This window comes from Mauremys mutica, chromosome 2, assembly GCF_020497125.1.
Source record: "Mauremys mutica isolate MM-2020 ecotype Southern chromosome 2, ASM2049712v1, whole genome shotgun sequence".
Lineage (NCBI taxonomy): Eukaryota > Metazoa > Chordata > Testudines > Geoemydidae > Mauremys > Mauremys mutica.
Window position 1 is genome coordinate 180,383,237 of NC_059073.1, and position 576,716 is coordinate 180,959,952.

The following is a 576,716-nucleotide window of genomic DNA, read 5'->3' on the forward strand; positions in this document are numbered from 1 at the left end:
AGCCCCTGGAGCTGCCCCCACCAGGCCTGAGTGGGAGATGAGGGTTAAGAGCCCCTGCAGCTGCAGCCTGCAGGAGGGGCAGAGGTAAAGCCAAAGGGGCAGAACTGATGAGGAGCTGGGGAGGCTGGGCAGAAGTGGGAAGAATTCATGACGTTCAACTACCATTTCTATGCTGGCGACTCACAGATCTACTTCTTTGCTCCAGACCTGTCTCCTTTCTCGATCACCGTGAGCACCACCACTTCCTGCCCATCATTCAGACCTGGAACCCAGGTGTCATCTTTGACTCTGACCTCTCTCTAGGTCCTCTCATCCAGGCTATGTCTAAATCTTGCAGATGCTTTCTTCATCACATCTCTAAGATATGGCGTTTCCTACCATCCGCACAGCTAAACTCTGCTCCAGGCTCTCATCATCTCACATCTCAGCTACTGCCACATCCTCTCTCCCCTTAACGAATGCAGTCCTACCTTTCTCAGATCCTTTCAGAATGCTGCTGCAAAGATCATTTTCTAGCCCATCACTTGGACCACTCTTGGAATCCATCCACTGTCTCCCTCACATCAAACATTAGCTGCTTGTCTTCGCTTCATGACCTAGCCTCGCCCTACTTATCTCTTATCACTATCAAAAGGTCGACTCTCACCTCTGATGGGCCCATCATGTCTGCCTCTGTCACTCTCTTCTTACATTTTCAAGTGAACACCTTTGCGCTTTCTCCCTTGCTGCACCTTATGCTTGGGAGCAGCTCCCTGTAAACATCCCCAAAGCTTCCCCATCCATCTTCTAATCTTCCTCAAGCTCTCCTTTGCCACAGTGCCTACAAAAACACTTGACAATGGTTAGGCTGCTGGTGCTGAGACCACTGCCTGTCATGCTGACCAACACTGTCTTGTCATTTCCCTGTACTGCCCCATCCGTCTGTCTGTATCCATGTGTTGTCTCTTGTCTTATACTTTGTAAGTTCGTTGAGGCAGGAACTGTCTTTTTGATCGGTGCAGGTACAGTGCCTGGCACAATGGCATGCTTGTCTGATGTTCAGTTCAGATCAGTGAGAGGTTGTGTCACCGCTTGTCCTGTAACTCAAGTGCCTCAAAATGCTTTGCTGTTTTAGCTCTGTCTGGATGCTCCTATTGAGCCTACAGGCAGACACTGAGTATCTGTGTGTTGAGCAGCCCTGTTTCAGCAGCCTGCTTGTTACGGAACAGTCACACTCTAGTTTCCACCAGCCTTGGTTGTTACAAGTCTGAATTTCCCCCAAACCATCTGCCCTGAAATGTCCTGCCCTCCCGTGGAACAGCGAGGAGTAATAAGGTCCATTGTTCTTTTAAGGAGACAAAAGCACAGCAGTGTGTTGCTTTAACTGGCGTTCACAATCACTTCAGGTCAAACACCGCATTGGACGGATTTAGAATAAAAGTAAAACAAGTTTATTTTATCAAAGAGAGATTTACAGTGAATTCAAATATAAGGAATAAAGACACATATTATAAGCAAATACAAGTAAAATATGCTTTCCAGTGGCTAAGACTTAACACAACAAGCCAAAGCCTTGTGTAGCACTCCCATTCACCTGGTTACGTCCTTTAGCACCAATCTGCTTACGGGTTTTGAGGGACAGACCTGGGTTCTTCTGGATCCTGCCACCCACTCAGCAGGATGTAACTTTTTCTTCCTATATGAATTTATTTGCTGGTGCCTCCACCCCCATTGCTCCATCCTGACAGGGTCACCAGGGAAGCTTGGGAGGAAAATTCTAATCACAGGGTAACCCCCCTTATTTGCCAAATAGTTGGAGACTGCCAAGAGATTTTTACAACAGTGTCTTGGGTGTAATGAGGTATGTCAGGCCTTACAAAAGCTGCTGAGAGAGTAATGAACTACCATTGGGCCTCTGAATCACACCTGGTCCATGATTAGGACTCATAAGCACAACAATCCTCTTCACCTGGAACCTCACAGCCCGTCAGTGCAGATCCTGGAACCCTGATTGAACATGTTTGCAGTTTCATAAACCACTTCAGTTTCAGGATAATGTTAAGGTGTAGCCCCAAGTGCAGTGCGGTATCTAATTTTGAGATGACAAAGGAACTCATAACAGTCACAGGGTCCACTTTCAAAAGGAGGCAATCTCCTGGCCATTCATAAATGATAAAAAGCTGACCTGGCCATCGAATCCTGTGGCACCTTATAGACTAACAGATGTTTAGCAGCATGAGCTTTCGTGGGTGAATACCCACTTCTTCGGATGCAAGTAGTGGAAATTTCCAGGGGCAGGTTTATATATGCAAGCAAGAAGCAAGCTAGAGATAACGAGGTTTCTTGCATCCGAAGAAGTGGGTATTCACCCACGAAAGCTCATGCTGCTAAACGTCTGTTAGTCTATAAGGTGCCACAGGATTCTTATGCTGCTTCTACAGAACCAGACTAACACGGCTACCCCTCTGATACTTGACCTGGCCATGTGACCATTCCTGTTTTCCTTAGTAATCAGACTTTCTCAGGTCCAGTGTTTGCTTGTTTAACAAGATCAGTGATTACATTTAGTTGTTTGGATAACATCTGGATGGCTAGCTTAAAAGTTTGAAATAATAAATATTAAGCTGAACAGTTCTAGCTTCTTTTTCCAGCTCCTGTGCTGTATTTGTTCCTGATGTCATTCTTCATTGCATCAGTTTCCAGCTTTAGCTGAGCAATGGTAGCTCTGTGCCTCTTTTTCCTAGGACAAATTCATGGTCTGATGGATTGCATGTGAAAAGGAGAGCTATGTGCATCCTCCAATTTTAGAGGCAAAATAACATCTTTTGATAGACCTTAAAGGAACTCATAGTATGTGGCTAGTGATATTCTGGGGGAAACTTTAAGCAAATAGGTTTTTTTAGGGCTGTCAATTAATCACAGTTAACTCACGCGATTAACTGAAAAAAATTAATCACAGTTTTAATCACACTGTTAAACAATAGAATAGCAACTGACATTTATTAAATATTTTGGATGTTTTTCTACATTTTCACATATATTGTATTGTGTTGTAATTGAAATCAAATTGTATATTATTTTTATTACAAATATTTGCACTGTAAAAATGATAAACAAAAGAAATAGTATTTTTCAGTTCACCTCAGACAAGTACTGTAGTGCAATCTCTTTGTTGTGAAAGTGCAATTTACAAATGTAGATATTTTTTTTACATAACTGCACTCAAAAACAAAACAATGTAAAACTTCAGAGCTTACAAGTCCACTCAATCTTACTTCTTGTTCAGCCAATCGCGAAGACAAACAAGTTTGTTTGCATTTACAGGAGATAATGCTGCCCTCTTCTTCTTTACACTGTCACCTGAAAGTGAGAGCAGGCATTTGCATGGCACTTTTGTAGCTGGCAACGCAAGGTATTTACGTGCCAGATATGCTAAACATTTGTATGCTCCTTCATGCTTCGGCCACCATTCCAGAGGACATGTTTCCATGCTGATGATGCTTGTTAAAAAAAATGTGTTAATTAAATATGTGACTGAACTCCTTGGGGGAGAACTGTATGTCCCCTGCTCTGTTTTACCTGCTTTCTGCTGTATATTTCATATTATAGCAGTCTCAGATGATGACCCAGCACGTGTTGTTCATTTTAAGGACACTTTCACTGCAGACTTCACAAAACGCGAAGAAGATACCAATGTGAGATTTCTAAAGATAGCTACAGCACTTGACCCAAGGTTTAAGAATCTGAAGTGCCTTCCAAAATCTGAGAGGGACGAGGTGTGGAGCATGCTTTCAGAAGTCTTAAGAGAGCAACACTCCAATGTGGAAACTACAGAACCCGAACCACCAGAAAAGAAAATCAACCTTCTGCTGGTGGCATCTGACTTAGATAATGAAAGTGAGCATGTGTCGGTCCGCACTGCTTTGGATGGTTGTTGAGCAGAACCTGCCATGAGCATGGACATATGTCCACTGGCATGGTGGTTGAAGCATGAAGAGACATATGAATCTTTAGCGCATCTGGCACCTAAATATCTTGCGAAGTCTGTTCTCACTTTCAGGTGACATTGTAAACAAGAGGCGGGCATCATTTATCTCCTGCAAATGTAAACAAACTTGTTTGTCTGAGCAATTGGCTGAACAAAAAGTAGGACTGAGTGGACTTGCAGGCTCTAAAATTTTACATTGTTTTGTTTTATTTTTTGATTCAAGTTTTTTTTGTACATAATTCTACATTTGTAAGTTCAACTCTCATGATAAATAGATTGCATTACAGTATTTGTATTAGGTGAATTGAAAAATACTATTTCTTTTTTTTTTACTGTGCTAATAGTTGTAATCAAATATAAATATAAAGTGAGTACTGTACATTTTGTATTATGTGTTGTAACTGAAATCAATATATTTGAAAATGTAGAAAACATTCAAAAATATTTAAATAAACGGTATTCTATTATTGTTTAACAGTGCGATTAATCACATTAAATTTTTTTAACAGCGCGATTAATCACCATTAATTTTTTAATCACTTGACAGCCCTGGTTTTTTTGCACAATTATTTGATCAAGTGGAGAAAAATGGTTCATATTTGTAAAATATGTGTCAGAGATGCTTCATTCATCATTCAGTTTCCTGCCACTCATTGTCTCCTACCAAGTTGTCCAGCTTACTCCCTGTTCTATCTTTGTGAGCTTAAGTGATAGCAGCAGTAGCACATCTTTCACAAACCTTAGACTCAGTTTATATGCCTATTAAATTCAAAGCCAACTTATCTGGCTCTTGTTACAGAAACCAAGCCAGTGTTCATTGGAACAAAGGCATTGCCATACTGGGTCAGACAGTGGTCTACGCAGTCTGGTATCCCATCGCTGACAGCGCGGCCAGTGAAAAATGGAGCAGAGCAAAGTGTAAAACTTTTATAATGGACAATTATGAAATAAGCAGCTGCTTGAGGAAGTGTCTTCCTAATCTCCGTCCATTGGTGCTTGGTTTTTGACCTGAAGCATGAGGGTTTATACCTTTGACACTGTGAGTATTCTAATTACCCAAGCAAATGTCTAAGAGCCTGATGAAACTCTTGGACTGAATGGGTATTTCTGGCAGTGGGTTCCTATGATTAGGCAATATGTGGGTAGGGCATTTCCTTTCGAATTTAAACATGTTGCTTTTCAATTTCACTGGCTGTCCCCTTGTTCTCTTGAAATGAGAGATGGTAAACAGGAGTCCATCATTAACTTTCTGTATGCCATTCATTATTTAGTGCACTGGTTCGCAACTGGGGGTCCACAGGTTTCAGGGGATCTGCCAAGGACTGGGCAGCAGGGTTCAGGGAGGGAGCACCACCTCCACCCCCTGACTCACCTCAGCAGGCCACCCAACCTGTCTGGGTTGGTGGGGGTGGGGGTGGCGCAACCAAAATTTGCAGCGTCACTGCAGAAGAGAGATCTCTCCCTGCCATCCAAGGTGTTGCCCTACAGCCACTGACTCCACAAGCAGGCAGCAGTTAGCCAAGGAGAGACACCACTGCTCTGCCCTGCTACATCAGCACTTCAGGGAGCAGGGCCAAATGGAAGGCAGAAATCGGGGGGGGGGGGGGGATGTGACCCTCTGTGATTCCATTTGTTTTGTTGTCCAGCTCAGATTCCATACTATTTCTGCGATATGTTTGAGGCAGGGTGATCAGAACTGTCCCCACTGTTCCATGCAAAGGCTCACCAATGAGATCTATAATGCAGTTATAAATGTTTCCATTATTTCTTACTGCCTCAGTCTGTCTACATCATAACACCATTTTGCTTTTTGACTACTATTGAGCAGGCATATTCATTGGAATGGTGCCCAGGTGTGTTTGTCTCTTTCCAGTCCTGCTGCAATTAATTCAGAACCCAGCAATATGGATGGGTAGTTCAAATTATTTCTTCCAGAGCAGTATTTGCATTTGTCAACAGTTAACGCTATCTGATGTCTTGCTACCTGATCATCTAGCTTTGTAGCCCTCTGGACATACAGACTCACACAATCCTGGCAGACTGCAGTGGTATGCTTTCCCTTTTTGAAGCTGTGCTGGTTCCCCTATATCATATATATTGGGTGACATCCTGGTCCCATTGAAGCCAGTGGCAAACCTCTCTTTAAGTTCAATGAGACCAGGATTTCACTGATAGTCATCTATGTGTGAGTATAGCAGGGGGGACCCCTGCTCCTTCCCTGAAGGGGTTAAAAACAGCCCTGGGAAGGGGCTGTGGCTGGAGAAAGCAGCCGTTAGGCTGGGCTGATTGGGGAAGTGGCTGCAGCTGGGGCCATGCCCCAACCTGAGCCACAGGGCCTTATAAGAAGGCCAGGGAAGCCAGAAGCAAGACAGTCTCTCTCTGCATTCAGAGGGAGATGGGCCTGGCTGCAGGGAGCTAGACCGGGTATCTGAGTGGAGCAGGGCTGGGGAGCTCCAGCCTGGAAAGCCCCAGGCTGCCGCCTAGCAGAGGGCCAACAGGTACTGGGGGTTGCAGAGGGCAGCCCAGGGGTAGGCCAAAGCAGCAGGTCCAAACCCTCCTTGCTAGTGATGAATAGGCTGATACTGCAGTCTGTCCCAGGATGTGGGGCTAGACAATGACTGGCAGTAGCCATACACTGAGGCAAGGTGGGGATAGAGGGTGGGGGTTCCCTGGGGAGGGGAGACCCTGAGAGAAAGGGGTTACTGCCAGGGGGCAGCACCCCATGTGAAAGGGCACCGGGGTCCAGGGAGGGACTCGGGGCCAGGGAACAGGCGGATCACTGGCCTGCAGAAGGCGCTCGGTGCTGGAAACCGAGCTAATTCCCTGGGATCACCAGCAGGAGGCGCTGCAGGGGTGAGTCCGACCCGTTACAGTGAGTTATAATTATCTTGAATTATTTTGTTCAACAATCCACCTGGTACCGAAATGAGACGCTTGCTGGCTTGTAATTCCCAGGACTACTCTAGAGCCTCTTGTAAAGACATGCACATCATTTGCTGCCATCCTGTCCTCTGGCATGGTAGCTGATTTTAAGGGGAGAGTGCTGAATTTTTAGTAGCTCTGGCCATTTCATTCTTAACTGCCTTCAGAACTCTTAAATGTATACAATATCTGGTCCTGATGACTGGTTGCTCTTTATCAGTTTGTTCCTGCATGATCTCTGATAGTGCTGCTTCTTACCTGGAAAGAGTAGGGGATATCATCTCTTCAACATCTTATGAGGTTCAGAAAGATACACAGAAAATATTTAGCTTTGCTGCAGGGTGTTTATTGCCAACCCTGTTCTTTGGTATTCCAGCAGACCTACTGATTCATTCAGCACTGGGGCAGCAGGAGAGTGTAGTAGTCAGAGACCACCTTATAAAAGACCACTTGGAGCAAGATTAAAAGTAGGCTTGGGTCTCTGAGTCAGAGATCTGGCCATAGATGTGTCAGTCAGTAGTGAATCTCATAGGGTATGTCTACACTACCCACTGGATCGGCGGGCAGCGAGCGATCCAGCGGGGGCAATTTATCGCATCTAGTCTAGACGCAATAAATCGACCCCCGAGTAGTCTCCCGTCGACTCCTGTACTCCAGCTCGGCGAGAGGCGCAGGCAGAGTTGATGGGGGAGTGGCAGCAGTCGACCTACCGCAGTGAAGACTCCGTGGTAAGTAGAGCAAGTATGTCAACTTCAGCTATGTTATTCATGTAGCTGAAGTTGCATAACTACGATCGATTTTTTCCCCCCCCCCCGCCCCAGTGTAGACCAGGCCATAGAATGCTTACTCCCTGGCAATTGTAGTGCACTGTGTCAACTGTCCTCACACCAAGATTTTCTCTGTCATTTCTTTCCCAGCTTAATGTGATTCTACCAACAATGGATCCTAATACACAAATACATAAGGGGATGAAATTTCCATACTTATCAGGCTGAAAATAAATCTTGTGGGTTTATTTTACTCTTGCTTTTAATTTTGGAATTCTTGGGTTTGAAAATCCCACCATTTCCCAACCCTGGAGAGTCATTTCAGCCACTCGTTTGGCTACTCAGCCTCTGATGGGCCCAATCTTGTCAGTAGGCTGACAGTCATATAACATTTGTTGACTGATGCATCCAGACTATTTTGCTCTGAGTATCCACTTGGTTAGTGGTGTCTAATTACCATCCTATTGACCTCACAAGAACTTTATACATGTATGGAAATAAACTGAGCCCTAAAACTATATGAATGAATGAAACACCATTGTAAGACAACAGAGCCAGGGTTTCTTTCTGACTCCTTTAAACCCTGCTTAAGAAGGCATGAGATCCTCAATTTTTTTTTAAATTTACATCTGTCATAACAGGGGCTTTGAAGCTCCCACAGTGATGCAAGCACATGAGTACCCACCCCAGGGCAGACTCTTTAGAAACCAGGACACAAATCCCAAACTGGCTGTGAATTCTAAACTTAGATTTCACCATCCGACTGCACCCAGTGAAAACTCCTCAGGCATTTTAACAACCTTAACACACAGTCACAGACAGGCCCTTGGATACTCAGGCATCTGTCTTGCCAGCTAGGTAAGCATATCTCTACAGATGGCCCTTTGCACCCAGAATCACAGCAGTATTCAGGTTACTCCAGATCCCAATGAACCACTTAGTCCAGCTAACCTGTGCTTTAGGTCTCACACTAAAGAAAACACTTGCAGCCAATCCTATAATAAACTATATGAAGATTCCTTAAATAGGAAAAGGAACTAGAGTGCTTGCTTTAACCTTGTAAATAAAATACAGATATGTGAATGAGTTCATCTTTAATTTCAAAAGGTCATATGGGCTTCTATAATCAGCAAACTCTATTTGCCTTTTAGGGCTAAACCAACCAGGCTAAAGCAGCTGGGGATATCTTACTTATTGCCTAAGAACCCCTTACTCCCTCCTGCCCCGAGTCCAAGCAGCATAGAGATAACTAGGTCCTTTTGTCTGTGAGTTTTATTCCCCTCCTGCCACCTGCTCTGAGCTGCAAACTCAGCTGATGAATGGGAATCCACTTGCATGATTTACCTTCCCTGGGAGGATAGCAGAACAACGAGGGGTTTAGTCCTTTTTTTGAGGGTTTCTCAGTCCGGATGTAGGGAGTTTTCAGTTGTAAGAGCCACCCATTGCCTCTGGTATTGATGCTCTTTTGGGAGGGGTATAACAATTTCTGTAGAAGAGCAGCCCATGACGCTTTGTCCCTCTCTCCTGTATGGTGATTCAGACAATCACAGAGACTCACAATATGCCCACTCAAATATTATATTAAAATGTGTGATGGGGTCCCTGGGTGCAACCTGGACTTTGGGACGGCTGAGCCATCTGTTCCACCAACCTGGGGTATCCCCCTCACATTGTGATGCTGTTGTCAAGTTACAATCCTCTGATAGGCACTGCACTTACACAGACATCCACAGGCACAACTGAATTACATGAATGATCTCCTACCCACTCATGAACCATTGATGGGGAGGCTCCAGCCAGTTCCCCTTAACTCCGCAGCCTTGAACTCCAGTACTGTCCTGTATTGCACTGGTCAGAAGTCTGTCCAGTGTAAGTTCATTACCCAGTCCGCCCCTCCCTTGATGTGGAATGGACACCCACTAGCCTTTGTAATCTGAGCTGAGATTTCCCAAGCACTTCAACCAAAACACACTATTTTAGGGAAAATATAAAACAGATTTATTAACTACAGAAAGATAGATTTTAAGTGATTATAAGTAGTAAGCGTAGAGATCAAAATCGGTAACCTAAGAAATATAAATAAATGCTCAGTCTGAGTTCTACAAACTAAAAAGGATTTGAATCAGTGTCACCCTCTCAGATTGTACAAACAAGTCACAGATCCTCAATACACTGGCAGGAATGGCCTTCCAGCATGGGACCCCTCTCCCCCATTCAAAGTCTCTGTCCTCCAGATGTGTTTCCACGTGTTGAGTTGTGGGGGAAGTGAGGCCAAGCGATGACTCATAGGCAGCAGGTGGACTCCCCTTTCAGGGCTACTAGAGAGGCCCAGCACAAGGATTAGGGATCCCTTGAGGGAGGAATTTGAGGCTGAAAGCCAACAGTAATGTTTGCTGCCTTGCACGGGAGTGAAGTGCAGTGGTTACAATGTTAGTAGGATTCTGTTTTCCCTAAAATGATAGTGCCTGTTTCTTTACTGGGCTAAGGTATCTTTGACTTTCTGCAATAATAAAGACTGTTTTCAAAGCCAAGAATTCTTTTATTGAAAAGAAAATAACTTCCTTGAGAGAGAGACAATATTTTGGGAACCTAAAAGGGCAGGGTGGTGGGTTGGTGAACTGTACAGTCACAGGTTTGAATATGTCCTGTCTGGAGTGCTGTGCAATGACTGCTGCACTTCAGGGTGCATATACTGCATGGTGATGGGGGTTGAGTGCAGAGGGTAAGGGTCGTAGTTCTCAGGGCTGGTTGGTGAACGTACAGGTGTTGGAGGCAGCTGGTGGTGGTAAGAACCTGGATGCTGGGGAAGGGGGTTTGGAGCTGACATTGGAGCAGAAGAGAATAAAATTTGGGACGGGGGGGCTGTGGGGCAGCACGGGACTGCTCTGCCTGCATGGCTACGAGTGCCTGGAGAGAGTCCGCTTGGCGCGCCAGGATGCCTAGCAGCTGGTTTGTGCTTTTCCTCTTTGCCACAGCGTTTCTCCGCCAATGTCTCTGGCGGATCCTGCTTTCTCTTTCTCTCCACTCCTGCAGGTGTTTACTCTCTCTAGCAGAGTGATCAATAACTGTTTTCAGCATGTCTTCCTTGGTTTTTCGCGGCTTTTTCCTCAGATTCTGTAGTCTCTGTGCTGTGGTGGAGCTTGGCAGTCCAGCAGTCAAGGTCACTTTTGGAAGGCAAAAATGGCAACAGTTAACAGGGGTAGCATTGTTCATTATCTCATCCAAACAGTAATTCCCACACACTGAAGGAGTTTACAGTCTTCACTTTAGCATACTTTTCCCATACCAAATCAGAGCACACATAACAATACAGGAGCCACGAAATGGTGAGTAAGGGGGACTGATTGCTTCAGGGCTGTGCAGGGGTTTCTGTGCGTTGGGAACAGCAAACATCTGCAGGGGGGATCTGCACTAAACAGTCTCCCAACATTTTCCACAGGAGTTACTCCTGGAAGATATCTCGCTGCTGCGGGTCACCAGGGAAGAGCGGAAAGGTCTTCTACAGCAATGCGGATTCCGCCCTGGCCCCCATGCAGCTTGCCTGTGTGCAGCAATGGTCCCCCCACCCCTCGCGGCACAGTGGCGCGGACGCGTTAGCCTGACTGGGACAAGGACCACAGTGGCTCTCCCTATAAACCTGCGCAGGCACATTGCCCACACTCTGGCTGAAACTTTTGAGGAGATTACTGCAGCCGATTACCGCGCCGTGATAGACCACATCAATGGGCTATTCCACATCTAGGCATGCATGCATGCAGCCCTAACCCCCCCTCCTCTCCCGAAACATTTCCACCCTGAAAATAAAAGCCGCTTACTGGTAACCCGCTCCTCTGCTTGTCCTTCAGCAACTGCTGGCTGCTGCGATTGGCTACCTTCCTCCTGGCTTGAGAAGAGCTCCTGGCTGCATGCCTCCTGGGACTCTGGGGTGTCTTCCCCCATCCCAGTAGCTTCACTCGCAGTTTCCTCCCCCGCCGCCGCCGCCTCCTCCTCCTCCTCCTGTCCCCCACCCTGCTCAGAAGTGTCCATCATGGTCCTCGGCTTGGCAGTGGAGTCACCCCCAAGTATCGCGTCCATCTCCCTGTAAAAACGGCAGGTCGTGGGGGCAGCGCCAGAGCGGCGGTTTCCCTCGCGGGCTTTGTAAGAGGCACTCCGCAGCTCCTTTACTTTAACCCTGCATTGCAGCGCGTCCCGATCATGGCCCCTATCCAGCATGGACCTTGATACCTGCTCAAAAATATCATAATTCCTACGGCTGGAGCGCAGCTGGGACTGCACAGCTTCCTCCCCCCAAACACTAATGAGGTCCAGCAACTCGCCATTGCTCCATGCTGGGGCTCGTTTGGCACGTGGAGACATGGTCACCTGTAAAGATTAACTGATTGCACTCCACACTTGGCTGCAGCAAACAGGAAGGGGATTTTTAAAATTCCCGGGGCATTTAAAGGGCGGGGTCACCTGAGGCCAGAGCAGTAGAGTGCAAACTGATGAGCAGAGTGGCTGAACAGGAATTCTGGGATATCTCCTTATTCCCTGGAGGCCAATTAAAGCGCTGGTGTGTGTCCACACCTCATGAGCAGCGCTGGATCACCAGCGCTGCATTCCTTATACCCCAACCCGACCAGGTGCACAGCCAGCGCTGCAGCCAGGGAGTTGCAGCGCTGGATGTGCCTTGCAAGTGTGGACGGAGAATAATTGCAGCGCTGGAAAGCTTCCACCAGCGCTGCAACTTGCAAGTGTAGCCAAGCCCCAGTGATGAGCTGCCAAAATATTAACAAGTGGTTCCCTCCTCCCCCCCGGGGGGGGGTCGTGCCCCATCCAACCCCTCATGTTCCTTGACACACACCCCCCAGGACCCCTGACCCATCCCCCCCTTCCCTGTCCCCTGACTGCCCCTTGCCGCCCCACCCAACCCCTCCTCTCATTCTCGATGGCCCCCCAGGACCCCTACCCCATCCAGGCTCTATCCAAGATGCCCTCCCTGCTCCCCTTACCTTGCTGCCTGGAGATGGGGGCCCAGCTGGGCTGGGGCTGGGGCCCGGATGCCGGGGCAGGAGCCGAGCCCCCGCTGCGCCCGGCCCAGACCCCGGACCGGCAGGAGCCCCCGCTGCGCCCGGCCCGGACCCCGGACCAGCAGGAGCCCCCGCCGCGCCCCGCCGCGCCACCCGGACTGGCAGGAGCCCCCGCTGCGCACTGCCCGGACACTGGACGGGCAGGAGGCCCCGCCATGCCGCCCGGACCCCGGACTGGCGGCAGGAGGCCCCGCCGCGCCGCCCGGACCCCATGGCGGCAGGAGGCCCCGTCGCGCCGCGCCGCCCGGACCCCATGGCGGCAGGAGGCCCCGCCGCGCCACGCCGCCCGGACCCCGCGGCGGCAGGAGGCCCCGCCGCGTCGCCCGGACCCCGGACCCCGCGGCGGCAGGAGGCCCCGCTGCGCCGCCCGGACCCCGGGGTGGCAGGAGGCCCCGCCGCGTCGCCCGGACCCTGGACCCCAGACCCCGCGGCGGCAGGAGGCCCCGCCGCGCCCCCCGGACCCCGTGGCGGCAGGAGGCCCCGCCGCGCCGCGCTGCCCGGACCCCGGACCCCGCGGCGGTAGTAGGTCCTGCTGCGCCGCCCGGACCCCGGACCCCAGGGCAGCAGGAGGCCCCGCCGCGCCGCCCGGACCCTGGACCCCGCGGCGGCAGGAGGCCCCGCTGCGCCGCCCGGACCCCGGACCCCAGGGCAGCAGGAGGCCCTGCCGCGCCGCCTGGACCCCGGACCGACAGGAGCCCCCCGCCGCGCCATGCCGCCCGGACCCCGGGGCGGCAGGAGCCAAGCCAGGCCGCGCCGCGGAGCCGCACTTCCCCTCCCCAGCTTACCTGCCTGCCTGCTGCTTGTTCAGGCTTCCCGCGAACATCTGATTCGCGGGAAGCAGGGCAGGGGGAGGAGAAAGGGGGCGGAGCAGGAGAGCTTGGGCCGGAGCTTTTGTTAAATTTAGCAGCCCTTATAGAACTGGTTGTCCTGGAACAACCGGTTCTAAAATGGCTGCTAAATTTAACAACCGGATCGCGCGAACCGGCTCGAACTGGCTCAATCTCACCACTGCCAAGCCCTTAGAGGGGAAGGAGAGCTAATAACTGATGACATCAAAAAGGCTGAGACGTATAATGCCTATTTTGCTTCAGTCTTCACTAAAAAGGTTAATGGTGATCAGGTACTCAACACTATTATTATTATTAACAAAAAGGGGGAAGAAATGCAAGCCAAATAGGGAAAGAACAAGTTAAAGAATATTTAGATGTTAGATGTATTCAAGTTGACAGGGCCAGCTGAAATGCATCTTAGGGTACTTGAGGAACTAGCTGAAGCAATCTCGGAACCATTAGCAATTATCTTTGAGAACTCATGGTGGATGGGTGAGGTCCCAGAGGACTGGAGAAGGGCAAACATAGTACCTATCTTTGAAAAGGGGAACAAGGAGGGGCATTATAGACCAGTCATCATAACTTCGATACCTGGAAAGATACTGGAACAAGTTATTAAACAATAAGTTTAAGCACCTAGTGGATAACCAGATTGTCAAGCACAAATCATGCCAAACCAAACCTAATTTCCCTGTTTGACAGGATTACTGGCCTAGTGGATAGAGGGGAAGCTGTAGCCATGGTGTATCTTGATTTTGTAAGGCTTTTGACACAGTTCCACATGACATTCTCATAAGCAAATGAGGGCACTCAGGGGGGAGGGATAGCTCAGTGGTTTGAGCATTGGCCTGCTAAATCCAGAGTTGTGAGTTCAATCCTGGAGGGGGCCATTTAGGGAACCAGGGTAACAATCTGACTGGGGATTGGTCCTGCTTTGAGTAAGGGGTTGGACTAGATGACCTTCTGAGCTCCCTTCCAACCCTGATATTGTATGACTCTATGGTCTAGATGAAATTACCCTAAGATGGAAGCACAACTGATTGAAAGACCATACTTAAAGAGAATTGGTTGTCAAACTGGGAGGGCATATTTAGTGGAGTCCCACAGGGGTCAGTCCTGGGGTCTGGTACAATTTAATATTTTCATTAATAACTTGGATAATGGAGTGGAGAGTAGGCTTATAAAACTTGCAGATGACACTAAGATGGCAGGGGTGGCAAGCACTTTGGTGGACAGGATTAGAATTCAAAACAACCTTGACAAATGGGAGTGTTGGTCTGAAATCAACAAGATGAAATTCAATAAAGAGAAGTACAAAGTACTTCATTTAGGAAGGAAAAATCAAATGTGCGACTTGAAAATGGGCAATAACTGGTTGGTGGTCGTACTGCTCAAAAGTATCTGGGGTTACAGTGGATCATAAATTGAATGTGAATCAACAATGTGATGCAGTTGTGAAAAAAGCTAATATCATTCTGAGGGGTATTAATCGGAGTGTAGTATGTAAGCCATAGGAGGTAATTGTCCCACTCTACTCTATATCAGCGAGGCTCCAACTGGAGTACTGTGTCCAATTCTGGGCACCACACTTTAGGAAAGATGTGGACAAACTGGAGAGAGTCCAGAGGAGAGCAACAACAATGATGAAAGGTTTAGGAAAGATTAAACCTATAAGAAAAGGTTAAAAAACTGAGCATGTTTAGTCTTGAGAAAAAAAGGCTGAGAGGGACTTGATAGCAGTTTTCCAATAGGTTAAGAGCTGTTATGAAGAGGACGGTGATCAGTTGTTCTCCATCTCCATTGAAGACAGGACCAGAAGTAATGGGTTTAAGCTGCAGCAAGGGAGATTTAAGTTAGATATTAGGAAAATCTTTCTAGCTATAAGGGTAGCTAGAACAGGCTTCTAAGGCAGGTTGTAGAATCCCCATTTTTGACACCTGTCAGGATTGGTCTAAGTTTACTTCGTCTTGCCTCAGCACAGGGGGCTGGACTTGATGACTTCTCAAGGTCCCTTCCAGCCCTACATTTCTATGCTCCTATATGTGCTTAGCAGCATCTAAACTCTTGTGGTCAGTAGAGCAGCTCCTCTTCAAACCTCTGGGGCACCTCTCTTCAGGCCCAGACTCCGGTAGCTCCAGCTTCCTAATGCTCCGTTAGGGTTCTACAATGGTTAGCGTAAGTGACTGTTTGCAGCTGGCTAATCTTCACAGACTTGACTTGCGTGAAGAGAGTTATGGAGGGACTGGAGCCTTTTGCCCTGCCATTGTGTAATGCCAAAACTCACTAGGCGAGGGCTCCATCCTGCTTCACTGTTCCTCACCAGTGTCTCTCCAACAACAAACCCAATGCCTATGACCAAGCCAACCTGGTAGCAGGCTTCATCTATTGGGTAGATGGCAGGCTTGCTCTTAATTTCCCACACCCTGGTATGTAAGAGATCAAGACTGAAATTTGCAAAACAATCTAGAAGATTTGGACACCTCCACAATTAATTTTATTGGAAAATGTCTAAATCCCTTAGATTGCTTGAACATCTCAACCGTAATGTTCTAACGAAGAGAGAGAGTGGGGGAAGTGCAGTTCTGGGGGGAGGGGTGAAGGGAGAAGTGATTGGTTTTGGAGTGAATGGAATTAATTGGTGGGGGTGGATGACAGAAGGATGGTTGTTAGATATATACACACAAAGCAGGCCAGGCAATCCCCACTGATCAAGACTAATAGGGCAGGGGGTTAAATAAGAGCAAAATTTAACCTGGTTTCTTTCAGATGTCTTCTTATGGCAGAATTGTGAGGTCTGCATAGACGATATCATGCAGACTGCCTGGGACTGTCAATCCGGTCCTGTTCACTGGAATTGCTGCTGAGTTTATAGCATAGCAATGGATTCTGTTGTCCTGAAATGTCACTTGCACATCTTCCGTCTCTGTTCAATGTTGATTGCGAATCTGTGTCCATATATCAATTCATTTACTATTTTAAAATACAGAGAGGCTACCTCCTTTAGGATGGCATGCCAGTACATTTGCAAAGGGAGTTTAACTCAGGCTAGTTTAGAGAAGATGGGAGGGATGTAAAAACACAAACTGACATGCAAAATTAAATACTCAGGAAGTCATTAAGCACTGTAGCCCCAGGAGATATGTGCTTGCAGCTTTCTTTCAGTGCTATGTACTGTACATACTGAAAAGATTAATAAATACTGGAGCCTTAGATGCTTCTCAATTCTCTGTAACCTCACTCTTGTCTAAATTCCAGTGTGATTATCAAAGATGATGAAATATTCCTTTTCCTAATTTTCCCCTCTCTCCCTTCCCTCCACTCCCCAACAACTCCCCATGCAGGACATTTCTAGTATGCAATTACAATGTCAACACTTTTGATGATCATTTTCCAAGCTTATGGTTCTTGAATAAGGTGGTAGCACTCTCAGGAGTCTTCTGGTGCCATCCTAAACAATACACATTAGGAGTCAGTGTTTTAATGTGATCAGTAGCCTGCTGTAGTATTAAGGGCATGTGATTTTTTTTTAATGACTAATGAACACAATACAATTTATGTTTATTTGGCATCCTCTCTGCACAGCATAGCTCAAAGCAGCTGAGGAAAGAAATATTGATAGTTTTTGTTGGCCTTTTGTATTGATGTTTATAAAGTATTATGCAGAGCATTATAGAAAGCCAAAGTATGGTCGTGTTATTTGAGATAGCACCCTTCAGCCAAAAGGTTTTACAAAGGTGGATAAATATCATCCCTGTTCTACGGATGTGGAGACTGAGGCACAGAATTTTAAAGGCCTGATCTTGCAAGGATCAGCTATCGTTGGCTTTTGGGGGAGTTGCTGGCTTCCACTGTGGTCTATTCATTGTATTCTTGCTGTTTATTCTAAGTACATGTTTATCCCATAAACCAACTTCCTAATAAAATTAGAGGAGTTAGAGGCCTGTATTTTCACTTAGTTAAGACACAGCCACAAGTTTCTCATGCTTAATACACTAAAGAACTTTTTTTTCCTGATAATATTGAAAAAAGCATGTTTTTAAAAATTCTTCTTTCCTTCTTTGAAAAACCAAAGAATTTGTCTCTGTACACGTGTCATGGTCTAGTAAATTTATTCCACCTTTTTGATGGAGAGACATATTTTGATATTTTTTGGCATTTTTCCTAATAGCTATAAAGATGTTTGTGTGTGTGTGTGCACACTATTAAATTTGATCTCAACAGAGAGGAATATCTTACAATCATATGCGGGGGGATGAGGGAAAGGCACACAGACTGAGAATGAATGTATTCTGAAGATCACCAACTCATCTGACAGACCTGGCAATTACTAAGATACTATGTGCTTTGCTGCCAGTAGCTATTCCTAAATGAAATTTAATAGAATTAAAATTTTAGTCCAGATGTAGTCTGTCCAGATTCTTAGACATGCGTCTCTAACTACCTTACACCTCCTCGTTATTTTTTTCTCAAAAATGGCTCTAAACTAATCATTTGAAAGCGGCACTGATTCAGAAATCCTCCAGTGGTCTTGGAAATCATTTATTAAATTGGAAATCATTTATTATACTTACACATCTATAATTTTGTATGACAGTTTACTAAATGCCTGAACAGGATTATAGAAAATAACTAGATCCAACTTAACTTTAGTTTAAAAAAATCCAGTTGTAATTAAATCTAACTCCTCTGATTAAAGATGTCCATAATGCTGCTGCTGTGGAAAACTGGATTAGTGTAGTAGAAAACTGGATTGTTTTATCAGGGACTGCAATTGCTAATGAGGAGAAATAGATTGACAGCATTAAGACTTGTATTGTGTGCTGGGCCTTAATGCTGGGAGATTAGTGTGCACTGCAACAAAGCAACCCACTGCACCGTGGACCGTTTAAAACAATGTAATGATGGACATCCAAAAGAAGACAGGGTGGGGAGGAGATTGAGAGAGAATAATAATTTTCAGATCTTACTTCAAGCAACTGAATTGCTTGGGAACAAAGATTTTCAGCCTACTTTGCCACACTATAAATTCAGACCTAACTAATCTAATTTTGTTAGGTAGAAAAAATTTCCATCTCCTCAGGCCACAATGGAAAATGAGCCCCTCCCCCTGTTGACTGTATACAGTAATGGTTAACTGGGGAGCTAGGAAAGGGCCTACAAACATCTCAAAAATAAAAACAGTCATAAAATCCACCAGGGACATAGTACAGTCACACAGTTCTAATGGGTCTGCACTGTTCAGAAGCCAATCAGTTTGCCAACTGGGATTTAGGGCCCGAATCTATGCATGCTCTGGATAGAGGAGGCAAATTCTACACCAGTGACATATCAATATGGGTAAAATACTGTAAGGAGAATCTCTTGAGATTTCCTTCACCTAGATTTCCAGCCTGTGATGATTACACCCCATGGGTTCAGTAGTAGCTTCACCATTCCTCTTCCTATTAACCAGTGCGACTGCTAGCAGCAAATATACCTAAGGGGCAGTGATGGGACACTAGATGGGAAGGGCTCTGAGTTACTACAAAGAATTCTTTCCCAGCTGGCTAGAAGGTCTTGCCCCATGCTCAGGGTCTAACTGATAGCCATAGTTGGGGGTCGGGAAGGAATTTACCCCGGGTCAGATTGGCAGAGACCCTGGGGGGGTTTTGCCCTTCCTCTGCAACATGGGTCACTTGCAGGTTTAAACTAGTGTAAATGGTGAATTCTCTGTAACTTGAAATCTTTAAACCATGACTTGAGGATGTCAGTAACTGACCCAGAGGTTAGGGGTCTATTACAGGAGTGGGTCAGGTTTTGTGGCTTCCAATGTGCAGGAGGTCAGACTAGATGATCATGATGATCTATGAGTCTATGAGTGCAGGCTGAGCATGCTGGTTATACATGACCGGGGAAATCTGGTTCCTCCAACCACTTGATTCACAGTGTTATTAATATGCCAGTGTGCTAAAGACTATGATGCCAGCCACATGCAAGTGCTCCAGTAGCAGTTAGTACTAATAAAGTAGGTGGCTTGAATTAGAGCAAAATGACTTTGGAGTTCAGAAATTTTTTTAGGAGTCATCTGCCTCCCTTGTTACATACTTACCATTCAAGCTTTAGGGACTGTAATCAGAGTTTGTATTGCTATATTGGTTTAGAAATCAATACAAAGTGGTACAGTCCTCCTAACTTGGACACAGTTGTACATGCATAAAGGTGCTTATATTGGTATAGCGTATTCCCGTTCTGGAATATGGACTATATAAGCACCTTTAAACTTGTATAGCTGCGTCCACTCTAGAGGTTTGAACCCCTTTAGCTATACTGGCTTCAGACTGACATAATAGATCAGCCGTTAGGTGGTATGGCTCAGTTTGGCAGAGAAGGGGGAAAAGCACCATGTCTCATCGCTGAGTGGTGAACTTAATAACCATGGGAACTTCACCCAGTTTTCAAAAACTTTGAGTCCATTTATGTCACTACACACACCTAGTTTTCTGTTGTATATAGGCCATTTCAGGTTCTCATGCACTAGCACAATGCTGTCATATTTGAGTTGCAAATACAGAAGTACAGTGGTTTTTGGTTTGTTTTTTTAAATGTTTCCAGTGGAGTTAAATCCATTCTGTTAGTTGTAGCCTATGTAAAATGTTGTTGTTTATCAAGTGTATTTGGCACCAAATTTCACCTGACTGTTCTGTTAAAAAAATGGTGATTACTCACATGGTTTTGCATTTTTCACCTTTGTGTCCTATGACAATGGAACTTTTAGGCCCAAAGGGAGAGAAAAAAAAGTGGCACTCAGCCCTAATATGCAGAAGCCTGGGGCGATGCGCCTGATTCCACACTTCTGATTCAGGCAAAACTCCCATTGATGGCAGTGGGCTTTTTATCTGAAAAAGGAGCACAGAATTGGGTTCAAAACCATGATTTGGAACTGTGTTCTAGTTCTGCCATCTCTAGCACCTATCTAGGTTTTTAAAACTTTCTCTCATCCTATTAGTCAGTTATACAGAGCAGAATTGTTTTGATCTCAAATGTTGTTTATTAGTAACTATTTCTCCCCCATCTGGTGCCATGTTATGAAATATTAGAGCCTGATCCTAGAGTCCTTCAGCAAAATGTCACATATCACCCCATGCATCTGGCTTTCCATGCTTTAAATTCTGCTCCTGTCAAGTGTGCTAATTGGAAAAGTTTAACATGCAGGAACCTGGAGCAACCTATGAGTAGAAGGTTTGTTTTGCTACTTGTGACACCAAGTACTGTACCAACATTTCCCAGACGGTGCAGTTTAATCCTCCACCTTTCTTTTTTATCTCTTGTTATGTTTGCCTGCCATACGTGAACTTTTGGGAGTGTTCCATGGCTGGCTTTGCCAGGTAATGTTTTGTTAACTTTCCATTCTTTCTCCTTTGTTTGTGCAAGTGAGGTGAAGCAGAAAAGATCAGAGGAGGTACCTCTCTCCTGCTTTCCAGTCCATTACAAATATGCAGGTGGCTTATGTGTAAAGTTTGCTTGGTTGCAGACTCCCGTGTAAAGTAATTTTTCTGTGTACAACATGATTGTGTTGTATAGAGAAAAAATTCACATCATTTTGTCTTCCAGAGTTTGGTGTCTTACATGTATATGGATAGTTTAATTCTATACATTTGTTTTTTATAGCCATTAGTGTATCTATTTTATAGCAGTTTATCTAATCTACCTTTCTCACCACAGAGACTGGGATATACAACAGGTTGTTCAGAGGAAGGAAGGCCTGTGGGTAGGACTTGGGGACTTTCAGCCAGGAGACTTGGGTTTTATTTCCAACTCTGCTAATGAGTCACTGTATGACCTTCAGCAATTCATGTAATTCTCTGCATCTAAGTTGTTGTAGGCAGCGCAGGGAGTTGCACCTACAGTTAAGATGGCCTCATACTTCCTACTTAAGACACTCTATTCAATTGCTTATAAAACTTTGCTAAACTTAAATTATTTGGACGGACATTTTCCATTCCAGGTGTCTGCCTCGGGCTGAATTCTTTGGAAAAATTTCAGCCAAAACAGGTCAGCTTTTTCTGAGATTGAGATTACGAAAAAACAATTTCCCAGTCAGGAAAAAAAAAATTCTCACAGCTTTTCTTTGAGAAGCTCTAGCACCTCCATGCGTTGAAGAAGAGACTTGAAATTTGGCAGGGTATGTGCGTGTCAGCCTGGTGTCAGGATTGTGTCTTTTGCTGTTCCTTTGAAAAAAAAATTCTCATATTTGGCCAAAAGTCTCAGTTCACATATGCTCAGTAAAGACTTGTTAGAGTTCAGAAGCTAAATTCTCCAAAGATTATGTCTGCACTGGGCATGCTCCATTTTAGTGTTGCAGGATGTGAGCAGGACTTTTCTTGCAATTGCTCCTCCCAGCCGCTGGGGGGTCCATGATAGTGGATAAGTTCCTAAATAATTCTTAGGGGTTTTCTAATCAGAGCTTTTTATTTTACCCTTATACATGATACCAGTGCCCACGTATATTTGTTCACTGAGAAATATTTATGCATTATCTGATATGTAGAAACTAGCCTAGGCTGCCTCTGACTGTACTCAATTTGAAATGGTTAATTACCACTGAGGTTAGAAATTTGTCCCTTATTTCTAATTTTAATTTGTCTGGTTTCAGTTTCCAGCCAGTGGTTCTTATGCTTTTCTGCATTATGTTAAAGAGCCTTTTTATATCTGGTATTTTCACTCCTGAAGGTACTTATAATCAAATCACCTCTCAATTTTCTTTTTGATGAGCTACCCACATTGAGCTCCTTACGTCTCTCACTGTAAGGCATTTTTTTCCAGCCCTCAAATAATTTTTGTGGCTCTCTTTTGCACTCTTTTCAATTGTTCAACATCTTTTAAAAAATGTAGACACTAGACCTGGACACAGCATTCCAATATCGGTCTCACCACTGCTATACACAGAGATAAAATCACCTCCCTATTCCTCACTTTATACATCCAAGGATTGCATTAGTGCTTTGTCAGACTGGGAAATCATGATCAGTTGCTTGTCCACTATGACCCCTAAATCCTTTTCAGAGTTAATGCATTCCAGGAGTCAGTCCTCATTCTATATGTATAGCCTAAATATGTGCCCCAGGGATTTATTCCAAAACTTCCAAGTCCCCTAGCAACCTCAGTCACTCCAGTTCTCCAGTAACTCTACAGACTCCCAGTTTATTTCAGGATCCATTTAAAAATTGCTATCCTTGTTTTTCAATCCCTTACTTGCTCCAGTTGATTTCCTAGATCTAACATATCTTCCCTTATTATTGTCTGTATTACCCCAGTTGGGATAGGGGTCCAATTGTGGCTAGGTGCAGTACAAACACGGAATAAAACACAGTCCTTGCACTGCAGATGTTATAAGCTAGAGTTGAGACAAACTGCTACAAGTAGGTTTGACAAGCAATAGGCGGGAAATGCTGGGGAAAGGATGAGAGTAACACTGCTAAGATTATGCTTTTACAGAGGGTAGCTGCATAGTCAGCATGTGAGGGAGGCCAAACTTCGTGCCACCGGGGAAAGGGAAGAAGGGGAAGTGGCAGATTTGGGGCCCCTGGAAAAATCAGAGGGGGAAGAGGCAGAGTGGGGGCAGGACAGGGCGGGGCTTCAGGGAAAGAGGTGGAACAGGCTCTGGGCTCCAGCCAGGGGCGGCTCTAGCTTTTTTGCCGGCAGCAGTCAGGCAGCCTTTGGTGGCTTGCCTGCGGGAGGTCTGCCAGTCCCACGGCTTCGGCATACCTGCCGCCAAATTGCTGCTGAATCTGCAGGACCGGGGACCTCCCGCAGGCAAGCCACCAAAGGCTGCCTGACTGCTGCCCTCGCAGGGACCGACAGGCCGCCCCAGGCACGCATTTGAAGCACTGGTGCCTGGAGCTGCCACTGGCTCCAGCCAGGGCCAAGAGAGCTCCAGTGTGCTCAGGATGAGCTCTCAGTCCCCTCCCTCCCTGGGCCATGTGAGGCTGAGAGCAGAGAGCGGGGATGGGGCCTTGGCCAGAATCATAGCTGTAATCATAGAATATCAGGGTTGGAAGGGACCTCAAGAGCTCTTCTAGTCCAAACCCCTGCTCAAAGCAGGAGCAATCCCCAGACAGATTTTTGCCCCAGATCCCTAAATGGCCCCCTCAAGGATTGAACTCACAACCCTGGGTGAAGAGGCAGGGCAGAGGGCTATCCTCCCCAAGAGGAAGCGTCACCCATGATATTCTTTATTTTATTTTATAAAGACCTCCCTGCCTCTGATTATTTCTCAAGTTTTTCACATACATATTCTAAAATTTCTGTTATGGACTAATTTTGTGAATGAAAGCAGACAAAAGGGAGCACCATTGCCACTGTGTGTCCTTGGGTTTTCTAGTACTGATTTCTTTTGGATCCCTTCATGGACTCTTGACATTGTACATTTGCATGGATGACTGAGGAGAAGTGAAGAGAGGAAAGTAACGAGAAGTAGTCGCGTGACTTGGATGACATTCTCGGCTTGCTTTTGAAAAGCTGAAAACTCTGCTGATGGAAGTGCCTATACTGGCCTACTCTGACCACAGTTTGCCCTTCAGAGTCTACATAGATGCTAGCAATAAAGGAGGGGGACTCTATTAGCCCTAGAGCAAGACAGGATAGAGAGGTGACGGTGTATGCTAGCAGAGGTTTACGTGGGTCAGAACAGAATGATGAGAGATAAAGCTCTTTCAAGTTGGAGTTCTTGGTACTAGTCTGGACTGTCACTGAAAAGTTTAAGAATTATCTGACGGCAACCACCTTTGAAGTACATACTGACAACCACCCATTAGCACATTTAATACAGCAAACCTACAGGCGGTGGAACAAAGATGGGCCTCCAGATTAGCCAACTTCAATTTTGTTGTGAAATATCTCCCTAGGAAAAATAATGCCAATGCTGATTATCCAGACTGCCTCCCATGCCAGAAACAGAACCTTATGATGAGGTGCAGGGGGATTGGGAAGTGACACTTTTCCTTAATGCACCTTTAAGAGGTTGTACTAGCTTGCTGTCAGCATTGTGTTGTTACAAACCACGAGATGAGAGAAGAGGCAACTGAAATTGAAGGGTCTCAAGATGTATGGGCATGACTACAATCTGAAAGTCCTGTGTTACAAGAGGTTAAAAGGATGCTGATTGAAGGGTGCAGGGTTACCCATGAATACAGACAACAGGCATCTGATGTGATATTAAAGCTGTTGAAACAGAGAGTGTATCTCTGGGAAGAACCGGGAAGAATGGACAGGAAAACTTGAGATCATAAGGCTAATGAGGTGCCTAGGGTAGCCAGCACTGAAAATGTCAAGGACAGGGCAGGCTGCAAAAAGGAGAGCAGATTCTCCCCAAACTAATGGTTAATACTGTAGTTAGAGTAACCAACCAGTCACAAACTGTGCTCCTGATCTCCCACACTGGTTATCAAGAAGCTGAAAAAAGAAATCACACAGCCCCCTTTATTGCATTCCAGTTCTCTGGCTCCCAATCAGCAAATAGGTCCAGTAAGTTGAGGAGTTATGTTCTTCTGATCCCCAAAGGGCCAGCCACATTACCAGATCAATACTAGTTTGGATCGTACCTAAAATACATGTGCCAGCCAATCCTTTAGTATCTAAAACTAAAGCTTTTATTATAAAAGAAAAGAAAGAGAAGAGAGTTGTTAAATGGTCACAGGAATCAGATTCATACATATTACTTCAGAGTCCATATATCAGGGTCTTAGCAGCATTGGTGAGTTTGCTGGCTTGTAAAATCTCTCTGGAACACAACCACAGCTTGGATGGGTCTATCAGTCCTTTTATTCAGAGTTTCAGTTTGTAGAGAAGTTACTCCAGAGGTAAGAAACACGATTGAAGACAAAATGGAGAAGATGCAGCTGCCTTTTTATATCCTTGCCATGTGGCTTGTACATTCTTTGTCCCAAACTCAAGCTCACAGAATATGGGCATGGAAAAGCACTTGGAATCCCCTATCCACCAGCATATCCCTACATGTCCTGCTGACTCATAGGTGTAGCCCCTGGCTTCTTTTAATGGGTTAATTGTCAGCTGATTACCCTTGATGGGCCATCCAACAGGCTAGATAATGCTGATGCCAATCTGTCTGAGGTATCACCCAGAAACACAGCACAAGTTTGAGATATAAATATACTATACATATTCATAACTTACAATACAAATATGATACATATAAAAAGATTATCATGCTTAGCAAATCATAGCTTTTCCACTGATATCTTACATAGCATATCTTGTAAGATTCATTGCAATGTTGTAATATTGGTATCAATAATATTATAAATGGTCACCCAAAGTCCATACAGCATCACAAGCAAATTCAAAAATGGTATTGGAAGCATACCATAATTCTTCTGGGCATTTTGGATGCTGAAAAACTGAGCTGAACATTAGGAGTAGGGGTGAAAAATAACATTGTTCAGTGGTGTGAAAACTATCAAATCTGCAGTGTGAAGGACAGCAGTGCAGCCAATGCACTATTAACCTCTCTGGAAAGTAATGCACCATTAGAACTGGTAGCGCTGGATCACTTGGAATTGGAACCCAAGAGAAGTGGACCATTCTATGTATTAGTGATGATAGATTACGACATCAAGTTTGCAGTAGCTGATCCGGTAAGGGGACATGACCACCAAAACCACGCCAAAAGTCTTCTGGAGACATTTTGTGCAGCTCAATAGGTATCCAGTGCAGGTGTAGACTGATCAAGGACCTGCTTTTGAGTCACAGTTGTTTCATGAATTGTGCAGAATGTATGGGAGTCACAAGCTCAGAACCAATGCATATCATCCCCAAACTAATGGCCTGTGTGAACACGTGAACCAACCTATCATCCATATGATCATAAGTCTACAGGAGGACCATAACATGGACTGGCCTGAATTGCTCCCTGAGCTGATTTATGTGTACAACAATACAAAACAGGTTCCACCCAGTATACTCCATATTATCTCATGTTTGGCAGACACGGCAGGTTGCCTTGGGACATGCTATTTGTAGTGACAAATGAGCCTCAATATAAAGAAAGGAGAGAGGTAGCCAAATGGGCTGAAGAACATCATAAGAGGATGAAGGAATTTGGAACAAAAGTAGCTCAATACCTAAAGAAAGCAAAACAACAACAAAAGGAACAATGATTAAAAAAATTGATGGTTGGAGAGTGGGTGTTGCTGAGATGACGGAGGTGCAATAAGATAGACAGCAGATGGAACTCTGTAGTTCCCTATCCTGAGTTACCAGTCTACAGATGGAGTCTGATATGGCTGTGACCAAAGTGTACATTGCAACCTGCTGAAGCTCTGCTGCTTTGATGTGGATCCTGGTGCAAATGGAGCCAATGCTTACCATGGAGCTATAAAGGAGAGACACAGGCAATCGGGAGGAGAAGCAGTAATGCTAGGCTTCCCAATTGTGCAATGGGACATTATGTCAGGTTTCTTTCAGCTCCCAAGGAACCTATAAGTCTAACAACTAACACAGATGAGGTACCTAGATGCTCTGAATGCACTACAAAAGGGGTACCTCCAAAAAGGTTGCTACAGGAGGCAAGAAATGCACAGTAACCAAAAGAATGGGAGTGGTGGAACTCCATCAACCTTATGAGTGTACGGTACCAATGGGGAAAGTGAACAAGGAATAGAATGGTTCTGAGAATTAATATAAATGCTGATAGGAGCAGAAGTTAGTTTAATGGAGTGCCACCTAGGTATACATGGGAACATGTATGTTAAGGGGGGTGGTGAGTGTAGTAACTCACATCCTGGCACTAGCACCTGCTGCAATTGTGATGCGGCAGCACAGAATGCTGTCCTGGGGAGAGAGACGTCCAAGGAGAGCACAGCTCGAGCTGGGGAGAGCGCTGGAATCCACCCAAAGGGGCAGTGTGAAAAAGCTGTTAGAAAAGGCTGGAGATGCTGGGCTAGCGGATGAACCACAGCTGGGGTAGTAAGTGAGGAGATAAAATAAAAGAACAGGAGAATAAAAGCAGGGGACTTGGAAGCGAGAAGAAGGAAAGAATACAGTTCAAAGGTGCCTAATGAGCAAGTGAGTGCCACTAAAGAAGCCCCATTTGTGGACAAACTCAGTGAAAAGAGGAACAGCCACAGGAACACTAAATCTAAGGAGCACTTAAAGTGGAAGAGAAGCTAAGAACAGGACAGCAAGTCTTTGACTACATTGTCAATTGAATGACAAATCTTTTGTCGTTTTACAGGTGCTTAAACCCCCGCCCCCTCCTCGAAAGACGAAAGTTTTTGCCGCAGCAAGTGGCAGTGTAAACAGCTCGTTGTTTGCAGGAGCGCTCACCTGTCAATAATGCAAACCCCGCTCGTAGGGGGTGGAAGTACTTTGTCGGCACAACAGTGTTTACACTGCTCAACTTTTAGCGACACAGACGGCTGTGTAGTGTAGACAAAGCCCAAGAGTGGAGTTGGACTTCCAGCCAAGGAGAAGAAAAGTTTATTCTTCTCTGAAGTGACACAGTATGTTGTAGAGTAGAGTAATTTCTTTTGTTTATGTTAATAACAATGCACATGGTACTAACTGCACAGCACAGAATCATAGAAAGTTAGGACTAGAAGGAACCTTGAAAGGCCATCAAGTCCAGCCCTCTGTGTTGAGGCAGGACCCATTAAACCTAGACCATAATTTATTATTAAAAGTCAGCCAGTCTTTGGTAATATTCTATATTATTTATGCTTCTGGTACACGTTTGGGGTTTTCTCTTACAAAAGTTGTAAAAATGTAAAATGATTGCTCTTGCCTTGGTTTGCCTCTGCCACTCCTCATAGCTAGCATAGCCTAACGTAGCCTAGTCAGGTCACCGCACAGCATCCCTGAAAATCTGGCCATTTTTTAGGAGCCTAAATCTAGGATTGTGAGGCCAGAAATTTAGAGGTATTTAGGCACCTAAAGAGGCAGATAAGTGCTTAGTTGGATACCTTTTGAAAATCCGACTTCAAAAATCAACATTTGAACATTTAGCCTAAATCAAATCATGCTGTAATGTATTAGAACATGTGGATAAATGTTATTGTGTACAGCTTTCTGATTCTTATTATATGGAACCATTGCCTCTCTGAGACGGATACTTTGTGGTAAAAGATGAAATCAGTTTTTAATACTTTGGATTTCTTCTGGCTTACATTTAATAGCAACATACACCACTGAAATAAAATGTCACTGTAGTAAATGAATCTAGCCCATATAGGTTTGTAATGTCATTAACCTACTTACACTCCATAAAGTTACAAATGCTAAAACATGGTAAAGCCTTCCACAAATGTGGAGGTAAGGGGTGGCTATATATCAAGGATGAAATCCTGGCTTCACTGAAGTCAATGGCACTACTCCCACAGACTTCAATGGGGCTCAGATTTCACCTCCTGTGTATCTAGTTTCATCTACAATAAGCCCACTTGCTGTATCAGTGTACATTCATGCTGAAGGGATGAGACCTAACAAAGCTCTATTTGTTTTACCTCAAAAATAACATTGAAAAGTAGCCAAAGGTACAGAAAAGCTTAGCTAAGAGTTCTGGAGGTGGTTGTGGGATATCTTAAAAAGGAAAAAAGTAAGATGTGACAAGATAGCCGCTCACAAAACAATGAATGATTTAGTTTAAAAGTACTCCATAAAAGTACTTCCATCCACTTCATCCCATCTTATGAGAACAAGGAGCACTTAATAACAATTGTCTGCTACCAAATGTAATATTGAAAGGATACTAATTTACACAGCATATAGGAACATCTGTGGAATCCAGTGCCAAGGAAAATCAGTGAGATTTGAGACAAAGAAATTAGTGGGATTGGAAAGAACACTTTTTTGTATGTATCATAAAAACAGATTATTGTAGGCTAAGATGTTGAATAAAAAGGCAGTAATCACAGTGACCCACTCTTCTCATGCTTCAGGGTATAGTAGCTAAATGCTCACAGTGGGCCAGAAAGACACTTTTTTCCTCTATGAGAAATCCTGGTATATTTAGGAAAGTGCAATTATTTTCTTTTTTCCACCAATTATTTTCTTTTTTCCTTTGAAGCATCACATATAGGTCACTGCTGGAGCAAGGTTACTGAATGAATCTCTCCACTATGGCAACTGCTGTGGGAAGCTTGGTGTGCTCATTTGCATATGAATGCCCCACATATTTGTCCAGGTTCTGTCTATTGTCCTAACACAGCTGATGCCTAAGTTCTGGCCAGGGGGACTTACACTAATGTTCACTCTCCCCTTGCAGTTCTCTATTGGCATGGCAAATTCGAGGGCTGCTATTTCTCTTTCCAGGAATAGGACTGCAGAGGAAAAGACACTTATGGCTTGCTTCTCTCTAGCTGATGGTAGTTTGATACCTGCAAAACATAAACTCAGAGTAAACTAAAAGGTGAGGGTATACTTATGAGTGTGTGTAATGAATCAGATCCAATTCACTACCAAAAAGCTGCATGAAAAGATCCTTGAGGTTGCAAAGTGAAGCACTCAGAAATCAGAAAATTACAAAGTTAAAGTAGCTGGTGCAAACTTAACTATTAACCTTTGTGAAATATGATACAGGGTCTGATTTTCAAAATGCCCAAGTGACTTGTACAAATCCCATGGAAAGACATGTGCTCCTAATTCAGTAGGTGCTTTTGAAATTCCACCTACAATGTTTAATTACATAACCATGTTATTTTTTTCCCCAAAGGATACCTGCCATATTCAGAGCACAAGATGAACAATGCTCAGTGAATGAGGCAGCTGTTCAATATTTATTTTTATTCTCATTATTCAGTGGCTGGTCTTGTACTCTGCACAACGTTCTCCTCTGAATGAGAAATTTTTCTCTATAGGGTTTTCTGTAGTATCCATCAAGGTAGTATCTGAGTGCCTCACCAACATTAATGAATATATCCTCACCCAACCAGACCAGTGGGAGATAAGGGAGGATTATCATCCTCATATTACAGATGCAAAACTGAGGCATAGAAAGATTTAGGTCCAGATCCACAAAAGTACTTTTTCTATACCATATAGAAAAAGGCAGGACTTCTTCACAGCTCTATCTCCCCCATATGCACCTTAATTATTATTAAAGTAATGACTTATTTGTATGGCAGTACTACTGAGGCTCCAGTTATGAGCAGGGCCTCCTTGTGCTAGCTGCTGTACAAAGACAATGGAAGTTCCAGTCCCAATATGAAGTACTTTTGATACTCCAAATCCCCCTGCTTACGAAAACTGCAATTCGATTCCATTTTGTTACGCATGGACATCTACTGGAATCCTCAGATACTATTCAATAGGAATTCCCATTCAGTTTACGTGTCTATGCCGGTGTATTGCAAACTGTTAGCTTTACCATTTAACATAGTCCAGAGTTCATGTTTAAAAACCCTTACAACTTGGCCACAACATATCCAATTTTCACCAGATCAGTGAAAAATGCATGAACCCAGGGGACTGTTTCTGATAATTTCCAAGTTTATATCACCATTGCAAGAGGTGCTAGAAGTTTTCAGAAACTGATTGCAATACATTTTCTTAGCAGAACAACTACATATTTGTTTTTCACTTCCTCTGTGATTTAAACTGTCTCAACCATTTTGATGGAACTTGCACAAAAACATTTGCTCCCTGACTCATGCATCACAAATTTTAGCTGTAAAGGTAAAACTTGGAGAAAGTTATAAGCAGCGGAAAAATTCCCTTTGGAATAGAAATACTTAAGCGATCTTCACTATAAATTTCCCTACCCATGCCATTTATATTTCCAAAGATTATTTAGAAGAGGAAAATAGATTTTAAAATACTAGGTCAGACCAATGAACCATCACATTCAGGTATCTTGATTTGTGCGAGGGCCAATGAATGATGCATCAGAGAAAACATTCATCCTCCAGCTACATCTGTGGCCTACAAACTCAGCTGTGCTCCTCTGGGAAAATGCATTTTACAAAGCCCAGGCTGAAGCTGGTGAGAGATGGAGATAAAGATTTTTGGTCATGGAATTTTGGTTATGGAATAAACTTCTAGAGGGGATCAGAGTAATCCAGAGTCTGACCACTTTCAGGGCTTGCTGTAAGATCCCCCTCTTTGACAATACATTTCCACCAGAACTAGCATGAAACTAACTAAATACATTCTTCCCTGAATAGGGAAGAGTTCTTCCTACCTTATGCAGGGAGGGGAGAACAGAAAACTCACTGACATTTTAGGGACATTACCATGTAGATTTAATTTAGCTGGAACATATTTGGATGCTAACTTTATGGGTGCTGCAGGAAACCATAATAACGATACGTGAATTTGCTGCTGGATTTCTCTTTATGCTTTGATTTGAGGTTTTTAAGAAATATCAAAGGCACATAAAGCCTAGGATAGCAGCCTTCTTATATTCTAAACCTAAAGGACTAAATAATAAATGTAACTGCTTCCTTTGACAGTTCTAGATTTAGAAAGATAGTCTAATCTTCTGGCTTCAAGGATGGGAGGATTTAATCTGTTTAGTATGGAAATAATGCCATGATTACATCACTTATTGCAGCAAACTTTGAGATATCTCTTGAAATGGATTTTCTGGAATTTTCTGTGTTTTTTTGGAGGGGGCAGAAGATCAGTGTCCAGATTAGCAAATTTGGGTTAAAGAAGGAGAATAGAGCCTTAACCCTCTCCTATCTATTTCATTATTAATATTATTGTAAGGTTTCTGTCCCTTGAGGGTTAGCTATCTGGCTACATGGCTGAGAGAGGAGTGGGGGCTAGCTAGGATTAGACTGGCAGAACATGTTTGCCTTGAGGTACCCTTGATCACACTCCTATTGATGACTCACCTATCTTCCTCAGTTAAAAACTGGCCGGTGGCACACCCTTCAATAGCACATAATCTTAAGATTTGCTTTGTGAAAGAAGGGAGGTTACCTTGCATGGCAACTCCTAGGATCCTTCATATTTGTGGGTGGAAGTTTTCAAAGTATGGTCAAAAAGTAAGCTTATTTTTGTTTTAAAAGGATTCAAGGACAAGGAACTACTCAACTGTGATAAGATGAAATAAAGTGGATTCTTAATGTGGGTTCAAGTATATAGGCTGGATCAAATTCATACCTAGCATTAATTTATGCCAGGGCTTCATCTGTCCCAAGCACTACACGTATATGGTTGATCCTAGAAGCTGAGGCCATGGATCTCTGCATGCTGTGGAAAGTCCTATTCGAGAAATATAATTTACCAGAACACCAGACTGGGAATAGGGATAGGATCAACCCCAAAGTCAATCCAGTAACAAAACTGAAAGGAGGGAGACTGGCTTGAAGCTAATAGGGTCTTGATCTGGCACAGATCTAGAGACTTACTGGCTTGACTGCTATAGCATTACTTTCCCTTCCTGTAACCTTTCTGAAAGCAGGTTCTCAGCATTACTAAGAATCATGACCTCCCTTTTATTAGACCTGAGGTTCCACTTTCAGTCTTCTAAAAAGTGGAGGAAAACTTTTTAGAGCAGAATGAGGATTTACTGGCTCATTTTATGTCCCAGTTCTAGCAATCTACACTGAGTGGTTAAAGCAGATTGAAACAGGAGGGGGAGCTCTCACAGTACTAGCTGAGGGGGAGCTGGAGCTGTGAGGCAGCACTGCTTACCCACACCAGATTTTGGTGGAGAAGAGAGAGCTGTTCTAACCCTCCCCCGCCCCCTTACTTCAACTCCTGCCTGTCCAAGAGTCTGGTCACCTGTCTATCAAAGGAACTACCATGCACTCTTGGAGAAATTATCAGCCACCCTGCCTGGTAGGGAAGAAAACTTTGATCAGCAGTGCACAGTCTTCTGGGGTTTCATTAAGCATTAAGAGAACACCTCCTTCAAGTGGTGATTTCTAGGATGCTATATGTAGCCCATATCACATCTCTCTGCTATTCAATGGCATTTCTATAGAGACCATATGGCTGAGTATCCTTATGTAGACTTGCTCTATACTTGCCCCTTTTCTTGCCTTTGCATTTAAGGGCTCCAGCTCCAGGATGCTCCTCCATGAGTAACTTTGTTGTTTAACCACACCTCTGATATGACCTCTCCTTACCCCTGGCTAGTGCCTCTGAGACTAGGTTCCCTGCGCCCATAATGTGAGGAAGAGAGGTAGAGGCTAGATCTACCTGGATCCTGCCAAATTTTGGACCAAAGTCCTTAAACTGTACCATCAAAAAGAAAAAAAACAAGTGAAGTCACCCCCTGCTGCGTCCTAGTACAGCAGTATCACCGTCCACAAAATCCAGGATGTGGCACCTGGATCCTGCCAATTTTTGGCCCTAGTCTCATAACTTCCATTGCTTAAATGTGTTTAGCTGCTTCTGCTGCATCTTAAAAATCGTGACCCCACGGCACAAACTCCAGATTAGCCCTTTCCCCACCTTCCAGGTACCAAAATGTGCTCTGTGTGTGTGTGTGTGTGTCGGGTGATTTTCAGAGGAAATAGTAGAAGCAACGCTTGTTCTCGATATTGACGGTACCATTTCTGCATTTGTGGCCAAACACGGCCAGGTCCCGGTTTTTGTGGTGCTGGGGTTCTGGGAGCGTCCAGGGTCAGATTTCCAAGGCGCTGGGAGCAGCAGCCGCTAACCAGGGTCCAGTGAGGCCGTGGAATTTGGGAGACGTGGCCCCCCCTGCACGGACAGAGGGGGCGGGGGGTTGCAGGAGCAGCTAGGCTTGTTCCCAGGGGGCGCCCATGCAACGAGGGCTGGGACGCAAAGCGCAGCCGGGCTCCGAGCTCCAGCCTTCCCGCAGTAGCGCCGCCGCCCCTCGGCGCTGTGATTGGCCCCCTTGCTCGCTGCCGGCCCCCTACCTGCCCGGGCACCTGCCGCCGGGCCCCGGGCGCCGCAGCAGCGCCGGGGAGGCGCGCGAGGGTATAAATACCAGGCGCGGCGGCCGGGCACTCCGGCCTGCAACCAGCCATGTAAGGCAGCGGCTCCGGGGGCGCTAATTCATTACCTCACACCCGACGGGAGCCAGGGCGGGGCGCAGCCCGCGGGGGCGGGCGGGCGCCGGGCCGCTCACCAATGCCAGCCCGGCGGGGGCGGAGCGGCGGCGGCGGCGCCCGGCTCGCGGCGGCTGGGTTTCCCTGCGCGCGTCGGCTCCCGGGTGGCTGCCAGGCTGGGCTGGGGGGACCCGCGCCCGCTCAGAGCCGAGGGGTAAGTGGGCGCCTGGGCACGGGGGCGAGGGCAGCGTAAGGCATCCCGGCGGGCAGGCGGGAGCGCAGGGCGCTGCCTGGGGCTGGCCCAGGGGCAGCCAGCTGGTGCCACTGAGGCGCAGCGCAGCGCAGGGCAGGGGGTGCCCACGGGGCTGCGCAGCGCAGGCTGCAGCCCCTTGCGGCGCCGCCGCTCGGCTCCGGGACCGGCTGGCTGCGCTTCTCTCGTGGCGTGAGAAGAGCGGCCCGGGGTGGCACCGCGCTGGAGAGCGGTGTTTGTGGTGGACTTTGCGCCAGAGGCAGCTGCAGCCTTTGCTCCGGCTACCCAGTAGGATGCGATCGCTGCGCGCAACCTGCCCGAGGCGCCTGTGCCAGAGCAACTAGGTGCGCTTGTTGCACGTTCCCGGCCTTATATAACCCTCTCCCCCCGGGGAGCTAGAGAAACGGGCAGGGACCTCGTCTTTAGCAACCTCCCGGCCTGGCCTTTTGCCCTCCTTTTTTTGGGCGACGTTTCCTCTTCCACCGGGGTAGTAGGAGAGAGGTGCAGTGTAAAGCTGTTTCCCTTCACTGGATCGGCCATCAGACCAGTGCCAGGCAGCTGGGATCTTGCTCCAGCTGCATCTTGTCTAATACTGCAGGATGGAGCCCGTGAGCGTTGGCAGCTGCATCCTTGAGTAGGACTCCTCCTCCTCCCGCTCCCCTGCTTGGAGGACATGCAACAGCACCTGCCCTGGAGAGAGCTGGATTCTTGCATGGTTGATGTTAGTAGCACTCCACGGGTGACTGTTTAGCCTGAGTCGAGCAATGCTCCCTGCATTCCACGCAGAAGAGAGTGCTGCCTTCATCGGACTTGTTCACCCAAACGTTTCAGATGATATCTGGCTTTGCATTAATTGTATAAATGTTTTAATTTTATTCCACATTATTAACGTAAAACTACCTATTCCTGTTTACCCAGCGCTTCTTAAGCCTCTCATTATGAAACCCTGTGTGTTTTGATACAGAACAGGCAGTCACTTTATAAAGCATTTGGTGGGTAGAAAGGATCCAATTATTAAAAACATTCCAGTATTAGTTAGAGCTTTGTCACATAAAGCTACATAGAACAGATCTAAACAGCCCTCCAAAAATCTCAGCTTCTGTCATACAAGAATGCTCACAGACAACAGACTGACAGCAGGTAGAAAAGCAAAATACAGTATGTAAGAAGGAAAAAAAAGTGAGAAAACACACATTTTAATTGGCCAATTACCTTTTTCAGAGCTAGTTAATTATAAAAGTAAGTAGTACTGCTTCAAACTCTGGTAAAATGCGTGGTTTGTGAATGGCTGCAGCTCTACTTTGGGCAAGTAGGATTTTTTTTCTCCCATTAGTATTGCAGAATATTAGTGTTTGAATATTCAGGTATGAAAATAGATTTTTTTTAAGTTCAGAAATTTGCTACAGTGCATAATTTTGTAATTGTTCCCTGGGAACCACAGCTTTTTCACCATGAACGCTTCAAAATGTCACTGTAGCAGTTTGTGCAAAGGCTTGCCTTTCATTTAGACATAAACCAGGATGTGATTACAAAAAATGATTTTATTTTCACTGATCTTGCTGCCAGAGGAGAATCTTTTCACACAGCTCTGTTTATGTCTTCAGATAACTTGTCCTTTATAGCATTTGCACATCTTAGTGGGATTTAAAGATTTTTTTTTCTGTTTAAAAATGAAAAATTGAGAACAAATGGGGAAGTGGAAAGAATTTTCATTGTAGGCTGTGTCCTCAGGCTTAAACGATGATTGTTAACAAGAGCACAGATAAGAAAAGATTCAGTTTTGGTTCTTAAAATTTCAGCAATCGTTGTTTCTCCTTGCCAGTAGCTACATGCCTTTCAAAATTAGTTACAGCTTTTTTTTCTCTAATGGTTGTACTGAGTTCTTTTGTGTCTGTTTGTGGACCACAGCCATATGACTGCAACCAGTGTATCACTTGTGATGGCCTAAGTGCAATGTCCACTGTTAAGTATTAAAATAGCATTAGGTTTTATGGAGCCATGCATAGAACAATTCACAGATAATGTAGATCCTCCCTCCCACACCGCTATTATTATATTTATGATTATTGTAACTGAAAAAGGTCTGTATACATAGAAGTTTATGTATGGCAGTTATTTATCATTATATCTTTAATAAGGATTGACTGTGTTGAAAACTGCTTTTCTTATTTATGACATTCTAGCTACACTACATATAGCCAAATGCAGTGTGGCTTTTCCTAAACATTGTTTTGTTAGAGCCCTCAACTTTGTACTAAAACAACAAAGACAAACTAGTGCTGTTAAGCCTATCTGATTGTTATGTGTATCATCTGTTCACAGACTAACAGACTTAATTGTATGTCTAGGTATAGACTGACTAAAGGATATTCAATCTAATGTTTCAATTTGGCTAACTAGCTGGACTGAAATGTGGGCTTTGAGAGGAAAAGCTAAGTGCAATTACCTGGTAAAATAGCAATGCGCCATAGAAATTCAAGCATTCTCTTGCATTACCCTGTTCACTTGTCATACAAGTCTGATTTTTTTACAGTATAAGGATGTGCCAATATTTGCAAACCAATTCTGATTTTTGTTGCGATGGTTCCCATAACAAAAAACATCACTTTCTTCAGCATAATGATTGGCTGACTGACTTCATCTTATTCGTGCATGCGTACCTGCTGACCCTATTTAAGGAAGACAGACAATAGTGTTTAGCAAAATATCTTTAATTTTTCCTTTCTCTCTCTGAAAAGACCTCATGCAGTGGATTTCAATGAAATTAAACAAGTGTTTCTCTTTTTTTTTTTTTTCATTTGAAATACTTCTCTTTGTAAGTCTCATAAATTATGGCATGTGTGTCATATTTTGGCAGGTCAGAGAAACAATATTTTGTTATGAATAGACAGTTCTCTCACACTTGTGTTTTAAATGCTTGCTTTAAAAGCCTTCAAAGTGGAGAAAAGTTTAATATTAGTTGAGCTGAAGATCTACTATAGTTAAGTGTCTATTACTATTGTTTCTTTTAGAAATCTCATGCGCTCAGACATCTTCTCTACAATGAAAGTTATCTTTGGTCTCAAATGGGCACAAGGCTGGAGTAGATTGAGTTCAGTGGGTTGAGGAGGAACTTTATCAGATTCAGAATGGAGATCATTGTTGTACATATAGGCAGGAGAGGTTCTTATATGCTTCTACTAGCCAGTTAAAATGCTTGAGTTTAACAGTTTTCATGATGGGGATGTGAACGTGCGAGAATCCAAATGACTCTGCTCTCTTGTATGCTATTTCTGTTCTGTGTTTGGGGTTTTTTGTTTTTTTTTGCCTTTGGATTGTCAGCTGCTTTGTCCCTGGAAATGAGATCTGCTGATTTTCTGGGTTGGGGGTGTGGCTGAATATCGGAATGGACAGGTACTAGCAAGTCTTGTCAGGCTGCAAGGGCCTTTTTCTGCCCAAGGGGATTTATCTACAGTACTAGTGATACAGTGTCTCTCAGGCTGATTTTGTGCTGGCCTGGTTTCCTTGACATGCAGTAATTCAGGATATGTCTACTCTCCAGGGACTATACCCTAGGGGTATGCTGGCCTAACCCTATAGGGTAGACACAGCATACAGCGATGGACAGGTTTTGTGTCAGTGTAGGAACACCACTTTTCTGAGCAACAGTAGCTAGGTTGATGGAAGCATTCTTCTATTGTCCTTGTTTTGTCTACACTGGGGATTAGGCCAGCAGACCTATGTCACTCAGGGGTGTGGATTTTTCACACACCATCATCAATGTAGCTATGTTCACCTAAATGTAAAATGTAGAGCAGACCTAAGTTTGAGTTCATCTGAACAAGTGGAAAATCATCCTCTTTGTGCTTGTGGTACATGTGCATGAGACAGAGAGAGGAGGGTGGGGCAGTTAAATCTGCTTTTACCAAGAAGAGGAACTGTTTCAGGACTTTAGACCTGGCAGCAGGTATACAATTGGATTTTTAAAAGATAAATAAATAAATAAGGGGGAGCCTAAACTGTGCCGCTCTTCTAGGTTTCTTTGCTGTTCCTTCTTTTTCTGCTGTTCTTCTTGCACGTATGTGCATGTGTGTGCATGCACATGTCATTTGTGTGGTCTGGGAGCATTTAAACATGGACTTTATCTGGTGCTGCTGGAATAATGCCAACGAGCAAGAGTGACAGGCCAGACTTCTTCAAGGCCCATGTAGTTAATGCAGTTGCTGAAGCTTTCCCTGCATCTACAGTGCTACTGTCCTCCCCAGTGGTTCTCAGTCGGAGTCCGGGGCCCCATGGGGGGCTGTGAGCTGGTTTCAGGGGGTCCTCCAAGCATGACTGGTGGTAGACTCACTAGGACAGAAAGCCAAAGCCCCACCATGCAGGGCTGCAGCCCGGGGCCCTGAGCCACATCACCTGGGGTTGAAGCCAAAGCCTGAGCAACATAGCTTTGCTAGGCCACCTGTGGTGTAGGGCCCTGGGCAATTGCCCTGCTTGCTACCCCCTAATGCCTGCCCTGGCTTTTAAATGCAGAAAAACAGTAGTTGTGGCACATCTGGGCCTTGGAGTTTTTATAGCATGGGGGGGCTCGGAAAGAAAAACCTTGAGAACCTTGCTCTAATACAGCTCTCCCATAACGAATTGCTGGCAAATATGACTTGTGTCGGTGTACTTCTGTGTGTCAAAGTTTCAATATAGGGGATATCAAACAAAACAAACACATTAGATAGCTGTTTGGAGAAAACTGACCATATAGTGAAGCCCCTGAAGGTAACAGCCTGTTTCACTGGGGGAAGCACATACAAGCAGCATGCCTATTCCTGATAAGATATTGAAGGCAAATTTAAAGTACAGCATTGAATGGAGTATTTAGCCCAATTAGTTCTTTGAAAGTGCAGGTCCTAACAAACTCTGCTGACAAAGGAATCTCTGTATTGGAAGGACCTGAGAGCTTTTGGTTTCCAAGTTAAATGTTAAGGACTCTTTTCAGAGTAGCAGCCGTGTTAGTCTGTATCCGCAAAAAAAACAGGAGTACTTGTGGCACCTTAAAGACTAACAAATTTATTTTAGCATGAGCTTTCGTGAGCTGCAGCTCACTTCTTCGGACTCTGTTTATCTTGATCCTGGTAGTGAAGGCAGGGGGCTGGACTTGATGAGCTTTCAAGGTCCCTTCCAGCTCTATGAGATAGGTATATCTCAAATTATTATTAAAATTATCTTGAAAGGCCTTAAAGGAGCACCTACTAGAGACAATGTCTGCAACAGGTAGCTGTCTGACTTCCCTCTCAAAAGAAAATGACTGGAACAGAATCCCTCAGGCAGCCCGTGTTAGCGTCTGTCTATACAGGTAACCCAGGTAGGCATAACCATGCTAGCTTTAATTTAGCTAGCACAGGTAAGGATAGCAGCATACACGCAGTGGCATGGGCTAGCAACCAGAGTACATACCCATGGTTGCTGGAGGGCTGTACTTGCATTTCTAGCCTGTATTGAAACCTGTGCTGACACATCTGAACGCTGTTGTCATCCACGCTAGCCTGACTAAAACTAACACAGGCTATACTTAACCCTGCTATGATCATGCCTTCACTTGCAGTGCAGATGTACCCCCCTACTCTCTCAAGTTAAGCAATGTTGGGGTGCACCAGTACTTGAATGGCTGACCTTAAACAAAATCACAGGTGGTTTCAGAAAGCACTACTGATGATTCAGTGATTTTTTTTTTCTTTTCATCTTATTTGGTACTGAACCATTGCCTGCACAGTATGCTGCTAGATGTACTTGCTCTTATGGATTAGAGGTAAAACTGATGAGGCCATTCATTCATAGAGTTTAAATCCAGACGGGACCATTAGATTATATAGTCTGACTTCCTGTATATCACAGGCCAATACATTTCACCCAGTTTTGAGCCCAATAACTTGTGTTTGACTGATGTACAAAGGCATCCAGTCTTGCTCTGAAGAATCCACTGCTTCCCTTAGTAGTTTGTTCCAATGATGAATCACCCTCACTATTAAAAATGTGTGCCTGATTTCTAATTTGAATTTGTCTGGCTCCAGCTTCCAGCCATTGGTTCTTGTTATGCCTTTCTCAACTAGATTAAAGAGCCTTTTATACTCAGTAACTTCTTCCCTTGAAGGTACTTATACACTGTGATTGTCAGTCACCTCTTGATCTTCTTTTTGATAAACTATACAGATTGAGCTCTTAGTCTCTCACTGTAAGACATTTTCTTTAGCCCTCAAATCATTTTTGTGTCTCTTTTCTGCATCCTGACCAATTTTTCAACAGGTCAATTCTGTGGCCATTAAAAAATCCCACAGTGCTTATTGTAATAATAGGGCTGTTAACTCCATTTTCCTGACCAAATTCCATTTCTGTTAATTACATTCTGACTGATTTCCTGCTAGATTTTTAGTTGTTCACAGTGCTCCATGTGCTAAATAGTTGTATAGAATTGCTGTACACTTTTGAACAGCTGCTGTGCTTCTCCCCGTTTTAGTGGTGGGTGAAATGATCTCTTATCTACCTCCCTGGAGAGCTGAGTCCTCATTAGGCAATGTTTTGGAAAAGTGCTTTAAGATCCATGGATGAAAAGGTGCTATAGAAATTCAAAATAGTAGTATACTACAGAAAAGAGGTCATAACACGAGTGGTTTAGGCTGATATGGAAGCTCTCCCAAGGTTAGTGGCTTGACTTAATTTGGTTCAGGATCTTATCTGGAAGTAAAGGAACTCTGGAGCTGTTTGTTTAATGAAATACAGGAGACTGCTGAGAAGAGCGACTAGGTTAAAATAGAAAAGAAATACTTGAAATTATCATGTATGACTATTTTGTCCAGCCGCTTCCTCACAGCATAGCAAGGAAATGACTGGGCTGAACAGTTGTGGCTCCTTTCATACTGTATTTTACTCAAGTGAATTTGGACCCAGTCTTTTCATTGCAAAAAGTGGAATATTGTTCATATGTTTCTGTGAAACCTGTGGTGGACCTGTTGGCTTGCTCCTTCCTATGCTTGGACAATTGCAGAATATTGTGGGCTTGATTCTTTGTTCCACTATAATCCTTTGGAGCTACTCTGCCAGCGAATGGCAACCCAGCAGATCTGGGAATTGACTCCAATGTAGGAGGAATCCTCAGGTGATGCAGAGCTAGTATGGTGAAGAATAACTCATCATACAATTCACCTGCATACTGACATGTTGATGTTGCCAGGTTGGAGTAAAAATTTCTGTTAGTGTGTTTGTGAGGATTGTTTTGTGTGTATTACTGTACATGCCAGAGGTATATGTGGCTTATTTACAGTGGGGTAGAGTTTAGTAGTGAATGTGTATGTGTGTTGTGTTAAGGTATGTTAAAGAAGGATATCTTAACTTGATATATTGTTGCTTTTAAGGGTTTATGTAGGGGTGTGTTCCCCTTTAAGCACCCTGAGAAGGTTTCTGTTTTCTTTGTGGAAATATAATGAAAATTGAACTTACTTTATGTACATCAGCAATCTTGCAACATTTATAAATTATAAAGGTAGATAGCTTTGGTTTTTGTAATAAAACAATAATAACCATTTGGTTCTCAGATCAGAATCAAGTCTCCTTTTTTTTGTTTTTTATCTAAAGCAGTTCTCTTGAATGGCATGTGTAACTTCATAAGAGTCTGAAATACTGTTTTGCAAACTAAAAGAAGCATTAGTAAAGGTGTGTAATCAGTTTTATTATTATTATTACAGTGTATGTGAATTTGTGGCAATGAGCATTTTAACAGTGGTCTTTATGCAGTTCTGTATAGTCTACCCTGCCTTGCCCTGTCCATAGTGCTAGGCACAATTACATTTTTAGCCACACAGTTCCTCATAAAGCCAATGAAATGAATGAATGTTGCATGACTAAATCCTTTACAACACTTTGAAAAATTGTGGAAAAGATCTTTAGGCTTCGCTCTGCAGTGAACAGTACATGGCCCACATCTCATAGCAATCATGCCACTTGCTGACCAACTTGAGTGCTCGGCATCCTGCAGATTTGGGCCCAAATTGAAGAAATTCAGTCCAAAGCACAGCTCAAAAGGACTGAATTAACTCTGATTCTTATTGATAGCTTTAGAGGCATTGCAAGGGAAGCTTGCACTGAATTGCCGCAAGCAATTACATGTGAATAAGGAGAAGATTTCATTTCTCCAGCAGCTAATCCCTTTACTCGGTATAAATGTTGACCCAAAAATGAGGAAAAAATTCCCTGTTAAATTTTGTCCCTGTTGCTTTAATGTGACATAAGTAATTACAGACAGAAAATAGAATTTCCTATAAATGCGCTTATGGAATATTTTTAAAATAGCAAGATCAAATTTTGTCTATTTAAGCAAAATAGAGAGAGAGAGATGCAATTAAGAAAAAATAAAAGGGTTTTAGTGCTGTATGCTAATATTGGGGGTTAGAGAGGATGACCCCTTTAAAACCTCATCCTTAGGGAGAGGAAGTGCTGGTTGTTCTGAGGGGAGGAGAGTGAGGGCCTACAGTGAACAGGCCTTCATGTAGTGAAGCACCCGAGAACTGGTCTGAAGCCCAGGAGGGACAGAGTGGCCGACTGGGGACACCCCAGGACAGGAGCCGTGAGGAGCACCATATCAGGGAGGAATCCCCTGAGAAGCACAAACCAGAGCCAGACCCAGTATTACTGTCACCCAGAGCTATCTGGGGCCGTGGGCTTGTGACTTTACATTGGAAATAAGGAGGGAGGCTGTAGCTAGCTAAGTTTGGGAGGTTGTCGCTCTGCGTTTGCGGAGTGCAGCAGAAGGGGCACTGGAAGGGTGTGTTGGGGAAAGTTTACTGGCATTGAAGACAACCAGGAACACCCAAGACTCATTGCCTGACTGGAACTCTGCCCAGGATCCCTGAATTCTGAGTCTAGATGAAGGACTTGGCCCCTGTGGGTCCTCATGTTGGATGTTACTCTGTTCTTCCTCTCTCTCTATCTTCTACCCCTCTAGTTCTCCCCCATTCATCACTCTGTAAATAAATATTTTCCTTCTGTGTGTGTGTGTGTGTGTGTGTGTGTGTGTGTGTGTGTGTGTGTGTTTTGCAGGGGGTTTGGAGCAGATGGGGTGGAAGGGAGTTTTGCTGCATTCCAGGGTATGCCTTTTCTTGCTCAGAGCTGCCCACAGAACAGACTCCATCTTGGCCACGAGGGCCCTATTGTTACACCTGGTGGCCCGTATGGGGACTTCACCTGGAAAGTCTCTGGAGCTCAGGATGTGCTTCCCTACCCTTGGTGTAGCACTCTGTCCCCCATTAGTGGCGGCTAGGCCTGCTAGAGCTGAATGAGCCTGCTACAGACTTGGCTAATAGAGGAATGTCTTTTAGCTCACGCATTAAGATCAGGAGGTCCTAGGTTTGACCCCAGCTGCTGATGACCCTTTATGGGTATGAGCAGTACACACATGCACGCAGGGACATTGTGCACCCTGAGCACTACTTTGCGGAGCAAAGAGACACCTGAGTGATTTCTCTTAGTCAGAAAAGCAAACAGAGGTGATTAGTTGATCCCTGTGGCAAAGGATGCGAATATCAGAAACCAAAGAGGTGCTGTTGGTGGGGTTTCTGGAAGAGATGGAAACCAGTGAAATTGAAGAGAGCCTAGATGCAGTGGGAATACTGGAGAGAGTGAAGATCCACAGCTGTATTTACATCTATGTAGTGAAGGGCCTGGTATCTCTATATACTCACTCCAAGGAAGTATCTGGACAAGGCTCCCAAAGAGGTGTAAGTGGGAGTTACCTCTAGAAAATCCTGGGACCAGAACTGCCCTTTCACTTGAGGTAGATTCATTACAGAGAAATTAATCTCAGCATTGGGAGGTGCTCTGGCCCTTGCAGCACCCAGAGTGTGAGTGGGCTAACGAGCTGGGGAATGCCCTCAAAGATGCATTGAAGCCAGCGTATGAAAATGCACCATACAAGCGGTTACGTTCTTTCTCAGGGGTGTCACCCACACCTTTGGGGAAGGATGATTATAAGATCTGGAGGGATTTTGCGGTATCCCTTGTCCAAGAGTGGGAATGCTTGGATGCCCAGAAGCAGAAATGGGTGCTCAAGAGTTTGCATGGACCTACCATCCGAATCGTCCAAACCCAGAAAGACTCCCAACTGGCTGCAATGGTGCAAGACTATTTAGCCACCCTTGAGAGCATCTACAGCAGTGTTTCTCAAATTGGGGTCGCCGCTTGTGTAGGGAAAGCCCCTGGCAGGCCAGGCCGGTTTGTTTACCTGCCCCATCCGCAGGTCCGGCCGATTGTGGCTCCCACTGGCTGCAGTTCGCCGCTGTAGGCCAATAGGGGCTGCTGGAAGCAGCGGCCAGTAAGTCCCTCGGACTGCGCCGCTTCCAGCAGCTCCTATGTGCCTGGAGCAGCGAACTGCAGCCAGTGGGAGCCACAATTGGCTGGACCTGTGGACGGGGCAGGTAAGCAAACCGGCCCGGACCGCCAGGGGCTTTCCCTACACAAGCAGCGACCCCAGTTTGAGAAGCACATTGGCAGCGGTGAAGATCTGTATTATCATTTCCACCACACCTATCAGGAGCCCTGTGAATGTCTGTCAGGTTTCATGAAAAGACTAGAGGACTTGCTGCAGCAGGTAGTGATTCCACTGGGTTGGACCAGTTCTTTCTGGGCACCCAAGATGGGATGATGATGTGGTAATTGTGGCTGTTGAAGCAGGCCCCAAACCCTCCCCTGTTCCATGATCTCATTTGAGAAGACCTGAAGAGGAGGAGTGATCATTGTGGGTGGACCCAGTGGTGCAGCTGAAGAAGGCAAGGACTTACACTGCTGTAGAGCTTGAAGAAAGGGAAGAGGCCCCATCAGTGTTGGTGGCTCTGAGAGAATTGACCTGAGAAGTGGCCATGGTGAAGACTCAGGGACATACCCTGCCACCTGCAAGAGGGGAAAGTAGCAGTAGGGGGCTGCAAAGGGAGGACCATCGAAGCAGTGATAGTCCACAAGACAATTTCCGTTACATCTGAGAGAGAGTTGGGCACTATGCCTCGCACTACCAGAATGAGACAGACCATGCAGCTGTATCCCAACAACTGTAGTGAACTGTTGAGGAGCTTCAGGGAAATCCTGAAAGTCCAAAACTCCCTAGGAAAAACCACAGACAGGGGGTACATGAAGGGGCTGATAGGACTCCAGGCTGTAGTGTTCATCCATATAGAAGGATGATTGTGTGAGGCATTTTTGGACAGCGGATGGCAGATCACCATACTTTATGAATCTTGCTACCGAGAATACCTGCGGTATTTATTGTTGCACTTCCTGTCTAGCCCAACAGTCTGGGAAATGGTTGTGACTTCTGTCCTTATCAGGGATATATCCTTTTGAAGGTCCAATTTCTGAAGGGCAACCCAGAAAATAGAAATGTTGGTGCTGGTCTGCTCAGATCCGGAATGAAGAGTGTGTGCACCCTGAATCCTAAGGACAAATATAAACCTGTTCCAGAGATTGGTGTGAAAGTTCCATGAGATGGTGGGAAACAACTACCTGTAGGAGCTGCCAATGCATACTTTATGAAAAGCTGCATATTGGAGCGTGAGGGGGCCCCCATCCCAAGAGGAGACAGGCTAAACCCTGGGGAGGGATAGTTTCCAGTGGGATTCCTCTCTTCCTGCTGAGTGGAAGGACTGCCTGTGTGAGAAGTTACTGTAAAGAAAGGCTGTTTTCGCTGTGCACGAGTGGAATGCAAGTTATGCTCAAGAAGAGGAGCACCGTGTCTAAATGTAGGACAACTGGCCTTTACAAGAGGGGTCGAGATGATTATCCCCCGCTGCCATCGAAGATGTGAGGTGGCACCTGCAGATTGCTGTAGTGCAAAAGAGAAGTGGCAAGGTGTGCATATGCATTGATTATCGCACTCTGAACTGGTGGACACTCCGCAACCAGTACATAATACCTGGATCAGTGATACCTGGATAGCCTGAAAGGCAGTTGCTTGTTCTCTATCCTTGATCTCTGCAGTGAATACTATCAAGTATCCATGGCACAGAAGGACCGGGAGAAGATAGCTTTCATCTGCTCCTTGGGATTTTACCAATTTTATCACGTGCCTTGGGGGGTGTCCACGGCTCCGGCCTCATTTTAACAGTTCATGGTGTGGGTGGTAGGGGACATGCACCTGTTAGAGTGTCTGGTGTACCTGGATGACATCGTGGTATTTAGGCACACTTTAGGAGAACATGAGGCTTGGACATGCAAAGTCCTGGAGCTTTTGGAAGAGACTGGCATCAACTTATCCCTGGACAAGTGCATCATCTGCCAGATGTTTGTAAGACATGTGGGACACACAGCATCTACAGATGATATGGTCACGGACCTGGAGAAGGTGAAGGCGTTAACCACCTGGCCAAAGCCCATGACCTTCAAGGAATTAGTCATTTCTGGGGTTCTGTGGCAATTACCGCAGGTTGATAAAGAATTTTCCCCACATCGTGCATGCGATCACAGAGCTCACCAAGGGATATTACCACAAATAAGAAGGGGAACCCACACCAGGATCAATACTTTAATGTGAGTGCACCTTTCAGAAAGTGGTGGACTGCTGAGTGCAAAGAAGTTTTCTGGAAAATCCATTTGACAACTCACTCAAGCCCCTGTCTTGGTGTACACTGATCCCAACCAGCCACATGAGTTTCATATTGATGCATGCTACACTGGGTTAGAAGCTGTCCTTTATCAAAAACACGAGGGCAAATCTCAGCCAGTAGCTGTTGTAAGTCGAGGCCTCACAGCCCTTGAGAGGAATGACACTGCTCATCAAGTGGAGTTCTTGGCATTAAAGTGGACTGTGAGAGAGGTTCCATGACTACCTCTGTGGGGCTGAGTTTATTCTAAAGACTTATGATAACCCTTTGATGTATGTCAAGAGAACAGCAAAATTATCTGTAGCAGGGCGCTGGTGGTTAGTAGTGCACTCTGCCTATGATTTCACCATGCATTATTGGTCCAGGCAACAAACATGGATGCAGATGCCTTGTCTCATCGGCCTTAAACTGAGGACTTATTACTTGATGCTTCAATGGATGTGGGGATTCCTGATTTGAGAGCATTATGCCAGTGGGTATCTAATGTGGAGGATAAATCCACAGCTAATGGAAAACGAGCGATTGAGTGTCTGTGGTACCACCGGAAGCCACACCAACAGTCTACACAAGTTTTACTAGACTACAGGACCCTCTGCTGCCCAGACTGAGGGATGAACAGATGAAGCGTGCCCAGTGAGCCGATTTACAGATGAAGGATCCTCTTTGTGTTGGAAAGGACCTCAAAGCTAAGTGGGTAAGTCACCCAAAGGGAGGTCTTTTTGCTAAAGGGATGGATCCACCTATTGGTTTGGGGCAGGAGACTTTTTAATGAGGGCAGAAGCATACCCAGCGACATCACCCAAACCAGTTGGTGCTATCACAGAAGTACTGGTGAGAGGTGTTGGAGCCCTGCCACAGTCGAATAGGGTACCTGGGAGTAGAGGCTTTGAAGGCCCTGGTTAAGGTGAGATTCTGTTGGCTTGGGATGGGGGCATGACATTGCCCATCATGTTCACACCTGCACCAGTTGTATCTGACAAGACTGCCTAAGCAGGCAGCTCCTCTTGTCAACATCACAAGTTTGGCACCCAAGAAGCTTGTCATTATGGATTTTCTGTCTAGTGCCTGACCCCTGGGGTACTGCTAATACCTTTTGATGGTGACTGACCATTAAATTTGTTACGCCCAGGCTTACCTCACCAAAGTTCAGAAAGCTTCCATGGTTTCCAAGGAGAAACCTTGTGTGAGAAGGTCTTCATTCACTTTGGGCTGCATGCGAGACTAGACTCAGGCCAGGGACAGGATTTTGCGAGCTGGTTAATAAAAGAACCATGCAAGATCATGGGGATCAAAAAGTAGCGTGCCATCCCTTACCATCTGCAAGAGGATCTGCTGCCAGAACGAGTGAACTGCGCATTGTTCAACATGCTGGAAACCCTGGAGCCTCAGCAGAAGAAATACTGGCGCTGGCATATGGAGCACTTAGTACATGCCTATAACTGCACTTGGCATGATGCAACTGGGTACGTACCATACGTGCTGATGTTTGGTTGAGAAGCCCGATTGCCAGTTGATCTCTGAGTGTCTTCACATGGGGCGCTAATGGAAGCATATTTGGGGTATGAGACTTGCCTGAGTGATCAACTGGAGGAGGCATATCAGATGGCAACACAAGCCTCAGGTCATCAAAATCAACAGAACAAAGCCCATTAGGACTGGTGAGTGAGGTAATAGGTATAGGTGCCAACTTCTCCTGGCGCCGGTGGGTGCTCGACACCCCCCCATCTACTTCCGACTCCACCACTGCCCTGCCCTCATTCCAACCCCTTCCCCAAAGCCCTACCTCAGCCCTGCTTCTTCCCCGCTACCTCCCCTGAGTATGCCATGTTCCTGCTCCTCCCCCATCCCTCCCAGAGCTTGTTTTGCGGTGGCAAGCCCTCGGAGGAGAAGCAGGGACGCGGCGTGCTCAGGGAGGAGGTGGAGGTGAGGTTGGGGGGGGAGGGGAGCTTGGCTGCTGGTGGGTGCAGAGCACCCACCAATTTTTCCCTGTGGGTGCTCCAGCCCCGGAATGCCCATGGAATCGGTGCCTATGGTAACAGGAGCTCCAGATTGGTGATGGAGGTTTGGCCTGGAATCAGGGAAAACATAAAATTGCTGGCTGAAGGGAGTCACACTCATGTTATAGAGGAGAAACTTGGAGACCTACCAATATATTATATACGCTCAGAGGGCACTCACAGCCCCGCCAGATCTCTCTGCTGGAATCATCTGTTACTTGTGGGACAAGTACTATTCCCTAATGAGGATGTTTCCATGGATTCTGAGCCTGCCAGCCTCATGAGTTGGACGTGCTCCTGATGATGATCTGCCTGGACGCCCAGCTTGTGGGGGAATGAGGATGAAGCGAGGTATGGCAGACATCCTATTTGGGAGGCTCCCACAGTATCGGTCCCCTTGTCATTGCACAAAGGGATGGTGAAGGTGGAGAACCCAGGCTAACTGTCCCAGAGGCTCCACTGCCAAAGCTGTGGGGGGAGGCCCAGAGGGCCCAATGAGGAAGGGACAATATGGGAAGAGAACGCTGTACTTCGAATGCCCACTCTAAACCTGCATGCCCTTGATTTCATGCCTTGGGGACCTGTCATTTTGCCTCCATGGTGAGTAGTATCACCTCAGCTGATGCCTGACAGCCAGCCTAGCTGTTCCTCCAAGGAAGGGCATCCCAGGCAGGTGCTGATGTGTGATCATTTATACTGCAGGGGGAGAGAAGGAGCAAGTTGCCTTGTGATAACCTATTCCACTTCTAGGGGCCGGTGGGTGTAAGGACCCAGGGACTAGAACCCAGGTCTGCAGAGCCTGGGGTGGCTGGTATTACCACACTGCCACCAGGAGGCCAGGCAGAGCTGCAGCCAGGAAGCACTGTGGAGAGTAGGCACCGCAGGAAGTATCACCCAAGAGATGTGGAGTAACAGTACCCTGTGGCCTGCTGATTGGCCAAGTGCCCCTACTTAACCCCAGGAAGTTGTCTGGGCCACCACACAGACTTCAGTCTGCTGCAATGCCAGAATTGCGTTGTCTCCTGATCTCTGGTCTCTCATTCCAGTCTGGTTTCAACCCCTATTCCTGCCTCTTTATTCTAATCTGGTCCTGCCTCTGATCTCCAGTCTTTGACTCTGGTCTGACACTGACCCAGATTCTTGCTTATGGGACCTGGCCTTGCCATTCTTCCAACTCCTGCTTGGCGACTCCCATCCCTGGTGGTCAGACCTCATCCCAGCTGAGACTTCTACACCAGACCACTTACGCCTGGGTCCTTTACAGTGGGTTGGATGCTGGGGATGCTCCTGACCAGTAGGGGACCTGGGTCTGCTGCTGGGGATATGCTGCCTAGAGTTACCCACCTTGCTGGGTACAACAAGGATTATTTTTGTTGGGGGAGAGCATGACACCCCCCCCCCTTGGCGTTTAGAGAGCATGGCCACTTTAAAACCTGGTCCTGAGGGAGAGGAAGGGCTTTTTATTCCAGGGGGAGGAGAGAGAAGGACCCACAGGGGCATGTGTGTGCCAGTAGCTTCAGACAAGAGGGCCTATAGTGAGCAGACCCTCATTTAGCAAAGCAGCCGAGCATGGGCAACGGGTATTGTAGGCCAGGGGAGGCTTAGCACTATCCACGCTCCACCCTGAGGCCCTGCCCTCATTTCCCCCCCCAGAGGGGCTCGGGCAGGCCGGCCAGGGTTCCTCTGGCTGCAGGGGGAGGTGCGGCTCAGGGCTCCTCTGGCCATGCGAGGAGGCCTCAGGCAGAAGGGATGTGGCTGGAGGCTAGGCTCACTGAGGGAGTGGTTCACTCGCTGCCCATGCAGCCAAGAACTGGTTCAAAGCACAGGAGGGACAGAGCGGCTGACCACGGATGCCCCAGGATGGGAGCCAAATGAGCCCTGTGCCAGGGAGGAATCATCTGAGAAGGACACACTGGAGCCGGACCCAGTATCGCTGTCGTGCACAGCCATATGGGGCTGTGAGAACGGGGGGTTTTGACTTCGCATTGGGCAGATACAATGCGTAACTATTGATATTGGGAAGGCACAATTTCATTGATCTGCATAAAGACTGTTCCCATTTATCCTATTTAGCAGGCAGGAAAATGGGGAAGAGCAGCCAATCAGATGGGATTTCCCCATAGACTAGTGTTTTTCCTCTCCATAAACTCATAGCAGGGTCTGAAAACTGAGAGGGTTGGCATATATGCCTGGCAATTTTGTCTTCAGTGGAAGTAAGAGAAGGCTTACAGTTGTTTGAGAGGCATACACTTTTGACTGGAGGTGAAGTTGATAGTAGGAACCTATTGCTAGAAAAAAAATTATTACCCCAGGATATAATGCTTGAAGGACTTGTTGCAATCTGGAGATGAAGTTTACCACCTGTAGGACAATCAATATTCTTATAAATGTAATCTTTTCACTGTGGGCTCAACTAGGGTGACCAGACAGCAAATGTGAAAAATTGCGACAGGGAGTGGGGGGTAATAGGAGCCTTTATAAGAAAAAGACCCTAAAATCGGGACATCCGGTCACCCTAGGTTCAACTCTTCCTGTCCCACTCTGCAGGCATGGAAGTCTCTAAATATAGCAGAATTGCCATAGTTCTCTCCTTTGGGGGAGAAGCAGGCTATGTAGAGGCTAGTGAAGGGAAGCTGCATTCTTTGGTATCCCATGGAGCAGTGATTCACAGTGGTTCCCATGGAGCAGTGGTTCACATCTGTGTCATTGCAATTTAGGGTTTGGAGTAAGCAGGGGCTGGAGGTGGGGTGGATAAGGTCATGGTAAATCCTTTGCAAGGGAGACTGTATCTGGTAAAACTGCTGATTCTTTTCTCCCAGTGTCAGTGGAGAGTCCAACCAGGATTTGTCCCTGTATGCCTATCTTTAAAAATGTCTTCTGTTCCTGTAAATAATGTGGACTGAAAGCTTTACTTATTTAGTTCACAAGACTTTTGACCTTGTTGCAGCCAGCTGGTGAATAGTTTTAAAGAAAAAAAAAATTACTGATCAGCGAGGAGAGTAATAATTCAAAACGACGCTCTCTCTCAGCTAGCTGGATTGTGTCTAAGAAACTGAGGCTGTAAATAATTATACACTGCATAGTTAGTAGAATAAACTGGTTGGATTGCTCTCATCCCTTGACTCCTCTGCCCTAGAAAGTACACTTCAATTGATACAAAAGCTAGTGTCTCTCCATAGTTAATGTTGAAACAAGGCTTCCATTATAAACCTGTGGTGACACCCACTACACCTATCTGAACGCAAGCTACTTGAAATCTTAGGTGTGATCCTGTGCCAGCCCAGAATATTTCTGGAAAGCTGGAGACAAATTGGACAAGGCATTTGGGAAAGGAAATAGGGAGGTTAAAAAATGTAGGCACTCTCACTCTAGAGATTTTTCTAATGCTGTTTTATAGTGTTGTAACTCAAAAATGGTTTGGTGTAGATATCTTACATTTGAGTTAATAGGCTGCCCTTAGTGAGGAATGATACCTCTGTCTAGTTCTGTGTGGGGTGGGAGAAAGAACAGTACTTACACTAGGAACATCAATGTTTCAAACGCTTCATGCTGGCTCATGCCTGCTTTACACAAAATATGCTGACTTGCTCTGCTGCTTCCTCCACAATACATCAGGGCCTTAGTGCAGCAGGTCACAAAGGGCTGGGTTGGACACAGTCTGCAGTAAATGCTTTAAAACATGCAAGGACCCACAGATGTTTCTGCAGGGTTTGTAAGCTACTGAAATTATAAACCCCACAGGACATTTAAAGCCAGTGAAGCCCACAGGTATTCCATATTTGAGGATTGGTAAATATAAAAGACAATCTCTGTTTTCATTTAAAAAATCCCAAGGCTGTAGCAGTCAGTGTACAGCCCTCTATCTTGCAAAATAAACAGATGTAAATCATTGTAAACTGACAAACTTTCAGCTCTAGTGATCGATGTCCTAATGATCACAGGGTATTCGTGCATCCTCTATGGCTACCCAGCACTGGCAGTTGGGATGCATGGAAATGTTAGGTGTAGGTTCCTGCATTTTTGTGAGGTTTCCAGATCATCATGTGGCTTCCATTGATGGTATTAGGACAACTTTACTCTGGGCTGGTTGCCTGCAGCTGAGTTGGCACCTTTGGGCCTAGTGTGACAAATCTGGGCAATCTGTGACCACAAGGAAAGGGAGTTCAGTAACATGGGAGGGAACATGATCTAGTGGACTAGGCATGGAACTGTAAATAAAGGACTTCCACGTTATAATCCCAGTTCTAACATGAACCTTTTTGTGGCCTTGTTCAAATCATTTAACTTTTCCAGCTTAATTTTTCCATCTCCATAATGGGCAATAATGTTTACCTACCTCAAACTGGAAGGGGGAACAACAGTTTGTAGTTTGAGAATGAAATAGTATTTATAAAGTACAATATATGTACTGGTGTCAGAAGGGTAGCTGTGTTAGTCTGGATCTGTAAAAAGCGACAGAGTCCTGTGGCACCTTATAGACTAACAGACATATTGGCGCATAAGCTTTCGTGGGTGAATACTCACTTCATCAGATGCATGTAGTTCATGGTATAAATATGCAGGCAAGAATCAGTCTAGAAATAATGAGGTTAGTTCAATCAGGGAGGATGAGGCCCTCTTCTAGCAGCTGAGGTGTGAACACCAAGGGAGGAGAAACTGCTTTTGTAGTTGGCTAGCCATTCCCAGTTTTTGTTTAATCGTGAGCTGATGGTGTCAAATTTGCAAATGAACTGAAGCTCAGCAGTTTCTCTTTGAAGTCTGGTCCTGAAGGTTTTTTGCTGCAGGATGGCTACCTTTAAATCTGCCATTGTGTGTCCAGGGAGATTGAAGTGTTCTCCTACAGGTTTTTGTATATTGCCATTCCTAATATCTGACTTGTGTCCATTTATCCTTTTACATAGGGACTGTCTAGTCTGGCCGATGTACATAGCAGAGGGGCATTGCTGGCACATGATGGCATATATTACATTGGTGGACGTGCAGGTGAATGAACTGATGATGTTGTGGCTGATCTGGTTAGGTCCTGTGATGGTGTCGCTGCTGTAGATATGTGGGCAGAGTTGACATCGCGGTTTGTTGCATGGATTGGTTTCTGAGTTAGAGTTACTATGGTGCGGTGTGTGGCTGCCGGTGAGAATATGTTTAAGGTTGGCGGGTTGTCTGTGGGCGAGGACTGGCCTGCCTCCCAAGGCCTGTGAAAGCGAGGGATCGTTGTCCAGGATGGGTTGTAGATCACTGATGATGCGTTGGAGAGGTTTTAGCTGAGGACTGTAGGTGACGGCCAGTGGAGTTCTGTTGGTTTCTTTCTTGGGCTTGTCTTGCAGCAAGAGGCTTCTGGGTACACTTCTGGCTCTGTTGATTTGTTTCCTTATTTCCTTGTGTGGGTATTATAGTTTTGAGACTGCTTGGTGAAGATCTTGTAGGTGTTGGTCTCTGTCTGAGGGGTTGGAGCAAATGCGGCTGTACCTCAGCGCTTGGCTGTAGACGATAGATTGTGTATATGTACTGTTCACTGGGCTGCACACACAATCCTCCAGTTGTATGGGCCAAGGGCTTCCTGAAACCCCAGTTCATTTGAACAGTTGTCCCTTTACAAAGCTTTTTTAAAATGTTGGCAGCTACGCAAAGGCCTCAGCACAGAGATGGGATCCAGCAATGGGAGGCTTAAAGGAGCAGAGACCTAAATGCACATAATGTTTTTTTTAACATGAGTCTGTTACATCTGGGGCACATTCCAAAAACTAACCTTGTTCCCTCTCTTCCCTGTCCTCTTCCCCCCCCCACCCCCAAACAAACAAACAAAAACTCAAGAAGGGACAAAAATATCCTAAGGCCATCTTTGTGGCATAGTAGTGTGAACATGGTGGACTGATGTTTGGGTGGGTTGAGGGGAAGAAAGTGGTGGCAAAACATTGATTCTCAGGCCTGCTAAAAAGTGCTCGGGCTGTCTGTGTGGAGGTCATAAGTTTTAGATAACACACTCTCTCTCTCTCCCTCAATTCAGTGGGCTATTTGAATGGTGTTGAGGGAAGAAAAAAAATTATAGTTTGGGTAACCTTAATTGTATATTTTCTGTGTGTGTGTGTGTGTGTGTGTGTGTGTGTACTTCTTCCCTTAACATTGCACAGAAGTTGGTGTTTTTGTTTTCATTTTCCATTGCTTAGAATGTAAAGGAGAATCAAAATCCTTTTTAGTTATCCTAAATTCATAACCATGCTTGACTTTTTGAAAATACACAACTGGTCCATATTCACTTAGGAATATAAATCTCCTTCCCATGATTGTGCTGGGTTACATAGTTTTTGATAAGTTAAATTGAAATTCTGTTTTTGATTAATGGAAAATAATTAATGGAGCTGGTTTCTTAGCTTTCATGTTTTGTTGTGCTATTCAGTGCCTGATTAAATTTCTTAATTTTTGTTTTTAAGGGGTTTGTGAATATTTGTCCTTGAAAGCTTACATAAGTATTTTATTTGTATTGCCTGGAAGGATGTAGCTTCAGTTGATGATGAATCCTAAACAAGATACAAGGTAGCCTTTTTGCTAAGCTTCCTAGTGTAACCAAGGATTTGTACAGATAAATTATAGATAGGGCTCTCAAGCGATTAAAAAAATTAATTGTGATTAATTGCACTGTTAAACAATAATAGAACACCATTTATTTAAATATTTTGGATGTTTCCCACATTTTCAAATATATGACTTAAATTACAACACAGAATACAAAGTGTACAGTGCTCACTTTAGATTTGTTTTTGATTACAAATATTTGCTCTGTAAAAAAGAAACAAAAGATACAGTATTTCAATTCACCTCATACAAGTACTGTAGTGCAATCTCTTTATCATGAAAGTTGAACTTACAAATGTAGAATTAGGTACAAAAAATAACTGCACTCAAAAACAAAACAATGTAAAACTTCAGAGCCTAGAAAGTCCACTCAGTCTAACTTCTTGTTCAGCCAATTGCTAAGACAAACAAGTTTGCTTACATTTACGGGAGATAATGACACTTGTTTAAAAAAACGGGCTAATTAAATTTGTGACTGAACTCATTGGGGGAGAACTGTATGTCCCCTGCTCTGTTTTTTAACCGCAGTCTGCCATATATTTGATGACCCAGCATGTTGTTCATTTTAAGAATACTTTCCCTGCAGGTTTGACAAAACACAAAGAAGGTACCAGTGTTGGGTCAACTGCTGTAGCTATCTTTAGAAATCTAAGGTTTAAGAATCTGAAATGCCTTCCAAAATCTGAGAGGGACCAGGTGTGGAACATGCTTTCAGAAGTCTTAAAAGAGTAACATTACGATGCGGAAACTACAGAACCTGAACCCCCAAAAAAAGAAAATTAACCTTCTGCTGGTGGCATCTGACTCAGATGATGATAATGAACGTGCATCAGACTGCACTGCTTTGGATCGTTATCAAGCAGGATACATCGTCAGCATGGACGCATGTTCTCTGGAATGGTGGTTGAAGCATGAGGGACATATGAATGTTTAGCATATTTGACATGTAAATACCTTGCAATGCTGGCTACAAAAGTACAATGTGAATGCCTGTTCTCATTTTCAGGTGACATTGTAAATAAGAAGCAGACAGCATTATCTCCTGTAAATGTAAATAAATGTGTTTGTCCTAGTAATTGGCTGAACAAGAACTAGGACTGAGTGGACTTGTAGGATCTAAAGTTTTACATTGTTTTTGAGTGCAGTTATGTAACAAAAATATCTACTTTAAGTTGTACTCTCATGATAGAGATTGCACTATAGTACTTGTATGAGGTGAATTGAAAAATACTATTTTTTATCATTTTATAGTGCAAATATTTATAATAAAAATAATATAAAGTGCACTTTGTATTCTGCATTGTAATTGAAATCAATATATTTGAAAATGTAGACAAACATCCAAAAAAATACATTTCAATTGGTATTCCATTATTGTCTAACAGTGCGAGTAAAGCTGTGATTAATTTTTTTAATCACAATTACTTTTGAGTTAATCATGTTAGTTAACTGTGATTAATTGACAGCCCTAATTATAGATATATGGTGGTCTAAGCAAAAGGACTTTTCCAGGGAAATCTGTGCCAGCCATCAGAAAAGGCACAGCCCTAATTATAAGATCTTGGATCTTGTGTTTTAGATAGATAGAGAAGTTCTTTGAAGTTAACTTGCTTTTCATCTGAAATTTGACTTTTAGAGAGTATGGCTTCTAGATTGGATTGCTGCCATGTACTCTACATGGGATGACCATTGAAAAATTCCTGGAAGAATGAGCTGGTGCAACATGGGGCTGCTGAATGATGTCAGCTGCTGGTGTCCTACCACAGCAGGTCTTTGACAACTTCACTCCTCTTGTTTGCTGTGTACAATTCAAGATGTTAATACTGACCTACGAAATCCAGTTGGTGTAGTGCTGGCTATCAGAGACCCTTCTTTTCTCTAGGAAACCTTTGTGACAGTTAAGGTCAGCTGGGGCACCTGAGTTAATAGCTCCTAGATTCAAAAACTTCTGTGGACATGGAGCAGGGCATTCTCACTGAAGGGTCTTCCACTCCAGAATTCACTTTTCCCACTGGATTGACAGAGCTGAAGTTTGTAAATCTTTGTGGCATGGCTTTAGTGCCTCTTTTCTTAGGCTGCACCAGCATTGGGGGTTTTCTTAAAATCTGTCACGCTTGTTCTAACATCAGCGGCCAAAAAAGTATTGGAGAACAGCTAGCCAAAGACTCAAAAGTAATAGCAAAAAATGTTTTAAGTACATCAGAAGCAGGAAGCCTGCTAAACAACCAGTGAGGCCACTGGATAATTGAGATTCTAAAGAAGCACTCAAGGACAATAAGGCCATTGTGGAGAAACTAAATGAATTCTTTGCATTGGTCTTCATGGCTGAGGATGTGAGGGAGATTCCCAAACCTGAGCCATTCTTTTTAGGTGACAAATCTGAGGAACTGTCCCAGATTGAGGTGTCATTAAAGGAGGTTTTGGAACAAATCGATAAATTAAATAGTAACAAGTCACCAGGGCCAGATGGTATTCACCCAAGAATTCTGAAGGAACTCTTATGTGAAATTACTAACTGTAGTCTGTAACTTATTTAAATCAGCTTCTGTACCAAATGGCTGGAGGATAGCTAATGTAATGCCAATTTTTAAAAAGGGCTTCGGAGGCAACACTGGCAATTACAGGCCAGTAAGCTTGACTTCAGTACCGGGCAAACTGGTTGAAGCTATAGTAAAGGACAAAATTGTCAGACACGTAGATGAACATAATTTGTTGGGGAAGAGTCCACATGGTTTTTGTAAAGGGAAATCATGCCTCTCCAATCTACTAGAATTCTTTGAGGGGGTCAACAAACATGTGGACAAGGGGGATCCAGTGGATATAGTGTACTTAGATTTTCAGAAAGTCTTTGACAAGGTCCCTCTCACCAAAGGCTGTTAAGCAAAGTAAGCTGTCATGGGATAAAAGGGAAGATCCTTTCATGGATTGCTAACTGGTTAAAAGATAGGAAACAAAGCATAGGAATAAATGGTCAGTTTTCAGAATGGAGAGAGGTAAATAGTGGTGTACCCAAGGGGTCTGTACTGGGCCCAGTCCTAGTCAACATATTCATAAATGGTCTGAAAAAAGGGGTAAACAGTGAGGTGGCAAAATTTGCAAGTGATACAAAACTACTCAAGATAGTGAAGTCCCAGGCCGACTGCAAAGAGCTACAAAAGGATCTCTCAAAACTGGGTGATTGGGCAACAAAATGACAGATAGAAATTCAGTGTTGATAAATGAAAAGTAATGCACATTGGAAAACATAATCCCAACTATACATATAAAATGATGGGGTCTAAATTACCTGTTACCACTCAAGAAAGAGATCTTGGAGTCATTGTGGATAGTTGTCTGAAAACATCCATTCAATGTGCAGCGGCAGTCAAAAAAGCAAACAGAATGTTGGGCATCATTAAGAAAGGTGTAGATAATATCATATTGCCTCTATATAAATTCATGGTACGCCCTCTTCTTGAATGCAGATGTGGGCGCCCATCTCAAAAAAGATGTATTGGAATTGGAAAAGGTTCAGAAAACGATTAGGGGTATGGAATAGCTGCCATATGAGGAGAGATTAATAAAACTAGGAGTTTTCAGCTTGGAAAAGAGATGACTACTGGGGGATATGATAGAGGTTTATAAAATCATGACTGGTGTGAGAAAGTAAATAAGAAGTGTTATTTAATCTTTCTTATAACACAAGAACTGGGGGTCACCAAATAAAATTAATAGGCAGCAGATTTAAAACAAAAAAAAGGAAGTATTTTTTACCACACAACACACACTCAATATGTGAAACTCTTTGCCAGAGGATGTTGTGAAGGCCAAGAGTGTAACAGGTTTCGAAAAAGCACTAGATAAGTTCATGGAGGATAGGTCCAGTGGTGAGCTGCAGCCTGTTTGCACCGGTTCATGCGAACCGGTTGTTAAATTTAGAAGCCCTTTTAGAACCGTTTTTTCCCCAGCTCACCTCAGCTCTGCCTCCACCTCCTGCTCCTCCTTGCTTCTCCTTCCCCCGTGCTTCCCGCGAATCAGCTGTTCACGCGGGAAGCCTGGGAGAGCTGAGAAGCAAGCAGGCTTCCCCGGCCCAGGAAGACGACGCTGAGGTAGGAAACTAGGGGGGGCGTGTGCCCCGGCCGGTCTCCAGCCGCTGCCCATCCCCGGCCGCCTGTCCCCGCCTTCCCGGCTGCAACCCTCCCCAGCTCCGCGTCCCCGGCTGCCCGGCCCCGACCCTCCCCGGCCACCCAGTCCCGGCCCCTCCCCCCGACCCTCCCCGGCCCCGGCCCCTCCCCCCGACCCTCCCTGGCCACCCGGCCCGGCCGCGGCACCCCCCCCCCCCGGCCCCACGTCCCTGGCCGCGACCCTGCCCGGCCACCCGGCCCCGGCTCCGCGTCCCCGCCTGTCCCCGACCACCCAGGCCGCGGCCCCCCCTGGCCCTGACCACCCCGGCCCCGGGTCCCCGCCCGGCCCCGACCCTCCCCGGCCCCGCGTCCCTGACCCTCCCCGGCCACCGGCCCTGGCCGCAGCACGCCCCCCCCCCGGCCCTGCGTCCTGCCCGGCCCCGCGTTCCCGGCCGCGACCCTGCTTGGCCCCGCGTCCCCGACCCTCCCCGGCCACCCGGCCGTGCCCCCCCCCCTGGGTCCCCGCCCGTCCCCGCCCCTCCCCGTCCCCGCGTCCCTGACCCTCCCCGGCCACCCGTCCCCGGCCGCATCCCCCCCCCCCCTGGTCCCGCCGTGCCCCCACCTACCCGGATGCATGGCTCTTGACACGGCCCCCCAGCTCCGGCCCAGCCTGGCCCCGTGGCTCCAGCCGCCCCTGCTGTTTTGCCACGGGGCCGGTCTCCGGCAGCGCGGGTTTGGGCGTGGCGGCGGCCCCGGCTGCCCGGCTCCAGCTCTGGCCGCGGCCCTCCTTGGCTCCACCCGGCCAGCCGCCTGGCTCCGGCCGCCGGGCTCCCGCCACATTCTCCGGCCGTGCGACTCCTGTCCCGGCCCCGCATCCCCGGGCTCCCGGTTCCAGCAGCGGCCGGACTGTAGCGCCGCCAGCCACGTCCAGGCAGCGCAGTAAGGGGGCAGGGAGGGGGTGTTGGAGAGAGGGCAGGGGAGTTCGGGGGTTGGGGGGTCAGAGGGCAGGGAACAGAGGGATTGAATAGGGGCAAGGGTCCTGGTGGGGCAGTTAGAAAGGATCAGGGGTTGGATGGGGCAGTGGGAGGCAGTCAGGGTCAAGGGTTCCAGGGGCAGTCAGGGGACAGAGAGAAGGGGTGATTGGATGGGGCAGGAGTCCTGGGGGGCCATCAGGAATGAGAGGAGGGGTTGGATGGGGCGGCGGAGGGTACTCAGGGTACAGGGAAGGGGGGTGGATGGGGCAGGGGTCCCTGGGGTGGGGGGGCATCAAGGAACACGGGGGGTTGGTTGGGGCAGGAGTCTGGGTGGGGGCATGATCCCTCCTGGGGTGAGGAGGGAACTGGTTGTTATGATTTTGGCAGCTTATCACTGGATAGGTCCGTCAATGGCTATTAGCCAGGATGGACAGGGATTGTGTCCCTAGCCTCTGTTTGCCAGAAGCTGGGACGACGGGATGGATCACTTAATTGCCTCTTCTGTTCATTCCCTCTGGGGCACCTGGCATTGGCCACTGTCGGAAGCCGGAATACCGGGCTAGATGGACCTTTTGTCTGACTCATTGTGGCCACTCTTATGTTCTTATTAGTATGAAGACCTCTCCTTTTTTAATGTAATTTATTTGGAAATCTGGGTCTTTATTTAAACCTTTAAAAAATATACAGTGCTGCTTCACAGTCTGAGCTACATCACTTACGGACACATTACGTGGTGCAAGTTTATCATGAAATACCAGTACAAAGCTCCCTTTGTTGTAGTAGTCTTTGTTACAAGATTGCCTATAGTGTAGGGCTACAGAATTTCTAGCTTCAAGAAGTTCATTCTAGCCGCCTACTTCACAATTGAGTGCTCTCTCTCAGCTCTCAACAGAGACTCCTACAGAGAAGATGCGCTCTGGTGAAAGTAGGTAAAGATGTATGCAATAGTTGTATATGGTTTTAACAGAATCAAAGTGATGTCTGGGAAAACCTGTGAGGGTCTTGAGAGTTGTGTAGAACTTACCTAGATACTTTATTAACAGTATGAATTCTGAAAATGCTGGTAAATGTGAAATAATATAGTGATTTCTTAAATATTTTTGTCTGGGAAGTAAATTTAAGAATGAGTTAAGGTAGAAAATTCAAATGACAATTACATTATTATAGTTTAAACAAATCTGAAATACTAGAAAAAAGGAAAGTTACTGTTCCAATACTAAACTTTGTCCTTCTGTTTTCTTCCCCCTCCTGCCTAAGGGTGGGAGATGGTAATCATTGGCCACATGAAATTTGTTGAGAGTGTGAATTCTAGTGGTATGGTCTTTAGTTGCATGTTGTTACAACCAGTATCCACACGTCAAGATTGAATACAGCCTGGTGTCTGCTATGTATCTGGTGGGTATTGGGGCAGGTTAAGGGCATGTCCTTGGGACCCAGGCTCTATCCTGGAACAGGCCCCAAATAGATCAGCAGGTGTTGCACAACAAATAGCTGATGGTCAGCTGCTGTTGCAGAGTGCGGGATTCAGGCTAAGTAGGAAAACGAGAAATGTGGGTGTGTCTGAGTCCTCTGAGGTTACATCAGATAATTTGGTGACTGGCCTGAGGGGAGGCAGAAGCTGAGCCGAAATCTAATCTAGGCATTATATACTATTCATTGCTGTCATATGTGAGCACTAGTGTGACCAGATGTCCTGATTTTATAGGGACAGTCCTGATATTTGGGGCTTTTTTTATATGGACTCCTATTACCCCCCACCCCGTCCCGATTTTTCACACTTTCACCCTAGTGAGCACTGGGATCAAACAAGAAGGACTTTGCATGTAATTCAGGAGTAAAACCCACACTTGGTCACATGTGGTATTCTCTACACAAACTAACTAAACTATGTTAAAAGGTTGTGGTCTCTTACCCATTTCAGAAGCAAACACAGAGTAAGTACACAGAGTTTTCCAGCCCATATTCAGAGAGGGTTGAACTGGATTGGAGTTGTGTATTTTCCTCTTACCACTGATGAGTGCTATGGATAAATCAGTGTTGGAGGATTCTAAATGTAAGAAATTGTACTGCTCTTTTGTATTGTTGCTGCTTCTTGATGCTGCCTGCAAACAGGTGTTATGCTAACTAGCAGCTTGCTCAAGTTTCTCCAGAAGGGCATATCAGACATAGGTGCTGGAACTAGGGGTACTGTGGGTGCTGTCGCACCCCCTGGCTTGAAGTAGCAATAACAGCCCAGATACATGGTTTCCACCTTCAGCGCCCCCGCTATAAACATTGTTCTAGCACCCCTGATATCAGACTGCGAGTGAAAGAAAGTAAAGCAGAGGGACCAGATGAAATCAAATCTGAATGGCGTCATCTGGAATAGGAACATGTTTTCCTAGTGCTGCTACTTCCTGCAGGTGTCGAATCCAACGTACTGTAGCAGGTCAGTTCTCAGATCTTTTACCTCGTAGTTAGTTTTGTTAACAGAAGGGCACTGTCCAAGAATTTAACAAGCATCCCTGGCTGTGTGGACTTGCTTCCAGGCACTAAAAGTTCCATAGTGTGTTTTAAGGTACTGCTGTTTCAAACATTTAGTGTGCAGTAGCAGGGTCCATGCTGCCATTTTGTGTTCAGCTAGCATGCTGTAGATTTGCACCCTGGATTGCCACACACTAGCTGTCCATGTACATAAACCCTACTAGAAAGTATCAAGTTACTACTAAGTGTGTAAGGTAAGCTCCCTTCACAGATTGTAACATGGACTGTAGCATGTGAAAAGTCTAGTTCTCAAGGGACAAACTAATAAAGAGGGTAAACTATGCAAATTAATCTGCAGGGAATGCATTGATCTTTTTTTCCCCCTCTTTGCAGCATGATGTCTGACAATAAAACAAAGTCCACTAAGCCTGCAAACAAGACTCCTCCAAAGTCTCCTGCAGATCCGGCAAAAGAGAGAGCAGCCAAAAGGCTATCTTATGAGTCAAACAGTTCCCACGAAGGGGCCATGGCTGCAGAACTTACTGCTCTAGAAGAGGCTTTTAAAAAGTTTGCCATCCACGGAGATACCAGAGCCACAGGAAAAGAAATGCATGGGAAAAACTGGTCAAAATTATGTAAGGACTGTCATGTGATAGATGGGAAGAATGTGACAATCACGGATGTTGACATCGTCTTCAGTAAAATCAAGTAAGTTCCTTCCCTTTTCTTGCTCCCTTGTCTTGTTATACTTTGCACCCCCTCCCAGGTATATATTTTTATTTCCCTCCCCAAAGCTGGTGTGACTCGTAGAATTAACATTTTATGAGCAACAGCAGGTACAGCACACATGTACCTCTGCCACAATTACACCCTTTCATATTTGCTTTATGACACTTTGTTTGAAAATGTCCTTTAAACTTCTGAGCAGCTGTCCTTAGCGGAGTTGAGTGTTTCATGACTTAAGCTACAGTATGTTCAGGAAAGATCCATGTTTATCACCACAAGTTGCTAACACTTCCCCAGCACTTTTTAAAATTAAAGTTATGTACCTGTACTAACGGAGCTCTGGCTCAAGTCAGGCTACAATGTTGGTCAGTGAGGGGTCACCCATGCATAGTTTTACAATTTTTAAACACACTTGTAAGCCAGAGGGCAGATTCACCAGCTGGGGAAGTCCAAAGAGCAGCCACAGACACTCACTAGTTTTTTTTCCCCTTAGAGGCTAAGAGTCCAGTTTGACTGAGGTAATAAATAAGATTTTCTTGATGGTCCCAATCTTGTGTGGCATGGGCACGCAACTGCATCACAAATAGGCCATCCAGTTTTTGGTGGCTGAAGCCTTCTACTTATCAGCCACCAAAAACTGGATGGTGTACTGGTAATGAAGACGCATACGCATGCTGCCCAGAGATTGGCACTGCCAAGCATAGATGCCAGCTTTCTCCAGGCGCTGGTGAGTACCCGCACCGCCCACCCCTGGCCCCGCTCCAACTCCACCCCATCCCTGCCCCTGGCCCCACCCCCATTCCAACCCCATCCCCAAAGTCCCCGCCCTAACTCCACCCCCTCCCTGCCCATCCTGGATCCCTTCCCCACATCCCTGCCCCGGCCCTGCCTCTTCCCCCAGCGTGCCGCATTTCCCCTCCTCCCCCCTCCCTGTCCCATGAATCAGCTGTTTCATGGCGCAAGTGCTGTGAGGGAGAGGGGAGAAGCAGGACGCAGCAGCGCGCTCGCGGAGGAGGTGGAGGCGAGCTGGAGCAGGGGGGTGGGGCAGGGCCATGGGGAGCTGCTGGTGGGTGCTGAGCTCATTAGTCCCTCTGTCGTTCATTACCTTAGAAGTTGTTTAAGTTGCACAACACTTAGTTTTATTTAAGGACAAATTTTCAGCCAGATTCCTTAATTGTGCTAATAGTTTGCAGGAGGATATGTTTGCACATGCCCAAACCCACAGTTTCATGTGTAAATGCTGGTTTGAGGCCATGCAAATTGCGGCAGCTGCAGGTTCAATTAGGGAGACTTGCTGAAAAATTGACCCTTAGAGCCCACCAAAGATAAGAAAAACAGAGAAGAAAGGGCTCTTTACTCTTCATGGGTTGTCCACTGTGATGTATGCGAGTCATAGGATATCATGTCATTAATTCTTGAATGAATCCATTGTTTATGCTTCAACAACCTCATCCACTGGCTTTTTCTGAGTGGGGGGGAAAAATGCTGTTTGTGGTGAGTGTGTTTCCTCTCACAGCTGTTTTGGCGTAGGCACTCTAACCCTTTTGTTCTTGGGTTAGCCTCTCGCCATATCTGCTCCTGTGACAGTATTTTTCTGGAGATTCTGTTGCCATAACCAGTCTCTGTATTTCAAGTGGAATCTTATCAGTGAATTAGCCCATTGTAGTAGATGGCTAAGCTTGGAGGTGGTTGGGCTTTCAGTTTCGTGTTTTAATGAATTTTGATGGATGATGTCAATGTTTATTTTCAAGTATTCTTTGGTTTTGATAGGCTAGCAACAAATAAATATTTAAGTTTAACAGGAAATGACAAATCCTAGGGCTACTTTCGCAGGCCAGTTTCCATGCAGTAAATGATGTGATAGGTGTGACGAGGTGGGACTGTTCTTAATGTTTCCCCTGAATACTGGGTGGATGCCTCAGTTTCTGGTTGACACTCTGTCTCCTGGCAACTAATGGCCCGGGCCCTTCCCCCCTGCAAGGGGATGCTAAAGGTGTGGGAGAACAAAGAGGTCAGGTGACCTCCTGGCCCGGGAAAGAGACAAAGACCAGACAGGAGGGGCTGGAGGAGTTTTCAGTTTGGAGCTGGCTGGGGATGGGAAGTGAGGGCAGATGGGGTTGTCTGGCTCTCTGGGCCCCAGAATGGACCTGGCTGAGGGGTCCCCTTCTCTGTACCTACAAGCTCTGTTTTAGACCGTGTTCCTGTCATCTAATAAACCTCTGTTTTACTGACTGGCTAAGAGTCACGTCTGACTGTGAAGTGGGAGTGTGTGCAGGACCCTCTGGCTTCCCCAGGACCCCGCCTGGGCGGACTCGCTGTGGGAAGCGCACGGAGGGGCATATGCTGAATGCTCCAAGGTCAGACCCAGGAAGGTGAAACGTTGTGAGCTTCTTGCCCTGAAGACAGTCTGCTCCAAGGGAGAGGAGGTTCCCCAGAGTCCTGACTGGCTTTGTGGGGAGCAGTTCCAGAGCATCGCCTGGGGACTCCGTGACAATAGGCCCTTAGTATTGCAGAAACTGGTGTGCACTAGATTGATGGATCCTGAGAACTCAGACCTGATGCCTACTGGGTTGAGTGGATTCACTTATGCTCTGTGGGAGTGAGGTGTGGATCCAGTGGTGCAAGTAGGGCAGTATGGTACGCCATACCAGTAAGCTATTTATATCTGGTACGACGTACCGGAAAGACACAGGAGGAGCAGAATGTGTGGCCACCGGGTGGCCCCAGGCTGGCAACTCCTCCAGTGTGGCTGTACTGCCGCCAGCTCTTCCACACAGCTGCATGTGTACGTCTCCTGTCCGGGGTCTGTACAGCAGCCCTGCCGGAGGACAGGGCTGGGGGCGGGGCTGCTGCGACGGAGGAGCTGCCAGTGTGGGGCCGCCTAGCGCCCACTGTCTGCTCCTTTCGCCGCTGCAGTTTCCAGGAGAGCCCTGTGGTTCAGGGCTCTCCTGGGAACCGCGGCATGAAAGGAGCAGAACCCCACACTGGCAGCTCCTTCAGCATGGGAGTACTGCCCCCTGCCTTGTCCACCCAGGGCTATTCTCCGGCAGAGCCGCTGTACAGACCCCGGGCAGGACTCGGCAGCTGCAGCTGCGTGGAAGGGCTGGGGGAGGGGCTGGGGGCAGTACAGCCACGCTGGAGGAGCTGCTAGCGCGGGGCTCGGTTTGTCACTAGCGCGGGGCTCGGTTTGTCAGTATGTCTGAAAAAAATATTTTCTGCTGTCAGAAGGAGCTGGTTTGAAGCTCTTCTGCTGGCAATTCCCAAAGCAGGTGTGACTGTGAAGTGGTTATTGTTCCAGAGAGCAAGCCCTCCTCTTCTCTTATTAGCCCACGCAGGAGCTGTGCTGTGTCCACCCATGGGAGCGCTCCCCTCCCCAGGTAACGTGGGATGGATCATGGGGAGGGGGAGAGTGCGGGGCCCCGGGCTGGGGCAGGGTGGGGTCACACGGGGAGGTCACGTGCCTCTCTTCCCCCCCCCCCCACCTTAGCTGGTGCTGCATACCGGTAAGAAATGAATTCTGTTTGCACCACTGTGTGGAGCATTAGGGACATGGGGCTAGAGGAAGACCACACTGATATAAACACAGGCCACTTCCACTCCCCAGTGCTCCCTGCTCCCAAGGAGGTAACCAATACATGTTTTGTTGTATAAAAATTGCCCAGGAATTCCTGATGTCTCAACCTTTGCTGGAATGACAGAGCTGCAGTAACTCCCATGCAGCTATTACAGGGTTAATTGCTTCCTTCTTTAGGAATGGGGATCACTGGGTTCTTATTCTCATGACTGCTCTGGGGTGCTGGCTCTTCTGCCTGAGAGAGCCCGGTCTTCTGTCTTTTCTCCTGGCTGGCTGCTTCCTTCTGGAGTTATGCAGTGTAGTTGTAGCCGTGCCGGTCCCAGATCTATTCAGCGTGGGTGAAACCAAACAATCACTGTGCTCATGAATGAACTCACACAGAAAAATGATAAAAGACAAAACCACCCTCCCACCTGTGGGTGAACACATTTCAGCAATCACTTTGTATCTGACCTCTAAGTTCTCATCCACAACACGTTCCAAAGACAAGCCTGGGAGCTTAAACTCATAACTCTGCTAGACACTAAAAATCATGGATTGAACAGAGATGCTGGATTTATGGTTTATTACAACAACCTATAATCCACTAATTGCCTTGTTTTGTCCTATGACTGCAGAGGTGTCAGTGAGCCACTTTACCTTGAATGGTCCCTTAGCATATTTGCTAGCTACTTATGCTAAACAATCTGTTCCACCTTGCATTTAGCTGTCACACTCTTGAGTACCTTGCCCAGCCCTGAAGGAGAGCTCTGTGTGGTTCGAAAGCTTGTCTCTCTCACCAACAGAATTTGGCTCAATAAAAGATATTACCTCACTCACCTTGTTTCCTTTTGGAGCTGTCAGCCAAGGACAGTGCTGGAAGAAGGGAACTTGGTCTCTTACCCCCCTGTAAATCAACTGGAGAAACCAGTCTTCCACTATCTTGGAAGACTGTATGCATGCTCATTGCCTCTTTAATGTCATTCCTCAGTGCCCAGGCGGGGTGGAGTCATGAGTAGGATGTAAGTGTTGAGCAGCCACTGCTGGTTGGGTGGCTTTCAGAGGCTTCTACGCAAAGGTGCCAGAACCCAGGATTAGCTTTCGGGTACTGTTGTCTATTGATACCTGAAGTCACTGCATTTTTAATCATTGGAAGATAAAGTAATTTATTTTAGAATATTAATTCCTTATTAACTAATTGCCCACCCATTGTCGGCAAGTGCAGCATAAGTTTTGAACGTTCCCTCTGTGTAAATTATTATTTTTAGCTATGACATTTCTTTTTGTATTTTATCAGTGGGGGGAGAAATAGGCAATAACTGTCATTTAACTGTGAAAATTTCAGTATTTCAAGCCTTCCTTAAAAGATTCTACCAGATCATTTCTGTATACCCTTTTTCAGTAGTCATTTTTCCAACTTGTTTTTGTGATTTGTATTTTATTGTTTTGGTTCATTGTAACGGAAGCTTTAATTTTCACTAGAGATCACATATATATTTCAAGTAGCGTTTTAATTGACAGTTGTGTTAACAGGATCAGTGAAATCCCCTGAAGTGCTGAACAGTGCACACATTTAAAAGGTTAAATAAAAACTAGAATGAAATCTTATATGTGTAGAAGGCTAACAGGCTCAACTGCTGGAACACTGGCAATGTAGTCACTTTCTGGACACCTGGGAGACATGAGTAAGCTTGGTGTATACTGGTTGTGCTCAAACAAATGCAACGTCTCCTTTCCTTCTCCTCCCCTCCATACCTGACCAAAAAAATCAATGGGCAGATTCTGTGACCCTTACTCACAGATTGAGTAGAGCCTACTTTGTTGGGAGTAGTCCCATTTTCCCCCAGTGGGATTATTTCTAGAGAAAGGTAATAATCAGTGTAAGGTATGTGGGTTTTAGGCAGAGTTTTGTTGAAAAAGAGTTTGGATTAAAAAAATTCAACCAAAAGTTCAACATCAAACACCTGAAAATGGAAAAATATTGATAGGAGAATACCACTGTGGTGCCTCATGGGAGTTGTAGCTCCCATTCTCCTCTCTGGGTTGGGTTCCCCAGCTGGACTACATCTCCCATGATACACCATGGCCAAGGACTCCAAGGGTGCATTATGATGGCTCAGCAATAGGGGAAGCCATGATGCACTATGGGAGATGTAGTCTAGTCAGGGAGCCAGGCCCATAGAGAACAATGGAGGCATGAGGCACCATGGAGGCATTTCCAGATTGGATTTTCAGCTGGAATTTTCAGTGGGGACAATTTTCTGATCAGCCATACTCATAGGGTATAACTGGAAAACTTTGTGGAATCTGGAGACAATTTAAGCTTAGTGAAATCAGTCTTCAGTCAGAATCACTATATCTACATATGTATGGCTGCTAGTCTGGGATGAAGGATAGCTTCTGAAAATCAGGAATATGTGATCACTGCTGACTCCTTTGCTCAAAGTCATCTGAGTGATGGAGTTTGTTCAGTTGTTACCTTTTTCTGCTACAGGAAAGCATTCTCCCCCCTGCAGAGTGCTGGTACTGATAGAACACATTGGAACTTTCCCTGGGAGGTGCTGAACACCTTATAGGATCTGGTAATCTTTTCTCAACATGAACAGCATTTATTGGACTAAGCAAACTTAATCTATGAAAGTTATAGTGAATCTACACTGTTTGAAAGGCTGGAAATGTCTGTCTTTCTTTCCTTATAGCTTTTAAAGGAAGCTCAGCTAAGGTTCATTATATTACTTAGCATTGATGATGAAGCCATGTGGTAGCTTGATTACACTATTTCAATTAAAATGAAAAATTTGGAGTCACTGCCAGTCTCTAGATGGGGACATAAATTCAGATTGGATTGTAGTTATGCTGGTGGCCTTGGGTGAGAGGATGATATACAGGGTTGAAGATAAATTGAACAGATCTGGGAGTGAATGGCTTCTGAATGTACATTAAGGTAAGAGGAAGGGGAAGCGTCGGTATGAAGAACATAAAAAGGTCGAGATGATTGGAAAAATACAACAATGTGTGTGGTGTTACAAGAATATGTGAGTTGAGTTCATTGTTATTTATGGGAATGTATTTTTTTGTTTGATAATCATCTGGATATTTACAGACACTTAAGAAAACACTCATAAATCCCAGATGTTTGATGGATTTTAGCACAAATTTCTATCATCTAAAATTTCATTCCAGAAATGTATTATTTGTAAGGCCCTACTTAATTTGTAAAATTGCAGATTCCTCAATATTAGGCTTCCAGTGCAATTTTGATTTTTATTAGCTTGGTGTGCAGGCCACAATTTTGCAGACATTTTCAGGTTTGCAACACATGCTTTTTTTCCCTGTTAGTGTAATAGATCCCCATTTATCCAAACTGATAAAGCCTGGGGCTCGGACTGTCAGCCCCGTGCATTAATGACTGAATATAGTTGCAGCAAAATGTCTGGTTATCACACAAAAATTAGGCATAACTTAATACTTGAGTGTTTGTATTATTCCAGCAATTTTTTCTTAAACAAATAGATCTTCTCTGGCTTTTCCACATTACCACAGTTAATAAAGGTCCATTATTACTTTTCTGTGATTTTTTTTCCATGTCTTGTCTGCAACTCAGCCACAATTATTTAACAATCATCCAGTGATTCAAGTAGGACCTTAATTATTTGCTATTTGATCACCATTCATTACTCTCCAATTTAAAAACTTTGTCACCCAGTCAGAGAATGTAAGCGGAGGTGACTAGTTACAGACTGTAAATAGCTGAAGTGAACAGCTTGAGAACAACTCAAAGGCTGTTCACACAGATGAATATTTATGTATAAAGCATTCATTGGTAGAAACTGGGATTCCGAACAGGAAAAAGAACTAAATTAACAACAAATAATCAAACCAGCTCGATTCAGAAGGGTTTAATTAACCAGTCTGAGAGACCGAATAGGGAAACAGATTTCTGATTTACGTGTTTTACATGCACCAAAAAGTTCAGACACATTTCTCAATATCAATAACATCATATGGATATCGAACAGTGCTATTTCACTTTTTCTTGCCTTGTAAAGGCAAGTGGAATTATTCTAAATGAATGATAAAGTTTTACAGTGCATTGTGGGATAAAATAATGTATTAAATCCAGTAAACCTAGACTGTGAAAGCATTCCTTGCCACATACACTTTCAGAGAGAGAACTGTTAGGTGGAAATGCTCATTGCCTCCCTGAAACTACCAGCAAAACTATGTAAATGATTATTTATCAGATGAACAAGTTCAGCTTGTCATGGGAGACAGTAGACTCAGAATGTTATCACAGCCTATAGAGTCTTTTTTTTCCCCACATACCCCCAGGGTTTTATGCTATGGTATGTTGCCCGTGCTCTTATTTATATTGAAGGAGAATCCTGGTTTTAAAGATAGCTTTGTATTTCAATTTCCTCATGTGTGATTTTTATTATAATTGTTTTACTGTCGTGTATGAAACCAGCAAAAACAAACATACATACCACTGATAAGCAAAGAAGCCAAGGTTTACTTTGTGGAAAGTGTAATTTTTCAAAAGGTCCTCAATCACGCTTTGCGTATTTAATGCTGTAATTCAAAGCCAGGCACAGCCACAATAGTGTCCCGCCAGAAGGGAGATACTTTTTCAAGATATTGGATAGTGAATTTTCATAGCAGAACCTCAAAAAGTCATTTATTTAGCATGGATGTTTCTGTAACTGTGATAACCATACTTCTGCCTGTATGCTTGGCTAATGTTAAAATACTCTGCTTTAATAGAAAATATTTAATAATATTAGCTCACTCGATCACTGCTATTTTTTCTTGCACCTTCTGTGCTTTATTTAGGAGGTATGTTTCTTTTATGATTAGCATACTAAAAAGAGTGGTAATGCAGGCTGGACAGTACTGTAAAGTTGTTAGAGAAACACATCAAGCAAACACTAGGTAAAGTTTGGAATGGAGGGTTCTTTAGGCATTTTTCAACACTGGGAGCAGCTGCCTTCCTTTTTAGAAGGTTTCTTCTTCTTTGAGTGCTTGCACGTGTCCATCCATTGTAGGTGTTCGCACACCCCGAGCACAGTTGCTGGAATGTTTTCCCTTAGTGGTATCCATTGGGTCAACTCTAGCATCCCTGGCATTGTGCAGTCATAGCGTTTGTATAAAGGGCTCTGACGACCTTGATCCCCTTCAGTTTCTTCTTACTGCCCGTGACAGTTGCTGGAACCCTCATTGCCTAGGCAATCCTTCTCTTAGTGGATTTTCTCTCATTTTTAGTGTACATAGTTAGTGTAGTTTTAGTAGTTTCTAGATAGTTTGGTCTCCACCGCTCTGAGACAGCGGAGCTGTCCACCATCCCGGTGCTAGTCAGGCCTCAGTCACCGGGGTTCAAGCCTTGCACTTCGTGCAGTAAGTCTATGCCTATGAGCGAGCTGCACTCAAGCTGCCTCAAGTGCTTAGGGGAAGCTTGTAGAAAAGACCACTTGCCAAATTTGCAAGAAGTTTAAGCCTGGATTCAGAAGGACCAAGCTGCTCAATTGAAGGTCTTCCTCATGGAGGCGGCCCTAAGACTGGCCTTGGCGCTGTGCGTGGACATGGCCTGAAGCAACTCGGCCTCGATGCCGATTGCTCTTCCATCAACACAGGTCTCTGGGCACCGATCATCTTCCCCAGTGCCCAGGAAGAAACACCGTAAGCACCAAGAGAAGAGCAGATCTCCAGTGCCAAAGTACAAGGGAGATAGATAGCAAGACCCATGCTGAGCCGCTCTTTGTCCCCGGTACCTCACCATCAGGTGCCCGCACCCATGGCACTGCAGCACCCTATGACGCCTCCTCAGGGTCAACGCACTAGCCAGTTTGCAGTGCCGTTGACTCCTGAAGCCTTCTCTGTGGGGTCTGCTAATCCTGCTGGTACTGGGCTCACTGGAGAGTCAGGATCTGGCACCTCTGGTGTCCCCAAGTGGAAGGGAATCTCCACCAGCTCCTTGCCCAATGCTGCAATAGCTGTGCAAGGGAAAACTGTCACTGACAGTTGCAAGATCTCCTTGGTGACCCTCTCAGGCACCGAGTGGCATGGCATGGCCCTGGTCTCCACAGCATAGCTCATCATCATTGGACTCGGAAGTGGAATTGTATTTTCCCCCATCAACGCAGCTGACCTTGCTGCTCCCCAAGCCATTCTTACCCCACCTTGGCACCGAGTTCTTCACCAGTAGCCTGGCCATCATCTCCGTGGGGTCCGCCTACAAGGCGGTGGCCCTTCTGGAACCTGTGGGAATTAGCCCGAGGTGGGGAAATCTCCTGAGATGCTCTTACTCAGTTGTTTCGGAAGCCAGGGTGCCCCCAGTACCACACAGAAATAGATACCTCAGAAATCGACTGCGGTACCGGACACAGCACTGAGCCCCAGGAGGAAGCCCTGTAGGCTCCTGTGGATGCTGTAGAACCAGCTGAGGTGCCTGGTCCAACATTAGCCTCCTCTTCCTCCTCCCCAGATGAGGCCGTGGTGTCACCAGGGCTTTCCTACCTCCGGACGACCATAAGGCTTACCAGAGCCTATTGAAACAGGTAGCCTCAAGCCTAGTGGTCCAAGTGGAGGTGGTCAAGGAGGTGACCCATGGCCTCCTGGACATTGTTTCGCCAGTGGGCCTGTCTAGAGCGGCTCTACCACTGCATGATGCCATCATGGAACCGATTAAGGCCCTGTGGCAAACCCTAGCCTCCCTCCCACCAATGGCAAAGTGCATGGAGCGTAAATACCTTGTTCCTGCCAAGGGGTACAAATTTCTTTTTTTGCACTCTTCCCCCCCCCCACCCCACCCCACCCCCCGCCCCGGAAGGGAGTCGGTGGTTGTGAGCAAGATCACCATGAACAGCCGGGTTCTGCGCCCAAAGCAAAGGATACTAAGAAGTTGGACCTCTTTGGGCAGAAGACATACCCTGCTGGGCGCTATGACTTTAATATGTGGGAGTTGCTGACAGAATTTAGGGAGCTACTTCCCCAGGCTGGAGTTTTCTTCTCTAATTGGGTAAGGCAAGACCATGGCTTGAGCATCCCTGCAGGCAGTTACAGGGCTTCCCCAGGAAGTGCAACAGACCTTCCAGGGCCTCCAGTTCGAGGGTTCCGTGGTTTTCTCGGAGAAGACGGAGGATAGACCGCACGGCCTTAAGGACTCCAAGGCAACTTTGAAATCCCTGGGACTTTATGTACTGGCAGGTTCAAGGAAGCAGTATAGGCCACGGCAGATGAGCCGTTAGATCGTGCAGACTGCCAGGCAGGACCAACAGAGGAGGAGGAATGGGGATTTAGGTGCAGGGCCCCTCCACAGGCCCCACGCAGTTGGCTCCCAGACACACTTGGTCGTCCAAACACTCGTTTTGACAAGACGCTCAGGGTCGATATTGCAATCCCATATGTATTGGATCCAGCTAGCCCCCATTCTCCAAACACCTTTCCTACTTCCTGGATGCCTGGACCCATATCACCTCAGATCACTAGGTTCTTAGCACGATAGAACTGGGTTTACAACATCCAATTCCTTTCTACCCCACCTTTTCCTCTCCCCCTCTTCCCCCGGTCCCTCTACAGGGACCCTTCTCACTAGCCCTTATTGGAGCAATAAATCCAGCCCCTCCTTTGGGTGGGAGCTGTGGAGGAGTTCCCATTCACTTGAGAGGAAAGGGGTTCTATTCCTGCTCTTTCCTAATTCCAAAAGCTAAAGGTGGTCTCTGACCCATTCTAGACCTGCAACATCTTAACCAATATCTCAAGAAACTGAAATTCTGCATAGTTTCCTTGGCTTCCATCATTCCCTCGCTGGATCCTGGGGATTGGTATGCTGCCCTCGATCTGTGACCAGGAAAACCTGAAATACAGAAATAGACATTTCCTACAGTTCGTAATGAACCGAAACCACTACCAGTTTGCGGTGCTCTCGTTTGGCCTGTTGGCCGCCTTGCGGGTTTTCTCAAAGTGCCTGGTGGGAGTAGCGGCCTTGCTCAGAAAGAAGGATAGTCCACGTGTTCCCATACCTCAATGACTGGCTGGTCTAGAGCTCAAGTGGAGGCTCATCCAATCAACATTCAAAGCATTGGGCCTTCTGTTAAATGTCCAGAAGTCCACCTTGATCCTGGTCCAGAAGATAGAGTTCATCGGAGCACTACTCGACTTGGTGCAAACATGGGCTTTATGTCCGGACGACTGGTTACTCTCGATTGTGTTCCTGATAAGTTGGGCCCTACCAAATTCACGGTCTATTTTGGTCAATTTCAGTCATAGGATTTAAAAAATCTGAAATGTCATGATTTCAGAAATTTAAATCTGAAATGTCACGGTGTTGTAATTGTAGGGATCCTGACCCAAAAAGGAGTTGTTGAGGGGTCATAAGTTATTGTAGGGAGGGTTGCAGCACTGCTGCCCTTACTTCTGCCCTGTTGCTGGTGGAGGCTCTGCCTGCACAGCTGGGTGGCCGAAGAGTGGCGGCTTCTGGCTGGGAGTCCAGCTCTGAAGGCAGAGCCGCCACCAGCAGCAGGGCAGAAGTAAGGATGGCATGGTATGGTATTGCCACCCTTACTTCTGTGCTGCTGCCTTCAGAGCTGGGCCCTCGGTCAGCAGCTGCCACTCTTTGGCTGCCCATCTCTGAAGGCAGCAGCACAGAAGTAAAGGTGGCATGGTATGATATTGCCACGCTTACTTCTGTGCAGCTGCTGGCAGGGCATTGCATTCAGAGCTGGGTGCCTGGCGGAGAGTGGTGGCTGTTGGCCATCCGCCAAGCTCTGAAGGCAGCACAGAAGTAAAGTTGTCAATACTGTGACCCCCACCCACCTCCTACAATAACCTTCAGCCCCCCCTGCAAATCCCTTTTGGGTCAGGACCCCAATTTTGAGAAACGCTGGTTGCCCCCGGGAAATCTGTATAGTATAAGGTAAAAGCACACACAAGACCAGATTTCATGGTCCGTGATGTTTTTTTCATAGCCATGAATTAGGTAGGGCCCTACTGATAAAATCTCTTCAAGATTGTCGGAACAAGACTATGCGAAAGTGCCTGAGCCTCCTGAGTCACGTGGCATCATGCATACATGTAGTGCAACATGCGAGACTAAGACTCAGACCTCTACAAGCCTGGCTAGCCATGGTCTGCTCCCCCTCTTGCAATCACCTGGACTCAGTGCTCACGGTTCTGGTACAGGTCCTCAACTCGCTGACATGGCAGCTGGACAGCCAGACAGTATATGTGGAGGTACCCTTCTCAAATCCACAGTCATCCTTGTCTCTGATATGCACTGCATTGGCCCTTGGCTGGGGAGCCACTTGGGGTCCCTCAGAACTCAAGGTCTTTGGACCCAAGAAGAGCTCTCCCTGCACATCAGTGTCAGGGAACTCAGGGCAATATGTCTAGCCTGCCAGGCATTTCTGGCCCCACTTGGTGGGCAAGTGCATTTTGATCCTCACAAACAATATGACTGTGTTCTACATAAACAGGCAGGGCGGGGCACATTCTTCCCCCCTATGCCAGGAAGCAATCTGCCTGTGGGAGCTCTGTATCAATTACTCCATCAGCCTAGAGGTATCTTATCTTCCTGGGACCCAGAACCAGCTGGCAGATCGCCTCAGCTGATCTTTCTCCTCTCACCATGAGTGGTCTCTCCGTCCAGACATCATGAAGGACATCTTCCAACAGTGGGGGACTCCCGTTAGAGATCTGTTTGCCACCCAAACCAACAGGAAATGCTACCAGTTCTGCTGCCTGAGAGGTCACAGCTCAGGGTCTCTTGCAGATGTGTTCCAGTTACAGTGGACAAGGTGCCTATATTATGCATTTTCTCTTATCCCGCTGATTCACAAGGTTTTGATGAAGATCAAGCGGGACCGAGCACAGGTCATCCTCATAGCCCTGGCGTGCTGCAGGCAACATTGGTTCTCCATCCTCCTAGGCATGTCCATGGAGACACCAGGGCAGCTTCCGCTGCACCCAGACTGGATATCCAGGAATTGCAGCTGGCTGCGGCACCCTAACCTCACATCCTTTCATCTGATGGTCTGGAAGCTCCCTGGCTGAATCCGGAGGAAGTAGTTTGCTCGGAGCAAGTCCATGAAGTCCTAATGGGCAGTAGAAAGCAATCCACCAGAGCTACCTACCCAGCAAAATGAAATCAATTCTCCATCTGGTGTTCCCAACGTCAAGTCCTGTCCTTGCAGTCATCTCTGGAACTTGTTATAGATTATCTGCTTCTGCTCAGACAACAAGGTCTAGTCCTTTGCTCAGTCAAGGTCCATTTAGTGGCTATCTCAGCCTTCTATCTCAAGATTGATAGCAATTCTGTCTCTTCACACAACATGGTCATCTGGTTTCTCAAGTGTCTGGAGAGGGTATACTCGCTCCCACGTGGGACCTAAATCTTGTCCTGTCAAAGTGCATGACCCATTGAAACCGCTGGCAATATGTTCGCCATTGCAATCAAGCAGTTTTTCTGCCAGTGTTGTACCCTAAGCCACATGCCAATAGAGAGGAACAGCGCCTCCATTTGTTGGACATTCAGCGTGCCCTGCCTTTTTATATACAAACAATCAAACTGTTCTGTGGATCCACTCACCTCTTCATAGCGATAGGAGAAAGAAAGAATGAAAGGTCTCTCCACTTCTGCACAGAGAATCTCATTGTGGGTTACTTTGTGTATCAGAGCATGTTAGGAGCTCATGGATATTCTGCCCCCAGCTAATATTTTGCTTTCCATAGCTTGAAAAAACAACAATACTCCCAGATCTGATGTCACAGCCTCAATGTTTTGGTGGACTAATTGGGTCAAATTGGGTCAATGATATGATATTCTTAACCTCTTTCAGAGGGTATGGCTGGAGAGTCTTGCCCGCATGCTCGGGGTTCAGCTGACCGCCATATTTGGGGTCGGGAAGGAATTTTCCTCCAGGGCAGATTGGCAGTGTCCCTGGAGGTTTTTCGCCTTCCTCCGAAGCATGGGGCAGGGGTCGCTTGCTAAAAGAGTGGGTAGATCGGCTAATGTGGCCTGCATCTTGCAGGAGGTCAGACTAGATGATCATAATGGTCCCTTCTGATCTTGAATTCTATGATTCTATGATTCTATAATCTAACGGTCCATTCTACAAGGTCTCAAGCCTCCTTCATTGCCTTTTTGGCATAAGTTCCAATTCATGACATCTGCAGGGTGGCAACTTGGTTGTCGGTTCACACGTTCATGACACGTTACACCATTACACAACTGGCCAGAGACAATGCCGACTTCAGCTAGGCTGTGCTACGGTCAGCCTGTCCCTAATCTCCGAACGTACCTCCAGTACAACTGCTCGTGTGTCACTTACATTGGAATGGACATGTGCAAGCACGCAAAGAAGAAAAATGGTCACTAATCTTTCTGTAATGGTTATTCTTCAAGATGTGTTGCACATCTCTATTCCAAACCCACCCTCTGTCCCCTCTCTTGGAGGCAGTCGGCAAGAAGAAACTGAAGGGGAGCAGGGTTGGCAGGGCCCTTTTATATCAATGATATGAGTATGCGACACCCAGGGGCAGGAGAGCTGACCCAACAGATACCAGTAAGGGGGAAAAAATTGGCATCTGTGCTCAGAGCGTGCACACACCTACATTGGAATGGACACGTTGCAACGCATCTCAAAGAGCAACATTGGAGAAAGGTTAGTAACAATTTTGTCATTGGTTTCCCCCCCCCCCCAGTCTTATGTCACATTTTCCTCAGGGCTGACAGCTGATTTGTAAAATCTGTTCATCTGCATTTCTTGTAATGGCTAAGCCATGTACCTGCAGGGACAGTGTGATGAGTTTGGTGAGTCTTGTGGCCCTAGAGACAGTTGGCTCATTGATGACTAGCTAGAAGTGGAAAAATATAAAACGTGTCTGGATTTTCATGTTAGTCCACCAAAACATTGAGGCTGTGACATCAGATCTGGGAGTATTGTTGTTTTTTCAAGCTATGGAAAGCAAAATATCTAAGAAGAACAGATATGATTGCCCTCTGACCAGCATTCCGACGTGTTGCTTTGGGAACATAAATTTCTTTGTTTATTGGGGTCAGCAACTGCTCAGGGGAATTTGATACACTAGATATGCCATACACATGCTCCACTTGTTGGATGCAGTTAATGTGGTGGTGGTAATAATAGCCCTGATATAAATATCATTGCCCTTATTTTAGAAGTGCAAGCACTTAACACTGTAAGAAAATGGTTTATGCACTGCCATAAAATTGCTAATTCTGTGACATTACTTTATAGAAAAATCAAAATATTTCTGTTTATACTGGCATGTTACTATGGATGCAGGCAGGCCTGGGTGACGTCATGCCTTGGCTCTCCTGTGAGCATTTATTTAGGTAGTTGTCTCCATGGAAACATTTGTTTGTTTTGATGTTACTATGTGTTAAATTTTAAACAATTTTTTTTTGTGGTTCAATACCAGTTTGTTACTGAAGACTCCTGTTTAAATTAGAGAAATCCTGTAAATATACTTTACCTCTCCTACCCTCCAAAAATATTGTGCAGCAAAAAAATCAATCAAAAGCATAATTGTACCCTTAAATTCCAGTAATAGCTTCTGACATTGCTTTGACATGTTTCATTGTTGCTGGGAAAGCTATGTATTCTAAAGACCAGAAAACTCTCCTCCATGTTTTTGAGAGAGGAATGTTTTTGTTCCCATGGAGAACCCTCACAATATACTGTGCTATGTCCTGATCTGAACAGATCTACCCATGTTCTTACATACTGGCAAGTCAGCTGTTTAGCCTGGTTCCCACAGTCCGGGTCAACTAAGTCTCACAAGTAATGCTTCTACCTGAGGCCAACTGGGTTTTAATTCAACAGTAGCTAACTGCTGTGGTAAAATCATGGAAGGATTAAACCAGATGTGATCAGCCTACACAGCTACTTAGTTCAAACTCCTGGCAAGGATGAGAATATGCTTTTCCCACTTGACAGTCAAAATACAACCACAGCTGTCGTTTATTTGCATTGAAAAATATTACTTCAAACACTTGTAAAAGAGCAGCACTTTGAAACCTGTGCTTATTCAAAAGTCCTCCCAAGAAGTTGGACTGAAGTACGTCCTGTTTAATAAACGCTTTGATGCCTCTTGTGGCTTTTTATAAATATATTGTGCAATGCAGTGAGACTTCCAAATCAACTCTCCTAGGTAAATGAAGCATATTTATAGTAATACACAGTTGAAAATTGTCATCTTTCCTATTGGAATTATTCTCAAAGTGGCATTAGTATTTTGATTTTAGAATCCCACCTGATAACTGTTCTACCTGTTTTATGTGATTTTTGCACACTGTATCTGATTATATGGGGAAATGAGTACTAATTGGATTTGGAATGATACCTAGGGAATTATCTGTGTTTAATCAATCTCTGACTTTCAGGCTGACTGAGAGAGGGCACAACTGAAAGCTGAAAAAGCAGGTAAATTACAGCAGAAAGTGATTTAAAATAGTTATTTCTTCCTTCAGCACACCTCAGATATGTTAATTGAAACTACAATTCAGATGGGGCTGCCTAATCCACTGTAGTATCCAAGAAGCCAAAGACCTAAATTAAGGTTGCTATTATGTATGTATATCAACAAACGTTAGTGGTGGTGATGATGGTTATTGTTTAAAATAAAAAACCAAACAACCTAAGTATTTACAAGCATAGAAGTGGGCAGTCCTGGGAAAGTGTATGTGAATATTTATCTACCATCTAATTTGTGCAAATGTAAAATGTATAGGTCAGTAATGTATGATAGTTATGATTTTAAAAATAGTATTTTGTGTGAACATATTTCACATGAATACTTATCTCTGGCAGTATTTGTGTTTTCTTGGAACTTCCCAGCTCCTTTGTGTGCTTACACGACATCACATATAGTATGTATTGTCCAACAGCTTTGCTGTCCAGTACAGTTTGCATGAAGCAGTTCTTGATTTATGAGGGCTTTTTTTTTTTGGTTTTGAATAAGAATAGGGCTCTGATATCAGACAGTCTCTCATATAGCTCTCATCACTTCAAGTAGAACTGCATTTTCATATTACTCCAGTTAGACTGTAATGTTTTTCTTACCTATTTAATTAACCAAATCAAATGTGTTTTTAACTATACAAGCTAAAAGCTGGAACCCCGTTTACTGATAACAAATAAGTAGTTTCTAGATCAATAACAAGGTTAGTGTCCCTCCCCTTCTCCATGGAAACAAAACCAAAACAAAATAAGGTATTAGCCAATCTATAAGGAACCTAGCAGGATTAGTCTACCTGTAAGGAATTTAGCAAAACAAACTCTGCCTGGATAGCCTGCCTCTATCATTTTGCTCCTTCCTTAAGCACCCTATTCACAAAAATGTTGGTTGTTTTATGGATAAATGTAGGTAGAATTCGTATACCTAGAAAAGGAAGAATCCTTAAAACTCACATTGCTCCTGAATTCTGATGGGAGTCTTAAAATGTTCACTCTAAAATCCCCTCAGATGACTTGCTGAGATCCTCATAAGGTATGACTGTAGGAGGTGGGATTTATTATTAGCCAGATTAATGTCTTGCGTTTATACCTAAATCTAGTAACCCAGAACTGCTTCATACAACAAACTATACTAGATATGAAACAAAGTTACTGGACAGTATGTATTGCATGTGCAGCCAAAGCTGCAAATATTCCTGATTATGTGCTTCACGCTATTCCTGAAGGTTTGTAAAAAAGGTTAAGTACTGTCTTGAAGTTATAGGAGCTAAATACATGTTATTTTTAGAGGAAAAACGTTAGTGGACGAAAGATATATCTAATTTCTATGCATCATAAAGTAACTAGATCAACTAGGAAAGGTTACTATAACCACCTGAAATAGATATTTTAACATACCATTAGAGCAGTAACCTGGAATTTATTTAATCTGCCTTTGGCCAGATAACCGCTAAAAGAAATAAAAGATATGGTCCCTCTCTGGGGAAAAAGTATGTTACTGTACTAAAGGAAAAATGCATGTGCTAACCTGAGTCAGTGGCACAGCTGTTGTGCTGTTCCTGTTATCCAGAGCTGCTTAGGGTGTTTGTAATAGAACCAGAACAATCTGCATGGCCATGCTTAGTGAGGGAGGCTGTGTTGTACCTCTATTTTCAAATGTATTTCTGAACCCATCTTTAGATATTGATGGCACTAGTAAACTGAGGAAGGATTAGCCAAAAACCCAGCTTGAGTGATTGCTGAAGCTTCTGTGTTACATGGTCTCCCACTTCCGTTTGTATCATGAATTACTGTGAGGCTCTCTTGCGGAAATAGGTTGGCAGAAAAACATTTTCAGCTGTACATAAGCTGACATTAATCATGCTATTGGAACCCTTGGTTTGTAACTGGTTGGGATCTTGGGATACTTGAGAGCAGGAATCTGGAGCTAGTGTTACAGAGGAGGAATGGAAAAGTTCATTTTGCAAATGCTAACTGTGCAGCACATGATCCGGCCTGTAGAGTTGTACACGACATGATCTTACATCAGCAGTGTTGGATGTAAGCCAAACGAGTACAGTGTAATTTTCTTTATTTCAGCGTGTCACTGGAAGTGATGCCGTCCAGAAGACACCTTCTTCGTTCCATAATTTGGTCATGTGCTAGCTTGGCTACTTTTTGGTGAGAAGTTTTGGAGGCTGTATATAGAATTACTTGCTGTGCTGACACTGAAGTTACTGTTACTTGAAACCATTCCTCTGCGGATGCTTGCACTGACTTTAGGAAAGTAGATAATTCTTACCCTTTTCAAGTAATTGTCAAGACTTAAACCTTATGCAGCTGTGGTTTATTTTTAAAAAAAGCATGTACATCTTGTGTGGGGCCCTGATAGAGCTGTTCAAAAAATGGAAAACTTCAAAAATATTCCATGGGGACAAAACTTTCCCAATTTTGGATCGACTCTAGGCCCTGGTTATTCACTAGGGTTCCTAGCTGCTATTGTAATATAAATAATTTAGTAATAATAATGAGGCTATTGCTCACTCTTATTTAGTGGTGGTAATCCCGATAGGTCCCAGAATACTTACAATATGTATATGAGTCTCTGTGGCAACCCCCTCTAGGGTAAAATACAACAGCTGTGTTACCACTGCTAAACAATAGGTTAGGGCAGCAAATGGAGGAAGCTATTGAATTTAAACCTAATGAGGAATTTAGGTAGATTGAACATAATTACTAGAGTTGGGATGTAGCCAGGACACCTGGGTTAGCATCCCCCCTCTCACGGGGAAAAAATGCTCTGGGCTTTTTAATGACCAAGCTATCCAAAATCGGCATTTTCAACAACACACTCCCAACAAGCACCATGCTTGATACAGCACTGCTCCTGGGTTAAGAGTTGTTATTTTGGGTATGTCTACACAGCCCCTGGCAATGAGCCTCCCAGCCTGGCTTGACGGACTTGGATTTGCAGGGCTTGGATAATCATGGTGTAAATGGCTGTGTAGATAGAGCTTTGAAGTTGCAGCTCCAAGCTCACCCCTTTTTTTTAGGCTTCTGAGCCCGAGGTCCAGCCCAATCTGAAACATCTACACCAGAGGTAGGCAACCTATGGCACATGTGCCGATGGCGGCACGCGAGCTGATTTTCAGTAGTACTCACGCTGTCCAGCTCCTGGCACAGATCCGGGGGGCTCTGCGTTTTAATTTAATTTTAAATGAAGTTTCTTAAACATTTTAAAAACCTTATTTACTTTACATACAACAATAGGTTAGTTATATATTATAGACTTATAGAAAGAGACCTTCTAAAAACGTTAAAATGTATTACTGGCACGCGAAACCTTAAATTAGAGTGACTAAATGAAGACTCGGAACCCCACTTCTGAAAGGTTGCTGACCCCTGATCTACACAGTTATTTTTAGTGCAGTAGTGTGAGCCCCACCACGAACATGAGTCTGTCGACCTGGGCTGGGAGGCTCACTACCACGGGCTGGAATTTTATTCCTACCCTCCGAGGAATAAAACCACCTATTGAGTAACAAGTACTGCTTCCTGTAGCTCTCCCATCCAAATTCTAATTTAGCCAACAATTTTTATGCTGTGAATTTTTTAAAAATTTTGTTTTATTTTTTTGTTATCTCCCACAAGCTAAAGTTTAAAAAGTGGTGTATGTATGCAGGCCACTACTTCGGTCTGACTGTAATTCTTGCCTCCACCAGGGCAGCCCAGAGGATTCAGGGGGCCTGGGGCAAAGCAATTTCGGGGGCCCCTTCCATAAAGAAAAAGTTGCAATATTATAGAATACTATATTCTCGTGCGGGGCCGCTGCGGGGCCCGGGGCCTGGGGCAAATTGCCCCACTTGCCCCCCCATCTGGGTGGCTCTGGCCTCCACTACTTCATTGTTAGTCTCCTTCTTTGAGATTGAAATGACATTCATAGATTTTTTTTTTTTTTTTTTTAAGAAAAAATGTAAAGCCAGAAGGAACCATGATGATATAATCTGACGTCCTGTTTAATTTAGGCCAAAGAACTTCTCCCAGTAATCTCTGCATCAAGCCCATAGCTTCTGTTTGAGCTTTGGATAGCTCTGAAAAAGAGTTTTCAGTCTTGACTTAGATTGCAAGTGATGGGGAATGTACCACATCCCTATGGAAGTTGTTTTAATGGTTAAATACTCTCACTGTTTAACAAATATGCCCTATTTCTAGCATTCATGTGTAATATTGTAGTCCAACACCTTCCAACTCTAGACTTCTGAATTAGTTACACCAGCACTAACTTCTAATATAGACAGGTACAATTTACTTTGGGAAATTACCAGATTAAGCTGTACTGAAATCAGAACATGTTTTCCTCACAGCTTCCCCCACCCCACCCTACCCACTTTCTTTTTACTTTTAGTACCTTTGCAGTAAACCTTTGAGTACATTTCTCAAGGCTGATGAAAATTGAATCTGTCTCACCCTGCTCTTCCTTTCTGGCCTGCTCCTTCTCTGTTTGTTTATATCTTGTCTAGAGGTGGAGAGGATAATAAGGAATGATTCTTGAAGCTAAATCTCATATATAGGAAAAGGAGAGTGGGGGGAATGCTTGTGACACAGTTGTAAATGTATTTGGTTAAAAACTACTTTTCTACTTGTCCCTGTCATCCACGTCCAGCTTCTGGCAAACACCATCCTTTTAGTTTAGAGGAGTTGTTAGTGTGTGTTAGTTAAGGTGAGAGGACTGTTTTCCTTCTCTTTTTCCCCCAGGAGACTTGTCCTTTCCTGGCAGGATATGCCTAGTTTGCTGGGCTTCAAATGCTGCCTATCAGCTATACCAGTGAACGATGGACAGTACAAGTGTGTCTGTTGCCTGGGGGACTTCCACATCACCCAGAAGTGCTCCTTTTGTATAGCCCTGAAGTCCAGAGCTAGGAAGAACAGGGAGATCAAGCTCAGGATGTTGACGATGGAACATTCCCTGGCCTCTGAGCCAGGTCAGGAGAACCCCATCTGCCCTCTGCCCCATACATCTGTCCCTGAACAGATCCAGTGGCCAGTCAGCCTCGAGGAATGCTTCTCCTAAGAAAGGGAAGCCTTTGGAATACCCTACCAAGACTCACAAAAAAAGGAGCATGGACTCTGTATCTGAGGAGTCAGCCCCAAAAAAGACAAGGTCCCTAGTCTTCAAGGGTACTGTTGAGACCAAGGACACTTTTTTTCTCTGGTACCTGTGGGCCCGCAAAGCCCTAGAGATCCAAATAGAGGAAGCATGACTCTAATAAGGTGCCGGTACACTCCACTAGTAAGGAGAGTAAGCAAAGGGTATCGTCAAGCTCGGCCCTGTCATCAGTACTGAAGCATCCCGCATTGGTTCTGTTGTGTGCTTTAACCCAGCCATTAATGCCAATGCAAGTAGCTCAGCTGGGGATGCCTATACAAGCAGTACCCTCAGTACCTAGTAAGTGTCTGACAAAGCTCATGGTTCCTTTATTGTTACTGCTACTGTCAGCTCCTGCCATGGCAACCTCAGCTATGGTGTTGGTACCCCAGGGTTTTCTCTGGTAATGCAGGAGTTCTAATACTCCAGGGAACTCTTTGTCAGATGAACCAGAGTCCCCGTTGTTGTCATGGTACCAAGACCTTGGTCTCTGTGTTGGTACTCTGTAGCACAGGACTCTGTTCTCATTGGCTGCGCTACAATGTGAGGACGTGGAGGAAGAAGAGGACTCCCAGTCGGCCTCCTTGATTTCTGTTAGCGGTTCTCCTACATATCCCTTTGGGAATGCCCCCTTCCACAGGATGGTGGAGCCAACTTTCTATGCTATCTCTGCAATGGCCATATTGTGATCTGTGAGTTGCCTATAGTCAACAATTCATTAGAACACCAGTACCATCCCTGCGGGGGACCAGGGTTTCACATCCTCCCTCTATCCTTTCACAGCAGAAGGAGATGTTTGAGGAATTAGAGGCTAGTGTAGATGAGGAAATCATCCCAGAAACTCCCACAGACTGCTTGATATTTTGGAGTCACCAACACCCTCCAGAATTGCACTACCTATTAATGAGGCTCACCTGCATCCAGCTAAGACTCCATGACAGATGCTGGCCACTATTCAACTAACATGCAAAAGAGCTTCCCTGAACAAGAGTGTAGGAAGACCCCTTGGAGGACACAGATTCATAACTGAGTGAGAGAAAAATTAATCCTCCATAGTCACTTATTTCTTTGTCCTTGCTGAGCCTGCCAACAAGATGACAGTTAGTGCCATTTGTGATGGTTAGCAAATTGGGATAGATAGGCATCAGTGTCTGATGGGTGCAAGGGCATGCATCTCAGTAGAGCTATTCACTGCACCATCCAATGTTCTAACAAAACCTCTTTGTTCTCATGCCCTCCATCTGCAAATATTGTAGTTCAAAATAATGTAGACTAATAAGAGAAGTAGTTGTGGAGTCAGTGGATGTATTTTTCTTAGGCTCTATGGATCCTATCATCAATAAAGATGGTAAATGCTAACATCATCAGCAAAGTGTGCCACAGAATAATGGTTTCTTGCAGCAAGCAAAAGCAATGAATCCATGGAATGGTACCATAATGTGACAGCTGCTCATTGTGTCATTATTGAACATCTGAGTTCTGATTGGTTTAGAAAACAGACTGGCTGTGTGCTTAATAATCAGAAGCAGATTATGTATACAAGTACAATGTCTTTAGATATATTTACCATTAAAGCACAACAGGCCACAGGGTAATGCCAGTTAATCCACAGTTTGGCTGCCTGCTGTGCATCAGAGGAGTTGATTATATGGCATTACCCCACACTATCCATTCAACCCTTTACCCTTGTTAACTGCACTTTTCACTAATAACTGAGCATGAAATTATGACTTTGAGACCCAGAGTGATGTGCAGTGTGAGGCGTCCTAGCATGTGAGCAGTAGTGGCCAGAGGCATTTGGCCTGCAGAGGACAGAGATGGGCAGATGGCTCCAGGAGTGCTGGGGACAGCCATAGGATTGTGTCCAATATGTACTAAACCTTTAAAAAAGGGCTGAGTATGTTCACCTCCCCCAGTGCAGCCTCTTAGCTTTTGGCTCAGGACAGACAGTGCCTGAACTTGTCATCAGCCTGCCTGATCACTGTCTAAAAGAGTGCTGAGTGTTGCCTTGCCATATATTCTCCAAGCATGAGGAGCAAGTATCAGCCCCATTCTGGCTCTTTCCCATGTGGGTGCCCTGGGAAAGAGGCCCTTGTGCTCTTATCGCCTCATATACCCAATTGTGACAGCGAACACGTAGCCGTTCTTCCAGCTGTGCATTCTCAAGTTCGCTATAATTTCAAATTGGATGGTGCCTGAGGCACATGGCAGCTAGGAGGGAAGTGGTGTGGGTAGGTAAGTGGGACAGGCATGCAGGATATCGGGTTGGGATACGGTTGAGGGAAGGCTTGGCAGCTGGGAGGATGTGATATATTGATTCATGTTGATTACTCTGAGGAGTGTCTATTTAGAAACGATTACTGTTTTCACCAATCATGAATCAAGATTTTTAGATCCATTTAAAGTATACCTCTTTGAAGAGGCTATTTCCTTAAATTTTATCAAGTAAATAATCTTGGACCAGTTAGGGATTTAATTGAAGACACTGATTTCACTTAGTATAATCATAAATTCACCCTTTGAATTACAAACCACCTTTATCCATTACGGCTGGTAATGCCTGTGTAGTGGCTGCTCTTAAGCTTTTCCCCATGACACTCTGTGTGGAATCAGAGAGGAAGTATGAGTTGTCTTTTTCCAGCTCTGGAGCCACAAGGGATGTTTTTAATATCTATCTTAGGTACTTGATATATCAACCCTGTTTTACAACTGGGTAACTGAGGCACAGAGAGAATGAGTGACTTGCCCATGATCACACAGGAAACCTGTGACAGAACAGGGAATTGAACCCAGGTTTCCCAAATCCTAGGTAGTTCTCCAACCACTGGACCATCCAGTTACTATCCACTTTTGCCTGTGATAGCACCAGAATATACCATGCATGCTGCCATTCCGGCAGAGCTCTCTAGTGTAGCCACTCTAAGCTGACAGGAGAGAGCTCTCCTGTTGATTTATTTAATCCACCCCTAATGAGCAGCAGTAGCTATGTTGGTAGGGAAAGCTCTCCCGTTGACATAATGCTATCCACACCGGCGCTTAGGTTGGTGTGACTTATGTCGCTCAGAGGGGTAGCTTATTCATGAGTGGTAGTATAGACATAGCCTTAGTGTTCCATAGCAGCAGTTACCTAACAAACAATGCCGCTAGAGAAAGGAGGCACCGAAACATTGAATCCATAGACATTTGTTAGTTACTAGAGCTGTGCACATTCCTGCTGACATCCCCAGCAATGCCACAGTGCTAGTGTCTGGATATGCTTGTGTCTGCAATAGTAATAAAATAAACTCCCCAAACCATCTTTGTCTAATCTTCCATTGCCAAAAAGAAAAACAATGGAAACATTATTAAATTGTGTGAGTCTTCAAAGAGGATTTTACCATAAGAGTTTGTCCTGTGATTTCAAAAAAATCATAGTTTTAAAGAAAATGTTAAGTGTAGTTGATGATCATTTTAAGTGAAGATGGGAGATTCTGATCTAACTTTAAACAAGGATCCATTATGAAAAGAATACTGCTGCCACAATCCAGCAATGATTTTTAGCAATACTGCCAAGATTTTCTAAAATAAGTCTACAATTTTAGGTTCCTAAGTTCATATTTAGAGACTCAGATACGTAGCCTGTTTTTAAAAGTGCTGAGCATCTAGCAGTGCGCCCAAGGTCAGTGGGAATAACAGCTCAAAGCTTCCACCACTCTGGGCCAAATTCTGATAGGTGCTGAGCATCTGCAACTTCCATGTCCTCACTGGGAAATCTCAGGTGCTCAGCACCTTTCAGAATTTTGTACTGTATTTACAGTTTTAATATGGGCATCTCCTTGAAAAATACTTTCTCTTACAGCAGTGTTTCCCAAACTTGGGACACCGCTTGTGTAGGGAAAGCCCCTTGTGGGCTGGGCGGTTTGTTTACCTGCCGTGTCTGCAGGTCCGACCGATCGCTGCTCCCACTCAGGGGCGGCTCTAGGAATTTTGCTGCCCCAAGCACGGCAGGCAGGCTGCTTGGCGTGCTGGGGCCTGGAGCCGCCCCTGCTCCCACTGGCTGCAGTTCGCTGCTCCAGGCCAATGGGGGCTGAGGGAAGCGGCAGCCACTACGTCCCTCGGCCTGCGCCACTTCCAGCAGCTCCCATTGGCCTGGAGCAGCGAACCACGGCCGCTGGGAGCCGCGATCGGCTGAACCCATGGACGCGGCAGGTAAACAAACCGCCCAGCCCGCCAGGGGCTTTCCCGCACAAGTGGCATCCCAAGTTTGGGAAACACTGCCTTACAGAAATGTGCTGGCATTCCTTAACAGGGGAAATTAAGACACAAATAAAGGAGTTCAGAAGGCAGTGCAGAGATCATTTGTATTTCCATATGACATGAAAAAGAAAAATAGATGCCCTGTACATGTAAATCACATTTGGATGATATTCTTGTGTATCCAAGCCCATAATTAATTTTTTGTAAAACTTTTCCATCTAGTTAGTAAATGGTACCCGGTAAAGGTAAGCAGAAACTAGGAGGATGCAAGGTTTGATATTGCACCAGTGTTGATTAAAAGGTGGTATTGATTATAATAAAGCAGACTGGGAAGGGAAATGGATCAGTTCAGCAGAAAAAGGATTTTCTGGGGCTTGCTGTTGGGAATCTAATGCCAGTGAACCGAGATCTTTGAGCTCATAATTTTCTAGTTTGTAGGATGGTATGGTTTTTTTGTGCATTTGAAATCTGAATCTAATGGGTAACGTAGAAAAGAATACATTTTAGGGAACAAAATCTGTTCTGCTTGGGGAGATTTACTATATCAGTCCAGCAGATATGGTAGCTTTGAGGAACTAGGAATGTTAAAGAACCAAGCGGAGGTTCACTGTTGTCTGGGGTTAAGGATGGAGGTCTGCGTGTGGGATTTTGGTTGTACCCTATGCACCTGATTCTCCATTTCTTTGCACTTCGAAGTGATTTACTCTTATGTAAAATGGATGCAAAATGCTGCTGCAGAAGGTTACAGAATGAGATTTCGCTTCAAGCTAATAAAATTATTTTTAAAAGTGAAAAGTAGAGCTAATAAAATTTCCCATAAATTAACATTAAAAAATTAACTTTTTTCATTTTTTGCCAAAAAAAATTCAAAATGAATTTTTTAGAAATAAGAAACTTCATTTCAAGTTTTAATTCCCTTTCTTACTTTTTATTAGTTTCAAAAGTTGTGGGAAAATTCACACTTTTAAAGATTATTTTTATTCATCCTCTCTCTTTTTTTTTTTTTTTTTTTAGTGGAAAAGTGTGTGTAAGTGTATGTGCATGTGTGAAGTCTCTCAAAATACGAAGGACAAGAGAAAGTAATGCTCTTATCTCCCTTCCCCCTTCCCATTTGGAAATTAATTAAAAAAAATAGTGTGGGAAATTTTGCAGTTTTAAAAAATTTTCATCGCAACATTTTATATGAAACTATACATTAGTAAAATCACTTCTTTTCTTTTTCCTGAGGTGGAGGAAAATCTTTTTCAACAGAAGTGTTTGATGAGCCCTAGTACAGAGAAACACATTGATTCAGTGAGTTGGAGGAGCCTGGAAAGCTCTTGCTGAAATATTTCCAGGAGGAGTGTTAGCGAAAAGCAAATTAGTTTATAAATTTGCAACATGAAATAGCACTTAAAAAAGAAAGTTAATTAAGGATTGCATACAAAGCTTTCCCTTCTGGTTTGGTGAGAATCTCTTATCTATTAGCACTCCAACATTAGAAAGAAAGTGTCAAATTAGAAGTTCTTTAGATAAGAACAACAAAAATTATTAATGAATTGAGAGGGATTGAGTTATGAGGAAAGAAGAAAAAGCGGAGCTGTGTCTATTTAGCTCAAGAGATTACTGAAGAGGGGATGATTAGACATTTCAGGACATGTTATTTTATCAAGGATGGTATGTAAATTGGCGACACTGCCCAGACCTCCAAAGAAAAAACCTGCTGTGAATTTCATCAGATTTGAAAGTTGGATTGGGATGAATGGGTACTATAAAACGGATCAGATGGAGGGAAATAAATACTTCATTGTTGATAACCATGTTGGATGATATTCCTGAATGTATCCAATGGTGAACAGGTAACTTTTTCAGGCACTGTGATGAACATCCCCCTTTTTTTAATTGGGATTATGTGAAGTTAGGTGGTGGTTTGTCTAAGGTTGGATTTGTGGCTTTTTGTCCCATTAGTTAAAGGTGTTAAGGACCTTGATAAACACATGTGCAAGTCTGAGCGGGATTCCTATTAAGTGATTAAGAAGATGGCAATCTGCTTGTTGCTCACGTTAGGAAATGGAAGCGCTAGTACTAGTTGAGAATGCATTGTGGTGTGTGTTCAGTTTGATAACTGATGGGATTTTGACAAAAACAACCAAAGCATTCTGTTCCAGTAGGTCAGTTTTTACTAGTATGACCATAAATGGCTTGGGTCTATAAGATGTCAGTTGCATTTTAGTGAGTAATTTTATCGTAAAGATAAACAGAATTGTTGATGATACAAATTTACATAAGCAGACGAGGGGGAAGTGTCAGATCTTCTTCCAAACTCGCATCTCCCTTTCATCAGATCTTAAAACAATTCTTAGTAATCAACAAAAGAAATCATCTAGTCATATTTACAAGACGTGATTGCCAGTTTTGGAGATAAACTGCATTTTCATAGTAATTGCTACTGCAGATACCTGCATACTAATCCACCCATCTCCACAGAAGAATGACATGGGAGAAATGTAATTTGTTAGGAGAATTACACTTCATATCATGATGAGTCTGATGAAGGAATTGGTGGTTATTAAAGCAAAATGCACACAATGCAAAATTAGCTTAGTCCCAGTTTCTGCCAAAACAACTGTCTCTGTCTTATTGGCTGTCCTCCAGCCCAGTCAAGAAGGTCTGTAGAAAGGCCCCAGAGCAGCCAATTAAAGAAGTTAATTTGCTCTCACCCTGTCACACTACTTACAAGAAGTCAGTGCTCCGTGCTTTGATTTCCAAGTCTGTTTTTAGAGTTTGACCTCCTAACCCCTTTGGCTCCATCCCCAAATCACAACTTGATCACTTTAAACAAAGCCATTTTGCCTGGGTTAAATCATTCTGCTTAGAATTCGATACTTTATTCTAAAGCCAACGGCACAGCTGTCCAGCCACAACACACAGGTCAGTCATTGGTTGGCTTTTGTCTAGTTCTAGGGATAATAAATATTAACATTGAAAGGTGTGGTGAAGGAGGACCATCTGGAGTGAGAGGGCAATCTGAATTTCTTCTGTTTTGGGGTTGCTTTGTGTTTCTGCTTGGGGAGGGGGGGAGTAAGTTCACAGCTTCAACAACTGCTCAGGGTATGAGGATTGCCTGTGAAGAATGGGGTTTCTTTAGAGGCGAGGAGTTCAACAGCAGTGAAGCAGCTATAAACTTAGAAGTGGAATGATGATTTTATTTTAAAAACATGTCTGAGCCGTCTTATGTACAAGGCACTTTTCATTTTATCAGTTTCATTTTGTGCTTTGTATATGTCATGGCATTTGTTTTTTAAAAGTGTTTTCATCTGCATTTGTCAGTGCTGAGGTAATAAGATGATGGTTTGAAGTGTTAGGATACATTTACCCAAATGCTTTCTTGTGTAATAATATCAAAGATTGTGTCATTTCCTGCATACAGTTGCTGCAGAACTGCTTTTAATCCTAGAAAAACATGGTCACATTTACTGAAGAGCACAGCTTCCCCAGGACAGCACAGGAAATTCAAATTGACATTTTTGGTGGCTAACTATCCCTTTGACAACTTGGTGGTGTTGGGTTTCTCTTTATAACTTAAATTAAAAATTTACTTTCTTCATTTCCTTTAAATTATAATGTGTGCTTGATTTGTCTTTCCAAAAAAATAACTTTGAAAAAAAAATTCTGGCTCTAATTCTGTTCAGCTTCCACATGTTGGTCCCTTTGGAAATCAGTGGGGCTACTTGGGTGAATAAAAGTATCAGGACTTGACTTGAATAGTATTATTGTATATGTGCCTTCCCTCCTGGGATGTTATGTAAATGATTTACTTCTCCCAATGCTTCAGATGGTTTGGCTTCACTGCAAAGTGAAGGTGTGATTGTAGCATGGGCAGCCTCACCCATGCTAGCTTAAATGTAGCTAGCACAGGTAACAGCTGTAGTGAAGAAGGGGCTTCATGGACTTCAATGTGGGCTAGCAACCAAAGTATGTATCCGGAATCCCTGACTGGCTTGTGTTTGGGTGGTTAGCCTTAGTACAAGCCCATAGGACCATATGTTCGCTACTGTTGCTACCCGTTCTAGCTACATGAAAGCTAACATTGGTGTGTCTCCCTGTGCTACACACATTGCCGTGTAGACATACCCTCAGAGGGTAGGTCATTTGCCCACTTTACAAGTAGGTAAAGAGGCACAGAGTTTTAGTGATCTAGCCAGGGTCACAGGGAGTGAAATTCATCTGTGGTACAGAAAGCCAGAATGAGGTCCTCTGCAACACTTCATGCCTGCACTGGGGCCGTGTGATGGCGATACCACTGCAGCAGCCAGACAAGAGCACCTGTCTACCTCCTCCACCCCCTGTGGAAGGGGTTTCTGTACTAGCCCTGCACAGCCTGATATAGATTCAGTTTATGCAGACCCACTGAACCCAACATCCTGCATGATTGGGAAGGTCTGTGGTTGCCACTTTGGTCCTCTAGGTTGGATTAGTACCTGCAGGGGAAGCTTCCTGGAAATCTATATGGTCTGGTCCTGGTGTTGCAGGTGGGGGGATTTAACTTGCGTGGGCTGCCTGTGTTCCATGTAGGGTTGTTAATAGCGTAAAAAACCTAACTGTGTAACCGATTAAAATTATCTCGGTTAAACGTTTTTAACCAGGGAACTTGGGTGTGTGTGTGTGTGGAGGGGTGCTGCAGCATTCCCACATTTTACATGGGGCCCTGCCACCGGCTCCGCACTTGGGGATCCCCACCGCCGGCCCCACGCCTTGGGCTCTGCTGCCACCCAGCATCCCGGCGTGGGCTATAACCGCTGTGCTTTCAGATAGCTCTGTAACAAAACCATCTGATGCCCATATGCTTCAGCTGCAAGATAAGCAATGACAATTGAGAGGATATCTTACCACTACTTTCCATTTTAAAATGTGCTACAACTGCCATGTCTGCTGAACAGTCAGTGTCAATTTCAAATATTTATCCCATTTGCAACCGTCTTCTCTAAACTCCCCTCAGAAGCGAAGCTCCTGTCGAAAATGGAAAAGTCGCTGATTCCAAGGCTGCTGTTCGTCACTCTCTGGAGCATTGCATGAAACCCAACGATCCTGCCATAACTGCTAAACCTGTACTTATTGCCTCCTTGTTAGATCTATGCCATAAACATGTGGTTTCTTTCACCTGTTGTCCAGATCGCTGCTAAATCAAAGCTTCTGCAACTTGCATTGATGTTAGAAATAGAAGAACCTCTGCATGCCAGGGCTGAACTGAGAAGTGCTGAACCAGATGAGCCAATAAAGCCAGGGCCGAAAAAAATGTGTGAAACTTAGAGGAGTGCTATAGTGATGCTTTTAGGTGAAGATTACACCAAAAGGAGAATGAGAAGAATACAGTAGAAAACAAACTGGAAAATTACTTCAGGGTGCCCTGTCTTACATTGGAATGCAGTCCATTGGAGTGGTGGAAGGTCAATGCACAGTGTTTTCCAAGGCTTGGAAAACTGGCAAAGAGTTACCCGTGCATTCCAGGATCGTCTGTGCCTGCAGAATGTGTGCTTTCCAACGCTGGCCTTACTGTTAATGGGCTGCGCACAAGACTGACACCAGAACATGTAAACATGTTAATTTTTCTTAAAAAAAAAATCAGTAGAGTTGAAATTCTAATCAGACTTTTTGTGTTTTTAGATAGCTCAAGGATATTTATGTAAAAAGTTAAACAAAAAAGTGGGTTTTAGTTTTACACAAGACGGTTTGTTTTTGTTGTTCATAAAGGCACTTGACAAAGATAATATGTGCGGTAGATTCAGTGTGAACCAGTGGCGCTGGAACATTTTTAGTAGTGGGGTTGCTGAAAGCCAGCCCCTACTATTGTCCTTCCCACCCAGGTGGTGCTCGGAGCAGAGTCAAGTCTCCAGAAGGGAGGACGTGGACGGGGGTAAGGGAGTGGAGCCTGGGTTCAAAGCTAGGGGCGGGCAGGGGCCGGGAGCACAGGGTTAGATGTTTTATTGCAGTGATTTTTACTCACATCCATAGCATTAACTGCTTGCTGTATTTGGGGCGGTAAAAGAAGGATATATTGGTAAGACCATTTTCACCTTCCAAAAGAAGATTAACCAGAGATCACAAGATCAATTTCCTGCCATTACAAGATGAAGACTCTGGTCACATGTGCTTTTTAGTTTCTTTAAAAACCCTGCAAGATAAGATCCCATACACTTCACCAGTAAGTAATATATCTGAATTGACAATATAGATATTATAACATATAAAGAATCCAGTAGGGCAGGCAGCAGAGCCCTGGGGCCAGCAGCCAGGATACTGGGTGACAGCAGAGTCCCAGGCATGGTGGCAACAAAGTCCTGGGCACTGGGCAGCAGCCGGGATCCCGGGTGCCTGGAGCCAGCAGCGGAACTGAAACCGATAAGCATCAAGCTTATCAGTTAACAGGTTAAACTTTTACATCCCTAGTTCCACCCACGGGTAGCCAAGTTACTCAGGCTGTTCTGGAGTTGATTTCACTCTGGTGACTATAGCAGAGTTGGGATACTAGATCAGATTTGCAACCTTTTAAAATGAAGTGCTACTAAATTGAGTGATGACCACCCCAGATCAAGATTTAGACTTCAGAAGGAAACAATCGGGAGATTCTACATTCAGATAATTTAAATGAATCAGACATGTAAATGTGTAAGCATAAAGAATAATGGGCCATATTCTGCTGTCAAGTACACTGGGAATAAATATAGAACAACTCCATTGATAACAGAGGAGTCACTTCAGATTTACTCCAGTGTAATTGACAGTTTGACCCAATGTATCCAGTCATTCCACTGGCTCCTATTTTATATCTGACATTCACGTACATAGAGTGAGAATGAGCCAACTGGAAAGTGTTCAGCTCTGAATAGACATATATTATAATGACTGGAAGTAAGAGTCCGAGTGGGAAACTACTGACCCACTGCCTGAAGTGAACAAGAGGACTATGGAGCCATTACCTTGGTAACACAGGTGCAGTGTTTGTAGTCTAAAATGAAGTTGGGTGGGTTTGGAGTCTTGTTTTGTTTTATTGTAGCGAAAGAAAGTGTGTAGGCTTTGTTTTGTACTAAATCCAGCTCCCATAATTCCCTGCAGGAGTCACTTTTCAGTCTTGTTGCACAGTATGTACCAGTGCTCATAAACCTTTACCTAGTGTCATGTCTGAAAGAACACACAGATTCACGACTGACATTACCATTTCCAGTATGAACTGAGTGCAACCGTATGTTTTTATTTTAGAATTTTATTTCGTTTTAATCGCAAAACACGATTATGGTTGATGATGATCTCATTCTAAAATTCAGTGGAACATAAAACAGCTGCAGCATTTATGGCCTGGATAAATTGGCCAGATTTGCGAAACTAGAAACTTCTTTTCAACCTAGGATTCTGAATTACAGTTAATTTGCATAAAAAAGACATGCATGCATGCATGGAGTTAGAGGATGAAAGGAAAAGATAACCTTTCTCTTTGGTCAAGAATCCCTCTTATGAAATACAGGCTAGGCAAGTAGGAGGCAAATTTTGCACTTGTATGCCTGCTCACAAGTTTCCATGAGCTCAGTGGCAGTTACATATGTGCATACACACAATTGAGGGCAAAAGTTGGCATCTTAGATTGTAGGAAACCAGCCTTTCCACAACATACGTTAAAGTGAAAAGTATACTGTGAAAAGTATAATGTACCATAAAAATCCTTCCTTCTTTCTAACAGAAAAAGACTCGCATTCTATTAGTAGGTGATTAGTGAATGTAAGTGTTTGAAGCACACTTACATATGCACCAGTCTACTAATGCAGTCCATCATGACTTGTTGCTATTACAGTATTTAATTGATTTTTACATTTTGTTTTTTAAATAAACCACCATTTTAGTGGGCTTTATGCAATATATGCTTCCAGTCTGAAAAGTTATTTCCTTGCCAAATAGGAGGGAACAGGCTATGAACGCCACTTATTTACTGTTTTGAACATATTCATCAGTTTTTTCTAACTCTTTCATTTTGATGTTCTATGGACTATTTGGATCTCTCTCCCTGCCCTTATTCCCAGATGTCCAGCTGGCATTTAAGCAGCAGTTTATCTTCCAGCAGTCAATTTTAACTCAGACTTTTATAAAATTTAACTTCTGAATATTGAACATCTCCTGGGTTAGCTTTTTCACTAGAAAATTAGTTAAAAGCAGCTGAAAGGGAAACATACTTGAGGTAAGCGCTTTGTGGGAAGGGGCAATGTCAAATGGTAACCTCCTTCACCCCCCTCACCATAAGCTGCCACAATGCTTGCAAATTACAAATCACAGTTTGCAGAAACAATATTTCACTAGTGCCATCCATGCCCCAAAGCTTCTTCCTGCAGTTGATTTGTGGGAAATCATCTATCTTTGCATATGATGTTGAAAATTTTGTAAAGCTTTTCTTTCTGATTTTGCATGGTGAGGAAGCAACTAAGAGCTGTTGAATATTGCTTACAGCTCCATGGCAACCAAACAGGAAGTGCCCCTTGTGAAAGCCACAAGTGAAGAGGGCACTCTCATATCCTGTCAGTTTGGACTAAAAAAATGTTCTCTTGTGGGGGTGGAAACCTGAAGGGCAGTTTGTGCTCCTCCTCCATTTCTGTTCTTTTGAGGAGGGTAATTCCTGGTTAGCCGCCAGGGAATTCTGTGCTGTAAGGTCCTAAGGATACTTAATGGCAATGACAATGCAACAAAATGTCTGTGGGGAGAAGTGCTCAATTTGACTCTTGAAGAATCAGGCTCTGCCTCAACCCTACCCTCTGTCTTCCAATAGATTTGACAGCAGATGTAACAAGGAGGCTAAACTTGCCAGAAATTTCCCATAATAGTTCAGTAATCCTAGCTGCTTCCTCGGTGCAGTCACTGACGTCATGTCAGACACTTCCAAAATTGCTGGAATCTTTTCTGGCATTGACTTGATACCTTCCTTCGATTGCTGGTGCCCTAAATAAGTCACAGAATCCCACAAGAATGTGCACTTGTTCTTCTGCAGTCTCACCCCTACTTTCAGAATGCATTCCGGCATCTTGGAGGCTTCCAGGTGTTCCTTGTCATTTTAGCTCATGGTGATGATGTCATCAAAGTAGATGGCTGTATGGATTAACCTTTGTTAGCCTTTCAAATGCATTTATGTGATTCCGAGAGGCTGTCTGGAATAAATAGGCCTTTATGTCTCTGCTTAATTGTCATAAATTTGCACAATTCTTTGTCCAACTTGACTTACAAATGTTCATAGTTCAGCTCCAGCTGGAATCGTAAACAAGCGCTTAATCCAGGGGAAGGGATATTGTGCTAATTTAGAAATGGGACTAGACCAGAGTGCGTTAATGAACTATTAATGCACATCAGCAAGGTCCACACAGTTATTAGCCGGTAAACTAGTGTGGGTTGGTTCTCACCCCAGCTTGCCACAAACTAAATGTTCGTGTGGACACACCCATAATGAAACTTGTTCACTGCCTGTTTGTAGTCCTCACAAAGTGTCACAGCCATCACCTGCAAATTCTCTTTATACAAGGATGTTTTCCATTACCAATCTGTGAATTTCGGTTTCCCTCTTTGTCCACAAAGAAGACAGGACCAACCTCTCCTTAAAAAAAAAAATCCAAGGACTGCACCAGAATCCAGATGACTTTTGAAAAGGCTTTGGACTTTGAATGGTCTAAAACTTGTTCTTAAAACAGGCTCTAGGACTGACTTTGCTGTAGTTTGCTTGGTCTAAGTTTATCCGATAAAGAAACTCTTTCACATTGTCTCACCAGTTTCTAACCATTCCCAGCACAACACAGTTTGCTCCTAATGAGTAAAAGGGACTTGGGAAGAGTCTTTGAAAGCAGCATTACCCAGGTAATGGTGCCGGTGTGCCAGGGACGGGGTGGGGGTGGGGGGGTGTTTCAGGAAACAATCTGTTTTGTCTCCATTGAATAATGTCAGTCTCCTAGATTAAGGACCTATTCTTGAAGCTTGTAGGCTAGTTTATGCACTGTAAAGAAATGCATCCTTATTATAATAGGATGTCTTTATTTCAATTGAAATGTTCCTTGTCAGCTTATCATTACATTATTTGGGGATGAGAAGTCCATATAAATAAGCAATTGACTGCTGAAATAAATGTAGTAACTAAGTGGGCAACTTTGTTAAAAGAAATTAGCTCAGTGTTTCAGAAGAAGTGGGTGTCTTCAGGAGAAATTTAAATGAGGAGCGACACTTATGGCTTTGTGGAGTAGCTCAGGAGAGGGTCATCTGTTCGTGGTGGGAGGATGGATGAAGGTATGCAGACAGTAGTGGGAGAAGTGGGCAAATGGGAAAACAAGGCCAGCATCATTAGCAGAACAGAAGGCCTGATGTAGTAAGAGATAAGGACAGATGAGTTTGGTAATTTCTGTAACATACATGATTCAGAGAGAAATGGAAATGCCTCAGTATGTAATGCTAGCAAGGGCTTGTTGCTACATTTGAGGACTCAATCTTCCACATCCAAAACCACATACCTTCCAACTATCCTGAGGTCACACTCACATGGTTATTTTACTACAGCCCCTGCAGACAAAGGATGTTTTTTCAAAAACGCTCAGCACTGGCCTAATTCTGCTCTCTTTGACGTTGATGATAGAACTCGCATTGATTTCTGTAGGAGCAATTAGGCCAATGCTGAATGCATTGGAAAAGCCCACACTAAATGTGTGTACAGATATTTTGTAATATGGTTCAGTTAAGGTTTTCCAAGGAGTACAGCACATGCCTGACCTCAAAACAAACAAAGCCAAACTTGCTTCTCTGATCCAAAAAAGAACAGCTAAATACCACTGCTGTTTAATGTCTAAATAAGTCTTCATTTGACATCAAGATCTTTTTTTACATTATCATTTGATTTGAATGGAAGCAGCTTTGCAGTTTTTTGTAGACTACTTCCAACTGTTGTGTAGACTTATCTTTTGACAGTATCTTTCATAGAGATGTGATTTAACTATTTTTGATTGTCCTTTGGTGCATAAGAAGAATTTAGCATGGCTGTTCTGAAGACATACTTGCTCATCGGTATTGGTACCAATGCAGTATTCACTGAGGTTAGGACTTTTCAGAGCTCTGATTAAAATATCAGAAAATAAGCAAACTGTACATACTTTGATATTTAAAATGTTTTCTGGAATAATTTTTTTTAAAGTAAACTCCCAGGGAGCAGTTTTCAAAATGACCTGTCCATTTGGATCACAGTATTACTTACACAGGTTTTTGGAGTGTTCAGTGAGTAATTGCAAAGCTTCAGTTGTTCCAAAATCTGGATTTATATGCATAGTCTGGTAGCTAGATGTTTTAATGCTAAAATCTGAACTTGCAAAAAAGTCTGTGGCCAAAAATTGCACAACTAAAGCAGCAGGAGCAAACTTTGCAGCACATGAAAACTTTGCATGGGAAGCCCCGGACTTTCCTGGGTTTGGAGGAGTGTAGTCTGCCTATAAATGTGTTAAGAGGGATTCTGATTATGGTGGGAGGGTTGGCGCGCTCCGAAGGGGTTGGTATGCCTGCAGATCTCTTCTGACCATGCATTTTCCCTCCCTTCCATGGTCTCCACTGATATTGGAGTGTTCCAAAGTGAAGCTCAAATAATTTTTTTTTCTTGTTTTAGGTTATGCACTTTGGTTTTGGTTCTGTGCACTGGATCTCAGTATGAGGATACCAGTGATATAAGTTTCATGTGTCTCCTTTGTGTTCGTTCTCTAGGTGTGGACTAAAAAGCAAACAATCTTCTAATGCTTCTTTGCAAGCCATTCAGTTTTTTTAGAGTGTTGTCTTGAAAAACCCCATGTTCAAATGATTTTAGACTTTGTCCATGGACTGTGGTCCTTGACTTGACCTACCAATTTTCAGGTTAATCTGACTTTTGTTCTGATTGGCTTTAAGGAGCATGCAAAATTCAGGTACAAACAAAGAGTCAGCTGCCTCCTTAACTGTGAAATATTTCAATTTTATATGGAAACAGCAACATTTACAAGTTAATAGAAAAGTCTGAAATCCAGTTGAGGGCTTCAGAAGATGCAGAGTGCACCTTTGCTATACCTCCTGGAAAAGAAAAGAAGGGGCACTTGTTCACAGTGGTTTGGTTTTGAGGTCTCCACATTTGTATTCTGGTGAATCCTTGATTATACCTTTGTGTATCAGGTATACACATCTTCTGTGTAACATCCTAATACCATGGATGGTTGTCCACTGTTTTCGGTGGAGCAAGGACAAGGTGGTCATGGAGCAGGAGCTTTTGGTTAATGAAAGGCTTCTTGTACTCTCACAACGTAGCCATCTCTCGCAAGATGGTTGGAGAAAGGATGTTTGTGCGAACTGGACTTCAGGGCACCGGTTACAAGTCTCATTGCCACATTTAACTGGATATCGAAGCGGTCCATATGCGAGCTCTTTTCCCAAACAAGTGTGCAGTACTCGGCTGTGGAATAAACTAAAGCCAGCATTGCCATTTGTAGCATTTGAGCGTCACAACCCCAGCGTAGAACCTGCTAGCTTTTGGATGATATTGATACAACTCTTCGTTACAGGGCTCACCTGCTTCAGATGTTGTTGATAGGTAAGGCTGTGATCGAAAGTGACTCCTTGATAGCAGTGGTTAGAATCATGGGTGATAGCCTTGCTGCAAACGTTTACGTTAACCATCCTCTTTGCTTCAGAATTGCTGAAATGGAAAGCCAATGACATGGTCTTTGATGGATTGGGTTTGAGCTGCCAGTTTTCTGTCCTCTTCAAACATTAAGGATGTCTTCAGCTACTTTGAGTGTTGCAGTCTACATCATTAGCGCCAGGCTGTCAGCATAAATGAATTTGCAGCGTGTTGTTTATGGGAACATCATCTATAAAGGGATGGTGCTAGTGGTGATCCCTATGGGAGGCCATTGTGCAGACTTGGCTTTTTGTGTCTAAGATGGACACAAAACGTTTTGTCCAAAAGCATTGACCTGTGAATCAAAATGTCTGGTTGCACTGAAGTAGGGTGGATAGCTTCAGCAGTACGCCCTTGTGGCAGACAGTGTCATAAGCTGATGACAAGTCAATGGAAGCTGTGGTCGTTTTAAACTTCTGCTGGAAACTAGCTTCAGAATGTGTAGTCAGTGCAAGCACTTGGTCCCAACAGCTTAACCCTGCCCTGAAACCTGCCTGTTCTGGGGGGTTTGCAGTCTCCAGAATGGAGGTAAGCCTTGCCAGGATCATCTACTCCAATAATTTGCATGTTGTACAGAGGAGATATATAGTGTGGTAGCTTTTGGGGTCATCAGGCAGCTTTCCAGCTTTTAAAATGGTCATTACCTTTGATTCCAAGTTGTTGGGAGTTTGCTGGTGGTGATGACTTCTGTGATGAGTGCTGCCATCCGTTCGTTTCCTCTCAGCCCGAGATATTTAAGGAAGTCCAGAAGGATGCCACCACTGCCAGCTGCTTCTCCTGTTTGGTAGCAAAGAGGGCAGCATTGATCTCTGGTCTTGTGAAGGATTGACGGAGACGATGAAGAGAAACCTTTTTGGGCAGGATTCCTTAAGAGCTGTTTTCACCTCTTACAGTCATCTTTGAATTTCTTAGCCAGAGGCTGGTGATGCTGTCAGCAGTGACTTGTGGTGCTTTTGCATGTGATGGCGCTGCTCCACCTAGGTGCCACAGAAGGGACCATGCACTGTGGCTTTAAGTCTGAAGTCTATGGCCTCCACCATTTTCATCCATCATTGTTGTCTTGTAGAGTGCAGTGACTGAAGGAGAGCAATGGCTAAATCTATGTCACCAGTAACTTCATGCTTCCTAAGGACTGTTTTGCTCTTTGGCCTCCAGTGGGGAATAAAGAAGCTCCCGTAACCATGGAGGAGCTTAGGGAGTGATGGTGGCAACCTTCACGTGGTCCTCCCTGTTAACCACTTTAACCTATGTATCCGATGTAATGCCATGCCTTTGGAGATAGAAGATCATTCCTGGTCAAAATAGCAACTATTCCAAGAAAGGCTTTTTTCAGAGCCACACTGATCAACTAATAGGCCTGTCGATTTGTCTGTGCCAACAATGTAGGGAGCCTGTCTTGTTCAAAGGCTGATGTCATTGCGAGGCTGCTGATGGACAATAACATCAACGTCATAGCACTGCAAGAAACACACATTGTGGAAGAAGACTCAGCATACTTCAAGGTACCAGGAGGCATCCTTCCCTCCAAACAAAACTATCCAAAATGTCATGGCCACCTAAAAGACATAACCAAAGCACTGCCAGTAACAGACAACGGTTTCACGATTGGTATCCCAACCGGTGAGCTGACAATATATAACATGTATAAGTTGTCCATCTGGCAGTGGGTCCTTACCAGACCTAAAAAAATCACAACATCCATATGTGTACCTTGGTGATTTCAACAGTCACCATACAACATGGGGCTAGTCAATGAATGATGTTTCACATGAACAGTTTGCTGAGTGGGCATTGGCACAGGATCAGTACCTGCTGTTTGATGCAAAGCAAAAAGGTACCTTCCTCTCAGCCTGATGGAAGAACGAATACACACACAACCTATATTTTGTGTCCACAGACTCCAGTGGATCACCATTCATTGCATCTTGAACTGTCCTGGACCCCTTCCCACACAGGTCAGTGGTGGTACGCATAAGTTGCAAACTCCCTGTCATTACTAGCATTATCAGTTCCACACTGGAACCTGAGATGGTCTCTCCACCACTGTCAAAACTCCCCCTCCATCAATAGAATGCCACCAAAACCCGAAAACGTTGACTGCTTCATGAGGCTTATTATTAAAGCTGCAAAGAAGACCTATGGAATGATAAAAGTAATTTCATAATAAACCAAACAGCAAAACAGACTTGGTCAGGATACCCATCTGGACTGATGGACAGCTGTGTTCCCTCAATTCCCCAACCTGGGGTACTTTTTATGTTGCTTTGCTCTGAGAACAACCACTCCTGATCTGCTCAGACACAGCCTCCAGCATGTAAATCACTCCCAGCTACACTGTATGAGTGCTATAGCCAGCCATACCATGAATTACACTGCAGAGCAACACCAGCAAACTCTTGAGTCCCAGACTTTCCATCAGAAATGTATCTCTTGTACTGCCCAGCGCCCGCCTGGACAATACAAGCTCAGACTCTGTCATTTGTTAATAGAAAATGATCTGCCCAAATGTTGTTAGCCCAGAACACTTCAATCCAAACACACTGGTTTAGATAAAACAACAAAGTAAATTTATAGATTTGCAGAAAGATAGATTTTAAGTGACTAAGTATTGAGGCATATAGGTCAGAATTGGTTACAAGAAAATAAAAGGTAAAACTAGGGCTGTCAATTAATTGCAGTTTACTCTCACGATTAAAAAAAACTAACCACAATTAATTGCAGTTTTAATTGCACTGTTAATAAATTTCAATTGGTATTCTATTGTTTAATATTTTTGGATATTTTTCTACATTTTCAAATATATAGATTTCAATTACAACACAGAATACAAAGAGTACAGTGCTCACTTTATATTTTTTATTACAAATATTTGCACTGTAAAAATGATAAAGAAAAGAAATAGTATTTTTCAATTCACCTCATAAAAGTACTGTAGTGCAATCTTTGTCGTGAAAGTGCAACTTAGAAATGTAGAATTTTTTTTGTAACATAACTTCACTCAAAACCAAAACAATGTAAAACTTTAGCGCCTACAAGTCCACTTAGTCCTACTTCTTGTTCAGCCAATCACTAAGAGAAACAAGTTTGTTTACATTTATGGGAGATAATGCTGCCCGCTTCTTATTTACAGTGTCACCTGAAAGTGAGTACAGGTGTTGGCATGGCACTTTTGTAGCTGGCATTGCAAGGTATTTACATGCCAGATGCGCTAAACCAGGGGTCTCAAACATGTGGCCCGCGAAGTTATTTCCTGTGGCCCACCATAGCCCCTCATACCCTCCACCTCCTTGAGCACGCCGTGTCCTCACTCCTCTGCCTATCTCCCAGCACTTCCTGCTGCCAAACAGCTGTTTGGCGGCGCTTAGCACTTTCCAGGAGGGAAGGGGGAGGAGCAGGGATGCAGCATGCTCAGAGGAGGAGGCGGAGAAGAGGCAGGGCTGGGGCGGGGATTTGGGGAAGGGGTTGGAATAGGGGCAGGGAGGGGGCGGAGTTGGGGCGGGGACTTTGGGGCAGGGAAGGTGTGGGAAGAGGTGGGGCCAGGGGCGGGGCCTTATGAAAGGGGTGGAGTGGGAGTGGGGTCAGGGGCAGAGGCTTTTGTATCTTTGTATGAAAAGGTGTCAGTGATGCAGCCCTTGGGCCAATGTACTAGTCCTCATGTGGCCCTCGTGATGGTTTGAGTTTGAGATCCTTATGCTAAACATTCATATGCCACTTCATGCTTTGGTCACCATTCCAGAGGACATGCTTCCATGCTGATGACACTCATCAAAAAAATAACATGTTAATTAAATTTGTGACTGAACTCCTTGGGAGAGAATTGTATGTCTCCTGCTCTGTTTTATCCACATTCTGGTATATATTTCATGTTATAGCTGTCTCGGATGACGACCCACCACATGTTGTTCGTTTTAAGAATGCTTTCAGTGCAGATTTGACAAAATGCAAAGAAGGTACCAATGGGAGATTTCTAAAGATAGCTACAGCACTCGACCCAAGGTTTAAGAATCTGAAGTGCCTTCTAAAATATGAGTGGGATGAGGTGTGGAACATGCTTTCAAAAGCCTTAAAAGGGCAACACACTGATGTGGAAACTACAAAACCCAAACCAGCAAAAAAGAAAATCAACCTTCTGCTGGTGGCACTTGACTCAGATGATGAAAATGAACATGCGTCGGTCTGCACTGCTTTGGATCGTCATTGAGCAGAACCTGTCATCAGCATGGACACGTCCTTTGGACTGATCAATAATAGTTTTGGCATTTTCAAAATTTTGTCATGAAAAATCTCTGCCATATTCCAACCAGGTGTAATAGTTGGCCTGCCATGTATATGTGAAGTCTTTATGGACTAGAGTATATGAAATGGGTCACTTTCATATTAGTACCTACATGAGTTTATATAATCCTGTAGGTACAAATGTTCTGCTTACAGCATTTGTATATAAAATACATATATTTTTGTTCCACACAAGCAATTTAGACAGAGTGAAATTAACAGCATTTCTACTGTAATTTTGTTTGCCATCTGTGCTGTACCTGGCTCGTCCCAACAGAGCTCACTTGCTGGCAGTGCGCCAACCATGACTTTTAATTTCTCTTTCAGTTTTGTTGGTACTTTCAGAACTACCTATTGTAAGGACTCTGGAGGTTGTTTGCAGGGTAATTAATCTGTTAAAAGAGCTTAACTTTAAGAGTTGGAGGACTGTAGGTCAAATGCACCTCTGGTTTGGATTCTATTCTTATATAATCATAGCTCTATTTTTCAATGCGATCACATTGTTGACTGAGGAGAACTAAAAAAAAAAATCAGTAAAAAATGACTAATAATAAGCCTGAGACAAACTGTTCCTCTTATGCCTAAGGGTATGTCTTCACTACGAGATTACTTCGATTTTACAGAATTCGATTTTTGGCAACAGATTGTATAAAGTCGAGTGCATGCGGCCACACTAAGCACATTAATTCGGTGGTGTGCGTCCATAGGACCGAGGCCAGCATTGACTTCCGGAGTGTTGCACTGTGGGTAGCTATCCCATAGTTCCCGCAGTCTCCCCCGCCCATTGGAATTCTGGGTTGAGATCCCAATGCCTGATGGGGCAAAAAACATCGTTGCGGGTGGTTCTGGGTACATGTCGTCAGGCCCCCCTCTCCCTCCCTCCCTTCGTGAAAGCAACGGCAGACATCCATTTCGTGCCTTTTTTTCCTGGGTCACTTGTGCAGATGCCATACCACGGCAAGCATGGAGCCCACACAGCTGACCATCACCGTAAGTCTCCTGGGTGCTGGCAGACATGGGACTGCATTGCTGCACAGCAGCAGCTCATTGTGTTTTGGCAGCAGATGGTGCATTAGGACTGAAAGCCATCGTCATCATACAGAGATGGGAGTGATTCAGCCATGTCATTTCCTACCTTCTGCCAAGCACCCAGGAGATGCTAGCAGTCATAATGCAGCATCTTCTGGCGAGCAGCCAGGAGATGACGATGGCTAGCAGCCATACTGCACCGTCTGCTGATAGATGGAGTAAATCAAAACAAGAAATAGACCAGATTTGTTTTGTATTCATTTGCTCCCCCCTCTCTCTGTGAAATCAACAGCCTGCTAAACCCAGGCTTTTGAGTTCAGTCCTTGAAGGGGCCATTCTGTGTGACAGTTGTTTGTGTTTGTCCTTGATGCAAAGCCTCCGCCTTTGTGGATTTTAATTCTCTGTAAGCCATGTCGTCAGTCACCTCTCCCTCCATCAGAGCAACGGCAGACAGTAGTTTCGCGCCTTTTTTCAGGGCAGACGCCATACCACAGCAAGCATGGAGCCCGCTCAGCTCAACGCAGCAGTCATGAACAGTGTAAACACCTCACACATTATTGTGCAGTTTATGCTGAACCAGAACCTGGAAAACCAGGCAAGGAGGAGGTGACAGTAGCATGGCGATGAGTGATGAGGACATGGACACAGAATTCTCTCAAACCGCGGGCCCTGGCGCTTTGGAGATCTTGGTGTTAATGGGGCAGGTTCATGCCGTGGAACGCCGATTCTGGGCTCGGGAAACAAGCACAGACTGGTGGGACCGCATAGTGTTGCAGGTGTGGGACAATTCCCGGTGGCTGCGAAACTTTCGCATGCGTAAGGGCACTTTCATGGAACTTTGTGACTTTCTTTCCCCTGCCCTGAAGCGCCAAAATACCAAGATGAGAGCAGCCCTCACAGCTTACAAGCGAGTGGTGATAGCCCTGTGGAAGCTTGCAATGCCAGACAGCTACCGGTCAGTCAGGAATCAATTTGGAGTGGGCAAATCTGCTGTGGGGGCTGCTGTGATGCAAGTAGCCAAAGCAATCACTGAGCTGCTACTACCAAAGGTAGTAACTCTGGGACATGTGCAGGTCATAGTAGATGGCTTTGCTGCAATGGGATTCCCTAACTGTGGTGGAGCGATAGATGGCACTGATATCCTTATCTTGGCACCGGAGCACCAGGGCAGTGAGTACATAAACTGCAAGGGGTACTTTTCAATGGTGCTGCAAGCACTGGTGGATCACAAGGAACGTTTCACCAGCTCAATGTGGGATGGCCGGGAAGGGTTCATGACGCTCGCGTCTTCAGGAACACTAGTCTGTTTAAACAGCTGCAGCAAGGGATTTACTTCCCAGACCAGAAAATAACCATTGGGGATGTTGACATGCCTATAGTTATCCTTGGGGACCCAGCCTACCCCTTAATGCCATGGATCATGAAGCCATGCACAGGCAGCCTGGACAGTAGTCAGGAACTGTTCAACTATAGGCCGAGCAAGTGCAGAATGGTGGTAGCGTGTGCCTTTGGATGTTTAAAGGGTCGCTGGTGCACTTTACTGACTTGGTTAGATATCAGCGAAACCAATATTCCCATTGTTATGGCTGCTTGCTGTGTGCTCCACAATATCTGTGAGAGCAAGGGGGAGATGTTTATGACAGGGTGGGAGGTTGAGGCAAATTGTCTGGCTGCTGATTATGTGCAGCCAGACAGCAGGGTGATTAGAAGAGCACACCAGGAAACGCTGTGCATCAGAGAAGCTTTGAAAACCAGTTTCATGACTGGCCAGGCTACAGTGTGAAAGTTCTGTTTCTCCTTGATGAAAACCTGCCCCCTTGATTGACTCATTCCCTGTAAGCCACCCATCCTCCCCCCTTTGATCACAGCTTGCTTGCAAAGGAAATAGTCACTATCATTTAAAAACCATGTATTCTTTATTAATTGATTATAAAATTAGGGAGAGAACTGACAAGGTAGCCCGGGTGGGGTGTGGGAGGAGGGAAGGAAAAGGCCACTTCAAAACTTGTTGAATGACAGCCTTCTGTTGCTTGGGCTGTCCACCAGGGTGGAGTGGCAGGGTGCACGGAGCCTCTCCCCTCCCCCCCCTCGTATTCTTGGGCATCTGGGTGAGCAGGCTGTGGAACTTGGGGAGTGGAGAGGGCGGATAAATAGGGGCTGCAGTGGCACTCTGTGATCCTGCTGCCATTCCTGAAGCTCCACCAGACGCCGGAGCATGTCAGTTTGATCCCACAGCAGCCCTAGCTATTGTGGCCTCTCTCCATCATGCCCTTTGAGATTTTTTCCAAATATTTTGGCATTTCATCTTTTGGAACGTAGTTCTGCTAGCACGGAATCATCTCCCCATACAGCGATCAGATCCAGTACCTCCCGTACGGTCCATGCTGGAGCTTTTTCGATTCTCAGACTGCATGATTACCTGTGCTGATCAGCTCTCCACGCTGGGCAAACAGGAAATTAAATTCAAAAGTTCGCTGGGCTTTTCCTGTCTACCTGGCCAGTGCATCTGAGTTCAGATTGCTGTCCAGAGCGGTCACAATGGTGCACTGTAGGATAGCGCCCGGAGGCCAATACCATCGAATTGCGTCCACATTAACCCTAATTCGAACCAGCAATGTCGATTTCAGCACTAATCCCCTCACTGGGGAGGAGTAGAGAAATCAATTTTAAGAGCCCTTTATGTCGAAGTAAAAGGCTTCCTTGTGTGGACGGGTGCAGGGTTAATTCGATTTAACGCAGCTAAATTCGACTTAAACTCGTAGTGTAGACCAGGCCTAAGCTTCACCTTTGCAATCCAAAGTGAAGAGGGCCTTCAGAATTTTTGCATTACACTTTGCTGTGCCTGTTTGCAGTGCACTGGGCATGTCGGCGAGGTGGCCTTCCACTTTAGGGGCCAGCTAGGGTGACCAGATGTCCTGATTTTATAGGTAGAGTCCCTATTTTGGAGTCTTTTTCTTGTACAGGCTCCTATTTCCCCCCCCCCATCCTGATTTTTAATATTTGCTGTCTGGTTACCCTAGGGCCAGCCAGCCCTGTTCTGATCTGACCCTGCTGGGAAGAGGTCAGGTGATCCCTATAGAGGGCTGAGGGGGCTCCAGTGTAGGAGAGCTTCGGGAGAGAGGTTGGCTCCTGTGACTGGCCCTGGAGTAGAGAGAAGGGGATAGTGTGAAAGGCCTCTGGGCCCCTGCAGTCTCTGTTAGTTGGGGATGGCTTTTTTTGTTTGATTTAATAAATTGTGCCGAGGGAAAGGCCTACAGTTGTCCACCCTCCAGGATTGTCTTGGAGTCTCCAGGAATTAAAGATTAATCTTTAATTAAAGATAATTATCATGTGATGAAGCCTCCAGGAATTAATCCAACCAAAGTTGGCAACCCTAGAAGGGCCTGATAGAGAGCTGAGCATGGTATTAGTCCTTCCTGGGCTGGGGGAGGCTGGCCAGCAGCCCGACATCACTGTTTGTAAAGTTGCTTAGCTGTATCATGGTCTTTGGCTCTTTAAGAGTACCTATGGATCTTGCCTGAGGAGCCATCTGGGAAGTAAATCACTGATGAATCCACCTGGCAGCAGCTGTGCTTGTGAGCTCTCTTTTGACCATGCGCCCATCCTGATGCTCCAAGTACAACTCTTTATAGGAAGCTCTCGAAATGTCTCCAGAGCGAGAGGGCCTCTGGGGATGGACCAGGACCAAGGTTAACCTCCTTCCCTCAGCGTGTACAGCAAGCATAATTTCACAGCCCTCTTTCCTTATCCTACGTGAAGGATACTCTTGGCTTTAACATTCTGACCCCTTCATTCTTTGCCATCAGCTACCCACAAGGCCGCCCGTGGGGGGGGCAAGTGGGGCAATTTGCCTTGGGCCCCGCAGGGGCCCCCACGAGAGTTTTTCGGGGGCCCTGGAGCGGGGTCCTTCACTCATTCCGGGGGCCTTGGAAAACTCTCGCGGGGCCCCGGGCCCCCGGAGCTTCTTCCGCTCCGAGTCTTCGGCGGCAATTTGGCGGGGGGGGGTCCTTCCGCTCCGGGACCCGCCACCGAAGTGCCCCGAAGACCCGCGGCAGGGGGTCCTTCCACCCTGGGACCTGCTGCCGAAGTGCTGGGTCTTCGGTGGCAATTTGGCGGTGGAGGCCCCCTGCCACCAAAGACCCCAAGCCCCCTGAATCCTCTGGGCGGCCCTGGCTACCCATGCTATCTCCTCTTTACCCCGTCATCCTGTCTGCTTTCCCCTCCTGTATCACAAACAGAATGTGCTTATGCTCATACTTATAAAACTTTCCTTTGCTGTCTCTTTTCCCAAACCACACACAAATAAAAATAATCAAAGATGGCCATAATCCCACTTAATATTTTGGGAGCATTTTGTTCAAAAGTTTGTTTTCATGCTTGCATGTGATTTTATATGAAAAATATTCATCCCTCTGACATCCTGTGAAATGTTGTGGGTGTAAAATCAGCTGGAACAGAGACACTTATATAAAACTTGAAAAAAATCCATAGTTTTGTACCACTAAAGGTATTTAATTCAGGATACAGGTCACTAAATTTTAAAAGGAAATTCAGTATTGGATTAGACCAAGGCACTGTAGTTTTGGCTTAAAGATTTGTTATAAGCAATGAACTCCCAAAAAGCACAGACTGTGGGTGTCAATCCATGCTAATTCATTTCTGCATAAAGTTTTCAAATGATAATATTCTATGGAGTATTTTGGGGAAGGGTGGCAGTTATTTTACACGTAACGTTAATCATTGTCCCTATACTTATGCTCTCAAACAAAACATGGAAAATTAAAAGGAAATAAAATTTACAAATTAAAATGCTCATTAAGGGGCAAAAAAATAGATCTGGGTCAGTGGTTTGAGCATTGGCCTGCTAAACCCAGGGTTGTGAGTTCTATCTTGAGGGGGCCACTTAGGGGTCTGGGGCAAAATCAGTACTTGGTCCTGCTAGTGAAGGCAGGGGGCTAGACTCAATGACCTTTCGGGGTCCCTTCGAGTTCTATGAGATAGGTATGTATAGGTATGGAACCAAGGGTTCCAGACATTTTCCCCCATGAGAACAAACTTTGCTTTGTTACTCTGTGTTGATCTTGACCAATAAAATATTCAAATTGACCTTGCACTTGTATTTGTCATAATTAGCTTAAATTAAAAATAAATCCCAGCCTTGTTTTTTTTCATATCACTCATGTGGAATGGGTTAACACAGTTACAGGCATAATTACCAGCGTGGCAGATTCTAAGGGCTAGTCTACACTAGATGGGCTGCAGCAGTGCAGCTGCACCGGTGTGGCGTGTATGGTGAAGATGATCTAAGCTGATGGGAGAGAGCTCTCCTGTCAACTTAATTACTCCAGCTCCACGAGTGGTGGTAGCTCTGTCAGCGGGAGAAGCTCTCCCACCAACACAGTGCTATCTACACCCGTGGTTCGGTAGGTGCAACTTGCATTGCTCAGGGGTGTGGATTATTCATACCCCTGAGTGATGTAAATTATACCGAAGTGGTAGTGTAGACAAGCCCTAAGATCTTTCATAGGGATGTAGGCTCTTCTGTTGAGTATCCTGATGTTAGATGCTTGAATCTTGTATGGTGATCAGTGTCTCGGCAAAAATAGCCCCAGAAGTTAGATCAAATCTACCCAATGAGCTCCAAGCAAGGAGTTGTATATAGAAACACTGGGAATGTCTTTCTCAGGCAGAAGGAGCTATGGATAGAGATGTGTTCTTTGCGGAAAATGCTAGGAAGATCCAGATTTGGGGCAAAAGCATAGGGTGAAGTCTGAGGGGGAAGGGAGAAATGTTGTCTTTGCTTATATTACCATGAAGCTAAACTACACGAAGGTGGTAAATGTGTGATATATACAGTGTGTATATAATCTGTGTGAAGCAGGATAGGAATCCCACCTGTTCATAGTGCAAAGCAGAATTTCATTACAGTTCTCTTGAATGGAGGGGGGGAGGGCGGTTAAAGACTTATGGACATTACACCAACAGTCTTGTGAGTCCAGAGTAGGTTGACTAGCTAGTGTCTGTTGTTTCCCATTCATTTGTGCGTGCTCTAACCCAGTGCTTTTTTCCAACCATTTGAAAGCTTGAGGCACTCTTTGGGAAAATGAAGCTCTTCCTTCCCATTACTTCATCGAGCTGTATACCTCTTCAGCGGGCTCCAGCGAGTCCTGGGATGAATGCATCCTGCCCTTTGAGAAACACTGCTAGAACCCCAGGATTGTAGCAGTCGAAGCCATAGGTGCTGGCTTCCTTATTTCCCCTGGGGTGCTTGATCCCCAAGCCCCACACCCACTCCACGCCTTCCCCAAGGCCCCACCCCACTTCTTCCTGCCCCCTCTCCACTCCTGCCCTACCTCTTCCAGCCCTGTTCGGCCCCACCCTTGCTCCGGCCCTTCCCCCCAGCACCTTCTGCATGCCGCTGAACCGCTGATCTTGGTGGGTGCCAGGCTACAGTGTGAAAGTTCTGTTTCTCCTTGATGAAAACCTGCCTCCTTGATTGACTCATTCCCTGTAAGCCACCCATCCTCCCCCCTTTGATCACAGCTTGCTTGCAAAGGAAATAGTCACTATCATTTAAAAACCATGTATTCTTTATTAATTGATTATAAAATTAGGGAGAGAACTGACAAGGTAGCCCGGGTGGGGTGTGGGAGGAGGGAAGGAAAAGGCCACTTCAAAACTTGTTGAATGACAGCCTTCTGTTGCTTGGGCTGTCCACCAGGGTGGAGTGGCAGGGTGCACGGAGCCTCTCCCCTCCCCCCCCCTCGTATTCTTGGGCATCTGGGTGAGCAGGCTGTGGAACTTGGGGAGTGGAGAGGGCGGATAAATAGGGGCTGCAGTGGCACTCTGTGATCCTGCTGCCATTCCTGAAGCTCCACCAGACGCCGGAGCATGTCAGTTTGATCCCACAGCAGCCCTAGCTATTGTGGCCTCTCTCCATCATGCCCTTTGAGATTTTTTCCAAATATTTTGGCATTTCATCTTTTGGAACGTAGTTCTGCTAGCACGGAATCATCTCCCCATACAGCGATCAGATCCAGTACCTCCCGTACGGTCCATGCTGGAGCTTTTTCGATTCTCAGACTGCATGGTTACCTGTGCTGATCAGCTCTCCACGCTGGGCAAACAGGAAATTAAATTCAAAAGTTCGCTGGGCTTTTCCTGTCTACCTGGCCAGTGCATCTGAGTTCAGATTGCTGTCCAGAGCGGTCACAATGGTGCACTGTGGGATAGCGCCCGGAGGCCAATACCATTGAATTGCGTCCACATTAACCCTAATTCGAACCGGTAATGTCGATTTCAGCACTAATCCCCTCACTGGGGAGGAGTAGAGAAATCGATTTTAAGAGCCCTTTATGTCGAAGTAAAAGGCTTCCTTGTGTGGACGGGTGCAGGGTTCGGCCCCACCCTTGCTCCGGCCCTTCCCCCCCAGCACCTTCTGCATGCCGCTGAACCGCTGATCTTGGTGGGTGGGAGGCGCTGTGGGTGAGAGAGAGGAACTGATCCGCAGGGCTGCCAGTGGGTGCTGAGCACCCACTATTTTTTTCCCATCGGTGCTCCAGCCCTGGAGCTGAAACCTTGCTGAAGCTGGTGGTTGTAATAGCTGTCCTTCATTGAGCATAAATGTAAAAAGTTGTTAACCGTGTTTATGGTAGATATCTGAGACAATAGGAGCCGCCACACAATAGAAGCCATGAAAGGCCAATTAAGAATCTGAGCTATATGGAGGGAGGGGTTTCACTAGGGAACACTGAATGCAGACACAGAGGGCTGGATATTGTTTGAGGGAACTGTGTGTGAATGAGAGAGAAAAAAGGTAGAAATACCACTGAAGCACACACAGAAGGTAACATGCAAGCCAGCCCTAGAAACAGACAGACAGCGCTTGTAGCATGAGTCTGAGAAAAAGCTGAGCGAGAGCGCCTTTGGGTAGTGTGCTGGCTAGAAAGAGGTTTTGAACTGTGAGCAAAGGCATCTCCTGTTTGTTTTCTGCTGTGTTGAGAAAAACAAGACTTATGTACGTTCTTTTAAATAAACAGGATTGAATCAAAGAAATTCCTGACTCCATTTCTCCTCCAATGCAAACAACGCACAAGACCCCAAATATTAGGTAAACAGGGTAAAACAAGCATCACTTATTGGGACATGGGCAGTTGTAGCATGTAGGTGCCCAGCGCAGAAGTGCTGCATTAAGGTAAGCAATGGTACTGATCATTAAAAGCCTGAAGTGCCAACACTGATATTAGTGATTGGGGACAACTGAGCTAGGTCTTTTCCATCTCTAATTTCCATGTATCCATAAAATATAGAGGTTGATAAAAAACAGAAGTTATGAAAAACAGCTGATGATCAGACTTTTTTGTTCAGAAAATTTTATTTCCCATTTTGTTTACTTTTAAGCTGTTTTCTGTAGTCTGTTTATTTGATAGTTGACTGTTGCTTGGGGCAAAATGCATTCCTTGTTACTGTAGCGCTCGGTTTGGTTATTCAAAGTTATCCTTACTCAACCTGTGATGGTATTCCAGCTTCCTTTCAGCAGTGTTTGTGTTGAGCATATTTTCACTAGTATGTCGACTGGGCTCCTTTTTAAACAAATATTTTCACACTGTTGTGGAGAGTGAATCAAAATGCACTTATTAACCTGTCTTTATTTTTCCATCATAGGGCCATGATTTATCCACTCCCATTGAACTGCTCATTAATGCTAGAAGGATTCCTTATTTGTGGCTGCCTACCTTCTTTCTCTACGCATTCAGTGTTGGAATGCATGTACTATTTGATTGGCAGACAAAGTACAGATGTTGGGTCTTTAGTCTGTCATCTGCCCTGGGATTTCAGCTATTCTATTAGGATTAATGTCTTTTGCCATGATCTGCTTTGTAGCTTTCCAATCGCAGAAAGAGCAGTCCAAGCACATGGTAATTGTATTGATCTCATAACTAGTTAGCACGACACTTTGAAATGTAAAGTGCTGTATGTCAGAGTTTCAGGGTAGCTGCACCTCTGGTTCCCCTCCATAGTCCCTCAAGGGCACACACTTAAGATGTCCGGTTTCTAACCATCATTTCTCTTGGGTAGACACCTACATCTCTCTCTCTTCTGATGGGGTTTAAGGCTGCACAGCTCCCTGCCTTATATTGTGATATCCCCAGCAAGCCAGTCTGTCTAAAGGCCAGTGCCTGTGCTTTGCTTTCTCTCTCCAAGGGCTATGAACAGTGTACTGCCAGCAGTTATGAGTTATCATACAGATCTTACTAAGCAAGCACATTTATTCTTAAGGTAAAAACATTACAGACAAAAAATCACAAAAAATACAGATTTAAACCAACACTATCCATACCCAGAACCACCCATTAGTCTTTTGGGCCCTAGTAGCCCCAAATCTTTCCAACCCTTTCCCTCTGGGTGGGGCCTCCCTTGGACAGAAGATCCTGTCCATTTGCTGGTTCAGAAAGAAGACCCTCTGTGAGCTCAAGCTAATCATTTTATACCAAAAGCCCTTTCTGTGTGTCCTAGTCTCTGGAAAACCTAGTATGAATCTCTCCAGGGGCTGGTACCCTTCTAGAGTTGTTTAGTCTCAGTGACTTGCCTTAATCACACCCCTGTGTTCTTAGTTCCTGGAGGAGCTGTGACAACCCTCTCCCCATGGAACAGAGCACAATCAGACATAAACAATTCATACATTTAATACATTGGCTCCCAAAGATGCCAAGGCTGCAATATCTGTCATACTGTATAAGTGCTAAGTAGTAGTATTACAAGAGAAGAGTTTCTTATCACTAATGCAAGTAGGAACTAGTCAGAACTTGGCCATTGTGAGGCACACTGAATAGAAAAATGATTAGCTGTTGAAAGCAGTCTCCACCACTGTCTTTATCTGCATGGGGCACTATGACTTCACCCTTTTGGATTTTCATATTTTTGGTGTGTTTAAAGATGTCTCTGGCAGCTGTCACCATGGTAGGTTGTTGGGTCTCTGCAGTTTACGAACACTGCCCTCTTTTCATGCAGTCGACATGTGTGCTCCAGACATGGTGGAGGCCAATAAGAGTGCAGTTCTTTTTGTTTCTTGCTAATAATGGAGGATGGCTGTGCTCGTCTCTGCAGTGGGACACAACAAATGCCTGATTTCCCACCGCCCTTCTCAAACCCTGAAGCACCCAGTTTCCTACTTAAGAATCCACCTAGTAGCTCCCATCTCATGGCAAGGTCCTGCTTCCAATCCTCTCTCACTTATCTGTCTCTCACAGAGTCTCCCTGACAAGTGAGACTACTCTACCAAACTCTCTTGTGACTATCAGACCCCTGGCACGCACATTGGTCTGAGTACCTGCCCTCCCAGTTGCACCAGCCAGCGATGCCAGCCCGCCTTGCTTCCACCTTCCAAATTTCCCCCTCCTGATGTGCCCAAAAGAACATGCCATTTCCAGGACTCAGGCACCAGACACAAGGCAGCATTTTGAGGATTAAAGTGACGTACCCTGGACAGTGTTTGTAATGTTTAGTCTTACAACTTCCTTATTGTATGTGTCCCTCTTGTTATTCATAAGTGTTTGTTTTCTTTGTTCAGGTCTTGCATGCCTCTCACTTTGGTGGAAATTTAGGAGAGAGAGGCCAGAGTGGTGGCAGCCAAAATATCTCCTCTTCACTTTTCTGAAGATTGGTGCCACATTTTGTTTTTTCTCCCCCTACCTCCCTCCCCAGCCTTTTGGTACTTCCCCAGGTCAACATCTCTCTCCAAATATACGTTAGGGTCAAGTACAACACTGGTGCAGTAGGTTAATTAGCAAATCCCTTTAGCAGCAGAGCTGCATATATATTCCCTAGTCTGCCTTATGTTTAGATATTCGAGTTTTCCAAATATTCCTTTTCCTGCTCTTTATCAATAGCTATTATTACATGGGCCCTGCTTCTTAACTTCCTAGGTTTCTTTTCTTTAAAAAAATTAATTGTTTCAGCCCGTTTGGAGTCATTGATTTCATTTCGCAACCCCTACCCCAATCATTTATTAACTGACCTATGTTCTGCCTAGGTTTCCTTTTCACCCGATAAGCCCTCCTGATTCCCATTAATCCTTTTCACTGAATTCAGTCTGCATTTTGCACTCCCTTTGTTTTTCCCTGCATGCCTTCACATGCTGTTGTTTAGTTGCCTTCTTCCCTCTCACCAATCTCTGGCGAACATGTATTTTTAGCCTTTCGTTTTAATGAAAATGAGCATTTAATGTGAACAAAGCACAGGAGAAGGAAACACCAGAAAAGTGAAGCAGAGACGGGGCTATAGGAAAATCCTCCAAAGAAACATCTGCTTTCTGTTTTCCTAGGTAGCATGAGAAGAGCATAAAGATCCCTACTGCTATTGGTGGGTCCCCAAAATCCATTTGGGTGACCTGCTTCAAATTTTTCCACGCTCTTTCACGTCTGCTCTGAGCCTGCACGTGACAATTCACAAGCCAAAAGAAGTTTTTAACACTACTAAAAGAGGTTAAAACATATGGATTGGATTGGAATGGATCTTTCAGCCTTACCATTAGAATGACTCCATTGTGGGAAACTTAACATGTCAGAGGGTGCAATACTTTTCCTGGCTTCAGATGGCAGGGACGGAACAATGCCATGATGTTTGGTGCTTTGCTATATGGCATATATTCTCCTGCCTGTACTGCTCAGTCACTGACCCCAAAGGGATTTCTGCATCGCTGATTCTATCATTGTGATGTCCCTAAAGAGCCCTTTGCGTCTAGGTCAGGAATTCAGTAGGTAAAGGAGAAGCTCCTTATTGTATGTGCCAACATCCTTGTTAAAAATACAAATGAGGCTCTCCAAGCCCTCTGTTATAATTCTACAGTTCATCCTGATGCACCTCTTCTCTAGTGCAGTGAGAAAACTGGTGGAACTGCACAGTGATAAGGAATGCAGCCTTTTTCTTTCCCTTCCAGGTCACCGCACCTTATCTCTGTCTTGGCAGAGATGCTGGAGCCAGAGAGATCACGTGTATAAAGAAGCAATAACGGCTTTCTGTACTTTAGGCCAGTTCTTCTGTTTGGCTGCTGTAGGGCAGGCAGTTGCCTGTGAAGAGCTGTACGCTCGAGGCTGCTTGTTCATCTTGAGTGACTCATTTTAGCAGAAAATTACTGGTTCTGGCTTTATGAACCCAAGTCTGCTCCTGGAATCAGTTCCTGCAGGTGCCTTCAGGATGACACCCATTTGTCGTCCCCCCTCCACCCCAGTACTGACTACTGACACATCCAGACTCCATAAGCCCTAGTGTCCAGGTGCCCAGCTTCAGAAATCCAAGTCTCCACCATGGATAGACTGTGGGCAGAGGCTTTTGGTTGGGGGCGAGCCTTTGGTTTTTGTTATCCTTTTTATTTACTTTATATTGCCTTCATTGACTTGTTCCTGCCTGCTGCTCTATCTGACAGCCTAGTCCGATCTTCCGAGGTGCAATAAAGGGTATTGCCTAATAAGGTCTGAAATGGTTATATCACTGGAATAGTTTCTTCTTCACTTCTGTCTGTTTTGTTTGTAAGTTCTTGCTTAGGGTGGGTTCTGCTCTGATAGGTTTGAACACAGGAAGTGTACAATGTTAACCTCATCTCATTTGGAAATGTTCATCTTTTATGACTGTGGCCTTTGTACTTTTTTGTGATTTACTTTTTGGTGGAAATACAAAATGCAGCTTCACGGAATATGTAAATACAGCCAGTCAAGAGAAACTGCATTGGCAGAGTACCATTAACTTATCTACACCAAGGATTTAACTAGCTCTCAGGAAGAGTATCATTGATTGTATCAGTCATAGTTGTTGAGTCCACAGGCTATAAAAGTACTGAGCTACTAACCTCAAAAGAGCTGAAAGTGGAATGTGTAAGCCGCACAATGAAAAGAGAAACAAACGAAGGCAGGTAGATGTATAATCTACTTCCTTCTACACAGACAAATTAGCCTTGGACTCCATGCCAGTGCCACTAAAACAAATACCCCTGACAAAAAGAATAAACTTGCCAAACAAATGCTTGCATTATCCACAGATCTATACAACTCTTTTCTTTCAAATCCCATTTTATTGCCAGTCAGTCCAGAGCACCTGCCACAAAGTACTGGTGCTAATGTATTTTGTGTTTATAGATGACATCAAAGAGACTCACTGCTCTTGGCAGTAGCAGGCTAGAAAATACCTGAAAGAGGTACGATACTGATGAATGAACAGAAGTTAGTGCCTTTAGCGCACTCTGAAATACTACCAGAGGGGATTGGTAGTGCTGCTGCAGATAGGGTTGAAAAAAGTTGCACTTTTAACTCCTGGATTTCATACAGGGATAAAAAAGTCAAACTCAGGCTGACAAATGTTTGAGCCCTGCTCAGAAATGAAAAATTTCTGGAAAGTTTGAGCAAAATCCCTTCAACTCTTCAGTTTGTTGAGGATGGGAAAGGAAAGTTACTATTCACTTTAAAAATCAAACAAACCCCCAACCCCCCCAAATTCAAAGCCCACATACGTATCCTCGCCACATTTTGTAGACAAGGCTAAAGCAACGAGAGCTGAAGTTTGGGATCAAGCTTGAATACTGTCCTCACTGAGGACTTGTGCCTGTGTTAGTTGTAGGAGAAAAAAACCAACAGATATTATTGCCTACAAATTACATCTTGAGCGCACACACTGAAAAACAAATACATAAAATTTCTTATGTCCAGAATTTCATCAGTTGCTGTTAAACTTGCCAGATGCCTTGAATAACTAAATAAAATTACTTCAGTATTTGTTACATTCCTTGGGCTCTCATTACAGTAAATCTAGGGAATACTCCAAATACTGATGTACCTAGGGGTGTGCACAAGGGGGGGGGGGGAGGAGGAAGAAGGGGCACAGGTGTTTTTCCTCCCCTTCCCCCAAATAATCAGCAGGGGCACAGAACTTCTCCAGGCCCAGGGCCACAGGAGGGTCACAGAGCTCCTCGGGACCAGAGAAGCTCTCTCTCCCCCCGCCACAGCCCCAGGGTCAGAGGAGTTCTGTGCCCACACCACAACCCTGGCACTGGAGGAGCTGTCCATCTCCTCTTTTTTGCTACAATGAACCCCTGGCTATAATGGCCAATTCCCCAGGGGTTCGTTATAGCGAGGGTGTACTGGATTTCCACGTAACATCGTGTGTTTAAATGCCCCTCCAAAAGCGGTCAAATTTAAATTCCTGCAGCTGCCCACTGAATGTACCTGTATTTATTTATTTATTCAAGGCAACACTGACCAGTTTTAACAGTGACTGCAGAACAGACTTGCACACAGAACCACAGTGGTGGATTAAATAGGCCTGCATCCAATCCAAACAAAACTCCCTTCCCACTTGCAAAAGTGTTTATGGCCTCCCAGCTCTACTCATGCTATCTCCTGGTCCCCAATCCCCATATCAGACTTTCGTGGTGCTTCCCTCAGAACCATGCTTTGTGGGTTGATGAGCCCCTTCACATAAGGGCCAGATTCATCATGGATCCTGCCTTTGCATGTACAGTGGATCTCTGTTTAAGGGTGCACTCAGGCCACAAAATGTACAAGCTTTGCTGGTTTTGAGAGAGGAACTTGTGAACGGTGCAATGTAGAAACCTACAGGGTAATGGGAAGTTTCTCTGATTGCTCCCAGGTTTTCTTTTCCCTCTTAAAACTAGGAAATTAAATGCAAAACCTACCATTTATGAAACATTAAATGTGCTAGATGAGGCACTAAAAGTCAGGAAACTTTAAAGCTAAGGTTGCACCGGAAAATGTTCATGCCAAGGTGAAATTATGCAGATTTCTCTCATCTATTAAGTTGAACCCTTAAACAGCTGAAATTAGATTCTTTATTACAGGAATTGAGCAAAGAGTGGAAATAGTATGTGAATATTTACAAAAGTTTGTGTGTAAATTTCAACATAGTTCACATTCTGTGATGTGAGACTGCTCAGGCATTACACTAGTGCAGATTCTTTCAAAAATTGAAAGTTAAGCTTGAATAATCACTGAAATAAAATTTGCAATTGCAATCTGCCCTCTGCCAGTTCTCGATCTTTTTATATTTGAGTATGGTCAGAGACACTGCACTGATGTCAGGGATCTGAATTAAGATTTTCACTGGTATAAATTTAGATCCTAGAAAACCAGGTGAAGGATCAAGGCCTAAATTCAGAATCTGTCCTCCTGAGCATGCTATGTAGTTCACCCATTAGAGGAAGAAAAAATTAATAAATAATTATGAATAACAAATTTTAAGAATGTATAATCTGTTCACAAATGGGGATAAAACCCATATTTATCAAATGTATTGTGAATTATGTGCTCAGCTATACTTACTGTGCACCAGGGTCATATATTTGAGTGATTCAGCTTGTATAAGAAGTCGAGCTTAAAATAGAATGGTATGTAAGAATGTATCCTTCCTAAAGATAAAGGTTTCCTCATGTCACAAACAGAGCGGTTTTTAAGTTGATGATATTCATGTTCCCTTTCATGACTCTCATTTTCTTAATTGAACACACCACCTCTACTGTTTCAATATTTTCATAAAAGCCTTGGTGTTTTTGCACACCCCATTGGAAAGATTTTCCTGTTGGTTTCATTTTCTAGTCAATTAGTTTTAATTTGCATTTCCTCTATCTGATTTTGTCATTGTATGTATATTGTAATGGGTTGTTTAGACTTTCCTTCCAGTGCATTCCAGTTTATCCTTTCTTTTCAGTGAGTATTTTATCTTCTTCCCCAGACTTCCATTAACCCTTTGAAGTAAAAAACCAAAGGGAAGAGACTGAATAGTTCAGATCTCTTCTTTGGGATACTTAATTGGAGTCAGCCCATTTGGAGTGGGAAGAGGTAGTCCTATGAACTTTTAACACATAGAAGTTAATACATTTGTTTTGTTATTCCCATAGAAACAAGATAGTTATTTTGTAGTGAGCTCCTAAAAACAAGTTACAAACATACACAGTGAGTCTGATTCTTTATAACAATTGCTTAATGGAAACTTTCTATTTTTGTACATGAACTGCTTGGCCCTTGTGCACTGTATGGATGGAAATGGTTTCAACTGTACTGTGTGAATGGGGCCTTTGAAAAAGCAGGAACCACCCAGAGGCCCTGATTGTCTTGTATATTGTGCAGTACTTACAGCCTCAGAAAACAAACCTTGAAACTTCAGAGCTAAGTCTCAGTAGAAAGACAGCTGGTTCTGCTGGGTCGTCCTCTGAAATGTAAATAGAGAGAATCTGCAGGATTGGGGTGACTCACCAGTGATATGCATCAAGTCGTATCCAAGGTTGTTGGGAGATCTGTTGATCACTTGAGTCTGACTGGTTCTGCTTGATTGGTTCACTTTGTATTTCACTGTGTGGAGGAGTGTGTGTTTGGGGGGGTTGGATCAGGCAAACCTGGGCTCCTACAATTTCATTTGATTGGGACTTCTATCTGTAAGGTTCAGAATCAAGTGTGCAACTTTTTTCTGCTCCCATCTTTCACAAACTAGTATGCCATGGCAGCTGGAAGAGGCTTAATTCCATCGGATGCACCAATAGTTTGTTGCGTGTTGTGGGTGGGAGTGAGAGGAACAGTAGATGGAAGTTTCCTATTAAATAGGTGGTGGGGAGAGGACACTTGGGATGTGTCCAGCCGAAGTTAAGATAAAGGAAGTGATATTCTGATTCCCCAAGGAGCTCAAGTTATTGGGCCACATTCATCCCTGGTATAGTCCCATTTACTATAATGATGTTACACCTAGGTTGAATTTAGATTTATGCCATCAGAGACCTCACAATAAACATGAAGTGGCTTGTGCTTAACACCTCCAGCACTGGTCCATGAGCAGTAAACCTAGCACGGACATTTAATCTTGCCCATAGGGTGGAGCCCCTAACCCATAATCCAGGAGTTGTCCTTGCAGCTGCGGAGGTGGCTGCATTACTTGATGCTTCTGGATGATAAACAATGCTGCAGTTTAAGGGCTCAGACACAACTCCTACTGAAGTCAATGGGGGTAGAATTAAGCCCTAAATCAGTAAAGAAAATAACATGTTAAATTTGTTCTTAATCTTATATTTTCTGAGCTAAAAATGAGTGAATTTCATTGTAGATCCCATGTGTATTTTACTTACAGGCATTGCACAAAACACCTAAGATTACTACACTTGAAAAAATGAGAGAAAATATTTGGCTTCTTTGGAGTCTTTTTTCCCCCCTGCTTTGTGCATTTGACAACAACCTGTATTGTCTTATACTGTCTTAGATTGTTGCTCTTTGGGGCAGGGACTGTCCTTTTGTTCTGTATCTGTACAGCACCTAGCACAGGGAGGTCCTGGTCTATGACTGGGGCTCTTAGGTGCTACCACCTTGCAAATAGTAATAATAGTGAGCTTCACTCTTTCCTCTGCATAGTCACTTGGTCAAATTCACAGAAGCTCAGATTTTCATAGTCTAAGGTGCCCAAATCTCACTGGACATCTAATTCCATTATTTCCCTTTGAACATACCATCCAGAGTTTTTTGTGCTAGTAAAGCTATTAGATATAACTGAATAATATTGGGAGTGGTTGTGGCGTGGTGAAGGGTTTCACGCTAGCCAGGTGTTGGCAACCTTTCAGAAGTGGTGTGCCGAGTCTTCATTTAGTCACTCTAATTTAAGGTTTCGTGTGCCAGTCATACATTTTAACCTTTTTAGAAGGTCTCTTTCTATAAGTCTATAATATATAACTAAACTATTGTTGTCTGTAAAGTAACTAAGGTTTTAAAAATGTTTAAGAAGCTTCACTTAAAATTAAATTAAAATGCAGAGCCCCCCGGACAGGTGGCCAGGACCCGGGCAGTGTGAGTGCCACTGAAAATCAGCACGCGTGCCATAGGTTGCCTACCCCTGCGCTAGATGCTACAGCTGAATAGACAGCTACAACACTATATACCATATAGCATAGCTCATATTGCCAACCATGCGTTAATTTAGTCACTGTTTATATGGAATAGCTCTCTAAATTTAAACTGTTTCATTTTTTCAGGCACCTGTTTGTGGTGGCTCCAGCATGCACCTTTGTGGTGGGGAATTAGAATATATGTTGTGGTTATGTCTTAGATGTTTCTTGTCTTATAATGTGAGAGTGAACACTGCAGACTATTTGAGATAGGGTTGTCCATTTCGTTGATTGGAAGGAGTCAGATCTGCCTCTCTTTCCCACTATTCCCCATTTAACCAAACAACAAAGGTAAATCAGTGTCACTCTCTTATCAACTAAGTGCAGCTGTGAAAAAAACTGCAATTGATAAAAGTTCTTTTCATGCCAGAATAAAATTTGTTTGGCAGAGAGTCAACATTATTAATTTCCATGGATTATACTGACTATATGCAGTCATTTAAACTGGGACTGTGATTCTGTCAGACCTCATGAGCTAAGTAGTATTGGATGGGAGACCTACAGGTATAACTCACATCTAAAAAGTAGTGTTGGAAATTCTCTCAGCAGCCCCTTTTGCTGTGAGTCAGTGCTGAACCATTGCCTTGGTATGACATTTTGATGGGCCACTGCATTGCTGTAGGTGCTGCATTTTTGGATGAGAACAAGACAAGGTGCTGACCTATTGTGCTCATTAAAGATCCCTTGGCATTTCTGATAAGAATAGGGCTGTTAATCCCATTAACGAGCTTCCTGGCCAAATTCCAGGTGGATAATTACAGTACGTTCTGCCTGCCTTATTCCCCTGCAGTCTTATTTAGAGATCATATTCTTCTTCACTTCCTGTCTTTTAAAAAAAACATGCTATGTAGTGTTATTGTGTTCTGTTCGCATGTGAGTGGTCACAAACAGCTACTGTGTTCTGGCGCGAAGATGGAGGCATTTCAGTACTGGCTGAAGTCATTCTGTGTGTGCGTGTGCGCGCGTGCGTACGTACAGCAGAACTTGGCCGATATTAAGTGCTTTGGGGTTCTCTTGAGATGAAAAGCTCCCTATATAAAGCATATGTAAAATATTATTGCATTAACATATTCACTTTTTGTGAACAATTTATTCCTCTTTGCTGTAAAAACCCTAAGAGTTTTATATGTAGTCACTAGATAACACCATCTTTACAGTATTTATTCTCTCGGCCTCTCTTTGCTCTTTTCTCTTCTTTCCCTCCCCACCTCCGTTTTGGAACCACAAGCACAAATCCTGTCATAGATGCTCATCTTCAATGACTACCAGAGGAAGTGACCCTTGACTATGACAGGATAAGTGAATCATGCTTGACAGGTTCTTACATGCGTCTGCCAACTACCAACCCCTGTTCCTTCAAACGCAAAAACATGTTAATGAGCATACAGACATGTCAAGTGAAAAGCCAACTGTGTGTGCAGAGAGGGTCTGGCCCAGGTCCACAGAAGGGCATTAGGTGCCGAAGTCCAACATTTAGGTGCCATCAAGATCAATCCCCTGCTCAGCTGCCGCTTTACCATGGAGGCGCCTAAAATCCATCAGTGCCTAAATACTATTAAAGTCCCCCAAGGCACCTAAGTTTCTGCGTGTCGGCATGTGCATAACACGAAGTCTAGGTGGCTGGACACCTATCTCATGCCTCAGTTCCAGCATGATCCTCATGCCACGTTAACATAGGCATTGCCCCAATTTTTCCACCTCTCAGATGCTGCCCCAACCACTGGACTATAGAGTCATTCTCTCTCTTTGTCTGGCCCGGTGACTAATTATATATGCACAGATGAACAGCTTCAACAGCAGCACTTGAGGGAGCCCACATGGGAACATTCCCTAGCATGGTGGGTAAGTCACTCATCTGAGAGGTGGCCATTCCCTGTTCATATCCCCTCTCATCAGGCGGGGGGAAATTGGATCATATCCCAGGTGAGTTCCCTAATCACTGGGCTAAAGGTTATAACGGGGAAGTCATTGTCCTCCCTCGGCTGATCTGTGTAGATTTATGTGTCATCTGCTGCCTTCTTACAAGAAACTGCTTTGTACCTGACCCCAGGAGAGGGATCCCAGCTGTGGATTGTGAGTGCATATAGGTGCCTAACTACTGGGGTGTGTGGTGGGTGAGGGGGCTTAGAACACCTCCACTCCTCGGCATCTGCTATTGGCTAGCTCAGGTGCCTCCCCACCTAGTGTGCTGGCTTTTATGGATCTCATTCTTCTTCTCCCCATGCACAGCATAGGGAGCCTGGGAGCCTAACCTGCGGCTTGTGAATTCCACTAGCTGGCTATGCACCTAAAAGTTTGGTGATGTAAACTTTGTGGGCTTTGGGCCTCAGTTCATAGAAAGCTTTTCTTCATGCCTGATGATTTCAGATTTATTTTGTATCAAATAGTACTAGAGTGCACAAAAGTGAAATGAGAATTGTTGGACTTTGCTGTTTTAGGTCACTTCCAGTGCTCTGAATCTTAGATTCTCACCATTTGTTTTGTTCCAGGGTAGGGGTGGGGTGGGGGGGAAATACATTAACAAACTGCCTTCCTTAATTCAGACCAAAAGCTAGCTTCAATTTCTTTATCATCCCTACTGATGAGAGACAATTGGAGTGCATGTTTACAAATCTGCTTAAGAATTGTCCTCATTCTACTCTGCCTGCTTGTGTCTGGCATGTTCTGTAACAGGAGAGTTGCACAGAAAATGACATTAGCAGTTGAATCTGATATGTTTGCCAACATCTTTTTGAGGTCCTGCAAGGACCTAACATTATTGTTTATGGTGATAATGACATCTAGTCATTAAAGTCAAATTAGATTTCTGAGTGCAGTTTGTCTAGCCTGATTTTTCTGTTGCCAGCACACACTTTCCCTGTCCTCACCATCCATCACCTACACCTGTATAAACAGTTGGCATCACTGAAAGGACTTGTCTGGTTTTTTGCTAATTTTGTCAAGACACTTCTTTAAATTGGCACAAAAAGAAACACTTGGGCTGCAAACTGGACTGATGTTGCCCAGCAACACAGATCTCTGCATTAAACAGTTTTTGACTTTGAGAGTTCCTAACTTTGTAAGTACTGGCATGGATCCCTCTATTAGAGATGCTGCTTTTTGGGATTGCATTAACAATACTATCAGCTTTTCTGGAAAGGTTTTATACTTAGGCCTGGTATACATCTAAACTTAGATCAACTTAGCTGCATTGCTCAGGGCTATAAAAAAATTTTTGCACCCTGAGCTCTGTTGTTAGGTCAACCTGATCCTCCGTGTAGATGTGGTTAAATTGATGGAAGAGTTCTTTTGACGACTTAGTTACTGCCTCTTGGAGAGGTGGATTACCTACATCGACGGAACAACCTCTTCTTTGAATGATTGCTCATGTCTATTCCACAATAGGTGTGCATGCTCGCCTCATGCACTGGTGTCGGAAGTTCTTCCCCTAGCAGTACCTGTAGGGGGGAGTGCCCCCCACGACCCCTGGCATGGTATAAGGGGAGCTGCGCACTCTCCCCACCCTCAGTTCCTTCTTGCCGCCAGTGTAGGTGCATCGGAATTGCTCTGCTCCAGTTTTGCTGTCGCTTGTCTCCAAAACTGTTCGTTTGTTCAGCATTAGTACCTGTAGTTAGTTAGCAGTTTAGTTAGTCAGCGAGCCTGGGCCGGGGCATGTCCCACGGCCTGGGGTTTAAGTTTTGGGACTCTTGCAGGCATTCTATGCCAAGGAGCGACCCACACACAGACTGTTTGCTGCTTGGGAGAAACCCATATCAGTGAAAGGTGCAAGATTTGCAAGTCGTTTAAGCCTCGGACCAAAAGAGAAAGGGACATTAGGCTCCGGGCCATCCTGATGGAGTCGGTGCTGACCTCGACCCCAGCACGCCGCTCCAAACCGGTACCTGGCACTGCGGTGTCGGTGCGCGGCGACCCTCCGGTGCCATCAACCAGCTGGCACCGCTCCCCATCCACGGGGCATGCCAAGAGGGCCAGGAAGACTCCCTCTTTGCAGCGGCACTGAGGGAAGTCTGGGACAGAGGCTTGGCCCATGTCGGGCAGTCCTTGATCCCCACCAGGCCCTAGGCCTCTGACTCAAGCTGAGCGGAGTAGCCCACTCCAGAGGCAAGCCGCTGCTGGGATCCCCGCAGCTGCCTCTGGCCCGGTACCGGTCTCGGTCGAGGGAACGTTCCCGATGCCGATCACTGCCCAGCGACCACTCGGGGCAGGGTCGAGGTGGATCGCCCTTGACGCCGACCAGACTGTCTGGCTGGGTTCTGTCCATCTGGGACTTGCGGCACCTCTCATCCTCAAGGAGTGAACATCGACAGGACTGTGGCGGGCATTGTCGTTGGTCATAGTCTCGGAGAGCACCGCTGCAAAGAGGGTACCGCAGTCAGTCACAACATGATCATTGACTCAGTTCCTGCTCGGCCTCCTGCTCCAAGTCTCCATCAACACATCGCAGCCCTGGGCGTCAATCGCTGGCGTCTCGCCGTTGCTGGTCCGCCCGTCAAAGCCATTCGCAGAGCAGCTATTACCGTCGGTACTAGTCCTCCAGGTCAAGATCACGGTCCCGTGGCAGTCATAGATCCTGGCACCGCTGCTCCTCCCGGTCCAGGGGCAGGAGCAGATCTTACGCCAGCCTGGTCTCTATCTGTAGCCATCCCTCGATGGGCCAGGCTGGCCAACTCAGACATTCGCTCCCACTGGTGCCACAGCAGGTGCAGTGGTACCGAGCGTCATGGCTGGCCGAATGGGGCTCCAGTGGAGGCTCACTCAGTGGCCGGAGCTTTGGAAGCACCATCAGCCCCCCTCTCCAGACCCCCAAGGAAGGAGTCGGTGCGACATACGTCCTCGGCTCTGTGCCCGGAGTCCAACCAGGTAGTGGACCCTCCGGTGCCGTCTGACACCCAGAGCACTGTACCAGCCTCTTTGCCCTGCCCGGAGGAGGCAATTGCAGCCCCGCCCTCCTCCATCCCGCAGGAGGACTCTAGGGCCCACCAAGAACTCTTTAAGAGGGTGGCAGCGAGCCTACACCTCCAGGCAGAGGAGATTGAGGAGCCCTCGGGCTCCCTGTTTAACGTGTTGTCCCCATCGGCACCGGGTAGGGTGGCCTTGCCTCTCCATGAAGGGATGGCTAAGATTTCAAATATCCTGTGGCAAACATCGGCCTCGTTGGCCCCCATCTCTAAAAAGGCAGAACGCTAGTACTTTGTACCCACTAAAGGGCATGAGTACTTGTATACCCACCCGGCGCCCAACTCCCTGGTGTTTGAGTTGGTCAACCATAGGGAATGGCAGGATCAGCCAGCCCCGACCCCAAAAAACAAAGACTCTTGGAGACTGGACTCTTTTGGAAAGAAAATTTGTTCATCTTCGAGCTTCCAGTTACGAGTGGTGAACCATCAGGCTCTCTTGGGCCGACACAAATTCAATCTGCGGGGCTCCCTGCCTAAGTTTGAGGACTCCCTCCAGGAGCGCAATAGGAAGGAGTTTAAGGTGCTAGTGGAGGAAGGGACAGCAGCTGCTAGGGCGTCCCTGCAGGCAACTTCAGATGCTGCAGACACGACCGCACAATCAATGGCCACGGCGGTGTCCATGAAACGGGCGTCGTGGCTCCTACTCTCTGGGCTCTCCAGTGAGGCGCAGTCTTCCATGCAGGATTTCCCATTTGATGGGAAAGCTCTGTTTGCAGAGGAAACAGGTACAAGGCTGCATGGCATGAAAGACTCCTGCACGACCCTCCAGACTCTGGGCCTCTATGTCCCGGCTCCAGCAAAAGCTAAATTCAAGCCGTGGCAGACTCCCGCCCAGGCTGCTCTCCCGAAGTACGAGGCTGCCCATAAGAAGCAGTGGGACTGTAAGAGATGCCCTCAGAGGCAGTCTCAGCCTGCCCCCGACCCGTAGTCCTCCAAGGGGAAGCAGGCAGGGAAAAGGCGTTTTTGATGGGACACTCGGGGCCACCTTGCCAGTCCTCATCAGGGATCCACCCGCAATAAAGCTTCCCTTCTCCAACTGGTTGTGTGCTTTCCTCCTGAGTGCTTGTGGCTGACCTTCGACCGATGTTGTCCTCAACACCATCTCCCGGGGTTACATCCTCCAGTTTACTTCCTGTCTGCCCAACCATCCCCCACCCCCATTCTTCTTGGGGGACCCCTCACATGAAGCTCTGCTTGAGCAGGAGGTGGGGCGGCTCCTAGAACTAGGAGAAATAAAGGTGGTGCCTGATGAGTTTATGGGCAAGGGGTACTACTCCCATTACTTCCTTACCCCGAAGGCCAAAGGAGGGCTCAGGCCCATCTTGGACCTCCGAGGTCTGAACCAGCATGTGGTGAAGCTCAAGTTCCGCTTGGTCTCCCTGGCCTCCGTCATCCTCTCCCTGGATCCCGGAGACTGGTACACTGCCCTCGACGCGTACTTCCACACCCACATATTTGAGGAGCACAGATGCTTCCTCCATTTCATGGTGGGACAGAATCATTACCAATTCACGGTCCTCCCATTTGGTCTGTCAGCTGCCCCCAGGGTGTTTACAAAATGCATGTCAGTGGTAGCAGCCTACCTTAGACGGTGGGGGGTCTAGATATTCCCCTATCTGGATGATTGGCTTGTCAAGGGCACCTCCCGGTCACGGATGAGGGATCACATGGCACTCCTTCTGTCCACGTGCACGTTGGGCCTGTTGGTAAACAACACTAAGTCCATGTTAGTCCCGGTCCAATGCATAGAGTTTATTGGGGTGCTCCTGGATGCAGAATTGGCCAGGGCCTCTCTCCCGCCAAACAGGTTCGAGACCCTAAAAGGTCTCAGACTCAGTCACAAGGTTCCTGGTGACAACAGTCAGGATTTGCCTGCAACTCTTGGGTCACATGTCAGCGTGCCCCTACGTGGTCCATCATGCCAGACTCAGGATGAGGCCCCTCCAGCTCTGGTTGGCCTTGAAGTTCTCCCAGGCCACGGACAGGATGGACAAGGTCCTCACTATACCAGACTCTGTGATCGCCTCCCTATGGTGTTGGTCCGCCCCAAACAACATGCTCCAAGGGGTCCCATTCAGGGACAGGGTCCCGTCATTGGAGCTGGTGTCCGATGCATTGGACCTGGGTTGGGGGGCCCACGTGGGGAGCTTTCAGACCCAAGGCTCAAGACCTAGCCCTACATATAAACTCAAGGAGCTCAGGGTAGTGCGGCTGGTGTGTATGGCCTTCCGCTTGCACCTAGAGGGCAAGGTAGTCAAGGTCCTCACGGATAACACTGCCTCGATGTTCTATATCAACAGGCAAGGCGGGGCCCGATCCTCTGCCGTTAAGCCCTCAGGCTGTGGGACTTCTGTATAGCCCATAACATCCATCTGAAGGCCTTCCACCTACTGGGTGCCCAGAACGAGAGGGCGGATCGCTTGAGCGGGGACTTTTCCTCACAACACGAGTGGTCCCTCCAGCAGGAAGTGGCCCACCGGCTCTTCTGAAGGTGGGGAACTCCCCAGGTGGACCTATTTGCGACTCGGCAGAACCGGTGATCTCCGCCCCCCCCCCCGGGTTCTGCTCTGGCGGGGCCCAGGGAGAGGCGCTGTCTCCGATGCCTTTCTCCTGTCCTGGTCATGACGACTTCTCTACACCTTTCCCCTGTTCCACCTAATCAGCAGGGTCCTGGAGAAGATAGTCGGACAAGGCCCAGGTCCTCCTCAATTGTCCCGGCGTGGTCCAGGCAGCATTGGTATGGGACCCTCATGGGCCTGGTGGTAGCTCCACCGTGGCCATTGCTGCTCCTCCCAGACCTGCCCTCTCAGGACCAGGGCTGCCTCCTCTACCCCAACCTAGCGGCTCTTCACCTCACGGCGTGGCTGCTCAGTGGTTAGGTGGAGAGGAACAGACGTGCTTGGACCAGGTTCAGTGCGTCCTTCTTGAAAGTAGACGGCCCTCCACTCAACGTGCTTATTTGGCGAAGTGGTTTCGATTTTTCTAGGTGGGCGGCGGACCAGGGTGTCTCCTTAATCCAGCTTATCCTTGATTACCCCCTCCACCTGAGGACCCAGGGTCTGGCACCCTCATCAGTCAGGGTGCACCTGGCAGCCATATCTGCCTTCCAACCACCGGTGCAAGGACAGACGGTATTTTCCTATGCTATGACTGGCCGGTTCCTTAAGGGTTTGGACCATCTTTTTCCATACTCTAGACTCCCAGTCCCACAGTGGGACCTAAACCTGGTGTTGGCTTGTCTCACGGGGCCCCCGTTTGAACCACTGGCCACGTGCTCCTGGTCTCACCTCTCATGGAAGGTGGCCTTCCGGGTTGCAATCACATTGCAGGGCCCTGACCTCCAAGCCGCTGTACATGGTCTTTCATAAGGACAAGGTCCAGCTCCGCCCACACCCTGTGTTCCTCCTGAAGGTGGTCTCTGCCTACCACATGGGTCAGGACATTTTTCTACCAGTCCTCTCCCCAAGCCTCACGCGTCCAGTGAGGAGCGCCGTCTCCATATACTCAATGTGTAGTGGGCTCTGGCTTTCTACCTTGAGCAGACTAAGCCGTTTAGAAATTCCTCGCAACTGTTTGTCGCCTCGGCTGAGTGCGCGAGGGGCCAGCCAGTTTCCACTCAGAGGCTGTCCAATTGGATCACTTCATGCATCTGTTCCAGTTATGATCTTCCGGGTGCTCCCCTGCCACCCATCATGAGGGCACATTCGACTCTGGTGCAGGCCTCGTCGGCTGCCTTTGTGGCCCACGTCCCCATCCAGGACATTTGTAGGGCCTTCCCATGGGACCCCCCGCCCCCCAAGGGAGGGAGTCCTTGGGCCTGTGACAGCCACATGGTCTTTGGTTCATACATTCACCTCACAGTATGCGATCGTCCCCCAGATCAGGGATGATGCCGGGTTTGGCAGGGCTGTCCTCTATCCTGGGAACTTGTGAACTCCTACCCACCTCCAAGAGATGCAGCTTGGAGTCACCTATTATGGAATACACATGAGCAATCACTCGAAGAAGAAAAGACAATTATCTCTAAGAACGCCAGTTACGGAAAGGTGTGTTGCTCATGTCTATTCCACATCCCACCTCCTTCCCCTCTGTCGGAGTTGTCTGGCAAGAAGGAACTGAGGGTGGGGGGAGCGCGCAGCTCCCCTTGTACCGCACCGAGCAGGCGCCACTCCAGGGGTCGTGGGGGCGCTACCCCCTATGGGTACTGCTAGGGGAAAAACTTCCAGCACCGGTGCACGTGGCGAGCACGCACACCTACTGTGGAATGGACATGAGCAACACATCTCGAAGAACACCAGTTATGGAAAAGGTAACTGTTTTTTCTCTTGAAGTAGGAAAGATCTGTACTACAGTGCTACTGCAGCACAGAAGCAGTGCTGTAGCTGGGCTGCTGTAGTGTAGACATACCCTTAATATGTTATATTTTAGCCTGGGATATGTCTATATGGCTAAATCTCAAAGGCAAGAAGTGTAAATATTGGTCTAAATATTTGGGGATATTAAATTAGGCAAGTGGAAAGATATATATTTATATCCACTTTAAGAGGTGTAGTTTTTGTTATTAGCAAAATTCAAAACAACCTACATACAAATTAAGCTATGGCAAGTAATTTCCTCTTGCTATGGTCTATTAATTTCATTTTAAAATTAAATTAGTCTGATTTAAAAATCAGAACGTGCCTTGCTATTAGAAAGTGATCTGTGAACTGAAGTTATGCTGTCTGCCTGAAATGCACTTTTATTTAAACTGCCAAAAGGCAGATTTACCTAAATGTCCTTTTGACTAAACACATCTTCACAGTGATTATTCAGACATTCTTCTTAGGAGCTTTCAGAGCTCTTCTAAATGAGTCACTATGGTCTGTCAAGTGTATAATGTATGAAAGTGTCTAAATATATACTGACTTCTTCTTAAAAAGATATTTTCAGAAGCAATAATTTATCAAAGTCTACCCATAGGCACCTCAATAGCACACTTTTCCACTCTAGCAAATAAAAACAACCAAGCAAGTCAGCAGCCTGGAAATGTGGTGCACCTTTCATTTTCACTTTTAATCATTTATCAAGACAACACAAAGAATTAATGATAGTTTCAGCTTCAGCTATGAATTTCTGCGCTTTTCATGAATATCAAGCCCTCAAATAACCTTTTCCATAAGTTCTTATTTGTGAATGTTGTTTCATAAATGGGAGAGCCACAGAGAGAAGTGAAGTCCTATTTTAAAATAAGTGTATTATTTAACTTGTTTAATAGGATATGATATCAGACATGCAATGCTAATGGGGTGTATGCTTCTTTTTGAGGAGGAGGAGTTTAAAGTGACATGTTTTTCTTATGATTTGTTTAAGCTTGATTTGCACAATGCTCATATCACAAAATAAATGTTGTGTGATAGGGTAGGTCATCGTCATCATTTCAAAGAGGAGACCTATGCAATATCAGCTAAAGTCACCTTTTGCGTTCAACACTAAGGCTATGTCTATATTCAAACCACTGCAGCTGCACTGGTGTAGCACTTGAGTGGACACACTCACTACAACAGGGGTAGGCAACCTATGGCACGTGTGCCGAAGGCGGCATGCGAGCTGGTTTTCAGTGGCACTCACACTGCCGGGGTCCTGGCCACCAGTCCAGGGGACTCTGCATTTTAATGTAATTTTAAATGAAGCTTCTTAAACATTTTAAAAACCTTGTTTACTTTACATACAACAATAGTTTAGTTATATGTTATAGACTTCTAGAAAGAGACCTTCTAAAAACATTAAAATGTATTACTGGCACGCAAAACCTTCAATTAGAGTGAATAAATGAAGACTCGGCACACCACTCGACCCCTGTACTACAATGATGGGAGGGGTTGTCTCATCACGGTATTTAATCTACCTCCCTGAGAGGCAGTAGCTAGGTTGATGAAAGAATTCTCTGTTGACCTAGAGCTGTCTACAGCAGGGGTTAGGTCCGCTTAACTACATTGCTCAGGGGCGTGGATTTTTTGCACTCCTGAGTGATGTAGCTTGGGTCCACCTAACTTTTTAGTGTAGACCTGGCCTAAACTGCTGTCACTCATTTCATTTATGCAAACCGAGTTCACAAATAATTACCCAAATTAGATTACATCTTCAGCTACATCTACACTACAACCAGTACCACAGTACAGGAATGGAAGTGGTTTTTCTTACTGTAATAAATCCACCCCTTGAGAGGCAATAGCTAGGCTGACAGAAGAATTCTTCCGTCAACCTAGGGTTGTCTATACCCAGTCTTAGGTCAGCTTAAATATGTCTCTCAGGGGTATGTGATATTTTTTTCACAACCCCTGAGAAACAGTTAGCTCAACCTAAGTTTGAGGTGTAGTTTTAGGCCTTGTTTTAGACTGGTCCAAGCATTCTGAGAGAAGTATGAGCAGTAGTCCAATTCCTTTAGTTTCTCTTTAATTCTGAAGCCTAGCCAAGCGAGGTTCATTAATGTTACAGTGACATTCAAGAAAGCAAGATGAAGCTGTCCTGGGGAGGCGCTGCACTGAAAGTCATAATGGGATGAAGGGCAATTCCTTTTATGTAGTATTTGTATGTTGGCTGCTCTTCACTATTGCAGACTGCATCTGTTATCCTTCTCTTGGAGTACTGTGTATCCTTTTTGTAATTTCTTCTGATTTTTGTGTGTTATTTTGCCAGGGGGAAATCTTCTAGGACGATTACTTTTGATCAATTTAAAGAAGCTCTTCAAGAACTCTCCAAGAAACGATTTAAAGACAAGAGCAATGAGGAAGCAGTTCAAGAAATACATAAACTAATCGAAGGAAAAGCCCCGATCATATCTGGAGTAACGGTACAGTAGTACTTGAGTAGTGACATACAATAAATCTCACTCTCCTTTCCAAAGCTGTTTCCTTTTAGGAGCCTAAACGCTGATTCAGAGACTTTATTTAAGGTAAAAAAGGACCATCGTGATCATCTATCCCAGTGGTGGGCAACCTGCGGCCTGCCGGCCACATGCGGCCCGTCAGGGTAATCCACTGGTGGTCTGCCAGATAGTTTGTTTACATTTGCATGGCCGCCTGCAGCTCCAGTGGCTGCAGTTCGCCATTCCTGGCCAATGGGAGCTGCGGGCGGCCGTTCAAATGTAAACAAACTATCTAGTGGCCTGCCAGCAGATTATCTGCCCACTACTGATCTAGCCTGACCTCCTGCATATTGCAGGCCACAGAATCTTACCCCCCCATTTTTCAAATAGACCCCCAACCTCTGGCTGATTTACCAGAGTCCTCAAATCATAGTTTAAAGACTTCAAGTTACAGAGAATCCATCATTTACTTTAGTTTAAACCAACAAGTGACCCATGCCCCATGCTGCAGATGAAGGTGAAAAAAACCTTCTGGCACTCTGACCTGGGGGAAATTCCTTCCTGACCCCAAATATGGGAATCAGTTAGATTCTGAGCATGTGGGCAAGACCCACCAGCGAGACACCTGGGAAAGAATTCTCTGAAGTAACTCAGAGCCCTCCTCATCTAGTCTCCCATCACTGGTCATTGCAGATATTTGCTGCTGAGGTGAACTGGGCACTGGCAATGAGCCTGCTTGAAATGTTTGTGCTGAAATAAATGGCAACAAAGCTCATGAAATATCTCAGTATCACATTATTACAAAGGGTACTACATAGTCCTGCTATGCTGCTCAGTACCACCCAATAAGAAAAGAAAGTCACAATAGTCAAGAGAGCTCTAGCATGTGATCTGAGCAGAGTAATACTCATAAATTGTGCTGCAAGAAAAACGGGAGTTAAAGACAAGACTTGTTTAATAACTTTAAAAGGTTTTGATTAAATTCACAAAACCAAAAGAAAGCAAGGACTTAAGTCTTAAAATAAACCTAGCGCACGATATGGGACATGGGAATGTTAACGGCAGAATTCTCAGTTTTTTTATGGTCTGTTCTTAAATCTGTTTTCTCCTCCTTAAGACTGAGAGACCCATAATGTTGTTCGGTGTTTTTAATATTAGTAGAGATACAGTTAGCTAGCTTAGTCCCAATAGATAGGTTTTGTGTAACAAAACCAAGTTTTAAAAAGCCTAGTGTTGATAGATTTGTTCATTTTTAATGTCAAGTTTCGTTGCTTTCCTCCTCTCCACCCCATTTCCCTACTGTTGTCACCCAAACAATGTAACATCTGGCCCAGTTACATGGGCTCATTTATTTTCACTATCAAAACTGAGTGAAATGCAAAATGAAATAGCATACATGATAAAAAGTAACATAGGACCAGTTTCTGGAACAGTTTTAAAAACATGCCTAAATTTAAGTATCTGAGTACGCCCGCTGAAGTTAAGTCAATGGGACAATTTACTTGCTTAAAGTTAGGCATGTGTTCAACTATCTTACTGAAACTGAGCCTAGGTCTTTTAATTAAAACTTTAATTTTAAACAGTCTTTCCAAGGAGAGGTTCTGGGACAAATGCCAATACACAGTGAGAGTTTCTGGAGAAGAGAGACAGATTCAGAGAGAGCAATCGTCATCATCCTTGTAGTACTTACCAGGTTTTTACAGGATCTTTGAAATCTGTGATAACTATAATGATGCTGCAGTTCTAAGGTTCAATTAATTAAGGGCCAAATCTTGTTTCTGTTTGAAATCAGTAGTAACTTTGCAATTGACTTACATGGGATAAGTGTTTCGCCCTTTATCGTATTTGACATCTGCCAAAATTATGTTACATTTCAGCCTCGCTGGAGTGCTTAACCTTGTGAACTATATTAACTAACTCACTACTTACTTTGATCTGTGCACATTCTATAAAGGTTACTCCAGGCCCCTTCTACTCTTTGGTGTGATCAGTAATTAGGTACTTAAATGAGCAATGGCTAACAATGCACACAGACCTGCTTCCTGCATGTGTCGAGGGGCAGTGAGTGGTTTGCAGATGCACAATGTAGCACTACGTAAGTGCTTAGTATTCTCACTGAGATATGCCAGCATAGTACTGGGTTTGTTTGTTTTTAAACCATTTTATTTATTTTTCACTCTAAACCAATGAAGCTTCAAGAAACCAAGCTGTTCGGATGAGATGAACAGATGCTACCACTGTTTTTTCTGACATCTCTTTGATTTTTTTCTGTGGTAGGCAGGCAGAATGATTCTCCCCTGCACCTCTCCCTCTTGTACTGGCAAGCTATAGCATAGATAACATAAGCGGGGGGAGAGAATGGAATTTGGGGAGTGAGGTGGAAGAAAATCAAACCTGGGGAAATGAGGGTGGATTTGAATTAGCTTTTACTACTTATGCAGGACTTCTAAATTGATACATTTAACAGCTATGATCTCATAAGTGAAACTCAGATGGGATCCTGTGGTTCTTAAAATATGCTGTGAGGAGCTCTCCATCATTGCTTTGGGGAGGGTTCTGACTGAGGTGGAACAGTGTTATTCTGTTCCCCTGAATGTTGAAGGAGGGGTTATAGCATGCCTGTTGTTCTTGGTGACCATGAGGCGTTAAAAGATGCAACAACCTATAATATCATGTAAACCTGAGTTGGAAGCTTTCCACAGTAGTCTGTCTACGAATCTAGTAACTCCAGATACTTTCCTCAACCATCAGGTTTCTAGAATAAAAGCTTATTCTGAGAGTTAGTAGCCAGAATGACATTTAATTGAGATACAAAGTTGTTTGCAATGGCACCCTGAAAGGATTTGATCCCACCATCCCTTCATCCCAGTCTAGTTTAATTTTGAGATTTACCACCGTGCAGAGAGGAGCAATACGTTTTAAGACGTTAGTGGAGAGGCCAGTGAAATGTTTTCCAAGGGTTACTCTTTTGTTTTAGTTTCCTGATGCTTTTCACTGTTCATGTTTTAACTGATTTTGTGTGTGCATAGCAGGGCTGTGCATTCAGTTCTGCTGAAGACAGAATTAATCAGTATTTCTTGGTATGTGTATTTGATGGTCTTTTTAGGCTTCAGGGGGCCATTTTTGGGGCCCAAGTAATATTTTAGGCATATCCCACTATTTCAATTGCTGGATGATGTAAATAATATGAAGTGGGACTCTCATGTTGGTAGACTTCAGTGGAAGATCAAGGGCTTTTGATGGCTTACCTTGAGTTGAGTTTTGGCTGAGATTTTTTTTTATGGTGGGGCACATCTATTTTTAAAGGACTGCCCATTCTTGCTTAGGGAGATCTCTGCTTCAGCAGTGAGATCTACTAGTCCTTACTTTCGAGATTGGAAGGTGCTGGGCACAGGAACTCTTGCTATAAGGGATTCATATTTTTTTTTCTTCAGAATGTTTTTAGAAGGACAAAATTATTTGTTGGTTGATATGACTGGAAAGGCAACAGTTGGCAGCCAGATACTAAGATGAGTGGAAATGTTGATCTGTATTCTGGAATGTGAGCTGCAAAACATTATCAAATGGTTATGCATTGCAAACAGATGTGTTGGAATATTGATTTTTTTTGTACAGGGGTTTTCCCCTCATGTTGGCAGAAGCGTGGAAACCTAAATTGCAACTGATGGCTCAGATGTTTGGGAGAGTGAAGATAACTGAGTGAAGGGAAGAGAGGTAATTTTTGGGAGTCCAGAGAATCCCATAAATCAATTCCATTCCAATTTTGGTGGTGACAAGAGGTAAGAGGTATTTTGGGAAAGTGCCTGTGACAAATCAAGATGACTTTGTCATTGGTCTTTTGTGTCTCTCAGCACTTTATCTACCCATTCTACACCAAGCAGCTTCTAATAGTTCAGAAAATGCCATGGGCAGCTTAATTTAGCAATCCAGAATGGATTCTTTGCAGAAGGGCTAGAAGTTTAACTCGGTTCTGCTGGTAAATGCTGGATTCAATAACTTAATTAACCTTTTTTTTAAAAAGTGGAGCTCTGTTCAGCTTTGTGCCATTCCAAGTTGGGGTAATTACATGTGCAAATGGGTATTTACCAGATATAGCCTGGAAACATAGGTACATGCATGCACACGCTTTTTTTGTGATTGAAAATATTCATTAGGGGGTGGATCATAAAATGGTGTCTTGACAACAAAAGGTCAGATGTATGTGAACTATTGTCTTGAGAATAATTTAGTTAGAGGCGCCGTATAAATAAAAAAATGAAGTGTGGCTAATTATCACACAATTCAAGCAGATGGAAGGGTTGCTAAATTAAAGAGCAGAACTGTTTGCCTGCTCTTCAGCTAAAACCTATCATTATGAAGGAGAAGATAGGTGGCTGGCTAAGTGAGTTAAGTAGCACTGTATTTAAAGAACCACAGAGTTAATTTAAATATAGTGCTACATTTTTGTTTTTTTAGGCACAGGCGGGGACAAGCAGATAACTTCCTCCCTCTCTTCAAATGTTATAAGATGTTATTTACATCAGAAACAAACACTGGCCCAGAGGCCATAAAGCAAGAAGTAAAACTCCTTTAACTTAGCGGGATGGGGAGATCATTTGGGTGCTCCAGTTAAATAGCAATCCCTGAAGCTTTGAAGGAAAAGGGAAACTTAGATGCTTTGGTCTAAGGGTTGGCTTCTTTTCCAAGTTCTGTCACTGCTGTGACACCCAAGTATCATCCTTTCCCGGCTGCTGGACAACTTAACCCTTTTTCAGAAGAGGAGTTTCCTGTCCACTTCTAGGAGGGGGGGCCATTTAGGGATCTGGGGCAAAAATCTGTCAGGGACAGTACTTGGTCCTGCTGTGAAAGCAGGGGACTGGACTCAATGGCCTTTCCCTTCCAGTTCTATGAGATAGGTATATCTCCATATAATGATGAATGTATTGGGAAGGTGTGATCTACAGACCTGTAATCCCCTCACCAGTAATTGTAAAGCACTGTCTAAAATTCAAGTTGTCAGGCTGAAGTCCTGTTTGCACTCATACCCCTGGCCCATGTGGGATATAAAACCAGTTTACTCCAGACAAAGAGATACATGGTTCAGATTACATAGTAATATTTTAGACTATAAGATATTTCCTAGATTGTAAACTCTTTGGGCCAGAGCAAATAAAGGAGTAGAGTTGATAAAGTTATAGCCCACATGGCAAAACAAAATCAGAAATAAATAAATTGGCCATCATCTCAAACATGCAGGCCATTTACTAATGTGAATTTAAAAGAACTCGTACAGAAGAGTCCATGCAGGGGCAGCTGTTTCTTTGCTCCATATTGTATAGTGCAGATGTGCTACTGAGAAGAGTTAACTTGCCCCCACCTATAGTTTATCCGTGGACCAATTGCCAGTCCAGCCCCCATACTTAGTTTTGTCCATGGCTGAAGAGACATTTTGACAGAGCAAGTTGCATACACAACAGCACATACAGGGAGTTCTGCTGAAATTTGGAACGTCTCATAAGCCATCTGAAAAACCTGCATAAATATCCTACAGGTTTACTTATAACAAACTAGTGTCCATTGGCTCCCTTTCAGCTGAAGGCAAGAGTTCTTCTTTTCCTTGCTTGCATCAGAATAGCAGGGATGAAGAAGCAATATGGGAACTCAGTTTGGTTTTCTGGAGGCTAAAATAAGTCTGTGTAAACAACCACATGCTGCTTTGAAAAAAATCTTCTCGTTCAGGCCCCCGGCCTTACAGGTACTTTGGATATTTTTTTTTAGTCCAGGCTTAATATAAGAGTAGTTAAGTCAGAAGTCTAAAGTTATTGAAGACGTGTATTTCTATTGGCCTGCTTAACTCTTTTAAATACCTGGATATAAAGAACAGTTGACCTTAACCAAATCATGCTCTGTGGTATCTCCACTGACCTCTGACAGAAGAGACCTGGAAAGATGAAAGTCCTTGTCTTTGTAGGAAAACAGACCTGCTTGAAAATGTACATCTTACCATGATAGTTTTGTCCACGTCTTCCCAATCCCACATTCCACTGCCATTTGTTTCATGGATGTAGAAAAATATTTTATTCTTATATTAACCAAGAATTCATTAGAAGTAAGTGAGTTTGGCCAAAGGAGCATCTTGCATTTCCTAATTCTGTATAGCAGTGAGTCTGAAATTCTCTGGATTGATCTTTTGATAAGAATGAGAAATTCATTCATTAATCACTACAGAGTGAGAGCAAATTAGATTGTGGAACTAAATCTGCCTATGCTATCTGCCTATGTTTTCAAAGACATGGTCTACACTCAACTTTTCACTATTTCTTTAGTGTTCTGTTAACGTAAACAAAGCATTTAGAAAACTAGTAAGTGTAGTAGAAGTAGTATCTTCTGAGTATTCGTCTATCTGAGCATGTACAAATTTCACAATCTGTGAATATACCTGGACCAAGAAAACCTGGAAGACAAAGAAATGGAAACTGATGCTATTGTATTATTATCTCTAATGTCTTTTGAACAAATCCAAAAGAAATATGAAATTGCCAAGGTAAAATTCTCTGTCTGTTGGATGTTCACACTTCTGGAAGCATGGTGGACAATCAGTTTGTCTCTTGTGATAACAGAAAGTCAGACAGGCTTGTCATCATCTGCTTGTAATACAAACAAGGGTGGGATTCTTCTCAATACCTTCAGATACAATTGGAGAAAAGACCTACACATTACTCAGTTAATTTGGAGAGAGAGACTGTCAGTCTCCATGGATGCTACTTTTATGTTTCTTTCTTCTTGATTCCCCTGGTGCTGGAACTGTTCTCAATAGATGGCTCTAGCTTGTGATGGAAATGCACATAATGGGTGGGATCACTATTTTCTTTGTTCTAAGATTGTGAAATTGACACTGTTTTGAAGGCTTGTGGCCTGATTTTTCAGAGGTAATGAGCATCCTCATTTTCCAGTGGCTTCATTGGGAATTGTGGTTGCTTGGTGACTTTGCAACAGGAGAGTTTAAAATCATTAGCAAGTTGATGTGAAGGCCTGTAGCAAAGTCCACAGACCTGAATTTATTGGAAAACTAGATCAGTGGTTTTCTAACTTTTTTCTGGGCACCCAGTTGAAGAAAATTGTTGATGCCCACGACCCAACAGAGCTGGGGATGAGGAGTTTGGGGTGTGGGAGGGGCTCAGGGCTGGGGCAGAAGGTTGGGGTGTGGGGCTGGGAATGAGGGGTTCATGGTATGGGAGGGGGTTCTGGGCTGGGGCAGCGGATTGGGGTGTGGGAGGGGATCAGGGCTTTGGCCTGGGGGTGCAGGCTCTGGGGTGGGGCTTGGGGCTCAGGGGTCCAGGGGTTCCAGGTTTCAGGGGGTTTCAGGGCTGGGGCAGGGGATTGGGGCATAGGGTTGGGGTGCTGACTTACCTCTGGCGGCTCCCAGTCAGCGGTGCAGCTAGTGGGCAGAGGCAGGCTTCCCGGCTGGCCTGGGACCGTGCTGCGCCCTGGAAGCAGCCAGCAGCAGGTCCAGCTCCTAGGCAGAGGTGTGCGACTCTCACTCGCAGGCACTGCAATTCCCCATCCCCTGGTTCCCAGCCAGTGGAAGTGTGGAGCCAGTGCTCAGGACAGGCGCAGCGTGTGGAGCCCCGTGGCCCCCCTGCCTACAAGCCAGACCCTCTGCTGGCTGCTTCCGGGGCGCAGTGCGGTGTCGGAACAGGTAGGCACTCTAGCCTGCCTTAGCTAGGCAGCACCACTGAGGGGACTCTTAACATCCCAGTCGGTGGTGCTGACCAGAGCAACCCAGTGCCTGACATAACGCAATTCAGTACTGGGTCATGACCCGAACTTTGAAAAATGCTGAATTAGACGATTAGAGAAATGAGGAAGAGTTGCTAAATTGTAGGATGTAGCTGTTTTATTACATCTATTGCTATCTACCACACTTTAGAGAGAGTATTGCTCTGGCACTGAAAACGGGTTTGATCCTTACCGATGAAGTATGGACCTTTTTGTTGAGTTGCATTAGACCTAGCACTGGGGTTCTATGAGGTAACAATAGAAAAATGTGTAGATACCTGGGGAAATAAGTCACAAAATGGAGAAAGTTCCCAGATAAATGACTGGCAACTTCTGAAAACAAATGTAGCCCTGTTGTTTGTGCATTGTAACATTGACATTGGAGACATCCTGCACTGATGTACACCTTCTGCAGTCCCAGTGAAACCAATGGGGTTAAATTAATTGTACATCTGCTCAGAAATTGTGCGTGTGTGTGTGTTCCATCCTAACTTCAGCAATCCCAGGGCTTGAATTGGATTATATGGACAAGTCTATTAAACCTTTACTTGTCACTGCTGTTCATGTGGGGGGAGGAAGTTGGAGCATGTCATTTTTTATCCAACTCTTTGAGATGTGCCCTTACAAACCATCAGAACTGAATTCTGTCTTGAAGACTAATCTGCTGAAGTTTAAGGAAGTCACCTAAAATGTAGAGGGCGTCCCGTGACGTGAGAATGTGTAACGTGTAAAACCGAAGTTCAGCAAAGTAAGCAGAGATGATGAGGAGGCCAATGCTACACAATGTGTGTGTTTTAAAATAGGGACGGTGGTCTTAACTTCACACTGAAAAGATTGTCTCTTGCATGTGGATTATTTCTGTTTACAAAACAAACAGCCTTAATTGTTGGTAGCATCCTGTGGTGTGTGGGTAAAGAACTATTTTAGCAACAATGTTCTATAAACACATATGGGAAAAACCTAAGTTTACCCCTTTGACTACTTACTAATAAGCTTTGCTTTTTGCAAGTTTCCAGCCCCTACAGCTGCTTCCAGTGTCTGGGGAGATTGAAGGATACTTCAGCAAGCATCACAGCTTGATTAACTTTTTTTCTGCTTACTTGGGGGTCATTCGCTCATCCCACAGACCATACAATCTGCTCTGGCTTCTTTATTTTTTTAATGAGCTTGGGTCAGCACTGTCCAAATAGGGGAGATGCTTGTAGCAGGAAGCTCCCAGTTCTCACTTACAGAGAGGGAATTAGGCACCTATAAATAAACCTAACCAATAAATGCCCCAAATGCATTTTGTCTTACAACCTGCCCTTTGCTGATATGCTGCTGCAACTGTTGTTCTGAGCAGCCAAGGGGCTGAGATGAGGGATTCTCCCCTCCACTTCCAGCCTGTATAACCGATGGGGACACATGCTGTTGCTCACCAATTGCCTAATTTAGCTGTTCCTTATACTGAAAATCATGTGTCTGTGGGTGGTGGAGGATGGAGAGGAAAGGGCCATGTGTTTTGCACAAAGCCCTGACTAACCCTTTGCTCACACCTGTTGCAGACTCCATGCTCTGTGTAATTACATTGGTATTTTAAATTATTTTTTGGCAATTATCAATGTTTTTTGGCCCACTGAAATCTTCACAGCAAGTGATGCGGGGGCTGGAGGGGAGACTTGACTATACACAGGAGCCTGGTACTCCACAGTAAACTGGTCCTGAATTCTGCAGCAAGAACCCCTGGCTTCCTGCTGCTGCATTTGCAGTAGTTGGTAATGTATTGTGGATGTGCTGAAACGGCTCTACAAATAGGACACATGTATGGAAGCATTCTACATGCAGTGCAAGGTGGATATGGACGCCAGCCCACACAACAATCTTGTTCTTACAATCCCATTTCAAAAACACTATGGGTGTTCTGCCTGGAAGAAAGCAGAACTGGGTTATTCGCTACAAGGAAATTAACAAGCTAACTCTGTGGCTGAGGTCTAGCATGTCTCCCATACCAGTCAGCTGTGAATTAGGACAGCTGCCGCAATGGACAGTTGTGGTCAGCATTAATACAAGTAGCTGTGGAGTATCTAAGCTGCCCACACTCTAGCATGTGACTGTCTATATACAGAGTGCATGTCAGATACACTAATGCTTTGGGTATATATTAACAACAGTAAGATCCTTGTTGGGCATCAGGCCAAGAGTCCAACTCTGCTGCCCTGTTGTCTGAGCTTATTCATTTTATTACAGTTTGGTTTTTGTCTAGTTGTGCAGCTAAGGTGAGTGCTGATGGGGGTGTATTTCCTACTATCGCTGTGACTGCAGTGTACTGGTGATCAGTGATAAATCAGGACAAACAAAATAAAGCCCCATATAAAGTACTGCCATGCCAAAACAAACCAATAAAATATACATATTTGCAAGAGTGGCACTTCTTCCCAGCCATCATTTTCATTTCTGTATGAATCCAAGGGTAAAGTGGCGCTTTACCCCTGGATTCATATGGGTTAAAGCTCCAAAAAGGGCCCAAATATCTTTCAACAACATTATTTGAGAAATAAATACTCCAGAAGCCTCATTCTTGCAGCTCTTACCAATGTTTTCTGTAATGTTGGCCTATTTCCACATGACCTAACCCTTCCACCCCAAAACCAAGCCCCAAAGTTGCACTGTAGAACATCTTATTCTGTGTACTGGCGGCTGAAAGCCTGTCCTGTCTCCCCAGTATAATTAGTAAAGTCATAAGTATAAAAAAAGCTGCAAACATGAATGATGTTTGCCACAACCAGCACACACAATAATCCCATTGTGTGGGTGGGTGTGTTAATTTGTGTGGGAGTTGTATTGTTTTGGGAGAATTGTGTTGATTTGTGCGGATGGCAGTTGGACCAAGTAAACCACCATCTGTGCAGTCTTCCTCATACAATCAATGAAATTGTTCCATGCAAACTAAGTGTAGAGTAAGGGTGGTGATTGGTTGAGCTACCTCTGATCTCACAATGGTCTGACTCTTGGCATGGCATAGCTCCATGCCTTACTGTAGCTGTACACTGCACAGGTATAATTCATAAAGTCAAAATGGCTGAAAACTTAAAAAGTGGACAATAGCAGACAAGGGATCCCAGTGATGATTGAACCTGGTGGTATTCTGAACAGAGAGCTCTGAACCACACTTGCTGCGGTATCCATCATTTCAAAGTGGCTCAACAGACATTTCAGGTGTGTTGGGTTTGTTTGCAGGGAGGGGAGGGGAGAAGTATATAAATTGGTTTATTCAATATCTAACAAAAAGTTTACATATTTTTTAAGGCCACCTCCACTATGTTGTTGTTATGTTGCATGTCCCCATCAAATGTCATTAGTGTAAAGCAAAATATAATTTGGAAACATTCAGCTTCGTTATTTAACTGGTGATTGGGGCAGGTTGCTCTCAGTGGTGGACGGTCCTTGACATTGGAGTCCATATCTGCCTTTGGTGTTGTCAGGGTTCCTTCCCCACTCTGAACTCTGGGGTACAGATGTGGGGACCTGCATGAAAGACCCCTAAGCTTATTTTTACCAGCTTAGGTTAAAAACTTCCCAAGGCACAAATTCCTTTCTAAGCTTAGTATCGCTGCCACCACTAAGTGATTTAAACAAACATTTAGGGAGGGCCACTTGGAGCCCTACCTTCCCCAAATATCCCCCCAAGCCCCTACACCCCCTATCCTGGGGAGGCTTGAGAATATATCCTCACCAATTGGTACAGGTGAACACAGACCCAAACCCTTGGATCTTAAGAACAATGAAAAATCAATCAGGTTCTTAAAAGAATTTTAATTAAAGAAAAGGTAAAAGAATCACCTCTGTAAAATCAGGATGGTAGGTACTTTACAGAATAACAAAAGACTCAAGAATGCAGAGGATTTCCCCTCTAGACAAAACCTTAAAGTTACAAAAACGGGGATAAACCTTCCTCTTAGCACAGGGAAAATTCACAAGCTAAAACAAAAGGTAATCTAACGCATTTCTTTTCTGCTGTTACTATTTCAGCAAGACTAGATGCTTAGTTCAGATATACTTAAGAAGATGTAATATCCCCACCTGGTTTCTTGGCTGGCTCTGAGAGAGACAGACCAAAACCTTCCCCCAAAGATTTGAAAGTATCTTCTCCCCTTATTGGTCCTTTTGGTCACGTGTCACCCAGGTTATCTGAGCTTCTTAACCTTTTACAGGTAAAAAAGGAATTAACCCTTTATAGGTTAAAGAGGGATTTTATGCTACCCGTAGCTGTATGTTTATGACAGGTGTACTAAAACCTGAGAGTGTTGACCTTTAGGACAAAGTGAAAGTAGTGCTTTTCTTCTCTCAGCTGTCTTGACAAAGGGGGTACGTATTTGAGTTGTGTTGTATTTAATGGAAGTTGCTTGTCTGTTTTCACAATGTGATGTTATAAAAACCTGCTAATGTGACAAGGTAGACTGGTCAAATTTTTTCTAACAAAACTATTTTGTGGATAAATCATCTTTTTTCTTTATTAAACAAACAAAAAAAATCAAAATTTTTTTAAAAAATGGAAAACTTTGGGGGTATTTTGGGGTCGTGGTGGAGGGAGGGGGTTGTGATTTTTTTTCTGTTCTGTGTAGGTTTTTATACTGCACTTATTGCTGTAGTATCAGAGTGCCTTCCACTAGTGCATTAATCAGTGTGATTACATATCTGTTGTGTTGTTTGTTCTCTCATCTGCTCCCCAGAGGGAGAAGCGTGTGTGATGGAGTGTCTTGTTTTGGTGTGGTGGTGGTGGTGTTAAATGTACCTGTTGTTGTGTGTTTATATTAGAGAAGGTGAGTGCTGAGGTTGTGATGATACTTAGTTCCTGGGAGAGTTCATCCCATGATCTGAGATCACCCCTAGAGAAGGTTCTGTTTCCTGCACAGAAAAGCTTTACTCTTGTTGTGAGTTTCATTGTACCAGAGGAGAGTAATTGTCAGTTACGGCCGGCAGCCTTTTAGATATCCCGAGCCCATACCAGGGCACTTTGAAGATAAGGACTGAGACTTTGAACTTGATCAGAAATTCTCTGGGAAGCCAGTGTAGAGAGCAGAGGACAGGTCTGGTGTGCTCTCGGTCACCTGTGTAACTGAGGACGTGCACTGCAGCGTTTTGTGCTAGTTGAAGTTTCCTAAGGGCTGAGGATGTATTGCACTGCTGAAGTCTAGACAAGAGGTGGGGTTTTTTTGATGATTTTTTTATCAGTTTTATTCCCAGTGTTATCAAAATTATTATCAACATTGGTTTGCTGAAAACTGGGTTTAGATTAAAAAAAATTGTTTTTAAGTCCTTTCAAAAACTGCAAACAGAAACAACTTTGAAATTATGAAATCTTTCATGAATTATTTTTTTATACTTTTTTTTACCAGAATGTGTTTCATGTCAAGAATCCTTTGTACTGTGAGTATTTTGTAAATCAAGAAAGAAATATAAAAGACAGCAAACAATTGCATGTTAACTATTATCTTTTGTCCTGAAGGTTGCTTTATCTCAAAGAAAGTACTTTCTTTCCCCTAACATGCACTGGGCCACACAAAAATAGTATTGGCTCTTTGTCTTTAAAATACAGTATAAACAATTACTAATACTGCAGCACCCACGAGATAGATTAGCAAGCATTATTGGACATTGATCATCTTAGTGCCAGGGGCATCAACTGACAGCACTGAAGATGTCACACCTTCTCTGTCTTCTGTCACAATGCAAAAAACACAGAGGTGTAAACTGCGTGTTTGTATTTTTTCCTCTTTTCCTCTGACTTAACTATAAATCTACAAAACTAAATTGTCAAAGATGGCCACTATCTCACCTCTGCTTCTGGTCAAAAATGAAGTTCTCATGATCCCATATGGCTTTGTGAAATACCTTTTTCTCTCCTTTCATCCCAGCTGTTGAGTAAAAGCCAGGTCACCTATTTCTTGCCAAAAAATGTGGTTTTAGTGGTACTCCCGCCCCCTTTTGCCCAGTAGCCAGAGCACTCACCTAGGATGTGGGAGACTGAGGTTCTCCCAGTCTCATATGGAGCAGGGATTTGAACCCAGGTCACCTATCTCCCAGGAAACTACCCTAACCATTGGGCTATGGGATATTTTGGGCAGGGCTCTCTCAATCTGTTCTGCTGAAGCTTTTCTACTTTTTAAAAAATAATTATGTATTAGGCCAGAAAGTGTGTGACTCCATAGCCTGATGGTTAGGGCACTTACCTGGATATTCACTGGAGTAGGGACATGAATTCAGATGTTTCACCCTCCCCACCCGAAATCTGGAGCCACTTTTGAAAATGTTGGCCTTCATGCCCAAAGCCATTCTGTACTCCAATTTGTAACTAATGAAGTCATTACATCCAGTGCCACAAAACTAACATTTTCTCATTTATTTTCGGTCTCTTAAAATGCATCACTACTCTGCAATTACGATATCAACAGTAGTTAATGATTTATAATGTTAAAAGTAGTTTTCTTTTCAATGAAAAGTGTTTTCTTGTCGTCTTTCTCCCAATAGAAAACCATTTCATCTCCAACTGTATCACGACTTACAGACACGTCAAAATTCACTGGTTCCCACAAAGAGAGGTTTGATCCAAGTGGGAAAGGAAGAGGCAAAGCAGGACGAGAAGACCTGGTTGATGCGTCGGGCTATGTGCCTGGGTACAAGCACGCAGGCACATATGATCATAAAGTACAAGGAAGCAAGTAAGCCTGGGGAGTTTAAAAAGAGAGAGAGAGAATATACCTGTAAGAATGATGTAGATGAATCCCACATGTTTCAGTTATCGTGAATGCGAAGACTATGTTGGCGAGAAGTGTTTTCAGGAACTGGAACTGATTTCAACATCTGCTGAGATACTTGCAGCACAGCAACACTTCATTACATTCCTCATGCTTACATTGGCAACAAATATAAAATACAAAGTTGTTGAGCTTTAGACAAGAAACCAAATGCAAGGGCTGTTCTACCACACTTTGTCAATACTGGTAAAAGATCTCAAACATTCCTAAACATCCAGTTCTTTCTTGAGTATAGAAGAAAAACGCTCTCCAGATAGTTGAAAAGAGGGTCATTGTAAATCTTCCTGTGATAGCAGCCTTTCCGAAGAGCACCCCAATATTTATGTAGTGTGATTTGAATACTTATTTATTTGAAAGATGTCTTAAAGAGGATCCAGCTCTGCCCTCAAAGACAAAAATTCAGTATTGTACTAGTGGGAAGTAAATGGCTGTAATATAACAGGTTGCTATCCTGAAAAGAAACAGATTTTCCTACACCATTTGTGAACTTATTCCTCCTTGCTGAGCCTATTTAGGTTCCAATTTATTTGTCAGCAGAAAGATGTGGAAGACACTAGCCCTCGTTTCCTTACCTCCCAAAGCCCAAGACTTCTCAAAACCAATACTGTACTTCCTGCAAGTTACTGCGTGTATTGGTAGCATGATTCTAACTGAAACTACAGGACATAAAAGGCGCTAATGTACTAACATGATATATAGAGGAACTAGATATATTGCTAAGGAAGTCTTGATGGAAAGATCAATCTTGGTTGCAATCTGGTTTTTGGTTTGCACAGTGCAAGTGAAGGGGGCATTAAGATGATGGATTATACTTTTTAAACTTTAAGTGTGAACTAAACACCACTGATCAGATTTTCATCGAGCTAGGCACATATTCTCATGCACATGTACATACATACACAGGCACCTGCTCCTTTTAAGTTCTGACTGAGTTAAGGAAGGTCTGTGACAACTCTGAAATACATAAGTTCATGTAAGGACAACTAAATTATCACCACAAAATAGTAATTTGTTAGTCCTTTATTCACAACTAGGTGCTTCTCACGCCCTCTAAAGATACATTACTAAAGTTAGCTAAACTGATTTGGTAAGTGTTCTATGTTTGAAGCTAGGGGCTCTATTCTCCTCTTATTTGGACTGTCCAGTGAAAGTCAGGAATAATTCTTTGAAGGCAATAAATTTCCACAGGTTTAGAGATGCTGTAAGAGGAGAATCAGGACCAGTCTTAATGGTTTAACAAACTGGCCACTAAGTATCCCATATGGCCCACATAACAAGTGGTATTAATTGATAAATCATTGAAAAACCTCACTCATTTGATATTGCTTAAAAAGTAAGGAGAAATATCCATACAGAGAAAGTGCAGGGGCTCATTCGCTGATCTCTATATTCTACATGTGGTTATTGATATTCCACAAAGCAGAATAAGCACCACAATGTATAATATAAGACGATAAAGGAGGACTTTTAGTTGGGTATTTGATAACCGTTTAAAATTCTGCTTTGCTTTCTATAAAATAGAGTTCAAGCATTAACTTTATAACTCCAGATAGTACAGGTTAATCACCTCTGTTGCCTCTCTGCCACCATCTGTGTCAGGGTTCTAATGTATACAGAACAGCTGGCTTTAGTGAGCTACTTACATACAGTAAGCAGTAACATATGCTAGTTTTTCATGCAGGCCAACACCCTGTATTTGGCACATGTCCAGACACTGAACACAGGTTCTCAGCCTTTGAACAGATTGTCTTTTGTTTTCTGCTGACTTTCTATAGAAGCCTTTTCTGTAACTTTGCCACCACTGACCTTTCAAACCAAAACATGAACGTGAAACCAAAATAACAATAATAAACAAAAGGAAGAACTCCTTCATGGGCTTGGAAATTTTTTTGTTTGTTTTGATTTTTGGTTTTCAGGAGAGAGGGAAGTCTGCCCAACCCAGTGCATGCTTTTAAAAGGTCTTGTTTGTGTTTTCCCCCCTTTAAGCCCTCCTTGGTGGCTCTGGTTACCTGACACAATTTTAGAGATACACCAGGACTGTCAGAGTGTGGCAGTATTTGTTTGTGAAGCCTTTCCAAGTGTTTCAAAGTTATCCACTTTTCCTGAACACTCCAGTTCCTGGAAAAGGAAAGGTTAGTTATCCATTTACACATCATACTGGCTACCTGCCTTCCCCTTCAAGGAGAGGTAACAGCACAAACCCACTTTCAGATATTTGTTATGGCCACATTATTCCAGAAAAGCAGCGGAACACAGAGTAACTGGTAAAGTGCAGAAATGTATTATTCCTTCCTGAAATGTCCCATAAAGCTACAAATCTGGATAGTGCTCAAGGACAGTCATTTTACTACAACAAACAGATGTGTAACAAACCTTGAATTATTTGTAAAACACTATCAAAGCTGAATATTGCAAAGTTCACATTAGGGCTGTCGATTAATTGCAGTTAACTCGAATGATTAACTCAAAAAAATTCATTGTGATTAATCACACTGTTTAATAAATTTCAGATGGTATTCTATCCGTTAATATTTTTGGATGTTTTTCTACATTTTCAAATACATTCATTTCTATTACAACACAGAATACGAAGTGTACACTGCTCACTTTATATTTTTTATTACAAATATTTGCACTGTAAAAATGATAAAAAATAGTATTTTTAATTCACTTCATACAAGCACTGTAGTGCAATCTCTTTAATTGTGAAAGTGTAACTTATAAATGTATATTTTTGTTTTCTTTTGTTACATAACTGCACTCAAAACCAAAACAATGTAAAACTTTAGAGCCTACAAGTCCACTCAGTCCTACTTCTTGTCCAGCCAATCGCTAAGACAAACAAGTTTGTTTACATTTACGGAACATAATGCTGCCCTCTTCTTATTTACACTGTCACCTGAAAGTAAGAGCAGGCATTTGCATGGCACTTTTGTAGCTGGCATTGCAAGGTATTTACGTGCCAGATATGCTAAACATCCAGATGCCCCTTCATGCTTTGGCCACCATTTCAGAGGATATGTTTCCATGCTGATGATGGTGGTTTAATGCTTTTTTTTTTTTTTTTAAATTAAATTTGTGACTGAACTCGTTGGGGGAGAATTGTATGCTTCCTGTTTTGTTTTACCCGCATTCTGCCATATATTTCATGTTATAGTTGTCTTGGGCGATGACCCAGCACATGTTCATTTTAAGAACACTTTCACAGCAGATTTGACAAAATTCAAAGAAGGTACTAATGTGAGATGTCTAAAAATAGCTACAGCACTAGACTCAAGGTTTAAGAATCTGAAATGCCTTCCAAAATCTGAGAGGGATGAGGTGTGGAGCATGCTTTTAGAAGTCTTAAAAGAGCAACACTCAGATGCGGAAACTACAGAACCTGAACCACCAAAAAAGAAAATCAACCTTCTGCTGATGGCATCTGACTCAGATGATGAAAATGAACATGCGTCGGTCCGCTCTGGTCTGGATTATTATCGAGCAGAACCCATCATCGGCATCGATGCATGTCCTCTGGAATGGTGGTTGAAGAATGAAGGGACATATGAATCTTTAGTGCATCTGGCATATAAATATCTTGTGAGGCCGGGTACAACAGTGCCATGCAAACGCCTGTTCTCATTTTCAGGCGACACTGAAAACAAGAAGAGGACAGCATTATCCTCCAGCAAATGTAAACAAATTTGTTTGTCTGAGCAATTGGCTGAAGTAGAACTGAGTGGATGTGTAGGATCTAAAGTTTTACATTGTTTTATTTTTGAATGCAGTTATTTTTTGTACATAATTCTACATCTGTACAGTGCAAATATTTATAATATAATGTGAGCACTGTACACTTTGTATTGTGTACAGGAGTTCCATGTTTGGAGTGTGTGCAGGTCCGGACCCTAAGGCTAGTGGGTGCAGGTCGTAGTTACCTGCTGACAAGGAACAGAAATATTGAATTACTCTTTGTTGCATCGACAAGCTTGATAGCACCAACAACACTATTACTATAGTTACTGCACACTACTTCCGGTGTAGAAATAGGCTTGGCAGAATTTGATTTTTATTTTTTTTTCTAATTTTATCAGATATCAGTATTTATTTTAAAGCATTTTTTTCCCCAATTTTTATTGATTTTTAAATTTTCCCATTTGGGGGTGGTCAGACAATTATTTAATGGCAGTTGATGTTGCAAGTAAAAAAAGGTAGCTTTGCAACCGTTAAAACACAAATTGTAAACATTGTATGTTGTAATACGATGTTGTAATACACAAAGTAAATATCCTTATATCAAATTCTAGTAAGTTCTCAAGCAGCATTTTTCTTACGCTGCCTATTAAATTTTGATGATTATCTATGGAAATATTTTCTGTTGGTCCGTGTGTGCGATGACATGGATGTTTACCAACATATAAAGATAAAAATTGAATCCTTCCAAGCCCACCAAAGTTCCTACCAAAAGAAACATGCTCTGTAAGGGCCTTATCCAAAGACCATTGAAGTCAATGGAAAGTCTCCTATTGACTTCAATGGGCTTTGGATCGGGCCTTAAGAAAATAACACTGACAGCACCATTATAGGTTGACAGAAGCATTTATATATTTCCTTTTAAAATGTTAAATGCATATTTACTTTAATATTTTTTCAATTGTCAATTTTTAAAAGCCAAATAGAACAGGTGAAGAAGTTACTTTAAAATGAGGGTGAAGAGGGGAGATAGTAGGAAAGAAAATCTTTTGTGATGGGTCTTTTCTCTGCTGCTAACTGGAGGTGAGAACACAAAACAGTGACACTTACTTTCTGAGATTCAGTGTCTGCCTAGCCCTTACAAAGGTGCTCAGTGTGGGAAGGATGCAAAGAGCCTGCCCCTTGTGTAGCCTGCACGAGGGCCAGGCACAGTTGCAGCCCCTGCACTTGGAGAGCAGGGTGTGTGGAGGATAACAGTAATATGTGTAGGAGGCAGCAGGCTGCACCCCATTAAGCAGTGTAGTCGTAGGTGTGCTTCTATTGTACATCGTTACTCTAGGCTGGGTAAATGGCATGGTCCCTAGTCAGGATTTGTGTACATTGCAGGTTTTCTGCTTGTGATCTTTTTCCATGCATCTAAGTCCGTTCCATCTCACTGGGCATTCATGTCAGTCTGATTTGAAGCACCCAGTGCTTCTCAATTCACACACACACAAAAGTCACTGTACGAATCTTGTAGTCCTCATCTTTTTTTGTTTTCATTTGTAATTTGATTTTTGCATCCTTTGAAGCTCATAGTATTGAAACATGACAAGATACTTCAAATGTGATATGGCAAAGATCAAAATCTATATTTTAAACAAATCAAACACAATTAATTTAAAAATCAATTGCAGTCATGGGCATAGTTCGAGGGGACCAAGGGGCATTCTCTCCCCCCCCCCTCACCCCCTGTGCAAACTGCAAGCCTGGGGCAGGCACTGTGGGCCTGACTGGAGCTGCCCTCTTCCCCCCAAAATACAGAAGTCATAACTATGCCTAGGATTCCATTAACACTAAGGCAGGGCCCAGTCCTGCAAAGCCTTACATGTGCTTAACTTTCCACCCTGTGTGCAAAGTTAAGCACGTGCATTATTAGTCTTTGCAGGATCAAGACCCAAGAAATTAAAGTGCTGACTGGGGGAAACAAATGGACTTTTTAAAAGTGAAGTTACACAAAAATCAGATTTGATTCTTGCTATAGTGCTAGTTTAATAAATGATTTTGAGTACATGATGTGCTTTAATATTTAGTCAGTGTAGTTCTCCTACGCTTTAGGATTTCTTCCCTATAATCACATTTATATAAAGCAGTCAGTAATTAAGTTTTTGTCCTTTTATTTATGGCTATGGAAGCTGTAACAGTCTTACGATATCACATGCATTTAAAAGGGCAATTTTGCTTTAACAACTCTTCTGCATGAGCAATTACATGATGAATTGTAATCAAATATTTTTATGAGTCCAGATTAAGTAAATATTTTACACAGGGGAGACTGTCCAGGATAAAGCCACCAGATTTATATTTGCAGTTCACCAAAATTTCCTAGTAACTGTGTGGTTTCAGTAAGAGATTTATTGTTGGTTTTCTGTTTGGTATCTTTAAACTCAAAAGTCTCTTCAAAGTTCATAGTTTTCAGCAGTTTAGGGATTCCCATCAGAAGATATTTTTGGCTAAAGCATGGCACCAGTGCATTTCATTGACTCTATGTGGACAAGAAAACATGCTGGGGTTATAGAAGGCCTGAGTCCTGAATAAATATTTTGAACAATGCTTGGGTTTTTTTTCCTCCAGTAGCTCTATTAATTTTTTGTAATTTACAGCATCTGACACTTCATTTCATGCTTCAGATCTAGAAGTAATTTTCACTGACTTGGTTTGCAGTGCTGGTTGTACCTCCATATGTTTTTTCTAGAGACGCATTATCCTTCCCAAAACATCTTAAAACTAATCTGAAAATCAATTTTTATTTCTTTTAGGCTATTAACTGTTACAAAATAAAGTTTGATTCTTTGTGCCTCGGTGTGCAATGCCGTATTGCTAGCATAACCCTGCCTTATGGTGATGTATGTATGTACTTTCTGGGGGCATCTATCTGTGTCCTATTTGTAATCCTGAATAAGTGTTCTCTGCCCTCCATTGGCCAAGAACCATTTTGACCTCATAATAAGGAGAAAATGTAACATGTTGCATGCATTAGCACATGCCCGCCAAGCTATTAGTCTTCAGTGTGTGCCAAAGTAACCGCATCTTTTTGTACATTCTATTTGTAGTGCAAGCTATAAGGACTTTACTTACCATGCCAATTGCTCAGTAGTGAGTAATACTATACACAAGATTTGTACGTGTTTTGTAAGCAGGTGTGTATGTGTGTGTGTGTACCTACACTGTACATGTAACTAGTATTTGTGCCATACGGGTGCTGATCCAAAACGTAAAGCTCTTGGGGCCAAATCCTGGCCCTCCCACCAAACCGGCCCAGAGCTATGTGGCTTGGCCTGGTTCTGACACTGCAAAACCCTCTCCATACAACGGAGGACAGAAATCCCTGTCAGGGCAGCTCTATAGCTCCTCCACAGATGTCTGGCCTTGAGCTGTTGGCCCATAATTATTATTACACAAGCCCAAAAAGGAATATTCCAAATATGAGACATCAGTGCAGAGAGATCAAACTCACACTAAACTCATAATAAATGCTACAAGCCACATAATCAAACTGGTGCCTCAGCTGGACACCTAAATAAATCCCACATTGGCACTTGGCGCCCACATCCCATTGGAGCACCCAAATGTGTGAAAACAGTGCCTAGACTGTTTTCATATATTTATCCATAAAGCCAGCAAGAGACACTCTACTACCATCACAATCCCCACAGTCTACCACTTGCTAGATCCCCAAAGCAATGGCAATCTAAGAAAGAAGCTCTTGAGACTTTGACTTTCAAACTAGTGACGGGGCAGCGTCCGAAGGTTTGGATGTGCTGCAGACAGAACCTCCATTGCCCAAGAACTGATCATGACATCAGGAGCTGTAGGAATACTGCCAGGACAGCTATTTTTCATAGTTTTCCAGTATTTCCTCATCTATATTGATCTCTGAAGCCAGAGAGGTGGATTTCAAAACAAGGTAAAAAGTCTAATTTTAGTTGTTGTTAACCTTGGAAAAAAGGATTGGAATTAGTTTGGGTTTTGGATTAGCTCTTATTTCATTCAAATGACCTTCCTCTTTCCTGCTTATGTGGGTACGTGGATTTTTGCTATAACACAAAGCAATTTGATTAAAAATAAGGAAAATAGCCCTGAGTACATTTGCTGGATATTGACACGTATGGTATTACTGAAGTGTTCTAATGCCATTCTGAAATGGCTGTTATACTCTACCGTCTTTTCTCATGTACACAGATCTATTTGGGCAAGTGTAAACAGTATATAAACAAATGCCAAGATTATCCAAAGTTGGTGTCTAAAGTTAAGCTCCTAAATTCCTATTTAAGTATCCAAATAACTGGCCTGATCTTGAAAAGTGCTGATCATCCAGCACTCTCCACTGAAGTCGGTCACTCATCGGGTGATGAGTTAATTTTTGAAATATATGTATAAGCATCTGTTAACTTCCTGAATAACTGAAAAGTACATGGCACTTGATAGAAGCTGTTTCCATTGTACTGTTAATTTTTTCTAAATTATATGTTTTAAAGAGACCTGTCACTTAGTGGTTATTTCAGCCAGTGTGCTTAATAATGCATGCTCAAGATTCAATTACTTTTGATTTTTAGTGCCACGTGAATAAAGTTATGCTCAATTTAACTAAAAATACAGCCTTGAAAAAATATACTCACGTGCCTCACATAACTCTCCATTTTAATCAGGAGTTATTCTATTGATGGTTTAAAAAAATGAAAGGTGATCTACTTCCAGATGATGGTGCATTATTTCAGGTTCCAGTTTACAGTAGATGAATGTGTGTTGGTACTTACTCAAGTGCTATTTTAAACAAAGTAATTTTAAAAATGTGGAATAGTTCTGCATGGGCTCTGTTAAAGACAGTTGGTGTTAATGGAGCCATCAAATATAGCTTTTTATTTTTCTGTGGTAAATTATTCTTACTAACTATATACACACATTTTATAAAGGCCTTGTGTAAAAGCCTGGACACACACACAAGAACCTAAACCTGTTGACAAAGTACATTCACTAAGCAATGAATTACATGAAGTCACAATGTCAAAGACAACAACAAATTATAGCGTGTAACATGAGTGTTTTTTCTCTGTGCTGGATTCAGAATATATTAGCCTCAGCAGACAACTCCACTGGGAGGTTTTCCCCCATAATGCCAATAGTATAAGATGGTTTGTTTGTCTCGAAATGCTGCAGATTAAAGAAATGGCCAATAATGGGTATATAGGTTGAGATTTATCCTTACCAAGATTGAATCATGTCATAAATTTAAACAGCACCGGAAAAATATATATTTATACAGAAGAGTATTTTTTGAATTCAGTTTCTGGGTGTTTTTTATAATTCATTTTCAGCCATGGCCATTTATTTATGCATATTATCCTTTGCTCTTTAATTACATCTTTTATCTGTCTCATCCTGTTCCAATATATACAGCTGATTTGGCTTATATTGTCTTGGATCTACATATGTCTGGATGTGCTTACTGTCAGGACCTACCCACTGGTGTGGAAGGAGAATTGCTTTGGCTAGAGTAGTAGCCACAATCTGTGTCAGATAGTTGTTTGTTTGCAACATGGAGATGGGTCTTGTTCTTGTTTTCCTTGGAGCCGTGTACAGCCTGATAAATAGCTAAAACTAATCTGATCATTTCTTGTTCCTGTTTTGTTATGCCTTTCATCTTGGCCCAGAAAACCAGGAAGCTGCTGTGTACTTATGATTACCTTATACTCAATGTTTAGTATTGCAAACATTAACATTCATCTGTACTAGCATACTGTGGCCACTGTGAAATTTTCAACACTGTAAAAACCTAAGATCATTTAACCTTTTTTCTGACTAATTTATCACTGATTTTTTTTCCATGATTGCAAATGAACAATTTGAGTGTAGCATTTCTTAATTTTTTTCTGTAGTGGATAAACATACATTTAACCTCTTGGTGAAGGGAGCCAGGCATTTTTCATTGCAGAACACACCGGGTGGAATGCTGGCCCCATTGAAGTCCATGGCAAAAGTCCCATTGACTTCAATGGGGACAGGATTTCATCCACTGGCTTTAATAGCAGGAAAGATGGACCCACCAGTGTGCCAAGGGGTTAACAGTTATGACAGAGGTTATGGGGGAGCACATCAGTGATTCTCTGTTCCCATATCTTAGTTTCATTTCAACTACTATTCAATCTAACAAAAAAAAAAAAAGAAAGAAAGAAACTTGAAAGGGAGTCATATACTACTAGTCTGTACTAGGGTTTTTTTCAGGAAAAAGGAAACAAATATATATATATATATGCAATATATTTTTACACTGTTTAATAATGCTATAAAGTATTAAATATATCACTTTATCAGTGTGAATGTTAGTCATGACAATGTTATGGATGTTTAAACCTTTTAAAGTTGTCTTGTTGATTTCTAAAACCACATTAACCATGGACAAGCTACTTTGTCAAATAAACAACATTATTCCCGATGATTAGAGGAAAAGTTTGAGTATGGCAGTAGTCTGTTTAGCACTGTAAAAGCTTGGTTTGAAAACTTTTAGTAAAATTCATATTGTATACGCCATTGTTTCTTAGGAGTATAGCTTTTCATAATGTATGTTACTGCTACTGATTGTATAAAATTGTATCTTAAGTCGGTAAAGTGATCAATAAATCTGTTAATACATGTTAGCCTCTTGTTTTCATAAAGTAAATGATACTAACTATTAAACTGTCTGTTACAAGTCATTTTGTAATTTAGCTGTTAAGGTAATTGGCAATAAATGTATAAACTCCCGTTAAAAACACTTCACTGACTGACACCCCTCACTTCTAGCTTTGAAGGACACATTTCTGTCAAAATGGGGATCATTATTCTTATCTATTTAGCTTACTCGGGGCGATGTGAGGATTAGTGAATGATTGCAAAGTGCTGTGAAGATGAAAAGCGATGCTTAGCGTAACAGCTAAGCAATATTATGACACTAGGACTATATGATGAGAGTTCTAGAGTTCTGAAAATATAAAAATGAATACAAGTTCACTTTGAATAAAAGTTTGGATATTCACAGTACTTAAACTGGTCTCTGATCTCAAGCTCCTAGGCTGCTACTCTATTGTTGACAGGAAGTGTTGTGACAATAAATGCTTTACTCTAGGAAGAGCCGTCAATAAATATAATCCCTGCTCAAAAAGCAAACGCATTCTTTTCTTGAGGGAACACATGGACTTTGGAGAGAGGAACTGTCCTGCCTGTTGGATGATTGGGCAGATGTAACTATCAATGGTGCATTTGCTCGCCCTCGATGACCTTTTAACATAGTAAAACTAAATAATGTTGCAATCTTAAACAAAAAAAGTAGTCTGTGCTCAATAAGGTTTTTAACTTAATCACAGACCCTTTATCCATAAATATTCCTCAATGCCTAAAATAGTATTAATAATTAGCGGATATCACAATAATGTTGTAGAAGTGCTATGTTGGAAGCTGTACATGGTACTTTCCTACTAATTTCAATCTATGATTGAACATGTTCTAGTGCAACATACCACTGAATTGTCCCATACATACTAATGGAATGAATGTTATTTTTGCAATCACTTACTCACTAAACACATCTATGGAAATGTCTTTGGCTAAAACCTGGTAAGTAGAACTGAAAACCTCCGATGACCACCTTTTTCCGTAGAGGCCTCAGGCTGTACCCAACATGACTGCCTCAAAGAACTCTCTCATTTGTGAAGTTGTGATCCCTAAGCATGTATGGTAGGTCACCTGAACAGCAGAAATCAAATAAAACGTGACTTTTTGGAGGGTTTTTTTTGGGGGGGGGGGGAGTGAAAAGGTCAGATTTTTAACTAAAAATCTGCTAAAGAAAGGGTGTTTTACAGTCCACTATTCTAGTTTAGTGGGAACCTAGAAATTAAGGCTAGGGTTTTCAAAGGAGCCCAATTGAGCTGAGTGCCCAAATCCCACAATTTCAAGAGGATGGCTTGCACCTATTTCCTTTGGGCTCCTTTGACTGACACAATGAGCCTGGGATTTTCAGTGGCCCATTTCAAGAGGCTGTGTTTATGTATTTGTGTAATTCCATGTATGTATATAGGTGTATACTGTTAATTAAAATATGTAAAATTATCTAGGCCAGATTCTCTGTGCTCTAGCAGCTGTGGGCCGCGTCAGAGAGCTGGTTATGGCTCCATGGTTATCCTTCTGACTCCAGCCACATGTACATCCTGGAGCAAACCACACCTGCTAGCTCCAGTGCTCTAGGGGCCATATGCCAAAATCAGAGTCCCTCCCCTGCCCTCACCCTTGGTGTACCACTGCCAAGAGATTTGCATTGGAGTAGGATTGAGACTCTGACTCCTTAATTAGCCTGATACTGCAAAATCAACACAAGTTCATTATGGCAGCGGTTCTCAAACTTTATTGCACCATAACCCCCTTCTGACAACAAAAATTACTACCCGACTTCAAGATGGGGTGACCAAAGCCCGAGCCCTGCCGCCCTGGGGTGGGGGTGGGGGTGGGACCAAAGCTGAAGCCCAAGGACTTCTGCCCTGGCAGGGGGGTATGTAACCTTAGCTCTGGCTGGTGGGGCTCAGGCTTTGGCTTCAGCCCCAGGCAGCTGGGCTTGGGCCCTGGCCCTCAGCAAGTCTAACACCAGCCTTGGCAATGGGATCACAACCACTTTGGGGTCCTGACCCGCAGTTTGAGACCCCTCCGTTATGGCTTACCCAGCTGGCTGAGGTACAGAGTGAGATGTGTTCATGAGAATATAAGTCTCCGAGACGGAAGGCTCTAAAACTAGACAAACATCTTTTAAGTGGTTATGATAGTAACCACAGCCCCAATTCACATGTGTGCTTAACTTAGAGCATGTTCTTAAATCCATCCCTATTCAGCAAAGCGCTTAAGCATGTGCTTAAAGGCAACTGACCAGCAGGTTCCAGCTCTCAGGAGGGAGTGCTAGACAGAGGCTCTGTGCTTTGGGATCTGAGACACTGACGGGCCTCTAGGCGTTTAAAATACCTGGGACTCCAGAGGGTGGGTTCCTTCACAGCACATTGGGGGTTAGCCAGCAAAGGAAGCCTGCTTGGGCCTATGGCAAAAGCATTAAGCCAGCTGCTGCTCTCTTGTACAGCTTTACAAACACTATGACTTCAGTGGGATCGCACAGGCGGAACTGCGAATTTGGCCAGCACAGACTATTTCCCTCACAACATAAATATTTGTTTGACTCTGCTAATTAAATACTGATAAGGCAAAAGTGGTGTGTACTGTTTATGTATCCAAGGCAATGTGGTACTAGAGGATCACTTTTAGAAAAATGAGAATGTTTCAATGCTAAATGACCTTCATAAGTGGGGCATTTTTATATAGCACAAAGCAAATAAGCCCAAATGAAGTCCATGCTACCATTCCTGGTCGAAGGGCATTTGGGGCCAAAAATGCGCTTGTCCTATAATAAGCCATTGCTGTGTGTTATCTGAAAGCTGATTTAGCAAACTAGCTCCTTTGCTAGAGCCCACTCATCTTCTGCGCTCATCTGCTGGTTTATTTATAGTCAGCTTAGACTGCCTAGAACATGTGAGGTTGACACTGTTGGAGGAGTTGTATAGAGTCATTTAAACATTGGCTGGTGCTTAGAACACCTGCCTCTGTTGCCAGACAATGTTGCCCATTCAGTGAAAGCGTATGCTATAAATGTGCTTTGCGCTTCTGAGTTTCTGCATCCAAGAAAACATTAGGCATATAGCACATTTTTGGCTGTTTTTTCCACAATGTTTTCTAATTGCAAATACAAAAGTCATTCAACATCAAAGGATGCTGCAAGCACAAACAGAAGGTAAAGGTTTGTTACTGTAGCTGGAACACTTTGGGCAAATGTACCTTGCTCACCAGCTCTGCTGCAGCTTCTCGTTTGTCCATTTGCATAGCCCTGGTCTAGTTCCCCAACTCAGTCCATGGATTTAAGGAAGTACATAGATGAGATGGACAGGACCAATTCCCTTTCCTAAGCCATGAGATGATGGCAGAAAATAGTGCTTGGACTGGCTTAGATGCCGATTCTTATTTTTCTATTTGTTTTCATACCATTAAAACGTCTTTACTACATAGGTACCCTAAGTGATCGGCCCGTGGGTCTGAGGCCCTGAGTTCATGTAGCCCAGGTGTGAGCAGCCACAATGCAAAGCCATGCCCCAGTTACTCTGTCATCATCTGAAGAAGTGGGTATTCACCCACGAAAGCTCATGCTGCAAAACGTCTGTTAGTCTATAAGGTGCCACAGGATTCTTTGCTGGTTTTACAGATCCAGATTAACACGGCTACCCCTCTGATACTCTGTCATCAATGGTGCTGCACTTCTCCATTTGTCACTATAGCTTCTAGGGGCATAGTTCACAGTTCTTTGTGCTGCTGTAAGTTCTATGAGTCTTTCCTAGTGAATTATGGGTGAACTTGTTTGTCCTTCTGGGCAGATGGCAGGGAATTGTGGGAAGGAGGTGGAGGACTATCAGCGCTGAAGTGAGTCAGTTTGCATGCTCACAGCAAAGGTGGCTGGTTACCACCCAGAATGAAAGCAGCTGGGCCTGAATGCAAGCACCACTAAACTCGGGGGGGTTGGGGGGGGGGAGAGTGAGCTACAGGGGCAACATTTGACTAAAAACCTGAGTTACCTGTACTGGGAGGACATACCCTCAGCCGACAGGGGGAATTTCTAGGCATTGAGACTTCTTTTCTTCCCTAGTTTCTCTTTTGCTCCTCTTCACTTTGTTTTTGTGCTTTTCCTTTCCTCCCCACCCCCTTACTTATGGTAATTGAAATGACTTCTGTTTACCTCAATTTCTTATAGTCACCATCTTTTCCACCCCGCTAGAAACCCAAGTCCCTTTTCCCTTCTAACAGCAACAATCACTGGGAGCTTAGAAATAGGGTTTTTGGCTAATTTCTTGCAAATGTGTTTCCATCACTCTTACTGAGCTCTGTCCATTGTAAAAGTGTGCTCCTTGGCCTTACCGCCGACATTTAAGATGTAAATACTATGCTAATATTAAGGTGGAAATTTGCACCAGGAAAAAGTCATCTGCTGGTTTTACACTATGTGCACAATCTCTTAGTATTTACAATGTATTTCTACAGCACTATGCATTGTGGAGTATCACTAAAGACTATCATTTATATTTATGCTGTGCTGGTGTAGCTATGTCGCTCCCAGTATATTAGAGAGACAAGGTGAGTGAAGCACTATCTTTTATTGGTCTAACTTCTGTTGGTGAGAGAGACAAATCATTTACAGGAGTCACTCTTCAGCCACCACTGAAATGGATCTATGGGGGTGAAAGACAGCACGAAGCAACCCTACACATTAATTTAAAACAGGAAGTGAAGAATGCTGTAACCAATGATGATGCAGGGGAAATTGTCCTGCTAGACAGAATGGACAATGATTCAAATTGAGATTTAGCTAGGATGCTGGGGCTAACATTTCAACCCTTGCATACAGGCCCATGGTATCTATAGGAGAGTAAGCTGGCAGGATATTGGAAAGAAAGCTTCATTCACATTCGAGGCGCTCTTAATGCTATGCTAACACAGAGGTTCAGTACTAGCCAGGGGGAAAGAGCAACTTTCTGACTGACCAATAGCCTTTCTTGAAGCATGGGCATGTAGGTGACTTTTTTTTTTTTTTTAATTTTTTAAATTGAGGGGTAGGCGAGAACCTAGATTTAAAAAAGACAAACCAAAAACAGCAGTTTAATATCACTAATGAATAGGGTTGTACTAAGTTTGTCCAATTTTAATAAAATGAGATAAATGAGCTTCTGTTCAAAGCTCAGCATCTCATTCCTTTATTAACCCAATCCCACATTGTCTACAACCAGGCAGCATCATGGGAATTTGTTCTACAGCTTCTATCTAAAAAGGAACCAGACCCAATCCTGCTTATCACATTCAGACTAGCCAGGATTCCTGCCAGTCATGACCCAAGGACAGTCCACATGATGAGTATGATTAATGAGGGCTTAAGTTACCATGAACATGTAGGCGACTGCTAGGAGTACATGAGTATGATATTTTTGAGGTTTGTTTATGTATTAAGTTCATTGGAAAGATTCCAAAAAGGAAAAGCACATAGTGCTTCAAATGTTAAATATTAATAAAAAAGTACTGGGCCTGCTTATTACATAAGCATTATGTAAGAGATTGTAAATTATGGGAAGCCTCAAGTATAAGAGAATCCTTTTGACTAGTCCAACTACAAAAAAACCTTCGTTTTTTTAAGTTACTTATACACTTTTCCTATTGCTTAATTCAGGAACAGCTGTTAGTAAAAGTGACTTGTATTTACTGTATATCAGAACTGAGTAATTAGTATGAGATCAAATAATCTGAATTTCTTTTTATTAGAAAAAGATAGAGAAAAATATTCAAGAAAGTTATGAATCAGACTATATAGTAAAAATAGATTATACCTGATCCTGATTCTCTTCTGATTATATTGCAGAAGAGAGTAAGCTGCATCAGATATTAACTGCTAATTATTTTTTTAAAATCAGACAAGATTATTCATAGAATCATAGGGTTGGAAGAGCCCTCAGGAGGTCATCTAGTCCAACCCCCTGCTCAAAGCAGGACCAATCCCCAACTAAATCATCCCAGTCAGGGCTTTGTCAAGCCTGACCTTAAAAACCTCTAAGGAAGGAGATTCCACCACCTCCCTAGGTAATCCATTCCGGTGCTTCACCACCCTCCTAGCGAAATAGTGTTTCCTAATATCCAACCTAGACCTCCTGCACTCCAACTTGAGACCATTGCTCCTTGTTCTGTCATCTGCCACCACTGAGAACAGCCGAACTCCATCCTCTTTGGATTCCCCCCATCCCCAATCAGGTAGTTGAAGGCTGCTATCAAATCCCCCCTTACTCTTCTCTTTTGCAGACTAAACCCAGTTCTCTCAGCCTCTCTTCATAAGTCATGTGCTCCAGCCCCCTAATCATTTTCATTACCCTCCACTGGACTCACTCCAATTTGCCCACATCCTTCTTGTAGTGTAGGGCCCAAAACTGGACACAGTACTCCAGATGTGGCCTCACCAGTGCTGAATAGAGGGGAATAATCACTTCTCTCGATCTGCTGGCAATGCTCCTACTAATACAGCCCAATATGCCGTTGGCCTTCTTGGCAACAAGGGCACACTGCTGACTCATATCCAGCTTCTCATCCACTGTAATCCCCAGGTCCTTTTCTGCAGAATTCAATGCACATTTGACAGGGGAATTTTCTGCTGGCTAGAATCCACCCTCTTTGTGCTGCCTGAAAGACCAAAGAGGGCAGATCTCAGTAGAGAATGTGACTGGTAGGTGAAAGAGTACCAGAGTACAGCTCACACTCAGTAATGTTATGGTGAGTAAAATAAAAGCCTTAGACAATGATGGCTGTGTAGGGAAGATGTTTGATAGGAACTTTAGTTATTCCATTACAAATAACACTATCAATCACACACAGGCCAAAGGACTATCACAGATACATTCTCCATAAAGTTTCACCTCTTGTTACAGGGTCTCACACACAGTGGAATTGAAAGAGCAAGCAGTGAATATTTTCTATTTCCCTAAAAAGTTTCCCTTCTCAACCATGTTTAATGTTACATTTGATAATATGGACAGCAGTACCCAGTGCATAAGTACAGATCAGTGCTATAATTCAACTTACGTTATACTACATTTATATATAAAAATATGAGCTATGTCCTTGTGAACTAACTCGGCCATTGGCACTTATGGTCCTGATTTCAAAATAATAGTTCTAATTTGAACTCACATTTAGCTTTAGGTAGCCCTGAGTTCTGGACTGAAAGCGCTCAACCATATTATCAAATTTCTGAGTGGGTTTAAATTGCCATCATGCACATCCATGTTTCTGTAAAAAAGAAAGAAGATTTGTTCTGGAGAAGTCTCTGCTGAACAATTTATATGCACAAAGACAGAAAAAACAATTTTGAATAAATAAAAGGTATCAAAGACATCAACTCATGGTGCAGTTGTAAATCTTTGCTCACACAGTCAGATAAACTCAAGGGTGTCCCCTCTTATAAATCATTTACAACAAACTTCCTTGGATTGTCACTAACACCTGCTGTTGTCCATGTTGCTAGGAGGATGTTTATCCATTGTTTTTTTTAACTGATTGTAACTCCAGTGTAGCTGCTCAACTTCAGTCCTGTGCCGTGTACGTGTCTCTGCTAATTCTTGCAGGAGATGCTCATTGGTAGAAACCAAAGTTCTGCAATAAACAATCCAAACATCTAACTGTGCTTATTATTTCAACCATTTTCTAAAGTCTTTTTACTTCCTTTCACATTTCTATTGGGTACTACTATTTCTTTGTAATTCTACTATGGAATAAACTATTGTGAGCTATTTTTTTCACTTTGAATGTATAAAAGGAGAGAGAGATTTTTAGGAATAATTTATGACCAAGTAAACATTCCTTAGTGGAAATATTTGTATCAATAATACATTTCAAATAGAAGTGCTCTCCATATGAACAAATTTGCCTTCATTGGACCAAATCCTCAGCTGACGTAAAATAGTATTTTACATTACTGAAATAATTACTGAAATAATTCAGGATTACTGAAGTTCTGGCCAACTATTTTTTAGCCACTGAAACAACTATAAAATAAGCTGTTGTGTTAATTTTGAAATCCTCATAACTGCCAAGATATAAACATAAATGTACTACGTTACCTTATTATGGTAACCTTCCCCACTCAGAGGACAGCCCAGACTCTCTCCCCATATGTTTATGACACAGATGGGCAAGACCAAGGATGCTTTTGTTTTTCCAAATCCAAAATTAGGATTTATCAGATCCACATTCCATTTTATCTGAAGCTGAAGATTTCCCCCCTAGTTTTGTCCCATCTCCAGATCATGTTGAAAGAACATTATACAAAGCAATCTTTCAGATATATAATGACATTGACTCTAAGAACAAGTGTCAAAAATTCTAAGTCATACGAAAACAAAGTTTATAAGGGGAACTTTTTCTAGCATATATGCCCCATGGCCATCTCAAAATAAGGCCCAAATCTCATCTCCCCAGAACAGAGAGAGCGCAACTTACTAAAGCACAAAAACACAACAAAAAGGGGCTGGGGTCATGCCCCTTCTATCCTCTCACCAGATGAGTCATTCTATAACTAGCCAGAAACATTAATTTCTTATTAGTAGATCACATCTCATGTATTACAAGTTTATAATATAAAACTGTTTACTACATTACAGATCCTAAAAAGGTGACCATTTGGCGGCCAAGAGAACTTGTTTCAGGTGTTTTATACTGGGGACAAAGATCAGTCCCAGAAAATGCCAGAATCGGCTCCTAGCCAGAGTTTCACCATCAGCCCCTGGAATCCATAGCCCATCCTCCACAAACAGAGTGGATAGGTATATTTTCTTTAGTACTGACTTGACTTAATCACAATTCTGGGAGCGGATGTTTTTTAGCCTAGCGCACCAGGACATTCTGACTCCAGCAAGTTGTCATTAACAGGGAGGCTCTATGGGCTGCTGAAGAAGATTCAAATCCTTTGTGAGGGATGCTACAGCTGCATCAACCTCGTAGAGAGAATCTGTAGCTTCTGTAGAATAGCAGGGCCTGCTTAAAATGAATTGTTTCTATGAGACCCTGTGGGATTTTTGCCACAGTATCTGCCACTGGTTTAAATCAGCCCACATTGATCAATGGCTGAAAGTGATTACCATTGGACAGAAGGCCTTCATTACACCGAAATAAATTGGTTGTTTCAAGTTCATCTCCTCAAATAGCATGTAACTACATCACAAAAAAACACATAGTACTCAACCCCTCCTTGATGACTGTCTTGGCAGAGAGGGCAATGTTTAAATGGGCCTGGAGACTAAGAGATTTTCTGCTCCTAAGAGATGATCCCACCAGAATATGGCTGAAACTTATTTATTCAATTCATAAAATCAGCCATCTAATCCCCAGGGCACTGTACTAACATAAAACATTAGTAGGCCAGTGTGTGTGGCACTCGGCACTGCCACTACCTCTGCTGCTATCTCTTCTGGGGATAAACAGCGTCCTTCAGATTCTAGTTCTCCCAATTTGACAGAGCACCACTAGTCACTTAATTAAAATAAAATAATTCATTACACTTTACAGTCCTTCCATTCAAACACTAATAAAATAGACAGCAATATTTATATCCTCATAAAACATGTCTACAGTCTCCCGTGTACACAACCTCTCCAGTGAGTCAGCCCAAGTCAGGGGTCTCCTTTCAGCAGTGAAACTGGAGGCTGCTCAAGCTGTTGCTTAGCAACCCATCTGCTCTGACCTGTCTTCCTCTGGCTGCCCAGCTATTTTCCTCCAGTGGGAGGGCCAGCCTCAGTTTCTCCCTCTCAGCTAGTGTCTTTAAACAAAAATGTAGGATTTTCCCCGAGAGGTATGTATGCAGAGCACTAACATTCCATCTCAATTTATACAGAACCTAGAAGGAAATCCATCACCCTTTTTTTTTCCTTCTGCGCAAAATGTATGAGATCTCACACATTCACACCTCACTGGCAAAATGGATGTAGTGCTACGTCAGAGAGGGACACAAGGCCTCCAACCAACTAATCCCAGGGGGTATCACAGCACACCGTACCAGTTTCAATATCACCAGATGGCTAAAGGAACAAGTAGAGAATGCACTTGCATTCCCAGAAGAAATCTGAAAAGCAGCAATGTAGTCATCCCTGTGTACTTTTATAAAACATTACAAGATAGACTTCAATCCCCTCCCAGAGAGCCCTCCTCTGGTAGAAGCATACTTCAGGCAGTGGTCCTTATATAGGCCCAGGTCCCGCTTTCCATAGGGGGTAGGAATTCTACATTTTTGGGGCTAACTTCATTAACTGACTTTCTCCAGTTTTATACTAGTGTAACAGTGTTAATTCAGACCCCCTCTCCCCCCACACCCATCTCAATTTGTTGCTGCTTGTTACTTCTCAAAATTATGCACTAATGGAGATGTCATGAAGCGGAATGGAAAATTTGTATCTGATCGTTTTCCTTCTGTAATTAACATTTTAATTCATCCAACCCACCCTCCTCCAGGATATTCAAATTTCAACCGAGTATAAATCTACACAGTTTAAAATCTGAAAAAACAAATGAAATACTTAGAATGTTACTGTTGATTTAGTTTTATAGTTTGTCAATTTAAGAGGTAGCGAGCTGGCTGAGCAGACTAGTTGCTAAGCAGCATCTTCTGCTGCCTCCACAGAACCTAGAAACAACTCAGTACTCTGGACTAAAAAATGTACTATGGAGCAGGAAGGAAATCATCAAGTAAATTTTCCATTGTTGTTCATTAAATACTGAGACAAAAAGGCCTAGTATGTTTACATTTTAAATGAATTGAGCATCTTCCATTCATAGTAAACATTTAACTGAGAAGCTCTGGTACTTTGAAATTTTAAATTCATTCTGTCTTAAAGTATTCAATATACCAAGGGTTTCTTATTTAGTTTCTTTTATTTCTGACCAGGATCTTCAATATACCTGTGACTTTCCTGCAACATCTCTGTGAGCTCCTGAATCTGATCATAGTGCTGAAGACGCTGTTTCAAGTTGATGTTTTCACTTCTTAACTGTTGATTCTCGTTTTGCAGATCTAAAATTCAAAAGGGACAAAAATATCTTAAGGAGGTTATATCTCTTGCTGAAAATTCAACCTAACCTCAGAGGGGTAAATATTGTACAGTAGCATAAAATAAGACTGAATATACATCCCTTGGATGAGACCTACAGTTAAGAGCCTGACCTTTTGTGCCAGCTAAAGATCCCAAAATATTCTTCATGAGCCTGAAGTGAAGTCAATGACAGGCTTTCCATCAATTTCAGTGCACTTGGGTTGATCTCCAAAATTAAGGGCATTAAATCCAGTGCCCTGGCTAAATTTCAACGTACATTTTAACTATAAACCTCCCCTTGCAGTTTCCATCTGGCTGGCCCCTGTGAATGAAGCAGGTCCAGCTCCCTTGTGCCAGAGCAAGTGTTCCAATTTTGCCAGTTAGGAGGGTGAGACAGCACCTGTGGGCTATAAAGGATCAGAGAGAGAGAGCGCGCGCTGGTGAATCAGAACCTGTCAAGATGAGGGCGGGTGAGGGTTGTCTGGCAGTGAAGAAGGCAGGTAAGCTGCTGCAGACTATACATTTGGGGGTGGAAGAAGGCTGAAGGCCAGAACAGTGAGAGGGATTTGCTGGGTCGTGGATGGGGGGATGAGGAGAAGGAGAAGAATAAGCAGAAGCAACCTGCTGGCTCCAAGCCAGAGAGCTGGAGCCAAGGGCTAGAGAAGGTTGAAGGCAGGGAAGCAGATTACCTGCTGACATCTCCAGACTTGCAGAGCTGGACCCAGAGGAAAATGAGTAACTCAACCAGAGGTTAGGGGTCTATTACAGGAGTGGGTGGGTGAGGTTCTGTGGCCTGCAATGTATAGACGGTAAGACTAGATCATTGGGATTGTGTGAGGGATGCTCCCTGGCAAGGAAGCTCCCAGCAGAGAGGCTGTGGGCATTCCCCCAGCTCTCCCTAGCAGGCACTCCAGTTGAAAGAGTTGGGGAACTGTCCTGGTGTAAGGTCAGGAGAGGATGGCACTGGAGAGCTGGGACATAGTGAGGGATGCTGGACCGGTATGTTTCATGTACTGTTCTGACTATGGTGGGGAAATACGGACTTTGGCTGTGGGACATTTGTTATAATTCGTGTTTGTGGGACTTTGGGAATAAGTGACCCCACAAGGGCTAATTATTACACTTGGGATGATGCACTGAACTATTTCTGGGGAGTCTGAAGAAAGGAAACTTAGGCAGTTGCACCTGTCATGCTGTGTCCTGCAGCAGGACAGCTCTCAGGTGGGACTGCCCTATGACACCATTGTAAGTTGTATTTTCACCTGCTGTTTTAAACTGTTTATAGTAGTTTGTTAAGTTTGTAAAGTGCTTTGGGATCTTCCAGGCTGAAAGGTGCTATATGAATATAAAAGAGTATTCTGAACTTCAGACACATTTTTATTTCCCTAAGCCTAAAGTAATGCCTTCTGGTTAGCACCCCAAAATCTTCAGCCTCCAAAATGCCAATACAATGCATTATATTGGTGGGAGGACGGAAAGAGAATTGGGAAACCTTATTTTTATAGTTTTAGAGCTAGCAATGATGAGCCTAATTTACTACAGATCCCCCTTCTTTACAGATAAGGTGAATGCTGGCAGTGGCCACTCCATAGTTAGCTTGGAAGCTAGCCTAACTCACTCCTGCCTCCCAAAATAAACTAATCTTTCTGTGATTCTGAAGAGTTATACGGCACAGGGGAACCGTTTGGATCTCCCAAATGTTGACTTTCAGACTTCTGTGGATGTGTGTGTGAGTGAAAGTACAATTTTTCTAAAGAAGGTGTAATTTTGGTGAGTGCTTTTTAGCTGGACTCCACTGTTTAGCTCTCAAGGTCCCTTCCAGCCCTACACATCTATGATTCTCTGACATTTGCTTTCAGATTTCATTTTTTTCCCCCCAAACTGAGTGGGGCTCTGTTTTTTGGAGGTGGGTGTTCAAATAAATTATGTTTCCTACTCTTCGGTACTGAAGTAATTAACAAGTAAAAGTATCTAGATGAAAAAAGCGTGAGAAATGTATTGAAGACTACGAAGGCTCAATAAGGCACCAAATCATTTTAAAAAGGGACTCTGTCAATCCTTTTTAGACCCAAAATGCAGATACCATAAAAATTTAAAGGGACAATTTAAAACGTTTGTTATTTAATAAATTACCATTGGTGTGTGCAATACAATCACCTGTAATAAATGCCCTCAGTATTAAACCGAGCAAAGGAAAATTTCCTAACAGTGAGTTCTAAATGGTGGAAATTGCATCATGTACAAAGTACGGTGAAAAACACTGGTGAATGTTACTGTAGTGAACAATGCTGCATTGACCAGGAAGGATGGACTGGATGATCTAACAGGCCTTTTTCACCAGTTATTTCTCTGAGTTTATATATGCCTCTTCCTGATGGTATGCAGCTATCGTTGTCCTATATATGAGAATGTTTGTTTGCCTGAAGAGATGCTGATATTTGCTAATTGGCTGGTTCCTGAAAAAGTAAACGAGAGTATTCATTCAAATAAAAACAGTAAGCTTACTTACCTGGCATCTGCAATCCTCTTCCATCATTTTTTATGAACATTTGTCCAAAGAAATTATGATTTTAATGTTCACAGAAAGGAAAAAGGTCATTCTTCTGCAAATGTGAATTTGCGCTGAAAGCGCAAGAAGGAAGTGTGAAATTGAGTGACAGGTATTATACTGGCTTTAGTGCTTTCAAGAAGGACAGAATTCATCAATTATCAGAGGGGTAGCCGTGTTAGTCTGGATCTGTAAAAGCAGCAAAGAATCCTGTGGCACCTTATAGACTAACTAGCTGTTTTCTTGCATCCGACAAAGTGGGTATTCACCCACGAAAGCTCATGCTTCAAAACGTCTGTTAGTCTATAAGGTGCCACAGGATTCTTTGCTGCTTTTACAGAATTCATCAATGTGACAGTGGAGCAGACTCAGGCCAGGTCTACGCAATAAACTTACATTGGTATAACAGTTGCTCAGAAGCGTGAAAAATCCATGCCCCTGAGTGACGCAGTTATAGAATCATAGAATATCAGGGTTGGAAGGGACCTCAGGAGGTCATCTAGTCCAACTCCCTGCTCAAAGCAGGACCAATTCCCAACTAAATCATCCCAGCCAAGGCTTTGTCAAGCCTGACCTTAAAAACCTCTAAGGAAGGAGATTCCACCACCTGCCTAGGTAATCCATTCCGGTGCTTCACCACCCTCCTAGTGAAAAAGTGTTTCCTAATATCCAACCTAGACCTTCCCCACTGCAACTTGAGACCATTACTCCTTGTTCTGTCATCTGGTATAACTGAGAACAGCCTAGATCCATCCTCTTTGGAACCCCCTTTCAGGTAGTTGAAAACAGCTATCAAATCCCCCCTCATTCTTCTCTTCTGCAGACTAAATAATCCCAGTTCCCTCAGCCTCTCCTCATAAATCACGCGCTCCAGCCCCCTAATCATTTTTGTTGCCCTCCGCTGGACTCTTTCTAAATTTTTCCACATACTTCTTGTAGTGTGGGGCCCAAAACTGGACACAGTACTCCAGATAAGGCCTCACCAATATCGAATAGGGGGGAATGATCATGTCCCTCGATCTGCTGGCAACACTTATACAGCTCGAAATGCCGTTAGCCTTCTTGGCAACAAGGGCACACTGTTGACTTGCATCCAGATTATCGTCCACTATAACCCCTAGGTCCTTTTCTGCAGAACTGCTGCCTAGCCACTCGGTCCCTAGTCTGTAGCAGTGCATGGGATTCTTCCATCCTCAGTGCAGGATTCTGCACTTGTCCTTGTTGAATCTCATCAGATTTCTTTTGGCCCAATCCTCTAATTTGTCTAGGTCCCTCTGTATCCTATCCATACCCTCCAGCATATCTACCACTCCTCCCAGTTTAGTGTCATCTGCAAACTTGCTGAGGGTGCAGTCCATGCCATCCTCCAGATCATTAACCTCTGACCTAACACGAGTGTAGATAGAGTGTTGATGGGAGGGCCTCTCCCATGGACATAGCTACCACCTCTTGTGGAGGTGGATTAATCCCACCAAATAGGAAAAGCGCCCCCATCGGCATATTAGCATCTTCACTGAAGGACTGCTGCAGCATTTTAAGTGTAGACCTCCAGTTATTAGTGCGTTCATACCTGATTGGATGGGTTCCTTGGCTTCCCAGGGACCAGTGGGGAGAAATGGTCATAGAAAGCATAAATAGTAATCCCTGTATAACTGGTGATCTTTATCCCTTATCCCAGATTCTGGGCACTTTAATGTGTTGACACTAGACTGATGTCACTAGCATGTCAGACCTTGTTACTTGGCACGCCTCATTGTTGCCCTGATACTTACTCATGAGGAAGCGGGGGAGTGGAGTTTGAGTGGATGAAGTACATCTTTTGTTTGAGCATACTGGAACTTTATTGATAGGGCCACAAGAGGGAATCATGTCACCAGGTTAATAGTATGATCCACATCTTAACGCTAATAGACTTATTAATAAGGTTGCAGTCAGACTTTAATCCATACTTATGTGCCGTGTGTCCTTATTCTATTCTGGTTGGTACTAAGCAAATTTAGAATCTATGCTGGATGTGCAAACACACACTAAACAAGTACGCATTAAGAGAAAATTTGTCCACTTTAAATGTGGTTTGGCTGAGAAATTGTTGATTATATCTTTAAAACAGTGAGCTACATCCTCCGCTCTGCTGTGGCCCCTCTCTTTGAATCTCTCCACTGGCTTCCCCTTCTCTGTCCCATCAAACATAAGCTGCTTGTGTTCACTTTCAACGCCCTTCACAAATCAACTACCACGTTACCTATTGTTCGTTGTCAATCTGTTCATGCTTGCCTCCGGTCAGCCCATGATGCCAGTCTCCACTGCCCACTTGTTAAATTTTCAAACAAGCACCTTTGTGCCTTTTACCACGCTGCCCCACATGCTTGGGAGGGACTCACTGTAAACAGGCACAAAGCTACCTAATTAGCTACCTTCAAATACCCCCTTTGCTGTGATGCCTACAAAAAACCTGACAACAGGTAGGCTGCTGGTGTGTGGACAGACCAATGACTATTATGCTGGCCTATGTGGTCTCATTGTTTCCTTGTACTCCTGTCTATATTCATCTATTGTCTCTGACTTAGTTTGTAAGACCTTTGGGGCAGGGACTGTCTTTTTCTTTGCTGTTTGTACGACCTGTATCATAATGGGGTCTTGGTCTATAAAGAGTTAATACAAATAATAATTGCCATGGAAGTACTTGTGGAATGAGATACTACTTGGTGTGAGTAAAGGCATCATGATCTGGCCATAATATACAAATTAAACCTGAAGACAGAACACAGATATGGGTTAGGGGGAGGGATAGCTCAGTGGTTTGAGCATTGGCCTGCTAAACCCAGGGTTGTGAGTTCAATCCTTAAGGGGGCCACTTAGGGATCTGGGGCAAAGATTGGTCCTGCTAGTGAAGGCAGGGGGCTGGACTCGATGACCTTTCAAGGTCCCTTCCAGTTCTAGGAGATTGGTATATCTCCAATTATTACCTTTTACCTTTATTACCTCTGACACAACAATTATTAAAACAAGTGTTTTTAAAAACTCACCAGTAAGTTGCAAATGTAATGAACTAGAACTGTCTGCATTTTTGACATTCTGTTCCACATTTAACAGATGAGCTTTTAAGTTAGTGTTCTCTTCCAACAACTGGTCTAAACGTTGCTTCAAGATATCCTAGTGACATTTAAAAAATTAAGAAAAACAGAACAAACCTTAAAAAGGAAATTGATAACAACTGAACATCTTCCCAGTAAATTATTCTTTTAAAGTCTAAACATGATTTTGTAACACAGTAAATCATAAAGCAATCATCACTGAAAATGAAAAAGGCAAGACCTGGTATTCCTGATTTATTTTGTTTTCTGTGACTTGGTTCCAAGGAAAACAAACATTACAGCAGTCATTGAATCACACTAGTCCAGAACTTGGGAAAACCTGGTATTCCCCTGGATGGATTCCCAGGGGAATGATCTCGACAGGGACCCAGATTCATAGCCTTTATGGTAACTGAGCTGCTGACTGTCCATAGCAAGAGGGATTTTCCAGAGGGTGTGGGTGCATATAGTCAGAATGGTAACTACATTCTTCATGGGTCCATGGCTCACAGTGCTGTGATGTGAACTTATTTCACAGAGTAATTGTAACTGGCCATTACTGCCTCAAAATGGCAGTCTCACAGCCAAGCAGAAGAGACAACTTTTTGCCAAACTTATCCATCTTCCTAGATTCCTTGTCAGATGAAGTTGTTTTGGATTGCTCAGCAACAGCTGAAGCTGCTGAAGATCAAGGACTGGATTAAGTCCAAAAAAAAACCCCATAGTGCTATTCACTCACATGGTATAATTAATCTGGCTTCTTGGCCATAACAAACTCCATAGCAGAGAATTGCTTGTGTTCTTTCATTTTGCTCTCAGGCACTGAGGACGAAGGTACAGATTGGTACAGGGTTCCCATATTCCAGGAAAGGAACGACTCACAAATAGGGAAGGAAGGTAGTATCCTGGACAGGCCTACAGTGCCAAGTAAAGTCATGACAGAATAATCCTGGTTGGATACAGATCACATAGGAGGCTGTGATGGGACACACTGGCAAGTAGATTAATGAGGGCCTGTGGAGCCATTTAGCCCCATCCAGCTACACCTGCAGTAGATGTCGGGTGTGAAGTGGAGTTAAATCAAATTCTAGCTCTGTTCCTGCTTCTCTCTCTATGACAGGCCTGCACAACTCGTAAAGCAGCGAGGGCCACATTACTCCAAAGAAAACAGCTGAGGCCGAAACCCCCCGGCCCCACGGAAACACCCCACCCCAGCACCTCCTGGCCCCGCAAAAACACCTCGCTCCAGCACCGCCCAGCCCTGCAGAAACAAACCCTCCTTCCCCCGCGCCGCCCCACCAAAACAACTGTGGGTCAAAAAGGAAGGTTGGGGGTGGGGAGATGATACTTGATTTTAAATCAACCAGGGGCTCCCAGCTGAAGAGGTGGCTGGGAGCCCTCAGGGGCAAATTAAAGGTCCTGGGGCTCCGGTGGCTGGGGGAACCTGGAGCTTTCTGGGCCTGGGGCAGGGATTTAAAGGGCCCAGAGCTCCTGCCGCTGAGGGGAGCCCAAGCCCTTTAAATCCCAGCCCCAGCCCATCCGCTGGAGCCGCGGCTGGGATTTAAAGGGGTCAGGGCTCCCCGCGGCTGTGGGCAGCCCAGAGCCCTTTGACTCCTGGACGTGGCTGGGATTCAAAGGGCTCTGGGCTGCCCGCAGAGCGCCGTGTGCAGGGGATTTAGAATCCCCCCGCAGGCCGCACAGTGAGGCTCCGCGGGCTGCATGTTGTGCAGGCCTGCTCTATGAAACAAGCCTAGTTACAACCAAGAGTCTGAGAGACAGAACCATAAAAATGTAGAGCTAGAAGGGACCTTGATAGGTCATCTAGTCCAGGCCGCCCTGCAACCTCATGCTGAGGCAGGACCAAGCATACCTATACCATCCCTGATATGTCTGAATAACCTGGTCTGAAAAATCTCCAATGACTGGAATTCCAAAACTTTCCTTGGAAGCCTATTCCAGTACTTAACTGTCCTTATAGTTTAGGAAGGTTTTTTCCCCCCCATGATATTTAAACTAAATCTCTCTTGCCGCAGATTAAGCCCATTACTACTTGCCCTACCTTCAGTGGGCACTGAGAGCAATTGATTACTGTCCTCTCTTCTAACACCTCAACTTGTCTCAAGACTTATGAGGTTTCCCCTCAGTCTTCTTTTCTCAAGACTAAAGATAACATTTAACCTTTCCTCAGAGGTCAGCTCTTCTAAACAATTCCTTTTAGTTGCTCTCCTCTGGCCTCGCTCCAATTTGTCCACATCTTTCTTCAAGTGTGGTGCTCAGAACTGGACACAGCTGGGTCTCACCAGGGCCAAGTAGAATGGGACTATTATCTCCAGTGTCTTACTTATAACACTACTGTTGATACACCTCTGAGTGATATTCACATTTTCTGCAACTGCATCACTGCAACTGCTCATATTTGAGATCCACTATGACCCCCTAGGTCCTCTTCTGCAGTACCACTGCCTAACCAGTAATCTGATTTTGTAGTTGTGTATTTGATCTCTCCCACCCCCTCCCCCGGCCTTCTTAAGGGTAGCACTTTACACTTGCCTTTATTGAATTTCATCTTTGTTTTCAGACAAATTCTCCAATTTATCAAGGTCACTTTGAATTCTAAGCCTGTTCTCCAAAGCACATGCAACCCCTTCCAGCTTGGAGCCATCTGCAGATTTTATAAGCACACTCTCCACTCCATTTTCCAAGCTGGGAGGCGATGCAAGCACCTTGGAGGACACGACCTCATGATGGCTGGACACGTCTCCCACCAGTCGGGATGACTGGGCCCAGGGAAACTGATCAAAAGGAGTGGCTGGTTGAAGACAATCCCTGAATAGAAGGGCGGAGTCCTGCTGAAGACTCTCAGATGACCTTGTTTTGAGTTCTTAACTCTCAGGACTTGAGTGCCTTAGCCAGAGGGCTAAAGCACCACTGCATCAGATCCTGTGAGAGGTGGGAACTGACTGTCAGAGACCCCCATGACAGGATGAGTAGTGTCACAAGAGGGTACCTGAGGTGGGAACTGTCTGAGGGTACGTCTACACTGCAATTAAAAACCTGCAGCTGGCCCCTGGCAGCTGACATGGACTCATGGGACTTGGGCTAAGGGGCTGTTTTAATTGCAGCAGACTTCTGGGGTCAGACTGGAGCCTGGGCTCTAGGACCTTGTGACGTGGGAGGGTCCTAGACCTAGCCTGGAAACCTACACTGCAGTTAAACAGCCTCACGACCCAAGCCCTCCAAGTCCGAGTCAGCTGAGGGTGTCCAACTGTAGTGTAGATATACCCACAGAGGCCTAGGACAGAATGGCTTAGGTGTACACATCACCTGATAAGACTAGATATCTACACTGGATCTTGTTCAGAACATGCAAAGTGTATTCCATTAAATGGAGACCTCACTTGATACCAAAAGCCTTACCCAGTCAGAAAAAATCTCTGAGGTCAAAGGAAAAATGTTCAGTCACTATGCATGGAGCAGATGATGGACTAGCCATGGAAGGGATCAGAAGATATGTTACTACATGGATTTCTCATTCCTCTTGAATGTGGAAAGACTAAGTTATGACTGTGATATCTAATGCAATATTGGCCACAGAGGAGTTGCAAAGCCACTTTGCTGAACAGGTGAGTGTTCCTTCTGTCAAAGCTAGGACCAACATTCAGGCTGTATGCTGGAAAGCAGGATTTGGATCTTAGATCTCAATCTTCCTCCACCTATAACCCCTTAACACCCCTTTTTCCTTCTGAGACCCCAAAATCAAACTAAAGCAAATCGGTGTGCGATAATAAATAAGAACTTAATTTTAAATTCATTGTGCCATACTGAGCCAAAGCAGATCTTTACCTTCAGAAAACAAAAGTGACAAATAGCACACTTTAAAATATATCAAGGTATAAATTACACACCTTGAGAACTTTGAAAATTGCCTAGTCCCAAAAACTGTACACTCAAATCTTATCACTGCAACCATTTACATTCAGGTAGCTAATTTTACAACCAAGCAATAAACATTTTAACATCAAGTTTAGATTATATAGAAAACAACTCTTGCCATGTGGGATGGGTTGGCAACCTACTTTTGGATCATGAGCCCAAAATTCAGAACCATTGTTTTACGAGGATAATAGAACAACCAGGAATAATCCACATGGATTCACAAAAAGAACAAATTCAGACAAACTTGAATGCTTTTTTGATGAAATTACAAAATTAAAGGGATGAAAAAGACAGATATTTGGATTTTAGTAAAGCATTTGATACTCATCATTTATTCAGTTTATTTTAAGTATGGGCACTGTTAAATTGGCTGAAAGAAAATAAGTCTCTTCTAGATTCTATGAAAAAGCTGCCCAGTGTGTATATACACAGTGGTCTAGTTTAAAAATGTGTCAATTGCCATAAATTACCTTCTTTAATATTTGCAGTACTCCCTATACTAAGCATATGGACATACAAGAAATGCCACAAACATCAGAGTAACATTATCTAGGCAAAATTGGAAAGATCAATTTCAGAGGATGAAAGCCTATCATAATATTAAAAATTGGAGGGAGGACAGTGGTTCAATCCCTCTAAAACACACACAATGTATTTCATAAATATAAAGGGAATTAGACATTTTTAAATTTAGTAACTATTTAGTCTTGGCATCAAAGTATTTCACTTGAAGAGGAAAAAGAATTTGATACAAGCTGCTTACACAGTGCATGTTAATGAGCAAAGAGAAGATCATCTGAATCTTTCCTCTGAATTGTCTGACCATTTGATATGATAGGATGCTACTGGAAGTTTGATCAGAAGGTAAGTGTAATTAAACCTAGATTTCCTGAAGAGTTCAGATTACACACCCAAGCAAGGGCTTTGGTATGGAGTCCACAAATACTTCAAAATATTTGTAGACTCACTTGCCTCTCCATTGCACTCATATCCTATCACACTATGAAGTAGAATTATACAAGCCTCATTTTTCTGTTTAACCTGCTTCCCTCTTTATGTTGCTGTTTTATTCTTTGTTTATTCTAATAGCAAAAGCTGTCTGTAGTGCACATGTTTTCATAAAGCACGGCCTAAGGCAATCGTGCATCTGAATGCCAACTTTTGCATGCAAATCAGGTTTTTATAAGCACAATAGATGTATATAAATACCCACCCAATAGCATGTGCAAACACCTGATTGCCTGCTCAAATGTGCACAAAACCTTGTAAATTTTTACATGGAGGCAACAAAAACATCTGTGTAAACTGAATAGATGGGAGGTGGAGGAATTGGACAATAAATCAAGATTAATATGGTGCTAGGTATCCACTTTGTAGCTTCAACCCAGGATATCACAGCTATCAGTGAGATGCCCCAGAGGGAGAGGGCCACGGACAGAGCCTTGTGGCTCTCTGTAATGTGAAGCTTTCTTCAGAATATCTTCTATTTCCATCTACCAGGAGCAACAGAAGAAACTCAATTCAAACTGGAGGATGAAACTGGACAAACCCACTTTTTCCCCCAGAGGCAAGTAATTCTAACAGAATAGCAAAATATCAAGAAAGACCTGCTCGGTAGGTCAAGTTTGATGAGACGCTAGGGGGATGAGATGAGGCAAGGAGAGTAAATTACCAAAAGGGCAGTCCCACTGTTGTGAGATTTGCAAATGAGTTAACTAGGTGTTAGAGTGAAGAAAGAAGAGACTGCCTTTTCTCAGAGCCTGGCTGAGAAAGAAGGTTAGAAACAAGATGGTCATTAGCAAGTGGGGAGGAGCTAGTCAGGATTTTTGAGTGAGACAGGAAGAGGTATCTTGTTGGAAGTGTGACATGCAAGGTTAGAAAGGCATGGGAGGCTGGAAGGAGTGATTCCAGTGAACTGGATGCCAAGCTGAAATCTCTAATTGAGAGAGAGAATGGAGGTACCTGGGCTTGAACCAGAAACTGCCCTTTTTTCATAAAGAATATGTAGCAAATTTTCTAGTGCTCACTAGGGAAAGGGATAAGGAAATATGTTTGTAGGAGGGTATTGATTAAGGAGTTGCTGTGACTCCTAGCAGCCTTAGGCCCTGTCTACACTGGCAAGTTTCTGCACAGTAAAGCAGCTTTCTGTGTTGTAACTCCCGAGGTGTACACACTGCCAAGCCACTTAGTGTGCAGAAACTGCGCAGTTGCAGCCAGCACTGTAAAAAACAAAAACAAAAAACCCCAACACCCCAAGAGGCATACAGCTTTCTGCGCCAGGGGTTCAGTGCCACGGTGCCAGTGTAGACACTGTGGTCGATTACAGCACTGCAATTGGCCTCCAGGAAGTGTCCCACAATGCCTGTTCTTGCCTCTCTGGTCATTGGTTTGAATTCTACTGTCCTGCCCTCCGCTGACCAACCGTCATCCCCACCCCATAAATTCCTTTGGAATTTTGAAAGTCCCCTTCCTGTTTGCTCAGTGATGCGTGCAGTGGTCTCAGCACATCTTTCCAGGTAACCATGCCTACTCCATGCACCAGGCAATCCCCCACTTGGAGCAATGCTGAGCTGCTGGACCTCATCAGCATTTGGGGAGAGGAGGCCATCCAGTCCCAGCTGCGCTCCAGCCGTAGGAATTATGATACCTACGGACAGCTTTCACGATACATGACAGAAAGGGTCCATGACCGGGACACACTGCAGTGCAGGGTTAAAGTGAAGGAGCTGTGGAACACCTACCACAAGGTGCGGGAGGCAAACCGCCAGTCCGGTGTTGCGCCCACGAGCAGCCAGTTCTACAAAGAGCTGGACGTGATACTCTGTGGCAACCCCACCTCCACTGCGAAGGCCACTGTGGATACTTTGTTGGTTCGCGTGCCAGTCGAGAGTGGACCGAGCCAGGAGGAGGAAATCTTAGACGAGAATGTGAAGGGGGACCCAGAGGCAGAGGATGACTCGGAGGTCAGAGATGCATGCAGCCAGGAGCTCTTTTCTGCCCCGGAGGAGGCTAGCCAGTCACAGCTGTCAGAGCTTGGCGAAGCACAAACAGGAGAGGAGGCCCCTAGTAAGTGGATTTGATTTTGGGAATCGCTGAGGCAAGTTGTTGGGGGCAAAAGGGTTGCAGAAAGCAGGCTTGTGTCTGTATGATTCACGTACCACCACATGCTGGCGGAACAGGGTGTTGATTGACTCTCTCACTTCATGGGAATCTGCCTCAGATCTCCAGGAAACTCTCATGGAGATATTGGGCAATCCATTACTGCAGGTTCTTTGGCAGAACTGCTTTGTTTCTTGCTCCATTAACAGTAACTTTCCCGTGCTACTGTGCCATCACGGGGGGGCCGTGCGGCACACAGGCGAGCCGCATAAGGGCCAGGGTGGAAGCTGCAGTCTTGGAGAAGACCCTCCCTTGATTCCCTGCTCACCCTCAGCAGTGAGATATCTTCTATAATGATCACATCCTGTGGAAAGTGTGGGGACAGGAATGATTATCAGGCCCCTCCCTACAGTGCTGGCTCTCCCCAAGAGCCACGTGCCCAGTGTACAGCAGGGTCCAGGAAGAGTGATTTCCCCTGCCCCTGCGGCTACTCACCATTTTGGGGGTCTTGTGGCTCATGTGTGCTTGCCTGGGGTCAGCCAGTTAGTGACAGGTGTGAGAGTACTGGCTGTATTTTAAATCACTGAATCAGTGTTGTCTGTGTGTTGCAAACAATACTGCTTCTGTAAAATGTTGCATTTAAACTTCAGAGATGAGCTTGGGAGCCCAGCCTCCCTCTTTATCATCAGCAGCAGAAAGGCTGCGCAGAATTACAAAGTGTCCACAAAGAACTAAGGAGGACTTTCTGCGTGACGTTATGATGCACTCCGCGGCCGAAAAACAAGAATTGAAGGAGTGGCGGGACAGCAGAAGAGACCCAAAGGAGAACGCAGGGCGCCAGAATGAAGCCACGGAGTGGCTCTTAAACATTGTGGAGCGCCAAGCAGACACGTTGCAGACGATTCTAGCACTGCAAACCGAGCAGCTCCATGCCACCCTCCCCTACAGTTGCTGTCGCAAAACTCTTTCCCATGCACCCCACACCCACCACCACCACACTCTTATCAAGCTCCTGGCTCCAGTCTGTACCTGCAGCATTCCACTCCTCCCCATCACAGTCCAGCCCTGTGGACTCCCAGTACCCACTGCACTCAACACCCATCCCTCTGCAATTTAGCCCTGCTGAAGTACAGCACCCGTTGCATTGTACTCCAAAGGAGAAGGTTGGATATGATCCCTGGACATACACAAATCTTTAGCTGTCCTGGGACCCCAACTCCTCCTGGGACCATCCCTTCCCCCTCCCCCTCACTGCTGATGGGGTTTTTTTGTTTGACTCTCTCCTCCGGGTGTTATTTTTTAATAAAAGAAGTGTGTTGGTTTGAAAGCACTCTTTATTCTATTAACTGAAAGCAAACAGAGCCCTGCAAAGCAACAGACAATTATCTTAAACCTTCATATTGCATCATCTGCACCAATCACCTCCTAGCATTACAAGCACTGCACTCCCGAGCATAGCAACAAATATGATTGGTTTTCAGCTTCAAATTACTGCCTCAAGGCATCCCTGATCCTTTTGGCCCCATGCTGCAGCCCTCTAATAGCCCTGATCTCTGGCTGTTCAAACTCACCCTCCAGGCGCTGAGCCTCAGTAGTCCAACCCTGAGTGAAGCTTTCACCCTTCCCTTCACAAATATTATGGAGCATACAGCACAATTGTCATGGGCCAGCGCCAGCAGGTCTTTAAACGGCTAAAAGCACACTCCACAGTCATTCTGCACTTGCTCAGCCTGTTGAACTGCTCCTTGCTGTTGTCAAGGTGCCACATGTGTGGCTTCATAAGCCACAGAATTAAGGGGTAGGCGGGGTCTCCCAGGATCACAATGGGCATTTCGACTTCTCCTATGGTGATATTCTGGTCCGGGAAGAAAGTCCCTGCTTGCAGCTTCCTGAACAGGCCAGTGTTTCAAAAGATGCGTGTGTCATGCACCTTTCCGGATCAGTCTGCATTAACGTCAGTGAAACACCCACGGTGATCTACAAGTGCCTGGAAAACAATTGAGAAATACCTCTTCTGATAAATGTACTCAGTGACTAGGTGGTCTGGTGCCAGAATTGGAATATGCGTGCCATCTATCGCCCCTCCGCAGTTAGGGAAGCCCATTTGTGCAAAGCCATCCACAATGTTACGCACGTTGCCCAGAGTTACAGTCTTTCGAAGCAGGATGTGATCAATGACCCTGCACACTTCCGTCAACATGAATCCAATGGTCAACTTTCCCACTCCAAATTGGTTAGTGACTGATCGGTAGCAGTCTGGAGTAGCCAGCTTCCACAGTGCCATCGCCACGTGCTTCTCCAGCGGCAAGGCAGCTCTCATTCTCGTGTCCTTGCACCAGAGGGCTGGGGCAAGCTCATCACAGTCCCATGAATGTGGCTTTTCTCATCCGAAAGTTCTGCAGCCATTGCTAGTCATCCAAGACGTGCATGACGATGCGATCCCACCACTCAGTGCTTGTTTCCCCGAGCCCAAAAGCGGCGTTCCACTGTGATCAGCACCTCCGTGAATGCCACAAGCAATCTTGTGTCGTAGCTACTGTGTGTGGCGAGCTCAATGTCGCACTTCTCTTGCCTTTGTAGTTTAAGGAAAACTCTACTACCACTCATGAGGTGTTGGTCAGAGCGAGCAGCATATACTGGTCAACACTTCGGGATCTGTTCCTGCAGACCAAAGAGGCAGAGCCCACAGTACACAAACTGTTGAAAGATGGCGCCAAATGAGGATGCAAGCACAAAGATTGCTGGGATGCAAAGCAATACATCACGGGGCCAGGGGATAGGAGCCAGGATGCCATGCAACCACCTCCGTCTTCTCACAAGTCTTAGCAGTAGAAGAGGAAGAGATGCTCTGTAGGATTGCTGCCCAGAGTGCACCGCTCCAATACTGCTGCAGGTGTGAACACACTGTTGCGCAGGCAGCTGATAGTGTGAACACTCAACAGCAGTTTCCCTTCAGTGCTCTCTGAGGGGTGTAACTCCCAGCGCTACAGCTCTGCCAGTGTAGATATACTCTTAGTGATGACTGACAAACAGGTCTCTGTAGTCCAGAGAGATTCAGGCTTTTCACATATTCCAATGATCAAAATCAATTTGAACTCTGATCACCACAAATTGAAAGCTAGTGTATTAACTATACCCACTAACAAGATCTTTCCAGTTTGAATTAGAAACTCAGATATGATTAAACAAACACTTAACTTTTGCCATACGTGCATTCAATTTCATCCACACCACAGAATCATTAGAAGAAAATAGGAGTGCCATAATCACCATGTCTTTTTGAGAGTTGCTCAGTTCTGACATCAGACTGTTAATCTTTATGTTGTATTGTTGCTCTTGTTCAGACAAATGACTTAGTAAAGTCTTTTTCTCTACCAGCAGCTTATTCACCTCCTGACACATTGTTGCAGAATCTTTTGGTTGATCCGCAGGTGCAGATTTCTGCATTGCAGACAAAACAGGTCCTGCCTGAGCTGTGAATTAAAAACAGAACAGAGCAGATTAGGCAAGGGTCTCAAACAATGTCTGTAGTTGGTGATAATGGTACAAAATCTAATCAATGATTTCTATTGACTTCAATGGAGTTAATCTGAAATTACGCTACAGTAATTTATTGCAGAATTTGTCTCAGTAAGTGTAACTGGACTGAAGAAAATTGCTTTCCTATAAACTTGATAGCACATCCTACTGCTACATTTCTGCAATGAAAAGATAATATCAAAACTGTATTATGTCATAAATCATGCAAGTACTCAAAATCCAGCCAATGCAAATTACACGTTTAATGGCGAATTTGTAGGATTTTCAGTTACTCCCATTGCCAACCAACAGCAGTGTCTCATTCAAGTGTGTGCAAGAGCTGCACTTAGGAGAAAGTGATAGCCACACCAGGACAGGCTTGAAGACAGACATAAGACTTGAAGGCAGGGCACTGCCGCAGGAATGTATTGAGGGTTCCAAGAAAACTGTACCCAGCACAGGCAGCAGCTCCATTCCTTGTGGTATATGATAAAGAGAGTTCACAAACAAAATAGCATGCAGCACCTACTCCCTTCAGTTTACTACACTGTGACATATCAGGCTACAATCCAGACAATGGATAGCTGTGTCATCCCTGAACTCTAACCTAGGGTGCCCTTTGCAATGCTTTGCTGCTGTAGCCTCCAGCCAGCAGGTCACTCCCAGCTATGTCTGTCTGTGTGCTGCAGCCAATCTACCAGCCTTGGTTATACTGCAGGTGACCCCAACGCACACCCAGTCTTAGATTTTTCCCCCAGAAATATATGTCCTGTATTACCCAGCCCTCTCCTGACACTCCAAGTTTATATAAAGTCTGTTATGTGCATATTATTTCTATTAAAGCAATAACTTGCCACCCCAAATGAAGTTTCCCAGACACTTCCATTTAAATACACTGGATTAGATCAAACAATAAAACAAGTTTAACTATAAAGAGACTTTAAGTGAGTACAAGTAATGGGGCATAAAAGTCAGAAAAGGTTGCAAGAAAATAAAGTTAACACACTGCTGGTGTCTAACTTAATCTATATCAGGTTCAAGCAACATTTCTCACCATATGCTTTCAGCAGTCTTACTGACTTAATTTCTTAGGTCAGGATCCCTTCTCTAGTCCAGCAAATGCTTCCCTTGTCACTTCTGGTGTCATGAATACAATAGTGGGAGGGTGGGGGGTTGAAAGAGATCCTCTTAGGGTGTGTGTCCCTCCTTTTTATAGTCTCCCTCTTGAAAAACACTTCCAGCTGAGATTCAGGAGACAGAGTCTACAGAGAAGGATGTTCCCTGCCGCTTTTCCTAGCCTGTTTAAGCACCCTTTGTTACCCTTCCTGATTGATGACTCTGTTTACTGCTTAAATGCAAATTAAGTAGAGCATACATTCCTTTGTTTGAGAGAGAGAGAGAGAGCTATTTGTCAATCTCAGTATGGAACATGTGTTAATAACATACAGTGAAATCTTGTAACTTCACATGCAATGTTGCCATACACATTTTATGAGGAGAATAATGGCCAGCAAATTATGAGTTTTCAAATGATGCCCCACAAGGCATACATTGTACATAAGATTATTACAATAATGTGTAGGGTGTGGACATGGATACATTCTGTCACATGCACAAAATGATTTTTTTTAGAAATAGCACCATGCTCAGTAGCCCTACCTGTTGTTTAATTATGCATCCTCATAACTTTCATCTGCACCCATTAGGATCTAAGTGACTTCTAACCCACATGGAAATTCTGATATTTGACAGAACACAGAAGTTTTGAGTTGCATCACTCCTTTCCTATTTAATATTGTTCATTCTACTTATAGAAGAATGGCCATATTGGGTCAGACTAATGGTCCATCTAGCCCAGTATACAGCCTTCCAACAGTGGCCAATGCCAGATGATTCAGACCTTCACAACATCCCCTGAAACAAGTTCCACAGATTGACTGTGTTGTGTGAAGCAGTACTTCCATTTGTTTATAAACATGCCTCCTATTAATTTTACTGGGTGACATGTCCCCTCCCCCAGTTATTGTGTTTATGTGATACTTCCTTATGCACAGTCTCCACACTAGTCATGATTTTATAGACCTCCATCTGCAAAGGTGAAGTTAAATAACTTAGGCACCTTAGCAATGCAGATAGTAGTAGATCCATTATGGCAGTACTGTACCTAAGGTGGGGGTAAAATTAAAAAGGAAATTAATTCATACATTTTATAGGTGATTGTAGCAAAAGTGGGGGGGCGGAAGAGACAGAAAAACCTAAAGAGAAACTAGTTGGGCTGGCAGCCACGTGCACCCCAGAAATAGCCACAAAAAAGTATACGTGTTTGAATCCACTTTTCTAAAAGCTACTTACTTTGTTCAAAATTGTACATAAAATTTTAAGAGAAAATCTACATCTGGAGTTTGGTCTAGGAGTCCAATCTTGGCAAATCTAAATTCTGCAAAGGGGTTGGGAGGATTGAGCCATAAAGACAATGCTGTCCCTTATGGGTAATACAAATGCTAAAGGCTCAATTGTGGCTCCAGAATAAGGGGCCAGTGCAACAGCCCAGGAAAGAGAGTAATTCGCTGAAGGAGTTTCACTAATTCACTGGGCCAGGTTTATATCCAGCTCATCCTATATTCCCTGACATGCCAGCACAGCTATGCTAGCCTGGATGTGGCAGGGTGAGGAAGACAAAGAGGGAAGGGAAGCCAATCTGTCACCCTACTCTTCCCCCTCCCATCCATTTGCACAAAGCAGGGGCCATAGTAGTTCTGAATAGCACGCTTCCCTTTCTGTGCTGTTCCCCATTATGTGAGTATCTGATCCAGAAAAACAAAGAGGCACCTTGTGCCCTCTTACACCAGTGTGCTGCTGGGTTGCAATGTAGCCCTAAATTAAGTTCAAAGCTAGTTGGTCTAACAGTGGTGCAACATCTTACTTCTGTTTGGCCTGAGACCACCGTTCTAACACTGTATTTTTATTCACTTCTGGTTTTCACGTCCAATGAATAGTAAAATAAAAGCCACCTTATGCACTGATGTGGAATTGCTTATGTCAGTCTTCTGTCCATAATGTGTTGAATGGATTATTATTATTATCGGATTAGGTGCTGGAAATCTGATTACTGATTATCATGCCATAGACAGAGGCTAAAATCTATCATTTAAATTACATTAGTCAAGATGGAATTATATCGCAAACTCACAAAACCTGAAAACACACTCATCTCTTACTACACGAACCTCCTGTTTCCAAGCAAGCCCCAATAAATAATGATTTTTCTATACATCACTTATATACATCTTAGGTTGTTCACTAATCTCTGTTAAAATATCTTTTTCTTACTTACAAAGAAATTTCTCATTGCAGTGGAGTGATTTATAACCATTCCAATATTTGTCCACTAAGTCCAGAAGATGTTCCATAGGTGTTGCTTCATACAGATGTTTATTAGCTGACTGAGTTGCTACTTGATGCGTTTCAAACACCTGAATTTAAAAAAAAAAAAATTTCTTTCATGCTCTAGAACTGCAAATGTTTTCAATTTGGTCCATATAACCTTTTAAGTGCAGAAATGTGACACGCAACAAAGAGAGGAATTTAAAGGGACAGAGTCAGGTAGTTTTGGTCCAAAATTTGTGTTGGTTATGAATAAATAAATAACACCTAGAAAATAACACTAATATTATAGAGGTGGCCTTATAGTACTTTCTAATTTTAAAGATGCGGTTTCCTTCATAGCTCCCAGTTTTCTCACACTTATTTCTGAAAAATTTTGGTCTGAAAATACCTATGCTTGGTTTCTGCCTGAGGGGTGAACTGTCTAGGAAAAATTCTGATCACAATTTTGTCAACATTTTTGATTTATGGGAGGGTAAAATATCATTACATGCAGGGATGGTAGTACTGCCTATTAAGGTTGTCTGACACTTCCCACTATAAGACACTGTTTTTAGTTGCTTATAATTTTGCCAAACTTTAACCATTTCCATTGAAATTTTATATGTTGGGTGTTTTTGCCTGTTTTTTTTCTGGGGTGGGGGGAGGAGGAGGAGGAATAGGAATTGCAGCCAAAATAGTTAGGCAATTTCCAAAAACCCAGCTTGAAAAAAAAAAACATTTTGCCCATGTTAACAACTTCTGATGATCTGTTCTCTGAACAACTCTGGCATCCCCATGCTTTGCAATGGTGACTTGAAATTTGACAGGGACCTGGCCTTTGAGTCAGGAATGCATTGTTTGCCCCCTTGTGTAAATTTGCCCAAATCTAACCAATTTATAAGCCTTTTTGGGAGTGGGGGTGAGGGTGGGAGACAAGTCTGCACATGCTCAGTAGAAGCTTCCTAGACTTTTGTTACCATAATCTCCAAAAATTTCATCTTCACTGAGCATGCTTGAGCCTCTCACAGTTCCTAGTGCTGACCGGACTGCCATGCACCATCCCTATCACTTGATTAGTCACTTGCTTAACACTGCATAGGAACTCTGAGGCATAGGCAGGGATAGAATCCAATACCAAGGGCAGAATTCAACTGCCTTAACCACGAGACCATTCTTTGCCTTCCTGCAATCCCCTGCCTCATTCACTACACACCCTCCAACTTCTGCAACAAATGAGGCAGGAGTGCTACAGACAACAGCCTCCTTCACTACATGATCCTGATTCATCCCCAGAGCACGCTCCCTTGCAGTGAATGAGGCAAGGGATCTGCAGGGGAAAAAACAGCACTTAATCACATAATTAAAGACTGTATTATTTATAACCTATACATGGAAGGGGCCAGGCAACATTTTCTAAGTTTTTGAGTATTTGAATTTGCAAGCTTAATGTTTTTAAATGTAGTTTTTCCTTGTGCAATATATACACAGAGGGAGAAAAATGTGTTTTCTCCAGGACAACTACTGTAATTAAACATTTTTTAACAGGGTTACAGCAAAAACAAATGGAATTTGAAACACCATACACATACAGTACTGCTTGGTTTGGGAAGTGCGAAAGCAAAAAGTTGTAAGTGATGGAAATTTTTTTTTGAGCTTTCAGATCAGCATCTACTAAATTTCAGCAGAGCTTAGTGAAGCTCCATCTCCATCTGACACTAAGTCCCTCTCAACTTAGACAAGGGTCCAGTGCCCAGTTACCTCAGTCTGCTCTAGGACAATTTTCAGGAGGGAGATAGTAGCTTTTACTAAACATACACGGAAAAATCTTCACTCCGACAACCATAACATCAGAGAGAGCTGATACATATAAAAATGAACTCTGCAAGAACAGGGTCTTTTTGCAATGTTTACTGACTATTGCAATATTCAGTACATTGTAATTTTTCATTTTTAAAAAGTATGTCTCTGTTTGTGAAGTTGCAGCCACTACAGAATAAAACTTTCTCCAGCCAAAGAATAGCAGGAGCAAAGATAGGAATTCATCTCCCTGAGATGTGAACTACAAAGCCAAATTGTGAATAAGCATGGGGTATTTGCTTTCATTTTTTTTTTTTTTTAAAAAAGACTCTTGCCAACTCCCACAACTTTATCAGAAATTGCAGTAAATAGAAATTGCAGTAAATAGAAATTGTATTTACTGTAAGGAACAAAACAATCCTGCATTTTTAGGGAGCTGGAGAGGATGATCTAACAATTTTCCTATATATTAGCTAACTTGAAGCTGCTTCAGAAATTCCAGGGCAACACAGAAGTCTGCACTGCTATGCCACACAAGTCAGGAGGCCTTGCTCCAAAGGTTAGGTCCAGCATACAACAAAGCACACAGGGCCTTGCTATATACCATCAGTATATCATCTTGACAATCCTCAGTCTTTTTACTGCATCAGTGAGACTAATAGTCACTCCTAAACCATGTTCCTCGGTTTTAGCATTCTGCAGTGTCAGATCAGATAATGAGCAAGCTAAACTACTATTTTATAATAATGGCTGTGGATGTTATGGGCACTCATTCATGGCAAGATAAAGACAGTGCACTGACGACAACAAATTGGTATTGGTTGAGGAAAAACTAAACAGTATTGTTTTGTCTTTAGTAATTGTCCATTTTAATAGTTCAATCTAATAATAAATCATGAAACTAAAACACTTTAAAGAAATCACCAACTCTTCTGTTCTAGTGTTTACCTCTCTGACATCTGTAGTTTTGCTATTTGGCCTTTGCTCTTCAGGTCCAGGTCCCTGAAGAGAAGGAGGATGGTTTCTGCCACTCTCTTGCATTGTTTCTTGTTTAGACCCATTCACACTAACATTAGGTTGGCCATTATTTTTCTGTAAAGCTGCAGAGTAAGTCTGGTTCTGAATTGGTTGGCTTCCTCCATTATGTGATGTTCTATTGCAAAGTAATCTAGATGCTGATAATGTATTAAAAATCTTCTGAGCCTGTGTATGCATCTTTGGAGAGGAAAGGACTGGAGAAGAAATTTCTTGAGAGTCTCCAAAAGAAAAAAAAATAGAGAGTCACTTAACCAGGATGACCTTGTTCTTTTAAATTAGCATCAAAAGTCAAAATTAACAAAATATTAATATTCCATTTTTAAACAAGGGTTAAACTATTTTTTTTCTGAACACCGGTAAAAAAATTATAAAGTTAATTGGTCCAGAGAACAGGTTTATTACTAGGATAGGCCAGGAAATTGTAACTTTTTTCAGCTTTGAAATAAGCATGTTTTCATTGAGTGACATCTCAGTATATATATAATATAAATTATTTCAAAATGAATAACAGATTTACCTCCAGTCTACTAGTCATTCGATATTATGTACAGTGCCACTCTGTCTTCGAATTATATGTTATTGAAAACAAAAGGCAAGCATTATGTAGAGATTTTATTGTAACTATTACAGTAAAATGTTTGTTTAAAAAACTAGAGGCAGGTTAAGACTGAAGCCCAAATTTAAATTTACTGAATTAAAAAAACAAAACAAAAAACCCCACCTCTGTCCTAAGCATAAGCATGATAAGCTATATGGAAGATTGAATATCAAAATTAAATTTATAAGGGAAACTGACCAAAATTTTTTTTAACTACAGAGTCACTACTTGGGCTTAGTACAAATGTCATTTCATGACAGTGTCATTTAGAGCTTTTAAAGTACTGATGTTCATGCTAACCTAATATGCTATGGAATCAATGAAGACTGAGTAAGTTAAACCAACTAATATTTTGCACCAGTGCTCTGTAAGTGAGAGCTGATTATGATGTGGCCAACAACAGTCCTTTGTGCTTAAAATGAAAGACTTTTGTTCAACTTATGTATTTCATTACTACAGTCTAGAATATAGGTACATACTTCAGGAAATGAGTGGAGAGTTCATTAATTAAACAATCCTTGTCAAATGGCAAACATTATATAGCAATATTAGAAAAGTCCACTAGGTGGAGCCATTGACATGGACCAGATATTAAACCTGAGACCTTCCAAGAAAATTTCAACCAAAATTCCTTCTGGAGACTGTGGTTGCTGCAATCCTCTTAGAGCCGATTTAAGACTATGTCTTCAATGCACAAGAAAGAAAAAAAGTGTGTGTGTGTGTGAGGGGGGTTTATTTACTTTTTCTCTTGAGATGGCTGTCCATATAGTGGAGACAACACACTGGTACTTTTCTACTAGAGCCGGGTGAAATTTTTCAGTCCAATACCTTATTTGCCAAAAAATGCATTTTTAGGGCAATTCAATCTATTTACAAATTTGGGTTGATTTCAGCAAATAGCTTCAGCCAAATAAATGAGAAAAATTCAAAAGAAAATTGTTCATTGCAATGTTTCTTAAATGAAACATTTCAACTTTTCAAAACAAAGTTTCGTTTTGATATTTAGCTAGACTAGTTTAAATAAATTTTAAAACTAACAAAATATTTCACTTTGTTTGACCTCAAAACAAACACTGTTTTCATTTCAGTCACTAAACTGAAAAATCAGTTATTCACTCTGCTCTACTTTTCACTTTGCAGCCCCCACAGGTTTGACCTCTACTAGCTACGCTGTGGTAAAAGTTACTGATGCTTTGTCTCTACTATGATTTTTCACTGACTCTAACTCTGTTTTCTCTAGAAAAGAGGGGGAGAGGAAGAGTTAGTCAGAGGATCCCCCAAATAACTGAAATAAGCTATTGGGCTAGATTCTGTGGTGTATGTCTCAGGAGGCTCAGCACAGATGGCACCTCTCCAGGCATCTTTGGGTCTACCAGATTGTACCCATTACAGCCCCTAGTGTAAGCCAGAGTGTTTCCAAGGGGTTTGCTAATTTATGGCAACCTCTCCAGCTATTTTGGGTTGAAGAGCAACCCCTAGTCATGTTGCTCCAAATGCTACGGCCAATCTCCCTTCTGCCATGCCCCTATGCCGGGCGCTGTAAGGTTGGGAGGGGCAGCATGGAGCCATGTACGTTGGTCCCATGCTGGTCCTACACCAGGGAAAATTCTCTCTGGGGCTCTTGCAGTTCCATTAGGACTCCTATATGCCACCGGATGTGAGGTGCAGAAGACACACTTGTCTTTCACCAACCTGTGAGTAAATAAAAATGTAGGCAAGTCACATCTTGACTAGAATTTCAAAAAGTTGTTTATAATCTGACTTTGCTGACTAACGAATACAGAATACACAGAAATTAATTGGATTTGTAGACAGTTTGGGGTTTGTTTGTCTTTTCATTTGAAGTTAACAGAGGTCTGACTAGAAAGATTAGAAATACACTCAGAAAACCACAAATGAGATAACAAAACTGCTGTAACCAGACACTTACATATAAACACACAAGGGACAATGAAAGTTTGCATTACAGAGATTATCTGAACAACTCAAGAAAAAGCACAAAACTTCTGCATTGGTTACCTGGATGGGGTGTGAAATTGGGATGGGTTGTAATTTTTTTATAAGATTCAGCCTCATCTTGAAATTTCAGATTAGGATCTCTCTTAGGAAGATCTTGACTCTTATTGTCTGAAAATGTAACTTTGGTGCTATTTTTCCTTTTCTCATTCCCTTGCTTAATGGTATTATGTACAACAGGCAGAGTTGGTGAACAATCAGGCAAACTTCTGAACTCTAGAAACAAATTATATTATATTTTAAAAATTTATTTAATCTCCTGAAATTAGATAGTAGAAAGTAACATAATAAACATACATCTTGGAATTTGTAACGGAATACTCATTGGTGAGCCTCTATCAGAATAAACTTTTTTTAAAGATGGTAAAGTAATGGGTTTTTATTTTTGCACTGAAATTAATCCAAGTTTTGAATCTTTCTGCAGGAAACTGGGTGTGTATAGCTTTATACATTTCTAATTTAACATTGCAATGAGTCTCCTGTAGGTCTCCACACAATAGCAATACACAGGATGCAGAATTATTTGCATAAGGTATGAACCTGAAATATTTTCAAATGCTATTGCGGGGCTAACAATGAGTAATTTTATCTTTGATAAAAGTATCTGACACAAACATGAAGTCAATGATTAAAAACTAAAATAGCATTGAGAGAATAATTTAATCATGTTGAAGCCGTCGGCTTTTCCTTTATTTATCAGTAAAACTCCCATAGCAATAAAATTAATGGTAAATAGCCCCATTAAATTGGAATATCCTATAATTGACAAATGAGATTAAAAACTACATAATCTTAACTCGTTCGTTGTACTAAAGATTGTTTTGTACATAGACACAATATACAGCACAAGATTAACACACAAACAACTGTTACCTTCGTCAGTTTCCTGAACTTTCAACGCATTTCTGTTCTCTGAACTAACATCCTAGATTTAAAAATATCAATACATAATCAGTATGAAAACATAGCACTCAGGAAACTATGCTGCAAATCTGATAAAGTGCTTATGATCAAGACTTATGCCTTGAAAGCTTTATTCTGACTCTTAAAAATCAAATAATCAGCTGTTACAGAAAAAGCCAGAGAATCCAGGATTCTGTACAGGAAAATAAAGGAGGCATGTATTTTAAAATATACCTCTACCCTGATATAACGCGACCCGATATAACACGAATTCGGATATAATGCGGTAAAGCAGCGCTCCGGGGGGGCGGGGCTGCGGGGCTCCGGATCAAAGCAAGTTCAATATAACGCGGATTCACCTATAACACGGTAAGATTTTTTGGCTCCCAAGGACAGCGTTATATCGGGGTAGAGGTGTAATATTGTTTTTAAAGTGCAAAGATAGTTGCACTTTCGAGCACACATTGTAACTGGCTTGGAACGTTGAACAGTTTATTAAAAAACATTTCTAAACTTTAGTTCATCTTTACGTAAAGTGTACCACCACTTAGACCCCAATCCCAGAAAGTCTTGTATGCAGGTGCTTAACTTTAAGCATCTGTGCAATTCAATTTATTTCAAATGGATTACACACATGCTCAAAATTAAGCACCTGCATCAATCTTTGCAGTATTGGGGCCCTACAGTTTACAATTCAGTAGAAATTTTGGCAGGTAATGTCTTCCCTGAATTACATGTCCTTATAGGAAATACAGTTAAGTGAATGATAGATTAACAAGAAAACATTTCCAAAGAGCTTGTCTAGAGTTTTCCTTTTCTCACTAGTTTTTGCCCCTTTCAAAAGGGAGATAGAAAACAAATGTTGAAGCTAATACAGAACAATACTCAGCTTATTATTACTGGACCAGAACAGTGAAATATTTAGCAAGATGTTCATGGCATCTTGGGGTGCGAATCTGCCACACACTAAACCATCCAGGCAGACCCTGCTGATGGGTGTTAACAATTTGTTAGTGCACTTTGATCTAGTCCAGAGAACTACATCAAAGCACACTAACAAACTGTTAATACGTATCATCAGGGTCCACATGGACATTTGGTCCATGGCAGGCTAGGGCAGGGAACATTCACACCCCCGTTTACAGCAAACTAAATGTTCACCTAGACAAGCTCTTACCCTGAATTAGTGCAAAATTCTAGGGAATAATTTAAGAGTGATTTCTGAAACTCTATTCTCACTTTAACTCATATCTTACCCTTTGGGGGAAAAAATTATTCTGGGCCAGACTCAGTCTTTATGTGCAAATACTATTTTTCTCCAGGACTCAGAAAGCACCCCCCTATTTAAAGCAGCAACTCCCTCACAAACAAACCTGAGTAAACAGATGGGCTTTGCAATGTGACCCAAAGATTAAGAATCTTAAGCTCTCTCTTTCCCAAAGAAGGGAGCAAGATCTATAACTGAGTCTCCTCTGAAAAACACCCTGCTATGAGACCCCTCATGTAAATTTGGGGCCAGTCAATTTATGGAGACTTGATGGTCTCAATCAGACAAAAGCATAAGGAGAGAGGTGGCTGCTAAAGTAGTTGGGGCCCAAACCAATCATTAATTTCTGAGCAAAAAAACAAAACAAAAAAAAACAGTATCTTGAACTGTATCCAGATTAAATTGGCAACCAATGAAGTCTCGGGAGCATAAATTTAAATGGCCCTTTTCTAAAATACCACTGAGTCTGCCCACATTCTGCATTAGCCTCTCTTTGCATGCAATACTACTAAGCAGTGGAAGTGCCAAAACCAGAATAGCCTTGGTTTAAAAGGGAAGGGGCTGCTGACAGGGCCTGCTCCATGAAGGAAACCTAGGCTTTGGAGCTCACTCTCCTCCTGACCCAAATTAGTCCAAAGCTGTTTACCTTCAAGACACTGAAAACACCTCTATTTGCTCAAGATTTTGGAGAAGGATCTCTTTAGCTTTCCTTTTTAATTTTGGCTAAATGGGTAATGTTAGGTTACTTGTCTTGATTAATATTTTTCCATTACCTGTCAAAAGCACCTACACACAAGAGACACTTTTGTGAACGTTGTGAACGTAAACTGAAATCTATTCAGGCAAAAGTGGTCATTATATATGGCTCTGAGCATTAAAATTTAAATTCCTTGGATTCTGGCACGTACCAGGTCAGTGCCAAATGGGGACTAAAACCAACCTGCACATTAGTAATTGCATGTATTGATGGATACTGTGATTCTACGACTGATTTTAATCAGCATCCACCCATTTCTGCCAAAGAGATTTTGCCTGTCAGGCACCTCACATTCTTTTGGAACTATATTAATAAAAACAAACCAACCACACAATAAAAACAGAGCTCCATTTTGAACTTGTTTTCTACTAACCAACTCACAGAACACTAAGGGTATGTCTACACTGCAATAAAAGATGCATGGCTGACCTGGGTCAGCTGATTTTTTTGTTTTGGCTCGCAGGGCTCTAAGACTCCACAAAGGGGGAGGGGCTCAGAATCTGGACTCCCGCTGGAGCCCTAATGTCTGCATTGCAATTTTATAGCCCTGCAGTTCAGAATGGAGTCAGCTGACTGGGCCAGTTGCAGGTGTACTGGAGGTCTTATCACAGTGCAGATGTATGCAAAAGGGAGTCCTAAAATTTCCCACTGTTGCTACCACTGTTGCAGCTCTATTGATGGTAGCACTGGTATGAGGGTTAGTATAGTCTAACTGCCAGCATTTTAATCATTGTATTACCTAACCCTACTCAGAGCAGGACTCATTGTGATTAAAATAGTGGTAGCCACAAGAGTCTTGATCCAATAGTGGTAGCCATCCCATTTTTAAACCAATACCATCAATTGAACTAAGCTGAATATACCACACAAAGACTAGATTCAAACATATAAGATCACTTCATTTACAGCCAGAGAAAGGGCATTCCTACAAGTCTGCACTTGTGTCTCTAATGTTTCTCCTAAAATCTCTACAGTAGCTTACAGGCTTAAATAGTTAAAGACAGACAACACAATACAAGTTTGTTTGACTGGGGTTTTTTTTACCATAGGCATATTTGCTTGTTGCTTCCGCATTTGTAGGCTGATGGGTCTGGTTTCGGATTTCCTATTCATAGTAATGCCAACATTATCTTCAATATTGCGAATACCTTGGGAAATAAGAGACTTAATTAAAGTTTAGTAGTTTTATAAAACAGGCTAAGTTTAATAGGGTTGCAACAGAATAGATATATGTGTGAAGGGAGTGTTATATAGAGTCACAGGGCCTCCCTAGATCCTGGAGGATTGATCCACTAGTTTGAGGAGTCAATCTTCCTGCTACTTTTACAGGGGTCCAATCCAGCCCCACCCCATTCCCAAATGGGAAAGGAAGTCCCTCAACACACTTTTCTTTCCAATATGTGGAAATAGCTCAAGGGGGAGGCCCAGAATTCTTAGGGCTCCAATATAAGCTTCTGGATATAGTACTTTCATGGAGGGAAAGTACGACTATTCCACCTCTACCGAGCTCTTTTGGACTTACGTTATGATTTTTATTTTATAGGAGTATTTTATTTCATGGTATTTTTCAAAGTTTCTGCTAAGGGATGTGTCACAAGATAATGGAGGTTTTACTCAATTTCTCTTCCATATAGCACGTTTCATATAAAATATGATACATAATGAAGATTTTAAATGGAAAAGTAAGCAAAGAATATCAATGAACAATACAGTTCAATACATAAAAATCTTTAATTTTAGTCTTTTGTTTATTTTATGCAAGCAAAGTAAGTAGACTGCTTTAAAAATGCTAAAGTGATGCATTTGAAAATATTCAAAGACAGAGAAGATATGGCCTCTAAACTCTGAAGATCTCCTTTTTAAACTATTCACTAATTACCTACTTTTTAAAAGGTATATCAACATACTTTGTAAGCTGTGAAATTCTACTTCAGGGTCCTTTTTAGCAGATCCTGTTATTCCAAGAGGTTTGCTCAAGTCCCATTCACACTTTGTAATTAAGTTTAGCACTGCTTCATCTTCTTCATCCATCACTGAACACTTCCTTGACATGGAGTTAATATATGCTATCCGTGGCTGGCCAGATCTGTTAAGGAAAATATGCTGTCACACTGTCACCTTATTTTAATGTTGTGGTTCCCTGTATTTAAAGATCCTTTTTGTGTTGACAAAAAACAACTTTAAACATTGATACTCAGTAAAATAAGTAGTGAACCAGCCCAGTTTTTTATTCTAGGTAAAACATTAGTTGTCTTACAAGATACTGAATAAAGCACTAGATTGACTTAGGAGATCTGGTTTTAATTCCTAGCTCTGCCACAAACTTCCTGTGTGATTTTTTTAGGCCATTCACTTAATCTGAGTCCCAGTTTCCCATCTATAAAATGGGAATAATACAGTCTCTCTTCTACCTTTTGTCTGTGTTTGTCTGCAACTGACTCCAATCTATATTGTAATTATTGCGGGGAGGGGGAGAATGAATGATAATATGTTAAAAGGAAGTCAAGTATCAGAGGGGTAGCCGTGTTAGTCTGGTTCTGTAGAAGCAGCATGAGCTTTCGTGGGTGAATACATCCGAAGAAGTGGGTATTCACCCACGAAAGCTCATGCTGCAAAACGTCTGTTAGTCTATAAGGTGCCACAGGATTCTTTGCTGCTTCATGTTAAAAGGAAATTTTCCAACACATTTTTAGAAGTAAAATTAAAATGCTATGATTTGTATGCAACTGCCCAGCTAATTTAAGGTTGATGATAAACTTTTAAAACAAAATTTTAAATTTGCTGTAAGTTTAGAAATATTTAGAAAGAATTCAATTCTTAAGATTTAAAAAAGCAAAAACAGCACATGAAATTTACAGCATGACAAGATTAACACCTGCTAGTACAGGTAAAGTTTGTAACAGTGGTACCATGAACCAATTTCTTCAATTAAATAATATTTTTGGAGATATGTGCTCAATCACAACAGCTCCTGAAAAGTAAAGTAGTTACAGCTGAACTCATAGGATTTACACTGACGGGATAAGAGAGCCTGGAAGATTTTCCATGTTTCCACAGCTGTACTTTTTGATTCTTGCACTAAGAATGTTTATAAGCTTGCCTAAGTGCAATATTTGTTTTTTAATTAAGCTCTAATTTCCTTTCCAACACTTCAAAACTACCGCTTCTGTTACTTTGTTCATACCTTTCAATTTCATTCACTTTTGCTGTTGGTGAAGAATCTTTTAATTCAAATGCATGATCTGTGGTGAAATGCAAAAGGGATGCTTTTCGTTCACTATCTCTCACTGGTCGATCATCTAGAAAAAAATCCACACAAAAAGGAATCACTATCATTAATATTTTTCACTATAGCTTTTAACTCAGGAAATCAGAGCGGTATCATGGCACTTTCAACCTGACTACATTTACAGAAGATAAACTTCTGATAATCAGTGAGGGCACAGGTTTCATCATGTCAGTTTTAAGGAAAACACATAATGTGCTCCTAATGGCGAAGAAAAGGCCAAAAGTTAAAAAAAAAAATCTATTTCTGAAAGTTCCATTCATAGTGAAAACAACACGTGCATATGCCTAGGCTCGTGTTATAGAACATAATTGCTATTCCAGTGCCAAGTTTTGTAAACCCAACCCACTCTCTGGGGGCTTAAAGTTTTATGTCTGGGTTTTGTACGTTTTTTACCTTTTACACTAATCTCATAATACATTTGTAGGAAAACAACCCCTTCACATTTAAATAGACTGTACCAGAGAGGAATGATTCTCCTCACCCTGATAGAAGGTGTTGGAAGCCCCGTTGGGAGCTGAAGGTCAGCCACTGCTGACTGAGTGGACCAGGTATAGCTTATTAAGGGAGAATGGCAGACAGGAAAGGAAGCCTGGAAACAGCATGTGGCGGTGGATATAATAGGGCAGGGAAGGCTGAGCCTGCCCGGGCACAGCAGCGACGTCCGGACACCAGTTTTGGGTTTGGAGGGGGAAGTTTTTCTTATTTTTATGCTCCATACAGGTTCTGGGGCAGCCAAGGAGGTGGTATCTGCTATTCAGCTTCCTGGTTCATCAGTAATCTCCCTGGACTCCAGAGAGATTACTGATGATGCTGAGTAACATATACAGCCTCCTCAGCCACCCCAGTACCTTCATGGAGCATATCAAAAGCTAAGGTTCTTCTCACAGAAGAGAAGAGCTTTTCAGCAGGGCAGTTTAGGTCTGGGAAGGCACAGTGCTATAGGGGGGCTCCGGCTGGCATGGGGATTCTCTGACCATGCGGGGGGATCAGGGCTCCAGCTGGCCCAGGGCTGCTCTGGCTGGGAGGGGGGCGGGGGCGTGAGAAGACTTGGGGCTCCACCAGGCGGGGGTTGTGACTCCGGCCGCAAGGGGTGGCCCTTAGGGCTCCGGCTGCAGGGGCCTTGGGCGGAAGGGGCGGAGCTGGGGGCTAGCCTCCCCAACGGAGGGCTCCACCCACCGCCCATGGGTTCATGTAACGTGAATTTGGAATTACAGTAGAACACCTTGGAAATGGAGGTTGTTCATAACTCTGAACAAAACGTTATAGTTCTTTCAAAAGCGTACAACTGAACATTGACATAATACAGCTTTGAAACTTTACTACGCAGAAGATAAATGCTGCTTTTTTTTTTTTTTTTTTTAAATACTTTCGTTTAACACAGTACTATACTGTACTGTATTTGTGAGGTTTTTGTTTTGTTTTTGTCTCTGCTGCTGCCTGATTGCGTACTTCCGGTTCCAAATGAAGTGTGTGATTGACTGCTCAGTTCGCAATTCTGAAGTTCTACTGTACCTTTTCGTTAATGAAACCAGAGGCCATGAGCCATAACCTTTTAGTTGAATCCTGACTCCACTGAAGTCAACAGCAAAACTTCTATTGATTTCGAGTGGGCCAAGATTTCTCCCTTTGACTCCACAATGAAAATGGAGCTTTATATTTGGGGCTGACTGGCAACTCCACTCACATAGACATAAGTGAATTCTGTTCTAAGGCTAGCAGGAGGGGAAGATGGCCTCAATGACCATTATACAAAGAAAATTAGGACAATTAACTACTCAAAGTGACAAAAGTTAAAGGGAGGTTTGTATTTGCCATGTTTTGTTTTTTGTTTTTTTTAAAGTTAACATCTTGCTCTGGTAATACAGCTGCATGTACCCAACATTCCCTTTTAAAGGATCCTGATACTTAAATCTTTTAACTTACAAAGCCACAAACTACACTATTGACAGCAAAAGATACGCAAAACTACAGACACTACTGAAAATGGGTCACTGTTCTGAACAATTCTATGGGAAGAGGAGAAGACAAGTTCTCAGAGTGATATTTTAAATAGTTAGTTCTTCTGTTTTGATATAACTGTTGGATTGGTTCACAGAAGCGAACAGAATCCTACAGGGAGCAGGATATGGTTTTCTTCCCTACGTATCCACTAGTAATAGGTTAGTTGTGGGCACAAGTCTTGATAAGCATTATCAAGAAGTTTGAAATACAAATAAATGCAAGGAGGAAACAGTAAGCTCTTATCAAAACATTTACGTATACAGTTAATTTGCGCAGCAGCTGTGTGCATATTTGTGTGTCTAATTAATCAAATCATATGTTCATAGAAATGATTGATACAAAAGCATAACAGAAAAGAGCACCCATTCATATTACAAAATGTTTACTCTGAACCTTTATTCAAAACATCTTTATTCAGAAAAAAGTATTTTGCATTTTCAAAACACATAGTCAACCTTGGTAATGTTTTTTTCGTATTAAAAATAGGGTGGGATTTTCAAAAGCTCTCAGTGTTGGCCTTATTCTTCTACCGCTGAAGACAACGGAAGCAAAAGTTAGACCAGTGGTGAGCACATTAGAAAAATCACACCCATAAAGTCTCTATAAAAAACTGCACTAAAAGAACATCTGCAATGGGATATTGGAATGATCTAAAATTGTTTAACAAAGTACTGAATACCCCAAATAATCATGTTATGAAGGTTTTTGCACATCAGCTTTGAACTTCATTATTTATTTAAGTTATTGCAACAGCCAGCCCTGCTGCTGATAAATGACATTGGCTCTGTCTCAGACCCTAGCATGCACTAGCCATTATACAAAGTAAAACTATTTCCCCATGCCTATTTTTCCCCTCCTACAGTTCCTCACATCTCCTTGTCAATTGCTGGAAATGGGCCATTTTCATTACCACTACAAACAAACAGGTTTTTTTCTCTCCTGCTGATAATAGCTCACCTTAACGGATCACTCTCCTTATAGTGTGTATAGTAACACCCATTGTTTCATGTTCTCTGTGTGTATATCTCTATCTCTATATATCTCTTCCAACTCTATTTTCCACTACATGCATCTGATGAAGTGGGCTGTAGCCCACGAAAGCTTATGCTCAAATAAATGTGTTAGTCTCTAAGGTGCCACAAGTACTCCTGTTCTTTTTGCGGATACAGACTAACACAGCTGCTACTCTGTAAGCTGGTAATGTCACCTCAGCCACAGAATGCTGTTGGAGCTATGTGCTAAATCTGTCACTTCATGCTATTGGTACAGCACATGGCTCCTACTGATTCCTGAACCAACACACAATTTAAAATAAATAAATAAATAAAAATCCTGCTCTAAAGAGCTTACAGTTTAATTTAAGACAAGTTGCATTCACAAAGAAGCACAAGCATGATGGTAATAAAAAACATGCTTTAATGTAGGTTAGCTATGTGCACAGGTAGATGGTCTCCAGTCAATCGATCTAGATATCTTAGGTACATATATGGCCCCCATTATCACAGTATTTGAGCGTCTCAGTGTCTTTAATGTGTTTATCCTCACAACATCCGGTGAGGCAGAGAAGTACTATTCTCTCTCTATTGCCCAGCTACAGAACTGAGGCATAGAGACTAAGGCTTGGATTCACAAATGTATTTAGATTCCTTACATCCACTGATTTCACAGGTTAGGAGCTTTTGTGGATCTGGACCTAAGTGACTTGCCCAAGGTCACCCAGGAACCCTGTGGCAGAGCAGGAAACTGACCCTGGGTCTCCTGAGTCCCAGGCTAGCTCTTTAGTCACTGGCCTTCCTCTCTATCATATTCTTTCATATTTTTAAAAAAGTTATAAATAAAAAAATGGTATCAGAAGTCCTATTGACCATTTAGCTAGCCATTATTATGTTAACAAAGGTATCCCTCCACCTGGAAAGCCATTTTGTTCCATACATTTAAGAAATACCACCAAAACCACATTTTTAAAAGTACATATATAAAGAATAAATATGGATATGGTATAAAGCAGGAGTTGGCAACCTCTGGCACGCGGGCTGGGCCAGTTCGTTTACCTGCCGTGTCAGCAGGTTCAGCCAATCGCGGCTCCCACTCGCCGCGGTTCGCCGTTCCAGGCCAATGGGGGCGGCAGGAAGCCGCGACCAGCACATCCCTCGGCCCGCAGGGCTTCCCGCCACCCCCATTGGCTGAACCTGCCGACGCGGCAGGTAAACAAACTTGCCCAGCCCGACAGGGTGCTTACCCTGGTGAGCCACGTGCCAGAGGTTGCCAACCCCTGGTATAAAGGTTTCACTGGCACTTATATGGAATAAATTGCATAAATCACACACCACAGACACATTCTCAATACATACACATATATATTTCTCTTTCATATAAAATACCTAATACCATATCTAAAATTTCAAGAACTCAAGCTAAGTTTTGAAGTTCTGAATTGTACTTACCTAATCGTCTAAGGTTAGGAAGCATGTGCACAACAAAAAGACGATAATCAGACTCATTTTTAACTACAGGGTTCAGACGGAGGTCCACTTCCTTGAGTGCAGTTAAACTATGAAGTCGAAATATTTCTGATAGTGATGAAATGTGATTGTAATAGAGATTGAGCTTTTCTAAAAATATGAGATGCTGAATACCCTGTTAATGTATAGAAAATAGAAACCATATTAGTTTGTACTCACATATGACTTGAATAAACTTTACGTTTTCATAGAGTGAAATACACTAAGTCACTGATATAAATCAAAGCCAGGCAACTAGTGATTTAATAGTCTTTACCATCTGCCTGTAGCTATTTGGTGGCCTATGTGAAACGAGTTGCTGGTCTCAGTCTAGGTTCTAGTGCACACATGAACATTTTTTAAAGCCTCAAACAAAAATCACAAGCGACATCATTTGTTATTTTTTTTTGGCTGTATCAAAAACTATCCTCCAAGAAGATATTCCTTCCAAACAAGGGTTGTAGCTGAGTGCTAGAGCACTTGGGGACAACTTAATAACTGTTGCCCATGCCATATCTGTTATGTGCATATAAAGCCCTTCTGTCTTCTAGTGACATCTTTAAATATTTAAAAATTTCTAGTGATTTCTTTAATTTCTTACAACAACATTTTTGAAGTTAACATTACCCGGTATTTTGCTGAGCAAGATGAACAATTAGTTAAGAGTGGTGAAATTTAAATGTAAACTGAGCACCTCTTAAGTACACCTCTACCTCGATATAACGCTGTCCTTGGGAGCCAAAAAATCTTATCGTGTTACAAGTGAAACCGTGTTATATTGGACTTGCTTTGATCCACCGGAGTGCGCAGCCCCGCGCCCCCGGAGCACCGCTTTACTGCGTTATATCCAAATTCGTGTTATATCAGGTGGTGTTATATCAAGGTAGTGGTGTACTGACATTCATCAATTTGAGCTCTTCAAGCTATCAAGAAATGTTACAGATATTATGTAAAATGAAGTAATATAGCATATTGATGCTGTTCTTCACAAAAAGGGTTGAGATAAGCGATTACATACTTACACTTTGTTCTTGCAAAGATTTAAGCACATGTTTATTTCTACCCACATGAAGAGTCCTGATGACAATGGTTGAACTCTTGTGTTTAAATTAAGCATGAGTGTAAGTCTTTTTAACCTGAAAAAAGGTGATGGATTGATAGCACTTGAAACTAAAATCCTCCTTCAACTACAAAGGTGCTATAGCACAGGCTTGGCAATGCATGTTTCCCCATACTAAACCATTGAAATGCCACAGTCTTCAAGAAAGACAACCTATAAGTTTAATATGTTTAAATTCAGACTCCATGCCAGCTTTTGCTGAGACTATGACCAAGGGTGCCAATTATAATCTGGACTCCAGCCCACTTGGAATTAGACTAAAACTACAAAATCATTTCACACAGTGCTCTGAACAGCCACCAGAAAATATTTTTTGACCACTAATCCAAACTAGATTCAAAATTGTCATTTGGAGACAACACACTCTGTATTCTGTTACCAATCCTCCAAAGCCATCCAACTCCATTTACTTGTGAGTAGTTTTTTTGTTTGTTTGTTTGTTTTTAAACAAGCGTTTGCAGGATCAGGGACTAAATCTGGATCTGCATGCTGTGCTGGTGATGGAACAGGTAGTGAGCCTGCTCACAAAATACTTATTTGCTTTACAGATACTGAATTTCAAGGTTATCAGAAGGTAAACTGGCTCCCTCTCCACCTGTACCCTCCATTATTTTTCCATAAGGTACCAGGTTTGCAAAGCACAAAAAACCCCCGATATTGTTCCAACCTCCATAAAACCCTCAATATGACTGCCCCAATCCTCGTCCCTTCTCCATGACTTCAAGACCCAACCCAGTTCCTGTTATATATATCTTAAATAATCATTTAAAAAAATTAAACAAAACACGTACCTCCAAGCTAACCAATGCATTGCGAGAGAGGTCTAAGGATTTTAGGCGAGTGAAATTTTTCAGAGAATTTCCTAAATGAGTAATCTTTTCATGATAAGTTCCAGGAAGAGACAATGATCGGACATCAGCTACAATGAGAAAATGTGAAACCTGAATATATTTATCATAAGAAAAATTAAGTTATTGAAATTATTCTAATTATTTTAAATACACCTGATATTGAAGTGACAGACAATGCAAGATACATGTTTAATTTTTTTTTGTGATCTTAGGATTGTGTGTGTCAACGACTTGGAGAATATTTATCATTGGCAAGTGGAGCTAACAATGACAGGGATTGGCCTCCTTGTGCCTATGAGGGCAGATTTTAAAAACTGCCTGCGGATATGCTGCTTGGTAGAACTGCAAAGAGGACCTAGGCAGAGATAACACACTTTCCATCTGTAATGCTTCCCACCAAGCTGTCTGCATGGAAATTGAGCCACAAAGGCAGAGGACAATCCCACAGAAAGCAACACTTCCGCTTCCATTCTCAAAATTCTAATGACATTCACATGTGGCCAAAGAGGGGTGCACCTGTAAATTACGGTATGTTTCTTGCAGTCAGATTACATCTATATCAACTTTTGACCAGAGTATACCTATTTCAACTAAATAGATCTGTGGCAGTTTCTTATGAAGCCACTAAATTACTACACTAAAATCCAGTTTCTAACCAACAGTTATGCCATGTTCTAATGGATTTATTGGCATGTACCCAAGCAGCCTTTTTGTACTTGTCTTCTGGGTCTATGTGATGAAATAAAACCTCTTCCCTAGTTCTTTTAGCAGAAACAGCTTATATTTCATCAGATAAATAACCAAATGGCCAAAAAACCAAGTGCAGGTCATGTGGGGCTTGACTGTGATGGACTGTAAGCACCTGCTGAGCATACACACTGTTCCTATAGAAATCAATAGGACATGAGGGTGCTCAGCACCTTGCTGCAGACATTTAGCACCTTTTGGATCAAACCCTCACAGTTAAGAGCAAGAATGTGCTTTACCTTCTGTTCCTAGATCAAATAACATAAAAGTATTATTAGTGATGTGCTCAGGGCTGTTCTGTAGTGAGGTCAGATCACGGCAGAAGGGTGGATCAGCACTTTTGCAGCATGGAGGATGCTATTTTGTTCTCAAAATGGCATGCTTCCCATAGCATGATGCATTGCAAGATCATGCCACATGAAACATTGCATTTGGTAGAGCAAAATGGCATCCTCCGACAGCAGGAACTCATGTAAATTGTACATGCAAGGTCACACCACATGGAGGATGCCATTTTAGGATAAAATGGATCCTCCGCACAGCATGACCCTACAAGCACCATGTGTGTGAGTTCATGCTGGTGGGGGCATTCTGGTAGATGCCCTTTCAGGACTACACCACTGCCTCAGGGATGTCAGAATTGAATAAGAAGAAATTAAATGGTCATCTATTCTCCTCTGTGTGCAGTTGCAGTTAAAAAGAAAAGTCACTATTGTAAAAGGTCTGCTTAGTCATACAAAAGCAATAGTGAGCAGGAAGATTTCTATGATAGATAGGGAGCTCAATGCCATTGTGATGGGGGCATTTACCTCACACAGATGGTGAAACAGTTAAGGTGGGCTGGTGAGGCCAATTAACACACCTGATTTCACCTACAGGGTGGGCCAGGCCTATTTAAAAATGAAGCTCAGCTAGAGAGGAGTTGGGTGGTTTCTATAAAAGGAGGAAAACCAAAGCAGAAGGAGGCTACATGGAAAGACCTCTGCAGTCCCTCTCTGAGTACCAGAGACTGTATGCAGGAGGTACAGAGATGTCACTGGGATGGAACATGCTCTGCCAGTGAGCACTGAAGAAAAAAAAAAGGGGGGGGGCAGGACCTGGACTCCAGGAAAGAAATCCAGCAAGGCACTCAACTGAAGAGCTTCAGGAGGGAGTTTATATGCCTGGGGCAGGTTCTGATGGAAAAGTGAAAGGAACTTCTTGAGTGGACTTGATAAAAGCCAACAGATAGGCAGACAATATTAGGGATAGACAGAAGAGGAGGATCCAAAGAAGAGGCAAGGCTCCAGGGAAGTAACTTGTGAGAGTGAGCATTCTCCAGAAGAATAGAAAGCTGGGGGAGACTCCAGGATGGACTAAAAATTTAAACCTGAAGGAAGGGACAGAAGTTGCTTTCGTTTTGGTTTGTATTTCGCTTTTGAGTTTGGTTGAAATACTCCAGGGAAAAGTCCTAGGGCCAGTATTCCGACAGAAAAAGGGAATGGAAGAGGAGCCCTGGAAGGGCAGGAGATGTCATATTGATGACCAGTGCTGTGTGGGACAAGGTCCCTTTGGGACGTTGATACTGTGGCAGAGGAGAGTCTTTAACGTGGCCTGGCTGGAGATCTGAGTCACAGGAGAGACACTGCAGTGCCAGAGTGGATGTCAGCAGGGAGTGCTAGATGAGTAAAGAGTTAATACCCACACCCAGCCATAAGGGGGTACATCAGTAATGAGTCCACTCTTCTATAGCCATTTAATACTGCAGAATCCAGGCTTGATTTGAAGAAAAAAAAAAGGTACAACTGGGTGCTGTGGGTACAACCCACACTAAGTGCTAGTCTACACTAAGGTCATGCTACAGTGGTGCAGCTGTAGTGCATCTGATGAAGATGCTCTCCTATTGACATAATTACTACACCTCAATGAGAGGTCAGTGGGAGAGCATCTCCCAGCAACACAGTGCAGTGTAGACACTGTTTTAAGTCAATGTATCCTGTGTCACAAAAGGGTGATTTTTTCACACTCCTGAGTGACTTAAGTGGTAGTGTAGATAAGCCCTTAGTGGAAATGTGGTATCATACCACACTAAAGGAAACACTGGGAGCTTCTGAGCATAGCAATGCTGAATCATAGAATATTGGGGTTGGAAGGGGCCTCAGGAGATCATCTGGTCCAACCCCCCCCCGCTCAAAGCAGGACAAATCCCCAGAGAATTTTTTTTTTTAACCCCAGATCCCTAAATGGTACCCATGTGGTTTTCCTTACGTGAAAGTTTTGCAGCCACTGCTTGTCATCCCAGATGTGCATGATAATGTGATCCCAACACTCAGTGCTTGTTTCAAGAGCTCAATAGCAGTGTTCCATTGTGGTCAGCATCTCCATGAATGCCACAAACAATCTCATGTCGTAGCTACTAGGTGTGATGAAATCAACATCAAACTTCTCTTGCCTTTTTAGTTTAAGGAATAACTCCACTGCTACATTAGTGAGAGCGAGTAGCATAGAATCATAGACTATCAGGGTTGGAAGGGACCTCAGGAGGTCATCTAGTCCAACCCCCTGCTCAAAACAGCACCAATCCCCAGACAGATTTTTACCACAGTTCTCTAAATGGCCACCTCAAGGATTGAACTCACAACCCTTGTTTTAGCAGGCCAATGCTCAAACCACTGAGCTACTGGAAGTTGACCACTAGGAGTTCCTAAGCATATAGATCAGGGGCGGGCAAACTTTTTGGCCAGAGGGCTGCATCAGGTTTCAGAAATTGTATGGAGGGCTGGTTAGGTGTGGCTCAGCCCCCAATCCCTGCTTCTCACCCACTGACACCCCCCCCCCAGACTCCTGACCCATCCACACACCCCCGCTCCCTGTCCGCCCCCAGAACCTCCACTCCTGATGCCCCCCCACCGCCCCATCCAACCCCTCCTCTCATTTCTGACTACCCCTCCGGGACCCCTGCCCCATCCAACCACTCCTTCTCCCTGACCACCCTCCGCTGCCCCATCCAACCCCCCTTCCTTCCTGACTGCCCCCCTGGGACCCCTGCACCCATTAACTCCCCCATTCCCCACCCTCTGACCACCCCACCCCGATCCACACCCCCACCCCTGGCCACCACCCCAAACTCCCTTGCCCTCTATCAAGAGAGCCACACAAGACTGTCTTTGTACATCTGAAGTCAGGTTACTGTTGCCCAGAGTTTTTCCCAATTTACAACTGAATTAAAACAGTCTATTCTTCCAAGCTACTCCTTTTCATGTCTAGCATGCTAACTTACTTCTCGTTCTCGACACCCAGGCACTCCTTAAGACATGCTTTTTCTAGGGGTCTTTCAATGTTAACCTACTTTAGGGAGAAGTGCATTGGAAAACACAAAGGAAGATATCTGTATCCCTTTGAGTTTGGATCTTCACTCAGTCAGTCAGTGTGCTATGTTTTACCCGTGCTAGTCTAATTAGGATTGTGAGGTACTCAAACCAGCAACTGATCTTTCTCTAATTTCATATAGTACCAAGTGCACAGATGGTATACCAATTAAAGAAAAAAGATCAGTCTGATTACACTATCCTGACTGGAAGTGAAGTGAGGAAGGAAAGGTAATTCTACTGGCTAATGGGCTTCCATCTTACGTACTCATCTACCAATTCCAATTTTGCAGAGTTTTACACTCGCTTTGCACTGGAACAAATGACTATGAGTTGCAAAGTGGAAGATTTATGCTCATCGTAACATGAGCCACTACAGCTGTTGGGGGCTATATACTGCTATGAGATACACTGGTGTAAGACCAGAGTAATATTTTTAATTTGATCAAAGTTACTTTGGATTAAAACTAGTTTAAGTGACAGCAGTATTGGGCTCTGAGGGTACATCTACTCAGCAATTAAGCACCCGTGGCTGGCCCAAGTCAGCTGAATTGGGCTCCCAGAGCTCAGGCTGTAAAATTGCTATGTAGATGTTTCGGTTCAGGCAGAGCCCAACCTCTGGGACCCCATGTGGGGGGGGGTCCCAAAACCTGGGTTGCAGCCCAAGCCCAAATGTCTACACAGCAAGTTTTAGCCCTGTAGCCCAATTTAGCTGAGCTGGACCAGCTGTGGCTATGTTGGGGTCTTTTATTCCAATGCAGATGTACCCTAATACTCCACTTTTTTCTGCTTGAAAGTGGGGCTTCCCAGCAGCTTTTATAGATGGCATAAAGCAATGGTTTCTGGCTCTAAGAATTTGGAGGCTACCACAGATATTTATGGGACAAGAAACATGAGAGGGGGCCAGATCCTCCTACACAGTCTACTGTAAAATCACCATATATCAGTTAACTGGGGATTCCCCTAGTTAAACACCTAACCAGTGATATACTGCCTCCAAAGTCCCTGTTGTAGGGAGCATGTGGGCATGGTCCAGGGAAGAGGGGCACGGCCAGAGCACAGCTGGACTATGACAATTGTATCTGTCTGATGCTCAAAGGACCAGCCCCCTGTGTAGAACCAGGGAGCATTAAAAGTGGTATAAAGTCATTGCTGCCCCCTCCCTTATGATGTGGGATTCAGGCTGCTCCGATCACAACAGCTGCCATTTTAAAATCCAGGACTGTTTGAACACGTGGGTGGGCTCACGGCAAATATATGTATAACCAAGCACATCCACACACGCACATGGCCACCACCAGGATCACAGCTGACCATCATTGCCATGGTCCCAAGCCTCAACCACTTGGGATGGCGGTGATGCCCTCCCCCGCTGTGCCATAGCAACAGGCCGGGCAGCCACCAGCAGCAGACATGGGCACAGCCCTGTGACGGGCAAAGCCGAGTGCTGCGAGAAGGGCTGGGCGTCGTGGCCAAGCTGCAGGCTCCCAGCTCTGCCATGTCCCTGTTTGGGGGCTCCTGGTCTCCCAAGTGGCCCTGCTCAGGGGCCTTGCCCCATCCCTGCTAACCTGGTGCTGGGGGGCATCTGACCAACCACAGGGCCCAGCAGTCACCAGCAAGAGCAGCGTGACGGGGGACCCAGTAAGACCAGCCCCGCCCCCCCAGGCGTGGCCCCGCCCTCATTCCCACACCGCCATAGGACGGGCCAAGGCAGCTCCCGACTGGCGCGTGCAGCGAGTCTTAGCCCCGCCCCCCACAGACCCTGGAGCCACGCCGGGTGGGAGAGGGTGAGAAAGGGGAGCCCCAGCTGCTGTCAATCATCTCCTCCCATTGGTCAGCGGTGCTCTGGGGGCGGGATCACTATACAAGCCCCGCCTCTTGTTTTCCAACCCGCCTAGTGCCGCCGGATTAACGGTTTTAAACCGCCAGCGAGGGGAGGGGAGTCGCGGGGGGGGAAGCTGCTGCCTTCATCTCCAGGCTCCTGCCCCCGGCGACCATCCCTGCCGCCCCGCGCTCGAGGGGCGCCGCCGCCGCCAGGATGGGAGCTGGTTACCGAGGTTCTGGTGCCGCAGAGTGACTCGCTCCCGAATCGCCTCCTCCGTGAGCGCCGCCATCGCTTTCAAACACTGCGCATGCGCCCTGACGTCCTGATGCTAATCGCCTCTTGAGGGGCCAATCAGACACAGTTTAGGGGCGGGGCTCTGCGGGGAAGCGCGAGCGGCGGGGGCGGGGCGCTGAGGGGTGGGGCCTGCTGCGGGCGGCAGCCCCCTGAAGTGCTGGGGCGGGGCTTAGGGACTTGTCTGTGCCCAGCCCTGTGCCGGGGGCAGCTCGTAGCGCAGGGTCCGCGCTGTGGACTCCCCTGGTTGAGAGCCCGTTGCAAGGCCCATTGAAATCCATGTGCAGCAGGCCCCTAGACCACAGCCTGACCTCCCCTACCCAGCTGTGCGTCTCTTGTTGGCTCTCTGGGCATTGACTGGCTTATTTATTTTATAGGGGGAGCAACACTGACTTCCCCAAAAGAGCACTTTGGAGAATGAAAAAAATCCAAAAACAACAATCCCAAATCCAAAGGGGAAGTCCAGCTAAGACCAGTGATTAGGTTGGAAAAATAACTGCCCTGCTTCTGGGCATCTAAGTACCCTGCTGTGTGAAGATAATCTGATTAATTTTTTCTCAGACTAAGTCATTCCTGCCCATTAAACAATTTTGTCCTCTGACAATTTTTATATTAAAAATCAATTTCTATTCTTTATAACAATAGATAGTGATGAGTTACCAACACATAATTTTTACAAAATAGTAGTTTCCAGGGATGGAAAAAATACACATAGCCAAACCTGTCTTTCCTAAGTCTCTTAGGTAATTTGAAATAATATCCAATATTTTCAAAATAGAGCTTTAGTCTTCCTCTTGAGATGTGATGGAAACTATCAATTCTAAGAGCAAAGACATTCCTGTTTCTTTTTTTCTTTTTTCCTCACATTGGTTTCACATGGTCTTCTTAGATTATGCAATGTCACCGTTAGGACAGTACACATTTCACAAAATAGTCTGAGACTAAAAATGTAGAATTTTATTAAATATGAGATAGCTCAAACATCCCAAATATATCTATAAAAAAACCCTAGTCATTCCAAAGATTAAATTAGCTCTTTTATTATAAAACGTATTACTGAGGTTTATCAAATTCAATATTCAGCCTCATATAGAACAATGAAAAGTTTAAGTTAACAGTACGAATACGACAAACTTGTGAATGCAAAGACAAATATACAGAGTAACAGCTTTAATTTTTAATGGCACTTTTGTTCCATTTCTTATACAAAATATATCATTTGTGCCTTGTCCCTGTTATATGGCTTTTTTCTTATGAATTATATAATAGCAATTAGGCCATATGTGGAAAAACAAATGTCTCCATTTAAAGATTTTCTTAAATTTGGTATTAAAAAATACCTTTGGGGCAATATACACAAACCACATTTTTGTACGCACTAACATGAGATATAAGCTAAAATGGAAACATATTTCATTGACTGAAGAAGATCAAGAAGAAAGATAGCAGAACATCCAGTTCATTATCTTTACAATTTTCCACAAGAAAATCTTAAATAGATATTACTGGGTACCAGACTGTCAAAATACCTCAGATTATGCTAATCAAAGTAAACTGTGCAAATGCTACAAACCATCAGCTAAAAACTGTCCCACATAATATTTTTGTCACAAATTACGGAAGTACCGGAGCAGTATATGCAAAGATAACAATTATGAATAGATATAACTTCCTCTGCCTCCTGGTCTATATACTTAGACTTAGTAGATTAATTAAATCTTTCAACATATGCCAAGAAATAGGTACTAGTATGCCTATCAGTAGCAAAATGAGAAATTCTCAAAAAATAGGAATCTAACATCTCTAGCATATTTGGTATGGCTAAAAGAATTGTCAAAATACAACTTTGGGTATGGCTACACTGGCGATTTGCAGCGCTGGAAAGCCTCCACCAGCGCTTCAATTAGTAAGTGGCCACACCTGCAGGGCACTTCCAGCGCTGCAACTCCCTGACTGCAGCGCTGGCCGTACACCTCACTCAGCATGGGGAATAAGGATTCCAGCGCTGGTGCTGCAGCGCTGGTCATCAAGTGTGGCCACACACCAGCGCTGTGATTGGCCTCCAGGGTATAAGGATGTATCCCAGAATGCCTGTTCAGCCACTCTGCTCATCAGGTCAGACTCTACTGCCCTGGCCTCAGGTGACCCGCCCTTTAAATGCCCTGGGAATTTTAAAAATCCCCTTCCTGTTTGCTCAGCCAGGTGTGGAGTGCAATCAGTTAATCTTTACAGGTGACCATGCCTCCACGTGGCAAACGGGCCCCAGCATGGAGCAATGGCGAGCTGATGGACCTCATCAGTGTTTGGGGGGAGGAATCTGTGCAGGCACAGCAGCGCTCTAGCCGTAAGAATTATGATACCTTTGCCCAGGTATCAAGAGCCATGATGGAAAGGGGCCATGAGTGTGACGTGCTGCAGTGCAGGGTTAAAGTAAAGGAGCTGCAGAGTGCCTATTGCAAAGCACGCGAGGGAAACTGCAGATCCGGCGCTGCCCCCACGACCTGCCGGTTTTACAAGGATCTGGATGCGATTTATGGGGGTGACCCTTCTGTAAATCCAAGGACCACGATGGACAATTCAGAGCTGGTAGAGGAGGGGGAGGGGGAGGCAGACAGTGAGGCTACTGTGGTGGGGGAAGACACCCCGGAGTCCCAGGAGGCATGCAGTCAGGAGCTCTTCTCAAGCCAGGAGGAAGCTAGCCAGTCGCAGCCCCTGGGACTTGGTGCAGAAGAATCACAGGAGCAGGTCCCAGGTAAGCAACTTTTATTGCAATGCAAAGGTTTTGGGAGAGGAGGGGGTGGTGGTATGGCTGCATGCCTGCATGCCTAGACATGGAATATCCCATTGATGTGGTCTATCACGTCGCGGTAATCTGCCTCTGTAATCTCTTCAAAAGTTTCTGCAAGAGCATAGGCAATTCGCGTGACCAAGTTTAAAGGGAGAGCCAGTGTGGTCCCTGTCCCAGTCAGGCTAACGTGTCCGCGCCACTGTTCCAGGAGGGGTGGGGGGACCATGGCTGCACACAGGCAAGCTGCATAGGGGCCAGAGCGGAATCCGCATTGTTGTAGGAGACCCTCCCTTGCTTCCCAGGTAACCCGCAGCAGGGAGATATCTTCAAGTATTAACTCCTGTGGGAAATGGAGGGAGTGTTTCAGTGCAGGTCTCCCAACTGCTGCTTGCTTCCTGCCTTTAACAAAGCCCAAAAAAAGGCAGTGTACCCATGAAGCAAAAAGCCCCCTGCCCAGGCAAACCGCGGCAGGAACCCCAGGGTTAATTCCTGAGGGACATGGAGGTTTTATTGACTACTACCCTCACTTACCATTTCTGGGAGGCTGTCAATTCTCTAGCTGTGTGTGAAATGTCTGAGGAATGCTACAGTGTGAGACTTGAAACTAACTTCAGATTATACACAATGCAGGCTCTATTAAAATGTATCATTTGCTGTATTTTTATAGTGTCCTTGACTAGTCCTGGTCCGGTGTTATCAGTGACTGAAAGAAAGCTTCAAAACCTAAGAAGGAAGCCTAACAAAAGCAAGGAAGATTTGGTGAAGGCAGTTATGAACCAGTGTGCAACAGAGAATAAAACTGCGCAGGAATGGAGAGAAAAGATGCAGCACTGGAAGGAAACAGAAAGCAGGAGAAAGGCGTTGATGCGGAAGAAAACCACGAGGCAGCTTATAAACCTCATGGCGCACCAAACAGACTGTATGCAGTCACTGGTAGCAATGCAGGCAGAGCACTACCATGCCAAACCCCCACCCTCCCAAACCTCTTTCCCCTATGCACCAATGTCAGCTCCAAGTCCCGTTCCCCAGCATCCAGGTTCTTACCTACACCATCACCAGCTGCCCCCGACACCTGTACGGTCACCTATGAGCCCAGAGAACTACGACCCTTACCCTCTGCACTCAACCCCCATCACCATGCAACAGTACAATCCTGAGGTGCACAACAGCACTCCTGGCAGTACATATGCAAAACTATGAATGTACATTTCAACAACCAACCCCCCTGCCCGTTTACTACCTTTTTTTAAAATAAATGATGTATTTGATTATGAAACAGTTTTTATTATTGCATAAAGTGAAAGATAACAAACCTCAAGGAAAACACAGGTAACAAACAGCAAGGAAAACACAGGAACTTAAAAGCACTGTAACCAGTGCACGTCACTCCTGGTCAAGGCAAAAAACATTACTGTTGGCTTTCAGCCTCAAATTCCTCCCTCAAGGCATCCCTAATCCTTGTTACCCTGTGGTGGGCGTCTCTAGTAGCCCTGCTGTCTGGCTGTGCAAATTCAGCCTCCAGGACTTGCACCTCGTTGGTCCATGCCTGGCTGAATGTTTCACCCTTCCCTTCACAAATATGGAGGGTACAGCACGCGGATATAACCGCAGGGATGCTGCTTTCCCCCAAGTCTAGCTTCCCATAAAGCACCCGCCAGCGCCCCTTTAAACGGCCGAAAGCACACTCCAGAGTCATTCGGCATCGGCTCAGCCTGTAGTTGAAACGGTCCTGGCTCCTGTCCAGCTTCCCTGTATAGGGTTTCATGAGCCAAGGCATTAATGGGTAAGCGGGGTCCCCAAGGATCACAATGGGCATTTCAACATCCCCTACTGTGATCTTTCGGTCTGGGAAAAATGTCCCTTCCTGCATTTTCCTGAACAGGCCACTGTTCCGAAAGATGTGTGCATCATGCACTTTTCCAGGCCAGCCTGTGTAAATGTCAATGAAACGCCCACGGTGATCCACAAGCACCTGGAGAACCATAGAGAAATACCCCTTGCGATTAATGTACTCGTAGGCTAGGTGGGGTGGTGCCAGAATAGGAATATGCGTCCCATCTATTGCCCCTCCACAGTTAGGGAAACCCATTTCTGCAAAGCCATCCACAATGTCCTGCACGTTCCCCACAGTCACGGTTCTCCTTAGCAGGATGCGATTAATGGCCCTGCAAACTTGCAACAACACGATTGCAACGGTCGACTTTCCCACTCCAAACTGGTTCCCGACTGACCGGTAGCTATCTGGAGTTGCCAGCTTCCAGATTGCAATAGCCACCCGCTTTTCCACCGTCAGGGCAGCTCTCAATCTTGTGTCCTTGCGCCGCAGGGTGGGGGCGAGCTCAGCACACAGTCCCATGAAAGTGGCTTTTCTCATACGAAAGTTCTGCAGCCACTGCTCGTCATCCCAGACTTCCATGACAATGTGATCCCACCGCTCACTGCTTGTTTCACAAGCCCAAAAGCGGTGCTGAGCATTTCCGTTACTGCCACAAGCAATTTCATGTCACCCGCATTAGGCAAATCCATATAATCATCGGACTCCTCACTGTCACTTTGGAGCTGAAGGAATAGCTCAACTGCCAAACATGATGTGCTGGCGACAGTCATCAGCAAAGTCCTCAGCAGCTCAGGCTCCATTTCACACAGAAAGCGTGCTGCACTCACAATGGCAAGAAACGTGGACGGCGAAACTGTGACTGCTGGGAAGTGAAGCGATGCACCACGGGGCGTTGGAACAGGAAGCGGAATGACCCACACACTTCCTTCCCCTTCCCACAATACTCAGCGCCAAAACGGCGCCAAAACGGGACGAGGTGCTCTGTGGGATAGCTGCCCACAATGCACCTCTCAGTATAGCGCTGCAAATGCTGCAAATGTGGCCACACTGCAGCGCTGGCCCTGCACAGCTGGATGACCAGCGCTGCAAACTACCAGCGCTGCAACTCGCCAGTGTAGCCATACCCTTGGATGGAGAAAAAAACTTTACATCAGCAACAAAATGAGAAAAAAATATACTAAAATTCAGTGTCATATGAAGGTATTAATGTAATTCTGCATAATATAGCTCACACAAAATTTAAGATTTTGCAATGGGCCTTTCCTTTATTAAAAATCAAATAATAAAGGAAAAGAAAATAGAAGCTGAAAGCAGAAACCAGTAATGCTGTCTGTTTTCATTCTTCTGACCCCCTTGATGTCCTGAGATACAATGAATTTCATTCTCCATTGGCTTACACACCCTGCATCTCCATTCATTTTAATGAGATAGTACCAGGTGTGAATCAGTGAAGAATTTTGACCTCTGTCTTTCTGCCTTTTGATATGCTCTTACATTTTTTAACAATCTTGTTCACTAACCTTTGTAAATGATTTTCCTAAAACATTTTCTCTGTTGACACTAGAGAAAGATAAGCTATCTAAGAAGTAATTAGTCATGGAATATTGCTATGAGAGACATATTTTAACTTTGGTCTGCATTGATTTTGGACTGGAACAATATGATTGTGACTCAGCATATTTTTTGTGATCTAGGAATTCAGTACAGATGAATGCTTATAAATCTTACTTTGTTGAATACCTCAGGTGAAGTTCAGACTTACTTAATTCTGATTTGGTACAACAGGTTTAGTCTCAAGTTTAGGTAAATGAAATTTTGAAATTTTTTTAATTGTTACTTGATCAAATTTTTAGTTTCATTGCAAAAGAAAAGCTGTGTGTGACCATCTTAAAGTAGCTAGCCTTTTCATCAGCACCCTCTTCCATCCCTCTCTAAGCAACGGTGCTAAGTGAAGTTTGACTTACTGAACATGGACTGCCAGAACAGCTCTTTTATTCTTTTTAAGACTGGTACCACATTTGTCTCAGTCCCTCCCTTTCTATATGTCTTTTAAAAATTAGTTGCCCAATACTCTGTAAGGACTTGATCCAACTCCCACTGGTGTCAATGGAAGATTTTCTGCTGACTTAGGTCTTGGAGCCATTTCTAAATTATGGCGTTGGAGCCATTTCTAAATTATGGTTGATAAAATAAAGGTAGAGAAGCTAGTGCTGAGCACTCAGCTTTTTCTCAGCACAATCAGAAAAATAAGCTTCCAAATAGAGCTGGATCCTGCTCCCATTAAATTCAACAAGAGCAAGATTGGGCCTGTGGTGTGGAAACACGCACTGAGCTAAGTAACATAGTAAAAATGTATGTTTCCACAGAAATAAGCACTTCTGAGTAAGAGTGAAATAAGCCTTGGTACAGTGTGTGGACAGAGGCCATGGTCAGGACACAGTGTCTTAAAAGTATAATTATGTTAAGGTACAAATGTCTGTATAACAGCCCTTTTCCTTATTTCAAGGTACTCTTGAGGCATACACTTTAGAATGCTTTTAGTGTAGAATAGCTAACCTTAGGAGAAAGTGAGAGACGAGGCTGTCACAGTGACAGGTACAGACAAAAAATACTTTCAGCCAGCCCCATGCACAAGTATTTCTTCATAGCCAACGGCTCTGGCTCCAGGCAGTTCTCACAACTCTCCCTACACCCTTGCAGAATTGAGTCCTTATTCAGATAATATCCTTATCACCCTGGGACACCTATTATTTGAACCCAAATGTTGATGTGTATATATATATTTAGTTTCTCCAGGACTTCCTTTACCTGCTTTTTACCAACAGCTGTCTTAAAGATCTTAATTACATAGTGATTATCCTTTCCTCTTCATTGTTCTTATAAAAGACCTTTTAAAAAAAAGACCTTTTTATTTATTAATGTCTACTACTTGCTTTGCATATCTATAAATTCTTAAACATTCTGGGCCTGATTCCCCTCTCATTTATGTTGGTTTTACACCACTATAGGCAGTTGTGTTTTCCCCAGGAATTGAAATTAGAGGGGTGTTCGAATTTACTGGGGGGAGGGCGGGGTTGGAAAATGACTAAATTGACAAAACTGGATGTAACTAGGTGACCACTGGGGGCTGGGGGGACAGTGGGGAACAGGGAAATTCCCTTAACTTCAGTGGAGTTACTTCTGCTTTAAGCAGCGTAACTTGAGGAGAATCAGGTCTTTTGGCTACCACATTGGGGCTTTAAATGTGACAAAGGAACCACAAGTTGATTGACAAGTGTGTGTCCTGGAGTAGGTTCGTTTGTCTCATTAAATTTTGTCTACATTTATGATGCTACGCCTTCCTTGCATACCAGGGGGAAGTTTGGTTGCTGACTTTCTAAGGCTTATGCTGGAGAGTGAGTTTTTCTCTTATTTCAGGTAGTTTTTCCCACCACACACAGTTCTGTCTTGCATACCTAGAAAGCAACTGACCAGTCATCAGCATTACTTAACTGTCCAAGGTATAATAGGAGAAATGACAAAAAACCCAGAACATTACACAGATAAAAACCCAGCAGCACCACTGTTAGGCTCGGTAACAGCTTGGTTAGTTGTCTACTGGAACTGGAAGACACAATGCAAGCCGTTAATTAGCCACAGTGCTGTAATGCTATTAACAACACCCGTATGGCATTGTTTGCTCATCCTGCCATTTTGCTGCTCTTATATTTTCCCTGCAATCCTTAACTAGCTCTTTATATTTTTCTGTTGTTTCATCTCCTCCCTCACCCATCCATCCACCACGGTCTGTTATTAAGAACATAAGAACATAAGAGAGGCCGTACCGGGTCAGACCAAAGGTCCATCTAGCCCAGTATCTGTCTACCGACAGTGGCCAATGCCAGGTGCCCCAGAGGGAGTGAATCTAACAGGCAATGATCAAGTGATCTCTCTCCTGCCATCCATCTCCATCCTCTGACGAACAGAGGCTAGGGACACCATTCTTACCCATTCTGGCTAATAGCCATTTATGGACTTAGCCACCATGAATTTATCCAGTCCCCTTTTAAACATTGTTATAGTCCTAGCCTTCACAACCTCCTCAGGTAAGGAGTTCCACAAGTTGACTGTGTGCTGCGTGAAGAAGAACTTCCTTTTATTTGTTTTAAACCTGCTGCCTATTAATTTCATTTGGTGACCCCTAGTTCTTGTATTATGGGAATAAGTAAATAACTTTTCCTTATCCACTTTCTCAACATCACTCATGATTTTATATACCTCTATCATGTCCCCCCTTAGTCTTCTCTTTTCCAAGCTGAAGAGTCCTAGCCTCTTTAATCTTTCCTCGTATGGGACCCTCTCTAAACCCCTAATCATTTTAGTTGCCCTTTTCTGAACCTTTTCTAGTGCTAGAATATCTTTTTTGAGGTGAGGAGACCACATCTGTACACAGTATTCGAGTTGTGGGCATACCATGGATTTATATAAGGGCAATAATATATTCTCAGTCTTATTCTCTATCCCCTTTTTAATTATTCCTAACATCCTATTTGCTTTTTTGACCGCCTCTGCACACTGCGTGGACATCTTCAGAGAACTATCCACGATGACGCCAAGATCTTTTTCCTGACTCGTTGTAGCTAAGTTAGCCCCCATCATGTTGTATGTATAGTTGGGGTTATTTTTTCCAATGTGCATTACTTTACATTTATCCACATTAAATTTCATTTGCCATTTTGTTGCCCAATCACTTAGTTTTGTGAGATCTTTTTGAAGTTCTTCACAATCTGCTTTGGTCTTAACTATCTTGAGAAGTTTAGTATCATCTGCAAACTTGGCCACCTCACTGTTTACCCCTTTCTCCAGATCATTTATGAATAAATTGAATAGGATTGGTCCAAGGATTGACCCTTGGGGAACACCACTAGTTACACCTCTCCATTCTGAGAATTTACCATTAATTCCTACCCTTTGTTCCCTGTCCTTTAACCAGTTCTCAATCCATGAAAGGACTTTCCCTTTTATCCCATGACAGCTTAATTTACGTAAGAGCCTTTGGTGAGGGACCTTGTCAAAGGCTTTCTGGAAATCCAAGTACACTATGTCCACCGGATCTCCCTTGTCCACATGTTTGTTGACCCCTTCAAAGAATTCTAATAGATTAGTAAGACACAATTTCCCTTTACAGAAACCATGTTGACTATTGCTCAAGAGTTTATGTTTATCTATGTGTCTGACAATTTTATTCTTTACTATTGTTTCAACTAATTTGCCCGGTACCGACGTTAGACTTACCGGTCTGTAATTGCCGGGATCACCCCTAGAGCCCTTTTTAAATATTGGCGTTACATTAGCTAACTTCCAGTCATTGGGTACCGAAGCCGATTTAAAGGACAGGTTACAAACCTTAGTTAATAGTTCCGCAACTTCACATTTGAGTTCTTTCAGAACTCTTGGGTGAATGCCATCTGGTCCCGGTGACTTGTTAATGTTGAGTTTATCAATTAATTCCAAAACCTCCTCTAGTGACACTTCAATCTGTGACAGTTCCTCAGATTTGTCACCTACAAAAGCCAGCTCAGGTTTGGGAATCTCCCTAACATCCTCAGCCGTGAAGACTGAAGCAAAGAATCCATTTAGTTTCTCCGCAATGACTTTATCGACTTTAAGCGCTCCTTTTGTATTTTCATCGTCAAGGGGCCCCACTGGTTGTTTAGCAGGCTTCCTGCTTCTGATGTACTTAAAAAACATTTTGTTATTACCTTTGGAGTTTTTGGCTAGCCGTTCTTCAAACTCCTCTTTGGCTTTTCTTATTACACTCTTGCACTTAAGTTGGCAGTGTTTGTGCTCCTTTCTATTTGCCTCACTAGGATTTGACTTCCACTTTTTAAAGGAAGTCTTTTTATCTCTCACTGCTTCTTTTACATGGTTGTTAAGCCACGGTGGCTCTTTTTTAGTTCTTTTACTGTTTTTCTTAATTTGGGGTATACATTGAAGTTGGGCCTCTATTATGGTGTCTTTAAAAAGGGCCCATGCAACTTGCAGGGATTTCACTTTAGTCACTGTACCTTTTAACTTTTGTCTAACTAACCCCCTCATTTTTGTATAGTTCCCCCTTTTGAAATTAAATGCCACAGTGTTGGGCAGTTGTGTTCTTCCCACCACAGGGATGTTGAATGCTATTGTATTATGGTCACTATTTCCAAGCGGTCCTGCTATAGTTACCTCTTGGACCAGCTCCTGCACTCCACTCAGGATTAAATCTAGAGTTGCCTCTCCCCTTGTTGGTTCCCGTACCAGCTGCTCCATGAAGCAGTCATTTAAAGTATCGAGAAATTTTATCTCTGCATTTCGTCCTGAAGTGAAATGTTCCCAGTCAATATGGGGATAATTGAAATCCCCCACTATTATTGGGTTCTTAATTTTGATAGCCGCTCTAATTTCCCTTAGCATTTCATCATCACTATTACTGTCCTGGTCAGGTGGTCGATAATAGATCCCTAATGTTATATTTTTACTAGAGCATGAAATTTCTATCCATAGAGACTCTATGGAACATGTGGATTCGCTTAAGATTTTTACTTCATTTGAATCTACACTTTCTTTCACATATAGTGCCACTCCTCCCCCTGCACGACCTGTTCTGTCCTTCCGATATATTTTGTACCCCGGAATGATTGTGTCCCATTGGTTGCTCTCAGTCCACCAGGTTTCTGTGATGCCTATTATATCTATATCCTCCTTTATCACAAGGCACTCTAGTTCACCCATCTTATTATTTAGACTTCTGGCATTTGTGTACAAGCACTTTAAAAACTTGTCCCTGTTTATTAGCCTGCCTTTTTCTGATGTGCCAGATTCTTTTTTATGTGACTGTTTATCATCTGATCCGGCCCTTACATTATACTTTTCAGTCCTCTGCTACTGACTATAACCTGGAGATTCTCTATCATCAGACTCTCCCCTAAGAGAAGTCTGTGTCCGATCCACACGCTCCTCTGCAGCAGTCGGCTTTCCCCCATCTCCTAGTTTAAAAACTGCTCTACAACCTTTTTAATGTTTAGCGCCAGCAGTCTGGTTCCACTTTGGTTTAGGTGGAGCCCATCTCTCCTGTATAGGCTCCTCCCATCCCAGAAGTTTCCCCAGTTCCTAATGAACGTGAACCCCTCCTCTCTACACCATCGTCTCATCCACGCATTGAGACTCTGAAGCTCTGCCTGCCTACCTGGCCCTGCGCGTGGAACTGGGAGCATTTCTGAAAATTCTGTCTGTTGTGTCTTCCTCCTAAAAGGCAGGGACCATGTCTACTTATACTTTGAGTCAGGTTCTTTATTCTTTTCTGGCTCCCTTGTGCCACAATGGCCATTCAGAGAGGCCCTAAAGCCAGTTTAACCAGCCACTCCCTCTGTATAGGCCCTAACCAGATGCTGTTCAACTCCCACATGGGGCTGATCCAATAATTTGAGAAAACTTCTTTCCAATCAGTCTATCAAGAAAAAATACAGGAATCCCTGCCATAGAGAGCTGTTTACTCTTTCAGAAACATGTACATTCCATTCCTTTCTGGAGATGTCAGCTGTGTTAATTAGAATATAATGTTCTCCTGCTTGATAGAACTATACTAATACGTTTTTAGTTGACATCTTTGGATTTCTTAATGCCCTTTGAGTGCGTAGAAGTTCTTTTTAGACAATCAGCAGGAATGCCTGCTGCACTTAAATGCTGCATACCTTAGAAAGTGTGTATGAACCCCTGGCAGACCTTAAAACAGGCTTAGAACACTGATCTGAAACCTAAAATAATCAGAAGTGTCTTTTTCCTTAGTTTGCAAAAAATATTTAGAAATAAATCTTTCTTTAACAATTATAATAGTTAGAATGTAGGCAGGACTGGTAGATCCTTGGTACAGACAGACCTCTCAATGGAGGAATTATAGTCTAAAGTTGGATGATCAAACAACATATAGACATTTGAATAGATAAAAACTGAAATCTAGGCTCCTGGGGATTTGTTTCAAAGAGATACTTATGTCTTCTGAGCAAATGAAAAATAAGTATCAACTAGCAAACACTGATTTTAAAAAAAAATTATTTACAGTTATGAACAAACTTTATACAGCTTTCCAATCAAAGGATGCAGAAGTAGAATCGTAGAGACTTTGGGCCAGCTCCTCAACTTGTGTACATCAGTGTAGCTCCAACAGAGCTATGCCAGTTAATGCCAGCTGAGGAACTGGCCCTTTAACTCTTAATTGTTCCATATAAATGCTAGATTCTGGCTCAAATCTTCTGTACAGCCAATGGGGTGAAAAGTTGGAGATGAATGGAGAATGAAGGGCCTAGAGTTAAATGAAGAACAATGGAATTCTTATGGGAGAACGATATGAAAGCAGTGCTTAATTTGTAATGAAAGAGATGCCAGGGCCCAAGCAATTTTTTTACATTCACAACAATGCAGCAAGCCCAGAGGTGCCGGGGCTATGAACTGCTAATCCTAAAGGTGCCCTGACACAAATTAAGCACTGTATGAAAGCCTTAAAAATAACGAGAATTAAACTGTTTAATTTCAGACTTCAGCCCAGAGCATATAATATTCCCAAAATAACAGGGAAAATTACAGAAGGGATGTCCAATTTTTACTAGTAATGCCCACAAGCAGTTCGTAAGTGATGCCATATGATGTCATGTCTGTCCTCATGTTGTTCCTCTATGGAATTTTGCATTTCAAGAGTTCTTGCAGGAACAAACTGCAGCTACTCTTAGGATGGCTCTTTTTGGATGGATAGCTGATGTCAAAGCTTTCCTCAGCACACAGAACAAAACATTACTGAACCTACTGTTAACCCTGTCAGGTATGTTGCAATAAGGTATTAGAAATCAAATGTTTATGGAGGAAGAATGTTTAAAATTGTTAGCAAATGCAATGAATTACAAAACATTGTGAAATACCATGCAAATCATACTTCAAAATTTCTCTCCTTTCATTGATGATAATTAAAAAATCTGTTAATCAACTTAGGCTCTATGAATATTTGGTATGGCCATGCACCAAACTGGATCCAAATAAGCACAATCAGAAAAACTTATCAGATTCTGGAAATGGAAATATTTTACTCCAGTATGTTCTTGTCATCAATCAGTTAAAAATACAGCAGAGTATTCTGAAATTAACTCTATCCCAGATGCTTCTATTGTCATTTTATATGATGCAGTGAAATTGGTTCTGAAAGTCAAATTGGAAAATAGCAAAAACCACATGAATAAGGGGGAACTTCTAAAAGAATTTTCAAAATTAGGGCCAGATTCTGCCTCTTATTCCGTGAGGAATCCCACAGACTTCAATGCAATATATCTCATAGTGGTTAACAGTAGGTTCAGTAATGTTGTATTGTGTGCTGATGAAATCACTGATTTTAGTGGGACTACTCACTGAAGCCCTGTCTCCACTACAGAGTTTTGTCGACAAAAGTTATGTTGACACTCAAAAAGCGCTATAATAAAAATCGCTTTGCATGTTCACACTCACTCCCTCTGTCAGCAGAGCACGTGCACACTTGGGGCACTAGCATCGACAGTGTGAGCAGTGCACTGTGGATACCTATCCCACAGTCCAGCTTGACACCTTCTGTCGCTAGGTCTTGTGGGAAGGCGGAGTGGATCGCAGTGCATCTTGGGATTGGGCTCAATGTCTCATGATGCATTGCTTTCTGTCCCAGCATTTCACGGGCTTTCAGCTTTCTTTCATGGCATTTTTCAATGGCCCTTGTTTGCGGTGTGCCCCGGCATCTTAGTGAGATGGGATGGATCTTGCACTGCTGTCCTATGCTCTGATAACTGTCATGAAGATGTCGCAGATGGCAGTGCAGTTAATCACAAAGTTCCTAACTGAAGAAGACTCCCAGTTTCCTGACATGCTGCATGATATGGATAGGAGCAAGCCACGGGGGGCACTCTGCCGGTCACCGCGAGGGCGGCAGGCAGGTTGCCTTCGGCAGCATGCCTGCGGAGGGTCCGCTGGTCCCGCGGCTTCAGCGGACCTCCCAAAGGCATGCCACCGAATCCGCGGGACCGGGGACCTCCTGCAGGCAAGCCGCCGAAGGCAGCCTGCCTGCCGTGCTTGGGGCGGCAAAATGCCTAGAGCCGCCCCTGCTTTTGGCATTCACGGAACAGCTGCAGACGGTGGACCGTCGCTTCTAGGCTTGGAAAACAAGCACTGAATGTTGGGATCATATCATCTTGCAGGTGTGGGATTATGAGCAGTGGCTACAGATAATTCAGATGCAGAAAGTCACCTTCCTGGAACTGTTTGTGGAGCTCGTCCCAGTTCAGCGGCACAAGGACACCAGAATGAGAGCTGCCCTATTGGTAGAGAAGCCTGTGGCAATCGCTGTGTGGAAGCTGGCGACTCCAGATTGCTACTGGTCTGTCATGAATCAATTTGGAGTTGGGAAGTTGACCCTTGGGGCTGTGTTAATGCAAGTGTGCAGGGCAATTAATCGCATCCTGCTACAAATGGTTGTGACTCTGGAAAATATGCGTGAAATAGTGGACAGCTTTGCAGAAATGGGTTTCCCTAACTGGAGGGGCGATAGATGGTACACATATTCCAATTTTGGCACCAGACCACCTTGTGACGGAGTACATCAATAGGAAGGGGTACTTAACCATGGTGTTGCAGGCGCCTATGGATCACAGGGGGCGTTTCACTGACATCAGCGTGGGGTGGTCTGTGAAGGTGCATGACGCACGCATCTTCAGGAACACTATCCTGTGTAGAAAGCTACAAGCAGGGACTTTCTTTCCAGACCAGAAGATTACAGTGGCTCATGAAACTTTACATGGGAAATCTGGACAGCAGTAAGGAGTGGTTCAACAACAGGCTGAGTAGGTGCCAGATGACAGTGGAACTTTATGGCGCTGCCAATGCCTTTATGGCAGGTTAAACCGCAATGAGTATAATATTCCCCTGGTTATAGCTGCGTGTTGTATGTTGCATAATTTGTGAAGCTAAATGTGAAAGATTTGCTCAGGGGTGGAGTGTTGAGGCAGACTGCTTAGTGAGCAAATGATTAAACTGCCCATGTTTGTATTGGTAGCGTCTGCTATCTCAATTTGTAGGAAACGAAAAAAGATGAGTTACCATTCAAAAACTGCTTTTATTGCACAAGAAATAACTCACACCCACAAAAAGATGCTTGGTAGGAAAGGAGGTACCAGGAAAGGGCAGATTTTCAGAGCTGTGCGTAGGTCCAGCTATCATTTTGAAAGTTGTCTGAGGGGGTGAAGTGAATGGGAAACTGAGAAGTCCCGGAAAGCAGAAAGGACTGTGTGAGTGGAATTTGGGGGGGCATGGAAAAGAGTTCTGGATATGCTGCAGGAGAGGGCAGCATTATTAAGGACTTCAGCATCTGCATTTGCTGCTCCATTACTATAATCATCTGCTCAGTAGTGTCCTTAACAAACTCCTGATTTTCTTTTCTGTCCTGCCTTTCGGCTTGCTTCCACTCCTTGCGTTCCCTTTTCTCTGTGTTGGAGAAGTTCAGTACCTCCCAGAACATGTCTTCTTTGTGCCATATTGGGCACTTTCTTATCTGGCAGAGACGCTTTGCAGGTGTGTGTGGGGTGTTCCTGAAGGCCACATCTGCCGAAGCAGAAGGAACAGTGCACAGAAGCATGATTGTCAAGTTCACACACAGTATTGAAACATTTCAATGTAATACACCTCTGGTAACATAACAATTACTTTCTCACTGACCCTTGGCAAGCACTGACCCGTGGCAACTCTGCAAATACCCAAAGCATGGTGAGTAGTGGCTGGGAGTGGGAGCGTGCTACACGGGGAAAAGAGCACTCTGCAAGGGTTGTGGTGCAGCCAACTAGGGGAAAAAATTCTAAAATTCTCCCACACTTTTCCACAGGCGGGTCATTGTAGCAGATATCTCACTGCTGAGGGTAAGCAGGGAAGTAAGGGTACATCTACTACATGCTTGTGGCTTCTGCCCTGGTCCCTGTGCTGCTCGCCTATGTGTCGCTTCGGTCCCTGCACAAGTGATTGCCGAATGGCGCGGGAAAATTTCCTAAAATGGGAGAAGGAACAAAGCAGCTCTGCCAAGGAACCTTCGGCAGAGCTTTGCGGAGAACCTCCAGGAAACTTTCCTGGAGATCTCTCTGGAGGATTCTCATGAGATCTCGGCATTCATCAACACCCTGTTCTGCTGTACCGATTAGCTACAAAGGGAAATGTCCTGCACACAGAAACACAGCCAGCCTTCCACATTTCTATATCCTGAACCCTTCTCCGCACTACATAAACCACAGCCACTTACCAGGCGTCTCCTCTCCTGTTTCTTGCTCACCGGAGAGCAACTGCTGAGACTGGCTGGACACTTCTGGGGTGGTGAACAGTTCCTGGCTGCCTGCCCCACCGGGTGACACTGCATGGAGCTCCACATCATCGTCTATCTCCACCTCTTCATCAATGATTTCATCCTCTAGATTAAGTCTTCTTTCTGCCACCTTCAGGCCCACTGCTCTTGGCAGTGGAGGTGGGGTCACTACCAAGGCTGGCATCCAGCTCCTTATAGAACCGGCAGCTCTGAGGTGAAGCACCGGAGCAATGGTTTGCCTCCCTTGCCTTATGGTACGCCTACCACAGCTCCTTTATCTTCACTCTGCACTGCAGTGTCCCCTGATCATAGCCCTTTTCGCACAAGCCTTGAGAAATCTGCCCATAGGTAGCCCAATTCCTACAGCTCAAGCACAGCTGGGACTGCACAGCCTCCTCTCCCCATACACAGTACTGAGCAGCTCCAGCAGCTCCACAGCGGTCCAAGTGGGAGAGCATTTGCTGCGCTAGCCTGCCATGCTCACCTGGGAAGATGCGATGAGACCTCTCCACACCGAGCAAACAGGACATGGAATTCCAAAAATTCCTGGGGCTTCTAAGTAGGAGGGGTGGATGGTTGTTTATCTAGCTGCAGGGCAGTGGAGTTCAAACTGCTGACCGCTCAGGATGGGCATTGTGGGACACCTCCTGGAGGCCAATTAAAGTGATAAAATCAAGCGTGGTGTCTACACTGGCACTTTATTGAGAAAAGTTTTGCACTAAAAGCCTTATTTCTCTTCTCAGGGTGGTTTTATTTTGTCGCCAAAACAGCATTTTTGTTGCCAAAAGTCACATCGCAGTGTTTGTCGACAAAACTTTGTAGTGTAGACAAGGCCTGAGTAGGTGCTACTCAGTGTGAGTAAGGATGGCAGAATCTGGTCCTTGGGGAAAAATCAGTAAAGTGGTTAAATTCTTTTTAAAGGCATGAAAAAAGATGAGGGAAAGTCAAAATTCCTCTGATGACTACTGTTCAGAAACTCTTCTGAGTCCTAGACAATATTTTTTTGAACATGGAGATTGAGTCCATAAATTATAAGTAGAAATGCTGTATAGGCAACAAAAGAATCAGTTGCATCCGCTAAGAACATAGGCCATTTAATTCATGACCCTGACTAAATACGTAAAATATTTGCCAACTACAAAGGGCTTTATACCACGCTTTTCAATTAATTGACGATAACTCACAGGGTGAAAACTATGTTTAAGAAATAATTAAACCAAATGTGGAAGAAACTGATAAGCAACTATTCAAAACGCCTATTGCATAAGACAAAATAGAGAATAATGACCATGGTATCGAATAGGGCTTGATCCTGTGCCCACTGAAGTCAATGGCAAAGCTGTCTTTGACTTCAATGATACAATGTTTAGACCCATAATGACTAGGGTCTGATGGCTTTGCTGTTTTCAAATTATATAAATTTTTATTTCCCCCAAATTAGCTCTTTTATTTCAAAAACTTATCAGGACAGTAAATTGCCTACTTTGGCAAAACATCCATTCCTGGTATTTTAAACCCTGATAAAAATCCAATTCTTTCCCCTTCATTCTGCCTGATTTTTTTTTAGTAAATATTGGTAGGAATATTTCATCTACCACAGAATTTTAGCCATTTGAATGGATAATTTAGTATCAAAATTAATTTATGCAGATTAATCAGGCCTTAATAAGGGATAACAAACCTTAGAAAACATAAGAAATATAGGAACTATCCATGCACTTGGACTGACCAAGACAAATTACATCAGTCAAAATGCAAGAAGAATCAGGTTCAATTTAGCTGGCACAAGGATAACAAAAATAAAGTATGTAAATACTCACACAAGTCAGGGGAGGGGAGAAAGAAACCGAAGTGTTATTGTGGGAAAGGAGGGTGTGGAGAAGACCTGAAATTGACTATATACGAAACAGAAAACCACCGAGGTTGGTTACATATGAATATCAAAGCTGCCTAGCCTAAACATTTTGTCCTTTTATAATAAAAGGAGAAAGGAGGGCCAGTGAGGCCAAGATCTATGGCATGATTCCAGGAACAATAGAAGGCTTTCTCAAGTGGGACAAGGTTCAGTCATTAATTGGTCTAATGCCATCATGTGGGTGTTAATTTAGATTTCTAAAGACTGATAATAATCCATTTTGCCATCAAGAAAGATAACTGTACACACCTTTCCATATGGCACCATAAGCAGGGTTTCTTACCTGGTAAAGTGTGTGATACATTTGATGTATTAGCACTTTTTCTTTTAATCACTGTAATTGATTTTATAATGAAATGTTGTGTACAGACAATCTGGTTTTGTCTACACTCCAAAACTTCTAGTTGATATCAGAGAAAGTCATTGAGTCACCTTGGCTTTGCAGATGGCGGAGTAGTTTTGGAATCAAGTTGCTGTATGAAGTTTTTCTTTACACGGAGAGTTACAGCAAGTTATTTGCCAGAGATTAAATTCTGTCAACTAGGCCCTTGCATGTTTCACTTAAAAATCCATTTACTTCCCATTCCTGGTTAGGTTCATGTTGGGATACTACTAACACACTGCTACTGACATGGTTCGTAATAAGAAGTCAAGAAACAGGGCACGTGGGGATTAGTAATACAGATCCTTTGGGGTTCACACTATAACCCTAAACTCTTTGATTTAAGGCTTTTTTCAGCACATGGTCCAAGTTTGCCAAAGGGTTTTTCAAACATTTTAGTATTCATTCTAATCCCAGATTGGAAGTTAAACTCTGGGAATGCTAACTCAGATCAGCTGAAACAAAATCAGCTTCACTGGGATCAACAGTAACCAATCTGCTCCAGTTCAGATGCATTTTGTGCCAAAGTACTGAAAGCACTGCAATCTGCTATTGACAGGGGACAAGCAAAGGGCCTCAAAGAGTGATAGTGGAGAGTGAATATTCACTCAGGTAAGCATGGGATGAAATTTGGTTTGAGAAAATAATTATGTGGAATTGCCAAAGAGCTGATTAAAAATTACTTTGCAGAAAGGACAATTACGAAGAGCTATCGTGATGTTGACAGGGAAACAAGCGGACCCAGTGAATGGAATTCAAAGTATGTAAGGTGTTTTTTTTCCCCCTTCCAACCTATTTTATCTGTGGATGGTGAACTGGGAAGTCCTCACAATGTAACCTTTTAAAAACTGCATTTATTTAAAGGCACTTACAAAAGCAAAATGCCTCCATTACTGCAGAATTTTGAAATATAAATACGATATAATAGAAAAACTTCCTCTCACAGTCACAAGATTTAAAAGATGATCATAAACTTATAACCTTAAACTGCAATCAACAAATCTGCATGAGAAAATGTAGATATTGCCCTGAATTTGATTACAATAGTTAATGTCTCTTTAATGCACAGTCCCATTTTGTAGGTCTGATGAAGATGTATCAGCTCCCAGAGGCATTGAGCCTAACATAGCCACAGTGCCTCCCAGAGCTCCAGCTGCTTTGGAAGCATCCAGCACACACTACTTTTAAGGCAAAGCTTACTCTGCTGTCTAGGGGGATGTAATCTGGTCCCTTCCCATTCTAGTTTTGGGAGGCTAATCCTAGTGCCAGCCTTGTGTCAGGCAAGCACAAGGAACAGATTGTGCCCTATCCATGCACGAGGGCTGCCCTCTTAATCTGCAGACCTGGGATTGAACTGGGGACCTCCAGGATTAAAAGTATGAAGAGTTACACCTTGAGCTAGAGATCCAAGCCTCACTATGTGTGGTTATAGCAGACTTATCTTTATAGATTCAGCGCAGAAGAGGTTCTACATCACACGCACACCAGCATGTTACACTGGCACAGGGACATATATAAGGAGGAAGGTTCCTTGTGTCTTCTTCCCCTTGTGCACACATGTAGTGCTGGACATAATACAGCCTTCAGAATCAGAAGAGAAAATTCAGTACACACCTTCTGAATAAATGTTGGCCAAATAGATATACATCTTAATTACGACCTTATGCTTCTTCAAGAAACACATTACACATGTAATGTGTACGCATATCTCAACCCTGGATAGTTGTTAATGTCACTGAAGTTATAATTAAGGCTTTGTGTCATACTATGAGGGAGATTAATGTGTAGTGTGTTTCCTAATTGTTGGAGGTTGAAGGAAGCTCCATGTGAAAATGTGGAGTCTGATACTCTCAATGGAAATGTGCTGTGTGGGCAATAGGCTGCAGTTAAGAGATGTCCCAGAGCAAGGTATTTTCTTGCTTCTTAGGTTTGTGTTGGAGGGACTGTCACACATATGCAGCCTTAATCTTTTTTTAAATGAGGTTTTTGTTTATGGAAGATATACATGATAGGGAAATCAACCATATGAAAGAATGACTATCTGGAGCCAAAGACAAACTAATGTTTGAAGACTGAAACTTTTAGAGGAGGGGTATCAAATATATGGCCCATAAATAAGGTGTATTTATGTGGCCTGCCTGATAGATCCAGATTGTGCAGAGTCTCAGCTTACATTTAAAAAAAAGTTTCTGTCCTGTGTTAGAGGAAAGGATAGAAAGACAAATATATGTGGGCCTGTGCTTCCTGTTTCCTTAGCTTCGACCCTCCCTGTCCAGCATCTGTCAACTGGTAGGTTTGATTTCCCAGAAAGGGTCCCTCCCACCTCGAATAACGAGGAGCATAGGCACCGACTCTGTAGGTGCTCTGGGGCTGGAGCACCCATTGGGAAAAATTGCTGGGTGCTCTGCACCCACCGGCAGCTCCCTGCCCCGACCCAGCTCGCCTCCACTCCACCTCCATCTCCTCCCCTGAGCACGCCATGGTTCCGCTTCTCCCCCAGCTCCCGGCGCTTGTCGCCGCAAAACAGCTGTTTCGCGGCGGCAAGCGCTGGGAGGGAGGGGGAACGCGGCGCTCTCAGGGAAGAGGTGGGGCCGGGGTGGGGATTTGGGGAAGTTCAATGGGGCAGAGAGGGGGCGGAGTTGGGGCGGGGACTTCAGGGAAGGGGTTGGAATGGAGGCGGGGCAGGGGTGGAGTCAGGGCGGGGCCGGGAAAAGTTGGCGCCTATGCCAAGGAGTCAGTATTATAGGAGGAGCTTCAGTTAGGATGGAGCATTCATGGTCTTCCCCTACATTTTCTTCCGGAACCACTAGACATAGAGCATTAGCCAATTTACTAGGGGAGTTAGTTTTTTCTACAGCAATTTCTGTGTTAATGAGAGCTAAGATCCAATTTGCCAGGCGAGGTCCAATTTGCCATCCCGCATTGGCTTTACCTGACAATACATATCTCACCAGAGTGTGAGTTGTCTTCAACAAGACGGGGGCCATCCCTATAATATAATATTTCCCAGTGGGAAATGGCCAATACAAGGGCTAATACCTCTCTCTCACATGGTGAGAACTGCATTTCAATGGGTGTGAAAATCTGGGAGCCATACGCAATGGGTTTTAGGGAAGTTCCCTGCTTTTGTAGAAGGACTGCACTGTTAGCAGCTGCTGTATTGGCTATCTGTAAATAATATGGTTTATGGGGATCTGGGAAAGCTAACACAGGAACTTCTATGAGAGCCATCTTTAATGACATCACTGCCTCTTGTTCTGACTGTCCCCATTGCCACTCTTGGTCCTTCTTTAAAAGACGGTACAGAGGTTTTGCTTTCTCGCTAAAGTTCTCTATAAAATCACACAAAAAGCCTACCAAACCTAAAAGATATCGTAGAGTGCTCACATCAGTTGGGGCAGGTAAATTAGATAATTTCTTTACCTTCTCTCGGATGAGGCATCTCCCTGTAGGACCCAGTCGCACTCCAAGATATACTACTTCCCATTTAAGTATTTGTACTTTCTCAGGATTTATTAAGAAACCTGTGGCTTTAATGATTTCTAGGACCTTATCTAGAGTTTCTGCTCTAGTTATGGATGCAATAAGCACATAATCTACGTAGTTTATTACCCCACCTAAGTTTCTCATTTTCTTCTACATGGCTGCTACCTGTTGGTGACAAATACCAGGTGTGTTATGCAACCCTTGTGGTACCCTTGTATGTTGTCTATCATCATAAATAAGTTGTCTATCATCATAAATGAATGCCAGCTTGTACTGACATTTTGGATCTAATGGAATAAAGAAAAAAGCATTTGCCAGCTCAATCACTGAGTACCATTAGGCACATTGGCATTATCTCGGGGAACTCGGCCACCACAGGGGCCATCCGTGGTGTAACCTTATTAAGTCCCCTATAGTCAACGGTCAGTTGCCACATCCCGTTGGCCTTTCCCATGGGCCAAATAGGTGAGTTGCAGTGACTCTCACATGGGATCAGTACATTCTGCTGGCTGAGGGCTTTAATGATGGGTTTGATTCCCTTGTGAGCCTCAGCAGAATATCGGTATTTCTTTATTGACTTTGGGTCAGGGCCATGAATATTAACTAGAGCTTTTATTTCCGCAAATAAGTTTGGAAGTTGCAAACACTGCCAGGTGTCTATTTGCCACTTCTGCCACCTCGGCCTCCCAGGCTGGTAAGGTAAATTTCTCAGGTGTTTTTGTGGCAAATATCCTATGAGCTGCTGAAATTATTCAACCCTCTTCCCCTTCTTCTGCCTTACATAAAGCCCTATGTGGTAGATCCACTGTTACTTTAAAACTTTTTAATAGATCTACTCCCATAATTCCCTGATTTTCAAGACTCTGTAAGCCGAATGACTCTTTTACAGTTAAAGGGCCAGAGTACAAAATAGGTCTTTAGTAAATGGGATCAGACTCTCTTTTCCATTAAAAGAGACCAACTGCCTAACTTGCTTAATGGGAACTGTATTATGATTCAGTTCATCTGTGCATAGGAGACTGGTAGGAGGCCCCTGTATCTACCAATACTCTCTGTATAAGGCTCCCAAAATAGCCTTCTACTTTGATGGTAACTGTGGGGCACCCACCATTGGTGGTTTTTCATGGTGCCACCACGTTAGAGCCTTGGGGATCTTGGCCCCGTCAATGGGCTGCATCTATTGGAGTACCCATAGAAGCGGCAGACGCTGCAGGTTGCTGCTTTGCTTCATACAGGGCTAGTCTTCTAAATACCTCATCAAGGCCTAAGGTTGCCACCTGCTCTTCTGGCTCGTATTTTGCTAACCGTTTGGCCAGAACCTTTTTAGTGGTTTGAACCTCATACTTGTTGCCCTTCAGTATAAATTCCCTGTATTTTTGTGGGTTTTCTGACCTTTTCCCAGCAGTTTTGTTATTGAAAGGCTTCACACCATTTTTATTACCATTATTAGTTTTGTTGAAAGCTGCTATGTGGGTTTTTACTATTGGCTGAGAACCAGATATTAACTGCAACTCATATACCTCCTTTGCTCTGCTCTCCAGCTCCTGTAACCTAGTGCGCTGAACATCGATGGGACCCATTCCTAGTCTGATTCCGGGTTGTAAAGCCTGTAAGTACAGCTCTCTCAACTCTGGTAAATCATAGCTGATAACACCTCCACCAATATTTCGTCCCATCCCAGCCAACAAATAGAGCAATTTTTTCCTTAGAAAATACCTCTTGGGTTTTTCATTCATTCTCTGTTTGTCAGCATAAACCATGCCTGTTATATTAGTGTTTGGATAAAATATCTTAAGAATGTGTCTATATACATCAGCTTGATTATTAGTTGTGTTAGCAATAGCATCATATGGTACATTTACAAAGTCTTTTGGTGCCATACACTCACGTAAGAGCGTTACAAACTCGTCATGCGTTAAGTTTGGGGTCACCGAACCTTGCATTAACCATTCAAGTACAGTATTTTTATCACATGGCCCAAATTTCTTACTCAATGCACAGGCTTGCTCTGGTGTCAATGGTTTACTTTCATGTTTTATTAGGGGAGGAGGTGGATTTACTCCCCCATGTTGTGTACGGGAGCCATAGGTGATGTATTATGTTCATTTGGCAGCTTAGGGTAGAGCTGGTTTGTCTCTTGCATCACTCCTTCAGGAGCTGTGGGTAAAGCTGCTTTTGTGTAAGGTGGGGAGGAAGGATTCCTCACTCTGTGTGTCATCTTCACTGTCACTCTCCCCTCCTGGATGGTATGCCCCAAGGGGATCCTGACACTTGGCACCTGCCATGCCCTTATATGATTGTAACTCCCGCTGCAATTTAGAGATTTTATGTTGGCAGTTTACATGGCTTGATTGGGAGTTTTGATTAACCTGCACTTCCCTCATAAGCCGCCTTATGGCTGCTTGTGCCTCTTGGAGCTCAATTGCTCCTACTTCTGCTGCTTTTTCAGCAGCAGAGACTCGCCTACTTGCTTCCCCTATTTGTTGTTCCAACTGGGAGACCTGATGCGTAAGAGAGGTAATGTTACCTTTTTCAGCGTTGAGGTCTACTAAATGCTGCTTCTCTAGCTGTTCACCCTTCTCCTTTTCAAATTTCAGGAGGGTGATCTCCTGATTAAATAGGAGAATCTGTTTGTTAAGTTCCTTGCTAACAGTGGCAAGGTAGTTTGGGGGGATGGGATAGCTCAGTGGTTTGAGCATTGGCCTGCTAAACTCAGGGTTGTGAGTTCAATCCTTGATGGGGCCATTTGGGGATTGGTCCTGCTTTGAGCAGGGGGTTGGACTAGATGATCTTCTGAGGTCCCTTCCAATTCTAATAATCTATGAGGAGGGCACTACATTGCTCACTTTTCTTGGGAACAGGTTTACTTAGATTGTAACGTTCCCATAGTGTGTAGAATACTTCCGGAGTCTCCACCCCCATAATAGAGCCTGGTTTCCATGGGTTCCTTTTCCAAAGGAATTGATATCACCCTGGTTGAGAACCACTGTTCTAGGGGACAGGTGAGGTGGTGGTGTTGTGGAGAAGTTTCTTTCACTTTCATTTTTGACCGGAAATTTCAGTCTAGACCTGAAAAACCTTCCTAACAAAAGTTTCATCAAAACCAACCCTTTCCTGCCAAAACTTTCAGTTTCAACAAATTGCTGTTTTCTGACCAAAAAAAATCCAAAAAACATTTTGTCAAAAAATTCCCACCCAGCTGTAATCAGATGCTCGGGTATGTGTATGGTTATATGACATGCACTAGATCAGAGGTGTCAAGCTCATTTTGGAGGAGAGGGACAACTTCCATGTTTAATCATGGTTTGTGGACTAGGTTATAAACTCAGGACTAAGTACTCCACACAATATACAGTGAAATGTATGGAAGTTTTCACAGAGATCAAGAAAAGAATGAGTTTTTCATATTGTAACTAAATGTTTAGTTTAGTTATTTATTATTTGTTCAGCGCTCAGTGGGAATACAGGGTATCTGCTCTTTTTGGGGAACTGCTATTTTAGCCCTTCGTTTTTTCTCCTTCTCCATCCTCCTTTCCCTGTCTCTCTCCCCGTTTCCTGTTATGGTGAGTTTCCTCTGTTGTTTTCTCTGCATTTCCTTCCCCATAGTAACTCCTAACCCAGTGTGCTTCACTCCTGCCCACTACCCCCATTCCATCTGCTAAAATGATCAACAAGAAAATATTAATGTTGACACTCAATTGTCATCATTAGAGATGATACGCCACTAAGATTAATAGCAAATGGGGAGTTTGCTCCATTTCATTGTTTTAGGCTGATTGCCGACTCGGGCAAATATTACTGTATCAGTTATAGCTGGTTCCCATTTGGAAGGTTCTCTCTGCAGACATGAGGGTTTGGACGAGTCTCTTCACCATAGGCAGGCCTCCTCAAGGCAAAGCCTTTCATAGCAGCCTTTTCTCATTTGTCACCCCATGCTGACAGCCACACTGGCACTTAGCTTGTCTGCCTCATCCTGTGGCTCAGCCCTCTGGCCAGGTCACTTTTAGTCCCACCCCTTCTGGGATAAATTGAGTCCAACAACACAGCAATATTCTGGCAGCACCACACTAGAGCTTCAGCCCAACTTCAGGCTTTGTAGACTTTCAAGTCCTTGGTTCCAGGGTCCTTGCACCACCACCCAAGGTGGGTGGGTAGGGGAACTCAGACCCACCCCCTACTCGGGGCTTCAGTCCAGGGACCCAGTATGAATGGAGAAGGTCTGTTTGGTCAGCTCCTCTGATGTATCCCTTGGCTGCTTCCTACAATGGCCTGCAACTAGGCTTTTCCTCCAGTTTCTTACCAGGCTGACTCTTCCATAGATCCCCAACAAAAGGAACCACACAAGTTATGGAGAACAAAAGGTCCCACATCGAATCTATCTACCCCAAGGGGGCTCTGACATTTAGGAGTCTCTGGTTAGAGTCTGGCCCCAGAGGCCTTCCTTCACAGGGCTAGCTCAAGAGGTCCACTCCCTCTCCCAATCAGCCTCTACTGAGATGGGCTTTTCCTCTTTTAACTCCTCCTTCCAGGTTTGACACTTCACCCAGGTTTAATGAGGTGGGCCTCATTGGGCCCACAGACTCTCATTAATCCTTTCTTAGTCAGTGTGGGATCTGTATACCCCATCACAGATGTTGCATTATGTCCATTTTGTATGTTTTGTATAATTTCAGGAACCCATATTGGTTCCCAAAATGGAGTTTGTGCCCAGGCAACCCAGCTGATCACAGTTTTCTCACTCTTTATTTCTCCTCAGAAGTGGCAAACACCTTCTGGATAAAACTGTCTTTTTTATTGCCTTTTCCACATGGTTTCCCAGAAGGGGTTTTCTGCTCCTTCTATGGGGTTCCCTGGGCAAGGTTAGATAAGTCTGTCCCGAGCACTGCTCAGAGGCTGTCCATCTGAGCGACAGCAAGGGACTGTTGCGGGTTTGACTTGCATTTACCTACCCATCCTAGTGGTAAAGGGGACTAGGGTTTTCTTTTCACCGCTCTGCCTCCACCTGGACATGCATTTGCCATCACCTGCAAGGAGAAGAGAAGGACAGACAGCCACATCCCACTTACCATCATCCATCTTCAGTTACCTGTCCCCTGACATACCATCTACTCTTCTTCAGACCCAGAGGAACATCAAGGGATTCCCTGGAGCTCCTCTCCAATGGCTTTCAACTTGCCGGAGGATTGAGGTCCCAGGCAACAATCGAAGCTTAATCTACAGAAGAAGGTTTCTATTGAGGGGTTTACTTACCTGTTTATAAGGTTTATTTTGGGGAATCACTGTATTGCATCATTTTACTGTTTATTACCTCCTTTTCTTTGCCCTATTCATTGTACACCAATTCTTCAATACACTTTATTTGTTTTTCACTTTATCCCAACTGACTCCTTGTTATTCGAGGTGGGAGGGACCCTTTGTGGGAAAATCAAACTTACCAGTTGACAAATGCTGGATAGGAAGAGTCGAATCTAAGGAAACAGAAAGCATAGGCCCACATATATTTCTTTGTCTTTCTGTCCTTTCCTTTAACAGTGGCGACCGCAGCAGGACCTCTCTTTAGGTTCTCTTTCCCTGAGAGGTCCTGTGTTTTGTTTTAATTTGCAATATAGTGATTGATTAGCCTGTTGGCTAAGGGTGGATATTGGTAAGGTCGGTCTGGCCTTGGTTGTGTCAGGTTTCTGCTCCAGAAAAGGGCTCTGTGGCCTGGACACAGTGTCCTTAACATAGTTCCGGGTAGAGAACTGACAGTGGGTCAGAATAGCTGCTTTTCTCAGATTCAACTCAAAAGGCCTTTTAAAATCCTGCAGTAGCTATTGGGGCGACCGGACCCGGAGTCCGACCATAATTGGCTCAGAAAGCCATTTCTGCAGTACCTGAAACAGAGCGGTTAGTGACCAGCTGCTTGGTGGTCATGGGAGAGATACCTCCAGCCTTGTTTAAGGTTAGCTTCGGTATCTCTCCTTCGTTTCTTTTATGTTGGGGAATGTTTTCATTGGAAGTGTGAGTCAGGAGGTTATTACAACTGGGAGTGGATTGAGGAGGCTGGGCGCAGCTTGCCGGTTCCTGGTGGCAGCCTGCTGCGGCCAGTCTATTTTCGTTGTAACCATAAGTGCCTGCTCTGAAACTCCAATACACCCTTCCATAGCCATGGAGGGGCCATTTCATTTTTTGTTAGTGGGCTCCTGGAACAACATAGTAGTGATCCCATTGGCAGGACACAAAAGAGACCTTAGTTTATTATGTTCAGCTTCCCATCCCTTGAGGCTGAAGACTCTGCCCGTCGTTGCACACCTAAGGACCTTACCAATCCTCTAGAAAACTATCTGTGGACCAGGTATAACCCTGAGGTTATGCAGAAGTCTTCCAAAATGTACATCAACTCATCTAGATATTTACCTAACTTTACAACAGGCTACATAAAAAGCACTAGTGAAATCAGTACAAACTAAAATCTCATACAATGACTTGCTTATACTGCTCTATATACTATACATTGAAATGTAAGTACAATATTTATATTCCAATTGATTTATTTTATAATTATATGGTAAAAATGAGAACATAAGCAATTTTTCTGTAATAGTGTGCTGTGGCACTCTTGTATTTTAATGTCTGATTTTGTAAGCAGGTAGTTTTTAAGTGAGGTGAAACTTGGGGGTACGCAAGACAAATCGGACTCCTAAAAGAGGTGCAGTAGTTTGGAAAGGTTGAGAGTTACTGCTCTAGAATAGCCTATAGCTTAGTGGTTAAGGCCTTCACCTGTGCTCTGGGAGAGCTGTGTTCAGGTTTCTGCTCTTCCTGTTTTGGAGCAACAACTTGAACTGAGGTCTCCCATATCCCGTGTGAGTGTCCTAACCACAGTGGCTATTGGCCATTCTGGGGTGGGTCTCTTGGTTTTTTTGTGAAAAATTTGAAAATGTCTCAGTTGCATCCTGATATGGAATAGAAACGGGTTTGAAATCTCAAACTTTCCCACGATGGGAAAACTCTTTGCTGCCAGCTCTACTTCACACATGGCTGGACCCAGTTATGATGCTGTTATGTTTAAAATCAGAATACTTGAGTGTCACAACTAGAAAAGGTACCTTATCCCAAGCCCCCCAGCAGCAGAGTACAGACTGACTGAACATTAACTAGGTGAAAGGGAAATGCCACCGTCCTAAATCCTTTCTATAGCCAGAACGACAACACCCATAGCGCAAGCGCGCACGCATGCTCACACAAAACACAATAAACATAGGCACGGGAAGGTTTTAGATGGGATGTTGAGACTTGTTGGTGAACAGAGATTCACAGGAACTCATGTCAGGAAGGCTTTGCCCAAAGTATGGTTTGTCCAGGATAGAATGCACCAAGTAGAATATATAGCCAACCTGATCTGTACACGTATGCATGCAAGTTCCAAGCTGCTATTCCATGGATTAAATGGTTAAAGAGTCTTTTATCCAAAGTCTTTTTTTATGATTCTTGGCAAAGGAACACAGTAATCATAGTTAATGCAGGTTTTGAAAGAAAGGGAGTGAATCAAAACTTTGTTATTATGTGAAGCAAGCACAGGGCAAAGTATTTGGATGTTCTGCCAGTTTTCTAAAGATTCTCCTTAAATTTAGTTTTACAATAATAATACCATTCAGAGCAGGGGCTGTTTACATTACTTTTATTAGGATTTTACAACAAATGTATACAAGTCAAAAAGGCTGCTCATTGAATTAAAACTGGCATTGTAATTTCAGTGCATCAGGACTTTGTTTTTTAACAGTAATATCACTTCACAGCAACATGCAGCTTGGGTCAAGACACACAAACGCTTTTCAAAGCACTATACAAACACTATTTCTCATAACACGTTGCAACATAGGCCAATTGTAGTACTATTCCTTTATGCAGCTAGGGAAACTAAGACAAAAAGAGAGAAAAAGGCCGGAGTCAATATTGCCTGAGTGACCTAGAAGATGAACATCGGACTTAGAACTAGAAATTCCGAAATGACCTAGTGGATAGGTCAGTGGACGGGGGAATCTGGATTCTATTCCTGTCTCTGCCACTGCCGGCTGGCTGATCTTGGGCAAGTCACTTCTCCTGTCGGTGCCTTAGTTTCCCATCTGTAAAAGAGGGATAATAATGTGTACTTCTTCATAAAGCTCTTTGAGATTTACTGTGGAATGTGTTATGTAAGATGTAGGTATTATTATTTTCTTATCTTGAATTCATTACATCCTTGGTTAAGACAGTAAGGTCTGATTCACTATTCCCCTGCACCTAATGTAGTGACTTATACCAAGGCAAAATAGGTGTAAAATGCTACCATTCTGGCTTAGTAGTGTTTACATGTCCACTTTACACATTGCTCTGAATGACTATACAAGGTGCTGAGTCATAGTGAATCAGGTCCTATGTAATTTGCTAAATGACACAGTGAATTAGTGGTAAAGCCCAGATTACAAAATTGCAGTCCTTGTCCCATGGCCTGTGCTTGATCCTGTAAACCACATGGCTTCTCCGTGAAGCCCAGTTGTTGGGAAACTGACTTTCCTGCATAGAAGATCTTCAGTTCATCTCAAATGTGAATTTGGACATCTAGAAATTGGCGATGAAGCTCTTTGTCCTCTCTCTCTCTCTCTCTCTGTGTCTTGTCTCTTTCTCTGTCTGGGTACTAGCTATCCAGCATCAGCTTCCCTGAAAAGTGAGCAGCTAATTCTGTGGCATTGCTGTGCTTTCTGGAGCTGGTCTGAAGTCAGCTGAACAAACAAATGGTTATTTAGAGAATGCTGTCAATTTCTTGTAATCTGAGGGCTGTTTAGAAAAGCTGTTGGGAAGACCCACCCATCCCAGAAACAGTACAACATGCTGAAAGGGGATTGCCTAGGTCATGTATATGTTTTCTGATCAGGATGAAGAGAGAGGTTTGTAGCGTAGAAAAACTCATTAGGCCTAATTCTCCTCTGTTTTATGCCAGTCTATCTCCATTGACTTATTGGAATTTTTCCTGATTTACTCTTGATCATAAGACCTTGAGCAGTAAAACTTCCGTATAGTATCTATAGCAGCCTGTAGCCAGCTGTATTTCAATGAGACATTTTGCAAACTCGCATAAAATATCTGCCTAATTATTACCACTATGCACTATGGTGTTGGTGTACTTGATACTGTTCCTTGGAGTAGGAGCATACATCTTCAGCAGATATTGCCTAACCACACTATTTTTAACAGCAGATTGCATCCCTGGATTGTTGTGGTTCATATCTTAGATATAAGGAGGCAGTGTAGTCTAGTGGCTAGATCACAGGATTAGGACTCTGGATTCTATTCCTGCTACTGGCCTGCTAGGAGTTAGTGGGCAAATCATTTTACCACTCTGTGCCTCAGTTTCCCCATCTGCAAAATGGGGACAATACTGACATTCTTTGTAAAGCGCTTTGAAGTCTATGGATGAGAAGATCTAGATATTATTATTAACTACCAGCAGGATGCCACCTCCTCCCTTAGTCATGCCTACCTCCACCCTTTCCCCTCCTTCACACCTGCACAATCAAGGGCAGGTTTAAGGCCATAGTGGGAGACTTTCAAAGGCACACATGGTAGTTAGGCTCCTACCTCCCACTCACTTTCCATGGGAGCTGGCTATCTAACTGCCATTTATGCCTTTGAAAATGTTCCCCATACTGTTTATAAGGGGGCTGAGGAAAAAAAGATTTGGGTTTTGAGACACACTAAACTGCAGAGGGCACAGTGTGTCCAAGAGAAATTACAGCATGTGGCTTTGAGAGCAATGCTCAAGGAAGATTATAAAAAACAATAAGGAAGACATTAAATTAGAGCTGATTGGCTGGAAGAAATGTAATGACAGAGGAATTGGAAAACATTAAACAAGATAAAACAAAGCCCATAAAAATAGTCCAAAAAGATAAATAAGTAAAAACAGCTAAAAATATCTTACCTTAATTTCAGGGGCACTAAAATAATATTTGGAATCCTGTCAGCTCATGTTCCAGGAAACAGTTATCAGTCTGGACTAAAAAAAGGAGAAGACAGGAGAAGGATTAAGGAGACCTAAAAATAGCTGACAGCATAGAACACACTGAATGATAAATAGGAGATAGGCATAGGAATAGTAGTAATATAGGATTGGGTAAGGGAATGGAATTTATTTCTGCCTGTAAAATTGGGGTTTCAGAGTTTCTCTGTACCAGACCCACCTTCTTGCTCAATAATGTCAAGGATTGTTCTTCCTAGATCATTCTTTTTCTCCAATGCTGGGTTTATGGTTTTCTAGGGTTTTTCTACACAGTGTGTGGCTACTTGAAAAATTCTGAATTGAGTGGGTATTTCACTGATTAATTACATCTCTGACCTCAGGCTCCTCTGCCTTGCATCTTGTATAGTTGTCATGTGCATGGCAAGTGCCCAGTGGCTATAAAATGCTACCAAGCCAGAATAGTAACATTTTACACGCACTTTGCACAGGTGTTAATGATTACACAGGTTCCAGGCACTGGAGAACCAGGCCCATAGACTAATCTGAAAAAGTCCCCATCGCTGGTGCAAAGATGGGCCCAAAGAAACCGTCTGGTATCAGGAACAAAACAGAAAGTGTATGAAGAAACTACATTAGCCATGAGAAATGTGACCATCTCAGATATGAACTAGAGAAAAAGGAGACATACTTTAAATTACCATATGTTGTAGGCAGGAATGCAGTTTATATCATGAATTTTAATATTGTGTACGTTATTGGTTCTGATGCATCTTTTGACTTGTGGCAAAGGAACACTGGCTTTTTCATAACAAATCAGACCAAACATGTTGATTCAGTGGCAAATAAAAAAATCCCAAAATGCATCTAGCTAACTCGGCAATACTGTATGGGGGGGGGGGGGAAGGGGGAGAATTCCTTTCTGAGCCCTGCAAGTGAGCAGTTTGCCCTGCAGCATGAGATTTGATTACTCTTATTTTAGCTTGCTGCCAAGTGTGACTGTTATTAAAGGTCATACAATTAATTCATCAATCCTTTTCTAAAATTCAGTTTTAAAGTATTTGACTCAGTGGCATCCAGTGTAGTCTACAGACTGACTACACATCATATAGAGAATTACAGTCCACTTCAGTTCAGCACTTACAACAGGGTTGGGCAAACCTTTTGGCCCAAGGGCCACATTGGGGTTGCAAACTGTATGGAGGGCCAGGTAGGAAAGGCTGTGCCTCCCCAAACAGCCTGGCCCCCGCCCCCTATCTGCTCCCTCCCACTTCCCGCCCCCTGACTGTCCCCCTCAGAACCTCCGACTCATCCAACCCCCCCACGCGCCTTGTCCCCTAACCACTCCCTCCCAGGATCCCCCACCCCTAACTGCCCCCCGGGACCCCATCCCCTATCCAACCCCCCTGCTCCCAGTCCCCTGACTGCCCCAACCCCTATCCACACCCCCACCCCCTGACAAGCCCCCCCCAGGACTCCCATGCTTATCCAACCCCCCTGTTCCCCGTCCCCGACCACCACCCCCAGAACCTCCACCCCATCCAACTGCTCCTGTTCCCTGATTGCCCCCCGGGATTCCTCGCCCCTTATCCAACCCCCTGGCCCCAGCCCCCTTACCATGCCACTCAGAGCAGCATGTCTGGCAGCCATGCCGCCCAGCCAGAGCTAGACACGCTGCCGCTGTGCTCGGCAGGAGCACGCCGCTCTGCCACCCAGAACACTGCCCACGCGGCAACATGGCTGTGGGGGAGGGGGACAGCTGGGGAGGGGCCAGGGGCAAGCCTCCCTGGCCAGGAGCTCAAGGGCTGGGCAGGACAGTCCCGCAGGACGGATGTGGTCTGCAGGCCGTAGTTTGCCCACCTCTGACTTACAAGGATCCGTCAGTTACAATGACCAATTTCTGCAAACCCTAAGCAGCCACATATTGTCCATGCATAGTATAGATGGGCTGGCTTCTTGGCTGCCGGTGACAGGGATCAGACTGCACCATGGCAGTACATTGGAACAATGGCAGCACAGCTGTCTTCACTCAGCCTGTTCTGAGCTTCCACTGCACCAAAAGGTGATGATTTTTCAGACCACTGAAACAATGTAAAAAAAAAAGCCAGAAGGAATTGACAAAGCACTTCAGAATCCCTCAGACTCCTGTCATCTTGGAATTGCAAGGACTGACTGTAGTACCATATTGTGTTATGATGGGGGGGAGGTCTGTAAATATTGGAGACTGGTGCTCATTTCATAACTTGCATATTTTGGCTTTTCATTCTGTAGAAGAAAGAAGCAACAAAGTTACTGGAGTTGTTGTTTTTTCCATGGGGGAGGAGATTGGTAATTTATGGTTTATTTTCCATATTGTGCTTTTGTTATATGCTTAATGTTTCTGCAATTTTGAAATTCTAATATTATCTATTGGCCAAGGTTTTTTGAACAGGCCAAGGAGCACTCGGTGCAAGTCTGGAGAGGGGCAGGAGTGTGGTAAGGTGATTATAAGTCACCTCGTGCCTCCCAAATCCTGAGGACAGTGGGCACTCATCCTGTCCCTGTCCTAAATTAAAGTAGTCTAATGGCTCCTTTAATCTACACCAGTAGTTAATGACCTTTAAGAGCAGTTCTAGCAGCCAGGGATCAACCAGATGTAGGGGATGTCCTGGTGACACTCCTTCTCCTGGCTATGCCCCTTGAACTACTGGCCAGGAGTGAGGTGGCTTCAGAGTGCTGCAGAGGCTCTATGACACTCAAGGATTCCCCTGTGCAGGGGTATCTTCCAGTGGTTGTTTCCACCAGCTACAGGGTTGTTTTCTGCCACCAGGGCAGTGTAAAACATACAGCTCACCAGATAGTCAGGGCTTCATATAGCACACTAAAGTGTGGTGGTTGCTTACAGACAAATAAGAAGACACAATTTCTGCCCTGATTTCTACAGGTTTTGCAAGCAGACTACACCAGCAGTGCAGTGCAAAACATCTTGTAACTCTAGGATCTGGTCCGGAATGCTGAAACATACAACACAGCAAAAGTCTTCACATACCTTATATTGTTTTAGGCTGAGCTTTGCCATGGAGTCTAGGAATTAGGCACCTAACTCCCATTGAATTTCAGTGAGATTTGTATGCCTAACTCTTTGTCCCTTTTGAAAATCCCAGTCTTAAACTGTCACTACATCGTAATAAGTTAGATGCCACGGGATCCCTTTAATACAACAGCTGTAGATTTAGCTGCATTCACCATTGTTCGTAAACCTGAATTCAGAGAATCATGGAATCATAGAAGATTAGGGTTGGAAGAGACCCCAAAGCAGGACCAACCCCAACTAAATCATCCCAGCCAGAGCTTTGTCAAGCCAGGCCTTAAAAACCTCTAAGGAAGGAGATTCCACCACCTCCCTAGGTAACCCATTCCAGTGCTTCACCACCCTCCTAGTGAAATAGTGTTTCCTAATATCCAACCTAGACCTCCTGCACTGCAACTTGAGACCATTGCTCCTTGTTCTGTCATCTGCCACCACTGAGAACAGCCTAGCTCCATCCTCTTTGGAACCCCCCTTCAGGTAGCTGAAGGCTGCTATCAAATCCCCCCTCACTTTTCATTGCTGCAGACTAAATAACCTCAGTTCCCTCAGCCTCTCCTCATAAGTCATGTGCCCCAGCCCCCTAATCATTTTCATTGCCCTCCGCTGGACTCTCTCCAATTTGTCCACATCCTTTCTGTAGTGGGGGGCCCAAAACTGGACACAGTACTCCAGATGTGGCCTCACCAGTGCCAAAGAGAGAGGAATAATCACTTCCCTCGATCTGTTGGCAATGCCCCTACCAATATGCTGTTAGCCTTCTTGGCAACAACGGCATACTGTTGACTCATATCCAGCTACTCGTCCAGGTCCTTTTCTGCAGAACTGCCACTTAGCCAGTCAGTCCCCGGCCTATAGCAATGCTGGGATTCTTCCGTCCTCAGTGCAGGACTCTGTACATATCCTTGTTGAACCTCATCAGATTTCTTTTGGCCCAATCCTCAAATTTGTCTAGGTCACTCTGGATCCTATCCCTACCCTAATTAATGACCATCAAAGCAAAACATTATCTCATACAGTCTAGTTAAAATATCCAAAGAAGTCAGGAGTGACAACTGAATGATGGGAACAATTAGGGAGAGGATAAGGGCATTCTATTTATTCAGTTTTTTTAGAATCAAGAACATAGTCAACACTGGGAAAAATAGAAAGTTGATATCATTAGCAAGAGTGAAGAATAGAGAACTAGGAGGCCATGAGATAACTGGAGTATTTTAATACAAATGTCCTAAATAGTTTTACTAGATAAAAATCCCCAGGAGGGTGCTCTCTAAATCAACAGCATACCTGGGCATCTTAGCTCCCTCCTACACATTAGTTGGACAGAAGCTCTAGTTCATTTAAGGATACTCATAACAACAAATCTCTGCAGGCTACAACAAATTTCATATTACAGTGGGTTGTTTTTTTTTTGTTTGTTTTTTTAAAAAAAAGAGGCTGGGAAAGAAAAATGTAGGTAACTGAAATTATAAAAATCTTCTTATGTACAAATATGGTCCTGGAACAAATTATCATAATACAAAATGGATTTAGCTGGCCCAGAAATTCATGGGTCATTCATTTATGCAACTGGCTAGGAAGGAAGGCTCCTTCTGATTAAAAAACAATTAACATTGAGGCCTTTATTTCTAATCAGAATGCGGATCTGTGTGGAAGAAATAACAGCTTTGCTTTTCTTCTTGTTTTTTAATGTGTTATGAATTTGATATTCCTGAAGAAGATGACTTAGTAATATTCTCACCTCTGCACCAGCCCCTTTATTGCCCAGATCTGGCTGGGGGAGAGTTCCCCCAGCACAGGCATGGTGGCAGATAGCTGTAAGTCTGCTTCCAAGGACCCCTTTGCTAGTCTTAGTGTAGGGGAAGGTACCTGGGGTGGGGTGGAGCCACAGCACATCATACTGGGCAGTGCTGTCACCCATAGGAGGACATTTCAGGGGGACTGCTGGAATTCAGAGAGGCCCCTAGGACTATCTAAATTATTCTGGAGGCCACCCCAGTCTCCAGAGCAGCCCAGGATTTCTGTGCTACGCCTCTTAAAGGCATAGCACAGAGTCTCACCCTTGGCAGGCTAGTTTCCCCTCTTCCTCAGTGCTGCCAGTTAACTTGAGTCCCAACACTTTACCATGCTAGCTCTGAGTTCACACAGTTCTATTGCTGCAGCTCAGCCCCAGCATTCAACACATCTGATATTCCCATCCTGGGCCTTTGGGTACAGGCTTCCAGTCATACTAAATTCTGCCCAAAGCTATGCTCCCTGCACTGCTTTAGTGCTAGAGATACCAGGCCACATCATGCCCCATATAAAGGCCAGGGGCATAGGTGCCGACTCCATGGGTGCTCCGGGGCTGAGGGAAAATTGGTGGGTGCTCTGGACCCACCAGCAGCGCCCTGCCCCCCCACACGCCTCAGCTTGCCTCTGCTCTGCCTCCGCCTCCTCCCCTGAGCGCACCACCGCGTCCTGCTTCTCCCCCCTCCCTCTCAGCACTTGCGCCGCGAAACAGCTGTTTCACATGGCAAGCCTGGGAGGGAGGAGGGGGAATGTGGCGTGCTTGGGGAATGAGGAGGGGCTGGGGCAGGGTTTTGGGGAGGGGTCCAATGGGGCACGGAGGGGTGGAATTAGCGTGGGGACTTTGGGGCAGGGGTGGGGTCGGAGTGGGGCCAGGGGCGCGAGCACCCACTGGTGCAGAAAAAAGTTGGCGCCTGCGGCTAGGGGGCAGGATGGGAAAAGTATAAGTAGGTTCAAAAAAGAATTAGATAAGTTCATGGAGGATAGGTCCATCAATGGCTATTAGCCAAGATAGTCAAGGACACAACCCCATGCTATGGGTGTCCCTAAACCTCTGACTGCCAGAAAATGGGACTGGATGACAGGGGATGCAACACCCAATAATTACCCTGTTTTGTTCATTCCCTCTGAAGCATCTGGTGCTGACCATTGTCAGAAGACCAGATACTGGGCTAGATGGACCATTGGTCTGACCCAGTATGGCTATTCTGATGTTCTTAAGGTGCTCAGAGAAATCTTTTTAATGTAAGAAAAATTTGCTACCGACTATGTCACTGAGCAAGTGACTCAGCTCAGCAGCTGCTGAAACAAGGTGAAGTTTTTGGTAGTTTGTAAAGCAGGATCTATTGGTATTTGTGTGAATTATTTTGTTAGAACAAGTGTTAACTAACATGATGTTAAATACAGCTTTGCACTCAGTGTCTAACATGTCAGCTGTGTGTGGTTAATTCTGGAGTGGACCCTAGAATTAACCATGACCAGAAGACATGATGCATAATGTTATACCTGACTGTCTTTGTCTATAGCAAGTGTTTAACTAGGTTATGTCTACACTTGAGCTGGAGGTATAATTTCCAGTCTGGTAGACATATGTGCACTAGCTTTAAACGAGGTAGCATGCTAAAAATAGAAGTGTAGCTATGGTAATTCAGATGGCTACTGATTCGGGCAGCTGGCCACCACCCATACTACCCTGGCTACATTTTAGCATGCTAAATTGAGCAGAACTAGCACATATATGTCAACATGAGCAGGGAATCATGCTTCCCAGCTCAAATGTAGTTATACCTTTAGTGCTAGTTAGCACATGTTCTCAAACAGTATCCTTTCCCAATGTAGACAAGGTCTTGGTGTGTGCTAAAAGATAACAGTTAAATACTGAATGCTAATGTAGCACAGCTGGTTGTGCAGAAGTAATAATGGGCACCCTGCAATGTAGTATAGGCCAACATACAGGTATAATGAATACATGCAAGAGTATTGGCTGGTAAATACAAAAATGTGATTATTTTGGTCATTCTGCTCAGTGTATGTTAAAAAACCTCTCTGCATGTTTCCTTTAGGAAAATAAACATGACTAATGGCACCAATTCCTCTATGCCAGGGGTGTGCAAACTACAGCCTGGGGGCTGCATCCATCCCTCCAGATGTTTCAATCCAGCCCCCAAGCTCCCGCTGGGAAGCAGGGTCCAGGGCTTGACCCGTTCCAGCCAGGGAGTGGGGTTGGGATCTTGCCCCGCTCCATGCGGCTCCCAGAAGCAGCAGCATGTCCCCCCTCCAGCGCCTACACATAGGGGCAGCCAGGGAGCTCTGTCCCTTTTCCCCACCCCAAGCACTGCCCCCGCAGGTCCCATTGGCCAAGAACCGAGGCCAATGGGAGCTGTGGGGGTAGCACCTGTGGATGGGGAAGCGTGCAGAGCCGCCTGGCCGTGCCCCTGCATAGGAGCTGGAAGGGGGACATGCCGCTGCTTCTGGGAGCTGCTTGAGGTAAGTGCCACCCACAGCCTGCACCTCTGACCCCCTTCCATGCCCTAACCCCCTGGCCCAGCCCTGATCCCCCTCTCACCCTGCAAACCCCTCGGTCCCAGCCCAAAGCAACCTCCTGCACCCCCAACCCCTCATCCCCAGCCCCACCCCAGAGTCCTCCCCCCATACACCCCGAACTGCTCATTTCTGGCCCCACCCAAGAGCCTGCACCCCCAGCAGAGCCCCCTTGCATCCCAACCTCCAATTTTGTGAGCTTTCATGGCCTGCTATACAATTTCCAAACCCAGGTGTGGCCCTCAGGTCAAAACGTTTGCCCACCCCTGCTGTATGCAGTGATTTTGAACATTACATGCAATACTTAAATCCGGAGTCATTGTTAAGTGAACAAACATTTCCTGGCCCTTTCCAAGCAGGAACAACAATTTTGAAATATCAGCATGAACAGGAGCCTGGTTTTTGGCAGTGCAACAGCCAGTGATTAAAATAATACCTATGCACACCTGTGCCCCCTCAGCCAAATGTCCTTGCAAGGCACATAAGACTAAAGTTTTCACAAACGTGTGTTCTTCACAGTGACTGATGCTGCAGCTTCCTGCAAATCCTGCCTCTCTCAGTCAGCTGCTACAGATTGTTCATAGCACCAAGCTGTGGTGTTTAAAAAAGAACCACTAAAACCAGATAAATGTTCTGAGAAACAAAGGGGTCTTTTTTTCAGAAAAAGTCAAACATATAAATCTATCCAGACAAATCTACATTAAATGATGTTGAAAATTTGGGATGATTGACTATTTACAGTTATTTTCCTGGGGAGTGGGATAGGATGTGCATACTCCAGGGTGGCTTAGCAAAGGTTAAGGAGCTGCTGAGGGCTCATTAATCCCACCCTGGTACACCTGTACTTGTGGTCAGACTTGGAAGGGCAGTTAAAAAGAGAAGGCTCCCCGAGGGAAGGTAGGCCTGCTGTGGGACTGTTGTGTTTGTTTTTCTACCCAGGAGTTTTGTGCATGTTTTTACCTGGGCCGGGTATCTGGTCTGAACGAGACTGCTGCTGGTAATGCCCACTCAGGCAGGATAAAACTCTTTTTGCACTCTCCCAGAGTGCATGCTGCGATTCCTCCTGAGCCTAGATGTGCCTCAGCCATAGAAAGCTAGTAGCCATTTTTAAAAGGGCTTTCAGCAGACCCTGCCTTTTCAGAACTGATCATATGCCACATCCCTCACCCAATCTGGTGCTAGTATTTATGTAACGAGACTGAGGCTTCAGAGAAGCAGGATCGTGTGTTCTGTGTGCTCTGATCTAGTGGTTCTCAAACTGTGAACCGGGACATCATTCTAATAGGGTTGTCAGGGCTGGTGTTAGACTTGCTGGAACCTGGGGCTGAAGCCAAAGCCCAAAGGCTTCAGACCTAGGTGAAAGGCTCAGGCTTTGGCCTTGCCTGCCTGGGGCAACGTGGCTCAGGCCAGCTCCTTCTTAGTGATGAAGGCCTGAATGCACAAAAGGAGTTAAGCACTGTGACAATCAGCATCACAACATCTAACTTTTAGGTGCCTATAAAATCACTGCCATTCACAAAGCCTAAGTTAGGCACCTAGGCTCCCTATACAAATGAGTGCTCCCTATACAGATGAGTGCTCTGATCACTGTGCTATAGAGTCACTCATGCCTCACTCTCTCTGTCATTTGAGCCAGAGAGAGCAAGAGTGCCCTCTGAGCACACCTACCAGATCAGGCCCCCCATATGACTTATGTGGCTGAATGTCTGTCTTCCCCTGGTTTATGAATTATTCAGGGGCTTAGGCAGGAGGTTGGTGCCCAGATGCCTACAGGGAGGCAGCAGTGTGTGTGCTCTGAAGCAGAAACATAGGTCTCTGGAGAGCTTGTACTGCAAAACTTAGGTGGTGACAGAGTTTAGGCTCATTCAAGGTTCAGCAGGAGTCCTGTCTGTCGCAGTGGTCCCAAAACTGGGACTTGAGTATCTAACTCTTTCTGTGCATTCTGGCCAAAGTGCTTTGTGTTTGGTGCCCGTTTGGTGCTTTCTGTTTCTTCACCAATGTCTGTCACTTTATTCGCTGCCGAGTTCACTGCTTGTGCCTCATCACAAGCTTGGGATTTGCAAATGCTGCTCTTGGTGGATGGTGGCTCTGGTTCATCTTCCGTTTTTCACATTCTGTTGTTTATTGTCCTTTATGTACAGTGTGGTCAGTTAATGTTTTATTTGGATTGGACATTAATTCTACAATGTATCTGTGTGCCAGCCAGTGTCTCCAGAAGGTAATTCTTATTCTCTTCATGGGAGATGTTTCAGTTGTATTCCTTCTCAACACTTAAAAGGTTCCATGTTCGGTTGTACCCACTGGGAAGCACTTCAGCCTCTATGATTGCATTTGATTATCATTGTACCATGTTTCCTCATCCTCCTTGTACCATGTCCTCCTTATCCTCACTGGGTAACAAGTCCTGGAAGTGGCTTACTCTGTTGCATTGATGCAGTTAGGACAGGTGCAACATTAATCACATCATTAGTTCCCTTTGGGCTGGATGAACATAAGAGTGATCATATTGCATCAGACCAAAGGTCCATCTAGCCCAGTATCCTGTCTTCTGACAGTGGCCAATGCCAGGTGCCCCAGAGGGAATGAACAGAACAGGTCATCATCAAGTGATCCATCCCCCTGTCGCCCATTCCCAGTTCCAGATAGCCCCATGCCAGCCATTGCAGAGTGCTATCATATCACTGGTCGTGCCGCTGGTTAGCAAACTTTGAATACCCGGATGAGTACTTCTGTAGCAGCTGCCACTCGTGCTTACTGCCTCTCACTTGGTTTTTATTTAATAGTGACACACAGACTGACACTTATTTCAAGGCTGCCTTGCAGATATCCACTACATCTTGCCTGACAGAACATAGGTGCTTGAACTAGGGGTGTTGGAGGTGGGAGGGGGGATTCCATCATATACATGGTTTACAGTTTGGTTCAATGGCTCTTAGTACCCCCACTATAAAAATTGTTCCAGCATCCCTGTGTCAGACTTGACCTTTGTTTGGGGGGTTGAGGTGACTTGCACTCACCTGATGTTGGTACTTGTCCCCAGGCAGTGGAGCATTTAACAGAAGCAGAGCCACTTTGACCTAAGGTGACAGTCAATAATTATCCCAGTGATATTTATATTGGCCTGCCTCATACATTAGCTCAAGCAAAATGTGAGATAAAGATGATTTTGAGAGGTTTTCAACAGAGTTGTATGGTAGTTAAACAAAAGGCCCTTTCAACAAACATTTTGATTCCCATAATTCGGGCTTAGGAAAATTAACATTAGTCATCCAGTACACTAGTAAGTATTCTTTCATTTAAATTCTTACAGAGTTATTGCATACTACATAGGGCAGAAAAAATGCAGAGCAAGGTTAAATCCAACACACATGTTGATTTGAGGTTACCTATGCTTCCTAACTGTCATATATTACTTTGACAACAGGACTAGCTGAAATGCAGCTATATGCAAGGATGTGCATGTCTGTAAAAAAGTAGATACATCACAAATGGTGTGAGTTTTTCATTGTTATAGAGCTATAGGAAATGCCATTCATTTAGAAATATGGTTGTTTTAGGGAAAAAAAAGTTAGTCCAGAATATTTCCATTCTTATCATTCTGACTAAAGTTCTTCCTGCAGTACATGGCTCTCTGTTAGAAAATGGACAGTCAAAGGCAAATTTTCCATGTTGATATCTTCTTTTACTGCATGATGTTGAACAAATGAATGGGAAACTTTGAGTGGTCTGACTGGTGAATGCTGTTGCCATCCAAACAGTGAACTGTTAGGATGACTTTTCCTACATAATAAGAGAAATGCTGATTTAAAACATATGCTCTTGAAGATCCTTATAAAACAGCCAACTGTAAAACACATATCACCATATAAATGCATATTGGTCAGGAATATGAAAACCAGCGGAGTATTAGCAGAGTATACAATCAATTAATTACAACCTTGTACAGCTATTTAGCTGCTCACACTTGCAATTATAAATTCACAGTAAACTAATGTAATTGCATAAATGTATGAGCTTTCATGAAGCATGGAAAATTACTAGATCGATTGCACTAACACAGAGGTTCTCAAACTGGTCCGTGAGCTCCATTCGGGTGGATAGTTCCCTCTAAGTTGAGCGCCTGGGCAGCCACACATGAAAGAATGAAGGGCCACCCACCTAATTAGTGGAGCCACACAGGTCTGGCTCCACTACTTAGGTGCCTGGACCCTGGAGAAGATGCACATGTAAGGTGAGGTGGTGGCCTTGGGAGAAATATGGGGGTAGGTGGGAGGGGGCAGCGGGGTTAGAAGAGGGAGTGGGGCAAATTTGGGATGTGCAGGGCTGCGATGGCCAGAGAAAGAGGCGACTTTCCCCAACTCCAGGGTTGTGGCTGCCAGGGAGAGAGGGTCCTCCTTCCCAGCCTCAGCTCTGTGGCTGCTGTGGTGGGGGAGAGACCCCCCTCCTTCCCAGCCCCAGTTTGGGGGCTGCCGCAGCAAGGGAGAGAGGGCACATCCATCGCATTGGAAAGGTAAGACTACTAATCTTAAAATATGAGTTTTGTGCTTTTATTTGTAGAACAAAAAAAGTTCATTATCAAGGTTTTTTTTATATAGCGCTTTTATCCAAAGCGCTTTACAATAGTTAGCTAATGGTACAAACAACATTTGGAAAGATCATTAAGTGGTCCACCGAGACCCTCAGCAATTTTCAAGTGGTCCGTGGAAAAAATGGTTTGAGAACCACTCTACTAACATATTCATCCCTAATCTGTTTTTTTTTATAACTGTGGACATGTTTGCATTATAGAGGCTCAGGTATCTTTTCTCCCACTGCATATACTAGGAGTTGTGATGCTGGCTCCACAACCAGTTGTATTACGTGCAGTTCAGTGACTTACCAATTTGTTCCAAATAAGGGGGTTTTGTTTCTGTCTGTCCCGTCTCTATGGTGAAAGCCCATTGAGTTTATGCTGACTTCCATTTTTTTTTCCAACCTATTTTTCATTCATGATTAGAGAATTGACTAGCCCTTTGGTCAGGAGCTCACCACTAAACTACAGTCACTCTCAATGGCTCTGAAATCTGATTTCCTATTTTCCTTTTTGATGGCTGAACCTGCTGCTCCACAATTGCTAGATTATGAGTTGAGGCAAAAACACTGATTTTTCTCATGGCAGTTGTGCTCAAAACACCCTATCCTCTTATGCTAGTGTGAAGACACACTTGTCTGCATGTAGATGCAATCCCAGAGAACTCTTTTTGCTCTTTATAAGGGGGATTTATCAAGGCTATTTAATTGCAATCAACCAATCATTGTATTGTTTGAATATATACAGCTCCTTTCAAAATGAGATTAGTACATTATCATGTTAATTAGCTAATGAAATACCTTGATTTATTGAGTAGTACTATACAGTAACTCCTCACTTAACATTGTAGTTATGTTCCTGAAAAATGCGACTTTAAGCAAAACAATGTTAAGCGAATTCATTTTCCCCATAATAATTAATGTAAATGGGGTGGGGGTTCCAGGGAAATTTTTTTCACCAGAAAAATGACTATCTTATACACACACAACACAGAGTATATGTTTTAAACAAACAATTTAATACTGTACATAGCAATGAGGACTGTGAAGCTTGGGTGAGGTGGTGGAGTCAGAGGGTGGGATACTTCCCAGGGATGCCTTACTGCTAAATGATGAACTAGAACAGCTGAGCACTCAAGGGTTAACACATTGTTGTTGATGTAGCCTCACACTCTACAAGGCAGCACAAATGGAGGGAGGGGAGACAGCATGGCAGACAGAGACATACACCCTGTGTGTGAGAGAGCGAGCCAGCTGCGCATTGCCCCTTTAAGTATGCTGACTGCACTCTAAGTACATTGACTTTTTAAGTAGATCAGCAAGTGCAGCATGCTGCCAGCATGCTCCCTCTGTCCTGAGCCCTGTCATGTCATGTCATTGTCTCCCCCTGCTCTGTGAAGATGGGGTAAGCGGGGGGCAGGAGCAGGGGGGAGGGGGACATCCTGACATTAATCCCCTGCTTCCCCCACCTCCCCGCACAGCAAGCAGGAGGCTCCTGGGAGAAGCTCCAAGGCAGAGGGCAGGAGCAGCATGTGGCAGTTGAGGGAGGGACAGCTGAACTGCCAGCAATTGATAGCCTGCTGGGCAGCTGATGCACAGGAACTTAGGGGAGTGGGGAGCTGATGGGGGGCTGCCGGTCCACCCTGGTTCCAAGCCCCCACCAGCTAGCTCCAACGGGCTGCTCTTCCTACAACAGTGGACAAAGCAGGCGGCTGCCAAACAACATTATAAGGGAACATTGTACAACCTTAAATGAGCATGTTCCCTAATTGATCAGCAATGTAACAACGTTAACCAGGACAACTTTAAGTGAGGAGTTACTACAGTAACTTTGCAATAGCTGCTTTGAGTGTCCTGTATACATGTAATTGCCTATTAAGCATGCTTCCTGTAGGCATTGTAAAAAGTGCTTGCAAAATTAATAGCATGATGATCTAGTAATATACTGTTGAGAAACTGCTGCAGTGACCAACTTTTAATCTTGATTTTAGCTTTACCTGAGGAATGTTGTATTTGGTACAGTGTGCCTTGTCACTGGTTTCATTGCATCATTTTAACTCTTAGATTTAAGGCTTGAAGGGACCATTGTGATCATCTAGTTTAACCTCCTGCACCTCACAGGCCACAGAACCTCACCGTTTATTCTAGTTCAAACTATCAAGTGACCCGTGCCCCATGCTGTAGAGGAAGGTGGAAAAAAATTCAGGGTCTCTGCCAATCTGAGCTGGGGGAAATTCCTTTCCGACTCCAAATATGGTGATCAGTTAGACCCTGAGCACATGGGCGAGACCCGCTAGCCCAGGGGTGGGAAAACTTTTTGGCCCAAGGGCCACATTGTGGTTGCAAACTGTATGGAGGGCCGGGGAGGGAAGGCTGTGCCTCCTGAAACAGCCTGAGCTTGGCCCTCTATCTGCCCCATCCCACTTCCCACCCCCTGACTGCCCCAGGGCCGGCGCTTCCATTAGGCGACCCTAGGCAGTCGCCTAGGGCGCCAGGATTCGGGGGGCGGCATTTTGTGCGCTCCTCACGGGGCGCATGGGAGCTTCCGGTTCCGCTCCCGTCGCGCCGCCGAAGAAGGACCTTCTGCCGACGTGCCGCGGAAAACAGCGGCAGGCAATTGAGCAGCTCAATGACTGTCACTGTCGCCTGCGGCATTTCGGAGGAGGGTCCTTCTTCAGCGGCGTGATGGGAGTGGAACCGGAAGCTCCTGCGCGCCCCATGGGGAGCGCACAAAATGCCGCCCCCCAAATTCTGCCTAGGGCGCCAGAAACTCTGGCGCCGCTCCTGGACTGCCCCCCTGAGAACCTCCGACCCATCCAACCCCTCCTGCTCCTTGTCCCCTGACTGCCCCATCCCAGGACCCTCTGCCCCTAACCAACCCCTGCCCCAACTGCCCCTTGGGACCCCACCCCTTATCCAACCCCCGTATTCCCAGTCCCCTGACTGCCCCAACCCCTATCCACACCCCCGCTCCCTGACAGCCGCCCCCCCCAGGACCACATGCCTATCCAACCCTCCCGTTCCCTGTCTCCTGACCCGTATCCACACCCCTGCCCCCTGACAGGCCCCCCAGGACTCCCATGCTTATCCAATCCCCCCTGTTCCCCGTCCCCTGACCGTCCACCCCCCACTTCAGAACCTCCACCCCATCCAACCACTCCCTGTTCCCTGACTGCCCCCTGGGACTCCCCACCTCTTATCCAACCCCCTGGCCCTGGCCCCTTACCATGCCGCTCAGAGCAGCATGTCTGGCAGCTGTGCCGCCTGGCCGGAGCTAGACATGCTGCCGCTGTACTCGGCAGGAGCGCGTCGCTCCGCCGCCCAGAGTGATGCCCGTGCGGCGGCATGATTGCGGGGGAGGGGGAACAGCCAGGGAGGGGCTGGAGGCTAGCTTCCCTAGCCGGGAGCTCAAGGGCTGGGCAGGACAGTCCCGTGGGCTGGATGTCACCCACTGGCCGTAGTTTGCCCATCTCTGCACTAGCTTGACACCTGGAATTCACTGTAACTCAGAGCCCTCCCCATCTAGTGTCCCATCTCCAGCCATTGGAGATATTTGCTACTGGCAGTTGCTGATGGGCCACATGCCACTGTAGGTGACTTCATCAGACCATCCCCTCCATAAACTTGTCAAGCTCAGTCTTAAAGCCAGTTGGGTTTTTTGCCCCTACTGCTCCCCTAGGAAGGCTGTTCCAGAATGTCAGTCCTTTGATGGTTAGGAACTTTTGCCTAATTTCAAGCCTAAATTTGTTTATGGCCAGTTTTATCTGCATTTGTTCTTCTGCCAAGACTGGCCCTTAATCAAAATAATTCCTCTCCCTCTCCGGTGTTTATCCCTCTGATCTATTTATAGAGAGCAATTATATCTCTCCTTGAGGTGTTTGTGCCAGCTTGGTTTCTAGCCACTAGTACTATCCTAGTGACTCTTTGCTATTTACGTTTTGTGTTTTGCTTCTTTAAAAATGTGTGTAGAGGAAGCTAACCTCGACCACACCAACAACTTCCTGTGGCCATTCTGATCATACCTATGGGAAAGCAATGCAGGAGCCCTGGAGGAGCTGCATCCAGGGTTTGCTGCCTGAGAATAAGGGTTCCAAATGTTATATATAATTAAATCTCTTGCCAGAGAGGCATGCTATCCCAATTTACTTGTTCCAAGGAAGGTAAGGGGGGTTCTCATTGGAGTGGGGAATAGCAGGGTGGCAGCAGGTGTTGGATAGCTACTTACTGGCAACTGAGGGATGCTGGAGGTTCAGGGCCTTGCACCTTCCATAGTCACTGTTGTGTATTTGGTTGTCATGGTTTTGTTGCTATGGCAACTGAGTTAGATTTATTATGGGTTAGCTCAACCGGTTTCAACCGGCTGAGGAGCTCTCTGTATATATGTAAATAAAATGGAGGTTTTGGTTAGCTGCCTGCTCTCTGGCCTCAAGTGATTGCTTCCTACACCGGCTGCCCCAAGGATATAACAGTCACACCTGTGCAAAGTGGGTGTAAAATGTGTCTAGTGTGTTACATCTACTCTGCCCGGGTATAACTGACTAGGCAAGATAGTGGAGAACTGAACCAGGAGGCAGCAGCATTCACTGGCTTTATTTGGGACTGAACAAATGCCACAATTTATGGATTTATTCAGGTTGATACAGAATCCAAATATTTCACCCATTAATGGACTTCAGTGGGCTTTGGATCACGGCTTCAGTGACTCTTCACTGATTAGATCTTTTGACCTTGCATTACCTTTTCTACACCTTTAAGTACTTTAGAATTATTTCTTAAATATTTTATTTATGTGTCACCACCATTTATTAATTCCATCAAAGCTATTTTAAAACAATCCATCACATTACTAAAGCCTTGGAGATTATAATTCCAAAGTACAGTACCCACTATCAGAGTGACCTCCCCATTAGTTCGTGCACTGTACATGTCAAAGATTTCAAAAGGTTAGTTAAATGCCAACTGCAGTCTAAGAGGCTCTCTGGTTTTTAGCAACTTGACATGTCTGTTCCTGCTGAGGAGTACACTGGTTACGGTGTATCAGTGGCAGTATTGTGTCTTGTGATCTAAATTCTATTTGCAGTTTGTAAGTTTCTTTAAGAAAATGAAATGGGACTGTTCAAGGGATTGGTAGTTAAATGCATAGGCTGGATTACACTTAGAAATGCAAAGCCGAGGGTGCTGTTAACCCGGATAGGCCCTCACCAAAGGTTAGCCAAGGAGGAGGTCTTTGTTATCTGAGCCTAATTAATCTTTGCACTTGTGCAAAGCTTGTCACTGACAAGGAAGGGAGGTAGATTGTTTACCTGATCATGAGATGCCTGAGGGACAGTTAACAACCTCCTGCTCTAACTTGCAGCCAGATACCAAACGCCTCTATGATGCATCTTGTAGCAAGTGGAGAAATAGCCAGAGCACAGGACTGCCCTGACCAAACTCCTCCCATCCCCAAAATGCTATCTGTGAGAAAAGGGGGGGACTGCAGAGCCAGTGGACCTTACTCCATACCTGACAGAGAAGGCCTTCTGTGCCAGTGGCTTTCCCCATGGGGCCAATCCTGAATCAGGCTCTCTTCGAATAGAAAAGACCACAGCTGCATGCCCTGGTTGTCAGGTGAAAAGGGTTGGCCTGGTTTTGGCACACTAAGGCCTTGTCTACACTGGCAAGTTTCTGCACAATAAAGCAGCTTTCTGTGTTGTAACTCCTAAGGTGTGGTGTACACACTGCCAAGCCACTTAGTGCACAGACACTGCGCAGTTGCAGCACTGTAAAAAAACCACCCCGACGAGAGGCGTACAACTTTCTGTGCTGGGGGTACAGTGCCACAGTGCCAGTGTAGACATGCTGGTTGATTACAGTGCTGTGATTGGCCTCTGTGAGGTATCCCACAATGCCTGTTCTCACCTCTCTGATCATTGGTTTGAACTCTACTGCCCTGCCCTCAGGTGACCAACCGTCATCCTCACCCCATAAATTCCTTCAGAATTTTGAAAGTCCCCTTCCTGTTTGCTTGGTGAGGTGTGCAGTATTCTCAGAGCATATTTCCAGGTGGCCATGCCTGCTCCAAGCACAAGGCGATCCCCCGCTTGGAGCAATGCTGAGCTGCTGGACCTCATCAGCATTTGGGGAGAGGTGGCTGTCCAGTCCTAGCTGCGCTCCAGCCATAGGAATTATGATACCTACGGGCAGATTTCATGATCCATGACACAAAGGAGCCATAACTAGAACACATTGCAGTGCAGGGTCAAAATGAAGGAGCTGTGGAACACCTACCACAAGGCACGGGAGGCAAACCGCCGCTCCAGTGCTGTGCCCATGAACTAACAGTTCTACAAAGCTGGACGCGATACTCAGTGGCAACCATACCTCCACTGTGGGTACTTCAGTGGCTTGCATGCCAGTCGAGAGTGGACCAAACCAGTAGGAGGAAATCTTGGCAAGGATGTGGAGGGGATGGGGGACCCAGAGGCAGATGATGAGTCGGAGGTCAGAGATGCATGCAGCCAGGAGTTCTTCTCTACCCTGGAGGAGTCTAGCCAGTGGCAGCTGTCAGAGCTTGGCAAAGCACAAACAGGAGAGGAGGCCCCTGGTAAGTGGCTTTGATTTTGGGAATCGTTGAAGCGAGTTGTTGGGGGCAGGAGGGTTGCAGAAAGCAGGCTTGTGTCTGTGAGATGCGCATACCACCACATGCCTAGTCTGAGCAGTGGAACAGGCTGTTGACTCCCTCACTTCACAGGAATCTGCCTCAGAGATCTCCAGGAAACTCTCATGGAAACCCACTGCTGCAGGTTCTTTGGCAGAGCTGCTTTATTTCTTGCCTCATTAAGGGTAACTTTCCCGTGCCACTCTGCCATCACGGGGGAGGAGGGGAACCATTGATGCACACAGACAAGCTGCATAAGGGCCAGGCCAGAAGCCACAGTCTTGGAGAAGACCCTACCTTTATTCTCTGCTCACCCGCAGCAGCAAGATGTCTTCCATAATTAACGCAGCCTGTTGAAAATGTGACAGTAATGGTTTTAAGGTGCCCCCACTACAGCGAGAAGAGGGACAGAAAAGAGAAAGCAGTGTGCTAGAACAAAGCCACGGAGAGGCTCTTAAACGTTATGGAGGGCCAAGCGGACACGCTCCAGGTGCTACTAGCACTGCAAACCGAGCAGCTCCATGCCTGCCATTCCCTGCAGCTGCTGTCGCAAAACACTTTCCTATGTGCCTCCCCAGACACCACCAACACACTCCTATCAACCTCCTGGCTCCAATCCCGCAGCATTCCACTTTTCCCCATCACAGTCCAGCACTGCGGACTCCCAGTACCCACAGCACTCAGCACCTGTCCCTCTGCAATTTAGCCCTGCTGAAGTACAGCACCCGCTGCACTGTACTCCAAAGGAGAAGGTTGGATATGATCCCTGGACATAAACAAATCTTTAACCATCCCAGGACCCCATCTCCTCCTGGGACCCTCCCTTACCCCATGCCTCAGTGCTGATGGTTTTTGGGTTTTTTTTTTGGTTTGATTCTCTCCTCCGGTTGTTCTTTTTTAATAAAAGAATTTTGTTGGTTTGAAAGCACTCTTTATTAATTGAAAGCAAACGGAGCCCTGCAAAGCAAGAGGCAAATGTCTTAAACCTTCATAGTGCATTGTCTACAGCAATCACAATCACCTCCTAGCATTACAAGCACTGCACTCCTGAGCATAGCAACAAATATTAGTGGCTTTCAGCTTCAAATTGCTGCCTCAAGGCATCCCTGATGGCCCCGCCCTGCATCCCTCTAATAGCCCTGGTCTCTGGCTGTTCAAATTCAGCTTCCAGGCACTGAGCCTCAGCGGTCCAGGCCTGAGTTAAGCTTTCACCTTTCCCTTCACAAATACTATGGAGCATACAGCACGCGGCTATAAGCATTGGAATATTGTCATCGGCTAGGTCCAGCCTCCCATATAGGCAGCGCCAACGGGCCTTTAAATGGCCAAAAGTACACTCAACAGTCATTCTGCACTTGCTCAGCCTGTTGTTGAACCGCTCATTGCTGCGGTCAAGGTGTCCCATGTATGGCTTCATAAGACACGGCATTAAAGGGTAGGCAGGGTCTCCCAGGATCACAATGGGCATTTCGATTTCCCCTAAAGTGATCTTCTGGTCTGGAAAGAAAGTCCCTGCTTGCAGCTTCATGAACAGGCCAGTGTTCTGAAAGATGTGTGAATTATGCACCATTCCAGACCAGCCTGCATTAATGTCTGTGAAATGCCCACAGTGACCCACTAGCGCCTGGAGAACCATTGAGAAATACCTCTTCTGATTAATGTGCTTGGTGGCTCGGTGGTCTGGTGCAAGAATTGGAATATGCGTGCCATCTATCATCCCTTCACAGTAAGGGAGGCCCATTTGTGAAAAGCCATCCAGAATGTCACTCACATTGCCCAGAGTCACGGTCTTTCAGAGTAGGATGCGATTAATGACCTTGCACACTTCTGTCAACATGAATTCAACGGTTAACTTTCCCACTCTGAACTGGCTAGTGACTGATCGGTAGGAGTCTGGAGTAGCCAGCTTCCACAGTGCAATCACCATGTGCTTCTCTAATGGCAGGGCAGCTCTCGTTCTTGTGTCCTTGGGCAAGCTCATCATACAGTCCCATGAATGTGGTTTTCCTTATGTGAAAGTTTTGCAGCCACTGCTCGTCATCCCAGATGTGCATGATAATGTGATCCCAACACTCAGTGCTTCTTTCCAGAGCTCAATAGCGGTGTTCCATTGTGGTCAGCACCTCCATGAATGCCACAAACAATCTCATGTCGTAGCTACTAGGTGTGATGAAATCAACGTCAAACTTCTCTTGCCTTTTTAGTTTAAGGAATAACTCCACTGCTACATTAGTGAGAGCGAGTAGCATAGAATCATAGAATATCAGGGTTGGAAGAGACCTCAGGAGGTCATCTAGTCCAACCCTCTGCTCAAACCAGCACCAATCCCCAGACAGATTTTTACCGCAGTTCCCTAAATGGCCACCTCAAGGATTGAACTCACAACCCTGGGTTTAGCAAGCTAATGCTCAAACCACTGAGCTATCCCTCCCCATTTAGTGGTTAACAGTGCGGGATCCATTCCTGCAGACCGAAGAGGCAGAGCAGAGCGCACAGTACACAAACCATTGAAAGATGGTGCCAAATGTGGACGTAAGCACAGAGATTGCTGGGATGTGAAGCAATACATCCTGGGGCATTAGGACGGGACCCAGGATGCCCTGTGACCCCCTCTGCCTTCCCACAACTCTTAGAGGCAGAAGAGGAAGAGATGCTCTGTGGGATAGCTGCCCAGAGTGCACCGCTCTGAATACCGCTGCAAGTGTGAACATGCCATTGCGCAGGCAGCAGACAGTGTGAACCCACAACAGTGGTTTCCCTTCAGCGCGCTCTCAGTGGCGCTGTAACTCTGCCAGTGTAGACATACCATACCCTAAGTAACTTCCCAAGCACGCCATAAAAGGGCTGTACTTAGGGGAATTTGGCTGCAGTAGATGAAATTGTTAGTTAGACTAAAAGTCCTCTTTTTGATTGACAGGAAGTTTAGCTGGACAAAACCACTATTTTTGGGGGGGAGGGGCTAAACTCAGAAAACAAGCTGAAGGAACTCTTAGTTCAGAAATTAGTTCAGAGGGTTTTTTGTTTGCTTAGACAGAGCTCTGAAAAGTCAGGTATATACACAAGGTGGAATTCTAGACCCATGGTCATTGGTCCTTTAATTCCCATGGCCTGGGAGCCTCTTCGACTCTGCAGCTGTGGAAGTATGTCCCTGCTAGTGATTGGTTCTCCCCCTTAAATTTACCCAAGCAATGCCTAACTGGACTTAACACAGTGGCATATGCCAGTTCCCTTAGCAAGGGGGAATCATAGACTATTGCAGACCATCACCCTAGTTGCTGTATGCTTCATACTCTCTCTCTCTGGCTGACAGCTATGGCGTGATCAGGCAGGGAGAGGCAATGGGACATTTGGATATGTTTACCAAAGATTTCCTCATCTCTCCCTGGACTGACATTAAGCAGCAGAGGAATCCCTGTCTCACAGCAGTGATGTAATGAGGAGTTCACCAGTCAGAGCTATTAGCCCCTCCTCAATATCTGACAAGAGTAATCGCGGGTGGGAAGGGCCCCAGCTGAAACTAACTTCTTTCTTTAAAAAATAAAAATGAAGAAAACCAACCTTGTATCAGTCCATTTCTTCTTCTCGCCACTCTAGAGCTATCTGAGGGGGAATACTTCAGCTCTATGACTGCAGTCTTTCCAGCTTTGTGCACAGTCATGTCAGAGAGCAAGGGACTGACTTCTGATTTCTGAGACCTGGGATGATTGGTGCATGAGTGGGGAGGTGTTCATTTACACAGCTTCCCACTCCCAGAATAATTCAGCACTTCCCACACGGAGGGATGTTCCCCCCTCACCCGCTAAATGTGTGCCTCCAAAGGCTACATATTTTTGCTAAATAGTCCCTAAAATTGATAGTGAACAACTTGTCTTTCTGACTGGTGACTATTTGACCTCTGTAAAATGAGCCAGGGGGTCCAGATGCAGCTCCTGATGGGCAGGAAATCAGAAATCAATATCAGTTCCCACTGATTGTCATCCTTGTTTGCAGTCTCATTTTAGAAGCCAAGAATTAAATGAGCTATAGAGACTGAATTACTTCCTCTCCTCTGCCACACGCCATGAGCATGGTCCCTCCAGAACAGCTTGAGGCACTTTGCTCAGACAGCATGGGGAAGCTGGCCCTGCCACAATTCCAGCTGGAGACATTCTGGGGATAAGTACAGGACTTCAGTCAGCAGGGCTGAAGGAATCCTCAGGCCTGTTGAGTTGTATTTAAATATTGGTGCCAGCTGCACTAATATATTTCAAAATTCATGCAGAGAGAAAAAAGAGCATCCATTTTCTAAATTCAGATCGTGCTGCACTGTCTTACAGCTTGGCTGTGTCCTGATCCTACCCGGCTGCACAGGGAAGTAAGGTCCCACCCTCAAGGCAGTGCCCAGCCATGTAGGACCCTCCAGTCTGTGGCCTGGGTGTGGTGGGGGAGAGTGGCGGCTGCACACTTGATACTCCCCTTTGCCAGAAAGTGGGTGGGGGAGTGGAAAGAGTCTTGGTTCTTCCCCCCCTTCACATGCTGGCAGCAGGAGCACACTCTTGAGCCACTATTCATTCCTAGGCTTCCTTCTGGGGTGGTGCAGTGATACAGGGCTGAGACTAAGGGCAAAATCTAGCCCTTGATATCATAGTCTTGCTTAGTAAGCCTGGGCTTACCAGTGAAAAACAGCGAAAGATGAAAAGGCAGAGAAGCAATTCCATCCCTTGATGGCATACGCTGAATCGAACACAGCAATCTTTTGTGCTTGCTTTCTATCTTGAGCAAGACGCACAAAGCAATCTCGCATTAAGCTGCACTCCTTTCTAACAGGGGCAAAGTCTGTGTCACACGGCTCACACTAGCCGACTTTCAACACTTATTGCTTCGTAACCGTTATGAACAGAAGTAGTAAATAATAATCTTAGCTCCTACCCATAGATCTATAAATAAGGGGAAAAGCAGACGTCATGAATGGGTTTGAGATCATCACTAGATACTGTAGTAGTACATGGCTTTGACAGACTCCTCCCCCCATTCAAACACTTTCACTTATAAAAGGTGTCCTGCATTCTTCCAAAGAAGTTAGGAACCAGCAGTGAAGAGGGGACTGGGAACCTCCTGGGAGAGGTCTGTCACCTCCAGCACTGCATCAGGAGTTAAGGGCTCAGGGCTGCAGAATTAAGGAATCAAACAACACACTCCATAAGAGACAGCGCAACACTGCAAAAGGGAGTGCCTAGGGGAAGATAGCAAAAATGGTTAAAAATTGGACCTCAAGGAAACTAGAAGCAAAGCTGTGAAGCCTGTGTAGAAGAAGAGCTTAAAATTAAGCTGAAGCAGGGTACTAGAAAAGAAGACAGCCAGTTTAAAATCAAGCAAAGGACGTTCCTGCCATTTCTGATAATGAGAGCAGGGACGCTTAACCTGTATTCCTCTGTGCTGTTGGCATGGTTGGCATGCCGTCCAGGGAGCCTGGCTGGAAGTGTCCTCTCTGAACCCACCGTTCCAAATATGGCTTTTGAAACCTCCCAAGAGACATTAGAAAATTCTGTAGATATAAGCAACAGCAGCAGTGGGAGCAGCAGCCAGGGATACCAGATAGTCACCTTTGATTGGCTTGCGGTTCATGTGCCTTATATCATTACATTCTGGATCCTAGTGGCGGCCTCATCTCTAATTGGTAAGTAATCTTGACTAATTAAAGTCTATTTTAATATTATGCATAGAGATGGTCAAAAATGCAGGAAAAACCATTTTTTTTTCCTGAGCACTTTCATCAAAATTTGAGAATGATCAACTACTTTATTAACTGGCTGAAAAACTGCAAAAATGTGTCAGAAAAAAATTGCAAAAAATCATAGGACATAGAAATATAGGTTCGAAAGAGACCTCGAGAGGCCATCTAGTCCAGTCCCTTGCGCTGAGGCAGGACCAAGTAAACCTAGACCATCCTTGATTGATGTTTATCCAACCTGTTCTTAAAAATCTCCTTGCAAGCCTATTCCAGAGTTTAACTATCCTGATAGCTTTTCCTAGTACCGTATTTTCCGGCATAGAAGACGACTTTTTATACTAAAAAACAGCCCCCAAAAATCGGGGGTCATCTTATACGCCGGGTATAAACATACTGTAGCTTCGGTTACATACAGAACGTCCCTGTGCTGATACTGTATGTACCGCGCTGAGCCAATCCCGGCAAGCGGTGTATTCTATTAATGCATACAAAGCCTGCTCGGATTGGCAAAGGTTGTAATAGCCCGCCTCTCTGACTCAGCCAATCTGAGCAGGCCCAGAGCCCTCTGATTCCCGACCGCGGCTGGGATTTAAAAGGCTCTGTGCTCCCCGCCGCAGCGGGCAGCCCAGAGCCCTCTGACTCCCGGCCGCGGCTGGGATTTAAAAGGCTCTGGGCTCCCCCCCTCGGAAGGGGGGGTAGTCTTATACGGCGAGTATAGGCCAAAACCTATGTTTTAACTGCAAAATTAGGGGGTCGTCTTATACGCCCAGTCGCCTTATACGCCGGAAAATACGGTATCTAGCTTGAATTGCCCTTGCTGCAGATTGTCCAAGAAATAATGATCACCATTTCCAAAATTTGTGATTCGCTCTAGTGCCACGCACATAAAGGAACCATGAAGCAATGAACTAGTGATATGAGAGTTATAAAGGTTTCCCTACTCTGAGGAGAGAGCAAATTTGATCCCCCTTCGGGAGCAAAGGGAATTCCCTCCAGCTCAGCAGCCTTGAGGAGGCAGAGAGTGGAAATCTCTCCACACCTTTCTGTTAGCCTGTGGGGAGAAGAGAAGATAATCCTTTCCTCCCAGGAGCTTGGTCAGGGTGAGGGAAGGGAATCCCCTTATCATTTCAGCAGTCAGAATGGAGGAGGCGGGGATAAATGTTGCATCATTGTGGCATGACACTGTCACCATACATGATCTAGGTGTTCTTGGTCCTGCCTCAGCACAGGGGAGCAATCCCTTCCAGCCCTACAGATCTATGATTCTGTATAATGATGCATTGAGTCAGCATAAAGTGGTGTCCTGTATCGAGCTGGTAGAAAGGGGAGGGGAATTCTGAGAAACCATTTTTTCCCTCACTCTTTTTAAAATTTGTGAACTGCTTCAACAAGCCGTAGAACTGATAAAAAATGGCTGAAATATTTTTGTTTTCATGAAATGTTTTTAAATTAAATTTCAGCTTGCTCTAATGACCTATTAGGAGCAGTAAATATTTTTACTCTGGTAGCACACAGAGGCCCCAATCAGGAATGGGTCTCCTTGTTGCTATGCATTGGTCAGACAGAAAAGTAGTGATGCCAATCTAGAGAACAATGTAATGTGAGTATAGTGCCGGTATGCCACAACCCGATGATGTGAGTATGAGCTATTGTTGTGCACTCGTGGGCAATGGCTTTGGTAGGGGCCAGAACAATCGCACTGTGGTAGCATCTGCCAAATCTACACCAGTGAAAATGTCCCAAATGGTGGCACACTGGTGATTCCAGCACTTGGGAACAGAGTTCAGTATTTCCTACAGTGAGGATGTTTTAGCCTATGTCATAGATAAAATTGACTGGGTTACATCAGTGGTGGCTGGTTTCATGGGCACAGTGCCAGAAATGGACACGTCCTAAGCACCGTCTGCCCTGGTTGAGTTCTGCTCATCCTTCCTTCTTGACATGTTGCATGTGCTGGGAGAGTAGCATCGAGTGACTGTGATCGGATCCCATGCCACTTGTGGCTGGTGAAAAACTGTTCAGAAGTTTGGGCCTCTTATTGATGTTTATTATCGAAATTACTGCAGGGACTAGGTCCTGAGTCATAGACCAGGGCCCCATTGTGCTAAGCACTGTACAACCACAGATGCTGCTTTCTTGAGGTAGACAAGATGCCAGCTGCTCTTCAGCAAGCAGGGATTTGTCCCTTGCTCAAAAACTCTTCCCTGGACTTTAAGAACCCTGCCAATTATCATCCAGCATCAAACATGCTCATTGGAGGGGAAGTTATCAAGAAGTTGATAGTGGAGCACTTACACTTATGACTAAATTCCACAGATTTCCTAGATTCTGATTATTCTGGTTTTAGCCATTGGTGTGACAGAAACTGTAACAATATCAATGTTTAATGATCCACTTCTAGGCCAAGCTTTTCAGAGCTACCTAAGAGATATGATGGTGAGCTCCCATACAATAGTAGCCTTGAAAATCCTACTGCTAGTGCTGGTCAATTGTGACAGTTGATTCTCAAGTCATTTCCCCAAGTCGTATTATGTGTGTATTGTGACATCCCCTATTTGCTGGTCCACACAGAAGATAAAGCACCTAGCACTACCACTAGTGAACAGAAATCTTGTTTAACCTAAGTGGTTGAAGCCTATGCTTTTGGAGTTGAAGAACTAGCAATCTAGTCCCAGCTGAATTTGATACTGTGTGTGTGTGTGTAATATTATATATACTATTGTGTGTGTATATACATACGTATAAATAGTAATTGTGTCTGTTGAGTGAAATGCACAGTCTTGTTGCATTGGTAATGAAAGTGTAAGATTGAATAGTCCATCTTAAAGTGCTGTTCTTAATTACTCCAGATCTGCTCTCTGTGTGTATTTAGAATCTGATCTGTTTGTTCTAGTGACAAAACCCATTTGAAATACCCTTTTGGCTCCTGTTCGCTATGTTGGTTTTGTAGTGCTATAAGAGAAGGAACTAGATTCTACTCATTTCACTTCATAGCAGTGGAGACTAGTTCTAATTCCAGACCCAAATCCTACCCTCAGTTACATACAGGTGTAATTGAAAGCAGATTTGAAGACTTTGGGATTGCACAAATTTTCACGGAGGCATCGACTTTCTATTGAGATTGCTACCTTCAGTGATATTACCTAAAGCTATTAAGGGAGTGTCCAATCTTCTATCACATGGAAGGCTTCATAAAGACTGATCAATTGTCTTTAAATAATTCAAACTAGTGTCTGTCTGTTTTTTTCCTGAAAAACAAACTAACTAGCAAATTCGAAGGGAGAGATAACTGTCTTAGTCAAGAGACCAATCAGCTGTCTGAAGGAATGATTCAGTAATAACAGTGGAGATTTCTGTGTCTGGTGCAGCATGAAGCAGCTAAAATGTATTACTGTACCCTCAGGGCTTAGAAAAGGCAGAGAAATTAGTACTGCCATCAATACACTATTCATTATATTACAAACATGGGGGGGTGGATACTAATATTGGTCATCTCTAGAGCAGGGTGAAATCTTTTGCATTTGCAAAAATAGGTTTTTTTGTGAAGCACTGGAACTATTCACATTTGAGTCAAATTTAGTGATTAGTTTTGGTTGGGGGAAAAAAATCTAAATATTTTGTTCTGACATTTTCAAAATGAATAGTTTTAAAACTTGATTGAGAAAATGTCAGTTCAGATTGACTTTTGAAACTTTTTCATTGGACCTGAACAATTGTTTTTTAAGAGAGAAGCTGAGAACATTCAGTTTTGGTTCAGAACCTACCAAATTGTGTTCTTTGGTCTGGCTGTTGAACTTAAATATTAGTTATTTGCTTAGCTCTAGTCATCACTAATATATGGTTTAAATTTCAGGGAGGTATATGGTAGAAGGAAAATAAGGGAAGAGTTATCCTACCCTTGTGAGGATGGCTACAGAGCCTCTCAGATGAAGACTCTACTGGAAATCCCAAACCAGAGCTTGTTTGCATGCTCATTCTCTGTTCTTTAAAGAATTTAAAGCAGATAAACTTAGGCTATGTCAATACTTAGCATTTAAAGCGCAAAAAGTCCCTTTTTTGCGCTAAAACCGCTGGATCGTCGACACTTGTTAATGACTTTTTGTAGTGAAACTCAAAAGTTTCAACGCAAAAAGAAAACCACCTTCACAAGAGGCATCTAGCTCTTACCACTGTTCTTTTTGCGCTGTTGTGCAAGTGAAGACACGTTCTACCAGCGTAAACACTTTTTGGCCTCTGAAGCATATCCCACAATTCCAAAAGTGAACACTCTGGCCAGCATCACCGCTGCTCTGATGCCAAGTAAACGGACCTCTGCCCCTCCCCTTGTAAGCAAGGGCTTTTTAAAAATATGCCACAAAAGAAACAAGGAAGTAATAGGGCTGCAGGGACATGAAACAGGGCAGCAGGGGGCACTGAGCAGGTACCCAGAATGCCTTCTGCTCACCCCGCCCCTTCCCACAAGACCTATCAAGAGAGCTGCACTGTGGGATAGCTGCCCTACAGTGCTGCTCTTATCAGTGATGGAAGTGCCGGTAGTGTAAACACTCTGATGCCTGAGGAATTGAGTGAGTACACAAACCAGTGCTTTACTTTCACCAGTTCCCTATCACCAGTGAAACTTACAGCGCAAAAACTCTGTAAATGTAGACATACCCTTAGATTCTGAGCAGTCTCATCTCCCCTTAGACTCTCAAGAGGCATTCAGCACCTTACAGGATCCAGCCCCAAGAGAGCTAAGAATTATAAAATGCAGATATTAAAAGTGGGTAACCATGCTCTGCAATAGTCTCCCCACCCTACTCTGAAATAAACATTTATTCAGTAGATGGTTGTGCACATGACTTTGAATTCCTATGGCCCCTCTTTTAAAACAAGTTACATCTATCAGCTGGAGCACTGACCTAACAAGGAGAAATGCTAAAGTATGTCATGACACCAATCACTTACACATTCTACTGCTTAAGTACACCAAAAACTACTGTATAACTTGTTTCAAATATCTAAAAGCAACTCTCTGTAAATATTTGGATTATGATATTATCTGTAGGTATGCAAGATCTCCTTGATTGTAAAACTTCCGTATATGACAAGGATTATAGTTTTCATGGTCATATAGCATGAGTCATAATGAATAATCACTGGTTTTGTTATTAATGAATCTAGTAATAAAAAGGAATTAAAAAGTAGCCTCCTTTTTTTTCTCTTTACCTGCACTCTGAATTCCTTACCAGTAAAACATACTAATTACTTTTACAGAGGCACTCACAAGTATTACCTGTTTTAAAAGATCAGCAGCTTTACAGGTGCTTTCCTGATTTAAATTTATGGTACTGATTCTCTGATACAATTTCTCCTTCATTGTAATGTTTCCTAATATGAAGAGGTTTATAGTTTTATAGTCATACAGTTTATTATAATCCCTCTTTGTCTGTCCTCCCAAAACATTTTAATTGGCTTTATATAAGCAATTTATTACTACCTTCTCCCTCTAACATCAGCTAGATACACCTAGCTTAATTTAGGCTATATCTGCACTACAGACTTTCCAGCAGTGCAGCTGCACCAATACAGCTGCGCTGCTGTAACGCTGCTAGTACAGACGCTCAAAGTCGATGGGAGAGAGCTCCCCTGTTGACTTAATTAATCCACTCCCAATGAGTAGCAATAGCTATGTTGGTGGGAGAAGCTCTCCCGCCGACATAGTGCTGTCTACACCAGTGCTTAGGTCAGTATATTCTACATTGCTTGGGGGTGGCTTATTCACACCCCTGAGTGACATAAATTATACTGACATAAGCTGTAGTGTAGACAAGGTCTCATTTTAGTGTAACAGGATTTCAGAGCATGTTAGAAAAAATGTGTATTACAATGAGCTTCATCACACCATGTAAAGGCAGGTAAATATTATTCCCCTTTTATAGTGGAGAAACAGAGGGGAAAGGTGGGGTCCCATGGAAAGTCTGTGACAATGCAGTGGAAGTCTCTGGTCTTGTTCTCTAATCACTGCTGTGACCGGGCAAGGCCAGATGGCTATAGAAAAGTAGTGGGAGATAGATATATTAGCCCCAGGTTAAACAAATCCCTGGTACCAAGCTAAGTAAATGGCAGCTGCTCCAGGTCAATTAAGAGACCTGGGGCCAATTAAAAGCTTTCTCGAAGGCAGGGAGGATGCTAGGTTGATTGGGACACCTGAAGCCAATCAGGGGCTGGCTGAAACTAGTTAAAAGCCTCCCAGTTAGTCAGGGGGGTGCACATGTCAGGAGCTGTGAAATTGTGCTGTTGGAGAGACTGAGCTGTACACACCATATGAGGCACAAGGAAGGAGGCCCTGAGGTAAGGGTGAAGTGGAGCTTGAGGAAGTGGGAGCTGCTGTGGGGAAGTAGGCCAGGGAATTGTACATGTCCTGTCCTAAAAGGTCAGCTACCATAGCTGATACTATTAGGGTCCCTGGGCTGGAGCCTGGAGTAGAGGGCTGGCCTGGGCTCCCCCTCTTTGCCCCCTTGATTAATTACTGAGACTGGGAGACAACAGAGACTGTGTGAGGGAGGATATCTTCTCCTCACCTTCCTTGCTGGCTTTATGAAAATGGCTCAGTAGACTGTGACCCTTGTCTCTAGAGAGAGAAGGGTTAAGTGAGGGGTCACAGTGAGCCTCTGAGGCTAGTGAAATCTGTCAGGAAATGCAGGACCCACAGAGACAAGGACAGAGCTTTGTCACGCTACACATACTATTTCTTTTGTCTAACCTTTCATAATGAAAACAAACAAAAATTCAAATATCCTGTAGAAAATGTTGAATTGTAGTCATATTCCTTTCAAAGGCTCAGTTTTATATATGCACATTTTCAAGTAACAAAGGCCTGGTCTACACTGGGGGGGGGGGGTCAAACTAAGGTACGCAACTTCAGCTACGCGAATAGCATAGCTAATGTTGAACTACCTTAGTTCGAACTACTTACCCGTCCTCACGGCGCGGGATCGACGGCCGCGGCTCCCCCGTCGACTCCGCCACCGCCGTTCGCGGTGGTGGAGTTCCGGAGTCGAGAGGAGCGTGTTCGGAGTTCGATATATCGCGTCTAGATGAGACGCGATATATCGAACTCCGAGAAGTCGATTGCTACCCGCCGATCCGGGCGGGTAGTATGGACGTACCCTAAGTGGGGAAACATCTGTGTATAGAATTAAGAGCAAAGGGTGAAGTCAGGCCTGCTGTAATTTGGAGACCATGTGTTTGCTTGCTTGTAGGCAGCAGCTATAACCTAACCTGATAATGAAAACCGACTTTTACCAATAGGGACTTCATCACAATTGGCATCCAGTGTTTCTACAAAATCTAACTGCCTATACATTCAGTTAAACAGAACTTTAAAAACTGGTATTTTTCACAACTACTATTCACTTCAGGGGAGATTTTCAAAGGCACAAATAGGCAATTAGGTGCCCAAATGCTGCTGAAAGTCAATGTGTTGTGAAAAATCCTAGATTGACAGCACCAAAAAGTGAACTGTTCTTATATATTCCCAGAGAAAGTACAGAATAGGGAACAGCAACTCAAGTCTCTGTACACTAATGTGCTGCAGCCCAGGCCTGGGGAATGAGAAAGTAGTTCATGCTCCATGAGACAGGCTGCAGATGGTAAAACCTTTTGCTAACTACTATGATAGGTGGGATTGGAACTGGTGACAAACACCCAATTCCCTGCAACCTTTACTCCGGCTAGACTCCCATTTCACACCCAAAAACATCAAGGGGAGTTTTGCCCCAACCTAAATCACCAGTCCCCTGAGCCACTGACTCCTTTTAATGTAAACCTATGACCCTATCAATGCTGTGGTTATTAGCACACCTGATCTTAGCAGCTTCGCCACTGTAAGTCAGGCAACACTTACTAGGGGAAAAAACTTGTTCTGCTCACTGCTTTAGAGGTGCAGATGTTCTCCAAATGTGGTTTGACCACTGTGGTTCTGCTGCAGAAGGGGAGCAGTTCCCTTCACATGGGCACAAACCTCCAGGTGAAGGGGTGCTCCACAGCCATGTGCTCCAGGGCAGAGCAGAGAGGAAGCAGAGCGAGTTCGCGACGAATCAGACTGATGGGTCAAAGCCCTTGCATGAAAGGAGATGTCAGCTGCAGCCAAATTCTTATGTAGAAGTAGGTCCAGTATGGCAGCCATTAATAGATTCAGAGATTCCCAAGCTGTGACTCATGCTGAACCTACGTAGAGCCATTCTGCCAATTCTACACCACTGGTGGATCCTCCTATACACGAGCGATCATCTCATAGCTCCACCAGCTTTAGGCCTGCTTTGCACTGATGATGCAGGGCAAAGTGGCATAATGCATGGGGAAAGCTGGGACTCTGAATGTGTGTTTCCTTTAAGAAAATAACCATTTTACTACTTATTTTCAAACTTGCAGAAAGAACACAAACTGTTCCTTGCATTTGGTGACGTGCCAAGCTGCAAAGAGCAAGGATAACAGGGATTCCACTTTCAAAAGCACATTGTTTACTGTCCACTGAAAGGGTTTCATTTCCCAATTATCTATTTTCTCCTGAAGGTTTTGGGAACTGCTTATTCTAAAAGATTAAAAAAAAAAAAGTCTGCGGGGATTTCCTGGGAAGAGTCCGCACCAGCAATGCCTCTTTAATAAGGTTAGGTCAGTGAAATATTGAGATTGCTTCATGGCAAAGGATGTTGTGACACATTGTTCTGATTTGAGTAACATGTTCTTCAGCGAGGGATTTCTTGTGCAAGCTGAGAAGTTGCTCTCAGTATTCTGGCATAGTCTCTGTAAGGAAGAAATCCTATTCCATGTCCTGCATATTTTGGGAAGCACTTAATGAAGAAAATGACTGTGATTTAGTGTGCAGAACTGGAGCAATTATCTAAAATTAAAGTTGGCAAACATCTTGAAGAAAAAAGTGCTCTTGAGCTTGTTTATCTGTAACAATGGCTTTTCCACACTCATCAAACTTCTTCACATGTAGTTGGATGCTCCCTTAAGTGCCATTTCCCCACTTCAGTGAATTCAATGTCGCTTAAACATGTGCCTTGCGATAGCATGTGAGAACTCAGTACCAAATAGGCAATAGAGAACACTAGAGAGAGAAATTAGAAATGCCAATACTGAATGTCACAAGTCAAATGGGGAAATATACTGTGATCCTTTGGTTGAATCAGGAGCCTACATACTGTGTAGCACCTAAGTGGTCTGGAGTTCAGTCTTGCTGATATTTTTACACACAGGTTCTGTGTATGAGAATTCCTTATATTCTTCAAACTAGAGTCACAAAAGGACTCCAGGTGCTTAACTGCTACTCTAGGTGCCTAAGTCCAAAATTCAGACCCTCAAACCCTGCTCAGTAGCCGTCTAACCCTGTAGGCACTTAAATCCCTCTTTGCCTAAATTTCTGTTGGTTGGGATATACAGAGCTGCTTCTTCCTCTATCCTTTTGTAGGAAAGGACTTAGGCACTTAACTCCAATAGGAGAGTCACCGCTTTTGACTCCTGTGCAAAGGTAGGAGAGTCCTTGTGACCCAGACTAATTCCCTTCCAGGGCTTGGGCCTAAGCCCTCTCCCTCCTACTGGCCAGATTAGGTAGCTCCCAGCCCAACATGCTGGCTTTTGTGGATCCCATTCTTAAGGGCCAACTCTCCCCATGCATTGTAAAAGAACTCTGGGTACCCAACTTGGGGCTGTGCATTCCGTTAGGCGGAAGGACACCAAAAAGTGAAATGTTGCAGTGCTGAGGACCTAACCCTTTAAATTCAATTTGTATATCCCAAATGTTCATGTTATGACAGGGTCAGAGTTTATCTATTTTGCTGTCAATCTAGCTCTTTCAAAATGAGTTAAACGAGTGACCCAAGCGATAAAATGACTCTTCCTTTCATAGTCACTGAAATGCTTCTCTAGAATATATTGAATGGCAAAATCTACCTACTAATATTTGCTACAACAATTTGTGAAAGATTTATATAAAACGCCAGTTGCAAAACTGTACAGGTAAGACTTTGCAAAAGGTCTGAGCCTTTAAAGCTTTATTTAATTTGTATGAAACAATTAAATAAAAATAGGCAACTTCAATGAGAATATTTATCATATGATAACTCCACCCTAAGGTGATTGATTGCATAAAGATTTGATTTATTGACAATTTTGTTATTAACATGATAAGAAAGGAAATGTATTCACTCCCGCACTCCACCCTTTTCTTAATTGCTGAGCATAAAGGGGATAAAGCAGTAAGTGATCTGCAGGGTCACAGGAGCTGATACTACCTAACTAATTGATGGCTGTCAGCGCCACAGCGTTTAACATATGTTCTGGTGTTTACTTCACTTGCTAAGGGGAAAACTGTTTTCAGTATAGATACACCGTAAGATACTGAACACTTTACACTCTGCTGGAGAGTATATACACTATGCATACCCCTAACACAGCTCTAAATAGCAGTGTAGGTGGTGGGGCACCACTTAGGTGAGTAAAAACATGCCTGAACCCAGATGTTCTCACTTCCACGCTAGTTTTTCCTTCTTTTCACTATTTACACCATTTAGATACATGTCTTGTGTTTGCTTAGTCATACTTTTGCCAAACTAAACACACTTAATTCCTTTAGTCTTTTCTCATAAATCAGTTCCTCTAGCCCTTCAGTCATTTTTGGAAATTTTCATTCAGATCCACAGCTGTTGGCTTGTAGCCCTATATTTACCGGATTTTCTACTTACACCACCCATTGAGGGGCAGTGCTTAATATAAAAACTAATATTAATAATTTCATTGTACATCTAAGGCAACATTTTTACAAGTGCCTATATGACTTGGGAGCATAAGTCTTGCTTTCAAAAGCGACTCAGGCACTTAGAAGTTTGTCTTAGTGAAAGTCTTTGGAACTTAGAGTTGTAAACAGTTTAATTACAACCTACACAGGAGAAACTTTGATATAGAAAAGAAGATAAAATGTTTCAATGAGTGCTAAATAGCAGCTGCCCTTACTGATTGTAAAAAAATAAATAAATAAAAAATTATAATTTTTTAAAAAGGATGGTTTATTTCCATCATTATGACTTGTTAGTTGTAGTAATAGTGCATATCATGCACTACCAGTAGGGCCATGGTATGAAATAATGTAAATATATAGATGAAACAAATCCATAAAATAAGAATCAAAATTACATTTTGAAATTCCAAAATGAAAATTTTCTGAAACCAAAATGTTTCTGAATTTCTGATTTTGTGGAAATTGTATAAAGTATCTGCTTTTCATTCTTATTTGAACTGAAAACTCTTTTAAAAAATCATAGAACTGTAGGCCTGGAAGGGACGTTCAGAAATCATGTAGTCCACCCCTCCCCCCCACTAGCTGGGGTGGAACCAAGTATACTTAGATCATCCCTGACTGGTGTTTTTCTAACCTGTTCCTAAAAAATCACCAGTGATGGAGATTTTACAACCTCTCTTATTAACCTATTCCCATACTTAACTATAAGGATAGTTGTTAGAAAGTTTTTCCTAATATTTAAATCTCCTTTGCTGAAGATTACCTCTTGCCCTATCTTTAGTGGACATGGAGAACAATTGATCACTGTCCTCTTTATTACAGCCTTTAACATACTTGAAGATTATCAGGTTTCCCCTCCATCTTCTTTTCTCAAGACTAAACATGCCCAGGCTTTCTAAACCTTTAGTCATTTTTGTTAATCTCCTCTGGACTCTCTCCAATTTGTCCACATCCTTCCTAAAATATGGTGCCCAAAACTAGATACAGTAGTTCAGCTGAGGCCTCACCAGTGCTGAGCACAGCAGGATTATTACTTCCTGTGGCTTAACTATGACACTCCTGTTAATATACCCAGAATGATATTTACATTTTGTTGCAACTGCATCACATTGTTGGCTCATATTCAATCTGTGATCCATTATAACCCCCAGATCCTTTTCAGCTGTACTACTGCCAAGCCAGTTATTCCCCATTTTTGTAGTTGTGCATTTGATTTTTTCCTTCCTAAGTATAGTACTTTGCCTTTGTCTTTATTGAATTTCATCTTGTAGATTTCAGACCAATTCTCCAATTTGTCAAGGTCCTCTTGAATTCTAATCCTGACCTTCAAAGTGCTTGGTGTAATCCACAAATTTTATAAGTGTGCTCTGTGTTTTCATTAATGCCTAAGATAATGGAATAAATAAACCAGGACAGACTACTGAAGGACACCCCTCGATACGATCTCCCAGTTGATAGCAAACTATTGATGATCACTTGAGTGTGGTTTTTCAACCAGTTGTGTACCCACCTTATAGTTATTTTATCTAGAGCACATTTCCCTTGTTTGTTTATGAGACTGTCATGTGGGACTCTGTCAAAAGCCTTACTAAAATCAAGATATATCATGTCTACTTTCCCCTCTTATTCACAGATTGAGTTATCCTGTCAAAGTAGGAAATTAGTTTGTTTTGCCATGATTTGTTCTTGACAAATCCATGTTGGCTGTGACTTATCACTCTATTGTCCTCTAGGTGCTTACAAAATTTACATTAAATAATTTGTTCCAGTATCTTTTCAAGCATTGAAGTTAAGCTGGCTGGTTTATAATTCCCTGGTCCTCTTTGTTCCCCTTTTTGAAGATAGGTTCCATGTTTACCTTTCTCCTGTCATCTGGGACCTCTCCTGTCATCCATGACTTTTCCAAGATAATTGCTAATAGTTCCAAGATTTCTTCAGCTAGTTTCTTAAATACCCTAAAGTGAATTTCATCAGGACCTGCTACCTTGAATGCATCTAACTTATCTATATAATTGTCAATCAGGTCTTTCCCTATTCTGGCTTGTGTTCCTTCCCACTTGTTTAATATTATTGTATTAAGCATCCAGTCACAACTAAGAACATAAAAACGGCCATACTGGATCAGACCAAAGGTCCATCTAGCCCAGTATCCTGTCTTCCAACAATGGCCAATGCCAGGTGCCCCAGAGGGAATGAACAGAACAGGTAATCACCAAGTGATCCATCCTTTGTTTCCCATTTCCAGCTTCTGGCAAACAGAGGCTAGGGACACCATCCCTGTCCATCCTGGCTAATAGCCATTGATGGACCTATCCTCCATGAACCTATCTAGTTCTTTTTTTAATTAACCTTTTTTATCTAAGACTGAAGCAAAATAAGCACTAAACACCTCAGCTGTCTTGGTGTAATATTTTATTAGCTCTTCTTCCTCAGTAAGTAATGGACTTAAGATTTCCTTCATTTTTTTTCTCTTGCTCCTAATGTAATTATAGAACCTCTTCTTATTACCTTTTATACAGGGGTGGCTCTAGGCATTTTGCTGCCCCAAGCACGGCAGGCAGGCTGCCTTCGGCGGCTTGCCTGAGGGAGGTCCCCGGTCCCGCGAATTCGGCGGCAGCCTGCGGGAGGTCCGCTGGTCCCGCGGCTTTGGCGGACCTCCCAGCGGACCCTCCGCAGGCATGCCGCCGAAGGCAGCCTGCCTGCCGCCCTCGCAGTGACCGGCAGAGCGCCCCCTGGTGGCTTGCCACCCCAAGCATGCGCTTGGCGCGCTGGTGCCTGGAGCCGCCCCTGCTTTTAAATCCCTTGCCAGATGTAACTCAAAATGTCTAAAACTTTTTGCAAACTGGAAATTCCAAGTTTCAATGAGTTATATTGCTGAAAAGGGTGTCAGCAATAGGTGCTGTTAAACTAGTGGGCTAAACTTAGTTTAGCTGCAAGTATAAATAAAGAAACTGTATTCCGCACTGTAGCAGAAACTGTAGTTCAACTTCATCCCATTCCTCTGGGGGTTTTATGTCCTAATACCTTGGAAGCCAGTTTTAACCCATTTCCTGAAATGACGCCGAATTACACTATTTGACTTTGTCTACATATCCTCAGCACTTATCCACATAAGCCCATTGCTACTGCCCACTGTCAGCAATGAGTCTTTTTTGAGATGTCCACAAAGCTTAATGCAATACTGAGTTTTTTCTTCTAAAAAGACTGTTACACCCCAAATCCCATCTCAGACACTTAATTCTAAGACTCATTTGTCTGATCACTTTACCCATTAGATGGCAGTAGCCACTTATCTATTGTTAAGCTATGGTGGGGATGGCGGTGTATGCAAATAGAAGGCTGTAAGGAAAGCAGGCGTTTGGAGTATTGTGTACATATCTCCCTTTGGGTCTCAATGTGGTTTGAGTGCAGGTCACCCACTCCTCTCAAAGAGCTAAATTCTCAGGTGGTGGAAACAGGGAGCTCTATTAACTGAAAAGAATTTTCCTTCCTGTATGCCAGCAGATTTATAAGATGTATCTTATAAGTTGTAACTTATTTTGGTGCTGTTTAGAAGAACTCAGACTTGAACTCAGACTTGAGCACGTGCACTGGTACATTATTGGCTTGTTCAGGATTACTGAGGTGCTGGTATCCAATATAAAAATAAGACACCCAAGGCAGCACTGAAGCAGTTATCTGGTGTGTGGATCAAAGCACATCTCCAGTGGCATGCCACGCACCTCCAGTGGTGTGCCGCCTACCTAAATCCTTTGAAATTAAGTGATTCTGCATCTGTTGCCTTCTGCCACCGCAGATCATTTGCAGAGTGAGAGAGCAGTGCATGGCGTTTTAATACTGTTTTGGAAATGAATAGGAGTTGATGTAATCCACACAGCTCCCGGCTGTGATGCTCTGTCCCCGCTAGTAGCACCCAAGACCACTTAGAGAGAGATTGAGTCTGCTCTACAGCCTTAACTAAGGCGCATGTGGCTTTTAGCTCATGCAGTAGAGGCTCATGAATTTACCTCCAGAGGTCCCAGGTTTGATCCCACCCAATGATGACTGGGGTCTGTCAGTGTAACATAGGCACATCAGCCGAGCTCAGGATCAAAGACATTCAATGAGAGTTGGGTGCCTAACCTGCTTTGGCATTTTTGTAAGTTCCTCCTAGCACCTCTGCATCTTTAGATACCTCAGCATTCTTGTAAGTCTGGCTCCTAGTCTGAAAAATGCATTCAGTAAGCTTCAGGACTGCAGTTGATATAACCTGAGGATGAAGATCAGAGTGAGCGCTGCCTAGATCAGAGTCCATGGCTGCTTTTTTTTTTTCTTCTCCCTTTTAAAATGCCATGTTAGCTATCCCTATGTTGCCCTAATTTTCTGTTTACATCAACATCCCTCTCTAAAGGATATGGGCCTGATCATTGAGATCTGGGTAGGGCGGCACAAAGATGGATATAAAATTCCTGTGTTACCCTGATTTTGGAGCCACCAGGTGCAAATCTGGTCTTGAGAAGAAACTTAAAGGAGCATCAGAATTGCCCTAAATCATACTGGCTGCCAACACACTCAGGACTATTCCAGTAGCCAATGATGGGCTGGGCCAGAAGTGGGTAGTGCCACTATGCCAGCCGTATGCCATGTGGGTCTTCCCTCACACCAGGGAAATCCTCAACTTGCCAGCTGTGTGCTAAGTAACCTTAATAGGGACAAGGATCTGGCCCCATATTGGTATCAAAGATAAACCACCCCAGTGTCTCCCATTCCTTCTTTATTTATATCCACTGGTAATCTCTGCGTACATGGCACATTTTGAGTTTAATTGTTCAGCCATTATTGTGCTATCCTCTGCAAATGTCACTATGGTACTTTTTTTTTTAAAAGGAGGAGGATGTCCTTCCCCCTCCCTCCTGCCCACTACTCTAGAAACTCCAAATGCTACAACATTGACACAAGCCTCTCCTGGTACCTTGCTCACTCATCAAAAAAGCCCTTAGACTTTGAGAGACACCAAGCTTGGAAAATGTCCTCTCCAAAGGTGACTGACTCAAAAAGTCATGAGCATCTGGCAACAAAGAGTTAGAATGTAAACTGGTTTTCAACCTTAACTAAATCAGATAATCTATTATAATAGTAGTTCTCAGCACCTGGAATCCCCATAACCCTTCGTGGTGGTAGATACTATTTTCTGCATATGCATATCCTACACTTTCATCAAACTTTTCAATTAAACCTCCTCTCAATCAGGCAGGAACTGTGATTCACATTTCTTTGTAGGTAATCTATAATGTAATCTACTAGCTACTTTTGCATGTATAGAGTCAATCTACATTTGAACAAGTAATGAACATGCAGCCGGATGGTGTTATACTTTTTTGTTAATAAAACTGACTAATCTAAATGCTAATATCTGCAATGTACTCTATGGTTTGAGACTTAGACAAAGACAATTATTAGTAATTCACCTGCAGGCATCAATTAAGCAAGAAATCATATCTTAGTCTCTAGGCCTAGTCTATACTTAGAAATTAGATTGACCTGTGAAAAAGTTCATTCTTTGGATGATGTAGTTAGGTCAAGCTAACCCCCTGTGTAGATGCAGCTAAATTGATGGAAGAATTCTTCCATCGACCTACCTACTGCCTCTCGGAGAGGTGGATTACCTACATCAACAGAAAAACACCTTCCATTGATGTAGGAAGCATCTATACTACAGCTGCAGTGCCATAGCTGTGCCAATGTAGCAGTTGTAGTGTGGCCATACCCTTAGGTTTTATGTTGCCTAAGGAATATTGCCAAGGCATGAGGCCCTCAGCTACCCAGTAACTGCAGGAATTGCCAAGGAATACACACCAAGCCCTGTTTTATTTCTATCAGAACAGGAATAAGTAACAGTAGACGAGAACAATTTATCTGTAAATACGCATAGGAGCAGACTCTCTGGTGTGGCTGAGGCCTGCTTGTTTCAGGAGAAGGAACACAAGGGAGCCAATTTCACCTCCTAGATTCTAACCTATACCAGGATTGGAGTGGAGTAGAGAACTGCCTGGCAGCTGCTTTAACCATTGAGTTATAGTCACCGAGACTGTCCACCATCTGGTGATAGCTGGAGCATAGCATGTTCTGGCTATGCCACTTTCTCACCCCTTAAAGCAGTGGCTGCAAAAGGGATGGCACAGATAGGAGCTACATTAGCTCTATGCCCATTGGGGACTTCCCCACAAAAGATGCAGATAGTTTTTCATTCCCTTTGCACCACTCAGGCTGAGAATCTGACCAATAATTTGCATATACATCTTTATGCCAGAAAATACTCTTCCTGGAGTAGAGGGTGGGTGAGGGAAGTTCTCGTAAGAGAATGTCTCCGTGCCCTCATGCCCTCAATGAGGAAGTAGGAGGTGAAGTGTGTTCATAGTAAGTAGGTCACTGGCTCTTCTTCGTCTCCTTTGTGGTCTAATGTGATCCTAGTCAGGGAAGTTCAGTGACAAATAAGGCTGTGCAGTGAATTCTAATTTAAATATGCTCTTGATGACCAGATGCTGGCCATGCATTCCTTGGCAGTTGCTGTATGGCAATCTTCCAAAAGGCCCTTCCGGACAATTGGTGGATGACTTTATGAATTAACAGGGCTGGATATGCTGAAGACAGTATTTTGCATGCACAAGGAGATGATGAGTTGCATGCAAATGTAGGCAATGACAATGTGCCCAATATTTCAAAAGCAAAACTAGCAAAGAATGGGACTAAATATTAACTGGAAACTGTGCACAAGAATAGGTATGGAGGGTTGTTGCCATCAGTACCTGATTGTGCTCATAATACATTCTCAGGCATAAGCACATGAGAGGGAGAAGGAAAACGTATTCTCCCCACCCCCCACAACCTCTCCCAACATTTCACTTTCCTCTTTGTTCTTCCTCTGGCCTGGTCTACACTACGCATTTAAACCGATTTTTAGCAGCGTTAAACCGATTTAACGCTGCACCCGTCCACACAATGAGGCCCTTTATATCGATATAAAGGGCTCTTTAAACCGGTTTCTGTACTCCTCCCCGACGAGAGGAGTAGCGCTGAAATCGGTATTACCATATCGGATTAGGGTTAGTGTGGCCGCAAATTGACGGTATTGGCCTCCGGGCGGTATCCCACAGTGCACCATTGTGACTGCTCTGGACAGCAATCTGAACTCGGATGCACTGGCCAGGTACACAGGAAAAGCCCTGCGAACTTTTGAATTTCATTTCCTGTTTGCCCAGCGTGGAGCTGTGATCAGTACGGGTGGCGATGCAGTCCCAAATCCAAAAAGAGCTCCAGCATGGACCGTACGGGAGATACTGGATCTGATCGCTGTATGGGGAGGCAAATCTGTTCTATCACAGCTCCGTTACAGATGACGAAATGCCAAAGCATTTGAAAAAATCTCCAGACAGATGCCACAGCAGGGACTCAGCACAGTGCTGTGTGAGAAGCGTAACGGAAAGCCAAAGAATCAAATGGACGCTCATGGAGGGAGGGAGGGGGTACTGAGGACTCCAGCTATCCCACAGTCTCCGAAAAGCATTTGCATTCTTGGCTGGGCTCCAAGTGCCTGAAGGGTCAAAAACATTTTCCCGGGTGTTTCAGGGTGTATGTCGTCAATTTACACCCTTCCCCTCCACCCCGTGAAAGAAAAGGGGAAAAAAATGTTTCTCGCCTTTTTTCAATGTCACCCTATGTCTACTGCATGCTGCTGGTAGACGGGGTGCTGGAGCGCTAAACAGCAGCATCCTCTCCTCTCCCCGGTGGCAGATGGTACAGTGCAGTAGGACTGGTATCTGTCCTTGTCATCAGCCCGTGAGTGCTCCTGGCTGGCCTTGGTGAGGTCGGCCGGGGGCACCTGGGTAAAAATAGGAATGATTCCTGGTCATTCCCAGCAGATGGTACAGAATGGCCGGTAACCATTCTCATCATAGCAACTGGAGGCTGAGCTCTATCAGCCCCCCCCCCCGTCATGTCTAAAGAAAAGATTCTGTACTGCCTGGACTATCATAGCAGCTGGAGGCTTCCTCCTCGTCATTTTATCTCACTAAAAAGTCTGTTTCTTATTCCTGCATTCTTTATTACTTCATCACACAAATGGGGGGGACACTGCCACGGTAGCCCAGGAGGGTTGGGGGAGGAGGGGAGCAACGGGTGGGGTTGTTGCAGGGGCACCCCCTAGAATGGCATACAGCTCATAATTTCTGCGGGATCTCTGGGGCTCTGACACGGAGCTGCTGTGCTCTCTGGTTCTCTAGTACACTTGCCACATATTCTAGGCTGGACTGACTCTATTTTTAGACAAAACATAGGAAGGGAATTACCCAGGGAGTCATTCCCATTTTTGCCTATGTGCCCCCAGCCGACCTCAGTGAGGCCAGCCAGGAGCACCCATGATAGCAGCAGACGGTACAGAACGACTGATAACCGTCATCTCATCGCCAATTTACAATGGCAGATGGTGCAATAGGGATGGTAACCATCTCTGCTACCTTGCAAAGGCAAATGAATGCTGCTGTGTAGCACTGCAGTACCGCGTCTGTCAGCAGCATCCAGTACACATATGGTGACCGTGACAAAAGGCAAAACAGGCTCCATGGTTGCCATGCTATGGCGTCTGCCAGGGCAATCCAGGGGAAAAAGGGCGCAAAATGATTGTCTGCCGTTGCTTTCCTGGAGGAAGGAATGAGTGATGACATTTACCCAGAATCACCCGCGACACTGTTTTTGCATTGGGATCTCAACCCAGAATTCCAATGGGCAGGGGAGACTGCGGGAACTATGGGATAGCTACGGGATAGCTACCCACAGTGCAATGCTCCGGAAATCGACACTAGCCTCGGTACATAGACGCACACCGCCGAATTAGTGTACTTAGTGTGGCCGCGTGCACTCGACTTTATACAATCTGTTTTACAAAACCGGTTTATGTAAAATCGGAATAATCCCGTAGTGTAGACATACCCTCTGTGTAAGGTTCTGCCTGTTAGCAGCGTTTTCTGAGTGGTGTCCAATATTAGATAATTTGTCTAATGTTTGTTGTATCGTACATGTGTCCTCACTGCTTCATCAGGAGGATCTATGTCTCACCTCTGACAGACATGGTAAAGCACAGAAGTGAGCTGTTAATATTGCCCAATAACTGCTATCTCCCCCACCACTCCACCCAAGAATGCCCAGACAGCCATGGGAGGAAAACTTACCAAAAATACTTTTGTGTTAGGGGCTCAGAGGAACTGCAATAAAAGTAAAGGGACCTGGGGTGAGGCAAGTCTCACCTGAGGCAGAAGTTGACATGTGAATTCAGCATTAAATCTCTGATGAGTACTGTTAACTGGCAAATGCAAGGAGATTATCACAGCACAACAAACATAGTGGATATAATGATTCTTTGCTATTCGGTAACATCTTCCATCTGACAGGTTTCAGAGTAGCAGCTGTGTTAGTCTGTATCCACAAAAAGAACAGGAGTACTTGTGGCACCTTAGAGACTAAGCCCTGGTCTACACACAGCCCCGGGGTCGAACTAGGGTACGCGAATTCAGCTACGTGAATAACATAGCTGAATTCGAACTACCCTAGTTCGAATGACTTACCCGTCCAGACGCCGCGGAAGCGAACTCCGCGGCTCCGAGGTCGACTCCGCCAACTCCTCCTGCCGCGGTGGAGTACCGGAGTCGACCGTGGCGCTTCCGGAGTTCGAACTATCGTGTCTAGATCAGACGCGATAGTTCGAACTCCGAGAAGTCGAACTCGCCGCGTCGACCCGCGCGGTAAGTATAAACGTACCCTAACTCATTTATTTGAGCATAAGCTACAGCCCACTTCATCAGAAGCATAGAACGGAACATCTAGTAAGAAGATGTGTATGTACATACAGAGAACAGGAAAAAGTGGAAGTAGCCATACCAACTGTAAGTGGCTAATTAAGATGAGCTATTAATTAATTAGCCTCTTACAGTTAAAATCACTGCCCTCTGCAGCCTCTGCTTTTGGAAGCCCTGAAGTTGGTTGGTTCCAATGGGTAGAATAGGTTGTCTATCTCAGCGAGTGATTGGCATCTCTCAAAGGGTTCCTTTTCCTTAATTTTGTTAACACTTGAAGCTAGATCATAATTTCTGCAAAGATAAATAAAAATTGAGTCTCCTCCCCACTGTGATTAACCCTTGTTAAATTTATATTTGTGATGTATGGTTTGTGATGGATGCAAAAAGAGTGGGAGGTGGCAAATTCATGTGTCAATGGCTATGAAGTCAGGTTTTATTCCAAACTATTGCAAACTTGCTGTGTGACCTTGGCTGTGAGACCAAACTTGCTGTGTGACCAAGATCCTTCACCTTTCTACCTGAGTTTCCCATCTGTAAAAGGAGATAATGATACGCACCCACCATTGTAAAGCATTGAGACCTACAGATGAGAATTCCTGAGTATTGATTGTACAGAGCTAGCTGACTCAAGAATAAACAGTTATCTTGAGTGCTGCATTTAGAGAGCAGTTGTTAGTATTAAAACAGCAGATGCATGAGTGCATTCTGGCAAGCATATGTTCAGTAAAATAGTAGAGGCATTGTCGTGCAGACTGGCATCTGAGCAAGGAAATGACATGAGGAATTATCCTCTTCTGAAGTTTCCCATCTGAAACTTGAACCAGGAACCTTTAGATCTCTAACTACTGAGCTAAAGAAGGATCTGAATTAGAAGCCCCTCCTAGAAACAGTAGCTCTGATATCTTACAAGCATCCACGCTGACAGCACTGCAGTTGTCATTTAGGGTCTGATTCTCCTCCCGTTCAAACCAATGACAAAATGCCCATTGATTTTCAGTGGAAGCTGGATCAGAGCCTTATTGTGGGGGCATATCTAAGTTCCTGGCATAGTGGGGAGACTACAACACCCCAGTGTGTGTGTGTGTGTGAGAGAATATTAAATCCTGAACTGCCTCACCTCTACAAAAGCGCCATGCAAATGCCTGTTCTCACTTTCAGGTGACATTGTAAATAAGAAGAGGGCAGCATTATCTCCTGCAAATGTAAACAAACTTGTTTCTCTTTAGCAATTGGCTGAACAAGAAGTGGGACTGAGTGGACTTGTAGGCTCCAAAGTTTTACATTGTTTTGTGTTTGAGTGCAGTTATGTAACAAAAAAAATCTACATTTGTAAGTTACACTTTCACAATAAAGAGATTGCACTACAGTACTTGTATGAGGTGAATTGAGAAATACTATTTCTTATCATTTTTACAGTGCAAATATTCCTAAAAAATGGAGTGAGCACTGTACACTTTGTATTCTGTGTTGTAACTGAAATCAATATATTTGAACATGTAGAATAACATCCAAAAATATTTAATAGTTGAAAAGTCTACAGATAACAGGTTTACTGGCTCCTTTTCCTTTGTCCTCTATAAAAATCCCTCTTACCTGCACTCTGTGTGGCACAAGAGGCTCTGAGGTCTGCCTCAAGGATTGTGATAATAGTATGGGTTGTAATGACCAATAATTCAGATCCAGGGGCAGAAATCTCTACCAAGTGTTCCATGCTGATATCTCTCCTAATTCATTCCATCGTGGGGGAAGGGTTTTACATACCCTAACATGCTGTGCCCACAAAACCTGCCTGGATCCTTGGAGGATCTTACCCAGCCCAAGGCCATCAGTGTGGTATGTCTATGCCTCCATGCTGGCTCTGCATTCCTAGTGCAGCAGTTCCAAGGAAACTAAACCCAGAAATCTAGGTGCACAGTGCATCCTGGATGAATAAATGACAGCAGTCAGAGTAACCCTGTCCTTTTACTGCCTGATAACCCTGCTTGGCTGGATGGATACTGAGTGCAGTCAGGTCCAGTGCGATAAGTGTCTAGAATGTCGTCTTGTCCCATGCATGGTCAGGAACTATGGAGCTGCTTGTTTTGGGGATGGGGAGCTCATATAGATGAGTTCCAGTTCCAAGCAGCAGTCCATGGGTGCTGATCCTTGTGCCGCCACACTCTGTCCATGGGGGTTATTTCAGCACCGGGTCATCCAAGTGGGGCAAAATCCCACCCTCCATCTGTGTGTACAGGGAAGGGATGGGTGGCCCATGACACAGTCACTGAGGAGGGTCCGTCCTTTCCTTTTCAGATGGGCATAGGCCTCCATGGGTGGGGAGCCCAGTTTGGGTTACCCAGATCCAACTGACTGCACAGAAGAGGCAGGCTGGTCTTAAGTATTTTGCCCTAGGCCACGTACTGACTCAGTGATAGTAAGGAGGCTGTGCATCAATCTTGTCCATGCTCCTTCCTGTTCAGCAGTAAGGAAGAGACGGCCTTCCCCATCGAGGACATAAAGTAACATTTTATAAGATCACCTAGTTGTATAACCCAGCTGGTGTATTAAAAACAAAAAGCAGACCCAGTAAGAACTGCAGCTTAAATGACAAAATGTTGCCAATGATTTTTAAAATAGGACACGCTTTCATTGGTATAAGGAGACCTAAACAAGCAATTCCTGCTAAAATCCATATAAGCTGTGGAGTTAATCCTTGTACGCCCCTATCAGAATTTACATTGACATACGTCAAGAAAAACAAAATGCAAATGTGGAGCTTGTTTAGTTTTTAGGAAATAAATGTTGCAATTTTGAAGCACATTAATGTAATAAGCTTGTACAAGACTGATCAAATATATGAAATAGAGCTGGCCAGAGGATGACAAATCCATTTAACAACAACTTTAATAGTTTCAAAATTTGGTTTTGTTCTGCACTGGAACAAAAACAAAATGTTCTGAACATTTTTGTGAAAGGATATTTTGTTGAAACATCTGTTTTTTGGATTGAAAATCTGAGCTATTCAATTTGATGTGTCTCTCTCTCTCTCTCTCTCGTCAGAAGTTACCTGAGGCCTTGGACCAAAGAACCCTTTGACACTGATACATCTCTATAAAGTGTTTCAAAATTTCATTTAATCAAAAATGTTCCAACCAACTCTGGTATGGAGGCATTAGACAGAGGATGTGGCAACAGCTACTGATAAATACTGGTGTATGCTTAGAACAAGCTGTAATCTTAATTTAATAAGACTCTTTCTTACTGCATTGAATCCTTACTGAGTCATATATTTCAGGAAGTTCTCATTCCAGGATGAAAAAAGTCATCTTTCTTATGGGTGCATTGTCTAGTAGTTTAGACCCAGATTAGACCTACCTTAAAATGTATTTGAATTCTTAATTTGCAAGTCCACACACTGGTCTATGCTAGCCCATCTCTGATTCTTACTCTGGTTTTCAGTATGGCCTCACTGGATTTGTCACAAGGTGGAGTCTTGAGATGTAAAGAGCTGGTGATGAAAGCTTTGAAATGGGTGTGTGCTAATACATATCTGCTCTGGCTTTCACCCATTCACGGTCAGGCATTCATTAAGCAAGATGGTCAAACAAGAATATCCTTAACATCCATACATCTTAAATATTATTTTAATCAAAGCAAAAATGGAAAGGTAATGTAGAAACAAAGAACCACTAGCAGTGTAGTAACATTAGATTGTCTGTAGTAAATCTCTCCCCAGATGGAGACATTCACAAACATTTCTCCCTCTTTCTTGACCTGACATTCAGTTGTGCTAGAGTTAATTCATCCCTTTTTTTTTAGCACAGTGAAGAGTTTGGTTGGCGCTTTTTCAATTAAACACCATGAATCATCTGGTTTGTTGGGGATAACTTTTTTTCCCCCCCATGTTTACTTCATGTAAACTCAGGACATAGAATCAATATTAGGATTGGAAGAGACCTCAGGAGGTCATCTAGTTCAATTCCCTGCTCAAAGCAGGACCAATACCCAGGGCTGGTGCAAGGATGTTTTGCGCCCTAGGCGAAACTTCCACCTTACGTCCCCCCCCCGCCCTGAGGCGCCCCCCTTGTGGCAGCACCCCCCCGCCCCAGCTCCCTCTGCCCCGCCTCCTCCCCAAACACACCGTCGCTGTTTCACTTCTCCCACCTCCCAGGCTAGCAGCGCCAATCAGCTTAGGTGCCGCAAGCCTGGGAGGTGGGAGAAGTGAAGCAGCCACAGCGTGCTCGGGTAGGAGGCGGGGCAGGGGTGAGCTGGGGTGGGGAGTTCCCCTGCATGCCACCACCCCCTTACTTGCTGCAGGCGGCCCTCCCCGTGCCCCCCTGCCCCAGCTCCCTCTGCCTAAATGCCGGCGGTGACCAGGGCGGCCGAAGATCCAGCCACCACGGTCGCTGCCGAAGAAAATGGCGCCCCCCCAAATCCTACTGCCCTAGGTGACCGCCTAGGTCACCTAAATGGTTGCACCGGCCCTGCCAATACCAACTAAATTATCCCAGCCAGGGCTTTGTCAAGCTGGGCCTTAAAAACCTTTAAAGATGGAGATTCCACCACCTCCCTAGGTAACCCATTCCAGTGCTTCACCACTCTCCTAGTGAAATAGTTTTTCCTAATATCCAATCTAGACCTCCCGCACTGCAACGTGAAACCACTGCTTCTTGTTCTGTCATCTGCTACCACTGAGAACAGTCTAGATCCATCCTCTTTGGAACCCCCTTTCAGGTAGTTGAAAGCTGCTATCAAATCCCCCCTCACTCCTCTCTTCTGCAGACTAAATAACCCCAGTTTCCTCAGCCTCTCCTCGTAAGTCATGTGCCCCAGGCCCCTAATTATTTTTGTTGCCCTCCGCTGGACTCTCTCCAATTTATCCACATCCCTTCTGTAGTGGGGGGGGACCAAAACTGGATGCAATACTCCAGGTGTGGCCTCACCAGTGCTGAATAGAGGGCAATAAGCACGTCCCTTGATCTGCTGGCAATGCTCCTACTAATACAGCCTAATATGCCATTGGCTTTCTTGGCAACAAGTGCACACTGCTGACTCATAGCCAACTTTTCATCCACTGTAATCCCCAGGTCCTTTTCTGCAGAACTGCTGCTTAGTCAGTTGGTGACCTTTTTAAAAAAATGCTTCTTACCTTTTGGAATTCTCCTTTTCAGATCTTCACAATTGCCCTGTGTGTCTATCAGTCACTATATTTTGATAGCAAGGTTGAAAGTTCAGCTTTTTCCAGTTTCCATAGAACTTGTAATCTTTACACAGGTTTTCTGGTAGCTCTGGTTCAGTGCAGCTGACCAAACTCTTGCACTTCTTTCAAAAACATCAACCCTTTCACTCTTAAACACAGCTTTTTGCTGATGGAGCCGGACAACATGATCTGAGAGCTCCTCAAGATGGCATTCTCTCCAGTGTACTAATATCTTGGAAACATACTGTATTTTTTTGCTTATCACTTTGTACTCTGCTCTATGGCAAATATTGATTGATTTCCCTCTTTGTGTTTTATACTAGAGAATAAATTAGCATGGTTTTTATTTAAAGGGATATTAGCACATGATTTAAGATCAACATGTACATTCTATTGTTTAAAAATGTCCTTCAAAAACCTAATGGCCTCAATTCTCAAAAATTACTATGATTTTGGGCACTTCCATTTTTTTGGGATGCACAATCTGAGTGACTTTAGAGGCAGTTTGGCCTAATGAATAGAGTGCTGTACTGCAAGTCTGGAGAGCTGGGTTCTACTCCTGGCTTTGCCATTGGTCTGCTATATGACCTTGAGCAGTCCCTGCTCTGTGCCTTGGTTTTCCAATGGGGATAATGACACTGGCTTTGTTTAGTAAAGTGCTTTGAGATCAGCTGGTGAAAAGTGTAATTAAGAGGTAAGTCTGATTATTAAGGGGGCCTCGTTTTCAAAGTTGCTCAGCACTGTAATTTTAATGGAAGATGTGTATTTAAATATCCTACTCAGCTTTGAAAATCTCAACCAAGGTCTTTGCCCCAAAGGGCTTATGGTCTAATACAGACAAAGATGGAAGCATATTAATTAACTGGATTGTTTCTGTATCTCATGCATCTTGTTTGTTTTTGTTTTTTAAACTGAATAGTAAATTACAGTGTATTATAATGTGAGCTTGGCTGGAGATTTATGATGTCAGGAGTGGATGATATGTGGGGAAACACTTGACTTTAAAAGATAACTTAGTCTGCCATGCTAATTTGTCAGTCATAACTTGTAACAATGGGGTGGTTTAATTTTAATTTTGAAGCACATGTCACATGTTTATAGAGACAGGTTCTAACTTAGGATACAGAGTAGCACATCTCTTAAGTTACATGATGATGAGTTGTAATGTACAGTATGACTAAGACTTCTAGGTGCTACAATAATAATAACAATAATAGTCTTGTAAAGGAAAGGAGGTCCCTGCCTAATGGTAGATTTAAGAAATGCTAAACATTAGTCCTCCACTAGATGGCAGATTGCTATTTTCTGAGTCTAGAGAAATAAACTTGCATTTATCTAGAGGAGGGACAAAGTCTTATTGCTGCTGAACTCCCACAGTTTATCTGAGAGCCACAAGCATTCTTCTGCATGCGCCACCAAAAAAAAAAAAATCTAAGAGGGATTGCATTTGAGCTGTTCTAAAATCTTTGTTAGGGATTGTATAGGTGTGCTTAGTACTGAATAAGTTGTTGTAAGAGTTATTGGTTTACTCATAAAGAATAGAGTGTGGTTTTCCTTTCCCTTGGGGAGAGGTAGGGGGGAAGCAAATACTCTGAATATTGAAACCTAATTTCACCATCCTATCGGACTGTGTTAGGACCATCCTCTTTGCTAGTGGCCTTCTTACTCTAAGCCTGTTCACTCAGTCACACTTCTGCACTTTTTCATTCTCAGCATGGAATGCTGTAACTTGAGTTTTCCAGGTGGCTAAAAATAAGATTCAAAACTAGCACACTTTTGCATTCTCTGCCACCCCCACCCCTCTTAGATTTAGGTACAGTCTCTCTCTGTATCTGAAACTGTGCAACACAAATTTATTTCACATGACAGTGGAGATGATGCGCAAGGGTCTAATTTCATTTATGCTGTTATATGACCGTCCAAAATCTTGACAGATAAAAGGAGGCATGGCTAAGTCAATCCATCAGTGGTGCTTAGCAGTGGAATGGGAAAAGAACCTGATGTACGAGTGGCAAACCTTCCCACAGTGGCTACAGGACCACTCGCCAGATGGAGGTTGAAGCACACTCTGCTTCCAGGTTTAGCTGTGACTGCCCCGGCCTTAACACTGCTTCTCCAAGCTGAATGATTTTGGGCAGGATTTTCCTGGTTGTCAGTGGGAATGCTGAATTTCTTGAGGCCTTGCTTAATCTTGTTGCTGTATCGGCGCTTTGGCTTTTCTCTGCACGGCAGGCAGTTCTTAAGTTGGCCATAGAGTGCAGCCTTCGGCAGACTGTCTTGAGGCATGTACTCCATGAGTCCCAACCAGTAAAGCCTGTGAACATTCAGCGTAGGCTGCATAGGCTGTAGGCTGGCTCTCTGAAGGATCTTGTTATTGGTGATCCATTGGTCCCAAGTAACTCCAAGGATTTTTATAAGATAGCAGAGGCGGAAACTGTTCTATCTTCACTCTGCTTGGAGTATGTAACCCAGCTTTCACAACCGTACAGGAGGGTACTAAGGACACAAGCCTGATAAACAGACCCCTTTGTGCTCAGGGTTAGCAACTTGTTGCTCCAAACATGTGAGGTAAGTTTGCCAAAGGTAATGGAAACTTTGCCGATTTTTAGCATCAACTTCCCTATCACAGTTAGGTGAGCTGGTAAGAACTGAGCCAAGATAGCAGATGCGATTGACGTTGTCCAGAGCTGCTTTATCAACATAGGTTTTAGGTGGAATGTTATACTGATGTAAATCCAGAGTAATTCCACTCACTTTCAGTAGCCTTTTTCCAGATTTGCACCAGTGTAATTGAGATCTGAATTTGGCCTCATGCAGGCAAATGTGGAACTCAAGCTATGAGACTAGATGGGTATAGTTAAACTAGTACCCCTCCCCAACCCTAGTGTGGTAATAATAATAATAATAAAAAAAGGTAATAATTGGAGATATACCAATCTCCTAGAACTGGAAGGGACCTTGAAAGGTCATTGAGTCCAGCCCCCTGCCTTCACTAGCAGGACCAATTTTTGCCCCAGATCCCTAAGTGGCCTCCTCAAGGATTGAACTCTCAACCCTGGCTTTAGCAGGCCAATGCTCAAACCACTGAGCTATCCCTCCCCCCCGTGGGCACAGTTATACCAGTATGAAGGTGTTTTTACCAGTATAGCTTATTCCTGTAAGTATATGGTAGAACTATATTGCGCCCCTAACTGAAATAGGTATACCCGTACATAAACTGTGTGTAGACTAGATCTTAGGTTATATCTATGCTTCTGATTTCTGCCAGCCTAGCCATGTCAGTCAGGGGTGTGACGACCCCTGATCGATAAAGCTGTCCCTGCAGAAGCTGGTACTATAGACACAGCTACACTGGGATAGACTCATGCCTGTGAGCTATGTATAGGGCAATGGGACTGAATACTGGCACCATTTTCCACAGATGGTGGTGATTTTAGCTGGTATCTGACTCCTGAGGGCAACAAAGGCAGACACAGGCACAGCTGCTGCTGGCATCCCAATGCCACCCAGGCCTGTAGGCTGCTGGCCTATGTACTGCAATGGTGCCTGCTGAAGTAATCGCTAAGTGACATGGGAAAGTGCCTGGGTGGCATTGGGATGCCAGCAGCAGCTGTGCCTGTGTCTGCCTTTGTTGCCCTCAGGAGTCAGATACCAGCTAAAATCACCAACATCTGTGGAAAATGGTGCCAGTATTCAGTCCCATTGCCCTATACATAGCTCACAGGCATGAGTCTATCCTCCTCCCCCCGTCCATGGCAGGAGCTTGTGACTCAGGCTCCTCTGAGGTATCCACCGGGCTCTTGGGAAGGGGGATCTCCACTGAGGATGCCATGCAGCTCTTTGTAAAAGCAGAAGGATGGCGGCTCCACACCAGATTGATTGTTGGCCTCTCTCACCTTTTGGTATACCTGCCGCAGCTCCTTGGCTTTCCTGTATCACTGCTGCTGGCCCATCTAATAGCCCTTCTCCTGCATTCCCTGAGCAAGCTGCTCTTAGATGTCAATTTTCTATGGCTTGATCAGAGCTGTGCCTGCCCAGCCTCTTCTCCCCACAGGCCCAGGTGATCCAACACCTCCAGTGTACTCCAGGCAGGAGTGCGTCTGCAGTGTGTAGCCACCATGGTCAGCTGCACATAACAACCAACTGCTGCTAGGTGTGCTTGGCAAGCCAGGCAACCAGGAACGTGTGGTGTGTGTGGTTTTTTTTTGTTTTTTGTTTTAATTCAAGGGGCTTTAAAGGAGAGGGGCGGTTTCCTGTCAACCTGGCCCCTGGGCAGCTGAGGTCACAATGGTGACCAGAGCAGTCACTGTGGGGCATTGTGGGACAGCTCCTGGAGGCCAGGAACAGTGATGTAACCAATGCAGTGTCTATGCTGACACAGCGTTGACCTAACTACATCAAGTGTGACTTTATGCCACACGAGGAGGTGGGGTTAAGTCAGCATAGCATGGTATTTACATTGATGGGAGTGAAATTTAAGTGTAGACACATCCACAGCTAGGTTGACATAAGCTGCTTTGCATCAACCTATTTGTGTAGAATAAACCAGGCTGAGAAATTTTGCCGTGCTGGAATTGCTGAAGGAATAGTTTCTTTATATAAACTATGGGAGTGCAAGTTGAAATGAGGCATCTTTAAGCCTTTAAAAGCATCACTGAACATGTTAACAAATTAGCACCATGTTCTGTACATAGAGATTTGATCAGTTACAAACTCCAGAAGCTATTCAGAATGCCATAAGCACATGGAGCCCAGAAGAGGCTATGAAATGTGGGCTCTATGGAGGGAAGGAAGCTATATTGCACTCTGTGGGAAATGATGGCATATAATAGCCAGTCTCTACTGCAGAAGATTAGTGTCTGGGGTACAAGAAAACTCTGGAACCAACTTTCCAGCTGCAATTTGTTTCTAAATCCTTAGCATTAATATTTCTCATATATACCAACAACTAGACATAGTGTAACACTGACAGACCCCGGTTGTCAGATGGTGGGATGGAACCTGGGATCTCTGAAGCTAAATACATGAGCCTCTACTGCATGAGCTAAAAGCCATAGCTAAGGATGTAGAGCAAACTCATTAATCTCTAAGTGGTCTTGGTGCCACTAGATGGGACATAACCCTACCACACCCAGAAGGTGTGTGGGTTACAATAGCAGCAAATATGTGGCCCTAGAGTAACAGCTTGATTTTTTTTCCTTGTCTTACGATCCCTTGGATCACTAGAAATTAAGTTGTTCTTGGTTACAATGCTTTCAACAGTAAGCACACCAGAATCTGCAATCTGATGCCTTCCTTGGCATGCTCAATAAATGGCAGATTATCAACGACAGGCTCACAAAGACAATGGGGTGACTATGGAGAAACCTTGCTTTGACTGTAAAGTTTACTGCAGAAATGCTTTTGTCCAGACCCAGGAAAAATAGTTACTCGCCTTCTTGTAACTGTTGTTCTTCAAGATATGTTGTTCATGTCCATTCCAACCAGGTGTGCACGCCGCGTGCACCCCAACTGGAAGACTTTTCCCTTAGGAATGGACATGAACAAGCACTCAAAGAACTTTTGTTTCAATGATACTTTATTTGCTCACTCTCTACCAAAAATGGGATATTTTGGGGAGAGGATGGGAAGGGGACACACCAAATGTCTGGCTGTTGCTTAAGGCTTAAATGCAAACATCTTCTGAAGCATTTTTGGCGATATTGATAAAGGTTCTGCTCAGTTCCAGAAGCCAGGGCTCACATTAAAATAACAATGCCCTTTCCCTTGCAAATCTCACCGCATCCGATTTCACTATCCCTCCTACAAGCCCAGGGAAGTACAGCCAGAAGCCTGCTGCACCCTTGGTGAGAGTGAACCGTGCATTCCCTTCCCCATGCTGGGCAGGCCTGGTCATTTGGAGCGAAGAGAGAGCTGGAATATAGCCTTGCCTTGCATGGCCCACCTCCTTTTTTTTTTTTTTTTGTCAGGGCTGCCTTAAGGAAAATGGCACCCTGGGTGAATTGAATTTTGGCACACACTTCCCCTCCCCCCCACCATCCCCTGTCTCCGCTGCCTCCCCAGGTTCCCCACTCCCCACATCACCCCTGAGCCCCCACAGCCTCCCTAAGCTCCCCATCTCCCTGAGCTCCTTTCTGTGGCCTCACCCCCCCCCCCAAGTCCACCACACTCCTTGCCTCTTGATCAGTGTCCTCCTGACTATGGTGCCCTGGGCAGTCATCCACATCACCCACCCGCAAGGCCGGCCCTGCTCCTTGAATTGAGAATCTATCATAAGGCAGCTGCACTAGACTCAAGCTACCTGACACTTAAGGAAGGAGAGAGGCTGCCATGAGGTCTGAACCCTCTGCAGATACTCAAGGGTTGGGGAGGCTCCTCATGCAGGAAACAGGCACAGTTGAGCCCTTTGTTTATGAATGCTTGGCAAGGTCTTTTTAAAAACATTTTTAAGGCGCTAGACTGCTTGAATGCATCCCCAAATCCCCGCTCTTATGTGTTCATTTAAAAACCAAGCAGACCCAATGAGTGCTTTATTTTTGTTTGTATTGAACTATGTTTCTTTGTATTGAATATTTCTTTGATTCTGATCCTCCATTTACAGTACCACCTTTCATAGTCATTCCTCTCATCTGCCCACGTAGCCGGCACAAAAACACTGTTGGTTTCTCCCTATCTAATAGTAAAGATTTTACAGCAGAATGCTGGAGTGAAGGTGTCCCATGTCTAAAGTGTATTACAAACACTTACCTGCATACTATGGTCTATTGCCATAAAGAATGGATGCTAACCAGAAGTTATTAAAATAAGGCCTGGGATGCACACAGATTTTTTTTTTCCTGATACAAATTTTGTGGGGTCGGGGGTGTGGTGTTTTTATTGATATAGTTACACTATTACAACCCCTCACATGGACTCAGTTCTACTGGTATAAACGTGCCTTACACTGATACAGCTTATTCCCCTTCCCGTAGGGTAACAAGCTATAAGTGCATTTATACCAGTGTGACTGAGGTTGTCTCTTCCGTCAGTCTGGTGGGTAGTGGATAAATTGACTCCTGAGCGCTCTCCTGTCGACTCCTGTACTCCAGCTCAGCGAGAGGCACAGGCATAGTTGACGGGGGAACGGCAGCAGTTGACTCACTGCAGTGAAGACGCTACGGTAAGTCGATCTAAGTATGTCGACTTCAGCTACGTTATTCATGTAGCTGAAGTTGCATAACTTAGATTGATTTTTCTCTCCTCTTTTCTCTCTCCTCCCCTCCTCCCCCGTGTAGACCAGGCCTGAGTTGGCACTACTAGTTGTACTGGTATAACTAGATCAATTTAAAAAACAAAAAAAAAAACAAAAAAAACAGGCCCACACTCTTATAACTATATCAGTATAATGAAATCACTACAACTCTTGTGTCAACAAGGCTTAACTTAACATGCTACATTTCTATGATGCACTATCCTGGCTTCTTGTGTGCGCTCCATTATGTGCTAATTGACAAAATTCGGTAGCTTGCAATATAGACCCTACTCGTTGTTGTTAATTTGCTAGATTTTACTGTAGTTGTACTTCCAGAGGAAAGTAACACAATGCTGCTGAAATATTTTGGCTAAAGAGTTAATTAGCTAAAAGCCTGTATTACCATCTGTGTATGATGTTTACAGTAAACTATACTGTACATCCATTGGTGCCATCTACTGGTGAAAAATGTGGAAGTGAATGTGATTCTTGTTAGTGTGCATATGCCTAGATATTAATAACTTTCATTATTTCTACAGAAACCTTAAGTAAGTATCACTACTTTAGAGACAAATCTAAGAAAATTTCCCTTCCCTGAAAAGTTTTCAGTTTAAAACTCCTTTGGCGAGGTCAACCAGAAAAGAGAGGAAAAGTATCTGTCCAAGCCCAAAAGAATGAGCTGAAATCCTTTAAGAAGATCCTACCCTCAACACCTTTTGTTGTTGGTTGTTTATGGAGGATTTGTAGGTTTACTCTGTGAAACACCCAACCTCTGATCCATTCCGGGTTCTACAGAATAGTTTGAGGCAATGTGAGAAAGTTCCTTTCTCCTTATCTTCAACAGAAGTTGTAATCAGTTGGAGCTCTTCAGCTAAAAGTCACTACAGACAACTGTGTGTTGAGGGAGAGGGCTGTGCATCTGCTGGAAACAGCCCTTGATTCTGCAATTTGCATTTTCCCCACTGGTCTGAAGTTGTTAGCCTATAGGGTGCAATGTGCGAGAGAGCTCTTTTTTCCCCAGGCTTTTTCTTGAGGAGGTAGGGTGCAGGGGTGTCAGATGCTGTTTGTTTTATCTTGGGGAATAGCTTTTCAAATAGAGCACATTTTGTATTAATGTAGATCTACTTTCAGAGTATATGCCATATAACTTCCAGGAGATGGTAATTACCTCTCCCATTCATGCATACTACTGTCTGAGAGATTCCCAGGGAAAAAGCCATAAACTGTGAAATGGCACTTTGGTCTCCCTAGTAAATAGTACACTGGTCATAAATCCATGCCTCCATGGGAATAATCAATGGAAATATCAATACTCCCTAGTTCTGAAAGAAAAACAAACAGTAATGAAGTGTTAAAACATTATGTACAATAGTAAGTGATAATCCAAGTGAGCGAAACCTGTGCCATGAACCCATCCATGCAACTTACAATAATCTACTAAGGCAGATACTGGAAAATTTCCCACTCTTTACTCTTCTGGTCTGTTTCACTTCGATGTCAAACTAGTTATTAACCAATGGAATATCACCTATTTGCAAATATCATTGACAGTCTCTCCACAAATGCAAAAAGATAACAAAAATTGATGGGGGTGGGGGTGGAAATATACCTTGAAGCAGTTTGTGCAGATTGGCCAAAGTGTCAATAAGAGCCCAACAAATGGAGGCTATTGATTGTCTGTTACACTGCTCCTCAGGATGGGATATTATCTCTGCATACAACCCATTTAACCTGCATATAACTTGATTACAGGTGACCCACCCCACAAGAGCCTTCCTAACGATTGAACGTGATTTAAGAACAAAAAAAATCTGCCACCTTCATTGCCAGAATAGAATATCATGATTACATGTACTTCCAGGGAATCTGCCACAGATACTTCAGCTTCATAAATCTCGATTAAAGTAATCACAGGGACTGGGCTAGGAATTGCTTAAAATTCCAGATCTGTATTACGAGTGTGTGGCTTGTCTGCAACTTTGTTCTCTGGATATAACACTGAATCCTCTGGTGTACCAGATATGCGTATTTTCCGTGTATTTGCCAAATTGTGGCTGACAGTTGCATGTTACTCCACAGGATATAGTGTGATTCTTTGTCTGGCTCCCAATTATTTTTAAGCTGGATAGCTTGGCTGGGAAGAGGGCTGCCTGGAATTCCTGTTTGTTTATTTGGTGGTTCTACATTTTAACAATATGAAACTCGTAGTTGTAAAATTTACCTCAGAATGGGCTGCCTCTCCTAACTGCAGACACACACAGTGGGCATACCTATTTTAAGGCTCCTTTACACTGCCAGAGTGAGTTTAAAGGGACCTCACTGTAAATGGAGGGCCAAGCTCCGTATGCTTTGAGCCATCTGACCTTAACTGAGTCCAATGACTTTATTTTCGGTCATTTTTCCCAAAACCTGCAGTCAGATTAGAATGATCCCATTACTCCCAGGCCGTAAACATTTACAAGTGTGTCCTGAGCCCAAAAAGTTGAGAACCATTGATCTAGCACAGTGGTCCCCAATCATTTTGTGGCCTGTAGCACATTCATGTTTTCAAAAGAGTGTGGTGGGCGCCAACAATTTTAAGGCTTGTTTTGTATTTGTACATTAAATAATACAAAAACATCCTATTTAATATACATAATATGAATCCATAAGATGATAAGGGTAATTTTACATGTAAAACATATTAATTAAATTATTCGGCAATTATTCTTTCACCTTACCATGTGAATTTGCTCTTTATCTACCTGTAAGAAAAATTAAGGAGTTTTTTTTACAAAATATCAGTTTTCATCTTATTTATTTTAAAAAAGTTAAACATTGTTGAACTGCTTGTCCAAATATTTATTTATTCTTACTTTAACATAGAATGAAGCCTGCAGCTCCGGAGTTCTCTGTCCCCGGCAGGTGCAGGGCTGCGGCTTCTCTCCCCTGCTGGGCACTAGGTGGGTGCACATAAATGCCCTCGCGGGCGCCGCGTTGGGGACCACTGATCTAGCAGATACCAGCAGAGAAAGTCTGGACTGATGAGAAGCCCGAAGGCTAGCTAAGGAAAAGGCCCATGTCCCAGATAACTTTCACCTTTGCAATTTCATATGACCCCAGAAGCCCTACCTTTTCTTGTCCTGCTCCTGAGGTTGTACTCTACCCCTGCCCCCACACACGTGTTGCAATACCACTCAGACCCTTTGTATTACTTTTGCCAACAGCTGTTCTACACTGTGACACTGAGAATTCCCTTTTCACTAGTATCCGCCTGTCTAAAAAGGATCAAATTGTATAGTGAACTTCCAGGCCCAGTCCTGCCATTGGAACTATGTTGGTGGCAACAATAGGGAATTAAAAAAAAAAGAATCTATTGTAGATGAGGCCAGGGTGGTTTTTGAATAAACCACACAAAGAAATCCAAAACAAAATGTTTGCCATGTGGTGAGATGGAGGAAGTATCTTGGCTCCCAGTTAAAACTGTCATAAAGAATCCTCAGGCACCTACACGTCAAACAAATTCCAGGAAGCAATAGTCAGCCAACAAAGCTTAAGGGCTCAGTGAGAATAATAGATGCCTTAGCTAACACCACCCAGAGAGATACCTTTCTACTGCTCGGAAAATATCTGTTGAAAAATGGGCAAGCATGTGGAGTGGGCAGAGAACTGGAGAGGGAGGATGATAATGAGGTAGTTAGCGAAAAATCTGGTATCAATGACTGACTCTCAAAATAAGGGTCCCAATTCTCCTCTCACTTATTTGTATGAACCAAGAGTAAGTCCACTGAAGCCAATGGAGTTACACTGGGGTAAAAGTACTGTAAGTAACGGGGGAGTCAGATTAGACCTGTAATAGAGAATTTCCACAACAAACAAAGCAAACAGAGGTGGTAATTGTGCCTAGAAAACTAGAGAGCTCCCTTCACCTGTGCTGGCAGTACTAGTGCTGATGCTGCCTTAGTCCGGCCTCATGCCTTCATCTGATTATCATCACGAATGTTTTCAGAATTAGTGAGGTTGCTCTGAAGGAGGTAGTCAGCATCTGCTGTTTGAGTCAATCTAATCAGATTTGTGACAATCTGCACCATATCACTTAAGTATAGGACCCTACCACATTCATGAGCCATTTTGGTCAATTTCACTATCATAGAATTTTAAAAATTGTAAATTTCATGATTTCAGCTATTTAAATCTGAAATTTCACAGTGTTATAACTGTAGGTGTCCTGACCCAAAAAGGAGTTGGGGAGGTGGCAAAGTTATTGTAGTGGGGGGTTGTGCAGCGCAGAAGTAAGTGTGGCATGGCAGGGTATTGCCACCCTTACTTCCCTGCTGCTGCTGGCAGGGCATCATCTTCAGAGCTGGGTGCCTGGCTAACAGTAGCTGCTCTCCAGCCACCCAGCTCTGAAGGCAGTGCAGAAGTAAGGGTGGCAATACTGCAAATCCTCCACCTTAAAATAACCTTATGACCTCTTGCAACTCCCTTTTGGGTCAGGACCCCCTATTTGAAAAACACTGGTTTCCCCCGATAAATCTGTACAGTATTGGGCAAAAGCACACAAAAGACCAGATTTCACAGTCCATGATGGATTTTTGATGGCTGTGAATTTGGTAGGGCCCTACTTATGTATAAACAAGAGTAAAAATAAGCTAAAGGGAGAAATTCAGTAACCTGGCTCCACAGCTATGACTAAATATATTCAGCACCAACATCAACTTCCAGGATTGGCCTGTGCTGTTTCAGATTATAGATGTGCCTAACCTACTGCCGGATGGCACCATAGCAAAGCTTACAGTGAAAGAGATGGCAAATGGAGGATTTTCCCTTGCCTTGCACTGGGCCATCACAGTTCTGTGGTTGCTACATCAACTCACAGTATTACAGAAACTGCTCTATCACTTTGCCCAGCACAAGACAAGAACTTAACACCGGATGTAGCTAGCTGCTGGGAATTGGAGGGAGGGGCACAGGAGGAAAGAATTTGGAGGAGGAACCCGGAAGTCAGTCTGTGTGCAGATGGCTTTAGTGGTAGCTGCAGTATGTGGTACATTTATGTAGTTTTACAAGCATGGACTCCTTTCTTTTTCTTACCCTATATATCAGAGGTGGGCAAACTACGGCCCATGGGCCACATCCAGCTGGCAGGACCCTCCTGCCTGGCCCCTGGTCTGGGAGGCTAGCCCCTGGCACCTCCCCCACAGCCTTAGCTCACTGCGCCACTGGCACAATGCTCTGGGCAGCGGGGCTGTGAGCTCCTGGGACAGCACAGCTGCAGAGCCCAGTCTGACCCAGTCTCTGTGCTGCGTGGTGGCGTGGCTGGCTCCCGCTGGGCAGTGCAGCTACTTATCCTGCTGCTCTGGGCGGCGTGGCTGTAGCGCAGTAAGGGGGCTAGGAGTTTAGGGTGGTGGTAGTCGGGGGTGGGGTTGTGGATGGAGGGTGGGGAACGGGGGTTGAATGGGGGTAGGAGTCCTGGGGGGGCAGTGAGGAAGTGGGGGGGGGGTTGGATGGGGCAGGCAGGGGCAGAGGTTCTGGAGGCAGTTGGGACAGGGAGCAGGGTGGGGGGCTGGATGGGGCAGGGGTCTTGGGGGGGTGTGTGCTGTCAGGGGGCGAGAAGCAGGGGAGTCAGATAGGGGGTGGGGGCTGGGCCACTCATGGCTTTTTGGGGAGGCACAGCCTCCCCTAACCAGCCCTCCATACAATTTTGGAAACCGATGCAGCCCTCAGGCCAAAAAGTTTGCCCCCCCCATAAAAGATGGGAGACGAGAACAAACTTTCATTTTCCAGATGAAGGTGAAACCTTCTCTAAATTGTCCAAGCATTTATCTATAAACCAGCTGGTAGCAGCAAGGACTGCTCTTGATCTGCAGCCCTACTCCACTGGGGAGAAGTAGCTCTGCCGCTTAAGGTGATGACAGCATATTCGGCAACACTCTTTCCTTCCAACCAAGCAATTCTTTTGTCCATCGTTACTCTGCCTTATATTTACAATCGCATATTGATCAGCGCCAGGCCTATCTGTAGTGACATAAAGAGATGAGTAGAGCAAGAGGAGCATAAATTCAATCATGAGCCATTAGTAAGGTTAAGATTGTCATGGTTATTTTTAGTAAAAGTCATGGATAGGTTATGGGCAATCAACAAAAAATTCATGGAAGCCTGTGACCTGTCTGTGACTTTTACTAAAAATGGTGCGGGGGAGCTAATGAAGGGATGACTGAAGGCCAAGCCCTGCTGTGGGGGGATGAGAGCCTGAGCTCTGCTGCAGGGGTGGGGGTCCAGCACCCACCCCATGGCAGCTGACAGCTCCAGGGCTCCCATGGGGCACACGACCAGCAGCTCGGAGCTGAAGCAGAAAATATCACAGAGATCTATGAAAGTCACGGAATCTGTGACCTCCATGACAAAAATCTTATCCTTAACCGTTAGGGATCAATCGTGGCCAGCTCCATGACAGTGTGTAAGGAGGAGGGGGAGAGGAAGCAAGAGCTTTTCTGCTGTACCCCAAAGCTGACCTTCGCATATTTGTGCAGGCCTACAAACCACTGTTAAATCACCAGAGGTGAGTCCCAGGCACTGTGAACTCTTCACTGCACACAGATACTGTCTGAGGGGGATATGCAGAAAGATGATGCTTGGAGAGACATCCCAAACCTAACTAATTCATTTTACATTAAAAAAGTATATATAAATAAGAAGGGGGAAGGTAGAATGTCTAGTTTAGAGCTGGTTGGAAAATGGATTTCTTTTCCCATGGAAAAGGTTCACTTTTCTGCAAAGAACTGAGGAAAATCCAAATAGTTGAGCCAAAAATTGAAATAGTTTAGTTTGGAAATGCAGCAGAGATGCCTCTTGCTCCAATTTTCCTCTATAGACTCCTATATTCTCCTATGATGCACTATGGTCTCTGCCCCTTCCTGAGGGAAGGCAGTGCATCATGGGAGTTTCTGGCTGTGATGCATCATGGGATTTGAAGTCTGACTGGGGAGGCCAGCCCATAGAGGAGTATTGAGACATGAGATAACCAAACAACAACTTCCATAAGGCACTGTGGTGATCTGTGTCAAAATATTTCAGTTTTTGGCTTTGATTTTTTTATTTTTAAAAAATAGAAAGATTCTGTGCAATGCAGACATTTCTCATGAAAATTTTCAATGTCAAAACCCCAATTTTCCAACAAAAACCAGTTTTGATTGAAAACTTTCAACCAGCCCTAGTTCCCTCTCCCATCAGCTGCCTGCTGCAGAAGTGCAGCCCGATTGCTTTTGCTGAGGCTTGGACCTATGCATAGTTGCCAGTGTTTTATGGAGTTTTCCAAGGTATATTTGTTCAAATAAGCTGGAGGTCTGGTTGCTGCCGCCAGGCCCCCAGACACTGGAGAGCTGTGTGCACTTTTGGGTGAATTGAAGCACATACATAGTGATTTACAAACATTAGCTATTTAATCATCACACCATTCCCTGTCAAGTAAGCAAGCATTTTACAGATGGGGGTGTGGGGGCGGAAACCAAAGCAGAAATGTCATGTGATTTGACTATAGCAACAGAGAGTCGGTGTCAGAGTCTGAATTGGTAACCCTGCATGATCAACAGGGCTTTCAGCACTCCTGCTGCTGTCAGCAGTAGCCTGGGAGGCTTTGCTCCCCCTACCCCCAGAGCTGTGAAATAATCTGGGGTCCTCTGAAAGATGGGACACCTGTAGCAATGGCTTTCTCTGACCTCAATAGCCAGCCCTGTGCTACCTTAGGGAGATGTCCTGAGCCCCGGGGCCTCCTGCAGGGCTGAAGCCCTGAGTACCAGTGCATCCTGTGGTGGGCTCCGGGAAATACTCTGACAGTGTTCTTCATTGCAAGGCCTGTGAGCCAGCCGTGATAGACTGGCCTTTCTGGCAATCAAAGTCCTTCACAATGGGATGGTATTGTTCTCCACTCTGCTCAGTGGACCATGCTGAACTGAACATCTCTGCGTAATCCTTAAACACTTTTTTTCTTGAAAGGACTTTGATTGCCAGAAAGGCCAGTCTATATGGGCTGGCTTTAGCCTGGGCAGGGCTCAGGCAGCCAACAAACAAACCATTTATAAGGGAGACAATAAGGGAGGCTCTTTCTTCAGGGCTAGATCTTCCCAGCACACTGTAGGGAGTCAGCCACCCCAGGGTGGGGTGGAAGGGGGACGCACGCCCACCCTACTCCACTGCGTCCCAGTCCAGTGCCCTGGCAGGGGCAGGACTGGCTGCCCCTGCGTCAGCAGGGATCCAGCTGCAACATGCCAACTGAGCCACACCCAGTTTGGCAGCTGGCTGCTCCGTGGCTGCCCCTGGGCCACTTCCTGCCTCCCCGGGGTTCGGTACCAGTAGCCTCCAGGCCTCTTCTGGCTCCTCGGGATACATGGCCGCAGGAACTCCAGGCCAGTCTTCGTCGGCATCTGGGGATCGGGACCAGCCAGGTGTAGGTTCCCCTCTGGGACGCTGCAGAACAGGTGGAACATCCTTCTCCTCTGCAGGCTCTTCCCCAACTGTGGTGCAGGGCCAGCCTTTTATACTTCTGGCCACACCCTGGTACTTCCAGCAAGGGGGGTGGGGTGAGCTAGGCTCCACCCTCCAAGGGGAGTGTAATGGTCCCTCGCGCTCCTGTGGGGAGGGGGGCCACTCGGCCTCACTCCACCACCACCCCCAAGTCAGTCTCTGGGAACCCAGACATGGCACCCTCTTCTTCCCCCAAATGGGAGAAAAAGTCTGCGTTGATATGGTCCTTATCTGCTCGATGCCGAACAGTGAAGGCATAGGGCTGCAGGGTTAGATACCAATGCATAATCCGGGAGTTTGTCTCTTTTGCTGTTTTGTAACCACTTCAGAGGAGCATGGTCAGTTACTAGTACAAAGGGGCCACCTACGAGATAATAATGTAAGGCGTCCACCACCCACTTGACGGCCAATGCTTCCTTCTCAATCCCCGCATAATTTTGCTTTTAGGGGAACAGCTTGCGACTGATATATAATATGGGGTGTTCTTCCCCGTTTACCTCTTGTGAAAGGATCCCCAGGCCTACCTCCAACACGTCCATCTGCAGTAGGAACTCCCTGTCAAAGTCAGCGCTGAAGAGTGCTGGCTCTTCGCGCAGCTGGTCCTTGAGGGTTTGGAAGGCCTGTTGGCATTTGTTTGTCCACCGCATGTGCCAAGGGCTGTCCTTCTTCAGGACCTCTGTCAGTGGGGCTGCGATCGAGGCAAACCCGGGGACAAAGTGATGGTAGTAACCTGCTAGCCCCAGGAATTGCCACACATGTCTCTTCATAGTGGGGGTTGATAGACCTGCAGCGCCTGGACCTTCCCCACCAAAGGTCACACTTGCCCTCGCCCGAGGGTGTATCCCAAGTAGGTGGTCTCTGTCCAGCCAATTTTGCATTTTTTGGGGTTGGCCATCAGCCTGGCGTCCCGCAGGGCCCATAGGATGGCGGTGACCTAGTTGAAGTGGTCCTCCCAACCGTGGCTGTAAATCACTATGTTGTCAAGATATGCAGCCGCATAGGCTTTGTGTGGCTGTAGGACCCAATCCATCAACCTCTGGAAGGTGGCGGGTGCCCCATGAAGCCCAAAAGGCATTCGGGTGAATTGATACAACCAGGTGGGGGTAGCAAAGGCAGTCTTCTCCTAAGCGCTTGGACTTAGGGGGATTTGCCAGTACCCCTTTGTAAGGTCCAGAGTACTGATGTACTGAGCGTCTCCAAGGTGGTCTAGTATCTTGTCAATCCGTGGCATTGGGTAGGCATCAAATTTTGAAATGTTATTGACCCTCCTAAAGTCGATGCAGAAGCGGACCATCTCATCTAGTTTTGGGACCAAGATGATGACGCTTCACCAGTCACTTTGTGATTTCTCAATTACCCCCAACTCTAGCATGGTCTGCACCTCCTTTTCCAGTATTTTACACATGTGGCGTGGCAATGGCCTGGTCGTCTCTCATATAACCTCCCCTGGGTTGGTCATTATCTTATGTTGCACCAGTGTGGTTTGTCTGGGTCTTCCTGTGAACGTTTTTAGGGAAGGACTTTACCAGCCCTTTGGCCTGCTTCAGTTGTTCCTCACTCAAGATATCTCCCAATTGCAGCTCTTCTGGTTCGATGGGAACCAGTAGTTCAGGTCCTAGGTCGGGCTTGGGGGGGTATGATGTGATCAAGAGCCCCTCCCACTCCCACAAGGCCTTTAACAAGTTGACATGATATATTTGCTTTTTTTCTTTCGGTCAGGTTGGAACACTTCATAGGTGACTGGCCCAACCTGATGAATAACCTCATAAGGCCCCTGCCACCATGCTAGCAGCTTTGACAACTCCGATGGGAGTAGAAGCAATTCCCTGTCACTTGGCACAAAGGTCCTCCTGCGGGATCCCTGCTTATGTCTTCTCTTGGGCCTTTTGGGCACTCTGTAGGTTTTCCCTTGCCAGGTCCCCCACCTGGGTCAGTTGTTCCTGGAGCTGCAGGACATACTGGAGGAGGTTGTGTGAGTCCAACGTCTGCTCCCAGCTTTCCTGCATGAGGTTGAGTAGCCCTTTTGGCTGTCGGCCATAGAGCAACTCAAAGGGCGAAGAACTTGGTCGAAGATTGAGGCACCTCCCAGAGGGCCGTGTGTGTGTGTGTGTGATGAGCTGGTGCCACTGGCGAATATCTTTTTGGGGGAACTTCCACAACATATACTTCAATGTGTCTGTCTGTCTGGGGATGGTAGATGGAGGTTTGTAATTTCTTTATCCCTAAGAGGTCACAGATTTAGTGCAGGAGCTTGGATGTAAAATTGATGCCTTGGTCTGGGAATCGAGTGGCATAGTCCAGGACCACTAGAATATACTGGAACCCTGCAACACTCTTGGGCAGGGGCCCCACGAGATCCATGGCCATCCTCTTGCAAGGAGTGCCTCTGACGGGCAACGGAGCAAGAGGGCCTTTCGGTACTCCCTTCGGGGCTGCTCATTGACACTCTGGGCAAGAATCGCAAAAGTCTCTGACCTCCCTATGCACTCCTGGCCAGTAGAATTGGGCCAGGATCTGGGCCATGGTTTTCTTTTGGCCCAGGTGGCCAGTTGCAGAACCACACGTCGGTGGCATCAGGAAACCACGAGTTGTACCTGAGTTTCTTCGGTCTGGGGTTCACGGGTGATCCAGTACAGGCGATACCCCCATTTTGAGCTGGTGGGGGATGTGGTGGCCTGGTGGGGCATGGTCAGGGTCTGATTAACCCTCACCAATTGTTCGTATGCCCACCTAAGGGAGGGGTCCTCCCGTTGGTCACGACTGAAGTCTGCCTCCAATATTGGGGCCTCTTTCTGATTGGGTCCCCTTCCTTCTGGGATGTCAGGGTTCGGGACGCCAGCAGATTTGTTCTCCTCATCAGGTCCTCCAGGGTTTGGTCACTTCCCCTATGGATTCACCTTCAAGGGTGGTCCCTGCAGGCAAGGCCCTATCGGCCATTGCTCGCAGGAGCCCCACAAGCCTTCCAGTCTCGGCCCAGGATGACTGGGTACGCCAACTTCAGGGCTAGCCCAACCATCAGGGTCCAGTTTCTGCTTTTACAGTCAAGGTTAGTGGGGTCTTGGGATAAGGGCGCAAATCTCCGTGGATACACTGGAGCTGAATGACCCCTAGTGATGGTTCGGGCAGGGGGGTGATACCCTGGTGGACAAGGGTTCTATTCACCATAATGGGGATAGTCAGCTTACCTGAGGGTTGCTTACAGGCCTGGGCTTTCCTCAAGCAGACCTGCCCAAAATTGCAGTTCATCATTGGGCACTTTCAGTGAAGGTGTCCAAAGTGGCCACAGGTGAAACAGGGGCCAAGTTCAGGGCATGGGGGCTGGTCCAACGCAGTAGGCAAGGGGGTGGGCACCTCTGTGGCCTGGAGTCTCCCTTCCATGGGGGCATCTATCGGTGTCCCCCACTTTCTCCGGGGCCTTCATCGGGCCAGGTCAACTTCCCGGCCAGCTGTGGGTCTTAGGCCAGGTTGGGGCTTGCTTTTCTGGCCCCAGGTCTTCTCTTCATGGGAATGAACTGGCACGGCGGTTGGAGGATGGGGCCCTGGTACTACAGGGGTCTCAGCCACCAGAAAGTCCTCCATCAAAGCTACGGCCTTGCTCAGCATAGACAGTCGGTGACATATGACCCAAGTCCTTCCGCGTGCTGGAAGGATATGCAAAAAGTGCTCAAGCGCCACTTGTTCTGCTACCTCGGCCCCTGTATGCTGTTCCGGCAGTAGCTACTGCCAGCATGCCTCTCTCACCTGCCAGGCTACCACTCTGGGCCAAGCTCCTGGGGTGTATGTCTTCTCCTGTAGCCACTGCTGGAATGTCTCAGGAGTGATCTCCAGGGCGTCGAGGATCGCGGCCTTCAGTCGCTCATAGTCATGGGCTTCAGCCATGGGAAGTGCCCTATAGGCAGCCTGGGCCGGACCCATTAGATATGGCGCCAACAAAGTGGTCCATTGGGCCGAGGGCCACTTAGCTGCGGAGGTGGCTCACTCAAACATAATTAAAAATCTCTCGAGGTTATTATCGGGCCCCATCTTGGTCAGGCGTATGGGCACGACAGGATCAGGGGGTCCTGTGGCCCCGCTGGGGTTGGGAGGCTCTGAGGTCAGCCAGGGGGCCACGAGCTGGTGCAGGCATTGCTGTTGTTGCTCTCAGTTTTGGGCCCCCACTCCTGAATCAGCTACTGCTGTTGACTGCCAAGTTGTTGCAGCAGCTGTTGTTGTTGCTGCTGGCTCCTGGCAAGCCATTTGATCAGCCATTCAACCTCCATCCTCTACAGCCTGGGGAAGGGTGGAAGGGTCTATTGGACCTTGTAGTTAGCTCATCCCCTTATCTCAGGGGAGGGGATGATGCCCACATTCGCCACCACGTGTAATGGTCCCTAGCTCTCCTGCAGAGAGGGAGACCTCTCAGTCCGGTCAGGACCAGAGTCTGCAGGACCATCAGGAGCCCACACTAGGGCTGAATGACCAATAGTCACCATCAGGCTTCAGCCTGGGTTTGGGCAGCTCAAGCTGCCAGCCCCTTAAACCAAGTCTATAACAGAGCTGGGGGCCTGGGCTTGAGGAGGCTCAGGCAGCCAGCAACAACACAATCCATCAGGGCTGGATTTAGCCTGGGCGGGGCTCAGGCAGCCAGCAAACAAACAGTCTGTAAGGGAGCTGATAAGGGAGGATCCTTCTTCAGAGCTAGATCTTCCCGGCACAGTGTAGGGAGTCAGCCACCCTAGGGTGGGATGGCAGGGGGACATGGGCCTACCCTACTCCACTGCATCCCAGCCTAGGGCCCACAACACACCAAATGAGCCACACTTGGTCCAGCAGCCAGCTGCTCCATGGCTGCCTCTGGGCCACTTCCTGCCTCCCCGAGGGTTGGTACTTGTGGCCTCCAGGCCTCTTCTGGCTCCTCTGGGTACACGGTGGCAGGCACTCTGGGCCAGTCCTCGTTGGCATCTGGGGATCGAGACCAGCCAGGCATATGTTCCTCTCTAGGATGCTGCAGAACAGGCAGAGCATCCTCCTCCACAGGCTCTGCCCCAACTGTGCTGCAGGGCCAGCCTTTTATACTTCTGGCACGCCCCGGTACTTCCCATGAGGGGGACGGGGTGATTTAGGCTCCGCCCTCCAAGGGGAGTGTAATGGTCCCTTGATCTCCCATGTGGGGTAAGGGGGCCACTTGGCCTCACTGCAATTACATATTAGCTCTGCTGCAGGATTCCCACTTTAGGGACTGACTTCTCATAGCTAGCAAGACAGCAACCTCAGAATATGGTCACAATTTTTAATCGATGAAATTGAGACAATGATGATAATTCACATGGACCATCTTTCTCTATTATTTTCATCCCCACAGAGTCAGGAGAGAAACATTGTATCATCTACAAGGATGTAGCATTGAATAAGCTGTATCAGGCCACACACTACAAACACAGTGAGGATATTTTAGGATACTTGAGGATGAATGCTACTAAAACTTCCACAAAATCTTGAAAGAGGCAAATGAGCATTACTGTTCCCCAACTGGCCACAATGGCAGTGATTAGTGTGGTATATTGAAAAGTGTGTTAAAGCTACAAGCGATCATTCTAATTTGTAAGGAGTTTCCTGGTTCTGCTTGTAGGCGAGAGGGCTCTGTAGGGAAGCCTGTGATTAGAGCCAGTTGGCAGAGAGCCAGGCTAGAGTAAGGTGGGTTGGGTTGCACCTATCCATTTTAGGGAGCTGCCACCTCTATGTCTCTCTGTTTTGGGGTTCTTGTGTGTTATTGTTCTGAATTCCAAGCAATAAAGGAGAGTTATGTTGCAACCAGCAAGAGCATTTTATGTTTTTATCTAACTTTTTCTGCATATGCTATAAACATAACACTTAGCACAATCTAAAGGTACGTCCAGACTACCCACCATATTGGCGGGTAGCGATCGATTTATCGGGGATCGATATATCACATCTCATCTAGACGCGATATATTGATCCCAGAACGCGCTCCCCGTCGACTCCGGAACTCCACTGGAGCGAGTGCGGGTAGCGGAGTTGGCGGGGAAGCCGCGGACGTCAATCCCGTGCGGTGAGGACGGGAGGTAAATCAGAATAAGATGCAACTTCAGCTACGGGAATAGCGTAGCTGAAGTCAAAGTATATCTTACATATCCCCAAACCCATGTGCTGTTAACCTAGGTTAAAAGTTAAGTTGCCATGTCTTCATTGCCCTTTTAATCCAAGTAGCTAACTCAGGTTAGCTAACCTGAGTTAAGAACACACCTTTTTTTGCATTGTAGACTACCTATGCACAAAATCAAATGATCCAAACAAGGATTTGTCCAAACATTTAGTAACTAGGACATCACACATATATGCAGACAATTACTTGGTATGAGCGTCAAGGGCAGACACACAGTACAAGAGCTGCAGGACACTAGTGGATACAGTATCATATGTGTCCTACATTAGTACTGGCTGCTAGACTCCCAGAACACCACAGTGTTTGCAATGTAACCTAAGAACATATTTTATAAGTCTTTTCTTCACAAATTAGATATTCAGCATGTATATAGGCAAATACATCTCCTTGTTTCAATTATTTTTACAGCTGAATGTTTCCTTGTAGAATAATTTGTGTAATAAAAGATGGCACACCCAAGGAGTGAATTAATACTAGGGAAGATGGGAATGAGAAACATTTGTCCTTCTACATTTTCTGCTCTCTGTCACCAAGTATCCAATAACTTCCTAACCAGGCAATGTATTTTTCCGCCTCCTTCTTACATTTTTTCTAGGGGTTTTACTATTTGCTATGTATATTATTAAAATGCAGGTTGCCATAGGCTGTAACTTCAGGACCTTAGCGTTGTTTCTCCTGTCTTTTTCTCTCACTTCTGATATCTAGGAATTTCACTAATAAATAAGTGGACATGCATTCCAATACAAAGCATGATTCTGAGCTCATTTACACTGATGTAAAAAAAAATGACTCCATTGAAATCAATGCAGTCAAACTGGCCTGAGAACAGAATCAGGCTCCCAATATCCAGTTTTGCATTATCAAGTACAATTTTAGCTTTTATTTTTAAAACTGAATTACTTTAGCTGATTCGACCTGGTAAGAAACTGTACAAAAGAATTTGTGCATTATGGAACTTGGGGGAGAGTGATGGGTGGGAGGTGAGAAAGATGAGGGGTTTGAGGGGAGAAAGAGGACATTCAGTAGTCAAAATTCACTCCTGGAGGCTTTTCAACATTATCCTTACTCAGGAAAATATGAGCTGTAACATTCAGTTGTCATATGTCCCCTCTCATTTCTTTAAACCTTTCCAAAGCTCTTCATTCATATCAGCCCACTACTGTCATCACAGTGGTGACTAGATATTCTGCAACCTGAGAAGGAGGTAATAGGAGGAAAAATCTTCAAGGCCTGTAACTTAGGTCTTGGTGGGAAAAGTTGTTCTGTCAGAGCCAGCTTTGACTACAGCAGCAACCCAAGGGCCCAATCCTGCAAATATTTAGGAACCTGAGTGCTTTCTATCTATTGAAGTCAGTAGGACTTCTCACAGCATGAATCTGTACTCCTGGTAGTGTTTTCAGGATCTGGCACAGGCCAGTCACCAGTTTCTATTAAAAGAGATTTTATTTTTAAGTGAAGAGAAAAGAAAGGAAGTTCAGTACTGTAAATGTAGAGTAAGCAATATTGTAAGCCCTTTACAATAAAGGAAAGGTCAGAAGAGAACATAGCATTGATATTTCTTGGCTTTGAACAGATGGTTTTAGTTTACAGAACATTGGCATTCAGCAGAAGCTGGTAGTACTGGGAACAAAATAAACCCAGAACTGTTTAGTTTAATTAGTCAATTACATGTGTCAAAATCCTATGTGACTTCCTGGAGCTGGACTGCCACTATGGTCCATACGTTCGTGACTTCTAGATTGAGTCACTGCAATGCTCTCTAGATGGAGCTACCCATGAAGACCACCCAGATGCTCCAGCTGGTGCAGAATGTGGCTGCTCTCATACTTGGCCATTTTAGCCATGGGGAACATATCAGATCTTTTCTCTGACAACGGCACTGACTCCCTATTTGCTTCCAGGGGTACACAACTAGTCTATACAAAACATGTACTACTGTTACTCCATCCTTTCTTCCCTATTTGTTTTCACCTACTCATTGCATCTAGCCTTACCTTAGGGTATGTCTACATGGTAAATTTGCTCCAGTTTAACTTACATTGATTTTTTTTGAACGGATGCCATTAAATTGGTGTAAACACCAGGCTGGACACCATTATTTTTCTTTAAATCTGGATTTGTTCAGTCTAGCTTGAACAGTTGGGAACAAACTTAAGCTAAAGCACAATAAGCCATTCTTAAACCACAGAGTATCCACAGAGGGATTTACAATGGCTTAACTAAAGCAGTACAAGTTTGTGTGTGGACATGGCTTGAGATTATAAATTCTTTGGAACACAGACTATCCTTAATTGTATATATTTGAATGTCACGTAGCACAATAGGGCCCTGAACTAACTGGGCACTGCTTTGATACAAATAATAATGAAGTGCAATTTAGAGTTGTGGAAATCTACTTCTCCCCCCAGTGAGCTGTGACAACAGTGAGATCAGGTCAGGGGCTTGAGCTGACAGTCCCCAGATTTCACACTTTGGGAACTGGTGGTTAGGTGCTCTCACAGGAGGGCCCTCAACTCTGGAATTCTTCCCCCCGCCCCCATCTGTCTGTTAGGTCTTGCCTGTTGTCCTAAAAGGTTATTTCTTCCCCCAGGCCTGTGAATCAGGTGGGTTTGCCAGGTTTCTTGGTAGGCAGTGCTGTCTGCTCATTGTGAGGAATATCTTGTTTCATCTGTCCCTAGTGAGTGTTTTAAATAATGTGCTAGTACCCTACCTTTACTAGCACTGAGAACTTCATTTAAGATTGGGGGACTGAGGTGGGGAGTTCTCATCTTTAACAAAGACACCCTTTCTACAAAGTTTTCATTAGGCATTGGTATTAAACCCAAATATTTTAAACAGTTTGACTAAATCAGATCCCTTCCCTTTTCATTTCTTCAGCTGTCAGTTTCTTGAGATGTCATAAATACACTTGTTCTAATCCCTAGTCAACCTAGAATGTTTCAGGATAGAAAAAATTTGAATTTCTGATGTGAAAACTAGCAGGGAAAAATACCTCTTTCAGGTCCTCTTTGTTCATTAAAAGAAAGGAGGTGGAAAGGGTGAGGGGGGAGAAGGCAAAAGCTAACTTTTTTTTTAGGTCACCTTTAAGATCTGACTCAGCCAAAATATTGGCCAACTATTAAATATGCGCCTTCCTACCTTCCCGGATATAAAACAATTATTTGTTTTTTGCCGTGAAATATCAGCCTGTGTTAATTAAAAACAACAGTGCCGTGACAAATATTTAAATGGCCACATTGGAAAGTATGCATATTTTCTGCACTAAATAACATTAATAAGGGTCATTTTCAGAAAAAGATGTAGCGGTTCAGTCTAGCCAACAAACACCTTTGCAGAATAAGCTTTATAATACGCTTCTGAATGGAATCCTGATGCTGTTGCTAGAACATTTCAAATATGCCAGATAACAATGTGATTACTAATCATAATATGTAGGAGGCAAAAAATGTTTCCTACAAGTAAGATGACCTCTTTGCCAAGTGTGCATTCCCCATCACCCTTTAATATCTTTGGAGAGTTAGTCACTGTATTTAATTTCTTAAACCAATACAATTTACAAAGACCCCCAAATGGGAAAGGAATGACTGAGATTATGTTTTGCCTTTGTAATTGATATGTGAAAAGTTACTTCTGGCTTTATGGAAGAAAAACTCTTGTAAGTGGCTTCCTTGGTGCATTTGTTAGCTTACCAAGGTTAGAATTTGTTGAAGTGTTATCAGCTTGCAAGATAAAGCAACATGTTGGTTGATCTTTAAAATAAGATAACAAACATGCCATTTCCAATGAAAATACAAATAATTTTTATATAACAGAGAAACTGCCGAGATATTTTTGTTTTTTGAAAATATTACTCTGGAAACCCAAACCTTTAGCTGAAATGGTTTCTTGATTGCAAATGATTAAGGATCCGAGTCAAAGCCCATTGAATCAATGGGAGCCAGATCCTATTTTAACACCCTAAAATATGAGATTTTAGTTTGTACATCACTTTTTTTTGTTAAAGACACTTAACATTTTAAACTAACTATGGTCTTCTTCAAATTTTGTAAGTTACATAGTAATTGAGGTTAGTCAAACTGAGAGAAGACAGTGAGGAACTTCAGAGGGACTGACTTAACCAAACTAAGTGAATGCGGAATGTGGTGGCAGAGGAAGTTCAGTGTTGATGAATGTGAAGTAATGCACATTGGAGGGAGGGGGAAAAATTGGAACTCTCATATCCCTCACTGGCTTTTAAATGAATTCTATCATTGTAGAAAGGAAATAGAGCATCAGGGTGGACAGCTCAATAGTAAAAAAGCAAAAGCAAATGATGCTAGGATGCATAAGAAAAGGCATGATGAATAGTATGGAGAGTATTACAAGGCCATTGAATGAATGCAACTCATCTAGAATACTCTATGCAGCACTGCTCACCGCATGTCAAAAAGGCTATTGCAGAATTAGAGAACCTTTAGAGAAAAGTGAGAAGAATAATTAGGGGCATGGAGAAACTCTCATAGGGAGAGAGTGGAAAGATTGGGATAGTTTACTTTAGGAAGGAGATGAATAAGAGGGGATGTGCTAAAAGTATATAAAATCTCTCTCCTTTCTAGAGAATACACTGTTTTGTGCTTGCTCGCTCTCATAACACAAGAACAAGGGGATAATCAGTGATGTTCTAAGGTGGCAAATTCAAAGCAAATAAAAGGCAATACTTCTTCCACACAATGTATAATTAGACTATGGAACTCAATGCCGCAGGATGTCACTTACCAAGATTCAAAGAGAGATTGGTCATTTATATAGATAAGTATATTAATTAATACTAACTTATACGTGCTAATACAGATAAGTCATATTAGTTAATACTAACAAGAGTGCTAGAAGGAAGATAAATCCTCATGCATCAGGGTTTAAACCAATATCTAATGATTAGAGATTAGAATAAGAACCTAATGGAGGTTAGTTTATCTTACATCTGCTTACTGTGGGGTTTCTTGCATCTTCTTCTGTAGCATCTATGGATCGTGGGTCTGATCCACTATCTCAATTCCTATGTTCCTATCTTATAGGAAATGAAGCTTTTGAAATTTGTTTCCTAAATACACAAAATGGATCGATGGAGAAAGTGGCACATTATGGCCCAGATCCTCAGCTAAATAAATGTGTAAAAATATTTTTGAAAACCATTTTTAGCATAATGATTTAATCACAGAATCAGAGAAATTAGAGATGGGAACGGCAATGATCTTGCCCATCCTTCACCAATACTGGATTGTTCCCAACAATGTTATGTATTCTTGAGTGCTCTGGTCAGAAGACCTGCATTTTTTTACTCTTTAATTACGGGTGTCTTTCAGTAAGCTCCAGCCTTGTCCTTCACTGAATCTTGTTCATACGGAGTGCTGAGCAACCTCAATTCCATTGATTTTTTTTTTAATTGCACAAAATGTTTCCAAAAATCTATTCCCATTGTACTGCTGCAGTCTAGCAATTTATTCCCCTATGTTATGTTCAATAAGTTGGTGATTTAGTGCCTGGCTTCCCTATTTTAGATATTTGCATAGTTCTCATCACTATAACATCTACAGGTTCAATAGACTTCTGTATATTGATAACAAATGGACTCTCATTTGCTTTTCTCTCTCTCTCCCATGGCTGGATTCTCTATTTCCTGTCATGAAGCTGTCCTATATGTGTTGCATGTTTTCAGTTGCTCCTTCAGGCTATCTGTCTCTCTCACTCCATCTGTTCTCATCTGACCTCAGTTTCTCTAAGATCTCTCTTCCCTCACCCCTAACCCTACCCAAAACAATACTCAGCCAAAAGCTCCTGGGCAGGTTCACACACACCTTTTGTTTTAGGTGGAATTTATGCTTATAGTTAAGTTAATTGAAGGGTGAATTCACACCTACCAGTTTCAATGAGCTTTTAACTGAACTCATAACAAGGTTTTTTCCAGCTCATAACACCCCCTGCCTCAGCTTTATTCATCCTCCTGATGAGGCCTAAATGATGACACCAAGCAAACAACCCATCCAAACAAAAATAAAAGAAATCATTTAATAAATTATAAATAATATACAGTTAACTATTTACATATGTACAAAATCTTTCTGTCAGGATAGCTTAAAATCACCAACCTACAAGAATTTTATTCCCACCCAAATCTCGTTGTGGCTTTTCTCTCCCTGGGTTTCCCTACAGTCAGCCCCTGAGAAACGCCTATTGTTTCTGTGGAATTTGCTGGCTGAGGCAAACCCTGCCCATTTTGTTTGAATGGGAATCTCAACTCTGTAACAACTTTTCCAGCCTCAACTTCCACAGCTACATTCTCAGATTCAGGGGGCAGCCAACCTGAAATTCTGTCCCCCTGATACCATCATAGAGAACCAGTATGGATAACTGTGGGTTTAGTCCTGGGACCCAACTGTATCCTGTACACCACTTTGTTGATTTGGGTCAGTACTGTGTAGGGTTTCTCTCAGTTTCAAGGTTTATACAGTTTAGGGCTCTTACCCTTCTTTCTTCAAGGACTGTGGAGGCAGACCAGGTCCTGTCTTTTAAAAATTTCCCCATATGATGTGACCTCATACTGCCTTTTCACTTCGTCAGAGGCTACTCTCAAAATTTCCCCAGCAAAAGTGTGAATGTTTTCAATGTTGGCTTGTAGGGTTTCTACACAGTCCAAATATTCAGTTCCTTTAGTTCCTCTTCAGGGACTCCATACAAGAGATTTTCTAGGGTCCTTAACTCACGCCTAAACATGAGGAGTAGCTATCTAAAGGAATGAGATATGCTAGTCCCAGTCCCTTTGGGGGGTGCTGTTCTACAAAGGTAGCCAGCTGAACCCCCCATTTGTTTGATCCCTAGATAAGTGAGCAATCTAAAGGTTTTAAAGTATAGTATCACTATACAGTATATAGATCCAATTAATAAGCATCATTAGATCATACCATTCCCAGCACATATATAAGCTTATACTGTAATGCACACATTTTGGTAGGTCTGCTTTTCAATATCTTCATGATTATATTGCACGCTCTCAAGGTGGTATGGTCCAGGCATTGTGATGTAATCCCTTCTCTTAGCAAATACAAGGAGTTGAACTTTCTCCTTTGAATCTGAAAAATGTCACCATTGAGCCTGAGCATGATTTCTGATTTACCTGAAGAATTAGATCTGTGACACGTGGCTTGTATGCACATGGACACATGCTCTATACTAGATGATATATCGTTGGTACTCTACACTATGTTTGTCAGGTTGACATATGTACGTGTATTTGATGCAAAAATATGATGGCAATGCAATGTCATTGTAGAGGCTTTAAATATATGCAATAAGTAAAAAAATTCAAATTTCTCACATTCACTGCTAATTGGCCTTCCTGTACACAGAACTGTGGTTTATTGTACTTTATATGGCATTACATATGTGTCTTAATCTGCATGTGCAATATGGCTGAGTGATGGCTCTTGGCACCATAAGCTAATTGCCTTATTTTAGTGTATTTAAAACTTCATCAATAACCTTACATCAGCATAGTTTGTTGCATTTAAATGTCATTGGTATTATTTAGGAAATTAAAACAAGGGGGGAAAATTGATGAGAAGGCAAAATAATGGTACCAATGCATTTATTTGAACACCATTCAAATGTATTTAATTGTGCAATGTAGCGATCCTATATGTGGAACAGGATGTTCTATTGCCATAGATCTACCCACAAATTCACCTAGAAATACATGATAGTCATGGAATAACATATTAATTTCAGAATTTAAGCATAGGTTTTCCATACTGATCTGTAGATGGGATACTCTTAGCTAATAATGAGCTGTGCTATGTTCCCTGCATCCACAAAAAGCCTCAGTTGGAGATATGCCTTTTTCTGTAGTGAATATAGAACAACCTCTACTTACCCAGAAGTGCAAGTAGGGCAGTACCTGCCAGTACACAGTACCGGCAAGAGATTTTTAGCAGGTACAGGGTACCAGAAAGACTTGGAGCTACCCCCACACTGGAGGGGTTGAGGGAGGGGCTGTGCTCTGCTCCTTAAAGGAGCACAACATGGGGGGTCATTCATTCTTTAAATGGCTTTAGCATATGTATTGTGCTGTTAACATTTGGAACAAAGGCTTTGTTTAAGTTTGTTAGCATATGTATTGTGCTGTTACAGAAGTCCTCAAGAGGGGAGCGGTGAGGGGATGGATGGTGTTTAAGCAGTGTTTTTGATTCTTTCTTCCCGCATTGGTCTGAATTATCCATGACATCCATACTGCATCAAATCAAGTCCAAATTATTAGAGGAATGTCTCTGCTTGCACTGACCAGAGAATGTTTGGATTCTGATGTCAGTCCAGTTCTGCAGACTTACAGGAATCAGGTGGTGTTCTCAGTGTATATAGAATTCTTCTTTGCAGCCAAACTAGTCTAACATGCATTTTGTTAACTGGAACTGGAGCAGCAAAACAAATACTTCATTTTACAGCATTGTGAGTGAGAGAACTATAAGTGAAGATTATAATGCCAGACACTGATGGCCTTAAACCAGCTGCCTCAGGAATCTGCCAAGAACTGTGCTGAAAATATGTTCCTCATCTTAGCAATGGACCTAAGACTTATCATACATCTGCTCACCTTTATTCGAATGAAGCTCCTTCTGATCTGACAGCTCAGGCATTGTCAGTTTCATCTAGAACAATTTACAAATTTGGAACCTAATCCTGTAAACCCTTAATCATTTGCTCAATCCCATTGAAGACAATGGGACTATTTGCATGACTATGGATCGCTTTTGTGGACCAGTAAGAGTTTCAGGAGTCTGTTCCTATAAAGGATGTTGAATCCCCCATTGAAATGCAATGTTTGGGCACAATACCATAAAGCAGTTTAGGATACAGTTCTACTTAAAATTTGGCTTTTTAATAAGTCATACATATGTTGAAATGGCTCCTCACCCAACTCCCATCTTCCATATAAACAGACTGAATACTACATATGTGGGGGGGAAACTGAGTAGTTAAGCATGTTGATGTTTGTATATACAAAGGGGAGTGTCGGAGGGCATGGGGAGAGTGTGGGGGCCCCGGGATGCGGGCAGGGCAGGGAGAAATTACATGGAGGGTCACGTGGGGAGATCACGTGCCCCCCACTTCTGGCCCTCCCATGAGTGCAATACCGGCAAGAAGTGATTTCTACTTGCACCACTGTACTTACCGCTTCTAACCCCTTGCGTTTTGTGGGGACTTTGGTTTTCTCAGGGCTCTGTGTTCCCCTTTATAAAATGTTGAACTCCTAGTAACTGAGAGGCTTAATGAGAATCTCAAATAGTAGGCAAGTAAATCTGTAAAGAAAGGAACCTGTCTTCAGTTTTCCTGGGGACAGAGGATTCATTAAGATACTAAATTCTTATTAGTCAGTGCCTGTCGGAAGGAGGTGTGGTTTGCCGCCGCCCCGGAGATGGATGAGCTCCACTGGACACCAGCATGGGCGGAGCCAGAGCACTCCAAGCCCGCCCCCCAGAGGGTTAGGTGCCGGACAGGAAATATAAGAGCCCAACCCCAGAGCTCACTCAAGAGGCAGCTGCTGGAGAGGCCAGATGCCTCCGATCCCCACTGACACAGCAGCGGGCCTTTGGCCGCTGCTAGGGCCCCAGCTGGGACGCAGTGGAGTGGGAGGTCCTGCATCTCCCCCTCTCCCAGGCCACTCGGAGCCCGAAGCCTGGGTGTGCTATTTACCTGTGTTTGCTCAGCCCCTGCCTGAGGGTCTGAGCCTTAGACTCACTGCTGCCCTGTCCAACCCAGGGCCTGTTGACTATATAAACTTCTGCTCAGCCCCTGCCTGAGGGCCTGAGTCTTGAACTCATTGCTGCCCCACTCTGACCCAGGGCCTGGGCCTGCTAACGGGTACCTCTGTTTGCTCAGCGCTTGCCCAAGAGCCTGAGCTGTGACTCACGGCTGCCCGGCCCTGACGCAGGGCCTGGGCTTATTACCTGCTAACTGCTACCTATGTTTGCTCAGCCCCTGCCCAAGGGCCTGAGTTGTGACTCTTTACTGCCCCGCCCTGACCCAGGGCCTGGGCCTGCTAACGGGTACCTGTGTTTGCTCAGCCCCTGCCCAAGAGCCTGAGCTGTGACTCACTGCTGCCCCGCCCTGCCACAGGGCCTGTTACCTGCTAACTGCTACCTGTGTTTGTTCAGCCCCTGCTGGACAGCTCAAGCCAGGACTCCTGTGGCCTGACTGATTCCTCAGGGGCCAGTGCAGGGACAAGGGAGGCGGCCCAGGAGAAGGACGAGCCCTGACGAACCCTCTCTACAATGCCCTTAAAACAAAGAGGCAGAGTCTGCTTTCGGTGTACAGCACCTTTAAATGTACAAGAGCTCCTTATCTGATATAGGGGCAGATGCCAGTTTTTGTTTCATTTCAGATGCAGAGTGATTCGGAATGATTCACTCTGGTTTCTCTCTCTCACCCTCACCCCTGGAAATTTTTTATTTGTTTTGTTTGCTTTCTTTTTGTTCTTTGTGGCTTTTCCTTAATCTGAAGCAAAGTCACCTGAGTGTAGTTGTACATATTTTCTCTTTGTATCTGGGAAACATAACTAAGTGATAGGGCAACAAGGCTAGGATTCTAAACCAAGAAAGAGTCCAGAGAAAATGAAGAGACACTGTGAAGTTTTCCAGTTAAAAAGAACAATAAAATGGCAACGTAGCCCTTTATGTAAATAGGGACCGTTTCAGTTTAATTAAAGGAGGAAAAATATGAAGCATACAGGATGTTCAGAACAGTATTTTGATGCTAATGTTATCTTTGATAACAGCAAGTGATCTTTTTTCACAGCACCAATGGGCCAAGTGACAGCTGCAGTTCTTAAAGACTGATATTTTCCAACTGGGTGAGATGGAGTAGAAGGAATGAACAGAGGCACCTATCAAACATGGTGTAGTAGAATGGGGGCTTGATTCTCTACTGCCTTGTAGCACGTATAGTCATTTACGCCCAGATTTGCAAAGGCAATACACAATGCTACCAAGTTCCAAGGGTAATGTTTTATGCCCACTTTGCATAGCTGAAAATGACTACACAAAGTACAAGGCAATGGAGATGTAAGCCCAGATTTTCTAAGGGAATGTTATATTGCCTCTAAGGACCAAAATAGAAGGAGAAAATATATCTGAATTTCTGCTCTGACTTTAAAAAGCTTTCCACTACCTTGTTCTTGGTAAAAAAATTTTACAAAATCCTTAAAGAAAATATTTGAGGTGTATGTTGCCATGTCACTGTTTCCATACTGTTGCACCTTTACATTTTAGCTTCTTTTGTCTGTTGGAGGCAGACACCATTTGTGAATTTTATTTCCAGTTGAGATGCAGGCCAATACAGAGGAACTTCATGCTGTGTTCATTCAGAGACTTTGCTTTTGTTCCTTCTTGTAATTAAAGTCATCTAGCCTGAAAGTGTAGGGCTGTTCATAGTGTCTTCAAACATAACAAAGAATTCTGGCAAGGAGGATGGAAGCTGAGGGGGAAGGTGAAGATATCAAACGAAAAAGGAAGAAACAACAAAAGAAAGGTAAAATGGCCAGTTGTACAAATATCAAAAGTTTCTAGTTTCATAAAGGAGGAGGAAGAATTCGGATCATATATTTTCAGAAAACTGAGCAGTAAAATGTTTCAAAGACTTTGGTTGTTGAGCTCTCACTGAGAAGAAGAATACACAATGCTCCTTAATGATGGCTGATGCTTTTTCAGGTTGCCAGAAGTGAGACATATGGACAAACACTCTTGCTGATAAAGACAACTAAGGCATTGGGGAATATATGCTTGCTGCTTATAGATTCCCTGAAGAGACTGTTTAGCCTAATGGTCCTCTATTCATTTCTGAGGAATTTTAAGCATTCTGTAGGAGAAATTCATGAAACACATTAGGCCTGCTGCTTATTGCATACCATCAAATATGTGAGTAAAATGCTTTGTGAAGGCACTTAATAGGGCATAAACAAAAAATGAGAGTAGAATCCTGCAACATCTTGTTGCAAACTTTATTTTATCATCAAGGTCTATACCATAGTCTAACATGCAAAGAAAATGTAAGTTGTCAATTAGATTTGTTTTGTAAACTTTTCTTTAAAAATAAACAGAATTGTTGATAGTGCAAATTATTTTCAGACATAATTATTATAAGAGAGGCTGATTGATTATAAAAGAATACAGCAAAGCAGAGACAGACCAGGTGATTTATTTACAACAGATTTACGAAAAATCTGGATGAAACCAGCAGAGTACAGAATTAACAAGTTTTTATGCTTCCTCTGTTGCATCTACACTGGCAATTTTCAAGAAACAGCCTATCACCAGAGCAGCTTCACTGCTGCTAGCAAAGGTAGGAATGGTAATATAGACAAGCCATGATACTAGAAACACCTTGTCTACACTAGAGGTCCAATGAGGGCTAACCATGGTGCAGAAGAATCCCTACATAAGAGTTTTGTGTTTCGATTCATGAATGTAGATTGGAGCTGGTTGGAAGAAGAGATTTATTTGCAGAAAAAATTGGTGAAAATGAAAAAAAAATCTAAATTTTCCATGGAAAGTTTTTTTTATTTTTCAGAAGAAATTCAAATATTGAAACATGAATGCCAAAAAAAAATATTTCAGACAAAATATTTCAATTTCGAAATGCTGCAATGTTTGTTGCATGCTCCAATTCTCCTCTACAGGCCAGGCTTGCTGGTTTCACTACCTCTCCTATGATGCTTCACAGGAGATGTCAGCTTGGGACAAATGGTCCATAAAGAAGAATGGGGACAGGAGGTAATCAAACTATAACTCCCACGAACACTGTTGCAAAACTTTCAAATGAAAATATTTCAGTTTTTGGCCAAAATATTTTGGTTTTCAGCATTGTTTAAAAAATTTAATTCTCCATGGAAAGCAGATGCATCACCAAAAATTTCATTTAATTGAAACCCTAATTTTCCATTGGAAAACAGTTTTCAGGGAAAAGTTTTGACTGTCTCTAGTATAGATGTGACAACCAGCCTTTTCAGTCACAAACCAGGTTTGAACCAGGGACCTCTAGAGCTAAAAGCAAGTACTACTACAGCTTGAGCTAAGGAGCCATGATTCTCTACCTGGGGGGCTGAACAACTCCCTTCTGTGAATCAGTACTGTGGGAGACCTGTAAGACACACTCAGCAATGAGTCACAAAGACACAACGTTAGCAGATTTGATTTTAAGTTACGTTGATGTAAAATCAGGAGTGAAGTCCATGGAGTTCCAGTGGTGTAAAACTAGCATAAGAGAGATCTGGCCCAGAAATGTCTAACACGTACAATGTATTTGGTTTGGTTTGGTTTTTAATAGCTGACCGAGCTAAACACAGCCTGTGAAGAAAGAGAGTCAAAATGGGTTTTGTTGATCCTCCAAATCACACTGGGTAGACTCAGCCTGTTAGGGTAACAGAACGAATGGCGAGATTAAACTCAAATCAAAACCCAAACGTTTTCACAAATATGAAAAATTTCACACAAGATCGCATTTTTTAGCATGTCCTAAATCCCATACTGTGTCACCAAATTGTTACATAGCTTAAATTTTGCTGTAGCTAAATCAGGTTATGTGTAAACATACTTTTCCAACATAGTGGACAGCCCTGTATGTAGAGGACCAGAAATGGCGGAGGTGTCAAATAGTTCTTCTATTCCTTGCTATTTGGCTACTCAGGCCAGCTTATTGGCAGAAGCCCCTAAACCAACTGTTTTCTATTGCAGATTAGGAGTGGTTTTTCAGCTCCAACATAAACTGTTATCACATTATTCACAAATAACTAAGCTGCAGGTAATTCTGCCTGATTTTATTAGTTCATGTCTTACTGAGAGAGCATTCCATGTTCCTTCAAAGTGTGTGCAATGGGAAACCAACCCCTTCACTCTCTCTTGCATATGCAATAGAGCCGGAGGGACAGAGATGATTTCCATGAGATAACCACACTTTAGGACTGTTAAAAATATGAAACGCAACCTCACACGTAGACACCGCTATGGTCTGTACTGTCAGTGTTTAGTTTGCAAATGAACATGGCCATTGCTAACTGACCATGACATGTCTTTTTCAAACATTCTCTGCATTTCTGTGTATTTTATTTGAGTTTTAAGGGAAAGCAAAGTTGGATGCCTAAGGGGTTTATTTGTACAGGATATAATTATTGATGACATCCTAGAGACAGATCGTGTCTTGCCATTCATGAGCGTGCAAGGGGGCAAGGAGTGCTCAGAGCTAGTGCCTACAGGAGTGCAATCATCCCCTTGACACGTGACCATGACTTTGCCCCCCAGCCCCCTGGCCAACAGAGCTGGCTCCATATGGTTGGGAACTCAAACTACACACTTTAAAAGGGTGCAGAGCACTGTTCTGTCTCCCACCACTCCCTCTCAGAGACACTGTTTCTACTGTACCTCAGGCACCCCTCCAGGAGTTCCCACTGAGCCTGTTTATCTCACTTCCTCCCCATGCTGCTGAGCTGTGCCTTGAAGGCAGGTTCCAGCCATTAAAGCTTGGAAAGGGTTTCAAAGTGGCTTACTTACTATGTGGGTGGGTTCTTATTTTGATTTACCAGATTAAATGAATAGCTGTTCTCTGGAATTTGTGGGGGTTATCTTTTTACCTCCCCAAAAATATAACTGAATTGGAGACAGCAGATTAGAATACAAGATGTTAACTAAAACTTGTGGCGTCTTAGAGACTAACACATTTCCTCGTCGTTTTTGCTGATACAGACTAACACGGCTATCACTCTGAAAGATATTAACAAAACACAGTCTCCGCTCATATTGGTATTGAGTCCATTTGTACTGCTGTAGGGCACTAATGTTCTAATCAGCTTCGGTCTCATTTTCACTGTAAAATTACTCTGATATAATCACTGCTTTTCTTCTCTTGCTGTTATTTTGGTTCCAAAAAAGATAAAAGTTCTGTAGCTTTCATTTTTAATAGTAGCTCTGACCTGGCCTGGCTTCCTAGGACTGAAGTGTGTCCTGACAAACCAGATTGTTGAAGTTAATTATTAAAAAGGGTACTGTCAAGCTATTTTCCTGACTTTAAGAATCCGTTTTCTCATACTTGGTTATTATAACCCCTTGGAAACCTGAGATTGTTTATTTTCCTTCATTGTTGGTAGACTTGCTAATGGGTTTAGTTAGTCATGTCATGTGGGCATGTATTCCAGATACCTATGCTGCAGCCTGTAGCCTTTGGAACTTCATGGTTATAGCAGGATGGAACTAAGATCCTCCCAATCTCCTAAAGAGGAATCTGTCAGCTATTGAAGCAGCATACAAGAGCAATCCCCCATTTGCACTGCTACTGTCCAGTAGAGGGCAGCAGTACACATACACATTAGTTCATTTCTATTTTATGGGGAATCTGTGTCCATTCCTTAGTTGAGGTGATATGGCTTTTTCTGATAAGCTGATAGGTCCTGATCCTGCACATAAGGACATGCTTAGCTTTACAACTGTGAGTATCCCTGTTGATTTCAGTGTGGTAAAAAAGTTAAGCATATGCCTGAGTGTTTGCAGGATCAAGGTCTAATGATCACCTTCCCAAAAAAGAAATCACTTCCTTTGAAACTTCACAAGCTACATCTCCTCTTAGGGTGTGGAAACTTGGGGGGGGGGACCAACAGGAAAGGGGTTTTAAAGTTTAGGTGTTTTAAAAAAATCCCTGCAGGATTATTTTGAAAAATACCTTATGTTTTGGGGTTCACTGTCTGTCCAAAGCATCTTGGCCTACAAGCTCAAGCTTATTTTGTTGGCCTTGCTGAGAAGTACCTTGTCATTTTTTGTGGAAAGTGTAATGGGGAATTACAAGGATGTATAATATAAAGATCTCATGGTGAGGTATAACATACTCCATGCTAAGGCTGGCACAGAGGACTAACTAGGGACTTAATAGAGTAATGATATAAGGGAAGTCAGGGGTGGGTCCCTAAGGGGAAGAGAAAACTCCCTTTGACTGCGCAGCCAGGAAGCAAAATCAGGAAGCATCCAGGGCAGGAATAGAAGCAGGAGTAGCTGGGCATTGATCATCTTGCTTACACTGAAACTACACCCATTAATTGCCTTTGTTTGTTTTTCCCATGGATAAAGAAAGTCATTGTTCATTTGCTGTTTACTCCTTTTTCTGGCCAAGCTTAAGAACACACTGGGCCTGACTTCTTATACATTGGGCCAGTGTGGCAAAGGGCCTGCACAGAACCGTGGGGACCTTCAAGTGGCAAGTTGAGGTATTTATTTCCCCTCATGTTTGTAATTTTATTCTGAAACCTGTGGCTATGGCTTCAGCCTCACGCCTACACAGCTCTTTCATACGCAGCAACACTTACAATTAATTTTAAACTGTTATAAATCTAAACTGACTTGCTGTTGTCTCCAGGCTGTGCTGCTGCTGTTAACTTGAGCCAGATACAGCGGGGGCGCATGGGAGGGGGCAGGAGCCTATGGGGAAAAGCAGAAAGGTAGGCATTTGGCAGGGGTATGGAGGGAGGCATGGGAAGATGTGGAGGACTGGAATGAAGATGAAATGGGGGGGCAAATGGAGGCGTGGCTGCGGCATATGTCTGTCCCCGGTCATCTCAGAATGGGAGGGGGGTCTGGGGGAGGCAAGAGGAGCAGGAATATAAATCACAGGAGACTTGTAGGACATAAAGAGGGACTGAGGGGCTGCAGAGAATGTGGAAAGATAGAGGAGTGGCATGGAAGGGGATGCCAGGAACTGGGCGAGTGTGAAATGTGCTATATGTGACCTGGGGAGGAAAGGTGGAGGAGGGCAGGGAAGACAAGAGAGATACTTAGACTGTAAGCTCTGTAGGAGGGGAATCCCCAGTAGGGAGGCTTATATGGTAAGTCAGAGCAGCCCCCCCCCGTGCCCCCTACACTTAGATGCCAGCCTGACTTACATTTTTGTTGTTGATTTACAAAACAAAAAACCATCAAAAAACCACTGTACAGAAATGACCAACCACAAAACCTTTGATTTGTTAAGAAAGGGTAAAGGTTAGAAGTGTGTTCCAGTGGAGTCCAGTCCACTTTCTTTGAAAAAACCATTAATGTCTTGAAATGTACAGGTAAGGAATCCAGTCAGTTTCCCCACTGCTATATCCTCCTTTCTCCCCTATCTCCCCACTTTACTCTCACCACTCACCCACTCTTAATTTTGCTCTCTAAACCTTGCAGAAATATATAGCTAAGGTCAAAATAATGCACTACTAGATTATAAAATCCCATTTTCATTTAAGGAAGGCCTTTCCGATGTTACAGTAGAGCAAGAGCTCTGCTATAATTAAGGTTAAGTACTGTACCATTAACATACTGCTGCATTACTCATTGCAGACAAACTGTCAAATGCTCTGCAAGTGTAAACTCATGCAACCAATGGAGCTGTGCCAATGTACATCTGCAGAGATTTTAGCACATCAGGTTTAGATCATTGCACAATATAACCTAAACTACAAATCTGTATGCTTTATATTCACTTCTATATTGCTATCCCACACTAACGTTGCAGAACATCAAACAAGTCATTCCAATTTTATTCTTCTAGGCCACTACATATAATATCGTAAGAACTTTGACATAACTTAATGTACTCTGGAACGATATTTCTTTTGAAATTTTTACTGTGTATTTGATTAAGCGTGATATAAAATCACTGTATTTCCATTATAGTACAAAATAGGAGTGTAAATTTAAGGTTGGGTGTAAAGTGCAAGTTACGGGTGGTAATGGTGAGCGATGAAGGCTTATATTGCTGCGGGAGTCTTTAATAGTTCATTTCCAAACTCTTTAAAGTGTGAGAGGTTTTGTGTTTTTGTTTTTAATTTGGAACATTGTCTAGATTCCGGGGCACAAAGAGGTGCACGCCCTGACCCTTACGGGGCACTGGCCACGAGACCGCCAGAGATTTTTGGATTCACAGGACTGAGCCAAATGTGGAAATTTCACCACACGATGCCCGGTGTGACGCCATCAGCCGTGGTTACTCTGCCTGGCAAAATGGTCCTCAGTAGACTGAGAATTTGATTATGACGATTGGGACTCCACTGAAACACACTTTTACCCTTAACTCATCTTAAAGTTTATTTGGGAATATAAATATAAAATGTTATTAGTGCAATTTCTCTCTCTGAGGCCTGAGCAATTTTCCAGCTCTTGTTTCTAGTCCTGCAAACTCATTTAATATCAGATCTTGTGTGGTAAGTTATTTTATGGCAAAGGTAGTACTGAAATGCATGTTACTAATTACTGAGAACAAAGCATGTTACATGAAACTAGCCAGAGAGAGCATTGCCTAATGGGTCCCACAGGGATACACGTGCAAAGTTAACTGTGATATTTCATGACTTACGTGTTTAACCATGCAACATTAATGTTCTCTTTGTGTTTCGTATAGATGTATATTGTGTACTTGTGTGCACACATAAGACATATACATTGAGACATTAATTTATCAGGTTTACATGTGCCGTAGGTACCTACATGCATAGGTGCCGGAGCAACAGGAATATTCCTGGCCCAGGGCCTGGCTCCAGCAATGTTTGAGGCTGGGTCTCTCCCTTGGCCTCACCTTCAGTCCCTGGGCGCTGCCCCTCGCGCATCCCCTGGGTGATTTAAAACAGCCCAGAGCCGCCACCAGCAGTGCAGTGGAGCTGAGCGGCTTCCTGCCTGCTGTACATGGTTCCTGACCCCTCCCTGTGGCCCCTGGGCGGGGTGGGGCTGTGTCTACATGTGCTGCTTCCACCCCAAGTGCCGCTACGGCCACCAGGAAGCTGCAGGAGCAGTTCCTGGGGGCAGCAGCGCGCAGACACACCTCATCCCACACTGCCTAGGAGCCCCAGGTAAGCGCCTTCCACAGCCTGCACCCCCACCCCTTTCCCACACCCCCTCCCACACCCAAACTCTCTCCCAGAGCCTGCACCCCACCCCCAGGCCAGAGCCTGAACCCAAACTCTCTCCCAGACCCTTAGGCAGGTAAGGGGGGCAGAGTTTGGGAGGGTGGGCTCTGGGCGTTCTGGGCACCACCAAAATTTCTACAAACCTGCTGCCCCTCCTACATACTTATTGGGGTAATTCCTCTACCCTGCCTGCTCCATTCTGGCTGGCAAGTACGCTAATGAAATGCACAAGAATCTTGCACTCTGTGCACTTCAGGAGAGCAGCAATCTTTTATATTTTAATATCACTCGGCTTAGAAGAATAGTTACAGTAATGGGACAGCTCTATCACAAACACACCTAGCCCCTGCCCTTGGTGTTGTCAGCTATTGTGTTGTGTAAGCATTTTAACAATGCTGTAAACCTTGTTTTGTGAATCTTCCATGAGCTGGCAATTAAAGAATAAAAAACAACAGTAACAATATGTAGTTCTCTAGCACTTTACACCGAGGAGTTCAAAGACCCTGACAAATTCTAATTCTCACAGCATCCCTTTAAGGTAGCTAAGTACTATACCCATTTTATAAACAGATAAACATGGGCCCTGTCTACAGGACAGGAATATTTCAAATAATTTTCCTGGCAGCTATCACTGTTTCAGCTCCACCAGTGTTAACTCCACTGGGGACCCCTCCTGTGGATTGCCCAATGTCTGCTGCTACTGTTTCAAGCACCATGTCATCTAATGCTGCTCACAGCAAGCCAGGATGCTTAAAACAATGGTGGCAGGTTTTTTAGTCTGTTTATGCTACAGTGGCACAGCTCCAGCACTGCAGCTGTGCCACTATAGCATATAGACATGCTACAGTGATGCAAGGGTTTTTTCTGTCACTGTAGTTAGCCACTCCTCTGAGCAGTAGTTTAGGTGATGAAAGAATTCATCCATCGACCTAGTGCTGTCTACGCTGGGACTCAGGCTGGCTTAATGACGTCTCTCAGGGATGAGCAATGTAGCTAGGGCAACCTAACTTTTAGGTGTAGATGTTGCTAATACTGGTAACGATGAACTGATGTTAGCAACTGGGAAAGCTCTGAAAAAATTTGCTTAGGACAAGTCTACAGTAAAAAGTTAAGTCGATCCAGATAGGTGTCTCAAGGAGCAACGTAGGTTAGCAGACCTAAGCCCTGGTGTAGAGGACATTAGGTGGATGGAAGAATTCTTCTGTCGACTTAGCTGCAAGCTCTCGGGGAGATGGATTAATCACAATAATGGGAGAACCCCTCCCATTGCTGTAGTAAGTGGCTACACTGAAGTGCTACAGTGGTGCAGCTGTACCAGTGTAGCAGTTTAAATGTAGACATAGCTGAGTGTAGACAGGGTTTAGATGTGACATTCCCAAAGTCACCCAGTGAGTCAGTGCCAGTACTGTGCTCTAAGTCAGTGGTATTCAAACTTTTTTTTCTGGCAACTCAGTTGAAGAAAATGGTTGATGCCCGCGACCCAACGGAGCTGGGAATGAGTTTAGGGTGTGGGAGGGGCTCAGGGCTGGCGCAGTCGCAGAGGGTTGGGGTGCGGGGGTGAGGGCTGCAGGGTGGGGCTGGGAATGAGGGGTTCAGGGTGTGGGAGAGGGTTCTGGGGTGGGGGAGAGGACTCTGGGGTGAGGGAGGTGTGGGGGAGGGGTGTCAGGGTTCTGGGCTGGTGGTGCAGGCTCTGGGGTGGGGTTGGGGATGAGGGGTTTGGGTGCATGAGGGGGCTCCAGGATTGGGGGGCTCAGGGCTGGAGCAGAGAATTGGGGTGTGGGCTTACCTTGGGCGGCTCCCGGTCAGTGGTGCAGCAGGTGTGCTAAGGCAGGCTTCCTGCCTGTCCTGGCACCGCGGACCACGCTGCGCCCCAGAAGCAGCCAGCAGCAGGTCCAGCTCCTACGGGGAAGCGCACAAGGGGCTCTGCGTGGTTCTCACCCACAGGCACTGCCCCCCCAGCTACCATTGGCCAGGAATCGGCCAATGGGAGTACTGAGCTGGTGCTCGGTGCAGGGACAGTGCACAGAGCCCTGTGGCTCCCCAGCCTTGGAACCGGACCTGTTTCTGGCCGCTTCTGGGACACAGCGCAGTGTGAGAACAGGTAGGGACTAGCCTGTCTTAGCCAGGCAGCACCGCTGATGGGACTCTTAATGGCTCGGTTGGCGGTGCTGACCAGAGCTGCCGCGACCCCGTGCCTTACATTCCGTGACCCCATACTGGGTCACGAGCCACAGTGTGAAAACCACTGCTCTAAGTATTTAAACAGCCCTCTCCCTTTGTTACAAAGGCCAATGTCTAATTGACAAGGAAAATTCCTAGTGTGGGTGCATTTTAAGGAGTCAAAGTCCTTTTCCAGACAATACTTATGCCACACCCCTTTACCATGAAATACATGTCCCAGAATGGAATGTTCTAATTTGCATTATACTTATACTCAAATGAAATGGTTTATCTGCTAACTAGATTACACATATCCTGTACAGAAACAGACTTCCAGCTCTATGGTTACCTCTCAAACATCCCATAGCACAAAAAAATCCCTGTGCTCTGACTGGCTGGGGTCATTCAGAGCAACTGCCTGCTGGACTTGGTCTAAAAAACATCTCTCAGAGAAGAGAACATTTTCAAGTTGCTGCTGGCTACATCTTCCACAAGCACATCCTTGAGCAGAGGCACATCAGATAAGCTTCAGTCTTAGACTATGTCTACACCGCACTTTCATCAGTACAACTTTTGTCGGTCAGGGGTGTGAAAAAAACACCCCCAACCAACAAAAGTTTTACTGACGAAAAGCACCCGTGCGGACAGTGCTATGTCAGTGGGAGATGCTCTTCCACCGACAAAGCCCTATCACCCATCCGCAGGAGAGGTCTGTCCTGCAGACAAAGAGCAGCTTTAAGGGGCATAGTGTAGACACAGCCTTACTCTCATTTGCAGCTTCAGAATGGTCCAGCTGTGGAGAGTCCCCCATAACTACCTCACTCAGCTATTTAATGGAGAGGTGAGGAGAAATTTGTAGGACTATATTTAATACAAAATGAAATTTCTCGTTTGGGGTGAGGCCCTGGGCAGCAAAAAGGTAGAAGAGCAACTTCCCTCATAATGCTAATCTGAGTGTGCCTTCAGTTTGAGGAAATACAGGCTAAATCAATCTTAGTGGCCTTTGGTCTCCAAGTTCAGTAGCTTAAAATAAGGTTATTATACCACAAGGAGGAGACACCCTTAAGTTATCAGCAAACTTGAAGAAAAAAAAAAGCACAACCTGTACTTAAAAATGTATGACTGTAAATAATCAATTAAGTGATTTACAGAGCATCTTGCTGGGTTTTTCCTTATTTTCCTCAATGTCCCAGCCGAACCTTGGGTTTTTTAAAGCCCTTTGAATCATCTCATGTCTTATCTCCGGGGCATTTCTTGCCTGCTATTTATCTCTCTAGTTTTGAACTTGGAGCACAGACCTGCCGCATCATATGAAGGAAATGGACTAGCAGTGTTTTTCCACCCCCTTGCATAGAACTAGCGCCCTGCCCATGTTGCGCCCAAATATTTCAAGTTGCTTCACAGTGCCTCGCTGGGCGGCGCGGCCGGAGCGTGGGGAGGTGGTGCTCAGGGCTCTGTTTGCTCAGAACACACGCTGCTTTGGTTGCAATCCCTTTGACAGCAGCGTGATGGTTATCCTGGCTCCGGCTGCCCAACACAGAGTACGCACAGTCCGGGCCCCGAAATGCAGCCGAGTGAGGCGCTCAAGCAAAGGTTATCGGGGGGCGGGAATCCCAAAGGGCGCTTCACCTTGTACCCATAAAGAAGTACAGGAAAGAAAGCAGCCAGGAGAGTTAAACACAGCCCCGAGCCCTGGCCGCTGGCTGTGCTGGGGAGAGCCGCGCAAGGCTGCTCTGGGACGCGGCAGGTTGTAATGAGCCGGATTCCGGTCCCGCGGCAGCGGGGTGTCACTGAGCGAAGGCAGCGGGGCCCCGCCCCGGCAGGCGGTGGGGTGTGTGTGTGAGGGGGGGGCGTCTCTGAGGGCTGTGCCTGGCCCTGGGGGAACGATCCCCCCCCAAGCTCTTCAGAGGGCAGGATTATGTCCCCGGAGCGGGGCCTCCCTGGCCTCTTGCCCCCTGCTCCGGCTCCAAGCTCCAGTCGCTCCGGGCGGGCGCGCCCCGCTGCCCACCCAGCCAGCACCCAGTGCCGGCATCCCAGGCGTGCAGGAGTCGGCAGCCCCCAGGCGCTCAGCGCTGCCCGGGGAGAGGCCCGGCTCGCCAGAGACCCCCGGCGGCGCTGCTCCCCCCCCCGGCCCGGCTCCACCGCCTGCAGCAGCAGCCTCCTCCGCGGGAGAGGGGAGCGTAGCCCCGCCTCTGGCGGCTCGGGGACAGCCCCATAAAGGCAGCTGCCGGCGGGCAGCGGGACCCGAGCTGCAGCATCTGCCCGTGTGCACCGCGCGCGGCGCCTGGCGAGCCCCGGCCCCCAGCGGGAGGCAGCAGCAGCAGCAGCAGCAGCAGCCGCCCGCCCGTGGGCAGGGGGTCACGGCGCCTGCAGGCGCGGGGCAAGGACCGAGGGGCAAAGGCATCGCAGAGCGCCTGGCGCTCCCAGCCAGGGCAGTCCGGTGCGCTGGGCAGATAAGCTTGGGGATGAGACAGGTGCCCTTAGCCGAGGGGCTTCTGGTTCTCCCAGCAGCCCTGGTGGTACAGGAGAAGAGCTCGGGGGACCATACAGCGGGCAGCGGACCTCACTTCTTTCAGATCGTCTCTTTCAAATGGGATCATGTGCAGGAGCCCTACATCATTGCTCTCTGGATACTTGTGGCCAGTCTGGCCAAAATCGGTGAGTCCAGAGCTCTGTGTACATCTGCCCTGTGTGATCGCCCCACTTTAAGTGAAAGAGGCTCGTTATCGCCTGCATTGTTCCCTTTTCTATACCCAGGGGGGCTGTTTTACTGAATTCGTTGCCAGCTTCGTTTCTGAACAGTGCCATCCACAGCGTTCAGCAGTGGGGTTTTGGCTGTACCTGTGGATACCTCACTAGTTCATTCTCATTGGCTAGGACCATAGCGTTTGTATCTGATGGTTTATGAACGCAGTCTTATTGCCACTGGTCCCGGGGAAAGTGTTACAAAACTAAACCAAGTACGGAATAGGAAATCAAATTTGGGGTATCTATAAAATGACTGCACTTGCTTATGATATGCCTTCCACCTTTCTTATAACGGGAAGCAATGTTATATAATGAAACTTTAAACAAATGTTGCAAACCCACTTATCTGGAGCATTAGTATCCTCTGCTATTGTAATTCAGTATGGTGTTACCTGGAGAATGCAAAAATGCAACCGTTTATGTGGAATATGGGTCAATTTGTATGTTTTAACTAACCAAGAGCTATTGTTTTCTGATCTGATTCTGATTTCTAAAAGTGCAAGAGTTTATCTTTCCATATTATTATTACTAAGGTCTAAGCAATTTTATGTTTGTTTGCTAGTTAGCCAAAATTGATGTTAATAGTTTGATGCTATTATCTGTGAAGGTCAATGTGCCTCAAACTAGATCTCTAATTTTGCTGTAATGTTAAACATCTTACAGGGATGATTTACCTCCAAAAAGAAACCAAATGCAAATGCTATTGGCCAATTGAAAGGCCATCACATTTTATAGATGAATTTCCTTACTTGTGTTAATAATAGTAATAACTAATAATACTTTAGATTATTAACATTTAAATATGTTTACAAATTTAATTGGTTGTTTCACTTTCAATGTAGGTTGCAGGTCACTCAGATTGGAAATTGTAAACAAACTAGTCTCTTTTACTTTTGGTTGGGGACACATTCTCACAATGCAGCAATGTTTGGGTTGCAAATAGCATTCAAATCCAAACAAAATTGTTTCCATTAATATTTAAAAAATGAATGAAGTATATGAATGCCAGTTTCAGTATAACTTTTTAAAACAAAACTTAGGTTTGGGGTCTTCATCTATCTGAAAGTGTATGTGTTAACTTAAGATCTCTGTGAGAATAAAGTTATGAAACATATCAAGAAAATGTGCTTGGAAAGTGTAATCTCCTAATGAACAAGATACCTAAATTATCTATAAAATGTAGAGTTTTGATTTGGTTGACTTTCATTGACAAGTTATGTCAATTTGAAGAGACATAAAAACTGCACAGTGACTGCAGCAAAGAATCCTGTGGCACCTTATAGACTAACAAGTAGTACTTGCATCCGAAGAAGTGGGTATTCACCCACGAAAGCTCATGCTGCAAAACGTCTGTTAGTCTATAAGGTGCCACAGGATTCTTTGCTGCTTCTACAGAACCAGACTAACACGGCTACCCCTCTGATACTGCACAGTGACTGTTATTGAATAGCCTTGGATACTTTTTGACTCTGAAAAAACAAAATTGGTGATTGGAGAAAGGGGTATAGGCAAAAGAGTAGCGCCACTGGCAGCAGATAAATTAAGAAATTTCAGAAATAAAATGGTTGCCAGTTTGAGCCTCCTTTTTGGGATACTCTCCTAGTAAAGTATTTTAGGGTTTGTGATTTGTGTTGTTATGAACTGGCTTCTGTGTATGTGTACCACTGCTCTCTACTGAATGGAATCAGCGCTGCACAATCTCTATACAGCTAACAGCTAGTGGGGATTCCCCTTTAGCTTAGTGATAAGGAACTTTTGAAGCATGATGAGTTCTATTTCAGCTTTCACCATGAAGTCCTGAGTAGACGGTGTTGTGCTGCATAATGGTGTCCATTAAGTCTTTGGTGTCCTTGGATTTGTTCCAGTATCATTTTAAGGCAGAGGCAAATAATTCAGGAACTACATCTGGCTCAGTTTTTAAATTATTGGAGCTTTCTTCATTGCTACACAGATTCAGTGACCATTGCTGGTGGACAGTGACCCCAGATACTTCCCTTCTCCTCTCTGCCCATTTTTGTAATTGTGTTTCACTTGAGGGGTCTCTGGAGGGGCACTGAGCAATAACTGCATACTGTAAAGCACCAGTAGCATGTCTTGAGCTGGCTTAGCTGCTCCCACCAGCCACCAATCAGATGAGTGAAATGCAGAAGTGACCACTGCTGATTGGTGCAGACAGAGCGAGGGTGTCTGATCTGGCTAAAACGGGAGTAGTTTTTTTCAGAGAGACAAGATGGGTGAGGTAATATTGGCTCAATTTCTGCTGGTGAGAGAGACAAGCTTTCGAGCCACCCAGAGCTCTTCCTCCGGTCTGGGAAAGGTACTTAGAGTGTGACAGCTAAATGCAAGGTGGCACAGATTGTTTAGCATAAACAGTTAGCACATATTCTAACGGACCAGTCAAGGTGAAGAAGTTTGTTTCAGTCAGATCAGCTGCAGCCCTGACTAGACGGGATGCTGGAAAAAGGGAGGTAAAAAGCAAATGAATGTTGTTGAGCAGGATTTAAGGAGGGGAGCGGGAGAAAAAGACCAAGGGGGAACTCCCACAGGTAGGCATAGAAGGAAAAAGGAAGAAGAAAAAATGCAAGAGACAGACTTTCTGTCTTGCTCTGCTTCTTTATTAGTGCCAAGGTAGCACAGATTAACCTCAGCCTCCTGGCTGAGGATACCTCTGAATGGTGGATTCTTGAGCAGACATGGAGCTGGCTCTTATACCCCACTCCCTGTGGCCCCTGGTACAGTGGCCATGTCAGGGAATGGGAGAGGCATTTTGGGGGTGGGTAGAAGTGGCTGGAGTAAAATATATTCCAGCAATCCCTAGATGGCAGGTGGTCCCCCCTAGGGGCTGCTCTAACCAGGCTGGGGCTGGGGCAGGGCAGAGAAAGGGGGAGCCTTAACAATCCCATCTGCTGTACGCAGTAGAAAACACAACAGAGAATCTGTCCCATAAAATACTTTTTAAATTGCTTGATCAACTATCTGATGCCAAAATATTACTCTAAAATATACACCAATAAGTTTGATTTTATTAAGGTGGTGCTAGTGACTCTTTTGATGAGATCTGCAGGTATGGTGAGGATTAAATCCTTTTGTATCTCATAGAATCATAGAATCTCAGGGTTGGAAGGACCTCAGGAGGTCATCTAGTCCAACCCCCTGCTCAAAGCAGGACCAATTCCCAACTAAATCATCCCAGCCAGGGCTTTGTCAAGCCTGACCTTAAAAACCTCTAAGGAAGGAGATTCCACTACCTCCCTAGGTAACCCATTCCAGTGCTTCACCACTCTCTGAGTGAAAAAGTTTTTCTAATATCCAAGCTAAACCTCCCCCACTGCAACTTGAGACCATTACTCCTTGTTCTGTCATCAGGTACCACTGAGAACAGTCTAGATCCATCCTCTTTGGAACCCCCTTTCAGGTAGTTGAAAACAGCTATCAAATCCCCCCTCATTCTTCTCTTCTGCAGACTAAACAATCCCAGTTCCCTCAGCCTCTCCTCGTAGGTCATGTGCTCCAGCCCCCTAACCATTTTTGTTGCCCTCCGCTGGACTCTTTCCAATTTTTCCACATCCTTGTAGTGTGGGGCCCAAAACTAGACACAGTACTCCAGATGAGGCCTCACCAATGTCGAACAGAGGGGAAATGATCACATCCCTTGATCTGCTGGCAATGCTCCTACTTATACAGCCCAAAATGCCGTTAGCCTTCTTGGCAACAAGGGCACACTGTTGACTCATATCCAGCTTCTTGTCCACTGTAACCCCTAGGTCCTTTTCTGCAGAACTGGTTCCTAGCCATTCGGTCCCTAGTCTGTAACAGTGAATGGGATTCTTCCGTCCTAAGTGCAGGACTCTGCACTTGTCCTTGTCTATATATAAATATAATCAAATGGCATGATTTTGTAGGAGGAGGATTTTTGGAAGTTTATGAATGGAAGGTGGGCAAGTAAGCTCAGTCTCCCTTCACATATGGAAGTAACCATCAGTTTTATTTTCCCCACCGGTAGTGACACTGGCTTTACATGTATTTTGTGCATCTGATGGGCAAGTATGTGAGTGCATTTAAGACCTGGCTATTGTGATTCATGTTTGTTTGCAGAACATAATGTGCCACTGACAAAGTTACTCTAGTGAAGAACTTTCAGAGTATTACCAAGTAAGCTTACATATCACTGCATACAGTTTTTCTATCTGAAATGGGGTAGTCTTCAAAAATGCAGAAAATTGCATGTGATATTTCAGTTTTCTGGGGAAGGATCCACTTTCCCCATTTTCTTTTTTTTCTGCATCAACGATACTTCTCCCTCCTGCCCAAGTTGGTATGATTGCAGGTATGGGGACAGTGTCAGCACTTGTCTGGCCTCCTTCACTGTTTCCCACACTGCACACATTTTTCCTTGGATTGGTAGTGGCTGGGACAGTCAGGTGGGAACTATGTGACGCAGCTGAGTGTGCTATCTCATATATCAAATTTAATTAGATAGGGTTCTGTTCCTTTAAAAGGTTCCTGTTACCTGTTCTAGGATACATGGTGTTATCCTTTGGCCTATGGGATTTATTTCTTCTCATGAAAGGCTTGCTTATCAATATCTTTAGTCAGGGAGGCCAATAAATTCTTTATATGTGAAAAGTTAAACACATGAGTAAGACCACGTCTGTACTAGAAAGGGTTTGCCATTATAGCTGTGCTGACAAGCCCTCCTAGTGGAGATGCAGCTTATATCAGCAAAAGGACCTTTTTGGCTGCATAACAACTTCTACGTTAGGATTTCTGAGTTATGCTGAGTAGGCGTGTGAATTTTTTTCCTACCCTTAATTGACATAGTTATGTCTGAAAAATGTTTAAGCGTAGGCCAGGCTTAAAGTGAAAGACAAGAAGGGACACTCACTGCCCCCACCTCACGCATCATTTTTGTTGGTGTGGTTTTTTTTAAACACACCTTTCAGGTCTCTTTGGTATCATAAAGAAGCAAAATAAGCACACAATCTTCCTCACCCCTTTAAAGGGCAGGGAATGAGAATAGAAGACACACAATGGGAGAGAAGAATATTACAAAAAAGTCAGAAGTAGGAAAGAGACCAAAAACTCATCCAAGGGAGTGGGTACAGGAAAGAGACAATAAGCTCAGGAGAAAAATGGAAGCAAATCTCTTTATTTCAATGCAGAGATTGTATTGCCAATTTCTTTTCTGCTGCCACTCTAACAGTGACTGTTATGTAATCACCACCAAAGAAAGGTATGTTTTTACTGCAGGATAACTAACGTGCATTAGCTATCTTGCAGTAAAATCCTAGTGGAGACAAGGTTCGGTAGTTTTTACCATAATAGGTGAGGTCAATACTATTCTCCTGCCCATGGTTTACTTCAAGGTAAAAACTACAATGCTTCATCTTCACTAGAATTTGACAGCAGAATAGCTAATGTACGTTAGTTATCCTGCAGTAAAAATCCCATGGTAAAAATCCCCCTATCTTTTTTGTGATGAAGACATAGCCAATGACAATACAATTGATTGTATGGATTACCTTAACCACAAACAAGACAAGTTACCACTTTCACCTCTGCAATCTTGCACATTGATGTTGCAATTTGCAGGCCTACTCAGGCCAGATCTACACTAGAAAAGATTTGCCAGTATTGCTATATCAGCAAACCCTCCCAGCATTGATGCAGCTTATACCAGCAAAAAAGTGCTTTTGCTGGTATACTTATACTGATTCCCTGAGCAACATAAGCTACATACTAGTGACCGCACTCTTATGCCAATGTAACCACATCTACACTAAGGCTATTGCTGGTATAGAAATGTTGCCAAAAATCATATCCCTAACAGACATTGCTATACCAGCAAAAATTTCTAGTGTACAGCTGGCCTCAATGTCGCCCACTGGCAACAGGAGCAGAGGGGGAGAAAACTCACCACCACATACCCTTCTCCAGCACCTTGGGGCTCCGCTTTTGGCTAGTGCTCTGGATAGTTTGGTGCCTAGGTGAAACTCAGATATAATAATACTTTGCTTCCAACATTTTTGAATCACTGTCATTTGAAAGAGTTTGGGAGCTCACTGTACAGGGAAAAAATGCCATTAAAGAACGGCTCCCTCTGGGACAAGATACAGCATTAGCCATCGTCACAGCCATGGCTGACCTGCTGTCTGAGCCTGGGACATTCAGCACCTATCAGGAGGAGTAAGAAAAAAAGGTGTCTTTGTGAGGGTAGCATGGGTTCTTCATTCATTATTTCACCTAAGGTAACACCAGTGTTTTAAAGACTGTTTAGGGATGTCTTTTCTGAGACCCTACAGAGAGTTGTGGGGTGCTGGGGGGAAGCATATACAGTAACTCCTCACTTAACGTTGTAGTTATGTTCCTGAAAAATGCAACTTTAAGTGAAACAATGTTAAACGAATCCAATTTTCCCATAAGATTTAATGTAAATGCTGGGAGTTAGGTTCGAAGGACATTTTTTGGGGGTCAGACAAAAGGCATTAAATACTGTACAGTACTGTACTGTACTGTAGTTGGGAAGTGCCCCGGCTTACCCCACACAGGCACAACCCACTGCAGGCAAGGACGCTAGGAGGCACCTTTGCAGCAGCAGCAGCAGCTTCCCCGAAGAAAAACAGGTGCCGACTTTGCCGGGGATGCTCCAGGCCTGCCTCTTCCCGGCTGCACTTCACTCCAGGCTCACCTCTTCCCATCCCCACTCCACCTCCTCTCCCGAGCACACCACATCCCCTCTCCTTCTCCCCATTCCCCTCCAAAGTCCTAAGCCTCACCAAACAGCTGTTTGGTGTCGCTTAGGACTTTCTGGGAGGGAGGGGGAGGAGTAGAGATGCAGCACTTACCCACTCTTCCCCCTCCCTCCCAGAAACTCCTAAGCGCCGTCAAACAGCTGTTTGGTGGTGGGGGAAGTGCTGGGAGGGAGGGAGAGGAGGCAGAGTAGAGGAACTTGTGCAATGCTCCCTTGTAAAGTTGCTACTCCTCCACAAAATCTTACAAGCAGTGGACAGAGCAGGCAGCCAAACGACGTTATAAGGGAGTATTGCACAACTTTAAACGAACATGTTCCCTAATTGAGCAGCGACGTAACTTTGAAACAACGTTAAGCGAGAGGACATTAAGTGAGGAGTTACTGTAAACCTCTGGTCAAGCCTCATTCTTGTCCCTATAGGAGAATCACATCATCTACATGCTATTTTAATTCTATATTGGAAACTTAATTCGTCTTGGCATATGCAAAAGTTCATTCACGGGGTAGCTACATCCAAGATGTGGATTCACCTCCTGGCCTACCACAGCCCTCGCTTGGGGTTTCATTCATAGGAGCTCACTGGAGAAGGCTACCTGGATGATGTGTTATCAAATCAATGCATCTCTCAGATGCTCTGGCCCCATGCCCTTCCCAACTGGCTGCGTCTAATTTTTTGGACGTGTCAGCCAACTCTGTCTTCAGCAAAGCATGAGCTGTGGGTTTAACTGTAACTTTGTTTCAGACAAACTCTCACTAGGGCCCTGTAGTCTGAATTCAACCAGCTTCTGCAGATGGAACCCATTTTACCTTAAACTACATCTTTAATTATTATGCATGTAAAAAAATTCCAAGTTAACTTTGGATTCTAGAATTCTGTTAAAAACAGGGAGGGGAACTTATTAAGGAAGTCTTTATCAAGTTTGATTTTCCCAGCTTCTTAGCTTTTTTACTTAATGCCCCAGTCCTGTAAACACGTAGGTCCTGTCTACACGGGGGAGTTCAGAGAGATCTCCCAGTGTGTTGCAGCTCTTCCAGTACGAGCAAAATGGACTAGCCACTGATGTTTTTACTATCATGTTGTCTAGACCTACTGTGAGTGATGGGAAAAATGCAGAGGAAGGTATTCTTAGACAGAATGGTTAAAACTGTTAACACCCGTGTTCCTGTGGAGAATTTCAAATATGTCAAGAGCTGGGTTAGGGAAGAAGCTGTAAAATGCAAGAGTCCAACAGCTCTAACTCCAGTTTAAACCCCCAGGGCAATATCTTGATCACAGGAGACATTACTCCTCTCATCAATGTAAACAGTCAAAACAAAAAAACTTTTCACTCCAGGTTTCTCTTCTTGGCATTGTGGCATAGAGACAATTCGTTTTAGTGACACTGGTGAATTAGTTAACTAAAGTGATTTAGTAAATTGAAAAAAAACCAAAACAAATACAAGAGAATACCCGTGATGGCCATTCTCTTCCTTCTCAGTGAAGTGTCATCATTGGGAAGAAATGCTGAAAAATAAAAAGGGAGGACATGTTAGCAGAACCATTTTATTGTTTGGGGTGCGTAAGTTAAAAAGGGGGAGAGACTGCTGTGAAGAGGACACTGCCAGATGCTGCAAGGGGAAAAGATACAGTATAGCCTTTGTTACAGCTATGTCAGCCAAGAGATAGTTTAATGTGTGTAAAGCACTCTCTGTGAAAGTGCTAAGAAGGAATATGGTTTGCATTGTAGCAGGTAGGGTGTGACTTTGTTCCCGTTGGGCTGAATTGTTCCATCTCCCAGCCAACACTAAAATCTGGGAAGAGGCTAAAGAGGAACAAATCTGGTGGTCTATTTTTCCCTCCAAAAGTGACGAGTCCCTGCAGCTCCCATTGACCTTAACAAGATCTGGGGTTGCTCATCCCTCCTGTAAATGAGGCCATAAGTGAGGTTTCACTCAGGCAGGTTCCTCCATATCATCTCTCTAACAATAGCCATGTGGTTATCTAGAAATACTTAAACTTGGGGTATTTTTTTCTTCAGTTTGGTAAGTCACTGCTAGTTTCACACAGCTTATTGTACTATTTTATCACCGTACACAGTAATAATTATTTGCATTGATATTTAGAGTAGTTGGTTTGGCCTAAATGTAATAAACCTTTTGCATTTAAAAATTATCATTGGACATGACATGTTCTGTATTTGAACCAAACTTTCTGAACCCTAGAGTAATAGGTCAGTGTTTCCAGTTTGAAGAATTGTGTACACAAGACCTGTGTTAAATTTACATACTGTAAATGGATGCCCGTGATCACATTTTGTTTCCATCTGACTAATTTAATACATTGAGGAGGATGCACAAAGACAATTCTCCTTCCTTTTCCCCCTTTCCTCCTCCCTCTGTACACACCAGCCTTGCAAATTGCAAGTCTTAATTATTTACAGTAAGGAGCAGAATATCAAGGCAGTGTAGCTCTACAAGATTCAGATTACATCCAACAGATAATGCAGTAGATGCACAATAGTAACTTGTGTGAATTACATAAGGAAACAATGGCATTTAAAGGACTGCTCTGAACTGAATACAATTCAAGCATGCATACCTAAAACAGAATCTCTGCCATGAGTTACTTTCCGGTTCCTATATATAAAGTGATTTGTGTCCTTTGTGGAACAATGGAATCCTTTTTTTAATACTGTAGTTTTGGGATTACTGGAACCATAAATTTACCATCTTCAGAACTGAAGCCACTTATTATTTAGAATAATCTGCAGATGCACAAATTGCCCACAGGTCTCTGGCACGGTAGTCCTGCAAACCACAGAACTTTGGTAACTTTTCTTCAGATATCACTTTGGTAACCCTGCTTTTTAGAGGTGGAGTTACAGGAATCCATGGGTTTTTCTTTCGTTGGTTCATCTAGTGACTTATGTTTGAGATTTGTTTAGTAGAGGAAGTGGGTATTTGAGTTCCTAGCTCCTGTTCCTTGGATCTGATGCTTTAGACCAGAGGTAGGCAACCTATGGCACGCGTGCCAAAGGCAGCACGCAAGCTGATTTTCAGTGGCACTCACACTGCCCGGGTCCTGGCCACTGGTCTGGGGGGCTCTGCATTTTAATTTAATTTTAAATGAAACTTCTTAAACTTTTTAAAAACCTTATTTACATACAACATAGTTACATAGAACAATAGTTTAGTTATATATTATAGACCAGGGTAGGCAACCTATGGCATGCATGCCAAAGGCGTCACGCGAGCTGATTTTCAGTGGCATTCACACTGCCCGGTCCTGGCCACCGGTCTGGGGGCTCTGCATTTTAATTTCATTTTAAATGAAGCTTCTTAAACATTTTAAAAACCTTATTTACTTTACATACAACAATAGTTTACTTATATATTATAGACTTATAGAAAGAGACCTTCTAAAAACATTAAAATGTATTACTGGCACATGAAACCTTAAATCAGAGTGAATAAATGAAGACTCAGCACACCACTTCTGAAAGGTTGCCAACCCCTGCTTTAGACCCATGTCACCAAAACTGCAAAGGAACCAAGAATGACAAAAGCCAGTGGGTTTCACTATAAGAAGTTATTTAATTGAATGTCTGGATTCAAATTAACATTCTTTACTCCTATTTCTACCATTGTTTCACCTGCACTGAAATAGGAGCTGCTGATGCCTTGGTAAATGATTGCCTCGCTTTTCTGTAATCTCTGGAAATTCCTTTCTATCCTATGCTGAAGTGCTAGGCTTTAGTTTCTCAGAGGAATATTCTTTGAGTATTGAGTATTCCTTCACCTCTTACAGCAGAACTAGTGTTGATCTGTGGACTTTTCCCCATCTCTTTGCTGTTGTGAAAGCAAACAGTGTACCAAAAGACTGTGCTACATCAGGACTCTCATTCTTTCTAGAGATACCAAGAGTCTCTGTACTTAAAGGAGACTCAGTAAAAATGATCTTCACAAAAAGCAAAGCCATGGCTATCTATTAAACTGTTTCTTTACTATTTCAAATCACTTTGTAGTCCTACTTGTAAAATGTTCATCCCAGTGAAAGCTGTGACTTGATACTACAGTTGTCTGCAAGGTAAACGCATTGGAAAGTCATAAATACTGAAACTGTAATCTCTCAAGGACGAGCCAAGACAGAACGCAAGACATCAAGTGGAAACATTTTTAATTAAGGCCCAAATATTTAAAAAACACTCAAGGAGAAGAAAACTGGATAACTTTTTGAAGGGCAAATGCCATCAGCCAGGTTTGAAGTAGGTGGGTCTAACAGTTGAAGTCCCCATAGTGCTATCCTGCAGGGTTGTGTTGTGGTTGCCACATCTACTGATGCTATCCAATGTCTAGTCACTGCTGCCATTACAGGCTGAGCCCATGTGGACAAGAGGGTGTTGGTTACACTATGATGATTATAAACAAGGCTTGAAAAATCCACTGGCCCAGAAATATTTCCTTGAGTGAGTGCCATCAATTTCCATGTTCATTTACCAAAGGAAAAAAACACCTAGTCCTTACGTAGTATTCCAACCCCAAGTGTTCAAAAATCATGAGTCAGGCCTCAAAATCATAATTAAAACAATGTTTTTGAAGGGGTGGATTGTTCTTTTTGCCTGCTAGCTTCTGAGCCTTTAGGTTGTACTTTGGTCATACTTTCTCTGCACCTCCTGGACTGCACATTTTTTAAAAATGAAAAGTGAGATTCTTGTGTAATCACTTGACTCTGAAAGCTGGGGCTTTGAGAAACTAAGCATCATGAGACTCACATAAAATCTCAGAAGTTGGCCACACTGCATTGTTTGTCAAGAAAATCTCCCAAATGTAAACCAACTGTAAACCAATGCAGTGCTGTCTTCCTTGGGCCTTGTTTTAGCAGAAAAGTTGTCTCACTTTAAGGGCTGGTCCACACTAAGAATCGGGGTCGAACTAGGGTACGCAAATTCAGCTACGTGAATAGCGTAGCTGAATTCGAAGTACCCTAGTTCGAACTACTCACCCGTCCAGACGCCGCGGAATCGAAGTCCGCGGCTCCAAGGTCGACTCCGCCACCGCCTTTTGCAGTGGTGGAGTACCGGAGTTCAAACTATCGCTTCCGGAGTTCGAACTATCGCGTCCAGATTAGACGCGATAGTTCGAACTCTGAGAAGTCGAACTCTCCACGTCGACCCGCGCGGTAAGTATAGACCTAGCCTAACTGTACCAGTGTAGTTAAAGCAGTACAATCCCCTAGTTTGGACACAGTTAGATGGTATAAAGGTGCTTTGTATCAGTCTGGCTATTCCCATATGAGAAGGGGAATAGGCTACGCTGATACTACTGGTTTAACTGCATCCACAGCAATTTTATATTGGTATAACTGCATCCACACTTGTGTAACTATATCATTAAAAAATCATACCCCTTAAATGAAATACTTAACATTCTGTGTGGAGTGACCAGACCTAAGTCAGCAGAGAGACTGCTGCAGTGTCATCTCTGGGGCTAATGGGTGGGAGGAAGGAGCTGTCTGCTGCTGTTGGATTGAAGGCCATACAAGCCATACTGGAATGGCAGGTAGGGCTCGACACACGAGGCTCTCTTCTGGGATACAAAGGGGCCTGCTGCCACTGGTCTTCAGGCTGGCTTAGTCTGTAGGTCCCATCCAGCAGGAGGGAAACCTCAGCACCACGTTACTGTAGCAGAGACTGTGTATGAGAGAGGGCCCTCCTACCACTTCAGTGGAGGGCTCCTTCTGGGGGGATGGGAGGGGCAGCCTACATTGATTTATTGAGCGGGAAGCTGCCCAACACTTATTTATTGTGGGGAGGGACGTATAAATTGTCTTGTTGGTAGGATGGCCCAGTATCAGGGGTTAAAGTAAGTGGACATTTTGGGGAACAGAGCTCCCCCTCCTGTGTTAAAGCAGAAGGATCCCACCTGCTCTCCCTGGCTTGAGTAAGCTGCCCTTCCTCTCCTCCTTGGCTAGTTCAGTGCAAGCTCCCTCCCTTCTTTCAATCTACTTAAACGACTGCCCAGCATTAACCAATGTGCTGGGGATGGCAGGAATTGACTGGAGTGCGTAGTAAGAAGGGACATTAACTGGGGGCTCAGAATTCATGCTCAAGCAATGGATACCTGAGCAGCAGAGGCATGAGTGATTCTGGAAGGAGTGTTGGGTAAATGTCTTAAGCCTTAGTTATGAGGAATTAGCGCAGTGGTAAATCAAGGGACTGGGAGTCAGGAGAGCTGAATGTAAGCCCCAACTCTCCCATTGACTTGATGAATGACTCGGCATGCCATCCCTCTGTCTCAATTTCCCCGCTTGTAATATCATTTCATCAAAAAATTGTTTAAAAGCCATGTGGGGTTATTTGGATGACCGCTCCACCAATACAGTCATGGTGATCCTTGCAGCCAATGGCCACGGTTTCATCTTCTCATTACCTCACCTCCTTCCCTCCCTCCACTTTGCAACAGAACATACAACTTTTAACTCTGTCCAGGTGGAGCAATTGGAAATGGATGTTTCTAGCTGCTGAATTGCTATTGTGTTGAAATAGATGATTGGTGTGTATGGTATAGACTTTTAGTCAATGGTTATCTGTTTAAATTATCTGTGCTAGATGATCATTAGTGAGGGATGGGTTTTTGTAAAAGTGGGACTAATTTGTAGCACTCTCTCTTATTTTGGCAAGTTATTGCTTGTAATGCTCTGTGCCCAGCTAGCATATGCTCCCTTGGAAAGAGATCATGAAGAATGTGTGTTTATTTCAATGTATATTTATGCAATGCTTCATTACTACCATGACAGGTGTTATTAAAAAAACGGATCAATCGATTTATAGACTGACATGACTGTTTAAGTGACATGCACCATCTTTCACATACTGGGTCTTCAGATGCATCAGATACTGCACAATCAAATAAAACCAGTTGCATTCATTTGGATGTATTGATCAACAGGAAAGAAGGTGGTGGGGGAGGAAGATGGAAAGAAGGGTTTAGGAAAGGAAGTGTTCTCTTGTAAATGTAATGAAACATATAAACTGCAATAATTTTTTTTTACTATTGGTATATCAGAGAGAAGAAAAAGAGAGTAGAGAGCAGTATTTCAATCCTAACTTCCTTAAACTCAGGATCTTGAAAATACGTCATTTTTTTCACTAAAAGAGGTATTTCTTAATTTATGCTCTTAATTTGCTAATAGAGAAGAGGTACATGTTGGCCTCAGTCATTAACATTTCTATAGTTTACTAAAGAGACCTTATCATAAACCTCAGGGTGAGTTCTGTAAATACAGCTATGAATTATGAACTACACCTCTATCTCGATATAACGCTATCCTCGGGAGCCAAAAAATCTTACCGCGTTATAGGTGAAACCGCGTTATATTGAACTTGCTTTGATCCACCGGAGTGTGCAGCCCCACTCCCCTCCCGGAGCGCTGCTTTACCGCATTATATCCAAATTCGTGTTATATCGGGTCGCGTTATATCGGGGTAGAGGTGTATTAGCATGCAGCAGCATTGCAGGATTTCTACCTTGTACTCTGTAAGGTGTTAAGAAGGCAGGCCAGTTTCTACACCCACTTGCACACCCTGGCCTCAAAGAGGCCTGGCCAGTGCCAAGCAGCAGCAGGATGGTCCCTGGACCACACAAGCAGTCAACATCTCTCATTCCCTCTATGCTCTGCTAAGGATTGCTTTAAATCAGGAAGCTGCTTTCCCCAACCATCACCTGCAGCCTTATTTTAGTTTGATATTTTAGGGGATTATATTACTCATTGCTTTTTGTACAGTTTTGTGAACACGCAAGATCACATCACAAGAGCAAAAACAACACCAAGAGCAACTTTGCGGTATTTCCTTTTTTGCCAGGAGCTGAGTTTGCAGTGGGTTTTAATTTCTTCTGTGTATTCTGTCAAAAAGCTTTTAATGCGGCACAGTAGGGACTGGTCTACCCTGAAAAGATACATCGGCATAGCTACATCTCTCAGAGGTGAGAAAAACCTACCCCCCTGAGAGACCTACCCCAATGTAGACAGCTCTAAGTTGATGGTAAAATTCTTCTATTGAACTAGCTACCACCTCTTGGGGAGGTGGATTTACTACAGTGATAGGAGAACCCCTCCTTTCACTGTAGTTAAGTGTGTACACTGAAGCACTACAGTGGCGTGGCCCAGCTGCAGCATTTAAGTAAAGGCATAGCCTTATGTAACCCAAGACTTTTCAAGACAACAAGTATGAGGGATTTCCTATAAAACTAGAAAGGTGGCAGCTAGCCATCCCAGTTGTCTTTGTAGGATACACTGCCACGTAACAGATCCTGATTCTTGTTCCCTGGTGTGCAGGAAGCTCTATTGGTGACACAGTATAAAAGGCTGGTTAGAAAGCGTTGATCACACTGCTTTCCTGTACATGGAATGATAGCGACACCTGGAGAAAGGCCTACAATCCTTCCAATACTTTATTAAAAATACTTAAAATAACATGGCAAACTCCAAAACAGGCGAGTAGACGTCTAAATGAACTTGGCAATAGCTAAATATATGCTACCTGCAGTTAAGTGAATCATCTTTCAACCATGCTATACTTCTGTGTTCAGATGGGTACACTGTGGCCTGCTGGAAGAGGGTGTTACTTTTCAGTTCTTGCATGTATTAGTCCTAGAAAAGGGCTGCCCACATTTGCCGTATCTCTCGGTTTTCATTACTACACAATAAATGAACCCTATTTGCAATCCTTGTGTTCCCAAGCCTTTCAGAAATATAAGTACACCTTGTTTTCATACCTTGAATTTTTGTACAGTAGAAAAAGGTAATTAAGTGAAAAGCTATAGCTTTCTTTCTGAGCCAAAGCTGTTCATTTTGAGCACATCAGAGCCGAGTTAAGCCATTTTAATTCTTCAGTCTTTCCTTCAGAATAAAATGTGCGGTTTCCCTCTCTCAAAAGCATTTGTCTTCAGGTGTGTTCTCATTCTTAATGCTTTCTGGAGTGTCATCATGAGGGCACAAGGATTCCAAAGCAACTGGCAGAAGCCTGAAGCGTCCTTTTATTTATGTGTGCTTTAGAACCGAGGATTAAAGACAAGCTGAGATAAGGCTGCCGCTGAACTTTGAGCCTCTGCTGTGCCTAGGTACCAAAGCATAAATGTTGCCTGAGCCTGGATTCACACACTATAACAAGCACCCATTGAGCCTCTCAATGTGCGGTTTCCCTCTCTCAAAAGCATTGTCTTCAGGTGTGTTCTCATTCGTAATGCTTTCTGGAGTGCCATCATGAGGTCTTTCTATTTTGGACTCTGATTATTTCCAAGTTTTTCAAAACTCATTTTGGCATTTACCTGTGTGTGAAAACGCTACAGCACTGAATTTAGAACTAAGACCAATTCTAAACTTTTCAGACCTGTCTTCTCCTGATTTCCCTTGGTGTAAGTTAGTCAGCTGCTGTTAGCAGAGTAACACTATTTACACACACTGGTGCAAGTAAAGGGAGATTCAGCCCCTTTCTGTAATAGAACTTCTGCAAATTCAAGTTGTTGTTTGTAGTAGAAGGATCATACCAAATCCTTACTACTACAAACTAAAAAAATCCTTTATCTTAATTTTTATACATTAAAATGAAATCCCTGTATTTCTCTGAAATAGGCTGAACACAATCCCTCTATTTTAAGGGATGTGCCTAATGTCCCTCATCCCATATCAATACAGAATCCAATTTTCCTATATTTCAGCAAAGTATCATTATGTTCTAATATTGTACAACTTTGTACTGCATGCTGATTTTTGTACCACGCATAAAGCATTGTGGGGCGCTGTCCCTTAATTAAGATAAGATTTGTCTTTCATTTCACTGAAACAGAAGGTTACCCTACTCTGAAGTCTATTTAGATATCTCTTTCTCGAAACTAGCCAGAGCTAGAGGGTTTGAGTTGTAAGCAGCTTCAAATCCAGCTTTAGTCAGTTTTTCTTTTTTTCTTCATGCTGGCAGATAAACTTAAGTTTTATCTCCTTGTCTACTTCCTATTGTGTACTTTGCAAAGTTAACCTTTCTCATCTCCCAGATATATACACTAGGAAAATGATAAGTACCAGAGCTCCAAGGCTGTGTCTACACTACAGAGATTATACCTATATATATATATATATATATATATATATATATATATATGTCAGTGTAGCCTGTAGTGTAGATGCAGCCTACACTGAGAGAAAGGGTTTTTCCATAGGGGTAAGATCACCACCTCCCCAAGTGACGGTAGCAAGGTCAATGGAAGTATTCTTCCGTTGACATAGCTGTGTCTACACTGGGGATTAGGTCAGCATAGCTATGTTGGAAGGGGTGTGGTTTGAAGCAGCTTTGTCAACCTAACTTTGAAGTGTAGACCAAGCCAAAGTAAATAGCCACCTTCTGACCCCATAGCTATTTTCTATGGAGTGTACCAAATTTTGCAACATAATGCCATTGCATAACTTACTGTTCTTCCTGTTATTGTCTCTGTGTTCTTCACCTTTCTGTGTAAGACAATGAAGGAGATGTAAGAGTTAAGTTAATAAATTACTTCATAAGAACACCCATAAGTAACAACAATGTTCAAGGGCGTTCAAGAATAGCATTGTCTCAGACATATTTGGAGCAAGAAATTAGAAGAGCAATGTTAAGTGGGCCACACACTGCCCTGCTTCAGCCTGCAGGAAAGTAAAACATGCAACTAGATCTCTGAGTGAGAATGTACAGCATTCAAGCGGCATCTCTTCTTCAAGAGGGAGGATGCCGTACAGCCAGTCAGGGCAGCAGATCTTCAGGGTGTGCAGAGACTAGCTCCATGTTTTCCAGGTCATTGCGGCATATCATCCTCTCCTTCGCTCAGCTGCTGGCCTGCTCCCTCCTCCCTTGCATTGCAGCTGCTAAGGGAGCTATGCTGCTATTAAGTAATGCCCTTCTCCCAAATGCCTGTGCTCTGTCCCCTCCAAGAGGAGATGATATAAGGCATAGTGGGTGAATAACTGAACTGTCCACCAGCATTAACTACAAAGAGGATTTCTACCCATCCTAATAAGGCCTGTTCCCCATCTCTTAACAGAGCTGTGAAATACCAGCTTTTGCATGGAGTGACTTCCATGGTCCCTGGAGCCATGTAGGAGTGGCCTCCAAACAGTTGTGCCTCATGTGTTTGGGGGAATTTTGTTTGTCACTCTGCACAGCATGTGGTAGAGGGGAGTGTGGGGCCTGAAACAGTTTTTAACATGATGAGATAGTTTCATCTCAACCATCAAAAGCAGATCAGTTGCACACTGTGTGTGAACGCCAGCTTAGGCTTCTGAAATGGTCATTTGAAAACCTATTCATCTGATTAAAATCGGGCCGGCCTTCTCCATGTCAGGCAACACCTTCGTTATAATGGTCTCTCAGCGTTTTGAAGGCTTGTAATGTGCTTGCTAGCACTCACTTTAGGTACAAACTAGGCACACAAGTTTTCTTTAAATCTCTTATAATAGAGTAATCAAAATAATTTGGGTCTTAGAGCTAATGATGGGTGAGTTAGAGGGTTGGCTTGAAAGAGCACTCAAAAGTTTACATGCTTATTGGAACTGTTGCTACACTTTTCAAACCTCTTGCATCTGCAAAACTGAGTTGGCTATCTCACAAGAACAGGCTTTCTTGCAGTATTTTCTTCTTCTGTTTGGGTCAGAAATACCACCGGAACAACTGCTCTTGCAGTGTCTGCTTCACGTCAGATCTAGGAAGTCTGGAGATGTGTGAAAATGAAAGAATATCTGTGGGGAAAGTTATCTGAACTCTTTTAAAAACTCAAAGGTTTGTTTTTAATTTTGAGCAATAGCCACTTGATGTTGGTCAGTTTCTTGTGCTCCCCCAGCTATTCTTGATAAGCCTGATGCTGATTTCACCGTCATGGCTGTAAATCAGGAATAACTCCATTATAGTCAATGGAATTAAACTGTTGTAAAACTGGTATATGAATTTGGCTCATGGTTTAGAAGGCAGTTTTCTCTTATTGGTATTATGCTTTCCATGCCTTCATATGAATTACTGTGCAGGTCCTTGCACTCTTTTGCCAGGATTTGAGGTGATTTGCAAACTAAAGTACTGTTAATATTATTAAACAACTTCATCTTTAATTGTCACGTTCACCTAGTACTCGTGGCTAACCAAATCTTCCCCAGCACCAACAGAGGAGGTGGGTTTATCTCCAGAGAGTTACACTGAGGCTGGAGTATCTAGAAATGCTGCCCCATCCCTTGCCTTGGAGCAGCATTAGGGTCAGTTGGTGGCGGCTCCTGCAGCCCTTAAGCTTCCGTAGCCGCTGCTGGAATAGCAGCAGATCCTCACGCTGCCCTGCAAGACCCATGGTTTGCGGAAGAACAGGGAGGTTCCGTACAGAGTTGTGATATGCAGTATGCCCAGGGTGGCAGGATTTCCTGCACTGTGCGGTAGGGCTTTTGGGATTCTTTATTAGATTATACAACGTGTCTTTACATTAGAAAAGCTGCTTCTGCGCTTGACCTAGTAACTGGTTTCCATGCAATTCTTTATTTAAATGAACAAAAGCAAGGACATTTCTAAGTTAAAGCATATGTGGGGTGGGACGTCAGACACCTTTCTAAAATGTATGCAGAATGGAGTGGGTTAACTCAGAATTTCTTTGCATTTATTTATTTTAATTGGCCCCTTTGATATTATTTAAATGTAGTTGAATGTGTTTATTTAAAATAAAGCTAAAAATTTGCTATTTAAAGTCATTCAGCTCAATGTGCAAATTAGTTCTAACGATAATTTAAAGCCAAAGGGATTGCTACGTATAACTTTAACAGAGAATAAATTCCACTTTGTCTTAATGTTCCTGAATGCCATTTCAATTTGTATTGTAAGATCAGCTGATGCATTTTTATGGAGACCTCAGGCAATCATTTTAGTTTAAAACAGCCTTGCTGCTGATGCTATTACCACTAATAATGCATCGTTATTGCAGACCTTTTAACATTAATTAGAAAGGTTTGTAATAAAACCAAAGGCTTTTATTATCCTCTGGCACCACAAAGAAGCAGTAGCACATAATGCTATTTAGCTTTAGTTTTTTTATTCCAGGAGCTTCCTGAATACAATAAGCTTATATTAACTCTCTAATTGTTGCTTAAACACTATTGTTGAGGACAAATATTATATATTGAGCAAAAAGATTTGGCTACATTCCTAGCACCTTTGTTTTGGAACTTATAACTGGTTGCTAGTTTTTTCCCCTGTCCTGTAACCCATCCTCTGCCACCTTTCAAGGGGTTTCTAATGTGTGTTTTGCTTTCATTTCCAAATTCTTTCTTTATTTCTTGAACACCTCTGGTCTGCTCCATGATGGACAGATTCTGCTATACGCCAGCCTGGTCTATACTTAAAAATTATATTGACCTAGATATATTGCTCAGGGCTGTGAAAAATGTTATGCCCATAGTGCCTTGATTAGGTCAACCTAACCTCTGGTGTAGCCGAGGTGAGGTTGATGGAAGAAATCTTCCATCACCTCTAGCTACCATCTCTTTGAGAGGTGGGTTACTTACAGCAACAGAAAAACCCCTTCTACAAATGCAGGCAGCATCTACACTTCAGCACTATAGCAGCACAGCTGCATCACCGTTGCTGTGCTGGTGTAGCCTTGTTGTGTAGACATGCCTTTACTATGGTGTATCATTACTACAAGACAACTCATTCAGTGAAGAACTACTCACTGTAACAGTGACAGAATCTGTCCCAGACTGCTTAACCTCATTATAACCTTGAACATTCATAGGGGTAATGGTTGCCTGGTCACACAATCCATTGGCATTTGACTTGGGGGTAAAATGCACACGTGGCCTTCAAGACCTATCAAATGGGGACCTTGACCTGCTGATCCTAAAATGTTTAGTCACATTTTTAATTGCTAATGTATTTTGTTAATTTGTCACCCACAGAGAACAGTGACCCAAATCTTCAATGTAATGAGCTCATTACAATGCTGTATGCATTTTAAATCATGATCAGAAGCGTGTGGCAAAGAATAAAGCCCTGTTAAGCTGGATAAAACCAAACTCTAACCAGCTCATATAAACGAGTCTACTACAAAGGACTTCATATCTAACTGCCATAAACCCCATGAGTGCTAAGGTAGAGGTGCTCAAGATTTAACACTGATAGTATTACTGTTTATTGTAATTTATATTTTGGTAGTATCCAACGACCAAAATCAAAATTAGGATCCCATTGTATTGGCTGCTGTAGAAAAACATAAGACGGCACAATTTCTGTCCCAATCTAAACTTTTCATTTTTTATTACTTTTTAGTAAGAGTGTAACCTATTGATTGGAGAAGGAGTTTAGTTATTGCTTAAATACTATTGATTAGGATGAATCAGCAACATGATTTTTCTTCAAGGATATTGGCTGTAAGCATACAGGAAGGTCAAATTAGTTCTTAGAGGTGGGGAAGTAGCACCAAAAGATTGCATTGAATCTAAATGAAAAGGAATTTGAATTGAGAGGACTATAGAGTAAAATCTGTATGGATTCAGTTCATAAAAATTCATAAGATACAAGTTATAAGAATACAAAGATACCAGGAGGATTATACTACCGGCCTCCTGATCAGGAAAAATGATACTGAGTGCGCAATGCTGAAAAAGATTAAAGAGGCAACTAAATCTAATAAAGTCGTAATAATGGGTAACTTCAACTACCCACATATAAACTGCTCGAATGTCTCCTGGGGACACAATTCATAGAAGCAGTTTCTCAAGACCTTAAATCTTTGCTTTTTTGAACCAGCTAATTCTAAGGCACACAAGAGGAAAAACTGTTCTTGACTTAGTCCTAAGAATACGGTGTATAAAATTAAATAAATTAAATTAGATATCCTATCTCCTAGAACTGGAAGGTCAGCTAATCCAGCCCCCTGCCTTCACTAGCAGGACCAAGTACTGATTTTTGCACCAGATCCCTAAGTGGCCCCTGTAAGGATTGAATTTACAACCCAGGAGTTAGTAGGCTAATGCTCAAACCACTGAGCTATCCCTCCCCAGTTCAAGCCATAACTATAGTTGAGTGATAATAGTAACCACAACAGAATTAATTGGCCATACTGGGGGGAGGGACTGCACCCAACACTAGCACTGTGACATTAAGCTACAGAAGAAAGGATTTTTAAATAATGAAGGAGCTAGTCAGAAAGATCTTAACGTCAAAAGTGCAGAAATTAAAATCCTGAGATCCGTAGGAATGTAAGACATGATGCTGAAGGAACCTTGTGGTCACTGATTCCAGTCCCCTGTTATGGCAGGCAACCCCATCATCCAATCCCATTCATAAATTTATCAAACATCATCTTAAAACTAGTTAGCTTGTTTGCCCTCACTGCTGCTATTGGAAGGCTGTTCCAGAACCTCACTCCTCTGATGGTTAGAACCTTCTAATTTCTAGCCTAAAATTTATTCCTGGCCATTTTATACCTATTTGTTCTTGTGCCAACACTATCTGCTAGCTTAAATAGCTGTTCCCCTCCCTTTTGTTTACCCTCTTGCTATATTTATAGAAAGCAATTATATCTGCTCTAAGGACTGGTCTACACTGCAAAATTAGGTCAACATAAGCTGCCTTGCGTTGCCCTAGTTGTGCATGTGTCTCCCAGTGATGTAAGTGCCCTGTTACAGCAACATAGTAATACCACTTCCCCAGAGACACTGAGTCATAGTCTACATATTGAGGTCAGTGCAGCACGAGTGCTGATACTGAGTTACTTATGTCAACTCTAACAGTCCTCCAGCAGCTGTCCCACAATGCCCAACACTGATCGCTCTGGTCACAGTTGTGAACTCCACTGCCCGGAGGTCATGGAGACTGGAAGCCCCGCCCCGAAAAGCCCCACAAATTTTTGAAAAGTTTTTTTCCTGATTCTCCAGTTAAGTGAGCACACCTAGCCGCTCTCCATTGTAGGGTGTCGCTTCCCACACTGGTTACACACTCCAGCTTGGAGTAGACAGATATTGGATCTCCAGCTCTGTGGGGAGAAGAGGTTATGCAAACACAGCTATGGACCAGCCATAGAAACGAGGTCATCTATGAGTTGATTGCATGGGGGATGCAGGAGAAGGGGTATGACAGGGACCAGCAGCAGTGTCATATGAAAGCGAAAGAACTGCATCAAGCATACCAGATGGGCAGGGAGGCCAACAGCTGATCCGGTGCTAAGCCACAGACTTACCACTGTTACAAAGAGCTACATGCCATACTTGGCAGAGACCCTGCTACCAACCCACAGATCACTGTCAATACCTCTGAGGATCCCAGGCCAAAGTATGACTAAATAGGAAAGTTCAGGAGGTTATTCCATCAAGCCAAACAGGTAATCGTCAAAAACTGGAGATCCATCCCAACTGAAGTCAATAGAAGGGAGACAACACATTGCATGTAGGGTGGGAAATGAGAAGAGCCAAAAGGGATTTAGGAAAGCAAATAGCTCAGAAGATAAAAAACAAATAAGAAATTATTTAAGTATGTCAGAAGAAGGAAGCCTGTGAGAGAATCATTGGATCTGCTGGGCTACCAGGGAATAAAGGGAGCATGAAGAATAACGTTACTGTAGAGAAGCTGCATCAATCTTCACCACAAAGAAAGTTGAGTAGGTACCTTTTTTCCCAAGTAATTAAAATAAGGCATGATCAGAGATGTCAGAAGAGTTAGTTCTGGAACAAATTGACAAACTAAATAGTAGCTGATGCCTAGACCCAAATGATAAACATCTAAAACGTCTAAAGGAATTTAAGATTGAAGCTACGAAGGTGCTAACAAAATTACCAATTAAAAATGACTACTATATCAAAGGATTGGAGGGCAGCCAATACTATACTTATCGAAAACAGGTTCTAAGGGGTGATTCTGGGAATTACCCAGAAAGCCTTACTTCAGTACCAAGTAAACTATTTGAAATGCGGATAAAAAAGAGAGTGGGTACGATAGAGACAGACCAGCATGGCTTCCGTAAAGGAAAACCACATCTACTATAATTCTATGAGCATGTCAACAGAATAGTGGATAAAGAAGCGCTGGTTGATATAAATGTATTTGGACTTTCAAAAATTCCATCATAAGAGGTTATTAGCCACGGGATGAGATGTAAAATACATTCATGGATTTGAAATTTTATGAAAAACAGAAATCTGTGTGGGAGTAAATGGGTCACTTTCAATCTGGCACAGGTGAATGGTGGGTTTCTCCAAATGGTTGATACTAGATTTATTGCTGTTTAGTAAATATTCATTAATAATTTGAACAAGAGGGTGAGCAGGAAAGTACAAAATTTGCAGATGACACACAATTATTTAGGTTAGTCAAGACTAGAGAAGACTGTAAGGAACTCCAAAGGGACCTAATAAAGCTGGGTGAATGGGCAGCATGCTGGCAGATGAAATTCAGTGTTGACAAATGAAAAGTTTGAAGAAATAATCTGAAATGCATATTGCTAAAATTAATCTTAGAGACTCAGGAAAAAGTACCCTATGTTGACGGCTCAATGAAAATATCTGGTCAGTGAACAGTGGCAGGTAAAAAAACCCAAAGAGTTAGCGTGTAAAATGAACAGGATCAAAAATAATACTGAAAATAATAATGGCATTATATAAATCAGTGGTATAGCCTGAGTTGGAAAACTGTTAATTTTTGGTCACTGTCTCTCAAAGATTGTTAAGGAACTGAGAGGTCCAGAGTCTGACAACAAAAAAATATTAGAGGCATGGACAGATTATTGTCTCTCTTTAAGAGAATGAAAAGATTGGAACAGTTTAGAGAGGAGTTGATTAAGAGGAGACGTGCTAGAGCTATATGGAACATTACAGAAAGGGTAAAGCAAATGCTCCTATTTACACTGTCGTAGTACATTAGAAATTTATTAACAAATCTGATTTAAAAAAAAAGACCAAATGAAATTTGTGGAAGACACTGCCACAAAACAGCATGGAGGCCAAGAGCTAAGCAGGTTTCAAAGAAGGATTTCCGATTTATATGGCTCATAAGAACAGCCACAGATATATTAGATAAGATAATAAAATGAATATAAACCTCAATGCTTCAGGGCATAAGCTGGCTGCTAGCTGATATTTCAAAAGAAGGCTTGCTGTGGGCAGGATATTTCTTTATGGAGCTTCTATGCACCTCCTCTGAAGCATCTGCTATTGGACACTGTCACAGGCAAAGGGTCTGTTTCTCCCCTACCTTGTACCTTGTGGAGTAATGTACAACTGTGTAAAGAATTACTAATCCGAATGGTAGCATTTTGCACTCACTTTCCAAAACTGTGAATGATTACACGAGCTGCAAGGCAGTAGAGAATCAGGCCCAGGATGTCCAATTAGATGGGCCTGATCCAGTATGGTAATTCCTGTGTTCCTGTGTAAAAATAAGGAAGTCAAAGCAGGACAGACAGTCAGTGCATCTCTAGACTGATTGACAGAACAGCAGATACAACAAATAATTCAGATGAGTCACTCTCAGTTAGTAAGGGGTGAATCTCAAAGTGTTCATAAATTCGTTTTATGTTCATACGAACTTTATGTGAACTATTTAAAACTTGGGTCTGAAAAAACTGGGCTAAAAATCTTGCAACCACCAACTTTCTTGTACAATTTCCAGCACTTTTGCTTTTGTCCAAAGGCACATGAAAATAAATGCTATGTCATTTTTCATTTGGGTCCAGGTTTTGGTTTTAAGTTACCGGTAGTTCTTATTTTACCTGAACCAGTCTGTTTCTTTCTACTGCTAACAGAATATTTTCCATCGTGCCCTTGGTAGATGGCTGAAATTATCATTATTGATAAATATTTATATAGTGCCGAGAGGCGCCAGTTGGGAACGGGGGCCCCATTGTGCTAGGTGCTGGATAGATGTAGAAAAAAGAGGACTTGTCTTGAAGGGCATACAATTTAAAGAATATGACATGCATCCTGAAGAGAGTGCGAGGGGGAAGAATTTCTTTCTGTACTTTTTTTTTTAAAGATGCTATAAAGGGTGTGAAATGGCAATATTTTGACTTACAGTATGTATTTTGGCAGTGAGGAAACCTTGTTACGGTTATTTTTAGGAGAGGGAAAAAAAGGAGAAACATCACTTTTGATTTTATACACAGAAAAATCTTACTTCTATCAATAAAACTTTCCAACTTGTATACAATGGATATAAGATAACAGTGTATGCATTGTTGAGCTATATTAGGGGATTTCATACAAGACTTCCTGATCAATTCCTTACCAGGAAAGTAAAAGATGCTATCTGAAGAAAAACTTAATCTCAGAGTATTTAGGGCTTGATCCTGCACCCAGTGAAATTAATGGAAGTTTTGCCAGTGGCTTCAGCCAGAATCAATAGATATAATTATAGAACCAAGTCATCCAAACTTTTTTGTTTAATGAGTGAAAACATTAGTCATTGGTATTCATTAAATACAGCTCTGTTAGATAAAGAGATTATTTATGAATGAAAACCTACATTGGGAAGGTTATCCTTAAAGAAACTTTTATTTGTACGTTAAGGAAGAATAATGATTGAAATGGGCAGGAGTTGCATATCAGCTCCTCTTTAGCTATTTTATCATGTAACCTAGTCCTCTTAGATATCATTAAACCAAAGTACAGTGTTAACATTTTAAATTTTCATGTTAGTCAGTGAATGGAAAGAATCAAAAAATCTACTTCTTGAGTGATTTGCTGCAAAACCGTTGCAAACGATCTTAGAGAGCAGTGAACAGCTTGTTAAATTCCTTTACAAATTTCCATCTGCATAATGCATTTTTAAAGTAGGCTTAAAAATAACTAGTCAAATTATCCTTAAGAACTTCTTTCTCAAATTATTTTACTTTCCTTTATGAGCCTGGAGAAACTGGACCCACCTAAAACTTATCACTGTTGGATTTTTGTCAACTAATTTAAATTTCACAGTCCCTTTCCTCACCAAAGGAGGTGTAGGGAAAGCAATAACTACATTTACTTTGTTAGATGGTCAGTAGACTTTTCTTTCCAAAAGGCCCCTTCTGTGATGCTCAACATCCATTGCCGTACAGTTTAAACACTAGCCGGTCAAACCCTGTTTAAGCTGACTTAACCCATACTGGTTGAAAAGTGGATGTTTAACTAGTTCAGCAAATACCATTCCCAGGCAAATGTAGATAGGGCCTAAATTATCAATATTAAAATTCTAGGAAATCTCAAGAGTTCCATGTGTACTGTGGTGTCTACTGGGCTAGGGACCTGGCTGCAATATTGTAGTTCTTGAGCCCCTTCCTCTGCACTCTTAAAATATGAGGTACATTTTTGTGCCCCAGACATAGTTCAGTGCCAAGCTTCACCATGTAAAGGGCACTACCATAGTGGAACTGGGGGCATTTTTACATTATGGGTGCTACAGTGGCACTGCTGCTTTGCTGCTGTAGCGCCATAGTGTAGAATGCACAGTGATGGGGGGCGGGGGGTTTCAATTGATGTAAGTAGTTTACTTCCCTGAGTGGTGGCAGCTAGGTCGATGGAAGAATTCTTCTGTCGACCTAGCAGAATTACGGCAGAGACTAGGTTGGCTTAACTGGGGCACTCAGAGAGGTGGATTTTTTACACCCCTGAGTGCTGTATCTATGTCAACTTAATTTTAAAGTGTAGATCAGGCCTGGGTTCCCCAGTGCAGGGGCGACTCTAGGCACCAGCAAAACAAGCTGGTGCCTAGGGCGGCAAAATGTAGGGGAGGGCGGGAGGCTGGGCTGGCGGACCTGCCGCAGTCATGCCTGCGGGAGGTCCACCGGAGCCCCGGGACGAGTGGACCTGCCGCAGGCATGACTGCGGAGGGGGCGCTCGTCCCGCGGCTCGGCTGGACCTCCCGCAGGCATGACTGCGGCAGGTCCCCTCTTCCCGCGGCTCCGGTTGACCTGCCGCAGTCATGCCTGCGGGAGCTTAACCGGAGCCACGGGAAGAGGGGACCCGCCGCAGGACCGGGGAAGGGCGGCGCAGTGCACCACGCTGCTTGGGGCAGCCTGATTTCTAGAGCCGCCCCTGCCCCAGTGTGGCAGAAGTTACGATGTAGAGGAGGCCTAAGAATGATCAGTGCTTTGAGAGGAGAAGAAAGAGAATCAAACCTGACACGGTTCTGCAATTGCTGAAAGACAGAGAACAGAAACAGATAAAGCAGTGAGGCACTGTAGCTTGCTAAAGCCAGGTTACACAAATCGGTTTTCCACAAAATCATAGGTCACTGCTAGCATTTAAAGCGGTACTTCAAAACAATTTGTTTCATATATGATATTCTGCCAGTGACTTTAAATCTAATTTCTTTTTCTAATTTCTTGCTAAGATTAAAGAGGTGCTATTCATTCTTCTCTAAAAATCATAAGGGTATACGTGCAAAGATGTGCATAGGATATTAGCTTTATTGTGAATCTCATGGCTAAAGATCCATGCAACATTTTGAATATTTGCTAACTAGTATTTACTATTTTTGTTTCTTTCATCAGAGAGAGACCCTTCCAATTTGTACAGTATACTGGAAACGAGGACTTGTTTTAAGCAGTCTTTATACAACATTATCTGTACAGAAGATTGTAATTTGTGTTAATATTAAGTTGTGAAGATACTATAAAAGTAACTGTTCATCAGTTTTGGGTGTCTGAGGCCTGGTTTACCCTAACAAGTTTTGTTAGCATAGCTGTCAGCTAGGAGTGTGAAAAAATCCCACTCTTAACCAATTTAGTGATTCTGACAAAAGCTTTAGTGTAGACAGTAATATCCTTAAAAGTCTTTTTGCTGGTATACCTTATTCTATTTGGGGAGATTGTATAAGCTATACAAGGCCAGAGTTAGTGTCCAGGAAAGTGACAGAACACAGAGGTTAACACTAAGCACAAGCTAACCTACAGAGATCTGTCGATCCATCACAATACTTGACTTTAACACAATTGTTGACCTACTGCTGAGTGACTATGCAGAGTTTGCTTTGTGCGTGAACTGAGTGGTGTGTGAAGGGTTTCTGTGTACTGAAGACTTAGGCCTAGTCTATCCTAGGTTATAATCCAAGACACGATTATTATCAGACAAAACAAAACCGCATTCTAACACAATGTGACACTGCCCTGGGATAACATACATGCAACAACGTAAGCAGGTTGTGCTTCACAGCCTCTCGAAATGGAGCTGAACACGGTTGTGGTGTTTTGATGTGCTTGTAATTATTAGAACTGGGAGCACTGGCTGTTGGGAGTCTGAAAGGACAGGAAACAGGAAGGAGGGGGGAGGAGTTGAGGAGGCGGAGTGAGAGTTACAGAGGGTGCAGCAGCAGCTTGGTAAAGAGGTTTCCACTGTAAAAATAAAGTCCTGTTGAAGCTTGTTAGTACCTTGCCTGCTTGATACAACAATGGTGTGGGTGGAGGATGGAGAAATAAGAGGAAGGAGGGAAGTGCCTCTGGCAGAAATCCCCCTCAACTCAGAGCAGCACCAACCCATTGCTTCTCCTTTGACCCAAATTTCACAATTCTCGGCTGCTGCAAAGGATTGTAGTACATGTGGATGGCAGGTCATTTTTTGGTTCAAGAATACAAAGGGATTGAGAACCTTCACAGCAGACCAGAGTATGGTGAAATAATGGTGTTAACACAATTCATAGAGACAGAAGTGCTGGGGATATTGGGATAAGCTGGCTGCTGTCATTTTTACCACCATGTTGTCCAACCTTCTCTGAAAAGTCTTGGACTGGCAAAAACACTAGTGGCCATGTACTGAAATCACCAAGCTAATTCAGATTTATACCCAGGAGTGCAGAGATGAAAAAAATAACCTACTCTGCTACCTAGTTATCCCCAGCCACCTGTTTACAGAATAGCTACAACAGGTGCATCATTAGAATAAGCAGAAATTTCACTATTAATTCTTTACAGAGTTATTTGTCTGTGGGGAACTGCACCCCATCCTCCTTGGCACCTGCAGAACTGCTGTAATTCCATCCTACCTGTAGATTCAAATGCAAACTATTGTCCAGAATAGTTGGCTGGGAGTTCACCATTTAGGTGAGTGAAAGGCAGGACCTGCAGCTTACAAAAGCTAGTTGTCAGAGCACATGGATCGCTAATTCAGTTTAAGAGCTAGATTCTCATACCTTTACTCATGGTGAATAGCACCTGATTCAGTAAGTGTTCCCATTGGCTTCAGTGGACTACTTCTGGAGTAAGATGCTACTCACTGTGAGTAAAGCTGTCAGACTGGCCCTATGAAATGAGTGTATTCCCATTAATTCAAGTTGCAATAGATCCAGATGCATTGTTAGAGGGACATATTTCAGGATAGCGAGCTATTAAAATGGTATGACATTTCTTGATTAAACTTTAGAGGGTGATGTGAGGCATGAGGACAACTCTGTTTCTCTAATCATCTGAAACATGCAATAATTGTCCAGAAATGCATAGCCTGAAGTGTGGTGTTCTCGTGACATGGAATTTGCACACTTGGCCAGAGAAAAAATGCTGAGGCCTTATAGGTGTGTGTGAGTATGAACTCAGACATTGCAGCTAAGTTCCAGTTGTAACGTCTAAAACCATTGCATGACATTGGAATACTCATGGCATTTTCCTCTTGCGCATTGAGAAGCTCATAACAGTCTTGACTTGACTCTGTTAGTCTTATTCATACTGAATAGTATCTTTCTATGGAAGCAGTCTATGGGGTTTCTTGTGTAATAAGGTGCTACTCTACATTAATAAGTTTGGTACAATCTGGCCCCTTGATGGTTTAGGATTAGATTCTCGCTTCGGCTGTATGTCAGTGCAGGAAAGTAAAGTAAGGCACTTCCCTTGCCTCTCCTTTTACACCTTTGCTTTGGATAGGCAGCCCTTAGTTCTGGACGCACAATAACAAGTGGCCTATGTGACCACTTACTTCCCACCCTCACTGATAAGATGGAGGGAAAGGGTGAATCTTTGACTCTACCCCTTACTGTGCCAGCCAGCACCGCTGAGGCAATGGGGAGTGGGTAATAATCTACTGCTGGCATAAGCCAGGTCTGGTATAGGCTAGCAGTTAACCACTATTTTAAGAGCCTGGAGGGAAATATGGCTCTGTGAGCCCAATTCTTTCACTGCTGTGCTCATGGGGCACTGCAGCAATGTGCCACCCGGACGCACCTTTAGAGAGGAGTCCATGCTCGTAGCAAAAACAGCGTGCAATTGGAGACAAACCTTTCCACGCGCAAAGGAAAGTTTCAGCTGATACAAAACATTCTGTTCATTGGGGGGAAACTGTTCCTTAATTACATCTGTTAGAATTCTATAGAATAGTGAGGATTTAGCATGAAGTCCAGTGGCTACTTCACAATATCAGATTTTCAGATGTCTTCAATATTCTTGTTCCATACTTTTAATTCTGGGCATTTCTCAGTCATGTCTCTGTCTGAAAACATAGCAAAAGGGAATCCTGACCCAAGTAAGTCTGGCTCAGCAAAATTCATTTTCAGGGATAAAGAATGTAATCCTTTCTCCTTAATGTGATAAATTGGTTGATAATTTACTGACTGGAGATACAAGGAATGGAGGGAATGACCACCAAAACCCCCCCCCAAACCCCCCCCAACCTTTGAAAACCTGAATGCCATGGTTTTGTAAACAGAACAATGGTTTTTAGGGACCTGAAACAATCTGTGAGGCAGTGCAGCCTTCATAACAAAGAGAAGATGCTAACTGGGAGGGACACTGGTTTTCTTTACTGGATTACTCAGGTTGTGGAAGGTACTTTCCATCTGTAGAATTAATGGCCCAGATGCTCCTCAAAACTGACAGTGTTTCAGAATGTTTATTGAACACAGTTTGCCTCCTTCTCCCGGTGTTATCACCTTAATCCAGTTTTAACCTGGTTTGGGGTCATTCACATAGCCAGAAGCAAAATGTTACAACTTGGTCTATTTCACAGGTCTCGTCTACCCTGGAAACTTTAGGGACCTCTGCCATCGTTACACTAGTGCTGGTGCATCTACACTGGTGCTAGCCATGGTGGGAGCACTGGTATAGGCTGGCTGCTGTCATTGTTACAATCATGTCACCAATCATTGTGTACCTCTGCTAGCTGATGGGGGAAGATTTTTCAATACATCTTAAAACATGGGGTCCTGATTGTTTGTTTTTTGGACTAATTTTTAGCAAACTTGGGCCCAATTGTGTGCTAGTTGAGCAGAGTTATAGGTTGATATTAACATCACGAGAAACTCAGTGGTTTTGATTGAGTTTCAGATGAAAGTGAAATTCAGTCTTTCAGTGCAAAAGTATATATGAGCTCAGCTGTACTCAGCATGGGGGTTAGGATCATAAGTAGTCCTTGAATCAGGGGTGCACATACACCGCTAAGCCAAACTGAAGCAAAGGTTCACATAAACTCCTGCAAAATTGAATTGCTGAGATTCCCTCAGCAGTACTTCATTGCCAAACATCTCTAGTATCTCCCATTTATCTTGCTCTATCCTAGCTCAGAGAGCTGGTCTCATTCTCCTCTCCTCTCAGTTCCTTTCTTATCTAACACTTTCTTATCTAAAACCAGCCGTACTAACAACAGCTGTAATATCAATCAAATTATGTTTGCATTTTGATTCTTTCACATTTTTTTCTCTTTTTTTTGCAGTTTTCCACTTGTCCCACAAAGTCACCCGCGTGGTTCCAGAAAGCGCTCTGCTGATTGTCCTTGGCCTCTTTCTGGGCGGTATCGTGTGGGCTGCAGACCACATTGCCTCCTTCACCCTTACACCAAATGTATTTTTCTTCTACCTGCTGCCACCCATTGTCTTAGATGCTGGATACTTCATGCCAAACAAATTGTTTTTTGGAAATCTTGGTACCATCCTTCTGTATGCTGTAATCGGGACTGTTTGGAATGCTGCCACAACAGGCATGTCTCTCTATGGTGTCTACCTGAGTGGAATAATGGGTAAGCCTGATTCTCAAGAGTCATTGCTAATTAAAATGGGTACTGGTTGGTACATTAGTGGTGCATTACAGATAACTCTTTCCCACAGAAAAACACCAAGTATTAACTAGAGCTGGTTGGAACATTTTCAGGTAAATGAAACTTCAGAGTGGACAGAGCAGGGACTTGAACCTGGTTCTCTAACCTTGCAGGAGACACACACTACCCTACACACCTCACTGGACTGAAAAGCTTGGGTTTCAAGCCAAAAAACCACATGTTTTGACACAATTCCATGTTAACAGAAATATTCCAAAAGAGGGTTTTTTTGTTCCAGTGCAGAACGAATCTCAAAAGTTGCTGCGAAACAGAATTGTCCTCCAGTCAGCTCTAGTATGAATTAAGCAAGGACCCTCTAAGTGTATTTATATAATAGGTCATTGTTTCAACATTTAAAGCTAGAAACCACCCTGCTAGAGTAAGATTGAAGACCTGTAATACCAAGTGGCATTTGCAAGGGGCATTCTGCCTATGTAGTACTGATGAATGCGTAATGTCTCTAAGGTGATATGAGAAGCATACATAGCAACAGCTGTTACATCTTTTTGGGGAGGTGTAGTAGTAGCACCAGGTTTGGACCACTAGCAACTCAACACTAGCAAATCAGAAGACCACAAGGGGGAATGGAGTCATGGCTGCACTGCTGTTCAGATATGTCTCCTCCAGGGTGTGTAGCACATCTACCTGTACTATGACTTTCTAGTACCTATTACTCATGGAACTCAAGCACCATGATTCTGGAAGCCTTGTGCTCAGGTGCAAAAAGGGTAGTGCGGGTGGTTTCCTAATGCACCCACAGAGGAGCAAACAGAGGCAATCTGACCCAATATTATTACTCCACTAAATAACTTCTAAAGTGAACTCTGATTCTAGAGAGGGAAAAATCTGCCATGAAGAAGCAGACCATGATTAAACATAAAGGGTCAGAAATAGCCTCAAAGGTTGCTCCCACCATCCATTACAGGTGAAATAACAGTAATTTTGGGGTTCCGATTTTTAAAGTAGTGCCTGGGATTTAGCTACTTATTTTCCATTACATTTAATGGAAAACATGTGGCTTCATTCCCTGCATTGCTTTGAAAATCCTACCTAGAGGTCTAACAGAGTAGGACCACAAATTATATAGCTAGATGTTTACATTTTTTTAAGTTTATAGGCACAATTGAGTGAATCAACAAGTTTATACCTGCAAAATTTGAGATTTTTTTTTAAAATTTGGCTCAGATATAATTTGCCTTTCCATTTTTAATCAAATATGAAATCTGTATACCTTTCAAGGCTTTTAAAGTTGGTCAGGATCTGTTTTGTCTATTTTCTCTGTACTTTATTTAATCTAGTGTGTCTCTGGTGCTTATCACTATGGTGTCTGAATGCCAAAAGTGATAGCTTTCTGCAGCAAGAAAGTCCTGTAAGAACAGGTTCATAGTTTTGATTGTTTGTTTGGAAGAATGTACTTTTGCTCACCTCAGTGCCTTAACTTTGTAAAGCAGAGATAAGCAGAGGGCAAATGAACACAAGAAAACTTCCATTGTCTGTATGCTGATCTGGCAACCTCTGAGAAAAAGATGTTCCTTGCAAAGGAGAGCTGGAAGGAAGGAATTTGTTGCCTCTAAGGATCTGATTCCATGTATTTATTGAAAACTTGGATTAGCACTCCGACAGGTTTACACTGGCTTCTGAGGTTACAGTAAAGCTAGGCAGCCATGTTGCTAGGATTTGTCAGCCTGAAACCATTTCTCACTTGCCTAGTATTGTTCTGGGTGTTTGTGCTAAGGTTTAATGCTGCTGCTTAAAAAAAGGCATTATTGTGGAGTTAAATGGATGAGATTGCCTTACCTTGTTTTGCAGTAGTCCTACACTCCCATGTAAACAACATTGGTTTATTTTTGTACCTGAAGATAGTTGTGGGGGTGGCTGTAACATACTGGCTAGCATGTGAGATACCTTATACCTGTACTGGATAGAATGTGGTTTGATCCAGCCCTATAATTATTTGTGATAGGATTCCCCTTTAGTGGCTGGAGGCCTACACATAGGATATATATCAAGCAGTGTTGTCAGACCTCTGGCCCATAGGTCAGGTCTGGCCCACTTAATGTATTTATGTGTCTTGTATGGCCTACATTCACATGCTAAAGAATCATAGCTTATTTTTCTCTTTTTCCAAGAATAGAAAGCTTCTAAACCCTCGTGACTGTGCTTGATTCCAATGTGAACAGAGCATCACCCAGGCAGCGTTGTCTTTCTGAGTTTGAAACAATGACTCAAGAGCTGTGAACTACCCTGTTGCCCTCCATTACCCTCAATGAGGTGTAACTGTCTATAAAGCGTAATGATGATACTTTAAATGTCATAATTAATTTTTAATTGATGCTCATTGTAGGTGCTGGGATGGTGAAGGGGTTGGGATTTAAGTCCACACCAAGATGGGAATGGGGAGCTCCTGCAGGGAAGGAAATGCAGAGGGAAGAACAGAAGCGGCACCCAAAGATAGGAGAGAGAGAAAAAAAAAAGCAGAAGGGTGGGAAAGGAAGTAAAAAAAAAAAAAAGACAACAACCATTTCTGCCCTACTTATCAGAATATTTTCCCAGTGAGTGATGCTGAATGGGACAATAAGATGACGACTAAATAAAAAATACGATTGATAACTAGAACAAGTAATTTTTTACAAATCATTAAACATTTTGAAACGTCAAAATTATTTCCATTTTGCAGGGCTTGTAACAGACCAGTTAAATAAAAAGAGTCCTGACATTTTTAATAAAAAATTTGTTTTGAAAATGTTATAAACATGACTTTGCTAATGAAAAATTTGGATAAATGTTCTGCAAATACAATTAAAAATATGGAAAATTTTGGGGAAAAGGAAACACTTAAGACAAAAGTTTGTTTTAAATAAAAGGCCATTTTCGGCACCTTTCCTCCCAACCCCCCCCACCCCCCCAAATGTGCTCAAAAATTTTAACTAGCTACAATAACTAAAATTGAGTTGCAATATAAAGGCCATATTTTCCCCTTTATCTTTGTGCAAACTCTCATTGACAGCAATGGGAATTCCACTGTGGACGGAGAGTAGGTTGTATAGTAATAAATATATTCCACAACCCTTAAATCACAGTTAAAAATGGGACTCAGCTCTTTCTGTTGAATAGGTTTGACAATCCTACAGCCTGCAACAGCATATGCATCACAGTCATCTGTAAACGGATGGGCCTGATTGCTTAAAACGTTTAAAATGAGACTGCACAAAGAACTAGATAATACACTGTATGCACCATATTTAGCTGACAGGATGATGCATTATGACCTATTAGATCCTTTATCAGTTCTAACCGCCATTATGGAAAAGGCCAGAGAAGCTTGTCCCTGATTCAAACTATGTCACTCGCAAATAGAGATAAGTAGGACTTGAAAAGCTTACATGATACCAGCTAACCAAAGGATTAAATCTAGTAGCCACATGCTGATATATAAGAAGGGAGAGAAGTCTGGGTACAGTACCTACAGAGAAACCCAGCTCTCCCACTCCAGCTGCTGGGGGAGGAAGGGTACTGGGATTCTTCTTAGTTCTTGGAGCCAGTTTGAGGATTTTACCTTTCATGTCATCCTCTGGTGCCAGGGAGTATTGCGGTGTTGTTATTTTGTTTGTTTTTACTTCAAATTTTATTATTCAGGCAAACAAAGATGAAAGTTTAATATCACTGAATGTATGGATGTATATCCATTGAAGACATAGTTGTGATAAAAGCAACAAACAGATTATATGTTTCTTCCAACTCCATTGACAGGGGGAACTAGTAATTGATTAACTCTGATCTATTCCCCAATATGAGAGCAGTTCACCTAAACTGGATTACGTAGATTTCAATTTAAATGAGTGGAAACACCTGTTAAATATGATATTCAGTGTCCTTAGAACTTGTACAATTTGCAGAATAAAAGTATAGAACATGCAAGAAGATCAAAATAATAATAATAATGAAAAGGAAATGCTACTTTAAAAGTACATTTGGAAGAAACATAACTTAAATGTTAAACTAATGCTCACTGTCACCCTTCCACATTCACAAGGTAAAAAAGGAAAACCAATCCCAAGTCATGCTGACTGATTCCCCCAATCATAAAACTAGCACTCACACTGTTGCTATTACTGGTGGAACTACACGGACAGTGAATTCCCACTTAATGAATTCCAATTATGAAGTTTAGCAATGTAGACAAGGTCCTAGCTTCCAGGTGACGTCCAGAGTGACAATTGTTCTATAATTCTTTAGAGGCAGTGCATTGAATTAGAGGGTATGGGTGGTAGGTTTGGTAGCCTAAGTAAAACTCAGGTTTAGCAATCCCACCTCCCTTGACACTATTTTGTAATAGTTATAGATGTACCCTAACCTTCCCATCAGTATTTGCTCACTAGCTTTTGGAAGTTCTTAAAGAATGTAGCAGCAATCATAATTGGTAACATATAAAACAGATAAGAGATGTAGGTGAGCCAATTCATTTTAAAGGCGTCTGTCTTACAGTGTCATGCTATCCATAGTTATTGCCATTGAGCTATCTCTTCCTTAAACACAGCCAGGAGGGTAAGAATGTTACGGAATCTTTATTTGGAGTCAGGTGCAGGGCCAGCTTCAGAATTTTCTGCCAGGCCTGAAAATATTTTGCCACTGACGCCACCCTGCTTCCCAATCACTCAAGCCCCCCTCCCCCCCAAAAAACCTGACTGTGACCTGCCCCCTCCCCTGCTCACCGCCACTCTGTATAAACATGAATTAAGATGACTGTCTCCATTTTATAAATAAATAGAGTAACTATGTGCTTCTGAAAACCAGGAATGTCTCTGTTCCTGTAATTCTTGTCAGCTTTGCAGAAAATGATATTATCCTGCTTGTTGATGATGGTATGGAGAGATGGTCTCTATTCCTCTCTCATCTTATCTGCTGCTGCCAGATGGGGGTGGGTTGTGTCTGGTACTCTACCCAGCCTCCAATTTTGGGTCCTCCTCCTGGATGAATAGCTCCGTGCATTTTGTAGCAAACATTTGAAAGTAAGTTCCTCGTTCACTTACCTGCCAATCCCTAAGTACTCTGGACTTGAAAAGTTACCTCCACACATACTCACCAGAAGGAGAGACCCTATGAGCCTGGGGGAAGTGTGCCCACACTGCCATGCTGCAAACAATGCCGCACCAAGGCCACAGCTCTTCAATGTTCATTACCAAACAGTTATTCCCAAACAAATACATCAGTTCTGTCCCCTTCACCCCAAAGTAAATAACTTCTGGTGCACATGTACACCAATTAATAAAATGGGGCTCTGCACCATCCCTTTCGATAAATGGATTCTGGGCTGTGCCCTGCTTCCCCCACCCCTCATGAATTTTGAACTCCCTGTAGTTAATAAATACTACCCCCTGCCCGACTCCCATTAATTAATTCAGGTGCCTTCCTCTGCCCATTAATGAATTTTGAGCCCCAGATAAATGAATGGGACTCCATACCTGTTTGTACAACTTCTCTAGAGCTGCAGGATTCTGGGATGTGCCAGGAGACCCTTAGCAGGAATGTCAGCTTCTCTGCGCCTCTCCCTTCCTCTTTAAGGAAAAGTGCGTGTGCCACACTTTTTTCCTGCTCCTCTCCTGCCATCTGCAAAGAGCAGTTGGCTCTGCCACTCCACCCTCTGCCTCTCCCTCCCCTCCTGAGAAAGAGGAGCACTTCAGGGGGCTCCTCTGCTTCCTGGTCACCCCCTTACCTCCTATGAAGGACCAGAGTTGCTCTGCTCCTTTGGTCTTCCTTGCTCTGCAGGGAAGGAACCAATTGCTTGTCAGTCCGCTTGCCTGGGCAACATTCCCAGTCTCTCTAGGCTAGCAGGCGACTTGGCTTTTTAAACAGTGAGTCATTAAACATGACTTGGCTCCCTGCATGGATGAAGTGCTAGTGACATCATCAATAAAACTGTGGCCTCACAGCTTGGCAAGTAAGTGAAGGAGGAAATTATTTTTAAATATTTCATTTTAAAATGAATGTATTTGTAATTTCTAAGGATCTCCTATATTCTGCCGACCTTCCAGTTTGAGATGCTTGCATTACTGTTCCCTGTCCTGCGGATACACTCAGAGGCTATCTGCTTCCAGGGCTATCAATCTGGAACCTTTGTTCAGCATGAAATTAAAGTGCTTTTATAGAAGAACTAAATGAAGTTAATTTCCTGGATGAGAACAAAAATACTGAAATAAATGTTGTTAGTCTGATACCATAATCAATTTTCTTGAGGTTGCCCAACTGTGTGCTGCTTACTCACACAAAATTCACTTTTGCTTCAGTGGGAGTTTTGTCTGACGAAGGAGTCCAGAAATGTGCTTTGAGGACAAATTCTGCACTTAATTACATAGGTGTAACTCCCTTGAACTGATTCTAAGTAAGTAGGAGCAGAATTTGGCCTGTTATGTAAAGAGTGTGCTACTAATTTGGGGCTGGTTCCTTCAGGACCATACGGAGATTCATCTTGCTGGTGGTTTTACATATCTGTAAGTTTTTGTTTTGTTTTCATAGGCCAGCTTGACATTGGGCTACTGGACTTTCTTCTGTTTGGCAGTCTGATAGCTGCAGTGGACCCTGTGGCTGTACTGGCCGTGTTTGAAGAAGTTCATGTCAACGAAGTTCTGTTTATTATCGTTTTTGGAGAATCTCTTCTGAACGATGCTGTAACTGTGGTAAGAGGATTTCATATCCAAGAGTCACCCCAATTCTGGAGCGTTTATTCTGGACTAATGTATCCACCATGGAATAAAGTAGCCTGTTGTCTGTGGCTATCTGTTCACGTGTCAGCTACCACACGCAAGTTCTACTTGTTTGTTTGCAGACATTTTGTTGCAAGTATTATCTGAATGTGAAGAGGGCATGCAGGTCGCATAGTATGTTCCTATTCGCTGGTTGGATAAATACAACTCTTAAAATGCCGTTTCTGGTACAAATACTTTATTTGCCATTTCTAGCCATCATGACTATCATGATTTACTAAATTTATTTCCCGAGGTTTTGGGCTATCCTCTGCTAGTTCCTTGAGCTGCTTGTATTCATTTTGTCCAATTTTGCATATGCTCTTAATCTATGTACACCTCCCACATACCTTCTTTGTTTATGTCATCTTGGCCTTTCCAACTTTCATCACTATTTATCTGATTGCTTCCACGGTCATTACTGACAATGTTGCTTCCAAGTGACATTCATTTATCAGATGACAAAAGTTGCAGTGTTACCAGCTCTTCTGATTTTATTGCAAGTCTTGCAATGTGGGGTATTTTTCTTAAAGCCCCAGCTCTGGGAATCTGGAGAATCCCAAAAGAATCTCAACTTTCATTTTTTTAAATGTTTCTCGACCTGATGGTTTCAGGAAAAAGTTTTAAAATGTGACCCCAGTGCTTTATAAAGGCCCAGAAACCAAAAAGCATATAAACAGAACTTAAAATGCATTGTTTTTAAAAATCTCATGATTTTTGAATACTTGGGGTTGCAATAATGTGGTCAGCAGTTGGATATGTATAAATATCTCTGAGGACTACAATGTAGAGGAATAAGAGACATATAATACAGCCTAGCTAACTCAAGTTATTTCTGTAACATCTCCTCACTAGCCCAGTTCCTGTAGCAATGAAAGTGTTATCATAATTCCCCAAATATTATCCTCAATTTCTTTAATTTTTGCCCGGAGACCCATTTGGTGCTTACCAAAGTAGAATTCTCCAGCGTACATTTTAATTAAATAAACACAATATCGAAGAGATGATTTGATAATCAAATTATTTTGCTTTTAATTTCTTGGTGATTTATTTTGCCTATCCATTCCCTTTTGGATGCACAAAACCTAAAACATTTTTTTAACCCACAAATCACCCTCTGTGCTAAAATGATAATTATAATCCATTTATCATGATTCTCACTTTTCTTCATCTTTCTTTACTATCCATGCTTTCTTTAAAAAAACTTCCATCAAGCACTTAGCTGCTACAGTGCTAGGCTCTATGGAAGACCCTTGGACACAGAGGCAGACAAAACAGCCAGTTTTTCAGATAGATATATTCTACAGATTTCATTTTTATCATATTTTGACCTCTTCCTGTTTGATTATGTATTCTCGAAACAGTTTGCTGCTTCAAAATAAATGGATTTTTTTACCTCAGTCTAACAAAATTTCAGGATTTACCAGACCCATACATGTGATGATTTGAATTGGCTTGATTCAGGAACAAATACTAAGAGAAGCTACTTTTCTTTTTAGGTGCTGTACAATGTGTTTGATTCTTTCGTTGCAATGGGAGCTGATAATGTGACTGGGGTGGACTGCGTAAAAGGCATTGGTGTGTAGAATTTAATTATATGTTAATCATTGATAAAAGTCTGCAGGATTGTAATAATAAATAATTGTAATCCTGTCATCTTATGGCCTTTTGTAGCAGTGTGCGACCCACCACTGCAGCACCTCCTGCTGGCCATTCTGGAATTAGCTCAAGTCCTTCCACAGGACGCCCTCCTCTGGTGGTGTCTCGCTCGCTGTGCCCGACTCCACTGTTTCTCCCACTTTTGGGGGAACTGGCAGTCTATAGTCCAGTCACTCGCCTTAGTGGCCTGCTGCAGTCACCAGTCTAGTCCCTTGCTCCAGGGGCAAACTGCAGTCTGTGTTGGCCACTTCCCTCAGGGCAAGTGGGGGCAGCCCTAGCACCTTAACTGCCCTTCCTCCAGGGCCTCAGTCTGGCAGTGGTCAGCCAGAAGCTCCTTCTGCTCTGCTACCCTGTCCAGCACTGTTCTAGCCATGGTGCTCCTAGGCAGCCAGTCCTTCTCCCTAGCAGGCCAGGAAGAGACTCAGTCTGCTCTGTTGAGCAGCCCTTTATATATGGCCCCTGCTGGCCCTGATTGGCCACTGCAACAAGCCACCTCCCAATTGGCTCGCTTAGTGAGCCTTCCTCTAATTGGAGGCTTCTGCATAGGCTCCCTCTAGCCTTCTTTAACACTTCCTCTGCCTGGTGTGGGGAAACTGTCCCACTACACCTTTACAGACCCTTTTCCTTCCATCTCTAACCCTGAGGTTTTGCGGCACACCCCAGAAGAAGAAACCCACACTTGTACCTCCTCAATATTTGAGAACTCTAGCAGAAGAATTTTCCTCCTGAGTAGCAGCTCTGGGTGTTGAGCTTGGCCTCCGAAATCTAAGTAATAGTTGTGTTAGATGGTTAAGACTACCTGACTTGACAACTATGCATATTTTCTTCCTGATTCTGCCCTACCATCCCTACCCTTTTGGAGCCAGTCCAGCAGAATAGCTCTAATCAGGGCCATCCTTAGGCATACGCAGCATATGCAGCTGTGTAGGGCACCATGAAATTTGGGGCATATGCGGCAGCACCAGCCCCGGTGACCAGCCCTATTCCTTGGCCGGCCCCCCCCTGCAAGGGGCATGGCTGTCCCTACAAGGGGTGGAGCCCCAGACAACTCCCTCCGCCCTGCTTCTTACCCTTCTCCCCTGCTCCGGCCCACTCCCATTCCGCCTCTTCCCCCAGCGACCCCGCATTCACCGGCAGCGGCAGGAAGTGGAGCAACCCGGTCTCAGTCCGCTGCACTCCGCCACCTCCCAGCCGCGGCACTCTGCTTCCCGCCACCGGTGAGTGAGGGGTTGGGGAAAGGACCGTCCCCGGCTCTCACCGGCGGTGGGAAGCAGAGCACCACGGCTGGGAGCTAGCGGAGTAGAGTGGGTTGGGGCTGAGCTGCTCTGCTTCCCGCCACTGCTGGTGAGTGGTGGTGGTGGGGGATCCCTTTCCCCAAGGCCCTTCCGCAAGCAACACGGCTGGGGCTGGGGCAAGGGATGCGGAGCGGGCTGCTCCCGGCCCCCCGCCAATCCCCTGGGCCACTCTGGGCCTGTGGGCCCCCCAAAAGTGGCCTCCCACAGCTCCTGTCTCCCAGACCCTGGGTGGGGGGAGGCCTGGGCCCCACATGCCCTCCCCCGCCACGGGGGATGCTGCGTAGGGCACCCAAATGGTTAGGGATGGCCCTGGCTCTAACCCACTCCTTTCCTCTAGTAGGAGGGCTTTTGTAGCTGCAGCATTGTAGTTAAAGGGTTATATAGATATATATTCCCCATCTCTTTTAAGTAATCAGGATTTGACAATGGTTACCAAGCAATGTTGTCTAAGATGTTGCAGTTCTTTCGCATTCTAAGTGTAGGGAAACGTATTATTTTATGTACCACTGTGTTAATGGTGATCCAGGCATATAATTTTGTATGTGGTCTCGGGAAAATTTGTCTTTATGGCGTAATGGGGAAATTCGTTTGGGGAAAACTCTTGGATTTTGAGCAGTCTCACTGTGGTGACCTCTAACAATAAAACCTTGTGTTTCCCTGAATTTCCTTAAGAATTCCATATACATACAAAGCATTCAAAAGTGATAAATATGTGTTTAGGGGTTTTTTTTAGGTAGCTGAATTATGTCTTAGAAAGATGGGGTTCTAGTACCATCCCCCAATATCATTAACCATTTGATAGGAAAGCCGGTAATAATTAAGCCAGTTAGAAGGTATTGATTTTCTTTTAAAATCAGTATAATTTGCATTTGTCCTTGTTTCAGTGTCTTTCTTTGTGGTGAGCCTGGGTGGAACATTTGTTGGCATTGCCTTTGCGTTCCTGCTCTCCCTGGTCACTCGCTTCACCAAGCATGTCAGAATCATTGAACCTGGATTTGTGTTTGTGATCTCATACCTGTCCTACCTCACAGCAGAGATGCTTTCTCTTTCTGCCATCCTTGCGTAAGTCTTTTATTTTATTGTTCTCCCTGGCAGCGCTGGAGATGGAGTGTGGTTTTTAAAATCAATGAAATGTTAGATTTAAAGCACAGAGGAAAACTAGAGAATACTACACATAAAAAACCAAAGACCTGTTCTTAAAATCATGATCATAAGTAAGCAATGGGTTTCAGATCTAAAATACAGCCTTGAAAAGGAGTGAGGTTTCCAGGGTCCGCTTTGCAGCATGAGGGCCCTTATTGTAGAATATACTTATTTGTTGGTCCCATATATGAATGCTAGTGCTTTGATCGTAACTGCATAGAAATTCAAATTTTCATTCTGCCACAGAATTTGTGATTAACACAAACATTTTCTAAAGCATGAGACAAAGGAGAGTATTGCTCTGACAAGCTGCTCTCTCTACTTACAGATTTTAAACTGCCAAATATTATATTATTCTTTTAAACTTTCTCCACATGGCCAATTCCCCAGTAATCAGCTAACTAGGTGTCAGGACAGGCAGAGTAAATTTGCCTGCCCTGTGTTGAATCCCAGTGTGATCTTTCCCCACTGCTGTTTGTTGGTTCTGAGCATACCTTCCATCTCAGTTTTGCCTATCCACTTTCAGTTGTTATTAGCCTCTACTGTTTCACAGGCTCTCAACCAGAGCAACACCATAGCCAGTATTTTCAAGATCTGAAAAACCTACTGCAAATGTCAACTTAGGTTTATATCTAGTGTAAGCTTGGAAGTATTGACTGTGAAATAGTATGGAAAGTTGAAAGGCAGAGGCAGCTGGAGTTTTTTATGCTCTAATTAAACATTATCTTAGGGGGTGGGTGTTTGTGATATGTTTTCTTCTACAGTATTCATTTAGATGCATTTATTTATTTCAAGAATACCAACTGGAAGCTTTTTTTCCCTGTCTGGCAACTAAAGTAGAGAGAGAAATATGTTGCAATAAATATTATTATTCAAAGAAATGATGGGTTTCTTTTCAGGATAACTTTCTGTGGTGTCTGCTGTCAAAAATATGTCAAGGCTAATATTTGTGATCAGTCTTCTACCACCGTGAGATACACCATGAAAATGTTGGCAAGTGGATCTGAGACTATTATATTCATGTTCCTGGGAATTTCAGCTGTAAATCCAGACATCTGGACGTGGAACACAGCTTTTATACTATTGACTTTGGTCTTCATCTCAGTGTACAGAGTCATTGGTAAGAAAAACTGTCATTCAATTTTTGCAGTGTTGATGCAAAACATATTTTCATGCTATATGGGATCATGGCATTTAGGGGCTTGTGTTTTTTGATATGCACCCATAGTTCTCAGTAATCTCAGTTAAAGTTATTACAACTGATGGTGGGTAGGAGAATAGATTCTTTAGTAAGCTTCATCATTTGCTGAAATCATAGACCGTTTTAATCAGATGTGTCAGGTAGCACATCTGAGTCACCCAAGGATGAATTTCCTGGATTTTGCTGGCACTCGCAAATCTCTAGGTCGAATGGACTTTATGCTAGAACTTCTACCTAAACAAAAGACTTGCACTTTTTGTCAACCATCTCTTTACTCCTCCCTCTTCCCTTAGCTTTTTTAATTCTATAATTAAGAGATTATATTAAGCTAATTTTATGCTTGGCTTCAAGCTTGAGACATGATGATGTAAGGCCCAATACAATTATAGCTCATATTCACTGGTATACGGTGCAAGTGATTTCCAATGGCTGGTGAGAAACAAAGAATGAGAGGCAATGCTACTGCACCCATTTGGTGTACTGCAAAATAGCAGGGATTAGCTGTCATTTTATTGGCACTATAAATTATTCACTTTCAAATGTCAAATTCCAAATAATGAATATGAATTTGCTAGGGTGTCGCTTATGTTCAAGTCAGTACTATTTAACAATTGCTTTGTTAAGTAGCAAAAAAAGACAGCCATGTAATATGCTAAAGTACTCCTTGAGTGGAATGTACACGCGCACATTCGCATACACTGACACCCAGGAAAGAATTCAACAAAACTTGTCTTGTGAAGGCTTCAATACTTGAGTTCAAAGAAAATACAAATAAAACCCTATAGTTAGATGGCTGCTCTTGCCTTTTTGGTTGGAGCTTCCTGGCGCATGAGTGGAAGACTAACCCTATGTCCTTCCAGATAGCATTCTGCATAGCAAACTGATAGAGTCTAATTAACTACCCCTCCCAGCAACCACCGGGGCTGTGTGCCGCTTCAATAAACTATTACATCCTTGACTGTTAGCGTTTTTGACATAATCCTGGGTAACTAATGGTGGTGCTATATTGATGGAATATACACAGGGGCTCCAGTAAGAGTCATCATCAATAGCCAAAATAAAATTTAAAAATATCAAGAATGACAATAAGTGTCAGTGAAATAATTAAACTAGATGGTTGATTAAAAACACCGGAGATATGGTGATGTCAGACCTTACATAGTTACAGCTCATGTTCTCCTGGAGGAACCACAGTGGTGACCTGAATTCCTTTACAAAGATCCCTCCCACCACCAGGCGAGGGGCACAATCTGCACTCCTGAGCACAGGGACTATTCCTGGGGAGAAGTGCACAGAAGGGGAGGGATGCCTGCCCTACCACAGGAGGGAGCACACAGTGAGTGCACCCCTGTATGGGATGATGCAGCCCTCACTGCCTCTGCACAGCTGGAAGCTCCATGAGGCATTGTACCTTCTTGATCTGCAAGTCCTCGCCCCAAGCTCTTGCAGAGGGATACATCTCTGCAAGGACCCCAATGTAGAGTGCTAGTGTAATGTTGCAGTTTAGCCCCCGAGACACAATGGTATGCAGTCAAAAAATCTGCAGTATGACATGTTAACGGTGTCACGTTGCCTCCCGAAATCAACACCGTTATAATATCACTGTCTTCTTGAAAATAACAGAGTAAAATGTCATAAACCATTTCTTACTGCACTGAAAAGTCTGCTCTACTCTTCCTCCTCTGTTACATTTCAAGTAGCACCACCCAGGAGGCCAGCCTGATGATATAAAAGTAGTGCATTTTGTTGCCATCAAGGGGTGTGAAATGGGGTCCTTACAGATTGTGGCAGTGAAGAGATATAGGTTGAAATCTTGGCCCCACTGAAGTCACTGGGAGTTTTAATGGTTATGGGAGGGGTGGGAGAGTCCCAGAGCTCAGGCTCCAGCCAGAGCCCTGAAGTCTACACAGCAATGAAACAGCCCCGCAGCCCGAGCCCTGTGACCCTGAGTCAGCTGTGGGTTTTTCTTTGCTGTGTAGACATACCCAGTTAGAGTGACCAGATAGAAAGTGTGAAAAATCGGGACGGGGTGGGGGGTGATAGGTGCCCATATAAGAAAAAAGCCCCAAATATCAGGACTGTCCCTATAAAATCGGGACATCTGGTCACCCTATACCCAGTGGGGCCAGAATTTTGCCCAGTGTTCCCACACTGCAGGGACGTCACTCCAAAATTAACCCTTCTGGCCAACACTCAGAGCAGGGATGCTGATTGCTGGAGAGAACTGCATCCGTTTCCTTTGGTTGGAAGCGAGGGGGGTGGTCACAAGGATGTAGGACCTTAGAACCTACTGAAAGGAAGAGAGTAATGAATGTAACAGAAAGTTTGTTTTTAAAGGAAGATGGTTAATCCATTTCTGTTACACTTCAGTGAGCCTGTCACTTTTGTTTTTATAGGTGTAGTGATACAGACATGGGTTCTAAACCACTACAGAGTGGTCCAGCTGGAAATAATAGATCAAGTGGTAATGTCGTATGGTGGACTACGGGGAGCTGTTGCTTTTGCACTAGTTGCACTTCTGGATGAGAAAAAAGTGAAAGAGAAAAACCTATTTGTCAGCACAACTATCATTGTTGTGTTCTTTACCGTTATATTCCAGGTAATTGAATTACTTGCTTCTGCTTCTTAAAAAGAGGAGGAGGAGGTCCAAAAGGTATGGACGTGCCCCTCCATTTAAAGCAGTTCTCAGCTGTAGGTGAGGTACTGTTTCAGTGAGCCAAAAACATAATTGGCTTTGTAATTTTAGTAGCAAAGATCCCATTTTATGTTTTCACGTGGCACCACAGGGGACAAAACACAATTTGCTGTGTGCTAAAAAATGTTCAGCCTTAACAACTGCAGTGTATTAATAGCGCTCAGGTTAATATTTGAATGTGTATCCTTCCCCTCAGTTGAATAACCAAGGGAAGCAGTCTTTTTACTGGTAATTACAAATATTAAACTGCTTTAGCATATGCCCTCTGACACATGTTTTTAAAGGGTATAAAAAAGGAATGGAAAAAAACATAATTCTACATGAAATCACAATTTCTGGATAAATAAATCAACATTTGCTTAAGTGGAACTAAAGTGACTGACACCAGTTAAGGATCCAGCTCAGATAGATTATAATGTTCTTAACATGTCAGCTTTTCAGAACAGATTGAGAGTAGATTTATATTCTTTGTAAGATGATTTTAAAATTTTTATTAATGTCTTGTTATCTAGGGTTTGACAATCAAGCCTTTGGTACAGTGGCTAAAAGTGAAGAGAAGTGAGCACAGAGAGCCCAAACTGAATGAGAAACTCCATGGCAGAGTAAGATTGTAATAGCAATATCAGGGGGGGTTGTGATTCCAATAGAAATGACTAGAGCTGATCAAAAACCAGGAAAGAAATTTCATGAAATGATTTCCCCTTTTGACAAAAACTAATTTCAAGATCAAAGAGTCCCGTGGCACCTTATAGACTAACAGACGTATTGGAGCATGAGCTTTCGTGGGTGAATACCCACTTCGTCGGATGCATGTCTATAAGGTGCCACAGGACTCTTTGCTGCTTTTACAGATCCAGACTAACACGGCTACCCCTCTGATACTTCAAGATCAAAGTAATTTTTATCAGCTCTATAAGTAATGAACTGGCTTGCCCAGTTGTTTTCTGGTTACTCTTCACATTGCTTGGCGGGATGCCCAACTGGCTACGTTTTTTACTTCCTAAACCCTCTGGCGATGGGAGACAACCTGCTCAGCCTCGTGGGGTAATGGTGCCCATTATTGTTCATGTGGAAGAATTAGTGGTTGGGACATAGGGGCTTGATTTTGGGCAAGTCAGTTGAAGCATATGAAAATAAGTTTACTGTAAAGACAAAACTTAAACTCTTAATATTGGTTTATCTGTGTAAGGGACAATTACCGGGTGAGCAATTATGAGAACATATAACTTGCATATTACATAAACAGTAGCGTATAGTCCAGTGTAAGTGCTAATTTACAAATTAGCAGAGACAGGTTTCTAATCAAGACTGAATGCTGTTCACACCCCATATGTCTTGCACCTTTGCAGTCCTAGAATTTTAAAGACTCTTCACCTTCAGATCTCTTGAAATTCACCTTTAAGAGAAGGTCCTAATACACTTTTTACATAACTCCTTCCTGTACTGAATATTTTCATAGCACTCAAGGTCAGAAGGGACCATTAGATCATCTAATCTGACCTGTATAACACAGGCCATAAATGTCACCCAGTTACCCTGGTATTGAACCCAATAATGAATGCTGTCAAGTCTGCATCGTTCTGATAGTTTTAAAACTAGACGTTACCTAGTGTGAATTAGTAACTCGCAACAATTTTTCATTGCAACAGTGGATAAGTTATACACAAGGGAAAGGTAACCAATTAAGCATGTTAACAGTTCAACTCACAAACACAGTACTTACCTCTTGATGTGGCCTTAAGTTTTTTCATGTAGACAGAGTGCCAAGTCTGAGAGGTGTGTCCCATCCACCTCTGCCTCTTTGGAAACCTTAGTCTGGTCCTGCGTATACCACTGTGGCCCCCTGCTGGATCCTTGAGTTTCAGTGGACTCCAGTTCTAATGCTTCTGAATACATCCGATGTTGAGCACACTGTTGCTTGTCAGCTGAGATGGTGTCTGTCTTCAAGAGAGATGAGAGGAAAGCTTACAAAATACTCATGGCAGAGAAGGAAAAGAATACAAAACACCCAGAAGTACCCTATATATTTTGTTCTTTCAGAGTTTCCCGCCACATAAAATCATACCTTCCAGCTGTGTATTTGTGAAGTACCTTTGGTGTGTGAGTAGCAAGTTGAGGGCTTCGTTATGGCATTAGCCATAGCCCTTCTTTAGATGCAGAGCAATGCTGCTCCACTACAGTGTGAGTTCCAGTAGGGATTGTGTCTCAGGGAAGCACAATGCCTCCAGGAGCTCCTAGGAAGGGCACCCAATGCACCACCCTCAAGATAGCGTAGTATACATTCCCAACCAATGGTAACGAGGTACCTGACTTATCATACCTTATTCTGTACATCCCTAACTCTCTGCTGTATAGATCTGGTGAGGTGATCTTGAGCATCATGCATATATTATATTCAGTAATAATGCTGATCAAGTGCACCAGTCACGGTGTGCACTAATCTAACTAAACTAAACCTGTCATGCTGTAGATCTCCAAGAAATCAGTCAGCTTTTCAGAGTAAAGATTAAGAAGGCCTAGAAATGAAAAGTCAAATTCTGCTCTCAATTACACTGGTGTAAATCTGAGTGGGAGTAATTCTGCGGAGTGGAGTTATACCAGTGTAAATAAGGAACAATTGAGGACAAAGATTTACCCAAGGTGTTGAGTGTTTTACAGTGATAATAAAAGGGGATTGGTATTCACACTACACTGAGGGAAATATTCATTCTCAAAGAGTATGGCAAGGAGGTAGAAGCAACAAGAAAGAAACCTTCAGCTGATTAAGAAAAGACAAATAGCTCATGCACTTCTGAAAGCAAAAAGGAAGGAGATGCAAAAGTGGGATTAGGATGAACGGGCAATAAAAATGAGAGTTAACAAAATGGGGTCCGATTCTCCTTTTACTTAGATTCGGGTAAATCAGGAGTAGTCAGTGGATAGCACAGTGATAGAACTGGTATGAGAGGAGAATAAGGGCCTGCATCTGTAGGAAAATTAAACGTTAATCTCAGCACACTCATGTACACAGGAAGTAATTCCACTGGTATTCATAACATTGTTCTGGAAAGACACCAAATATGACCCCATATGAATTAAACTATTTAATAGCAATGCCCTTAACTTCCACACAATATTTATTTTATGTTCCTTTTTGATAGGCTTTTGATCACATTCTTTCTGCTGTTGAAGACATATCTGGACAAATAGGACATAATTATCTGCGAGACAAGTAAGTAGTGTTAGCTGCCCTTATTTTACTGACCTGGGATATTTAAGGAAATGAGAATGTATTAACATAGTGGTAGCTTTGCTTACATCTGTTTGATGAGTGAAATGGGTCTTTAGGGAATAACTGAACGGAGACAGCTTGGGTGACACTGGTCCCTTCCCCCCGCTCCACCCCTCACTTCCCACTCCCTGACTTTCTGGAGTTAATCACACTAGATAAAAACCACATTGTTGCAAAAGTGTGCATTACCTGCGCAGTTAGTAACCATTTAGAATATTCAACAGGAAGATTTTTTTAAATTCTAATATACTTCTCAACATTGATCCAGTTTGTTTACATTTTTGCATTCCATTCATCTTGGAAAATGAAACTACACTGGCTATTTTCATTGATTTCATCACTGTGAGAAAGACTCTAATGGCAATTCACAGATTAAACACCTTTGCCCTCCTCTGCTTCAGTAATCATTTCCTGGAGAACCAATTTTGTTTATTTTAGATAGAAAATCCCTTTTGTAAACAATGACTTTTAAGTCTTTGAGGCTGTCCAAGTGAAAAATCTGGGATGTTGCCACCATCTTTTCAGTTTATAACACTTTAACCGGTTGATAATCCACTGTGGATTTTGGGGACTGTCCATCTCCCACCAATGGAACCTTTTCAGTGTCACAACTAAGGCCTGGGATTAGGCCTTTGCTAATGTCATCATCCGTATCTAGGGATCTATGCCCGTGTAGAATTATTTGAGAGGTGGCCATTTGTACAGGATTTGAACTGAACACACAATTTTAGCCCCTCTGATACCCACTTTAGGAACCATATTTGTGTGTATGGGAAAGGATGTTAATCTGTTCCAAATTGAAACACACAAATGTTACCTCCTTGGACAATAGGTTCTTCAGCTTCCAAATATTTTCACAATTTCATTTCAATTATATATAATGGATTATAATGAAAGTGCTCAGAAACCACGGCGATGGGCAGACTTTGAGAACTAGAGCAGGGAAGGAGAATAAAAGGGAAAAGACTATTTCAACCTGGAAATGTAGTTTCTTATAGTGCTACTTGAGGATGGGAAACCCTTTCAGCCAGGGGCTTAAAGCAAACTCTTTCTTTCCCCTCTGTTCAGTGTAGCACTGCTGCAGTAGGGCTGAAATAGAGAGCTTGGAGAGACCAGAAGTTTGAGGGGAGCGTTGTTCAAACCAGCTTCTGAGGGAATCTGGAAACTCTGGAATCTGTACAAATGTCACCTATTATGGTTTGTTCCACCATAATAGATGACATTTGTACACCTAAGATAACATTTAATGCTCCTTAGCGTAGCAGAGTAAAGAGAGATTTCTGTTTGTTCATACAATGATGTGTTTATGAGAAGCCATTTTCCCTTGGGTAACCAGGAATCCTGTCCTGGGTTTGGGTATTGGGAATGAATTTCCGACGATGAGGAAATAAGAGGACATTTCCTCAGATGTGGCGCGTTGGCTGTGATGGTGATGAAGCTGAGGCTTTTTAAAGTCACAGGCCAGACAGAGCCTGACTACTTCAACGTAGGAGGGGGGCCTCCCTGAAAAAGGAGGAAAGGCCTGACCTAACCTAGATACTTGGCTGACTATTTGCTTTGGTGACCAAGATCTCCTGAATAAATGCAATCTCAAAATTACTGAGAACAGGCACCACCTCAATATCTGAGAATAATTCACTGGTGCATGCAGGGGCTTCTCAATGGGGCCAGCCTAGAAGACATTGGGTAAAAAAATCATCTATTACTGAAGGTAAACTCTTTTACATAGAAGGAAAGAGATTTTTTAACTTTTACTGTGAGGGTTTCTAAAGGCTCTTAAAGATACAATCGAATAGTCAGAAGTAGAAAAATAAAATGGCATTATTCCCTGGTGTATGGTATGTCCTATTGATTTTGAAACTAGAACCATTTTGTATACTCTAATCACAAACCTCTTACTGCTGTTGTTCTGCAGCAGCTGTGCCTGGTGGCTGCACCTCTCAAAAGATAGTTGTGAATTGTGTAACTCCATATAAGGCTTTTACAAATGTGCTTTAACTGTTATTTACAGAAATAAAGCAACAAAACATATTTCCTTGTGTTTATTATCCGATAAGGTGTACAGTAACTCCTCACTTAAAGTTGTCCCGGTTAATGTTGTTTTGTTGTTTCGTTGCTGATCAATTGGGGAACATGCTCATTTAAAGTTGCACAATGCTCCCTTCTAACATTGTTTGGCAGCTGCCTGCTTTGTCCATTGCTTGCAGGAAGAGCAGCCCCTTGGAGCTGGTGGGGGCTTGGAACCAGGGTGGACCGGCAGCCCCCTATCAGCTCCCCGCTCCCCTAAGTTCCCTGTGCAGCAGCTGCCCAGCAGGCTATCAATTGCAGCAGTTCAGCTGTCCCTCCCTCCACTGCCTTGTGCTGCTCCTGCCTTCTGCCTTGGAACTTCTCCTGGGAGCCTCCTGCTTGCTGTACAAGGTGGGAGGGAAGGGGTGCTAAAGTCAGAGTGTCCCCCTCCCCCCTGCTCCTGCCCTCCCCTTACCCCATCTCCACAGAGCAGGGGGGGACATGGGAGGGAGCTTTCTGGCAGCAGCGGCTGTCTCAGCTTCCTGATCTAATTAAAAAGGAAATGTTCTTAAAGTGGGGTCAGTGTACTTAAAGGGGCAATGGGCATCTCTCTCACACACAGGGTGTGTGTCTCTGTGTCTGTCTGCCATGCTGTCTCCTCTCCCTCCATTTCTGCTGCCTTGTAGAGTGTGAGGCTACATTAACAACAATGTGTTAACCCTTGAGGGCTCAGCTGTTCTAGTTTATCATTTAGCAGTAAGGCATCCCTGGGAAATATCCCACCCTCTGACTCCACCACCTCAACCAAGCTTCACAATCCTCATTGCTGTGTACAGTATTAAATTGTTTGATTAAAACTTATATAGTCATTTGGTGAAAAAAATTTCCCTGGAACACCCCCTATTTATATTAATTATTATGGGGAAATTGGATTCACTTTACATCGTTTCGCTTAAAGTCGCATTTTTCAGGAACATAACTACTACGTTAAGCAAGGAGTTACTGTATAAAAATGCTTAACTCAAAGGAACAGCTGTTCAAGCAAAACTAAAAATGCTAACTATCATTTAAATTGATTGCTGCTGTTAAAATTCTTTGTTTAAATCACTAGGTGGTCCAATTTTGATCGGAAAATCCTCAGTAAAGTACTGATGAGAAGGTCTGCTCAAAAATCAAGAGACCAGATTCTTAATATTTTCCATGAGCTCAACCTGAAGGATGCTATTAGCTATGTGGCTGAGGTACTTTTAAACATCTTTTCTTACACACTGTAACATCATATTTCTTTGTTTTGAATATTGCAGGATTTCTTAACTTCCATGTATTAGGAGAGCTGAATCAAAAGCAAATCCACTTTTACAGTGAAATGGTATTTGAAGTGCATTGTGTCCCGTTATTACCTATTTATGTCATTGTGGTTCATTGTAGTACCTCTAAATTACTCAGTACCACTGGGTCCTGTATATGTCACTGTTCTGTTCTGGTAGGTATCATTTAGGAGCTTGGCTTCTGCCTCCCCATGTACCTCTGTACCATGGTTTCACAGGAGCTATGCAAGTGAGCATGTGCTAGTCAGCATGTGTAAAGGTGGCAGAATCTGGCTCCCTATGAATAATTAAACAAGCTGTGTCTGAAGCAATAGTGTGCTTTCCAGTGACGGCTTGTGCAGAAATTCAAGTTAGAGTAAGCAGTGCAGACGGCAGTTGCAGACTGAGAGCATCTGGGGGCTAGCCTCAAGGTTGAGCTTATTTTTGTAGCCAAATGAACTACAAGCTTGATAAAGAGCTGGGGTCTTGTTTTGTTTTGTTTTTTGGTTCATTGGCTTCCCAAAAAACTAACACCAAAACACAAAACATTTTTGCTGCACTAGCAAATTCAATGTTACTCACGGGCAAAATCCAAAAGCTTTTTCATTTTGTGAGCCATGTCACAAGACAACAGTCTTTTTCTGGGACCAACTCTTCCTGCTCTACCACCTATTTGTTGGTTCTCTAATTGTTTAATTCTGCGGAACACCAAGAAGGACTCCAGACACCACAGTCTGAGAACAGCTGGCCTCTCAAATTCCTACCAATTCCTGGATACCAGCAGGCCAAAAATCTCCTTGTTATTCTCCCTGGCCTAGCCCATTAGTCTGGATATTGAGCGAGAAGGCTTCATTGATCCACGGCACATAGGCAGTCTTCAACTAATAGCTAGAACCACATCTAGACTGAGAGCTTAGGTCAAAGTGTTTTGTTCTAGTTATCACACAGAGAAAGGCCTCCAGAAGTATAACTGCAGATGAATGTCCACAGAAGGACATTTCTACCTGTGACCAGAAATATCTGTAGCCCCATTTCATGCATTTAAGTGTCATGGGAGTCATTTAAAAAACATTTCATGCTTCAATCGTAATAGCTCTAGCAGTAATATAATTATGAACCTCACATTTAGGTACCTTAAATATCTGATTTCCATTTCACTGTAATATTTATGTAGGTGTTTCTGTTTTCAGATGTCACAGTGATTTTTCTAATGCCATGGAATGGTTCCAAATTGCTTAGAACATAAATTACTATAAATTATGCGTAGATGATTGTACTGCCTGGAACATAGGTTTTCTCGACCATTGTCACGGGTCTCCTGAGTGTCCTTTTCAGCCCCAGTAACTGACCACAGCCACTCCAGGTCTTCTTAACCACCACTGTGCTCTATTATATATTACATTTACAATCAATAGCCAGCTTCCCCACTTGCTTTCTGGGGAAGGGTACACTAGTAGTACGAACAGCAACCGGTCCTGTCTGCTTGTTCCTTCCTTCAGGCACCCTACTCTCTCCAGGGCTTCCCTCCTGTCTGTCTAGCTGCTGAGGATACTTCAACCCTATTAGCCTCTCAGCTGTATTGCCACTCAGTTAATTTGCCTCCTCTGCCAACTGCTTGTTTTTCAATCAGAGCTCAATTAATATAAACTGGCAGGGATATGAGTGACAGGGTGTTGAGTGAGCTTCTGGCTCAGCACACCCTGTTACAACTATGTTTAAGCTTTCTTGATTCCTTTGCTGTGCATGGACATGTAAAATGGTCATGATAGAGCTATAGCTTACAAAATCACAATACGTTAGCTTTGATCCTAAGAATAATGTACTTCTGTCAGTGGGGGAAATATTTTTCCACAGATGTTCTGTTCACCGCTCATTAAAACATAGAGTCCAGTCCAAGATCTCTGTGCTGCAATTCAAAACCATATGTGGGATTGCCCCTCACTACCAGAGAATTTTTTCTCCTTCTGGGAGCATGACTTCACTATCTACAGTCCACCAGAACAATGAAAATGTCACGTAGCAGGGGGCACTGGCGAACATGGGAGACAAAAGTTTCGCAGGAATTCACTTTTGTATCACCACGCAGAACTGAAAGCAAAGCTCACCTTTTCAATTTAGCTTTAGTTCCTCGTGCATGCATGCATACATTTAATGACTAACCAAACATTTGCCTCCTTTCTGAGAAGGAAGAAAGAATGATTACTGTCATATCTTGGAAGGTGTTCAGTTAGCACAGATATGGGTGCCAATATACGAATCTAGATAAGTAGATGTTTACAGGTGGCTAGCAAGGTATTAGATGAAAAATATTGCCCAGTATTGGAAGTAACCCTTTATATAGTGGAAAGGGGACTTCAAACTTTTGGTGGCTCTCACTGAGGGCTTTTAGAGGTGCAGGGGTACAATTTGTGGAAGATAAGGAGAAAGCCTAAAATGTCACTTTAAGTCTTCAAATTAGGACTATTAAGTGTGATGGCTTTGGGCTGGCCCTCTATACAAGGTTGACTTTTGCCCCAGGGAAATAAACCACATAGAATATCAGGGTTGGAAGGGATCTCAGGAGGTCATCTTCTCCAACTCCCTGCTCAAAGCAGGATCCATCCCCAGACAGATTTTTACCCCAGTTCCCTAAATGGCCCCCTCAAGGATTGAACTCACAACCCTGGGTTTAAGCAGGCTAGTGCACAAACCACTGAGCAATCCCTCCCCATGAAAAAAGAGATGTTATTCCTGTTATGAAAGAACTAGAGGAAAGTTGTATTTATGGCTTATTTTCCTACAGAAGCTTCAAAAATGATGCCATCTTTTTTTTATATTATACAATTTAGCACTAGGTATACCTGTGTTAACATCATATATCCTTTGACTGAACCCTACCGCTAAGCTGTAATGCACCTTATTTCTTTCTGTGAACAGGGAGAGCGTAGAGGTTCCCTGGCTTTTATTCGTTCTTCAAGTACTGACAACATGGTCAATGTGGACTTCAGCACTCCTCGACCAAGTACTGTAGAGGCCTCTGTCTCCTGTTTACTGTAAGTAACTTTTTTTAGGGACTGTTTTTGTTTAATTTTTGAGTTATATAGGATTAAATACAAAAAATGGGTGTTTACCCCCAGTACAAAATGGGTGTCAAATGCTCCCATGCTGACTTGGTTGCTTTCTCTTTAGAGACTGATAACTGAGTGATTTTCAACAGTGACAGGTACCCCACACTGTTCTTTCTATGCAAGCCTGTCTTCAGGTAAAAAGCATTACAGAGAAAACATATTAAAAACAATAAAAGAAGCTACACACATGCTAATAAGGGTTCACCCCAGCCCTAACATGGACTCTGGCAGGAGCAGTCCTTCAAACCCCCACCCAAGGGGATTCTTTGTGGTTACAAGTTCACCACAGCTTCGGCTCAGAACAGGCCCCCAGTCTTATGGGGCTTCAGCAGGCCTAGTCCTTCCAACTCCTTCCCAAACGGCTGGGGCTCTCCATGGACCAGGGGTTCTGTCCATTTGCTGGATCAGGAAGAAGGCCCTGAGCCAGTTTACAACCAGGCTATTTATCCAAAAATCCTTTCTTTGTCTTTCTTGGTTCATGAAGAATCCAGTTTGAACTAGTATATACGCCCCTCTCCAGGAGGTGGCTTCAAAGGCTGATAACAAAGGAAGTACATTAGCATCTTCCTCACAGGTGCCGACTTTCCAAAGTGCCGGGGGGTGCTCGACCCCTGGCTCTGCCCCAAGGACCCACCTCCGCCCATGCTCCACCCTCACCCCGCCTCTTCCCGCCCAGTTCCGCCCCCTCCCCCAAGCACACTGCGTCCTCATTCCTCCCTCCTCCCCCCCCAGCACCTCCTGCAAGCCCTGAAAGAGCTGATCGCAGCTGACAGGAGGCGTGGGGAGGGAGGGGGAGGCACTGATCCGTGGGGCCCGTCAACGGGTGGGAGGCGCTGGGTGGGGTGGGTGGAGCTGATAGGGGAGCTGCCAGTGGGTGCTCAGCACCCACCATTTTTTCCCCATGGATGCTCCAGCCATGGAGCACCCATGGAGTCAGTGCCTATCTTCCTCCTTCTACTAGAGAGTACATATAGTTTGACAATAACACATACAGAATTGCATTTTTAATACAATGGACCTACAAAGATATTCACCCTAATTCAGTGAGGTATTCAACCTAATTCAGTAAAGTTTATTTTAATTCCGTAAGGTTTTTCCAGGATATTACAAGACATTGTCAGTCTATCAAAGTAGCATATTATACTCATTACGTATTTCACCGGGTTCAAAGAAGAGAACCCTTCCTCAGGGTTATCTCATTCCTGGGAGTTTAATGGAATACATTTTATGACATGAACAGAAATATAAAAGGTTACATGTATAACTAGAAAAATGGGAATAGAGAGTATCACATATGTGCAGAAAAATGAATGGCAGTATTTTTAAAAAATGGGAAGAGTAATTTTTTTACCTTTTTGGAAATCAGAAGCAGCTAAATGATTTTACACAAACCTTCAAACTAAACTCTCCTTTGGTCAGAGACCAAGCATGAAAACTGTATCCCTAAGGGTGAATTTTTCAGAAAGTTCCAGTGTGTAAGAACAGGGGCTTATCATTCATACAGTTTTGCATCCCTCCCTGTAGCCAGAGCCCTGTGTGTTACATGATGCCAGAGCCACAGAATCCACCCTTTACCGGAATTCTTGTTCAGAATTCATTATTTAAATGTTGTAAAATTTCTTTTTCTTTTTCTTTTTTTAAATTATGAGACATATTCCCTGGTATGCTCAAGCAGTTTGTGCCACTTCCATTATGTAAAGCAGCTGTACACTGGGTACAACCTGCCAGTTAAACCAGATTTATGCCACTTGGAATTGCAGAGTGGTGCATAGTTGCAATGTACCAATAAAGCTGGCCCTATATTTTTAAGAGCCAGCTATTGGTGAAACTAAGACTTTGTCTACACTAGCACTTTTTGTCAGCAAAACTTTTGTTGGTCAGGGGTGTGAAAAAAACATGTTTCACCAACAAAAGCGCCGGTGTGGACAGCACTACGTCGGTGGGGGATGCTCTCCCGCAGAAACATGCTGCTAATAGTGCAGGTTGAAAAATGGTACGCACATATGCTGAAAAAAGTGAGTGGAAGAAAGTATGGGGGAGGGGGAAGATTCTTTTTAAATGAGAAAGTGGTATTTTCCCTACAATTTAAAAACAGACATTTTTGCAAAATTTTGTAATTGTTGAACATTTTCATTTTGGGAAAAAAGTGGTGAAAATGAAGTTTCCACACAAAAAATCACTGATATTGAAATCCCATGTTTCAATTCAAAACTTTTCATTGAAAAAATGCTAATTGTATCTAGCTGTTAATGTGCTTATCCCTTAATGCCAAACTGCTTCCCACACCTTGGGCCAGATGCTTCCACCGTTACTCGCACTGAACCGTGTCCCAGTTTCAGAGTTTGACTGCACCTTTCACACACAAGCACCATGCTCTGATCCGACGGCTCCCACATAAGGCTTCAGGCTCTCAGCCACCATATCTCATGGGTGGAGATCTGCTTCTCTCTCACTCCGGATGAGAGGTTTAGGCTCATGGTCTCCTGCACTTCGGCGTGATTTCCCCAGCAGGTCTGACTGGGGTCCAGCACCTGTGGTTAACCTTTCTCCAGGGGCTACAACAGTGTATAACAGTGACACATCAGCCTTCACAAAACAAAATACATTTATTGTTAGGGTAAAAGCATTACAGGGAAAACATATAAAAACAATAAAAGTTCCTATATGCAAGCTTACCAGCGGTCACCCATCAGTCTTACGGACCCTAGTAAGCCAAAGCCCTAGTTAGCCAAGGGTTGCTCGGCCCCACCCTTCCCTTGGACAGGTGATCGTGTCCGTTTGCTGAATGAAAAAAAGGCTCTGTGTTAGTTCAAACTCAGCCTTTTTATCCCCAAAGCCCTTTCTTTGTTTGGGTCTCTGGGAAACCTAGTTTGAACCAGTATGTGCAAACACCCCAGGGGATGGTGTTTCTCTGGAGTTGTTTACAATCCCCAGGGTGATCACCCCATAGTGTTTTTTAGTTCCTGGAGGAGCCGTGGTAACTCTCCCCCATGGAGCAGAACACAATCAGACATAAATATTTCAGAAATTTAATACGTTGGTCCCCAAAGATGCTGCAAAATCTGTCACCAGTGGGACCTTACTTCTTGAGTAGACCCACTGATTTCAGTGGATCTACTCGAGGATGGTACTTGATCTGAATAAGGATAGTAGAACTTGGCCTCTTCTGTCCCCTTGCCAGCTGCCGAAACCTCCAGCTTCCCCTCTGATAGCTTCTGCCCTGCAGTTTTGCACTGTCAATACAAATATCTGTGGCATATGAAAAATGTGGAGGCAGAGTTAAAAAAAAACCATGCAATACTAGCATAAACAACACAGAAGAGACTATGGCAATTGTATTATCTTTTGCATATTTAATTCAACAAAAATCTCCTCATTTGAATATTTCTGGAGTTGCCACCAAATTTTCCATCTGGTGCACAGGCATGCCACAAAAACTATAGAGCTGTACAGCACAATATTGGTCCAACTTTCTGCAGAGTACGTGGGTCTTACCTACAGTATTCACCACTGAAGCAAATTCCAGAGGTTTAGTCTCAAGTCACTTTTTCACCCTTTAGGAAAGAAAAATACACACATTTGTGAGAAACAAATGGCACGTAACATTTATTGGAATAAATTTAACTGTGATATAAACAGTGGCAGCTGCTACTCATAAGATGCAAACTGGTCTGACCACAGACGTAAGTGGTCAAGTACTACTGAATTTGGTATTCCCTGGGTACAGAAAACGAGTGTGACTAATAGCATGGGGGTGAATGACCTAGATCAGTGGTTCCCAAACTTTTTTCTGCCGAGGATCCCTTTGGCATCTGACTAAATATCCCAGACCCCTTTCATTGTTTATACAAAAGTTTCATGTCATTATTACGCTATTAGTTCAGTTAGTTATGTCACCTCCAAAAATACACACACACAGTTTAGTTCAGTGGTCTCAGGATTCCGGGGGCTCAGTTCCCAGCTTCACTGTAGAGTCCTGAAACCCTTATACACGTATCTTTATCTGAATTTCCGTTTCCCCTAAATGGGGGTATTACTTGTGAGTGTTGTGAGTCTTGACATCTGTGGCAGAAGAAGTACTACTAAACCCTCACAGAGAGTGTGTAGTTCTCAATGGGCAAGTACTGGCATGACCAGAACGCCCCTACCAGCATGACCTCTCATGCACAGTGTCTGAGAAAAACGGTGTCTTCCCTGCAGCACAAGTGCCAGAATGCTGTTCCGGCAGGTTCTGGCCCTGTCCCATAACCCATAGCAGACCACCCAGAGGTCTGGGACCCCACTGTGTGGGAACCACTGAGCTAGATTAATAGACCTTCCATCCTGCAGGTGCACAAGGATGAGATGTAACAGGAAAAGAAGCAAACAGGCAGGGCCGGCTCCAGAGCCCAGCGGGGCAAGCACCCGCCTGGGGCGGCCCTTTCCCGGGGGGGCGGCAGGCTGGGCCGGCGGACCTGCCGCAGTCATGCCTGCGGGAGGTCCACCGGAGCCCCGGGAGCAGCGGACCTGTGGGAAAAGAAATGTGAGATAAGTTAGACAGGTGGGCAGGATAATAATTATCCCTCAAGGTTACAGCTGTGCTTGTGTTAAATTAATCAACCAATTAGTTATTGCCTGATTGCTTGATATGATTGTATATAAGAGCCTGCTGGGGTGGAATAAAGAAACTCTCTGCTTATGCTCACACTTGGCTGTCAGACTCCGTTCCTGCTCCTGCGATGCAACAAATGGTGGAGAAGCTGCGGGCAGTAGTATCGGTGGCCTGAGGAAAAAAAAAAAAAAAAAAAAAAGGAGCCGCAGGGCGTCCGAAGAAGAGGGGCGCACCTGAGCCTCAGTGTCGAGCGGCTGGGAGCCGCAGGGCGTCCAAAGAAGAGGGGCGCACCTGAGCCTCAGCGTCGAGCGGCTGGGAGCCGCAGGGCGCCTGAAAGGAGGCGCGCCTGAGCCTCAGTGTCGAGCGGCAAGCCGCAGGGCATCTGACAAGGGAGGCACACCCGAACCCAGAGGTGAGCAGCTAATATGGGAACCGCTGCGTCAGCAGAGGAGAAGACAGTGCATGAATACCTGATACGCATCGCGGAGCGGCGGGGAAAAAAACTCCCCTCTGATGCGTTATCCCACCTGCTGCGGTGGGGACAAAGAAGGGGACTTTCCATTCAACCAAGTACAATATTTGATAAAACTGTTTGGGAGCGGCTGGGCTGTGAGCTTTGGAAATCGGTGGCTCAGGGCGATAAGGAGGCTTTCTCCCTGAGTCCAGTATGGAAGAAGGCGACGGAGATGGTAGAAACTCTCGCGGCCGAGGCAGGAGTGCAGGCGACCCTGTCTGAACTTTGCCGCCCAACGCCCGAAATACCTTCCGTGTTGCCGGTCGGAGCCAGGGATTTTTTCGGTGGTGAAGACACAGTGATACCCTTGGCTTCCGACCCCTTCCTTATGGATAATGTTGCCCCTGCTACGATCCCACTACCCTCCAATATAGCTATCAGCCCTGACATGACTGATCCTGCTACGGTCCCGCTACCCCCCGATACACCCGAGCCTATGGAGACAGCCTTACCGTATGCACCCCTTCCAAAGCCATGCCATGTCCACGGGACCTGGGGGTGTTATGAATGCGGGGAAGTAGAGGAGGCTCGGGTGGAACATGTGCCATCGCAGGTATATCCCGACTTGACTCAGTTTACCCGGTCTGATGCCTTTTATAAGGAGATGGAGCGCCAGGGTCGACAACTGCAGGCCATTTACAACAAGTTGGATCGAATGCAAGGTCTTCCAGCTGGATCATCGCGGTCACATCTTCACGAGTGTTTTTATCTGACTCACCCTTCCGTCCCGCCTGACCCCGGGGACCCTCCAACTGGGGACCCTCCGGACCCGGTGCAGCGCTGGCATGGGGTTATAAAGGAAGCTATTCTGGAAGGTCTAACACCCGAGGTCTTTCCAGTGATTACGCCAGACCCTCGACATCCTAATCATCGACAGTGGGTCCCTTTGGACTGGAAGTTGATCCGTGAGGCGCAGAAATCGATTATGGCTTATGGACTGGATAATCCATATGTACAGTCTATTATCGAACAGGTATTTGCTGGCCAAGCAATGTGTCCGTATGATGCGATTAAGCTAGCTGATCTGCTTCTTACACCTACACAGAAACTGTTGTGGAAAGATGATTGGGCTAAGAGAGTTGACTTGGCCCTTGTCCGCAATCTGGATTTGCCGGACGATGATCCCCGGCGCGTGGCCACTACTGAGATGCTTTTGGGAGCCGGCCGCTTTGTTGACCCGCATTTGCAAGCCCGCCTTGAACCCCGAATCCTGCAACAATCACAGGAACTAGCTTTGGCTGCCTTTAAGACGGTGCCCCAGATGGGAAAGCCGACCCCTCCCTATGCTAAAATTACACAAGGCTCATCGGAACCGTATTCCACCTTTTTGGATCGCCTTCGAGAGGCTATTGATAGATCTCCTAATCTGACGCCAGAAGCCAGGACTGCAGTTGGACTTGATCTTGCCACCCAAAATGCAAATCCCACTTGCCGCCGTATCTTAGCCACCTTGCCCAAGACTGCGACCCTGATGGAAATGATCGAGGCATGTAATAAGGCCACTATGTTTGAGGAGACGGATAAGGCAGCAATTCATGCTAAGGCACAGGCCTCTGCACTGGCCGTGGCGTTACAACCCCTGCTCGGGCGACGGCGGGGGCCTAAAAGACCGACCCGGCCAGCCGGCCTCTGTGTTGGTTGTGGAAAACCCGGGCATTTCCGGCGGGACTGCCGTATGCAAAATGGGCAGCGAGCCTCTGATGTGTCATCTAAAGCTGCAACTGGCGCTTGTGCACGATGTAATAAGTTTGGACATCACGCCACCAGCTGTTGGGCACGTTACAAGAAGGATGGAACACCGCTGCCGGGAAACGGATCACGGAGCGCCCCGCGGAGGAGCGCGACGATACAAGTACCTCCACCCACCAACCCGGCTGCCTGGAACACCTCATCGGAGCAACCCGTGGCAGTGCTGGAGTGGACCTGGCCACAGCAACAGATGTAGTTTTAGAGACTGACAAAGTTCAAGTTCTTCCTTCTAACACTGATGGCCCATTAGGATTTGGACTAAGTGCCCTTTTGACTGGCCGTTCGTCAACATCGAAGCAAGGTATTTTTGTTTTGCCTGGCCTTATTGACGCCGACTATACGGGGAATATTGGGATAATGGTACGCGCCCTCTGTCCTCCTATAACTATAATTGCTGGCACGCGTCTTGCTCAATTGATACCTTTCAAGGGATGTGTGCCCCGATCGACCCCGACTGACCGCGGGTCTCGAGGATTTGGATCCACTGGCCCTCCCCAAATTGCCTTTGCTATGGACATCACTTCGCGCAAGCCCACCCGCACTGTTCGGCTTCAAGGGTCCGATGGGCGGCAGATTATTCATGAAGCCTTGTTGGACACGGGGGCCGATGTGACTATAATCCCCGCTCGGTCTTGGCCGGACTCTTGGCCCTTGCGGGATGCCGCCACACCCGTGAGCGGAATTGGTGGGACTCAGTTGACTCGCATTAGTGTGGACTTTATTACCATTGTCGATATGGAAGATCCGGCCACGAGCGCGAAAGTTCGCCCCTCTGTGATGCTGGCTCCGATCTGGCTTTTAGGTCGGGACTCTTTAAGTCAGTGGGGCGTTGTGCTGCAAAATTCACCTTTTGCCTAGCGGCCACTGAGGGGCGGCCAATCCTACAGCTGGAATGGACAACCACCACACCGGTCTGGGTCGCTCAGTGGCCGCTGCCCAAGGATAAGCTCGCCCAAGTACATGAACTTGTGCAGGAACAATTGGCTAAGGGCCACCTTGAACCTTCTGTTAGCCCCTGGAATACCCCTATTTTTACCATACCTAAAAAGTCTGGGCATTGGCGTTTGTTACAAGATCTGCGCGCTGTCAATGCTGTAATGAAGGACATGGGCGCCCTCCAGCCTGGGCTGCCCACACCTACTATGCTTCCGCACGGATGGCCTCTACTTGTTATTGATCTTAAGGATTGCTTTTTTACCATTGCCTTGCATCCTGCGGACCGAGAGAAGTTTGCCTTTTCTGTGCCTTCTGTTAATAAGGCTGCACCTGCTCAACGGTATCAATGGACTGTTCTGTCACAAGGTATGAAAAATTCTCCTACCATTTGTCAATCTTATGTTGCTTGGGCTATAGCGCCCCTGCGAGTGGCACACCCTGATTGGATTATTTATCATTATATGGATGATCTTTTATTTACAAGCGCCCATTTTGCCATGGACGCGGCTATTGCTGAAATTGACTCCGTTTTGCGAAAGGCTGGGTTGGTGATTGCTCCAGAAAAACTTCAGCGGCAAGCCCCATATCGGTATCTTGGTATGGAAATTACAGATTCGATTGTGCGCCCGCAGAATCTGACCTTTCGGACGGCCGTTCATAATTTGCATGACGTTCAGCGCTTGGTGGGCGATTTGCAGTGGGTCCGCGGTCTTTGTGGTATAACTAATGAGGACCTTGCGCCCTTGGTACAATTGCTTCAGGGTGGGCGTGCTCCGGATGAACCTCGCTCTCTGCAGAGCCAACACCAAGCTGCCTTACAAACTATTGCAGGTAAACTCGCAACACGTTATTCGGGGCGTGTTTATCCGGACCTGCCCATTTTTTTGGCAATTTTTTCTAAAGATGCCTCTTTGGAAGCTTTACTTTTTCAATGGCAGGAGGCCCTTTCCGATCCGCTGGTGGGCATTGAATGGCTTTTTCCACCTTCGCATTATACCACGACTGTGACTACGCGGCTTGATGCGATTGCTCATCTTATTCACATGGCCCGATGCCGCTTGTTGGCCATTGCAGGTACAGACCCTCATACCATTTATCTGCCTTTTGATGATATTACTGTGACTCAGTTGCTTGCTACTCACCTTCCCTTTACACTTGCCACCATGGATTATGCCGGTCGCTTCAGTAGCCATTTTCCCTCACACCGATTTTTTGCTATCACGCTTCCTTTGGAAAAAGCCCTGATGTTGCGGTCGAGTCCTGTTGCTGGTCTCACCGTTTTCACCGATGCCAGCGGCAGTGCCCAGCGTGCAGGACTTCTTTGGTTTGCTGACAACCACTGGCACCACGAGTTCGTTCTTGCTGAAGGCTCCCTGCAGGTTTTAGAGCTTCGTGCTATTGTTCGAACTTTTGAAAAATGGCCCGATACCCCATTGAATATTGTCAGTGACTCTTTGTATGCTGTGGGTGTGCTTCGTCGTTTGGAACGCTCCCTGTTGGGCCGTGTTACGAATTCTGTTTTGTGGACCACTCTTTTTCAGCTCTGGCATCTTCTGAATGCTCGACGGTGCCCTTACTTTGTTATGCATATTAGGAGCCATTCTGGATTACAAGATGGTCTTGCCGAAGGCAATGCCCTGATTGATCATTTAGTTGGCGCTGCCCATGTTCCAAATTCATTTGCCCAGGCACGGGTCTCCCATGAATTTTTTCATCAGTCTGCCCGTGCTTTAACACGCCAGTTTGCGATCTCTATTACCGATGCTCGTGCCATTGTGGCCTCCTGCCCTGATTGTCAACAGCATGTGCTGCCCCTTGTATCTGGTGTTAATCCCCGTGGCTTATTGTCACTTCAAGTTTGGTAGTCTGACGTCACCACGTTTGCTGAGTTTGGCACCTTGCGCAATCTTCATGTTACCACTGATACCTTTTCTGGCTTTATTTGGGCGACGGCATTGGCCTCTACTGGCTCTCGCGATGTGATTAAGCATTGGCAAGCATGCTTTGCCATGATGGGGGTTCCTGCCCTCATTAAGACTGACAACGGCGGGGGTTATGTTTCTCACCGCGCTGCCCAGTTTCTTTCCCACTGGGGTGTGCAGCACTCTACGGGTGTTCCTGGCAATTCTACTGGACAAGCTATTATTGAACGTGCTCACGCCTCTCTGAAGGCGCTCCTCCTAAGACAGAAAGGGGGGATTCGCAGTGAGCGGGCAGACGCTTTGGACAAAACGCCCGCCGCTCGGTTGCTGAAAGCTCTTTATGTGCTTAACTGGTTACATCTCGGTAAAAACAGCCAGGTGCCCCCCGCGATTAAACATGGCAGCGGGATGACTGGGGAAGAGCAGGGTGCGGCCCCCCGACCCTCGGTCAAATGGTTTGATTATCAGCAGCAAATATGGAAAGGACCAGTTGACTTGCTAACGTGGGGCAGGGGTTATGCGTGTGTTGCCACTGATGCAGGCCCCAGGTGGATACCGGCGAAGTGGGTCCGACCTTGGCTGCGTCCTCCGGAGCGACGGCAGGCAGATGCGGAGGAGCCTCACGAGGCGCGCCCAGGCGCCGTGGACCCAGAGCCCCCGGAGGAGAACTGTTTGTTAGCTCTGTCAGGACTTTTCCTGTTTGATCCTCCGTGAATGAGTTACTTGTTTAAAATGATCTTTGCTGTGCCTGAAAGAAATTCTGTGTTGACTGTATAGCATTTAGTGTACCATGCAATTATTACTTAGAGTTAAGATTTATGTTTTGTGTTTTTGTTATGTTTTGTGTTGTCTGTTTTCTGGCCAGAATTGTTGTTGTGTTGTTATGTGGTTTGATGTGTTTTCTTTAGGACCCCCCCCACCCTCAGTGTCAGTTTGATCGCCTGACATCTGAAGGATACTTTGGTACAACAGGGAGAGGGGAATCCTGCAGAATTTACATCATTTGTTTGTTGTGTTTTGTTCTTGTTTGTTCGGTGGTTTTGGGGTTATATGTCTAGGATTGCATGGTCATATAGGTTGGTCTTATAAAGTTTTAATTTTGGTTTATGATAGGTTATAATGTTATGCTGTTATGAGTTGGAAATGTTTTATGAATAACATAATATAGAAAGCAGATACATAGCTAAAATAGTGCTAAGATACTTTGGTTCAGTTTACAGTATATGTCCATTATTTTGCATATTATATAAACATTTCCAAAATATTGATAATTATATACTTAAGTTCTACTGAAGTAAATAGAATTTGAGTGTTGAAGCACCCTCCTGAATAGGGAACTTGAACTATTTTTTAAGGTTGTCTAGGGTGCAAGGCAGAGTTTGGACCATTCTGTTTACTGTTCTGCACTACAAAATAGAGTAACTTTTGAAAACAGGTATAAAGTTTTAATTTTGATTTGTGATAGGTTATAGTGTTATGCTGTTATGAGTTGGAAATGTTTTCTTCTTCTCTTTCTTTTTCCCCTCTCCTTTTGATTTTTGAATACAGGGGGGAGGTGTGGGAAAAGAAATGTGAGATAAGTTAGACAGGTGGGCAGGATAATAATTATCCCTCAAGGTTACAGCTGTGCTTGTGTTAAATTAATCAACCAATTAGTTATTGCCTGATTGCTTGATATGATTGTATATAAGAGCCTGCTGGGGTGGAATAAAGAAACTCTCTGCTTATGCTCACACTTGGCTGTCAGACTCCGTTCCTGCTCCTGCGATGCAAAACGGACCTGCCGCAGGCTTGACTGCGGAGGGGACGCTCGGCCGGCGGCTCCAGTGGACCTCCCGCAGGCATGACTGCGGACGGTTCACTGGTCCCGCGGCTCGGCTGGAGCTCCCGCAGGCATGACTTCCCGCGGCTCGGCTGGAGCTCCCGCAGGCATGACTGCGGCAGCTCAACCGGAGCCGCCGGACCAGCGAACCGCCCGCAGCTGCGGGAGGTCCAGCCGAGCCGCGCGACCAGCGGACCCTCCGCAGTCATGCCCGCGGGAGGTCCGCTGCTCCCGCGGCTCGGGGGCGCCTCCCGGGCATGACTGCTTGGGGCGGCCAAATTTGTAGAGCCGCCCCTGCAAACAGGCATAAGTTTATAAGATAAAGCAGACGATCAATCAATGCTAAATTGTTGCAAGTTGCACTAGTTTGTCATTTACCTGCTTTTCCTGACCAAATTACACCACCAGTGATGTCACTGCTGAATCTGCCCAGAGGCTACCACAAGAGTTGTGCCCACTCACTCTAGACTACACTTGACCCATGATGATGTTTACTTGTTTTTATTCCATCCACACTTATCTTCATGTTTAAATATATTGCAGTGCATACTTTTTTTCCTCCAGTTAGTGATCTAGAAAAATGTATATATTTTAATATTCTGCTTTAGGAGAGAAAAAGCCAGCTCCGTTTGTCTTGATATGCAAGCCTTAGAGCAGAGGAGAAAAAGCATACGAGATACAGAGGATACAGTCACTCACCACACACTGCAGCAGTACCTCTACAAACCCAGACAAGAGGTGAGAGCACAGTTGCAGCGATTACCATGTTTTCATTTGACAGCCAGAAGAAACAAAATGCAGAAAATTGTTGGGAAACTCAAAATAAAAGGACAAATCTGCAAAATCAATTATTAACTGAAGATGGGCTCTGATCCTGCATACCCTTAATCACGTGAGCAGTCCTTAATATACAAGTAGTCCCATTGATTTCAATAGCACTACTCATGTGAGAGAAGATTGCAGAATTGGGCCCCAGATGTGTTCTGCTGGTTGGTTATTGCTAACTGGCTGGGTGAGGGTGAAATGAAGCATGTGAACGTTAGGAAGACTGAGCTGTTTAATCCAGACCTGTTCTAGCCAGTGTAATTAATCTGAATGACTTTCAATCAATATTTTTCAAATTACCATACTGATAGGTAAGAAGGAAATAATTAACTACCTGGAATCCTGTTAGTGTGTTGACTTGTAATTAATTGTCTTTTTGTAATCGATTGGTTTTGGCAGTTGCCTTGGTGCTGGGCCCCAGTCTGCATTTCTATATAAATAAATGTTCTTTTATCTTCCTGGCTACAGCACATACATCTGTACAGTCGGCACGAGATCATTCAGAATGAAGACGAAAAACAAGACAAGGAGATTTTCCACAGGACAATGAGGAAGCGCTTAGAGTCTTTCAAGAGTACCAAACTAGGAATAAACCAGCCCAAAAAGCTCAACAAAAGCCACAAGAGAGACCGGGGCCAAAAAAGGGTAAGGGGTGTGCGCTTAGGGCCATTTACCCAGACAAAAGGCCCAGTGCTCGAGAGGATCCATTCACCATACCCGGTGCTCGAGAGGAAGCATAGGGTAGTTTCGGCTCCCAGCATCAATCTCTTCCCTGTGGAAGCTCCTCAGAGGGAGTATTGGCGATCGAGACCCAAGCCAGGGGAGAGATCAAAATGTGGGATGAGTCGAGGGGCAGCACTGGAGGTGGCATTATACCCTCACCAATCTTGTGGAACGTACCCACCATTTCCCTCTGCACTGTGGGATCCTTCCTTTGGATGTGAGGGGATTCCAGGTCCAACAACCACGGTGCCAGAAGGGGTGGCTCATGTCTGCATGCATAGGCGCCGACTCCGTGGGTGCTCTGGGGCTGGAGCACCCACGGGGAAAAATTAATGGGTTTCTACGAAAGACATCCTTTGCCTATTACTTTTGTGCAAATTTCCTTGCTATGTTGTAGCAGTAAGGAATAGAGCATCACACGTTGACACTGTAAGGAGGCCTGGACTATAAGCTACATTTTCAAAAGTGCTCACAATTAGTGGGTGCTCTGCACCCACCGGCAGCCAAGCTCCCCTTACCCCCTGCCTCAGTCCCTCCTCTTCCCCCCCTCCTCCCCTGAGCGTGCCGAGTCCCCATTCCTCTGCCTACCTCCCAGCGTTTCCCACCTGGCCACCACCAAACAGCTGTTTGGCAGCGTTAGCACACTCCAGGAAGGGGGGAGGAGCGGGAGCATGGTGCACTCAGGGGAAGAGGCGGGGCTGGGGTGGGGATTTGGGGAAGGAGTTGGAATATTGGCAGGGAGGGGGCGGAGTTGGGGCGGGGATTTTGGGGAAGGGGTTGGAATGGGGGCTGGGAAGGGGTGGGAAGAGGCAGGGAAGGGGCAGGGCCTTATGGAAGGGGTGGAGCGGGGGCTGGGCGGGGGACGCAGGGGGGTTGAGCACCCAGGGGAAAGAGGGGAAGTTGGCGCCTATGTCTCCATGGAAGTTGCATGGAGCTCAGGGGGGCTGATGGTTTGAGGAGATGAAACTCCAGCTTCTCCTGCATGGACGAAGGAGGGACAAATCCAACCTGCCCAATTGCAAAAGGAGTAGGGAACTTGGTCACATACCACTAATAGAGTTGTGTGTCTGCGCTAACATCAATCGGAGTTCTATGCAAAGACAAAATAAAGGCTTAAAATAGTTAGGCCTGATCACCACTGCATTATTCCAGTATTATGTTGGTGAACTCCATCTGATTGGCAGAAAGCTGGGGAATCAGGATCTCTATCTACAATGTGTACTGCATAGCTACCACTGTCTGCGGTAACTTGAAATGTTTTACTTTTTCAGAGAAATAGTAATGCCATACCAAATGGAAAAATACCTTCAGAAAATCCAGTGCAAGATTTTATTTTGAAGGAAAAAGGTAATTGCACTGTCAAACAAGAGTAGTTAACCCAGGGCCACCCAGAGGATTCAGGGGGCCTGGGGTCTTTGGTGGCGGGGGGCCCCGCTTCGGCGGTAATTCGGCGGCGGGGGGGTCCTTCCACTCCGGGACCCAACGCCGAAGTGCCCCAAAGACCCGCGGCGGGGGGCCCCCACCGCTGAATTACCGCCAAAGACCCGGCATTTCGGCGGCGGGTCCTGCTTCTGCGGTAATTCGGTGGGGGGGGGTCCTTCCGCCCCGGAGCGGAAGGACCTCCCGCTGCCGAAGACCCAGAGCGGAAGAAGCTCTGGGAGCCCCGGCCCCACGAGAGTTTTCCAGGTTCCCCCAGAGTGAGTGAAGGATCCTGCTCCAGGGGCCCCGAAAAAGTCTCGTGGGTGCCTCTATGGGGCCCGGGGCCTGGGGCAAATTGCCTCCCCCTCTGGGTGGCCCTGAGTTAACCAGATTTTTTTAATCAGCTTGTGTTTTGTTGGAGGAGAGTGTTCTTGTGAAATTTCATGGCAGGAAAAAAAACTAAGTTGACATTAACAAATGTACTACTACCCACGTCACATTTCCCCCTCTCCATGCTGAAAACAGATGTGTTTGGAAGGAAGTAATGAACATTAAAAAATTAATACATTTTCATAGACAACTTTAACCTACTTTATAACTAACATTAACAAAACCAATGTTTAATCTTGAAATCCTAAAAATAATTGGAGGCCACCATAAAGAAGGCCACAACATAGATAAAATCTCAGCTTCTGACTCATGACATGCCACAGCTAACTATGATAATGGCTTCCTTTGTGATCCCACGGGTATGTACATGCACCCCTCATGACTTGCCCAGGCATCTTGTAAATATCAGTACTTTCTCTGACAGCAGAGCGAGCAGGCTGGAACAGGAGGACAGCATAACATGTACATGAATGGAAAGACAGTATAGCCAAATACTGTGCTGACTTTTACCCTAAATGCAACCCCAGTGACTCCAGCACAGAATTTGGCCTAGCAAATCTAACTTTGGGCCTACTAGCCTTGGCAGTGTCCCTAACAAAAGAAGGAAAGAAAAAACCCTGCACTTGTAATTTTGCATTTAAAGAAAAAGATCCTTGGATCTGAGTTTCAGCCGTCTCTTTGCAGGTGCTGTTGTCAATCACAATAAGTTGTGTCTGATGCCACCTGGCATGGCAAGTTATTATAAGGCATTGAGTTAAATTCTCCCCTCAGTTACCCATGCAACCCGGCTGATTTTAAAGAGGGCTGTGAAGTAGGGGGAAGAGGGGCGGTGTCAGAATTTTCCCCATAGCTTTCACACAGGAATAGTGTGGGTGTGGGAAGTAGAAACTCTGAGCTCAGGTATTTGCTCTCTATCAGTTTATTAGCATTTATTTTTATTGCCAGCAGCTATATAATGGCTGAATAATAATTATACTTCTATAGCTCCTTTGATCTTAAAGTGTTTCCCAAACATTAACTAATTAGGCCTTCTCCTGTATTAAGGGATTTTCCATAGAGGGGTTGATAAGGGATTTAATGTACGGGGATCATTTCACCAGCCACTGATATGGAGCTGCCTCTGGGGGGGAAACACAGCAGGTGTTTAACCACACACAGCAGCACTACATAGTGGTTTGCGTTGAGAGGTGGGAAAGAAAATCATAGCCACTGCAGTGGGGAGCTTAGATTGGCAGGAATTAATTAACCAAGTTTGACATGACCCAGGGCACCGATGTTAATCCCTTTATGAAAATGCAATGGGATCTTTAATTACCACAAGTTGTCAGGACCTCAATTTTGTAGCCCATTTGAAAGAGAGCACCTCTAGCAGCACAGTGACCCCTGACACTATGCTAAGGCTTTCTTTCAGTGCTGAGTAAGCAGGAAAAGTGCCACCTTCTGAATCAGCACTGGCTGCAGTTTGTAAGATTTTCATGCACCTTTCCTATCCAAGTACTCATCTAGCCCAATCCCCTTTAGTTTGGAAAAGCGAACATAATTACAGCACAAGATACTGATGCAGGAGTGATCCAGAAATCAAATATTAGTTAAACTGTACATTAGATGTGTACAGAATTTAGTTATAAAGATATGATTGCTTTCAAAACATACATTTACCCAGATTTACATTAAAGATTTACTATATAAATCTTTGATAGCTACACTAGCATCAAGAAGCTACCAAATAACACTTTGGGTCAAATCTTTTAGGAATCTCTAGTGCACACTGATTATTTTATATTTTCTTCCAGATGTGGAATTTTCTGATCCAGAAGAAAATTATGAATCTCTTCATATGGACAAAGGAGTTGACTTTTTAGCTAATGTCACCAAGCAGAATTGCACAGATGCTACCTCTGGTAAGAAAATAGATCATAAATGCAGAATTTTCTTCAATTGCAAAGCAGTTTATTGGATTTTTTGTTAACAGCTTTCTACTGATGATATTGACAAAGGTTGTGGTCATGACTGCATAACCTGGCTGTGAAATGACTAATCACTTCTAGACTCAGAAAAAATGATTCTAGAGTTGTCCTGATTTTCAGTCAGCCAACAGTCAGCCATTTTGAATTGATTTCTGCTTTGTCAGGAATACATAAGTCAACTTGATTCAAATATGTTTTCTTCGTTTCTTCTTGATGTGGAATGTCTCTCCCCAAAATTACGGTGTCCTGGGGCCCATAACGGGCAATAGTTAGTCCTGGACCAGTGTAAATATAAGTTCTAATATCATTCTAGTGACCCTGCAAAGCTAGAAGCAGGGTCTTTCCATCACTGGGGTTTCCCAGCTTTCCAGTGAGCCACACAGCTCTTGCTTCCAGCCCTGGAAAGTTCAAAGACATCAGATTTTAAAACCATGACATGTTTCTGTCTAGAAGAAGCTATTTTAGGTAATGTTTAAGGTTTTAAAATGTGTTAATTTTCCCTCTCTCTAGTCCTGGTCCAGTAGGACTCACAACATAGTACCGTATATACTTGATCATAAGCCGGTTTGTTTATAAGCCCACCCTCCCAAGATGGATAAGTAAAAATGGAAAATTTTTATAACCCGTTCATAAGCCGACCCTATAATTCAGGGGGTCAGCAAACTTTGGCTCCCGGGCCACCAGGATAAGCCGCTGGTGGGCCGAGATGGTTTGTTTACCTCAAGCGTCCGCAGGCACAGAGGTAAACCTAAGTAAACAAAGCATCCCGGTGCACCAGCTGCTTACCCTGATGGGCTGGGACAGCAACTGGTGGGGAAATGTTTTGGGAGAGGAGAAGCTGGTAGTCACGGGAGTAACCCCTGTGACTACACCCCAGATGACCCCACCTCTAGCCCGGGATCCCCACACACTTCCCATCCCATCCCTTCCCACCTTATCTGGGGAGGGCCAGGGGAGGATGTCTTTGGCCTGGCTGGAGCTGCTCCAGCTGGCTGGGCAGTGTGGCTGCAGCCTGCTCCGGCAGGCCAGACTGGGTGGCGCGGCCGCAGCATGTTCCAGCGGGCTGGGCCGGGCGGCACAGCTGCAGCACGCTCCAGCTGGCTGGGCAGCATGTCCACAGCCTGCTCTAGGGGGCGGGGCCAAGCGGCATGGCTGCAATCTGCCAGCCCCGGAGCTGCAGTGGCTTCAGAAGCTGGTGGGACAGCAGTGTGGCCAGAAGCGGAGAGACTCTGGCCCCGCCTCTTCCCTTCTGGCTCTGCTGGCTGTGCTGCCTCTCCTGGCACTCTCTGTTGGGGGAGGGGCTGTGTCCCACCTCTCCCTCTCTATACCCGTTCATGAGCTGACCCCCCTCTCTGGTGCTTCCCTTTTTTACTAAAAAAATTCGGCTTATGAACAAGTATATATGGTAGTTTGTTTTCTGTAACACATGGCACATGCAGGCTATGTAAAGGTGTGGTGTAGTATAATGCTTCTATTGGATTCGTTTGAATATATCCAAACTCATGCTGATAGAACTGTTCTAATACACCACACCCCGATGGATACTGTGTTAGGGTGCATATGAAGTGACTAATAATGCTCCAGAAAAGAATTAGGTTTCAAACTGGATCTAGACTGTGGTTTTTTAAATAATATTTTACGGTTCACCATGTGCAGATTTGATATTTGTTTTAAAAGGGCTTCGTTACCTGTTTCCACACATACAAAAAAGGTACTTTTGACTGTTTGGGCCTGTTTCTCCTCTCGCACACATTTTACACTACTGTAAGTCCACTGACTTTAGTGGAATTATTGATTTGCAGTGTTGTCAGAGGAAAATCAGACCCCCGTCCTGTTATATACTCTTACTATCTGGGTTTACACTATAAGTTGTCGGAGACTGGGGAGCCAAATTCACCAGTATTCTCTGACGGCTGTAGTGATGCCAAAAAGCCATAAACCTGTTTTAATGGGCTAGTTAATCCAGGCTTGAATCTCCTTTGCATTACTGGGGTGATGCAAAAGAGCTGGTCAGTCTAGCCCTGGTATCAATCTTTCAAATATGTTTCATTTTTAAAGTGATACATTTAAAAGAAAACTAGAACTGAGCACATTTGGTATGATTGATTTAAATCCAATCAGTTCATTTGGATAAACTGTGCATTTAGGTTTTGTTGTCGGCAGAGCCTTCAGCCATAACTGCCAATGATAGTCAGTTTTTTTGTTGGTTTGTTTGATTTGTTTTTTAATCAACTGAGACTTTTAAAATAGCAAAATGACCAGCAGTAACACCACATGTGAGCAGAAAGCTGAAAAACGATATTTGTTTATGTTTTATTTCATTATGGCGATATTCCTGGGCTAAACATCCTATTTGCTGCCAGTTATTTTATTTTCCAACTGAATTTATCACTCATAAACTTTTGTAGGAATTGATAACCCAGCATTTTCAGCTGATGATGATCAAAGTATCTACATGAAGTTCCCGCCATGGTTAACTGATGAAGATTCTGTAGTACCATCACAAAGGGCCCGAGTACAGTTACCGTATTCTCCAGACAACTTCAGACGGCTCACCCCCTTTCGCCTCAGCAATAAGTCTGTAGATTCCTTTTTGCTAGCAGATGGCCCAGAGGAGCGACCCAGAGCTTTCCTCCCAGAAACAACACATATGTAATATTTTAAAATTGACCTTCATTTTTATTTTTAATCAGTCTCTCCGTCTGCTCTGGCCTCCTGACAGCTTTCCTTGTCTCTTTTTGTCTTTTTCAAGTATCTTTCTCTTCCTTGATTTTTCTGCATCTGAACATATGCTATTCGGCTTCAGTTTGAAACTGGTACTTTTAAAGAAAGTTGCTTATCTTTAAATATTTAGGGCCAGACCGCTTGCTGGTGTAAATCATCACAGCTGTCTGGTCTACACCAGACCTTTGTTTGGGTTTCAACATTTCTTGTGCTATTTTAAAACCAAAAACATTTCATGCACTTGTAGGTTATGTACTATTTGTTTTTCCTGGTTTTACTCTGTTGTATGGCTTAATTTATATTGTGGGACCAATTCTGCCCTCTGCTACAGGGATGAAACTCCCACTGAAGTCACTTCACATGAGACTGAATTCAGATTTAACCTAATATCTCCTAAAGTGATAAACTGTTGTCTCCAGTAACTTCAAGCAGGCGTCGTCTTTGTTATGTGTTTGTACAGTGCCTAGCCTAATAAGGATGGAGCATTTAGCCACAACTAATAAATAATACTACTAGCCACAGCAATACATTACTTAAGATAAAGTTTAAAAATCAGGTACAGTTTGCTATAAAAATTGCATCTACTTTGTATAAGTGGAGATGACTACATAAGGGCAACACTTTGGGGAAGTTAGACCCCAGATTTTTATTAGAGCACCGACATTCATTTCACCATAAGAATGGCCATATTGGGTCATATCAATGGTCCACCTTTCCCAATATCCTCTCTTTGGACAGTGGCCAATGCCAAGTGTTTCAGAGAATGAACAGAACAGGCAATTATTGACTGATCCATCCCCTGTTGTCCACTCCCAGCTTCTGGCAGTCAGAGGCTAGGGAAACTTAGAGCATGGGGTTGCATACCTGACCATCTTGGCTAATAGCCAGTGATGGACCAATCCTCCAGGAACTTACTTAATTATTTTTTGAACCCAGTTATAGTTTTGGCTTTTGCAACATCCTCTGGCAATGAGTTCCACAGGTTGACTGTGCATTGTGTGAAGAATACATCCTTTTGATTCTGAGTTAAATTTTAATTTGTGTATTTATGGAAAGCTTTACCTTATTTTTAAACTTTAAGTAATATTTTAATGTAGCTGCTCAATACAGCAAGTTGTCACTTCTACAGGTTATCAGTTCAAATCTGAATTCAGTCACACGTGAAATGAATATTTTAGTCTCACTTTAATCCCCCAACAGAAAATCAGTCCACAGTTTGAGATATTTCTATAACTGGCACAGGCATTGCTGTAAATGAGATGGCTCAGGTCACGAGTCAGTCATTATAACACAAACCTAGGGCAATGCAGAGATTTAGCAACAAAGCACAATAAACAAGCGTACAGTCTATGGTGGAATAATTAAGCACAAAGACAATGCCTAGTGTCATCTCTGCACCAGCAACTGAATTATTTAGATAACTTGAGGGTGCTTCCAGCTGAGAAGGGGAGAACCATATTCGAATAAAGTGCTGAGAGTTTATTCAGCTCAGGGTATGGCTGTCACAAATGAGCAGGAAATTCCCGCCTATTAATATTGTCCTGAAAAATGTATGTACATATTTAGAGCCTGACTGATGTGCATTTACTCTAGCTTCATGCCTTTTGAAGTGATTGTTAGCCACCTGAGTTCAAAGGAAACACAGAACGTAAACTTTCCTAAGCTCTGAGCAGTGCAGAAACCTGACTGCAATGGAGTTTCGTAGTCATCTGAAATGGAATAAAAAGAGAAAGTTATATTTCCCTTTTCTCATGGCTCATATCTTATGAGGAGCAGTGATGCCTTTAGCTAGTTCCAGGTAGTGAAGTACGATGTGTCATTTTCACCAGTGGAGTGGAGTTCAGCTGTCTTTTGGTCTTATATTGTGTTTAGCCAATTTACAATTATAAGTCTTCTTCTTATTTAAAAAAATAGCCATTTGGAATTACTGCTAGATGAATGAAATAGTACTGGAACTACTGTGTGGATTAAACATATAATAAATGCTATCCCAGAATTTAAACATACCTCTGACACTCACATCACTTGTTCACATTGAAAGTATCTGAAACTTTCTTTTTCACTGGAAATATATACATAGATTGCACAATATTGACTTATGTCTCTTATGACTTGCTAAACTTCTATTAACCTTTGTCCTTTATTCCATTCTATTGCCTTGATTGTTACTGAGTTTATCATTTAGAATAATACAATGGTACATAACAGCTTCTTGTGTAGATAAATTTGTGGGGTATATTTACAGTCACTGCGCTTTGTCTGTGGTTTCCCTCAAGGTTGCAATTGGGAGTGAGTTTGCTGGATAAAAGTAACTTGTCATGCGGGTTAAAACAAGTTTTAAAAAGAGTAAGGTCCAAGCAGCCTCAGCGTTATTGTAAAGATCTTGCAATGATCCCTTTAAATGCATCTTACACTGTAAAACATTCCAATGTAAAAATAGCATTGGAACCCAAGGAGCCGATCCTTACAATTCAGTACTCCAAGGCAAAATTGCTTATACAGATAAATGCATTTAAATGGCCAAGGGATGGCACTGTCTCCTAAGAATTTGGAACAGGCTGATGTACTTGACAAACACTGGGCTAAATTCTTTCTTGACTTCCACCCTGGGCAATTCCATTAGCTTCACTAGGGTTGTACAGGGTGGGAGTTGGGGCAGAGTTTAACCCACTGACTCTGAGAACAGATTTACCTTCCTAAAGATACATGACCTTCAGCAGAATAGCAACCGCAAAGGGATTGATGCGAAACCAATGTTTCAAATGAAAATCAAGCTTGTACAAGAAGTCAATGTTGACATACTTCTGTGTTTAATTTTACCAATGTAGGTGACACGAGCCATAGTGCTGCAGTGACAGGATACTCTTTCTCAGATGAGAAACTGCTGCCTTGGAAACCTGACCAAGCAAAACAAAATGCTTCGGTTTCGGAGAAATCCCTCCACTTCATTCCATCTTGCCTTCAAAAGCCCTGGGCACAAAGCTGTTCTTCACTGGGAAACCGAGGAAATACAACTCCTTCTACTATCTCAGAGCACACGACGTCTTATGACCCAAACCTAAGAGAAGTCTATTGGAAAGCAGTCTCAGAAACGAATAACAAACCACCTGTCAATTCAGGATATTGTTCTGAAACTAGTTATGAGCCAGTGAATTCACAACAAGACAATTCTGTAGACAGGCAAGAGAGGCTAGAGGAATCTAACCCTAAGGAGAACCAAGAGAAGAAAACGCTGCTTAATGCACAAGCCCACTACAGATCTGCTGCAGCCAGGCGTGTACAAAGTCGACGCTCTTTTCATAGACCAAAATCTTTGCAACATCCCAAACTTCAAAAGTTAGCATCTCTTCCGTCATCTTGTCACATCCCTCCACATTCTCTGGAACAAGAAGAAACGCAGCTTTGAGCCTTGACTTACCTAAGAGAAGACAAGTGTAGCGAAAGTGGACAAAGTCTTTGGAAAAAGAGGGAGAGAGTGAGAGAAACTCAAAGCATTGAGACTTTTTCTAGTACCATTTCAAGAAAGAAGACATGGGGGTCTACTTTTCTGCTGGACATACACCAGTAATTCCTCATTCACATTAAAGGGACTTATGTGGTTGAATCAAATTGATAACTATGCTTCCTTGTTTCATCAAGACTGTTACAAAGATAAATTCAGAGGGTTATAATGAAAATCTTTTCAAAAGGGAAACTGTTTGTTGTTTTCAAATTAAAAATAGTTTTATTATGTCATATATTTCCATAAAACATCATTAAGGCAATGCATTGCATCTGTAACATTAATAATGCAGATCAATATTCATGCTGCGTGAAATTCCTATATATGAGGCCAATGGTTAAATCTCTTGCTTGCTAAATCTATTCTGGTTGAAATAGATTAGTGCCTCTTTATTAAATGTGAAAGCTGAAGAAGAAATATTGTCCTACTGTTGAATTTGTGTATCATTGCGAAAAGCTAATTTAATTGTGGAATTTTGATTCTCTATTGCAGGGGTCGGCAACCTTTCAGAAGTGGTGTGCCGAGTCTTCATTTATTCACTATGATTTAAGGTTTCGCGTGCCAGTAATACATTTTAACCTTTTTAGAAGGTCTCTTTCTATAAGTCTATAATATATAACTAAACTATTGTTGTATGTAAAGTAAATAAGATTTTTAAAATGTTTAAGAAGCTTCATTTAAAATTTAATTTAAATGCAGAGCCCCCCGGACCAGTGGCCAGGACCCAGGCAGTGTGAAGGCGGCACGCATGCCATAGGTTGCCTACCCCTGCTCTATTGTAAATTCTTGGGATGAAACCTTGGCCTCACTGAAGTGAATGGTAATTTTGCTGTGGAGTTCAATGGATCCAGGATTTCACCCTTGTTATCTGTTTTAAGTGGTGCTGGGAATTAAAGAGTGTACAGAGATAGAATAGAATTCTAATTTACATGGTCCTAAACAACTCATTTATATTCTTTATTAAGCTGCTCTTGTTCAAATAGCCTCAGTCACACAAAAGTGAAGACATAGGTGATTTATTTGGCTACTTAGGTGTCTTCCAAAATATCTGTTAAATCTTCCTATTTATACATAACCCTCTCTGGATATTTTTTTGGAACAGTGATTTTCTCAAATACTGTCATCTTCTGTGTCCTTTGACACATTGCTTAGGTGCCATGATGACTCAGGATGTTGCTATTTCTAAGTACTGTATACCGACACTTTGGCTATACTGTATGTATATATTTGTAGATGTTTGGAATTTGAGTTTTTATTTTCCATTTTTATGCTAAATGATGATCATTGAGATTCTACCAGATCTCCTCTCCTTACAAACCTGATCCAACCCCCAGTGAAGCCAGTGAAAGTTGTATTAGTCCCTGTATGAAAATGAAGTACAAGTGAAATGCTCTAAGGACTTTATATTTCCAGGCAAGACTTGAACTAACACTGCATGTCAGGCAGCTCCAGGCTTAGTTTAGCAGTTTCATATACAATTGGCTCCTCTGTGGTGACATTATATTCAGTATAGCCCCAATCCCGAGACTCTGAGGCAGATCCTCAGCCGGTGTAAATATGAAGTCAAGATAGCCACACAGGTGCTTTTAAAAATCCTATTAGGCATCTATCTGCATCTTTAGGCACCTAAATTCTTTTAAAAAACTGGCCCTACATGTCTAATTACTTCATAAAAATGGGACTTAGTCTCCTAAATCACTTAGGCACTTTTTAAAGTTTTAACCCTATAGTTAGAACTCAGATGTTACTTCAGATTCTATGGCCCAGTTTTCAAAAGTGGCTTCTAATTCTGGGTGCCTCCATGCTTGGGTGTCCAACTTCAGACAAACTGGATACCCAAAAAATAAAATCAGTGGCTGCTTGCGGAAATGCTGGCCCTGTACCTTTTTTCTGTCTATGGCCTCTTAGCTAAGCATGACAGTTGTGCTAGTGGTGATGCCATGAGGATGGACATTGTATGGAAAACTAGGTAGATAAATAACCTACTCCATAGGGTCTGGATTCAAATTACCAACTCATTATACACAAACCATCAAGTAGTTCTCTTCTTTATTTCAGTCCTCCTGTAGCCCAACATTGACCACCTAGCCAGCTATTCTTACTCTCAATACGGAAAAACATGTTGCTTGGAATAAAGTCCTTAGAAACCATAGCAAGTCTAGGACCTAGATGTATGATTTGATGTCAGTGTAATTTTTTTGAACTGAGTAAATTATTATGTATTTTTATTATTGTTTTGGTGCAGGGAAATATTTTGTAACCATAGTTCTGGGTATTATTAATAGGAGTGATTACTGGAATTTTACTCATCCCTGTGATGAGACATGTGGATCCTTTTTGAAAGCCACACTTAGACTGACCCATTATACAGCAGGAGAAAAACACTTTGGGCCAGATTCTCCAATGCCTTGCATCTAGAATAATCGATTACACCCACAAAATCTTATTCCCAGTTAATCAAGTGGAGAATTTTGATTTCATAGCATTTTATACCTATTGTGCCCACATGTGAGTGACTACACAAGATGCTAGGCAATGGAGAATCAGTTCTTTATTCTGAACGTTTTTGAGCCACATTTACCGATATGCTCTGGCTGCTTAGCACTGCTCTGCTGATGCAAGAGCAACCTAACTGGCCAGGTCAGCCAGGATGGTGGCTGTTTGCATCGCTGGAATGGCACAAAGCAGCCAAGGCATTCTGGTGAATCTGGCCCAATATTTTTAGGGTATTTTTCATAGTCCCAGAAAGGCAGCAATTGTTCTATCATACCCCAGCATAATGCCTAAGCATGAACAACATAATAGGTCAGATTCCATGTCTAGATGCTGGTTTTCTATGAAAAACATCCTTTGCCTATTACTTTTGTGCAAATTTTCTTGCTATGTTGTGGCAGTAAGGAATGGAGCATCTCATGTTGACACTATAATTAGGCCTGGACTATAAGCTACATTTTCAAAAGTGCTCACAAACTATCTGTACACATGCAAACATCAGTGCATACTGCAAACCCTGATTTGCCTGTTGGTGCTTATGCAAGTGTGGGGACTTTTGAATATGTAGTCTTATAAATTCATGTTGTCACCTCCTGTTCTAGCAAATTGATATAGCACACAGTTAGGATGGGTAAACAAAATCATCTATACAAATGCAACAGTAACTGAAAAAAATAGGAGTTTGTAACCTTTGGTGTGTGTTGCAGGCTGTAGCTCCAATATAGTTTGCTGTTATATTAAACAAACAAACAAACAAATGTTAACAGAATTTTATCTACAGAAGTCACAGAAAGACATTTATACAAAAAGGATCTAATTCTCCATGTGTGTACTAATGAAGGTTTGCCAGCATAGCTATAGCTGTACAGGCAAACCCTCTTAGGGTACGTCCACACTACCCACCGGATCTGCAGGTAGCGATCGATCTATCAGGGACTGATTTATTGCATCTCGTCTAGATGCAATAAGTCGATTCCTGAACTTGCTCCTGTCTACTCCGGAACTCCACCAGGGCAAGAGGCGGAAGCGGAGTTGACGGGGGAGCCGCGGCTGTCGATCCCGCGCCGTGAGGACGGGAGGTAAGTCGAAATAAGATACATCGACTTCAGCTACGCTATTCCCATAGCTGAAGTTGCATATCTTACATTGACTCCCCCCACCACAGCATAGACCAGGCCTTAGTGTAGACACAACTTATATCGGTTCCCTGAACAAAATAAGCTACAAAAACAGGGCTTTTTCTGCAGGTGTAACTGTGTGTACACAGATTTTTTTCACATGCCTAATGGACATTGCTATGCAGAAAAAACTTTCAAGTGTAGACCAGGCCTTACTCTACTGTCACTTCATTGACTTCCATCGATTTACCCCTGCTTTACACCAATATAAACGAGAGGAGAAATAGGCCCAAAGAGTCTATAGTCTGCCTCATTTCAGCTCCATACCTTTCTTGTGCACTTTTTATTGCAAAATATATCCATTTGGTGCAGATATCGAGCAAGATCCTCAGCTGATATAAATTGGTGTAGTGCCATTAACTTCAATGCAGCTACACAAATGTATACCAGCTGCAGATGTGGCTCTATGCATTACGAGTTGTATTTTCCTAGCTCTTTTCACTTTAATTTCATAACATAACCTTCACAATTCAAGCAAATATTGAAACCATAAAGTATAAATAATAGGTCTGATTCCTTGCACCTTGTCTAGTCAGGATGGATTTTGTATGGTAATAGTGACTTCCCAAAGTGCAAAGCAGTGAAGACTTTTCAGCTGGTAAATCCTTGTGGCTCATAGTGGAGCTGCTGCTGGTCTGCACCGGCTGATAATCTGGCCCTTATGAATGTGTTTTCTCATAGAAAGAAATATATTTTGTAGTCTGTGAGGAATTCCATGGATGCTATTTATTGAGTGTGTATCTATGTCCTACTTTTTTGTACAAAGATAGAATCCATAAATATTTGATATCTTTTCTACAAATTTCACTCCAGAGAGGATTTTTTATGTTTATTATGCTGCACTATTAACCATTAACCTACTAATGTTAAAAAAATAGGAAGAGTGTAGTCTGCATTAAGATGCATTCTGTCTCTCTGAGCTGTGAAGATACTTGTATGAAAGGCTATTTTACAAATGTATGATCTAATCATTTTATGTAATAAAGTTGGAAAATAATGTGCCTTAAAAAGTCATTCTCTGGACAGCTTCTGTTTGGAGATTCCATGTGCACTTTCCAAACAGTGTTAGCTTCATTCTTATATTTTTAAACAGTAAATTTGCTCAACTAAAATGCCTTTATAAAAATGTTTTAAAAGCACATTGTGATGAGAACTTTGGCAATAAACTGTATGACTTTGGTGTAATTGTGCTACAGTGGAAAAACTGGTTTATGTAGCAAGTCCATCTCTGATAAATATTTACAAGAACATTCCAGCATTAAAAGTAATTTACTGAAACACAGCTTCATTGTTCTGGCTATTTTAAAGCTTATACTTTGCATGCACTACTGGTGAGAAGATTGTGGCTACTGTAATGTAGGCAGGTATAATGTATCTGATTCTGCTCAAACTTCTTGATCAAATGCATGAGAGTTAACTGAGTCACATGTCTAAAAATTGTCTATTCAGTTTGAGAAAAGCTGGGCATGTGAAAGCCACTTAAACTTGGGGACAGTTTTTGCACTTTCCTGACGGCTGTGCTGACACTCTTTCTACACCTACCAGCCTCCACTACAGTTTCTTTAAAATTCAAGTATGATAAAGTGATCATTAATTTCTATCCCCAATGTGAAATATTTTACAACTGTGAAATGGGGAAAATTGACTAGGCAGTAGTACTGTAGAAAAGGACTTGGAGTTATAGTGGATCAGAAATAGAATATGAGTCATTCATGTGATGCAGTTGCAAAAAAAGCTAATAACACTCTGGCCTGTATTAGCAGGAATGTCATATGTAAGACACAGGAGGAAATTGTTCTGCTTTAAGTTAGCACTGGTGACGCCCCAGCTGGAGTACTGTGTCCAGTTCTGGACCCCACACTTGAGGGAAAACATGAACAAATTGGGGAGAGTCCAGAGGAGAACAAGTAAAATGTTCAGCGGTGCTCGGAGGGGGGGCGGGGGGGGGCTCTTCTTTTTTGCTTGGGGCAGGAAAAAAGTTAGAGCCGGCCCTGGTGGTGATCAATTGTTCTCCATGTTTACTGAAAGTAGAGCAAGAAGAAATGGGTTTAATCTGCAGCTAAGGGAGATTGAGGTTAATTATTAGGAAAAAGTGTCTAACTATCAGGGTAGTTAAGCTCTGGAATAGGCTTCCAAGGGAGGTTGTGGAATCCCCATCATTGGTGGTTTTTAAGAACAGGTTCAATAAATACCTGTCAGGGATGATCTAGGTTTACATGGTCCTGCCTCAGCACTGGGGGCTGGACCAGGTGACCTTCCAAGGTCCCTTGCAGCCCTACATGTCTATGATTCTGAGTGACAACAATGTGCTACTTATCAAAGATGCCATTAATAAAAACTAGGGCTGTCAGTCGCAGTGAATGCCTGCGATTACCTGAAAACAAAATTAACACGTTAATTTTTTTAATGCGTTAATTGCATACCTCTGGGCGGGCAGGGAGACATTGGTGGCTGGGGACTGAAGCCCCAGCCCGCAGCTCCATGGGCAACAGGGGGAGAGGAGGGCCTGAAGCCCCGCACCGGGCTGGAGCCCTGAGCAGGGCTGAAGCCCTTCCGCACTGAGTGGGGCTGAATCCCCATTCGCCCCCAGGACTAAAGGGGTTGGTCACAAGTTTTTCTAACAGGGAGGTCACTTTTTGTTTTTTTGAGTCCAAAAGGGGCTGCCAGCACAGAAAGTGAGAAACACTTAGAACAGGGGCCTGGCAAGCTCAGCCTCCCTGCACCCGCCTCTCCTCCCCTGCCACATGTAAATCCACCCTCCCTTGCAAACAAGGGTTCACTCGGGCTAAAGGGAGTTATGTAATAAGCATCATTCTACGTTTGTAAGTTGTGCTTTCACGCTAAACAGATTGCACTGCAGTACTTGTACAAGGTGAATTGAAATACTATGTCTTTCGTTTATCTTTTTTATAGTTCAAATATTTGTCATCAAAAATAATAATATAAAGTGAGCAGGGTACACTTTGTAGTCTGTGTTGTAATTGAAATCAACATATTTGAAAATATAGAAAACATCCAAAAGTATTTAAATCAGTGGTCCCCAACGTGGTGCCTGTGGGCACCATCGCGCCTGCCAGGGCATTTATGTGCGCCCGCCTAGTGCCCAGCAGGGGAGAGAAGCCACGGCCTCGTGCCTGCCGGGGACAGAGAACTCAGGCTGCGAGTGTGGTGTTCTCTGTTCCCAGCAGGCGCGGGGCCCGCCTAGTGCCCAGGGGAGACAAGCCTTGAAAAACTGTTGGCGCCTGCCACACTTGTCTGAAAACATGAATGTGCTACTGGCCACAAAAAGGTTGGGGACCACTGATTTAAATAAATGGTATTCTATTATTGTTTAACAGTGCAGTTAATCACACGATTAATCGTGATTAGATTTTTTAATCTCATGATTAATCGCGATTAATTTTTTGAATTGCTTGACAGCCCTAATAAAATCTCAAGCAACTAAAAGCAACAAAATAAATATTAAAGTACATTTATAATCTTACATTGCCCATATAATATGCAAACGCCTTGGGTGAAACCCTGGCTTCACTGAAGCCAATGATAAAACTCCCATTGATTTTAATGAAGCCAGGCCTTCATCCCTTTTTCTTTTCAAATATAAGGAAATCCATATTTCAGCATGGGAAGAACACTGTTGACATTCAGCAGCCTACCTGTCTTTTTGGTTGGTTGGTGCTGGTTTCAGTGAAATTACACTTTCTGATTTTGGAATTTCTCACTTTTGGGCAATGGGCCCTTTAACTTTCCTTTTCATGTGTAGGTAAAGATGGAGAGCCGCTCCTCAGCTGCAGTGGTGCTCTAAGCCACATTTCTGTCCCCCATCCTAGACCAGCTTAAGGGCTGATCTATGTTGTGCTAGCCACAGTGGTCCAGCAGAGATCATGTGGAGTTTCATGCACTCCTCTCCCTGGCACCTCACCTCCCTGCAGAGGCAGATTAAGGTCTCCTAGGGCCCTGGGCCAGATAGGGTTGCTAACTTTCTGATTGCACAAAACCGAACACCCTTGCCCTGCCCCTTGACCCACCTCTTATCCAAGGCCCCGCCTCCCACTCCATCCCCCCTCCCTCCATTGCTCACTCTCTCCCACCCTCACTCACTTTCACTGGGTTGGGGCAGGGGGTTGGGGTGCAGGCTCTGGGGTGGGGCCAGGGATGAGGGGTTTGGGGTACAGGAGGGAGCTCAAGGCTGGGACAGGGATTGGGGTGATAGAGGCAGTACCAGCTCCAGCTGGGGGTGTGGGCTCTGGGATGGGGCCAGGGATGAGGGATTTGGGTGCAGGAGGGGGCTCCGGCCTGTAGCTGAGGTGTTCAGAATGCAGGAGTGGGCTTAGGGCTGGACCAAGAAGTTGGGGTGCGGGCGGAGGTGCCAGCTCTGGCTGGGAGTGTGAGCTCTGGGGTGGGGCTAGGGATGAGGAGTTTGAGGTGCAGGAGGGGGCTTAGGGCTGGGGCAGATGGTTGGGTTGTGGGAGGGGGTGCGGAGTATGGGCACTGGGAGTTTTGGTGCAGGAGGGGGCTCAGGGCTGGGGCAAGAGGTTGGGGTGTGGGAGGGGGGTCAGGGTGCGGGCTCCAGCCGGGCGGCACTTACCTCAGGCAGCTCCCGGTTGGTGGTGCAGCAGGGCTAAATCAGGCTCCCTGCTTGCTGTGGCTCCGTGCTACTCCCAGAAGCAGCTGACATATCCGGCTTCTAGACATAGGGGTGGCCAGGAAGGATCCACACACTTCCTGTGCCCACAGGCGCTGCCCTGCAGCTCCCATTGGCTGTGGTTCCTGGCCAATGGGAGCTGTGGAGCTGGTGCTCGGGGCAGGGGCAGCGCATGGAGCTTCCTTGATCGCCCATCCACCTAGGGGCTGCAGGGACAAGTAGACACTACCGGGAGCTGCACAGAGCCAGGGCAGGCAGGAAGCCTGCCTTAGCCTGCTGTGCTGCCAACCAGACTTTTAATGGCACGGTCAGCAGCGCTGACCAGAGCCGTCAGTCTCCCTTTTCGACTGGATGTTCCGGTCGAAAACTGGACACCTGGCAACCCTAAGGCCAGAGAAAGTGTGGAGGCCTCAGCTCCAGAACCGTGACCCCACCCCAACCTTTACGTCTGTTGTCCTCCCATTCCGCTCCTTCTGCCTGTGGCTCCACTCCTGTTCCACCCACGGCCCCACCCCATTTCACTCCTTCCGCCATGGCCCTGCCCCAGTTTTGCCCATGGTCTAGCCCCATTCTGCCCCCCCACTGCAGTCCCACCCCCATTCACTCCTTTCTGCCCCCACACTGCACCCCAAGACCAGAGAAGCTCTGTCCCCCTGCGACAGCCCTGGAGCCACAGTGGGGAGCAAGAGCTCCACCAGTCCTGGGGCCACAGCGGGGGGCCAGGTACTGGGGCTTCCTCCACCACCTCGTGCTTCTGCCAGGGACTGGGGTCGGGGCACTGGTCTGCCCCATCTGCCCAGCACTTCTGCTGGGGACCAGGGTCGGAATGCTGGGGCTTCCCCTGCCTGTTCCGCGGCTTCAGCCAGGGCTTTGGGCTTCCACCACCATGCAGCGGACTTCTGGGGCCCCCCAACTGGCCAGGGCCCTGGGCATGGTCCCCATGGGCCCACTGGCTAATCTGCCATTGCCTCCCTGTCCTTTATGTGGAGGTGGGGAGAGGAGTGGATGTGCCAGCTTTACAACACCTGATGTGTCAGAGGAATCTTGACTTCATGTTCAAAGCAACTTTTGTGCTTGTGAAGGAAGGAGTGTACTACCCCTTTAAGGGACTGGCTGGAGCCTACAACAAAGCAGCCTGGATGTAATCAAGGAAGCTCCTTGCCCAACCCTGGGGGCTGGGCTATTTAAACAAGAAAAGGAAACTGAACAGGAGAGAGGGGGCTAGAAACCAGACTGGTGGTGGGCTCGTGTCTCTCTTGGGTTCCAGTAGCCTGATTAGACCCAGAGACTTTAGCTGTTGATTTTAAGTTTGGGAGCTCTGAACCAGGGCCCTAAGGTAAGGCCTTATGAACTTTTAAGACTTCTGCTTCCCTGAGGGTTTCTTAAAGACAGCATAGTGGTTTTATTAGGCTGTTTTGGGTTCTCCTTACTTAGATCTGATTCCTTACCGTACTGATTCCTGTAAAGTCACTTAATTTCTCTTTGTTTAATCTGCCCCCCATGAAAACTGTGGTTAATGGAAATTCTTTGCCAGGATGTAACATTTTCCTCTCTAGCCTTTGAAGCACTTTATAAAACTGGGTTAACATTATTTGTCTGACTTTACAGTTGGCAAAGTGCAATGGGTGCACTCCTGGCCCCAGTGATGTCAATGCTACAAACTTCCTGTAATGCCTCTGGCAAAGGCACTTGACCTTCTCTGGAAATGGAACCTGTGCCTATATCCCTTCACAGAACAGGCACGCAGTAGGATGAGTCACTTCACCAGATTGCTTTTCACTTTTGAAAAGTAGCCTGGGGCAGCTTGATGATCAATTAAAATATTCTTGGATTTTTTTTCCATTGGCTTCAGTCACAGAAACTCACATCTAGTATTCAAGTGGTGTCAATCTCTGAAATGCTTTAGTATTCCTGGCCTTGACAATGAATGCCAAACTCTTCCTTGGTTTGAATGTTGTGATATAACATGACTTTGCAGAGCTGAAAGAGGGACACAAAGAAAAATGAGCACCTTTAAAAAAAAAAAATTATAAGAAGCCATTTTAAAGTCTCAGAGTTCAAAATTCCAGTCTAGTTGTTGATTAGACTTAATAAACATTGTTTTTCTTGTCTGGAGTTACAACAGGGGATTAAAATCAGCCTTAAAGTTCCAAGCAAGTTTCCATTATATCTGTGAAGAGTCTACTACCATGCTCCCCACCCCACAAGCCGGGGATGTGCAACAAGAACCCTGGCCCTGTAGCTCCAAAAACTACAGGTATCTACCAGACAAAGGTCCATCTCTATTCACAATCACCTTTAAAAGGCACTTTGTGTCTTTCCTGAGATGCAGTGTCCTGCTAGAGGAAAAACCTGCTCACTCAGATATATTGGGCATGATCCTGCAGGGCACCGAGTACTCAGGCTCTGATCCAGAGCACAGCACTTGAGTACACAGTATTACTGAAGTACTTTGTTCGATCAGGGCCAGATTGCTCGGCACAGTGAGGCCCATTGTGTCGTAACCTGTTTGTCAAGTCAATGGTAAAATCTCAGGCTGATACAGAGTCTGAAACTACCACCACCAAAAAATTACTTTGCTTTGTTATTGATGCTTATGCTTATTATTTCACCCTATCAACATGTCCTAAGAGAAACCAGGACAGTGTATGAATCACCCCCCATTACGAAAAGTGGCTATGCCAGCAGATGGCGCTGTAAGACTAATATAGCCAGCATATACATTTTTGCAATACCTCGCGTTCAAATCCACTTGCAAACTCAGGTATTCTATAGTCTAGTGTGGTTTGATTTCTGATGCTTTATCACTAAGAAGTCTCCAAGATATTTGTCAATGTTTTTTAAAAAGCCTAATTAAATTAATATTTTAAAAATATACAAAAATGTAAGTAATAACTTACCACTAGAGCTTGGAATCCTTTGCTTATACTAATTTAAGATTCTACCATCTTAAAATATTTTTCTGGGATAATGTCAATAAACAGTTACCATGATTGTTCCTGGTAACCACCTTAGGCTCAACTCTGTTACCATGTTCAAAGTTTCCCAGTAGCCAAGTCAAATATTACATTAGCTCATTTTGAGCCAAACCCTATTGAAGTCAAGTGGAGTCTGTCTGTATATTGACTTCAATGGGATTTGGGCTTAGAATCAGGTTCTGCATCATTTTAGAGGTCCCTTTAAAAAATCACAATGTGATTTTGCCCCCAAAGTGCTTTTTTATGTATATATTTTAGTGCTAAGTGGTTGCTAAGACCCTTACAGGGGGATGTGAATAGAATGTTTCTGTTCCAAAGATTTCTCAATCTGTACTGATAACCTTTAGAGATGGAATGGAAAATGGGACACAACAAAGAAGCAAGGTAGTTGAATAGAGTTGCACACACGTCTAGTGTTCTTCATTTATTTGTCAGCATTTCTTTGAGGGAAGAACTGCTTTCTAGGCCTCTTGGAAGAATCATGACTGAGGGAGGTACTTGAAGGTATGGACTAGTGGAAGCATTGCAGATCATGGAAACAAGCTCTGACGTAGCTGTAGAATGCCAGGCAGACATAGGCATAGGGCTGTCCTTACCCATTAGCAAACTACGCAGCTGCGTAGGGCACCAAATTGCCCAGTGCCCTATGCAGCCGTGTGCTGCTCCAGCGACAAGTCCAATCCCCCAGCCGGCTAAACCGGCTAGGAAAGCTGCCCCTGATCCTGCTCTGCCCCCGCCCCGCCTCTTCCCACCCCTGCCCCGCCCCCACCCCAGCCCTGCCCCCACTCCACTCCTTCCTCAAAGCCCCTGCCCCTGCTCCACTCCCCCCCTCGCCTCTTCCCACCCCTACTCTACCTCCGTCCCCATTTCCACTCCACCTCTTCTCCTGAGCTACATCTCAGGGGACTGCAGCAGGGGTCTGGTGCACCCTGCACTCACCGGGAGGTGGGAAGTGGAGCAACCCAGCCCCAGCCTGCCCCGCTCCCCTGGTGTAGTGTATTAAAGTGCTCTCCATAGTAATGGCATACATTATAGTGCAAGAAACTGCTACCTGTAGGCATTTGCTACATCGGGTAGCAGTTTACTACACCGGCTCCCAGCTGCCACACTGGTGAGTGCTGGGGGGCTGTTTAAGTAATATTTTAATGTAGTTTCTCAATACAGTAAGTTGTCACCTCTACAGGTTATCGGTTCAAATCTCCCCCCTAAAGCCTCAAGGCTGGGAGCCAGGGCAGCAGAGCAGAGTGGGCTGGAGCCGGGTCATTCCACTGCCTGCTGCCCCATGAGTGTGGGGTTGGGCCTGCCCTGCAATCACCGGGCAGCAGGCAGTGGAGTGACCCGGCTCCAACCCGCTCTGCTGGCTCGTGCGGGGGGGGGGAGTGGGGGGTTTCCCCCCTGTGCCCCAAGCCTGCTCCTGCCCCCCACAGACCTTGGGCGCAACCCCAGGCCTGGGGCCAGCCTCCCCGGCTGTGTAGGGCACCACAATGTCTAGGGACAATCCTGCACAGACATGTTAAAGCCTCTTGGTTACCATCTCTTCATATCAGGGGGTGGGGAGGGGAAGAGAATAAGAATAATGCAAAAAAGATATAGCCTAATAAAAGCTGCAGAGAACTGGACTTCTGCATTCTTGCTAGTGCTAGTTATGAGAAACGCCTAGTGCATGGATGTACTGATATCCCTTGTGAGTCAGATTTTCAAAAGTGGACTCCCAACTTTGAGTCTGCAGTCAGCTACGGGTACAATTCTTTGCACTAGTGATGTAATTTTGATATTCAAATACTTGTTTATGCCTTTGGAATGAGAAGGTAGACATTGAAGTCAAATCTGCATGTGCAGAATTTGCACTTGAAACACCGACAGACCCCTGTTGGCAGGATTGAACCTGGTGCCTCTGGAGCTAAATGCATGAGCTTGTATGGCAGTGGTCTCCAACCTTTTTATGCACAAGATCACTTTTTGAATTTAAGATCAATCCAGGATCTACCCTGCCCCTTCCCCAAGGCCCCGCCCTGCTCACTCTATTTCCCCCTCCTTCAGTCACTCGCTCTCCCCCACCCCCATTCACTTTCACCGGGCAAGGGGTTGGGGTGCGGGAGGGGGTGCAGGCTCTGGGCTGGGGCCAGGGGGCTTGGAGTGTGGGAGGGGGCTCCGGGCTGAGCCTGGGGCAGTGGTGTGTGGTGCAGGAGTGAGGGGTGCAAGCTCTGGGAAGGAGTTTGGGTGCAGGGGGTCATGTGGTCACACTGCACCTAATCTCATAGAATCCACTGGATATTCCATGAGTTTTACTTTTTATTAGTGTCATTTGTAGTTTATAGATCTGTAAGCATGCGATACCCATGCGTTGCCCATGCTCAATGCAGCTGACTGGCAAGAAGCCCGGCTGCAAGCTATTTATTGACATTCATGATACACTACTTGGCAAAAAGGAGGGGCAAAGCCCAGCAGCAGTTGTTCCACCTAACCCTAACTACTATTGAGAGAATGGACCAAACTAAAACTGATTCAGGGAGTGCTACACCGAGTAGGGTGACCAGACAGTAAGTGTGAAAAATCGGGACGGAGGTGGGGGGGTAAGAGGAGCCTATATAGGAAAAAGACTCAACAATCGGGACTGTCCCTATAAAATCAGGACATCTGGTCACCCTAACACAGAATGACTATGGACCCTTTTCAAAAGCAACGAGCACAACTAGTGCTGCCAAAAGAGTACAGAGCCCTGGCCATGAGCACCCTGCATGATGACTTTGGACATTTAGGGATGGAGCGGACCCTGCAACTTATTCGTAGTAGGTTCTATTGGCCCCGGATGGCTGAAGATGTTCGCAGGAAATGTGAGACATGCGCTCAATGTGTTCAAAGAAAAACTTTGCCCATGAGGGCTGCTTATCTGAAGAACATCACCTTTGGAGCTGGTATACATTGATTTCTTGTCTTTAGAAGTAGACAAGGGGAATGTCGGGAACATTTTAGTAGTGACTGACCATTTTACGCGGTATGCACAGGCATATCCCACATGTGATCAGAAGGCCACCACCGTCACTCGAATACTATGGGAGAAATATTTCTCAGTTTATGGATTCCCAGTTCAGATACACTCTGACCAGGGGCGGGACTTTGAGAGTCACCTTCTGAAGGAGGTGCTGAGGATAGTGTTAGGATATAGATATTCAGGCCTGTCTGCAAAGGCCTATACTTTAGGAATTTAGGTGTATTCTTATCACTAAGCTAGTTATAGAGGTATAAAAGAAAGAATCAAAATCACTGCCTGTATGTGTCAGGGCCTTCTCTTACTGTGACAGTCTGAGGCCCTGTTCTTAGGATAAGCCTTTGGCTAAGCAGCAGATGCAGCCATAAGCTGGGAAGTGCATGGTCACATCCTCACATTCCAAACTAGTCACATTGAAATAAGTTGCTATTGGGCTGTTTGGAATACAATCCTGTCCTGATATTCCTATCACCTCCAGAGAAAGGGAAGAGCCTAGAAGATGTAAAAGGAAACTTAGTTTGATAGCATCCTGTCTGGCAAGAACTCACTTATCAATAGCTGGGATGTGAAATCCTCATTTCTGTATTGTTCTATCACTGTAGTCTCCACTTCCCTATTAGTTGTCTGTATAATCTCTGTCTGGTTCAGTGATTGTTTCTGTTTGCTGCATAATTAATTTTGTTGGGTGTAAACCAATTAAGGTGGTGGGATATAATTGGTTAAATAATCATGTTACAATATGTTAGGATTGGTTAGTTAAATTTCAGTAAACTGATTGGTTAAGGTATAGCTAAGCGGAACTCAAGTTTTACTATACGGTCTGCAGTCAATCAGGAAGTAAGGGGGGAATGGGAACAGGGAATGGGAACAGGGACACAGGCAAGGCTCTGTGGTGTCAGAGCTGGGAAGGGGGATACTGAGGAAGGAAACTGGAATCATGCTTGCTGGAGGTTCACCACAATAAACATCGAATTGTTTGCATCTTCGGACTTCGGGTATTGTTGCTCTCTGTTCATGCGAGAAGGACCAGGGAAGCGAGAGGGTGAAGGAATAAGCCCCCTAACAGATAGCAGGAATTAAAAAGTCTAGGACAACGCCTTATCACCCGCAAGATGATCCTCAACCAGAGAGGTTCAATCGAACCCTGTTAGATATGTTGGGGACTTTGCGACCAGAGCAGAAGACAGCAGTTTGCCAGCAAAATCTGGGTATTGCTGGCAAACACAAGATAGCTGACAGATGGAAGGCCATACCTTACCTGGTGATGGAAAAGCTGGGAGATCTGCCAGTCTACAAGATCAAACCTGAAGTGGGTCCAGGGCAAATAAAGACGGTGCATAGAAACCTTTTGCTCTCTGTGGGGGAATTTGTAGGCACCCCTTATGAGATGGACCCCGACAGGACAACTGGGCAGGACAAAAGTGCCAGAGCAAAGCCGCCATCCAACATGGACAATGGGCCCCTTGCAGCTAACCTACCCCTATTCCGCACATTTGAGAGTGAGTCTGAGGAGGAAGACACAACTAGGGTGTATCCTGGAATGGAGACAAGATTTCAGTCTGGATCAGCTGAACCAAGAGAGAGCTCCCCCTCCTCAGCCCTAAACCCCATGGTGGAAGTATTTAGGCCCGTTACATTTCTGGTGCATGCCTACACCACCACAAAGAATGATGCTATGGGAGTCACCCCATATCTCTTGATGTTTGGGTGAGAACCAAGATTACCCATAGACCTGTGCTTTGGTGTATCAGAGAATGGAGATAGCTATGAAACTCATCAGCAATATGTATCCCGACTAAGAGAAAAGCTGCAGGATGCTTATCATTTAGCTATGTCTGCAGCTCGGAAGAACTCAGACCGCAACAAACATCAATATGCTGCTAGGGTGTGTTCGCAGGAGCTCCAGCCGGGGGACAGAGTCCTGCTGCAAAATCTGGGTATTGCTGGCAAACACAAGATAGCTGACAGATGGAAGGCCATACCTTACCTGGTGATGGAAAAGCTGGGAGATCTGCCAGTCTACAAGATCAAACCTGAAGTGGGTCCAGGGCAAATAAAGACGGTGCATAGAAACCTTTTGCTCTCTGTGGGGGAATTTGTAGGCACCCCTTATGAGATGGACCCCGACAGGACAACTGGGCAGGACAAAAGTGCCAGAGCAAAGCCGCCATCCAACATGGACAATGGGCCCCTTGCAGCTAACCTACCCCTATTCCGCACATTTGAGAGTGAGTCTGAGGAGGAAGACACAACTAGGGTGTATCTTGGAATGGAGACAAGATTTCAGTCTGGATCAGCTGAACCAAGAGAGAGCTTCCCCTCCTCAGCCCTAAACCCCATGGTGGAAGTATTTAGGCCCGTTACTGGCATCCCTGTGCCACCAATGTGACCCTGCTGTGATGACACACACAGATTATTGGACAGTGGAGACATACAGGTGGAGGGTGCCCCGGGAACCTTGGACTTTCCACTGTTAGAACCAGAGATGCAGGGGCCTGTGCCAGTAGCTGAGGGACCCTCAAAGGAAACCTCTCCATCCGTCACTCAAGAAGATGTTCCCCTTACCATGGCAACAGAGATTCTCAATAGATGGGACAGGGTAATAAGACCAGTAAAATGGTTAACTTATGATGCACCTGGGGTCACTAGTGAGGAGCCAATACATTTAGCACACAAGCTGGTGGAAACCATAGTGGGCTTCCTGAGGCACTTTGGAGGGAACCAATAAATTGGTATAATAGGGAGTGTGATTTGTCGGGATGACAAATTCTCGGCTGAGGGGAGGATGTAAGCAGAGTCAGAATGAGCACTACCCTGACATCTGGTGGTGAGTTGTGGAAAAGGATTTCAGGGGCTGATCTCGTTTGCATAGGCACACCCACTCCGCCTAGCACGAAGGGACTGCTTGCCCAAATGATCACTTTGGCTGCTGTGGGATCCCTAATCTCTTTGTTATTGGGGAAGGAGAAATAAAGTGTTGTTATTCTGGTTATGGAATCAAGGACAGTAGAACTGTACTTGGCATTTTATGACAGAGGGACTCGCCCTCAACTAAGTAGCACTCGCTAGGCAAGGGACATGGGTTCCAAAGCCTAGTGAACTGAGAGGTTGGGGGCAGGTATTTATACTTGGTAGTGTGGGCCCCTAAACACCACTTTGATCTCTTCTCTCTCCACTGTGTAATAACAGAGCTAATTTTGACTCCATTAGGAATCTTGTTATATGCTGCAGAGCTGAAATAACTGATTCCTAGGTTTAAGCATTAGGCCTACTTTGGGCAAGTGGTTCTGAGTGTGCCAGCACTTCTCCTCTTCTTCCCCCCTCCCCACTAACAGCTGAAATTGCTAAAGTTACTAAGAGCTGAAATCACTGAGGGCTGGGGGTGCTGAAGACATATTGGTGAGCGGCTAGCAGGGTGGCTAGTGGAGAGGCACAGCTAGCAGGACCCCAGCAAGACTGTGCAGTGGAGCATGTAAGCTGCCCCCATAACTCCCCCCACTTCCACCCAGGCTTGGAGGTAAACTCTGCAGATGAACTTTTGAGCTCTGGGGGCTGTGCTGACCAAGGACAGAAACTGTGGGTGGGGGTTACTGTTGGGTTGCTGGACTTAAGAACCTGAGGGGAAAAGGACACTGCCAAACTTACTCATGCCAAACTTTTGCTCATGGTTTGTGTTATGAATCCTGTTTGTGGTGTTTCCCCAACATAATGCCGCAATGTTTTTCCCTTATTAAAAGGATTTTGCTACACTCGGACTCTGTGCTTGCGAGAGGGGAAGTATTGCCTCCTAGAGGCGCCCGGGAGGGTGATATGTAATTGTCCCAGGTCACTGGGTGGGGGCTTGAGCCGGTTTTGCATTGTGTTATTGAAACGGAACCCCTGGATACTGAACCCGGCCCTTGTTGCTGCCAACTCTGACGGGCAGAAGGGTTACAGATCCCAAATCCTTCAGGGATTGTCACAAAGCAGTGTCACATTCTTAACTGTGGGGTGTGCATTGGCTGAGCCTGGGGCAGGAGTTTGGGGTGCAGGAGTGAGGTGTGTAAGCTCTGGGAGGGAGTTTGGGTGCAGGAGGGGACTCCATGCTGGGGTAGTGTGTTGGGGTGCAGGAAAGGATGAGGGGTGCAGGCTCTGGGAGGGAGTTTGGTACAGGAGGGGGCTCTGGACTGGTGCAGGGGATTGGGGTGCATGAGGGGGTGTGGGCTCTGGGAAGGAGTTGGGTGTGGGCTCAGGGCTAGGGCAGATGTTTGGGGTACAGAAGGGGGTGCAGGGTCTCTGAGGGAGTTTGGTGCAGGAGGCGGCTCTGAGCTGGGGCCTGGGGTGGGGATGCAAGAGGAGGTGTGAGGTGCAGGCTGCAGCTGGGAGGCACTTACCACAGGTGACTCCTGGTTGGCAGCGTAGCAGGGCTCAGGCAGGCTGCCTGCCTGCCTACCTGCCATGGCCCCATGTCGCTCCTGGAAGCTGCTGGCATGTCCTGGGGAGGGAGAGGGGGCAGCGGGTCTCTGTGCGCTGCTTGCACCTGCAAGTGCTGCTGACCAGTGGGAGCTGCGGGGATGGTGCTGGGGGCTGGGGCAGCGCGCAGAGCCACTTCACTCCCCACCCCCAGGGGCCGCAGAGACATGCCAGCAGCCAGCCGCTTCCGGGAGCGGCATGGGGCTGCAGCAGGCAGGCAGCCTGCCTGAACCCTGCTGCGCCGCTGGACTTTTAGCAGCCTGGAGATTGCGATCGATTGGCAGAGGCTCCAGGATCGACCAGTTGATTGTGATCGATGGGCTGGTGACCACTGCTCTATGGCATGAGCTAAAAGCCATATGGCCCTTAGCTAAAGCTGTAGAGCAGACTCATTCATCTCTCTCTAAGTGGTCTGGGTGCCATTAGATGGGACAGAGCAGAGAACACCACACCCCGGAGGTATGTGGGTTACATACGCAGTTACTACAGTGTTGTGCTCAGTATTATGCATGCATTGTTATGTGCACACAGTTAATTGTGCCCTCAATTTGGCATCTGTAGTTGACTGCTGGCACAGAGTTAGAAGCCAGGGTGAAGCCAGACTGAAAATGTAACATTATACCAGTACTTTGGGTACATAATCACTGGGTGATTTTTGTGGCTAGAATATGAAAAGGTACATGGTTGGAAGGCAGTCAGCTTTGGAGTCCAAATCCCATTGGTCTGGCTGTCAATTAAATGCCCATTGATTTGGGCTGGATGGGACCCTTTAATGTAATGTGTGATTGCACTGGATAAGCTTGAATACTTGTTTTCAAGTTAGGTAATTGTTCATTAAATGTGTGGGCTTCTGCTTAAATGAAGGTGACAATACTGAGCCTTTATTCATCAACCACATGGTGGCAGCATCAATGAATATTGTGATTAATTTCACCAGTTCCAGCTGTATTCTTCTCACAAGAGCTCTTTTATCATCAGTCATCACTAATCTTGGTAACTGCACAATCATGTTGCTGTTGCCCTTCACCGGCTCAACTCCCGAATCCGTCAACTTCACTGATTATATCTTGGTTTAGACTGTAAACCATTAAAAGCTGCGACGTATAAGGCCTGATTCTCCTATGCTAGTGGAACACCAACTTCAGTGGAGTAATTCTTGAGTTGCCCCAGTGTTGGAGGAGAACTGGACTCTGTGCTTTAGTTGTAGGTAAAGCACCATGCACACTTATGGTGCTGTGAGAATAAATAAATAATAGCTATCTACTGTGGATAGTATATTAGGGAATAGTATCAGGTTGCTTGTATTTTTACTCCCCACCGTGAAAGAGCCAATTCCTGGTTCAAGCTCTGCTGGAGTCTTTTTAACTTTAAATTCTGTTCATACCCTGGTGTAAATCTGGAATAGGACAATTGAGTTGGAGTAGTTACATCAATGTAACTAAAAGCAGGGTTTGGCCCATGGTGTCTGTGATAATTTATTTAAGGGATTAATCATGTGTCAGCTTCTAGATCTCCCAAATAATATTTGACATTTTTATGTCTTACTGGCATAATCTGCAGTTTCTCCTTCAAGTCCACAATGATTTAAAGCAGTTGCTGGTATCCCAGCTTGCTTTCATCTCAGCAGTAGATTTGTGCTGTGAATTCTTTTGCATATCTTCTAAGTTCTAGTGCATGCAGCTTTTAACACTATGCAGTTTCCTGCCATACATTCACCCTCCCCTTTTGGTCTTCATCCTTTTTTCTCCTACTAGCAGCCCCCTCCCCTGCTCCCTTTTCCTTTCACCTCATTGTGTTGCCTAGCAGGATGTAGTACAGAGTTTCCTTGGCTGCTGCATACATTACTACAGAATGTGCAGGAAAAAGAAGAAACTTGGGCTCAGCATTCCAAACCCAAAGTAACCGTTCTGTTATTCTTGCTGTTAAGAAGTCAACATGCTTGAAACTACTTTGTAGATGCACAGCCAGAGCTGGGGAGAGCAATGCAGCAACAAGGTGACTGGCACTGAAACCACTGTTAGTCTAATGGATTAAAAATATCACCTTCCCCACACTTGAACACTGGTTTCTAATATAGATCTGATTTCACTGAAAGGGTATTGCACAGAACAAACTAAGGTAAACGTATATGCCAAGAAATACAATTCTGGAAGGGGGGAAAAAACAGAGAAGCCTGTTTTGAGGGTCTGCACAATGAGGCTGATAGAACCTGTGGCCAGGAACCTCCGAAGAAGTGTACTGATTTCACAACAGCCCACCCCATAGAAGGCCTGGTGGGATTAAATACAGCAAAAAAATAAAGATAAGTGTAGGCCATTGTTCTTGTTGCCAGTGCCCCCTGGTGTCAGGTCATGACATTCTGGGGGACTTCATCTCCTTCCAGTGGCCACTCCCTTGGTCCTGCAATGTCAGTCTTCCAGGGCCAGGTCACTCAAAGGTTTGATCCCCCTTCCAGGGTAACAAGGTCCAACTGTAAACCCAAATAAATATCTAAATTAATAATTCTTCTGCTTCTCTTGTGATGCACTGAAGTTCTCTGCTTCTTAGCCCCTCTTCCTTGGTCCTGCAGAGCATCTCCTAGCCTGCTTCCTCCCAGCAGATCTTCTCACTACCTACCCTTCCCAGGGACTCTGGCAACTTTCTTCAGGTATCTCCCTGCTCCCTAGAGGCCCAGTTTCAGCCTCCCCTCTCCCTGAGCCTAACCTACTGGGTGTGGGTCTCTTTCAGTACTGACTCTCCCAGGCCCTTGTTCCAGTCCCCTCCTGAGGCTGAACTCACAGCTTTATTTAAGTAGTCCTCTCTCTGCTCCCCGATAGCTGGCATCAGTTATTATAATTAAGACACACTCAGCTGGGAAATTGCTGTCTGGTCACAGGCAAGGCTGACAGGGGCTTGCCTTAAAGGGCCAGCCAGTCTGTGGCACTACTCAGTGTTAAAACTGAAAAATTAAGCTTGTTTCATATACTGGGCACAAAAATGAGTCTGTACAGCAAAGTCACACTGGCATATCTGTATGAAGACAAACACTGCTCAGTAGAGTATGGAATAGTGAGACAGGAAGTCTCACTTGGTGTTACAGAACTGTCTGCAAATGCAGAGGATCAAGTGTAAAACTTTTATGCAGAACAAGATGCAAAAGATATTCTTAAAGTTGCAGAGTTGAATTGAATACATCAGTGATACAGCTCCCAGAGCGCTGCCAAATTGTATACATGATGTAAAGTCCCGTGAACACCAAAAAATAACATTTGAGCTGAACTTAATCAGATGAGAAAATGAAATGTTGAGTGCCTATAGACACTGATTGGGTTCGCAGTGCGGTCAGTGTAATTAAACCAACCAAGTTAAGGATTTGCATAGATCAAAAGAAATTTGAAACATGCCATCAAATCTGAGCCCTACCCACTTGTGACACTTTCTTGAGGTGCCCAGAAGTAGGAGTCACTTTGTTACCTTTCTGCTTTAGCAAAAGAGACACTTACTGATGTTAAGCTGCATGCCAATTCCCTGACACTCATGTCTGTTAGCCACCCAGACAATCTCCTCCAGAGCTCCACCAGCCTTTACTTTGCCTTGCAGATAACACTTGGTGCACCCCTGTTCCTGAGCCCCCCTGGAAGAGCATTTCCCCTGGAGTATCCAGCCCCTGCCACTAGACGCTCTCAGAAATTACCAATTTAGCTATCTGCAAAGAGACACCACCTTGTTTGATTTAATTAAGAATTCACATTTTGCTTAATATTACTGCACTGAGATGGACTCATAAAACAATGTTTATTAACAAAGAGAAATGTAAGTGATGCAAAGCAAGGATAACGGAAATGGATATGGTTATAAATAAAACCACAGTATAACACACTTCTAAGAGACTAAACATAATAGATACTAGAAGGTTTTGAACCCAAGCATAGGAGTCCCCAGGCAGCTGCTGCAGCCTGGTCTCCACAAAGCTAGTAGGACTACAGCCTTAGCCAAGGCACCACCCAGGAGAGCCCTGATTGGAGGATCACCGGGCTCCACTGATTGGTCCAGTGATGATATTTAAACCAGAAGGAAGCAGAGGAAGTTTGTCTGAGCAACATGGTGCTTTTCTGTTATGGCTGTGTTGGACCCTGTCTGTGCCTGTATCCAACCCTGTCTGTGATCAGGGATGGTCTAGATGGTATTTGGACCAGGGGACTAAACTCGATGACCTCTCGAGGTCCCTTCCAGTCCTTGAATCTATGATCCTTACTGTACTCCTGCACTCACCTTGTGCTTAATCATTGCCTCTCCTCCTGCCCTTATGCTTCACTTCTGATCTTCAATTACCAGTCCTGCTTCTGACCCTGACTTTGGAGTTAAAATCATGCGAAACCAATGAGGTTCACATATTGCACCTTTACCCTGAAATCCTAGCCTGGCCTGAGGTTTGAGTTCCATTGAGAATGTTGTACCTAGCTGAAAGGAGGGGAAGAGATTAGGTTTTCAGTGACTTTAATTTGACACTGTAATGGAAGCACAGCTGGGTAACATAAGTAGCCACACAGAATACAAGGGATAGCAGTTGATTAATTAGTATAGAAACAACTGAGTCAAGGTGTACATAGAGAGGCTGGGTCTGTTTGAGGAGCTGCAGATGGGTGAATTTTGGCTTACTTAGTAAAGTCAAGAGTGTAATACAGGTCTGACTCATCAGAAAGCTGGTGGTACAAGACTGATATTTACTTCTTGGCCCAGTTATAGGACATAAATCAAGGTTACAAAAGGTTACACCTGTCACTTGGCAAGAATCGGTATCCACTGACTCCATGGGCTACTGTTGCATCTTTCCATTTGTCTGGGGGAGTTAGGTTGTTGTTTTTCTCTTTGACCAAAGGCATTTAAAACCATAAACCAAAAATAACACACAATCAATAATAAATACAGAACTCTGGAACAGAGGTATATTAAACATCAGTCAGTAACTGTCTCTGAAATGATTCGGTACGTTGATCCAATGCTGCAGATGCATATTTTAGGTAACGAATTATTACCCCACCTAGCAGTGACAATGTGAATTTTGAATCTTTTTTTATCCTGGTTTCTCCTTAAGTCCTTGGAAGGCAACTTTAGATGATGCTTCGTGCAGCAGGACTTCTTTTGCCTGGTGTCATCCTGGCTTTTCTGTTGCTGGGCTCGGGAGGAGAGTTGGGGTCAATCCACTCTGCTGCCTGCAGAAGGCTGCATTCTACTCCAAAAGTTAGTTTGTTTTTCCTCCTGTTTCCTTCCTCTCCTGGAAGGTGATGTTCAGAAGTTTTTCATGGAGCATGAAGTCTAGATGACTTCTTCAGATTTCTGGGTAGAGAGAATTTTTGTAGACCATCCTCCCCCAGGATGGGCAGGGAGGGTGTCCCTAGCCTCTGTATGCCGAAAGCTGGGAATGGGCGACAGGGGATAGATCACTTGATGATTACCTGTTCTGTTCATTCCCTCTGGGGCACCTGGCATTGGCCACTGTCAGAAGACAGGATACTGGGCTAGACGGACTTTTGGTCTCACCCAGTATGGCCGTTCTTACATAAAATCAGTGTTACTCACACACTTGCATTGGTTGGGCTTGTGCATGTGTGACTCTTCCAAGGGCAGAAGTGAGATGGAGTGTACATGAGAATTTATGGAAGAGTGATATAGAAGAATTCCACAATGTTGCAAATCATGGCCTTGTAGACAGACAGAAAGCAAAGTGGGGTATTCTTTCTCTCTTACCCCCACTTTCCCCGATTGGCAATACAACAAATCTGTTTCATTTCCAGGAGTGGTCCAGAATTAGGAGGACCATGCAGGAGCCTTTGGAGATAGGGGCAAGGAGGAGCACCTTGCTTTCAAAAGAGCCAAGGAGGAGAGGGACACGGTCCATACAGAGAGACTGCACCAGGGATTCCTGGATGAAGAGAGGAGGAGCAGGGAGCAGGACTGATTGCTCAGGGAGAGAATGCTGGATATATGGACTAGCAGGGTGGTTCATCCAGCTCATGTCACAGCGCCAGCACCAGTGCATTTGCTAGCTACAATGTCTGCAGGTCCATGTAGATATGACAGTGAAATGGTGTTCCTGGTCCTGGTTCACAATGATTGGAGGGTGGCATTTCTAGCAGGGCCAGTGAGCAAAATTACAAATAGATGTTCCAAACTATTGACAGTTGTCAGTCTGAAAGAAAGATCCTCTAACCCAGGGATCGGCAACCTTTGGCATGCGGTCCATCAGGGAAATCTGCTGGCGGGCCGGGCCAGGCCGGTTTCTTTACCTGCAGCAGCCGCAGGCTTGGCCGATTGCAGCTCCCACTGGCTATAGTTCGCCATTCCAGACCAATGGGGGCTGCAGGAGGTGGCGGCCAGCACGTCCCTTGGCCTGTGCTGCTTCCTGCAGCCCCCATTGGTCTGGAACAGCAAACCGCGGCTAGTGGGAGCTGCAAGCGGCTGAACCTGCGGACGCTGCAGGTAAACAAACTGTCCCGGCCTGCCAGCAGATTTCCCTCATGGGCCACGTGCCAAAGGTTGCCGATCCCTGCTCTAACCCCTGTCCAAGAGATGTACCCTGTCTCCAAGACCAGTGAGGTTGCAGAGTGCAGACTGGTTTATGCTATATACTGGTTTATGAACCTTTTCTGGCCAGCCCTGAATTCTCCAATTCCCTGATGAATCATCTTCTGGCACTAAATAGCTTTTATACTTTCACTGTAACGATTATTCAGATGCTCAGCCAAATTGGCCAGGTCCTGCTCCCATGTGATGCCTCACTTTCCCCTGACTGTGCACTGTGTGAAGAACTTCCTTTTGTTTGTTTTAAACCTGCTGCCCATGAATTTCATTTGGTGTCCCCTAGTTCTTGCATTATGGGAACAAGTAAATAACTTTTCCTTATTTACTTTCTCCACATCACTCATGATTTTATATACTTCTATCATATCCTCCCTTAGTCTTCTCTTTTCCAAGATGAAAAGTCCTAGCCTCTTTACTCTCTCCTCATATGGGACCCATTCCAAACCCCTAATCATTTTAGTTGCACGTCTCTGAACCTTTTCTAATGCCAGTATATCTTTTTTGAGATGAGGAGACCACACATCTGTACACAGTATTCAAGATGTGGGCGTACCATGGATTTATATAAGGGCAATGAGATACTCTCTGTTTTATTCTCTAGCCTCTTTTTAATGATTCCTAACATCCTCTTTGCTTTTTTCACTGCCGCTGCACACTGGGTGGACGTCTTCAGAGAACTATCCACGATGACTCCAAGATCTTTTTCCTGATTAGTTGTAGCTAAATTAGCCCCCATTACATTGTATGTATAGTTAGGGTTATTTTTTTGAGTGTGCTTTACTTTACATTTATCCACATTAAATTTCATTTGCCATTTTGTTGCCCAATCACTTAGTTTTGTGTGATCTTTTTGAAGTTCTTCACAGTCTGCTTTGGTCTTAACTATCTTGAGCAGTTTAGTATCATCTGCAAATTTTGCCACCTCACTTTTTACCCCTTTCTCCAGATCATTTATGAATAAGTTGAATAGGATTGGTCCTAGGACTGACCCTTGGGGAACACCACTAGTTACCATTTATTTCTACCCTTTGTTCCCTGTCTTTTAACCAGTTCTCAATCCATGAAACGACCATCCCTCTTATCCCATGAGAACTTAATTTATGTAAGAGCCTTTGGTGAGGGACCTTGTCAAAGGCTTTCTGGAAATCTAAGTACACTATGTCCACTGGATCCCCTATGTCCACATGTTTGTTGACCCCTTCAAAGAACTCTAATAGATTAGTAATACATGATTTCCCATTACAGAAACCATGTTGACTTTTGCCCAACAAATTATGTTCTTGTATGTGTCTGACAATTTTACTCTTTACTATTGTTTCAACTAATTTGCCCGGTATTGACGTTAGACTTACCGGTCTGTAATTGCCAGGATCACCTCTAGAGCCCTTTTTAAATATTGGCATTACATTAGAGGACAGGTTACAAACCCTAGTTAATAGTTCTGCAGTTTCACATTTGAGTTCTTTCAGAACTCTTGGGTGAATGCCATCTGGTCCCGGTGACTTGAAATGTTAAGTTTATCAATTAATTCGAAAACCTCTTCTAGTGACACTTCAATCTGTGACAATTCCTCAGATTTGTCACCTACAAAAGTCAGCTCAGGTTTGGGAATCTCCCTAACATCCTCAGCCGTGAAGACTGAAGCAAATAATTCATTTAGTTTCTCCGCAATGACTTTATCGTCTTTAAGTGCTCCTTTCTATCTAGATCGTCCATGGCTCCCACTGGTTGTTTAGCAGGTTTCTTGCTTCTGATATACTTAAAAAACATTTTGTTATTACCGTTTGAGATTTTGGCTAGCCGTTCTTCAAACTCATTTTTGGCTTTTCTTATTACATTTTTACACTTAATTTGGCAGTGTTTATGCTCCTTTCTATTTACCTCACTAGGATTTTACTTCCACTCTTTAAAAGAGGCCTTTTTAATCTCTCACTGCTTCTTTTACATGGTGGTTAAGCCACGGTGCCTCTTTTTTAATTCTTTTATTGTGTTTTTTAATTGGGGGTATACATTTAAGTTGGGCCTCTATTATGGCGGCTTTGAAAAGTGTCTATGCAGCTTGCAGGGATTTCACTCTAGTCACTGTACCTTTTAATTTCTGTTTAACTAACCCCCTCATTTTTGCATAGTTCCCCTTTCTGAAATTAAATACCACTTTTGAGGTGTTCTTCCCACCACAGGAATGTTAAATGTTATTATATTATGGTCACTATTTCCAAGCGGTCCTGTTATAGTTACCTCTTGGACCAGCTCCTGCGCTCCACTCAGGACTAAATCGAGAGTTGCCTCTCCCCTTGTGGGTTCCCGTACCAGCTGCTCCAAGAAGCAGTCATTTAAAGTATCAAGAAATTTTGTCTCTGCATTTTGTCCTGAGGTGACATGTTCCCAGTCAATATGGGGATAATTGAAATCCCCCACTATTATTGAGTTCTTAATTTTGATAGCCTCTCTAATTTCCCTTAGCATTTCATCATCACTATCGCTGTCCTAGTCAGGTGATTGATAACAGATCCCTAATGTTATATTCTTATTAGAGCATGAAATTACTATCCATGGAGATTCTATGGAACATGTGGATTCACTTAAGATTTTTAGTTCATTTGATTCTATATTTTCTTTCACATATAGTGCCACTCCTCTCTCCCCCTCAGCCCTCCGCACGAGCTGTTCTGTCCTTCCGCTATATTTTGTACCCTGGAATGATTGTGTCCCATTGATTGTCCTCAGCCCACCAGGTTTCTGTGATGCCTATTATATCAATATCCTCCTTTAACACGAGGCACTCTAGTTCACCCATCTTATTATTTAGACTTCTAGCATTTGTGTACAAGCACTTTAAAAACTTGTCACTGTTTATTTGTCTGCCCTTTTCAGATGTGGTGCATTCTTTTTTATGTGAATGTTTCTCGTCTGATCTGTCGCGTACATTATCCTCTTCCATCCTCTCCTCCTGACTGAAACCTAGAGAATCTCTATCAATAGACTCTCCTCTAAGAGAAGTCTCTGTCTGATCCACATGCTCCTCTGCAGCAATCGGCCTTTCCCCATCTCTTAGTTTAAAAGCTGCTCTGCAACCTTTTTAATGTTTAGTGCCAGCAGTCTGGTTCCACTTTGGTTTAGGTGGAGCCCATCTCTCCTGTAAAAAGTTCCCCAGTTCCTAATGAATCTAAACTCCTCCTCTCCACACCATCGTCTCATCCACGCATTGAGACTCTGAAGCTCTGCCTGCCTCCCTAGTCCTGTGCATGGAACCGGAAGCATTTCTGAGAATGCCACCATAGAGGTCCTGGATTTCAGTCTCTTCCCTAGAAGCCTAAATTTGGCCTCCAGGATGTCTCTCCTACCCTTTCCTATCTCATTGGTACCTACATGTCCAACGACCACCGGCTCCTCCCCAGCACTACACATAAGTCTATCTAGATGCCTCGAGAGATCCTTACTGATAACAGTAGTGGTTGACAAAATACTGGCAGAGTGGTTATTAATGATGAGGACAGGGCAGTGATAGAGAGCAATCCGGATCCCTTAGTAAGCTGGACCCATTCAAACAAAACAACTTCAAACAAAGCAAAATGCAAGGTCCTATACCTAGCAGCAAGGCACGCCGGCCACACTTACAGAATGGGGAAGTGTATCCAGGAAAGCAGTGACTCTGAAAGGGATTTAGGGACCATACTGGGCAAGCCGTTCAACATGAGCTCCCAGTGTGATGCTGTGGTGAACAGGGCTAAAGCCATCATTAGACATATGAGCAGAGCCATGAGTAGGATAGGGAGGTGACACAGCACCAGTGAGACTGATATTGGAATGCTGCATCCAGTTTTGGTGTCCACCTTTGAAAAAGATGTGGAGAAATTGGAGATGGGGCAGCAAAGAGCCTCAAAACGTTTTGAGGGCTGGAGAAAAATGCCTTCTACTGAGCAATTGAAAGAGCTCAGCCTGTTTAGCTTAAAAAAAAGATTGGGAGGTGACTTAATTGAAGTGCTGAGGTGCCTACATGGAGGGAAAATATCAGGTATTAAAGAGCTCTTTAATCTAGCAGAGAAAGGCATAACAAGACCCAGTGGCTGGAAACTGAAATGAGACCAATTCATATTAGAAATAAGGCACACATATTCAACAGTGAGGATGATTCACCAAAGGAACAAACTACCACAGGAAGTGGTGGGGATTCGCCATCTCTTGATGTCTTCTAATGAAGACTAGGTGCCTTTCTGGACAGGATCTGTTAAAAAACTAGCTCCTGTGCTATACAAGGGGTTTGTGATATGCAGGGGGTCAGATTAGATGCTCTAATTGTCTCTTCTGGCCATAGAGTTTGGTAATTTATGAAAAACTAGCCAACTTGCTTCCTAAAATGAACACTCATTGAGGGGGTTGATCCACAAGGGGTAGGTCAAACATCCAATATGGCTGGCCAGGGTCAGGACATTAGCCCTGAAGGGGCAGGGTGGGTGTGTCAGTGACATCACAAGGGCCTTTGGCAGGACCGCAGTCTATTGGGCAAAGGTGGTGGAGAGGTGGTGACCTCACAGAGAGATGATGACATGAGCCAGGAAGGACAGGGGCACAGGATGGGGGCAACCTTGGAGACCTCTCTGGGTTTCCCTCAACAAGTCTCCTTAGAATCATAGAATCTCAGGGTTGGAAGGGACCTCAGGAGGTCATCTAGTCCAACCCCCTGCTCAAAGCAGGACCAAACCCAATTAAATCATCCCAGCCAGGGCTTTGTCAAGCCTGACCTTAAAAACCTCTAAGGAAGGAGATTCCACCACCTCCCTAGGTAACCCATTCCAGTTCTTCACCACCCTACTAGTGAAAAAGTTTTTCCTAATGTCCAACCTAAACCTCCCCCTCTGCAACTTGAGACCATTACTCCTTGTTCTGTCATCTTCTACCACTGAGAACAGTCTAGATCCATCCTCTTTGGAACCCCCTTTCAGGTAGTTGAAAGCAGCTATCAAATCCCCCCTCATTCTTCTCTTCTGCAGGCTAAGGAATCCCAGTTCCCTCAGCCTCTCCTCATAAGTCATGTGCTCCAGCCCCCTAATCATTTTTGTTGCCCTCCGCTGGACTCTCTCCAATTTATCCACATCCTTCTTGTAGTGTGGGGCCCAAAACTGGACACAGTACTCCAAATGAGGCCTCACCAGTGCTGAATAGAGGGGAATGATCACATCCCTCGGTCTGCTGGAAATGCCCCTACTTATACAACCCAAAATGCCATTAGCCTTCTTGGCAACAAGGGCAAAGTGTTGACTCATATTCAGCTTTTCGTCCACTGTAACCCCTAGGTCCTTTTCTGCAGAACTGCTGCCCAGCCATTCGGTCCCTAGTCTGTAGCAGTGCATGGGATTCTTCCGTCCTAAGTGCAGGACTCTGCACTTGTCCTTGTTGAACCTCATCATATTTTTTTTGGCCCAATCCTCTAATTTGTCTAGGTTCCTCTGTATCCTATCCCTACTCTCCAGCGTATCAACCACTCCTCCCAGTTTAGTGTCATCTGCAAATTTGCTAAGGGTGCAGTCCACACCATCCTCCAGATCGTTAATGAAGATATTGAACAAAACCGGCCCCAGCACCGACCCTTGGGGCACTCCACTTGATACCGGCTGCCAACTAGACATGGAACCATTGATCACTACCCGTTGAGCCCGACCATCTAGCCAGTTTTCTATCCACCTTACCGTCCATTCATCCAGCCCATACTTCTTTAACTTGCTGGCAAGAATACTGTGGGAGACTGTATCAAAAGCTTTGCTAAAGTCCAGAAATAGCACATCCACTGCTTTCCCCTCATCCACAGAGCCGGTTATCTCATCATAGAAGGCAATTAGGTTAGTCAGGCATGATTTGCCCTTGGTGAATCCATGCTGACTGTTCCTGATCACTTTCCCCTCCTTTAAGTGGTTCAGAATTGATTCCTTGAGGACCTGTTCCATGATTTTTCCAGGGACTGAGGTGAGACTGACTGGCCTGTAGTTCCCTGGATCTTCTTTCTTTCCTTTTTTAAAGATGGGCACTACATTAGCTTTTTTCCAGTCATCCGGGACCTCCCCCGATCGCCATGATTTTTCAAAGATAATGGCCAATGGCTCTGCAATCTCATCGGCCAACTCCTTTAGCATCCTCGGATACAGTGCATCTGGCCCCATGGACTTGTGCTCGTCCAGCTTTTCTAAATAGTCCCAAACTCCTTCTCGAGGTCTCTCCTTGAGGACTGAGAGAGAATTCTGGTTCACATATGTGAACGCAAGGAGGAACTTCTTTGGAGTTTTCTCCTTTCCTTTTACTGATTTTGCTAGAAAAAAGATGTCCCTTTTTAGAAGGTAAGAGCTTCTGAGAGGTTTGGAACCTGTTCAGTCTGATCCAGCTGGTGCTGGCTGAATTCTAGGCATGGAAAACACTAGATTGTGGTGACAGAATTTTATTCCCCACTTAGGACTTTAACCCTTAGAATCACTGAGGACATTGGGGTTTCTCCTTTTTGGTTTCCCTTTTCCTCCATCCCTCCCTCCATTTTCTTCGTCTCTTGCTTCTTTTGTCCTTTCCCCTGTTTGCCCTCCCACCATCAGGAGTTGTGTGTGTGTTGAATGGGGTGGGGGTGGGGAGCCAACTCTCATTGTGGGAGGCCCTCACAAATAGTTGGGGCTGGAATAGTGCTCTGAGAGTGATCCACTCTGGTGGTGACCTGGACCATCTTTGGGCCATCTGGCGAGAACCCTGAACCTCCTGCCTCTCAGAGTCTCAGCACTGATTGGGTGAGCACGGGACTATTAAGAGGGAGGAGACTCAGGTCCTTTTGATCTCTATTAAGACGAAGCAAACAAATCCTAACCGATCATATATTTGATTACTCTTGCTGCTTCACTCCATTCATTAACCATGAACAGTTCATGATTCTCTCCCTAATGGTCTAACTCTTCCAAAATACCTACTAAATAATTAGGTTTTAATAAAGCCATATGCAGACTAGTAACAAAGGAGTCAGGCCACACTGTCAGGGACTGTCCCCTGGAAAGCAGTGACTCTGAAAAGGATTTAGGGGGCATAGTGAACAAGCCGCTCAACATGATCTGTCAATGTGAAGCTGTGGTCAAAAAGGTTAAAGCCATCCTTGGATGGATAGTATAGTGAGTATGGAAAGGGAGGTGATCCAGCACTGGTGAGACTGATGTTGGAATATTGAAGCCAGTTCTTGTGTCCACATCTTGAAAATTATGTTAAAAAACTGGAGGGGGTGCAGAAAATATTCATATTTGAGGGATGGAGATGATGGCTTATAGTGAGACATTGAAAAAGCTTAATCTGTTTAGTTTATACAAACGAAGATTGAGAGGTGAGTTGCTTGACTCCCTGGAGAGAAAATGCTGAGTAAGAAAGGGCTCTTTTTTTGTCTAGCAGAGAAAGGAATAACAAGGACCCACAGCTGGAAGCAGAAATTCTCATTAGAATAAAACCAGATTTGTTAGAAGGTGATTCATGATTGGAACAAACTACCAAGAGAACTCATGCATTCTCCATCTCTTGCTGTCTTCTAATGAAGACAAGATGCCCTTCCGGAAGATGCTTTAGTCCAAAAAACAAAAACAAAACCCAAACTCCAGCTCTTCTGACATACAAGAGGCCTAGGATAAGCAGGGGGTTAGATTAGATACTCTAATCATCCTTTCTGGCGATAAAGTCTACTAATTTATGAAAACCTGGGTCTCTGATGGAGAGCAGTCTTTGATATTTTACTATATAGCCTGTTTGATGTGCACAATGAAGAGTCATTTAGTGGGCTGATCCAGGGGAAGCAGCTCAAACACCCGAAGGGCTGGCCAGGAAAAGACATTAATGCTGCAGGGAAAGGATGGGTTTGGCAGTGACATCGCAGGAGCCTTTGGCAGGGCCGCAGGGTATTGGGCAAAGGTGGTGGGGAGGTGATGACCTCACATGAGACCCTGACATGAGCCAAGCAGGACAGGGATGCAGGGCAGGGGCAACCTAAGAGACCCTTTAGGACTGAGAGAAAATTCAAGTACACATACATGAGTGCGAGGAGGACCCTCTTCGGAGTTTTCTCCGTTCCTTTTACCTATTTAGCTATAAAATGTCTCTGTTTAGAAGGTAAGGGCCTCAGAGAGGTTTGGAACCTGTTCAATGTGATCCATCTGGTGCCAGATGAATTCCATGCACAGAAAAGACTAGATTGAGGTGGCAGAATTTTATTCCCCTTCTGCGGTGACCTGTGCCATTCTTTGGGCTCTGGTGAGAACCCTCAGTCTCTACCCCAATTCGCTGAGCAGGGGGTTATTGACAGGGAGAAGACTTAGGTCTTTGTTGTTGGACGAATTTTGATGCTTCTCTCCATTAATTGTCTCTGAGCAGTACTAACATTCTAGTTCTTCTAAATTACTTGCTGAAGAATTACTATGAACAATTGTTGGCTTATAGCTCATTTCAGAGCACTGATGGTTAGTTTGAAAGTCAGGACTCCAGGGTCCTGTTCCCAACTCTGCCACTGACTGGCTGTGTGACCTAAGACAAGTCAATTCTCCTTTCTCAGCTGAACTATTCTATTGTATTTGTATTTTCTTATTTTGAAATTAAGAGCAGCAACTACTTAGCTCAGACTGAAGCATCTTCTCTAATTTTTGAGATCTAAGTGTCTCCTCTTTGTGTGCAACGAGACAATTTAACACCCTGTGACAAACAGGAGATGCTTTTGTTTTGCAACAAAATATTTTTGCAGAGAATTTTCATCCCACTTGTTATGATTTCAAGAAACAAACTGGTTTAGTCTGAATGGGATTTTCTGAGAGAAATGATTTCAAAAAAATTTCCCCTACATCTTGATTCCTGGGCTCTATCCCTGCCTCTGGGGGGTTTGTTGTGTGTTAGAAGAGGAGTGAGGACTCGTGGCTTCTCTTTCTGGCTCTGCCACCTCCTTGCTGTGTAAGCCCTTGGGTAGGTCACTTCCCTTCTCTGTACCTCAGGCTCCCCAGCTGTGCAATGGGAACAGGGACAATTCTCCAAGTCTGGGCAGTCGTGAGCCTGGGTGGGAAGGAGGATTCACCAAATGAACAAACTACCAAGGACTCTTTAATCTAGCAGAGAAAGGCATAAGAAGACCCAGTGGCTGGAAACTGAAAAGAGACCAATTCATATTAGAAATAAGGCACACATATTCAAGAGTGAGGATGATTGACCACAGGAACAAACTGCCAAAAGAAGTTGTGGGGATTCTCCATCTCTTGATGTCTTCTAATGAAGACTAGGTGCCTTTTTGGACAGCATCTGTTAAAAAACTAGCTCCTGTGCTGTACAAGGGGCTGGTGATATGCACGGGGTCAGATTAGGTGCTTTAATTGTCTCTTCTGGCCATAGAGTCTGGTAATTTATGAAAAACTGTAGCCAACTTGCTTCCTAGAATGAACACTCCTTGAGTGGGTTGATCCACAAGGAGTAGCTCAAACATCCAATATGGCTGGCCAGGCCAGAGGCAGGACATTAGCCCTGAAGGGGAGGGGTGGGTGTGTCAGTGACATCACAAGGGCCTCTGGCAGGACCCCGGGCTATTGGGCAAAGGTGGTGGGGAGGTGGTGACCTCACAGAGAGATATCATCAGCACAGGAAGGACAGCGGCACAGGATAGGGGCAACCTCGGAGACCCCTCTGTCTTTGCCTCAGCAAGTCTCCTTCTCGAGGTTTCTCCTTGGAGACTGAGAGAGAATTCTGGTTCACATACGTGAGCGCGAGGAGGAACCTCTTTGGAGTTTTCTCCTTTCTTTTTACTGATTTTGCTAGAAAAGAGACATCGTTGTTTAGAAGGTAAGAGCCTCCTAGAGATTTGGAACCTGTTCAGTCTCATCCCTCTGGTGCCAGTTGAATTCTTGGGGTGGAAAACACCATATTGAGGTGGCAGAATTTTATTTCCCACCTAGGACTTTGTCCCTTAGAATCACTGGGGACATTGGGGTTTCTCCTTTTCGGTTTCCCTTTTCCTCCATCCATCCCTCCTTTCTCTTCTCTTGCTTGTTTGTCCTTTCCCCTGTTTTCCCTCCCTCCATCAAGAGCTGTGTGTGTGTGGAGTGGGGTAGGTGTGGGAAGTTGCTCTTCATTTCTCATTATGGGAAGCCCTCACAAAGAGTTGGAGCTGTTTACAAGGTAAGGGCCTCACAGAGATTCTGAACCTGAGCTGGGCCAGACCCTGTGAGCTGCTGAGCATGGAAATCAATGGGAAACAAGGGGGCCCTGGGCTTGCTATGCCTAGGGACTTTGATGTGGGGAATGGTTTCCTCGGAGATGTCCAAACTCCTGGGTTCTGTTCCTTCTCTTCTCTGGGTTGCTGGGGGGGAGGTGGATGTGGCCTGGGATGGCAGGAGGGAGCTGCTTGTCCAAAGTGACTGATATTCTTTCTGACTGACCCCAGTGCTCAAAGAGGATGAGACTCCCCAGGTATTGCAGCACCAGGGACGACGAGGGGGAACGTTGGGAGCAGATAATGCAATAAACTCCTGCCCATGTGTGTTGCTTGCACTCCCTGCACCCCCCTGTGAGGGGAGGAGGAGCAGCACTGACTGCAGCAGGGATGGGGAGGGACCGTAAAGGCCCATTAGTGAGAGGCTGCCGTGACCCCAGACTCACGCCTGCTCCCCACTTGGTTCCAGGATGTCCAGGCTCCTGAGGATGTTCAGGAAGAAGGCTCTGCAGGTGGTCCCAGAGCCTGAGGGAAGCAGCTGCCACCTTCCCCGGGAGGAGAGCGGCCCCTTCATCCCCGCTGGCGGGGAAGGAGCTCCCGGCCGGGCCAGGAGGTGGAAGCGCCCACCCTTCTGGCAGAGGAAACCCGCTCCCGGCGAAGGCGCCGAGGTAGGAGAGGCACTGGCCAGGCCAAAATGGAGCTGGCCCAGGATGCAGCTGGGCAGGCAGGACCCAGCCCAGAAGGGGAGCCAGGCAGGGTGGCTCTAGGGCTTGTTGTGTCAGCAGCACCAGCCCCAGGAGCCCATCCCTGATTCCCAGCAGGAGGCATCGCCCTGCCTGGTCACCGAGGACCTTCCAGCTCCCCAGGGCAGGAGGTGGAGGATCCCTGTCCCAGCACCAGCAGCTCAGCCCGCTCTCCATGGGACAGCAGCAGCGCCTGGGACTCGGGAAGCAGCGAGGCCAATGGACGCTGTTGCTTTGTTCCAGGTGAGGGGCCAGGCTGGGCTCAGGGAGGGGTGAGTAGGGGGCTGTGAACACCGTGGGCCCAGGCACTCAAACAGTGCTATGGGAGCAGGTCCCCAGCCCAGGTGTTTGGCCTGAGCCACGTGAACCCCACTGACACTAGATGCTGCCACTTTGGTCCTTGATACTCCAGTTGCGGGGGGGAGGGGGGAGGCACCTGCCAGGGAGTCCAGGACAGTGATGTGGGGTCGCTTTGCTATAGGCTCCTGGAGGAATTGGGGGCTGAAGGCATCACTGAAAAGGGGGAGTGTGGGGCCCGATCTGCCCTAGGTCCCGGAGGTGGGAAGGGGGCACATTGCCCCACCGTGCCCCTGTCCTTCCCCCGAGTGGCAGCAGGCATCACCCTGTCCCCTTCTCTCCCTGGTGCAGGGACCCCCAGGGACTCAGTGGATGAGGAGGAGAAATGGGGTGGACGTGGCCACAGAGGAAGCTGCTCTCAAGAACATCCAAGAGCAGCTCCAAGGCCGAGAAAAGTTACAGATCTTCTCTAGCTGTGCTGGAACCGAGATTGTCCTGCCCCTTCCCAGCATCCCAACACCCTGCAGAGGGTCTTGTCCTTCACGATCTACCACCCCTAATGGGGGACCTTTCTCCCAGTTCCTGACCTTGCTTATCTAGGAGTTGTGGGTGGTTTGGACAATGATTGGGTACCCACTATCCTCCATTCAGGCCTGAGTCCTGCAGCTGGTGTGGGTGGGGCAGGGAGGTCCCTGGCTAACTGGCGCTCTCTCCCCTAACCCCACTCCTGGTGGGTGCAGGATGAAACCCAGCAGCTCATGTTCCTCCACGCCATCCACCCCGCGTGTCTCGCTGCACAGCAGAGAGGGCAGGACACGCTGCATCTGCACTGCTGCAAGGCGGCTGTAGTAGAGAGGATTGTGGTGAGTGAGACACGGTGCCTGGCAGCTGAAAGGAGGAGAGAGACACGGGACAGGCAGGGGTCTCCCCAGGCCAATGGATGGGGGATGGCTGGTGCTGGAGGGGCAGCTGAGGGCAGGGATTGCTGGGGCTGAAGTTTGGGGAGAAGAGATGAGAGAAATTCTGAGCTTGGTCACTAGTGGGCAGGAATCGGAGGAGCGGGAGGCAGGTGGGGGGATCCTGCTGGCTGTGTGGGGTGCTGGCTGTGTAATCTCCTCACTGGGAAGTGTCAGTGAGGCCTGAATCTAACATACTCCTTTGTCTCCTTTGGGTCTCACAGGAGCTCGTTGAGGAGCTGCCTGATAACTCTCCACCCGGCGCCGTCCTCATTAATTCCCTGATTGCCGGTAGCAACCTCAGGTACCGAGACCCTCCCGCCCGGTTCCCCTAGCCCCGGTGCTGCTCCGGCCCAGGGCTGGGAGTCACTGCCCCTCCCACTCCCAGGTCACCTCCCAAGGGTGACTCCTCTGGCAGAAGTGATGGGAAGGTTCCCTCTCTCCCTGCTGCGCTGTTCTTCTAATTCCAGTAACATTGCAATGGTTTTGGGGAGAGACTCACTCCCAGGATCAGATACAGGAGGGGCACCAGAGTCCAGGGAACAGGCCCTATTCCTGCCCTGTCTGGGAAACCTTGGCCTTATCATACCCTGGCTCGGTGCCTCAGTTTCCATTCTCGGCAGCCTCTGCCTAGTCCCCTGCAGTTTCATGTCCGTGTTGGTTCCAGTCCCACCCCCGCACTGCACAGTCTAATGCTGGCTCCTCTCTCTTGCCAGCACCTTGACACCTTTCCTGGAGCCAGAGCTGGAGACGCACCTCCTGTGAGCTGCCCTGCATGCCGTCTTCACCCTGGGCATGGAGAAGGACACCACCCAAGTCCAGGTAGATCATGCTAAAGTCATGGATTGAGGCACCAGCTGTCATCCTGCCACAAATCCTTGCTAATTGCCCGCAGTGGGATGTGAATGAGAGAGGCCAGGATATGTGTTTGGGGGTCTCACCAGTGCTTCCCAGAGTCCCCTCTTCCCATCCTGTGGCAGGTGTAGCCCCAGATTCCCTAACTCTGACCCATGACTCTCCCTTGCTTTGCAGGATCTGCATAGAGTCTTGCCAGACCTCCTGGATGCCATTCTGGGGACCCTGCTGGCGGAGTCCCCAGACACCGACAGGCTCCACTACATCTTGGAGGTGAGCCCCGTGAGAGGGGTGGGGGCAATTTTACCTTAACTCATAGATCCATTTTCCAGTCTATCCTCCTAGCTGGGTCCCCAGTGAGCCCTCCTTGGTCAGGGCAGTCAGTGCAATGCAGTGTCAGGCCCTTCCTCCTTGAAGAACAGAGGAAGGAGCTGGAACTTCACCCAGAGCTCTGCCTGGTTCTGTTGCGCACTAACCACAGGGACTCTGGCTGACTTGGGGAGTGAGAGTCTGAAGCCCTCCTGTGAGATCCAGATGATGGTCCTCAGAGAAGAGTCACAGGGTCCTTCCTAGAGAAACAGGAGGACCCCAGAGAATCAGCCCTTCTCTCTGATGGGCCCTGAGATTCCTGGGGGGATTGTGCTCACACTCAGTTCCTTCACCCATCCAAGGACTTGAGAGCCAGGGAGGCGGGAGGGGTCTGTCTCCTTCCTGGTGAGCTGTTCAGGAATCAGGAGTTCAGGGAGGATGGGACCAGCCCCGACACCGAGCATTGTCCCAATCTAGAGAGACAATGACAAGTTGTGACCTGCAGGATACAAGCATCATACTGGGGGCAACAATCCCTTTCTAAAGCTCTGAGATCAATGAATCAGATATTCCACCCCACGCACAATGTCTCAGCCCCCTGGGGATGGGGAGGGTCTCATTAGCACAACACATGCACCTGCCCATTGATCCTGAGCTGCCTCCTTTCCCCACCGCACATGAACTACTGGATTGTGTTCAGGATGTCGCAGGAGAGAGCCAGGGCCATTAGGAGCAGCACGGCCCTGCTCAGATCCACCATCACCCACCCTGAATTTGACGTGAGAATGAGCTGGACTTGAGTCAAGTTCTTCTTGTCCTGGTTCAGTGGTGACTCTGGGCTTTTAAGGGGACCATGCTCCAGATTCATGCCTTCCTGTCATCCTGGAGCAGCTGGGGAAGCAAATCCTCATGGAGGGCCCTGCCCACATCTCTGTGCTCCAGACTCCCTTGTGGGCAGAGAAAATTAAGAGTTTAGTTCTAGATCCTCTCCTCTCCCGCAGAGAGGCCAAGGGGAAGGAGAGTCCTGGCCAGGGGGAGACTGGGAACTGACAGGAAAATGCTGATGGAGTCCCCTCTCCCTCTCCCTTCCATTAGAACTCAGCAGAATTCCCCTGGCTGGGTCACCATGTGGCACAGCTGGCTCTGTTCATCAGTGACCCAGGCAAGGACCTCAGCCGGCAGGCCAGGGAGGGGGTTTACCGGCTCTACCAGCTGCTGCTGCACCAGAGGGGTAAGGAACCCAGCTGGGAAATTGCACCCGATAGAAGAGTGAGACTGGGACCCCAGCCAATTTCTCTCAGGCTGACCCCGGCTGGAGGATGAGTCTCTCTCTGTCTCTTTTTATGTTCTACACCCCTCCCCTGCAATCCTGTTGGGCCAGGCACGCAGCGAGGACTCTGCCCACTGTGCAGCCACCAATGGGATTGGAAGGACACAAGCACTGCAACCGGAATGACAAATGTGTGTGTGTGTGTTTGTTTCTTTCCCAGGGCTGCCCATCCATGAGGCCGAAGACCTGTGGTGCTGGGACTGGCACCAGGACAGCAGGATTCTGGGCTACAGGAACACGGCCAAGGTGGGGGAGGTAAGGACACTCTGCTCCCAGGGCATGAGACAGCTCAGGAAGTGAGGGTGGCTGGGTCCTCTGCAGTGGCTGCCTCCTGTGGCCACTAGTAGGAGATGCCGTTCTTGCCCCAGGATTTGGAGCCTGGCTCTGGGCAATCTGCTAATGCCTCATGTCCTGTTGGTTTTAGGTCTTTGGAAAATTCTTCTCAGAGGGGCAGAGAAGATCCTTCCTCCGGACGGACAACAGTGCTGGCCATCCACGACCCCCTGCTGAGTGTCAGCCAGGCTGGGTTGCTCCTCGCCTGCTCCCTACTGGGGGAAGCCCAGCAGCTGATAAGGGACAAGGTAAACAGCGGGATTAGACACAGGAGATTGGGGCGGGGCCCAGTCTTCATTCTCATAGTATGGCCATTCGCTGGCCTGGCAGCAAGGAGCCCGATGGGGAATGAGAGTGAGAGCAGGTGCTACTGGGAAAGGAGATGAATTCACTTCCATGAGCAGGAGGGAGCCAGCTAGTCCCCAGAGCAGCTTCCACCCAGCTCTTTAGCATGGCTGATTAATGACAAGCATTAACTCATCACAGACTTATGTTGTTAGGACAGGGTGCTTTCGCTCTTGGGAAGGGCAGGAGAGTCCCCTAAGTGCCTTCTGTGAGGCCCTCCTGTCCCACAGGGCTGCAGACAGTTCCCAGAGGCCTAGTTCAGAGCAGCAAGGAAAGCCTAGAGGGGAACTTGAGAAGAGAGGTAGGAAATGCCCAGGGAAAGCTGCAGCAAAGAGAAAGGAGCAGACCGAGCTGTTGGGTACAGGGCTCTAGGCTGCTACCAGTGTCAGGGTGGGACTGGGTTCTCCTACTGGCTCCAAAGAAGGGGGCGTACACATACACAGAGAGGGTTCCAAGCCCAGCAAGGGGGCTGCAGGCTGAGCAGGAGCCCCAGCAAGGGCAGAAGGATTTTTCTGTGGGAAGACCTCTTTAGACTTTTAGTGTGAGACAAGCTGGGCCCCAGAAGGGTGGACTAAAGGTGGTGACCTGGCCGGAGGTGCCGTGGTGCTGGAGCGACCATAGATGGGGGACGCTTGCCCAGCGAGAGGGCTGTGATGCCATGTCTGGCTGCTGGGGTGGGGCACATAAAGATGAGTAGATTCATTCCTGATTGGCATTGTCAGGAGGATTGAATTCCCCCTGTGATCCATGAGGGCTGATGGAAGTCTTGGTTGCTGAAGGAAGTTCTGTCTTCCCAAGCAGGTGTATCGAGGGAGCGAGCTGGTCACTGGATTTCCCACTTCAGTTCCAGGGACTGGTTAAGCAGCCAAAGCAGGTCTAGGGGTTTCTCCAGCAGCTCCTAGAAAACCAACAGAAGCAGAAGGAAGTGCAGGCAGAGCTACAGATGCAGCAGCAGCAATACCTGTGAGAGATCCTGCAAAGGGAAATCAACCCAGGGTCTACTATGCCCATGGACAAAAAGAGCAGACACGGAGAGCATGCCTGGGCTGTGCTGAGAAGGTTGGCCCAGGAGAACAGGGTATGAGAAAGTGTACAAGCGTGGCCTAATGCCAAGATAGGGACAAGAGTTCTTAGTTTTGGGTGCAGAGAACAGGCCATATCAATACACAGGCCTGCTTAGGAAATTGCTGAGTGGCAAAAGGAGGGGCCAGGGCCCCAAGAAAGTAGAAAGAAAAGAGAAGGTGTCCTCTGGCACAAACCCACGTGAGGCAGGCAACGTGGAGGTGGCGGGGATGGCCGTAGACCTTGCAGATTCTCCACGAACACACCCTGTCGGGTGCTGCAGGGATGTGAAGGACGAAATGGTTGGCACAGAGATGAAGCAGACTGAAGTAGGTACAAACACAAGGGTGGAGCAGTCCACGGTGGGTTCTCAGACCCTGACGGAAAAGTTTTTGGCATATGCAACGGCAGTAGCAAGAAGGCTACAGAAGAAGCTAAAGGCTTCAAAATAGGCTCTGCAAACAGCTGTTAATGAGACTGAATGGCTGCAGGAAGAGCGTTGGGATACTGCAGAAGAGAAGGATTGCCTCTTAATTCTGGTGAGCGAGCTGGCAGGGGAGCTGGAGACACCGAGCGCCCAGGCTGTACAAGGGTATGACTGGTTCTCCCATGGTCTCTAAAGAAGGGGACATACAAGGCCACAGAAAGGGCTACCAAGGCCAGCAAGGGCAGGCCGAGCCAAAGCCAGGCTGAGAAAGAGCTCCCAAGGAGACGGAAGACCTTGTTTCTGTTAAAGACATTTTTGGACTTTTAGTTTGCGATGAGTGCAACCCAGGAAGGAGTGGGCTAAAAGATGGTCACCTGGCTGAAGGGCTGAGTTCCCAGCCAAAAACTGCCAGAGCGACTATCGGCGAGGGTGCTAGCCCAGCAAGAAAGCTGTGACACCAGGCCTGGCCAGGAAGGGGCACCTATCGGTGAGTTAACTCTGTTACAAGCCTCCTTCCATTATGGTACTGGAGAGTGGTGGGGATGGCCTGTGGGAGAGGATGGCTGGAGTGGTCATACAGAAGGAACAGCAGGGTCCAGTGATGAGAGCAGGGAACAGGTTGTACTGCAGCCCTGCCACTGAGTGGTAACGTGATCCTGTCCAGGTCACCCTCCCACCTGGTGCCTCACTCTCTCTAGCTTTGAAATGGGGATCATCCTGACCCACATTAAGAAAGCGTTTGATCCTCTGCTCTTGCTTCCCAAATCCCTGCCCTCCTTGCCCCACACAGGTCTCTGCCCTATTCTTCAACGTTCCATGCCCATGTTAGTGCCTGTGTCGCCCCTAAAACTGCAAGGTCTCATGTACAGTCTCCTGTCAGCCCCTGGATCCAGAACGGGAATCGCAGTTCCTGTGCGCTGCCCTGAATGGAATATAGACCATTGACATGGGGAAGGCCAACACTCACCTCCAGGTAGATCATCAACCCACTCCTCTGTCCCAGGAGCAGGAAGGCCTCTGGTCCTTGCTCTCTTCGGTAGCTGGAACTGCTAAGTTGGGGGTGCGGTGGGTGCAGATGGGAACAGGCCACAGAATTAATCAAGTGTCAGGGGGAGACTCCCCCTCCTTGGGAGATGATGATACACCTCTGTGGGGAATTCCTTCCTTGCGGATGCTGTGCTTCGGTTCCTGGACTCTGCCAGGGAGCCCAGCTCCCTTCCCTAGCAGCTTGGCTCTTCCCTACCCTGCTGTGCACCAGGCCCTCTGCAGAGAGTTGCTCTGGGCAAGGACTGCAGAGCCAGCTGTCACCCTGGCAGGTGTAGCCCCAGATTCCATAACCCTGACCCTTGGTCTCCCTCCGCTGGCAGACTCTGAACAAGGACTGCCCAGAGAACATGGATGAGGAGCTCTAGATCCTGCTGACAGCACAAACTCCAGCACATCTTGGAGGTGAGCAGAATGGGGAGGGGCAGCAGGGGTTTTACCTTAGCTCTGGGGACTCCTAGAAAGAAGAGACTGGAAAATCCAAGTTTCTATTGGATTCTTCCGAGTATGCATTTGTGATATAAACTCACTGGGTGCCCTTGTGGTTAACTCACCTCCCCCTTATGGCAAAACCTGGTCAAAAACTAGCGCCTGTGCTACACAAGGGGTCTGTGATATGCAGGGGGTCAGTTTAGATGCTCTGATTGTCTCTTCTGGCAATAGAGTCTGCTAATTTATGAAAAACTGTAGCCAACTCGCTTCCTAGAATGAACACTCCTTGAGTGGGTTGATCCAGAAGGGGTAGGTCAAACATGCAATATGGCTGGCCACGGACAAGACATTAGCCCTGAAGGGGAGGGGTGTGTGTGTCAGTGACATCACAAGGGCCTTTGGCAGGACCCCAGTCTATTGGGCAAAGGTGATGGGGAGGTGATGACCTCACAGAGAGATAACATCAGCCAGGAAGGACAGGGGCAGAGGATAGGGGCAACCTCGGAGACCCCTCTGGCTTTGCCTCAGCAAGTGTCCTTCTCGAGGTTTCTCCTTGGAGACTGAGAGAGAATTCTGGTTCACATACGTGAGCGCGAGGAGGAACCTCTTTGCAGTTTTCTCATTTCCGTTTACTGATTTTGCTAGAAAAGAGACATTGCTGTTTAGAAGGTAAGAGCTTCCGAGAGGTTTGGAACCGGTTCAGTCTCATCTCTCTGGTGCCAGTTGAATTCTTGGGGTGGAAAACACTAGCTTAAGGTGGCAGAATTTTATTCCCCACCTAGGATTTTGTTCCTTAGAGTCACTGGTGACATTAGGGTTTGTCCTTTTGGTTTTCCATTTTCCTCCATCTCTCCCTCCTTTCTCTTCTCTTTCTTCATTTGTCCTTTCCCGTTTTCCCCTCCCAGCACCAGGAGGTAGGTAGGTAGGTGTGTGTGTGTGTGTGTGTGTGTGTGTGTGTGTTGCGGGGGAAGGGGGTTTGCTCTGCAGCTCCCATTGTGGGAGGTCCACCCAAAAATGTGGGGCTGAACTAGTGCTTGGACAGTGATCCCCACCAGAGACCTGGGCCATAGTTTTGGGCTCTCTGACGAGAACCCTTAGCCTCCCGCCCCTCAGGCTCTATCCTGATTGGCTGAGCAGGGGGTTAATGACAGGGAGGAGGACACTCAGGTCCTTGTTGTTCTCTTTTAAGACCAAGTAAATATGTCATAACCGGTCATAACCAGTTTGACGAATTTTGATTCTTCTCTCCATTAATTGTCTCTGAGCAGTTCATGATTCTCTCTAATATTCCAGTTCTCCTAAAATACTTGCTGAATAATTACTATGCACTGTCGTTGGTCTGGAGCACATTTGAGAGCACTTTATTCAGGTTATTCAATGTATGAAATTCAAGATATGATGGTTAGTTTGAAAGTCAGAGCTCTTGGGTCCTATTTCCAACTCTGCCACCCTGACTGGCTGTGTGACCTAAGACAAGTCAATTCTCCTTTCTCAGCCTTAGCTTCTCCCTCTTTCAAGTAGGGATAACAATCCGCTCCTCCCTACCAAGGGCGGCTGTAGGCATTTTGCTGCCCCAAGCACGGCAGGCCCGCTGCCTTCGGCAGTTTGCCTGCGGGAGGTCCCCGGTTCCGTGGATTCGGCGGCAGCCTGTGGGAGGTCCGCCAAAGCCATGGGACCAGCGGACCCTCCACAGACATGCCGCCGAAGGCAGCCTGCCTGCCGCCCTCGCAGTGACTGGCAGAGCACCCCCCGCGGCTTGCCGCCTCAAGCACACACTTGGTGTGCTGGTGCCTGGAGCTGCCCCTGCTCCCTACCTCATGGTGGGTGGAGGATGGGGATCCATTGGAGAGTGTCACAAGGAGCAGTGCATAATACGAGGTGTTCTATCACGTTTACTCAGATCAGATTATGACCTAATAGAATAGCTGAACTATTCTATTTTATTTGTAGTTTATTATTTTGAAATTGTTAAGAGTAGCAAGTACTTAGCTCAGACTGAAGGATTTTCTCTAATTTTTGAGGTCTAAGTGTTTCCTCTTTGTGAGCGACGAGACAATTTAACACACTGTGACAAACAGGAGATGCTTTTGTCTTGCAACAAACTATTTTTGCAAAGAATTTTCATCCCACTTGTTATGATTTCAAGAATCAAACTGGTTTATAGACTCATAGACTTTAAGGTCAGAAGGGACCATTATGATCATCTGTTCTGACCTCCTGCACAATGCAGGCCACAGTATCTCACCCACCCACTCCAGTAACAAACACCTAACCTATGTCTGAGTTATTGAAGTCCTCAAATCGTGGTTTGAAGACCTCAAGCTGCAGAGAATCCTCCAGCAAGTGACCCGTGCCCCATGCTACAGAGGAAGGCGAAAAACCTCCAGGGTGTCTGCCGATCTGCCCTAAAGGAAAATTCCTTCCCGGCCCCAAATATGGCTATCAGTTAAACCCTGAGGATGTGGGCAAGACTCACCAGCCAGGACCCAGGAAAGAATTCTCTGTAGTAACTCAGATCCCATCCCATCTAACATCCCATCACAAACCACTGGGCATACTTACCTGCTGATAATCAAAGATCAATTGCCAAATTAATTGCCAAAAATAGGCTATCCCATCATACCATCCCCTCCATAAACTAATCAAGCTTAGTCTTGAAGCCAGATAGGTCTTTTGCCCCCACTACTCCCCTTGGAAGGCTGTTCCAGAACTTCACTCCTCTAATGGTTAGAAACCTTCGTCTAATTTCAAGTGTAAACTTCCTAGTGTCGAGTTTATATCCGTTTGTTCTTGTGTCCACATTGATACTAAGCTTAAATAATTCCTCTCCCTCCCTAATATTTACCCCTCTGATATATTTATAAAGAGCAGTCATATCCCCCCTCAACCTTCTTTTGGTTAGGCTAATCAAGCCAAGCTCTTTGAGTCTCCTCTCATAAGACAGGTTTTCCATTCCTTTGATCATCCTAGTAGCCCTTCTCTGTACCTGTTCCAGTTTGAATTCATCCTTCTTAAACATGGGAGACCAGAACTGCACACAGTATTTCAGATGAGGTCTCACCAGTGCCTTGTATAAAGGTACTAATGCCTCCTTATCTTTGATGGAAATACCTCGTCTGATGCATCCTAAAACTGCATTAGCTTTTTTAATGGCCATATCACATTGACGGCTCCTAGTCATCCTGTGATCAACCAATACTCCGAGGTCCTTCTCCTCCTCTGTTACTTCCAACTGATGTGTCCCCAACTTATAACTAAAATAATTGTTATTAATCCCTAAATGCATGACCTTGCACTTTTCACTATTAAATTTCATCCTATTACTATCACTCCAGTTTACAAGGTCATCCAGATCTTCCTGTATAATATCCTGGTCCTTCTCTGTGTTAGCAGTACCTCCCAGCAATACATCCGCAAACTTTATTAACACATTCCCACTTTTAGTGCCAAGGTCAATAATAAAAAGATTAAATAAGTTTGGTCCCAAAACTGATCCCTTAGGAACTCTACTAGTAACCTCCTTCCAGCCTGACAGTTCACCTTTCAGTATGACCCGTTGTAGTCTCCCCTTTAACCAGTTCCTTATCCACCTTTCAATTTTCATATTGATCCCCTTCTTTTCCAATTTAACTAATAATTCCCCATGTGCAACCGTATCAAATGCCTTACTGAAATCAAGATAAATTAGATCCACTGCGTTTCCTTTGTCTAAAAATGTGTTACCTTCTCAAAGAAGGAAATCAGGTTGGTTTGGCACGATCTACCTTTTGTAAATCCATGTTGTATTTTGTCCCAAGTAACATTGACCTCAATGTCCTTAACTACTTTCTTCTTCAAAAGATTTTCCAAGACCTTACATACTACAGATGTCAAACTAACAGGCCTATAGTTACTCAGGTCACTTTTTTCCCCTTTCTTAAAAATAGGAACTATGTTAGCAATTCTCCAGTCATACGGTACAGCCCCTAAGTTTACTGATTCATTAAAAATTCTTGCTAATGGGCTTGCAATTTCATGTGCCAGTTCCTTTAATATTCTTGGTTTAGCCTGAATGGGATTTTCTGAGAGAGACGGTTTTAATGAAATTTCCCCAGCATCTTGATTCCTGGGCTCTATCCCTGCCTCTGGGGGGTTTGTTGTGTGTTAGAAGAGGAGTGAGGACTGGTGGCTTCTCTTTCTGGCTCTGCCACTGCCTTGCTCTGTAGGCCCTTGTGTAGGTCACTTCCCTTCTCTGTACCTCAGGCTCCCCAGCTGTGCAATGGGAACAGGGGCAATTCTCCAAGTCTGGGCAGTCATGAGCCTGAGTGGGAAGGAGGATTCACCAAATGAACAAACTACCACGAGCTCTTTAATCTAGCAGAGAAAGGCATAAGAAGACCCAGTGGTTGGAAACTGAAAAGAGACCAATTCATATTAGAAATAAGGCGCACACATTCAAGAGTGAGGATGATTGACCACAGGAACAAACTGCCAAAAGAAGTTGTGGGGATTCTCCATCTCTTGATGTCTTCTAAGGAAGACTAGGTGCCTTTCTGGACAGGATCTGTTAAAAAACTAGCTCCTGTGCTGTACAAGGGGCCGGTGATATGCACGGGGTCAGATTAGATGCTTTAATTGTCTCTTCTGGCCATAGAGTCTGGTAATTTATGAAAAACTGTAGCCAACTTGCTTCCTAGAATGAACACTCCTTGAGTGGGTTGATCCACAAGGAGTAGCTCAAACATCCAATATGGCTGGCCAGGCCAGAGGCAGGACATTAGCCCTGAAGGGGGGGTTGGTGTCTCAGTGACATCACAAGGGCCTTTGGCAGGACCCCAGTCTATTGGGCAAAGGTGATGGGGAGGTGGTGACCTCACAGAGAGATGATATCAGCCAGGCAGGACAGCGGCACAGGATAGGGGCAACCTCGGAGACCCCTCTGGCTTTGCCTCAGCAAGTCTCCTTCTCGAGGTCTCTCCTTGAGGACTGAGAGAGAATTCTGGTTCACATACATGTGAGCGCGAGGAGGAACTTCTTTGGAGTTCTCTCATTTTCTTTTACTGATTTTGCTAGAAAAGAGACATCGTTGTTTAGAAGGTTAGAGCCTCCTAGAGATTTGGAACCTGTTCAGTCTCATCCCTCTGGCGCCAGTTGAATTCTAGGGGTGGAAAACACTAGCTTAAGGTGGCAGAATTTTATTCCCTACCTAGGATTTTGTTCCTTAGAGTCACTGGGGACATTACGGTTTGTCCTTTTGGTTTTCCATTTTCCTCCATCCCTCCCCCCCTTTTTCTTTTACTCTTGCTTCTTTTGTCCTTTCCCCTGTTTCCCCTCCCACCATCAGGAACTCTGTGTGTGTGTGGAGTGGGGTGGGGATAGGGAGTTGCTCTCCATTTCTCATTGTGGACAGCCCTCACAAATAGTTGGGGCTGGAATAGTGCTCTGAGAGTGATCCCCTCTGGTGGTGACCTGGGCCATCTTTGGACCATCTGGCGAGAACTCTGAACCTCCTGCCTCTCAGAGTCTCAGCACTGATTGGGAGAGCACGGGAATATTAAGAGGGAGGAGACTCGGGTCCTTTTGTTCTCTATTAAGACCAAGCAAACAAATCCTAACCGATCATATATATGATTACTCTTCCTGCTTCTCTCTATTCGTTGTTGGTGAACAGTTCACGATTCTCTCTCTAATGGTCTAATTCTTCCAAAATACTTACTGAATAATTAGGTTTTAATAAAGTCATATAGAAACTCATGCTTCCAGGAACAAACAAGTCAGGCCTTACGGTCAGGGACTGTCCCCTGGAAAGCAGTGACTCAGAAAAGGATTTAGGGGCCATAGTGAACAAGCCGCTCAACATGATCTGTCAATGTGAAGCTGTGGTCAAAAAGGTTAAAGCCATCCTTGGATGGATAGTGTAGTGAGTATGGAAAGGGAGGTGATCCAGCACTGGTGAGACTGATGTTGGAATATTGAAGCCAGTTCTTGTGTCCACATCTTGAAAATTATGTTAAAAAACTGGAGGGGGTGCAGAAAATATTCATATTTGTGTGATGGAGATGACGGCTTATAGTGAGACATTGAAAAAGCTCAATCTGTTTAATTTATACAAACGAAGATTGAGGAGTGAGTTGCTTGACTCCCTGGAGAGAAAATGCTGAGTATGAAAGGGCTCTTTTATCTAGCAGAAAAAGGCATAACAAGACCCCCTGGCTGGAAGCAGAAATCAGCAAAATTCTCATTAGAATAAGACCCAGATTTGTTAGAGGGTGATTCATGATTGGAACAAACTACCAAGAGAACTCATGCATTCTCCATCTCTTGCTGTCTTCTAATGAAGACAAGATGCCTTTCTGGAAGATGCTGTAGTCCAAAAAAAATACAAAAAACCCAGAAACCCCAAACCCCAGCTCTTCAGACATACAAGAGGCCTAGGATAAGCAGGGAGTTAGATTAGATGCTCTAATCATCCCTTCTGGCCACACAGTCTACTAATTTATGAAAACCTCGGTATCTCATGGAGAGCAGCCTCTGATATTTTACTATGTAGCCTGCTTGATCCCCACAATGAAGAGTCATTTAATGGGGCGAGTCAGGGGAAGCAGCTCAAACACTCGAAGGGGCTGAGCAGGGAAGGACATCAGCGCTGCAGGGAAAGGATGAATTTGGCAGTGACATCACAGGAGCCTTTGCCAGGGCCTCAGGGTATTGGGCAAAGATGGTTTGGAGGTGGTGACCTCACATGACACCCTGACATGAGCCAGGTAGGACAGGGATGCAGGGCAGGGGCAACCTCAGAGACCCCTGTGACTTTTCTGTAGCAAGTCTCCTTCTCGAGATCTCTCCTTGAGGACTGAGAGAGAATTCAGGTAAACATACATGAGTGCGAGGAGGACCCTTTTCGGAGTTTTCTCCTTTCCTTTTCTAGCTAAATAGGTAAAACGTCTCTGTTTAGAAGGTAAGGGCCTCAGAGGTTTGGAACCTGTTCGGTATGAGCCATCTGGTGCCAGCTGAATTCCAGGCACAGCAAACACTAGATTGAGGTGGCAGAATTTTATTCCCTTTCCGTGGTGACCTGTGCCATTCTTTGGGCTCTCTGGTGAGAACCCTCAGCCTCCTGCTCCTCAGTCTCTACCCCGATTGGCTGAGCAGGGGGTTATTGACAGGGAGGAGACTTAGGTCTTTGTTGTTCTCTTTTAAGACCAAGCGAGTAAGTCATAACCAATTATATGTTTGACGAATGTTGATGCTTTTCTCCATTAATTGTCTCTGAGCAGTACTAACATTCTAGTTCTTCTAAATTACTTGCTAAATTACCTCAGGTTCCCCTGCTGTCCAATGGGAACAGGGACAATTCTCGAACTCTGGGCAGTCGTGAGTCTGGGTGAGATAAGGGGCGTAAAAGCCCTTTGTGAAGGAGGAAGGGGAGTTTCACAGTGTTTAGCACCAAGGAATTTTAAGGTTTTCTAAAATGTCTAGTCTGTGGAAACAAGAAATGGTCGGGGCCGAATTTTAACCATTGCCTTTTTTAAAGCCCATTCAGGGATATGAGTCCCACTCTTTTAGGTACCTGGGGTTCTTGGCCAGCAGGACTGAAGAGGTTCCTGCCTCCATTTTTGTGGCCTTAACAAGCCAGGTGCTGTGCCCCAGTTCTCCTTTGAGATCCCCCAAAAAGAACATCTTCCCATCCATTAACAAGTCAGGACCTATCTTTTAAAAGGGGACAAAAGAGAACCTGAGACTTGCAGACTAGCTAGCCTCACTTCCATACCTGGAAAGATACTGGAACACATTATTAAACCATCAGTTTGTCAGCACCTACAGGATAATTTGGTTCTTAGGACTAGTGAGCACGGATTTGTCAAGGACAATCATTCCAAATCAATCCTGTTTCCTTCTTTGACAGGGTTACGGGCCTAGTGGAGGTGGGTAAACAGTAGATGTGATCTATCTTGGGGTATGTCTACACTACGGGATTATTCCGATTTTACAGAAACCGTTTTTTAAAAACAGATTGTATAAAGTTGAGTGCACGCGGCCACACTAAGCACATTAATTTGGCGGTGTGCGTCCATGTACCAAGGCTAGTCTCGATTTCCGGAGCGTTGCACTGTGGGTAGCTATCCTGTAGCTATCCCATAGTTCCTGCAGTCTCCCCTGCCCATTGGAATTCTGGGTTGAGATCCCAATGCATGATGGGGCAAAAACGGTGTCGCAGGTGATTCTGGGTAAATGTCGTCACTCAATCCTTCCTCCGTGAAAGCAACAGCAGACAATCATTTCGCGCCCTTTTTCCCTGGATTGCCCTGGCAGACGCCATAGCATGGCAACCATGGAGCCTGTTTTGCCTTTTGTCACTGTCACTGTATGTGTACTGGATGCTGCTGACAGACGCGGTACTGCAGTGCTACACAGCAGCATTCATTTGCCTTTGCAAGGTAGCAGAGACATTTACCATCCCTATTGCACTGTCTGCCACTGTAAATTGGCGATGAGATGATGGTTGTCAGTCATTTTGCACTGTTTGCATTTGGAAATTGGCGATGACGGTTATCAAGCCTTTTGTACCGTCTGCTGCTGTCATGGGTGCTCCTGGCTGGCCTCACTGAGGTCGGCCGGGGGCGCATGGACAAAAATGGGAATGACTCCTCGGGTCATTCCCTTCTTTATGTTTTGTCTAAAAATAGAGTCAGTCCTGCCTAGAATAAGGGGCAAGTGTAGTAGAGAACCAGAGAGCACAGCTGCTCCGGGTCAGAGCCCCAGAGATCCCACAGAAATGATGAGCTGCATGCCATTCTAGGGGGTGCCCCTGCAACATCCCCACCCATTGCTTCCCTCCTCCCCCAACCCTCCTGGGCTACCATGGCAATATCCCCCCATTTGTGTGATGAAGTAATAAAGAATGCAGGAATAAGAAACACTGAGTTTTTAGTGAGATAAAATGAGGGGGAGGCAGCCTCCTGCTGCTATGATAGTCCAGGCAGGACATTAAAGGGTGGAGGGGGAGAGGAGCGCAGCCTCCAGCTGCTATGATAGTCCAGGGAGTACAGAATCTTCTTTAGACATGAAAGGCAGGGGCTGATGGAGCTCAGCCTCCAGCTGCTATGATGAGGACAGTTACCAAGCCTTCTGTACCGTCTGCCGGGAATGACCGGGAGTCATTCCCATTTTTACCCAGGCGCCCCCAGCCGACCTCACCGAGGCCAGCCAGGAGCACTCACAGGCTGATGATGACGATGGATACCAGTCATTTTGCACTGTCTGCCACTGGGAAGGGGATGCTGGTGTTCAGCGCTGCAGCACCCCGTCTACCAGCAGCATGCAGTAGACATAGGGTGACACTGAAAAAAGGCGAGAAATGATTTTTTTCCCTTTTCTTTTGGGGGAGGGGGAAGGGTGTAAATTGAATACATACACCCTGAAACACCTGGGAAAATGTTTTTGACCCTTCAGGCATTGGGAGCTCAGCCAAGAATGCAAATGCTTTTCGGAGACTGCGGGGACTGTGGGATAGCTGGAGTCCTCAGTACCCCCTCCCTCCCTCCATGAGCGTTCATTTGATTCTTTGGCTTTCTGTTATGCTTGTGATGCAGCACTGTGCTGAGTCCCTGCTGTGGACTCTGTCTATCATAGCCTGGAGATTTTTTCAAATGCTTTGTCATTTTGTCTTCTGTAACAGAGCTCAGATAGAACAGATTTGTCTCCCCATACAGCGATCAGATCCAGTATCTCCCTTACGGTCCATGCTGGAGCTCTTTTTGGATTCGGGACTGCATCACCACCCATGCTGATCAGAGCTCCGCTCTGGGCAAACAGGAAATGAAATTCAAAAGTTCGCAGGGCTTTTCCTGTTTACCTGGCCAGTGCATCCGAGTTCAGATTGCTTTCCAGAGCGGTCACAATGGTGCACTGTGGGATAGTGCCCGGAGGCCAATACCGTCGAATAGTGGCCACACTAACCCTAATCCGACATGGCAATACCGATTTCAGCGCTACTCCCCTCGTCAGGGAGGAGTACAGAAATTGGTTTAAAGAGCCCTTTATATCGATATAAAGGGCTTCGTTGTGTGGAAGGGTGCAGGGTTAAATCGGTTTAACGCTGCTAAATTTGGTTTAAACGCGTAGTGTAGACCAGGCCTTGGTGTCAATAAGGCATTTGACACAGTCCCGTAGGACATTCTCACAAGCAAACTAGGGAAATGTGGTCTAGATGCAATTAGTATAATGTGGGTGCACAGCTGGTTGAAAGCCCATATTCCAAGAGTCCAGCTGTGGGAGGGAGTGTGCAGCAGTGGTTAGTGAAGGGGCCTGGAAATAAGGACTGCTGGGTCCCAGCCATGCCTCTGACACTTGGTGTGATCCTGAGGCAGTAGCTTCCTCTCCCCAGACCCATTTTCCATCAGTAGGGTTGGGGTCCTGTCCCTACAGCCCAGGGCATTGGGAGGCTCCAGGAAGGTGTGTAAAGTGCCAGGATGTCAGGAGTTGAGAGGCGCTGTCACCCCCGCACTAGGGCAGTGTTCTGCACCCCCTGCTGCGGGCCAAGTTTCTTCATCCTGTGGCAATAAGACAGACTCTTGTTTTCACAGCCAGTTGATCACCCAGTGTCGTCACCCTGCCTGCTGGCTGGGCAGGGTAACTCCTCAGGTCACCACCCTCTCCAGCCTGCCTTGGGCTTGCAGAGCGAGGAGGAGGGCGAGGGACAGCTGGCAACCCTGAACATCCGACATCCCTGGCTCATTGTCTCTCTCTCCCATAACCCCACTCCTAGTGGGTGCAGGATGAGGCCCAGCAGCTCATGTTCCTGCACGCCATCCACCCCGTGTGTCTCGCTGCACAGCAGAGAGGGCAGGACACGCTGCATCTGCACTGCTGCAAGGCGGCTGTGGTGGAGAGGATTGTGGTGAGTGAGACACGGCACCTGGCAGCTGGAGGGAGGACAGAGACATGGAGGGGCAGGGGTCTCCCCGGGCCAATGGATGGGGGATGGCTGGTGCTGGAGGGGCAGCTCAGGGCAGGGATTGCTGGGGCTGAAGATTGGGGAGAAGAGATGGGAGAAATTCTGAGCTTGGTCACCAGTGGGCAGGAATCGGAGGAGCGGGAGGCAGGTGGGGGGATCCTGCTGGCTGTGTGAGGTGCTGGCTGTGTAATCTCCTCAGTGGGAAGTGTCAGTGAGGCCCAAATCTCACACGCTCCTTTGTCTCCTTTGGGTCTCACAGGAGCTCATTGAGGAGCTGCCTGATAACTCTGCACCCGGTGACGTCCACACTAATTCCCAGATTGCTGTGAGCAACCGCAGGTACTGAGACCCTCCCACCCGGTTCCCCTAACCCTGGTGCTGCTCCAGCCCAGGGCTGGGAGTCACTGCCCCTCCCGCTCCCAGGTCACTTCCCAAGGGTGGCTCCGTGGCAGAGGTGGTGGGAAGGTTTCCTCTCTCCTGGCTGCGGTGTTCTTTTCATTCCAGTAACATTGCAATGGCTTTGGGGAGAGACTCACTCCCAGGAACAGATACAGGAGGGGCAGCAGGGTCCAGAGAACAGGCGCTATTCCTGCCCTGCCACTGTCCGTCTGGGAAACCTTGGCCTTGTCATTCCCTGGCTCGGTGCCTCAGTTTCCATTCTTGCCAGCCTCTGCCTATTTCCCTGCAGTTTCATGTCCACGTTGTTACCAGTCCCACCCCCACACTGCACAGTCTAATGCCGGGTCCTCTCTCTTGCCAGCACCATGACACCTGTCCTGGAGCCAGAGCTGGAGACGCACCTCCTGTGAGCTGCCCTGCATGCCGTCTTCACTCTGGGCATGGAGAAGGACGCCACCCAAGTCCAGGTAGATCATGCTAAAGTCATGGATTGAAGAGCCAGCTGTCATCCTGCCACAAATCCTTGCTAATTGCCCGCAATGGGATGTGAATGAGAGAGGCCAGGATATGTGTTTGGGGGTCTCACCAGTGCTTCCCAGAGTCCCCTCTTCCCATCCTGTGGCAGGTGTAGCCCCAGATTCCCTAACTCTGACCCATGGCTCTCCCTTGCTTTGCAGGATCTGCATAGAGTCTTGCCAGACCTCCTGGATGCCATGCTGGGGACCCTGCTGGCGGAGTCCCCAGACACCGACAGGCTCCACTACATCTTGGAGGTGAGCCCGATGAGAGGGGTGGGGGCAATTTTACCTTAACTCTTAGATCCATTTTCCAGTCTATCCTCCTAGCTGGGTCCCCAGTGAGCCCTCCTTGGTCAGGGCAGTCAGTGCAATGCAGTGTCAGGCTCTTTCTCCTTGAAGAACAGAGGAAGGAGCTGGAACTTCACCCAGAGCTCTGCCTGGTTCTGTTGCACTCTAACCACAGGGACCCTGGCTGACTTGGGGAGTGAGAGTCTGAACCCCTCCTGTGAGATCCAGAAGATGGTCCTCAGAGAAGAGTCACAGGGTCCTTCCTAGAGAAACCGGAGGACCCCAGAGAATCAGCCCTTCTCTCTGACGGGCCCTGAGATTCCTGAGGGGATTGTGCTCACACTCAGTTCCTTCACCCATCCAAGGACTTGAGAGCCAGGGAAGGGGGAGGGGTCTGTCTCCTTCCTGGTGAGCTGTTCAGGAATCAGGAGTTCAGGGAAGATGGGACCAGCCCCGACACCGAGCATTGTCCCAATCCAGAGAGACAATGACAAATTGTGACCTGCAGGATACAAGCATCATACTGGGGGCAACAATCCCCTTCTAAAGCTCTGCGATCAATGAATCAGATATTCCACCCCGCACACAATGTCTCAGCCCCCTGGGGATGGGGAGGGTCTCATTAGCACAACACATGCACCTGCCCATTGATCTTGAGCTCTCTCCTTTCCCCATAGCACAAGAACTACTGGATCGTGTTCAGGGTGTGGCAAGAGAGAGCCAGGGCCATTAGGAGCAGCACGACCCTGCTTAGATCCACCATCACCCTCCCTGAGTTTGACATAAGTGGCCTCTGACCCCAGCTTCCTGACTCCAGGCATAGGTGGGCTGTCTCCAACGGGCTATAGGATCTGCTGCTGCAGGGGCTGTGGGTTAGGAGTGTTCCTCTTGGGAAGGCAGAGTCAGAGTAGAGAATGAGCCTGGGTTGAGTCAAGTTCTTCTTCTCCTGGTTCAGTGGTGACTCTGGGCTTTTAAGGGGACCATGCTCCAGATTCATGCCTTCCTGTCATCCTGGAGCAGCTGGGGAAGCAAATCCTCATGGAGGGCCCTGCCCACATCCTTCTGCTCCAGGCTCCCTTGCGGGCAGAGAAAATGAAGGGTTTAGCTCTAGCTCCTATCCTCTAGGACTGATGGGTGATGGCGACTGACCGGGCAGGGCTGAGGCACATGGGTGGGGGAAGCTTGTCCACTTGCCGGGCAGGGCTGGGTCCACTCTAGAGAGAACGGGAGGATTCAGTCAGCAGGGGCTGCTGACCTGCCCCATTCACCAGGGCTGCCATCCTGTGGCTTCAGCATTAGTCACTGGGGTGACTTGGGGAAAGGTCTCAACCTCTCCACACCCCACTTGACTGCTGCCAGAAACCCTCCTGTGCCATCCCCTCCCACCCAGCCCCCTCCCTGCCCAACCTGGGTGGGGGTGGAGGAGGGTGTTCTAAAGAACTTGAGCTGCGGTTTGGAGGTGGAACAGCTGTCAGGGCACTGAGGGGGAGGTGGCAGGAGCTCGCCCTACAAGGAGGGGGGTTGGCACTGGAGGTCACTAGATAGGACGACAAGACTCCATGCTGGGGGTGAATCCATCCCTCAGAGGTGGGCAGGTGCTGGGTTGAAATGCTGCTGGGTCCAGGTGTCCTTAATTCCCCCTGATTCCTGGGGGGTGTCTGAGTCTCTGACAGGGTTCTCGTTCCCCTGCAGCAGGAGGACGTCACAGCCAACATGATGCGCCAGCTCCGCATCATCCGGCACTTGCGCCAGGTCCCCTAGGCGCTGCAGGGGCTGTGCCTGTGAAGAGTCCAGGAACTCCCGCTCCCTGCTGCAGATACTGCTCTGAAATGGGGCCCCCTGGCACTCACAGAAACTCTCTCCCCTCTCTGTGGAGCAGGGTCCTTCCCTCTGCCCCTCAAATTCCTTCATCTGGGGCAGGAGCTCTTTCCCTCAGTCACTCCCATTCCCCTCCCCCCTTTCCTTGGCCTGACCCCCATCCCATTCCCCCTGCTCCCAGGCAGAGCTCTCCCTGCCCCATGTGGTGCAGAAGTGCCTTTGTGTCAGGGCCACAGTCCCTAGCCCCACTGAAGCTCGGAAAGCTCCACTTTTGAGGAAGTGGGGATGGGACAGAGACTCAGGGCCAGCTTCACCTGGTGGCCTTTATTCTCCCCTTGGCCCTTTTATGGGGTCTCAGGGTGTGAAATGAATAGGAGCCTCCTTCCCAGCTGTCTTCATGGCCCTGAGATCTGGCACAGCCTCCCAGACAGACGCATCCTGCAGCTGAGCTACCTCGGGGGGCAGTGGGAACAGGTCACTTCATCCCATCAAACCAAGCAGTGCTGGGTCTCAAAGAGGCTGAGATGGAAGAGCCCCCTCCCTCATGGAGGTAAGAGCCATTTACTCCTTGGGGTGTGTTGGTCTCTTGGGGATCCCCGATGCATAACTTGGCTGGGAGCTTCCCCTGTCCCTGGCTCCCAGCTCTGGGACAGAGATGTCTCCATCATTGTTCCATCCTGGTTTTGTTCCTAGGAAAGGGCTCCCCAGAGACATCCTCGAACCTGGACTCCTGAGAGCGTTTCCGGCAGGAGGCTCCAGTCCCTCGGGCATGAAGAGAGCATCAGGTAGTCTCATGCACATGGCATCTCCGGTCTCCAGCTCCACTTCCTGCAGCAGGGCAAACAAGCCCATCAGCTCCCAGAATCCCAACTCTTTGACCTCCTTCCGCTCAGCAGTGGAGTTTCTCCAGCCCCCTCACCACACCTGTCAGCCTCTGAATGATGAAGGGCCTGAATGTCAGAGTCACCAGAACAAGCAAACTCCAATTCCAGTCAGTGGGACCTGTGTGTACTTAGCCCCTCTGGAAACCAGGTCTGAAATGGTGTGACGATGCGGTTCTGGCGGGACCCAACTGAGAGTGCCAATTCAGGACAAATCGCTTAAACAGGGCAGTTACAGCCCAAGGCTGGGGTTTTTCCACCTCTAAGGCAAACCAAACCAGCCAGACAAAGAGGACTTGTGGTTAGCCAGTGGGGTGAAACCAAAGTCCCACAAGCAATTTCCTTAGACACTCCAGTCTCCCAGTATCACCACCAGTGCCACTCATCCTGGGGATGAATGGTTATGAAAACCAACACCCCAGTAAAAGAAAAAGATTCTCTCGATCGCAAAGAATCAAGCCCCAGACCCAGGTCAATATACACATCAGATCTTACCCACAAATCACGCTGTTGCCAATCCTTTAGAATCTAAAATCTAAAGGTTTATTCATAAAAGGAAAAAGATAGAGATGAAAGCTAGAATTGGTTAAATGGAATCAATTACATACAGTAATGGCAAAGTTCTTAGTTCAGGCTTGTAGCAGTGATGGAGTAAACTTTAGCAGTGATGGAGCAGGTTTAAATCAAGTCTCTGGAGTACATCCACAGCTGGGATGGGTCAACAGTCCTTTGTTCAGAGCTTCAGTTTGTAGCAAAGTCCCTCCAGAGGTAGGAAGCAGGATTGAAGACCAGATGGAGATGAGGCATCGGTCTTTTATAGGCTTTTCCAGGTGTCCTTACTGTGGAAAATTACAGCAAAATGGAGTCTGGAGTCCCATGGGCCAGTCCCTGCATACTTTGCTGAGTTACAAGGCGTATCTGCCTTCTCTCAATGGGTCAATTGTGTAGCTGATGGTCCTTAATGGGCCATCAAGCAGGCTAGGCAGAGCTAACACCAACTTGTCTGGGATGTTTCCCAGAAGCACAGGACAAATTTGAAATACAGACACTATAGAGCCAATACTCGTAACTTCAACTACAAAATAATACAGACATATAGACAGCATAATCATAACCAGCAACCCATAACCTGGTCTTAGACACCTTATATACGGTAATCCCCTTTACATAAGATTTGGTGCCACTACAGGACTTTGCTTGCAACCATGTTCTATATGGTCCCAGATTATATCAATAACGTCACAAATGGGGAGGAAGGACCCAAGCCCAGTAACAGCAGGACTGGGCAGAGCAGGCCTGTACCAGGGTGCTTTCTCCTGGGCTGCACAACCTGGGGCTTAGCTAAGCTGATTACAGAATGAGCCCTAGCTGAGAGGCACCATCTACCTCCCCCTAAAGAGCCAGTGGTGATACGGCCCAGCTGGGGTATCAACAGGAATGAGAACGAGGTAGGAAGTTCAGAGCATCAAGGAAAGCCTAGAAGGGAACTTGAGAAGAGAGGTAGGAAGTGCCCAGGGAAAACTGCAGCAAAGAGAAAGGAGCAGACCAAGCTGTTGGGTACAGGGCTCTGGGCTGCTACGAATGTCAGGGTGGGACTGGGTTCCCCTACTGCCCCCAAAGAAAGGAGCGTACACACACCCGGAGAGGGTTCTGAGCCCAGCAATGGGGCTACAGGCTGAGCAGGAGCCCCAGCAATGGCAGAAGGACTTCTTTCTGTGGGAAGACCTCTTTGGACTTTTAGTGTGAGACAAGCTGGGCCCCAGAAGAGTGGACTAAAGGTGGTGACCTGGCATAGTCAGGAGAATTGAATTCTCCCTGTGATCCATGAGGGCTGATGGAAGTCTTGGTTGCTGAAGGAAAGTCTGTCCTCCCAAGCGGGTGTATTGAGGGACCGAGATTGTCACTGGATTTCCCACTTCAGTTCCAGGGACTGGTTAAGCAGCCAAAGCAGGTCTAGGGGTTTCTCCAGCAGCTCCTAGAAAACCAACAGAAGCAGAAAGAAGTGCAGGCGGAGCTACAGACACAGCAGGAGGAATACCTGTGAGAGATCCTGCAAAGGGAAATCAATCCAGGGTCTGCTATGCCCATGAACAAAAAGAGCAGACACGGAGAGCATACCTGGGCTGTGCTGAGAAGGTTAGCCCAGGAGAGCAGGGCATGAGAAAATGTACAAGCGTCGCCTAATGCCAAGATGGGGACAAGAGTTCTTTGTTTTGGATGCAGAGAACAGGCCATATCAAAACACAGGCTTGCTTAGGAAATTGCTGAGTGGCAAAAGGAGGGGCCAGGGCCCCAAGAAGGTAGAAAGAAAGGAGAAGGTGTCCTCTGGCACAAACCCACGTGAGGCAGGCAACGTGGAGGTGGCAGGGATGGCTGTGGACCTTCCAGACCCTCCACCAACACACTCTGTCAGGTGCTGCAGGGAGGTGAAGGATGAAATGGTTGGCACAGAGATGAAACAGACTGAAGGTAGGGACAAACACAAGGGTGGAGCAGTCCATGGTAGGTTCTCAGACACTGACGGAAAAGGTTTGGGGGGATGCAGCGGCAGTAGCAAAAAGGCTACAGAAGAAGCTAATGGCTTCAGAACAGGCTCTGCAAGCAGCTGTTAATGAGAATGAGTGGCTGCAGGAAGAGCGTTGGGATACTGCAGAAGAGAAGGATTGCCTCTTAATTCTGGTGAGCGAGCTCGCAGTGGAGCTGGAGACACTGTGAGTGCAGCCTGTACAAGCGTAGGACTGGTTCTCCCATGGTCTCTAAGGAAGGGGACGTACAAGGCCATAGAAAGGGCTACCAAGGCCAGCAAGGGCAGGCTGAGCCAAAGCCAGGCTGAGGAAGAGCCTACAAGGGGACGGAAGACCTTGTTTCTGTTAAAGACATGTTTGGACTTTTAGTTTGGGATGAGCGTGACCCAGGAAGGAGTGGACTAAAAGACGGTCACCTGGCTGAAGGGCTGAGTTCCCAGCGAAAAATCTGCCAGAGCAACTATCAGCGAGGGTGCTAGCCTAGCAAGAAAGCTGTGAAACCAGGCCTGACCAGGAAGGGGCTTCCATTATGATATTGGAGGGTGGTGGGGATGTCCTATGGGAGAGGATGGCTGGAGTGGTCATACAGAAGGGGCAGCAGGGTCCAGTGATGAGAGCAGGGAACAGGTTGTACTGCAGCCCTGCCACTGAGTGGTAACATGATCCTGGCCAGGTCACTCTCCCACCTGGTGCCTCACTCTCTGTAGCTTTGAAATGGGGATCATCCTGACCCACATTAAGAAAGTGTTTGATCCTCTGCTTTTGCTTCCCAAATCCCTGCCCTCCTTGCCCCACACAGGTCTCTGCCCTCCATGCCCATATTAGTGCCTGTGTCGCCCCCTAACTGCAAGGTCTCATGTACAGTCTCCCTCCAGCAAACTGAAGCCACCCCTAGATCCAGAACAGGAATCACAATTCCTGTGCACTGCCCTGAATGGAGTATAGACCATGGGCATGGAGAAGGCCAACACTCACCTCCAGGTAGATCATCAACCTTCTCCTCTGTCCCAGGAGCGGGAAGACCTCTGGTCCTTGCTCTCTTCAGTAACTGGAGCTGCTAAATTGGGGGTGCGGTGGACAGAGATGGGAACAGGCCATAGGATTAATCAAGTGTCAGGAGGAGACTCCCCCTCCATGGGAGATGATGTTACCCCTCCGTGGGGAATCCCTTTCTTGCAGATGCTGTGCTTCAGTTCCTGGTCTCTGCCTGGAAGCCCAACTCCGATTCCTAGCAGCTTGGCTGTTCCATAACCTTCTGTGCACCAGGCCCTCTGCAGAGAGCTGCTCTAGGCAAGGACTGCAGAGCCAGCCCCAGATACCATAACCCTGACCCTTGGTCTCCCTCCGCTGGCAGGCTTTGAGCAAGGCCTGCCCAGACATCATGGATGAGGAGCTCTAGATCCTGCTGACAGCAACACCCAGCACAGACAAACTCCAGCACATCTTGGAGGTGAGCAGAATGGGGAGGGGCAGCAGGGGTTTTACGTTAGCCCTGGGGACTCCTAGAAAGAAGAGGCTGAAAAATCCAAGTTACTATTGGATTCTTCCGAGTATGCATTTGTGATATAAACTCACTGGGTGCCCTTGGGGTTAACTCACTTCCCCCTTACGGCAAAAACTGGTAAAAAACTAGCTCCTGTGCTCTACAAGGGCCTGTGATATGCAGGGAGTCAGATTAGATGCTCTAATTGTCTCTTCTGGCCATAGAGAATGGTAATTTATGAAAAACTGTAGCCAACTTGCTTCCTAGAATGAACATTCATTGAGTGGGTTGAACCACAAGGGGTAGGTCAAACATGCAATATGGCTGGCCAGGCCAAGGGCAGGAGATTAGCCCTGAAGGGGAGGGGTGAGTGTGTCAGTGACATCACAAGGGTCTTTGATAGGACCCCAGTCTATTGGGCAAAGGTGGTGGGGAGGTGGTGACCTCACAGAGAGATGATATCAGCCAGGAAGGACAGGGGCATAGGATAGGGGCAACCTCGGAGACCCCTCTGGCTTTGCCTCAGCAGGTCTCCTTCTCGAGGTCTCATCCCTCTGGTGCCAGTTGAATTCTAGGGGTGGAAAACACTAGCTTAAGGTGGCAGAATTTTATTCCCCGCCTAGGATTTTGTCCCTTAGAATCACTGGGGATATTAGGGTTTGTCCTTTTGGTTATCCATTTTCCTCCATCCCTCCCTCCTTTCTCTTCTTCCCTTGCTTCTTTTGTCCTTTCCCCTGTTCCCCTCCCACCACCAGGAGGTGTGTGTGTTTGTGTGTGTGTGCGCGCGCTGCGTGGGGGCGGGTTTGCTCTGATCTCCTATTGTGAGAGGTCCACCCAAAAATGTAGGGCTGAAATAGTGCTCGGACTGTGATCCCCACCAGAGACCTGGGCCATCGTTTTGGGCTGTCTGGTGAGAACCCTTAGCCTCCCGCCCCTCACTCTCTACCCTGATTGGCTGAGCAGGGGGTTATTGACAGGGAGGAGACTCAGGTCCTTGTTGTTCTCTTTAAAGACCAAGTAAATAAGTCATAACCAGTCATATGTTTGACGAATTTTGATTCTTCTCTCCATTAATTGTCTCTGAGCAGTTCATGATTCTCTCTAACATTCCAGTTCTCCTAAAATACTTGCTGAATAATTACTATGCACTGTGGTTGGTCTGGAGCGCATTTGAGAGCACTTTATTCAGGTCATTCAAGGTATGAAATTCAATATCCGATGGTTAGTTTGAAAGTCAGGACTCTTGGGTCCTATTCCCAACTCTGCCACACTGACTGGCTGTGTGACCTAAGACAAGTCAATTCTCCTTTCTCAGCCTTAGCTTCTCCCTCTTTCAAGTAGAGATAACAATCCGCTCCTACCTACCTGCTGGTGGGTGGAGGATGGCGATCCATTGGAGAGTGTCACTAGGAGCAGTGCATAATACGAAGGGTCCTATCACGTTTACTCAGATCAGATTATGACCTAATAGAATAGCTGAACTATTCCATTGTATTTGTATTTTCTTATTTTGAAATTGTTAAGAGCAGCAACTACTTAGCTCAGACTGAAGCTTCTTCTCTAATTTTTGAGATCTAAGTGTCTCCTTTTTGTGTGCGATGAGACAATTTAACACACTGTGACAAACAGGAGATGCTTTTGTCTTGCAACAAACTATTTTTGCAAAGAATTTTCATCCCACTTGTTATGATTTCAAGAAACAAACTGGTTTAGTCTGAATGGGATTTTCTGAGAGAAATGGTTTCAATGAAATTTCCCCGGCATCTCGATTCCTGTGATCTATCCCTGCCTCTGTGGAGTTTGTTGTGTGTTAGAATAGGAGTGAGCACTGGTGGCTTCTCTTTCTGGCTCTACCATCGCCTTGCTGTGTAGGCCTTTGGGTAGGTCACTTCCCTTCTCTGTACCTCAGGCTCCCAAGCTGTGCAATGGGAACAGGGACAGTTCTCCAACTCGGGCAGTCGTGATCCTGGGTGGGAAGGAGGATTCACCAAATGAACAAACTACCAAGGGCTTTTTAATCTAGCAGAGAAAGGCACAACAAGACCCCAGTGGCTGGAAACTGAAAAGAGACCAATTCATATTTGAAATAAGGCACAAATATTCAACAGTGAGGATGATTCACCAAGGGATCAAACTACCAAAGGAAGTGGTAGGAATTCTCCATCTCTTGATGTCTCCTAATGAAGACCAGGTGCCTTTCTGGACAGAATCTGGTCAAAAACTAGCTCCTGTGTTCTACAAGGGGCCTGTGATATGAATGGAGTCAGATTAGATGCTCTAATTGTCTCTTATGGCCATAAAGTCTGGTTATTTATGAAAAACTGAAGCCAACTCGCTTCCTAGAATGAACACTCCTTGAGTGGGTTGATCCACAAGGGGTAGGTCAAACATCCATTATGGCTGGCCAGGCCAGGGGCAGGACATCAGCCCTGAAGGGGAGGTGTGGGTGTGTCAGTGACATCACAAGGGCCTTTGGAAGGACCCCAGTCTATTGGGCAAAGGTGATGGGGAGGTGGTGACCTCACAGAGAGATGATATCAGCCAGGAAGGATAAGGGCAACCTCGGAGACCACTCTGGCTTTGCCTCAGCAGGTCTCCTTCTCGAGGTCTCTCCTTAAGAACTGAGAGAGAATTCTGGTTCACATACGTGAGCGCAAGGAGGAACCGCTTCGGAGTTTTCTCATTTCCTTTTATTGATTTTGCTAGAAAAGAGACATCGTTGTTTAGAAGGTAAGAGCCTCCTAGAGGTTTGGAACCTATTCAATCTCATCCCTCTGGTGCCAGTTGAATTCTAGGGGTGGAAAACACTAGCTTAAGGTGGCAGATTTTTTTTCTGCAGCTAGGATTTTGTTCCTTAGAATCACTGTGGACATTACGGTTTGTCCTTTTGGTTTTCCATTTTCCTCCATCCCTCCCCCCCTTTTTCTTTTACTCTTGCTTCTTTTGTCCTTTCCCCTGTTTCCCCTCCCACCATCAGGAACTCTGTGTGTGTGTGGAGTGGGGTGGGGTAGGGAGTTGCTCTCCATTTCTCATTGTGGACAGCCCTCACTAATTGTTGGGGCTGGAATAGTGCTCTGAGAGCGATCCCCTCTGGTGCCATCTTTGGACCATCTGGCGAGAACTCTGAACCTCCTGCCTCTCAGAGTCTCAGCACTGATTGGGAGAGCACGGGAATATTAAGAGGGAAGAGACTCAGATCCTTTTGTTCTCTATTAAGACCAAGCAAACAAATCCTAACCGATCATATATATGATTACTCTTCCTGCTTCTCTCCATTCGTTATCCGTGAACAGTTCATGATTCTCTCTCTAATGGTCTAATTCTTCCAAAATACTTACTGAATAATTAGGTTTTAATAAAACCATATGCAAATCCATGCTTCCAGGAACAAAGGAGTCTGGCATCATGGTCAGGGACTGTCCCCTGGAAAGCAGTGACTCAGAAAAGGAATTAGGGGCCATAGTGAACAAGCCACTCAACATGATCTGTCAATGTGAAGCTGTGGTCAAAAAGGTTAAAGCCATCTTTGGATGGATACAGTAGTGAGTATGGAAAGGGAGGTGATCCAGCACTGGTGAGACGGATGTTGGAATATTGAAACCAGTTCTTGTATCCACATCTTGAAAATTATGTTCAAAAACTGGAGGGGTGCAGAAAATACTCATATTTGAGTGATGGAGATGATGGCCTATAGTGAGACATTGAAAAAGCTCAATCTGTTTAATTTATACAAACGAAGATTGAGAGTGAGTTGCTTGACTCCCTGGAGAGAAAATGCTGAGTATGAAAGGGCTCTTTTATCTAGCATAGAAAGGCATAACAAGACCCCCCCGGCTGGAAGCAGAAATCAGCAAAATTCTCATTAGAATAAGACCCAGATTTGTTAGAGGGTGATTCATGATTGGAACAAACTACCAAGAGAACTCATGCATTCTCCATCTCTTGCTGTCTTCTAATGAAGACAAGATGTCTTTCTGGAAGATGCTGTAGTCCAAAAAAAAAAAGAAAAAAAAAGAAACCCCAAACCCCAGCTCTTCAGACATACAAGAGGCCTAGGACAAGCAGGGGATTAGATTAGATGCTCTAATCATCCCTTCTGACCACACAGTCTACTAATTTATGAAAACCTGGGTCTCTCATGGAGAGCAGCCTCTGATATTTTACTATGTAGCCTGCTTGATCCCCACAATGAAGAGTCATTTATTGGGGTGATTCAGGGGAAGCAGCTCAAAATCCGAAGGGGCTGCGCAGGGAAGGACATCAGCGCTGCAGGCAAAGGATGGGTTTGGCAGTGACATCACAGGAGCCTTTGGCAGGGCCTCAGGGTATTGGGCAAAGGTGGTGGGGAGGTGGGTGACCTCGCATGCCACCCTCACATGAGCCAGGTAGGACAGGGATGCAGGGCAGGGGCATCCTCGGAGACCCCTGTGACTTTTCTGTAGCAAGTCTCCTTCTCGAGATCTCTCCTTGAGGACTGAGAGGGAATTCAGGTACACATACGTGAGTGCGAGGAGGACCCTCTTCAGAGTTTTCTCCTTTCCTGTTCTAGCTCAATAGGTAAAACGTCTCTGTTTAGAAGGTAAGGGCCTCAGAGAGGTTTGGAACCTGTTCGGTATGAGCCATCTGGTGCCGGCTGAATTCCAGGCACAGCAAACACTAGATTGAGGTGGCAGAATTTTATTCCCTTTCCGTGGTGACCTGTGCCATTCTTTGGGCTCTCTGGTGAGAACTCTCAGCCTCCTGCTCCTCAGTCTCTACCCCGATTGGCTGAGCAGGGGGTTATTGACAGGGAGGAGACGTAGGTCTTTGTTGTTCTCTTTTAAGAGCAAGCGAGTAAGTCATAACTAATTATATGTTTCATGAATTTTGATGCTTCTCTCCATTAATTGTCTCTGAGCAGTACTAACATTCTAGTTCTTCTAAATTACTTGCTAAATTACCTCAGGTTCCCCTGCTGTCTAATGGGAACAGGGACAATTCTCAAACTCTGGGCAGTTGTGAGCCTGGGTTAGATAAGGGGAGTAAAAGCCCTTTGTGAAGGAGGAAGGGGAGTTTCTCGGTGTTTAGCACCAAGGAATTCTAAGCTTTGCTAAAATGTCTAGTCTGCGGAAACAAGAAGTGGATTCAGGGATATGAGTCCCACTCTTTTAGGTACCTGGGGTTCTTGGCCAGCAGGAGAGAAGAGGTTTCTGCCTCCATTTTTGTGGCCTTAACAAACCAGGTGCTGTGCCCCAGTTCTCGTCTGAGATCCCCCAAAAAGAACATCTTCCCATCCATTAACAAGACAGGACCTATCTTTAAAAGGGGACAAAAGAGAACCCTGGGACTTACAGACTAGCCAGCCTCACTTCCATACCTGGAAAGATACTGGAACACATTATTAAACCATCAATTTGTCAGCACCTACAGGATAATTTCTAGGACTAGTGAGCATGGATTTGTCAAGGACAAATCATTCCAAATCAATCCTATTTCCTTCTTTGACAGGGTTACGGGCCTAGTGGAGGTGGGTAAATAGTAGACGTGATCTATCTTGGTGTTAATAAGGCTTTTGACACAGTCCCATAGGACATTCTCACAAGCAAACTAGGGAAATGTGGTCTAGATGCAATTAGTATAATGTGGGTGCACAGCTGGTTGAAAGCCCGTACTCCAAGAGTCCAGCTGTGGGAGGGAGTGTGCAGCAGTAGTTAGTGAAGGGGCCTGGAAATAAGGACTGCTGGGCCCCATCCATGCCTCTGACACTTGGTGTGACCCTGAGGCAGTAGCTTCCCCTCCCCAGGCCCATTTCCCATCAGTAGGGTTGGGGTCCTGTCCCTACAGCCCAGGGCATTGGGAGGCTCCAGAAAGGTGTGTAAAGTGCCGGGATGTCAGGAGCTGAGAGGTGCTGTCACCCCCGCACTAGGGCAATGTTCTGCACCCACCTCTGCTGGCCGAGTTTCTCCATCCTGTGGCAATAAGACAGACTCTTGTTTTCACAGCCAGTCGATCTCCCAGTGTCATCACCCTGCCTGCTGGCTGGGCAGGGTAACTCCTCAGGTCACCACCCTCTCCAGCCTGCCTTGGGCTTGGGGAGTGAGGAGGAGGGCGAGGGACAGCTGGCGACCCTGAATATCCGCCATCCATCGCTCCATCACCTAGAGCAAGTGAGTGGCATTAGGGTTCCTCTGTGGTCTTCCCTGTCAGTCTGGGAAGAGGCAGAAAGAGGGGGAGAGAATCTCTCCTAAAGGAGACTGGATTTGCAAACCACCCCCCAGGAGTCCCCCCACTCTCAGACCGGGCAGAGGCTTCTCCAGAGCCGTCTCCAGTGTGTTTGGAAAGGTCCCAGCAATGGGGCTCTCAGCCCTTCCCTTGTGGGAGACTGTTCCCCAGGCTGAGGGCCAGACCTTGTGAGCTGCTGAGCATGGAAATCAGTGGGAAAGGAGAGGGCCCTGGGCTTGCTATGCCTAGGGACTTTGATGTGGGGAGTGGTTTCCTGGGAGAAGTCCAGACTCCTGGGTTCTGTTCCTTCTCTAGTCTGGGTGGGGAGTGGGGTGGGAGGAATGTGGCCTGGGATGGAAGGAGGGAGCTGCTTGTGCAAAGTGACCAATGATCTTTATGACTGACCCCAGTGATCGAAAAGGATGAGACTCCCTGGTTAGTGCAGCAACAGGGACGACGAGAAGGAACGTTGGGAGCAGATCATGCAAAGAGCTCCTGCCCGTGTGTGTAGCTTGCACTCCCTGCACCCCTGTGGGGGGAGGAGGAGCTGCTCTGACTGCAGCAGGGACGGGGAGGGACCGAAAAGTCCCGTTAGTGAGAGGCTGCCTTGACCCCAGACTCACGCCTGCTCCCCGCTCGGTTCCAGGATGGCCAGGCTCCTGAGGATGTTCAGGAAGAAGGCTCTGCAGGTTGCAGAGAGGGCAGGACACGCTGGAGCCGCACTGCTGCAAGGCAGCTGTGGTGGAGAGGATTGTGGTGAGTGAGACACGGCGCCTGGCAGCTGAAGGGAGGACAGAGACATGGAGGGGCAGGGGTCTCCCCATGCCAATGGATGGGGGATGACTGGTGCTGGAGGGGCAGCTGAGGGCAGGGATTCCTGGGGCTGAAGATTGGGGAGAAGAAACGAGATTGATTCTGAGCTTGGTCACAAGTGGGCAGGAATCAGAGGAGCGGGAGGCAGGTGGGGGGGATCCTGCTGGCTGTGTGGGGTGCTGGCTGGGTAATCTCCTCACTGGGAAGTGTCAGTGAGGCCCGAATTTCACATGCTCCTTTGTCTCCTTTGGGTCTCACAGGAGCTCATTGAGGAGCTGCCTGATAACTCTCCACCCGGCGGCGTCCTCGCTAACTCCCTGATTGCTGTGGGCAACCTCAGGTACTGAGACCCTCCCGCCCAGCACCCGTGAGGCCCGAATTTTCCCTAACCCCAGTGCTGCTCAGGCCCAGGGATGGGAGTCACTGGCTCTCCCACTCCCAGGTCACTTCCCAAGGGTGGCTCCTCTGGCACAGGTGATGCGGAGGTTCCCTCTCTCCCTGCTGCGCTGTTCTTTTCATTCCAGTAACATTGCAAAGGCTCTGGGGAGAGGCTCACTCCCAGGATCAGATACAGGAGGGGCAGCAGGGAACAGGCGCTATTCCTGCCCTGCCACTGTTCGTCTGGGAAACCTTGGCCTTATCATTCCCTGGCTCGGTGCCTCAGTTTCCATTCTTGCCAGCCTCTGCCTATTTCCCTGCAGTTTCATGTCCACGTTGGTGCCAGTCCCACCCCCGCACTGCACAGTCTAATGCCGGATCCTCTCTCTTGCCAGCACCATGACACCTGTCCTGGAGCCAGAGCTGCAGACGCACCTCCTGTGAGCTGCCCTGCATGCCGTTTTCACCCTAGGCACGGAGAAGGACACCACCCAAGTCCAGGTAGATCATGCTAAAGTCATGGATTGAAGAGCCAGCTGTCATCCTGCCACAAATCCTTGCTAATTGCCCGCAGTGGGATGTGAATGAGAGAGGCCAGGATATGTGTTTGGGGGTCTCACCAGTGCTTCCCAGAGACCCCTCTTCCCATCCTGTGGCAGCTGTAGCCCCAGTTTCCCTAACTCTGACCCATGGCTCTCCCTTGCTTTGCAGGATCTGCATAGAGTCTTGCCAGACCTCCTGGATGCCATGCTGGGGAACCTGCTTGCAGAGCCCCGAGACACCGACAGGCTCCACTACATCTTGGAAGTGAGCCCAATGAGAGGGGAGGTGGCAATTTTACCTTAACTCTTAGTTCCATTTTCCAGTCTGTCCTCCTAGCTGGGCCCCCAGTGGGCCGTCCTTGGTCAGGGCAGTCAGTGCAATGCAGTGTCAGCCCCTTCCTCCTGGAAGGACAGAGGAAGGAGCTGGGACTTCAAACCAGAGCTCTGCCTGGTTCTGTTGCGCACTAACTACAGGGACACTGGCTGGCTTGGGGATTGAGAGTCTGAACCCCTCCTGTGAGATCCAGAAGATGGTCCTCAGAGAAGAGGCACAGGCTCCTTCCTAGAGAAACAGCCTTTCTCTCTGATGGGCCCTGAGATTCCTGTGGGGATTGTGCTCACACTCAGTCCCTTCACCCAACCAAGGACTTGAGAGCCAGGGAGGCGGGAGGGGTCTGTCTCCTTCCTGGTGAGCTGTTCAGGAATCAGGAGTTCAGGGAGGATGGGACCAGCCCCGACACTGAGCATTGTCCCAATCTAGAGAGACAATGACAAGTTGTGACCTGCAGGATACAAGCATCGTCCTGGGGGCAACAATCCCCTTCTAAAGCTCTGTGATCAATGAATCAGATATTCCACCCCACACACAATGTCTCAGTCCCCTGGGGATGGGGAGGGTCTCATTAGCACAACACATGCACCTGCCCATTGATCCTGAGCTGCCTTCTTTCCCCACAGCACATGAACTACTGGATCGTCTCCAGGCTGTGGCAAGAGAGAACCAGGACCACTAGGAGCAGCACGGCCCTGCTCAGATCCACCATCACCCTCCCTGAATTTGACATAAGAGGCCTCTGACCCCAGCTTCCTGACTCCAGGCGTAGGTGGGATGGCTCCAACGTACTGAGCAGCTGGGGAAGCAAATCCTCATGGAGGGCCCTGCCCACATCCCTGTGCTCCATGATTCCTTGCGGGCAGAGAAAATTAAGGGTTTAGCTCTGCTCCTCTCCTCTAGCATCTCCTGCAGAGGGGCTGTGGGGAAGGAGAGTCCTGGCCAGGGGGGAACTGGGAACTGACAGGAAAATGCTGATGGAGTCCCCTCTCCCTCTCCCTTCCATTAGAACTCAGCAGAGTTCCCCAGGCTGGGTCACCATGTGGCACACCTGGCTCAGTTCCTCGGTGACCCAGGCAAGGACATCAGCCGGCAGGCCAGGGAGGGGGTTTACCGGCTCTTCCAGCTGCTGCTGCTGCACCAGAGGGGTAAGGAACCCAGCTGGGAAATGGCACCCAATAGAAGAATGAGACTGGGACCCCAACCAATTTCTGTCAGACTGACCCCGGCTGGAGGATGAGTCTCTCTCTGTCTCTTTCTGTGTTCTACACCCCTCCCCTGCAATCCTGTTGGGCCAGGCACACAGCGAGGACTCTGCCCACTGTGCAGCCACCAATGGGATTGGAAGGACACAAGCACTGCAACCGGAATGACAAGTGTGTGGTGTGTGTGTCTCTTTCCCAGGGCTGACCATCCATGAGGCTGAAGACCCGTGGTGCTGGGACTGGCACCAGGACAGCAGGCTCCTGGGCTACAGGATCACAGCCAGGGTGGGGGAGGTAAGGACACTCTGCTCCCAGGCCATGAGACAGCTCAGGGAGTGGGGGTGGCTGGGTCCCCTGCAGTGGCTGCCTCCTGTGGCCACTAGTAGGAGATGCCGTTCTAGCCCCAGGATTTGGAACCTGGCTCTGGGCAATCTGCTAATGCCTCATGTCCTGTTGGTTTTAGGTCTTTGGAAAATTCTTCTCGGAGGGGCAGAGAAGATTTTTCCTCCAGACGCACGGCAGTGCTGGCCATCCACGACCCCCTGCTGCTTGTCAGCCAGGCTGGGCTGCTCCTCGCCTGCTCCCTCCTGGGGGAAGCCCATCAGCTGATGGAGGACAAGGTAAACAGTGGGATTAGACACAGGAGATTGAAGCGGGGCCCAGGCCTCATTCCCATCCTATGGCCATTCGCTGGCCTGACAGCAAGGAGCCTGATGGGGAATGAGAGTGAGAGCAGGTGCTACTGGAAAAGGAGATGAATTCACCTCCATGAGCAGGAGGAAACTTGCTTGTCCCCTGAGCATCTCCAACCCAGTTCATTAGCAAGGCTAATTAATGACAAGCATTACATCATCACAGACTTATGTTCTTAGGACACTGTGCTATCGCTCCTGCAAAGGGCAGCAAAGTTCCCTCAGTGCCTTATGCGAGCCCCTCCTGTCCCACAGGGCTGCAGCCAGCTTCCAGTGGCCTAGGGGCCATGTCACCTGAGCCACCACCCAGAGTTGCTCCCATCACTGGCAGCCTGGGAGGCCAAGGACTGATGGGCAATGGCGACTGACCAGGCAGGGCTGAGGCACATGGGCAGAGGAAACTTGTCCTACTGCTGGCAGGGCTGGGCCCACTCTCGAGAGAACGGGAGGATTCAGTCAGCAGGGGCTGCCGACCTACCCCATTCACCAGGGCTGCCATCCTGCGGCTTCAGTATTAGTCACTGGGGTGACTTGGGGAAAGGTCTCAGCCTCCCCACACTCCACTTCACTGTTGCCAGAATCCCTCCTGTCCCATTACCTCCCACCCAGCCACGGGCGACTCTAGGCATTTTGTTGCCCCAAGCACAGCAGTCAGGCTGCGAATTCGATGGCAGCCTGCGGGAGGTCCGCTGAAGCCGCGGGACCAGCGGACCCTCCACAGGCATGCCGCCGAAGGCAGCCTTCCTGCCACCCTCGCAGCGACCGGCAGAGCACCCCACGTGGCTTGCCGCCCCAAGCACACGCTTGCCGTGCTGGTGCCTGGAGCCACCCCTGCACCCAGCCCCCTCTCTGCCCAACCTGGGTGGGGGTGCAGGAGGAGGTTCTGAGAACTTGAGCTGTGGATTGGAGGTGGAACAGCTGTCAGGGCACTGAGCGGGAGGTGGCAGGAGCTCACCCAACAAGGAGGGGGGTTGGCACTGGAGGTCACTAGATAGGACGACAAGACTCCATGCTGGGGGTGAATCCATCCCTCAGAGGTGGGCAGGTGCTGGGTGGAAATGCTGCTGCGTCCAGGTGCCCTTAATTCCCCCTGATTCCTCAGGGGAGTTTGAGTCTCTGACAGGGTTCTCGTTCCCCTGCTGGAGAAGGACGTCACGGCCAACGTGATGCGCCAGCTCCGCATCATCCGGCACTTGCGCCAGGTCCCCTAGGCGCTGCAGGGGCTGTGCCTGTGAAGAGTCCAGGAACTCCCGCTCCCTGCTGCAGATACTGCTCTGAAATGGGGCCCCCTGGCACTCACAGAAACTCTCTCCCCTCTCTGTGGAGCAGGGTCCTTCCCTCTGCCACTCAATTTCCTTCATCTGGGGCAGGAGCTCTTTCCCTCACTCCCATTCCCCTCCCCCCTTTCCTTGGCCTGACCCCCATCCCATTCCCTCTGCTCCCAGGCAGAGCTCTCCCTGCCCCATGTGGTGCAGAAGGGCCTTTGTGTCAGGGCCACAGTCCCTAGCCCCACTGAAGCTCGGAAAGCTCCACTTTTGAGGAGGTGGGGATGGGACAGAGACTCAGGGCCAGCTTCACCTCCTGCCATTTATTCTCCCCTTGGCCCTTCTATGGGGTCTCTGGGTGTGAAATGAATAGGAGCCGCCTTCTCAGCTATCTTCATGGCCCTGAGATCTGGCACAACCTCCCAGACAGGTGCATCTTGCAGCTGAGCCACCTCAGGGGGCAGTGGGGACAGGTCACCTCATCCCATCAAACCAAGCAGTGCTGGGTCTCAAAGAGGCTTAGATGGAAGAGCCCGCTCCCTCATGGAGGTAAGAGCCATTTACTCCTTGGGGCGTGTGGGTCTCTTGGGGGAGAAATGGGATCCCCGATGCATCGCTTGGCCGGGAGCTTCCCCTGTCCCTGGCTCCCAGCTCTGGGACAGAGATGTCTCCATCATTGTTCCATCCTGGTTTTGTTCCTAGGAAGGGGCTCCCCAGAGACGTGCTTAAACCTGAACTCCTGAGAGCGTTTCCAGCAGGACGCTCCTGCCCCTCGAGCATGAAGAGAACATCAGGTAATCTCGTTCACATGGTATCTCCGGTCTCCAGCTCCATTTCCTGCATCAGGGCAAACAAGCCCATCAGCTCCCAGAATCCCAACTTTTTGACCTCCTTCCACTCAGCAGTGGGGTTTCTCCACCCCTCTCACCACACCTGTCAGCCTCTGAATGATGAAAGGCCTGAATGTCAGAGTCAACAGAACAAGCAAACTCCAGTTCCAGGCAGTAGGGCCTGTGTGTACTCAGCCCCTCTGGAAACCAGGTCTGAAATGAGGAGTAAGGACCCCAGCCCAGTAACAGTAGGAATGGGCAGAGCAGGCCTGTACCAGGATGCTTTCCCCTGGGCTGCACAGCCGGGGGCTTAGCCAAGCTGATTACAGAATGAGCCCTAACTGAGAGGCACCATGTACCTCCCCCTAAAGAGCCAGACTTCAGTGGTTATCCGTGAGGGTCAATGGAAGTCTTGGTTGCTGAAGGAAGTTCTGTCCTCCCAAGTGGGTGTATCGAGGGAGCGAGCTGGTCACTGGATTTCCCACTTCAGTTCCAGGGACTGGTTAAGCAGCCAAAGCAGGTCTAGGGGTTTCTCCAGCAGCTCCTAGAAAACCAACAGAAGCAGAAGGAAGTGCAGGCGGAGCTACAGACACAGCAGGAGGAATACCTGTGAGAGATCCTGCAAAGGGAAATCAACCCAGGGTCTGCTATCCCCATGGACAAAAAGAGCAGATGCGGAGAGCATGCCTGGGCTGTGCTGAGAAGGTTAGCCCAGGAGAGCAGGGCATGGGAAAGTGTACAAGCGTCGCCTAATGCCAAGATGGGGGACAAGAGTTCTTTGTTTTGGGTGCAGAGAACAGGCCATATCAAAACACAGGCCTGCTTAGGAAATTGCTGAGTCGCAAAACGAGGGGCCAGGGCCCCAAGAAGTTAGAAAGAAAGGAGAAGGTGTCCTCTGGCACAAACCCACGTGAGGAAGACAACGTGGAAGTGGCAGGGATGGCCGTAGACCTTGCAGATTCTCCACCAACACACCCTGTCAGGTGCTGCAGGGAGGTGAAGGATGAAATGGTTGGCACAGAGATGAAGCAGACTGAAGTAGGGACAAACACAAGGGTGGAGCAGTCCATGGTGGGTTCTCAGACTCTGACGGAAAAGGTTTGGGGGGATGCAGCGGCAGTAGCAAAAAGGCTGCAGAAGAAGCTAAAGGCTTCAGAATAGGCTCTGCAAGCAGCTGTTAATGAGACTGAGTGGCTGCAGGAAGAGCGTTGGGATACTGCAGAAGGGAAGGATTGCCTCTTAATTCTGGTGAGCGAGCTGGCAGGGGAGCTGGAGACACTGTGCGTGCAGCCTGTACAAGGGTAGGACTGGTTCTCCCATGGTCTCTAAGGAAGGGGACATACAAGGCCATAGAAAGGGCTACCAAGGCCAGCAAGGGCAGGCCGAGCCAAAGCCAGGCTGAGGAAGAGCCCCCAAGGGGACGGAAGACCTTGTTTCTGTTAGACATTTTTGGACTTTTAGTTTGGGATGAGCGTGACCCAGGAAGGAGTGGACTAAAAGACGGTCACCTTGCTGAAGGGCTGAGTTCCCAGCCAATAAATTGCCAGAGCGACTATCGGCGAGGGTGCTAGCCCAGCAAGAAAGCTGTGACACCAGGCCTGGCCAGAAAGGGGCACCTGTCAGTGAGTGAACTCTGTTACAAGCCTGCTTCCATTATGGTATTGGAGAGTGGTGGGAATGGCCTATGGGAAAGGATGGCTGGAGTGGTCATACAGAAGGGGCAGCAGGGTCCAGTGATGAGAGCAGGGAACGGGTTGTACTGCAGCCCTGCCACTGAGTGGTAACGTGATCCTGTCCAGGTCACTCTCCCACCTGGTGCCTCACTCTCTCTAGCTTTGAAATGGGGATCATCCTGACCCACATTAAGAAAGTGTTTGATCCTCTGCTCTTGCTTCCCAAATCCCTGCCCTCCTTGCCCCACACAGGTCTCTGCCCTGTTCCTCAAACCTCCATGCCCATATTAGTGCCTGTGTCTCCCCCCAACTGCAAGGTCTCATGTACAGTCTCCCGCCAGCAAACTGAAGCTGCCCCTAGATCCAGAACAGGAATCACAGTTCCTGTGCACTGCCCTGAATGGAGTATAGACCCTGGGCATGGAGAAGGCCAACAGCCACTTCCAGGTAGATCATCAACCTACTCCTCTGTCCCAGGAGCAGGAAGGCCTCTGGTCCTTGCTCTCTTCGGTAGCTGGAACTGCTAAGTTGGGGGTGTGGTGGGTGCAGATGGGAACAGGCCACAGGATTAATCAAGTGTCAGGGAGAGACTCCCCCTCTGTGGGAGATGATGTTATGCCTCTGTGGGGAACCCCTTCCTTGCGGATGCTGTGCTTCGGTTCCTGGACTCTGCCAGGAAGCCCAGATCCCATCCCTAGCAGCTTGGCTGTTCCCTACCCTGCTGTGCACCAGACCCTCTGCAGAGAGCTGCTCTGGGCAAGGACTGAGGAGCCAGCTGTCACCCTGGCAGGTGTAGCCCCAGATTCTATAACCCTGACACTTGATCTCCCTCCGCTGGCAGGCTCTGAGCAAGGCCTCCCCAGATATCATGGATGAGGAGCTCTAGATCCTGCTGACAGCAACCCCCAGCACAGACAAACTCCAGCACATCTTGGAGGTGAGCAGAATGGGGAGGGCCAACTGGGGTTTTACCTTAGCCCTGGGGACTCCTAAAAAGAAAAGACTGGGAAATCCAAGTTTCTATTGGATTCCTCCGAGTATGCATTGGTGATATAAACTCACTGGGTGACCTTGGGGTTAACTTACTTCCCCCTTATGGCAAAACCTGGTCAAAAACTAGCTCCTGTGCTCTACAAGGGTCCTGTGATATGCATGGGGTCAGATTAGATGCTCTGATTGTCTCTTCTGGACATAGAGTCTGGTAATTTATGAAAAACAGTAGCCAATTTACTTCCGAGAATGAGCACTCATTGAGTGGGTTGATCCACAAGGGGTAGGTCAAACATGCAATATGGCTGGCCAGGCCAGGGGCAGGACATTAGCCCTGAAGGGGAGGGGTGGGTGTGTCAGTGACATCACAAGGACCTTTGGCAGGACCCCAGTCTATTGGGCAAAGGTGGTGGGGAGGTGGTGACCTCACAGAGATTATATCAGCCAGGAAGGACAGGGGCACAGGATGGGGCAATATCAGAGACCCCTCTGGTTTTTCCTGAGCAAGTCTCATTTTCAAGGTCTCTCCTTGAAGACTGAGAGAGAATTCTGGTTCACATACGTGAGCACAAGGAGGAACCACTTTGGAGTTTTCTCCTTTCCTTTTACTGATTTTGCTAGAAAAGAGACATCGCTGTTTAGAAGGTAAGAGCCTCCCAGATGCTTGGAACCTGTTCAGTCTCATCCATCTGGTGCCAGTGGAATTCTAGGGGTGGAAAGCACTAGCTTAAGGTGGCAGAATTTTATTCCCCACGTAGGATTTTGTCCCTTAGAATCACTGGGGAAATTAGGCTTTGACCTTTTGGTTTTCCATTTTCCTCCATCCCTCCCTCCTTTCTCTTCTTCTCTTGCTTCTTTTGTCCTTTCCCCTGTTTCTCCTCCCACCATCTGTGTGTGTGTGTGTGTGTGTGTGTGGTAGGCAGCTGCTCTCCACTTCTCATTATGGGAACCCCTCACAAAGAGTTGGGGCTGGAATAGTGCTCTGAGCGCAATCCCCTCTGGTGGTGACCTGGGCCATCTTTGGACCATCTGGCGAGAACTCTGAACCTCCTGTCTCTCAGAGTCTCAGCACTGATTGGGTAAGCACGGGAGGAGACTCGGGTCCTTTTGTTCTCTATTAAGACCAAGCAAACAAATCCTAACCGATCATATATTTGATTACTCTTCCTGCTTCACTCCATTCGTTGTCCATGAACAGTTCAGGATTCTCTCTCTAATGGTCTAATTCTTCCAAAATACTAACTGAATAATTAGGTTTTAATAAAGCCATATGGAAACCCATGCTTCCAGGAACAAAGGAGTCTGGCCTCACGGTCAGGGACTGTCCACTGGAAAGCAGTGACTCTGAAAAGGATTTAGGGGCCATAGTGAACAAGCCGCTCAACATGATCTGTCCATGTGAAGCTGTGGTCAAAAAGGTTAAAGCCATCCTTGGATGGATAGAGTAGTGAGTATGGAAAGGGAGGTGATCCAGCACTGGTGAGACTTATGTGGGAATATTGAAGCCAGTTCTTGTGTCCACATCTTGAAAATTATGTTAAAAAACTGGAGGGGGTGCAGAAAGGGCTCTTTTGTCTAGCAGAAAAAGGCATAAGACGACCCCCCCGGCTGGAAGCAGAAATCAGAATAATTCTCAGAATAAGACCCAGATTTGTTAGAGGGTGATTCATGATTGGAACAAACTACCAAGAGAACTCATGCATTCTCCATCTCTTGCTGTCTTCTAATGAAGACAAGATGTCTTTCTGGAAGATGCTGTAGCCCAAAAAAAAAAAAAGAAACCCCAAACCCCAGCTCTTCTGACATACAAGAGGCCTAGGATAAGCAGGGGATTAGATTAGATGCTCTAATCGTCCCTTCTGGCCACATAGTCTTCTAATTTATGAAAACCGGGGTCTCTCATGGAGAGCAGCCTCTGATATTTTACTATGTAGCCTGCTTGATCCCCACAATGAAGAGTCATTTAGTGGGGTGATTCAGGGGAAGCAGCTCAAAATCCGAAGGGGCTGGCCAGGGAAGGACATCAGTGCTGCAGGGAAAGGATGGGTTTGGCAGTGACATCACAGGAGCATTTGGCAGGGCCTCAGGGTATTGGGCAAAGGTGGTGGGGAAGTGAAGACCTCACATGACACTGTGACATCAGCCAAGTAGGACAGGGATGCAGGGCAGGGGCAACCTCAGAGATCCCTGTGACTTTTCTGTATCAAGTCTCCTTCTCGAGATCTCTCCTTGAGGACTGAGAGAGAATTCATGTACACATACGTGAGTGCGAGGAGGACCCTTTTCGGAGTTTTCTCCTTTCCTTTTCTAGCTAAATAGGTAAAACGTCTCTGTTTAGAAGGTAAGGGCCTCAGAGAGGTTTGGAACCTATTCGGTGTGATCCATCTGGTGCCGGCTGAATTCCAGGCACAGCAAACACTAGATTGAGATGCCAGAATTTTATTCCCTTTTCTTGGTGACCTGTGCCATTCTTTGGGCTCTCTGGTGAGAACCCTCAGCCTCCTGCTCCTCAGTCTCTACCCCGATTGGCTGAGCAGGGGGTTATTGACAGGGAGGAGACGTAGGTCTTTGTTGTTCTCTTTTAAGAGCAAGCGAGTAAGTCATAACTAATTATATGTTTCATGAATTTTGATGCTTCTCTCCATTAATTGTCTCTGAGCAGTACTAACATTCTAGTTCTTCTAAATTACTTGCTAAATTACCTCAGGTTCCCCTGCTGTCTAATGGGAACAGGGACAATTCTCAAACTCTGGGCAGTTGTGAGCCTGGGTTAGATAAGGGGAGTAAAAGCCCTTTGTGAAGGAGGAAGGGGAGTTTCTCGGTGTTTAGCACCAAGGAATTCTAAGCTTTGCTAAAATGTCTAGTCTGCGGAAACAAGAAATGGTCGGGGCCGAATTTTAACCATTGTCTTTTTTTAAAGCCTATTCAGGGATATGAGTCCCACTCTTTTAGGTACCTGGGGTTCTTGGCCAGCAGGAGAGAAGAGGTTCCTGCCTCCATTTTGTGGCCTTAACAAACCAGGTGCTGTACCCCAGTTCTCGTCTGAGATCCCCCAAAAAGAACATCTTCCCATCCATTAACAAGTCAGGGCCTTCTTTTAACAGGGGACAAAAGAGAACCCTGGGACTTACAGACTAGCTAGCCTCACTTCCATACCTGGAAAGATACTGGAACACATTATTAAACCATATCAAAACACAGGCCTGCTTAGGAAATTGCTGAATGGCAAAACAGGGGGCCAGGGCCCCAAGAAGTTAGAAAGAAAGGAGAAGATGTCCTCTGGCACAAACCCATGTGAGGCAGGCAACGTGGAAGTGGCAGGGATGTCCGTGGACCTTGCAGACCCTCCACCAACACACCCTGTCGGGTGCTGCAGGGAGGTGAAGGATGAAATGGTTGGCACAGAGATGAAACAGACTGAAGTAGGGACAAACACAAGGGTGGAGCAGTCCATGGTGGGTCCTCAGACCCTGACGGAAAAGGTTTTGGGGGATGCAGCGGCAGTAGGAAAAAGGCTACAGAAGAAGCTAAAGGCTTGCCTCTTAATTCTGGTGAGTGAGCTGGCAGGGGAGCTGGGGACACTGTGCGTGCAGGCTGTACAAGGGTAGGACTGGTTCTCCCATGGTCTCTAAGGAAGGGGATGTACAAGGCCATAGAAAGGACTACCAGGGCCAATAAGGGCAGGCCGAGCCAAAGCCAGGCTGAGGAAGAGCCCCCAAAGGGACGGAAGACCTTGTTTCTGTTAAAGCAGCTGGAGCCCCAGGCCCTTTAAAGTGCCTCCAGAGCCCCTCTGCCAGAGCTCTGGGGAAGTGGCAGCAGGGCTCGGGCGTCGATTAAAAGGGCTGGGCTCCTGCTGCAGCTACTGCCCTGGGTCCTTTAAATCATTCCCGGAGCCCTGGGGTAGCGGTGGCAGGTCTCTGGCAGCTATTTAAAAGATCCAGGGCTGCAGCAGCCACTACCACCCTGGCCCTTAAAATAGCCGCCGGAGCCCCGCCACCGTCTCCCCAGGGCTCCGGCAGCAGGGCTCCGGGGATGATTTAAAGGGTCCGGGGCTCCAGTAGCCGCTACCACCCCAGGCCCTTTAAATCATCCCCAGAGCCTGCTGGAGCCTTGGGATAGCGGTGACGGTGCTCAGGCAGCGATTTAAGGGGCCAGGGGCTCCCGGCTGCCACTACTGCAGCAGAGCCCTAGGCCCTTTAAAGCTCCATCAGAGGCCGGGGCCCCCTCCAATGGTGATTTAAAAGGCCTCTGCAGCTGGTAGCTCTAGGGGTGATTTAAAGGGCCAGGGGCTCCTAGCTGCTGCTACCGCAGCCCCAGCCCTGGGCCCTTTAAATCCTGATTTTAAAGTGCCTGGGGTTTAAAGGCCACGCCTCTTCTAGTTTAGGCCCCGCTCCCTCCTAAGGACTCCGGAGTACCAGTCAGTCCTTTAAGTTACTTTCACCCCTGGCTGCCTGAGAGCCATTGGGCCACCCGTGGTCAGGGCAGTCAGTGCAGAGCAGTGTTTAACCAGTTGCCAACCCATGAGAGGACTTTATGATGTACCTGTATGGCACAATAATTCTGCATTGAATCAGTTGATTCAATTGCTTATTCTTTGGGGTTCAGACCCTCTGTTCTCCCCCTGGGGTGACAGAACCCTGATTGTCACATCTGTCTTTCAGGCTCTGTCCCAGCTTCTCACAGAGATGTATCCTGCAGCCAGCCCAGCTCAGGGAGCAGTGGGGACAGGTGATCTCCTCCTGTCAAACCAAGCAACATGGGTCTCATTGAGGCTCAGATGGAAGATCCCATGCATCTCCTGGAGGTAAGAACTGTTCACTCTTCCTGCCACTTGGGGCTTTTGCAACAAACAGGGGTCTCCTGCTACATATCCTGGTTGGGAGCTTTTGCTATCCTTGGATCCCAGCCCTGGTACAGAGACCTATTTCTCATCATGATATTCTCAGAGGATGCGTCCAGGATCCTGGAGACTGTTTCCTGCAGGAGGTTTGAGCGGGGAGAAATCACTCATTGTCACGACCCCAGGGGCCTTCAACCCAGGTCTGCAGGGTTCATGGAAGCAGCCGCACTCCAACCCTCCACTTGGAAGCCTGCTGAAAATTGCTTACCTAGGACCCATGAAGTTCAGCCCCAGTCTGAGGCTCCACTCCTGAGGTCCTATTGGAGGAGTCCCAGAGAAGCTAATTGGCCCTCTGGCCCTGCTTAAGGCAGCAGCAGGAAAAGGAAGCTGACTGAACACCAGGGCTGCTCCCTGTTCTGGACCGTGTGCTGCCGGTTTCTGCTGCTGCTCCCCTGGCTTGATTTCCTGGCATCTGATTTGTGGTTGTGATTGCAAGTTTGTCTTGTGCTTCTGATCTTCCAGTATCCTGACCCAGCTGACTCTCGACTCCTGTCATGTGAGTGTGGACTCTGGCTCTGACCAGTAGGTCTGGCAGCCCTTGACCCAGCCGTGACATTGACTTTTGTACAATTTTTCCAGTGCCCTTTTCTGCTCTCCAGCAAGAGACGCCAGTACCTTGGCTCCTGTCAAAGTTAGACTCAGGACTCACAGTTTGTCAGACCACTCTGTTTTATTAGCAGAGCGCTCTGCTAATAACACCCAGATAGTTTGTGTCTTGCATGGTGCTCACATTATCTTATTTATACAGATAAAAGGGTGAGCACTTAACAAGATAACAAAGGAAGCAGAATCTGATAAGTTTACCTGGGCTAGACATGCATATCTTATTTCCTTACTAACTGTTACCGATCTTCTGTTAATGTTTCACCATTAGCACCCTTGTTTATGCCTAATGTTTCTTTTCCTGGCACCTGTATTTCAACATTTCTCATTTCTGCTTAAAGGTACATACAACATTTCTTTAATCCATTCTTATTTTTACAATATAATTCATTCTACTTTCACACTCCCAAAGTCCTGGTTGCCTGCCATTCAAGGGCTGAGGGGTAGTGCTTGTATTGCCCTCACCCCCACCCCAGCTGCTTTTCCTATGGGAATTTCCCTAGAGCAGAGGAGAAATCTCCTCTTCTCTTAGGATCAGTCCCAGCAGTAATTCCACCCACCCAGGCCTCAGCTCAGCTACTTTGTTTACCTGGGATCATGGACCACTTTTGAAGCCCTTAGCATGTGGGTGGAGGTGGGAGCAAAGGCTGAAGCTCCAGCAGTTTCCACCAAAGAACACCACCTTGTCTTTCTATGGTCCGACTAGGGCTCACCATCCATCTTGGAGCTGAACACCAGATGGGAGCTGATAGATTGTCCTTGGTGGGCCATGTTCTTGTGTGTGATGGAGCTGTGTGCCAGAGAGGGCCAGAAGCAGATGCACCACACATGGCCAGGACTGGGCTAAACAGCCTGTAATGCCAGGTGAGTCAAACCATGGCCACATACAGATACCTTGGGCATCCATGGGGACTGAATGTGGGCACTTCGCTGCCAAGAGCACAACTCACTCCATTATGATAGTGACCCCTACCAGCCCCTCTGAGGGGGTCATTATTAACTCTGTTACCTGGCGCACAGGGATGGAAAGCAACTGGCTGCAAGGTTACACACAACATCACTGCCAGAGGCAGGAAGGAACCATGGTACTGATACCAGTCCAGCTCCAACCACTAGACTCCACCCACTTCCAAAGCCAGAGAACCCCAGGAGCCCTGACTCTGACAGCTAGGCCTTAAATGACAAGACCAACCTCCCTCCCCCTCAGGAATCCGTAGACGGGACCATCTGCTAAGCTCCCCTTTGCAATGGCACTGCCAGAGACCATTGCTAGTGGGTGCCAAGTAACTGAGCAGGGAACTCCTTTGAGAGACTCCTAGAGACTTGCAGGTGTTTCACTGTGACCCTCTGGGAACCGTGGAAAGAAAGCTGCATTGAAGAGACTCTCCTGCTCTAGCAAAGGGTTTCTATTCTCCTAGAGAGTCAGCCAGTGAGGCCAGTTTGCAGAATGTGGAAGAGCCGTTTGGTGATGGGTTGGGGGATTCACCATGTAGGTGGCAGCAGCTGCAGTGCCTGGGGTCCCCATGGGCCAAGGCTCCATTCCTGACACACCAGGCTAATCTCCCACTGCTCTCAGGGGGATTTGGCTTTAGCTTCTGGGCCTGCGTGCCTAGAGAGAAGACTCAGGTACTTCCATCAAACTGCTCAATGGCAAATGCAGCCATCCACAGAAGTGAAGAATGGAAGCGAAAGAGCAAAGCTGGACCATCCACTGAGCTGCTGCAATCAAGTGAGCTGAGCTGGGGAGAGAAGAGGGAGAACTCGAAGGTGGCTGGCGGCTGCAGGGAGGAAAAGCAGTTTGGGAGCCAGGAGAATAGAAATAAATAGTTAATGATGAATACTGCAGGCTTTGTGATGTGTGGTGAAGGGTTAACAGTGGGTCTCTTTACTATCACACTAAACTTTAAAATAGCTGTGTACGATAAAATAGCTGTGTACTATAAAGCTAAGAGGTCACTTAGGGCTTGAAGTCCCAGATTCTGTCACTATTGCCTGCTTCTACCAGCTGATCTCAACCCACCAAATCCCTGAGGTGGTAGCAGTAATGATCTCCTGTCCTCTTTTTCTGGACTAGCCACCAGAAAAAGGACATGATACACGTGGCCAAGGAAATAGAGAGTCATGGGGGTCACTTGCAGTGTTGCCTGGTAATATGGCTCTTATGGGGGAGCACGGTTGGATTACAGAACCTCCCCCCCCTTGGGAGCTGCCACCCGATGTGCCAAGACTACTTTCACCCCTGCCTTCCCTGCCAGCTCGGGGGCCCAGCACCCTGTCTTGCGGAGCCAGACATTTCTGTCTGCTCCAACAAAGCCCCAGGGTCTGAATTACTTGCCCCAAATCTGCAGGTTTACCTGAAAGAAGCTAACAGAAGTGTTCTTGTTTTTAACACCCAGATGCCCAACTTCCAATGGGGTTTAAACCCAGATAAATCCGTTTTACCCTGAATAAAGCTTATACAGGGTAAACCCATAAATTGTTCACCCTCTATAACACTGATATGGAGAGATGCACAGTTGTTTGCTCCCCCAGGTATTAATACTTACTCTGAGTTAATTAACAAGTAAAAAGTGATTTTATTAAATACAGAAAGTAGGATTTAAGTGGTTCCAAGTAGTGACAGACAGAACAAAGTAAGTCACCAAGCAAAGTAACATAAAACGCACAAATGTATGTCTAATCAAACTGAATACAGATAATCTCACCCTCAGAGATGCTTCAGTAAGTTTTTTCCTCAGACTGGACACCTTCCAGGCCTGGGCACAATTCTTTCCCCTGGTACAGCTCTTGTTTCAGCTCAGGTGGTAGCTAGGGGATTCTTCATGATGGCTCCTCTCCTCCCTTTGTTCTGTTCCACCCCTTTATATATTTTTTGCATAAGGCGGGAATCCTTTGTCCCTCTCTGTGTTCCCACCCCTCCTTCTCAATGGAAAGACACCAGGTTAAAGATGGATTCCAGTTCAGGTGACATGATCACATGCCACTGCAAGACATCATTACCCACCTGCCAGCACACACCTATACACAAAGAGAAATAACAAACCAGTAACCACTTTGTCTGTTCTCTGGCCACCACACTTAAAACTCACTTAAAAATCACTACCAGTACCTTAAAGTAATCAGCTGTGCACAGATCCTGCTCGACCACGCTACTGTGACGGGTTGGACCAAAAAACTCCCTATGGGAGCTGCCACCTGATGTGCCAAGACACAGCCATCTGCAGACAATTGTCCTGTTTACTTTGGACTAGGTTACACAAGTGTGGACTCAGGGGAATGCTGTGCTGCGGTGTATATGCCTTGCAAGATATCACTCGTGAAGGGAAGCAACACTGCTCTTGTGAGTGGAATCTGGGCGATAAGGAAGAGGAGTTGTAAATTCTCCCTGGGGAGGGGAAATGAGGAAACCTGGTGGGACGATGTGTGTGACTGGAATGTTAGTGTCGCTGGTTACAACCCATTGAGGTAGGGGAGAGAGGGTAAAAAAAGTGGTGGGCAGGGTGGCACTTTACATTAGACCAGCAGTTCTCAAACTGTGGGTCAGGACCCCAAAGTGGGTTGCAACTCCATTTTAATGGGGTCACCAGGGCTGGCTTAGACTTGCTGGGGATAAAGCTGAAGCCCGAGCCCCAGTGCCTGAGGCCGAAGCCAAAGCCTGAGGGCTTCAGCCCTGGGCAGTCAGGCTCAGGTTGCAGGCCCCTGTCCGGGGCCAAAGCCCTTGGGCTTCGATTTTGGCCTCCCCACACAGGGTGGTGGGACTCGGGCTTTGGTGTTCCCCCCTGCACCTGGAGTGGTGGGGCTCGGGAGGGCTCAGGTTTCGGTCCCCCCTCCTGGAGTCATGTAGTAATTTTTGTTGTCAGAAGGGGGTCGGAGTGCATTGAAGTTTGAGAACCCCTGCATTAGATACATCATTACCTGTTTTACGTGCTTGGTTACTGAGAACCCCAGGACCTTGACTGGACAGGGATCAATCTGCTAACACACACAGCCCACAAGGGGAACTGGTGGGGGGCTGGCACAGTTCACTGAATCCAAACCAGAGAGCAGGAAATGTTTCTCCTTTTGCACCTGTCTGTGACTTGTGGGAAGAAATTAGGTTAGTATGGGGGACTTCCTATTGGGAGACAGATGTGGGAGGTCTCCCTTAGCCAAGAGTAAATCATCCTTGGAGATTTTGAAAAATTATAGATACTTTTCTAATACAAAGTTTTGTACCCAATTAGGGGTGACTCTATTGTGGGCCTCCTTGTGGTGGATAAAGATGAACTGATCACTGGACTGGATGTTCGTGGTTGCTCTGGGGCCAGGGATTATGACTTGACTGTATTCAGTAAGGACCAGTAAGAAGGTTTTGGAACAAATTGATAAATTAAACAGCAATAAGTCATCAGAACCAGATGCTATTCACCCAAGAGTTCTGAAGAAACGCATATGTGAATTTGCAGTACTACTAACTGTGCTATGTAACCTTTAAATCAACTTTAAATCAACTTCTGTACCAGATGACTGGAGGATAGCTAATATGACACCAATGTTTTAAAAAGGCTCCATTGACGCTCCCAGCAATTACAGACCACTAAGGCTAACTTCAGTAGCAGGCAAATTGAGTGAAATGATAGTAAAGAGCAGAATTATTAGACATATAGATAAACACAATTTATTGGGCAAGAGTGAACATGATTTTGTAAAGGGAAATCAAGCCTCACGAATCTACTAGAATTTTTTGAGGGAGTCAACAAGCATGTGGATAAAGGTGATCCAGTGGATATAGTGTACTTAGATTTTCAGAAAGCCTTTGACAAGGTCCCTCCCCAAATACTCTGAAGCAAAATGGGATAAGATGGAAGGTCCTCTCTGGGATAGGTAACTGGTTAAAAGGCAAGAAAGGAAGGGTCTGACTAAATGGTCAGTTTTCAGACTGGAGAGAGGTAAATAGTGATGTCCCCCAGGGGTCTGTACTGGGACCAGTGCTGTTCAACATACTCCTAAGCGATCTGGAAAAAGGGGTAAACAGGGAGGTGGCAACATGTGCAGATGATACAAACCAACTCAAGTTAGTTAAGTCCAAAAGAGAGTGCAAAGTGTGACAAAGGGATCTCACCAAACCGGGTGACTGAGCAACAAAATGGCAGATGAAATTCAATGTTGATAAATGCAAAGTAATGCACATTGAAAAACATGATCTCAACTCTACATCTAAAACAATGGGGTCTAAATTAGCTGTTACAACTTAAGAAATTGATCTTGGAATCATTGCGGATAGTTCTCTGAAAACACCCACTCAAATATAGCATTGGAAGTCAAAAAAGTGAACAAAATGTTGGGAAATCATTGGGAAAGGGATAGATAAGAAGACAGAAATGTAATATTGCCTCTCTATAAATCCATGGTACGTCCACATCTTGAATACTGGAGCTGGTCTCCCCATCTTAAAAAGATATATTGGAATTGGAAAAAGTACAGAAAAGGGCAACCAAAATGATTAGGGGTATGGAACAGCTTCCGTATAAGGTGAGATTAATAAGACTGGGGGGAGTTTTCAGCATGGAAAAGAGATGACTAAGGGGGGATAGGATAGAGGTCTATAAAATGATGACAGGTATGGAGAAAGTAAATAAGGAAGTGTTATTTACTCCTTCTCATAACACAAGAACTAGGGGTGACCAAATGAAATGAATAGGCAGCAATTTTAAAACAAACAAAAGGAAGTATTTCTTCACACATCACACGGTCAACCTGGGGAAACTCTTTGCCAGAGGCTGTTGTGAAGGCCAAGACTATAACAGGGTTCAACAAAGAACTAGATAAGTTCATGGAGGATAGGTCCATCATTGGCTATTAGCCAGGATGGGCAGGGATACAAAACCATGCTCTTGAAGTGTCCCTAGCCTCTGTTTGCCAGAAGCTGGGAATGAGCGACAGGGGATGGATCGCTTGATGATTACCTGTTCTGTCCATTCCCTCTGGGGCACCTGGCATTGGCCACTGTGGGAGGATAGGATTCTGGGCTGGATGGACTATTGGTCTGATCCAGCATGGCTGTTCTTATGACCAATAGAGGGCAGTCCCAACCAGCAATATTTATATTTGGTTCCCTGAAAGGGCTAACTTTCCAGGGCTGACCAAAATGATTAGTGAAAGTGTTTTGAAGAAAAACACTAAACAGAACAAGGTGAATGAAAATTGGGAGTTATTGTTTAAGGACCTTGTCAGATGAGGCATAAGTCACATTGCATAATTAGCTGAGCTTGCAATGGCCTTCCACTCAACTCACTGACATTTCTCCATCTGTAAATGTGGTAAGAGTTTTAAAATCTATATCCAATCAATTACAACATTTCAGGGAACATGCTAGGCATCAATGGTCTGATCATTGAGTTGATGGCGGTAAACAGGAGATTCCCATAGAGCTCCCTCCCTCCCTCTCCCCAGGAGCCACCCTCATCCTCTCTCCCCTTTCTGCTCCCACATCCTCTGCAAACTTTCAAAGATGGATGCCTTGTGATGGCCTTCGTTCGTGGGGATGTTGCCTAGTGATCAGGGTTTCGGCCCTTCAACATGCAGGGCGGGGGGAAGGGAGGGGAAGAAGGGTGCGGCGGATGGTAGGAGAGCCTGGGGCCTCCCACTGGGCTCTGACCCAGGCCACTCTGAGTGCAACACAAGGGTGTGACACTTCCTACTAAGCTGCTATTGTCCAAAGTTCACAGTTTATCACAGGAAGCTCTGACGGGTGTCAACTCACTGCTTGGCACCTCTTCACGGCCAGGCGTGGCATGGAAGCTCTCTCCCTCTTGGGGTGGCAGCTACCTCTGTAATGCTGACAGTCGTTGGTGAGCGGGATTGGACCTCTGTAGCTTAGTGGATGAGCCTCTACAGCATGAAGTAAAAGCCAACTGGCTGTTAACTAAGGCTGTAGGGAAGACTCATTTTATCTCTGTCTCTAGATGGTCTTGGTGCCGCTAGATGGGACACACCACCACACCCAGAAGGTGTGTGGGTTACTTACTTACTTCCCCTAGCTGAGGAAGGGCATCCTGAGGTTCAGAGACTTCCCAGTTGTAATCCTGAACGACCCCTGTAACGATGCAGCCTCGGGCAGGACACTACTGAGAGTATCAATTAAGGACAAATTGCTTGCAGCAGGGCAACAAGAGCAGGTCCTCCCTTCCCTCAGGGAGAGGGATCTCCAGGCAGTTTCTGAGGAAGAGATCCTGCCTTCTTTCAGGGCCTTCAAGGTAGAGGTCCTTTCTCTTGCCTGGTCTGCCCACAAATCCTCGTCCAGACTGTGCACCCACTGCAGGTGTGATGGAGCTGGGCTGGCTGAGGCCAGAGCAGCTCCTTAACCCCTTGTTCCCCAGTGTGGGGTTTGTATTCCCCATCACAAGTCCAAAGAGAGGGGAAAAAACTTTGAAGATACAGCTTTCCATACTGTCAATGGCTAACAGGCCTAGCAGGCCTAAGGGCGTATTTTTCCAAGGAGAGCTTTTTGTTATCCTGGATACACCGATAATAATGCTGCAGATGCATATTTTGGGTAACGAATTATTATCTCATCCAACAGTGACAATGTGAATTTTGAATCCTCTTTTATCCTGGCTTCTCTTTAACTCCTTGGAAGGTGACTTTAGATGATGCTTCATGCAGCAGGCATTCTTTTGCCCTGTGTCATCGAGGCTTTTCTGTTGCTGGATTGGGGAGGAGGCTTGGTGAGAATCCACTCTGCTGACTGCAGAACACTGCATTCTGACCAAAAGTATGTTACTTTGCGTCCTGAGTTCCTTCTGTTCCTGGAAGGTGACCTTTGGAAGATTTTCATGGACCATGAAACAAAGTCAGAGTTAGTGTTTGTAAATGTCAGTCCTTGGCCTCTGAGGCTGCCAGTGATGGGAGCAACTCTGGGTGGTGGCTTGAGTGACATGGCCACTAGGCCACTGGGAACTGGCTGCGGCCCTGTGGGATAGGAGGGGCTCGCAGAAGGCACTGAGGGGACTCTGCTGCCCTTCGCTGGAGCGACAGCACCGTGTCCTAATAATATAAGTCTGTGATGAGGTAATGCTTGTCATTAATTAGCCTTGCTAAAAAGCTGGGTTGGAGCTGCTCAGGGGATAAGCTAGCTTCCTCCTGCTCATGGAGGTGAATTCATCTCCCTTCCCAGTAACACCTGTTCTCACTCTCATTCCCCATCAGGCTCCTTGCTGCCAGGCCAGCAAATGGCCATAGGATGGGAATGAGGCCTGGGCCCCACCCCAATCTCCTGTGTCTAATCCCGCTGTTTACCTTGTCCCCCAACAGCTGCTGGGCTTCCCCCAGGAGGGAGTAGGCGAGGAGCAGCCCAGCCTGGCTGACACGCAGCAGGGGGTCGTGGATGGCCAGCACTGCCCTGCATCCGGAGGAAGGATCTTCTCTGCCCCTCTGCGAAGAACTTTCCAAAGACCTAAAACCAACAGGACATGAGGCATTAGCAGATTGCCCACAACCAGGCTCCAAATCCTAGGGGTAGAATGGTATCTCCATCTAGTGGCCTCAGGAGGCAGCCACTGCAGGGGACCCAGCCACTCCCATTCCCTGAGCTGTCTCATGCCCTGGGAGCAGAGTGTCCTTACCTCCCCCACCCTGGCTGTGATCCTGTAGCCCAGGAGCCTGCTGTCCTGGTGCCAGTCCCAGCACCACAGGACTTTGGCCTCATGGATGGGCAGCCCTGGGAAAGAGACACACACACACCACACACTTGTCATTCCGGTTGCAGTGGTTGTGTCCTTCCAATCCCATTGGTGGCTGCACAGTGGGCAGAGTCCTTGCTGAGTGCCTGGCCCAACAGGATTGCAGGGGAGGGGTGTAGAACAGAGAAAGAGAGAGAGAGAGAGACTCATCCTCCAGCCAGGGTCAGTCTGAGAGAAATTGGCTGGGGTCCCAGTCTCACTCTTCTATTGGGTGCCATTTCCCAGCTGGGTTCTTTACCCCTCTGGTGCAGCAGCAGCTGGTAGAGCCGGTAAACCCCCTCCCTGGCCTGTCGGCTGAGGTCCTTGCCTGGGTCACTGATGAAGAGAACCAGCTGTGCCACATGGTGACCCCGCCTGGGGAACTCTGCTGAGTTCTAATGGAAGGGAGAGGGAGAGGGGACTCCATCAGCATTTTCCTGCCAGCTCCCAGTCTCCCCCTGGCCAGGACTCTCCTTCCCCTCAGACCCTCTGCAGGAGATGCTGGGGAAGAGGAGCTAGAGCTAAACCCTTAATTTTCTCTGCCCGCAAGGGAGCCTGGAGCACAGGGATGTGGGCAGGGCCCTCCATGAGGATTTGCTTCCCCAGCTGCTCCAGGATGACAGGAAGGCATGAATCTGGAGCATGGTCCCCTTAAAAGCCCAGTCACCACTTAACCAGGACAAGAAGAACTTGACTCAAGCCAACCTCTCCTTGCAACCTCTCCTTATGGTCTGTACCGCACTGAGGTCGGCCAGGTCCCTTGGCATCCGCAAGGAGGGATCTTTCTGCAACTCGGCCTGGAACTCAGCAGCTGGGACAGGGATGGGGACCTGCTTTCTCCCACTGGCTGGGTCTGAGGCCGCAGCCTCTCTGAGCCGTGTCTCTGGGCGTTCCCTCCCCACCCGGTTAGGGTCCTGCGCCTCGGGCAGAGTACCTTCCCCATTGTCAGAGCGCAGTGCCCTGCGTCGACTCTGACTACAGGTCACGACCAGGGCACCCCGGGCGTTGCTTGGCCAGTCCTCGAGGTCCCCCCCCATTAACACCTCTGTGGGCAAATGGGGGTGCACCCCACGTCCTTGGGGCCCCCCTTGGCCCCCCACTTCAGGTGGTTCCAGGATGTCCAGGCTCCTGAGGATGTTCAGGAAGAAGGCTCTGCAGGTGGTCCCAGAGCCTGAGGGAAGCAGCTGCCACCTTCCCCAGGAAGAGAGCGGCCCCTCCGTCCCCGCTGGCGGGGAAGGAGCTCCCGGCCAGGCCAGGAGGTGGAAGCGCCCAGCCTTCTGGCAGAGGAAACCCGCTCCCAGGGCAGTCGCCGAGGTGGGAGAGGCACCAGCCAGGCCAAATTGGAGCTGGCCCAGGATGCAGCTGGGCAGGCAGGACCCAGCCCAGGAGGGAAGCCGGGCAGGGTGGCTCTGGGGCTTGGTGTGTCAGCAGCAACGGCCCCAGAAGCCCATCCCTGATTCCCAGCAGGAGGCATCGCCCTGCCCGGTCACCGAGGACCTTCCAGCTCCCCAGGGCAGGAGGTGGAGGATCCGTATCCCAGCACCAGCACCTCGGCCCACTCCCCATGGGACAGGAGCAGTGCCTGGGACTCGGGCAGCAGCGAGGCCGATGGGAGCTGCTGCTTTGTTCCAGGTGAGGGGCCAGGCTGGGCTCAGGGAGGGGTGAGTAGGGGGCTGTGAACACCCTGGGCCCCGGCTCTCCACCAGTACTATGGAAGCAGGTCCCCAGCCCAGGTGTTTGGACTGAGCCACGTGAACCCCACTGACACTAGATGCTGCCACTTTGGTCCTTGATGTTCCAGCTGGGACGGGGCCCGATCTGCCCTAGGTCCTGGAGGTGGGAAGGGGGCACATTGCCCCACCATGTCCCTGTCCTTCCCCTGAATGGCAGCAGGAGTCACCCTGTCCCCTTCTCTCCCTGGTGCCGGGACCCCCAGAGACTCAGAGGAGGAGGAGGACGACGAATGGATGGACATGGCCACAGAGGAAGCTGCTCTCAAGAACATCCAAGAGCAGCTCCAGGGCCGAGAAAAGGTACAATCATTCCCTAGCTGTGCTGGAACCGAGATTGTCCTGTCCCTTCCCAGCATCCCATCCCCCTGCAGAGGGTCTTGTCCTTCATGATCCACCACCCCTAATGGGGGACATCCCAGTTCCTGACCTTGCTTGTGTAGGAGTTGTGGGTGATTTGGACAGTGGTTGGGTCCCCACTCTCCCCAATTCAGGCCTGAGTCCTGCAGCTGGTGTGGGTGGGGCAGGGAGGTCCCTGGCTAACTGGCTCTCTCTCCCCTAACCCCACTCCTGGTGGGTGCAGGATGAAACCCAGCAGCTCATGTTCCTGCACGCCATCCATCCCGTGTGTCTCACTGCACAGCAGAGAGGGCAGGACACACTGGAGCCGCACTGCTGCAAGGCGGCTGTGGTGGAGAGGATTGTGGTGAGTGAGACACGGCACCTGGCAGCTGGAAGGAGGAGAGAGACATGGGATGGGCAGGGGTCTCCCCGGGCCAATGGATGAGGGATGGCTGGTGCTGGAGGGGCAGCTGAGGGCAGGGATTGCTGGGGCTGAAGATTGGGAGAAGAGATGGGAGAAATTCTGAGCTTGGTCACTAGTGGGCAGGAATCGGAGGAGCGGGAGGCAGGTGGGAGGATCCTGCTGGCTGTGTGGGGTGTGGGGTGCTGGCTGGGTAATCTCCTCACGGGGAAGTTTCAGTGTGGCCTGAATCTCACACACTCTTTTGTCTCCTTTGGGTCTCACAGGAGCTCATTGAGGAGCTGCCTGATAATTCTCCACCCGGCGGCATCCTCGCTAACTCCCTGATTGCTGTGGGCAACCTCAGGAACCGAGACCCTCCCGCCCGGTTCCCCTAACCCCAGTGCTGCTCAGGCCCAGGGCTGGGAGTCACTGCCCCTCCCGCTCTCTGGTCACCTCCCAAGTGGCTCCTCTGGCAGAGGTGACGGGAAGGTTCCCTCTCTCCTGGCTGCGCTGTTCTTCTAATTCCAGTAACATTGCTATGGTTTTGGGGAGAGACTCACTCCCAGGATCAGATACAGGAGGGGCAGCAGGGAACAGGCCCTATTCCTGCCCTGCCACTGTCCATCTGGGAAACCTTGGCCTTGTCATTCCCTGGCTCGGTGCCTCAGTTTCCATTCTCACCAGCCTCTTGGATGCCATGCTGGGGAACGTGTTGGCAGTGTCCCCAGACACCGACAGGCTCCACTACATCTTGGAGGTGAGCCCCATGAGAGGGGAGGGGGCAATTTTACCTTAACTCATAGATCCATTTCCCAGTCTATCCTCCTAGCTGGGCCCCCAGTGGCCCATCCTTGGTCAGGGCAGTCGGTGCAATGCAGTGTCAGGTCCTTCCTCCTTGAAGGACAGAGGAAGGAGCTGGGACTTCAAGCCAGAGCTTTGCCTGGTTCTGTTGCACACTAACCACAGGGACTCTGGCTGGCTTGGGGAGTGAGAGTCTGAACCCCTCCTGTGAGATCCAGAAGACGGTCCTCAGAGAAGAGTCACAGGCTCCTTCCTAGAGAAACAGGTGGACCCCAGAGAATCAGCCCTTCTCTCCAACGGGCCCTGAGATTCCTGGGGGGATTGTGCTCACACTCAGTTCCTTCACCCAACCAAGGACTTGAGAGCCAGGGAGGGGGGAGGGGTCTGTCTCCTTCCTGGTGAGCTGTTCAGGAATCAGGAGTTCAGGGAGGATGGGACCAGCCCCGACACTGAGCATTGTCCCAAACTAGAGAGATAATGACAAGCTGTGACCTGCAGGATACAAGCATCGTCCTGGGGGCAACAATCCCCTTCTAAAGCTCTGCGATCAATGAATCAGATATTCCACCCCACACACACTGTCTCAGCCCCCTGGGGATGGGGAGGGTCTCATTAGCACAACACATGCACCTGCCCATTGATCCTGAGCTGCCTCCTTTCCCCACAGCACATGAACTACTAGATCGTGTTCTGGGTGTGGCAAGAGAGAGCCAGGGCCACTAGGAGCAGCACGGCCCTGCTCAGATTCACCATCACCCTCCCTGAATTTGATGTAAGTGGCCTCTGACCCCAGCTTCCTGACGCCAGGCGTAGGTGGGCTGGCTCCAACGGGCTGTAGGATCTGCTGCTGCAGGGGCTGTGGGTTAGGAGTGTTCCTCTTGGGGAGGCAGAGTCACAGCAAAGATTGAGCTAGTCTTGAGTCAAGTTCTTCTTGTTCTAGTTGAGTGGTGACTCTGGGCTTTTAAGGGGACCATGCTCCAGGTTCATGACTTCCTGTCATCCAGGAGCAGCTGGGGAAGCAAATCCTCATGGAGGGCCCAGCACACATCCCTGTGCTCCAGGCTCCCTTGCGGGCAGAGAAAATTAAGGGTTTAGCTCTAGCTTCTATCCTCTAGCATCTCCTGCAGAGGGGCTGAGGGGAAGGAGAGTCCAGGCCCGGGGGGGAACTGGGAACTGATGGAAAAAGGCTGATGGAGTCCCCTCTCCCTCTCCCTTCCATTAGAACTCAGCAGAGTTCCCCAGGCTGGGTCACCATGTGGCACAGCTGGCTCTGTTCATCGGTGACCCAGGCAAGGACCTCAGCCGGCAGGCCAGGGAGGGGGTTTACCGGCTCTACCAGCTGCTGCTGCACCAGATGGGTAAGGAACTCAGCTGGGAAATGGCAGCCGATAGAAGAGTGTGACTGGGATCCCGACCAATTTCTCTCAGGCTGACCCCGGCTGGAGGATGAGTCTCTCTCTATCACTTTTTGTGTTCTACACCCTTCCCCTGCAATTCTGTTGGGCCGGGCATGCAGCGAGGACTCTGCCCACTGTGCAGCCACCAATGGGATTGGAAGGACACAACCACTGCAACCGGAATGACAAGTGTGTGGTGTGTGTGTCTCTTTCCCAGGGCTGACCATCCATGAGGCCGAAGACCTGTGGTGCTGGGACTGGCACCAGGACAGTAGGCTCCTGGGCTACAGGAACACAGCCAGGGTGGGGGAGGTAAGGACACTTTGCTCCCAGGGCATGAGACAGCTCAGGGAGTGGGAGTGGCTGGGTCCCCTGCAGTGGCTGCCTCCTGAGGCCACTAGATGGAGATGCCATTCTAGCCCCAGGATTTGGAGCCTGGTTGTGGGCAATCTGCTAATGCCTCATGTCCTGTTGGTTTTAGGTCTTCGGAAAGTTCTTCTCGGAGGGGCAGAGAATATCCTTCCTCCGGACGGCAGTGCTGGCCATCCACAACCCCCTGCTGCTTGTGAGCCAGGCTGGGCTGCTCCTCGCCTGCCCCCTCCTGGGTGATGCCAAGCAGTTGATGGGGGACAAGGTAAACAGTGGGATTAGACTCAGGAGACTGGGGCAGAGTTTGCTGGCCTGGCAGCAAGGAGCCTGGTGGGGAATGAGAGTGAGAGCAGGTACTACTGGGAAAGGAGATGAATTCACTTCCATGAGCAGGAGGGAGCCAGCTTGTCCCCTGAGCAGCTCCCACCCAGCTCTTTAGCAAGGCTAATTAATGACAAGCATTACCTCATCACAGACTTATGTTCTTAGGACACGGTGCTATCGCTCCTGCGAAGGGCAGCAGAGTCCCCTCAGTGGCTTCTGTGAGCCCCTCCTGTCCCACAGGGCCGCAGCCAGTTCCAAGAGGCCTAGTTCAGAGCAGCAAGGAAAGCCTAGAGGAACTTGAAAAGAGAGGTAGGAAATGCCCAGGGAAAACTGCAGCAAAAAGGAAGGAGAAGATCTAGCTGTTGGGTACAGGGCTCTAGGCTGCTACGAATGTCAGGGTGGGGCTGGGTTCCCCTACTGGCCCCGAAGAAGGGGGCGTACACACACTCGGAGAGGGTTCCAAGCCCAGCAAGGGGGCTGCAGGCTGAGCAAGAGCCCCAGCGAGGGCAGAAGGACTTCTTTCTGTGGGAAGACCTCTTTGGACTTCTAGTGTGAGACAAGCTGGGCCCCAGAAGGGTGGACTAAAGTTGGTGACCTGGCCAGCAGCTGAGTTACAAGGAGGAGAACCTGCCATGGTGTTGGAGTGACCATGGATGGGGGACGCTAGCCCAGCGAGAGGGCTGTGATGCCATGTCTGGCAGCCGGGGGAGCAGCTAACATTGAGTAGATTCGTTTATGATTGGCATAGTCAGGAGAATTGAATTCTCCCTGTGATCCATGAGGGCTGATAGAAGTCTTGGTTGCTGAAGGAAAGTCTGTCCTCCCAAGCGGGTGTATTGAGGGACCGAGATTGTCACTGGATTTCCCACTTCAGTTCCAGGGACTGGTTAAGCAGCCAAAGCAGGTCTAGGGGTTTCTGCAGCAGCTCCTAGAAAACCAACAGAAGCAGAAGGAAGTGCAGGCAGAGCTGCAGACGTAGCAGCAGCAATACCTGTGAGAGATCCTGCAAAGGGAAATCAACCCAGGGTCTGCTATGCCCATGGACAAAAGAGCAGATGCGGAAAGCATGCCTGGGCTGTGCTGAGAAGGTTAGCCCAGGAGAGCAGGGCATGGGAAAGTGTACAAGCATGGCCTAATGCCAAGATGGGGGACAAGAGTTCTTTGTTTTGGGTGCAGACAACAGGCCATATCAAAACACAGGCCTGCTTAGGAAATTGCTGAATCGCAAAACGAGGGGCCAGGGCCCCAAGAAGTTAGAAAGAAAGGAGAAGGTGTCCTCTGGCACAAACCCACGTGAGGAAGGCAACGTGGAAGTGGCAGGGATGGCCGTAGAACTTGCAGATTCTCCACCAACACACCCTGTCAGGTGCTGCAGGGAGGTGAAGGATGAAATGGTTGGCACAGAGATGAAGCAGACTGAAGTAGGGACAAACACAAGGGTGGAGCAGTCCATGGTGGGTTCTCAGACTCTGACGGAAAAGGTTTGGGGGGATGCAGCGGCAGTAGCAAAAAGGCTGCAGAAGAAGCTAAAGGCTTCAGAATAGGCTCTGCAAGCAGCTGTTAATGAGACTGAGTGGCTGCAGGAAGAGCATTGGGATACTGCAGAAGAGAAGGATTGCCTCTTAATTCTGGTGAGTGAGCTGGCAGGGGAGCTGGAGACACTGTGCGTGCAGGCTGTACAAGGGTAGGACTGGTTCTCCCATGCTCTCTAAGGAAGGGGACGTACAAGGCCATAGAAAGGGCTACCAAGGCCAGCAAGGGCAGGCCGAGCCAAAGCCAGGCTGAGGAAGAGCACACAAGGAGACGGAAGATCTTGTTTATGTTAGACATTTTTGAACTTTTCGTTTCAGATGAGTGCGACCCAAGAAGGAGTGGACTAAAAGACGGTCACCTGGCTGAAGGGCTGAGTTTCCAGCCAAAAAACTTCCATAGTTCCCTAGCGACTATCGGCGAGGGTGCTAGCCCAGCAAGAAAGCTGTGACACCAGGCCTGGCCAGAAAGGGGCACCTGTCAGTGAGTGAACTCTGTTACAAGCCTGCTTCCATTATGGTATTGGAGAGTGGTGGGGATGGCCTGTGGGAAAGGATGGCTGGAGTGGTCATACAGAAGGGGCAGCAGGGTCCAGTGATGAGAGCAGGGAACAGGTTGTACTGCAGCCCTGCCACTGAGTGGTAACGTGATCCTGGCCAGGTCACTCTCCCACCTGGTGCCTCACTCTCTCTAGCTTTGAAATGGGAATCATCCTGACCCACATTAAGAAAGTGTTTGATCCTCTGCTCTTGCTTCCCAAATCCCTGCCCTCCTTGCCCTACACAGGTCTTTGCCCTGTTCCTCAACCTTCCATGCCCATGTTAGTGCCTGTGTCTCCCCCCATCTGCGAGGTCTCATGTACAGTCTCCTGTCAGCAAAATGTAGCCGCCCCTAGATCCGGAACAGGAATCGCAGTTCCTGTGCGCTGCCCTGAATGGAGTATAGACCATGGGCATGGGGAAGGCCAACACTCACCTCCAGGTAGATCATCAACCTTCTCCTCTGTCCCAGGAGCGGGAAGGCCTCTGGTCCTTGCTTTCTTCAGTAACTGGAGCTGCTATGTTGGGGGTGTGGTGGGTGCAGATGGGAACAGGCCACAGAATTAATCAAGTATCAGGGGGAGACTCCCCCTCCGTGGGAGATGATGATACACCTCTGTGGGGAATTCCTTTCTTGTGGATGCTGTGCTTCGGTTCCTGGACTCTGCCGGGAAGCCCAGCTCCCATCCCTAGCAGATTGGCTGTTCCCTACCCTGCTGTGCACCAGGCCCTCTGCAGAGAGCTGCTCTGGGCAAGGACTGCAGAGCCAGCTGTCATCCTGGTAGGTGCAGCCCCAGGTTCCATAAGCCTGACCTATGATCTCTCTCTGCTGGCAGGCTCTGAGCAAGGCCTGTGCAGACCCATGGATGCCATGCTGAAGAGCTCGCTGACAGCAACCCCCAGCACAGACAAACTCCAGCACATCTTGGAGGTGAGCAGAATGGGGAGGGGCAGCAGGGGTTTTACCTTAGCCCTGGGGACTCCTTGAAAGAAGAGACTGGAAAATCCAAGTTTCTATTGAATTCTTCCGAGTATGCATTTGTGATATAAACTCACTGGGTGCCCTTGGGGTTAACTCACTTCCCCCTTACGGCAAAACCTGGTCAAAAACTAGCTCCTGTGCTCTACAAGGGGCCTGTGATATGCAGGGGGTCAGACTAGATGCTCTAATTGTCTCTTCTGACCATAGAGTCTGGTAATTTATGAAAAACTGTAACCAACTTGCTTCCTAGAATGAACACTCCTTGAGTGGGTTGATCCACAAGGGGTAAGTCAAACATGCAATATGGCTGGCCAGGGGCAAGACATTAGCCCTGAAGGTGGGTGTGTCAGTGACATCACATGGGCCTCTGGCAGGACCCCGGGCTATTGGGCAAAGGTGGTGGGGAGGTGGTGACCTCACAGAGAGATGATATCAGCCAGGAAGGACAGGGGCACAGGATAGGGGCAACCTCGGAGACCCCTCTGGCTTTGCCTCAGCAAGTCTCCTTCTCAAGGCCTCTCCTTGAGAACTGAGAGAGAATTCTGGTTCACATACATGAGCGTGAGGAGGAACCGCTTCGGAGTTCTCTCATTTCCTTTTACTGATTTTGCTAGAAAAGAGACATTGTTGTTTAGAAGGTAAGAGCCTCCTAGAGGTTTGGAACCTGTTCAGTCTCATCCCTCTGGTGCAAGTTGAATTCTTGGGGTGGAAAACACTAGCTTAAGGTGGCAGAGTTTTATTCCCCACCTAGGATTTTGTTACTTACAATCACTTGGGACATTAGGGTTTGTCCTTTTGGTTTTCCATTTTCCTCCATCCCTCCCTCCTTTCTCTTCTTCCCTTGCTTCTTTTGTCCTTTCCCCTGTTCCCCTCCTACCACTAGGAGGGGTGTGTGTGTGCTGCGGGTGGCGGAGGAGGGGGGTTTGCTCTGAGCTCCCATTGTAGGAGTTCCACCCAAAAATATAGGGCTGAAATAGTGCTTGGACAGTGATCCCCACCGGAGACCTGGGCAGTCGTTTTGGGCTGTCTGGGGAGAACCCTCAGCCTCCCGCCCCTCACTCTCTACCCTGATTGGCTGAGCAGGGGGTTATTGACAGGGAGGAGACTCAGGTCCTTGTTGTTCTCTTTTAAGACCAAGTAAATAAGTCATAACCAGTCATATGTTTGACGAATTTTGATTCTTCTCTCCATTAATTGTCTCTGAGCAGTTCATGATTCTCTCTAACATTCTGGTTCTCTTAAAATACTTGCTGAATAATTACTATGCACTGTGGTTGGTCTGGAACGCCTTTGAGAGCACTTTATTCAGGTCATTCAGTGTACAAAATTGAAGATCCAATGGTTAGTTTGAAAGTCAGGGCTCTTGGGTCCTATTCCCAACTCTGCCACACTGACTGGCTGTGTGACCTAAGACAAGTCAATTCTCCTTTCTCAGCCTTAGCTTCTCCCTCTTTCAAGTAGGGATAACAATCCGCTCCTACCTACCTCCTGGTGGGTGGAGGATGGTGATCCATTGGAGAGTGTCACTAGGAGCAGTGCATAATACGTGCTGTCCTATCACGTTTACTCAGATCAGATTATGACCTAATAGAATAGCTGAACTATTCTATTGTATTTGTATGTTCTTATTTTGCAATTGTTAAGAGCAGCAAGCAGGGCCGGCTCTAGAGTTTTTGCCGCCCCAAGCAGCGCACTGAATTGCCGCCCTGGGCTGGGGGGGGCAGTCCGTGCGCCCTTAGGGCGGCAGGCGTGTCTAAAGGGCTCTGGGCTCCCCGCAGGGGGAGCCCAGAGCCTTTTAACTCCCAGCCGCGGCCGGGAATCAGAGGGCTCCGGGCTGCCCGCCGCGGCGGGGAGCCCAGAGCCTTTTAAATCCCAGCCGCGGCCGGGAATCAGAAGGCTCCGGGCTGCCCGCCTCGGCGGGGAGCCCAGAGCCTTTTAACTCCCAGCCGCGGCCGGGAATCAGAAGGCTCCGGGCTGCCCGCGGCGGCGGGGAGCCCAGAGCCTTTTAACTCCCAGCCGCGGCCGGGAATCAGAAGGCTCCGGGCTGCCCGCGGGGGCGGGGAGCCCAGAGCCTTTTAACTCCCAGCCGCGGCCGGGAATCAGAGGGCTCCGGGCTCCCCGCCGCGGCGGGCAGCCCAGAGCCTTTTAACTCCCAGCCGCGGCTAGGATTTGCTGGGGCGGGGCGGCGCTCTGGCGGTTGCGGGTCAGCGGCTCCGGTGGACCTCCCACTGCGGGAGGTCCACCGGGGCCCTCTGCCGCCCTCCTCAGGATGCCGCCCCAAGCGGGTGCTTGGCCCGCTGGTGCCTAGAGCCGGCCCTGGCAGCAAGTACTTAGCTCAGACTGAAGCATCTCCTCTAATTTTTGAGATCTAAGTCTCTCCTCTTTGTGTGCGACGAGATAATTTAACACACTGTGACAAACAGGAGATGCTTTTGTCTTGCAACAAACTATTTTTGCAGAGAATTTTCATCCCACTTGTTATGATTTCAGGAAACAAACTGGTTTAGTCTGAATGGGATTTTCTGAGAGAAAGGGTTTCAATGAAATTTCCCCAGCATCTCGATTCCTGGGCTCTATCCCTGCCTATGTGGGGTTTGTTGTGTGTTAGAAGAGGAGTGAGGACTGGTGGCTTCTCTTTCTGGCTCTGCCACCGCCTTGCTGTGTAAGCCCTTGGGTAGGTCACTTCCCTTCTCTGTACCTCAGGCTCCCCAGCTGTGCAATGGGTACAGGGACAATTCTCCAAGTCTGGGCAGTCTTGAGCCTGGGTGGGAAGAAGGATTCATAAAATGAACAAACTACCAAGGGCTCTTTAATCTAGCAGAGAAAGGCATAAGAAGACCCAGTGGCTGGAAACTGAAAAGAGACCAATTCATATTAGAAATAAGGCACAAATATTCAACAGTGAGGATGATTCACTAAGGGATCAAACTACCAAAGGAAATGGTAGGGATTCTCCATCTCTTGATGTCTTCTAACGAAGACGAGATGCCTTTCTGGACAGGATCTGGTCAAAAACTAGCTCCTGTGCTATACAAGGGGCCTGTGATATGCATGGGGTCAGATTAGATGTTCTAATTGTCTCTTCTGGCCATAGAGTCTGCTAATTCATGAAAAACTGTAGCCAACTTACTTCCTAGAGTGAGCACTCATTGAGTGGGTTGATCCACAAGGGGTAGGTCAAACATGCAATATGGCTGGCCAGGGGCAGGAAATTAGCCCTGAAGGGGAGGGGTGGGTGTGTCAGTGACATCACAAGGGCCTTTGGCAGGACCCCAGTCTATTGGGCAAAAGTGGTGGGGAGATGGTGACCTCACAGAGAGATGACATCAGCCAGGAAGGACAGGGGCACAGGATAGGGGCAACCTCGGAGACCCCTCTGGCTTTGCCTCAGCAAGTCTCCTTCTCGAGGTCTCTCCTTGAGGACTGAGAGAGAATTCTGTCTCATATACGTGAGCGCGAGGAGGAATCTCTTTGGAGTTTTCTCATTTCCTTTTACTGATTTTGCTAGAAAACAGACGTCACTGTTTAGAAGGTAAGAGCTTCTGAGACGTTTGAAACCTGTTCAGTCTGATCCACCTGGTGCTAGCTGAATTCTAGGCCTAGAAAACACTAGATTGCGGTGGCAGAATTTTATTCCCCACCTAGGACTTTGTCCCTTAGAATCACTGGGGACATTGGGGTTTCTCCTTTTTGGTTTTCCTTTTCCTCCATCCCTCCCTCCATTTTCTTCTTCTCTTGCTTGTATGGCCTTTCCCCTGTTTCCCCTCCTTCCATCAGGAGCTGTGTCTGTGTGTGGAGTAGGGTGCAGGTGGGGAGTTGCTCTTCATTTCTCATTATGAGAAGCCCTCATAAAGTGTTGGAGCTGTTAACAAGGTAAGGGCCTCAGAGAGGTTTGGAAACTGAGCTGGGCCAGACCCTGTGAGCTGCTGAGCATGGAAATCAATGGGAAACAAGGGGGCCCTGGGCTTGCTATGCCTAGGGACTTTGATGTGGGGAATGGTTTCCTGGGAGATGTCCAGACTCCTGGGTTCTGTTCCTTCTCTACTCTGGGTTGCTGGGGTGGAGGGAATGTGGCCTGGGATGGCAGGAAGGAGCTGCTTGTCCAAAATGACTGATATTCTTTGTGACTGACCCCAGTGCTCGAAAAGAATGAGACTCCCCGGTTATTGCAGCACCAGGGACGATGAGGGGGAACATTGGGAGCAGATCATGCAAAGAACTCCTGCCCGTGTGTGTAGCTTGCACGCCCTGCACCCCTGTGGAGCCGGGGAGAAGCTGCTCTGGCTGGGGCAGGGATGGGGAGGGACTGAAAAGGCCCGTTAGTGAGAGGCTGCCTTGACCCTAGACTCACGCCTGCTCCCCGCTTGGTTCCAGGATGTCCAGGCTCCTGAGGATGTTCAGGAAGAAGGCTCTGCAGGTGGCCCCAGAGCCTGAGGGAAGCAGCTGCCACCTTCCCCAGGAGCAGAGCGGCCCCTCCGTCCCCGCTGGCGGGGAAGGAGCTCCCGGCCGGGCCAGGAGGTGGAAGTGCCCAGCCTTCTGGCAAGAGGAAACCCGCTCCCGGCGCAGGCACCGAGGTGGGAGAGGCACCAGCCAGGCCCAAATGGAGCGGGCTCAGGATGCAGCTGGGCAGGCAGGACCCAGCCCAGGAGGGGAGCCGGGCAGGGTGGCTCTGGGGCTTGTTGTGTGGGAAGCACCAGCCCCAGGAGCCCAGCCCTGATTCCCAGCAGGAGGCATCGCCCTGCCCGGTCACTGAGGACCTTCCAGCTCCCCAGGGCAGGAGGTGGAGGATCCCTGTCCCAGCACCAGCAGCTCAGCCCGCTCCCCATGGGACAGCAGCAGCGCCTGGGACGCAGGCAGCAGCGAGGCCAATGGACGCCGCTGCTTTGTTCCAGGTGAGGGGCCAGACTGAGCTCACGGAGGGGTGAGTAGGGGGCTGTGAACACCCTGGGCCCAGGCACTCCACCAGTGCTATGGGGGCAGGTCCCCAGCCCAGGTGTCTGGCCTGAGCCACGTGAACCCCACTGGCACTAGATGCTGCCACTTTGGTCCTTGATACTCGAGTTGGGGGTGGGAGGGGAAGGCACCTCCCAGGGAGTCCAGGACAGTGATGGGGGGGTCTCTTTGCTAAGGGCTCTTGAAGGAGTTGGGGGCTGAAGGCATCACTGAGAGGGGGAAGTGTGGGGCCCGATCTGCCCTAGGTCCCGGAGGTGGGAAGGGGTCACATTGCCCCACTGTGTCCCTGTCCTTCCCCCGAGTGGCAGCAGGCATCACCCTGTCCCCTTCTCTCCCTGGTGCAGGGACCCCCAGGGACTCAGAGGACAAGGAGGAGGAGGAATGGGTGGACGTGGCCACAGAGGAGACTGCTCTCAAAAACATCCGAGAGCAGCTCCAGGGCCGAGAAAAGGTGCAAATATTCCCTAGCTGTGCTGGAACCAAGATTGTCCTGCCCCTTCCCAGCATCCCAACCCCCTGCAGAGGGTCTTGTCCTTCACAATCCACCACCCCTAATGGGGGACCTTTCTCCCAGTTCCTGACTCTGCTCGTGTAGGAGTTGTGGTTGGTTTGGACAATGGGTGGGTCCCCACTCTCCCCCATTCAGGCCTGAGTCCTGCAGCTGGTGTGGGTGGGGCAGGGAGGTTCCTGGCTAACTAGCTCTCTCTCCCCTAACCCCACTCCTGGTGGGTGCAGGATGAGGCCCAGCAGCTCATGTTCCTGCACGCCATCCACCCCGCGTGTCTCGCTGCACAGCAGAGAGGGCAGGACACGCTGGAGCCTCACTGCTGCAAGGCAGCTGTGGTGGAGAGGATTGTGGTGAGTGAGACATGGTGCCCCGCAGCTGGAGGGAGGACAGAGATATTGAGGGGCAGGGGTCTCCTTGGGCCAATGGACGGGGGATGGCTGGTGCTAGAGGGGCAGCTGAGGGCAGGGATTGCTGGGGCTGAAGACTGGGGAGAAGAAACGAGATAAATTCTGAGCTTGGTCACTAATGGGCAGGAATCGGAGAAGCGGGAGACAGGTGGGGGGATCCTGCTGGCTGTGTGGGGTGCTGGCTGGGTAATCTCACTAGGAAGTGTCAGTGAGGCCCGAATTTCACACGCTCCTTTGGGTCTGTCATAGGTTTATTCCCCACTTTGAACTTTAGCGTTCACAAGATGGGGACCTGCATGGACTCCTCTAAACTAAAATCCTAGTTAGATCTGGTTCTTGCTGCCACCAGTCAAGTTTTAAGTGTCTGACATACTCCCTGTTCCCCCAAAACAGATTCAAACTTGAATCTCAACACAAAGGGAAACAACCCATTTCCCCCCTCCCCTCTCCTAGTGCTTAGGAGAGATACCTGGATTCAAATTCCTTGAATCAAAACAAAGAGGGATTCACTTTTCCCCCCTCCCTTTCCCCTGAAAATCCAAACAAGGAAGAAATCAATCAAGTTCTAAAAAGAAAAGATTTTATTAAAAAGAAAGAAAGAAAGTACACTATCTCTGTAATACCAGGATGGAAAAATTTACAGGGTCTAACTTATAAGAACTGGAGAGACTTCCCCTCCCTCCTCCTCAGAATAATCAAAGTAACAGCAAACAGAAATAAAGATATTTCTTCAGCAAACACACAATTGCAAGTGCAGAAATTAAATTAGAAGACTAGTCCGCCTTTCTAATACTCACTAGACTGAATAGAAGAAAATACTTCAGGAAAACTTGGAGAACTTGAAGATATGTCTGGCCTCTCTTAGATCCAAAAAGAGAATGAACTCAAAACAAAGAACACAGACAAAGGCTTCCCTCCACAGAGATTTGAAATTATCTTGTCCCTTGATTGGTCCTCTGGTCAGGTGTTCATCAGGTTACTGAGTTTGTTAACCCTTTACAGGTAAAAGAGACTTTAACCCTTAACTATCTGTTTATGACAGGGTCTCACACGAGCTCATTGAGGAGCTGCCTGATAATCTCCACCCGGCGCCATCCTCACTAATTCCCTGATTGCTGTGAGCAACCTCAGGTACTGAGACCCTCCCACCCAGTTCCCCTAACCCCGGTGCTGCTCCAGCCCAGGGCTCTGTTCTTAAAGAATTCTAAACATGTCTTAACAAGCCGCCTTCCCAGCTGTCTTCAAGGCCCTGAGATCTGGCACAGCCTCCCAGACGGGATCATCATGCAGCTGAGCCACTTCAGGGGGCAGTGGGGACAGGTCACCTCATCCCATCAAACCAAGCAGTGCTGGGTCTCAAAGAGGCTGAGATGGAAGAGCCCCCTCCCTCATGGAGGTAAGAGCCATTTACTCCTTGGGGCATGTGGGTCTCTTGGGGGAGAAACGGGATCCCCGATGCATAGCTTGGCTGGGAGCTTCCCCCGTCCCTGGCTCCCAGCTCTGGGACAGAGATGTCTCCATCATTGTTCCATCCTGGTTTTGTTCTTAGGAAGGGGCTCCCAGAGACATCCTCGAACCTGGACTCCTGAGAGTGTTTCCGGCAGTAGGCTCCAGTCCCTCGGGCATGAAGAGAGCATCAGGTAGTCTTGTTCACATGGTATCTCCGGTCTCCAGATCCACTTCCTACAGCAGGGCAAACAAACCCATCAGCTCCCAGAATCCCAACTCTTTGACCTCCTTCTGCTCAGCTTTGGGGTTTCTCCAGCCCCCTCACCACACCTGTCAGCCTCTGAATGATGAGGGGCCAAAATGTTAGAGTCACCAGAACAAGCAAACTCCAGTTCCAGGCAGTGGGGCCTGTGTGTACTTAGCCTCTCGGGAAACCAGGTCTGAAATGGGGAGCAAGGACCCGAGCCCAGTAACAGTAGGAGTGGGCAGAGCAGGCCTGTACCAGGGTGCTTTCCCTTGGGCTGCACAGCCGGGGGCTTAGCCAAGCTGATTACAGAATGAGCCCTAACTGAGAGGCACCATGTACCTCCCACTAAAGAGCCAGATTTCAGTGGTGATACAGCCCAGATGAGGTCTCAACAGGAATGAGAACGAGGTAGGAAGTTCAGAGCATCAAGGAAAGCCTAGAGGGGAATTTGGGAAGAGAGGTGGGAAATGCCCAGGGGAAACTGCAGCAAAGAGAAAGGAGCAGACCGAGCTGTTGGGTACAGGGCTCTGGGCTGCTACCAGTGTCAGGGTGGGACGGCGTTCCTCTACTAGCCCCAAAGAAGGGGGCATACACACACCTAGAGAGGGTTCTGAGCCCAGCAATGGGGCTGCAGGCTGAGCAGGAGCCCCAGCAATGGCAGAAGGACTTCTTTCTGTGGGAAGACCTCTTTGGACTTTTAGTGTGAGACAAGCTGGGCCCCAGAAGGGTGGACTAAAGTTGGTGACCTGGCCAGCAGCTGAGTTACAAGGAGGAGAACCTGCCATGGTGTTGGAGTGACCATGGATGGGGGACGCTAGCCCAGCGAGAGGGCTGTGATGCCATGTCTGGCAGCCGGGGGAGCAGCTAACATTGAGTAGATTCGTTTATGATTGGCATAGTCAGGAGAATTGAATTCTCCCTGTGATCCATGAGGGCTGATAGAAGTCTTGGTTGCTGAAGGAAAGTCTGTCCTCCCAAGCGGGTGTATTGAGGGACCGAGATTGTCACTGGATTTCCCACTTCAGTTCCAGGGACTGGTTAAGCAACCAAAGCAGGTCTAGGGGTTTCTGCAGCAGCTCCTAGAAAACCAACAGAAGCAGAAGGAAGTGCAGGCAGAGCTACAGATGCAGCAGCAGCAATACCTGTGAGAGATCCTGCAAAGGGAAATCAACCCAGGGTCTGCTATGCCCATGGACAAAAAGAGCAGATGCGGAGAGCATGCCTGGGCTGTGCTGAGAAGTTAGCCCAGGAGAGCAGGGCATGAGAAAGTGTACAAGCATGGCCTAATGCCAAGATAGGGACAAGAGTTCTTTGTTTTGGATGCAGGGATGGCCGTGGACCTTGCAAACCCTCCACCAACATACCCTGTCCCGTGCTGCGGAGAGGTGAAGGACGAAATGGTTGGCACAGAGATGAAGCAGACTGAAGTAGGGACAAACACAAGGGTGGAGCAGTCCATGATGAGTTCTCAGACCCTGATGGAAAAGGTTTTGGGGGATGCAGCAGCAGTAGCAAAAAGCTACAGAAGAAGCTAAAGGCTTCAAAATAGGCTCTGCAAGCAGCTGTTAATGAGTTCCCAGCCAAAAAACTGCCATAGTGCCCTAGCCACTATCGGCGAGGGTGCTAGCCCAGCAAGAAAGCTGTGACACCAGGCCTGGCCAGGAAGGGGCACCTATTGGTGAGTGAACTCTGTTACAAGCCTGCTTCCATTATGGTATTGGAGAATGGTGGGGATGGCCTGTGGGAGAGGATGGCTGGAGTGGTCATACAGAAGGGACAGCAGGGTCCAATGATGAGAGCCGGGAACAGGTTGTACTGCCGCCCTGCCACTGAGTGGTAACGTGATCCTGTCCAGGTCACTCTCCCACCTGGTGCCTCACTCTCTCCAGCTTTGAAATGGGGATCATCCTGACCCACATTAAGAAAGTATTTGATCCTCTGCTCTTGCTTCCCAAATCCCTGCCCTCCTTGCCCCACAAAGGTCTCTGCCCTGTTCCTCAAACCTCCATGGCCATGGTAGTGCCTGTGTCGCCCCCCAACTGCAAGGTCTCATGTACAGTCTGCCAGCAAAATGAAGTCACCCCTGGATCCAAAACAGGAATTGTGGTTCCTGTGCACTGCCCTGAATGGAGTATAGACCCTGGGCATGGGGAAGGCCAACACTCACCTCCAGGTAGATCATCAACCTACTCCTCTGTCCCAGGAGCAGGAAGGCCTCTGGTCTTTGCTCTCTTCGGTAGCTGGAGCTGCTAAATTGGGGGTGTGGTGGGTGCAGATGGGAACAGGCCACAGGATTAATCAAGTGTCAGGGGGAGACTCCCGCTCCGTGGGAGATGATGTTACCCCTCTGTGGGGAATCCCTTCTTTGCAGATGCTGTGCTTCCTGGACTCTGCCGGGAAGCTCAGCTCCCCTCCCTAGCAGCTTGGCTGTTCCCTACCCTGCTGTGCACCAGGCCCTCTGCAGAGAGTTGCTCTGGGCAAGGACTGCAGAGCCAGCTGTCACCCTGGCAGGTGTAGCCCCAGATTCCATAACCCTGACGCTTGATCTCCCTCCGCTGACCGGCTCTGAGCAAGACCTTTGCAGACCCATGGATGCCATGCTGAAGAGCTCGCTGACAGCAACCCCCAGCACAGAGAAACCCCAGCACATCTTGGAGGTGAGCACAATGGGCAAGGGCAGCAGGGGTTTTACCTTAGCCCTGGGGAGGCCTGGAAATGAGAGACTGGATGATCCATTTTCCATTGTGTTCTGCTACCTGCAGAGGTTTAAGTAAGCCAGCACGCCCCTGTATGGCGTCCCGGCAAGAGCCAGTGCGCCACACCAAGGCGGATCGTCTTCCCCTGGTGGCAATTTAAAGGGCCTGAGGCTCGCAGCAGCAGCTGGAGCCCCAGGCCCTTTAAAGTTCCTCCAGAGCTCTGCTGCCGGAGCCCTGGGGTAGCAGTGGCAGGTCTCTGGCAGCTATTTAAAAGATCTGGGGCTGCAGCAGCCACTACCACCCTGGCCCTTAAAATAGCCGCCGGAGCCCTGCCACCGTCTCCCCAGGGCTCCGGCAGCAGGGCTCCGGAGATGATTTAAAGGGTCCGGGGCTCCAGTAGCCGCTACCACCACAGGCCCTTTAAATCATCCCCAGAGCCTGCTGGAGCCTTGGGGTAGCGGCAGTGGGGCTCAGGCCACGATTTAAGGGGCTAGGGGCTCCTGGCTGCTGCTACTGCAGCGGAGCCCTAGGCCTTTTAAATCTCCACCAGAGGCCGGGGTCCCCTCCAATGATGATTTAAAGGACCTGGGACTCCACAATGGTAGCAGCAGGTGGAGCCTCGGGCCCTTAAAATCACCCCCAGGGCTCCCAGCCTCTGCAGCTGGTAGCTCCAGGGGTGATTTAAAGGGCCAGGGGCTCCCAGCTGCTGCTACCACAGTTCCAGACCTAGGCCCTTTAAATCCTGATTTAAAGTGCCTGGGGTTTAAAGGCCACGCCTCTTCTGGTTGAGGCCCCGCCTCCTGCTAAGGACTCCGGAGTACCGATAAGTCCTTTAAGTTACTTTCACCCCTGGCTACCTGAGAGCCATTGGGCCACCCGTGGTCAGAGCAGTCAGTGCAGAGCAGTGTTTAACCAGTTGCCAACCCACGAGAGGACTTTATGATGTACCTGTATGGCACAATAATTCTGCACTGAATCAGTTGATTCAATTGATTATTCTTTGGATTTCAGACCCTCTGTTCTCCCCCTGGGGTGACAGAACCCTGATTGTCACATCTGTCTTTCAGGCTCTGTCCCAGCCTCTCACACAGATATATCCTGCAGCCAGCACAGCTCAGGGAGCAGTGGGGACAGGTGATCTCCTCCTGTCAAACCAAGCAACATGGGTCTCATTGAGGCTCAGATGGAAGATCCCATGCATCTCCTGGAGGTAAGAACCGTTCACTCTTCTGGGCATTTGGGGCTTTTGCAACAAAGCGGGAGCTCCTGCTACATATCCTGGTTGGGAGCTTTCCATATCCCTGGATTCCATCCCTGGTACAGAGTCCTAGTTCTCATCATGTCATCCTCATTTTATTCTCAGAGGATGTGCCTGGGATCCTGGAGACAGTTTCCTGCAGGAGGTCTGAGTGGGGAGAGAGCACTCATTGTTATGACCCATAGGTCTTCAAACCAGGTCTGCAGGGTTTGTGGGAGCAGCCACACTCCAGCCCTCCACCCAGAAGCCTGCTTACTGCAAACTGCTTACCACAGTTTGAGGCTCCATCCCTGAGTTCCTATTGGCAGAGTCCCAGAGCAGCTAATTGACACCCTGGCCCTCCTTAAGCCAGCACAGAAACAGGAAGTTCTTCTTCGAGTGCTTGCTCATATCCATTCCAGTTAGGTGTGCGCGCCATGCGTGCACGTTCGTCGGAAGATTTTTACTCTAGCAACTCCCGGTGGGTCGGCTGGGTCGCTCCCTAGAGTGGCGCCACCATGGCGCCGGATATATACCCCTGCCGACCCGACCGCTCCTCAGTTCCTTCTTACCGCCTGTGTCGGTCGTTGGAACAGTGGAGCGCGGCTTAGCTGTCCTCCACTTCCCTAGCTTCTCCTTGTTATTGATATCTTCTTATATAGAGTTGTTTCAGATATATAGTGTAATTAGTATAAATAGTTCTTAGATAGTTAGTTTAGAAATAGTTAGCGGGGTTTGGGCATTAGCCCCTTCCCCGCACCCGGTGCCGGGGCCCATGCCTGGTTCACCGGGGTTCAAACCGTGCTCGGCCTGTAAAAAGCCGATGCCCACAAGCAATCCCCACGACTCGTGCCTAAAGTGCCTCAGGGAATCGCACGTCGCAGATAAGTGCCGTATTTGCAAGGCATTTAAGCCGAGCACAAAGGAGAGTGACTTTCGCTTAAAGACTCTCCTCATGGAGGCAGCTTTGAACCCTCCGTCCTCGGCACCGAGCGCCGACCGCACTGCCAGCAGCGCTCCTTCGGCACCGGACTGCGCCGGCACCGCAAAGACACTGTGGCACTGGCCTTCTTCGGCGCAGGGCCCTGATCGACACCGATCCCTCTCACCAAAACAGAAGAGGTCGAGGTCCTCCACTACTTCGGTGCCTTCAGTGATGCAGACTCAGCCCCATTCGGACCGCCTGGCACCTACACCTGCTGTGGCACCGACCGCTGTGGTACCGTTGACTCTGGTCCCGAGAGAGCCGTCGAGTCTGGTCCTGGAGAGCTCCCCGCCCCGGCCTGTGGTTGAGCTTATGGTCCCGTCTATGCCTGAGACGTTCTCGTCTGCAAGGGACCTTATCGCCATGACTGAGTCTGTCCTGCCTCAACCCCCGGCACCGCCGGTGCGGGTACTACATTCGAGAGGCAAACCAGCGATCATGACGCCTCCCTCAGTTGCCTCGGCAGGCTGGCACCAATCTCGATCCAGGTCCCGGCGCCATTCGCGTTCTCATGGCTGCTCACGATCCCAACGCCGCTCGCAGTCTTGGCACCACTCGCCACTCCGGTACTGGTCGTACTCGCGGCATAGATCGGTATCTCGTCCTGCCGGGTACTCTCGGTACTGCTCCAGCTCTTGGCACCGATCCCGGCACCGAGACTCTCGCAGCCGTTCCCGCCGCAGACCGTCGAGATCCAGGTCGACCTCCCGGCACAGGGCCGGTCGCAGGTCCCGGTCTCACTCTCGGCACCGGTATGGCTCCAGGTACCGATCCCCGGCACCGAGGAGATCACCAACAGCGAGAGAGAGGAAGTCATACCAGGCTCGCTCGGGCCCCCCCCCCGGCCATCCAGACACCCGTCCGTGTCTTCACAGGCGGATAGCGCATATGCCCACGATGCTGATGTGCCTGCTGCATTATTCCACAAGCCCCTGGCTCAGGATCAGGGACCTCAACAGTGGGGTTTCTGGACACCATGGGCATATCATCAGGCCCAAGGTGCACCCCCAGGTCCGTCACGCTCTGCCACCTCAGAACACCGGGTGCCGGAAGCAACGATAAGCTGCCCTCCTCCCTCTGCTTCAGAGGAAGTGTCGGCCCAACCTCAGGACTCCCAACTCCCCAGGGAGACACAACCCACCCACCATGACGAGCCCTCGACCGACCCACTTATCCCGGGTCTCTCCTCATCTTCCTCCCCTGACGAGGCTGTAGCCGGAACCTCGTCTGTTGGCCCTCCACCAATCGACCTACGTGCCCACCAGGACCTCCTCAGACGTGTTGCACAAAATATGAACTTGCAGGTCGAGGAGGTCCCGGAGGTGGAGGACCCAGTGGTGGACATTTTGTCATCAGATGCCCCCACAAGAGTGGCTCTTCCCTTCATTCGGACGATCCAGGCCAATGCCAACACGATCTGGCAGTCTCCGGCCTCCGTCCCACCTGCTGCACGAGGCGTGGAACGTAAATATATGGTGCCCTCCAACGGCTATGACTATCTGTATGTCCACCCTCTGCCTTGCTCCCTCGTTGTCCAGTCGGTTAACGAGAGGGAGCGCCATGGCCAGCAGGCTCCAGCCCCTAAATCTAAAGACGCTAGGCGCATGGACTTGCTGGGGCGCAAAGTCTATTCCGCAGGGGCGCTCCAACTCCGCGTGGCTAACCAACAAGCCCTCCTTAGCCACTATAATTATAATACCTGGGTGGCGGCGGACAAATTTAAGGAGTTGCTCCCGCAGGACTCCCGTCAGGAGTTTGCGGCTATCCTAGATGAAGGGAAGAAAGTGGCGAGAACTTCCCTCCAGGCTTCCCTAGACGCTGCGGACTCAGCAGCCAGGACGCTAGCCTCAGGGGTTACTATGAGACGTCTCTCGTGGCTGCAGGTCTCAGGCCTCCCCCCGGAGCTCCAACATACGATTCAGGACCTCCCCCTTGAAGGACAGGGCCTCTTCTCTGACAAAACTGACCCTAGGCTGCAAAGCCTAAAAGACAACAGGGTCATTATGCGCTCGTTAGGCATGCACACGCCAGTGACTCAGCGCAGGCCCTTCCGCCCTCAACCACACCGCCCGTACCCTCAGCCCAGGCAGAGGCAAGACCTTGCCAGACGGCGGGGAGGACTGGTCGCCGACGGCAGTCAGGCAACCAAGGTGGCCAAAACCAAGGTTCCTCCAAGCCTTCCGCAGGGCCGAAACCTTCCTTTTGAAGGTGCGCCCGAGGGCATTGTACCAGTTTCTTTAGAGGATCCGTTCCCGCCTTTCTCCAACCGTCGATCCTTTTTCCTCCCTGCGTGGTCCCAGCTAACGTCAGATCGCTGGGTCTTACGCACGCTGGAATTTGGGTACCACCTTCAATTTATTTCACCCCCCCTCCTTCCACCCACCCTCCTCGTCCCTCTTCAGGGACCCCTCTCACGAACAACTCCTCCTTCAGGAGGTTCAGGCGCTCCTTGCCAAAGGAGCCATAGAGGAGGTACCAGAACACGAGTGGGGCAAGGGGTTTTACACCTGCTACTTCCTGATCCCCAAGGCAAAGGGAGGTCTCAGACCCATCCTGGACCTGCGGAAACTCAACACATTCATGATAAAGTTGAAGTTCCGCATGGTATCCTTAGGAACCATCATCCCATCCCTGGATCCCGGAGACTGGTATGCCATCCTCGACATGAAAGATGCCTATTTCCACATAGCCATCTACCCACCTCACAGGAGGTTCCTCCGGTTCGTAGCCAACCGCCAACATTTTCAGTTCGCGGTCCTCCCGTTCGGCCTCTCTACAGCTCCAAGAATATTCACGAAATGCATGGCTGTAGTCGCTGCCCACCTCCGCCGCCGTCAGATACACGTTTTTCCGTATCTAGACGACTGGCTCATCCGGGGGACCTCCGAGGCGCAGGTGATCCATCACGTCGGCATTGTCAAGGACCTTTTCCTACATCTAGGCCTAATGATCAATGCGGAAAAATCCACTCTGATTCCCACTCAGAGGATAGACTTCATTGGTGCCACCCTGGACTCAAACCTCGCCAGAGCTTGCTTACCGCTGCCCCGGTTCCAGGCAATGGTCGCAACTGCACCTTGTCCTTATGGAACACAATATATGGAGGGTCTACCGTAAGAGCCCAAAGCTCGGAAACTCGTCTCGCCGATGTGATGGCCACGAGAAAAGAGGTTTTCCATGAGAGGTAGAGAAGGGAGCAAGTTGCTAACGGCTCGAATGGGGACGACATAAGTCTGGTGAGAACCAGGTTAAGATCCCAGGTCCCAGAGTCTGCAAGCTGCTCTGTTGACTTCGGTTCGCACTTGCCTGGGTCTCCTGGGTCACATGGCGGCCTGCACGTTTGTGACGAAATACACCAGACTGCGCCTCCATCCCCTCCAATCGTGGCTCAACTCAGTGTACTGACCAGGCAGGAATGCCATGGACATGATTGTCACCATTCCCCCGAGCGTCCTAGGCTCCTTCAAATGGTGGCTGACCCCCTCCCTGGTCTGTGCAGGGCTGCCGTTCCATCCGCCCCAGCCCTCTGCATCCCTGACGACGGACGCATCATCTCTCAGTTGGGGTGCTCACCTGGGGCATCTACGCACTCAAGGTCTTTGGTCATATCAGGAACTGGCCTTGCATATCAATGTCCAGGAGCTGAGAGCAGTCCGCCTTGCTTGCCAGGCATTACAACAGCATTTGCAGGGCCGTTGTGTGTCAATATTCACCGACAACACAACAGCCATGTACTATATAAACAAGCAGGGCGGGACAAGGTCCTCGACCCTTTGTCAGGAGGCCTTGTGACCCTGGACTTTTGTATAGCCCACTCCATAGACCTCATGGCGTCCTTTCTCCCGGGGGTTCGGAACACTCTGGCGGATCGCCTCAGCAGATCCTTCCTTTCTCACGAGTGGTCGCTTCGCCCGGACGTTACTCTTTCGATCTTCCGGAAGTGGGGATTTCCCCGTGTAGACCTCTTCACGTCCCGCGAGAACAGGAAATGCCAAATGTTCTGTTCCTTTCAAGGCCTCTCACAGGGGTCCATAGCGGACGCTTTCCTGATACCGTGGACGACGCATCTGCTATACGCCTTTCCACCGTTTCCACTCGTCCACAGGGTCCTGCTCAAAGTACGCAGGGACAGAGCCCGCTTGATCATGATCGCTCCAGCGTGGCCCCGACAGCACTGGTACACCATGTTGCTGGACATGTCCATAGCGGACCCTATCCCCCTACCTCTTCACCTGGACCTGATAACTCAGGACCACGGCAAACTACATCACCCAGACCTACCATCCCTCCACCTCACGGCATGGCTCCTGAGTGGTTGACCCAGTCCGAGTTGCGTTGCTCTGCCCCAGTGCAACAAGTGCTCCTGGGTAGCAGGAAGCCTTCCACTAGAGCAACATATTTGGCCAAGTGGAAGTGTTTCACGTGCTGGTGCGAAGTGCGGCACGTTCTCCCAACCGAGGTTTCCATTCCCACCATCTTGGACTACCTTTGGTCTCTTCAACAACAGGGCCTAGCACAATCATCTTTGAGGGTGCACTTGGCGGCCATCTCTACCTTCCACCCAGAAGAAACTGGCCACTCGGTATTTTCCCATCCGATGGTATCTCGATTCCTCAAGGGCCTGGAGCGTCTATACCCACAGGTCCGCCGCCCCGCCCCGACCTGGGATCTTAACCTGGTTCTCACCAGACTTATGTCATCCCCATTCGAGCCGTTAGCAACTTGCTTCCTTCTCTACCTCTCATGGAAAACCTCTTTTCTCGTGGCCATCACATCGGCGAGACGAGTTTCCGAGCTTTGGGCTCTTACGGTAGACCCTCCATATATTGTGTTCCATAAGGACAAGGTGCAGTTGCGACCACATCCGGCTTTTCTCCCCAAAGTGGTATCGGCCTTCCACGTTACCCAGGAAATCTTCCTTCCTGTCTTCTTTCCAAAGCCGCATTCATCCCGCAGGGAGCAACAACTGCACTCACTAGACGTCCATAGAGCACTCGGTTTTTACATCAAGCGCACAAAACCCTTCCCCAGGACCCCACAACTCTTCGTTGTGGTGGCTGAGCGGATGAGGGGCTTACCCGTTTCCTCGCAGAGGATTTCCTCCTGGGTGACGTCGTGCATCCGCACATGTTATGATTTAGCTCATGTTCCATTGAGCCACATCACTGCGCGCACTCAGATTTTGGAAGGCACTTCAGATTCTTAAACCTTGGGTCAAGTGCAATATCTATCCTTAGAAATCTCACATTGGTACCTTCTTCGCGTTTTGTCAAATCTACTGTGAAAGTGTTCTTAAAATGAACAACATGTGCTGGGTCATCATCTGAGACTGCTATAACATGAAATATATGGCAGAATGTGGGCAAAACAGAACAGGAGACATACAATTCTCCCCCAAGGAGTTCAGTCACAAATTTAATTAACACATTATTTTTTTTAACAAGCATCATCGGCATGGAAGCATGACCTCTGGAATGGTGACCAAAGCATGAAGGGGCATATGAATGTTTAGCATATCTAACACCTTGCAATGCCGGCTACAAAAGTGCAGTGCAAACACCAGTTCTCACTTTCAGGTGACATTGTAAATAAGAAGCAGTCAGCAGTATCTACTGTAAATGTAACCAAACTTGTTTGTCTTAGCAATTGGCTGAACAAGAAGTAAGACTGAATGGACTTGTAGGCTCTAAAGTTTTACATTGTTTTGTTTTTGATTGCAGTTATGTAACAAAAAAATCTACATTTGTAAGTTATATTTTGTTTTTAATTTTTACAGTGCAAATGTTTGTAATAAAAAATAATAATATAAAGGGAGCACTGTGCACTTTGTATTTTGTGTTGTAACAGAAATCAATATAATTGAAAATGTAGAAAAACATCCAAAAATGTTTAATGAATTTCAATTGGTATTTTATTGTTTAACAGTGAGATGAATCATGATTGATTTTTTGAGTTAATTGTATGAGTTAACTGATTAATTGATAGCCCTCCTTTGGACAATTTTTTTTCCAAAATATGTATCCAGTTGTCTTTTTTGTTTCCTTTTAAACGTCTCCCAGGGCTGTTGGAAAAATTTGTACAGTGTGTGTGGGGGTGGGGGGGAGGACTGAGAGCCATTGAACCAAACTGTAAACCCTGTATATGATAGAAACCACTTCAAGCCACCCTCGTTCCAGCACCTATGCTCCAACCCCACCAAATCCTAAATGTAATGCTTTAGAAGATGATGGTGGCAGATTCCAGTATTTTGTTTGCAGAGCTTGTAGAGAGCCAGAGGCAGTTTGCTAGAGGGTTAATTCAGAAATTCCCTATGGAACCTAGGGGCTGCGGCCTACGGCAGGAAGGAGGCAGGTGGTTGTTGGAATGACTCTAGGAGGAATGCTATGGGATGGCTCTCTGATCACCTCTTCACTCTGCTTCTTCCCACCCCCACCTTTGGGGTAAGTCCATCACCTCCTCCTTAGTGTGTATGGGCTGGAAACCAGATATGGCATAGAGAGGTTGCCCACTCAGCCCATGCACAGGAGGATCCATTGCAGCTCAAGTCCCCCTGCATCCCACAGCCCAGAGGAATGCATGACACTGAGCCTGGACTCTGTGACTGCATTAGTCACCCTCATTTGAGTGTCGACGGAGAGGGCATGTGCCATGTCTGCAAACAGCTTTTTCTGGACTGCTGGGATGGAGGAAGAGATGCCAGATTCCATCTGGCTCCTTAGCAACACTAAGGAAGCTCTGTGATCCGAAGAGAGGTCTCTGGATCCTCAGGATGTGCAGGTTAGGAAACATGTGGCTCCTGCCTAGTACAGTACCCTGCCGTGCTCCCCCACAAGAGCCGCATTAACAGGCAATTCTGCAAGTGACCTCCCCATGCCTCTCCATTTCCTTGGTCACATGTATTATGGCCTTTTTCTGGTGGCTAATCCAGAAATAGAGGACAAGAGCTCACTACTGCTACCATCTGAGGGATTTGTTGGGTTGAGATCAGCTGGTAGAAGCAGGCAATAGCAACAAAATCTGAGACTTCAAACCCCTAGAGTGACCTCTTACCTTTATAGACCTGCCCTTTCATCATACACAGCTATTTTAAAGTTTACTGTGATAGTAAAGAGACCCACTGTTAACCCTTCACCACACAACACAAAGCCTGCCGTATTCATCATTAACTATTTATTTCTATTCTCCTGGCTCCCAAACTGTGTTTCCTCCCTGCAGCCGCCAGCCATCTTCCAGATATCCCTCTTCTCTCCCTGGCTGTGCTAACTGGACTGCAGCAGCTCAGCAGATAGTCCAGCTTTGCTCTTTCACTTCCACATGCTGCCACCTACATGGTGAATCCTCCAACGCATCACCAAATGGCTCTTCCACATTCTGCAAGCTGGCCTCACTGGCTGACTATCGAGGAGAACAGAAACCCTTTGTTAGAGCAGGAGAGTCTCTTCAATGCTGCACTCTTTGCGTGGCTCCCAGAGGGTCACAGTGAAACATGACTGACCATTCCCTAGGAGTCTCTCCAGGAGCTCCCTGCTCAGTCACCTGGCACCCACCAGCAATGGTCTCTGACAGTGGCATTGCAGAGCGGGGCTCAGCAGATGGTCCTTTCTATGGCCTCCTGAGTGGGAGGGAGTTTGCTCTTGTCATTTAAGGACTGTCTGTGAGAGTCAGGGCTCCTGGGTTCTCTGGCTTTGGAAGTGGGTGTGGTCTAGTGGTTGGAGCTGGACTGGTATCAGGGCTGTGCTTCAGTCCTGCCTCGCCCAGTGACGTGGTGGGTGACCTTGCAGCCAGTCGCTTTCTGACCCTGTGCCCCAGCTAACAGAGATAATACTGACCCCCTCAGAGGGGCTGGCAGGGGTCACTACCGTAATGACTCAGGTTGGAGTGAGTTGTGCTCTTGGCAGCGAAGGCCAGATTCAGTCCCCATGGATGCCCATGGGGTGTGGAGCATGCATTCAGAAGTCTTAAAAGAGCAACACTGCAATGCAGAAACTACAAAACCCGAACCACCAAAAGAGAAAATCAGCTTTCTACTGGTGGCATCTGATTCAGATGATGAAAATGAACATGCGTTGGTCTGCTCTGCTTTGTGACGTTGCAGTCTATACGATTTTATAAAAATATGCTAATGAGTGAATAGAATGTAACTGGAATATGCTTCATGCAAAAGGTCTCTTGTAAGGTATCATTACAAAGCTTATAATCTACTAAGCGTGTTCATCCTATTTCTATAAATGTATTACTCTTGTATCTAAAACTAGAAATATAACTCTGAGGGCCTATTGTAATCATGCAAAGTGTGGGCAATTAATGGTGGTTTGGAATCTTGATGACTCCCATTAACCAGGACAATTGACTGTGGTTGGCTCTGTTTGCTTGCAGGCCTTCCTGTGAGTCAGGCTGGGAGGCATGAAGGCTTGGGGTCTTACAGTGACATGTGATCATGTCACCTGAACTGGAATCCATCTTTAACCTGGTGCTTTTCCAGTGAGGAGGGGTGGAAACCCAAAGGGACAAAAGATTCCCACCTTATGCAAAAGATTATATATAAGTGGGTGGGACAGAACAAAGAGGCAGCCATCATGAGGAATCCCCTAGCTACCACCGGAGCTGGAACAAGAGCTGTACCAGAGGAAAGAATTGTGCCCAGGCCTGGAAGGTGTCCAGTCCAGGCCTGGCTCCAGCGTTTTTGCCTCCCCAAGTGGCAAAAAAAAAAAAAAAATTCGCAATCGGCGGCAGCTCTACCGCCAACGGTTCTTCGGCGACAATTCGGCAGCAGGTCCTTCCTCCGAGAGGGACTGGGGGACCTGCCACCAAATTGCCGCAGAAGAGCCGGACGCGCCACCCCTTTCCGTTGGCATCCCCAGGCACCTGCTTGCTGTGCTGGTGCCTGGAGTCGGCCCTGGTCCAGTCTGAGGAAAAAACTTACTGAAGCATCTCTAAGGGTGCGATTATCTGTATTCAATTTGATTACATAGATTTGCGTGTTTTATGTTACTTTGCTTGGTGACTTACTTTGTTCTGTCTGTCACTACCTGGAACCACTTAAATCCTACTTTCTGTATTTAATAAAATCACTTTTTACTTATTAATTAACTCAGAGTAAGTATTAATACCTGGGGGAGCAAACAACTGTGCATCTCTCTCTATCAGTGTTATAGAGGGCGAACAATTTATGAGTTTACCCTGTATAAGCTTCATACAGAGTAAAACGGATTTATTTGGGTTTAGACCCCATTGGGTGTTGGGCATCTGGGTGTTAAAGACAAGAACATTTCTGTTAGCTGCTTTCAGGGAAGCCTACAGCTGTTAGGAGATGCGATTCAGACCTGGGTCTGGGTTTGCAGCAGGCTAGAGAGTCTGGCTCAAACCAGGCAGGGCACTGAAGTCCTAAGCTGACAGGGCAGGAAAGCAGAGGCAGAAGTAATCTTGGCACATCAGGTGACAGCTCCCAAGGGGGGTTCTGTGATCCAACCCGTTACACCCATCATCAGCATGGACGCATATATAGTGGACTGGTGAGACATATGAATCTTTAGAGCATCTGGCATGTAAATATCTTGCAATGCCAGCTACAACAGTGGCATGCAAACACCTGTTCTCACTTTCAGGTGACACTGTAAAGAAGACTTAGGCTGCATTATCTCCTGCAAATTGTAACCAGACTTGTTTGTCTGAGCGATTGGCTGAAGTAGAACTGAGTGGACTTGTAAGTTCTAAAGTTTTACATTGTTTTATTTTTGAATGCAGCTATTTTTTGTACCTAATTCTACATTTGTAAGTTCAACTTTCATTATAAAGAGATTGCACTACAGTACTTGTATTAGGTGAATTGAAATATACTATTTCTTTTGTTTTTTACAGTGCAAATATTTGTAATAAAAATAAATATAAAGTGAGCACTGTACACTTTGTATTCTGTGTTGTAATTGAAATCAATATATTTGAAAATGTAGAAAACATTCAAAAATATTTAAATAAATGGTATTCTATTATTGTTTAACAGTGCGATTAATCGTGATTAATTTTTTGAATCGCTTGACACCCCTAGTCAAAAGTATAGTCCAGCAAAATTCCATTTTGGTGAAGAGCAGCTATCAGATACTTGGGATGTAAATAGCAATGTAATTATCCAAAGTATGTCCTTTTCATGTATTGCTCTGTCAGGGTTCCCTCCCCACTCTGAACTCTAGGGTACAGACGTGGGGACCCACATGAAAGACCCCCTAAGCTTATTTCTACCAGCTTAGGTTAAAAACGCCACAAAACACAAATCCTTCCCTGTACCTTGGATTAGGTAACGCTTCCACCACCAAGTGATTTAAACAAACATTTAGGGAGGGCCACTTGGAGCCCTACCTTCCCCAAATATCCCCCCAAACCCCTACACCTTTTCCTGGGCAGGCTTGAGAATATCCCCCCAAGACCCTACACCCCCTTTCCTGGGGAGGCTTGAGAATATATCCTCACCAATTGGTACAGGTGAACACAAATCCAAACTCTTGGATCTTAAAACAATGAAAAATCAATCAGGTTCTTAAAAGAAGAATTTTAATTAAAGAAAAATGGTGTAAGATTAGAATGGAAGATAATCTCACAGGCAATCAGATTCAAAACACAGAGGGTTTCACTCTGGGCAAAACTTTAAAGTTACAAAAAGAAAACCAGGAATACCCTCCCTCTCAGCACAGAGAAAATTCACAAGCCAAAATAAAAGTAAATCTAACACATTTCCTTGCTAAATACTTACTAACGCTATAGGAGTTGGATTGTTTGCTTCTTTGATCTTGCTCTGGCCAAAGCCCCATGGAACAGATAGAACAAAAGCCCCCTGCCCAGATTTGAAAGTATCTTGTCCCCTTATTGGTCCTTTGGGTCAGGTGTCAGCCAGGTACTTGAGCTTCTTAACCCTTTACAGGTAAGAGGATTTGGTGCCTCTGGCCAGGAGAGATTTTATAGTACTGTATACAGGAAGGTTGTTACCCTTCCCTTTATATTTATGACATGCTCAAAGCTGGAATTACATTTCCTTCATGTCCTAAGCCTTGAGTCTCATGTATTTTCACATTTTCGTTAAATTACATTTTAACTAGTTTATATTCTGAAACATTCAAGAATTTATCTTTAAATCTGAAAGTTAAAGGGATACAGTCAATTTAAAAATCAAATTAAATTCTTTACCAATGTTGCTAATAACACCACAGATTACTAACAAATTTACAAAATTAACTAATTTTAATATTTGTTCCTATTTCCACTCTTTGGTTACTTTTTGCCTCGGTGATGAAAATGAATAGAGTCGCTGGTTTTGTTTATAGTCAGGTCCACTGTCAGGTTCTTAGTGTGTTGTTCAGTGATCCCTCAGTGCTTAAGATGCTTTATTCTGTGTCTGGTTCCAACTGGCTGTGCATAACAAGAGTTTCACAGCACCTCCTCAGACTCACTGTCTGGGAAGCTCAGTCCTTAAAGGCACCTCCCCGTAATATCACACTTAGGCCCCAGCCCTGCAACTGGATCTATGCAGGCAGCAGACACCCTTGTGCCTATGCAGAACCCCACAAAAGTCAATGGGCTTCCTGTGGACACAAATGTGCAGCCGGATACATCCAATTCCAGAACTGTGACCATAACACCGGGGTTCCACACATCACAGGGGCATGTTTATTCATTTGCACTAGCTTTTTATTCTCTTTAATTTGTGGAAACATATATACCAGGGATCGGCAACCTCTGGCACGCGGCTCACCAGAATAAGCCCCCTGGCGGGCCAGGCCGCTTTGTTTACCTGCCGCACCTGCAGGTTCAGCCGATTGTGGCTCCCACTGGCCACAGTTCGCTGCTCCAGGCCAATGGGGACGGTGGGAAGTGGCGGCCAGCACATCCCTCGGCCCATGCTGCTGCCCGCAGCCCCCATTGACCTGGAGCGGCAAACCGCGGCCAGTGGGGGCCACGATTGGCCAAACCTGTGGACGCAGCAGGTAAACAAACTGGCCCAGCCCACCAGCGTGCTTACCCTGGCAGGCTGTGTGCTAAAGGTTGCCGATCCCTGATATATACAATGCTTTATTCAAGACCACAGACAGACGGTCAGCTTGTGCTACCTTACTCATGCTGAGTGGTACTTAACTCCACAATTGGGTCTATTGATTTCAAGGGACTCCTGAAGGAGTAAGGTAGCAACCAGTGTAAATGATCTGGCCCTATCAGTGTTCTTAAAAAAGCATTGTGTACATTCAGTGGTATCACAGACAACAAATTAACTTGAACAGCATAAATTATTTTACAGGAGTTACTTGTTTCACTGTGGGGAAAAATTATTGTTTCATGTCTCTAAATCATTTCTGTTACCACTCATTACTGTAGGCAGATACGTTTCTGAAAATCATGTCCTTTACATCAGCAGTGATCTAGATTACCAAATATTTTGTTTATTTTTGGCACTAAACAAACTCCCAGTTGGAAAAAGTAGTTCTGAGACAATATTGAGAGAGCAGCATCACCCTCAACTTTTCCAGTTAATTTTAAACCCTGAGAATAGAGCAAAAATGTTAATTACTTCCAGAAAGTTAGAAACAGATGCTCCAGGTTTTTGAGGATGAGCCTAATGGGCCTGATCCAGGACTCACTGAAGTAAATAGGAATTTATTATTATTGTTTATTATTTGTATTATCATAGCACCAAGAGCCCCAATCATGGACTGGGATCCATTGTACTAGGTGTTGTACAAATGTAGAACAGATTTGTTCTATTGATTTCAATGGGCATTGGATCAGACCCTATGTTGTCGACACAGATGGATACCTTACGGGGCCAGAACACAGCTAGTCCTGCATGCTGGCACAAGAGAGTAGAGGAGATTCTCCTTTATCCCCCTGCACTGGTGCTCTATACCACCACTTCCTGTGCATAGGGAAAGCAGACTCCACAGACCCGCTACAACCCTGCCCGCCCCCCGCCATCCATATTGGCGGGAAGGGGCAGGATGGGCAGCATAGTTACACCAGCATTTGGAGAGCACACACTGTGACATATATAGACCTCTCTGGCTTTACTCCCTCCCCAGAGTAGTGGGAAGACTGGGAGGATATTGCGACTCTCCAAGTCATAGTCACCCAGCAGGACAGCACAACGCTGTGTTACTCCTGAAACATGGGCCAGATTGCAAACTACCCATCTAGTTCTTGGTGAGCATGAATTTTGCCAGCAAGTGTCTCTGTTGCATGCAAAAGTAAGAGTGGAGATAGTGGATAACTCTGGTGGGTATGTCTAGCAAGTCGTATCTTTGGCAAACATGTTCCATTTGTTAACAGAGAAGCCATTGGGCAAGTGTACAGAAACCTCCTTTTTGCCAGGAAGCAATCACCAAATTTAAATATTTTTATTACAGCAAACATGCTCAACCAAATTAAGAGCTTCCTCAGCATCTAGGCAGGCAGTGACAGGCACCTCTGTAGAAATTGCTGTGTGAATGCTATTCAACATCTGCGTGAGCTGCCTGCAGGATGCCTCACTTGCTTATATCAACTTGTTTCTTATGTCTCAAACGTGGCAGACGGGCCTCCAATATTTGGGCAAAGCAAGCCAAAGATAATTCAAAATAAGAAAGTTATAAGAAAGCAATTGACTGTTCTGGGTAGGCTCTCATAAAGCCCTCCCTCTGGGGGGTATGTCTACATAGCATTTTGGAGTGAGCTTCCCCGCCCGGGTTGATATACTCGGACTAATGGGGTGTGCGCTAGTGCTCTAAAAACAGCTGAAGAGCCAGCACTGTGAAGTTGCAGCTAAGGTTAGAACTTGGGCCTGGTCTACTCTGTGGGGGGGGGGGGTGTCGATGTAAGATAAGCAACTTCAGCTACGGGAATACTGTAGCTGAAGTCAACGTATCTTATTCCGATTACCTCCCATCTTCATGGTGCGGGATTGATGGCCGCAGCTCCCCCGTTGACTCCGCTACCGCCGCTCGCTCTGGTGGAGTTCTGGAGTCGACGGGGAGTGTGTTCGGGGATCGATGTATCACGTCTCAGATCGCTACCCGACTCTAAAGCTAAGGGAGAAAGGAGGGCTTCAGAGTTCAAGCTGCAACTTCCCAGCACTGTCTATGCAGCTATTTTTAGACACTATTGCAAACCCCACTAGCCCTGAGTCTATCAGCCCAGGCTGGGAGGTTCACTCCCACTAACTCCAAAATGCTGTGTAAATATATCCAAGGTGACATGCTGGAATGCAGGGGTTGGAGAGATCCAAACTGGACAAAAACTGACTTTTAAAAATGGATTTTTAACATTTAAATCAGATCTTATTTACATGTTGCTAGTTCTTCACTTTCTTTCCTTTTTATAGCCTTAAATTGCTGACGTGAATGTTTTGTACTTATTTAATTAGTTTCCAAATTGTTAGTAGAATTTAACATTTGATATGAAGACTTTTTCTACTAAGAAGTTTCACATTAGACAGCTCATCTATGCTGAACAAGATAGGTCCCTGGTCTTAACAACATCCATACTTAGGGTGACCAGCTGTCCCGTTTTTAAAGGGACAGTCATGTTTTTGGGGACTTTTTCTTATATAGGCGCCTAATACCTCCCACGCCCATCCTGTTTTTAACAGTTGCTATCTGGTAACCCTATCCATACTGCAAAGAGCAATGCAAACTCAGAAACAAAATTGATAAACAGTCTGTGCTGTATTTGCAGCCAACATCAGCTTCCACTACATTGAACTGCCATAAGTCAAGAAAGCTGCTATGCTTAACTTAAAGCACACAAGCAGTCTCACTGAAGTCAATGGGATTATTCATATGCGAATAAAACTATGCATAGGCGTAAGTGTTTGCAGGATCAGGGCCTTAGCTTTGAATGCTTTTTTTCTTTTGCCTGGAGTACTTTTGTAACATTTAAATAACATACCCTGCTAGTAGTGGCATTTTTAAAAAGAGCCCGTATAATGTGTATTCTCCCTGCTCAGCCAGTCCAAAGTCTCAGCAGGTACAGCCGCTGTCATGTGATGGTACAATCTGTACGAGTGAAGGGGATTTCATCTCTCTAACTGAAACACACACAATAAAATCTCCTTATCACAAGCAGGAGATTCTTTATGAAACAAAGTCTCCCTCCAAATGAGTGAGACTTGGAGCAGAACCATAAGGCGTGGTGCCACTTATGAGAGGCGAAGGGAACTTGGTTTTCCCTCGCCACTTCCTCCCCATAAAGGGACCTCTAGCAGTGCTGCAGCTGTTCTGCATTTTCTTTAGAGTGCCTCACTAATCCTGCCTGCTCCCATGGAGAAAGACTGACCCGAGAGGTGCTTCTCTTCATGCCAAAGTGGATTGGACATTGGAGGAAAGGCAGAGGGACAGTACAAAGAGTAAGGAAGATTTCCCAGCGAGAGAAATAGTCTGGGAGAGAGAAAGGGAGGAACCGATGTGATCCATCTGAAATTGTCATATCATAATTGCATGTGCTGTGTTCTCACAACACAGCTGTATTCTGAGAGGAGGGGGGCTAGTGAGGACTCCACTGCAAGCTCATGGGATATATGAAGGGTCACATCTATCACTGAGTCACAATCTGCTCTCAGTGACACCTATTTCAATCTGCCATCTGTCCCGTTGTTGTGTGCAGCAGAACCCCTATGCCCTGTTGGAGCCCCATTGAAGTCATTAGGGCTCCATGCAGTAGCAGGCATCTGCCCACATGGAACAACTTTCAGGGTTGGGCCCTATCACCAGAGTTTGATTTAAACCAGTGTAAGTGAGAACAGAATCTGGCCTGTCATTCATATCATTGGTGGAGTTATACTGCACATTTCTGAGCTATATACTTCATTGCTAAAATTAGAACATACATCAATTAAGAAACTATATCAACAAAATTTCTAAAATGTATGTCTGTGGGTACATGTTGTCATACATTGTTTTAACTGGATTACAGCCAAGCCAGTTTCCTCCCTTCTTGCTCTTGTATTAATACCTCCGGAAATAGGAGTTTATTTTTCATATAATCTTTGATGATCTCTTCTGTACAGGCCCCTTCATCTGCTTTAGTGGAGATACAGATTTCAGGAAAAGTCTTCCTAAGGCTATGAGAAGGTTTTCCTGATGGCCTGCCAGATGAGGATTTGTACAGGAACAGTCCACCAAACATTGTGACTGGAATGATCTCAGAAATATGATTGTGTAACAGAATAGAACTGAAGTATGTCCTAAAAGTATCTAGTTATGACAACTTGGGGGTCTATAAGCTTTTGGTATGGTCTCCCACAGTATTCTTGCCAGCAAGTTAAAAAAGTATGGATTGGATGAATGAACTATTAAATGGATAGAAAGCTGGCTAGATTGTTGGGCTCAGTGAGTAGTGATCAACAGCTCAATGTCTAGTTGGCAGCCGGTATCAAGCAGAGTGCCCCAGGGGTCTGTCCTGGGGCCAGTTTTGTTCAACATCTTCATTAATGATCTGGATGATGGGATGACTTGCACCCTCAGCAAGTTTGCAGATGACACTAAGCTAGATGGAGAGGTAGATACGCTGGAGGACAGGTGTAGGGTTGAGACTGACCTAAACAAATTGGAGGATTGGGCCAAAAGAAATCTGATAAGGTTCAACAAGGACAAGTGCAGAGTTCTGCACTTAGGAAGGAAGAATCCCATGCACCACTACAGGCTGGGGACTGACTGGTTAAGTGGCAGTTCTGCAGAAAAGGACCTGGGGATTACAGTGGATGAGAAGATGGATATGAGTCAGCAGTGTGCCCTTGTTGCCAAGAAGGCTAATGGCATATTGGGCTGCATTAGTAGGAGCATTGCCAGCAGATCAAGGGAAGTGATTATTCCCCTCTATTTGGCACTGGTGAGGCCACATCTGGAGTATTGTGTCCAGTTTTGGGCCCTCCACTACAGAAAGGATGTGGACAAATTGGAGAGAATCCAGTGGAGAGCAACAAAAATGATTAGGGGGCTGGGGTACATGGCTTACCAGACGAGGCTGAGGGAACTGGGCTTATTTAGTCTGCAGAAGAGAAGAGTGGGGAGGGATTTTATAGCAGCTTTCAACTACCTGAAGGGGGGGTTCCAAAGAGGATGGATCTAGACTGTTGTCAGTGGTAGAAGATGACAGAACAAGGAGTAATGGTCTCAAGTTGCAGAGGGGGAGGTTTAGGTTGGACATTAGGAAAAACTATTTCACTAGGAGAGTGGTGAAACACTGGAATGGGTTACCTAAGGAGGTGATGGAATCTCATCCTTAGAGGTTTGTAAGGCCCTACTTGACAAAGCCCTGGCTGTGATGATTTAGTTGGGGATTGGTCCTGCTTTGAGCAGGAAGTTGGACTAGATGACCTCCTGAGGTCTCTTCCAACCCTAATCTTCTATGATTCTATAATGGCAATGCACCTATGTGTGGGCATAGGGAGGGAAAAGGAGGAAGCAGAGAACTCCCTTTTTTTTTTTTGCAAAGGAGTTAAATCTAGACACTCATACATGTTAACCTGCTTCTGAAACATGGTGGGATAAGTTGTATATCAATCAAAGTAACATATTTGGACACCTAACTAAAAGGCTGAGAGTAGGGAGAAAGTAATTCAGTGGGTGCACACTATTCTAAACCAATTTTTAAGACACCCTATAAAAAGAATTAAAAGTATTCTATGGTGCATGCTCAGACTTTTATTTTTAAGCTTGCAAACTATGAACTCCAACCATTTTGAGTCATTTTCCCTCCAACATGAGATTACAGACAAGCTTTACTGGAAATTGATAGCTTCAACTAATGGCACATGCTATTAGGCAAATAATTATTTTACACATATGGATTAACTATGTGGAGGGAGGGAAATATTTATTTACACTGTCATCAATTATCAAAGGATATAGCTAACTGGAGAGATTCTCACAACATGGTTTTATTGGTCCTAGCCACTGTTTTAAAGAAATTGTCAGGAGGCCAGTTCTGCCACTTGCACCAGTAAAAATTAGGAGTAATTCTATTGAAATCAGTGGACTTAGAGCAGTGAAAAACCCATGTAAATGAGATTGGAATTGGGATACAAATGTATAAGTAAATGCTTTCAGAAGACTGAAGGGGTGTCAGAGGGAGCATTTTTCGTTTTGTTTCCTTAATTTTTTGTAGGCTTTATTTTAGCATCATTTTTTACAACAAATTTCTGACTTTTATGTTGTTTGCTTTTAAAAGGGCCAGATCCTGACAGCCTTACTAATACAGAGAAGTATCTTGCTCTGCATGCAGTGCCATTGAGTTCCATGGAACTACTCAGTGTGAGTAAGGGTGGCAAAATCTGGCCCTTGTGTAATACAAAAATATTTGTATATTAATGGTGTCAAATGCCAGTGTATACATTTCTTTAATTGTTTCTGCATAAGCACTGAAAAGAACTCTCTTTATCATTTTCTCTCTCCATTGTTGCAGTATAAGCTGGTTAGTCAACATCAGATTGTGCCAGAGCCTAGCCAGCTGGAGCTACTGTAAACAAAACATCTACAATGAAGGCTGAGATTTTAAAAGCTATGGTGGGGAGGGGGAGTTTTGGGTGTCCATTTCCCATTAGAAATGAATGAGATTTGGCTGTCCAAAACTCCTAGGCAGATTTGAAAATCCCACCCAAAATGTTTTCAAAATGTTCTAATGACAGGCCCACCTTATATTTGTTAAATATATTTTTACAAATCAAAACAACCCCCGCCACTTACATACTTTTCAGAATGCCAACGTGCCCGCAACAAAAACTGCCATCAGAATTTTCAGTTGAATATTTTAAGACACTTTTAAAGACAGAAGTGAGCAAAAAGTACTGGGATACTGAGAAACATTTCTCTTTGTTCCCTCCTTCCTAAAACTATACGTCTTACCCACAAGTTGACTTTCAGTATCACTTTACTGCAGTGTTTTTATATTCTCTAGCATGCATAGCCTTGTATGATACTTGGGATGCTAATATTAATTATTATCCGCTATCTTTTCAGGACTCATGAGTATTTTCAAGAATAAAGATGTAAGCAGGGTCTGAATGAACTCTCCCTTGATAGCTAACTGGGAGGGGGAGTGACTTCAGGAGAAAACTATATTTACATGAACACACCTGCTTAGATATCCAGCAGATAGAGCAGTGTTGCTCAAAGTGATCAACTTTGGCTGGTGTTGGGTTACAAATCATTTTAGTGCTGAATGCAGGGGTAGTGAAATGCTGTTATCAACGTTGTTGTTTTTATTGTATGAATAAAGAGGAGCAACACTGTGCTTAACCTGTCCCAAATGATGGGTCACTGTCAGCTGAAAGGACCTTATTAAGCCAGGGGCTCGAATGCCAGAGCCCTGTGAAAGTAAGAGGGATGGGGACAGGTGTCCTAGCCAGAAAGTGTGGCCTCTCCCTAAGAGTTCCTGGTCTGGTTTAACCTGTTCCTCCCCACTATTCAAAGATAGAGCTAAATAGGCTTCATTAGGAGCCTTTGTTATTTTACCTGCTTAAATGATGGCTGAAATCACTTGTAGTGGGACAGTGTTTCTGCCCAGCCTTCTAAAAGCTGACAGCCACTAAGAGGCTGACCTGCAGAGGTCACAGTAGAGAGACAGGTGGCAGCAGAAGGTAAATGACAGTCGGCAGGCAGTGAGCAGGGCAGCCGGCAGAGAGGAACCGCGGCTGGCGGGATGGCCAGTGGTGAGGAACTGCAGCTAGCAGGGTGGCCAGCCAGAGCAAGTGCTCAGATAGCAGAGCAAGCAAGGTGATGTCTTACCCGGTGGGGGTTGAACTCACACAGCTGCACCTCCAAACCCTGGGTCCTCACTGACCAAGGACAACCACTGTGAGTGGGCTATGGTGAGGGAGCAGAGCGGGGCACAGAAAAGGAACTGTTGGTTGTAGAACTCAAGAACATGAGGCAGAAGTCTCTGCACCACGCACTCTGGGGTGTGTGTCCTACTCACAGTTTTATGTTTCTGAATCCTGCTTGTGGCATTTTCTCTAATTACTGTTGGGTGGCTTCCCTCCTTTCATTAAAAGTTTCTTTTCTACACCCAGACTCTGTACTTGCGAGTGGGGAAATAGCACCTCTCAGAGGCGCCCAAGGGTGCCGTGTAATTTTCCCAGGTTACTGAGTGGGAGCTGGAGCTGGTTCTGTGTTGTATTGTTAAAAAGGAACCCGTAAGTATTGAACCCAGCCCTGGTTGCTGCCGGCTCCACCTGGCAGAAAGGTTACAAATAAAACAAATTACAGCATAGCACATTAGCTACTGGAATTCACAAACATATTTGCAAATCACTTTTTATATTATTTGACCTGCTCTAACACAGATTCTTCCCCAGTTCTTCCTACCTTAACAACCCAGCTCCATCAACATTTTAATACGTGCTCTAGGCACCAAAGCTACATCCCACACTCACTCCACTTAACACAGTCAAGACAAAAATATTTATTTTTATCTTTTAAATACACTCTACAGACACCGTTTGATGGTTGTCATTACATTGGATTTCATTTCAATAGATACTCGAAGCTGCAGACATTCAAATAGCCACTTCAAAGCTGCAGACATTCAAATTGCCACCTTAACCTCATCCCCTGTACAAATACCTAGTTCCTGGTCACTCTCCAAATGAAAATATTAGAGGCAGACTCAAGAATGCCTCAAGGAAAGCTGGAAAACGGATGAGAGGGAACCAATGGTGTATGCAGTAAATAGTATGTATTGGGGCAGAGTTACCAGGAATTTTATTTGGAGTTTGTTAGACCTACATTTCCGTACTTTCAAAAAAATGTTTCAAGGGTGCAGTATGATAAATGAAACTGGAGAAAGGATCAGGTTTCAGGAGAAAACTAGGTCCGTGGTTCACCAGGGGACTCGGGTATGTAAGCAAAGGTCTAGTTGCACTCTCTCAAACTGTAGAGCTTCAACATAGCAACTTGGAATACTCAGATATCTGTTTTCTACAACTCTGCCTGCTTGCCACATCACCTATTGTGCATGAAACAAAGTCTAACCCTGATTTACAATGTTCTGGTGTTCTAATGTTTGTTTGTAAAAATACAATGGTCTAATTAGGGTATGTCTACACTGCGCAGTTGTCGCCAAAACTTTTGTCCTTTGCGGATACTTAAAAAAGCCCCCCCACAAAAGACAAAAGTTTTGTCAACACAAGCGGCAGTGTGAATGCGGCTTTATCGGCAGAAGCACGCTCCTGCTGACAAAGCTTATGCCGCTCACGGGGCTGGAAGTATTTTGTCAGCAAAAGTGTCGACAAAATACCACAAATGAGCATTCACACTCACAGCTCCGTACCGTAGAGAAGCCCTTTAGATTCCACCCCACCTCAAGTTATTGACATGAGTTCACCTCAATGGCTCTGGGTGGGAAAAAGTAAAAAGGTGGTCAGTGTTGTGTTGCATCTTACTACTGTGGGACTGCTGTGTTCTGATTTCCCAAGTAATATACAGGAATTATCATTGTACCAGGATACCACTGCTTCAAAAATTAGCCTGGCAGTTTCAAGTTACCAGTGTGTTACTAATGGCTAGTACCATTGTGGTAAAAGCTGACTACAGTTATGGTGCCATTATTCTCTGCCTTGTAAATCTTGGACATTGGGAACTGGGAAGTCTCAAAAATATATACTTAAGTGCAAGACTTCCTGACCCACCTCATTCCAAGAGGCCTATGAAATCACACATGTTTTAAAAGAATATTCTAAAGATTACTTCCCTGGAGATTTCTCGATTTGCTTTTTTGGGGAAATTGCTTTTTCCAGTAGAGTTTAACAGCTCGATGTCAGGAGTCAGGATTTTTCAGTGTCATGGAAAGTACAGTTGGTTACAAGTTCTGGAACTGTTGGCCTCAACAATTAAAATTGCAAGGTCATAAATAAAAATTGAGTTAAAACAAGATTATTAATCCAAGTTAGCATGTGTGGAAAGAAAGGATGACTGCTTTTGAAATAGAAAGTAAACAACATATAACAAAATATAAGAAAAATAAAAAGCCACAGCCTTTTAAACACCTGCAAGCATACAATGCTTCCAATAGGTAAATACAGTATGGCGTTATTCAGCATCTAACTGCAATGTTCCATTGTCTCGCAGACTCCTTTTTGCCTCCTGCTGCCCACTCCACACCCTCAATGTTATTTGTTATGATTGTTTTCTCCCTCTCTTCTGAGATCCAAGATGAAGGATAGGTTTCATAATCTGGGATTCCTCAGGGTGAATTTAAAGCTAATTACAGCAGTCATTCTACTAATCACAATCCTTATGATTACTATTCCTGATACATGGCTACAAAACAAAATAACAAATTGAGTCTATTAATAAATTATTGTTACTAATGAATAAAGTAGAATTTGATTAAAGGTTTACTGTCAATAATCCCTGCCCCCCAAAATTTACATTCTAACTTGAAACAAGATTCAACAAGTGGAGGTTTTTTATAGCAAGGGTAAAAAGCACTAAGATCATGTATTTATGCAGGCTAGTTACTGTATGTGCAAAGCTTTGGATCTCAAATATATGAAATGTATTTTTAATAAAGAAGCATAAATAAGTTAAATGGAATTCACCACGCTAAAGGTTGTGTTTTTTCATGCTTATTCCTTTTTTTCAATTCTATGTTCCTTTTTCTCTCCCTCCATTCTGAGGTTGATTCTATCCATCTCCATATATCCCCTTTTCTTTTTTCTCAAGTGTTTTCTCTCACTTTATAGTTTTCTCTCTTCCGTAGAAAGGAAGCATCTCCCTGCCTCTCATTTTTTCTCTGTCATACTCACCCCATTGTCTATGGTCTCTCCTGCTTTCCCCAGTTACTCTGCCTCTGCTCATTTGTTTCCCTTCTGACCTCTCAGCCCCTGTTGCTCTCCATGCTCTCATCTTTGTCCCTTTTGTTTTGTCCTGTATGCTGTTGCCTCTTCAACATTCTCCATCCCTCTCTCTTCCCCCCCTCTAATATTAATATCTAGCACTCTGCAAACGTTAACTAACCAATCATTTACACTAGCACTGTGAAGAAGGTAAGTAAATATTATAAACTTCATTATTCAGAAGGTATTAGACTCAGGGTTAGAACACCAGGCATGTGGCTTCTAGGAGCACATTAAGTGCATCAGACCATACTACCACCCACAGGACTAAGTTTGTTTGTGGCTGAAGACTACACCTCCTGCTTAACAAAGGAGTAGCTCAGCTGTAGGCATCTCAGCTGGGAGGGAGTTTGTGGTGACCTCAGTGCAATCAGCAGCAGCTCCAGTTGTCCTCACTCCCTACAGCTACTAATTGGTCTGGGATACCAGAAAAATCAAAGGGATTGGGCCTAGGGGTCAGATCCTCAGCTGGTATAAACATGCCAATTTACATCAGCTGAAGATCTGGCCACAAAGGCCAGCCCGAAGCAGCTGCATGGGGGACTTTTAATAGTACTGTACATGGACATCAGAAATTTTTTTCCACAAATCTTCAGTCCTAGCAACTGGTTTATATCATTTTACATACACTTTTGTCTTGAGTGAAAAGGGCAAGAAACTTACTTTATTTTAAATAAAAGTGGAGTAAAGGGCTAATGCACATCTTAGGATTTGACTCATTATTATTTACTATTAACATTGCTTATGACTTTGTCTTAACATTAAACAGAGTAAGAAGTTATAATGTATGTTGTGTTTCAGCTTTTAAACTAGATACTGAATGAAAGCATCCCACCATACTGTGAGGGCAGTACCACGTAGGGCTGGCAAGCCCTCTCACAGAAAAGAAAGGCCATTTTAAAAAGGGAACACTCTACATGCAGTTCTTAGCTGTAGGTACTAAAATAGCTGAATCCAAAGAGAACTAACAAGTCTAAACTTGCTACATAAGAGAACAGACTTTATTTCAGGGCACTCCCTGGCAACCACTGAAGAGAAAGTAGAAGCTTTTACTGCTAGGATTGATTTAATTCATTTAGGGTGAGAGTGTGAAAGTTAGTGGAACTAAGACCTAAATGCACTCCTAAATCCTATTGACACTTTGAAACATCTCACTGTTAATGATTTCTTGTGCCTACTGCCATAGTATCTGAGTGCATGACTGTGACAGGGTGCACAAAGCCAGCAGTAGGCAGGAAGGGGTTAAGGAGAGTCAGCTGGCTCAATAAACCCACCCTGCTTCACCTGTGAGAGTCGTTAAGCCTAGAGGGAGAGGTTAAGAGGGGGAAAGCCTAACCTAATAGGTAGTGACTGGGAGGAAAGGGGGACCTTTTGTTGCAGCAGCTTGATAGAAGGCCTGGCTGGGGCCTGTCCTGGGACTGCCAGAAGGAAGGTGTGGCTGTAGCTAGAGGATAATCAGAGACAGCTAGATGCCAGACCCTCTAGCCTCTCTAGAGGAAGGTAGGTCTGGCATGGGACTTTTACATGTATTTTGTTTCCCGGGACTATGTTGTTTCTCCTTTTGCAGTCTGTGGAAGAGTGAGCCTGGGAAGGGGCTGGAAGTAGCCCAGGGAGGGAGCAGTGGGTCTGTAGATAGACCTTAGCTATTTATTTCAGGTTCCCTGGGCTGGAGCCAGAGTAGAGGGAGGACCAGGGTTCACTTACTGGCCAACCAATGAAGGCAGCACGGAGACAAGGGCTGGAAAGGACTATTAAGTCTGTAGTTGAGGTGAAGGCCTGGTGTGAAACCTCTGGACTACAGCTGTACAGGACTCGGTTTACCCCCCAAGGGGTGGGACCATGTGATCTGGCTGGAGGGTGGAGTGATGAGAAGAAGTAGACCACAGCAGTACAGAAGCAGCTGTCGACAGGGGAGTAAGGTGCCTGAGGAGGTGGCCCAGGCATGCCAAGTCACAAGGGGACGTGCTGCTTGGTGAGTCACTTTATCACACTGGAAATAAAGCTAGACATTAATATAAGCAATCTACCATACCTCTCCTCTCATTGACGCCTTCTACTGCAGTCCTGTCCACAGCAAGCAGATGCTTCCTTCTGTGACCTGCTATAGCTTAACTTTAGTCACCCAGTGCAAAATACCTTTAATCTAGCAAGATCTAGAGCTGGGAACTCTACACAGAAAATCCCCTACTTCTAATATCCATGTGTGAATATCTAGAGACTCACCAAAAATGGTTCCGGTAATCTCCATCATAGCAGTAAGGCTTATCTAAAAGGCTGCCTCTCTCCCCAATGACATATTGCTATGGTCAGCATATGTAGCTGATCTGAGCTGAAGTCCCATCAGTATGAGAGGGGGCCCTGGACCTTTGGAACGCACTTCTTCACCAGGTCTGTAAGAGCTTTAATGTATCAGCTTACAGGGCATGATGCAAGTCCCAACTTTCCCCTTGCCTGTGAGGAGAGAGGTGTTGGCTAGGACTGGGTATTAGTGGGGTGGGCCTCTGGGGATTGTTTGGAGTAACTATATTTATGCTGTTGCTCCATTATTTCATTTGATCTTGGGGATGGAGGGGCCACTGACAGGGCTGCTTGTTGTATTTTTAAAAGATTGCTAAAGGCCCCCAGAGCACTGTGTGAGCGTTATTTTATTGTAGTTGATTAAAAAGCCAAATAAATACATACTTTTTTGGGGGTTCTAACCCATGTAGGGGGAGAGTTTCCAAAGCAACCAAGGGAGTTCTGGAACAGCCTTCCAAGTAGAGTAGTGGAGGCAACTTGTTTGAAGACTGAGCTTGATACGTTTATGGAGGGGACAGTATGATGAAATTGCCTACAATGGCACGTGGTCCATCAGTGACAGCTTTCTGCAAATATCCCCAACAGCGGGAGATGGGGCATTAGCGGGGAAGGGCTCTGAGCTACTACAGAGAATTCTTTCCTGGGTGCCTGGCTGGTGGGTGTTGCCCACATGCTCTGGGTCTAACTGTAAGGGGACTGTTGGCCCCTTACTAAAGCTCAATGTGGGTGTTTTGGTTGATTAGCTTCCAGTACCAAAAGAAAGGGGAAGGGTGAATGGGAAATCAGGACCCTGAGATTGACAGTCCCCAGGAACAATGGGGAGAGGCCAATACTCCAGGTCAGCCTGATTGGCAGGGTGGGCAGGCTAATGAGGGAGTCAGGAGGCCGGGGGAGTCCTGTCCTCCGTGTGAGCTGGAATTGCCTGTGTCAGATAGAGCGGGGCTGAGCTAAGGAGAGAGCAGAGGCCCAAGCTGAGCTGGGGAGCAGAGTTGTGCCAGCCAGAGTCAGAGACTGAACCAGAGAAGCAGCCCAGGTTGCTGGGGGCAGATCAGCAGCTGTGCTGAGGCAGAGTGGTGGAGCTGGAGCTGGGGCTGAAGCAGTCCAGAGCCGGGTATGGTGAGCAGCTGGGTAGAGGGAGGGGGACCTGGGCAGTGGGCCTAGTGCAGGGAGATGCCCCCAGCCAAGATGCCTGGCAGGCCAGACTTGGAGAGGGATCATAACCCTGATGGGGGAGGGGCGACGCTGGGAAGAAGGGTCCTGCCACCTTGAGCCTGAGGGTGTGTGGCCACCGCCAGAAGTGTCTGACCCGCAGCATCCCTGCAGCACAGCCAGGGACTGAGAAGGAGGCCCGGGACTTGTGAGGAACAGACTGAACTTCCCTTACATTCCAGAGACACTGGTCGTGATGTCCCTGTGCCACAGAGCAGGGTGACGGGTTTTCCTTTAACCTTTCCCATTTTTTCCCCTCTTTTTTTTTTTATTGGTTGCTGTTTAATAACTTGTATTTGCTTTGAACTGTATGTAATGATCAGAGAGTCAGGGAAGCATCCAATGCAGAGAGTGCACCCTGAAGTGGGGACACCCTAGCCCCAAATGGCCATGACAAGTTTGGGGGTTGAGCCCGCCTGGAATCCTGAGCCCAGCCTTGTTAGGGTTACAAGGTCTCTGCCACACAGGCGAGTGGAAGGGGAGCCCTTGAGGTCAGGCACGCCTCTGGGTAAAGGAAGTGGGAGCGAGGACTCAGATCCTTTCGCTAGCCCACTTCACTGGGGAGGTGTATAAATCAGGAAAGTTCCCCACAATAGTGGGACCATTCCCCCGCTTACAAAACTAATTGCTGTATTTGGGATTGGGAAGGAATTCTCCCCTGGGTCAGACTGGCAGAGATCCTGGGTTGGTTTGTTTGTTTACCATCCTCTGCAGTGTAGGGCACAGGTCACTTACTGGTTTGAACTAGAGTAAATGGTGGATCCTCTGTAACTTGATATCTTTAAATCAAGATTTGAGAATTTCAGTAACTCAGGCAGTGGTAGGGGTATATTACAGGAGTCGGTGGGTGAGGTTCTGTGGCCTGCAATGTGCAGGAGATCAGACTAGATGCTCATGATGGTCCCTTCTGGCCTTTTGAGTCTGAGTTGGAAGCACAAGTCTCATTACTTGCTCTCTCATGGCCAGTTGGTAAAGAGCATCCTCACAGCCCTCTCTGCAATGTTAGTGGGGTCAGACCCTGTCCTGGTGGATGACACCTGTGGGGAATTTATCTTGATACTTGCTGTGGGGAGAAGCCAGGTGGTTGGTACATGAGAACACATTTGCTACAGTGAAGTCACTGGAAGCTCTGGACACTGGCATCTTCCATCCTTTCTACCCCTGTGAAGGACAAAAGGGTGCAATGTTGGCATCTACTGGCCATGAATATAGGTCAATTTATGGAGCAAACCCCTCAGCACCTCCCTGTGTCTTTTCTCTGGCCCAGGAATGCAGAATGCAGGGTTTAGAACTCTGAGATGCTGATCTCGAAAACTCTGCACCTGGACACTGCGCAAGATGCACTTCATGATGTGTTAAGAACAGGTGGCAAATTCAGACCTGGTGTAATCTGGTGCAGCTCAATTTTTCTGATGTATACAGGTATGAATTTGATCCAGCAAAGCAGTAATGAGTGGAATAGATGTTTATCATTTAAAACACAGATCTTTGGTTTATTAAACAAATTGTACAATATGGCCTGAAAATGTTAAGAGCTTTGTGTCTCCCTCTACTTAAACTTGGCAGCTCTGGAGGAGAGCCAGGACATTAGCAGGAAGAGAGGCAGAGCAGCATAAAACAGACAGTCAGAAGCAAAGAACCAGTAGATCCCAGAAAGCCAACCATGTCAGTGGCCAGGTTAATATTTCCAGTGTATAAACCCTGTTGTTTTTCAATTGTGTTTATTTTGGTACAGCAAAGAGAATGCAGTTCCTAGATAGTAATAAAAAAAAACCCCACCTTGATGGTGGAATTAAGGATAGATGGACCCAGAAAAATCTCATTAAAATATAGTTCAAAACCACACATATGACAGCCAAGAAATAGTTCTACAAATACCTGTAACTTTTGACCTTGTATTCACCTACTCTATCCCATCTATATTTACCTAGTTGTCTACAGATGTCACTATCCCTTTCTGCGTCCAGCATACCTATTGGCCCACTAACGGCCACTTACCATATGTAGGCCATAGACTCAACCCCTCCTTAACCCCAAGCAATTTGATGTTGAGATATGACATTCCAAAACCACTTCAGAAGATTGTTCAAAAAAAGCCTCTGTCTTTTTCAAAGTTATATAACTCAAAAATGCTTTGTCCAACCAATAGCCAACATTCTCCAAAAAATCTCCTGTTCCAAGACAACACATTGCCAAATTTCAGGTGGATTTATTTTTAAAGCTAAAGAATTAGGGTTGGCATTAGGATCCCATTGGAATCTCTCACTCTGTCTTAGCAGTACTATTTGTTTCATAGAATTTACAATCTGGTTATAACTCCCACAGAGCCTCTTGCAGTGTTTCTAACACCTGCTGAGACACTTGCAGATCTTCTAGAGGTTTGGATTTTTTGTAATAATGACAAAAATGTTCATCTAGCCTTAATGCACCATTTCTCATTGTGGAATAATGTATCAAGTTAGCTTTTGAAATGTTTTTACACAAACATTGGGGCTAGATTCTGACTTGGACTACACACCCATGTAAGGAAGAAAAGGGGATCAAGAACCCTTAGAGCCCTGCATAGACTAACTGGACATTAGGCCTCTGAACGTAGGATTAAGCAGGGACTCTTCCTGCATCTTCCAGCAAGTATGTGAGGAGTGGAAGTGGAGGGGAACAGATTGGGTAGAGACAAGACAGCTGTGCCAACAAGGGGATGAGAGAAGCTGAGTTGTAATTTACTGCAGATATAGACAACAGCAAATTACTACTCCCAGAGTCCCACAGCAAGGGGGAAGCAGGGAAGGAATTGTTACTCAGAGGTGTCTCTCTGAATCACAGTGCCTTCTGTTGCGAGTGCCAGACTGGTGCAGCTCATGCCTCATCCCCTGCTCAGGGTTGTGCCTAAAGACCCAATCTAGCCCTGATAAACTATTTCAGAACATGAAACCTCAGCATTTTCTGAAAGTTTCATCATAATTAAAAATAGGCCAGTCTGAATATCCTCAAATTCACCTAAAAATATCTCCTGGGGCCTAAGAGTTAGTAAGACATTTTAGACAGAATGGTGGTGAAAATTGCAGTTTATAATAGAAACTGCCATACAACATCTTTTAAATACAGGGTCACTATTGAAGCTCAGTAATACACATCAGGGGAAGAAAGTAGGGAAGAGTGGAGGTCAGTGCACTATGAAGAGTGACCACCTCCAACCCGCTCTTTTTCCACTGAGCAGAAATATTTCAGACAGGGTTACTGTCAATAAATACCAACAGTTGACTAGGATGAAGCTGCAGAACGCACACCTAATAATCTTGGTTTCCCATGCTTTTTTTCTTCATTACATGGCTTCCTTCAAGTCCTCATCAGTCCTACTTGTTGTGGTCTTCTTAATATTTTAATCTTAACTGATGTGCAGTTGCACTTGGAGCTGAAGTACAATGCTGGATTAAGTTACTGAAAGATGAGTTAAGAGATGACTTGGCATTAGATACGTTGCTTGGTTGAATAGGTAATCCGAGTGCAAAAAAAAAAGACAATACTGAATACAGCTGGGGTGACATTTCATTGTTGTCCATATAGCCTCTAGACAGTATTTTTAGATTCTGTCATACGTTATATTTTTGTATGGTACTGAAGGATAATGGCTGTCCTCTGAACCTTAGGGGGCCCATGAGAAGTGTATCTCATGAGGCTATTCCACTGAGCACAGCTGTATTGTAGTTATCTAATGGCTTTTTTACAACTGCCTCTGGGTGCATGACATAGAAGTATAGCAACAAGTTAAATTTAAACTACTCACAACACATAGTACATAGGAAATACTTGATCAAAAAGTTGTCTTGAACAGTGCATTGAAGGTAAGTGAAATTGGGTTTTTTTGTGTACTGTCAAGGGGAGCAAGTTTCATAGCTGGAGATTCTATATAGAAAATTCCCTTCCCTACCCTACCCTACCCTATCCAGAGTGCACTGGTGGGGACTGTTCGCAAAATTGCCTCTGACTAAACATCACAGTGGTGCCTGAGTGGGGGAGAGTCTATTCATTTTAAATTCTTGTTTTTTGGTTTTTTTAATGAGATAGCTTTAGAAATATTTAAGTATCTTTACTGAAAATACCACAAAAAGAGTTTTGGAAGATATAGTCAGTGGAGAATGATGATGAGTCCAACCCAACATAAATAAAGCCCCTAACTTTTGGAGAAAATAATTACCAATGTGTTTCAATTTCTCTTACCTTTCTTAAAATCATATTAAGAGACTCCCATGTGCCAATGCTGAGATAGTAAAGAGACAAGGTGGGTGAGGGAATATCTTTTATTGAACCAACTTCTGTTTGGTGAGAGAGACAAGCTTTCCAGCTTACCCCCAGACCTGAAGAAGAGCTCCGTGTATGTCTTCACTAGCAACGTTAAAGCACTGCCGTGGCAGCATTTTAACATGGCTGTGTAGTCGTGGCACCAGTGCTGGGAGAGAGCTCTCCTAGTACTGTAATAATAAAAAAAAAAAAACACCCCACCCCCACAAGGTGAGTGGCTCCTAGAGCTGGTGCACGGTCTACACTGGCACTTTACAGCACTGAAACTTGCAGCCCTCGGGGGGGGGGGGTTCACACCCCTGAGCGAGAAAGTTGCAGCGCTGCAAAGTGCCAGTGTAGACAAGGCCTGGGAAACATACCCAGAATGTCACAGCTAAATACAGGATGGAACAGATTGCTTAGCAGAAAATAGTTAACACATTTCAAGGAACCATTCAATGTGAAGTGGCCTGTTGACACCCTCCCAATTATGGGGGGGAAAGGAGCGGGAGAGGGAAGGCAGCTGGGGTGGGGGGTTGTAATAAGCCATAGAGCCAGTGTTTCTATTCAGTCCATGATTTTTAGTGTCTAGCAAAGTTATGAATTTAAGGGACCAACATGACTAAAACAACACTGCATACAACAGTGCTGAGATATTGCCATTTCTCAAATGGTTGTGACACTCAGACTTAGGCCTTGGCTCATGAATAAGTTCATGGAGAATAGGTCCCTCAATGACTATTAGCTAAGGTTGTCAGGGATGCAACCCTATGCTCTGGGTGTCCCTACATCTCTGACTGCCAAAAGATGGGACTGGACGATAAGGGATGGATCACTTGATAATTGTCTTGTTCTGGTCATTCCCTCTGAAGTACCCTGTCTTCTGGCCACTGTTGGAAGCAGAATCCTGGGCTAGATGGACCATTGGTCTGACTCAGTATGACCGTTCTTATTAGATTCGTGATATCCATGTAACCCATCTTTTACTCTCTTCTGGAGCATACTGGCTGCATTGCACACTTCAGCTGTTTTGACCACCAGTAAGGATAAATCATTAGACATTTTTAAACAGTTATTGCTTAAGTGTGTCACAGAAATATGTATAAAGAACAAAGTGCTGGAATCTGAGTAAAGCAATGTTAACGTTACTGTAAACCTGGTGTGAAGAACAAAGTAATATATGATTAGAACACCTATAAAGCCATCTTGGCAGTCTAATCTAAGATCAAGGGCTTACATAAAAGTAAAAACTGGAAAACAGATGTCTTCAGATTCCTCCTCCTCCTCCTGCAGCCCAGCTGTAAGATGCTTCCAAGGAAGCAGTACACCATACCTGTTGAAACCTGTAATGTATCTCAAGTGTTCTGGTACCTGGATAGATGGCTGCTTGATCCAACTGAGTTTCCTGGTAAGACTGATCTTCACTGGCATTGGTGCAGAAGTAAAGCTCCTGGATCTAAGTGGTCACAGACATGAGTACACTTAGCTGCCTATTCATGACTTCAGCTTAAATGTTTTGAAAAACTGAGAATGTCTAATGGCCTCTTCCTTTTTTGCAGGACCTGAGGAAGAACAGCTTCTATTTTTGTTGTAAAGTTAGCTATTGCAGAAATCAAATATTTTAATTAAAATGACTTGAGTCCAGTCTGTTTGCAGCAACTTCCAGCAGGGCTGAGAGCTGCCTAATAATGCCTTGTTAGTGGGCCTGCCAATACCTGGATGGTGTAGAAGATGGCAGAGCAGAGACCAGCTGAGTGATCTCTTAGCTGCTTTGTCTGAGTGTCAAGAGCAGAAGAGGCCACGGAGACTTGGCTCTCTAAAGCTTTTTCCAAAGCCCCTGTGCTGTGCCTGTCCCAAATTCCATGCATGCCCACACCTGGGATGCACTTTTCTCAGGCCCGATTTTTCAACCTGCCTGTACCTATAAAAAATTTTGAAACTAGTTTTCATTCTGTAGGTGTGGAAGCATGCATACCCACAGACAATGCTGCAACTGGTACTTTGAAAAACTGTCCTATAATCTCAATTGTCCAAACCCCTTCAACACAGAGGAGAAAAAGTTCCCTCATTTCTACATGAAGGGAGTAAGACATAGAAGTTATGGTGAGCAGGGGCGGCTCCAGACCCCAGCATGCCAAGCGCGTGCTTGGGGCGGCATGCCGCGGGGGGCGCTCTGCCGGTCCCAGGAGGGCGGCAGGCAGCTCCAGTGGACCTCCCGCAGGCGTGCCTGCGGATGCTCCACCGGAGCCGCGGGACCAGCGGACCCTCTGCAGGCACGTCCGCGGAACCGGCGACCGACAGAGCACCCCCCGCGGCGTGCCGCCGTGCTTGGGGCAGCGAAATGGCTAGAGCCGCCCCTGATGGTGAGAGATGTGTGGTTAGTGCTCCTTATTCATGCAGCAGAGAAATATTTCTAGCCATATGATAATCAGTCCTTTCACAGGCATTCAAAGTGGCATGCAGGAAGACTTCCCCCCCACCCCACCCCCAATCTTGTACACCATGAGCAAGTGCTTCTTAACAGTGGTCCCTGTAATCAGGAGTTAGTCAATGCTTTATCTAGAAGTTAAATTGCCCCCAAAGGGGCAGAGAAAAGACATGGTTGTAGCCCTGTGCTTTTCCCCTTCCATTGGCCAGAGGGGTAGCATGTCTGGAGAAGTGATCTGTGCTATCATTATGAGGAAGGGTTGCATGCTCAGCATGATCCATAATGAGCAGCCCTGGCACAATTCCTCCCAATGACCTCCCAGGGCCCGCACAGCTGCCTATGTGGGGCTGTGTGTGAATCCCACAACCTTGCCTTTTATGGGTGACTTTCCACTCTGCCTTGACAAAGAAATAATTATGATCTGCACTGCAATTGTTAATCGGACTATTCAGTGGTGTGCCCCCAGTTGTATCCTTCAGTAGCTCCTGATAAAGGACAAAAAGTAGCCATGTAGAGGACCAGCTAAATTTGAGAAAGCAAAGAAGCCTGAAGAGCAGTTAACATGTCAGTGATGGAGTGCTGAGTTTGTAAATCTCAGCGAAAGCTTGCATTTGGCAGCTCTTAGACTGGTAGAAGCTTTTCCAATGATTTACATCTGTTATGCTTACACATCTGGTGAACTTATTTAAATTATTGCTTCCCCATATGAGTGGGACACTCAGGCTGTATATAACAGGGGAAGATGGACACAGCTCTGACATTAATAGATTTTCATAGATATCAAACACCTCAGTTATGTGAGTAAAGGTGGCTGAACTCAGGAAAAGCTTAGCAAAAAAGAGGCCTGTCCAGGGTGCCGCCACTTCTGGGAGCTGCCTGAGGTAAGTGCTGCTTGGATGGAGCCTGCACTCCAAACCCCCTCCTGTACCTGCCCCCTCCCACACCCAAACTCCCTCCCAGAGCCTGCACCCTGAGCCCCCTCCCACACCCCAGCCCACTGCCCCAGGCTCAGCCTAGAGACCCCTCCCACACCCCTACCCCAGCCTGGTGAAAGTGAGTGAGGGTGGGAGAGAGCAAGCGATTGGAGGGAGCAGGGGCAGGGCCTTGGGGAAGGGGCAGTGTTTGGGTTTGTGCTATTAAACAGTTGGCAACCCTAAGTTTTAGTGGTACACTGATAATCACATTTTCTCAGCTTCTTCACTATATTAAAAGTGGCAGAAGTAGAGAATAGCAGAAAGCTACAATCTTAGAATAAAAACTGATAGCATTAATAGTTCTGAAAAAGGGCACCATGGAGTAATTTTGAAAATGGTTTTTGTCCTCCATTTTTAATAACTTTCTAGAAGCTAAGTGCCTCATTTTTCTGCCTCTCTTTTTCTGTTTTGTCAAAACATTGAATTTCTCATGTATTTTGAATGTTAACAAGCAGCAATATTTCAACTCCAGTTTCAGTTGATACAATGCTTATCAGGCTAAGGCATTTGTGTTTGCATTCCAGCAGCATTTGTTACAACTTGTCTATATTAAAAGTTGCATTGGTTTAACTTGAAATAGGTTTTAAAATTGATTTAATTAAACAGGTGTAAAACTCTGTATGGGCATTCAATTTAAACTTGGCTAATTGATATTTAACTCTAAATCTAAATCATGATCAACCAAATTCAAAGTGAATTGAATACCCACACAGGGTTACAGTGGTCTAACTAAACTAGTTTAAAATCATACCTTTAGTTCATCTGGTGCAACTTGAATATAAACAAGGCTTTGGTTATCTACTGCTTCAGTGCTGACAGATGGTGCAAACGTCACAAGTGCACACTATGGGTCAAAATGTAAGGTGGTATAAGTTAGTGCAGAGACATCTAACTTAGACAGCCTTATTCAGTCTCTCTTACGGTTATTTACAACCACTCTAGCAATGTGTAAAGGAATCAAGTTGATATACCTTCAGAAGCTGAGATGTGGAAGAAGATAGCCATTGTATTGTAGGGGCAACTTTAATTTATATATTTTTCTAGTTCCTTGGCATGTAGATTCACCAACTTAGACTTCTCCACACATTGGCAGAACAGTTGTATGTAGGTTTGAAGAAGTCTGACCAGGTATAAAGATGTATAAGCTAGAATAATTGATATCATCTCAAATGTGGTTTACCAAGGAGATGTGGGTGTACTACTTTCCTCCAGCTCATGAATTAGTGAGGATTAAAGTACATAAAAGTAAACATGAATCTTAATATTTCTACAAAGTGACTGTATCAGACTTCTCCAATATGGAAAAATCTCCATGAGAAGGTGTGTATATATAATATGATTAAATAGGTTTCACTTTCAAATTTACTTGTTATATAAAGGGTGAAAATCTATATGTAATCCACCAGTTGCTTTATGTGGAGTTATACAGTTATCCTTACCACTTGACAATGAAAAGTATACTAATCCTGTGCAACACCCTTTAGTCTACTCTAAAAGTAGGCTTTAAATAAACTTTGATATGCTGTAATTGCTGCTGCCTGGTAACATTATCATAGAGATATTTTAATGTCATCTTATGCCTCTGTAGACTGGATTTTTAAAACAAAGTTTCAAAAGATTAAAATATAGTTCCAAAGGCCTCTCCTCCCTGGACTAATAGCCAATTTTTCCTGGTTAGTAATTCAAAGTTACTAAATAGACATGTGAAGTCCTGCTATTGATGAACCTGAAAAGAGTTGGTGGATTCTGTATCTTTTCCCAGTATTGGGCTGTCTTGTTCAATGTTGTCTATCTTTTATATGCGATTATCCCTCCCAGTAGAGATCTGTCTAAATTTTATCCCATAAGGGATTAACAATGGGATCTCTGTGCCAAACATTTTTCTTTTCATAATGCCTTGTGAGAGGGATACATGTTTGATGTATCTCCTGGGGCTATGGGGTAAAGGTACCCTATTCATAATGTATGTCTTTATTAAGTATGTCTGGTTGGTATCTAAAACAGATTTCTTACAAATGGTCTGCTCCTTAAAACCTTTTCTCAATGAGTACCCCCATGACTAATCCCGTGTGAGTAAGAACTGCTCAGATGAGTAAGAATTTCAAAGACTGGGCCTCTATAGTTAAGTTGTCTTTTTTTATTAATTACAAAATGAAAGTTAAACGACTTTTAGTTACGTCTGCTTTCAAAATGCTTTCTCACTGTTTTGGTTCATATTTCACCTCAACCACCTGATTACAAGACAGGAAGCCTTTTATAAAGATTGTCCTACATGGAAGGGAATCCATCTTTTGAGGGCTGCATGACCTTTGTTCTAGTTAATCCTTCTTTTACGCTGCATAATTCCTTCTCCTTCTGCACTATAAATGCCTCCGCCAATAGCACTGATTCTCATTCAAATCCTCACTGGACAGCCTTTTGTTGTGATTGTTTCTTTTTCTCCAGCCTTGCATGATAAAAGATTTAGGTATTTTAGACCCTTATAATTGTAAATTTATGGCTTTGTTTAACATGAGGAGTGTGGTTATATATTTCAAATTGGGTTAATCTTCACACACTAACATCATTAAACTAATTTCAGGGAAATTATCTAAAGGTTTGCAAGGGGCAGGGAGAACTATCACTAAAACATTATGGTGGAGACTTTATATACACAAAAATAAGGAATTTCAAAACTCTGATTGTTGTAAGAACAATCAAAAGTGACCCTTTGAATGGCTGTATTTGTAACAGCCCTCATGTAGTAAGATAAACTAACTCTAATAGCCAGATCCATCACACCGAACATACGGCCTTCTGTGATATGCAAGCCCCAGAGAAACCCTTGAATAGAGGTTCTGTATTGAGCCACTCTACTCTGGGATCAAGTGGGAGAAGGGGGAGAACCAACACTGTTCCACAGTTGCTAACACCAGTTCAGGTTCCCTGATGTGGGGAATCAAAGTGTCAGTGGGTCACTGCCTCTACCATGTTAGTCTCCTTGTCAATTAGACCTGTTCAGAGCAGGGTTAAAAATATCAGTGACAGCCAGCAACCCCTCTCTGGCAAGGTTCCTAATTTTGCTAGCATCTAGGAAGCTGAGGTGGTGGTCTTTCATATATCCCATTGTTGCTATTTCCTTTCAATGTCTATCAGACAGAGTACAGTGTTTGCTGCAGCTCCTTGTCACCTCACTCAATGTTTCTAGAAGTGCTGGCAGAAAGAGGGGAGAGAAAAGGACCC

At 45.3% G+C, this 576,716-nt stretch overlaps 4 protein-coding genes and 2 long non-coding RNA genes across 29 annotated transcripts; 4 read left to right on the forward strand and 2 right to left on the reverse strand.

Moving 5' to 3' along the window:
* The first annotated feature begins 34,479 nt into the window (after window positions 1-34,479).
* Window positions 34,480-155,183, forward strand: LOC123364689 (tubulin polymerization promoting protein). Of its 6 annotated transcripts, XM_045007010.1 has the most exons (6): window positions 34,518-34,732; window positions 35,367-35,625; window positions 63,874-64,188; window positions 83,314-83,394; window positions 138,132-138,285; window positions 152,566-155,183. In XM_045007010.1, the coding sequence occupies exons 2-6, from the start codon at window positions 35,600-35,602 to the stop codon at window positions 152,758-152,760; spliced, it is 771 nt and encodes a 256-aa protein (XP_044862945.1). In that variant the 5' UTR covers window positions 34,518-34,732; window positions 35,367-35,599; the 3' UTR covers window positions 152,761-155,183. The 6 variants fall into 6 exon arrangements, with proteins under 6 accessions (XP_044862949.1, XP_044862945.1, XP_044862946.1 ...); XM_045007014.1 differs by lacking the exons at window positions 34,518-34,732; window positions 35,367-35,625 and adding an exon at window positions 34,480-34,497; XM_045007011.1 differs by lacking the exon at window positions 35,367-35,625.
* A 14,474-nt stretch (window positions 155,184-169,657) lies between these two features.
* CEP72 (centrosomal protein 72) lies at window positions 169,658-245,982 on the reverse strand. 4 transcript variants are annotated; one of them, XR_006576993.1, is made up of 15 exons: window positions 218,057-218,146; window positions 211,850-211,977; window positions 209,882-210,074; window positions 205,332-205,446; window positions 204,055-204,233; window positions 203,192-203,295; window positions 200,094-200,145; window positions 199,224-199,436; window positions 196,517-196,824; window positions 193,740-193,878; window positions 190,157-190,359; window positions 179,804-179,930; window positions 176,739-176,851; window positions 174,099-174,210; window positions 170,772-170,801 (listed from the first exon to the last, which is right to left on the reverse strand). XR_006576993.1 is itself a non-coding variant. In XM_045005876.1 (14 exons), the coding sequence occupies exons 1-14, from the start codon at window positions 245,965-245,967 to the stop codon at window positions 170,645-170,647; spliced, it is 2,040 nt and encodes a 679-aa protein (XP_044861811.1). In that variant the 5' UTR covers window positions 245,968-245,982; the 3' UTR covers window positions 169,658-170,644. The 4 variants fall into 4 exon arrangements, 2 of the variants coding, with proteins under 2 accessions (XP_044861811.1, XP_044861810.1); XM_045005876.1 differs by lacking the exons at window positions 176,739-176,851; window positions 218,057-218,146 and adding an exon at window positions 245,958-245,982 and having other exon boundaries at window positions 169,658-170,801; XM_045005875.1 differs by lacking the exon at window positions 176,739-176,851 and having other exon boundaries at window positions 169,658-170,801.
* On the forward strand, window positions 216,160-427,281 carry SLC9A3 (solute carrier family 9 member A3). Of its 3 annotated transcripts, XM_045005874.1 has the most exons (19): window positions 216,160-216,234; window positions 238,096-238,165; window positions 242,433-242,500; window positions 379,088-379,390; window positions 385,982-386,142; window positions 387,708-387,786; window positions 390,047-390,224; window positions 391,205-391,425; window positions 393,903-394,105; window positions 394,714-394,803; window positions 397,342-397,412; window positions 400,591-400,720; window positions 403,703-403,818; window positions 416,036-416,165; window positions 416,721-416,897; window positions 418,247-418,322; window positions 420,578-420,685; window positions 423,160-423,403; window positions 426,304-426,403. In XM_045005874.1, the coding sequence occupies exons 3-19, from the start codon at window positions 242,461-242,463 to the stop codon at window positions 426,305-426,307; spliced, it is 2,331 nt and encodes a 776-aa protein (XP_044861809.1). In that variant the 5' UTR covers window positions 216,160-216,234; window positions 238,096-238,165; window positions 242,433-242,460; the 3' UTR covers window positions 426,308-426,403. The 3 variants fall into 3 exon arrangements, with proteins under 3 accessions (XP_044861809.1, XP_044861807.1, XP_044861808.1); XM_045005872.1 differs by lacking the exon at window positions 423,160-423,403 and having other exon boundaries at window positions 426,304-427,281; XM_045005873.1 differs by lacking the exon at window positions 426,304-426,403 and having other exon boundaries at window positions 423,160-423,407.
* LOC123364085 lies at window positions 248,714-267,105 on the reverse strand. Its single transcript, XR_006576995.1, has 3 exons — window positions 267,055-267,105; window positions 250,829-250,903; window positions 248,714-248,993 (listed from the first exon to the last, which is right to left on the reverse strand). It is a non-coding gene; the product is annotated as an uncharacterized LOC123364085 (long non-coding RNA).
* A 38,209-nt stretch (window positions 427,282-465,490) lies between the features above and the next one.
* LOC123364843 lies at window positions 465,491-535,837 on the forward strand. Of its 14 annotated transcripts, XM_045007302.1 has the most exons (9): window positions 465,491-465,583; window positions 466,320-466,398; window positions 466,715-466,850; window positions 467,110-467,204; window positions 499,374-499,530; window positions 499,644-499,646; window positions 500,748-500,868; window positions 501,294-501,416; window positions 501,570-502,750. In XM_045007302.1, exons 1-8 carry the CDS (start codon window positions 465,519-465,521, stop codon window positions 501,388-501,390), a joined length of 753 nt encoding a protein of 250 aa, XP_044863237.1. In that variant the 5' UTR covers window positions 465,491-465,518; the 3' UTR covers window positions 501,391-501,416; window positions 501,570-502,750. The 14 variants fall into 14 exon arrangements, 2 of the variants coding, with proteins under 2 accessions (XP_044863237.1, XP_044863238.1); XR_006577309.1 differs by lacking the exons at window positions 465,491-465,583; window positions 466,320-466,398; window positions 466,715-466,850; ... (2 more) ...; window positions 499,644-499,646; window positions 500,748-500,868 and adding exons at window positions 503,159-504,307; window positions 504,882-505,005; window positions 505,280-505,439; window positions 509,022-509,756; window positions 510,570-511,931 and having other exon boundaries at window positions 501,289-501,416; window positions 501,570-501,661; window positions 502,239-502,402; XR_006577308.1 differs by lacking the exons at window positions 465,491-465,583; window positions 466,320-466,398; window positions 466,715-466,850; ... (2 more) ...; window positions 499,644-499,646; window positions 500,748-500,868 and adding exons at window positions 503,159-504,307; window positions 504,882-505,005; window positions 505,280-505,439; window positions 509,022-509,756; window positions 510,570-511,930 and having other exon boundaries at window positions 501,289-501,416; window positions 501,570-501,661; window positions 502,188-502,402.
* On the forward strand, window positions 531,366-535,275 carry LOC123364845. Its single transcript, XR_006577311.1, has 5 exons — window positions 531,366-531,871; window positions 532,668-532,790; window positions 533,890-533,978; window positions 534,071-534,243; window positions 534,397-535,275. It is a non-coding gene; the product is annotated as an uncharacterized LOC123364845 (long non-coding RNA).
* Window positions 535,838-576,716: the final 40,879 nt, after the last annotated feature.

Coding starts and splice junctions, on each gene's coding strand:
- LOC123364689 (XM_045007010.1), top strand. CDS start 35,600: ATGATATCTGGCTTTGCATTAATTGT. Junction 35,626..63,873: donor TCTGGCTTTGCATTAATTGT/ATAAATGTTTTA, acceptor CCCTCTTTGCAG/CATGATGTCTGACAATAAAA. Junction 83,395..138,131: donor GCTAGCTTGGCTACTTTTTG/GTGAGAAGTTTT, acceptor TTATTTTGCCAG/GGGGAAATCTTCTAGGACGA.
- CEP72 (XM_045005875.1), bottom strand. CDS start 218,117: ATGGCGGCGCTCACGGAGGAGGCGATTCGGGAGCGAGTCACTCTGCGG. Junction 211,978..218,056: donor TCTGCGGCACCAGAACCTCG/GTAACCAGCTCC, acceptor TTCTCATTGTAG/CTGATGTCCGATCATTGTCT. Junction 190,360..193,739: donor CTGCAATGAGAAATTTCTTT/GTAAGTAAGAAA, acceptor TTTAATTCACAG/CTCAGGCAGGACCTGTTTTG.
- SLC9A3 (XM_045005872.1), top strand. CDS start 242,461: ATGGGACCCATTCCTAGTCTGATTCCGGGTTGTAAAGCCT. Junction 379,391..385,981: donor CTACCTGAGTGGAATAATGG/GTAAGCCTGATT, acceptor TTGTTTTCATAG/GCCAGCTTGACATTGGGCTA. Junction 416,166..416,720: donor TCTACAAACCCAGACAAGAG/GTGAGAGCACAG, acceptor TCCTGGCTACAG/CACATACATCTGTACAGTCG.
- LOC123364843 (XM_045007302.1), top strand. CDS start 465,519: ATGCCATTCTGGGGACCCTGCTGGCGGAGTCCCCAGACACCGACAGGC. Junction 465,584..466,319: donor GGCTCCACTACATCTTGGAG/GTGAGCCCCGTG, acceptor GATTGTGTTCAG/GATGTCGCAGGAGAGAGCCA. Junction 466,851..467,109: donor GCTGCTGCTGCACCAGAGGG/GTAAGGAACCCA, acceptor TTTCTTTCCCAG/GGCTGCCCATCCATGAGGCC.